Source organism: Bos indicus x Bos taurus, chromosome 7 (genome assembly GCF_003369695.1).
Source record: "Bos indicus x Bos taurus breed Angus x Brahman F1 hybrid chromosome 7, Bos_hybrid_MaternalHap_v2.0, whole genome shotgun sequence".
Taxonomy (NCBI): domain Eukaryota; kingdom Metazoa; phylum Chordata; class Mammalia; order Artiodactyla; family Bovidae; genus Bos; species Bos indicus x Bos taurus.
In genome coordinates this window covers 65520287-66097002 of record NC_040082.1, presented here as the reverse complement: position 1 = coordinate 66097002, position 576716 = coordinate 65520287, and the positions used below count along the sequence as shown (strand labels likewise).

General features: G+C 45.6%; 1 protein-coding gene and 1 non-coding gene across 3 annotated transcripts; one reads left to right on the top strand and one right to left on the bottom strand.

The window, feature by feature from the left end:
* Window positions 1–81463: 81463 nt before the first annotated feature.
* LOC113896690 lies at window positions 81464–81582 on the top strand. Its single transcript, XR_003512069.1, has one exon. It is a non-coding gene; the product is annotated as a 5S ribosomal RNA (ribosomal RNA).
* A 42672-nt stretch (window positions 81583–124254) lies between these two features.
* FSTL4 (follistatin like 4) lies at window positions 124255–568092 on the bottom strand. 2 transcript variants are annotated; one of them, XM_027546506.1, is made up of 16 exons: window positions 568002–568092; window positions 553708–553843; window positions 524331–524364; window positions 358199–358447; window positions 265311–265504; window positions 261981–262104; window positions 186773–186939; window positions 174653–174773; window positions 158574–158735; window positions 158061–158195; window positions 157141–157167; window positions 153113–153231; window positions 148186–148335; window positions 140050–140157; window positions 132715–132824; window positions 124255–130336 (listed from the first exon to the last, which is right to left on the bottom strand). In XM_027546506.1, exons 2-16 carry the CDS (start codon window positions 553831–553833, stop codon window positions 129631–129633), a joined length of 2532 nt encoding a protein of 843 aa, XP_027402307.1. In that variant the 5' UTR covers window positions 553834–553843; window positions 568002–568092; the 3' UTR covers window positions 124255–129630. The 2 variants fall into 2 exon arrangements, with proteins under 2 accessions (XP_027402307.1, XP_027402306.1); XM_027546505.1 differs by lacking the exon at window positions 568002–568092 and adding an exon at window positions 561653–561828.
* Window positions 568093–576716: the final 8624 nt, after the last annotated feature.

Genomic DNA, 576716 nt, shown 5'->3' with positions numbered 1-576716 from the left:
CAGTCGTGTCCGACTCTGTGTGACCTCATAGACAGCAGCCCACCAGGCTCCACCGTCCCTGGGATTCTCCAGGCAAGAACACTGGAGTGGGTTGCCATTTCCTTCTCCAATGCAGGAAAGTGAAAAGTGAAAGTAAAGCCGTTCAGTCGTGTCCGACCCTCAGCGACCGCATGGACCACAGCCCTCCAGGCTCCTCCATCCATAGGATTTTCCAGGCAGGAGTACCAGAGTGGGGTGCCATTAAGCTAGATAACCAATAAGGAGCTATTGTGTAGCACCATAAAGAAGGCTGAGCACTGAAGAATTGCTGCTTTTGAACTGTGGTGCTGGAGAAGACTCTGGAGAGTCTCCTGGACTGCAAGGAGATCAAACCAGTCAATCCTAAAGGAAATCAACCCTGAATATTCATTGGAAGGACTGATGCTAAAGCTGAAACTCCAGTACTTTGGCCACGTGATGGGAAGAGCTGACTCATCAGAAAAGACCCTGATGATAGGAAAGATTGAGGGCAGGAGGAGAAGGGGGTGACAGAGGATGAGATGGTTGGATGGTATCACCAACTCAATGGAAATGAGTTTGAGCCAGCCCCAGGAGATAGTGAAGGCCAGGGAAGCCTGGCATGCTGCAGTCCACGGGATTGCAAAGAGTCAGATATGACTAAGCAACTGAACAACAAATTGTATGGCACAGGGAACTCTACTCAATATTCTGTGATAACCTACATGAGAAAAGATCTAAAAAAGAATGAATATATGTATATGTAAAACTGAATCACTTCGCTGTACACCTGAAACTAACACAACATTGTAAATCAACTTTACTCCAAAAAAATTTAAAAAGAAAAGAACAGTGGGGACCCAGACAGCCCATTGGTGATACAGGTTATTATTGCACTGTAAGCTTCCTTCTGGTTATTAATAAGCATTTCTGAGTCCTTACTGTGTGCAGTCTCCTGCTTGCTGGGCACTGGTTTGGTTACAGGATCCATATCTGCTCGTTGTGGAGGCCAGAGTATGGAGGGGCACCTAAACCAACAGATGTATTGTTCACAGGGGAAAATGCAGGAGGAGCAGTTGTTTCGCCTGGGCTTGTCACTGAAGGCTTCACTGAGCTGAGCTCTGAGGGAGGCTTGAAGGCTGTAGTGGAGTTTTCTGAGCAGGAAGGGGAAGGGAGAACATAACAGGCAGAAAGAGAAGCATGGGCAGAGGCACCGAGGTGTGAAGGCTCTGAGCTTGTTGTAGGCACCTGCGGGCTGCACTCTCTGGGACATGCTGTTTCTGGGAGATGGGATGGGAGGAAGGTGGGACCAGTTGGTGAGAGTGCCTCTTCCTGGGCCTGCCTTGGTGGTAGAATGGCTCTGGGACCTTGGAAGAGCCTTTAAGAGCCCTCTCCTCTGCATGGTCCCTCTGTCCAGAGGGGCTGCAAGTGGGGAAGGGTGAGAGGGAAGAGGGCAACAACATAGACAGTGGGCACCCTGGGGTCCAATCTGCTGCCCCACTCTTGTTGATACCCTATGTGCCTGGGTAAGGCCCTCAGCCTCTCTGAGCCTCAGTTTCTTTCTCTCTTGAACGAGACAGGGTTTCCCTTCCCCATAGACTTCTCGAGGGTCTCAGAGAAGCCATGAGACCACCCAGTATGTAAGCATTGGGCAGTCTCTGTCCTGGGGACCAATACCTCTCTATTTCTCCAGCCTCACTGGCTAGTCCTGGATAAGAGAGAATCTGAGCAGGGGTAAAGCTGGTTGAGAGGCAGACTGGCTGGATAGCATCCTGGAACCCCATCTCTCAGAGGAACCCGGAGCTCCCTGAACGTGGACAGAGCCATGATGACCTCACTCCCTGTGGTTGGGAAGAATTCCCTTAGGGACTTCTAAGAACGGAGACAGCCTTCTAGGGGGCACAGGTAAGTGTCTCAAGGTGGTTAGACTGTGTGTGTCGGAGGTCAGTCTGGTGACTGCAGGGCCTAGGTTTTGCAGAAACAGTGTGCTGGTCAGAGGCTGGACCTTAGTTGGTCAGGGCAGTGGAGGAGGGGTTGTGAGGGGGTGCGGTGCTTTTTGTTTTCCTGTCCTTCCTGTCACATTGCTCAGCTAGTCCTCTGATTAAGTGCTTAGCAAACACTTGGCAAATATCAATTTGAAAAGGCCCCAAATTATCAGGGTGGCCTCAATGTCTGGGTCTGACCTTAAAATATGGTAGCTGCTAGCTGTGTGTGGTATTGAGCACTTTAAATTTGGCTTGTCTGAACCGAGATGTACTCTAAGTATAAAACACACACCGGATTTTGAAAACTTGGTACCAAAAACTGTGAACTACCTCAATAATCTTTATACTGAATACATGTGGAGATATTTTAAACATATCATGTTAAGTAAAATATATTAAATTTATTTCACCTTTCTAAAGACTTTTGAAAATGTGGTCCCTTGAAAATTTAATATTCAATATGTAACTCACATTACATTTTCACTGGACAGCACGGATCTACAGGCTGAAGAGAGGAAGTGGTATAGATGAGGGACCCTTTGTACCTTGAAGAGAGACTTCCTCCCACCCCTGCCTGGTCAGGTACTTGGGCACTGTGGGTGTCTGGGGACTCAAGTCTCCAGCAGTTCCACATGGAATGTTGCTCCTCTCTTTTGGCTTTAGGTCTGCTAGGAAAATGTCCCTGGGCCAGGCTATGATGGAGCTGGTGGGGTAGGGCAACCAGAATGTGCTGCTTGGGGATCCAGACAGAGAACACACTCAGATCTCCAGAGGAGCTCACCATATGGGCTGTATAAAAAAAAAGGGGTGGGCTTTATTTCATAAAGGCCCTTCTTCATTAGATTGAAATATCTTTATCGGGATTGGGATGGAAGCAGCTCATACTCATTTCTGTAGCTGCAGACCCTGGCATAGATCCTGCATGCAGTAGGCTGGTTGGATAGATAGGTGAATGGATGTGTGGCAGCCCAGTTTTTGATGGCATAAATGAATCTAGAGATTGAGAACATTGCAACTGGATGAATGGTTAACTGGATGCAACTCAGAGAGACAGACAGATGGGAGGTTGGGCAGAAAGATGGATGAATAAAAGAGTGGATTAAAAAGAGGGTGGTCATTCTATGGCTGGGTTGCTGAAAGGATGATGAGTGGGTGCTGCTGCTGCTAAGTTGCTTCAGTTGTATCTGACTCTGTGCGACCCCATAGACGGCAGCCCACCAGGCTCTGCCATCCCTGGGATTCTCCAGGCAAGAACACTGGAGTGGGTTGCCATTTCCTTCTCCAATGCAGGAAAGTGGAAAGTGAAAATTGAAAGTGAAGTTGCTCAGTCATGTCTGACTCTTTGTGACCCCATGGACTGCAGCCTACTAGGCTCCTCTGTCCATGGGATTTTCCAGGCAAGAGTACTAGAGTGGGGTGCCATTGCCTTCTCTGGATGAGTGAGTGGGTGGAGGCATAAATAGATGGAGTAGGTAAAAGGAAGATGGACGATTAGGTGGAGGGGATGATTGGGTGGTGGCTGATGGAGGATGGAGAGAGGATGGATGAAGGGGCTCATTCCAACCCAAGCCTTGGTCAGGGCAGGTTGAGGACATTGAGTCTCATGGTCAGCGTGTGGCACATTTCTCTCCCCTAACTGTTTTGCACAGACATGTCTAGAGATCCTCCAGGCTTTCATTGGATTCTCCAGAGAGTTCTCATCACTGTGGCTATGCTAATTAAGTCTCTCTGCCTAATTAGAACTGTCAGCTCCCTGGTGGGCCACTCTGTCAGTTGTGGGGGGCAGACTGGGACATGTGTATGGGGTGCAAGCAGTGATGTGTTTTTGAGACTGTGTGTGGGGAATTCTTCATGACAGGTCAGTCATCTTTCTGTACAAACCTCACGGGACTTTGCAGACAACCACGGAATCAAGAATGTGACTGAGGAGAGGGAGGAGAAAGCGTCTGGAATGATTCTGAGTTAATGGGATGGGAGAGACAAGGTGGACATCAGCTTCTTTTCAGGACATTATTCCTGACCCATGTGGGAGTGTCTTCACATGTGCAGATGTGGACCTTCCAGAAAGTGCCTTCTCAGATAGCCCAGTTTCCTTTTTCAGCAGTCCCAGGAGGCCCAGGGAAAGCCTGTCTCCTTTGGGGAAGATGAGTCTCAGAGAGAAGGAAGGATTCTCTCTTATCTCTGGATTTGAATTGTTTCTCCAGAGGTGTCAGGGATGTGTACTGGGAAGGGAAGCTTTGTCTTCCTAGTGATAGGGGTCCTATGGGTGTGTGTGGGGGGGAGACCAGACTGCTCTGTCCTGGTTGGGCTGCACCACTTACCCAGGGAAACTGGAGGAGACGTGCCACGTCTGGTCTTTCCAAGTGCTGAATTTTCTGCCTCAGCAAAGGCTTTAATCATCCTGATCAGCAGTCAACTCATCACCTTTAATTGAATTACATTTCTAGCACGATTCCTGGAGAGGTTCTGCTACAAATGGTACAGAAGGATGATGGAGGTTTTCTGCACACCACAGCTCATTCTACACTCTGGGGAGCCATGGGAATGTGTGCTCACGAGCGGCACTTTCTTCAGGAAATGCACAAACCCTCCTGTGCTCCCTTCCTTTTTATATTTAGGATCACAACCACTAAATCTCATCTTCTATACTCCATCCAAGTAATGCTTGGATCGTTCCACCCCCTCCTGTGAAATCAGAAAAAAACCTAAATCACTTTTCATTAAGATAGTCTCAGTACAATTAAGCATTTGAAAGAAATGCTCAGTCTCTCAGAACCTAGATGGGCATAAAGAACAGCTTTGCTGAGGCCCTCTTAATGGGACAACCAAGCAGCAGTTATCAGCAAAGTTTCTAAACATTCTCTTTTATCTGTTTATGTCCTTGAAAATTGGGTCTTCTAGCAACTGCTCAGATCTCTGCTTTCTCTCCAAAATGCCCAGTCTCCAGATTGTCTTTCTTTTTTCACTATTCCTTCTGGCTCTGGCCAAGACCTTTTAAGCAACTCCTAGCTCCAACACTTTTGTTGAACTTCCAGTAAACACAAGTTTTTTTTAAAACAAATTTATTGAAATATAGTTGCTTTATAATGTTGTGTTAGTTTTGACAGTACAGCAAATGAATCAGCTATATGTACACATATATCCCCTTTTGTTTGGATTTCGTTTTCATCTAGGTCACCACAGAGTACTGTGCTATACAGCAGGTTCTCATTAGTTCAGTTCAGTCGCTCAGTCGTGTCCGACTCTTTGCAAACCCATGAGCCACAGCACACCAGGTCTCCCTGTCCATCACCAACTCCCAGAATTCACCCAAACTCATGTCCATTGAGTCAGTGATGCCATCCAACCATCTCATCCTCTGTCGTCCCCTTCTCCTCCTGCCCTCAATCTTTCCCAGAGTCAGGGTCTTTTCAAATGAGTCAGCTCTTCACATCAGGTGGCCAAAGTATTGGAGTTTCAGCTTCAACATCAGTCCTTCTAATGAACACCCAGGACTGATTTCCATTAGAATGGACTGGTTGGATCTCCTTGCAGTCCAAGGGACTCTCAAGAGTCTCCTTCAACACCACAGTTCAAAAGCATCAATTTTTCGGTCCTCAGCTTTCTTAATAGTCCAGCTCACATCCATACATGACTGCTGGAAAAACCATAGCCCCGACTAGACGGACCTTTCTTGACAAAGTAATGTCTCTGCTATTTAATATGCTGTCTAGGTTGGCCATAACTTTCCTTCCAAGGAGTAAGCGTCTTTATATTTCATGGCTGCATTCACCATCTGCAGTGAATTTGGAGCCCCCCAAATAAAGTCAGCCACTGTTTCCACTGTTTCCCCGTCTATTTGCCATGAAGTGATGGGACTGGATGCCATGATCTTTGTTTTCTGAATGTTGAGCTTTAAGCCAACTTTTCCATTCTCCTCTTTCACTTTCATCAAGAGGCTCTTTAGTTCTTCCTTACTTTCTGCCATAAGGGTGGTGTCATCTGCATATCTGAGGTTATTGATATTTCTCCCAGCTATCTTGATTCCAGCTTGTGCTTCTTCCAGCCCAGCATTTCTCATGATGTACTCTGCATATGAGTTCAATAAGCAGGGTGACAATATACAGCCTTGACATACTCCTTTTCCTATTTGGAACCAGTCTGTTGTTCCATGTCCAGTTCTAACTGTTGCTTCCTGACCTGCATACAGGTTTCTCAAGAGGCAGGTGAGGTGGTCTGGTATTCCCATCTCTTTCAGATTGTCCACAGTTTATTGTGATCCACACAGTCAAAGACTTTGGCATAGTCAATAAAGCAGAAATAGATGTTTTTCTGGAACTCTCTTGCTTTTTTGATGATCCAGCAGATGTTGGCAATTTGACCTCTGGTTCCTCTGCCTTTTCTAAAACCAGCTTGAACATCTGGAAATTCATGGTTCATGTATTGCTGAAGCCTGGCTTGGAGAATTTTGAGCATTACTTTGCTAGCGTGTGAGATGAGTGCAATTGTGCAGTAGTTTGAGCATTCTTTGGCATTGCCTTTCTTTGGGATTGGAATGAAAACTGACCTTTTCCAGTCCTGTGGCCACTGCTGAGTTTTCCAAATTTGCTGGGATACTGAGTGCAACACTTTCACAGCATTATCTTTTAGGATTTGAAATCACTCAACTGGAATTCCATCACCTCCACTAGCTTTGTTCATAGTGATGCTTTCTAAGGCCCACTTGACTTCACATTCCAGGATGTCTGGTTCTAGGTGAGTGATCATACCATCGTGATTATCTGGGTCATGAAGCTCTTTTTTGTATAGTTCTTCCATGTATTCTTGCCACCTCTTCTTAATATCTTCTACTTCTGTTAGGTCCATACCATTTCTGTCCTTTATTGAGCCCATCTTTGCATGAAATGTTCCCTTGGTATCTCTAATTTTCTTGAAGTGATCTCTAGTCTTTCCCATTCTGTTGTTTTCCTCTATTTCTTTGCATTGATCACTGAGGAAGGCTTTCTTATCTCTTCTTGCTATTCTTTGGAACTGTGCATTCAAATGGGTATATCGTCCCTTTTTTCCTTTGCTTTTCACTTCTGTTCTTTTTCACAGCTATTTGTAAGGCCTCCTCAGACAGCCACTTCACTTTTTTGCATTTCTTTTCCTTGGGGATGGTCTTGATCCCTATCTCCTGTACAGTGTCAAGAATTTCCGCCCATAGTTCATCAGGCACTCTATCAGATCTAGTCCATTAAATCTATTTCTCACTTCCACTGTATAATCATAAGGGCTTTTTTTAGGTCATACCTGAATATTCTAGTGGTTTTCCCTACTTTCTTCAATTTAAGTCTGAGTTTGGCAATAAGGAGTTCATGATCTGAGCTGCAGTCAGCTCCTGGTCTTATTTTTGCTGACTGTATAGAGCTTCTCCATCTTTGGCTGCAAAGAATATAATCAATCTGATTTCAATGTTGTCCATCTGGTGATGTCCATGTGTAGAGTTTTCTCTTGTGTTGTTGGAAGAGGGTGTTTGCTATGACCAGTGCATTCTTTTGGCAGAACTCTATTAACCTTTGTCCTGCTTCATTCTGTACTCCAAGGCCAAATTTGCCTGTTACCCCAGGTGTTTCTTGCCTTCCTACTTTTGCATTCCAGTCCCCTATAATGAAAATGACATCTTTTTTGGGTGTTAATTCTAGAGGGTCTTCTAGGTCTTCATAGAACTGTTCAACTCCAGCTTCCTCAGCATTACTGATCAGGGCATAGACTTGGAATACCTGATGTTGAATGGTTTGCCTTGGAGACAAACAGAGATCATTCTGTCGTTTTTGAGACTGCATCCAAGTACTGCATTTCAGACTCTTCTGTTGACTATGATGGCTACTCCATTTCTTCTAAGGGATTCTTGCCCACAGTAGTAGATATAATGGTTGTCTGAGCTAAATCCACCCATTCCCGTTCATTTTAGTTCACTGGCTAAGGTCCGTCTAGTCAAGGGCTATGGTTTTCCAGTGGTCATGTGTGGATGTGAGAATTGGACTGTGAAGAAAGCTGAGTGCTGAAGAATTGATGCTTTGGAACTGTGGTGTTGGAGAAGACTCTTGAGAGTCCCTTGGACTGCAAGGAGATCCAACCAGTCCATTCTATAGGAGATTAGTCCTGGATGTTCATTGGAAGGACTGACGCTAAAGCTGAAACTCCAATACTTTGGCCACTTAATGTGAAGAGTTGACTCATTGGAAAAGACTCTGATGCTGGGAGGGATTGGGGGGGAGGAGGAGAAGGAGACAACAGTAGATGAAATGACTGGATGGCATCGCTGATTGGATGGACATGAGTTTGGGGTGAACTCTGGGAGTTGGTGATGGACAGGGAGGCCTGGTGTGCTGCAGTTCATGGGGTCACAAAGAGTCAGACACGACTGAGCGACTGAACTGAACTGAACTGATTCCTAAAATGTCAACGTTCACTCTTTCATCTCCTGTTTGATCACTTCCAATTTGCCTTGATTCATGGACCTAACATTGCAGCTTCCTATGCAGTATTGCTCTTTACAGCATCAGACTTTGCTTCCATCACCAGTCACATCCACAACTGGGTGGTGTGTTTTTGCTTTGGCTCTATCTCTTCATTCTTCCTGGAGTTATTTCACCACTGATCTCCAGTAGCATATTGGGCACCTACCGACCTGGGGAGTTAGTTCATCATTCAGTGTTCTATCTTTTTGCCTTTCATACTGATCATGGGGTTCTCAAGGCAACAATACAGAAGTGGTTTGCCATTCCCTTCTCCAGTGGACCACATTTCTCAGAACACTCCACCATGACCTGTCCATCTTGGGTGGCCCTACACAGCATGGTTCATAGTTTCATTGAGTTAGACAAGGCTGTGGTCCATGTGATTAGATTGGTTAGTTTTTCTGTGAAGGTGGTTTTCAGTCTGTCTGCCCTCTGATGAGGAAGGGTAAGAGGCTTATATGTGGATCTAGAGAATGATTTATTTGCAAAGCAGAAACAGACACGATGTAGAGAACAAACATGTGAATAACCAGAATCAGTGGGGTGGAGGTGAATTGGGGAGATTGGGGTTGACATATATTCACCACTGTGAAAAGAAGAGATGCAAACTACCACAAAACTGCACTCATCTCACATGCTAGCAAAGTTGATGCTTCAAAATTCCTCCAAGCCAGGCTTCAGCAATATGTGAACCGTGAACTTCCAGATGTTCAAGCTGGTTTTAGAAAAGGCAGAGGAACCAGAGGTCAAATTGCCAACATCTGCTGGATCATCAAAAAAGCAAGAGAGTTCCAGAAAAATATTTCTGCTTTATTGACTATGCCAAAGCCCTTTGACTGTGTGGATCACAATAAACTGTGGACAATCTGAAAGAGATGGGAATACCAGACTACCTCACCTGCCTCTTGAGAAACCTGTATGCAGGTCAGGAAAGCAACAGTTAGAACTGGACATGGAACAACAGACCTGGTTCCAAATAGGAAAAGGAGTATGTCAAGGCTGTATATTGTCACCCTGCTTATTGAACTCATATGCAGAGTACATCATGAGAAGTGCTGGGCTGGAAGAAGCACAAGCTGGAATCAAGATAGCTGGGAGAAATATCAATAACCTCAGATATGCAGATGACACCACCCTTATGGCAGAAAGTAAGGAAGAACTAAGAGCCTCTTGATTAAAGTGAAAGAAGAGAGTGGAAAAGTTGGCTTAAAGCTCAACATTCAGAAACAAAGATCATGGCATCCAGTCCCATTACTTCATGGCAAATAGATTGGGGAAAACAGTGGCCTATTTTATTTTTCTGGGGCTCCAAATCACAGCAGATGGTGACTGCAGCCATGAAATATAAAGACGCTTACTCCTTGGAAGGAAAGTTATGGCCAACCTAGACAGCATATTAAATAGCAGAGACTTACTTTGTCAAGAAAGGTCCGTCTAGTCGGGGCTATGGTTTTTCCAGCAGTCATGTATGGATGTGAGCTGGACTTTAAGAAAGCTGAGGACCGAAGAATTGATGCTTTTGACTGTGGTGTTGGAGAAGACTCTTGAGAGATCCCTTGGACTGCAAGGAGATCCAATCAGTCCATCCAAAGGAGATCAGTCCTGGGTGTTCACTGGAAGGACTGATGCTAAAGTTGAAACTCCAGTACTTTGCCCACATGATGTGAAGAACGGACTCATCTGAAAAGACCCTGATGCTGGGAAAGATTGAGGGCAGGAGGAGAAGGGGACGACAAGGATGAGATGGTGGATGGCATCACTGACTCAATGGACATGAGTTTGGGTGAATTCCGGGAGTTGGTGATGGACAGGGAGGCCTGGCATGCTGCAGTCCATGGGTTGCGAAGAGTCAGACATGACTGAGTGACTTAACTGAATGTATAAGCAATATTCATTATTGTTTTTCTCTTTCTGACATACTTCACACTGTATGACAGTCCTCTAGATACATCCCTTTCTCTATTGAATTGTACAATTTTGTTCCTTTTTATGGCTGAGTAATATTCCATAAGACAAGTCCATTTTTATATAGATACCTTTAGGCTTCCTCATTCCCATCCTTCCGTTGTTCCCCACCCTGACCAGTCCAATGAAGGGAGCTCAGGGTCCAAGCTAGTTTGGCCAAATTTGCTAAGAGTGACTTTGACCTGCTTGTGTAGGCTGAGGTACAAGGTTCAGCCTCTGGGAAGGTGAAGTGGACAGGAAATAAGTCAGGGATGCTGAAAGTGTGATGCCCTCAGATTGCCCATGGCATCCTGAGGTTTCACCTTTAGAAATGTGCTAGTAAAACCATCTTTGGTTCCGAGGAACAGAAGCCCATTCATACTAGTTAGTGGCAAAAAAGTTTTCATAAGGACATAGGAGTTTTCTTCCACAACCCAAAGAGGAGGAGGAAGTTAGAACTCAAGAATAGGCTGAGATGAGAATTTAGAAAGTTGTCCACTCTCTCTTCCTCTCCCTTTCCCCTACTCCAGCCTCCCCTTCTTCCCCCTTCCCTCCACCTCTCTCACTTGGTACACAGTTCCAGTCACACAAGGAAGTTAACATTAATATTTGAGTTCAAATACCTGGAGAAGATTTTCACTGACTCAGCTTGGCTCTCGTGGTCTCCCCAGATTTAGTCAACTGTGCTCAGGGAGCAGGGGTCATGAGGGACCAAGCTTGGCTGCCAGAACCCAAACTTGTGATGTGGAAAGGCAAATTCTGAGGGAAGATGGGTGACTCATGGGCTGTGCAGACACGCCAAGGTATTTACCATAGGAGATGGTTGTTGTTCGGTTGCCAAGTTGTGTCTGACTCTTTGTGATCCCATGGACACAGTGCACAAGGTTTCCGTGTCCTTCACTATCTCCCAGAGTTTGATCAAACTCATGTCCATTGAGTTGCTAATGCCATCCAACCATCTCATCCTGTCACCCCCTTCTCCTCATGCCCTCAATATTTCCCAGCATCAGGATCTTTTCCAAGAGTCAGCTTGTCGCATCAGGTGGCCAAGTATTGGAGTTTCAGCTTTAGCATCAGTCCTTCTAATGAATATTCAGGGTTGATTTCCTTTAGGATTGATTGGTTTGATCTTCTTGCTGTCCAAGGGACTCTCAAGAGTCTTCTCCTGCACCACAATTTGAAAGCATCAGTTCTCCGGTGCTCAGACTTGTTAATGGTCTAACTCTCACATCTGTACATGACTACTGGGAAAACCATAACTTCGACTATACAGATCATAGGAGGTACTTGGTGGATAAATAAAAATGGGAGAAATGCTTATGAGACTTGTTCTATTAACATGGCTATGGTCAAACTCTGTATGATGTTTGCCCTACTGCATTATGGTTTTTAGGAGTAGTTTTCCATATTATATACATTTTACAGACTTCAACTGGATTTATTATAAATTACTCATTAATAATTTTCTCATTGTGGGACACTTAGCTGGTTTAAAATTTCTTTCACCTATTATAAATAAATACAGGCAATGGTCATCTGTGTATAGGCTCTTTTAGATTTTGAATTATTTTCTATTTGAAATGGTTTGCTAGACATAGAATGAAAGGTTCAGGCTCTTGTTTGCAAATGAGAGAATCTACGGGGTATATTTAAGCAGAAAGGAATCTTTACACAAGATAATAGGTATCTCTGGGGAGTGGGGTGGTGATGCAGACAACTAGTCTCGGATATGACTGCCAGGAACAGTGCAGCTAGAATCCATGCTCCATCCCATTGTGGGACTTCCTATTAATAGTTGAAACACTGCTGCTGCTGCTGCTTTGACTCTGTGACCCCATATGCCAATTCCTGTTGCTTTGCTCTAATGACTCCCAGGTTCTAGACTCCAGAAACTCTGCCACAGATTATTTAGGAGGACCAGTTTGCCTCCACCAGCACACTATAGAAACTGAGCTCTTTGCTGTCATTTCACTCTCCCTTTGAATCTAGTCTCGTATGGGTGAACCATGCTGGCAGAATTTGGGACACACGTCTGCAGTCTAGCAAAAAGGAAGTCTAAGTAGATCTTTGAATTCTTAGTACAGGGAGGTAAGACTTATGTGGAAACTACCAAAATATCATGGTGGTTATTAAAAAGATGTCAGACAGCCAAGAATGATGGATGCCTGCTATGTGTTCAGATGCGAATTTAGGGAAATACTTATACAGGCTGGGGTAGTGGCTCAGTAATGTCATTAAGAGCACAGGTGCTTTCTGTTTTTCAGTGTATTGACAACGTGTGCCCTCATGATCCAAGATAACTGCCATAGCTCCAAGAATCACATCATTATTTGATAGAATCTCAAGGAGGAGAGAAAAGGGTAGAGGCAGAAGGGATTTGTTCTTAAGAGAATAAATAATTTATTCTATTTGCAGAGGTTAATGTTTCAAGCAGACTTCCCTTCCATGGTCTAAGTTGAATGTGTATTCCTGACCCGTCATTGGCAAACGGTAACAGAACTACCATGCTTGCCTTAAATCTTGGCTGAATACACCCCAAAGTTTAGGTTCTGTCAGAAAAATCTAAAATCTTTTGGAAAAGCAATAGTATCTACTATAAGGGGAATTAACTTTTGTTTATTTTTGTATGAATATTTTAAGATTTCTAATACCTGTAGCCAAATTGTTTCCAAAAGGGCTGTACCAACTTAAATTCTTATGAACAACGTATGACTATGTCTGTTTCACCAGACCCTTGCCAACTCATGAGTTTTGAATATTAGTAACATGGTACCGACTATTTTTAGTTCTGATAGTTTTTTAAATTGTCTCAAATCAATCACAGGAAAACAATCTTATTATGAGTGAATGAATGAAGATGACAGTATAGTCTCATTTTTAATAGTTACAGTTTTAAGTGCTATTTCTTATTGTACTGGTCAGGCCTTTCTCAATAGTCTCAGATAATAATGGTGATAATGAGCATCCCTGTCTTGTTCCTGATTTTCATATGAAAGCTGGAGAGTTATATCAGTAAGTGTGAAGTGAGTTGTTCATTTGAGATAAATCTGATTTCCTTAGATTTAAGCTATTGGTTCTAAGATGTACCCACTTGATGGGAAGAGGAGGAGAAGGAATTACTTAATATAACCTTACACATTGATTGAAAGGTTTATTTCAACAATGTGAAGGAACTAGAATAACTGAGGAGAGTATTTATGTATTTTCTTGCCATTGATAATGTCATACACTTATTAAATATACAATTATTTGAATAACTAGGATCCTCAGGGAGATAAATTCTTTATATAATATATATTTATTATGTTTAGCAAGTGTCATTCTATTCCCAGAATTAGAATTTTCATAAGATAAAGATGTTACATTTAACAAGAGTCTAAGCATAAGACTGTCACTAAAAAATTGATGCCATGCTCTGGAGATTATATGATGACTGACTAATTTCCTAACACTAAATCATCACTTTACAGTCCTGGGATAGATCTACTTTACTGTTAAGCATTATACTTTTAATATTCATTGAACTCTATTTTATGGTATTTTATTTAGGATTATTAAATTTCTTTTCTTAAAATTTATTTTATTGAAGTATAGTTGATATACAATGTTGTTAATTTCTGCTATACAGCAAAGTGATTCCGTTATAGATATTTATACATTCTTTTCCATTATGGTTTATCACAGGATATTGAATATAGTTTCCTGTGCTATGCAATAGGCCTTTTTATTTATCCATTCTATATATATTCGTTTATATCTGATAATCCTTACACTTATTTTCTTAAGTGCGGAGTATACATGTTTACTATTGCTCTCAGATTTTAGTGTCAGAGTTAGGATAGTGCCATAAAATAAGTTAGATTGCTATTCAACTTGTTTTTACATATTAAAACAGTTCACATGACAAGAATTAGCAGTTTCTTGAAAGTTAAATTTGATACGTGGGAATGAAGCCTTTTAATATTTGGAAGTAAATATTCTGTAACTTTCCCACGATTATTGGTATTAAAGAATTCTTAGAGGATTGATTTTTGTAAGTTCTGTTTTCCCCAATCATCCATGTTATTGAGATCTTCAAATTAATTAGCAAAAAATAATAGCTAAATGCCTTACAATTTTTTTGGGGGGTGGTGAAAGTTTTTAAAAATTAAAAAAAATTTATTGAAGTATAGTTGATTTACAGTGTTGTGTTAATTTCCGCTGTACAGCAAAGTGACTCAGATATATTCTATATGTAGAAATAAAACTTTATTGTTCTTTTCTGGTATAGTTTATCATAGGATATTGAATATAGTCCCCCGTGATATACAATAGGACTTCGTTGTTTATCCATTCTCTATATAATAGTTTGCTTCTGCTGATCCCAAACTCCAAATCCTTCCGGCTCCTATTCCCATCCCATTGGCAACCAGTCTGTTCTCTGTATCTGTGAGTCTGTTTTTGTTTCATAAATATGTTGACTTGTGCTGTATTTTAGATTCCACCTGTAAGTGATACATGGTAACATTTGTCTTTCTCTTTCTGACTTACCTGGCTTAGTATGAGAATCTCTAGGTCCACCTACGTTACTGCGAATGGCATTATTTCATTCTTTGTGATGGCTGAGCAGCTCTCCATTGTGTATATATACCATTTCTTTTTTATCTACTCATCTGTCAATGGGCATTTATATTGTTTCCATATCTTGGCTATTATGAATAGTGCTGCTATGAACATTGGGGTGCAAGTATCTGTTCAAATTACAGTTTTGTCTGTGTATATGCCCGAGTGGAATTGTCGGATCTTATGACAACTCTATTTTTAATTTTTGAGGAACTTCCATACTGTTTTCCACAGTGGCTGCACCAACTTACATTCCCATCACAAGGTAGGAGGCTTCCCTTCTCTTCACATCCTCTCCAGCATTTATTTGTAGACTTTTAAATGATGGCCATTCTGACCTGTGTGAGGTGGTATCTCCTTGTAGTTTTAATTCACATTTCTCTAATAATTAGTACTGTTAAGCATCTTTTCATGTGCCTATTGGCCTCTTTGTGATTCCATGGACTGTAGCCTGCCAGGCTCCTCTGTCCATGTGGATTCTCCTGGCAAGAATATTGGAATGGATTGCCATGCTCTCCTCCAGGGGATCTTCCCAACCCAGGGATCCAACAGGAGTCTCCTGCATGCCAGACAGATTCTTTACTAGCTAAGTTGTCAGGGAAGCTCAATAATTAGTAATGTTAAGCATCTTTTCATGTGCCTATTGGCGATCTGTAGGTCTTCTTTGGAGAAATGTCTATTTAGGTCTGCTGCTTATTTTTTGATTGGATTGTTTGTTTTTGTTATTGAATTATATGAATTGTTGGTATATTTTGGGAATTAAACCCTTGTCAGTTGCATCAGGAGAAGGCAATGGCACCCCACTCCAGTACTCTTGCCTGGAAAATCCCATGGACGGAGGAGCCTGGTAGGCTGAAGTCCATGAGGTCGCTAAGAGTCAGACATGACTGAGCGACTTCACTTTCATTTTTTCACTTCAGCACTGAGAAGGAAATGGCAACCCACTCCAGTGTTCTTGCCTGGAGAATCCCAGGGACGGCGGAGCCTGGTGGGCTGCCGTCTATGGGGTCGAGCAGAGTCGACACGACTGACGCGACTTAGCAGCAGCAGCAGTTGCATCATTTGCAAGTATTTTCTCCCAGTCTATAGGTTGTATTTTCGTTTTGTTTACGGTTTCCTTGCCGTTGCAAAAAAAAAAAACTTAAGTTTGTTTATTTTTTGATTTCACTTCTATTGCCTTGGGAGACTGACCTAAGAAAACCTTGGTGCAGTTTATGTCAGAGAATGTTTTGCCTATGCTCTCTTTCAGGAGTTTTATGTCATGTCTTGTGTTTAAGTATTTAAGCCATTTTGAGTTAATTTTTGTATTTGCTGTGAAGGAGTGTTTCTACGCTTCGTTGACTTACACTTAGCTGTCCAGCTTTCCCAATACTTGCTGAAGAGACTCCTTTTCCCTGTTGTATGTTTTTGCCTCTTGTTGAGGATGAATTGTCCATGGGTACCAGTGTCTAAGGGGCTCCCCTGGTGGCTCAGTGGTGAAGAACTGCCAGTTAATGCAGGATACCTGGGTTCAATCCCTGGTTGGGAAGATTCCCTGGAAGAAGACGTGGTAACCCACTCCCAGTTTTCTTGCCTGGGAATCCCATGGACAGAGGAGACTGGCGGGTATAGTCCATGGAGTTGCAGAGAGTTGAACACAACTGAGCGACTAGACAACAACTTGAGTGCCTTATACTTTTATGTTTTCCCTGTATCTGCTCCATGTTTTCTCATTTAGCATTTTGTCTTTTTTGTTACTTGCCAGATATTTGACTATTTTACTCTCGTTTTCCCTGAAGCACACCTTAGGTGTATTTATTAATGTCCTTATTTTATTGTGTTTGAGTTATTTGGTTCCTCTCTGCTTTCTCTAATAATCTAATGCTTTCATTCCAAGTCAGCATTGCCTGTTTTTCACACAGGTGGTGTAAGCTTGGTTTCCTCTTTGATCTGTTTGACTATTTTGCTGCTGAGTTTGGCATTTCTGGGTTGCTGTACAATTCAATGCTACAAGGCAGGAATCTTTGTTCTTTTTCTCTGTGATGTATCCCCAACTATCCAGAACAGTTCCTGGCACAGAATAGGGTGCAGTATGTACTATTGGTCAAGTGACAGAATGAATCTGGGGGAACTGGTGGGAAACTTCTGGAAGCCTCTCTCCCGGGAAGACCTCCTGGGGATGGGGAGTAGGGGGAGACAGGTACCACTAAAAATATATGTGGCAACCTATAAGTAGAGAGTTATTTTATCCAGTGGGAATGTTTAGAACTCCAAGCCCAGAGACAGCACCAATAGCTCTGAGAAAACTGCTCCAAGGAGGCAGGAAAGGTAAGTCAGGCCTGTATACAAGTTTGTGACAAAGGGAGCAGGCAGTCCTGAACATCAAGATCAGAGTTAAGGAATTTAGCATTCTCTGTTTGGGAAGATGCAAGTCTCTGGGCTTGCTGGACTCGTTCCTTTCATAAGCACCTCAGCTACCTGAACAATCCTGTTTCCTTGTTCACCTTAAGGAGTGGCAGATGGCTGCTTCTCGTACTCCCCCAGCCTCCTCAGCAATCACCGTGGAAGGTGGCAGCATCGGGCTGGATCAGTTTTGGGAGCGCTCGTTCACATTTGGTGGCCAGAAATCACTGATGGCTGTGACATTTCTTGTTTACTGATATGGCAGGAGATATTTTCATTTCACAGTCCCCTCCATGTGGTCATAAATTTGACCATATTTGGGACACATATCATGACCATTTTTTTTTTGGTCCCGTGGTGCTGATCTGGATCATCCCAGATCAGGTGGAGGTCCTCATTGATATGTCATTCTGTGTGTTAATTTCTGGATTAGGCTCATTGATAAATAATAAAATATTCTCTGCATCTTATGTCTTCTAACCTAATAGCATCCAGGAGATATTTCTCTTGTTGCCTCTTCCCATACCTAGAATCATACTATTACAATTATTTTACATTGTAAATGTGATCTATTTATTCAAGATGTTTCAGTTCAGTTCAGTCCCCACAGTTGTGTCCGACTCTTTGCGACCCCATGAATCGCAGCATGCCAGGCCCCCCTGTCCATCACCAACTCCTGGAGTTCACTCAAACTCATGCCCATTAAGTTGGTGATGCCATCCAGCCATCTTATCTTCTGTTGTCCCCTTCTCCTCCTGCCCCCAATCCCTCCCAGCATCAGAGTCTTTCCAATCAGTCAACTCTTCACATGAGGTGGCCAAAGTACTGGAGTTTCAGCTTTAGCATCATTCCTTCCAAAGAACACCCAGGACTGATCTCCTTTAGAATGAATTGGTTGCATCTCCTTGCAGTCCAAGGGACTCTCAAGAGTCTTCTCCAACACCACAGTTCAAAAGCATCAATTCTTCAGTGCTCAGCTTTCTTAATAGTCCAGCTCACATCCATACATGACCACTGGAAAAACCATAGCCTTGACTAGATGGACCTTTGTTGGCAAAGTAATGTCTCTGCTTCTTAATATGCTATCTAGGTTGGTTATAACTTTCCTTCAAGGAGTAAGCGTCTTTTAATTCATGGCTGCAATCACCATCTGCAGTGATTTTGGAGTCCAGAAAAATAAAGTCTGACACTGTTTTCCACTGTTTCCCCATCTATTTCCCAGGAAGTAATGGGACCAGATGCCATGATCTTAGTTTTCTGAACGTTGAGCTTTAAGCCAACTTTTCCACTCTCCTCTTTCACTTTCATCAAGAGGCTCTTAGTTCTTCTTCACTTTCTGCCATAAGGGTGGTGTCATCTGCATATCTGAGGTTATTGATATTTTCTCCTGGCAATCTTGATTCCAGCTTGTGCTTCTTCCAGCCCAGCATTTCTCATGATGTACTCTGCATGTAAGTTAAATAAGCAGGGTGACAATATACAGCCTTGACATACTCCTTTTCCTATTTGGAACCAGTCTGTTGTTCCATGTCCAGTTCTAACTGTTGCTTCCTGACCTGTATACAGTCTGCAACATATAACATTTTAATATAATTACTAGAATTATGACTGATAAAATAACATTTGTAAGTCTTCATAGAACTGTTCAACTTCAGCTTCTTCAGCTTTACTGGTTGGGGCATAGGCTTGGATTACTGTGGATATTGAATGGTTTGCCTTGGAAACGAACAGAGATCATTCTGTTGTTTTTGAGATTGTATCCAAGTACTGCATCGGACTCTTTTGTTGACCATGATGGCTACTCCATTCTTCTAAAGGATTCCTGCCCACAGTAGTAGATATAATGGTAATCTGAGTTAAATTCACCCATTCCAGTCCATTTTAGTTCGCTGATTCCTAGAATGTTGATGTTCACTCGTGCCATCTCCTGTTTGGCCACTTCCAATTTGCCTTGATTCATGGACCTAACATTCCAGGTTCCTGTGCAATGTTGCTCTTTACAGCATCGGATCTTGCTTCTATCATCAGTCACATCCACAACTGGGTATTGTTTTCGCTTTGGCTCCATCCCTTCATTTTTTCTGGAGTTATTTCTCCACTGATCTCCAGTAGCATATTGGGCACCTACCAACGTGGGGAGTTCCTCTTTCAGTATCCTATCATTTTGCCTTTTCATACTGTTCATGGGGTTCTCAAGCAGCAATACTGAAGTGGTTTGCAATTCCCTTCTCCAGTGGAGCGCATTCTGTCAGACCTCTCCACCATGACCCACCCGTCTTGGGTGGCCCGACATGGCATGCCTTAGTTTCACTGAGTTAGGCAAGGCTGTGGTCCATGTGATCAGATTGACTAGACTGACCCCAAAAAGATGTCCTTTTCATTATAGAGGACTGGAATGCAAAAGTAGGAAGTCAAGAAACACCTGGGGTAACAGGCAAATTTGGCCTTGGAATATGGAATGAGGCAGGGCAAAGGCTAATAGAGTTTTGCCAAGAGAATGCACTGGTCATAGCAAACACCCTCTTCCAACAACACAAGAGAAGACTCTACACATGGACATCACCAGATGGTCAACACCGAAATCAGATTGATTATATTCTTTGCAGCCAAAGATGGAGAAGCTCTATACAGTCAGCAAAAACAAGACCGGGAGCTTACTGTGGCTTGGATCATGAATTCCTTATTGCCAAATTCAGACTTAAATTGAAGAAAGTACGGAAAACCACTAGGCCATTCAGGTATGACCTAAGTCAAATCCCTTGTAATTATACAGAGGAAGTGCGAAATAGATTTAAGGGCCTAGATCTGATAGATAGAGTGCCTGATGAACGATGAATGGAGGTTAGTGACATTGTACAGGAGACAGGGATCAAGACCATCCCCATGGAAAAGAAATGCAAAAAAGCGAAGTGGCTGTCTGAGGAGGCCTTACAAATAGCTGTGAAAAGAAGAGAAGCAAAAAGCAAAGGAGAAAAGGGAAGATATACCCATTTGAATGCAGAGTTCCAAAGAATAGCAAGGAGAGATAAGAAAGCCTTCCACAAGCGATCAATGCAAAGAAATAGAGGAAAACAATAGAATGGGAAAGACTAGAGATCTCTTCAAGAAATTAGAGATACCGGGAACATTTCATGCAAAGATGGGCTCGATAAAGGACAGAAATGGTATGGACCTAACAGAAGCAGAGGATATTAAGAAGAGGGTGGCAAGAATACACAGAAGAACTGTACAAAAAAGATCTTCATGACCAAGATAATCATGATGGTGTGATCACTCACCTAGAGCCAGACATCCTGGAATGTGAAGTCAAGTGGGCCTTAGAAAGCATCACTATGAACAAAGCTAGTGGAGGTGATGGAATTCCGGTTGAGCTATTTCAAATCCTGAAAGATGATGCTGTGATAGTGTTGCACTCAATATGCCATCAAATTTGCAAAACTCAGCAGTGTCCACAGGACTGGAAAAGGTCAGTTTTCATTCCAATCCCAAAGAAAGGCAATGCCAAAGAATGCTCAAACTACTGCACAATTGCACTCATCTCACACGCTAGCAAAGTAATGCTCAAAATTCTCCAAGCCAGGCTTCAGCAATATGTGAACCGTGAACTTTCAGATGTTCAAGCTGGCTTTAGAAAAGGCAGAGGAACCAGAGGTCAAATTGCCAACATCTTCTGGATCATGGAAAAGCAAGAGAGTTTCCAGAAAAACATCTATTTCTGCTTTATTGACTATGCCAAAGTCTTTGACTGTGTGGATCACAATAAACTGTGGACAATCTGAAAGAGATGGGAATACCAGACTACCTCACCTGCCTCTTGAGAAACCTGTATGCAGGTCAGGAAGCAACAGTTAGAACTGGACATGGAACAACAGACTGGTTCCAAATAGGAAAAGGAGTATGTCAAGGCTGTATATTGTCACCCTGCTTATTGAACTCATATGCAGAGTACATCATGAGAAATGCTGGGCTGGAAGAAGCACAAGCTGGAATCAAGATAGCTGGGAGAAATATCAATAACCTCAGATATGCAGATGACACCACCCTTATGGCAGAAAGTGAAGAGAACTAAAGAGCCTCTTGATGAAAGTGAAAGAGGAGAGTGGAAAAGTTGCTTAAAGCTCAACGTTCAGAAAACTAAGATCATGGCATCTAGTCCCCATCACTTCATGGGAAATAGATGGGGAAACAGTGGAAACAGTGTCAGACTTTATTTTGGGGGCTCCAAAATCACTGCAGATGGTGATTGCAGCCATGAAATTAAAAGGAAAAGTTATAACCAACCTAGATAGCATATTAAGAAGCAGAGACATTACTTTGCCAACAAAGGTCCATCTAGTCAAGGCTATGGTTTTTCCAGTGGTCATGTATGGATGTGAGAGTTGGACTGTGAAGAAGGCTGAGTGCCGAAGAATTGATGCTTTTGAACTGTGGTGTTGGAGAAGACTCTTGAGAGTCCCTTGGACTGCAAGGAGATCCAATCAGTCCATTCTAAAGGAGATCAGCCCTGGGTGTTTCTTTGGAAGGAATTATGCTAAAGCTGAAACTCCAGTACTTTGGCTACCTCATGCAAAGAATTGATTCATTGGAAAAGACCCTGATGCTGGGAGGGATGGGGGCAGGAGGAGAAGGGGATGACAGAGGATGAGATGGCTGGATGTCATCACTGACTCGATGGACATGAGTTTGAGTGAACTCCGGGAGTTGGTGATGGACAGGGAGGCCTGGAGTGCTGCGATTCATGGGGTTGCAAAGAGTCGGACACGACTGAGCGTCTGAACTGAACATAACATTTTAATATAATTACTAGAATTATGACTGATAACATTATATCAGGACATGTCAAATGTTAGGGATTTCATATAAATTTTGTAGTATCTGTATTAATGATATTTATATATGACAGCCTAAAGTTCACTTTCAATTTCTTGAGAATGTTTTTTGAATTAAAAATACCAAATAAACTTAGCTTAGCATTGATCTCTGGGATTCCTCAGAGGGATTCCCTGGTGGCTCAGAGGGTAAAGAATATGCCTGCAATGTGGGAGACCTGAATTTGATCCCTGGTCTGGAAGATCTCCTGGAGAAGGAAATGGCAACACACTCCAGTGTTCTTGCCTGGAAAATCCCATGGACAGAGGAGCCTCAGGGGCTGCAGTCCATAAGGTCACAAAGAGTCAGACATGACTGAGAGACTACACTTTCATGTCTTTCTGAGGTTCCTCAGAGATATTTCTTTGAGGCATCCATCCTAGAGTCAGCTGGAGGCTAAAAAACTTGGTTAGATCTTGATATTTGGGGATTTTGTTAGAAAGATGAAAAAGATTTTAAAACACAGGATCATAGGTCACTGAAACAATATCTATTCATTTAACCAAGGTCACAAACAAGATACATATACATCATTTAAGGGCACAGAAACTCACACAATCCGTAGAGAGAGAGAAAATTTCCAGTCTTGCATTAGCTCACTTAACAAGGTCTATTGACTTAATTAACTTCAATCTAAATTTAGTTAATCCTGATTATGAATAAAACTTTTTGTTCAGAGTTCCTCTTCATAATCTCTCATCACTTTTTGTATCAGCCTTTCATTTTTCATCAAAGTAAAAGTAACCAGCTCATTTTTTCTCACTGAAATGTTATTTCATTTCTCATATCTTCTTTACTGAAAATATACATTTTATTTCCTTCTTATCCTGAAAACTTATTGTATGATTTTTAATAGTTTTAATTACATGTTTAGATTAGAATCTTCAAGTTTTAAAACCCTAATTTTATAAATATGTTTATATGGCATTTTATAAATTGGTGAGCTTAAACATAAGTGATCATTTCTAAAAAACATTTATTTTCTTATAGAGAACATCTTAGGTGATACCAAACATTTTCATTAATATTCTCAAATACTTTTAATTTTTTATTTAGTAATTGATGTCTCAGTATCTTTTAAATAAATAAACTTTCATCACTTAACTTAAATTGACAGTTTTAGAATCTTAAGTTACCAAACATTTGGAAAGATCATTTCAAGTCGACATTTCTAAAATGTGGTTACCTTAAACCTTTTATCCCAAAGTTCTTATCTCATTTACATTTACCTTAAAGTTTTATCATGTTGATTTATTTCCTATTTATTAAACTGAGATGCAATAAAGTATTATACTTAATTTTGATGACTTTTAATGATGTCTATATTAATTAGATCCACAAACTTAAACATTAATATCAGCTATCAACTTGATAGTAAATATTTCTCATTTCTCGTGAACCCAAAAGTTGTCTTGGCCAGTTTTCTTTAAATGTAAGTACTTTTTATTAAAGTTAAATAGAGCTCTTTCTAAATCTAATAATACCTTTTAGAAGTAGAGATAGCTCATGTGTAACGTGTAGACAGCCATTACAAACTAGAGATCTCATGGTTTTACTAAAAGTTAGGTATGAACTGGGTATTACAATATTGGTATAAAGTTGCTAGTTGATAAACAGTTGAAATAACTTAAAGTGGCTTGCTCAGATGATTGGAAAGCCTGGTGTGCTGAAGTCCATGGGGTCGCAAAGAGTGGGACATGACCCAGTGACTGAACAATAGCAACAATCTGTAAGGTTTAGCAGAGGGAATATTCTCAGCAGTTTAGATTTAAAGCTGCCACTTTTTTTCCCGCTTGGTCTTAGAGATGTTGCCTGCTTGCTTAATTGGGCTTAGTCTAGGTCCTTGGGAAAGACCCTGATGCTGGGAGGGATTGGGGACAGGAGGAGAAGGGGATGATAGAGGATGAGATGGTTGGATGGCATCACCCACTTGATGGACATGTGTTTAGGCAAGCTCCGGGAGTTGGTGATGGACAGGGAAGCCTGGCATGCTGTAGTTCATGGAGTCGCAAAGAATTAGACACTACTGAACTAAACTAGGGCCTTGGGGCCTGTATTCATTCATATTCTGGTTTTTACTTTTGCGAGACAAAGGCAGTTGTTTAGTTTTATAAAGAATGGCTTTGTTGCCTAAAGTTACTTAAATCAGTGACAAGATTTTTATCAAACTGAAAAGTAATTTATGAAGTTTTATGCTTTTTAACTTTAGAGTTTTAATTTATCATATCTTCAAAGGTTTGTACAAGGCATTTAGCAAAGGCCTTTCTGAGTTTATAAGTTAAGCCAAAGCAAAATCACTATTTTTATTTTATTAGCCCTTGCACGTTAGTTCTCAGTGTTTACTTACTTTGTATGGCTCAGGTAACTACTGGTTTCCTCAGGGCATTTGGTTAATATTTCCTTAGTGGTCCTTCACCATCTCCTGGAGTATGCCCAACTTTGTTTTTCTTTTTGTTCTCTGTTTTATCTACTTTTATATGAAATGCTCTGGAATCCCCAGAGTCGGGTAGAGCCAAGAAAGACAGTTAGGCCCTTTGGCTTAACTATCCCAAAATAATTGATCAGATATCTCAGTGTATATTTTTCTAGCTCTTTAAATATATAACTTAAAACTGGGGTAAATAGAACAGATTTGCTTAACTTTTAATATTGAGGACCAGTAGGTGTCCCTCATGGCTCGCTGGTCCCTCTTGGGTGTTCCCTGGTGGCTCAGACAGTAAAGAATCTGTCTGCGATATGGAAGATGTGGGTTAGATCCCTATGTTGGGAAGATCCCTTGGAGGAGGGAATGGTAACCCACTCCAGTATTCTTGACTGGAGAATTCCATGGACAGAGGAGCCTGGCAGGCTACAGTCTGTGGGGTCACAAAGAATCAGACATGACTAAGTGACTAACACTTTCACTTGGCTCATTAACTTTAGGTAGTAATATTAAATCTTCTTTAATCATATAAACGTCTATTTTATTTATCCCATTCTAAGTAACCATCCAAAGAAATTTTATTCATTTTGGTAATTCCTTTAAAAAATGGTTTTTTTTTTTTTTTTTTTTACCTCGTTGAAATAGTAGCTAGACTTTTTCTTTCCCAAGCTTTTTGTTGAATTGCTATTATAATCGCTATTATTAGCATCTGTAAGGCCCGCTGAGGGGAAGGCCACAATGAAACTTCCTAAACCAGTTTTCCTCATTCAAAAAAAGTTGTTAGATTAGTTTGACTTTTGTGAATTATGTTGTTGTTTTTCAGTCGTTGGTTAGTTGTGTCCGACTCTGTGACCCCATAGACTGCAGTGTGCCAGGCTTCCCTATCCTTCACTATCTCCTGGAGTTTGCTCAAACTCATGTCCATTGAGTTGATGATGCCATCCAACCATCTCATCCTCTGTCACCCTCTTCTCCTTATGCCCTCGATCTTTCCCAGGGTCAGAGTCTTTTCCAATGAGTCAGCTCTTCGGGAGCTTCAGCTTCAGCGTCAGTCCTTCGATTTTCTTTAGGATTGACTGGTTTGATCTCCTTGCTGTTCAAGGGACTCTCAGGAGTCTTCTCCAGCACCACAGTTCAAAAGCATCAATTCTTCAGCTCTCAGCCTTCCTCTATGGTTCAACTCTCACATCCATACATGACTACTGGAAAAACCGTAGCTTTGTCTATATGGACCTTTGTCTGAAAAATGATGTCTCTGCTTTTTAATACTATGTCTAGGTTTGTCATAGTTTTTTTTCCCAAGGAGCAAATGTCTTTTAATTTCATGGTTTCAGTCATCATCCATAGTGATTTTGGAGCCCAAGAAAATAAAGTCTGTCACTGTTTCCATTTTTTCTGCATCTATTTGGCATGAAGTGATGGGACTGGATGCTATCATCTTAGTTTTCTGAATGTCGAGTTTTAAGCCAGCTTTTTCACTCTCCTCTTTCACCTTCATCAAGAGGCTCTTTAGTTCCTCTTCACTATCTGCCATAAGGGCAGTGTCATCTGCATATTTGAGATTGTTGATATTTCTCCCAGCAATCTTGATTCTAGCTTGAGCTTCATCCAGCCTGACATTTCGCATGATGTACCCTGCATATAAGTTAAATAAGCAGGAGGACAATATATAGCCTTGATGTGCTGCTTTCCCAATTTTGAACCAGCTTGTGTTCCATGACCCATTCTGTTGCTTCTTGACCTGCATACAGGCTTCTAAGGAGGCAGGTAAGGTGGTCTGGTATTCTCATCTCTTGAGGAATTTTCCACAGTTTGCTGTGATCCACATAGTCAAAGGCTTTAGCATAGTCAATGAAGCAGAAGTAGATGTTTTCCTGGAATTCTCTTGCTTTTTCTATGATTCAACAGATGTTGGCACTTTGATCTCTTGTTCCTCTGCCTTTTCTAAATCCAGCTTGTACATCCGAAAGTTCTTGGTTCTTGTACTGTGTTTTGCTGAAAGTTTTCACTTTTGTCTCAGGTTCAAAGGATTTGTTAACAAAATAAGACACTCATTATATACAAATAAATAATACAAATATTTTCTAGGGAGTTAGGGGAAGCACACTGATTGAAACCGCCCACCCTGGCCAGGCACCATAGTAACCATTTGCATGAGTTGTTTTATGACAGGAGATCCTGATAAGGAATATGGAACTAATAAGCCACCACCAACCGGAAGAGTTCAGGAAAGGTTGAAAGGAGACACCGCATGTCTGTCCACTTCCCAGAATCCCTCTCGCTAGCATCCATCTTGGCTGAGTGATGTGTGCGCCACCAGGAAAGACTCTGAATTAAAATAATTGGCCAAAGACCACCCTGAAACAAATCCCATCACCATAAAACCCGAGACTGTGAGCCACGTGGCAGAGCAGTTCTCCTGGGTTCCCTTACCCTACTGCTCTCCAGCCGGGTACCCTTTCCCAATAAAATCTCTTGCTTTGTCAGCACATGTGTCTCCTCGGACAATTCATTTCCGAGTGTCAGACAAGAGCCCAGTTTTGGGCCCTGGAAGAGGTCCCCCTTCCTGCAAGAGAATTATCTAGCTTACTTTCAATATATTAACATTAAAAGAAAAGAGAAATAGAGCAAAGAAAACATCACCAAATTGGGTTTTGACCAACACCCAGACTCAATCAGTGCTGGGAAGTCCCATGTCACAGCACATCTGGAGTCCCAATTGGGAAAGGGTCCCAGGCAGCATGTCTGCTCCGTGGGTGAGACTTCAAAGATTGCAGTTCAGGGTTCCTGCTTATAGTCCCAGGACGGAAGCAAACTAATATCACAGCAATGAGATGGCTGGATGGCATCACCGATGCAATAGACTTGAACTTGGATGAACTTCGACTGGATCGCGGTTTTGGGAGCCCTCATTCACATTTGGAGGCCAAAAATTGCTGGTGGCTGTGACATTTTTTGTTTATTGATATGGCAGGAGATATTTTCATTTCACACAGGTCACAGGCCTGACTGCACTGTTAGCTTTTGCTCCTGCTTCTCCTTCCTCCCCCACCCACAACTGCTTCACACATATTACAAAAGAAGGTCTTTCTTGGAGTGTGTGGTATCCAGTGTCAGGGGCCAGGCCCGTTCGAGGTCCATCCTCCCAGGCCTGTGACCTCAGGTGGTGAAGTCTCTTGTGGCCACAGCTAGAGATGCTGGCAGGAGCTTGGAGGTGTGGAGAAGGCTGTCTCCTGGAAGGTGAAGGTGCACTCTAGACAAGAGGTGAATTGGTGGTATGGAGGTATGGGACAACGGCAGCGGCCGAGGCAAGAGCCCGCAGTTATTGTGATGAAAAACACCTTCAGGTAAGGTTTCGTCTGTGGTCCTGCAGAGCTTTCAGCCTGAGCCTAGGATCCCTGGTGTGTTGCGGATAGGAGTGACCCTGCAGCAGCTCATACCTCAGGAATGAGGGAGGCTGCCTGGGCTGGCTGGGGAGAGGCCCATCTGGTGGACCCCTGCCTCTGTCTCATCTCCATCTAGAGTTACAGGATAAAATGCAGGATGCCCAGTTAAATTAGAATTTCAGATGAATGTCAAATACTTTTTTATAGAAGTCCCATGGTTTTGGGCTTCTTGATTTACCTTGATCTGAGGCAGGAGGCTTCCTAGAACCTGGGCATCACATTGGGAGGGCAGTAAGTCAAGCCTCCCTTCAACTCCAAACACACTCTAAGATAGTCCCAGCAAAAAGCCAAGCCTTTGTTGGACTCATCCCACTTGGTCTTGCTCCTCAAGTGCAAGTGTGAACTAAGCAAGCTGTCTACACCCTCCTCCTCTGGCTTTTTAGGAGATGCAAGTTCAGTCTCACAGGCTCTGCTGGACACCGAGATGAGTGAGAGGAGTGCCTGCCTTCCAGCAGGTCCCAGTCAGTGCAGGGAGGTGGAGCGAGGGCCTAGGAAATAGGAGTTTGGGCAGGCTGGGAGTTATATATACTGTGATTGGGGGCTGGGTTAGAAGGACGAACTGGAGGGGTGAGGTGGGTAAGGGGGCTGTGCAGGAGATGACAGAGGCTGAGGGGGAACAGCCTGATGGCTACAGAGGAAGAGGTGTGAATCCTGCAAGATCACAGGGACCCTCCCTCCCAGGCATTGCTTCAGTGCCATTTGCCTCCAGGGGCTCTGAAAAAGCTGAAGGACAAGTAGCAAGTTTCTGGGCTACAGAACAAACTCTGGGAAGCAAGTGTCACGGAGGAGATAACCTCTAGGTATTGTCACAACGTTCGTGTTACCCTTTGACTGGCCTCATTTATTTTTGGCAGAAGGTTAAAAACTATACAAATAATTTTAATGGATATAATTATGTTCTCATCACAAGAAATGTGACACACTTCCATAATTACTCAAAAATGATCATTGTGTGAACAGCTATTAATTAGTGAATAGCTTTGGAAAAAAATTTTCAATAGATTTGGGAAGCATTGTTAATAACCCATTACGTTATGTCTGGGGGTCAAATCACCATGTCGTGTCAAAGCATAGATTTATGACTCCATTTTTAATCATTTCAAAATAATTAAGAATGCACTGTGCATCTGACTGGGCAGATCTGAGACACAAAAACCATATATCTGCATTAGGAAGGGAACGGATCATTTCCGGCCAGAATGGATATCAAAGCTCTTTCGACATTCATTTGGCAAGAGCATGCAGTTTTTATAGCTTCTTGAAAAGTATAAGTGATTTTAGATAAATAGCATCCAGCTTTTCTTTCCCTCTCCCCAAGGCCTCCTCCCAAGCCAGGAGAAGAAAATCATGCACTGTCAGGAACTTCTGACCTTTGACTTGGAATTCTGGGGAGTCCAGCCATATGTTGTTGCTAGTAGAGTGGGGGTATTTCTACCTTACTCTTTGCTTTTCTCCAGAGAGGGTGAGAGGGAAGCAGCTGTATCCTTCCCTCTGAGGGAGACCCTCCTGCTTTGAGGGATGGAGCACTGGAAACACTTTTCGGCCAGTACCCTTCCTGTCTCACTGGAACCTGCAATATTAGGTAGGGTGTTTTGAGCCTTTGGGAGCAGCCCCATCTACTGGATTTCCCTGCAGTCCTTCCTGGGGAGGGAAGGAGAGTTGATGCTTACAGAGTCTCTGTGTGCTGGGTCCTGTACAGGACACTTTGCATTTGTGCTAAGTTGCTTCAGTCATGTCTGACTCTTTGCATGAACTGTAGTCCTCCAAGCTCCTCTCTCCATGGAATTCTCCAGGCAAGAATACTGGAGTGGGTTGCCATGACCTCCTCCAGGGGATCTTCCTGACCCAGGGATCTAACCTGTATCTCTTGTGTATCCTGCATTGGCAGCCAGGTTCTTTACCACTAGTGCTAGCTGGGAAGCCCACTTTATATTATCTCAGACCTGGGGAAGGTACTGTCAATCCTTGTCTTACCAGTGAGGGAACTGAGGCTCAGAGAAGTGAGGGGATCACACAGAATAGTTTATCTTGGGAGGGAAGCCCAAGGCTTGAGGGGACTCTTTAGGTCCAATGTGCTATCTAACTTTTGACTCCTTAGGTGACTGACTCATGTCACCAAAGGGATTATCCTTTGGTTATCCAGTGTAGGGTCACCACCTCTTGTGGAGTGGTATTTACTACCAAATGACCTGTCCCATTCAGCATGATTAATGAGTATGTATGCTGCTGCTAAGTCGCTTCAGTCATGTCCGACTCTGTGCGACCCCATAGACGGCAGCCCACCAGGCCCCACCCCCCGTCCCTGGGATTCTCCAGACAAGACTACTGGAGTGGGTTGCCATTGCCTTCTTCGATGAATATGTATACTCATTGTTTAAACCCCAAATGCATATAAAGTACAAGATGATAGCTTTCCCATGCACCTCTACCTCTATTCATCAGAGGGAATCACTGTTAGCACTTGAGTGTATATCATTCCAAATATCTTCCTCAGTTCAGTCGCTCAGTCATGTCTGACTCTTTTCGACCCTATGAATTGCAGCACGGCAGGCCTCCCTGTCCATCACCAACTCCTGGAGTTCACTCAAACTCATGTTTGAGTGACGAGTCGGTGATGCCATCCAGCCGTCTCATCCTCTGTTGTCCCCTTCTCCTCCTGCCCCCAATTCCTCCCAGCATCAGAGTCTTTTCCAATGAGTCAACTCTTCACATGAGGTGACCAAAGTATTGGAGTTTCAGCTTCAGCATCAGTCCTTCCAATGAACACCCAGGACTGATCTCCTTTAGAATGGACTGGTTGGAACTCCTTGCAGTCCAAGGGACTCTCAAGAGTCTTCTCCAACACCACAGTTCAAAAGCATCAATTCTTTGGCGCTCAGCTTTCTTCACAGTCCAACTCTCACATCCATACATGACCACTGGAAAAACCATAGCCTTGACTAGATGGACCTTTGTTGGCAAAGTAATGTCTCTGCCTTTCAATATGCTATCTAGGTTGGTCATAACTTTCCTTCTAAGCAGTAAGCGTCTTTTAATTTCATGGCTGCAGTCACCATCTGCAGTGATTTTGGAGCCCCCCAAAATAAAGTCTGACACTGTTTCCACTGTTTCCCCATCTATTTCCCACGAAGTGATGGGACCAGATGCCATGATCTTCGTTTTCTGAATGTTGAGTTTTAAGCCAACTTTTTCACTCTCCTCTTTCACCTTCATCAAGAGGCTTTTTAGTTTCCCTTCACTTTCTGCCATAAGGGTGGTGTCATCTGCATATCTGAGGTTATTGATATTTCTCCCGACAACCTTGATTCCAGCTTGTGCTTCTTCCAGCCCAGCATTTCTCATGATGTACTCTGCATATAAGTTAAATAAGCAGGGTGACAATATACAGCCTTGACATACTCCTTTTCCTATTTGGCAGGTTAGGCATGTATAAATATGTATTTTTAATATGTAAGATCATATATACTGCTCTGATAGGCTTCTCCCTCAGCCATAAACTGTGGATATGTCTTCAGATACAAATATGTACCTACTTCTTTTATTGATCTATCATCTACCAGCTCTCACCTATCAGTTCTCTTTATTCATCTGTGTTTATTTATCTAGTTGGTTCTACCTTCAAAATACTATCTTCAAAGTAGTTCTGACCATTTCTTAGCACTTCTGTCTTCCTGTCTCTTAGTTGGATCACAGCCTCTTATCTGGAACCCCTGCTTCCACTCTAGCTCTGCCCCAGAGGCAATTCTGAACCCAGAAGTCAGTGAATGCCTTTCAAAATGCAAGTTGGGGCACATTACTTCTTCGCTCAAAATGCCCCCTTCGGAGTAAAAGCCATGGTCTGTCCCTGGCCTTGGAGGCTCTCTGTGGTTTGCCTCCTGCTGCCATTGAGGTCCGTTTCTTAGGTTACCCCTCCCACCACTCCCCCTTGGTTTGCTCTGCTCTTGCTGTGCTGGTCTCCTTTCTGTTCTTTGAACTTGGCAAGCATGCTGCTGCCTCTAGGCCTTTGGGTTTACTGTTTGTGCTGCTTGGAATGTTCTTCCCAGAAAGCCATGTGGCTCCTTCTCTTCCTTTCAGATTTGTGTTCAAATGTAGTAAAGGCCTTCCTGACCACCCCTCTATAGATTAATATCATTTTGTAAGGTGGTTTAAAAAAAACCATGGGCACAACACCCCAAATATAAGTCAGCATTATAGTTACGAGTAAAAACATTCAGATTTACACAAGGAAAAAGACAAACCTGTTGAATTGGTTTTTCTATTCATGTGCCTGCACTGCACTGCTGGATTGGGCAAAGAAGGGATGGTGGATCAGAGGTCCAAGGCTGGTTGCAGAGAGGTAGGAGGAAGGAGGGTCCAGGGAGGCAGGAGGCTAACAAACATGTTGGGAAGAAGAGGGTGTGGTCAGATGTAACATTTGAATGAATGATGGTAACAGGAGAGTACTGTTGGTAGATAAAGTCCAAGGTGTGACTCTGGTGGCTGAGATGGAGTGCAGGAGGAGGACCCTAGAACAAGGTGGTCTAGAAAGTGGAGGTCAGGGTGCAGGATGGGTTATCCACACAGATAACCCAGGTTATGCCACCCAGGAAAGGGGAAGGAGCAGACGTAAAGGAGAAGATAGGTGCCAGGTGCCCAAGTGTTAGATGAATGAGTTGCCAATCATGGGGTGATGCAAGGAGGCAGCTATTGAAGGTGGTGAAGTATTGGAATGACAGCAGAGAGAGAGAAGACCCCACTTCCCATCCCCAAGGGACTGAGGAAGTGGCGTCCTTCATGGAAAGCCAGGTTTCAGACTTTTGAATAGAGGCTGATGATACGGAATTTTTAAGTTATGGAGCTGTAGTTCTAGTGGCTTCCCTAGTAGCTCAGCTGGTAAAGAATCCGCCTGCAATGCAGGAGACCCCAGTTTGATTCCTGAGTTGGGAAGATCCACTGGAGAAGGGATAGGCTACCCACTCCAGAATTCTTGGGCTTCCCTGATGGCTCATCTGGTAAAGAATCTACCTGCAATGGGGAAGGCCTGGATTGAGAAGATCCCCTGGAGAAGGGAACAGCTACCCACCCCAGTATTCTGGCCTGGAGAATCTCATCTCAAGACTGTGGCTGTTGTGGAGGAAGCTGCCACGTGATGCCAGCCGTGAATCATAGTGCAAGAGCTGCTTGTAATTGTCTTATATGTAGTTCTAGAAGGCCTAGTGGAAATATTAAAATTCTTAATTGAAAAATTTAGACATTTTTAATAATAAAGTATATTTCTAGCATTTATACTTATTTCCTTTCACAGTTTACTAATTTATGTATAATTGACATTTGTTTGAAGCCAAAGAAATGGCTGCTTTCTTTTCATACACTTAATGATCCCTTCCTTGTCTTAGCTGGTGTGTCACCTCCCAAGTTGGAATGAAAAACATCTTTGGTTGTATTTGCCTCCACTCTTTCCATAACCTCACATCCGAGTCTGTGAGCCCAGTGGGACAGTTTCTGGCTAGATTCCTCCTGCCCTGCCATCCTCTGAACAGCAGACAGAGCCTTGACACAGACATTAACACCATCAGGGAGACACTAAGGCAGCATGAGGGGCCACCTTTCATGCTTTCTTGGCTGTGGACATCAGTGAGACTCCCAGACTCGCTTGCACTGTCTGAGTGCAAGAGACCCTGTCTTTATTCCAGGTTCTGGGCGAATTCAGATTACACGAGAAAGAGCCTAGAAAATTATCCAGCAGGTTTCCTGGTGCATAGTAGGTTTTTCCTTTGTTGTTAGTCAAAAGGCATCTTGGCAGCAGCAGGGTGTCCAGGTGGTTTGTTCAGCATCTGCGTTGCGGAATGCTGCAGGCTGTGGCCCCATCTCTCAGGACCATGGCTGTCGTGGAGGAAGTTGCTGATGCCAGCCATGAATCACAGTGCAAAAACTGCTCGTAATTGCCTTATATGTGTTTTCACTTCTCAAATTTAAAACCATTTACTGCTGGGAACAGATGTTAAATTCAGGACGCTTGTCAATTGTTGGCGTTATATGCAAAAAAGATGCTTAAAATTAGAAGCCTGATTGAATTTTAAGTACAGTGATCACAGTGGTTGGAACTAAAATAATTGAAATGGTAAACAGCTTATTGCAGGAGATGGGAGGAAGCAATGGAAGGAGAAGCTGAACTTAAACTTGAAAATCTGTGATGTGGAGTTATAACAGGAATTCTATGGTGGTTGTTAATTAATACTTAATTGTAATATACCAAATACATTTATCCTTAGGTGATTGCAAGAGAAGCCATGTGGATTCAGTAATAATAGAATAGTAACCATCGTGTATTGACATCTGCTATATGTCAGATACTAGACTTGACCTTTATATATCTGGTTAATGTCTAGACTGTTGATTATTCCCTGGGGCTAGGAAGAACTGGAAATTTAAGTGATCTCCTGCTTTGGGCAATTAAAAAAATTGTGGTAAAATTACTTAACACAAAACTTCCCATTTTAACCTTTTTTATGTATAAAACTTAGTGACATTATATACAGTCATAATGTTGTATAATCACTTTCCATTTCCAGCAATTTTCCATCAGCATTATCCATTTCCAGCACTTTTTCATCAGCCTGAACAGAAACTCTGTATCTAGTCAACAGTAACTCTCCACATCTCTCTCCCCTAGCCCCTGATAAGCTTTACTCTCTGTCTCCTTGAATTTACCTTGGTCCACTGGGATAAGGCTGACATCACCTCTAACTCACCCTCAACCCCCCAAATAACAAGGCCTGCTATTCTCATCGTGGTGGTGACCCCCTTATGAAATGTATGGCCAGACAGGCTGGCTCGAGGCACGTCAGGACCCCCTGGAGCATCCCAAGGAGGGTGTGTTCAGAGGAGGCTGGGTCTGGGCTGCTGAGCCGTGGTGGACCTGCCTCCCCTCACAGGCCCTGGGTTGTCTCCCTGCCTGCCCCGCTCCTCATCCTGCAGGAGTTGCAGGGAGCACATGCTGTAAGCCAGCTGCAGCAGCTTTCAGTTCTTTGACCATATCGGTCCTTTGTTTAGGGACACAGCCCTCTGCCCTTCCCCCCACCGGCTTCTCTTCTTTGCCAAGGTAACCTCTCATTTTCAAGCCTCAACTTAGAGGTTCCTCCAGGGAGTTTTCCCTGATTCTGCCATGACGTACACCCTCTGCCAGGAATGGTGACCACCTGTCCTTCCAGAGGACCCTGCACGTCCTGTGTCACAGTTCATTTTTTTTTTTATTTGCTTATTTTTGGCTGCATCAGGTCTTAGTTGTGGCTCATGGGATCTTTTGTTGTGGGCAAACAGTTCAGTAGTTGCGGCGTTGGCATTTAGATGCCCTGCAGCATGTGGGATCTTAGTTCCCTGACTGGGGATTAAGCCCACATCCTCTGCATTGGAAAGTGAATTCTTAAACACTGAACCACCAGGAAGTCCCCTGTATCACAATCTGGTTACACTGGTTGTCAGTGTCTGTTCACTTGACAAGCTGCCTTGCTGGCTGGTGGCCTGTGTGAGTGCAGGCCCAGGGCCCTCAGGGCTGCGGCCCCAAACCTCAGCATGTGCTCAGTACTGGGATGAATCGCCTTCACAGCTTCTGGCCCCTGGGAGGAATCACAGTGTGTAGCCCCTTTGCTGCCTCCTTCATGGTCATTGGCTCTGAGTTTCTGCTGGTTCCTGTGCTCAAAGGGCTGTCCAAGGGTACAGATTACTGGGAATTGGTGTGTGTGGAGGGAGGGTGGAAAAATGCTAGAAATATGGGATCATAGCTGGGCCTCAGCTGATCAAGTGCCCCACCTAGGAAACCGCCCTGACCCGTGGAGAGGGAATATCTCTCCAATCTCCCTCCAATGTTGTATGGAAATAGGTATTTGCAGAATTTCAAGCAAGTTAAGGGCAGGATTCAGTTTCCCTGTTTCTTTCTGAGATTTGTACCTTGATGGGAATTTCTGGCTGCGATTGAGGGCTTTGTGCTTCACAGGCCTGCTTGTTCTCTGTTACCATTGTTGGCAGGCTATGAACCAGGTAGATTCTCATATTCCTAAACTCACAATTGTTCCGTTTGAAATAAAAAAGAGATGCCCTATTTCTGCCTTATTATGGGCTTCATGTGGTGATCAAGATACTCGTTATATAAATCCTGTGTTTCAGGCTTGGATCTTGCATGAGGAGCCCCAGGCAAAGCACCAAGAGAGTGCCAGCTATCCTGGGAAAGCCCTTGGTGATGTTGCAAGGTCAGAGGTCAAGTCTTAAGCCTGTGGACCTTGATGTGGAAGAAGTGTGGCCAACAGTGTCCATCAGTTAACAGAGGCGTGACATCTAGCTTAGGAAAGTCACTGCCCTTGTATCTATTTTCACTTAATGCATCCTTTCACAAGGAGTGTGTGTATAATTTTTTAATTGCTGGGAGGCACTTAGTGATTGAGACAGCAGATTGGAATCCAGATTCCATCACATACTAGCTCTGTGATCTTGGGCATGCCATTTTCCTCTTTGGGCCTAAGGTTTCTGGTCTATGAGTTGAGGATGACAACCACAGCCTCCTGGGGGTGGTTATGACTGACAATAAAATGAGATAAAGCAAGTTCTTACTGCTAGGCCTGGCACATCACACATGTCAACTATAGAATAGGTATAGTTCTTATTTAGAATCCCAGACTCATGCTGAATTTAGATTTCAGCCTCTTACTTGCTACCAGACAGACTCTGGTGTCTGTAGTCTCTCGTCTTCCCAAAGTAGATTCAAGTGGATTCTGATTCTGAGAGTAATTAACTCTAAAGTTCAGTAAAAAGACTTTGGGAAGGGATTCCACCTAGTTCTAGGCTTCCCTACTTGGGGAAGACCCTATTTTGTTTCAGGTTATCTCTGCCTAAAGTGTAGACAGTGTGACTATGACAGAAACAGAAATGTTTGGTGTGTTTAAGAGTTCTATATGTGGTTACTGCTGCTGCTGCTAAGTCGCCTCAGTCGTGTCCGACTCTGTGCGACCCCATAGACGGCAGCCCACCAGGCTCCGCCGTCCCTGGGATTCTCCAGGCAAGAACACTGGAGTGGGTTGCCATTTCCTTCTCCAATGCATGAAAGTGAAAAGTAAAAGTGAAGTCGCTCAGTTGTTTCTGACTCTTAGTGACCCTGTGGTCTTCAGCCTACCAGGCTCCTCTGTCCATGGGATTTTCCAGGCAAGAGTACTGGAGTGGGGTGCCATTGCCTTTTCCGCTATATATGGTTGGGGTACGTAAAAAAAGACCTTCTTATGGCAAGTCTGGCTCACCCTGTATTATCATCTATGCATGACTCAGCAGGAGAAGGCAGTTGTGCTGTGTGTGTGTGTCCAAGAAAGCTTCTCTATGCTTGGTAGGGACCAGGAATTGGCCCAGCTGTCGAATGTTGACTATAGCTGCTTCTGTGACAGATGTTCTTTTGTTTAGGGATTCATTTTGTGGTATTTAGTACAAAAACTTGAAAACAGTTATTGCTCAAAAATTCATACTCAACATTAAAACCTCCTGATTAGCAATCTGATTTAATGGACACATAACCCAGAGTCTTGAGGTAGTCATCTGCCACCTAGTGAACACACTTCATCAGATAATGGTGTGAGAACCAGCAGGGTGGCAGCCCTGAGAGATCTGAAGTTGCTCCCTGAGCCCCAAGGATCCCTTTGTTGTGGTTGTTCAGTCGCTAAGTCATGTCCAACTCTTTCGTGACCCCATGGACTGTCGCCCACCAGGCTCCTCTGTCCACGGGATTCTCCAGGTAAGAATACTGAAGAAAGTTGCCATTTCCTTCTCCAGGGGATCTTCATGACCCAGGGATTGAACCCTTATCTCCTGCACTGCAGGTGAATTCTTTTACTGCTGACCCACTAGGGAAGCCCTGAGGATCTGTTGGAAACTGCTTATTAAAGTGTCCACCAGCACCTTCCATTTCACACTCTGTCTTGGGCCTGCTGGTTTCAACAGCAAGCAAGCAAAATCCTAGGTGAGAAGACCTAGAGGAAAACAGCCAACCCTGGAAGTTGGCCTCCTCCATTTACTTGCTGTGTGACCACTTTTCCTCTTCTCCTGTCCTCATACCTATGCCAGTACTTCTCACTGTCCATTTGACCCCTGAAAAACATGGGTTTGAACTGCACGGGTCCACTTATACATGATTTTTGTCAATAGAAAATACTACAGTACTACATGATCCATGACTGGTAGAATCCATGTATGCAGGGGAACAGCATATACAGAAGGCCAACTATGAGTTACAGATGGGTTTTTGACTGCATGGAGGGTAGGCACCCCTAACCCCTGTGAATTTGACAGGTTAACTGTGTATGTTATTGAAAGCTCCCTCCCTATGCCTCAGGAGTTCTGGCTCATGGAGAAGAATGGGTGATGGGCAGAGCTTTGAATTGCCCAGGGTGAAGGCTCTTTAAGCTCCAGAGGTTTTCTATTCATCTTTCAAACACCCAGGGTTATAGATGCTGTGAGAAGGTTGCTGCACAGGTTCAGTTTTCTGGGGTTAGGAAATCTGTAGTGGAAATAAGACACCATGTTTATCAAACTCCCCTCAAGTCTTGCCTTCTGGCACCTCACGCTCTGTTGCTGGTGTTTTGTCTATAGGTTCAGAGGCAGTCTAAAGGATGGTTGGCAAATGCAGCTGAAATGCCCATCATTTCCACATATATGTTCTCTCCTCAGGACAAGGAGAACTGGTTTTCTGGCTAGCCAGAGAATTCTTTGTCTTTCTTTTCCATTGTTTATCTGGAACAGTGTTTATTCTCAAAAGCCTCAGAAGCTAGTTTTCTAAAAACAAGTGAGAAAAAGAACGACAATTAAAATGAGCCAAAGTGGAGAATTCACTGAAGAGTGAGATCTCCATCTAGTTGATTTAGCTTTGTAAAATGTTATTTGTCTTGAATATTTTCATATTTCATCTAGTTCCTCCTTGTGTGTTCATACATCAAATCAACATGGTGTGACTTGCTCTAGTGAAGTGGAACTGAAGGTCAAGACATTCAATTGCCAGGTAGCCATGGGGACACTTTTTTGTATAACACCTGACTGCTTAACAAATGGAATTCTGGTTATGGAATCTATTACAGCCTGCAGTCATCTTTACAGTAACACTCACAACAGAAACATGGCTGCTCACCTGTAAAATTTATTTGTCTTTACTGGTTCCCTCAGGCATATTCCTGGACTTGAGGAGTTGGTGACAGATGTGCACATCTGCCTTTCCATCCCCCTATATCAGAGCCTTCTTCCTGTGCAGGTACAATGTCTGGTCCCTCAGTGTGTGGAGTGGGCCTAACGTGGAAGAGTAGGCTCATTGCATCTTGAAAAAACTCAGAGTGTTGCTGGCTGAGAAAGAAGTTGTACCCGGTCACTGGATTTGCCCTTTTCACTTGGGCCCAAGTCTATATGGATACATAGGCCCTTGTGGGGCAGTTGTGTGGCACTGGAGGGTATTATTGGTTAAATTCCTTCCTTTAAGGTCAGGACTGGGCCCTAGCACCAAAGAGGCAGAGGCTCCAAAGTCATACAGTCTGGGAACTTTGTTCAGCGGTTAGACCCATCATCTTGTCTCACAGTGAGGCAGCACTTGCTGTGCTTTTTTTTTTTAAATATGCTTTTATTATGTTGAATTTTTTTATTAATTAAATTTTATATTGGAGTGTAGCTGATTAGCAATGTTGTATTAGTTTCAGGAGTGTATACATATACATGCATCTATTCTTTTTCAAATACTTTTCCCATTTAGGTTATTACAGAATACTGAGCAGAATTCCCTATAGGAATATATACAGTAGGTCCTTGTTGATTATCTGTTTTAAGTATAGTAGTGTGTATATGTTAATCCCAAACTACCAATTTATCCCTCTCTCCTCTGTCCCCCTTGGTAACCATAATTTCATTTTGTAAATAAGTTCATTTGTATCATTTTTATAAGATTCCACATATAAGTGATACCTAGAGAAGGCAATGGTACCCCACAGTACTCTTGCCTGGAAAATCCCATGCATGGAGGAGCCTGGAGGGCTAAAGTCCATGGGGTCGCTGAGGGTCGGACACTACTGAGCGACTTCACTTTCACTTTTCACTTTCATGCATTGGAGAAAGAAATGGCAACCCATTCCAGTGTTCTTGCCTAGAGAATCCCAGGGACGGCGGAGCCTGGTGGGCTGCCATCTACTGGGTCGCACAGAGTCGGACACGACTGAAGTGACTTAGCATAGCATAAGTGATACCATATGATATTGGTCTTTCTCTATCTGACTTACCTCACTTAGTATGATAATCTTCAAGTCCATTCTTATTTCAGAAAATGGCATTATTTCAGTCTTTTTTTATGGTTAATATATTCCATTGTATGTATATACCATATCTTCTTTATCCATTTCTCTGTTAATGGACATTTAGTTTACTTCCATATCTTGGCTATTGTAAACACATTGCAATGAACATTGGGGTGCATATATCCTTTCAAAGCATGGTTTTCTCTGGATATATGCCCAGGAGAGGGATTGCTGGATCATATGGTAACTCTATTTTTAGTTTTTTAAGGAACCTCCATACTGTTTTCCATAGTGGCTGTACCAGTTTACATTCCCACCAAGAGTGTAAGAGGGTTTGTTTTTTCCACACCCTTTCCAACGTTTATTGTTGGTAGACTTTTTGGTGATGGCCATTCTCAACGTGGCATCTGGTCCCATCACTTCACGGGAAATAGATGGGGAAACAGGGGAAACAGTGTCAGACTTTATTTCTGGGGGCTCCAAAATCACTGCAGATGGTAACTGCAGCCATGAAATTAAAAGACGCTTACTCCTTGGAAGGAAAGTTATGACCAACATAGATAGCATATTGAAAAGCAGAGACATTACTCTGCCAACAAGGATCCGTCTAGTCAAGGCTATGGTTTTTCCTGTGGTCATGTATGGATGTGAGAGTTGGACTGGGAAGAAGGCTGAGTGCCGAAGAATTGATGCTTTTGAACTGTGGTGTTGGAGAAGACTCTTGAGAGTCCCTTGGACTGCAAGGAGATCCAACCAGTCCATCCTAAAGGAGATCAGCCCTGGGATTTCTCTGGAAGGAATGATGCTAAAGCTGAAACTCCAGTACTTTGGCCACCTCATGCAAAGAGTTGACTCATTGGAAAAGACTCTGATGCTGGGAGGGATTGGGGGCAGGAGGAGAAGGGGACGACAGAGGATGAGATGGCTGGATGGCATCACTGACTCAATGGATGTGAGTCTGAGTGAACTCCGGGAGTTGGTGATGGACAGGGAGGCCTGGCGTGCTGCGATTCATGGGGTTGCAGAGTCGGACACGACTGAGCCACTGAACGGAACTGAACTGATTCTGAACGGTGTGAGGTGATACCTCACTGTAGTTTTGGTTTGCATTTCTCAGTAATTAGCAGTATTGAGCATCTTTTCATGTGCCTCTTGGCCATCTGTATGTCTTATTTGGAGAAGTGTCTATTTAGGTTTTCTGCACAATTTTTGATTTTTTCTTTTTATACTGAGCCGCATGAGCCATTTGTAAATTTTGGAGAGTAATCCCTTGTGGTCACTTTGTTTGCAAATATTTTCTCATGTTCTATGGGTTGTCTTTTTGTTTATGGTTTCCTTTGCTGTGTAAAAACTTTTGAGTTTAATTAGATCCCATTTGTTTATTTTTGTTTTAATTTCTGTTACTTTATGAGATGGATCAAAAGAGATACTGCTTTGATTTATGCCAAAGGATGTTCTGCCTATGTTTTCCTCTAAGAGTTTTATAATATGCAGTCTTACCTTTAGGTCTTAAATCCATTTTGAGTTTATTTTGTGTATAATGTTAGAAAGTGTTCTAATTTCATTTTTTTACATGTAGCTCTCCAGTTTTCCCAGGACCATTTGTTGAAGAGACTGTTTTTTCTCTATTGTATTTTCTTGCATCCTTTGTCATAGATTAATCAACATAGGTGCATGGGTTTATTTCTGTGACTTTCTATACTTTTCCACTTATCTGTATTTCTGTTTTTGTGCCAGTAAACACTGTTTTCTTTACTATAGTTTTGTAGTATAGTCTGAAGTCAGGGAGCCTGATTTCTCTAGTTTTTTCTTCTTCTTTTTTTTTTTTACTTTTATTTTATTTTTTAAAAATTTATTTATTTATTTATTTTACTTTACAATATTGTATTGGTTTTGCCATACATTGACTTGAATCCGCCATGGGTGTAAACGTGTTCCCCATCCTGAACCCCCCTCCCACCTCCCTCCCTATCCCATCCCTCTGGGTCATCCCAGTGCACCAGCCCCGAGCACCCTGTATCATGCTGGACTGGCAATTTGTTTCACATATGATAATTTACATGTTTCAATACCATTCTCCCAAATCATCCTGCCCTCGCCCTCTCCACAGAGTGTAAAAGACTGTTCAATACATCTGTGTCTCTTTTGCTGTCTCGCATACAGGGTTATTGTTACCATCTTTCTAAATTCCATATATATGCGTTAGTATACTGTATTGGTGTTTTTCTTTCTGGCTTACTTCACTCTGTATAATAGGCTCCAGTTTCATCCACCTCATTAGAACTGATTCAAATGTATTTTTTTTTAATGGCTGAGTAATATTCCATTGTGTATATGTACCACAGCTTTCTTATCCATTCATCTGCTGATGGACATCTAGGTTGCTTCCATGTCCTGGCTATTATAAACAGTGCTGCGATGAACATTGGGGTACATGTGTCTCTTTCAATTCTGGTTTCCTCAGTGTGTATGCCTAGTACTGGGATTCCTGGGTCATATGGCAGTTCCATTTCCAGTTTTTTAAGGAATCTCCACACTGTTCTCCATAATGGCTGTACTAGTTTGCATTCCACCAACAGTGTAAGAGGATTTCCTTTTCTCCACACCCTCTTCAGCATTTATTGCTTGTAGACTTTTAGATAGCAGCCATTCTGACTGGCGTGAAATGGTACCTCACTGTGGTTTTGATTTGCATTTCTCTGATAATGAATGATGTTGAGCATCTTTTCATGTTTTGTTAGCCATCTGTATGTCTTCTTTGGAGAAATGTCTGTTTAGTTCTTTGGTCCACTTTTTGATTGGGTCTTTTATTTTTCTGGAGTTGAGCTGCAGGAGTTGCTTGTATATTTTTGAGATTAATTCTTTGTTAGTTGTTTCATTTGCTATTATTTTCTCCCATTCTGAAGGCTGTGTTTTCATCTTGCTTATAGTTTCCTTTGTTTTGCAGAAGCTTTTAGTTTTAATTAGGTCCCATTTGTTTATTTTTGCTTTTATTTCCAATATTCTGGGAGGTGGGTCATAGAGGATTCTGCTGTGGTTTATGTTGGAGAGTGTTTTGCCTATGTTTTCCTCTAGGAGTTTAATAGTTTCTGGTCTTACATTTAGATCTTTAATCCATTTTGAGTTTACTTTTGTGTATGGTGTTAGAAAGTGTTCTAGTTTTATTCTTTTACAAGTGGTAGACCAGTTTTCCCAGCACCACTTGTTAAAGAGATTGTCTTTTCTCCATTGTATATTCTTGCCTCCTTTGTCAAAGATAAGGTGTCCATAGGTGCGTGGATTTATCTCTGGGCTTTCTATTTTGTTCCATTGATCTATATTTCTGTCTTTGTGCCAGTACCATATTGTCTTGATGACTGGCTTTGTAGTAGAGATTGAAGTCAGGCAGGTTGATTCCTCCAGTTCCATTCTTCTTTCTCAAGATTGCTTTGGCTATTCAAGATTTTTTGTATTTCCATACAAATTGTGAAATTATTTGTTCTAATTATCTGAAAAATACCATTGGTAGTGTGATAGGAGTTGTGTTGAATCTATAGATTGCTTGGGTAGTATACTCATTTTCACTATATTGCTTCTTCTGATCCATGAACATGGTATATTTCTCCATCTATTTGTGTCCTCTTTGATTTCTTTCACCAGTGTTTTATGGTTTTCTATATATAGGTCTTTTGTTTCTTTAAGTAGATACGCTATGCTAAGTCACTTCAGTTGTTTCCAACTCTGTGCGACCCCATAGACGGCAGCCCACCAGGCTCCCCTGTCCCTGGGATTCTCCAGGCAAGAACACTGGAGTGGGCTGCCATTTCCTTCTCCAATGCATGAAAGTGAAAAGTGAAAGTGAAGTCGCTCAGTTGTGTCTGACTCTTAGCGACCCCATGGATTGCAGCCTAACAGGCTCCTCCGTCCATGGGATTTTCCAAGCAAGAGTACTGGAGTGGGGTGCCATTGCCTTCTCCGTAAGTAGATATATTCCTAAGTATTTTATTCTTTTCATTGCAATGGTGAATGGAATTGTTTCCTTATTTTCTCTTTCTGTTTTCTCAGTGTATAGGAATGCAAGGGATTTCTGTGTATTAATTTTATATCCTGCAACTTTACTATATTCATTGATTAGCTCTAGTAATTTTCTGGTGGAGTCTTTAGGGTTTTCTATGTAGAGGATCATGTCATCTGCAAACAGTGAGAGTTTTACTACTTCTTTTCCAATTTGGATTTCTTTTATTTCTTTTTCTGCTCTGATTGCTATGGCCAAAACTTCCAAAACTATGTTCAATAGTAGTGGTGAAAGTGGGCACCATTGTCTTGTTCCTGACTTTAGGGGAAATGCTTTCAAATTTTCATCATTGAGGATAATGTTTGCTGAGGGTTTGTCATATATAGCTTTTATTATGTTGAGGTATGTTCCTTCTATTCCTGCTTTCTGGAGGGTTTTTATCATAAATGGATGTTGAATTTTGTCAAAGAATTTCTCTGCATCTATGGAGATAATCATATGGTTTTTATTTTTCAATTTGTTAATGTGCTGGGACAAATCATATGGTTTGTATTTTTCAGTTTGTTAATGTGGCTGGGATGGGTGAGGGGATAAGCCACAGCTTTCAACTGGGAGCGACTATGCACGCCAAGTACCTGGTCACCTGAGCTGCTCAGACCTGGGATGGGCGCAAAATGCAGGCCCAACCAAGTCTGTGCCTTTGTGGAGTACCCAAGAACCTGAACCTGAGTGGCTTAGACCTGGGAAGTGCATGCAAACTAGGGCCTGCATCAGACAGTTCCTGGTAGAGCAACCTAGAGTCTTAGCAGTGTAGACTGGGAAAGCACACAAGCCATGAGCGGGGGCAAACCCAGTGTGGCTGAATCACTGTGAGCACACGCCAGTGATATTTGTTTGCAGTGTTCCTCCCTCCCCAAAGCATGACTGAACAAGCGAGCCTGAAAAAAAAAAAAAGTAACCACCACCACACCCCTTGTGTCAGGGCGGAAATTAGACACTGAAGAGAACAGCAAACAGAAGAAGCTAAAATAAACAGAGGGAGCCACTTTGGAAGTGACAGGTGCAATAGATTAAAGCCCTGTAGTCAGCACTGACTACATAGGAAGGGGCCTATAGACCTTGAGAAGTACAAGCTGGACCAAGGAACTATCTGAAAATGAACTGACCCCACACTGTCTGCAACAGCTCTAGAGAAAATCTTAGATATATTTTTACTGTTATCATTTTTTAAATTAAAATTTTAATTTAATTTTTTAAAGTCCCCATTACTTCTTTAATTTTCATTTTTATAACCCACTATTACCTTGCAAAAAAAAGAGATCCTATTTTTAAGGCAAACTTCATATATATATATATTTTTAATAATTTTTGTGACTTTTTTTTAAATATTGTAATTTTGAGAATCTAACCTCTACTCTAGATTTTTAATCTTTGCTTTTTGGTATTTGTTATCAACTTTGTACCTTTAAGAACCCAATTTTAAGTACCCATTTTTACTTGGGAGCGAGATCACTGGCCTGATTGCTCTCTCTCCCTTTTGACTCTCCTTTTTCTCCAACAGGTCGCCTCTATGTCCCCCCTCCCTCTTTTCTTCTCTACCCAACTTGGTGAATCTCTTTGTGTGTTCCGGGCTGTGGAGAACACTTAGGGAACTGATTACCAGCTGGATCTCGCTCCTTTTGATTCCCCCCTTTATCCTCCTGGCCACCTCTGTCTCCTTCCTCCCTCTTCTCTTCTCTGTGTAACTTCGTGAACATTTCTGAGGGATCCAGACTGTGGAGAACACTTAGGGAAGTGATTACTGGCTAGCTTGCTCTCTCCCCTTTTGAATCCCCCTCTTCTCCTCCTGGTCACCTCTATCTCCCTCCTCCCTCTTCTCTTCTCCATGTAACTCTGTGTACCTCTCTGGGTGTCCGTCACTGTGGAGAAACTTCATCATTAACCTAGATGTTTTATCATCGGTGCTATAGTTTTGTTTTTCTTTCTCAGGATTGCTTTGCCTATTCAGAGTCTTTGGTGTTTCCATGCAAATTTTAAGATTTTTCTCTCTAGTTTTGTGAAAAATGCCATTGGTAATTTGATAAAGATTGCATTGAATCTGTAGATTGCCTTGGGTAATATAGTCATTTTGACAATATTGAGTCTTCTAACCCAAGAGCATGTATATTTTTTCCATCTATGTTATCTTTCTTTCATCAGTGTCTTATAGTTTTCAGAGTTCAGGTCAGTATCTCCTTAGGTAGGTTTATTCCTAGATATTTTATTCTTTTTGATGTGATGGTCAGTGGAATTGTTTTTTAAATTTCTCTTTCTGATCTTTTGTTGTTAGTGTATAGAAATGGAACAGATTTCTGTGTGTTAATTTTGTATCTTGCAACTTTATCAAATGAGCTCTCATAGTTTTCTGGTAGGATCTTTAGCATTTTATGTGTATGGTATCATATTATTTGCAGACAATTTTAGTTCTTTTCCAATTTGGATTCCTTTTATTTCTTTTTTTCCTACGATTGGCATGACTAGGACTTCCAAAACTATGTTGAATAAAAGTGGTGAGAGGGGACATCCTTGTCTTGTTCCTAATCTTAGAGAAAAATATTTTCAGCTTTTCACCATTGAGTATTATGTTAGCTGTGGGTTGTCATATATGGCCTTTATTATGTTGAGGTAGGTTTGCTCTATGCCAACTTTCTGGAGAGTTTATCATAAATGGGTGTTGAATTTTGTACAAAGCTTTTCCTGCATTTATTGAGATGATCAGTTGGTTTTTATTCTTCAGTTTGTTAATGTGGTGTATACCACTGAGTGATTTGCAGATACTGAAAAATCCTTGCATCCCTGAGATAAATCCCACTTGATTATGGCGTATGGTCCTTTTAATGTACTGTTGGATTTGGTTTGCAAGTTTTTTTTGAGGATTTTAACATCTGTGTCTATCAGTGGTATTGGGCTATACCTTTCTTTAGGTATCAGGGTGGTGATAGCCACACAGAATGAGTTTGGGAGTGTTCCTTACTCTGTAAATTTTTGGAAGACTTTTAAAAGGATAGATATTAACCCTTCTCTAAATGTTTAATAGAATTTGGCTGTGAAGTCATCTGGTTGTGGACTTCTGTTTGTTGGGAGTTCTTAAACCACTGTTTCAGTATTTGTGAGTGGCCTGTTCATATTTTCTGTTTCTTCCTGGTTCAGTCTTGGGAGATTGTACCTTTCTAAGAACTTGTACATTTCTTCTTGGTTGTTCGTTTTATTGGTGTATAGTTGCTTGTTGTAGTCTCTTATAATCCTTTGTATTTCTGTAGTGTCCATTATAACCTCTTCCTTTTCATTTCTAATTTTATTGATTTGAGCCCTCTCCCTTCTATTGTTGATGAATCTGATTATAGGTTTATCAACTTTGTTTCTTTTCAAAGAGCTAGCTTCTAGTTTCATTGATATTTTCTGTTGTTCTCTTTGTCTCTATTTCATTTATTTCTGTCCTGATCTTTGATTTCTTTCCTTCTACTAACTTTGGGTTTGTATGTCCTTTTTCTAGTTGTTTTAGGGGTAAGGTTACATTGTTTATTTGAGATTTTTCTCATTCCCTGAGGTAAGATTGTTTTGCTATAAACTTTCCTCTTAGAATGTGTTTTGCTGTGTCTCATAGGTTTTGGATCATCGTATTTCTGTTTTCATTTGTCTCTAGGTATTTCTTGATTTTCTCTTTGATTTCTTCAGTGACCCATTGTTTGTTAAATAGCATATTATTTAGCCTCATGTGTTTGTGCGTTTTACAGTTGCTTTCTTGTAGCTGAATTCTTTTTAAAAATTTGTTAGTTGGATGTGTTGAGTCTTAGCTGTGGCATGCCAAATCTTCATCGTATCATACGAGATCTTTTGTTGTGGCATATGGACTCTTTAGTTGTGGCACATGGGCTTAGTTGCTCTTGGAATGTGGAATCTTAGTTCCTGGACCTTTAATCTTGTGTCCCCTGTATTGCAAGGCAGATTCTTAACCTCTGGACCACCAAGGAAGTCCCTCTTGCAGTTGATTTCTAATCTCATGGCATTGTGTTCAGAAAAGATGCTTGATATGATTTCAGTTTTCTTGAGTTTACTGAGGTTCACTTTGTGGCCCAGCATGTCATCAATCCTGGAGAATGTTCCATGTGCACTTGAAAAGAATGTGTATTCTTCTGCTTTTGGAGGGAGTGCTGTATAAATATCAATTAATTGATATTTAATTGTACTATATTATACTTATACATATTATATATAATATTCAGTATATTATACATAATACTGATATTATATCAATTAATTGATCTGGCCTAATATGTCATTTAAGGCCTGTGTTTCCTTATTTTCTGTCTGGGTAATCTGTCTATTGAATGAAAGTGGGGTGTTAAACTTCCCCACTATTGTGTTACTGTCAGTTTCTCCCTTAATGGCGGTTAGTATTTGCCTTATATGTTGAGGTGCTCCTATGTTGGGTGCATATATATTTATAATTGTTACATCTTTTTTCTTGGATTGATCCCTTGATTGTTATGTAGTGTCCTTCTTTGTCTTTTATAACAGTCTTTTAAAGTCTATTTTGTCTGATATGAGTATTACTACTCCAGTTTTGTCTTGATTTCCATTTGCATGGAATACCTCTTTCATACCCTCACTTTCAATCTGTATGTGTCCCTCAGTCTAAACTGAGTCTCTTGTATACAGCCTATATATGAGTCTTGTTTTTGTATTCATTCAGCCAGTCCAAGTCTTTTGGTTGGAGCATTTAATCCATTTATGTTTAAGGTTATTATCAATATGTATGTTCTTATTCCCATTTTGTTAATTGTTTTGGAATTGTTTCTGTAGGTCTTTTTTCTTCCCTTCTTTTGTTCTTCTCTTGTGATTTGATGACAAATCTGAATGAAAATCTTGCTGGGTAGTAGAGTATTCTATGTTGTAGGTTTCCTTTTTCATCAATTTAAATGTAGTGTGCCAATCTCTTCTAGCCTGCAGTTTCTGCAGAGAAATCACCTAATAACGTTATGGGGATTCCTTTGTATGTTATTAGTTGCTTTTCTCTTGTTGCTTTTAATATTTTTTCTTTGTCTTTATTTTTTGTCAATTTGATTACTGTGTGTCTCGGCATGCATAGAAGACCCTGTGTGTGCCCTTTAAGAGTGGAGTTTCTGGCCTTCAAAGCCAGATTCTCTGGGGGCTTCTTTTCCTGTTGCCAGACTCTGAGACTGGGGAGCCTGACATGGGGCTTGGAACTTTCACTCCTGTGGGAGAACTTCTGTGATATATGCTAAGTCGCTTCAGTTGTGTCTGACTCTGTGCAACCCTATGGACAGCAGCCCACCAGGCTCCTCATTCCACAAGAATACTGGAGTGGGTTGCCATTTCCTTCTCCATCTGTGATATAATTGTTTTCCAATTTGTGGGTTGCCCACTTGGTAGGTATAGGATTTGATATTACTGTGATTGTGCCCCTCCCACTGTCTTGTTGTGGTTTCTTCTTTGTCTTTGGATGTAGGGTATTTTTTGGGTAGGTTCCAGCACTTTTTTGTTGATTGTTGTTCAGCAGTTAGTTGTGATTTTGGTGTTTTTGTTAAAAAAAAAAAAAAAAAAAGGTGTGGTCATGTCCTTCTGCTCCACCATCTGGTAAATCCTTCCCAAAATGTGCATCTTAATTCTCACCAGGAAATTATTTTTTTAATAGGCTTCACCAGAAAAAAAATCACTACAGTGCAAATAGGCTCAAGGGAAAATTGTTGTTTCTCTGAAAATTCAAGTGAAAAGAATATGGTAGAGCTGGGCAGCAAATTGTTAGTGATTGTCTTGACCACAGAAAATTTGTGTTAATCATCTGTTGGAGTCTGTGCCCTAAGCAAGAGCTATAAAATGAGGCCACTGGAATGGATGAGCTACTTCAGAAGAACTATACATAAAAGATCTTCAGTTCAGTTCAGTCACTCAGTTGTGTCTGACTCTGCAAAGTCACAGATCTTAATGACCGATGATGATCAATGGTGTGATCACTCACCTAGATACAGATATCTTGGAGTTCCAAGTCAAGTGGGCCTTAGGAAGCATCACTACAAACAAAACTAGTGGAGGTGATGGAATTCCAATTAAGCTATTTCAAATCCTAAAAGATGATACTTAAACAGCTGCACTCAGTATGCCAGCAAATTTGGAAAACTTAGCAGTGGCCACAGGACTGAAAAAGGTCCAGTTTTCATTCCAGTCTCAAAGAATGGCAATGCCACAGAATGTTCAAACTACCACACGATTGCACTCATTTCACATGCTAGCAAGGTAATACTCAAAATTCTCCAAGTCAGGCTTCAACAGAATGTGAGGTAAGAACTTCCAGATGTTCAAGCTAGATTTTGAAAAGGCAAAGGAACCAGACGTCAAATTGCCAATGTCTGTTGGATCATAGAAAAAGCAAGAGAGTTCCAGAAAAACATCAACTTCTGCTTCATTGATTACACTAAAGCCTTTGACTGTGTGGATCACAACACTGTGGAAAATTCTGAAAGAGTTGGGGATACCAGACCACTTTACCTACCTCCTGAGAAACCTGTATGCAGGTCAAGAAACAGCAGTTAGAACCAGACATGGAACAATGAACTGGTTCCAAATTGGGAAAGGAGTACGTCAAGGCTGTATATTGTTACCCTGCCTATTTAACTTATATGCAGAGTACATCATGCAAAATGCTGAGCTGGATGAAGCACAAGCTGGAATCAAGATTGCTGGGAGAAATATCAATAACCTCAGATATGCAGATGACACCACCCTTATGATAGAAAGTGAGGAGGAAGTGAGGAGCCTCTTGATGAAAGTGAAAGAGGAGAGTGAAAAAGCTGGCTTAAAACTCAACATTCAAAAGACTAAGATCATGGCATCCAGTCCCATTTCTTCATGGTAAATAGATGGGAAGACAATGGAAATAGTGATAAACTTTATTTTCTTGGGCTCCAAAATCACAGCAGATGGTGACTGCAGCCATGAAATTAAAAGATGCTTGCTCCTTGGAAGAAAAGCTGTGACAAACATAGAGTATTAAAAAAGCAGAGATATTACTTTGCCAACAAAGTTCCATCTAGTCAAAGCTATGGTTTTTCCAGTAGTCATGTATGGATGTGAGAGTTGGACCATGAAGAAGGCTGAGCGCTGAAGAATTGATGCTTTTGAATTGTTGTGTTGAAGACTGTTGAGAGTCCCTTGGACTGCAAGGAGATCAAACCAGTCAATCCTAAAGGAAATCAATCCTGAATATTCATTGGAGAGACTGATGCTGAGGCTGAAACTCTCCAAAACTTTGACCACCTGATGCAAAGAGCCAACCCATTGGAAAAGACCCTGATGTTGGGAAAGATTGAAGGCAGGAGGAGAAGGGGACAACAGAGGATGAGATGGTTGAATGGGATCACTGACTCAATGGACATGAGTTTGAAGAAACTTCAGGAGATAGTGAAGGACAGGGAAGCCTGGAGTGCTGCAGTCCATGGGGTCACAAAGAGTCAGACATGACTGAGTGACTAAACAACATTTACTCTTTTAAGAATAAACTATTTGGGGATGTCCCTGGCAATTCATTGGTTAAAACTTCACCTCCCAATGAAAGGGGTGTGGGTTCAATCCCTGGTAGGGGAGCTAAGATCCCACAGGCCGGGAAGCCAAAGAACCAAACATAAAATAGAAGCAATATTGTAACAGATTCAATAAAGACTAAAAATAGTCCATATCAAAAAAATCTTAAAAAAAAAAAAAAGAATTAACTCTTTGTAGCTTTTGCCACTTAAAAAATCAAATTTTAATCACACAAATAACCTATATCTTATTCTTCATCACCTTTTTTTTTTTAACCAAAAAGGAAAATTACAAGTAAGTCTTAAGTCCCCTTTGAATACTACCCTATTCCTTAACATATCAACCCAAACCTTAGCAGCTTAAAACACCATTTATCCTTGGGGTTGACCTAGTGATCAGATGGCTGGGTGGCTGGGGTCTATTTGTCCTGAATGGTCTGAACTGGAATGACTCCTTTTCCCTGCTTATCCTTCCATTAGGGTATTCTGGCAATGCTCTTGTTATGAGTCCAAGAAAGGAAATGGAAACATTTAAGTGATTTTTGAAGACTGTACTTGTGTCCCATCAATGGCAACCTACTCCAGTACTCTTGCCTGGAAAATCCCATGGATGGAGGAGCCTGGTAGGCTGCAGTCCATGGGGTCACTAAGAGTCGGACATGACTGGGCGACTTCACTTTCACTGGCTAAAGCAAGTTCCATGGTTAGCTCTAGAGTCAGTGTGAGGCCCCTGCTGTCTGCCCCCTAGTACAAAGATGAGACAGGAACAGGACACCTGCAACAGACACTACCATTTAAAGGGAAAGAACAGGGAGGGGGCACATTGAATTGCTGTTCATAGCAATTCTAAAATCAAGGTGGAAAAATAGTGCCAGGTTCCCCTATTTCTGGCAGGACTTCATTCCAGTACCTGCTACTTCAGAGATGGCGAGTATGTGTGTGTTTGGCCACAGCACAGCTTGTGGGATCTTGGTTTTCTGATCAGGGATTGAACTCAGGCCCACCACAGTGAAAGCACCAAATCCTAACCACTGGACTGCCAGGGAGTTCCTGGATGGTGAACGTCCTTTGAACGGCACTTAATTCTGCTTATTGGGAGTGGCTTTTTAGTTCATTATATTCCAAGGCCCTTGACGTTACCCTCTGAGACATCTTTAATTTTCTGTTGCCTTCCTTTGATCATACCTGAAGAGAAAAGATGCCCTTTAAACAATTTCCCAAATCTTTTCCTGCCCAGAGGCCTGTTTACATCTTGAACAATTTCAACCCAGTCTGGAAGCACTTATACAATATTCTCAAAAAACTTTATGGGCTTTCTTTGTGTCTGATTCTATCCAACTCCATTTTCTAAAAGCCACACCCATTATTTTAAAAAAGCTTCATCTTTTCTATGCTTAACCACTGTTATTTTGGGTCTGCCAGGCAATGTTCTTGATTCCCAGTTCTCTGTGTCCAGCAGACATGGCCTGTAGGGTAACATCTTAAGCTTTTATTTATATAGAGTTTTTTATTGCCCTATTAGCCAAAGCAAGTCATATTGTTAAGCCCAGAGTCAGTATGAGCAGTCACTACAAAAAGGCACAGATTCAGGGAAGTATGAAAAAATGGAGGCACTGTACAATCCATATACCATAAAAAGTAATTAAGAAAAAGTTTACTGTGATTTCTCTGTATGTGTGTGGATGTGAACATAAATATCATACTGTATGGTATGATTCTGCATCTTGTTATTTTTATTCAGTAATATCTTTTTTGTGTGATTCCTTTTAACTCCTATAAGAATTTCATTATATGAATATATAGTGCATTTTATTGAGCCATTTCTGTGATGAATGAACATTTAGGTTATTTCCAATTTTTTCACTATAACTGTATTTCATAAAATCTTGAGATGTACCATTTTTTCTCATTTTAACATCTCTGAAATTCATGAGTTACAATTATTTTAGTGTTATTCTTTTATTGGCATACAAAATAATGATGAATCTTATAATCAGTGTTGTAGATTTGATGAAATGTGGCATAACCATTGATGAACATTTTATTGGATTGATCTCTACATCAGTTGTAACAATCATGTTTTGCCAACCTGATAGAGTGAAATGGTATCTCACTGCAGTATTTCCTTGATTACTAGTTAGGGTCAATATCACTTTGTGTTTATTGGCCATTTATGTTTCCTTATTGTGAGTTGCTTGTTTAAACCTGTTTCCTATTTTTTAATAGGGTTGTTTTTATCTTATTTATAGAAATTCTTTATCATTGTAGATTTTAATCTTTCATTAGTGCACTGCAAGTATCTTCTTCCATTCTGAAGTATGTTTTTTCATTTTGTTTATAGTGTTCTTTGTTGTATAGATACTTTAAATTTTAACAGAATTGAATTTTAAAAACCAATATTTTTAAAAATAGTTTTGAATTTTTATTTCTTGCTCACAAAATCCTTTAATACTACTATTGTTACTACCTGTAGTACGGGCATGCTAAGTCACTTCTAAGCTAAGTTGTGTTTGATTCTTTGAGACCCCATGGACTGTAGCACACCAGCCTCCTCTGTCCATGGGGATTCTCCAGGCAAGAATACTGGAGCAGGTTGCCATGCCTCTGCCAGGGGATCTTCTCAACCCAGGGATCAAACCCATGTCTCTTATGTTTCCTGTATTGACAGGCAAGTTTTTTACCACTAGCGTGCCTGGGAAGACACTACCTGTAGTAACAGGTACGAATTATTGAGCAGCTACTGGGTGTCAGGCATAGTTTAAGTGCATTCTATATGTGTGTGTGTATGTGTGTGTATATATACATATGTATATATATTGAACATTAACTCATTCATCTATCACAATAACCCTATAGGATCAGTTCAGTTCAGTTGCGTCTGACTCTTTGCGACCCCATGGACTGCAGTTCGCCAGGCTTCCTGGTCTATTACCAACTCCTGGAGCTTGCTCAAGCTCATGTCCACCGAGTTGGTGATGCCATCCGACCATCTCATCCGCTTCTCTTCCTGCCTTTAGTCTTTCCCAGCATCAGGGTCTTTTCCAATGAGTCAGTTCTTCACATTAGGTGGCCAAAGTATTGGAGTTTCAGCATCAGTCTTTCCAATGAATATTCAGGACTGATTTCCTTTAGGATTGACCGATTTGATCTCCTTGCAGTCCAAGGGACTCTCAAGAGTCTTCTCCAACACCGCAGTTCAAAAGCATCAGTTCTTCAGTGTTCAGCTTTCTTTATGGTTCAACTCTCCCTATTGGATAATTATTGTTAGTCCCACTCTACACCAGGAAAACTGGAATCAGCCTGTGGTAGATTGCATAATGCCCCTTCCTTCTCACAGAGATAAATAAGCAAATCCTAATCCATGCAAACTGTGAACATTACCTTACATGAAAAAGGAGAAATATTACTTTACATGGCAAACAAGGGGATTAAATTAGGATTTTGAGGTGGAGAGGCTATCCTGGATTATCCGGGTATGCCTTAAATAAAATCACAAGTATCCTTATGAGAGGGAGGCAGAGGGAGATGTTACAATACAGAAGAGAAGGCAGTGGGGCCAAGAAGGCAGAGATTGGAGTGATGGCAGCCACAAGCCAAGGAATGCCAATAGTCACCAAAAATCATGATGGGAAGGAAGATAGAATATAATTGTATGTTATTGTTGATGTGGTTTCTCTCTGTAATGATTACCCATCTATCCATTTCTTGATTGGGTTATCTTTTTCCTGGGAGTACTTATATAGGCTAGATACTTTGTTAGGTGTGTGGTAAATGTACTTTTCAGCATGTAACATGACTTTTCATGTTGTTTATCTTGTTTTTGTTGTCGTTCAGTCACTAAGTCATTTATGACTCTTTGGAACCCCATGAAATGCAGCATACCAGGCTTCCCTGTCCTTCACTCTTTCCTAGAATTTGCTTAAGTTCATGTTCATTGAGTCAGTGAGCCCATCCAACCATATCATCAGTCATCCCTTTCTCCTTCTGCCTTCAGTCTTTCCCAGCATCAGGGTTTTCCCCAATGAGTTGGCCCTTCACATCAGGTGGCCAAAGTATTAGATCTTCAGCATCAGTTCTTCCAATGAATATTCAGGACTTCCTTTAGGATTGACTGGTTTGACCTCCTTGTTGTCCAAGAGTCTTCTCCAGCATCACAGTTCGAAAACATCACTTCTTTGGTGCTAAGCCTTCTTTATGGTCCAACTCTCATATCCGTACACAACTGCTAGAAAAAACATAGCTTTGACTATACAGACCTTTGTTGGCAAACTGATTTCTCTGCTTTTTAATATGTGGTCTATATTTGTCATAGCTTTTCTTCCAAGAAGTAAGCATCTTTTAATTTTATGGCTACCATTACCATCTTCAGTGATTTTGGAGATCAAGAAAATAAAATCTGCCATTTTTTCCATTTATTCAACATCTATTTGCCATAAAGTAATGGGACTGGATGCCATGATCTTAGTTTTTTGAATGTTGAATTTTAAGCCAGCTTTTTCACTTTCCTCTTTTACCTTTATGAAGAGGCACTTTACTTTCTCTTTGATTTCTGCCATTAGGGTGGTATCATCTGCATATCTGAAGTTGTTGATATTTTTCATGACAGTTTTGATTCCAACTTGTGATTCATCCAGCCCAGCATTTCTCATGATGTACTCTGCATGTAAGTTAAATAAGCAGGGTGACAATATACAGCCTTGACATACTCCTTTCCCAATTTGGAACCAGTCTGTTGTTCTATGTCTGGTTCTAACTGTTGTTTCTTGACCTCCATACAGTTTTGACCCACATCCCTCCCCACCATATCCCTCCAGGTTGTCACAGAGCACTGGCTTTGGATGCCCTGTGCCATACATCAAACTTGCACTGGTTATCTGTTTTACATATGGTAACATATATGTTTCAATGCTAGTCTCTCAAATCATGCTGTCCTCTCCTTCTCCCACTGAATCCAAAATCTGTTGTTTATGTCTGTGTCTCTTTTGCTGCCCTGCATGTAGGATCATCATTACCATTTTTCTAGATTCCACATATAAGAATATATATGGTATTGTCTTTCTTTTTCTGACTTACTTCACTCTGTATAATAGGCTCTAGATTTATCTACCACATTAGAACTGAGTCAAATGCTTTCCTTTTTAGAGATGAGTAATATAATCCTTGGAAGAAAAGTTATGACCAACCTAGATAGCATATTGAAAAGCAGAGACATTACTTTGCCAACAAAGATCCGTCTAGTCAAGGCTATGGTTTTTCCTGTGGTCATGTATGGATGTGAGAGTTGGACTGTGAAGAAAGCTGAGCACCGAAGAATTGATGCTTTTGAACTGTGGTGTTGGAGAAGACGCTTGAGAGTCCCTTGGACTGCAAGGAGATCCAACCAGTCCATTCTAAAGGAGATCAGCCCTGGGTGTTCTTTGGAAGGAATGATGCTAAAGCTGAAACTCCAGTATTTTGGCCACCTCATGCGAAGAGTTGACTCATTGGAAAAGACTCTGATGCTGGGAGGGATTGGGGGCAAAAGGAAAAGGGGACGACAAAAGATGAGATGGCTGGATGGCATCACCAAGTCGATGGACGTGAGTTTGAGTGGACTCCGGGAGATGGTGATGGACAGGGAGGCCTGGTGTGCTGCGGTTCATGGGGTCACAGAGAGTCGGACACGACTGAGCAACTGAACTGAATATACTCTGTTTATATGTGTACCCTCTTCCAACAACACACCCCCTTCCAACAACAAAAGAGAAGACTCTACACATGGACATAACCAGGTGGTCAATACCGAAATCAGACTGATTATATTCTTTGCAGCCAAAGATGGAGAAGCTACATACAGTCAGCAAACACAAGACTGGGAGCTGACTGTGGCTCAGATCCTGAACTCCTTATTGCCAAATTCAGACTTAAAATGAAGAAAGTAGGGAAAGCCACTAGACCATTAAGGTATGACCTAAATAAAATTCCTTATTATTATACAGTGGAAGTGAGAAATAGATTTAAGGGCCTAGATCTGATAGATAGAGTGCCTGAAGAACTATGGATGGAGATTCATGACACTGTAAAAGAGACAATGATCAAGACCATCCCTATGGAAAAGAAATGCAAAAAGGCAAAATGGTTGTCTGAGGAAGTCTTACAAATAGCTGAGAAAAGAAGAGAAGCTAAAGGCAAAGGAGAAAAGCAGAGATATACTCATTTGAATTCAGAGTTCCAAAGAATAGCAAGGAGAGATAATAAAGCCTTCCTCAGTGATTAATGCAAAGAAATAAAGGAAAATAATAGAATGGGAAATACTAGAGATCTCTTCAAGAAAATTAGAGACACCAAGGAAACATTTCATGCCAAAGATGGGCACAATAAAGGACAGAAATGGTATGGACCTAAAAGAAGCAGAAGATATTAAGAAGAGGTGGCAAGAATACAGAGAAGAACTGTACAAAAAAGATCTTCATGACCCAGATAATCACGATGGTGTGATCACTCACCTAGAGCCAGACATCCTGGAATGTGAAGTCAAGCGGGCCTTAGGAAGCATCACTATGAACAAAGCTAGTGGAGGTGATGGAATTCCAGTTGAGATATTTGAAATCCTAAAAGATGATGCTGTGAAAGTGTTGCACTCAGTATGCCAGCAAATTTAGAAAACTCAGCAGTGGCCATAGGACTGGAAAAGGTCAGTTTTCATTCCTATCCCAAAGAAAGGCAATGCCAAAGAATGTTCAAACTACCACACAATTACACTCATCTCACATGCTAGCAAAGTAATGCTCAAAATTCTCCAAGGCAGGCTTCTATAGTACGTGAACTGTGAACTTCCAGATGTTCAAACTGAATTTAGAAAAGGTAGAGGAACCAGAGATCAAATTGCCATAATCTGTTGGATATCGAAAAAGCAAAAGAGTTCCAGGAAAACATCTACTTCTGCTCTATTGACTATACCAAAGCCTTTGACTGTGTGGATCACAACAAACTGTGGAAAATTCTTAAAGAGATGGGAATACCAGATCCCCTTACCTGCCTTCTGAGAAATCTGTATGCAGGTCAGGAAGCAACAGTTAGAACTGGACATGGAACAACGAACTGGTTCCAAATTGGGAAAGGAGTTCGTCAACAGTGTATATTGTCACCCTGGTTATTTAACTTATATGCAGAGTACATCATGCAAAATGCTGGGCTGGATGAAACACAAGCTGGAATCAAGATTGCTGAGATACATCAATAACCTCATATATGCAGATGACACCACCCTTATGGCAGAAAGCAAAGAGGAACTAGAGTCTCTCGATGAAAGTGAAAGAGGAGAGTGAAAAAGTTGGCTTAAAACTCAACATTCAGAAAACTAAAATCATGACATCTGGTCCCAATCACTTCATGGCAAATAGATGGGGAAACAATGGAAACAGTGTCAGACTTTATTTTCTTGGGCTCCAAAATCACTACAGATGGTGACTGCAGCCATGAAATTAAAAGATGCTTGCTCCTTGGAAGAAAAGCTATGACCAACCTAGACAGCATATTAAAAACCAGAGACTTGACTTTGCCAAGAAAGGTCTGTCTAGTCAAATCTATGGTTTTTCCAGTAGTCATGTATCGAAGCGATAGACTATAAAGAAAGCTAAGTGCCGAAGAATTGATGCTTTTGAACTGTGGTGTTGGAGAAGACTCCTGAGAGTCCCTTGGACAGCAAGGAGATCCAACCAGTCCATCCTAAAGGAGATCAGTCCTGGGTATTCATTGGAAGAACTGATGTTGAAGCTGAAACTCCAATACTTTGGCCATCTGATGTGAAGAGCTGACTCATTTGAAAAGACCCTGATCCTGGGAAAGATTGAAGGTAGGAGGAGAAGGGGATGACAGAGGATGAGATGGCTGGATGGGATCACCGACTCAATGGACATGGGTTTGGTTGGACTCTGGAGTTGGTGATGGACAGGGAGGCCTGGCATGCTGCAGTTCATGGGGTTGCAAAGAGTTGGACATAACTGAGCGACTGAACTGAACTGAATACAGAGAAAAATTCATAAACAAAGTTAGGACAGTAGCGACAGAACTGAACTGAACTGAATAATGAGGTTTGTCATGCATTTTCTTTTGTGTTTATTAGCCATATGTATGGAGAAGAAATGGTAATCCACTCCAATATTCTTGCTTGGAGAATCCCATGGACAGAGGAGCCTGATAGCTTCCTAGTCTATGGTGTTTTAAGAGTCGGACATGACTTAGTGACAGAACCAGCCATCTGTATGTCTTCTTTGGAGAAATATCTGTTTAGGTCTTCTGCCTACTTTTTGACTGGGTTGTTCATTTTTCTGATATTGAGATGCATGAGCTGCTTGTGTATTTTGAAGATTAATTCTTTGTCAGTTGTTCAGTTTGCTATTATTTTCACCTATTCTGAGGGCTGTCTTTTCACCTTGCTTATAGCTTCCTTCATTGTGCAAAATCCTTTAAATTTAATTAGGTCCCATTTGTTTATTTTTGTTTTTATTTCCATTAGTCTGGGAGGTAGGTCATAGAGGATCTTGCTGTGATTTATGTCAGAGAGTGTTCTGCCTGTTTTCCTCTAAGAGTTTTATAGTTTTTGGTCTTACCTTTAGATCTTTAATCCATTTTGAGTTTATTTTTGTGTGTGGTGTTACAAAGTATTCTAATTTCTTTCTTTTACACATAGTTGACCAGTTTTCCCAGCACCACTTATTGAAGAGTGTGTCTTTTCTCCATTGTATATTCTTGCCTCCTTTGTCAGAGATAAGGTGTCCATAGGTGCTTGGATTTATCTCCAGGCTCTCTAATTTGTTCCATTGATCTATATTTCTGTTTTTGACTGTAGCTTTGTGGTACAGTCTGAAGTCGGGAAGGTTGATTCCTCCAGTTTTATTCTTCTTAAGATTGCTTTGGCTACTTGGGGTCTTTTGTGTTTCCATACAAATTGTGAAGTTATTTGTTCTAGTTCTATGAAAAATACCATTGGTAGTTTGTTACAGATTGCACTGAATCTATAGATTGTTTTGGGTAGTATAGTCATTTTCACTATAGTGATTCTTCCAATCCAAGACGATGGTATGTTTCTCCATATATTTGTGCAATCTTTGATTTCTTTCATCAGTGTTTTATAGTTTTCTGTATACAGGTCTTTTGTCTCTTTAGGTAAATTTATTCCTAAGTATTTTATTCATTTTGTTGCAAGGGTGAATGGGATTGTTTCCTTAATTTCTCTGATTTTTCATTTTTAGTGTATAGGAATGCAAGGGATTTCTGTATATTAACTTTATATCCTGTGACTTCACTATATTCATTGATTCATTCTAGTAATTTTCTGGTGGCATCTTCAGGGCTTTCTATGTAGAGAACCATGTCATCTGCTAACAGTGAGAGTTTTACTCTTTTTCCAATCTGGATTCTTTTTATTTCTTTTTCTTCTCTATGGCTAGAACTTTTTCTTCTCTATTTCTATGGCTAGGACTTTTAAAACTATGTTGAATACTAGTGGTGAGAGTGGGCACCCTTGTCTTGTTCCTGATTTTAGAGAAAATGCTTTCGATTCTTTGCAATTGAGGATAATGTTTGCTGTGGTTTGCTCTGTATGGCTTTTATTATTTTGAGATATGTTTCTTCTATGCCTACTTTCTGGAGAGTTTTTATCATAAATGGGTGTTGAATTTTGTCAAAGGCTTTCTCTGCATCTGCAGAAATAGTCATATAGTTTTTTGTCTTTCAATTTGTTAATATGGTGTGTCACATTGATTTATTTGCATATATTAAAGAATTCTTGTATCCCTGGGATGAAGCCCACTTGATCATGATATATGATCTTTTTAGTATGTTGTTGAATTCTCTTTGCTAGAATTTTGTTGTGGAAATACAGCTTGTACATCTGGGAGTTCTCAGTTCAAGTACTGCTGAAGCTTAGATTGAAGGATTTTGGGTATAAACTTGCTAGCCTGTGAAATGAGCACAGTTGTACAGTAGTTTGAACATTCTTTGGCATTTCCCTTCTTTGATATTGGAATGAAAATGGAACTTTTCCAGTCCTGTGGCCACTGCTGAGTTTTCCAAATTTGCTGACATATTGAATGCAGCATTTTAACAGCATCATGTTTTAGGGTTTTAAATAGCCCAGCTGGAATGCTATCACCTCCACAGCTTTGTTTGTATTAATGCTCCCTAAGCATATTAAAAAGCAGAGACATTACTCTGTCCACAAAGGTCCGTCTAGTCAAGGCTATGGTTTTTCCAGTGGTCATGTATGGGTGTGAGAGTTGGACTATAAAGAAAGCTGAGCGCCAAAGAATTGATGCTTTTGAACTGTGGTGTTGGAGAAGACTCTTGAGAGTCCCTTGGACTGCAAGGAGATCCAGCCAGTCCATCCTAAAGGAGATCAGTCCTGGGTGTTAATTCGAAGGACTGATGCTGAAGCTGAAACTCCAATACTTTGGCCACCTCATGCAAAGAGTTGACTCATTGGAAAAGACCCTGATGCTGGGAGGGATTGGGGGCAGGAGGAGAAGGGGACGATAGAGGATGAGATGGCTGGATGGTATTAGCGACTCGATGGACATGAGTTTGAGTAAACTCCGAGAGTTGATGATGGACAGGGAGGCCTGGTGTGCTGCAATTCATGGGGTCGCAAAGAGTCAGACAGGATTGAGTGACTGAACTGAACTGAACTGAAGGCCCACTTGACTTCACACTCCAGGCTGTCTGGTTCTAGGGTTGAGTGACCACACCATCACTGTTATCCAGGTTATTAAGACTTTTTTGTACAGTTCCATGTATTCTTGCCACCTCTTCTTAATCTCTTCTGCTTGTGTTAGGTCCTTACTCTTTCTGTCTTTATTGTGCCCATCTTTGCATGAAATGTTCCCTTGGTATCTCTAAATTTCTTGAAGAGATCTGTTAACTTTTATATTTTTATTTAGTCAAATTTAAAAGTTTTAATTTATATCTGTTTGTTATTTGAAAGAACTTTCTAACTTCCCATTTTCTTCTACAAGTTTGACTTTTTTAGAAAGTTTAGGTCTTTCCTCTATCTGGAATTTCCTTTTAAAAAAAAAATTGAAGAAGTGTTGATTAATAATATTGTGTTATTAATAATTTCAAGTGTACAGCAAAGTGGTATATATATTCCTTTTCAAATTCTTTTCTATTATAGCTTATTACAAGATACTGAATATAGTTGCTTCTGCCAAGTTGCTTCAGTCGTGTCCGACTCTGTGCGACCCCATAGACGGCAGCCCACCAGGCTCCCCCGTCCCTGGGATTCTCCAGGCAAGAACACTGGAGTGGGTTGCCACCTCCTTCTCCAATGCATGAAAGTGAAAAGTGAAAGTGAAGTCGCTCAGTCGTGTTCGACTCTTTGCTACCCCGTGGACTGCAGTCCACCAGGCTCCTCCACCCATGAGATTTTCCAGGCAAGAGTACTGGAGTGGGGTGCCATTGCCTTCTCCGATAGTTGCTTCTACTATACAGTAAATTCTTGTTTATCTGTTTTATATATAGAGTGTGTATCTGCTAATCCCATCAGTTCAGTTCAGTTGCTCAGTCGTGTCCAACTCTTTGTGATCCCATGGACTGCAGCATGCCAGGCTTACTCCTAATTTATTCCTCCCTGGAATTTACTTGTGAGAATAGTATGTAGGGACATAATTATTCCCCAAATGGAGAATCAGTTATCTCAATAACATTATTAAGAGATCCAGTTTCCTTCTGTTTCACATGAATCCATTTTTGAGCTGTCAATTACATTCTTCTGGTCTATTGCCTATCTTTACAATAATACAAACAGTATTAATTCCTACAGTTTTAAAATATGTTTTGATGTTTGGTAGGGCAAGCTCTCTTCTTTTCTAAACTTGCTTTTACTACATTTGTATATTTACATTTTAAAAATTAAAAAAATTAATTTTTCTATTAAGATAAAAATTTTAGAGAAGTTTATGCTTATTAGCAAAATTGAGGGAAATGCACAGAGATTTTCCATATACTTCCTGCTCCCACACATGCACAGCATCCCCTATTATCAACATCTTCACTAAAGTAGTACATTTGTTACAGTGATAGACCTATGTTGCCATGTCATCCAAAGTCCATAGGTTACATTAGGATTAATGCTTGGTGTTGTACATTCCCAGTACAACTGGGATTAATTTAACAATATAAAATAATCACATAGAATTTGGGGGGGGTCAAGCAGAGTGATGTGGTAAGTAGAAGTACATACATGCACATGTTTTCATCCACCCAGTCAGTCTATGATACATATTGATACATAATTATCAATATGTATGATCCTATTACCATTTTCTTAATTGTTTGGGGTTTATTTTCTGTAGGTCTTTTTCCTTCTCTTGTGTTCCCTGCCTAGAGAAGTTCCTTTAGCATTTGTTGTAAAGCTGTTTTGGTGGTGCTGAATTCTCTTAACCTTAGTTTGTGTGGAAAGCTTTTGATTTCTCCATCAAAACTGAAGGAGAGTCTTGCTGGGTATAGTATTCTTGGTTGTTGGTTCTTCCCTTTCATCACTTTAAATATATCATGCCCTTCTGGCTTGTAGAGTTTCTGTTGAGAAATCAGCTGGTAGCCTGATGGGAGTTCCCTTATATGTTATTTGTCATTTTTCCTGTGTTGCTTTTAATAGTTTATCTCTGTCTTTAATTTTTGTCAGTTTGATTACTATTTATCTTGGTGTGTTACTCCTTGTGTTTATCCTTTCTGGGACTCTCTGTGCTTCCTGGACTTGGTTGACTATTTCCTTTCCCATGCTCAGAAAGTTTTCAGCTATTATCTCTTCAAATATTCTCAGCTCCTTTCTCTCTGTCTTCTCTCTCTGACCCCTATAATGCAAATGTTGGTGTGTCTGATGTTCTCCCAGAGGTCTCTTAGGCTGTCTCCATTTCTTTTCATTCTTTTTCTATATTCTGTTCTGTGGCAGTGATTTCCACCATTCTGTCCTCCGGGTCATTTACCCATTCTTCTGTCTTAGTTATTCTGCTGTTGATTTCTTCTAGTGTATTATTCATCTTAGTTTGTTACTTCTTTAGTTCTTCTAGGTCTTTGGTAAACATTTATTGCATTTTATCCTTCTTTGCCTCCATTGTTTTTCTGAGATCCTGAATCATCTTCACTATCATTCTGAATTCTATTTCTGGAAGGTTGCCTATCTCCACTTCACTTAGTTGTTATTCTGAGATTTTATCTTGTCCCTTCATCTGGAACATAACTTTCTGCTTTTTCGTCGTGATTAACTTTCTGTAATATGGTTTTTGTTTTAGCTGCTTGAGACGGTGCTGCTTTTTGCTTCTCCTATCTGCCCTCTGATGGATGAGGCTGAGAGGCCATTTATGCTTGTTCATGAGAGGGACTGGCAATCCACTCTAGTACTATTGCCTGGAAAATCCCATGGACAGAGGAGCCTGGTAGGCTACAGTCCATGGGGTCACAAAGAGTTGGACAAGACTGAGCGACTTCATTTTTCATTTATGGGAGGGACTGGCAATGGGAAAAACTGGGTCTTGCTCCAGTGGGCAGGGCCTCACTCAGTAAAGTTTTAATCCAATTATCTGGTGATGGGTGGGTGGCACTCCCTCCCTGGTAGTTGTTTGGCCTGAAGCAACCCAGCCCTGGGGTCTGTAGGCTCTATGGTAGAGTTAACAGTTAACTTCCAGAGGGTTTATACCAAGGGAGACCTTCCAGCGCCCCGCTTCCTGTGCGATCCCCTGCTGACCCACACCTCCACAGTAGGCCCTCTAACACTAGCAGGTAGTTTTGGTTCAATCTTCTGTGGGGTCACTGCTCCTCTCCTCTGGGTTTTGGTGTGTGAAAAATTTTGTTTGTGCCCGCCAAGACTATAGTCTTTGTTTCCCTCAGTCCTCTGGAAGCCTATAATCAAATCCTGCTGGCACTCAAGGCCAGATTCCCTGGGGATTCCCAGTCCCTTTGTCAGATCCCCAGGCTGAGGAGCCTGACATGGGGTTCAGAACCTTCACAATAGTGAAGGTACTTTGCTGCTGTTGTTCTCCAGTCTGTTGCCACCACTCAGTGGGTATGGAATTTGTATTTATCATGATTGTGCCCCTCCTACCATCTTGCATGGCTTATTCTTTGTCTTTGGACATGGGGTATCTTTTTTGGTGGGTTCCAGCATCTCCCTATTGATGGTTGTTCAACAGCTAGTTGCAGTTTTGATTTTCTCACAGGAGGAGATAAGAGCACTACTCCACCATCTTGAGCCAGAAGCCTCTATGTACCACATCTGCATTGTCCATTCATCTGTCAATGGACATTTAGGTTCCTTCTACATCCTGAATATTGTACATAATGCTGGAATGAATATTGGGGTACACATGTCTTCTTGAATTATGGTTTTCTCTGAGTATATGCCCAGTAGTGGGATTGCTGGATCATATGGTAGTTCTATTTTTAGTTTTTAAAGGAACCTCCATACTGTTCTCCATGTGCTGTGCTAAGTCACTTCAGTCATGTCTGACTCTTTCTCAAAGAACCAGCTTTTAGTTTTATTAATCTTTACTATTGTTTCTTTCATTTCTTTTTCATTTATTTCTGCTCTGATCTTTATTATTTCTTTCCTTCTGCTAATTTTTTTTCGGTTCTTCTTTTTCCAGTTGTTTTAGGTGTAAAGTTAGGTTGTCTATTTGATGTTTTTCCTGTTTCTTGAGGTAGGATTGTATTGCTATAAACTTCCCTCTTAGAACTGCTTTTGCTGTATCCCATAGGTTTTGACTTGACATGTTTTCATTGTCATTCGTTTCTAGAAAATTTTTGATTACCCTTTTGATTTCTTCAATAACCTGTTGGTTATTTAGAGGCATATTGTTTAATCTCCATGTGTTTGTGTTTTTTACAGTTTTTTTTCTTGTAATTGATATCTAGTCTCAAAGCATTGTTGTCAGAAAAGATGCTTGATATGATTTCAATTTTCTTAAAATTACTGAGGTTTGATTTGTGACCCAAAATGTGGTCTATTCTGGAGAATGTTCCATGTGTGCTTGAGAAGAAGGTGCATTCTTTACATTTGAATGGGATGTCCTGAAGATATCAATGAGACCCATCTCACTTAATGTATCATTTAAGACTTGTGTTTCCTTATTAATTTTCTGTTTTGATGATGTGTCCATTGGTGTGAGTGGGGTGTTAAAGTCTCCTACTATTATTGTTTTACTGTCAGTTTCTCCTTTTACGTCTTTTAGTGTTTGTCTTATGTATTGAGGTGCTCCTATGTTGGGTGCATAGATATTTGCAATTGTTATATCTTCGTCTTGGATTGATCCCTTGATCATTATATAGTGTTCTTCCTTTTCTCTTGTAATAGTCTTTATTTTAAGGCCTATTTTGTTTGTTATGAAGATTGCTATTCCAGTTTTTTTTTGCTTCCCATTTGCATGGAATATATTTTTCCATCCTCTCACTTTCAGTCTAAATGTGTCTTTAGGTCTGAAGTATAGCCAACATATATATGGATCTTGTTTTTGTATCCATTCAACCAGTCTGTGTCTTTTGGTTGGAGGATTTAATCCGTTTACATTCAAAGTAATTATTGATATATATGTTCCTATTGCCATTTTCTTAGTTGTCTGGGGATTGATTTTGTAGATCTTTTTCTTCCATTGTATTTCTTGACTATGTAAGTCCCTTTAACATTTGTTGTAAAGCTAGTTTGGTGGTATTGAATTCTCTTAACTTTTGCTTTTCCGAAAAGCTTTTTATTTCTCTGTCAATTTTGAATGAGATCCTTGCCAGGTACAGTAATCTTGGTTGTAGGTTTTTCCCTTTCAGTACTTTAAATATATCCTGCCATTCCCCTCTGGCCTGCAGAGTTTCTGCTGAAAGATCAGCTGTTAAGCATATGGGTTTCCCTTGTATGTTACTTATTGCTTTTCCCTCACTGTTTTTAATATTCTTTCTTTGTGTTTAATCTTTGTTAGTTTGATTAGTATATGTCTTGGCTTGTTTCTCCTTGGGTTTATCCTATATGGGACTCTTTGCACCTCTTGGACTTAATTGATTATTTCCTTTTCCATGTTGGAGAAAATTTCAACTATAATCTCTTCAAAAATTTTCTTTTTCTCTTCTCCTGGGACCCCTATAATTCAAATGTTGGTGCATTTTATATTGTCCCAGAGATCTCAGAGACTATCCTCAGTTCTTTTCATTCTTCTTGCTTTATTCTGCTCTTCAGAAGTTATTTCCACCATTTTATCTTCCACTCACTGATTTGTTCTGCTTCAGATATTCTGCTATTGATTCCTTTCAGAGTATTTTTAATTTCAGTAATTGTGTTGTTTGTCTCTGTATGTTTATTCTTTAATTCTCATAGGTCTTTGTTAATTGATTCTTTTTAATTTTCTCCATTCTGTTTTCAAGGTTTTGATCATCTTTGCTATCATTGTTCTGAATTCTTTTTCAGGAGTTTGCCTATTTCCTCTTCATTTATTTGGACTTCTGTGTTTCTAGTTTGTTTATTCATTTGTGTAGTATTTCTCTGCCTTTTCATTATTATTATTTTTTTAAACTTACTGTGTTTGAGGTCTCCTTTTCCCTAAAGTTGGTCCAGTGGTTTCTGTAAGCATCATATAGGGTGAGATTTGTGCTGAATTTTTTTCCCCCCCTTTGATGGGCAAGGCTCAGTAAGGTGGTAATCCTGTCTGCTGCTGATTGGGTTTGTACTTTTGTTTGTTGTTTAGATGAAGCTCCTGCACAGGGTGCTACTGGTGGTTGGGTGATGCTGGGTCTTGTATTCAAGTGGTTTCCTTTGTGTGAGTTCTCACTATTTGATACTCCCGAGGGTTAGTTCTCTGGTAGTCTAGCGTCTTGGAGTCAGTGCTCCCACTCCAAAGGCTCAGGGCTTGATCTCTGGTCAGGAATGAAGATTCCACAAGTGGTTTGTTATGGCATTGAGATTGAAAAAAATACCCCAAAACGAGAAACCAAAGATGAACCCCAGACAAATGGTAGTTACAAAATCAGACAAATAATAATTGAAATAATGGAACATACACATATACATATACACCCATAAGCAAAATCAAAACAGTCCAACAAAAATAAAGTACAATAGATTGACCTGGCAACCAAAGGAAACCAAAAATTATATTTACCAGTTAAGAACAAAACTAACTAAAGCACAGACTAGAAAACAAAGCCAAAGCAAGGTGCCAAGTGGGGAATAAGGCAATGAAAATAAAGCTAACAAATATGTTGAGAGGAGAGGAAAGAAAGAAAAGAAAGAAAGAATAGATATGCAAAGTTAAATAGAGGTAGATAAAGAAGATTTATATACATTAAAGATTAACTGTGAGGGGAAAAGAATAGTAGGAAAAGCAAACAAAGGAATAAATATAGAAAAAACGATAGATTTTAAAAATTAAAATTAAAAAAAGAGAAAAGAAAAAAAGGAAAGAAGAAAGGAAGAAAAAAAAAACATAAAAAAAGAGGAAAACTCCACAGAACAGCAAATGTCCAATGTAGAGGTAGAGGTTTATAACAACAATAAAAAATGTGACTAAGGGAAAAAAAAAGCCCAAAAGCTTAATTAGATTTCATACTGCCAATAAAATTGACAACTACAACAGAGGGGGGAAAATGGGGAAAAAAAAAAGGAAAAAAAATCCAGAAGAATCTATAGAACAAGTCAAAACACAAAAATAATAAATGTTTTTTTCTTGAGTCACTGCTGTCAGAGTCCTTTCCCTCACTGGGAGTCACAGCCCACCCCACCTTCCTAGGATGCCCTCCAACACTGTGCTGGTCTCTGGACCTGCTGTGGGGTGCATCTCATAATCTAATCTGGTCCTACTCCTGTGTGTTCTTGCCTTCAATGTCCACAGCTATCAGAACTAGTGCATTTTCTTTTGTGGGAGCTCTCAGTGTCCTTTTATATATTCCATAGACACAGAGTCTGCCTAGTTGATCCTGTGGATTTAATCCACAGCTTGTAAGGCTGGTGGGAAGGTTTTGGGTCTTCTTCCTTAGCCACACTGATCCTGGATTTCAATTGTGGTTTTATTTCCACCTCTGCATGTGGGTCATCCACTGGGGTTTGCTCCTTAGGCTGCCCTGGAGCATTTGGGTTTGCCCCAATGAGGGTCAGGTGTGGAGGTGGTGCAGCTGCTTGGGTCACAAGTGGTTCTGGCAGCACCAGGTATTCAGGGGAGTTGGCAGGTAGGGCAGCAGGAAATACAGTGCTCTAGAAGGGTATGGAAACCAGTATTGGCCAGTACCCTCCAGTATTCTTCCCTGGAGAACTCCCTTGACAAAAAAGCCTGGCAGGCCACAGTCCACAGGGTGACAAAGAGCTGGACACAACTGAAGTGACCCTGCATGCATAGATGCAAGACTTTTTTTTTTGCCTGTGGCAGCTCTGCCCCAGTGAGTGTTGAGTGTGAAGGTGGTGCAGCTGCTTGAGTTGTGGGGACCCTGGCGGTGCCAAGTGTGTAGGGACATGGACTGCCTCCATTGCAGGAGTTGTGGTCCTATCAGTGTCTTTTTGTGAGCCTCTGGTAGCTGACAATCAGAAGGCCTCTTTGGCCAGTCTTTTCCATAGCTCCGTCCATTCAGGCACATAGAGGGGCCCCCCTGGCTGGGGTCCTACTCTGTAGATTGGTGCATCAGGCACTTAAAGGGGCACCCTGGGTGGGGTCCTACTCTGTAGTTCGGGTGTGTCAGGCACTTGATGGACCAGCCTCTCTATTGTTCAGCTGCAGATGCTGGCTTGTGGGGAGAGAGAGGCTATGGTAATGGCTCCACCACCTACTCATGAGTCAGCAATATCCCCTAGCTCCCATGGCTGCCTGACTGCTCCACAGGCATTTCCCACCACGATCTTGTCCTTCACATCCCCTAATTCCATCTTTCCACAGTCACCAGCAGCCCTCACCCTGGGAAGCTCCACAATCCCTAAACTCTAGCTCCCAGCCACTGTGCCTTCTAGGGGACCTGCGTCCCTGTCTGAGTTATGTACGGCCGCAGTAAGGACTGTCTGATTCCCATTCCATTTAGGCTGCCACAGATCAGCTCTTTCACTCTCAGCCTTAAATGTTTCTCCTCTGACCCAGACAGTTGCCCCAGTGTGGGGATTAGACCTCTGTTTCAGTTTCTCCACCTGCTGAGGGCAGGTCCAGTCCTACTAACGCTCCTGTTTTCCCCCCACTTCCCACTTCCTACTGAGTTTTGTGTGATTCTTTATATTCTTTTCCGCTGGTCAGGTACTCTTGTCTGCTCTCAGCTGGTGTTCTGCATACACTTCTGTGTCTGAAGGTGTATTCCTGATGTATCCATGGAGAGAGATGTACTCCACATCCACCCGCTCCTCTGCCGTCTTGTTCTTGGTCCATGTCCGACTCTTTATGACTCCATGGACTGTAGCCCACCAGACTCCTCTGTCCATGGGATTCTCTAGGCAAGAATACTGGAGTCAGTTGCCATTTCCTTCTCCAGGGCATCTTCCTGATGCAGGGATCGAACCTCTGTCTCTTACGTCTCCTGCATTGGCAAGCAGGTTCTTTACCACTAGCACCACCTGGGAAGCCCTTGTTCTCCATGGTGACTGCATCAATTTACATTCCCACCAACAGTGCAGGAGGGCTCCCTTTTCTCCACACCCTCTCCAACATTTATTGTTTGTAGATTTTTTGATGATATCGTTCTGACCAGCGTGAGGTGACACCTCATTGTAGTTTTGATTTGCATTTCTCTAATAATTAGTGTTGTTGAGCATCTTTTCATATGCTTTTTGGCCATCTTTGTGTCTTCTTCAGGGAAATGTCTATTTTGATCTTCTGCCCATTTTTTAAATTGGGTTGTTTGTTGTTTTCATATTGAGTTGCGTGAGCTCTTTATTTTGGAGATTAAACCTTTGTCATTTGCTTTGAAAATACTTTCTCCCATTCTGAAGGTTGCCTTTTTGTCTTATTTATGGCTTCCTTTGCTGTGCAGAAGCTTTTAAGTTTAATTAGGTTCCATTTGTTTATTTTGTTTTCATTTTCATTACTCTGGGAGATGGGTCAAAAAAGATCTTGCTGTGGTTTATGTCAGAGTGTTCTGTCTGTGTTTTCTCCTAGAAGTTGATAGTGTCAAGTCTAACATTCAGGCTCTTAGTCCATTTTGAATTTGTTTGCGTGTATGGCATTAGGAAGTGTTCTAATATCATTAATTTACATGCAGCTGTCCAGTTTTCCCAGCACCACTTATTACAGAGTCGGTTTTTTTCCATTGTATAATGTTGCCTCCTTTGTTATAGATTATGTGACCCATAGGTGTGTGGGTTTATCTCTAGGTTTTCTATCAGGATTTACTCTTAACATCTTTCATATATAACATATAGCACTGTTAATTATATTTATCATATTGTACATTACACTGTTAATACTTGTAATTGGAAATTTGTACCTTTTGATTGCCTTCGCCCAGTTTTCCCTTCTCCATCCTCATATGCATTTTGGAATCACCTAATGCAATTCCTTGAAAAATACTATTGGTATTAGAATTGTTAGGTAGGTAGAATAGGGAAAAGGAGTCCAAAATGGCGGTGGCTAAAAGACAAGGAAGGTCCGAGGACCAGAGTGAAGACTTCAGGCAGAACAAACAGAACAAACAGCACTCCTGGCTGTTTGGTGCTCCACCTGGGCCTGCCCTATGCAAATTGGGCTTAGCCAGGAGTGCTGTTTGTTTTGTTTGTTCTGCCTGAAGACTTCACTCTGGTCCTTGGACCTTCCTTGTCTTTTAGCCACCGCCATTTTGGACTCCTTTTCCCTATTCTACCTACCTAACATAATTATGATTACATTGAATTTCTAGATTATTCGGGAAAGAATTGATAACTTTATTATGATAAATCTTCCCATTCTCAAAAATGGATTATCTTTTAAGTTAGGTCATGTTTTAATTATTTTAAATTAAATCTTATAGCTGTACTATTGCTTGCACATTTGTTATTAGGTATATTCTAAAGCTTTTGACTGTGTGGATCACAATAAACTGTGGAAAATTCTGAAAGAGATGGGAATACCAGACCACCTGACCTGCCTCTTGAGAAATCTGTATGCAGGTCAGGAAGCAACAGTTAGAACTGGACATGGAACAACAGACTGGCTCCAAATAGGAAAAGGAGTTCATCAAGGCTGTATATTGTCACCCTGCTTATTTAACTTATATGCAGAGCACATCATGAGAAACCCTGGGCTGGAAGAAGCACAAGCTGGAATCAAGATTGCTGGGAGAAATGTCAATAACCTCAGATATGCAGATGACACCACCCTTATGGCAGAAAGTGAAGAGGAACTCAAAAGCCTCTTGATGAAAGTGAAAGTGGAGAGTGAAAAAGTTGGCTTAAAGCTCAACATTCAGAAAACGAAGATCATGGCATCCGGTCCCATCACGTCATGGGAAATAGATGGAGAAACAGTGGAAACAGTGTCAGACTTTATTTTTTTGGGCTCCAAAATCACTACAGATGGTGACTGCAGCCATGAAATTAAAAGATGCTTACTCCTTGGAAGGAAAGTTATGACCAACCTAGATAGCATATTGAAAAGCAGAGACATTACTTTGCCAACAAAGGTCCGACTAGTCAAGGCTATGGTTTTTCCAGTGGTCACGTATGGATGTGAGAGTTGGACTGTGAAGAAGGCTGAGTGCCGAAGAATTGATGCTTTTGAACTGTGGTGTTGGAGAAGACTCTTGAGAGTCCCTTGGACTGCAAGGAGATCCAACCAGTCCATTCTGGAGATCAGTCCTGGGATTTCTTTGGAAGGAATGATGCTAAAGCTGAAACTCCAGTACTTTGGCCACCTCATGTGAAGAGTTGACTCATTGGAAAAGACTCTGATGCTGGGAGGGATTGGGGGCAGGAGGAGAAGGGGACGACAGAGGATAAGATGGCTGGATGGTATCACTGACTCTATGGACGTGAGTCTGAGTGAACTCTGGGAGTTGGTGATGGACAGGGAGGCCTGGTGTGCTGTGATTCATGGGGTCGCAAAGAGTTGGACACGACTGAGCGACTGAACTGAACTGAACTGAAGATACATTATGGTACTGATATCTTTTTTTTTTTTTCCTACTGCAAATTATAATTGGTTAGAGTTAGTATACAGGAGCTATTGATTTTTTTTTTTTTTTTGGTCCTGTAAAACCTTGACTTTCTTGAAGTCAAATTTATGTTTTTGTTTTTAATTACTTCTGGATTCTGAAACAGAGTAAGAAAAGTTTTTCCCACTTTTTCCAATCATGCTGAATTTTCATCCATTTTTTTCTAATACTTGCATGGTTTCATTTTTAACTTTTAGAACTCTGATTTGTTTGGAGTTTATCCTGGGGTGTAGTATAAGAAACTGATCAAGTTTTATCTTCTCTCTGATAGTCTAGTGTACCAACACAATTTTTTCCTTAAAGCCCATCTTTTCCCTGCTGATTTGAGATAGTACATTATTGAAAACTAAAATTTTGCATTTCTGGATTTTCTCTTTTGTTCCATTGGCCTGTGTCTAGTCATGCATGGTATCATGCTGTTTTAATCATAGAGGTTTTATCTCAAGTTTTCACTTCTGGTAGGTGTGTGTGAGATTTATTTTAGCACGCCTTGGGTCCTTTCTTTCTGAAGTTACATGTATGTCTTCAGTTGTGGGCTATGTTTAATGTTTGTTTTTCTTCCCCCTACTTTCCCCTCACTAATTTTCTTATGTAGTTTCTTCTTTTCCATTCTTTGTTTCCCTGTTCTGAAAGTTTCTGGCCTCAGATTCCTTCTTTAGATGTATCTATTTTGCAACTCAGCCCATTTATTGAGTTTTTTTTTAAATATCAAAAGTTTAATTTCTATTAAGATGTGATTTTTCATAGCCTGTCCTTTTTAGTTAATGGTTATGTTATCCTCATACTTTTCTAAGTATGTAAAACATTTTGTTAATAAAAAATCCTGTCATAATTGCTTTCCTGAGTCTATTTCCTTGGAATTAGCAGTCCTGTTTGCAAAGTTTCCCTCTCTTAGGTTGTTGATGTTTGGTGAACCATCCCTGTGTGCTTATCTTTAGTTGAGTGACCCTTAGTGTCTGCCTGTTCTGTGCACAGAACATTTGTCAGATTGGGTGGGAACCACAATTACTGCTTTACCGAGGAGGACACCTGGGGGATGATATGGGCATGAGTGAGCCTGGCCCACTAGCAATGTTCCCCTTCTATCTGGGATAGCACCTGTCTCTCTTACCTAAGCATCCACAATCACTGCTCCTCCCTGGAGGCAGACACCTTCATGCTGATGCTTGGTAGTAGTGGGAATGTGCAGGCTTACATCTGTATTCTTGTTACCAGGTCTCTGTTAGTCACCACTGACTCAGGACTTCTCTGGCCCTGAGTTTTCTCTATGAGTGAGAAACATTTTTTGCTTTTCCACCCTTTCCTTTTTTTCCCATCTTTTTTTTTTTGGGTGTGGTGGGGGTGTGAGTTGTTTTTGTTTTATATCCTGGCCAGTGGCATCCTTTTGTGGCTTTCAGCTTTCTCTCTATTTTTTTGCCTTTCATGGATTCTTCACATTTTGTAGTCAACTAGAGTGTCCTTTCTTGTTTTAAACTTAAGCATATATTAACAATTTTGCCAACATTTTTATGGATTTGCTCCCAAAAGAGAAGACTGTGGCCTTGATTTAGTTTATCATCTTAAAAGTGAAACTTCATTTTTTTCTTTTATTTCCTTTTTGAAGTTTTGAAAAGAGTTTTTATTAGAAAAATTAAATTATACCCACCCTCAAGAGTCATATTTATATTAAAGAATAGATTATTACAGTTTATGGTTTATATTTGTATATTTGCACTTTAATAAAAAGTATAGCAATGAATTTTTAAAAAATAGGACATAGAGTAAAGGATAAATGTTGCCATTCTCTTAAAGATTCTTACATTATTTACAGTCTGGGTCCAACTTTAAAAATGTATTCATTATGTAAAAAGCTATAGAGAAGTATCTAGCAGACTCTGCTGTGCTCATCACCTATTATCCACTAACCTGCTTTATTTGTTATACGTCAATATCCTGCCATATTTTCTTTAGATGAAAAAATAATAGGGACTTCCCTGGTAGTTCAGTGGTTAAGACTTTGCCTTCCAATGGAGGGGTGCAGATTTGGTTTCTAGCTGGGGAGCTAAGATCCCATATGCCTCACAGCCAAAAAACCAAAATTTAAAACAGGAATAATATTGTAGCAAATTGAATAAAGACTTTAAAAATGGCCCACATGAAAAAACCTCAAAAAATAGATAGGATATTACAGGTACAGTTGAAGTCGCTTAGGTGCCCTTATTCTATTCTCTTCACTCCCACTGATAACAAACCACTGACAGGGATTATTTTGGTTGTCTTTATTATGTTTTGTTACAATCATCACATATGACTGTACCAACAGACAATGTATAGTATGTATTTTCAGTGTTTTAAAAACTTGATATAATGATACCATATTGTACATATCTTTAAGGGAGTTGCTTTTTAAACCTAATCTTAGGTTTTTTTGGGGATTTAGCTATGTTAATCAGAAAAGGCAATGGCACCCCACTCCAGTACTCTTGCCTGGAAAAATCCCATGGATGGAGGAGCCTGGTGGGCTGCAGTCCATGGGGTCGAAAAGAGTCGGATACGACTGAGTGACTTCACTTTCACTTTTCACTTTCACGCACTGGAGAAGGAAATGCAACCCACTCCAGTGCTCTTGCCTGGAGAATCCCAGGGATGGGGGAGCCTGGTGGGCTGCTGTCTCTGGGGTCACACAGAGTCAGACACGACTGAAGTGACTTAGCAGCAGCAGCAGCAGCCATGTTAATACATGTAGTTCTATTTCATTCATTTAATGTTTCCATTCTGTGAATAGACTACAACTCTTTATCTTTTTTTTTATTTGCCAATGGTCATTTAGAAGGTTTCCAATTTTTCTTTATTATAAACAGTGCTACTGTGATTGTTCTTTAAATATTATTTTGTGCATACACTCTCTAGTATATACTTGGAAATGTTAACTGCTGGATTACAGGATATACACGTCTTTAACTTAATTAGATTTTACCAAATTGCTCTTCAAAGTGATGGTGCCAATGTGTACTTCCTCTAGAAGCATATAAAGACCCTGCTTCCCCAGGAACTCATCAACACTGGGTGCTATTGAACTTGTTCATTACTGCTACCCTTATGAGGGTGGAATTGTACTGCAATGTAAATTTAAGGAGCATTTTTCTAGTTATTATGAAGTTGAGTAACCTTTCATCGTATTATTGCCCATCAGGTTTCATTTCTATGTTTCGTGTGTTCATACTTTTGCCTAGTTTTTATTGAAATGTCTTTTTTCTTATTAAAAATTTCTTTATGTGGTCCAACATACTAATACAATTTTATGTGACCATAAACATCTTGCCTCAGATTGTGGCTTGTCTTTTCACTTTACTTATGGAATCCTTTGAAGATACCATAAATAAAAAAACTTATTTTTAAAATGGATACTATAGTCACATGGTTAACACTCTTGTAAATATAAATGAAATGATTTTCTTTCAATCATATTCTCCATCTGTCTAGCCCTCCAGCACTGTTATTTCCTTCCTTCTGGATTTCTTTGTGCAGAGACAAGCAAGCAAGTACAAATATCTCCCTGAATATAAAACGTACTCAAATTTATTTCTCTTTCCCTTTATGGTTTGTATTTGTAGTTACTTGTTAAGAAAACTTTTTTACTCTCAGTTGTACAGGTATTTTATTTTTTGCAATGAGGTATCACTTCACACCCATCAGAAGGGCCATCATTAAAAAATCTACAAACAATAAATGCTGGAGAGGGCATGGAGAAAAAGGAACTCTCTTGCACTATTAGTAGGAATGTAAGTTGATAAACCACTATGGAGAACAGTGTGGTGGATTCTCAGAAAACTAAAAATAGAACTACCATATGACCCAGTTATCCTACTACCAGCCATATAACCAGATAAAACCATAATTCAAAAGGATGCATGCACCCCAGTGTTCATTGCTGTGCTGTTTGTACTCGCCAGGATGTGGAAGCAAGCTAAATGTCCATCAGCAGAGGAATGGCTAAGGAAGATATGGTATATGTATACAATGGAATATTACTCAGTCATAAGGAATGAATTTGGATCATTTGTAGAGATGCAGATTGACCTAGAGACTGTCATACAGTGAAGTAAATCAGAAAAAACAAATGTCATATATTAATGCATATATGTGGAATCTATAAAAATGGTATAGATGATCTTATTTGCAAAACAGAAATAGACACGGACATAGAGAACAAACATATGAACACTAAGGGGAGTTTGGGATGAATGCGGATATTGGTATTGACATATATACACTATTGGTGAGGCTTCCCTGGTGGCTCATATGGTAGAGAATCTGCCAGCCAGTGAAGGAGATGGGGGTTCAATTCCTGGGTCGAGATCTCCTGGAGAAGGAAATGGCAACCCACTCTACTATTCTTGCCTGGGAAATTCTATGGACAGAGAAGCCTGGTGCACTACAGTCCATGGGGTGGAAAAGAGTCAGATATGACTTAGCGACAAAAACCACACAGACACTATTGATACTATGTATAAAATAGATAACTAATGAGAACCTACTGTATAGCACAGGAAACTGTGCCTACTCAATGCTCTGTGATGACATAGATGGAAGGAAATCCAAAAAAGAGGGGATATACACTTTTGTATAGTTGATTCACTTTGCTGTACAGTAACACAAAATTATAAGTCAACTATACTCTAATAAAAATGAAAAAATGTTTTGACTGGAAAAATTATTGAAGTATAGTTGATTTACAATGTTGTGTTAATTTTTGCTGTTACAGCAAAGTGATTCAGTTATATACACACATATATACATACATACATTCTTTTTCATATTCTTTTCCATTATGGTTTATCACAAGGTATTGAATATAGATACAGTAGGGCCTTGTTGCGGAGAAGGCAATGGCACTCCACTCCAGTACTCTTGCTTGGAAAATCCCATGGACGGAGGAGCCTGGTAGACTGCAGTCCATGGGGTCGTGAAGAGTTGGACACGACTGAGCGACTTCACTTTCACTTTTCACTTTTCTGCATTGGAGAAGGACATGGCAACCCACTCCAGTGTCTTTCCTGGAGAATCCCAGGGACGGGGGAACCTGGTGGGCTGCCGTCTATGGGGTCGCACAGAGTCAGACATGACTGAAGCGACTTAGCAGCAGCAGTAGCAGCAGCAGGGCCTTGTTGTTTATCCATCCTGTGTATATTAGTTTCCACCTGCTAATACCAAACTCATAATCCATCCCTCCTCTACTCGCCTCCCCCTTGGCAACCACAAGTTTGTTCTCTATGTCTGTGAGTCTGTTTCTGTTTCATAGATATATTCATTTGTGTCGTATTTTGGATTCCTCATGTGAGTGATATCATATGGTACTTGTCTCTCTCTTTCTGACTTCATTTAGTATAATAGTATCTAGATCCATCCATGTTGCTGCAAATGGCATTATTTCATTTGTTTATGGCCAAGTAGTATCCCATTGTAGAAGAAGCACCACATCTTCTTTATCCATTCATCTGCTGATGGACATTTAGGTTGTTTCCATGTCTTGGCTACTGTGAATAGTGCTGCTATAAACATAGGAGTGCATACATCTTTTGAACTAGAGTTTTGTCTGGATATATGCCCAGGAGTGTGATTTCCGGATCATATGGCAACTCTATTTTTAGTTTTTTGAGGAACCTCCATACTGTTTTCCATAGTGGATGCACCTGTTTCCATTCCTACCAACAATGTAGGAGGGTTCTCTTTTCTCCACACACTTTCTAGCATTTGTTATTTGTAGATTCTTTAAGGATAGCCTTTCTGACTGGTGTGAGGTAGTACTTCACTGTAGTTTTGATTTGCATTATACGCAGGTCAGGAAACAACAGTTAGAACTGGACATGGAACAACAGACTGGTTCCAAATAGGAAAAGGAGTACGTCAAGGCTGTATACTGTCACCCTGCTTGTTTAACTTATATGCAGAGTACATCATGAGAAATGCTGGGCTGGATGAAGCACAAGCTGGAATCAAGATTGCCGGGAGAAATATCAATAACCTCAGATATGCAGATGACACCACCCTTATGGCAGAAAGTGAAGAGGAACTCAAAAGCCTCTTGATGAAAGTGAAAGAGGAGAGTGAAAAAGTTGGCTTAAAGCTCAACATTCAGAAAACTAAGATCATGGCATCCGGTCCCATCACTTCATGGGAAATAGGTGGGGAAACAGTGGAAACAGTGTCAGACTTTATTTTTTTGGGCTCCAAAATCACTACAGATGGTGACTGCAGCCATGAAATTAAAAGATGCTTACTCCTTGGAAGGAAAGTTATGACCAACCTAGATAGCATATTCAAAAGCAGAGACATTACTTTGCCAACAAAGGTCCATCTAGTCAAGGCTATGGTTTTTCCTGTGGTCATGTATGGATGTGAGAGTTGGACTGTGAAGAAGACTGAGCACCGAAGAACTGATGCTTTTCAACTGTGGTGTTGGAGAAGACTCTTGAGAGTCCCTTGGACTGCAAGGAGATCAGCCCTGGGTGTTCTTTGAAAGGAATGATGCTGAAGCTGAAACTCCAGTACTTTGGCCACCTCATGTGAAGAGTTGACTCATTGGAAAAGACTCTGATGCTGGGAGGGATTGGGGGCAGGAGGAAAAGGGTATGACAGAGGATGAGATGGCTGGATAGCATCACTGACTTGATGGACGTGAGTTTGAGTGAACTCCAGGAGTTGGTGATGGACAGGATGGCCTGGCGTGATGCGATTCATGGGGTTGTAAAGAGTCAGACACGACTGAGCGACTGAACTAAACTGAACTGAACTGAATAATTACCAATGTTGAACATCTTTTCACGTGTCTATTTGTCATCCACATATCTTCTTAGGAGAAATGTCTCTTTAGGCCTCCTGCCCTTTTGTCAGTTGGGTTGTTCCTTTTTTTGTTGATTTGCATGAACTGTTTGTGTATCCTAAAAATTTGTACAGATATTTTGTTTTCTTCTAAAGGTTTTACAGTTTTGCTCTAACTTTATCTTATCATTTTTTAAAATTATGTTTATTTATTTTTAATTGATTGACTGCTTTACAATATTGGTTTGATTTCTGCCATATATCAACATGAATTAGCCATAAGTGTGCCTATTTCTCCTCCCTCTTGAACCTCCCTTTCACCTCCCACCCTTTTCCACCCCTCTAACTTTATCTTGTCTTCATATGGATAGTTAATTATCTTAGAACCGCTGATTGAATTGCATATGGTTTCTCCCTGACTTTTTATTTTGTTTTTATTTTTGCTGCTTTGCATGGCATGGTGGGATTCTAGTTCCCCAACCAGGAATTGAACCTGCACCTCCTGCAGTGGGAACATGGTGTCTTAACCACTGGACTGCCAGGGAAGTCCCTGTCTCTGATTTCTTTAAAAAGTCTGCTTCTTGTCTATGGCCATACTACCCTGAATGCGCCCGATCTCGTCTGATCTCGGAAGCTAAGTAGGGTCAGGCCTGGTTAGTACTTGGATGGGAGACCGCCTGGGAATACCGGGTGCTGTAGGCTTAAAAAAAATAAAAAATTAAAAAAAAAAGTCTGCTTCTTGTGTTGTGTATTTGGCTTATCTATTTATCTATCTATATCTGTTTCTGGCCTTTCTATTCACTTCCATAGGTGTATTTATTCATTCTTCCAGCAATATGACTATATTTTAATGGCTCTAGCTTTGAAAGAATTCTTTGAAGGAATTCTTATCTACCATTTCCTACCCCTCTGGATCTTGGCTATTCTTCGTTTTATTTGAATTTGACTGGAAGTTCATAAAATTTATAGTCAATCTGGGGGAGAACTTCCCAGTCATGAATACATCATCATTTGTATGTCTTTCAAATGTCTTTTATAAATATACAATTTTCTCCATAAAACATGTGCATACTCTTTGGTTGTGTCTAACTCTTTGCAACCCCATGGACTATACAGTCCATGGAATTCTCCAGGCCAGAATACCGGAGTGGGTAGCCTTTCTCTTCTCCAGTGGATGTTCCCAACCCAGGAACTGAACTGGGGTCTCCTGCATTGCAGGTGGATTCCTTACCAGCTGAATTACCAGGGAAGCCCGATTTGTTGCTGACCCTAAAGAGAAGAGTTTAACACACCTAAAATATGATGGAGGATGTATTTATTAATTATGATAATATTAGATGTTGTAATAGGCCTCAAAATCTCTGTCTGCAGCAGAGAGTGAGTTTATTTCTTGCTCAGTTAACTTTCTTTTTTTTTTTCTTTTAAATTTTATTTTATTTTTAAACTTTACATAATTGTATTAGTTTTGCCAAATATCAAAATGAATCCGCCACAGGCATACATGTGTTCCCCATCCTGAACCCTCCTCCCTCCTCCCTCCCCATACCATCCCTCTGGGTTGTCCCAGTGCACCAGCACCAAGCAACCAGTATCGTGCATCGAACCTGGACTGGCAACTCGTTTCTTACATGATATTATACATGTTTCAATGTCACTCTCCCAAATCTTCCCACCCTCTCCCTCTCCCACAGAGTCCATAAGACTGTTCTATACATCAGTGTCTCTCCTGCTATCTCGTACACCAGGTTATTGTTACCATCTTTCTAAATTCCATATATATGCGTCAGTATACTGTATTTATGTTTTTCCTTCTGGCTTACTTCACTCTGTATAATAGGCTCCAGTTTCATCCACCTCATTAGAACTGATTCAAATGTATTCTTTTTAATGGCTGACTAATACTCCATTGTGTATATGTACCACAGCTTTCTTATCCATTTGTCTGCTGATGGACATCTAGGTTGCTTCCATGTCCTGGCTATTATAAACAGTGCTGCGATGAACATTGGGGTACACGTGTCTCTTTCCCTTCTGGTTTCCTCAGTGTGTATGCCCAGCAGTGGGATTGCTGGATCATAAGGCAGTTCTATTTCCAGTTTTTTAAGGAATCTCCACACTGTTCTCCATAGTGGCTGTACTAGTTTGCATTCCCACCAACAGTGTAAGAGGGTTCCCTTTTCTCCACACCCTCTCCAGCATTTATTATTTGTAGACTTTTGGATCGCAGCCATTCTGACTGGTGTGAAATGGTACCTCATAGTGGTTTTGATTTGCATTTCTCTGATCATGAGTGATGTTGAGCATCTTTTCATGTGTTTGTTAGCCATCTGTATGTCTTCTTTGGAGAAATGTCTATTTAGTTCTTTGGCCCATTTTTTGATTGGGTCATTTATTTTTCTGGAGTTGAGCTGCAAGAGTTGCTTGTATATTTTTGAGATTAGTTGTTTGTCAGTTGCTTCATTTGCAATTATTTTCTCCCATTCTGAAGGCTGTCTTTTCACCTTGCTAATAGTTTCCTTTGATGTGCAGAAGCTTTTAAGGTTAATTAGGTCCCATTTGTTTATTTTTGCTTTTATTTCCAATATTCTGGGAGGTGGGTCATAGAGGATCCTGCTGTGATGTATGTCAGAGAGTGTTTTGCCTATGTTCTCCTCTAGGAGTTTTATAGTTTCTGGTCTTAGGTTTAGATCTTTAATCCATTTTGAGTTTATTTTTGTGTATGGTGTTAGAAAGTGGTCCAGTTTCATTCTTTTACAAGTGGTTGACCAGATTTCCCAGCACCACTTGTTAAAGAGATTGTCTTTAATCCATTGTATATTCTTGCCTCCTTTGTCAAAGATAAGGTGTCCATATGTGCGTGGATTTATCTCTGGGCTTTCTATTTTGTTCCATTGATCTATATTTCTGTCTTTGTGCCAGTACCATACTGTCTTGATAACTGTGGCTTTGTAGTAGAGCCTGAAGTCAGGTAGGTTGATTCCTCCAGTTCCATTCTTTTCTCAAGATCGCTTTGGCTATTCGAGGTTTTTTGTTTTTCCATACAAATTGTGAAATTATTTGTTCTAGCTCTGTGAAGAATACTGTTGGTAGCTTGATAGGGATTGCGTTGAATCTATAAATTGCTTTGGGTAATATACTCATTTTCACTATATTGATTCTTCCAATCCATGAACATGGTATATTTCTCCATCTATTAGTGTCCTCTTTGATTTCTTTCACCAGTGTTTTATAGTTTTCTATATATAGGTCTTTAGTTTCTTTAGGCAGATATATTCCTAAGTATTTTATTCTTTCCGTTGCAATGGTGAATGGAATTGTTTCCTTAATTTCTCTCTCTGTTTTCTCATTATTAGTGTATAGGAATGCAAGGGATTTCTGTGTGTTGGTTTTATATCCTGCAACTTTACTATAGTCATTGATTATTTCTAGTAATTTTCTGGTGGAATCTTTAGGGTTTTCTATGTAGAGGATCATGTCATCTGCAAATAGTGAGAGTTTTACTTCTTCTTTTCCAATTTGGATTCCTTTTATTTCTTTTTCTGCTCTGATTGCTGTGGCCAAAACTTCCAAAACTATGTTGAATAGTAATGGTGAAAGTGGGCACCCTTGTCTTGTTCCTGACTTTAGAGGAAATGCTTCCAATTTTTCACCATTGAGGATAATGTTTGCTGTGGGTTTGTCATATATAGCTTTTATTATGTTGAGGTATGTTCCTTCTATTCCTGCTTTCTGGAGAGTTTTTATCATAAATGGATGTTGAATTTTGTCAAAGGCTTTCTCTGCATCTATTGAGATAATCATATGGTTTTTATTTTTCAATTTGTTAATGTTGTGTATTACATTGATTGATTTGCAGATTTTGAAGAATCCTTGCATCCCTGGGATAAAGCCCACTTGATCATGGTGTATGATGTTTTTAATGTGTTGTTGGATTCTGATTGCTAGAATTTTGTTAAGGATTTTTGCATCTATGTTCATCAGTGATATTGGCCTGTAGTTTTCTTTTTTTGTGGCATCTTTGTCAGGTTTTGGTATTAGGGTGATGGTGGCCTCATAGAATGAGTTTGGAAGTTTACCATCCTCTGCAATTTTTTGGAAGAGTTTGAGCAGGATAGGTGTCAGCTCTTCTCTAAATTTTTGGTAGAATTCAGCTGTGAAGCCGTCTGGACCAGGGCTTTTGTTTGCTGGAAGATTTTTGATTACAGTTTCAATTTCCTTGCTTGTGATGGGTCTGTTAAGATTTTCTATTTCTTCCTGGTCGAGTTTTGGAAAGTTGTACTTTTCTAAGAATTTGTCCATTTCTTCCACGTTGTCCATTTTATTGGCATATAATTGTTGATAGTAGTCTCTTATGATCCTTTGTATTTCTGTGTTGTCTGTTGTGATCTCTCCATTTTCGTTTCTAATTTTGTTGATTTGATTTTTCTCCCTTTGTTTCTTGATGAGTCTGGATAATGGTTTGTCAATTTTATTTATCCTTTCAAAGAACCAGCTTTTGGTTTTGTTGATTTTTGCTATGGTCTCTTTTGTTTCTTTTGCATTTATTTCTGCTCTAATTTTTAAGATTTCTTTCCTTCTACTAACCCTGGGGTTCTTCATTTCTTCCTTTTCTAGTTGCTTTAGGTGTAGAGTTAGGTTATTTATTTGACTTTTTTCTTGTTTCTTGAGGTGTGCCTGTATTGCTATGAACTTTCCCCTTAGGACTGCTTTTACCGTGTCCCACAGGTTTTGGGTTGTTGTGTTTTCATTTTCATTCGTTTCTATGCAAATTTTGATTTCTTTTTTGATTTCTTCTGTGATTTGTTGGTTATTCAGCAGTGTGTTGTTCAGCCTCCATATGTTGGATTTTTAAATAGTTTTTCTCCTGTAATTGAGATCTAATCTTACTGCATTGTGGTCAGAAAAAATGCTTGGGATGATTTCTATTTTTTTGAATTTACCAAGGCTAGCTTTATGGCCCAGGATGTGATCTATCCTGGAGAAGGTTCCATGTGCACTTGAGAAAAAGGTGAAATTCATTGTTTTGGGATGAAATGTCCTATAGATATCAATTAGGTCTAACTGGTCTATTGTATCGTTTAAAGTTTGTGTTTCCTTGTTAATTTTCTGTTTAGTTGATCTATCCATAGGTGTGAGTGGGGTATTAAAGTCTCCCACTATTATTGTGTTATTGTTGATTTCTCCTTTCATACTTGTTAGCATTTGTCTTACATATTGCGGCGCTCCCGTGTTGGGTGCATATATATTTATAATTGTTATATCTTCTTCTTGGATTGATCCTTTGATCATTATGTAGTGACCTTCTTTGTCTCTTTTCACAGCCTTTGTTTTAAAGTCTATTTTATCTGATATGAGTATTGCTACTCCTGCTTTCTTTTGGTCCCTATTTGCATGGAAAATCTTTTTCCAGCCCTTCACTTTCAGTCTGTATGTGTCCCCTGTTTTGAGGTGGGTCTCTTGTAGACAACATATGTAGGGGTCTTGTTTTTGTATCCATTCAGCCAGTCTTTGTCTTTTGGTTGGGGCATTCAACCCATTTATGTTTAAGGTAATTACTGATAAGTATGATCCCATTGCCATTTACTTTATTGTTTTGGGTTCGAACTTATACACCGTTTTTGTGTTTCCTGTCTAGAGAATATCCTTTAGTATTTGTTGGAGAGCTGGTTTGGTGGTGCAGAATTCTCTCAGCTTTTGCTTGTCTGAAAAGCTTTTGATTTCTCCTTCATACTTGAATGAGATCCTTGCTGGGTACAATAGTCTGGGCTGTAGGTTATTTTCTTTCATCATTTTAAGTATGTCTTGCCATTCCCTCCTGGCTTGAAGAGTTTCTATTGAAAGATCAGCTATTATCCTTATGGGAATTCCCTTGTGTGTTATTTGTTGTTTTTCCCTTGCTGCTTTTAATATTTGTTCTTTGTGTTTGATCTTTGTTAATTTGATTAATATGTGTCTTGGGGTGTTTCTCCTTGGGTTTATCCTGTTTGGGACTCTCTGGGTTTCTTGGACTTGGGTGATTATTTCCTTCCCCATTTTAGGGAAGTTTCCCACTATTATCTCCTCAAGTATTTTCTCATGGTCTTTCTTTTTGTCTTCTTCTGGAACCCCTATGATTCGAATGTTGTAGCGTTTAATATTGTCCTGGAGGTCTCTGAGATTGTCCTCATTTCTTTTAATTCGTTTTTCTTTTATCCTCTCTGATTCATTTATTTCTACCATTCTATCTTCTAATTCACTAATCCTATCTTCTGCCTCTGTTATTCTACTATTTGTTGCCTCCAGAGTGTTTTTAATTTCATTTATTGCATTATTCATTATATATTGACTCTTTTTTATTTCTTCTAGGTCCTTGTTAAACCTTTCTTGCATCTTCTCAATCCTTGTCTCCAGGCTATTTATCTGTGATTCCACTTTAGTTTCAAGATTTTGGATCAATTTCACTATCATTATTCGGAATTCTTTATCAGGTAGATTCCCTATCTCTTCCTCTTTTGTTTGGTTTGGTGGGCATTTATCCTGTTCCTTTATCTGCTGGGTATTCCTCTGTCTCTTCATCTTGTTTAAATTGCTGAGTTTGGGGTGTCCTTTATGTATTCTGGCAGTTTGTGGAGTTCTCTTTATTGTGGCGTTTCCTCGCTGTGTGTGGGTTTGTACAGGTGGCTTGTCAAGGTTTCCTGGTTAGGGAAGCTTGTGTTGGTGTTCTGGTGGGTGGAGCTGTATTTCTTCTCTCTGGAGTGCAATGAAATGTCCAGTAGTGAGTTATGAGATGTCTATAGTTTTGGGGTGACTTTGGGCAGCCTGTATCTTGAAGCTCAGGGCTGTGTTCCTTTGTTGCTGGAGAATTTGCTTGGTATGTCTTGCCCTGGAACTTATTGGCCCTTGTGTGGTGCTTGGTTTCAGTGTCGGTATGGAGGCATTTGATGAGCTCCTGTCAATTAATGTTCCTTGGAGTCAGGAGTTCCCTGGAGTCAGGGTTTGGACTTAAGTCTCCTGCTTCCAGTTATCGGTCTTATTTTTACAGTAGTTTCAAAACTTCTCCTTCTATACAGCACCATCTACATTATACAACATCTACATTAAAGATGAAAAGTTTCTCTACGATGAGGGTCACTCAGAGAGGTTCACAGGGTTACATGGAGAAGAGAAGAGGGAGGAGGGAGTTAGAGGTAACCCAAATGAGATGAGGTGAATCAATAATGGAGAGAGTGGGCTAGCCAGTAGTCACTTCCTTATGTGCACTCCACAACTGGACCACTCAAAGATGTTTACAGAGTTATACAGAGAAGAGAAGGAGGAGGAAGGTGACAGAGGTGGCCAGAAGGATAAAAGGGGGGAATGAAAAGGAGGGAGACAGATCCAGCCAGTAATCAGTTCCCTAAGTGTTCTCCACCATCTGGAACACACAGAAATTCACAGAGTTGGGTAGAGTAGAGGGGTTAGGGAGGAGACACAGGCGACCTGGTGGAGAAAAAGGAGAGTCTAAAGGGAGAGAGAGCAGTCAAGCCAGTAATCTTGCTCCCTAGTGAAAAATGGGTCCTGAAGATTGGGTTCTTAAAGGTACAAAATTGGTAACAATTACATAAAAGCAAAAATTAAAAATCTAGAGTAGAGTTTGGAATTTCAAAAATACGATGTTAAAGAAAAGAAGAAGGAAAAGAAAGAAAAAACGAACAAATAAAAACAAACAAGGTCGCGAAAATTGTAAAGAAAGTACAGGTACAAAATTGATAACTAATACCAAAAAGCAAAAATTAAAAATCTAGAGTTTGGAATTTCAAAAATACAATGTTAAAAAAAAAAAAAAGAAGAAGAAGAAAAATAAAGAGAGAAAACAGACAAACAAAAACAAACAATGTCACCAAAATTATAAAGAATATACAGGTACAAAATTGATATTATTCAGATATACAATGTTATATAGAAGAAGAAGAGAAAGAAACAGAGAAGAAGAAAAAAAGAAGTCACAGAAATTATATAAAAAAAAACTATAGGTACAAAATTGATAACAAATACCAAAAAGCGAAAATTAAAAATCTAGAGTAGAGTTTGGAATTTCAAAAATACAATGTTAAGGAAAAGAAGAAAAAAAAAAAAACAAGGTCAAAAAATTATAAAATATATATATATGAAGTTTGCTGAAGAAGAAAAAAATAGGGTCTTTTTTTTTTTGGCAAAGTAATAGGTTATAAAAGTGAAAATTAAAGGAACAATAGAGGACTTAAAAATTTTTTTTTAATTAAAAAAAAAGAAAGAATGATCGTAAAAATAATAAAAATATATCTAGGACTTTCTTGGTGTTGTGGGTTCAGTTCATTTTTGGCTCGTTCCTTGGTCAGACTTATATTTCTCAAGATCTATAGGCCCCTTCCTATGTAGTCCGTAGTAACCACAGGGTTTTGGTCTATTGCCTGTAGCTTCCAAGGCGTTTCCCTCTGTTATATCTTCTTCTGTTTGCTAGTCTCTTCAGTATCTGGTTTCCGCCCTGACACAAAGGGGACGGTGGAGGACACTTTTTTTTTTTTTTTTTTTAGGCTTACTTGTTCAGTCACGCTCCTTCCGAAGAGTTGGGTTGCTTTTCTGGGTGCCTGATGTCCTCTGCCGGCATTCAGAAGTTGTTTTGTGGAATTTACTCGACGTTTAAATGCTCTTTTGATGAATTTGTCGGGGAGAAAGTGTTCTCCCTGTCCTACTCCTCCGCCATCTTGGCTCCTCCCTCAGTTAACTTTCATGTCATGAATTTCTGGCGGGTGGACAGTTCTCTAAATGATCACACAAAGGATCCAAGTTCTCTCAAAAATGTGGTTTCAAGACCACCACAGAAGTGGAAGGAAGGTGGAAGGGTCATACATAAGAGAATTTCACACATCAGGCCCGGAAGTGGTGTGCACCACTTATGCGTATGTTTGTAAAACCAGAATTCAGTCATACGGCCACACTTAACTGCAATGGAGGCTGGATTCTGTAGTGGACAGGTGTCCAGTACACTGGAAGGAAAGAAGAGGAAATGAGGTTTCTGAAGAGCCAGGTAGTTTTTGTCAGTCTGCCCTTCTATATGGGCGTCCCTGGTGGCTCAGATGGTAAAGAATCCACCTGCAGTGTGGGAGACGTGGGTTTGATCTTTGTGTAGTGAAGATCCTGGCAGAAGGCCTGGCAACCCACTCCAGTATTCTTGCCTGGAGAATCTCATGGACAGAGGAGCCTGGCGGGTTAGAGTCTATGGGGTCACAAAGAGTTGGGCACGGCAGAGTGACTAAGCACACACAGCCCTTCTATATACCAAAGATCTATTTCAATCTTCGTTACACATGTAACATGGTAACCTCTTCCCAAGGGATGCATGCCAGGGCACATCTAATTGCTCCTTCTAGATCAACTACCAGGAGCTATCTGGGAGATGTGCAGGCTGTCCTTTGGGTCCTGATGTAGTATGATGTGGGCTTCCCTGGTAACTCAGATGGTAAAGAATCTGCCTACAATGTGGGAGACCTAGGTTTGATCCCTGGGTTGGGAAGATACCCTGGAGGAGGGCATGGCAACCCACACCAGCATTCTTGCCTGGAGAATCCCCATGGATAGAGGAGCCTGGTGGGCTACAGTCCTTGGGGTGGAAAAGAGTTGGACACAACTGAGTGACTAAGCACAGCACAGTAGTGTCATGTCATCCGATGATCTGTGAACTCATAAGACAAGTCCCAGCCCTCCCCTTTCCTCAGCAAATGACTGGAGGTGAAGCAAGTGCAGGATGGAGCCCTACATGAATTTCTCTGCAGAAAAGGAAGGACAGGGACCACACAGCAGTCCCTGCTCAGCTGCAATAATGAGATGCCACTAGGTAGACACCAAGAGTCCCCTTGTCCACTCAATTTCAAGTGCCAGTAATTGAATCCAGAGGACATTACTAGAGATAATTCTCAAAACTTACTTAATTAGTTAAGGTTTTGCTAATTAATTTGTTTTATTTTAGAAATCTTAAATGGGTGTTGAATTGTATGATGTGTTTTTTTCTATATCTATGGGGGGTCACAGATTTTTCTTCCTTAATATGTTAATGTAGAGGATTACACTAGGAGCTTAGAATTTATTGATACTTGTTATTACTGGGATATGTTCTTGGTCAGGAGGTTTTACCTTCTAGAAATCTGATTTGCTAGAGTTCTATTTGGAATTTTTCTGTCTATGGTTCATAACTGAGATTGGCTCATACTTTTTATTCTTTTACTGTTCTTGTCTGACATTGGTTTTAAGAGTTTACTAGTAACATAAAATGAATTGAGGAGCTTTTCCTTCTATTTTCTGAAACATTTTGTATAAGATAGAAATGCCTCTTAAACTGTCGGGGCCTGGTGTTTTTGGTTTTGTTTTTGTGAATAGATTAACTATTGACTTGCCTTCTTTTATAGGCTTTTCAAGTTTTCCATTTCTTCTTGAGTTCATTTTGGCAAATCATCTTTCTAGGAAATGGTCCATTTCATTTATGTTTTCATATAGATTGCATAAAGTTTTTTGTAGTAATCTGTTATGTTTAAAAAAAAAACCTCTGCTAAGTCTGTGATAATGATGTCTTCTTTTTCATTCCTAATATTGTTTATACTCTCTTTCCTGATCAGTCTTGCTGTGGGTTTGCTATTTTACTGGGTTTTGCAAAGAATATCTTTTGGTTTTATTAATCCTTGTTTGTTTTCCATTTTAAAAATGTTTGCTGTTAGCTGCCCCTCCTCCCCACCCTGCTTTTTGCCTTCTGTTTTCTTCAGGTTTACTCTGCTGTTCTGTTTGTAATTTTTGAGTTGAATGCTCAGACCTCTGATGTCTAAACTTCTGATTATTTTCTAATATAGGCATTTTCCCTAAGGCAAATATATCCTTCTATCTGTGGTTATATGTGCATCATACAAGTTCTGATATATACCTATAATAGATATCAAATAAATATATATAGATGTATCCCTAATCGTTTAATTTGTAATAGTTTCAAAATTATAATGTCCATTATAATTTCTTCTTTGACTTGTGAATTATTTATAATTACACATTTAAGCCTCCAAATGTGCAGATTCTTATCTTTTCTGTTATTTATTTCTGTTTTACTGCTTTATGATCAGAGAACATTTTATAATTTTGATTATGTAGTATTGAAAAGCTTTTCTGTGGCATTGTACCTGGTATATGTTTTTTTGTGAGGCTTTGTGTGAGTTTGAAAAAGATTTTGTTTTCTTTAATTCCAGGGTTCTACATACATGTATCAGTCAAGCTTATTTGTTGTATAGTTCAAATCTTCTACCCCTGTCAGTTTTTATTTGCTCAAGACAATTACTGTGAGAGTTAATGTTAAAATCTCCTGGAATGGTGGTAGATTTTCAGTTCCTCCTTGTAATACTATCAAATTTATTTATGTATTTTGAGGGTATGGTTTTAAAAGTTGTTTTATCTGCCTGGTGAACAGCAACTTTTATCATGTAGTAACTGTCTTTATTCTTATTATTTGCTTGAAAGTCTATTGTCAGGTATTAATATGACCAGAACAGTTTTTAAAAAATTTTCATTTTATATTGGAGTATAGTTTTTTACCAGCACTTAAAATGTTTTTAGATAGCTCAACAAATCTCAAAATAACAGAAAGGAGGTTTTATTCCCATTTCCTCTGAGAAAATCCAGAAGGTTAAATTTGTAACTTAGCAAAGATTTGAACGAAGAATTCAAAATCATTTTCTGAACCCTAAACTCTTACTCTTGCTTCTCCTGTTCCCAAAGGTAAAAATTCTTACTGATACATAGAAAAAACTCTCCTAGCACAGAAAAACATCTGACTCATCAAAGGATAATCAAAAAATGACACAAGTATATGGAATAGTTGGACAGTCATTTAGACTAAATTACATCCATCTTTAAGTAGTTGTTCAGTCATTAAGTCGTGTCCAACTCTTTTGTGACCCCATGGACTGAAGCACATCAGGCTTCCCTGTCCTTCACTGTCTCCTGGAGTTTGCTCAAATTCATGCCCGTTGAGTAGGTGATGCTATCTGACCATCTCATCCTCTGCGCTCCCTTCTCCTTTTGCCTTCAGTCTCTCCCAGCATCAGGGTCTTTTTCTGGTGAGCTTGTTCTTCACATTAAGTAGTTGCCAGATGGTTACTGAAGAGCCTCAAGAAAGATAGGTATTCTAGTGACCAAACCGGGGTTAAAATATCCAGTGTGTGCTCAGTCACTCAGTCGTGTCCAACGCTTTGTGGCCCCCTGGACTATAAACTGCCAGGTTCCTCTGTCCATGGAATTTTCCAGGCAAGAATACTGGAGTGGGTTGCCATACCCTACTCCAGGGGATTTTCCCAACCCAGGGATGGAGCCCACGTTTCTTGCACTCCTGTATTGGCAGGTGTATTCTTTACCATTAGCGCCACCCCTTGCCCTAATATAAAGCCCTAGGAACTAAGTCATTACATTTTAAGTGGTAAGCAGCATTTCACTACTCATAATTTTGATTCAGTGATACAATTACTAATAGAGCCATCTCATAACCCATTTCTACTAGTCATAACTCCAGAATAAAATGGAAATATTTCTTATATTGTCTCACATACTATTACATTCCATTTCAAATATTCTTTCATTCAGTCTAAGCAAAACTAAGTTGGTCAGTAGCACATTTGTCAAGGCAAAAGTTTCAGTTTTATGGTACAGGTCTAGAGAAATAAAATGGAGTTCTTAAATCTGAATACACTACTAGTTTTCCTAATGATTAACTAATTATTGCTTATGGAGAAAAATGAATTTATTCATTCCAAGTTAAAAAAAAAACCTAAAAGTGGATCTTTTTTCTCCCTTTAAATTAAAAAAAAATTACAGGAGAAGTTTGCATTTCTCTTTTATAATGAATTACTGACAAATTCCTGACTCAGGAATCAAAAATTGAAATTCAGAATTTAAGACAAAGAAGCTAAATCATGTACATATTTAATTAAGAAACTAATAATGGAATATTATCCAAATGAAAAGCACAAGGTCAATTATCATGTTCCATATTTCAGAGAAGAGGCATTAAGGATTTATGCCATAAGTTAGGATGCTAAGTTCAAGAGTTTGGTCCTTTTTTTCAAAGAGACTACACCTCTTAAAATGCTCCTCCTCATATCTTAGGGATTATTTTTTAAGCATTTGGTGTCTTACTGTACAGAAATATGCAGTAAATCCATATCCAAAGTACAAAATCATAATAACCACGTGTTTTCCACTGAAAATGGTAAATGCCTCCCTGGACCCTCCTCACAGTGGTTCCTATGGACCACAGAGGTTATGAACCTCCAGTGCTTTGTCTCCACCTAGTTCTGTTGGAAGCTCTGTGAGAGGCACAGACAGAGACTGAAGGTGAAAGAAATGGAAGGGGCACACCAAGCTATAACGGAGGATAGTTGATTGTCAATATTGTGTTAGTTTCAGGTATATAGCAAAGTGATTCAGTTATACACAGACATGTATCTATTCTTTTTCAAATTTTTTTCTCATTTACGTTATTACAAAGTATTGAGCAGAGTTCCCTGTGCTATACAGTAGGTCCTTGTTGGTTATCTATCCTAAACATACCAGTGTGTGCATGTCAGTCCCAAACTTCCACTTTATCCCTTCCCCTCCCCTTTCCTCCCGGTAAGCATAAGTTCATTTTCTAAATTGAGTCTTTTTCTATTTTGTAAATAAGTTCATTTGTATCATTTTTAAAGATCGTGTATAAAAGTAATATCATATGATATTTGTCTTCCTCTGTCTGATTTACTTCACTTAGTATGATAATCTCCAGCTCCATCCATGTTGCAGCAAATGGCATTATTTCATTCTTTTAAATGGCTGAGTACATTGTACAACATCTTTATCTATTCCCCTGTTGATGGCCATTTAGCTTGCTTCCATGTCTTGGCTATTTAAATAGTGCTGCAATGAACACTGGGATGCATGTATCTTTTCGAATTATGGTTTTCTCTGGATTGTGTCCAGGAGTGGGATTGCTGGATTATATGATACTGTGCTATTTTTATTTTTTAAAGGAATACCCATACTGTTCTCCATAGTGGCTGTACCAGTTTACATTCCCACTAACAGTGTACTTTGGCTACCTGATGCGAAGAGCTGACTCATTAGAAAAGAACACTTTCTAGCACCATACACAAAAATAAACTTAAAATGGATTAAAGATCTAAATGTAAGACCAGAAGCTATAAAACTCCTAGAGGAGAACATAGGCAAAACACTCTCCGACATAAATCACAACAGGATCCTCTATGATCCACCTCCCAGAATATTGGAAATAAAAGCAAAAATAAACAAATGGGACCTAATTAAAATTAAAAGCTTCTGCACAACAAAGCAAACTATAAGCAAGGTGAAAGACAGCCTTCAGAATGGGAGAAAATAATAGCAAACGAAGCAACTGACAAACAACTAATCTCAAAAATATACAAGCAACTCTTGCAGCTCAATTCCAGAAAAATAAATGACCCAATCAAAAAATGGGCCAAAGAACTAAATAGACATTTCTCCAAAGAAGACATAACAGGTGGCTAACAAACACATGAAAAGATGCTCAACATCACTCATTGTCAGAGAAATGCAAATCAAAACCACAATGAGGTACCAATTCACACCCGTCAGAATGGCTGAGATCCAAAAGTCTACAAGCAATAAATGCTGGAGAGGGTGTGGAGAAAAGGGAACCCTCTTACACTGTTGGTGGGAATGCAAACTAGCACAGCCACTATGGAGAACAGTGTGGAGATTCCTTAAAAAACTGGAACTAGAACTGCCTTATGACCCAGCAATCCCACTGCTGGGCATACACACTGAGGAAACCAGAAGGGAAAGAGACATGTGTACCCCAATGTTCATCGCAGCACTGTTTATAATAGCCAGGACATGGTAGCAACCTAGACGTCCATCAGCAGATGAATGGATAAGAAAGCTGTGGTACATATACACAATGGAGTATTAGTCAGCCATTAAAAAGAATACATTTGAATCAGTTCTAATGAGGTGGATGAAACTGGAGCCTATTATACAGAGTGAAGTAAGCCAGAAAGAAAAACACCAATACAGTATACTAATGCATATATATGGAATTTAGAAAGATGGTAGCAATAACCCTGTGTACGAGACAGCAAAAGAGACACTAATGTATAGAACAGTCTTATGGACTCTGTTGGAGAGGGAGAGGGTGGGAAGATTTGGGAGAACGGCATTGAAACATGTATAATATCATGTATGAAACGAGTTGACAGTCCAGGTTCGATGCACGATACTGCATGCTTGGGGCTAGTGCACTGGGACGACCTAGAGGGATGGTATGGGGAGGGAGGAGGGAGGAGGGTTCAGGATGGGGAGCACATGTATACCTGTGGTGGATTCATTTCGATGTTTGGCAAAACTAATACAATATTGTAAAGTTTAAAAATAAAATTAAACTAAAAAAAAAAAAAGAAAAACACCAATACAGTATACTAACACATATATATGGAATTTAGCATCATGGTAACAATAACCCTGTATACGAGACAGCAAAAGAGACACTGATGTATAGAACAGTCTTTTGGACTCTGTGGGAGAGGGAGAGGGTGGGATGATTTGGGAGAATGGCATTGAAACATGTATAATATCATATATGAAACGAGTCGCCAGTCCAGGTTCGATGCACGATACTGGATGCTTGGGGCTGGTGCACTGGGACGACCCAGAGGGATGGTATGGGGAGGGAGGTGGGAGGGGGGTTCAGGATGGGGAGCATGTGTACACCCATGGTGGATTCATGTTGATGTATGGCAAAACCAATACAATATTATAAAGTAAAAAAAAAAAAGAAGAAGAAGAAGAAGAAAAGATCCTGATGCTGAGAAAAATTGAAGGCAGGAGGAGAAGGGGATGACAGGGGATGAGATGGTTGGATGGCATCACCGTCTCAATGGACATGAGTTTGAACAAGCTCCAGGAGATCGTGAAGAACAGGGAAGCCTGGTATGCTGCAGTCCATGAGGTCGCAAAGAGTCGGACATGACTGAGCAACTGAACAACAGCAGTGGAGAAGGGTTCCCTTTTCTCTATACCCTCTATAGCATTTATTGTTTGTAGACTGTTTTGTTTTTTATTACTTATAAAGTTTTATAGAAAGAGTGCATCTGAGTATCATTCTGTTGGTGATGACAATTTAACAATACTCATAAAACATAACTGTTCTTGAGCAGCTAATAATTATTAAAATTATAATTGTACAATATTGGAGTGTAGAACAAAATTTCATTATTGGAGGACAATTGCTCTACAATATTGTGTTGGCCTCTGCCACATATCAACATGAAGCAGCCACAGATATATATATGTCCCGTCTTGAACCCCCTCCCATCTCCCACCCCATCCCATCCCTCTAGGTTGTCACAGAACACCAGGTTGAGCTCCCTGTTTTGCACAGTAAATTCTCACTTGCTATCTGTTTTGCATATGGTAATGTGTATGTTTCCATGATATTCTCTCAATTCATCCCACTCTCTCCTCCCTCACCGTGTCCACAATCTGTTCTCTATGTCTGTGTCTCCATTGCTGCCCTGCAAATAGGTTCATCGGTACCATCTTCCTAGATTCCATACACATGTATTAATATACAGTATTTGTCTTTCTCATTCTGACTTACTTCACTTTGTATAATAGGCTCGAGGTTCATCCACCTCATTAGAACCGACTTAAATGTGTTCTTTTTTTTTTTAATAATTGAGTAATATTCCATTGTATAATGTACCACATCTTCGTTATCCATTCATCTATTGATGGACATCTAGATTACTTCCACGTCCTAGCTATTGTAAAAAATGCTGCAACAAACATTGGGGTACATGTGTCTCTTTCGATTATGTTTTTTTCTCAGGGTATATGCCCAGCAGTGGGATTGTTGGGTCATATGTAGTTCTATTTTGAACTGTTCTCCATAGTGGCTGTATCAATTTACATTCCTACCAACAGTGCAAGAAAGTTCCCTTTTCTCCACTTCTCTCCAGCATTTATTGTTTGTAAATTCTTTAATGATGGCCATTCTGACTGGTGTGAGATGATACTTCATTGTAGTTTTGATTTGCATTTCTCTAATAACGAGCGGCATTAAGCATCTTTTCACGTGGTTGTTGGTCATCTGTATGTCTTCTATGGAGAAATGTCTGTTCAGGTCTTCTGCCCATTTTTTGACTGGTTGTTTATTTTTCTGATATTGAGTTGCATGTGATGCTTGTATATTTTGAGAATTAATCCTCTGTAAGTTGTTTCATTTGCAATTTATTTTCTTCCATTCTGAGGGTTGCCCTTTAATCTTGTTTATTGTTTCCTTTGCTGTGCAAAAGCTTTTAAGTTTAATTAAGTCCTGTTTGTTTACTTTTGTTTTTATTTTGGTTTAATAGTTGGGTCAAAGAGGATCTTGCTGTGATGTATGTCAAAATGTGTACCACCTATGTTTTCCTCTAAGAGTTTTTTAGCCTTATGTTTAAATCTTTAATTCATTTTGAGTTTATTTTTGTGTATGGCGTTATAAAGTATTCTAGTTTCATTCTTTTACATGCAGCTGTCCAGTTTTCCGAGCACCACTTATTGTAGAGGCTGCCTTTCCTCCACTGTATATTCTTGCCTCCTTTGTCAGAGATAAGGTACCCGTAGGTGCATGGGTTTATCTCTAGGCTTTCTATCATGTTTGTTTGTAGATTTTTTGGTGATGGACATTCTGACCTGTGTGAGGTGATACCTCATTATAGTTTTGATTTGTATTTCTCTGATAATTAGTGATGCTGGGCATCTTTTCATGTGCTTCTTGATATTTGTATGTTGTCTTTGGAGAAATGTCTATGTAGATCTTCTGCCCATTTTGTACACTTAGAACATTAATCACTTATAGGTTGCTTCATTTGCAAATGTTTTCTCCCATTTTGTGGGTTGTCTTTTTGTTCATGATTTCCTTTGCTGTGCAGAAGCTTTTAAGTTTAATTAGGTTCCATTTGTTCACTTTTATTTTCATTACTCTAAAAGGCAGATGAAGGAAGATATTACTACCATTTATGTCAAAGAAAGTTCTGCGTATGTTTTCTTCTAAGTTTTACAGTGTCTGGCATTGCATTTAGGTCTTTGATTCATTTTGAATTTATATTTGTGGATGATATTAAAGAATGTTCTGAGTTCATTCTTTTACATGTAACTGTCCAATTTTCCTAGCACCACTTATTGAGTAGACTGTCTTTTCTCCATTGTATAATCTTGCCTCTTACATCATAGATGAATTGATCATAGTGTGTGGGTTTATTCCTGGAATTTTTATCCTTTTTCATTGATCTATGTTTCTGTTTTTGCCCTAGTACCAAAGTGTTTTGATTGCTATAGCTTTGTAGTATAGTCTGAAGTCTGAAGTCAGAGAACCTAATCCTACAGCTCTGCTTTTCTTTGTCAGGGTTGCTTTGGCTATTTTGGGTCTTTGGTATTTCCATACAATTAAAAAATATTTTTGTTCTAGTTCTGTGAAAAATGCCATTGGTATTGCATTGAATCTATGCATTCCTTTGGGTAGTTCCTATGGGGCTTCCCTCATAGCTCTGTTGGTAAAGAATATGCCTGCAATGCAGGAGACTCAGGTTCAATTCCTGGATCAGGAAGATCCCTTGGAGAAGGGATAGGCTACCCACTCCAGTATTCTTGGGCTTCCCTTGTGGCGCAGCTGGTAAAGAATCCACCTGCAATGCGGGAGACCTGGGTTTGATCCCTGGGTTGGGAAGATGCCCTGGAGAAGGGAAAGGCTACCTACTCCAGTATTCTGACCTGGAGAATTCCATGGACTGTATAGTCCATGGGGTCACAAAGAGTCAGACACGACTGAGTGATTTTCACATTGGGTAGTATAATCATTTTAGTATATCTTTCCAACTGTTTGTGTCATCTTCAGTTTTTTTTTATCAGCATCTTAGTTTTCAGAGTACAGATCTTTTGCCTCCTTAGGTAGGTTTATTCCTAGGTGTTCTTATTCTTTTTGATGCAGTGGTAAATAGGATTGTTTCCTTAATTTATCTTCCTTTTTTTATTGTGAGTGTATAGGAATGCAAGAGATTTCTGTGTATTAATTAATTTCCTCCAAATTTACTGAATTCATTGAGCTCTAGTAGTTTTCTGGTAGCATATTTAGGATTTTCTACGTATAGTATGATGTCATCTGCAAACAGTGACAACCTTACTTCTGATTTGGATTCCATTTATTTCTTTTTCTTTTCTTATTACTGTGACTAGGACTTCCACAACTGTGTTGAATAAAAGTGGCAAGAATAGACATCCTTGACTTGTTCCTGATCTTGGAAGAAATGCTTTGAGCTTTTTACCATTGAGAATGATGTTAGCTGTGGGTTTGCCACATATGACCTTTATTAACGTTGAGCTAAGTTCTGTACTCTTGCCTGGAAAATCCCATGGATGGAGAAGCCTGCTGGGCTGCAGTCCATGGGGTCACTAAAAGTCGGATATGACTGAGCAACTTCACTTTCACTTTTCACTTTCATGCATTGGAGAAGGAGGTGGAAACCCACTCCACTGTTCTTGCCTGGAGAATCCCAGGGATGGGGGAGCCTGGTGGGCTGCCATCTATAGGGTTGCACAGAGTCGGACATGATTGAAGTGACTTAGCAGCAGCAGCAAGTTCTGTATATGCCCACTTGCTGGAGGGTTTTTTTCATAAATGGGGGTTGAATTTTGTCAAAGCTTTTTCTGCATCTGTTGTGATAATCATATGGATTTTATTCTTCAGTTTGTTAACATGGTGTATCACACTAATAGATTTGTGGATATCAAAGAATCCTTGTATTTCTGGGACAAATCCCACACAATCATGGTGTATGATCTTTTTAATGTGTTGTTGGATTTTTTTGGTATTTTGTTGAGAATTTTGTGTCTATGTTGATCAGTGATATTGGCCCATAACTTTCTTCCTTTTATTTTTTGATGGTATCTTTGGTTTTGGTATTAGGATGATGGTGGCCTCAAGGAATGAACTAGGGAGTGTTTCTTCTTCTGCAACTTTTGGGAAGAGTTGCAGAAATATAGGTGTTAACTCTTCTCTAAATGTTTGATAGAATTTGCCTGTGAAGCCATTGGGTACTGGACTTTTGTTTGTTGCAAGTTTTAAAATCACAGTTCCAATGTCAGTACTTGTGATTGACCTGTTCATATCCCCTATTTCTATCTGGTTCAGTCTTGGAAGATTGTACCTTTCTAAGAATTCATCCATTTCTCCTAGGTTGTCCATTTTATTGTTGTATATTTGCTTGTAGTAGTCTCTTATGATTCTTTGTATTTCTGTGGTGTCCATTGTAATATCTCTCTTTTCATGTCTAATTTTATTGATTGGGCCCTCTCCCTTTTTTTTCTTCATGACTCTGTCTAAAGTTTGATCAATTTTGTCTTTTCAAATAATCAGCTTTTAGTTTCATTGATCTTTTCTATTGTATTCTTTGTCTCCACTTCATTTATTTCTGCTCTGATCTTTATGATTTCTTTCCTTCTATTAGCTTTGGGTTTTGCTTGTTCTTCTTTTATAGTTGCTTTATGTGTAAGGTTAGATTGTTTATCTAAGATTCTTATTGTTTCCTGAGGTAAGATTGTATTGCTATAAACTTCCCCTTGGAATTGCTATTTCTGTGCCCTGTAGGTTTTGGATCGTCATGCTTACGTTTTCATTTGTGTCTAGGCTTATTTTGATTTCTTCAGTGATCCATTGGTTGGTTAGTAGTATATTGTTTATCCTCCACATGTTTGTGGGGTTTTATTTTTACAGTAATTTTTCCTGTAGTTAATGTCTAATCTCATAGTGTTCTGGTTGGAAAAGATGCGTGATATGATTTTAGTTTTCTTAAATTTTCTGAGGCTCACTTTGTGACCCAGTATGTGGTAAGTCCTGGAGAATGTTTCATGTGCACTTGAAAAGGATGTGTATTCTGCTGTTTTTGGATGGAATTCTGTACAGATAAATTCGATCTGGTCTAATGTGTCATTTAAGCCTTCTCCCCCTATTTTATGTCTGAGTGATCTGTTCATTGATGAAAGTGGGATGTTAAAGTTCCCCACTATTATTGTGTAACTGTTAATTTCTCCTTTAATGGGTCTTTATTTGACATATATTGAGATGCTCCTATGTTGGGTGTGTATATATTTGTAATTGTTATCTTTTTTCATGGAGTGATCCCTTGATCATTATGTAGAGTACTTCTTTGTCTCGTAACATTCAACATTCTTTATTTTAAAGTTTTTTTTTTGTCTCGTATGAATATTGCTACTCCAGCTTTCTTTTAGTTTCCATTTTCGTGAAATGACTTTTTCATCCCCTCACTTTCCGTCTGTATGTGTACCCATATCAGAAGTGGGTGTCTTGTTGATAGCATATATATTGTTGTATCCATTCAATCAGTCTATGTCTTTTGGTTGGAACATTTAATATGTTTACATTTAAGTTAATTATTGATATAGTGTGTCTTTGTTGCTAATTCTTTTGGACTTGTTTCTGAAGGTATTTTTCCTTCCCTTCCTCTTTTGTTCTCTTGTGATTTGATGATTATCTTTATTGTTGTGTTTGGGTTGCTTTGTTTTGTCTTTTTGGTGTACGTATCTATTGTAGATTTTGAGTATATGTATCAGTTCAGTTCAGTCACACAGCCATGTCTGATTCTTTGTGACCCCATGGACTGCAGCATGTCAGGCTTCTCTGTCTATCACCAACTTCCAGAGCTTGCTCAAACTCATGTCCATTGAGTTGATGAAGCCATCCAACCATCTCATCCTCTGTTGTCCCCTTCTCCTCCTACCTTTAATCTTTCCTAGCATCACAGTCTTTTCCAGTGAGTCGGTTCTTTCCATTAGGTGGCCAAAGTATTGGAGCTTCAGCCTCAGCATCAGTCCTTCCAATAAATATTCAGGACTGATTTCCTTTAGAATTGACTGGTTTGATCTTCTTGCTGTCCAAGGAACTCTCAAGAGTCTTCTCCAACACCACAGTTCAAAAGCATCAATTCTTCAGCGCTCAGCTTTTTTTGTGGTCCAACTTTCACATACATACATGACTACTGAAAAAACCATAGCTTTGACTAGACAGACCTTTCTTGGCAAAGTCAAGTCTCTGGTTTTTAATATGCTGTCTAGGTTGGTCACAGCTTTTCTTCCAAGGAGCAAGCACTTTTAATTTCATGGCTACAGTCACCATCTTCAGTGATTCTGGAGCCCAAGAAAATAAAGTCTACCACTGTTTCCATTGTTTCCCCATCTATTTTCCATGAAGTGATGGGACCAGATCCCATGATCTTAGTTTTCTGAATGTTGAGTTTTAAACCAGCTTTTACACTCTCCTCTTTCACTTCGTCAAGAGACTCTTTAGTTCCTCTTTGCTTTCTGCCATAAGGGTGGTGTCATCTGCATATCTGAGGTTATTGATGTATCTCAGCAATCTTGATTCCAGCTTGTGCTTCATCCAGCCCGGCATTTTGCATAATGTACTCTGCATATAAGTTAAATAAGTAGGGTGACAATATACAGTCTTGAGGAACTCCTTTCCCAATTTGGAACCAGTTTGTTGTTCCATGTCCAGTTCTAACTGTTGCTTCTTGACCTGCATACAGATTTCTCAGGAGGCAGGTAAGATGATCTGGTATTCCCATCTCTTTAAGAATTTTCCACAGTTTGTTGTGATCCATACAGTCAAAGGCTTTGGCATAGTCAATAACGCAGAAGTAGATGTTTTTCTGGAACTCTCTTGCTTTTTTGATGATCCAATGGATGTTGGCAATTTGATCTCCGGTTCCTCTGCCTTTTCTAAATCCAGCTTGAACATATGGAGGTTCTTAGTTCACATACTGTTGAAGCTTGGCTTGGAGAATTTTGAGCATTACTTTGCTAGCATGTGAAATAAAGTGAAGTTGCTCAGGCATGTCCGACTCTTTGCAACCCCATGGACTGTAGCCTACCAGGCTCCTCCATCCATGGCATTTTCCAGGCAAGAATACTGGAGTGGGGTGCCATTTCCTTCTCCAGGGGATCTTCCCCACCCAGGGATTGAAACCAGGTCATGTGGTAATTTGAACATTCTTTAGCATTGCCTTTCTTTGGGATTGGAATGAAAACTGACCTTTTCCAGTCCTATGGCCACTGCTGAGTTTTCCAAATTTGTTGGCATATCAAGTGCAACACTTTCACAGCATCATCTTTTAGGACTTGAAATAGTTCAACTGGAATTCCATCACCTCCACTAGCTTTGCTCGTAGTGATGCTTCCTAAAGCCCACTTGACTTCGGACTCCAGGATATCTGGCTCTAGGTGATTGATCACGCCATTGTGTTATCTGCAGAGGTCATTAAGATCTTTTTTTGTGTAGTTCTTCCGTGTATTCTTGCCACCTTTTCTTAATATCTTCTGCATCTGTTAGGTCCATACTGTTTCTGTCCTTTATTGAGCCCATCTTTGCATGAAATATTCCCTTGGTATCTCTAATTTTCTTGAAGAGATCTCTAGTCTTTCCCATTCTCTTGTTTTCCTCTATTTCTTTGCATTGATCACTTATGAAGGCTTTCTTGTCTCTCTTTGCTATTCTTTGGAACTCTGCATTCAGATGGGTATAGCTTTTCTTTTCTCCTTTCCCTGTAGCTTCTCTTCTTTTCTCAGCTATTTGTAAGGCCTTCTTGGACCACCATTTTGCCTTTTTGCATTTCTTTTTCTTGGGGATGGTCATGATCACTGCCATCTGTACAATGTTAAGAACCTCTGTCCATAGTTCTTCAGGCACTCTGTCAGATCTAATCCCTTGAAATATTTGTCATTTCCACTGTATAATTGTAAGGGATTTGATTTAGGTCATACCTGAATGTTTTAGTGGTTTTCCCTACTTTCTTCAATTTAAGTCTGAATTTTGCAATAAGGAGTTCATGTGTGTGTGTGTGTGTGTGTGTGTGTGTGTGTATATACATATACATTTATACATATTTATACACATATATATTTATATATACAGATACATACATATAATTATTTTAAGTCTCTGGTTTTTAAATTTCAAATGGACTCCAGTATCCTGCATTTGTTCTTTCCTCATGATTGCTGGTTTTCATATTGTGTTTGTGTGTGGATGATTTCCTACCTTTCCTGTAAGTTTGCCTTTACCAGTGAGCCTTCCCATTTGTCATTTTCTTGATTCTAGCTGTGGTCTTTTCTCCCTAGAGGATTTTCTTTAGCATTTGTGACAACGGTGGTCTAGTAGTGCTGAATTCTTTTAGCTTCTGCTAGTTGATAAAGCTTTTGATTTCTCCATCAAATCTGAATAAGTGCCTTGCTAGGTAGAGTATTCTCGATTGTAGGTGTTTGGTTTCATCACTTTAAATATATTGTGTCATTCCCTTCTTGCCAGCAGAATTTTTGCTGAGAAATCAGTTGATAATCTTCTGGGCATTCCCTTATACATCTTTGTTGCTTTTCTCTCATTGATTTTAGTATTCTTTGGTCTTTAATTTTTGTTAGTTTGATTACTATGTGTCTTGGCATGTTCCTCTTTGGGTTTATTCTGCCTGGGATAAACTGAGTAGCAGTTCCAGGACTTGCGTGACAGTTTCTGGTCCCATATTAGGGAAGTTTTTGGCTATATTTTCTTTCAGTATTTTCTCAGGTCTTTTCTCTCTCTCTCTCCTCCTTCTTGGACCCTATAATGTGAATATTGATGCTTTTTGGGGGAGGGTTATTTCTTTTTTATTTATTTTAATTAAAAGATAATTACTTTACAATATTGTGATGATTTTTGCCATGCATCAATATAAATCGGCCACAGGCATACACATGTCCTTTCCTCCTGGACCACCCTCCCACCTCCCTCTCCACCCTCTCCACCCTATCCCTCCAGGTTGTCACAGAGCACCCTGCATCATACATCAAACTCCCATTGGCTATCTCTTACATACAATAATGTATATGTTTCAATGCTCTTTTCTCAAATCACCCACCCTCTCCTTCTCCCACTGAGTTCAAGTCTGTTCTTTAAGTCTATGTCTCCTGTGCTGTCCTGCACATAGGACCATTGGTAGCATCTTTCTGGAGTCCATATATATGCATTAATATAAGATATTTATCATTCTCTTTCTGACTGACTTCACTCTGCATTGTCCCAGAAGTCTCTGTGACTGTCCTCATTTTTTAATCCCTTTTTTCTGTTCTGTGGCAGTGTTTTCCACCATTCTGTCTTCCAGCTCACCTCTTCATTCTGCTACCTCAGTTACTCTACTGTTGATTCCTTATAGTATATTTTCATTCCAGTTATTGTATCATTCATCTGTTTGTTCTTTAAATCTTCTCTTTGTTAAACATCTCTTGTATCTTCTCTATCTCTTCCACTATTTTCTACCAAGATTTGCATCATCTTTACTATCATCATTTTACATTGCATCATCTTTTACTATCATCACTCTAAATCTTTTTCAGGTAAGTTGCCTGTCTGCACTTAATTTTTTTTCTCTGTGTTTTTTATCTTGTTCCTTCATCTGGAACATATTTCTCTGTCCTCTAATTTTGTCTCAATTTCTATGTTGGTGGTTTCCTTTCTGCTGGCTGCTGAATCATAGCTCCTCTTGTCTCTGGTGTCTGCATACTCGTGGGTGAATTTGGTGCAGGCACTTGTTCAGGTTTGGTGGGAGGGACTGGTGCCTGCCCTCTGGTGGGTGGAGCTGGGTCCTGTCTCTCTGCTGGGCATGGCTGTGTCAAGGATTGTGTTCAGAGGTAGCTGTTGGCTCAGTATGGCTTTAGGCAGCCTGTCTGCTAATGAGTGGGCCTGTATTTCTATCCTCCGGTTAATATTTGGCCTGAGGCATTTCAGCACTAGAACCCATAGGCTGTTGGTCTTGATGCCCTAATGATGACCTTGGTGAGAGCTCACACTGATCAGTATTCTCTGGGGCCTCTGCCACCAGTGTCCTTGCCTCCCCAGTGAGCCACAGCCAACCCCCGCAACACTAGGAGACACTCCAAGAATTATAGTTACATCCAGCCTAGGCCCCTTGGAGTTACTGCTTTATGCTGGGTCCCATTGTACATGAAAGCTTGTTTGCGGCCATCAAGAGTAGGTTCTCTCTTTCCCCCAGTCTTGTGGAGGTCCTGCACTCAAGCCATGCTAATCTTCAAAGCCAAATGTCTGGGGGCTCCTCCCCCTGATGCCATACCCTTGAACTAGGAAGCCTGAGATGGACTCAGAAGTCTTGTGGGAGAACCTCTCCCATATGATTACTTGCCACTTCGTGTTTCACCGTCCCTCCACCTCCCCCAGGAAGGTATGAGATTTGATTATATTGCCAGAGAGCCCCTCCTACCATCTCCTTCTACCATCTTCTTTGTCTTTTGTTGTAAGTTCCAGTCTTTTTGGTCAATGGTCATTCAGCAGTTAATTGTGAGTTGGTGTTTGTGAGAGGAGCTGAGCTCAAGTCCTGGTACTCTACCATCTTTTCCAGAATCGAGGGGCTGCTCCTTTTAGTTTAGATGCTTTCTCTCTGTCCTCAGTGTGTGCTGGCCCTTATCCCCTTGATATCAGATGTGCAGGTGCAGTGGCCCTTGCACACTCCTGGAATGGCAGGGGCAGGGCTTGGGGCCTGCTTGCTGGTCTCCTGTGGGTGGCTTGGTCTGAATAGTCCTGTGGCAGTGGGGGAGGCACTTGATGCTTGCTCGTGGGTCTCCCAGGGGTGGCTGCTCTCTGTGCACTTCTGGGACAGCAGAAGCAGTGCTTGGGACCTGCCTGTGGGTCTTGTAGTGGTAGCCCAAGGCTAACTCTGGAGCCCACTATGGCGATGGCTCTTTGTGTCTGCCCTGGGAGCTCCTGTACACGGTGACCTCTTGTCTGGGAGCACTCACAGGGAAAGAAGTTCTTACGGTGGTCACACCCTTCTCCTTCTTGCCCCCAGTAATGGCACCTTGCCTCTCTGGTGGGCCCAGACTTCTTTTGAGTACATCCTCAGTTGCCCCAGTCCAGCTTCTTTGGGCTGTGTCTGTGTAGCCGATTCCAGTCTTCTCCCTGAGTCTGACCTCTGAAGCCTGAACTTCAGCATTCAGCTCCCACTGGCACTGACGGTCACGTCCCTCATGCTGGGGAGCACAGGGCCTTGGGTACTGACCTTCTGTGCAGGTTACTCTCCAGTTTGCCTTCTGCAAGCTGGTTGCTGCAGTCTCCTTCTGAGCTCCAAAGCTCCTCCTCCATCCAGGCTGAGCTCCACCCCAGTGAGGGGACTTCCCAGGGTGTAAGAACCTCTCCTCCTCACAGCTCTCTCCCTGGGCACAGGCCTCATCATGATCCCTTTCCTTTTCTTTTTTATTTTGTCCTACTTGGTTATGTGGTGGTGTTCTTGCCCTTTCAGGAGTCTGAAGTCTTTTTGTGGTGTTCAGTAGGTGTTCTATGTGAACTGGTCCACTCGCAGATGTACTTTTTAATGTTTTTGTGGGAGAAGGTAGGCGCCCCATCTGACTCTTCTGTCTTCTCCATCCTGTCCTCATTTTTAATTGTTTAAACTATTTGGAAGTGGAAATGGGGAGTCTCTCCACTCAGTCCCAGGGCTGTTCTAATGTTGAGGCTCCATTGGTCACCTGGGGCTCATCCATATCCTCCTCAGCATCCTGCCCTCAGCTGAGCTGGGAGCAGATGCCTATATATTTTTAACAAATTAATTAATTTATTTTTGGCTGTGCTGAGTGAGTCTTGATTACTCTGCGTGGGCTTTCTCGTGGCAGAAAGTGGGGGCTACTCTCTAGCTGTAGTGTGCAGGCTTCTCATTGCAGTGGCTTCTCTTATTCTGGAGCATGGGCTCTAGCGTGTGAGGGCTTCAGTGGTTGTGGTACACAAACTTAATTGCCCTGCAGCGTATGGAATCTTCCTGGACCAGGGATAGAACTTATGTTCCCTACATTGGCAGATGGACTCTCAACCACTTGGACCACCAGGGAAGTCCCTAATGCCTATATTTTAAAATTGAGGTATAGTTAATTTACAATATTGTGTTAATTTTTGAGGTACTTCCAAGTGATTCAGATATATGTGTTCTTTTTCATTATGGTTTATTATAAAATATTGAATACAGTTCCTTTTGCTACTAGGGAGGACCCTGCTGTTTATCCATTCTATATATAATGGTTTGTATCTGCTAATCCCAAACTCCCATTTCATGTCTCCCCTGCCCTACCCTACCCCCACTGGCAATCACAAGTCTGTTCTGTGGATTAATGACTATATTTTTATACTGTCTTATTATTTGATATGGTAAATTCCTTCAGCTTTTGTTTTGAGTTTCTTAGCTATTTGTGGCCTTTCAAACTTCCATAAATTTTAGAATTAGCTTGCCAAAATTACCTCTTGAAGTTATGATTTAGATGGTTATTATTCTATAAATCAGTTTGGGGAATATTAACATCAGTATATTATTAAATTGTCCAATCCATCAACATTGTATATCTCTCCATTTAATAGTGTCAAATACATCTTATATACCTTTGTTGATTCTATTCCTGGACACTCTTTTAATATTATTGTTAATGGTATCTTTCAAAATAATAAATTTTATTTTTATTGTTTGTGATAGTATATAGAAACAGAATTGATTTTGTTGTTGTCCTAATTTTTTAATCCAGTAACTTTACTCAGCTCTCATTAATTTTAATAATATATCTTGTATATTCATTAAAATTTTCTACCTACACAGTCATATAATCTTTTTTTTTTTTTTTTTTTTGGTTTGCTTGTTTGAAACCCTTATACTTTTTATTGTAATTTCTTATCTTATTGATCTGGCTAGAACCACGGTGCACAGGACTGAACTGAAGTGGCAGTAAGTGAGATCTTTGTCTTATTCCCTATCTGAATGGGAGCACTTGCAATTAAAAAAAAATTGAATTTACTTATTTTATGGCTGTGCTGGTCTTTGTTACTGTACTCAGGCTTTCTCTAGTTGCAGTGAGAGGGGCTACTCTTCATTGTGGTGCAAGGACTCCTCATTGCCGTGACTTCTCTTGTTGCAGAGCATGGGCTCTAGGGTTTGTGGGCTTCAGTACTTGTGGCTCACAGGCTCTAGAGCACAGGATCGATAGTTGTGATGCATGGGCTTAGTTGCTCCATGGCATGTGGGATCTTCTCAGACCAGGGATCGAACCCGAGTCTCTTGCATTAGCAAGTGGATTCTTTACCACTGAGCCAACAGGGATGCCTGCAGTTTTACTATGAAGAATGTTTGGTATAGATTTTTGTCTCTAATAATCAAGAAAGTTTTATTCTGTTTCTACTTTGTAAAGAGGACACCGTGAAAGTGAATGAACTTAGAATTTTTGCAGTGCCTTTTCTACTCTCTCCTGTCTTTTAATCCAATAATGTGGTAAATTACATCAATTATTATTTCCTAATATTAAATCAACTTTGCATTTCTGGGATTAATTCAACTTAGTCATAATGCATTATCCTTTTTCTAAGTTGCTGCATTCAGTTTGCTGATATTTTATTTAGGATTTTGATATATATTTTATGAGTAAAATAGGCTTGTAATTTTTTTCTGTCTTGAATTCATCTTGTTAGGTTTCAATATGAAAGAGTTATTCTAATATCACAAAATAAATTTGTAATTTTATTGCTTTTGTTGTATTGTCTGGAAGAGTTTGTGTAAAATTGGAAATGGTTAATATTAATAGAATTCATTGGTGACACTGGCCTGGAAGTTTAAATATTTAAAAAAATTTTGAGATAATTGTAGATTTGCATACAGTTGTGAGAAAGAATATAGAGAAATCTTATGTATCCTTTACCCAGTTTCCTCCAAAAGTAATATCTTGAAAAATCATAGTATAATCTTAAAACCAGGATCTTGACATTGATACAATTAAGACGAAACATTCCCATCACCGCAAGAATTTCCCATGTTGTCTTTCATAGCTACACCCAACTTATTCTCACCCTTGTACCCTTTCTTAATGCCGGATGACCACTAATGAGTCCTTCATTCTGCCATGTCAGGAATGTAATATACGTGGAATCATGTGTTCAGGATGCAGCCTTATGGAATAGGCCTTTTTAGTCAGCATAATTCTCTGGAGGTTCATTCAGGGCTCTTTTGTGTGTCTGTAGTTTGCTCCCCTGTTTTGCTGAGTAGTGTTTCATGGTGTGGATGTGCCACAGTTTGTGTTATGATTCACCCTCTGAATGAAGAACATCTCAGTTCTTTCCAGTTTGTGGCTGTTATGAATAAAGCTGTAATGAACATTTGTATGCCCCTTTTTTGTGTGAGAAGATAAATCTTAATTTCTATGGGATAAATGCCCAGGAATGTAATTATTGGGTCATATGGGAGCTGAGTGCTGATTTTTAAAATAAAAACCTTGCTCAACTGTCTTCCGTTTTATGTGCCCATCTGTAATATATGAGTGATCCAGTTTTTCTGCATCCTCAGCAGTATTTGGCTTTGTCACTATTTTTTATTTTAGCAGCATAGTATTTAAGCAATTCTGCTATGTGTGTAGTGTTATTTCATTGTGGTTTCAATCTATATGTCTCTAATGGCTAATGGTGTTGAACATCTTTATTTTATTATATTTTATCCTAATTAGTTGAGATAATCGACAAAGGTAATTAAGATAATTATCAGATAATAAGATAACAGTTAATTGTTCATTAATTTTAATTGACATATAGTTGATGTACAGGCTTCCCAGGTGGTGCTAGCGGTAAAGAGCCTGCCTGCCAATGCAGGAGACGTAAGAGACTCAGGTTCCATCTGTAGGTCAGGAGGATCCCCTGGAGGAGGGCATGACAACCCACTCCAGTATTCTTGCCTGGAGAATCCCGTGGACAGAGGAGCTGTGGTGGCGAGCTATGGTCCATAGGGTCATAAAGAGTCAGACGCAACTGAAGCGACTTGGCACAGATAGTTGATTTACAATGTTGTGTTCATTTCAGGTGTACAGTAAAGTGATTCAGTTATACATATATATATACATGTATGTGTATATATATACACACACACACACACACACACATATATATTCTTTTTCAGATTCTTTTCCATTGTAGGTTGTTACAAGATATTGACTGTAATTCCCTGTGCTATACAGTAGGTCCATGTTATTTATCTATTTTATATATACTAGTGTGTATCTGTTAATCCCAAACTCCTAATTTATCCCTCCCCTCTTTTCCCCTTTGGTAACCATAATTTTTTTTTTTTAACATCTTTTCATGTACTTATTTACTATCTATGTATCATCTTGGTAAAATGAGTTTTGGAGTTTTAGAATTCATGTCCTGGGCCCATTTTCTAGTTGGTTGCTATTTTACTGTGGATTTTGATTGTTCTTTATAAGAAGAACAAAGTTAGTAGTCCTCTGTTGGATAGATCATTTGCTAGTATTTTATCCTAGTCTGAAGTTTATCCTTTCATTTTTTTAACAGGATTTTTCACAGAACACAAACATTTTAAATTTTGGTGAGCTCTAATTTATCAGATTTTTGTTTATGAAGCATGTCTTTGGTGTCAAGCCAAGAGCTCTTTGCCTAACTATAGCTCTTGAGTATTTTCTACTGCTTTTTCTTTAAAAGTTTTATAGCTTCATCTTTTACATTTAAGTTCATGATCTATTTTGAGTTAAATGTTTGATAAGATGTGAGATATAGGCTGAGGTTTTTTATTTTTTCGCCCATGGATATCTAGCTGCTCCAGCACCATTTGTTGAAAATTCTCTTTCGTCCACTGAGCTGCTTTTGCACATTTGTCAAAAGTCAGTGATGAGTGCATTACCAATTATGTTGCCTTATTGGAGAAGGAACTGGCAACCCACTCCAGTATTCTTGCCTGGAGAATCCCAGGGACGGCGGAGCCTGGTGGGCTGCCGTCTATGGGGTCGCACAGAGTCGGACACGACTGAAGCGACTTAGCAGCAGCAGCAGCAGCAGCAGCATTCCCGGTTATATCAGTCAGAGTCTAATCAGGAGACCAAGTCTACACCCATTTGAATGGCAGAAATTTATATAAAGAATTTCTTAGCTAGTATCAGGTGGTTGACTACTAAAAGAGATTTGAGGAGATTCTGTGGCATCCAAAAGTACCAAGTACCAAAAGCTGCTGATACTGTCCTGGAAGACTGGGCGATGGAAGAACTAGGACCGAGGAGGGAGGCCATATCTTATCCCTCCATGAAGATGAGATGCAAACCAGTGAGAGCATGGGTGCTATAGGAACACACAGACTGCTGGCGCTGAAGGAAATTGCTAGAGACAGTGAGCCACAGTGGGTTTGGCAGGTGGAGATGGTTGCCTGAGGTGCGGCTGGAGTTGCAGCAGAGGAGGCTGCTGGCAGTGGGAGTGTGATCTGAGGCCCTCTGGCCAGACTGTCACAAACGTGTACTCCATGTGAGGAGACCATGGCCGGTGGTGGCCCTGAAAGTTCAGCTGGCCTGATGTGTGAGGATTGCTGAAGTAAGTACCAGCGAGTTTTCCACAATAGTCCTCTGGCTCCTCGGCTTAATGAAAAGGAAGGAGAAGTGGATTCCAAAAGGAAAGTCCCTCTTCCCACTGCTGTTTCAGAGTCTCCCAGAGCCCTCTAGAGAAAAGCGGAACATTGAGGCAGGTGGCCCAGGGGAAAGGCACGCAGAGCTCATTCAGCTCCAGCATTACGATGAAGAGGCTCATTCAGCTCCAGCATTATGATGAAGAGGAAAGGAGGGTGGGTTGGGGGTGAGAGATAATCAGTTGATAACTGGCACACCAACTTGAGGGAAGGTATATTGGGGTTCTCCAGAGAAATAGGACCAATAGAAGGTACCTATGGATGTGGGCAGGTATCTGTCTGTCTGAAAGGACTGGCTCACATGGCTGTGGAGGCTTGGCAAGTCTAAAATCTGTAGGGTAGGTGGCAGCTGGAGACCCAGGGATGAGTTTATGCTACAGTTTGGGTCCAAAGGCAGTCTGCTAGAAGAATTCTCTTTTCAGGGAGGTCATTTCCCTATTAAGACCTTCAACTGACTGGATGAGGTCCACCCACGCTATGGATGAAACTAAAACTGTTAAGCCGCCAAGTCGTGTCAGACTCCTTGCACCCCGTGGACTGTAGCCTGCCAGGCTCCTGTGTCCGTGGAATTCTCCAAGCAAGAACACTGGAGTAAGTTGCCATTTCCTCCTCCAGGGGATCTTCCCAACCCAGGGGTCGAACCCAAGTCTCCTGCTCGCAGTCAAATTCTTTACTGTCTGAGCCATCAGGGAAGTAATCTGTTTTACTTAAAGTTTACTGATTTAAATATTAATCTCATCAAAACACCTTAACATAAACATCTAGAATAATATTTGACCCAATATGTGGGTACTGTGACCTAACTAAGCTGACACACAAAATTAACCATCACAAGAAGCATTCAGCATTTCACCATTAAAGGTGACATTAGCTGTAAGTTTATTAGCTGTAAGTTTTCTGTAAGTGCCTTTTTTCAGGTTGAGGAAGCTCCTTTCTGTTCCTGCTTTGCTGGGAGTTTTTTAAAAATTATGATTGGGTATGGATACTTATCAAATTAGTTTTCTGCTTCTCTTAACATGATCATATGATTTTCCTGTTTTTATTCTGTTATTGTAGTAAATTACATTGACTTTCAAATGTTAAGCCAATCTTGCAGTTTGGGATAAATTCTAGTTGGTCATGATGTATTATTTTATTTATGTATTATTGGATTGAAATTGTTAAAATGATGCTAAGGAAATTGGTATCTATGTTCTTGTTCTTGAGAGAGATGAGGCTGTGTTTTTTTTTTTCTTTTGTCTCATTGGATGGGTTGGGAAGTATTCCCTCCTCTCCTATTTTCCTGGGAGAATTTTTGTAGAATTGGTACTGCTGCTGTTGCTGCTGCTGCTGCGTCGCTTCAGTCGCGTCCAACTCTGTGAGACCCCGTAGACGGCAGCCCACCAGGGTCCTCCGTCCCTGGGATTCTCCAGTCAAGAACACTGGAGTGGGTTGCCATTGCCTTCTCCAATGCATGAAAGTGAAAAGTGAAAGTGAAGCCACTCGGTCGTGCCCGACTCTTATCGACCCCGTGGCAGAATGAACCAGTGAAACCATCTGGCCTAAAGTTCTCTTTGTGGGAAAGTTTCCATTTATGAATTAATTTTCTTCAATAGCTGTGGAGCTATACAGATTATTTCTTCTTGAGTGAGCTTTAGTTATTTGTCCTTTTGAAATTTGAGTGTCAGTTTGATTAGTGGAAGTATAAATCTGAATTTCAAACTGTGGTGCTGGAGAAGATTCCTGAAAATCCCTTGGATAGCAAGGAGATCAAACCAGTCAATATTAAGGGAGATCAACCCTGAATATTCACTGAAAGGACCGATGCTGAAGCTGAAGCTCCAGTATTTTGGTCATCCAATTCGAACAGACAACTCACTGGAAAAGTCCCTGATGCTGGGAAAGATTGAGGGCAGAAGGAGAAGAGGGTGTCAGAGGATGAGATGGCTGGACGGCATCACCAGTGCAATGAACATGAACTTGGGTGAACTTCGGGAGATGGTGAGGGACAGGGAGGCCTGGCGAGCTGCAGTCTGTGGGGTCGCAAAGAGTCAGACATGACTGCGTGACTGCACAACAAATATAAATTTATATTGATATTTCCAATCCATATTTAAATTGTAGGACTTTAACTTCTGGAATTGATGTTTGTGTCTCTTGTGTGATAACACAAGTTTTCTGTAGTCTTTAATGTTGCTCTTTGATCCTGTTTTCAGCTCTGCAGGGGCAAATAAAATTATGAACTTACTGCCCCTGTTGTGCTTGGATTTGTGCACATGAAGTCGTTCTGGCCAATGAATTGTGAGGAGGAATAGAATTTTTTCACTTCCAGGCTAGAGCACTTAATTCCTGATTCCTGGCTTCAATTCTCTCTGGTCTAGCCTCAGCAGATATGGAAATGAATTGAGATGGAGTGTTTTTAAAAATTATTTACTTGTAATTTATTTTTAGCCATGCTGGATCTTGGTTGCTGCGCGGTCTCTTCTCTCGTTGAGAGTAGGGGTTACTCTCTAGGTGTGGTGTGCCGGCTTCTCATTGTGGTGGCTTCTCTTGTCGTGGAGCGTGGGCTCTAGAGCACTCAGGCTTCAGTACTTGTGGCTCCCAGGCTCTAGAGCACAGGCTTAGCAGTTGTGGCCCGGGGGGTTAGTTGCTCCACGCCATGTAGAGTCCTCCCGGACTAGAGATCAAACCCGTGTGTCCTGCATTGGCAGGTGGGTTCTTTACCACTGTGCCACCAGGGAAGCTCTGAGATGGAGTTTTTATCAGACTGGGTCATTGAGAAACTGTAATGCACAGAGCATCCTAACAGCCGCCACTGGATGTAGGGAATGGGCAAGAAATAAATCTTTGTTGTTTCAGGCCACTGAAGGTCCAAAGTTGATTATTAGTGCAGCAAAATCTCCTATCCGGATTGATACCATTTTTAATTTGCTTTATCTTGCTAAATGCATAAGATAGCTTAAAAATACAAATATTAAAAATAATATATCATTATAATATATACTATACATGTTATAATAGTAAATATTATTAGCAATGACTATTTAGTGAAGTTGAATATTTTTTTGCAGTTCTTTTAGCTTGGAAGGAAAGTTATGACCAACCTAGATAGCATATTCAAAAGCAGAGACATTACTTTGCCAACAAAAGTTTGTCTAGTCAAGGCTATGGTTTTTCCTGTGGTCATGTATGGATGTGAGAGTTGGACTGTGAAGAAGACTGAGCACCGAAGAATTGATGCCTTTGAACTGTGGTGTTGGAGAAGACTCTTGAGAGTCCCTTGGACTGTAAGGAGATCCAACCAGTCCATTCTGAAGATCAGCCCTGGGATTTCTTTGGAAGGAATGATGCTAAAGCTGAAACTCCAGTACTTGGGCCACCTCATGCGAAGAGTTGACTCATTGGAAAAGACTCTGATGCTGGGAGGGATTGGGGGCAGGAGGAGAAGGGGACGACAGAGGATGAGATGGCTGGATGGCATCACTGACTCGATGGACATGAGTCTCAATGAACTCCGGGAGTTGGTGATGGACAGGGAGGCCTGGCGTGCTGTGATTCATGGGGTCACAAAGAGTTGGACATGACTGAGCGACTAATCTGATCTGATCTGATCTTAGCTCTTAATCTGCCTACTAAGGATGAGCGAACTACTCATCCTTAAACTACCCATAGCAAACTACTATGTCCCGAAGTCCCTTGAATTTATTTTCTTTCTGTGATTGTGTTACCTATTTTATATTTTGCTGAGACATCTTTAAATCTTAGGCTTAAGATTTTTTGAATGTGGGTGCTATGAGTTTGGTCTGCAGATGTGGTCTGCAGTTTGGTCTGCAGGACCTTTCTGTTCTTCTCAGCCTTAAAGCAACTTTCCTTGAGGTTCCCTGGGGCTGGGGTGGGGATGCTCAACTTCTAGTTCACCCTTAGCCTGACAGTACAGCTCTTTGGGGCCCGAGCTTTCTATATGAGAATGTGTCCTAGCAGACTCCTTCCCGTTACCTATGAGGCTGTTGAAATGAAAGCCTGTTTACCTGGATAGACAAGTGCTCTCAAGAAGATAGCCTGACCACCCTGCTTCTGTCTCTGGGTTCACTTTTACTTTTTCATGCTCTTCTCACCTACTTGGTGTTTAGGAAGATGTTCTCCTTTGAGAATTGTTTATCTAGCATTGTTAATGGTAGAATTGTCTGAGTGTTTGAATCTGCCATATGCTTAGGAAGGAAAGTCTGATGATTGGCTCTGAGGTAGGAATTGATGAGGCATTTATGTGATGGTGGTTGGGCCATAGGAATGATTCCAATGCCTTTCCATCAGCCCTCATCTGCTTTGTTTTTCTTTCTTCAAGTTGCATGCATAAGGATAAGGTAGGCTCAGCTCTGTCATCATTGCTTCTACCTGGGGGATGAGTGCTTCCGTTCACGGTGCCCCCATTCACCAAAGACAAGAGTCCTTCTTGTCCTCACCTGACCCAAAGGGAGCAAGAGTGCTCTCTGCTGTGCACCTGTGTGACTCACTAGTGGATGTCGATGTTAGATTTCTCTTAATACAAAAGTGGTGTACATAGCTCCTTGCAGAAATTTTAGAAAATGGAAATAAATGTATAGAAGATTAGCCTGCATATTATCCCAGAATTCAGTGATAAACATTTGGGTCCATTTCCTCTCTAGTATTCTTTTATCAAGGTGATAATATACAGCATGAGTTTTTTTTTTTTTTAATATCCTGAAACAACAGTAATGTGGTTAACTAGCAGTATATCAGCTAGTGCTGATTCAGATTGTCCTTGGGTTTTCAGAAAGCCTGACCAGTGTGTGCAAAGGGCTGTGGCTCCTTTTAGGATTTCCTTGGGGTATCATGAGTCACACTCTCTTATCCCGCAGGGCTGTTGAAAGTCTCCCTGTCCTTGGTCGATCTGGGGGTGCATTCTGCCCTTTGTGCACTGAGGGGGCACTGGTGGTTGTCACTTGCCATCCTTCTTCCTGGGCTGCTCAGGACACTGTCCAGCAGTTCTTCTGGCCACTGCTGACCAATAGCTCCTCTCTGGTAACTGGGTTCATGCTGGCAGAAAATTCGGGCTTGAAGGGATGAACTCTGATGGCTAGTGGCCTTGGAGAAATGGGAGCTAAGGAAACAAACTCATCTTCTGTGAACATATAAAAATAGTACCTTTGTACACATAAAGATAATACCCATCTAGACTTGAGAATAATATAATATACTATTTCATCAAATTTAGTTTCTAAAACTTTGATACTAATTTTTAAAATGGAAGTACAGTTGATTTACAATGTTTCAGGTATATAGCAGAGTGATTCAGTTTATATATATATATATATATATATATATATATATATATATATACTTTTATTATTGGGGTATAATTGCTTTACCATGTTGTGTTAGTTTCTGCCTTACAACAAAGTGAATCAGCTATATGTATACATATATCCCCTCCTTCTTGAACCTCCCTCCAACCTTCCAATATATACATGTACTTAAAATATATATATATAAATTTTTTTCAGATTCTTTTCCATTATAGGTTATTCTAAGATATTGAATATAGTTCCCTGTGCTATATACTAGGTCATTTGTTGTTCAGTTGCTCAGTCATGTCTGACTCTTTGCGACCCCGTCTGACTCTGATGACTGCAGCACACTAGGCTTCCCTGTCCATCAACAATGCCTGGAGTTTGCTCAAACTCCTGTCCATCGAGTCGGTGATGCCATCCAACCATCTCATCCTCCGTCGTCCCCTTCTCCTCCTGCCCTCAATCCTTCCCAGCATCAGGGTCTTTTCCAATGAGTCAGCCCTTTGCATAAGGTGGCCAAAGTATTGGAGCTTCAGTCTGAGCATCAGTCCTTCCAATGAATATTCAGGACTGATTTCCTTTAGGATTGACTAGTTTGATCTCCTTGAAGTCCAAGGGACTCTCAAGAGTCTTCTCCAACACCACAGTTCAAAAGCATCAATTCTTTGGCTCTCAGCTTTCTTTATGGTCCAACTCTCACATCCATACATGACTATTGGAAAAACCATAGCCTTGACTGTACAGACCTTTTTCAGTAAAGTAATGTCACTGGTTTTTAATATGCTGTCTAGGTTGGTCATAGCTTTTCTTCCAAGGAGCAAGCATCTTTTAAATTCATGGCTGCAGTCACCATCTTCAGTGATTCTGGAGCCCAAGAAAATAAAGTCTGTCACTGTTTCCATTTCTCCCCAATTTATTTGCTATGAAGTAATGTGACCAGATGCCATGATCTTAGTTTTTTGAATGTTGAGATTTAAGCCAACTTTTTCACTCTCCTCTTTCACCTTCATCAAGATGCTCTTTAGTTCCTATGGACTGTAGCACACCAGGCTTCTCTGTCCATGGGAATTCTATATCTGTGATTTTATTTCCATTTTGTAAATATGTTTATTTGTATCATTATTTTATATTCCACATATAAACAATATCATATGATATTTATTTTTGTCTTCCTTACTATGATAATCTATGATGATTCATGATAATGAATTATTATTTCATTCTTCTTTATGACTGAGTAGCATTGGAGAAGGAAATGGCATCCCACTCCAGTATTCTTGCCTAGAGAATCCCAGGGATGGGGGAGCCTGGTGGGCTGGCAGAGTCAGACATGACTGAAGCGACTTAGCAGCAACAGCAGTATTCCATTATATATAGGTACCATATCTTCTTTTTTTAATTTTAATTTTTTAAATTTATTTTTTAATTGAAGGATAATTGCTTTACAGAATTTTGTTTCCTGTCAAACATCAACATGATTCAGTCATAGGTATACATATAACCCCTCCCTTTTGAGCCTCTCTCCCATCTCCTTCCCCATTCCACCTCTCTAGGTTGATACAGAACCCTTGTTTGAGTTCCTTGAGTCATACAGCAAATTCCCACGGCCATCTGTTTTATATATGGCAATGCAAGTTTCCATGTTACTCTCTCTGTACATCTTACCCTCTCCACCCACCGCCACTGTGTCCAAAAGTCTGTTCTCTATGTGTGTTTCTCCATTGCTGCCCTACAAATAAATTAATCATTACCATCTTTCTAGATTTCATATATATGCATTAGTATATGATATTTATCTTTCTGACTTACTGTACTCTGTGTAATAGGCTCTAGGTTCATCCACTTCATTAGAACTAACTTAGATGTCTTTCTTTTTATGGCTAAGTCATATTCCATTGTATATATGTACCACAGCTTCTTTATCCATTCATCTGTTGATGGACATTTAGGTTGCTACCATGCTCTAGCTATTGTAAATAGTGCTGCAATTAACACTGGAGTACATGTGTCTTTTTCAATTTTGATTTCCTCAGAGTATATTACTAAGAGTGGGATTACTGGGTCACATGGTGGTTTTCGTCCTAGTTTTTTAAGGAATCTCCATACCATCTTCCATAGTGGCTGTATCAATTTGCATTCCCACCAACGGTGCAAGAGGGTTCCCTTTTCTCCACACCCTCTCTAGCACTTATTGTTTGTAGACTTTTTGATGTTGGCCATTCTGACTGGGGTGAGGTGGTATCTCATTGTAGTTTTGATTTGCATTTCTCTAATAATGAGCAAGGTTGAGCATCTTTTCATGTGTTTGTTAGCCATCTGTATGTCTTCTTTGTCCATTCATCTGCTGATGGACATTCAGGTTGCTTCCATGTCTTGTCTACTGTAAATAATGCTGCTGTGAACATTGGGGTTAATATTAATTTTAGATTCAGGCATAGCCAGCCCTGGCTATTGAAGAATTGTGGCTCTGGGATCACCTTCTAGCCACCATCCAATTTCTTTGAGGGCCCACTGACCCCTTGCATATGGGGGTATTTAGACCCCAGGCCTGTTGGTCTTCTCTTTTCACTCCATACCTGCCACTAGGGCTTGCATATCCTCTACTTCTCAGTTCTCTTTCTCCTGTACTCCCCTACCTCCTGGCACCAATTCTCATCTTTGTTTGAATATGTCCCCACTGCACGCTGTGCAGTCCAAGCTTGTTTGGACACCCCTTGCCTACCTGGCTTTTGCCCCTATAACCCCTGATAGAAGCTTCTCTCTGGTCCTCAGAGTCCCAGGGTTTTGTGCTCAGAGGAAGGGATCTGTGCAGGACCATCTGTCAGTTTCTGCCCACCTCCTGTAGGGGCATCTGCCTTCTCTGTCTTTCCTCTGACAACCCTTCCTCACTCCCTGAAGACAGCCTTGTCTTGAGCAGAGTGCTCCCAGGCTCCAGGTAGCTGGATGTGTGAGCCGTGAGGCATCTGAGTCCTGGATGCAGACTAGCAGAAGACTCACTGCTCTTGGCAGCCTCTCTCTTTCCTCCACTTAACCTGGACACTCTGTGGCCCCAGTGCCCGGCTGGGAAGAAGATGCTTCCCAGAGCCCAGTGGATGCTCTCTGTTGCCACAACATGGCACTCCACCATACAGTCGTCGGCCTTGCTGTGCTGTGACCACCCCTCGCAGAGCTGTTGTGCCTGCGGTCGGTGCCATTGTTCTCCATTCCTCTCTCGTGTCAGCCCTTTGCTGTTCCTGTTTGCAGGCAGGCTCTCACCCCCACTGTTCTTCACTCAGGACTTCCTGTTGACTTCCATATCTGGAGAAGGGATAGGCTACCCACTCCAGTATTTTGGGGCTTCTCTTGCGGCTCAGCTGGTAAAGAATGTGCCTACAATGCGGGAGACCTGGGTTTGATCCCTGGGTTGGGAAGATTCCCTGGAGAAAGGAAAGGCTTCCTGCTCTAGTATTCTGGCATGGAGAATTCCATGGACTATATAGTCCACGGGGTTGCAAAGAGTTGGACATGACTGAGTGACTTTCACTTTCTCCAAAAGAGCTCTTCCTCACCAAGCCCCCTGCAGGTCCCTCAGTGATCTGTGTGCCAGTGGTTCCTCTTGGGTCCATTTAACTCTTTATAGACTGTGGGCTACACGTGGGCCAGACCTCGGTACAGAGATGGTTCTTGGAAGATGTTGGTTGAACAAGAGAGGGAATACATTGTGAAGGCTGTGGAGGTGTTCTGGCTGTGGGTAGAGCTGGCAAGCCTGCCCTCCTCCTCCATCTCCCAGACTTGGAAATGTGGAGCCTGGGACCAAGTGCTTTGCTATCTCTGAGTGGCCTCCTTTCAGCCTGGTTAGGAGGGAATGTGTGAATACTGGGTAGGATAGAAGTTTCTCTCAGCTGTTTGGGGTGGGTCTGATGGTGGGCTTCAGCTTTGCTGTCCCAGCACACCCCCAGTCTCAATACCTGGCATCCTGGGGATTGTGAGCCTGAAGGAGAAATCCAGAGTGTGTGCGGTGATAAGCCCAGCCTCTGTGGGCAGTGAGCAAGCTGACTGCTGCTGTCTGCTTTTGATCAAGAGTTTTTGGGTTCTAATGAGATACACTTTCTCTTGCTTAGGGGGACTGGCCAGACCCCAAATCTTCAGGAAGAGTCTGGGCAGTCGTCTCTTTGAGACAGAAGTTCATGCAGAGCAGAGCCCCTAGTGTGTGTGGCCTGTGCCCCTTGGGATCTGCATAGAAGTGAATCTGGAGCAGCTGGGGTTCCATATTTTTGTCAAGGTGGGTATTGAAAGGAGTAGGTTTACTGGTTAAGAGCATGTGTTTGGCCCTTGAAGACTTGAATTTGAATCCTGGCTCTGTTGTTCTGAGCCTCATTTTTTCTTTGTTTATAAAATAGAGATGATAATAGTACCTCCTGCCTTGTTGGGTGTGGTAAGGTTTAAAGACAGATGCTTATTAAGTGCTTATCACAGGGCTGGGCACAAAGCAGTTTACTTCCTCAGGAGGGTGGGGAGCAACATCCTGCTTGTGTGATTATGATAGTTAATTTTGTGTCAACTTAGCTAGGCTGTGGTTCCCAGATACTTAGTCAAACACTCTTCTAGATGTTTCTGTGTATTTTTTTTTCAGTGAGATTAACTTTGTAAATATTTATTTGGCTGCTTTTTGGGTCTTATTTGCTGCACGCGGGACCTTTAGTTCTGGCACGTGAACTCCTAGTTGTGACGTGTGGGATCTAGTTCCCTGACTTGAACCCCTCAGACCCCCTGCATTGGGAACATGGAGTCTGAGGCACTGGATTACCAGGGAAGTCCCTAGATTTACTGTTAAATCAGTAAACTTTGAGTAAAGCAGATTAACCTCTGTAGTGTGGGTGGGCCTCATCCAATCAGTTGAAAGTCTTAAGAGCAAAAGACTGAGCTCCCTTGAAGAAGAGGGGATTCAGCCAACAAACCACCTTTGAATTTGAACTGCAACTCTTCTCTGGGTCTCCAGCAGCCCACTTACCTTAGAGACACACACACTCTCTCTCTCTCTCAAGAACTTGCACTGCTGGTCATGGTGAAGTAGACTTGAAGCTCACCAAGGCAGGGACCGTGTCTCCTCTGTGTGGCCCTTGGCCCCCTCCCTAGCACCACGTGGCTCATGGCAGGTGTTCCTCATGGGTAGCTTGGTGATTACTGAGTACTTCATACATTCTGTATCCCAGTTGAAAGTCTACTGCAGTGAGAAACAAGGGTGACTGGAGTTGAGAGTGAATTAGTCTGGGGGCTGGGGTGGATTTTAAGGGCATTGCAGGGCAGGTGATGAGAAGTTTTGGACCAGATGTCAGTTGTGCATTTTGGGAGCTGAAACTTCGACATGGGGAAGAAATACATCTGGGGTCAGGTGCTTGCTTTGTCCAGCCTCTTTCTGGAGTGGGTCAGAGCAGGGGCCAATTTGCCTTGACCATCATGAACCTATACAGGCCTGGGTTGCCTTAATCAATCCTCATTTTAACAAGTGCACATAGACTGGCACCAAAAAAAGGTAACTTTTTTCAAGTTTTATTGTAAAATCCTCAGAAAAAGAGCATTTACAATGACAATACTTTATGATAATCTGTGAAACATCTTTCTATCAAGTGGTACTGCAAATACACGGCATGTCCAATACTGTGCGATACGTTAACGTAAACACAAACTTATTTCCAATGCCACATACAGTTACTGTGTTGGTACAAATTTCTACTAAAGTTGATGTATTAAAAATAATTTATATATATTTTATAAATAAGGAAAAATTCACATGTATAGTAATTACAGGAGACCTTTGAGAAATACCAGTGATTACAGAAAATATATTTTGGAGTCTACACAACTGCTCAAAATAATGTAATCTGCCTCGACATGAGAGATCTGGAAGTTTTCTGAGGTGGGGCGTGAGGAGAATCCTAACGGGACAAGTGGAGCGTGTGTGTGTGACTTCATATTGTGAGGGTCGTTCACTGGACTACAGCATGAACACAGCGTGTGTGACACTGCAGCAAAATTCCATGCCTAGTCTGCTTTTAGATCATCTCACAGGTCTTCAGGAAGCACGAGCAGACGGGGAGAGGGGTGGTGCACGAAGGGTCCAGGAACAAGAAGGGGCCTGGCCAGTGGCAGGCAGTCAAGGTGTGGGCTGGGGGTACCACAGAAGGCTGTGCTGTGGGTCTGGGGTGCAGGGGGGCTTGCAGACTGCCATCCCTCACCTCTCTGAAGCAGCTGAAGGAGCCAGGGGCCAACAACTATTAAAGCTATGACAGATGTTATACGGGGCAGCAGATGAAGGTTTAGAGTTAGGAAATGTCTCAGGCCCCATCTCCAGCCAATTTTTCATGGTTGCCATTCCTCAGAAATACTCTTGAAGAAGGTGCCCCCAGGGGGCAGCACTGTCTGATCCTGCCTTGGTGACAGGTAGAGAGCCACATGTCACCAGGTGGGAGTAGAGGTGAGTCAAGTTATTTTCATGGCATGTAGGCTTGAGCCCTCTACAGCCCTTTAGGGCATGGCCTGCTCCCTGGGGCCATAGGGGTGAGCTTGGGAAGAGGGGTGTGTGAAGTGTGGTTTTGTGCAAAAACCAAGCACATGCTCAACACTCTCGTGCTGGCTAATGAAGCCTTGCTGTGAATTTTGAAGGTCAGTCCCTGCTCTTCCCTATCTTCCATAATTTCACACATTGTGTTTGGTTAAATTCCCAGTACTGCTCACAGGAGACCATTATTACTGGGCTCCCAGTGTCTGCTGTGTGGCTGGTGCCTAAATCCTGAAGGTCCAGATAAGACACTCAAATCCTCAGGTGGCTCGGCAGGTAACCTGGTGTAGACTAAAGGAAGTGGGTTGCATTCCACCAGGTATTTGGGGTCTTGTAGTCACACCTTGAGGATAAATACTATGCTTTTCCCCCTTGATTCTTTTAAGCCCCTCTGTTCTATATGATCTCTATGATTTTGGAGAGCAATAAAGGCAGCTAATGACTTTCTTGAACAAAACTGCTTTGGCTGTGTGCCAATCTGGGAGCAAATAGTATAGGATTTGGCCGGATGAATGACTTTTCACATGTACCCCAAAGCCAGGAAGCAGCATGCAAAGACCGCTGGGGGAGCTGGTGTGGTGATTAGGTGAGTTGGCCCTTGAATTGTTGGAGTGGTTCTTGAGCAGGAGTCTCCAGGCATAGGAAGGAAGTGGGAAACAGAGTACAGGTGAGGATGGAGGGATGTAGCTCAGCCCTTCAGGGCTTGGCTGAGATGGCATGGTCTCCATTCCTGTCCTGCAGTTTCTGTCTGATCATAATGGACTTCTCTGACAGTTCTGAGTTCTCTTTAGTCTTGCTCATCAAACTCCAAAGGACTGTGAGCTAGGGCTTGGGGGTGTGATTTGAGCAGCAAGGAGCTGTGTCCCCATGGGTTCTGATTGCACTTGGAGTGGGATCTGGGGTCCTGGTGGGGAGAGATGGCAAAGGACTTCATGTCAGCATCATTGTCATCCTACTTTGCCCGTCTGGTATCTTGGTTTGGAGTGCACATTCCGGGGGGTGCTAGGTGAGAGGAAGAGGAGAATGTGAGGTAGATTGGTGGATGTGTAGGAGAGAGTTGGGAGCAGTATCAGTGCTCCTGGAGGCTGGCTTTTGAAGAGGAGGATAGGGGAGCGAGCTGTGCAATGTGATAATGAAGAGGGTGCAGCATCCATGGTATTTGAATGAAACACACTGTGGAAATGAATCAGATTACTTTTAAGCCCCGTGTAGAAAAATATATCCATTGTGAATCTGTTTCACAACTCAGTTCTGAAATCTCCACTAGTTCACAGGTTATTTGGTCAACAGAAAAGAAGTGGGGCCACACGAAGCCAGCTCCAGGCAGCTTTCCTCTGTGAAGACTCAGCTGTTACAGTTCCCTAGGGTGGCAGGTGGTTCTCAGCTTTATCTGGGCTTGAGAGCTGTCCTCCAAGACACTAATCTGGAGCTGGGAGGCTGAGATTGGGGTAGGAATCGCAGGGACTGAGTTTCTGTCTCCTGTGCTGCCGTCTCTAGGTCATAGAATCTGAAGCTTGGTATGAGTGTGGCCCCTGCCTAGACTTTACAGGGCTCTTCCAGCTACCTCTGCAGGCTTGGGGAAAACAGGATCTTGGAATGACTTGAATGAATACTTAAGAAGGGAGCCTGGGCCAGCCCCAGGCAGGACTTGCTGGTTCAGTGTTGTGGGGATGGGATGATGGCGTTGGCCTCACTGTGTGTGACTCACACCCAACCTTCCTTGTGCGGAAGTCCATGCAGGCTTCTAGGAGCAGACAAATCCCTCTTCCAACTCTCAGTTCGTGAATGGCTGGGCAGGCTTTTGGACCCAATACCTCCATGTAGGGTCCTGCTCACTTGGGCAGAAGGAGAACGAGAGTATTATTTCAAATCCTTAACGTCACTATAGGTTTATTTGTGTGTTTGTTAGTCTGAAAAAAATATCTACGTTGAATTTTTCTGCAATGAATTTGATTTCAAAATCCAGTAATTTTGAAATAGTTTATTACGTGAGTGACTTTGGGGTGACTCTTTTGGTAAAAACAAATATTCCTTTACTATAAGTATTAGTAGATAGCTGATGATTCGTGTTCATAAGAAGGATCTTGGATGTTGTGATGACTTCATATCACAGTGGCTTTCAGACTGTGTTCCATGAAATTCCGCTGGGGCTGAAGTATGGGAGGAAGAGGCAGGTGGAGTCCAGGCCAGCCTTTCACTTGGCTGCACTGCTGAAAAAACATGGACTTTCCTGCCTTTATGAATTTGCAAATTTCACAATTTTCAGGGCTGTGATTCCCTTCTCCTATTTAATTGTATCTGAAATGCTGGCAGCAAGACCTAAACTGGCTATCTCCAGCTTTGTAACTACACAGTGATGACAATGAGAGGCTGATAAGCTTTCCACACTTGAAAGTGGAATGAATACTGGAAAAGGAACAGGTGCCGCTGAAGTCACTCCCAGTCAAAGAGGCCAGTTGCGGCTGGACTGGTCTCTTACTCAGGAATCCTGTAACACAGAGGGGCTGATGTTCTGTCCTGGCAGTTGGTGGGTTCTTCTTCATGTAGACTCAGACACTTTCTTTTTCTTCCAGGGGCTGCCATAATTCAGAAGGTCTTCCCAAAGGAAGAAGCTTGAGAAAGTTGGGAAATTTCAGTGACAGATGTGCAAGCAAATGTGTCAAGAGATTGAGGCAGGAATAATAGTTAAAAAAAAAAAAAAGGTGAGATGTGTTTTCCATCCATCCCAGTTATTGTAAAACTAAATAATTAGGTTTTGAGGTCAGTTTCCTCAAATATCTACATATTTTATCTTAAAAAATCTGTGAATGTATATGTCTAGGCACACTCCCGGGAGTTTTTGGGGACAAGAGTATGGTGGACTAAGATGCATGAGACATACCAGAGGACTGGCTGATACCAGGAGCTCTGTGAGGGGGCAGGTGGATTGGGCAGTTAGGTGGGACTGAGATGCTGTATTTCTAGTGAGACAGGGTCTATGTCTCTCTTTCTCTGAAAGAGGCCATTTCTCAGCAGCTTAGGAAAATCATGGCCACGTTGGCAGGAGAAGGCATCTAAACTGATGTTTCTGTGATGGGACCACACCCCTTCCTACTTCAGTGGCTTGAAAAATGACCATTCAAACCTGCCAATGTGCACGAGAAGGGTGTTTAGAGATCCCAAGGGAGCCTCTTCCTTGTTGAGATTCTCCAATATGGGATCTGTTGGGTTGTACTTCTTTGATTGCCCTGGAGAGCCCACCACGTTTGGGAGTACTGGCAGTGGCCTCCCACGTCCTTGTGTGTTCCTGGGGAGATGGGGACCCATGTGTAAGGAACACTGAAATGTGCTGTCTGTGCTTCGTGGATGCAGGGACTTGGGTGCAAGCTGAGTGCGAGGGCCACAGGCAGAAGAGAGTGCGGTTTTAAAGGGATAGCCTAAGAAGGCTTGGAGGAGGGCATGGTTTCTGCATTGAGCCTGGAGGCCACTGTTCTGCACACACATTTCCAGGCAAGCTTGGTCAGCCCTGAATCTGGGGTACTGGACAGGCTAATACATGTCCCCCTTGAGTGGTGATAAGCAGGCACACAGGGTTTGTCTTGGTCTCTTGGGGTCCCAACCCAGAAAAAGGAGCCTTTACCAATGTGGTGGTCTGATCTGCACTTGGGGGTGTCAGTGATGTAGAGGACCCCAGTCCCCTTGATGGCCACTGTCTTCTTTCTGGCTGTCGGGTGTGGGGTAGTGCCTCTCAGAGACGTGGCCTAAGGCAGGGAAGAATACAGCTGGACCTGGGAGAGCATCTTTCTGCTTACTAGCATTTGAGATTATAAAAAATTAGTTTTTAATCAAAATTTCCAAAATAAAGTGAGTGATTTCCCCATCCCCAAGATGCAATAAGTCTTGTTGGCTCTCCCTCAGGCTTACAACAAGTCAAATGGAAAGAAAAGCGAGAAGCAGCTGCAAAGGAGAAAATGAGGTCCAGAGCTCTCAGGCCAGGAGGGAGGGCCCCGCTCCTGGGAGCCCCCGGCTTCAGGCCATCCAGCAGGGTGAAGTCTGGACGGACCCGGTGTTAAAGAATGAGGATGCAAAGGCAACTGACAGAAGCGTCCGCCTGGAAAGCTGGAGCTCCTGGTTCCAGGGCGGCCCAGGTAACGTGGCGCGTAGCTGGGCGCACGATGATTCCTTTACATGGCAGCAGGTTCTCATTGCAGCTCAAGGCAGAAATCCTACATCCTAAAACCCACCCGATCTCTTTAGCAGCGCATACCTTACACTAGGAAACTTGCAAGGAGACCAGTGTTGAACCACAAAGCGAATACAGGTTTTTTGCTTTTGTCTGTAAAAATGTACAGGGTGCCTGCTCGGGACTGCTTCATACCTCGCCCACCCACACCACCGTGGTCCCCCCCTTCACGCCCGCCACCTCGCACCGTAGTGCGTTCTGTCTCCCGTTGATAAGGAACAGTGACTCCCGGGCGGGCGTGAGGAGGTGCTGCCCGAACAGCCCGCTGTCCCTCACGATCCTGCGGGGCCCTGCCCAGGCCCGGGCTGGCCCTGCGGGCGCGGGCTCCTTCAGGCCCTTTAGCACACCCATCTTGCCCGTGGACAGCTCCAGAAACAGCAGGTCTGGCTCTGTCTCGAGGGTGGCGTAGACATGGTACTGGTCTCCCTGTGTGAAGGAGCGCTGGAAGGCTACATCCGAGACACCCGGGCTCACTTTCAGGTTGTAGAGGGTCCGGATCTCCCCCCGCAGTGAGATCTCCTGCACGTGCAGCTGGGGGCTGCCCGGGGCTGCGCTGACTACAAAGCGCCCATCCGGGGATGTGTGCGGGGTGCCAGTGACCTGGCCGTTGGGTCCGACCACCGCGTCTGTGACGCTGTCGATCAGCAGCTGTGGAGAGGCTTCAGAAGAGCTGTCCTGCCGGCACTGGAGGAAGAAGTAGCCGCCCAGGTGGGTGTGGGCCATGGCCTGCGGCAGGCAGCCGTGGCTCTGCAGCTTGATGGTCTTGAGGGGCATCAGCGTTTCCAGGTCGACTTTGTGGATGGCAGGGTCAGACTTGTTGAAGATGAAGCCGAACCTGGGAGGGGATGAAGACTGAGGTCAGAAGGCCGGGGGGTTAAGGGATCTGCCATTTGTCTTAAACGATGGCATCCTTTCTCTTGTCCTCTATCCTTTGCTGATCTAATAGCCTGTTAATAAGATCTATTTTGCAGGAGATGGTTTCATAAGTGATCCATCTATGATCTCAAACCAAGTGCAGTTGAGTTACAGACTGTTCCTGGATTTATGCTCCTATAACATGCACACATCTTTAGAAATGGTGAAGGAGTGGAATTATGCCTTCAGCAGCTCCTTCCTCTGGGGTGTCTTTACCTTGTGCCAGCTGAGAAGTGGTGGGCCCGTGGCTGGAGGGAAAGGACAAGAGGTGTCTGCCCTGACTCTGCCTGCTAGGAGGACAGGACAGGTGAGTCTATTTCTGAGTGGTTTTGTGGACTAACGGGTGAGTCAGAACCTGGGGATGCAGATACAAGAGAACAAGGACAGATGTCTTATCCACGGTCCCTGACCCTCGGAGAGGAACGTGAGGGCAGCCTCTCCCTTGGCTACACTGATGATGCTGGTCAGAGGAACCCTGGGCTGGGGCTGAGGACAGCTTTTACCTTTACAGCCAGATGGCCTGGCACTCCCGTGGTGCCTGCTGGCTGCAGAGCCTGGGGCAAGCTGCTGAACCCCTCTGAGCCTCTGCAAATTGAAAGAGGGCAGTTCCTTCCGACGGCTGTTGGGAGGATTAAATCTTAGAGTGGGCGCTTTACTGGAAGAGGTCAGGAGGTGGTGGTTGCCGCATCTGGACTTGGTGAAATTCCTCTTTGGAGGCTGGCTGTGAGCTGCAAAAGGGTCTGACTCCAGGCAGGACTCATTCTGAGCATGAGAGTATGCCTAAACCCCTTGCTTGCAGAGGCCTTTGGGGGTTGTGTACACCTACCGGAGTAGAGAAAAATGTCTTCCACAGTTTTCTCTTGAATAGCAAACTATGCCTCAGAGACGGGAAAATGCCCATGTGATGGCATCTTTAAAGCATCCTTAAAGAGCTAGAGCATGGGGAGAGCAGGAAAGAAAACCCCAGGCCTGTAGGAAGCTGTCATGTAAAAGTCACACACAGGCTCTGCAGCGCCTGAGTTTGCATGACTCTTGTATGAATTCAGCTTCTTTAAGGTGGTTTACCATTTACAACCATCTTAGAGGCTCATCTTAGAGGTATTCTCTGGAGTGAGGTGAGGAGGTCAGAAAGCTGTTATTTTCTCCCTTGGGCAAGGATAAATGGGTGAGCCTTATTTTTACAAGTCCAGCTTCAGCTTGCAAAAATGAGTCATTTCTTCCTGGAAAAAGGTGCTTGATGTCAGAGTAAAGGAAGGCATAAACATTGCCATAAGACATTTGGGTCTTGATGACTTTATAAAAGGGCACGCTCAGCCTTCTGGCAGTGGTGCCTTGACTAAGTGTCAAGGTTCTCTGAAAGAAAGAGGGAAGGGCAGCGGCCAGGCTGGGATGAGGCTTGCAGTTGAGGCCACGGCTGTTATTACTAAGCTGTTCTTTTGGATGGTGGCAAAGCAGGTATTCTGGGGCCTCCGAGAGGAGCCACAGGTTGTGGTTATTAGAGAATGAGGCCAAAGGGGGCACCGAAAGGATACCTGACTTAAAAAAAATTTTTTTTTAATGTATTTTTAATTGGAGGATAATTGCTTTACAATGTTGTGTTAGTTTCTGATGTACAATAACATGAATCAGCTATCAGTATGTATGTATATATATATATATATATTCATCCCCTCCCTCTTGATCCTCCCTAGCCCTTCCCCACCCCCCTCTAGGTAATGTCATCACAGAGCACCAGGCTGAGCTCCTTGTGTAACACAGCAACTTCCCACTATCTGTCTTAGGTATCTAAGCTATCTATTTTACGTGTGGTCATGTGTATATTTCAGTGGCACTCTCTCAATTCATCCCCCACCTCCTTCCCCTTCTGTGGGAGACCCACAATAGTCTGACTCTCCAGTTCCTGACTGTGTGACTTTGGTCAACGTCTTCTGTTCTCTGAGCCTAAGTTTCCTCATCCATAAAACAGGTTGGAGGACTACCTGTTTTTTTTTTTTTTTTTTTTTTTAAACATATAGCAAGGACAGGGTACACAATTAACCACAGTTGTTTCCTCTTTACTGTCCTCACCCAAAGCTAAGACTTCCTGACCTTGGGTCCCTGAGGGCATTAGGAGCTGGGTGCCTTTCTTAACTTTAACAATGAAGACAGGGATGGGGCTGTTTCTCTGTTCGTTCCTGATGTGGTCCAAAGAAGGAGTTGGGGAGAAAAAGAAAGGAGCAGGCCTCCCCGGTGCAAAGCTGCCCCCTAGAGGGCTGAGCTGGGGCATGGAGTAGCTTAGCGCTTGTGGGCCAGTCTCACCTGATATGGTTGATGATGAGGTTTGTTGGGGGAATGAAGAAGTCGTCCACTCCGGCAAAGGGTGTGCGGATGAGGCGCTGGCCCTGGCCAGTGCTGGCCTCTGTGATCACCTGTAACATAGAATGGAAGTCCTTGTGAGGGTCTATCCAAGCGGAGGTGGGGTAGGTGGTGGAAACCTACAGACCCAGGCACACTCGGGTAGTGATCCTCCTTTTGGCTGGGAAAAGGGGGAGAGGGGTTTGAAGTAGCACAATACGCAATGGTGGAGTTGACTGGTTTTGTATTTTCCCTTGACACCAGGTGCCTAGGTTGCTGTGTTGAGAGTCTCCACCATATGCTGCTTGCAGAGGTCCTCTCTGAGCACTGGGAGTCCATAATTTAATAGAGAAAACAGGCATCTTTCAGAGATGCTGGCTGTGCCACTTAGAGTCGGTGATTAGGATGCAGGGGAGGGTTCCACTTTTACAAATGGGACTTGCTATGAGCAGTGAAGAATTAGGCCCTGTGTTTTGTACAAATTGGTAGTGACAGAGCATGGCTGTCTCTGTTCCCTGGGAGGAGCAACTTTATCCCCTGTGGACTTGGCAGGAGGCAACTTGAGCAGTTCCTTGGTGTGTGTCCCTGCTGTGTCTGTATAAGGGAAGGGTACCCTGGCAGTGCCGGACAGAGCTGAGTGATTGATGTCTGGGGTTAGGATGGAAGCCCTGCTGGAAAGCCCCCTGTGGTCAGGCTGGGCTTTTGTCCACCAGCTGCTGAGACCGTGGCACAGGCAGGCTGGAAACACTGAGCCAGACAGCCTGTGTCCTCTTGCCTTCTGCATGCGCTCATCCACCTCCAAGTTCTGGGTGATTCCCAGACAGGTGGCAGACCTGCAGCCAGGTGAGGGGCTTGGCCAACCTGTGGGCAGTTTTGGCTGCAGGACCCAAAGGACAAGCCCAGACCCTCCTAGCAGGACAGAAGGCAGATGCTAGACTCTGACCAGGGAGGGGAGACACATTTTCTGATCTTTATATTGTGACCACGTATACAGACGGAAGGATTCAGATTTTTGCAGCCTGAGGCTGAGGACAGTCTGTGATGTGGCTTCGTGACTCACAGGGCTTAGAGCTCTGGATGCTTTAACCTTTTAAGAGTGGGACTGCCTCTGGCTCTTACTGTAATGACAAGACAAACAGCACCTGCCCTGCCTCCTCTGGCAGGTTTGAGGCTGGGGTTTTGGGGATGGTGGTTTCCCTCCAGGGGTCAACAGGCAGAATGCCAGAAAGATGTAGGCTGGGAATTTTAGTTTTAGGGCAGCTCTTAAGTTCTAAAGTTAGGTTATTTTCCTGTAATTAAAAAAAAAAGTCGGAATGACATTTCTATGCCAAGTCCATGGGAAAAAACTTAGAACTAGACATTAAGAAAATTTCAGTATTAGGTCAACTTACTTAAAAAACAGGAAGCAAACTTATAGTTGTCCCGGGGGATAGCTAGGGAGTTTGGGATGGTCATGTTCACACTGCTACATTTAAAATGGATGACCAACAAGGACCTACTATATAGCACATGGAACTCTTCTGTTTATGTGCCAGCCTGGATGGGAGGAGGATTTGGGGGAGAATGGATACATGTACATGTATGGCTGAGTCCCTTTGCTGTTCACCTGAAACTACCATAGCATTGTTAATTGCCTATAGCCCAATACAAAATAAAATGTTTGAAAAAAAGAAAAAGAAAATATCAGTATTAGGCAACTGGATCTTAGAAAATCCAGGTTAAAATGCCAGAGAATTCCAAGAAACCATGCAATCATTGCTTGATACCAGGTCTATCATTTTAGCTTATAATAGAGATGGAAAATCACAGGCTGCCAGCAGTCAGTGTCATTCACGCTTCACCACCCTAACACCCTGTGTGCAGAGGTTACTTCTTCAAAACCCAGTATCATGAGCCATTGAACTGATATGGGCTAGTCAACCTCACTTCTCCAATGAGTCATGAGTTCCTTCTTGGCCTGTGTCCCAACACATAGCTGGGCATGTTTGGTGACTAAAAGATAGCTTTTGAGCCTCTCAAATTTGCTGGATCTATGGGCTTGGTCGAAAATGCAGGCAGGTGGCTGGATATCAGGAGATGTCAGTTGGTAGCATGGGGATGGGAAGGCTGAGCATCTGCTCCAGAGGGGTGGATGAAGCCAGCTAAGAGGTTACAGTTGGGGAAGAGCAGGGAGCCAGGGTATTGATGCAGCTAAAAACTGGACCTGGGAGTGGTGGACAAGAGCACGATGGGCAAAATTTGCAATATGCCAGAGGTTTAAACACTGGCTTCTCGGGGAGGGCCTTGGTGGAACAAGCCTCATTTATAGAACCACTTTCATTTTGTCACAGCAAGTTTGTTTAACCAGTCCCTTAGTGTTAGATGTTCAGAAACCTTAGGATAGAATTTTGAATGTTTTGCAAATGTAAATAATGCTGTAACACATAGTGCTGTAACTAAATCTTTGTGCCCACCCTTGATCATGGCCTCTGAGGGGTCACGTTGCTGGACTGAGGCTTTTGGTTCACATTTCTAAATTGCTCACCACAAAGGCTCTGCCTTTTGTCATTTCCAGGAGCGGTTTTTGCAAGCAGTGGTTTCTTGAACACTAGTCCACAATGATGAAGGTAGGTTTATTCAGTTTATTTCATTTTCTTGTCAGAATGCATTTCTCAGACTTTCTAATTATGGTGATGGTGGGCATAATGGTCTAATTCTTGATATTAATTAAAATGCTCTTGGTGTTTTGTCATTTAGGCAAAATTTGCTCTTGGTTTCTGGGAAACAGTCTTCATTATGTTTATGTCTTCTATTCCTTTTTTTTTTTTTTTAGTTTTTTTTTTTTAATTAAGAATGTCTGCTGTATTTAGTTAAATGCCTTTCCAGCATTCATTGAAAATATTATAGTTTATTCTGTTTTAATTTGTGCTATGAGTAATATTGACTGATTTCCTAAGAGTGAACCATTATTGCATCCTGGAATTTGTTCCCTGCTCAAGCAGTTAGATGCATTGTTGGACTCTATTTTTAATACCATGTTGAATTTTGCTTCTGTATTTGTGAGATTAGTTGATAGTTTTATTTTTTAATAGTAAGGAGCTGTACATTTCCCCCACATTGTCTGAGATAGTTCAAATAATACTAAAACTATCTGCATTTGCAAGGTTTGCTATAACTTGGCTGTACCCAAAAGCTCCTCTTCTGCTCAGTTCCAGTTAATACTATGCTCAGCCTCTCTCACAAAGGTAATGGTTGCACTGAATACAAATGGTCTGAGAAATAAGATTAAATGATCAACTTTAGGTTTCCATAAATGATAAGATTATGGTCCCAAAGCATTTGCCTTACCAATTTCATATGCTTCATTTATCAGTTATTACATTTTAAGCAACTATCACTAAAATGTATTTGTTTCTAGGATCAATACTAATTTATTAATTAGCCAACTTCAATGTATTTTAATATGTTTTGAAAAATCTCCACTTATCATTTGCCTTTTTCTGAATACATACATCTGAATGTTCTTGCCTAGGTATTAATCTAATTGTTAAACAATGCATCAGAAACTTGGCTGTACATTTTTCTATGGTAGATCTTTAATCTTAAAAAAAAAAAAAAAAAAACCTCTTCTCTGGTAATTGTTCTACTTCAGGTTTTCCTTTTCTTAGGTCAGTTTTTTTTAATTATTTATTTTATTAAAGTATAGTTGATTTACATTAATTTCTGCTGTACAGCACAGAGACTCAGTTACACATTTATATACACACACACACATAATTCTTTTTTATATTTATATAAATATTGTATCTTTTCTGCTGTGGTTTTTCCCAGGACACTGTAAGCTCCCTGTGCTATGCAGTGGGACCCTGCTGTCCATCCATTCTGTATGTAACAATCTGCATCTGCTCACCCCAGGTCTATTCTTTATCAGTGTCTTTCTTTATGTCAGTGTCTTTCTGCTTCACAGAGAGGTTCATTTGTGTCCTTTAGATTCCACATATAAGTGATGTCATACGATACTTTCTCTGACTAGATCAGTTTATTTTTTTCTGCATTTTGCAATCCCGTTTTTTCTAGGTTTTAAAATTTGCCACCTCAGAGCTGCAGTATACTATTTGACAATTATTTTCATCTTCCTTCATCTGTAGTAATCTCTCTTCACATTCTTCATTTTATGTTTTTTTTCTTTATCAGGTTTATGAAGGATTTATGGGTTTTTTGTTCTTTTTTTATTTCTACTAATTTTGGTCTTTTAAATAATTCCTTCCTGCAAGTTAACTTTGTTCTTTTTCTAATTTCTTAATACAAATATATTCTCTGCAGGTTTTAAGACACAAATATTCCCTTGCGTATGGTTTTCTCTCGATCCCATAGGTTTTGATGAGAAGGAGTCTCTTTTTCATTGCTTTCAGACACTTTGTAATTTCTCATTTTAATTTCCTCTTTGCTCCAGTAACAATCTAGGAGTGTTTCCTTATTAGGTAGGTCACATTTTAATTATTTCTAATTATCAGATAATGTAGCCTATAACACTGACTTTTGCAAAATTTGTTAAAATTTTGTGATTACTGATACATGTATATGTGGACATGTGAAAAAATTCTATTTGGCAGAGGAAAGGTTTTCTATATATTTATGAAACCGAGTTCCTTATTCATATTATTCACTTTTCCCATGTCATTATACTGTCTCCTTGGTATGTACAATTTAAGTGCATTTTAAAATCAAGTTCTTGTATTGTTAATCACTCTTGTGTCATGTATTTAGTTGTTTGCTATCTGTTGGCTGTTTATCTTCACATGATGTCTCTCCTTATGCTATTTAGTGCTTGTAATCTTAAATTTGACCTTGTCTGATATTAATATTATCACTCAAACATCTTTTCATCCACCTATCACCACTTTATATGCCTCTTGTAAACAAATTATAGCTAGTTTTCTCTCCCTTTCTTCCTTCCAAACCCAATCTCATCATCTCTGCTTTTAATAGGAGAAATCAGTTTGTCACATTTGGAATAATTAGATAGTTAACTATCTCAACTATTGATTTCAAAGAGCATTTTCTATATCCTCTCTTATCCCCATAAGATGACATGTTAGAATCTTTTTACTCCCTTCTCTTTCCTCTACTCCCTATCTTTACTTTTACTGAAACAATTTACCATCTTTAGAGTCTGGTATCAGAATATCTCTTTCAGTACATCTCTCCTAATTCAAATGCCTTTATTTAGCACTTACTATACATTAGTCTCTCCTCATGCATCTTGTTTCAATTTTGGACCTTCCTCTCTTCCCTGGTGGCTCAGATGGTAAAGTGTCTGCTTGTAATGCAGGAGACCTGGGTTCAATTCCTGGGTCGGGAAGATCCCCTGGAGAAGGAAATGGCAACCCACTCCAGTATTCCTGCCTGGAAAATCCCATGGACTGAGAAGCCTGCTGGGCTACAGTCCGTGGGGTCGCAAAGAGTCAGACACGACTGAATGACTCCACTTTCACACATTAGTTTCTCCTCATTCATCTTGTTTCAATTTTGGACCTTCCTCTCTAGATTTCTTTCTTACTCTTGTCTCTTCTGTATCTTCCTCCATCTCGATGTCTCTGATCTGGCTCACCTGCTGTTTTTCTGCTATCTTTTGTGATATGCTCTCTGAATTCTTGCATATGCTTAGGTCTTTCTTTTGTCCTGACAGGTAAATGATGCCTTGGATATCAACCCTTTTCTTTTAGCAGCATGTGGGCACAATGCCACCGTCTTCACTGTTGCAGGTGAGAAATCTGATTGTTCTTCTATAGGTGACATGTTCTTTCTGCCTTGAAATATTTTTTCTTTATTCTTAGAAGTCCAGAGTTTTACCAGGAAGAGCAGAGATGTGTTCTTTCTCATCATGTTAACCTGGATCACTTTCAATCTACAAGATGTACTTTTTTTAAATTGGAAATTTTATTCCAAATTGAATGTTTGACTCCATTCCAACTATTACTTTTTCTAAACTTCTTTTGACTTTGAAATGTCATTTGAGACTTCATATCTTAATCTTATATTTGTTCTGTGATTTGAGGATTTTCTTGCTCTTTATCTTTCAGGCTATTAATTTGAGTCTCAGTAGAAACCATGCATTTTTCAACTCATCTCCTGCAGTTTTAAATTAGGTAATCATTTTTGTTAATTTTTAGCTCTAGAAAAATATTTTCTGGTGGCCCCTCCCTTCGAATTTCCTTACCTGTTTTCTTAGGGCTGCCAGAGAAACCAATTTTCTGAGCGACCTTATTCTGACTCCTAGGTCCTCTAATGAATTATTACTATTTGTCATCAGCTCGCTGGGGCCCAGGACATGTTGATGGTGTCCACTGAGGGGCAGTAGTCTCGGTGTGTGGGAGATGAAGTAGTGTCCTTCCCCTGGCCCAGGAGAGTGGCCAGTCCCCAGGAGGAAGCTTCTGTAGACGGGGTGTCCCCTGGCCTCTTACCAGTCTTGGGAAAAAGGTGAACTTGGCTCCATCTGCAGCCCTTCTCAACTGGGGTTCTGAGAGAGAATAAATCCTAATATCCTGAGGAGTCCATTGTATGCGCTGAGTTAACGTCTGGGCATCTGGAATGGTTCTGTGTACCATCATTGTGAAAATTGAGGGAACAGGTATTTAAATCACCTTCTGTAGGGCTTAATCCTCTCATGTGCCTCGGTGAGAAAGGCTGAGCCAGACACACTCAACACAGGTTGGTGTTGACCTTCCCTGACTGGTGGAAGCACAGTTGTGCTGGGCCCAGGCTCTTCCCAAGGGGGAGTCAGTACAGTGCAGTGGCTGGACTGCAGGGCTGAACATATACCTAGGGTGGAGCAGGGGCCAATTACTGAACCTTCCTGTGCCCTGGCACCCCATGAGCACTCAGTAATGTGCTTTCATTTATGAACATACTTGCCACTGCTTTTCCTTCTGCTTCCTTACTGTCTGGTGCCTGCTTTGGCAGTATTCTCCAGCCCATGCAGCCCAGGGTGGAGAAAGCCCTAGCTCCCTTTGGAGTCCAGAGGTTCATTCCTGCCTGGCCCCAGGAGCTCCTGGCTGAGAAGAGACAAGTGTTTGGGGGCTGGGCTAGGTGGGGCCCAAGAGCCACCTTCTGGTTGTCATGACATCAGAATCCCATCTACCATCAGTGTTGTCTTTAGCAGCACGCCTGGTGGAAGATACCCTGCTAATTGCCTGTAAGGGGCGTGGTCCTGAGGATGTTTCCTACTCTCTTTCATGGACATACTTTGGGTAAAGGTGATTAGCTGGGGAGAGAGTCCTTTCTTGCAGGTGGGTGTTGTCCTGCATGTACCCAACATACCTGGAGGCTTGGTTGGGACTTGTGCACGTTCCCCCAGCTCAGGACCCACACTTGGTCATGTGATTTGTCATAGGACAGCTTAGCCGGCAGAGGATCGACATCTATGGACTTAAAAAAAAAAAGTAGCGACAAGTTGATCATTGTTGTTGCAGAAAGTGATTCTTTTCTAGGCCACTCTATCCAGCCTAGCAGCCTGGATAATGAGCCCATTTGGGAACCCAGGGAAGAAACCTTTGTGGGTTTGTCTCAGAGGCATAAAATTGGTTGTTAGTAATGTTTTCCTTTCTTGCAAGTTTTACTTAAAGAAGACCCATACCATCTTGGCAAAAACATAAACACAGGTTTTTCTTTTTTCCAGTTTTCCACTCACGGTCAGCTTCAGGACCCTCCCATCACTTCTCCTGTAAGCCTTGGAGGCCTCCTGAACCCTCAGCATCCTTCCAAAGCTCTTCCACCTGCATGATCTGAGACTGACTTGGAAAGCTTCTGTTATTACATGCCCTTTAACTTTGTGAAGACTGTCTTGTACATCACCCACCTGGAACCTCCAGGACTTGGACTTTAGCATCAGGTGAGTCTCTTTCTACTGCTGTAACTGAAACTCTGCTATTTTCTGAGAATAGAGCTTCCTCAGTCCTACCTGGAGACTGTTTTATACTTCTCCACCCTTATGGCAGAAAGTGGAGAGGAACTAAAAAGCCTCTTGATGAAAGTGAAAGTGGGGAGTGAAAAAGTTGGCTTAAAGCTCAACATTCAGAAAACAGATCATGGCATCCAGTCCCATCACTTCATGGGAAATAGATGGGGAAACAGTGTCAGACTTTATTTTGGGGGGCTCCAAAATCACTGCAGATGGTGACTGCAGCCATGAAATTAAAAGACGCTTACTCCTTGGAAGGAAAGTTATGAACAACCTAGATAGCATATTCAAAAGCAGAGACATTACTTTGCCAACAAAGGTCCGTCTAGTCAAGGCTATGGTTTTTCCTGTGGTCATGTATGGATGTGAGAGTTGGACTGTGAAAAAGGCTGAGTGCCAAAGAATTGATGCTTTTGAACTGTGGTGTTGGAGAAGACTCTTGAGAGTCCCTTGGACTGCAAGGAGATCCAACCAGTCCATTCTGAAAGAGATCAGCCCTGGGATTTCTTTGGAGGGAATGATGCTGAAGCTAAAACTCCAGTACTTTGGCCACCTCATGTGAAGAGTTGACTCATTGGAAAAGACTCTGATGCTGGGAGGGATTGGGGGCAGGAGGAAAAGGGGACGCCAGAGGATGAGATGGCTGGATGGCATCACCGACTCAATCGACGTGAGTCTGAGTGAACTCTGGGATTTGGTGATGGACAGGGAGGCCTGGTGTGCTGCAATTCATGGGGTTGCAAAGAGTCGGACACGACTGAGTGACTGAACTGAACTGAATGTAGTTTCTAAGTTCCAAAACACTGTGATGTCGCTGTGACCCCTGCTCTCTTCCGCACTGACCTAGCCACTCTCTTTGTTTGTTAAAGATCCCTAGTTTGGTGCCTTCATTCAAAGCCCTGCTTTCTTAGTTCCTTCTTGGTTTCAGTGATCTTTTTCTCTTCCCTACTGCAGCCACCGTAACTTATTCTTTGTCAACAAATTTCTGAAACTTCAATTTAAGTCCACCATATTCTAGCCTTTCTGATCTAGTCGGGGGGCATTTTTGTCCCCATTGGTTAAAGCTTTCCTCAAGAAATGTCTATGGAGTCCTTGAAACCATTTAATTGTCTTCACCACTCCACTGAACTGTGATAGAGCTTAATGTCAAATTCAGAGATCAATTTTTGATCCTCCTCTAACTTGAATTTTCAGCATGGTTTACCATTCCCTTCTGGGAATATTGTCTTTCCTCAGCGCCCCACCTCCCTGGCTTCCCTTCCTCATCCTGACTTCTAAATGTTGGCATGTTCCATGTCTTCATCTTTGACCTTCTATCTACCTCCTTTCCCTGGATGAGCTCATTCAGCACATGGCTTCAGATAAACCCACTGTACTCTAGAATTCATTCCTCTGTTGATGACCACAACTCTATACAAACCTAAACTCTTCATGTTGCCCATCCCCGTTGACGTCTATTTATTCTCTAGTCACCCCCATCTTTGCAGTCTGTTTTAACTGTTTTGCTCAGATTAAAACCCACTCTACCCTGAAGTCCTAAGCAGAGTTGTTTCTATTTTCCTACCTTCATATACCCCCGGTCCATTGTTCATGCTTCTAGCTGCTCCTCATTGTTCCTCTCTTCTGCCAGCTTCCTAGTCTTTTCCCTTCATTTACCAAAGGCTTCAGGAGCCAGCAGCCTTCTTCTTCCCAGAGCTTCTTAACTCACCATCCTCACTCTCTCTAGATTCTTGTACTTTTTCTCTCTCTTTTAAAAACCCTCTTGATTATGCATGCTCTTCCAGCTATCTTATTTGTCCACCCTCTTCACAAACTTCCCTGAAGTTTGGACTGCAGGCGCTATCTGTCCTTTCTGCCTAACCTTTTCCAACCATAGTTCATATTCTCATTCTGACTGAGGTGGTGTGGAGCAGGAGGTTGAAAGCCTAACCCCCACCCCCCGCAATCTCTTAAATTCAGAACCGAGCTCTCCACAGTCTCTATATGCTAAGGAGCTAAGCCACGGAGGGGAAAATGTCCTGAAGAACAAACCAGGCTCTCAGTGTGAGGACTGGAAGGGTGACCTACTAGGAGTGAATCAGAGGCTGACTAAGCTTTATAAAAGCTGCAACTCAGCCTTGGCTCAACACAGTACCTGATTAGAGGGATTCATTTTCTACTCTCTCTCTTCCTAGCAGAGAAAAGGATAAACTCTCTTCAGTGGATGACAGCCATAGAAAGTCTCTACAATGTTATATGGAAGGTTTGCCATTCAGAAAAAAATGACTAGGCATTTCAAGATACAGCTTATATGACTGAAAATAATATAAAAAGATAAGGAAATTATGTGCATATAATTATATATATGTGTGTATGTATAGGGAATTAAGCAGAAATTCTAAAGTGAAAAAATGCAAATGAAGATCTGAAATGAAGATCTCAATAAACAGATTTTGTTAAATATACCTTAGACAGGGTGGAAGACAGGACTAGTAAAGTGAAAGACAATCGAGGCACATACCCAAACTGAACTACAAAGAGACAAAAAAGGATGGAAAATATGAAAAGAGGGAAAGAGATGTGTGGGACACAATGAAAAGGTCTATTTTTTTTTTTCTTTCAAAGTTCTCAAAGAAGAGGTGAGAAAGAATGAGGCCTCAGAATATTTGAAGAAACACTGGTTAAGAATTTTCCAGTCTGATGAAAAATATTAAAGACCAAAGAAAGAGAAAATCTAGAAAGCAGCCAGAGAGAAAAAAGGGATACATCATCTTCAAAAGAGAGACAGTAAAACTTGACGGTTGACCTGTTAACAAAACCAGTGGAAGATAATGAAATGGCATCTTAAAGCTGAAAGAATATAACTGCCAATGTAACATTCTATATCCAGTGAAAACATCCTTTACAAATGGAAAATTTTCAAACAAATAAGAACTATGAGAATCTGGTGTCAGCAGACCTGCACTAAAGAAACCTGTCCAGTCAGAATGAAATTGATCCCAGACAGAGCACTGTACTTCAGGAAAGAATAAAGAGCAATGACAAAGGTAAATATATGTGTGAATATAAATGACAATAATAGTCATGTTTTGCAGGGTTAAATTATGTGTAGAAATAAATTCATTCCTACTATAGTGCCAAAGGCAGAACGGGGGTTAGAGGAGTTAGAGTGTTCTAAGGTTCTCTCGTTATTAGGCAATGAAAGTGAAAGTTTCTCAGTCATGTCCGAATACTGGAGTGGGTGGCCTTTCCCGTCTCCAGGGGATCTTCCTGACCCAGGGATTGAACCTAGGTCTTCCGCATTGCAGGCGGATTCTTTATCAGCTGAGCTATCAGGGAAGCCCATTATTAGGCAAATGAAGTAATAACTTGTATGAGACTGTATTGAGGCAAAGAATGTGTTGTGATCCCTAGGGTGGTCATAATAATAGCAATGATCAAAGAATGCATGGACAACAAGTTACTAGAGGGAGAAATAGAATAATAAAAATGTTTGACTAATCCAGAAAAAAGCGAGAAAGGAGAAAAAAACAGAAAGATGGTAGGCATAACCATATACAGGAATCAAATAATTGAGTAAAGACCAAGATTATTAAACTAGATAAAAGCCAAAATCCAAATACATAAGATCACCTTTTAAATACATGACATAGATTGAAAGTGAAAGAATGGAAAAATTATACCATGGTAACACTAATCAAAGTAAATCTGATTTAGCTACACTGTTAGACAAAAACAGACTTTCAGGCAAGAAGCTTTACCAGAGATAAATAGGGATATTTTGAAAGAAGTCTTCCACTCAGGAAGATATTACAATTTTAAAGCAAAGCAAAAATGGATGGAACTTGATAAATTTACAATCATAGGGGGAGATTTCAACATACCTCTTAGCAGCTAGTTGACTAAACAAAAGTCACTTAGAATATTTGAGTAATAGAATGATCCAACTTGATACACACACATTAGAAAACACATACTTTTAAAGTATACATAGAGCACTTGCCAAAGTAGATTAGCTTGATTATAAAACAAGCTTCAATAGATTTCAAAGGATTGAAATTATTCAATCAATAACAAAAAGATAGCTAGAAAATCTCTTGTCATATTTGCCCGGAGAAACCACACCAAAACCCTGGTTTTATGTAACTTTCTCCTAACAGTGAGCATTCCTTGGAAAAAAAAAATACAAGTCTCGTCACTGGTTTGACTTTAAATTTGCACCCCTCATCCTTAAGTGGATCTTCACCACTGCCCTGCAGTCCTATCACATTTCCCTGGTCAATTTAATCTCACATCCAACTTTCACCTCTTTCCTTAGACTTCCAGCCTTGGTGATAATTTTCCTTCTTATTTCAAAGGCAACCAGAAGAGAAGGTCACTCAGCTACCACCAACTGTATCACCTATTTGCACCTGTGCCCGAATACTTCCGGTTTCTTCCTGCTCTGATGAGTGAACGTGCTTTTATCTTAGGCTGGTGTATCTGCTCCTATGTCCTGGATTCCACTGCCTACTTCACTGATGCAGAAGAAAGGGAAGAACTGCAGAAGTTTTCCCCATTAGCATACAAATGCTGGAATGTCATCTAGCCTAAAAGTTTCTTCAGCATCCTCTGCCAGCTACTGCCTCATTTGTCTACTTTTACTCACATTTCAGCAAAACCCCTCAAAATGGTTGTCTGTATTCACCATCCCTACTCCCTCTGATTCTGATGTGAACTCACCCCTCTCAGGCTTGTATTCTGCCATTATCCTGCCAAGGTGATCCATGTGGTGCTGAATCCAAGGTTAGTTCTCAGTCTTCACAACATACAAATACTTTCAGCAACCTTTGATACCATTGGCCACTAACTCTCCCTTAAAATACTCTTCTCTTGGCTTCTGGAAAACCACCCTCTCCTCATTTTCTTCTTACCTTTCAGGTTATTCCTTCTTGGTCTCCTCTGTTGGCTCTCTCTCTCATTCCTGATCTTTAAGTGTTGGAGTACTTCAGGGCTCCAACCGTGACCTCTTCTCTATCTATATATCCCTCCATGATCTCCTCCAGGTCACTGGATTTAACAAATTCACATGGTAACGATGCCCACATTCATATCTCCAGCCTAGACCTCTCCTTTGACTCCAGACCTATTTATGCAACCTATTACATAACATCTTTAAAGATATAGATTATATATATAATAGCAGCTTAAACGTAATCTAAAGAGGAATTACGAATTTCCCCCTGTATCTGCTTTACCCCCTGCCTTGCTCAAAGCTCTATCAGAGCGCATTACTTTCCTACTGCTGTAGCAACAGTGCCACTAACTTGGTGGCTTAAAACAACACAAATTTATTCCCCATAATTACAGTTCTTGAGGCCAGAAGTCCAAAATTAATTTCACTGGCAGGAGAAATACATCTGCATGGTAGTGCTCCCTCTAGAGGCTCTAGGGGAAAATGTATTTCCTTGTCTTTCCAGCTGCCAGAATCTAAAAATTTGCATTCTTTGGCTTATGGCCTTTCCCTCCAATCTTAAAGCCAGCAGTGTAGCAAACCTGCTTTATCCTTAAACTGTCTCCTTCTTCTTTGTTGTCACATCCTCTCTCTTATGAGGATACTTGTGCTTGCAGGTAGGGCTCACCCAGATAATTAAGGAGCAGATCAGATCAGTCACTAATTCCCTTTAAATTCCATTTAAAAATCCTTACTTTGAACAAAATCTTTAGAATTTGTATGCAAACACAAAAGACCCTGAATAGCCAAAGCAATCTTAAGGAAAATGGAGCTGGAGGAATCAGGGTCCCTGACTTTGGACTATACTACAAAGCTATAAAACAGTATGCTACGGGCACAAAAACAGAAGTCTAGATGAATGGAACAGGTTAAAAACCCCCAAAATAAACCCAGGCACCTACTGTCACCTAATCTTTGACAAAGGAAGAATGTACAATGGAGAGAAGACAGTCTCTTCAATAAGTGGTGCTGGCGAAACCGGACAGTTACATGTAAAGGAATGAAACTAGAACATTCTTTAACACCATACACAAAAATAAACTCAAAATGGATTATAGACCCAAATGTATGATTGGATACTATAAAACTCTTAGTGGCAAACATAGACAGAATACTCTGACATGAACGGCAGCAAGATCTTTTTTGATCCACCTCCTAGAGTAATGAAAATAAAAACAAACAAATGGGACATAATTAAACTCAAAAGCTTTTGCACAGCAAAGGGAACCATGAAAAAATGAAAAGACAACCCACAGAATGGGAGAAAATATTTACAAATAAAGCAACCAAGAAGGGATTAATCTAAAAAAATATACAAAGAACTCATGCAGCTCAATATCAAACAAAAGCAACCCCAATGAAAAAATAGGCAGGAGACCTAAATAGACATTTCTTCAAAGAAGACGTACAGATGGCCAAGAAGTACCGGAAAAGATCAACATCAGTAATTATTAGACAAATGCAAATCAAAAGTACAGTGAAGTCTCACACTAGTCAGAATGGCCATCATCAACAAATCTACAAATAATAAATGCTGAAGAGGGTGTGAAGGAAAGGGAACCTTCTTGCACCTTTGGTGGGGATGGAGAGCAGTATGGAGGTTCCTTAAAAAACTAAATACAGAACTACCCTATGACCCAGCAATCCCACCCCTGAGCAAGTATCTGGAGAAAACCATAATTTGAAAAGATACATACACCCAACGTTCATTGTAGCATTACTTACAATAGCCAGGACACGGAAACAGCCTAGATGTCCAATATGTATGTATAATGGAATATTAGTCATAAAAAAGAATGAAATAATGCCATTTGCAGCAACATTGATGGACCTGGAGATTATTATACTAAGTCAGTCAGAGACAAATATGATACTGCTTATATGTGGAATCTAAAATAATACAAATGAACTTGTTACAAAACAGAAATAGAAATCACAGATGGGGAAAAGAGGGGTGGGCTAAACTGGGAGATTGGGATGTAAGAGTATTAACTATATATACAATAGATAACTAATATGAACCTACTGTATAGCACAGGCAACTCTACTCAATACTCTGTAATGATCTCTATGGGAAAAGAATCTTTAAAAAAAAGTGGCTCCATGGTCATGCTCCAAAGCTCCAATCCCACTTGGTGTTCAGATCTCAGACTCTGTTTACCTCCAGAGGTAGGGCCACTTAAAAGCAGTCTTTTGGTTCCTCTGTCTCTTTCAACATGTAAATAGCTCTTAGCATCTGTAGCTCCCTAAAATTCTAAATGATGGTCTCTTTCCCCAACTAGAATATAATTTCTGGGACCTGTTCATTCATGGCTATTTGTCTAAGCACCTAGACCAAAGTTTGGCACATAGTAGGCAATACATGCTTAATGAAAAATGCACTTCTCTAAAATGAATCTTCTCTACATCCTTTCATTAGCCTGACCACTTCTCCTAGGAGCTGGGGAGTGCGCAGAGAACAAAGAAGGATGTGGCAGGCTGTGCCCCAGAGCTGGAAGCTCCCCCCTCCCTCAGAGAGATGTACCTGAAGGACTTTCTGAGCCTGCACGTCGACCACAAGGACTCTGCTGAGTGTGGGCTGGGCCACATAGATGTAGTGGTGCCTGACGTTCACTGCTGATGCCCACTGGCAGGGCTGGGTGGCGTCCCCGTCCTTTTGAGGACATATTTCTTCCTGTAAAGGAGACAGGCTGCCATAAGTCTTCTTAATCCCCTGTTCCCCTGCCATCGCTGGGTTCCGCTCCCTTCACCCTCCCCTCTTCCTTTCTTCCTCTCTCAGAATTCTTCGCCACTGCAGCATCCAAGGGAGCACAGCACGCACAGCTTCTCGCATCACCATGCATGGAGCTTTTACTCCACGTTCCATTCATCTTTCATCTTCCCCTGCTCCTCCTGAGGCTGTAACTCCCTTTGCCGGCCTTTCGGCCAGCAGCTGAGAGGTCCGTGTGCTTCCACTCTTGAGAGTGGCCTTCTCCCTCTCCTCATCCCCGTCCATCGCACACAACTCTTGTCAGTGACCAGACTCCTGGAGGAGTCACCTACACACACCCTCAGCTTCCTCACCTGTCACATGCTCCTTAGTCTTCTGGCGCTAGTCCTCTGCACAGAGCTGGCGGTGTTCTCACTGAACTTCTGGCCGACTTTTCAGTTATATTCAAGCTTTGCCATCATCTTAATTGAACTTGGGGCATCATTTGACACTGTGTTGACTGTTTCTTGGTTCTGTTCCCTCCACCCTCCCCAGTGTCTTGACCCTTCTCTATTGTTCAGTCTACTCTGTTTGCTGATCTCTAGATGCCAGAATGCTCAGGGGTCACTACTGGATGACTTCTCTAAAATCCACTACCTTTGCTAATCATTGTTAATCCACACCTATGACTTTAAATAGTCTGCTGCTACTGCTGCTAAGTCGCTTCAGTCGTGTCCGACTCTGTGTGACCCCATAGACAGAAGCCCATGAGGCTTCCCCGTCCCTGGGATTCTCCAGGCAAGAACACTAGAGTGGGTTGCCATTTCCTTCTTGTGCTAACAACTCCCTAATTTTTATCTTTAGCTCAGCCCTTTTCTCTGAACTCCAGACTTAGCTACTTTCCTAAGTAGCTATTTTATTTACATCTCAAATTTGTAAGTTCAAAATCAACTCTCAGTTTTGCCTCCCAGTCTTGCTCATTTCCCCTGTTTTACTTCCTAGACAAAATCTCTGAAGGCATCTTTGACTCTGCTTTTGCTCTCTACACCCTCAGCCTTCATCCAATGAATAAAAACCATTTCAATTTTACCTCCAAGAACATATTGAGAGTTAAACTTCCCGATCGCTTCCACCTCTGTCACCTTGACTCAAGCCACATCTGTCCCTTGAGTGACTGCTACAGCATCCACGCTGTGCTCCTTGATTCCACCCTGGCCTCCCCTGACAGATTCTTGACTCACCAACCACAGGGATCCCTGTGAATACAAGTCAGCTCAACGCACTCCACCACAACAACACTCTTTCTTGCTCAGAACAGGGTCCAAGTCTTTCCTGAAGCCAACAAGGCCCTGAACACTCTGGTTCCTGGGACTCCTCTGACCTGTCTCTAGTGTTTTTCTCCCTTTCCCACCCATTCTGTGCACGCACGTGCCCGCATCTTCCGTACTCATGCTGAACTCCTGCACCAGGGCCCGTGCGCTGATCAACTGGTGTCCCCAGACATCTACCTGGTGTATTTCATGTCCATCAGGTGACACGTCATCCCATATGTCACCTTCTGGAGATGCCCTCTCTAGCCTCAACAAGCTTAGCACCCAGGCACCCACCCTCCTTTACCTTGCTACACTTCTCATTTCCCGCTTGACCTTCTTCATTTGTTTGTCTACCTACACTGAGTCTTTTCTTTGTCACTAGATCATAAGCTCCTTGAGAGCAAGCTCTTTGTTGGGCTCACTGCTTTATTCTTAGCACCTAGTGAAGTGCCTGACACAGCACTGGTGCTTGAAATATATAACATAATGTAATACAAATAAAGAATAAGTGAGAGAAAAGAGGACCTTCTTTTCCCTTGTCTTTTGTGATATACATTCTCACGTGTTTCCTCATGACTCTTGTGCGATGCTGTCTCAACCTTTGTGTCAGCCCCAGGGTTCTGTGCAGATGCCCAACTCCAGTCACTTACACGCACCCTTGGTGATCTTCTCTCCTGTCTTGGCTGTCATCAGCACTCACATGCTGAGACTCCCAGATCTGTGTCTTTAGCTCAGAACCATTCTCCCCAGTTCTCCCATGGGTTCTCCTACAGTCAGCTCATTCTCAACCGTCCACATGTGAGCTGGTCTTTGCCGCCATCCCTGCTCCACCTCTGAGTCCTCAGTGGCATCTAGGCAGCCGAGTCCAAAGCAGGAACACCATTCTGGACGCTTCCTTCTCCCACACAACTCACTGTGAATTAGTCCTGAGGACTACAGAGATTGCCTCCTAAATCTCAGAGTTCTATGTTCTAGCTTAAGCCCAGTTTCTTTGCTAAACAGCTGCAATAGCTTTGAAGCAGGTCTTTCTCCTTTTACATTTCACTCTCTGTCATCATATTTAATCCTTACATGCCTGTGTGCTAAGTTGCTTTAGTCATGTCTGACTCTGAAACCCTATGGACATAGCCAGCCAGGCTCCTCTGTCCATGGGATTCTCCAGGCTAGAGTGGGTCACTGTGCCCTTCTTCAGGGAATCTTCCTGACCCAGGGATTGAACCCACGTCTCTTATGCCCTCTTGCATTGGCAGGTGGGTTCTTTCCCACTAGCGCCACCTGGGAAGCCCTTAATCCTCACAATAACCTTAATTTACCTATGAGAAAAGACAGAGGCTTAGAGGGGTTAAACACTTTTCTTAAGCCACTTGGCCTGCTGAGTGATGGAGGTGGGCTCTGATATCACTTGTGCAGATCCTGCCCTACAGCCTGTGCCCTGACCTACTAACCCTGCAGCATCCTGCTGGGCAAAGTGGACTCTCATCCAGCAGAGAGGCCAGAGATGAGAAGCACCAACTGCCTACTCACCCAGAACCTGAGGAAGAGGGTCAGCTCATTGTAACTCTCCTGGGAGGTTCTGGTCATTTTGTAGGTGAGCAAACTGTTATTTGGGACTATTCCATAGCTCACAGAGGTTTGAGTTGCCTGAAATGCCTACAGGACCTCTCTTACTGTGTATGTTCTACTTTCTTAGGAAAATTGAGCCCTGCTTAGGATTTGAGAGATTTCCCTTGCAAGCTACAGGTTAGGTTATTGCAAATATATGAGAAGTTAGTGCCAATGTGATGGGTTGCAATTATTCAAACCTAACTGCTAGAAATTAACTAGGACCACTCTTACTAGGGGGCTGGTGGTGGCTCAGTGGTAAAGAATTTGCTGCCTACGCAGGAGCCATGGGTTTGATCCCTGGGTCAGGAAGATCCCCTGGAGAAGGAAAGGGCAACCCATTCCAGCAGTCTTGCTTGGGGAATCCTATGGACAGAGGAGCCTGGTAGGCTACAGTCCATGGGTTGCAAAGAGTTGGACACGACTTAGTGACTAAACAACAACAACAACTCTTTCTAGATGGTTTCATGGCTATCACGTGGAGGGAAAACTTATCAGAGGTTAACACTTTAAAATATGATTAATTCAAATGAAATAGTCTGGAAGAGAGCTGTTCCCAAGCTGCAAATATAAGAAACACAACACTGTAAAATACACCACCGGTCAGCACAGCAATACGACAAACTTGTTTCAGGAACTCGTCTGGGCCAAGCCCACTTGCTCCGTGAGCTCCAAGCCCATCACTGTGGCCCAGTGTATCCACTGTATGTCTTTGAGTAGAGGGCTCATGGGGGCTGTTAGATGACTCTTGGATTAATGCCATACTTCTACCCTCAAGAAGCCAGGGATTAGCTAGGTCAGACCTCTAGTAAGAATCCACCAATGCAAGGCCAAGTGGGAAACCAGTGGAAGGGACAGAACCGAGGGGTGGGAGGCACAGCCCTGAGGATGCCTCCTGGCAGCTGGGTCTAGGGGGCTGGAAGAGTTGTTTTGGACCTGCTGCCTGTGGTCGTCTCTTCTGCCTCTGCCCCCTGCATGTCACACTGCCATTTTCTACCCAGCCTCTGAACTGTCCATAGCAGCTCTGATGCTCAGGCCACTCACATGTTTCATGCTCTCTCCCCTGTTCCCTGGGGACCGCTGAGGGCCTCCAAAGCTCAAAAATCTACTGTTTCCCATTCTCACCACCACTGGTTTAACCCAGGTCCCCATCCTCTCCTGGATAATCACAACAGCCTCTTCACCCACTTCTGTGCTTCTAGCGCAGCCCTCCTGATCCTCACCCTCCGTGAGGCCCTGCACATGTTCCAAAGCACCGTAATGCTGGCCATCCTTCGCTTGAAGCCCTTCGGTGTTCCCCTTAGGACTCATCAGCCCTGACCCTTACCTACTGTCATCCTCAATCTTAGGCCCTTCTCATATCCATTTGTCCTCCAGGCATGTGGAATATTTGTGGTTCCCTGAACATGATCTGATGTTTTATGCTCCTGTGCTCCACGTTCATGACATTTCCTCTCGACATTCATCATCAATTCCTACCTGTTCTTCACAACTGAGCCCAGGCATCACCTGCCCCCGGAGCCTTCTCTGACTTTGCCCATGGAGAGGCCTTGCTGCCATGTACCTTACACATCTTCTAGCAGCACCTGTTTGGAAGCTGTCCATTCACGCTACTGTCTCTGTCATTTGGTTGTGAACTTGTGGAGGCCAGGAACCCATCTGTCCTCCTGGGGCCTCCCTTCAGGCTCCGTGCATGGAAGTGGCCACTGGAGGAAGGCATCTGGAGCCACATCATGTATAGCAAATGGAATTCAAGAAACCCGGTGGCGCACATGGTGAAAGGCTGTTGTGTGATGTTGCTGGGATGCTGTGTGTGATGTGGAGTGTCCCCAGTGCCAGACACTTACGTAGCTCATGAAGATCTTCTCTGTGGGCTTGAGGTGCCTTTGGATCTCACAGTCCACCGGGTGCAGGACGATTATGCCATCGTCGGAGAAGACGTAAAACATGTTTCCCACACTGAGGCCTGCGAGGAGCAAGCACAGCCATGGTTATGCCCTTCCTAGCAGCTGGTCCCCAGGCAGGCTCACAGGCCGCCTTGCGCACAGATGAAACCAGCAGCCTGGCTGCGTCGGGTGTAGGCACAGAGTGCAAAGTCTGGTCCAGGAGGGGCGAGGCAAGATGAGCAGGCAGTGAGTGGGGAGCAAGTGCCTGAGGGCTGAGAATCAACACGTACACGGAGGGCCCTCCAACCCCTAGGCTGTCTTCCCAGACATGCACTCCTGCCCCCGCTCATCCACAGCTGGCCGTCAACACAAGTTTTCAAATAAAGGACAGCTCTGGCTGTGACATACATTTGACCTTTCCTAAGGGCTTCCCTGGTAGCTCAGCTGGAAAAGAATCCGCCTGCAATGCAGGAGACCCTGGTTCAATTCCTGGGTCAGAAAGATCCCCTGGAGAAGGGAAAGTCTACCCAGTCCAGTATTCTCGGACTTCCCTGGTGGCTCAGCTAGTAAAGAATCCACCTGTAATGCGGGAGACCTGGGTTGGGATCCCTGGGCTGGGAAGATGCCCTGGAGGAGGGCATGGCAACCTACTTCAGTATTCTTGCCTGGAAAACTCCATGGGCCTAGGAGCCTGGCAGGCTGCAGTCCATGGGGCCAGAAAGAGTCAGACAAGACTGAGCAACTGAATGCATACACGTCCTGAAAGGCAAAGTCTCCCTTGGTCCTTGTCAACTAGGCAAATCAGAATGGATCAGATGATGCCAAAAAAACAAAGTTTTTTTTTTTTTTTTTAAATACATTTATGTACAGTGCTGCCACTTGGAACACGGGGGCCTAAGAATGCTGGGGTTGGTATTTCTTTGTCCAAACCTGGCCTCTGTGCCAGTGAACATTTCCTTCAAGACAGTTTGCTCCAACCTCTGCCTTACCAGTTTCCCTGCGGCAGCCCCATGCCAGGTAACAGAGCCCACAGCTGGGTCAGGCCAGCTGCCTGCCCCCTACCTCATCCTAGCCCAGGGCCATGGCTATCTGGGGAGAAATTTCCTTAGATCAGCAAAGAAGGGGCCTTGGGGACCAGCTAGTTCAGCCTCCTTATTTTAAAGACAAAAAACAAAAAACAGGCCCAAGATGAAGAGGGGCTTGGTTGAGGCCACAGGCCCTTGTAACAGACCTGGAACCTGCACCTGGGCTCTGTCCCCTCACCCTGCTCTCCATACAAGGTCAGCATGGCACAGGGATGGGTAAGGTCTAGAGTTCTCCCTCTTCCTCCCCCACACCCCTTCCTCTCTCCCTTCATTGCTTTCGAAGGTAACACATTGAAAAGATTACTAGGAATTCTAAGAGAATTACCTATGTGAAAAATTCTTTCCTAGCATGCTAATAAAACCAGTGTACTGACTTAATTGACTAATGGAGTAAGTTTTTAGTGAGTGAGAAAATGATAAAACAGGCAAATGGGAATCCTGTTCTGCCTACTTTCAGTGGCTCTGTTGGTCACTTTCACCAGTGCCCGTGGCTCCCAGTGTGGGCAGGGGCCCCTGACTCCACAACACAGCCTCACCTGCGTCTAGTTCTGTGCTGAGTTGAGGGCTCCTGCCACTATAAACAGCTAGACTCCAGCCTCTTGGAAGCTGGGAACGCCTGGGCGCACTCTGCATAGGTCCCAGCGGGAATCCTGGGTGCTGGGCAGCCTCTCCCAAGACCCAGACAAAATGGGCCTGTGCCTCCCACACAGTGGCAAGTGTATGGAGCGGGGTAGGGAGCACACATTTGCTGTGACCCCAATCTATCTTGTCCCCAGCAAGACTTTCTCTTTTATACACTGTCATTTGGCAAGCTCCTCTTGCTCAAACTTAGGGGCCAGAGGAGGTCGTCCCTGCAAAACAACCACAAACCCCACAACAGGCTCCCAAGGTTCTTAGAAAATCAGTGGCTGGAAGAACCAACATGAGACTGAAGACTTTGTAGAGCCCACGTGGGGGCTTGCAGCTGTGCTGCAGGCTGAGCACTGAGCCTTGCCACAGTGGACAGTGCAACGTGAAGCTCAACAAGGCCTTGCTCCACAAGCAACTGACTTCACAAGAGAGCTGGCCTCACGAGTCAGACCCCAAGGTTCTGTCTGTGGTGAGCTTGACCAAGGGGCACAGGGGAACATTCTCTGCTATTGGGAGTCCATCATGTCACTGCTCCTATTCAGAGATGGGAGAGCCCTGCCAACCTCTCTGCTTTTGCTCCTGTATTCTCCAACTTCGGGTCCTTGAGTATGAGCAGGGAAGGGCGTGGGCAGACAGCTGTCCAGGTGTGATGGAGTCTGTTCACTGCTGGGTTGTCCAATATCAGCATAGCACCAGCCAGCCCTAAGCTCTGAGGCAGCTGTGGGTCTTAATTTGGCCTTTGGGCCGCCAGAGCTGCATTTAACACTTTGCAGGGGCTCCTGCGCTCTCTGCAATTCTCCACTTTTGAGACTTGTAAACACCCCTTAGGAAGCACTTTTTAAAGAAACAGAGCCAAAGCTCTCTGTGTGTGCGGTGGCCTAGAAGCCAGGTTGAGGCAGTGTCAAGGGACCGCTGTCCCTGATTAGCAACTGTTGCTATGACTTTCCTTCTGAGGATTCCTAAAACCTACTGGCAACAATCCCTCATTTTCCAGGCTCTGCCTTTGTTTTGCTCCCAGACTGTGTGAGCATTAGTGCCTGACAGTCAGGAAATTACTCTGAGTGCTTGTATGCATGCGCATGCTAGATGGCAGGTAACAGCCTGTGACGTTCTTAAGAAGAAACATGAGGAAATGTGCTGGTTTTCAAAAACGGAGAATTAGTGCTTAACCCTGGATCTCATGGTGCCTTCTGCTGGTGCTCGTCCTCTCCTCTGTCCACCAAGCTAGAGGACAAGGTACCTCAGGTGATTTGGAGTCTTTGGTGGAGGGGTTCAGAGGGAGAGTTGGGGGTCCATTGCAAACGCATCCAACACAGTGACTCAGGCTCTTTAACCCAGTGCCCACATGTGCTTGCTATTTTTGAGCCATATTATTAGACCACTTTTGAAATACAAAAATGGCAATTTTGTTTTTTGCTTTCTTTGGCCATGTGGCTTGTGGGATCTTAGTTCCCTGACCAGGGATTGAACCTGGGCCCCCAGCAGTAGACGCATGGAGTCCTAACCACTGGACTGTCAGGCAATTCCCCCCAAATGGCAGTTTTGTATGGCCTGGCCTAATATCTAAAGATTGTTGGGTAGATACACATAGGTTTAAAAAACCTATTCATTTAGAAAGATACATGCAAATGTATATTTACAGACATGATGGTAGCTTTTTTCTTTAGCATTTTCTCAAAGTAACACTAAACCCCAACACCAACATCAGTTACTAGAAAATATTTTAAGGCTCAGTTCTGACCAGGATCCCTGCCAAGAAGTCTGCTTCAGTGGAGGTTTGAAAATAGCTTTAAATGGAAACTTTTGTTCTAAAAAGTCGAATAGTCTAACGTCCATTAAAGACATCTGTGCTTGTGCATGCTCAGTCACGTCTGACTCTGTGACACCATGGACTGTAGCCCATAAGCTCCTCTGTCCATGGATTTCTCCAGGCGAGAATACTGGAGTGGGTTGCCATTTTCTACTCCAGGGGATCTTCCCAACCCAGGACTTGAATCCACGTCTCTTATGTCTCCTGCACTGGCAGGTGAATTCTTTACCACTGTGCCACCTGGGAAGCCTATTAAAGACACTAGTAGGTTTAAACCAAGTTTAAACTCAAGTGTGCCACTCGAGTTTGATGTGGACTTCCCCTCTGATCTGGCCTGTGGACCCCACTTGTAGGGATTGCTTGATGTTTAAAAGAACTATTGGTGGTGCATGGAAAGATGGCATGTTATGGAGCCATGAACACATGTGATTACAGGCACAATACAGAACAAATAAGCTTGGTACCTTCTTCTCGCCATAGAATGTTCGCAACTGCAGCATCAGAGAAATGAAGAAAGCAGGTACATGATTGGGGGAAGAAAACAAAAGAAAAAGCAACGTCAGAACATTGTAGTGATTCAGTTCAAGAACACACTAGTATCTAGTTCATCATGTATGGACTCTGTACCACTCATCACCCCCCACAACACTGAGGGGGGATGCTGGGCAGAGACAAATGCTTCCAGGGCTCAGGACCCTTTGGGTTTCCAATGAATCAGGTCCCAGGATCACAGAAGCTAATGGGATTCTCTCTTCTGTGGATGATAAACAGCAAGCAACATCCCTCAGACCTCCTGGACTACTTCCAGGAGCATGCTGGTTTTCTGCTAGGATTTTCCTTAGGAAGATCATCTGCAATATTTTTTTTGATTTTCTCCCTTGATGATAAAGACTCAGCTAAGGGTCTTTGATCACGGGAAAGAGACCATATCTAACACCCATGTCCATGAAATTACTCCTGTAGAGCCTACTGGGGAGCAGTGGCTATGAGGAAGAGCCTGCTTAGCACCCCAAGTAGGTAACAATCCCTGGCGTAAAAGCATGCGTGGGTGAGTGTGCAGGCCAGTTCCTGGGCTATGGGAGGGCAGCAGCTGCTGGTGGGTAATTAGTAGGGGCAATTTTGTGGATGAAGGACAGAGCAAGCAGGAGGCAGAACTGGGGATAGGCTATGAGGCCTTCCTTGTGGCCTTGGACTTTCCCTGCCTGTGTTTGCAGAGTTGTCTAGGTTTACAGGCAAAGTTTTCTCACCTCTGACCATCCTCTGTCCCAGGATACATGGAAGGACATAACGTTTACCAGGGGTTCATGCTTGGTGGCTATGGCCCCTGCAACCCAGTGTCTCCCAACCAGCTCAGTAAGGAGCTCAAAGGCAAAAGTGGACTCACGGGTCTTTCTAGCTGAGTCTTCAATGAAGAGGGAGGAAATATCTTCATCCACACCCACTTCATTTTTGGCAATGCAGGTATATGCCCCCGTGTCTTCATACCGAACACTGCCGATGTGGAGCTCGCTCCCATTGGCTGCAGAAAGAACAGAGCGCAGGGTGGCCTGCTCAGCTGGGACCTCCCCCTGCCTCTCTCTCTCCTATTGAGAGTATTGAGGTTAAAAGTACAGCCCCTCGGCAGGGCTAAGGGCTGTCAGTACCCTGATATATACCCAGGAAGGGCTGGAACAGCGGAGCTGAACTGCAGGTGACCTGGGACCTAGCTGACAGCATCTCCTCATTGTGCTCAGAGAGATCTGTGTGAGACCACAGAGCAGGAAAAGCGGGAGAGACATTTGTTGCTCCCCGTGTCTGACTTAGAAACAAATCACTCCTCTTATTCCCATTCCTAGAGAGAGTGTCAGCTTGAACTTGATGGCATTAATGGCACAAAGACATCAAGGGGGGCTCTTACCTAAAAGGGAGAGCTGTTTTGACATCTGGGTTGAGACATCCATGCCATTTTTTAGCCAAGTGATTCTGGGCATAGGAATGCCCTCTGCGTGACATCTCAGGCTTGCTGCCACCCCCGGCTCCTGTGCCTGGGTCTCTGGATAGACGCGGATAACGGGTGGCACTGTGGGCGAGAGTTAGTGCTGGTGAGAACAGGTCTTCACCTGCCTCGGGCCTGTGGTCCCACACTAAGACTCTGCCCAGAGGGCTGAACCGGGAGGCAACTCTGGAGTTCTCTTTGTAACTAGTTTGCAAACACTCTGCAGCAACTCAGGCTCTAAAAGAAAGGGCTATAAAATGGATTGTAGGCAATAAACATGTCAGGCTTTGTACTCTGTAATTCATGGCGCTCATCATTATTCTAAATATGATCAGAAAGGCATCCAAATATTTAAGGCTGTTCAGCTGCTACACATAAAGAGCAACAACCGCCAAAATTTATTTCTGAATGAATAAAATTCAGATATATTATTTCTGTTATGGGAAAGCCATTGGACAGGGACTTAATTTCTTGCAGGAAGTGCTTCACAAAGCACTTATGGGCATTGACTGGCAGGGCTACTAATTACATCACTGCTCTAGGGAAGCCCATTGATTTTCCAGTGGGTCATTTTATTTCTCCACTTCTCATCCCCTGGAACATGGGTACAAGGCATATCCCCCCTTGTTTGTTCTTGACTCAGCTGTGGGCCCTGGCAGTCAAGTTTGGGACTGGGGATATGACCAGGCCTACTCATCAGATGAGCAGGGCTGGGCAGGACATCAGCACTCTCCCCCCCTGGCCTTTCCGACATGGGCTGTCTATAGGGCAGGAAGAAGTAAGGGTTGTCTGAGGGTCTTCCCTCCTACCCTGAGCTCTAGGCCCAGGAAATAAAATAATTACCATTTTCAGTGGAATTGTTGGATCTTACTTATTCATATATTTTACTCTATATACTTCCAAAAAGACTTTGTGAGGACTCATGTAATGGCATGGATATGAAACTAAGCAACAATAAAAACCACATCATATGTCTTTTGGAAAGATGGGAGGATTCCTCCTAAAGTGAGCAACAACATTTTTCCAGAGTTCTTTGGACACTCCTAAAGGCAAGCCACTCCAGTATTCTTGCCTGGAGAATTCCATGGACAAAGCAGCCTGGTAGGCTACAGCCCATGGGGTCACCAAGAGTCGGACAAGACTGAAGTGATTGAGCACATTGTCTGATAAAAGAAAGTGATCCAGTATGTTAGGAGAGAGATTTCCTCTAGGACTAGAGGTAGAACAAATTGACGTGCATATAGAAGGAAGTGATAAAGCTGATCCTAGAACCTGAAAATTTCTAGTGATCTGTGCTTGGATGGGCTGAGGACAAAAGAAACATTCTATCCCCTCATTGTGAGAAATGGATGCTGTAGCTCTTCAGGAAGCTGGTAATAATCTGATCAACTTAGTTTGAGTTTCAAGTCTTTCCTCTGGTTGACTGTTGGGGCAAAGTAAAAGGCCGAGGATAAAGCCAAATGGATAGCTAGCAAAGGGCACAAACCCACCTTCAGAGTGACCAGAGCCATCTGCATAATATCAGCTGGGAGGTGCTAACCACAGAGACCAAACAACAATAAAGTCTGAGTCATTTTCATGGTTTCTCTTTGTCTGCAGTTCTAAGGGAAGAGTCCCAGGAGGTGGGAGAAGGTCCTTGTCACAGGTCAGGCCACTGGGGATGGAGGACGTAAATGGGGCTCTAGCTAACGTGTACCTGGAGGGCTGCTGAGAACACAGGGCCAAAGAACTAAACAGACATTTCTCCAAAGAAGACATACAGATGGCTAACAAACACATGAAAAGATGCTCAACATCACTCATTATCAGGGAAATGCAAATCAAAACCACTATGAGGTACCATTTCACGCCAGTCAGAATGGCTGAGATCCAAAAGTCTACAAGCAATAAATGCTGGAGAGGGTGTGGAGAAAAGGGAACTCTCTTACACTGTTGGTGGGAATGCAAACTAGTACAGCCACTATGGAGAACAGTGTGGAGATTCCTTAAAAAACTGGAAATAGAACTGCCTTATGATCCAGCAATCCCACTGCTGGGCATACACACTGAGGAAACCAGAAGGGAAAGTGACACATGTACCCCAATGTTCATCGCAGCACTGTTGATAATAGCCAGGACATGGAAGCAACCTAGATGTCCATCAGCCGAAAAATGGATAAGAAAGCTGTGGTACATATACACAATGGAGTATTACTCAGCCATTAAAAAGAATACATTTGAATCAGTTCTAATGAGATGGATGAAACTGGAACCTATTATACAGAGTGAAGTAAGCCAGAAAGAAAAACACCAATATAGTATACTAACGCATATATATGGAATTTAGAAAGATGGTAACAATAACCCTGTGTACGAGACATCAAAAGAGACACTGATGTATAGATCAGTCTTATGGACTCTGTGGGAGAGGGAGAGGGTGGGGAGATTTGGGAGAATGACATTGAAACATGTATAATATCATGTATGAAACGAGTCGCCAGTCCAGGTTTGATGCACGATACTGGATGCTTGGGGCTGGTGCACTGGGACGACCCAGAGGGAGGGTATGGGGAGGGAGGAGGGAGGAGGGTTCAGGATGGGGAACACAGGTATACCTGTGGTGGATTCATTTCGACATTTGGCAAAACTAATACAATATTGTAAAATTAAAAAAAAAAAAGAACACAGAAATGGATCTCCCTTCTCTGACTCCCCTTGGTTCAAAGAGCAAAGAAACAGTAATTTATCTAGGAAACCTTCTTATAACCTGAATTTTGTAAAGGGAGGAATGGGGTTCAAGTGGAAAAGTTAGTAGGGTTTTGCTCAAGAGGCTCAGAGATAGGGTTGGGGGCTCTAGGAGCACCGGACTGGTGGGGAGTTGGATAAGGAGGTAGAGTACCCTGGATTCTAGAATGTGGGAGGCCAGGACCTGGGAGTGAATAACCTTGGTTCCTGCTAGATCACTATTTATTTATATAAGCCTGCCAAGCAACCACAAGGAAAAATCAACATAAATAGAATTAGAAAGGAATGAATAAACTTGCCAAAAAAGAGAGGAACTGATAAATCTGAAACCTGGCTTTTCATGAAAATCAATAAAATAGCCAAATTTCTGGCAAGGCTGGTTACTAAATAAATAAAGAAAGAAAGAACACAGAGTAGGTTTAAAAGTATGGAAATACTATGTTCAATTATAGGTAATAAACATCAAAATCTCAATGAGATGAATCACTTAAAAGGAAACTTTAAAGTATTGACATGGAATCAAGAAGAAAATATTTATTAAAAACACTTTTTTCCAGTTATTCAATGAATAGATTGTAGAGATCTGTTATACAATAAGGGCCTATAATCAGCATGTTATATTGTGCACTTAAACATCCATTAAGAGGGTATATCTCATGTTATGTGTTCTCACCACAAAACAAACAAACAAGAAACACAAAGGGACTCTAGGAAACTTGTGGAGGTGATGGGTATGTCTGTTACCTTGATTGTGGTGGTAGTATCATATGCGTGTACATGTCCAAAGTCATGAATCTGTATATATTAAACATCTATATATAAATTGTACCTCTATAAAGCTGTTTTTAAAAAAGCACTACTGATTAGTTTCATAGGGAAGCACCCTGACTAATTTCATAAGGAAGTTCCTTTTAGGAATGGCTAATTCCTAGAGCATACCACAGAGAAGATGTACCAAATTTTATCCTGGAGCTGGTATAACCTGGACACGAAAACCTGCCAAAGAGAATACAATATAGATCACTACAGACCTAACTCACTCAGCACTAGATTTACCCAAATTCCAAGTAAAATATTAGCAAATCAGGATTCCAGACAAGGTGGTGGAATAGAAGGACTTGCACACACCTCCTCTCACAAAAACACCAAAATCACAACTAATTGCTGAACTACCGTTGGGAAAAAAAAAAAAAAAAGACTGGGACCTACCAAAAAAGATATTTTACATCCAAAGACAAAGAAGAAGCCATAAGGAGCTGCTAGAAGGGGAGCTTTTGTGATATCATCAAATCCCATACCTGCCAGGTGGGTGACCCACAAACTAGAAAATAATTGTATCACAGAGGCTGTGCTGCACGAGTGAGAGCTCTGAGCCCCAGTCAGGCTTCCCAGCCTGAGGGTCTAGCTCTGGGAGGAGGATCCCCCGGAGCACTGGGCTTTGAAGGCTAGTGGGGATTGAGTGTAGGACTGGGAAAAACAGTGTAGGACTGGGAAAAACTCCACAGGACTGGGAAAAATAGAGACTGTACTCTTGGAGGGTGCACACAAGATTTCACATGCACTAGGACCCAGCACAAAGCAGTGACTCCATAGGAGCTGGGCTAGACATACCTCCATGTATTGGAGGGTCTCATGGGGAGGCAGGGGTTGCTGTGGCTCTCTGTGGGGGCAAGGATACTGATGGCGGAGGGTCCAGACAATACTGATCAGTGTGAGCTCTCCTGGAGGTCACCATTTTGGCAATGAGACCTGGCCAACCCAACAGCCTGCAGGCTCCATTGCTGGGACACCTCAAGCCGAACAACCAGCAGAGTGGGAACACAGCACCACCCGTCATCAGACAGGCTGCCTAAAGTTGCACTGAGCTTACAGTCACCTCTAAACACATGCCTTGACATGACCCTGCCCACTAGAGACGAGACACAGCACCATCCACTACTAGGCAGCACCAGCCCCCTCGCCAGGAAGCCTGCGCAGCCCCCGGGCCAACCTGACCTACCAGAGGGCAGGCATCAGAAGCAAAAGATCCTGCAACCTGTGGAAAGGAGACTACAGACACAAAAAGGTAAAATGAGACAGCAGAGAAATTTGTTCCAGACAAAAGAACAAGATAAAAACCATGAAGAACAATTAAGTGAAACGCAGATAGGCAATCTACCTGGAAAAGAATTCAGAGTGATGATAGTAAAGATGATCCAAGATCTCAGAAACAGAATGGAGGCACAGACTAAGATGACACAAGAAATGTTTAACAAAGACCTAGAGGAAGTAAAGAACAAACACAAAGAGATGGAAAATACAATAACTGGAAAGAAAAATACACTAGAAGAGATCAATAGCAGAGTAAATGAGGCAGAAAAACGGATAAGTGAGCTGAAAGACAAAATGGTGGAAATCACTGTCATGGAAAAGAGTGAAGAAAAAAGAGAGAAAAGAAATGAGGACAGTCTAAGAGACCTCTGGGGCAACATTAAATGCCCTAAGAAAGACACTTGGCACAGCTGATGCCAGAGAGAAAAAATGAAATGCACCAACATTCACATTACAGGGTACCAGAAGGAGAAGAGAGAGACAGTGAACCTGAGAAAGTATTTGAAGAGATAATAGCTGAAAACATCCCTAAAGATTTGCCATCAGATCCAGCAGTCCCACTCCTGGGCGTATATCTGGAGAAAACCATGATTCAAAGGGATACATTCACCCCAAAGTTCATTGCAGTGCTGTTTACAATAGCCAAGACATGGAAGCAACTTAAATGTCTATTGACAGATGAAGAATATGTGGTATAATTTATAAGCCATTATAAAGAATGAAATAATGTCATTTGCTGCAACATGGATGGACACAGAGATTATCTTACTTAGTGAAGTAAGTCAGAAAGAGAAAGGTAAATATCATATGATACCACTGATATTCGGAATCTATAAAAATGATACAAATGAACTTATTTGCAAAATAGAAACAGACTCACAGACTTAGAAAATAAACATATGGTTAACAAAATGGAAAGGTTGTGGGGACGAATGAGTTGACAGTTTGAGATAGACCTATATACCCTATTATATTTAAAATAGGACCTACTAAAAAATGACCTACTATATAACACATGGAATTCTGCTCAATATTCTGTAATAACCTAAATGGGAAAATTTTTTGAAAAAGAATAGATACACATATAACTGAATCACTTTGCTGTAAACCTGAAACTAACAAACCTAACACTATTAATTAACTATATTCCCATACAAGGTAAAAATAAAAGATATTGATGGACCTAGAGATAGGAGAAGTAGTCAAAGAGAAATGTCATATGATATCACTTATATGCGGGAAAAATGATACAAATGAACTTATTGGCACCCACAGACTTCAAAAGCAGACTTATGCTTGCCAGGGGGGGAATGTGAAGGAGAGGAATAAATTAGGAGTTTTGGATTAACACACACATATGGCAATCCACTCCAGTATTCTTGCCTAGAAAATTCCATGGACAGAGGAGCCTGGTGGGCTATAGTTCATGGTGTCGCAAAGAGTCAGTCACAACTGAGCGACTGAGCACATAAATAAAATGGGCTTCCCAGTGGCTCTGACCATAAAGAATCTGTTTGTAATGCAGGAGACCTGGGTTTGATCCCTGGGTCGGCAAGATCCCCTGGAGAAGGGAATGGCAACCCACTCCAGTATTCTTGCCTGGAGAATCCCATGGACAGAAGAGCCTGGTGGGCTACAGTCTGTGGATTCGCAAAGAGCTGGACACAACTAAGTGACTAACACTTTGACTTTTCCAGGTGGCACTAGTTATAAGGAACCTGCCTGCCAATGCTGGGGATAAAAGAAGCAAGGGTTCAGTTCCTGGGTGGGAAAAATCCCCCGGAGGAGGGCGTGGCAACCCACTCCAGTATTCTTGCCTGGAGAATCCCTTGGACACTGGAGGCTGGCTGGCTATGGTCCGTAGGGTTGCAAAGAGTTGGACACCATTTTAGTGACTTAGCATGCATACCATACCATGTATAAAACAGATAATCAACAGGGACTTACTGTATAGGACATGGAACTTTACTGAATATTCTGTAATAACCTATAGGGGGAAAGAATCTGAAAAAGAATGAGTATATGTCTAAGTAAATCACTTAGCTGGACACCTGAAACTAATACAGCACTGTAAATCAATTATACTCCAAAACCAAAATAAAAATTCAATTAAAAACACAAAAAACCAAATACACACATAAAAATATAAGCAAATCAAATCTAGCATGGAATTAAAAGAACATGCTGGGACCAAATATAATGTGCTTCAATGACTATTAGGAACTCTGTAATTAATCATATCCAAGTCAAAGGCAGTCAAAAAAGAAACACCATTTGATAATCTTGCTAGACACTAAAAGGCATTTGAAAAAAAACTCAAAATCCATTTCTTGCGGGGAAAAAAACCTCAATAAAATATGAACAGAATAACATTTTCTTCCGACAATGAAGAATATCTCTATAAAATGAAAGAATGGCACCATTCTTTTCAGAATGGTAAAATATGAAGTGGGGAAAAAACAAAAGAGGAAAGGAGGTAATACCAGACTGCCAACATTTGGTGGGTGTTATTGTCAACAGAAGGCAAGAAATGGGAAGGAACAAATATTAAAGAGATGGAGAAAAATGATTCTTTGTTTGGATATGGTCCAGATAATGAACCAAAAATGAAAGGTTTTATTTTTTTTTTCTTTTAAAAAATAATTTTATTATTATTTTTTTTACTTTACAATATTGTATTGGTTTTGCCATACATCAACATGCATCCGCCACAGATGTACACGTGTTCCCCATCCTGAACCCCCCTCCCACCTCCCTCCCCATACCATCCCTCTGGGTTAAAAGTGAGTATTGTAAAGGGGCCAGCACCCAAACAGAGAAACTTATGTACTAGCAGTGATGAGACAGAAAACACAGCAGACTGAAAAGAAGGAAATTATAACATCTCCTTGAAGACATTGAAAAAAGACTTGAAAAACTAGAGAGACATGGTCTTGGGTAGGAAGGCTTACTGTTGTTAGGACACAAATTATGCCAAACGTTTAATCTAATTCCAGTTAAAATCGATTGGTGGGGTCTTGACAAAACAATTCTCAAATTTAGCTAGAAGAAAGAATGTGCAAGAATAGTGGAAGAAATTTTGAAAAACATGTCATGGTGTGGCATTTTTTTCATACCAGGTATCACGAAGTATTTCAAGAATTACAATAGCTAATGGGGGAGGGGGAGAGGAAGAGGGAAAGGGAGAGATGGCAGGGGCGGTGGTGGTGGTGAGGAGGGCTGAGGGAATTCCCATCTTTGAGTCTAGCACCACATTAATGGTCTTGGTTGATTTTACAAAGTCCTGTCAACTCAATATTGTGCAGCCATTTATTAACTCTTATCCCTTGGAACACATGGAGATCAAATCAGTCAATCCTAAAGGAAATCAACCCTGCACATTCATTGAAAGGACTGATTCTGAAGCTGAAGCTCCAATACTTTGGCCACCTGATGTGAAGAGCTGGCTCATTGGAAAAGACACTGATGCTGGGGAAGATTGAGGGCAGGGGGAGAAGCGGGTGACAGAGGATGAGATGGTTGGATGGCATCACCGACTCAGTGGACATGAGTTTGAGCAAACTCCAGGAAAGTCAAGGACAGGGAAGCCTGGCATGCTGTCCACGGGGTCACAAAGAATCATACAGAATTAAGTGACTGAATAACCACCAAGTGTCAGGTATTACACACAGAGCAGTGAAAAAGACTGGCCCAGTCTCTGGCCTCATGAAGCTTTCTGTCGGGAGGAAGGTGAATAACATAATTGCTAGTGTGATGGGCATGGCAGGAAGGCGAATGGGGACAGGGTCTGGGAAGACTTATCAGAATAGAGCACTCAGATACACTCTGTCCACCTCACAAAGGAAACACCAACCTCCCTTCTGCATGGTGCCTCCCCCTCTATTGACAGCAGGTTTGTCCTGTGGGCTGTGGGTTTGTGGACTGCCCTCCTCAGTGAGGTACCCGGTGGCCAGCACTGGCCTTGAAGACTGGCCTTTGCCACTGCCCTGAGGTCTGATGGGACTCTGTCGACCCATGAAGAGGTCAACCTGAGCATGTACTTGCATCCCCTGGTGGGAGGGTGGGGTGGTGTGCTTGTTACAACAATGCTGGGCCCACCCCACGGTATTTTGATTCCAGAGGGCTAGGGGACTGGTTTTTACTTGTCAGGTTGTAGGTGAGATGCTGGGTCAGCCCCGATGGGGAAGCTTTCACAGATGGACTGAACTGAAAAAGGTGGGAACGTTGTAGAACAAAACAAACCCTGACTGAAAGTTGAAGGTGTGGAATCATCCTCTCAAAAACAAGGGTCTATTTGCTGGGCAAAGACACTGGGCCTCCAGTGGCAGGGGTTAGAAGACGGCTCACGGGTGCCAAGAGGGGCACCCTTGGCCAGACTTGAGGGCTCCAGTTGCTGAAGCCATCCTGGGGTCTACAACCACTCCTCTTCAGACCTCTCTGTCTGTCAGACTAAAGATGGGCCTCAATCCTCAAGTGCTCCGCCTCCCAGTGGCTCCATCCCCAGTCTCATCTCCAACTCAGGACCACCAGGACATTTCTGCTCACGCCCTTGGTTTGGGATCCTGTGCATCTTCACAAGAGCTGAGGTCTCTGGGGCATCCCTTATCCCCAAACCTGCTATTGTACCTTCTAGAACTCATGTTCCACCATCAGCAAAATATCCTCTCTCCTCAGACTGTTCTGTGAGTGTCCCTTCAGCTTCTCGCTCAGATGGAAGCCTGGTGACACTCCTCCTGCAGCCCCTTAGGTGGATGCGGCTCCCTCGCCCCTTTGTCCCCTACCCCATAGGCTTGGAGGTGGGGCAGACCCTCTCTTTCCCTTCTCCAGAAAAATGCCGGTTTTGAGTTTTCTGTCCCAAGAGCCTCATTCCTAGATTCCATCCCCTCACATTTCACCCAGGACATTATTCCAGCACTTTTCTTTCCCTCCTGTATCAGTTCCCCATTTCAACTGGATCTTTCCTATCAGTCCACAAATGCTTTTAATTTCCATCTTGGGGGAAAAAAACCCACACATCTTTACCCCTGCTTCTCTCCCCAACTGTGCCTTGTTTTTCTTCTTAGAAATACCCTGTAGAGTTATCCGCACTTGGTGGCTCTCACTTCTCTTCCCCCTAGAGCCAGCTCCAGCAGACCCATCCCCTCAACACCATGGAAACATCTCTGCTCTGGGCCTCAGTGACGCCCACCTCCACTGACCTAATCCAATGGCCAGTTCCTTGTCCTCATCTTCCCTGACCTACCTCTGGTTGAATTCAGCATAGCTGATCACCCCGTCCCGGATACCACACTCCTGGTTTTCTATCTCTGTGGCTTTGTCTGTGCCTTCCTGGCTGCTCTTTCTCATCACCGCACCCCCCATCCCCACTCGCCCCAAGGCTCCCAGTGCCATCATGCTCCCTTGCTCCATGCTCCTTTCCTTATCTGTCCTCCTTCAGCGTCTACCTTGGTCCATTGACTTTAAACACCACCTACCCTGTGAGGCATATGGCATTTCTTCCTCCAGTCAAAACTCTCCCTTCAACTCCAGACTTAGATACCACACGGGCTACATGACACCTTGTCTTTATCATGTCACCACCAGCTCCTCATCTTCCTTCCCCAAGCCTGCTCCTTCACCCACCGCTCAGCGAATGGCCACTCCTCCTCCTTAAAGACCGTTTGGAGGCATCTGTGACTTTCCCACCACATGGACACGATGTCATCTTTTCAGTAAGGCCTTGACCTGCCGTCCTACCTAAAGTTTCCAGCTTTTATTGGAGTCTCCTTATCCCCTCCTGTTTAAAACATTTCCCCCCTTAGTATCTTCCACCCTTTGACTTGCTCCACAGGATGGGGATTTTGATGTCTCCACTGCTGTGTTTTCAGTGCTTAGCCTGGTGAGTGTTACGGAAAGAAACTCAGTAAATGCTTGTTGAATGAATGACGATCCTGAGGATGACGTGGTGTTGGCGGCAAGGCAGGGTGGAGGGGGGGTGAGGGTGGGAAGGGAGATTCTTTGCCAAGGGAACAATCAGTGCAGGGCAGGGGAGTCAGGGGGGCAGGGCAGGCATGTCTAGGAGCGAGGTGTTCACAGGGTAGGAGCATGTGGGAGGGGTGGGGCGGGGCCCAGGTCCCAGTGTGTGTGCATGCGTGGACTCCTGAGCATGGAAGCTGCTGTTGCCCCTCTGAGTGGAGGCATGGGCCTCCACTCCCATGGTTCCTGAGAGACTGGCATGGCAGAGGCCAAAGTTGCACAGCTCAGCCAGCAGCAATGGGAAGGGGCCCTGCAGACTGACCCAGGCCCCTGGGCTAGATCAGTGCCAGCGGCCTCCTGGGTCTTCCCAGCCCCACGCCCTGCATGGTGGAGTGGAGGGTAGGGTGGCTTGTGAATGGAAGCCTTGACCTTTGCAGAGTTGATAACTGGTACTAGGATGTTAGAGGGAAAAAATAAAACCATCTCATCATTTGGGTGGGCGCCTGGTCACTGCTTACCAGACCCAACTGTGTTCCTCAAGTGTGAGGGGGCATCGCTAAGGCTGAGGTGGTATGGACCAGGTCTGAGCGAGCGCTGTAGCCAGAGCCATGGATCCAGCCTCCTGCCAGGAGAGGGAGGGCCTGAGAAGAACCCTGAGCAGGGAGGCATCCAAGACCTTGGTACATGAGGTCCCCGTTTGGGTAGGTTCCGATCAGAGAAAAATCCTGCATTTTCTTTGTGAGAGACCCTACCTCTCCAGGGTAGGGCTGGGTGGAGATGCAGCTCTCTGCCAGGAACAAGGCAAAGCCCAATTGCTTTCTTTTGGCCCTGATCTCCTCTCTTCCTTTGTGTTAATTCACACACCAAAATCATTTGAAATTAATGTTGTCCTGGGTAAACACATTCATTTCCTTTTAAATTTGCAAAACCTTCCTGTGAAAACATTTGAATACATAACGCAACGGCACATTTTCTTTGGGAAACATTGATCATTTCCAAGGCGAAAGGCAGCATAAATATGTCTTAAGTAAGAGGCACATTCACAAAAGTACCAAGCTGCAGTAATCAACAGATTTGGGAGATTACTATTGTGTTTTGGGAATGAATTGTTACTTGTCTGAACTGTGGGGAGGTCGAGGGTGTTTTTAATTTAATGGATTAATCATTCGTCTGAAGTTTTTCCTCCTTCTTATGGAAGCAATGCAGGAGGTTTGCATGAAGTTATAAATCATGTCAGTGTTTGGGTCTCATCTCTGGGAGGCCTGGTCTATGGGGAAGTTATACTAATAATTTGAGAAAGAAAGGAAATAGTTGCTTAGAAGTGTTCCCTTTAGCAAACCAGGTCAAGGCAGAGTTCTGGATGGAGAAGCCCCAGAAGGCATCCAGAAGCTCAGCCGGTATGTGTGGTCCAGTCCCTGCCACCAGGGAATGGAGCAGCTCCAGGGAGAAGTCTATATTTTATTCCTGGCCTGGCAACTTCCTCTGGATTTGATTTTCCCATCTGTATAATGGGTTGCAAGCTCTGTGAGCACAAACCATCTGTGTGCACCAACTATGGTTAAAATATGGTTTGAGACAAAACAAAATCTCCCCTATATCTGTCCCATCCTGGACTTTGAATTACATCTTTCCAGGTATTTCCCAAGCATTTGACACATATCCTATCTCATCAGGCCTATAAGGCAGGAGGTATATTGTTATTCCCATTTTACAGGTGAGTTTACCCACCTAGGATGTATGTCAAGGAAGTACCAGCACTAGGATTTGAACTCAGGCCTCTCTAGCTCAGAGTTCATGTCTTGACCTATGACAGAGGTGTCTCCAGTTTGGGTCTGCACTGTGCCTTGGGTGGAACAGCCTCACCCAGTCTCTATTCGTCTGAGTGGTTTCCCATGAATGATTTCTCTGTCTCCTGGGCCCACCAGCTACATACTTGGCGTGCCTGCCGGTTACCTGGAGAATTCTGAGCCTTCTGAGAGGCAGGGGGCTGGCCAAGGCCTCCCCTCCCCACTTCATCATCCTCCCGTTCCTGTCCTCACTCTGACTGAGGAGAAGCTAGCAGGAGGAACTGACATAGAACATCACTCCCTTTGTGTCCCAGGCACTGCCTTGGCTCAAATAAGCCACAGGCCCTCTCCAGGCCAAGAGGAGACCAAACTTCACCACCTGCAGCACAGCTGGGTGACCACACTTAATTCTACCCAGGTTACTAGGGGACATCTTTCATGCTTTTGACTCATGCTGGGGATGAATGACAAAAAGGAACAAATCCTACAGATGAACCTGTTACTGCTCTCTCACAACTTCCTAATGAGATGACCCAGCAAGGTAGTGCTGCTTCTGTACTGAGCACAGACAGTGCCTTCTCTCCTTCCCAGTCCTTCTGCTTGGAAGCCCCCAAGTGCACTGCCTCTGTGAGTTTTCCCCAGCAGCCCAGCCCTCCTGACCCTGGGACCCTGAGCAGCATTGGTGTCTGCACAGTGGTCTGCTGAGCCCACCTAGAGCTGGACGACCAAGCTGTGCAGGTCACCAAATCAGTCCTGCCAAGGGCAGGGGCTGCCTTACATCTGCGCTGTAAGTCCTTCATTGGACGCCTGCTGCTTCTGACCTGAGCTCAGCACCTGGGGCAGGGGTGGGCCAGGCAGGTTTCCTGTTCCCTGTCTGCGACACTCCCCACCCCCGCAGTGTGCCCCCATAGCAGATCAAAACCAACCTGCTGGCTGATCACACCTGGATTCTCCAGCAGCCACAATGCAAGGGTCCAGAGTGAAGGGGCGGAAAAGCCATCAAGAGTCCAGGCTTTGGTGTCAAGATCTATTTTGCTGTTACTAATTGTAGGGCTAAGGGTCCTGGGCCAGTAATTTAATCTCTCTGTAGTTTCCAACCCCTAGTTTCCTCCTCTGTGAAGCAGAGAAGGTGCCCAGTAGGTATCTGGGAAACGTTCCTACTGTAATTGTGTCTTTCATGCCATTCTACTTTCAACAGCATCTTCCCATCTTCCCACACAGGTAGGATGGTTTACCTTCTCAGTCAACACAGTAAGCTTCACTTCCGGAATACACTTCCGGAAAACCTCGTGTCTTGTCCCTGGTCAACCAGAAATGAACTCACGTCCTTGGGAGACAATACTGGGTCTACCTTAGTGCTGTCTCGCATGACGAGTTGCTTAATGGACCCAAATGCCACCCCAGTTGCCGGTGGCCAGCCCAGCCCAGGGACCTCAAGGGCTCCTGGAGTGAGGCCCACCCGGATAGCCTAGCCTGACTGCCATGGAGCTGAACACAGTGCACCATGGAATGAGGTAGAAAGCCTACTGCAAAATACAGAGGTCCTGGGACTACCCTGGTGGCTCAATGGTTAAGAATCCACATTGCAATGCAGGGGACACGGGTTTGATCCCTGGTCGAGGAACTAAGATTCCACATGCCTCGGAACAACTAAGCCCACAGGCCACAACTCCTGAGCCTGTGCACCACAACTAGAGAGTCTGGGCCACAGCAAAAGATCCCATATGATGCAATGTGGATCCTGACTGTGCAACGAAGACCTGATGCACCAGATAAACAAATAAATAACCAATTTTAAAATTATTAAAAAAAATAGAGGTCCCAGTGTGCTGCCTCTGACACTAGGACTTCACCTTAAAGAGAGGCCTTAAATCTCTCAGCAATCAGAAAATGGATTTCGAGTGGCCTCTTTCTGGATCTCAGCACGGAGGTTTTGCTGTTTCAACTTTCTGAGGCCACAAGCAGCCCCTTTAGCGAGAAGCTGGCGGGTGGGTAGGGAGGCTTGAACAAAACTCTCCAGCTGCACAGTCCACTCTCCACTCGAGTAGTGACAGGGAGCAGCCTAGTCTCTGCTTTAAAGCCAGCAGCACACGGTGTCCACGGGCCTGGGCCCTGCTCCCGGATTCGGCACTGGGAGGGAGGAAATGGTTCATTCCCCATCATGAGCTCTATCTCAGAATTCTGGGGGAACACGAGGCAGAAGGATCCCCCAGCAATTTGTGTGGACCTGCAATTTGTGTATTGAAAGTATTTAAGATCACAGCATCTCCTGCAGAAGCCTGAGGTGAGGACAGGTTCTCACTCGTGAGTTACTCTGGCTCCTGGGCAGATGGATTCCCCCACCCAGGCCCCTCTCCCCACAAATTTGTTCTGGAGGAAATGAAGGGGACCAGGCTCAAGCCCTCTCCTTGTGCCCTCGGTTCTTATGGGGTGGGGGTAAGATGTGAAGGGTTGGACGGAGGATCTGGGAATTCTTGATTTCCCATTTTCAGCTGGTCTGAGGACCAGAGGGAGCTGTGCCAAGGCACATGGAGTTGTTGTGCAACCACGCATTTACCAACACTGTACAGTGCTGGGTACCACTTGCCAGCTATAGATGGCAGCGCCCTCTTCACACTGCAGAGCACACAATCTGCCCCTGGAGTGACCCAGACACTGCCTACTGGCTGCACACACAGATTGAACTCTGAATGCCAGCCTGGATGGCTCATCCAAGGGATGTTATAACTAGGAACCTGTGTGTTATTTCTGATGAAATCCAGAAACTTCACTGTACATCTGGAGTCAAGCCAACAAGCATAGCCACAAAACCCCAGAGGATTAAGTATGTCCCAGCTCAAGGGAAATACTAATAAAATATGACTTAGGCAGTATGAATATAAAAATCCGTAAAACATCCTCTAGGACAAATGCAGAGGCAAGCTGGGCTTACTCTGTTGTCCTTAAATGGCTTGTCACCCAGGATCCCAGAGGCAAGTGATACTGAACCTTGTGTTGCAATGATCCTCAACACTGTGTACGCTTTATCTCAAAACAGAAGCCCCGGACACTGGCTGGCACCAGGGATCTGGGGCTGACTTGGAGCTTTCACATTATTCTCTGGTGCACGGACACCCTGCTCAGGCTTGCTCAGGGTGGGGCCCAGCTGGGCATGGCTTGACATGTCAAATTTCCCTGGGGTACTGACCCACCTAAATGACTCACCCCTCCCACCTGGACTCACTTCATCAGAGGAGGCTTTGGGGAAGAGCTGGACTGGGAAGTGAGTTAGCAGACTCTGCCCCTGCCCACCGCCCCAGTCCCCCTTTACATATGGGAGAAATGGGACACTTTGGGGTCAGGTATTTCTTCAAGAAGGCAGAATGCAAGAGAGAAGGAAGGTTATTCTGAGCAGCCTTTGGGGAACACGTTGGGGCAACAACATGCATGGAGCCATTTACTAACCATTCACCTGCAGGACGTGGGTCTGGAACAGCTGCTCGTGGCCGGAGGCGTGGCAGGTGTAATTGCCCATGTGGATGGTGGTCACCTTGGTGATGTAGAGGGAGTCGTCCTCTCCGAAGTCCTGCTTGGGCAAGGAAGACAAGATTGGCTTCTCTGTTGAGTGGGCTGGGAAGGACAGCCAGATCTTGGGATTTGCCAGAAAACAGAAACCCTGCAGCTGCGAGGACGTCCTTTCTGCCTGGCCCCTTGCTCAGCCAGAGCTGCCTGTGGGGCAGCAGGACCGCCGTGTCTCCACCGTGCTGCTTGCCCAGACCCCATACGTCATTTTACGACCTGATTCACCTTCTCTGGGAGGCCCGGCTGAATGCCTTCCCCAGCACCCTCCATCTCCATTTCTACAGCTGGCCTCCCCTGCCTTGCCTGTTAATCCTGCTGCTGCTTGGCTGGTTTCTTGGACTCTTGTCCACCTGTTGAGATGCTCTGGAGGGCGGCCTCCTTTGCAAACTTTTTCTTAAAAGACTGGATAGCAAATATTTTGGCTTTGTGGGCCATAGGGCTCTGTCAACTACTCAACCCCGCCTTGAGGCATGAAAATAGCCATACTGATACCTAAATTCATGAGTACCACTATGTTTCAATAAAATTTTATTAAAAAATGGGGTGGGCTGCATTTGGCTCACAGGGTATGGTTTGCCTATCACTGGTTTAGATCTTATCTCCCTCCCCAAATAAGTTCAGGCAGCTTGCAGAGATCTGGGTAACCCCAGAGAAGGAAAACAGAACACTGAGGAAAATGAAAGCAAACAGAAAAAAAGGGCAGAATGTAAACGAGAGCAAGTGGGGCCAATGACAGGCGTTCCATGAGAGAGGGCTCAGTGATAAGCCTTGTCCCTGTGACATCCGCAGCCTCACTGTGGGGTCCGATTTGGCCAGCACGTGGGGAGAGATGGGCAGGAGGGAGCTTCGGGCTGATCAAAGTCACCTCCTAAGCACAGGGCATGAAGCACTCCCCCAGGGGCTTTCCAGCCAGCCGCCTCTTCTGCAGAGCCCTGCGCAATGTTGGCCCTATCCAGGCACTAGCTGCCGACAGGCTGGGGATGGAATTGCCTAGAGTTTCAGGGAGTTTGGTTTTAGCTACCAAACATGTCTGAGGTGTGGTACTCAGAGCTTATGGGGCAGAACAGATCCTGACTCCCCGGTAAGAAACGGGGCTGGCAGCACTAGCTGCAAGGAGTGATGGGGGAAGTCCGGTGCTGCACTCAGGAGACTCAGGTTTTAGCTTGAACTCTGTCACTGACCAATGTCCCCTCATCCCTCTGGGCACCGGTTTCCCCTGCCTGGAAGCTGTGGAAAATTCCTATGCCCTGTCTGCCGATGGGAAGCATGACAGACATGGGGCTGCTCCTTTTCTTCTCATTATTTTTAAAAAAATTATTTATTTTTAATTGAAGGATAATTGCTTTTCAATACTGTGTTGGTTTCTGCCATACGTCAACATGAATCAGCCGTAGGTATACATTTGTCTACTTTTCTTATTATTAACAGAAGATGCAAAACTCTTCTTGACCCCTTGGAGACAACACTAAACCATCCCTCCTGTTATTTCTCTTGTCCTTCCTGAGCTCCCTTCTCCCACGGAAGCAATTTGGTGGCAGGAGGGACAAAGGCCACTAGTCAGTGTGGCAAGGGCCCAGTTACAACCACGAGTCCTTTAAGGAGGCTTTCTGGCTAGTTAGCCTAATGAGGGGTGCAGGCCAAGTGAGGTCTGGGTTAAGGCAGAGGCCAGAAGGTGGAAAGTGGATGCATGCAGCCTGCTCTTGGTGTCAAGGAAAATGATACTCAGAAGTGCTCCCACTGGGCCAAAACATTGGAGAAGGCTGCAGGAACCCTTAAGAGTTTTCTCTGAAACATTGCTCTGCTTTAAAAAGCCCCATTCCGATTACCCAGTAGAAGCTTCAATAATAAAAATAAAACACCAGATAGCTGATTTGTCCTGTGTCATAACAGAGTCATAAAGGGTTCATACCTGAGTCGCTTATGAAAAGTTAATAGTCACTTCTGGGGATGACATATTTCTAATCTGAGCTGTTTCCCGTGTTAAAACCTAAGTCTGAAGGAAAATACATTTTGCTTGGAGTCTCAGAGGTTGGAAAGGCATTTTGAGAGAGGGCTGGGGAGCTGGGTGTGGCCCCTACTTTGGGAACCCCTCTGCGCCTACCTTGGTTGCTTCCCAGACAAGACTACAGACTCCATCCCAAAGGGCGACACCAGACCCGTTTGCTCTCGGAGTTTGGTGCTGGGGGTCCCCTGGCGTTTCCTTCTGGGATGCCTTCCTGAGCCTTCATATCCACAGCCCTTCCTTATAGGAGGAGGGCCCTTGTAGCCAGTCTCGGGTTCTGGCACCCTCTGCTCATACTGCCACCTCAATGGGATGGCGTGGTCATGGGGACTGCAGGCTTCTCAGGTCGAGGTGCCCACAGGCCCACTGCAGGGTGGTGCTAGGTAGCACCACCAGCTCGGTGTCCACGAGCTGACTGTGCACTGGGAATCTGACACACATCGCCTGGTTTAAGCCTCAGAAAAAAGCCCTGAAAACCACAAAGCAAAACAAAAGCCAGTCCCCACAGGATGAGAAAGTAGAGCCCTCCTGCACGATATATTCAGAGTCTGACCTTCTCTAGCACCTCCACTGCTATTACCACAGGCTCCATGCAGTGACTTCCACTGCTGAGCTCTGCGTCCTTCCTCCGCATCACAGCCCAACGACGCCCCCTGTCTTACTCCCATTTAGCGTACTGTTTGCCACCTGTCTCCCTGACTAGCATGTGAGTGCCCTAGGGGAGGGCAGGGACACTGGTGCCTGCTGCTCACTGCTGTGTTCCCAGTGCCTGGTGTAGGGCTGACACAGAGTGGCCCTCAGTAGATACTCATTGAGCAGACCATACAAGGCGCTGAGCTGGGCTCTCTGCAGGGGCTTTCCTGATTTTGGTTCTTTGGGTTGGACAATGGACATGTCCTGCCTTCCCATGCCCCCAGATATTGCCAATCACATGAGGGTACAAATCAAGTGGCTGGTAGGGAGGCAGAGAGCCAATCTCAGGTCTTGTGCCCACTTTCCCACCCTGCCTCCTTCTCCACACTGCATTCTCAGACCTGGGCATGTTGGGAGGGCTCCACACATGGCAGCAGGCAGAGTCCATGTAACCCCAGACTAGGCTCATGGCTTCTGTGAACCTCTAACAGAGTGGCAACCCACTCCAGTGTTTTCGCCTGGAGAATCCCGTGGACAGAGGAGCCTGGTGGGCTGCTGTCCACAGAACTGCACAGAGTCGGACACGACTGAAGCGACTTAGCATGTATGCATGCATTGGAGAAGAACATGGCAACCCACTCCAGTGTTCTTGCCTGGAGAATCCCAGGGATGGAGGAGCCTGGTGGGCTGCCGTCTATGGGGTTGCACAGAGTCAGACATGACTGAAGTGACTTGGCAGCAGCAGCAGAGTTGCTTAGCCTCTGGTTTTTCCTCAGTGTTCCTGGGAGCAGAGGTGTGATCCCTCAGGTGTGGTGGGTGTGGGGCTGCTGGATGGGTGATGCACTACTTGGAACACCTAACTCATTACCAGCCTGTAACTCAGGCTCCAGGGAAAACGTGATTCTGTACTCAAAAAAAAAAAAAAAAAAGTCTCTGGGCTGAAACAATAGGCATCATATAATTATATTAAAAAGTGCATATTGTTTTCTGGGACATGAATACTGGCTACAGAAATCAAATTTCCCTCATTGGATGTAAAGAAATTACTTTAAAAATTGATTTATAAGAAGTTACATAAAACTAAAGCTGCAATCCTTTCTCTCCTGGAGGTTCTCTGAGATGTGTCTGAATACTGCTATCAGTGCTTGATTGCATCTCTGTAATTGTCTTTTTATGGATGGCTTTTTTTTTTCTTTTTCTCTGATGCATAGAAATGTATTAGCAAAATCAAGGTTCCTTCCAGAAATAAACAGATGCTAGATTAGACCATTCTTTGTATTGATGCACATCTGTCTTTGGAAAAGAGACGATTTTACTTAAAGAAATGGTTTTTGCCTTTTACGAAGCTGTTTTCTAGGTATCTGCCCTTAATAAAGCAAGCAATTAAACAAGACTTAAGTATTAAACAATATTTAAGCAGAGGAAAGATGGGAGATGTCACAGTGATACATGTGAGTCAGGTCGAAGTAATATGAAAATGAGCCATCAGTGCTGACTATTTAGTGACTAAATGTTGAACACAAGGACTCCAGAATGATTTCAGAGGTGAGGGTAATGGTATTGTCAACGCTGGGCTTCCCTTGTGGCTCGGCTGGTAAAGAATCTGCCTGCAATGCAGGAGACCTGGGTTTGATCCCTGGGTTGGGAAGATCCCCTGGAAAAGGAAACGGCTATCCACCTCAGTATTCTGGCCTGGAGAATTCTATGGACTGTACATGGAGTCGCAAAAAGTCGAACACCACTGAGCAACTTTCACTTTTCACTGTCAATGCTCCAAGTTAAAACTCCATTTAGAGACATTTATTCCAAGCTTTTCTAACTCTGCCCTTCTCAGGAGCTTCCTTGGCTCTCTCTGGAGAGGATGGAGGAAGTAGAGGGTCTTTCCCTCCCGGCCGATTTGACTCTGTCCCCCTGAATCTTGTGAACCCTAGCATCCCACCTGCACAAATGGACCCAAACACCGCAGCGCCTTGGTGATGGCGGGTCCTCAGAGATGTCTGCACTGCACGTGCCCCTGCATGCAGCACTACCTAACAGGTGGGCAAAACACCCAAACCACGCCTCTAGCCAGACCCCTGGACACACCCCTACCCTCACCCCACGGAAGGAATTAGCCTGCCCCCCTCGGAAGCAAGCAAGCAAGGGAAACTGTTGTTTATTTTTGCTCCCCTCTGCTGCAGCAGGGTCCCCAATAAGGCCTTGCCTAAAGTTCTTGTCTGGCCCCTAGTCTATTTCTGTTGACTGAAGGAAGGCCAAGAACCCTGGTCGGTAACAAACTGAAGTTTCAGACTGTCTAGAACCTGCTGCCTTCATCTGGGAAGCCTGCAATCCTCCCCCAGGAACACTTATATCATGAGTCCCCAAGCAAAGAGGGCCTTCCCAGCTCCTCTAACATGGATCACACTGTCAGCCAAGATGGCTGATTGGCATTCTTGCTGTTTATGAAACATCCTGGAGGGGATTTGATTAAATTTCCTTCTGTGGCTCATTTCAGGGACCAACAAGGCTTACAATCAGGAATTTTCTCCCATTACGGTGTTTAAAGCTTGTATACACCGCTGGAAGGGCTATAAACTTGGTGCAACTCTTTTTTGTAGGGAGATTTGGCAATATCCATCAAAACAGAAAATGTGTCCACCCTTGATGGAGTTACTCCACTTCTAAGAACTTAAACAACTACTTACAGAAATGTGGAAAGAGGTACGTATAAAGATGCTCACTGCTGTGCTGTTTGCAGATGGTAAAGCCTAAAAGCAGCCTGAACGTGAACTCCCCAGCATGGGGCTTGGAGTTCTGCATTTAGGGTCTAGAAGCTGGATCAGAACCTTCCTGAGGACCCCTGTACCTTTGAGATGGGGCCAGAAGTGATCATTAAGCACAGGTACAGTGGAGAATGAGGGGTGACCCTGAGGAGGCCACTGAGAAAGCTAAGGCCAGATGAGGTACCTGGAAGGGCAGAGTCCCCCATGAGCTCTACAAGCTGTTGTACCATGGGCCAAGCTCTGTCTCTAGGTGAGCTTCGGCCAATCCTCCTAGTGGTTTGAGCTTATCCAAAGCTCAAAAGAACCGGATGTGCATCCGTAACCAGGGTTTATTTGACAGGAGCTGGAGAGAACTGGCCAAAACCTTTGAACGCTTTAAGTAGAGTGTTTTCCAAGATCTTAAAACAAAATGTACCCAAGCGTTTAATGAGATTATTTTAATGCAGAACCTACAACCACCGTCTAGCATGTTGCAAACAGCTCTCCATGCTAATCAAACGCCTCTCATCTTTTTACAATGGATTCATGACTGGTTCATATAAAGACAATAAAAATTAAATGAGTCATGAGCTCCTAAATCATTCTCTTTCGGTCTTTTTAATAACTCACTTCCAAAGAAGAGCTGGCTGAGAGCGTATGCTTCATTAGAGTTATTTGTTCATGGTTTTACACCATTTAGGCATGGGAAAAAAGTGAACCTTTTAACACATCCTTCAAACACTGCCACAAATACTTTTTTCTAATGGGTTTTGTTTTTCTGCTTTTATCACTGTACTCTGCCTGTCGACATTTGAAAGCCCCAAATAGGGAGATTTGGTGAAAGAAAAAACCAACAAAAAAGAGTGGCTCTTTCAAGTCATTTGCAATATACTAGGGTTTGTTGTGAGCTTTTTTTTTTAAAGAAGAAGAATACAATAGAAAAATATCCTGAGAATATCTTGGCCAAACAACTCCATGTGCTGGTCTAAAAGCTTTCTGCCTTCTCTTTGCTGCGGCAGAAGCCAGCAGCTAATGAGACCTGGAGCACCAGACACACGGCTGCACCCAGAGTGGACATTGGGGCTCAGGTACTGTAGCCATTACTGCTAGAGCAGAAGGTGGGTCCAGCTGCCCCAGAGCGAGACCCTGGCAGTGCTGGGTGCTAGACGCTATTGTCCTAAGAGCAAGGAACCCATGAAGCTCTAACTGGGGTGTGCAGGTTGGCTGCAGGCTCTGGTAAGTTCCTGAAACCCGAGTGAAAGAATTCCACTTGCCTCATAGGGTTGTGATGAGGATTAAATGAGATGATGCTTCTGAATGGACTATCACGGAGACCGGCCCCCAGACACAGCAGCATCTTGGTACCGATGGTAGAAATACCTGTGTTAACACTAGCAAGGATTTGGGGATCAGCTAATTTCTGGGACTTTGGGGATGTCTTCTCCCTGCTTCTGCTCCCCTCATGGGCAGCCCCTGTCCCTGGGGACATAAGGGACAGTGAAGAAGACAGTTACGTGGCGAGGGCAGATGACATTGTTGGAGCAGGGGGTGCAGACTGGGTTTGGGGACGGTCCCTTCACTTCCTGAGTAGCTGCTGTGTGGTCTGGGCAGGGCGCTGAGGCCAGGATGGGCCCTGCTTCTGCAGATAGTGGGGCAGCCTCCCCCCACCCCAAAGAACACCCAGTGTGCAAGGCCTGGCTAGGTAAGGAATGTATGGATCTGCTGCTGAGATGGGCCCCACCCTGGACTGAAGACTGGCTCTGAGCCCTTAGGAGACAAGAAAGATTGAGGCTCTGTTGTCTGGTGAAAAAGGGAGCTTCCTGGCTCCTGTGCATGACTCGTATCCCACAGGGCCCTGTCTCCCAGGTGATTTCCTTATCACAGCACTACATGACCCCAGGGCCCAGAGAACCCTCAAAGGGGAACCGGTTGGTCCCCTTCCTGCTTCGGTACCTGTGGTGAGGGCATCTCACTGCCTCCTAAGGCAGAGTCCTTCCCTAGTATAAGCTCCCCCCCACAGGCTCTGGTTGTGGCCCCCGGGGATGATAGGGTGCCCTTCTCCCACGTGGCCCTGTGCTGTCTGAGCAGAGCAGGACAGAGGCTAGGCGGGCTGACCACAGGTCCACGGAGCTGGGGGTGCTGCTGAGAGGTGCCCGTCACCCTGGCACACCAGCATAGGTACCCTCCTGGCCAGCAGCCTGGCCTGAGACCAGGGCACCTTCTGAGCTGGAGCCGTGGCCCTGGGTCCTTGAGGGTTTGAGGCGGGGGGTGCAGGGCCAGGTCTGAAGCTGCCAGACCCACAGCTGCTCCTGTAGAGATCCCAGCAGTTGGCTGGGAAATAAACAAATTATAGGCCGCCTTTGACGGTGCACGAGTAGAAACTGTCATGCAAACAGAAGGAGGCATCATAATCTGGAGACCCACTGCCGGGAGCGGGGCAGATTCCCACCCCAGCTGGGGGGCGCCGGTCTAGGGGGCCTTTGCACTTCTAGTATCCAGTGCTGCCCTCTGCTCGGGGAGGGGTTGTTTTTCTGGTTGCAGCTGAGTCAGGGCCCCTCATGGTCCGGGCTGCAGAGAGATTGAGATGTCTTGCTGTGGGGAGGGCTCAGGCATCCTTGAGGGGGAATACCAGGTCCCTAGGACCAGCTACACTGTGCTGCGCTGTCCCCTCGAAGCCAGGGAGAGTGTCTTTGCTCTATGGCTCTGGACTTGTCACTCGGGAAGTGAATCCAGAGGGGGGTTCCTCATGTGTGCTGTCTGGACAACTGCGTACATACTGGCGACTCCTGACTGCTCCTGACAGCGACATCGCTCACTGGGGAATCTGAGGGGCTCCTCCTTGCGCGGCTCCGGGCTAAACGGGCACATTTACTTTCTGAGCAAATATTATTCTGATGCTTGGGGCCTCCTTGATGTTGGCAAGTCAGAAAAGTTTAATTACATGTGTCATTAGCATGGCATTCTGTAATAGCTCTGTGACCGAATTCATTAGCGGAATTCTTAACAGATAAGACAAGACAAATTAATATTTTGTTGCCCATGAAAGCTTCTCATTAAGAGAGTAGTGAAAAAGTGATTAATATTTTGTTGCCAATCAAGATGTCTCATACAAATGACAAAGAAAGGTGGCCCACACCTCTGTGCACTCTCTAATCTCCCCGCCCTGGGTTTTGTAAGCTGATCAGCTTTCCCCGTCAGTGCAGCATTTCGGAGCCAGTCACTCGTTACAAGGCCTGTGATCGTGTTGTGTTTCATCTCTGACTACGGCAGGAGCGGGTAGGCGCTGAGGTGCCACAGGCTGGGGAGCTCTACGAACCCACTGATCCCTGATCTTTGCTCTACCAGGGTAGCCCCCCTGGACTGTTCTCCCCTGACCCGTCTTGCTTCAGGAATGTCCTGTGTATCCTGATGACCCAGCCCTGCCCTGATGCAGCCTAATTTCCTCCTATGGCTACTCCCCTCACTGTCCAGAGCAGGGCTGTGCTTAATGAACCCCTGCTGTGTGCCAGTCACTGGGTGGGGTGCCCTCCTGTCAACACGCTCAGCCTGAAAATGCCCTCTTAAGGTGGACAACCTCATCTCCGCTGCCCCGCAGGCTCAGAGCAGGTGTATGGCTCACCCAGGGTGGCCCTGGACCCACTGGAGGTGCTGGTCAGTGTCTCCCCCTGGATGAATCAAGGCTGACCTGAATCAAGGTGACGACAGGCTGTGTCATCCCAGAGTCACATCTACCTGACGGGGGCCTCACCAGACTGCACTGACTGCTGGTTGGGGACTCAGGCTGCAAGGGGTTGAGAGTGCTGTCTGGTGGGAGAAGTAGTAATAATAGAAATAATGACAATGAGAGCATAATAGCATGGACATCATGTGCTAAGAACTTCATGTGTCTTTTAATCCTCATTATAGTTCTATGCTGCTGCTGCTGCTGCTAAGTCACTTCAGTCATGTCCGACTCTGTGCGACCCCATAGACGGCAGCCCACCAGGCTCCGCCGTCCCTGGGATTCTCCAGGCAAGAACACTGGAGTGGGTTACCATTTCTTTCTCCAATGCATGAAAGGGAAAAGTGAAAGTGAAGTCACTCAGTCATGTCTGACTCTTAGCGACCCCATGGATTGCAGCCTACCAGGCTCCTCCATCCATGGGATTTTCCAGGCAAGAGTACTGGAGTGGGTTGCTGTGAGGCAGGATGTATTATTCATCCCCTTTCCACAGAAGAGGAAACTGAGGCTTAGAGAAGTCAAATGCCATTTCCAAGGTCGCTAAGCCAGTAAGTGGTAGAGCTGAGACTTAAACCCAGGTCCCTTTGACCCTGGAGCCTGTTTGTGCCCTTCATGAGTAAGGCTGTGCTGTCATTCTCCTCTCTGGAAGGCAGGTATACATGTGTGTGTGTATGTATATGTATCTGTGTGTGTGAGTGTGTCGTGTGTGTGTTTGCATGTATCGGGCCAGGATCCCTGTGGGGCTAGCACTGCCCTGCGCCCTCACTTGGGGGTTTCTCAGAAGCATAGGGCCCTGCTTGCTCGAGGGCTGCTCACTTGCCGAGAGGAGCAAGTGTTTCCTGGGAGGTAACGAGAGGCCATTAATCTCCAGTTGCACCACAATTACCCAAATTGCTAACCTCTCTGTGAAAAGTAGAAATGCAATTGAGCTGGTGCTGGAGGCATGTTCGAGGGAGGGGAAAGACACTCAAAGTAATTTAATTAACTGATGGCAAGTGCATTAAAAGGAGCTCTGCCTTTGCCTTTATTTCTAATGTCTTTAAATAGAGCATCGAGAAATGCACATGGACGTTCAGACACAGGCGGGCCTGACCTAGATCTGAATTAATCACCACTGGCCAATCGTGGTTAAAAGCTGACAACCCACCTTGAGAGGTTCGCACACACAAATGTGCACCCCAGAAACACACATAGCATGCACATGCACACATACATACACACCCTAGTCTTCACAAGCAGAACACTGCCTTCCCTTGCTAAGATCTCAGGGCAGCCCTGGGCATCTTAGGCTCAGAGGAAGAACTCTGCCCACTGAGCACCTGACCAGCAAGCAACCAGGCTTGTGCTGGCACTGACATTCAGAGGTGGGTGGATACTGTCTGTGCTCACTATAGAGGGGAAACTGCAAGGAAACCATCTTGCCTGGTGTGACAAAGGTGGGGGAAGGGCACTTCTGCCCAGCCCTGCCCAGGGCTGGACTCCAGAGTGACCCCCTCTTCCCATCTGCTTCCCCGACCGTCTTCAGTGTGCATCCAAAGGGACCCAGAGAGTGGCAGAGTCCCAGCTTTATGATTTCTGTTACCCTCTCTTTCCACAAAGCAGTCTCAGAGCTGGATGAGATCTTTAAGGTCATGGGGTTTAGCTGCCTTCTTATGGCTGGCAGCACTGTTTACCATGACCCTGAGCTTGTATGCCTCTAGGGACAGGGAGCTCACTATCTGATATGATGGGTCACTCCAGTGCGGGGCAAGGCTGATGGCTGGAGTGGTGCTCCATCCAAGCAGTTCCGATTGGTCTCTTTTTGGGGTGCACACTGGCCCTTTGTGCTAGTCCAACTCATGGGGTCACACGGTCCAGGCCAGTTCTCTCTGCTGGCACCTTAACCCCCACCTTACAGCTGCTAGTGTGAACTGACCACTGACTCCACAGGTCTTCCTTCTTGGGGCCAAGAGGCCCATTCTGGGTTGGCCTGTCCTGAGCCAAGGAGACCAGGGCTGCTTGTCTTCTGCCTGAAACTTGAATTCCTGTCACTGTAGCTCAAGACCTATAGACCATCCTGGCAGCACCCTGCATGGGTGACATTACTCCATTGTCTCACATGAACTCCTGGGAAACCACAGCCCCCTCGCCGCCCACCCTCCTTGTGCCAAACCTGGGCCAGTGCAGACTCTTCAATCCTTCTATTCCTCAAGGCCCACAGAAGGGAGGCACCACTAACATTGCTTTTCTAATAGATTAATTCACTGAGGATACGTTTAAGAAACTGTCCAGTCATAGAGGCAGAGTGGGGTGATGCTGGGACCCCAGTGCACACTGCCTGGGGTCCTCAGAGCCCAGGAGGCCCCCCATTGCTCACGTTGGGCTGTGAGGACACAGGAACTCTCTTTTTCCTCTCAACTCATCACATCCATACTCCTTGCCCAGCAAACAAGACCCCTGGGCAGGTCCCTCTGGTCTGATCTTGTTTTCTTTTATCTTGCCCCCTGCCCCTGCCTTCCAGTCAACCATCCCAGAGGCCACCTCTGCCCTCCACAGGGGGTGCCCTCTCCCCAGTGTTTAGCTGTCTGTGCCCTTCCCAGCTTCAGGATCTAGAGACTCTCCCAGGAGAGAGCATCTTCCCCCACAAGCCAGATGCTCTCCCCTTCCCGGGAACCTCCTGCCCCATCCACAGACTTGCCCCCAGTATTCACCTTATTCTGGGCCTGGCTGGAAGTTTGCAGACATCATCCATCCATCCTATTCTCTGCACAAGGTGGGACTGATAACTCCAGACACCAGACAGCAGGCTGGATGGCACCAACAGGGGATATGAAAAGAAAGCCCTCTGGCCCTGCAGCTCCCACAAGGCATCTCACACAGCTGGCCACCCCAGGCGGTGGAGCTGAGCTCAGAGCCTGGTGACTTACGTTGATGTCTTCCAAATCCAGGAAGTTTAGGGCCAGCCCGTTGCGCTTCCAGACGATGGGCGGCCGTAGGTCTCCGCGGATGGCGCAGGTCAGCACTGTGCTCAGTCCCACGGTCACTGTAGCCACACTGACCCGCTCCTCGGGGGCGAGGCTGAGCTGCACCACCTCTGCAGGGAAAGGAGATGTTGTCAGCTGCAGGCCCACGGGGGTGAAGTCTCTACTCGAAAGGATGTGGCCAAGGGGATCTACTGCAGGTCAGGGGCCTGGGGAACTTCAGGGATCAGGAGCATTATCTACAGTGGGCTGGCTAAATGGAGAGATGGACACAACTCCTGGGAGAGGGGCCATGATTTATGTCAAACGCTCCAAGGGCTCTGTGAGTCACATCAGGTTAGGAACCATAGCCAGCGCAGTGGAAGTGTCAGGGCTGTGGATCTGTAAGTGGAGCCAGGGAGGTGGGCTGCTGGGGCCATGGGGCTGCCCCGCTGAAAGCGGGGAGCCAGATGCACCGGCCCCGCCCTGTGCTCACCAGGCCCCATGGAGTCCAGCCCTTGCCAAGTGCAGTCAAGGTCCGCTGGCTGGACCGACAGGTTTCTTGCCCACCTGGGGGCAAATTAAAGGTTGCACTGTCTGCAGTCTGGGGAGAGAACTGGCTGACCTTTGAAGGTTTGCTGCTGCCTAAGGAGCCTGTGAACTTGGATTTGGGTTTCTGTTCAGCGACCGTGCACTGCAGCCTTTAATTTTTTTGAAGTGTACTTTGGGCTGCACAAATGACTAATCCTTGCCACTTCACACTTGATAACTGGCATTAAGACTGATCACTTGTCAGGCAAATGGGGAGGGTCTAAATTATCTCCCTTTTAGAATCACAGACCTTTCAGAATTCTCAGGGTTAATAAAAAAAATCAAACTCAGGCTACTCAAATGCCAAAATGGGATGAGGTTTGGAGTGGGGAGTCGCTAGCTTCGCTGACTGCATGGCCTCCCTACTGCCCTTCCCTCATATCTTCTTGGGCAGCTTGGGGAGGCAGCGTGGGCGGAGGGAGGCGGGCTGGCTCTGGGGACCTGGGTTGATTCTAGGATGCTGGCAAAGGGTGCTAGGACCTGGGGGGGCCCTGACAGGTGTGGAGCAAGGCCCAGAGTTGGGACCTGAGCTCTGCGACTTCGTGGGACACATTTGAGCTGTGACCAGGCAGCACACCTAGGCTCACACTCTCTTGCTAGTATGTGTGTGTCTGGGGGAGGGGGGCGGTGGAGAAGGGGAGCAAAATCCATCAGAGGTGCCACACATCGAAGAGCAGGTGCAGTGAGAACTGGTGCAGTAGAGACCAGTTCAGCCCTGGGCAGCAAAGCCCTTCCCCCAACTACAAACATTCATGGTCCAGCCCTGGGCCCACAAAGATGAACAAGATATACACTAGGTGCTTAATCAGTGCTTGTTGGATGGCTGAATGAAAAATGAAGGAAATAGAAATACAGAGGGAAAAAAAGGCAACAGGCCAGTGGAGAGGGGACAATCACACACAGGAAAAATGGGACTCCTGGTGAAGGAGCCACATGAGGAAAGATAAGCACCGAGTGATTGATGCAAACGGCATAATATTTTATAAACACTAAAGTGATGCATTTCAAGCTCCCTCTTAAATCATGTTCAACTTGCTGCCCTCCCACCTCTGAGTCATGAGGCTTATTGCTCAGGGCAGAGAAGGCATTAACCCCCCTGTAGCAAGACCCAGGTTTCAGAGATTCAGAGGGGCAGAGACGCGGAGAGGGATTTACTAATATTGTTTAGCTCCCACTGTGCCCAAGTACAGAGGAGACTGTTCTCCCTCCTGGGATGAGCCTCAAGGCCCTATGGAAGTGGGAAGGGGCGTGGAAAGCCCCCTTGCCCCAGGGGAATAGGGAGGGACACAGTGGGAAGGGCAGAGAACTTGCCTGCTTGTATGCAGGTGAGGGGAACCAAGGAGGCTCCAAGAGGAGGCTGAAACCTCCCTCACCCGGCTGGCGCCCCTCTGCACCTAGAGTGACCACACGGACACGGCAGAGAGCCAGGGTCTGCATTCATCTGCCAGAGCCCCCTTGATCCTGAGTGGCGTGGAGGGGCCCAGTGGTTCATGGTGCGCTCTGTGCCTCTGTACTTGAGGACGGCACTGTACCTGAGCCTGACTGTGCCAGCGGGGGCTTGGCAGGCCGAACTGTTGGGAAGTATGGGACTCTGGACTCCACTGGGCTGAGAGTGCCCAGACCAGGAGCACAGTGGCGCTGATCCCTGCTGAGGGTGCCTGTGGGCAGGGCGACCAGGGGCCCTTGCAGTGGGACCAGAGGTGGCAGAGGACAGCCAGCCGTATGCCTCCCTCTACGCTCAGAAACACAAAGTTGTGTTTTAAACAGTTGTAGAAAAATGTCTGGAGGAGCCTGTAGCACAGGGCTGAAAATAAACAAACAAGCAAACAAACCCAAGTGGGAAGCCTGTGCGGCTCGCCATCCGCCGCTGGGATGGCTGCTTCCCACTTTTTTCCTGAGCTTGCCCCCAAGCATTCGTATGTCTGAAGATGTGCGATTTCACAGGAAAGACTCAGGCAAAATTAGAATGTGTGAATACTGACAAAACCATCATAATTCTGCTCCTGTCAGCTACACAAATATTAACCAAACAGCAAATATTTGGATCATTTAAAGTTTAATTAAATGAATGTTTTATTAGATTTAGTTCATGTCAATATTCCCTAGGTCCTTTAAAAATTCTAGAGAGATTTATGGCCAACGAATTGCTCCTCACTGCTGGTGTTTTACTGTTCAACACATGTTCCCCGGCAGGCCCCACTTCCCTGCTAAGTGACCTCCCAGGGTGATTTCCCAGTGAGGGAAAAATGAGGCAACCTCCCAGGTCGGGGCTCGAGTGAACCGGGCAGATGTGGGGCTGTGGCTTCGGACACCTGGCCCCCCCGGTGCTGCTGGAGATCCCCAGGCAGCCTTGGGCAGGTCCCTTCCCATCCCCGGTCCCCAGCTGAGTCATGAAGGGTTGGTCTAGGAGGGCTCTGGAGGCCTGGCCAACTTTTAGGCTCTGGACTCTGCATGTACGGTTCTGAGTAGACGTCCCTGTTCATCCTCCTTTGTCCTGCCAGCGCCTGGTTGCTGCTGCCCCAGCACCATCTGCCTCTGTTCCCTGCCCACTTGCCGTGATGGTACAAATGATGCCTCAAGGGGCAGCATGAACACATGCCAAGCCCCCAGGGGTTCCCTCCTGATGCTCCCTGAGCCCTCCTTTCCTCTCCCTACAGGTCCTCGAGAACCTCCTGTGTGGTCACCGCCTCCCCCAACCCCGTTTGTCCCTGTTGCCCCTGAGTGTCCTGGTCACCACTTGGAGGGCAAGGTATATCAGGGCTCTGCTCAGAAGCTACCAGCAGCTCCCCATCACCCCCAGATTCATCACGAATTGAGAACAGTCCCTGACCTTGCCCCATAGTTTCCCAGTTGACTCAATCGTACCTGCTGGCTCCCATCCCACTGTGGTTTGGGGCCTAAGCTTGTGCCTACTTGGCACCTTCTACTTGTCTATTCTGAGACCCTCAGCCCCAGTCTCTAGGATGACCTCATGGGATGTTTCTGGGACCCTATAGTCTTCACATAAAGGGAAACTTAGACAGACATTGGGTGAAGAACATTGAAAGTTGTCCTGGTGAACCTGTCATGACTTTTTCAGGCTTAAGTAACAGAAATTCTCTGAAATGCTCAACACACTTAGGAAAAGAAAAAAGAAAGGGGTTGATCTTCATGCCCGTAATTGGGAAAGCTCAGGGGTGGAGGAGACTGCAAGCATCCAGGGCCCTTGACACTCTCTGCATGGCTGCAAGGAGTCCAGGGGTGGCCTCATGGTCACATTGTTCCTGTATGTGGGATCCTGGACAAAGGGCCCAAATCTTTCCTAAGGGCCCTGCAAAAAGCACGGACTGAACTCCGATTACCCAGACTCATCTCCTATGTTCTTTCACGAAGCAATCTCCCGGGCCAGGTGATGAAGTGCTCTGCAGTCACAGGACTGACTGACCCACAGCCCTGGGCCATGTGACCACTTCTGGACCAGGTGCTGGGTGCTTAGAGGTGGGGTCAAATGTCATGCTAAACAGGGTGTATTGGGCAGATCAATACCCTGTGGCCACTGAAGACACACCGAGAGGTCCTCTTTGGTTCCCTCCATCCCTTCACAGCCCCATCCGGAAGCCTAGGCATGGTAAAAGACGATAATGGGAAGAGGGGTGGAGCTGTGTTGTGCAGACAATGAGAGTCATCAGAAGGAAATGTGATCTCAGTTATTGCACCTACCCCCAACCTGCCGGGTGGCACTAGTGGTAAAGAAACCATCTGCCAATGTTGAAGATGTAAGAGAGGCGGATTTGATCTTTGGGTCAGGAAGATCGCCTGGAGGAGGGCATGGCAACCCACTCCAGTATTCTTGCCTAGAGAATCCCATGGACCGAGGAGCCTGGCTGGCTATAGTCCATAGGGTAGCAAAGAGTCAGACGACTTAGCATGCATGCACGCATGTGCAACTGCATGCCTGCTCACTACAGAGCGATAGCAGAGGGCTTTGTGGTGGTGGTGTGGACCAGCTGAGGGGACCCCACAATCCTCTTAAGTTTCCCATTGTGATGGGGACCGGAGGAGGGCCAAGAAGCCTGGGATTTGTGGAGATGGCCCTCATATGTGTTCAGTGAACACACTGACTGAACTGTGGGCTGAAGCTCACCACTGCCCAGGCACGCCTGTAGATGAGGGGACTCAGATGTGTCTGGACCTGGACTCTGCTGCAGTGGGGTCAAGAGTCATCAGAGAGGGAGGTAGAGAAGCCACACTGCAGCCCTCCAGGGAGCAGCCTGTGGAAGGGCCAGCAAGGGTTCCTTCCAACTCTTGACTATGACTTTGCTGCTCCCATGGTGCTGACCATCTGTGGTTCCAGGGCCACTCTGTGGGAAGTGTCCATAGGTTTCTGGGGCACCGAGCAACAAGACCTGCCTTGTGCCCAGAGCATGTTGGGGACAGTGACAGAGGGCTGGGCTGGGGGCTCCGGTCAGGTTCGGGGTGAGAAGATATCTGTAGAAAGGGTCTCTAGAAAGAGAGGGCTGGACTGGGGAGCTTGTCCAGCACTGCTGGCAGAGCTGCCCACAGAGAGATGATGTCCTTGCTGTAAGAGCCACACTGGAAGGCTGCCAGGTGGTAGGCAATTGGAGGAGGGCAAGGGAGATCAGGGTTCCTCACAGCTTGGGACATCTGTCTCCCTATAGGCCAAGCCTTTGGACATTAGTCAGCTTCCCCTTATTCCTCGTGGGAGGAGGAGGCTCAGGTAGCATTGCCATGACTACCAAAGTCAGCGTGGGTTGCTCAGCGTAAGAGAAACCTTCCTCCTTCACTTGAGGCAGAAGATAGATGGGGCCCAGGCTGAGCAGCTGTCCCCTGTGGACAGAGCTGAGTCCTGCTCGGATAAAAGATTGAGACATCACAGGTTTCTCATTCTTGAAGTCAATGAGCTCTCCCAAACTACACTTGCACAGAAAGGTTCCTCAGAGGTCAGAGAAGGGAGGGATCTCCAGACCATAATATGTTCCGTCAATTTCCCAGAAACCCTTGCCCTGGAATCCATTCTGGCTAAGAGATGTGTATGCACATGGTTGGCGGTGCTGAATCAGACCAAATGTGGACTCAGAGCCAGGCAAAGCAAGATGATTGGCCAGGGGAAACCAGAAGCCCTGCCCAGTATAAGTGATTTAAACTACCCCAAAGGCATGATTGGAGAAGGCAACAGCAACCCACTCCAGTACTCTTGCCTGGAAAATCCCATGGATGGAGGAGCCTGGTAGGCTGCAGTCCATGGAGTTGCGAAGAGTCGGACACGACTGAGCGACTTCACTTTCACTTTTCCCTTTCATGCATTGGAGAAGGAAATGGCAGCCCACTCCAGTGTTCTTGCCTGGAGAATCCCAGGGACAGGGGAGCCTGGTGGGCTGCCATCTATGGGGTCGTACAGAGTTGGACACAACTGAAGTGACTTAGCAGCAGCAGCAAAGGCATGATTCTTTCTCTGAGCCCACCCATGTATATCTATCCACACTTATTTTTTTCCTGCTAATAAATGCTTTACTTGTTTCACTTCTTTCCACCTCTTAATAATTCCTTTCTCCAAAGCAGAACTTGTCACTGGCCACTGGCCCCAGTGGTCTAGTGACTAGGATTTGACACTCTCACTGTCTCAGCCTGGCTTCAATCTCTGGTCCGGGAGCTGAGATTCTGCTTCGAGCTGACGCAGGCTGAGACACCAGAGACCACACTCAGCACGCTGCATGGTGGTGGGGGTCCCCCCTGGGCTGTCTGACCCTCTGGTAACTAGCACAGTGCCTGGCACACGGCAGGTAGGCTTCAGGTGCAGTCCTGGGAGACACGTCCCTGGCTCTCAAGGCCCTTCAAGCCAGAGTGGCAATGCCCTTGGTTTTCCAGACACAGCCCTCACTTCCCTCCCCATATACATGCCCTCGGTGCTCCTTGGAGCTTGGAGAGATGGGGCGGTGCGGGGGATTAATGGGCCCACCACGAGCAGCGAACAAGCACCCTTCCTGGAAGCAGAAGGCCATAAAATTTGAGTCACGGGAGAACTGGGTTTTAGTTCCTATTACAGCTTTCCCTTAATCTCAGGCACTATTTCTCACACTGACTTGAACTCGATGAGACACTCATAAACCCATCAGCACCCTCTCAAGCAGGCTTCTGTTGCTTCACGGCAATAGAAATTAAATTTCTCAAATTCCTGTCAAGTTGGTGTTAGTTTTCTTATGCTAGAAATGCACTAATGGAACACATTCCTACCCGGACATTTGCCATTTTTCAAATGATGCTCTTGGTGGAAAGACTCTGTCCAAAGCTCAGTCTACTGGCTCCCACATCCCTGTGTGGACTGAGCTTGGCTCAGGGCAAACCTGGGCTCGGGGGCTGGCTGGGAACCAGGGAGGCCTGGAGAGAGACCCCAGACCAGGTGCTCAGAGACCTACCAGAGGTGGCCTCTTTTGACACTGTTCTTTTCCAACAAGCAATGTGCTTCTCCCATGCCCTGGGGGAGCCCCCTCCCCACCAGTGGCCTGGGAGTTGCCAAAGCAGGTGCAGCCCGTGTGACAGTCTCTACTAATCTGGTCTTATTCCTGACCAGGGCCACGCTATGAGATGGTGAGTGGGATAGAAACCAGGGTAGAGTGTGTGTTGCCTAAGGCCATCTGACCAAGTAGGGGACAGCCAATGTCTAACTGCCTGGACCTGATGGCCTCCCCTGGCATTTACAGGGCAGGGCTGCTGTGGGGAGGTGATGGGGGTGCTTTGTGACTCCCCTGGCCCCCTCCACCAGAGCCTGCCTTTCTGGGCTCCCTTCAAACGTCTACTGAAACTCTATGGGTGGGAGGCTGGGAACACGTGGTCTTTCATCTCAACCCGCATATTTTGAGCACTGGGGCATGTCCAGCCTGGGCAGGAGGCCTAGACCAGCTAGACTCGCACTCCTTCAAAATTTCCCATTTCTTTCTGCATAATAAGATTCCATTTTTGTGTCACTGTTGGATTCCCTCTGGCATGCTTCATTTGGGGGAGGGTAATAAATTTACTAGTTAATTACCTGCAGATCTGGGGGGTAATTTACTTTCTCAATTGACTTATGTTGTTTGGGGTTTCTTCAAGCATTTCTGCAGTTTAGTTATTAAGTTCTGCTCTCTGATATAAACAGATACCTTTATAAGCTGCATGAAGACAGACCATATCTCTTTTATTTCTTTTGTATCCCAGCACCTAGCACAGTTCTAGCACATAAAAGGGCCTAATAAGTAATGTTAAACAAGTAAACAGTTAGGGTAGTATTCATTCAACAGTTATATATTGAGCACTTCCTATGTACTAGGATACAGTGGGAATATGCCAGAAAGCAGATCATGCCCAGAGCCTGCTAACCTGGGACTCCTGGCTAAGCAGGGAGAGAAGTGTCACCTGGAGGAAGAGCATGCCCCTGAGCCTGTCCACAGACCCCAGTGCAGAGCCCTGGTTCCTGCAGAGTCTGATCAACCTCTTTTGGTGGAGCTCCCCATGTGCCCAGCGGTGGGTCCTGCAGGGGTGGATGTGGAAGGCTAACTCATGTCTTGCTCCCAAGGAGTCCAGGTCTGGCATAGCCTTCTCTTTGTTTGCAAGGCAGGGGGTGCCCATGCAGGAGCCAGGTCACCTGGGTATTCTCCGAACTCTAGGGTTGTTTTGCCTCTTCTGGCCAATGAACCCTTTTGTATTTGGGAAAACTAAAGCACAAGGTGACTGCTGTGGGCAGGTGAGGAGAGATAAGAGTTGCGCTCAGCATCCAAAGGCTGTGATGCCACTGTCTCAGGGTGCTCTGGGTGCCATGAGTGTGTCAGGCAGCAGAGGCATCAGTGGAAGAACAGGGTCAGTGCCGAGGTGAAAAACCCAGAGCTTCCTGGTCAGCAGGCTATGTGGTCCCTCCCTGGTTGGTCTCTGTGCCTGGGGAAGCCTCAGTCAGGCCAGCTAGTCTATGTATTTCCCACTTCCTGCCGAGTCTGCTCCCAAAGGGATGGGAGCACCTCTGCTCAAGATATTTGCAGAAGCAAAGTATTTTAACCCAGAGTTGTTTTTGGTGACTGTAGGGAAAAGACTGTATTATCTTATCCAATTATATACTAGCTACTCAGAATTTGCAAAAATTCATACAGATGTCAAAGACTGGATCTAGAATCTCCTGGACAAGCTATTGGTGGAGATGAGCAGGCAACTTTTATCTGACTAGCATGAGGGTGCCATGCTATGTGTTCCCAGATGCTAATTCATTTCCCAGTTCCTGCGCACTCATTACGACTATTCCCCAGCCCCTCTTGGAGCCAGGATATAGATATATGACAGGTTCTGACCAAAAGAATTTGAACATGTCTGGCTACACAAGCACTCATTGTGATGGTTAATTTTATGGATCAACCTGACTGGGCCATGGGGTACACAGAGAGTTGGTCAAACATTATTCTGGTATATCTATGAGACTGTTTCTGGATGAGATGAACATTTGAATCAGTAGACTGAGTAAACCAGATTGCCTTCCCTAATGTCCATGGGCCTCATCCAGCCAACTGAAGACCTGAATAAGCCAAAAAGTCTGAGTAAGAGAAAGAGATCTTTTCCCGACTGTCTTCAAGAGGGGACACGGGTCTTTTCTCCCCTTCAGTGAGTGCATGCTCAGTTGCTTCAGTCATGTCCAACTCTTTGCAACCCCATGGACTGTAGCCTGCCAGGCGCCTCTGTTCATGGGATTTTGAGGCAAGAATACTGGAGTGGTTACCATTTCCTCTTCCAGGGGATCTTCCCAACCCAAGGATCGAACCTGCATCTCCTGCATTGCAGACAGATTCTTTACCACTGAGCCAGCAGGGAAGCCCTTATTATCTCTTCCTGAGTCTTGAGGTTGCTAGCTTTCAGACTGAAACTTACACCATTGGCTCTCCTGGGTCTTGTGCTTACTGACTGCAGATCTTGGGACTTCCCAGCCTCTAAAATCATGTGAGCCAATTCCTTATAATAGATCTCTCTTTCTCCCCATCCACCCATTCATCCATCTATCCGTCCATCCATCTATCCATCCTGTTGGTTCTGGTACTCTGGAGAACCCTGTCTTCTGCAGTTACCATCCACGCTCGCTTGTTCCTTCTATGGAGACTGCATGGCCAGGTGTTTTGTGAGAACAAATAACATAGCCTCCTAGTTGCTGCTGGAGGAGAACTGCATAACCCTATCAGACCCGATAAAGGTGAGAAGTCAGTCTTTACTGTATTACGTCACTGAGATTTTAGGGTTTCTATAGCATCTGGTGTTGATTATCTAATATACCATCCCCTATCCCAAGAGAAAGAAATGTAAGTTAATTTACTTCCATGGAAGAAATTGTAATGAGATACGGAAGGGACCTTTGGGAGGGCAAGGCATTTGGGTCAGGAAGCCTCTGCTAATCCTCTGACAAGAGGAGATCTAACTTCTGTTTCAATCCCCAGGACATCTGTCCAGGGATCTCATTCTCTCATCTCATAGCTATTTCCACGGCTTTCAATATTAGAGTCCAAACTTTGTGCCCAAGGGAGGTGACATCTAAAGGCAGAATGGGAGAGAACATGTAAATCAATTGCACAATATAATATGCTCTGTGGGTGGAAGGAACAAGATGCTGAGAGAGAGAAAGGCAGGGGAACCCTATCAAGACGCAGGTGCAGACATTCAGGATCAAGATGGTGGAGTAGTAGGACATGAAGCTCATCTTCTCCCACAGACAGCAAAAATATGTCTACATGAGGAACGATTCTCACAGAATATCTACTGTAAGCTGGCAGAAGACCTTAGACTGCTGAAAGGGCAAGAAAATCTTCATGTGACCAGGTAGGAGAAAAGAAAAAAAGAAATGAATTGGGATGAGACCTGTGCCCCTGGGAGGCAGCTGTGAAAGAGGAAATGTTCCTACACCCTGGGAAGCCCCCTCATGGGAGGGGAGATCAGCTGGGACAGAAGGGGAGCTTCAGAGCCTCAGAGGAAAATGCAGCAGCCAGTTTGTGGCAGCCGGAGCAGAGGGAGAAATACACAGATGGTCAGTATTGCTGTCTTGCATTCCCCAGCCTGAGATGTGCAACCATGGGAGTAGACAGTTTTCTTGGAGGCTGGAACTAGAGCTTTGGAGATGAAGCAGAGCAAGGACTGGGATTGGCTGTGTGGAAACAGTTTAGGGAGGCTGGAATCCGGTGTGACTACAACTGAGGGTATATGAAGAGGAAACCGAGGCTGCCTTAGTGGCCAGTTGCCATTGTTTCGGGGATGCAGTAGGAGAGGGGAAGGACCTGGACTGTAGCCTTTTCCCTTTGCACATGCTCAGAGATGGCAGGACACTGCCTGCACAGTCCCCAGGGGTGGCCGTGAGCCGCTGCTGCTGCCTGCCAACCATGAGTGGTTGTGAGCTTCTGCCTCTGTCCTTGCAGACTCCAGGAGTGCAGGAGATACCTCTGCTCCCATCATGTACTCTGGGGGCATGCCTGAGCTGCTGCTGCCCCTGAGAACCCCAGTCTAGGAACCAGCTGCTGCATTTGCACATCCCCTGTCAAGCGGATAATGACCAGCACACATTGAGGAAAGAAGCTACAGGCATCAATACTAAAAACAGGCCTCACACCACACATATTAAACCCATACAAGCTACACATATAAATAGCCCTCTAAGACCAAGTAGATAACTATTTCTCCTAAACTCACAGAGTAAGAGAAATACAAGTAAAATGAAGACACAGAAGAACTCTCAGTTAAAAGACCAAGAGCATTCCCCTAAAGAACAATGAAACAGATCTCATCAGTCTAACACACACCAATTTCAGAAAGGAGATAATGAAAATATTAAAGGAATTAAGAAAGGCTATCAAAAGAACTGCAGAGTATTGTAAAAAGGAACTGGAAATTATAAAGAACCAAGAAAAATTAGAAAATTCATTGGCTGAAACAAAAGCTGAGCTAAAGGCAATGAAGAGCAAAATGAATAATGCAGAAAAACAAATAAATGACCTGGAAGACAAAATAACAGAAACCACCTAATCAGGACAGCAGACAGAAAGCCAAACAAACAAAAAAAGAAAGCAAAACAAGAGGCCTATGAGATAATATAGAGCATGACAATCTATGCATGGTAGGGATCCCAAAAGGGGAAGAAAGAGGAAAGGGGATTGAAAATGTTTTTGAAGAAATTATGGCTGAAAAGTTTCCAAACCTAAAGAAGGAAACAGATATGCAGGTATAGGAAGCACAGAGGGTCCCAAACAAGATAAACCCAAACAGACCCACATGGAGACATATTATAGAAAAAATGGCAAAAGTTAAAGAGAGGATTCTAAAGGCAGCAGGAGAAAAACAAAGAGTTAATTACAAGGGAACCCTCAGAATGATGTCAGCTGATTTCCCTATGGAAATGTTGCAGGTCAGAAGGGAGTGGGCAAGATATATTCAAAGTCCTGAAAGGGAAAAATCTGCAACCTAGGATACTTTACCCATTTAGAAGAGAAGGAGAGATAAAGAATTTCTCAGACAAGCAAAAACAAAGAACACAGCAACACAAAATCTATCTAAAAGAAAATATTGAAAGGTCTTCTCTAAATAGAAAAGACGTAAGAATCTATAGATAGGAGAAAATCACAATTATAAAGAAAATCATTTAAATAAACCAGTACACATATTAAAAAAATTTCTGTGAAAGTGAAGATAACCACAATGAACAGCAAAAGGATGAATATAAAGATGTAAAAGAAGACATCAAAATCATAATATGTAGGGGAGGAGTGTGTGTGTGTGTGTGTGTGAATTGCTCGGTCATATCTGACTCTTTGTGACCCCATGGACTGTATCCCAGCAGGCTCCTCTGTCCATTCTTGTCCAGGCAAGAATACTGGAATGGGTTGCCATTTCCTTCTCCAGGGGATCTTCCTGCCCCAGGGATGGAACCCTCATCTCCTGCAGCTCCTGCACTGGTAGGCAGATTGGGTACCACCGCACCACCTGGGAAGCCTGTGCACCTATGCAGGAGCACCCAGATACATAAAACAAGTGTTAACAGACATGAAGAGACAAACTTGTGAGAGTACAATAGCAGACTAACACTCCACTCACATCAATACACAGATCTTCTAGACAGAAAATCAATAAAGCAACAGAGACCCTAAATGATGTTAATACAATACAACAGTTAGACATAATTGATATTTTCAGGACATTACATTAAAAAAAAACAACCCAGAATACAAATTCCTTTCAAGTGCACACAGAACATTCTCTAAGATTGCCCATATGCTAGGACACAAAACAAACCTCAACAAATTTAAGAGTATTATCTCAAGCATCTTTCTTAACTACAATGACATGAAACTAGAAAATCACCCATAGAAAAAGAAAGAAAAAGCAATTACATGGAGATTAAACAACATGCTACTGAAAAACCAGTGTGTCAAAGAGGAAACCAAAGAAGAAATTAAACAATACCTGAAGCAAATGACAATGAAAACACAACCATACACAATCTATGGGATTCAGCAAAAGCAGTTTTTAGAGGGAAGTTTAATGATGATACAGGGCTTCTTTAAGAAACAAGAAAAATCTGAAATAAACAACCTAACCCCCATCTAAACGAATTAGAAAAAGAAGAACAAAGAAAACCTAAAGCCAGCAGAAGGAAGGAGATAATAAAGATCAGATAGGAAATAAAGTAGGGATTAAAATGAATAAAAACCAAGAGCTTTTAAAGCCAGTCTTATGGACTCTGTGGGAGAGGGAGAGGGTGGGGAGATTTGGGAGAATGGCATTGAAACATGTATAATATCATGTATGAAACGAGTCGCCAGTCCAGGTTCGATGCACGATACTGGATGCTTGGGGCTGGTGCACTGGGACGACCCAGAGGGAGGATAGGGGGAGGGAGGAGGGAGGAGGGTTCAGGATGGGGAGCACGGGTATACCTGTGGTGGATTCATTTCGATGTTGGGCAAAACTAATACAATATTGTAAAGTTTAAAAATAAAATAAAATTTAAAAAAAATAAAGTAAATCTTAAGATGCTAAAAAAAAAAAAAAAAAAAGGATAAATAAGATGGACAAATCTCTGGCCAGGTTCACCAAGAAGAAAAGAAAGGGATCCAAATAAACAAAATAAGAAATGAAAAAGGAGGCATAACAACTGATACCACAGAAATACAAAAAATAATTAGGGAATATTATGAAGAGTTCTATGCCAGCAAATTTGACAACCTAGAAGAAATGGACAAGGTTCTAGAAACATACAGCCCACCAAAACTGAATAAGAAGAAACGTAATTTGAACAGACCAATCACTAGAAGTGAAATAGAACCTGCAATTAAAAAGCTCCCTATAGATAAAAGTCCAGGCCCTGATAGCTTCACTGGCAAATTCTACCAAACATACAAAGAACTTACACTGATCCTTTTCAAGCTATTACAAAAAACTGAAGGGAAGGAATACTCCCAAAAACATTCTTTGAAGCCACTATCACCCTGATACCAAAACCAGCTGAAGACACCACCAAAAAAGACACCACCAGGACTTCCCTGGTAGCTCAGCTGGTAAAGAATCTGTCTGCAAGGCAGGAGACCCCAGTTCAACTCCTGGGCAGGGAAGATCTGCTAGAGAAAGGATAGGCTACTCACTCCAGTATTTTGGGGCCTCAGCTGGTAAAGGATCTGCCTGCAGTGTGGGAGACCTGGGTTTGATCCCTGGGCTGGGAAGATCCCCTGGAGAAGGGAATGGCTACCCAGTCCAGTATTCTGGCCTGGAGAATTCCATGGACTGTATAGTCCATGGGTTGCAAAGAGTTGGACATGACTGAGTGACTCTCACTTTCATTTCTCTTAATAAAATATTAGGAAAACAAATTCAACAAGACAAAAAAAGATCATACACCATGATCAAATGGGATTCATCCCAGGTTCACAAGGATGGTTCAACATACACAAATCAATCAATGTGATACACCACATAAACAAAAGTAAAAACCACATGATCATCTCAACAGATGCAGAAAAAACATTTGACAAAATTCAACATTCAGTTAATGATAAAAATTCTTACAAGATGGCTACAGAGGGAACATATCTCAATATAATAAAACTATTTATGGTAAACCCACAGCCAATATAATACCCAATGGTGAGAAGCTGAAGATGTTTCCGCTAAAATTCAGAACAAGACAAGGATGCCCACTCTCACCTCTTCTATTCAACACAGTATGGGAAGACAGGAAAAAGAAGTAAAATGTATCCAAGTTGAAAGGGAAAAGGTAAAATTCTTATTTTATACAGATAGATGTATAGATAGATAGATGTATAGAAAATCCTAAAGACTCCACACAGAAAGGACTAGATCTGATAAAAGATTCAGCAAGATATAAGGATACAAGAAACATATGGAAGTCAGTTGCTTTTCTTTACACCAACAATTAAACATCAGAAAGAGAATTGTAAAAAACAATACCTTCTAAAATTGTAACCCCCAAAATAAAATACTTAGGAATAAATCTGACTAAGGAGGTAAAAGACTATGCTGAGAATTATAAAATATTAATGCAGGAAATTGAAGATGATTCAAAGAAGTGGAGAGACAACCCATGCTCTTGGATTGGAAGAATATTATTAAAAAGGCCATAGCACCCAAAGCGACCCACAGATTTAATGCTACCCCTACCAAATTACCCATGACATTTTTCACAGAACTAGAACAAATAATCCTAAAATTCATTTGGAATCATAAAAGACCCAGAGTTGCCAAAGCAATCCTGAAGAAAAAGAACAAAGCAGGAGGCCTAGTCCTCCTAGACTTTAGACAATACTACAAATCTACAGTAATCAAAATCATGTGTTATTGGCACAAAAACAAACTTATGGATCAATGGAACAGAATAGAGAGAAACCCAGAAATAAACTCATAATTTATGGTATGAGTTTATACTCAAAGGTATGAATTAACCTTTGACAAAGGAGGCAAGAATATACAACAGGAAAAAGTCTCTTCAGCAAGTGGGGCTGGGAAAGTTGGACAACTGAATGTAAATCAATGAAGCTAGAACACACCCTCTCATTATACACAAAAATAAACTCAAAATGGCTTAAAGACTTAAACATTAGATTTGACACCATAGAACTCCTAGAAGAGAACATAGGCAGAATGTTCTGACATAAATTATACCAATGTGTTCTTAGGTCAGTCTCCCGAGGCAAGAGAAATAAAAGTAAAATAAACAAATGCTGCTGCTGCTAAGTCGCTTCAGTCGTGTCCGACTCTGCGTGACCCCATAGACGGCGGCCCACCAGGCTCCCCCGTCCCTGGGATTCTCCAGGCAAGAACACTGGAGTGGGTTGCCATTTCTTTCTCCAATGCATGAAAGTCAAAAGTGAAAGTGAAGTCGCTCAGTCGTGTCTGACTCTTCGCGACCCCATGGTCTGCAGTCTACCAGGCTCCTCCGTCCATGGGATTTTCCAGGCAAGAGTACTGGAGTGGGGTGCCATTGCCTTGGGACCTCATCAAACTTAAAAGCTTTTGAACAGCAAAGGGGACCATGAACAAAATAAAAAGACAATGCACAGAATGGAAGAAAATATTTGCAAATGATGTGTGACAAGGGTTTAATTTCCAAAATATACAAACAGCTCATATAACTCAACAACAACAATCAAATAACCCAATCGAAAAATGGACAGAAGACCTTAGCTGACATTTCTCCAGGGAAGACATGCAGATGGCCAATAGGCACATGATAGATGCTCAGCTTCACTATTAGAGAAATGCAAATTAAAACTAAAGTGAGGTATCACCACCTCACGAATGCCCATCACAAAGTCTACAAATAACAGATGCTGGAGAGAGGGTGGAGAAAAAGGGAACCCTTCCACACTGTGGGAATGTAAGTTGGTGCAGTCACTGTGGAAAACAGTATGGTAGTTCCTCAGAAAATGAAAAATAGAATTACCATATTATCCAGAAACCCCACTCTGGGCATATTCCCAGACAAAACTATAATTCAAAAAGACACATGCACTGTTATGTTCACAACAGCACTTATTCACAACAGACAAGACATGGAGACAACCTGTATAGTGACCAATGAATGGATAACGAAGATGTGGTACATATATACGATGGAATACTACTCAGCTATAAAAAAAACAAAATAATGCCATTTGCAACAACATGGATGAAACCAGAGATGATCATATTAAGTGAAGACAGTCAGAAAAACAAAGACAAATATCATATGACATCACATATGTAAAATGGAATCACTTTGTTGTACAGCAGAAATTAATACAACATGACAAATCAATTATACTTCAATTTAAAAAAGGGTATGTGGTGTTCTGTGCTTAGTCAGTCACATCCAAATCTTGCAACCCCATGGACTGTAGCCCACCAGGCTCCTTTCTCCATGGGGATTCTTCAGGCAAGAATACTGGAGTGGGTTGCCATGTGCTCCTCCAGGGGATCTTCCCAACCCAGGGATTGAACCCAGGTTTCCCACCTTGCAGGCAGATTATTTACCATCTGAGCCACCAGGGAAGCCCAAGAATACTGGAGTTGATAGCCTATCCCTTCTCCAGGGGAACTTCCCAATCCAGGAATCAAACCCAGGTCTCCTGCACTGCACGTGGATTCTTTACCAGCTGAGCTACCTGGGAAGCCCCCAAAATATATATACAGATAAAGAAAAAGATGCAAGTGGTGAGTAGTGGTGGAAGACTTCTGAGTAGGAGATATTTAAGTAGAAATCTATAAAATGGGAAGAAACCAGGCCAAGAATGAGGGGGAGGACATTCTAGTCAGAGAAAGCTCGTGCAAAGTCCCTGAAGTTGGATGGGGTTTAGCATGCTCTGAGAACTGAAGAAGGCGAGTGTGGCCAAAGTGCAGGGAACAGGGCAGGTGTGCGTGGTACAGACGCTGAGAGGCAGAAGGTGGCCAGGTGAAATAGGCAGAGCCATGGTTCCTTAAAGGGAAGATGTAATAGTTTTAATTTAAAGCAATGGAAAGTGATGGGAAGGATTTTGGGTCAAGAAGGGCTGTGATCTCATTTGCATGCTAAAAGGATCACTTTGGCTATTGTGGGAATAATGGACCACTAGGAGAGAGGAGAGGATGCGGCAAGACCATCCAAGAGGCTGAGGCAGGGGTTCAGGGGAGACAGATGATGATTATGGAGATGGGGAGAAGAGGAAGGTCTGGGGCTTGGAAGCTGTGGATGAAGGGGCAAGGGAAAGGTGTTCAGGATGACTTCCTCTTGTGCTCCTGGCTCCATCCTCTTGCATGCTACAGTGCCATTCCCAGTGATGAGGCGAGCTGGGAGTGGAGCTCCAGGGACCCACACACAAGCCTTCTCAAGGCGTGTGATCTGAAATGTAGATTACAAGCACGCTCTTGTCCTCTTTGGTAAATAAGATGAGAAGAGGACTTCTCAACTGTGGCACTTTTGTGCCACAGCCTCAGCTGAGGAAGAGGGACAGACACAGTCCTCTACTGTACAGGGTCTGGAACCTGTCCAAGCAGCAAAAGCCAGACAGGGAGCCTGTCCCTGAGGGGTCTCTCCCTTTACCTCCACCCTGCAGCCCAGGCCATGGCCCTCTCTGAGTAGGGACTGGGCTTCATGTGTGCAAAGCAGAGAAGCCATTGGGTCTTGCAAGACATTAATGAATACAGCTTGTTTTCTAATTATCTAGTCTCCAGAGGACACTAAGTCATGGCTGCGTTTTGTAAACAGGCATCAGCAGGCTGTTTTGGAAACAGCTTCTATAAGTGTATTTGTTTTTTGTCTCAATCCCAACTTCTGGAATGTACCACAGCTCAGATGAACTCCTGAGGAGGGGTTCCTGAGCCTGGTGGTGGGTTCTGCTGCTCCCAGGGCCCATGGAGTTCCTGCCAACTTCAGTCTTAAGGGAAAACATTGCTCACGGCCTCTATCCTTTCCAGCATGGCTCCCAAGGACCCTGGCCTTGGGAAGGCCAGGGAAGTGTGAGCCATGTCCAGACTATGTTCTCCCTCTGTGTCTTCCCTCTGCTTTCGTAGCTTCGGTCACTGAGTATTTATTAACATGGCAGAGAGCTCAGCTGAGTCCAACTGTTGGAAGGAGAGGAGGTCAGTGTGAGGTGTTGGCCCTAACAGCCTGGCTTGGGTCTTGGCAGAGAGTGGTCAGGGTTGAATTTGAAGGACCTTTCCCTCACCAGTTGGTGATGCTATGGGCATAAGCCAGGAACGAGCAGCACAGAGTTAGGGAGGGGGCCTCTGGGGTAGTGGTCAGAGGTGAGACTGGAGATGTCAGGAGCTGGGCTGGCGGGGCCGCATGATGATGGCGAGAAGTTGATGTTTTATTCCATGAGAAGCCAGTGGAGGATTTTAAGCCGGAGAGTAAAATGATCTGATTTATACTTTTAAAGACCATCTGTACATTGGTTGAGACATTTTCTGCAGCATTAACAGGAAACCCCAGTCGGGAATGAGGCTCCTAGTAAGGAAAAGCTACTATTGACACAGTGAGAAGGCCCTTGGGGGAGTTTCTCGGGTAGGTTCACCCTGTGGTCCCAAGATGGCATGGAGCACTCAAACCCTACCCTACCTGCCCTGCAGCCCTTAGCCTGTGGTTGTGTGGCACAGCTTTAGGTGCTGCATTGGAGCATGAGAGGAGGGACTCCCTTGTGCTTGAGCTGTGGGAATAAGTAAGCCTCTCCCCAAAGCCCTCATGCCTTGACTTCCCCTCAGGTTTCCACCTTGACGTCCCCTCGGGTTTCCGCCTTGACTTCCCCTCAGTTTCCACCTTGACTTCCTCTCAGGTTTCTGCCTTGATTTCCCCTCAGTTTCCCCCTTGACTTCCCCTCAGTTTCCACCTTGACTTCCCTTCAGGTTTCCGCCTTGACTTCCCTTCAGGTTTCCAGCTTGACTTCCCCTCAGGTTTCCGCCTTGACTTCCCCTCAGGTTTCTGCCTTGACTTCCCTTCAGGTTTCCACCTTGACTTCCCCTCAGGTTTCCACCTTGACTTTCCCTCAGGTTTCCAGCTTGACTTGCCCTCATTTCCCACCTTGACTTCCCCTCAGGTTTCCACCTTGACTTCCCCTCAGGTTTCCACCTTGACTTCCCCTCAGGTTTCCACCTTGACTTCCCCTCAGGTTTCTGCCTTGACTTCCCTTCAGGTTTCCAGTTTGACTTCCCCTCAGGTTTCCACCTTGACTCCCCCTCAGGTTTCCTTGGCAGATTTGCATCACGTGCTTACCCCAAAGCAACCACCAGAGAGAACCACCACGACTGGCTTGGGCAGGCATGTGGCTATGGGAGGAGGTGGGCTGACCGAAGCTCTGTCTGAAAGGGGTGCACAGTGCTGGGGTGGCCTCCTGGGGGTTCCAGGAAGGGTGGACAGAGCAGGCAGCAGAGGAAGTGAGGAGAGCTGTTAGAAGCCAGGCTGATTTGGGACAACTGTTGGAGGCAAGTCAATGGATGTGTTGATTGACTGAATGAGGGGATGGAGAGAAAGGAAATAATCAAGCATGAATATTAGATATTTTGGCCAGATAAACCGGATGGGGGTTTGATCCATTTACTGAAGGCTGAGGAAGAAAGGGCAGATATTTTTTGTAAAATCCAGGTTCTGCTTTTTCCACAGTAGGTGGACTGAGAGGTAGGCAGTGGGCTCAGGTATCTGAAATAGAGGTACCTCCCTGTATGTCCAAGGAAAGATCTTGGTAAGAAAAATGGTCCATGCCAGGGAAACCAATTCAGAATTCATCAATGCTCTGTGACATTTAAAACCACAGGAGCCAGTGAGATCACCAGGGAGTGTATGAAGTGAGGGGAGATGTCTGAGAACCGAGTCCTGGTCCCCACTGAAGTTTAGGGGTGGGAGGATGAGGAGAAGTCACAATGAGCCTGGGCAAGAATGTGAGGAAGAGATGAGGTCACTCATGTCCAGTGATCCAGTCAGGCTGGGCCTGAGATTATGGGCTTGGCAACATGGAAGACACTCAGAAACTCAATGTTTGGAACCTCTAGTGTTTCATTAGGGCACTGGGGAGTGAAGTCATCTTTGGACTAGGCTGAGAGAGGATAGGAGGTGGAGAGGAAGAGCTCGTTAGAAGAGTTTTGTCATGAAGGGGAGCAGAGAAATGGAGTGGTGGGAGGGAAACCCTGGCTTGCAAACACAACAGCTTAAAAAACAAACCTGTGGGGATGAGCGAATGGAGAGGGAGATATTCATGATACAAAAGGGAGAAGGGACAATTCTAGAAGAAAAGTCTCTGGGTGGGTGAAAGCAGGAAGTCCCTAGAGAATAAGTGGAGGCCTGGCCCCTGACAGGGCAGACGCTCTGTGCTTCATAACAGAGGGTGGGCAGAGCCTGGTGCAGGTGGAGGCATGGGGAAGCGCACCCAATGGTGAGGGACGAGGGGAAAGTTCCGTGCAGTACGTATTTGTGCTTCACAACCGGGGGTGATTCTGACCCCCAGGAGACAGCTGGAGCTTTCTGGAGATGGTTTTAGCTGTCCTCCTTGGGGAGGGAGGATTTTCCTACTAGTATCTAGGGGTGTAGGTCAGGGATGCTGCTAAATACCCTACAATGCACTCAAGAGTCCCCACAACAAAGAATAATCTAGCCCCAAAAGTCAATAGTGGCACCGTGAAGAACTGTGGTTTATGTTAATAATTATAACTAACAGTAATAACTTTGGCCACCTGATGCAAAGAGCTGACTCATTTGAAAAGACTCTGATGCTGGGAAAGATTGAGGGCAGGAGGAAAAGGGGATGACAGAGGATGAGATGGTTGGATGGCATCACCGACTCAATGGACATGGGTTTGGGTGGACTCTGGAGTTGGTGATGGACAGGGAGGCCTGGCGTGCTGTGGTTCACGGGGTCACAAAGAGTCGGACCCGACTGAGTGACTGAACTGAACAATAATAATGTGACTTGTACAGCCCTCCAAGAAATACCGAACCTTAGCCCTCAAAAGTGAAAGTCCTGCCTCTCACTACCCTCTCCTAGGCAGGGCCGGCATGCACGCAGCCCTGTGTAGACTAACCCACGTCCTGGTGGTTACACTGTGGGGGTTAGAGAAGGCCCTTCGTTCCTCATCCCAGCTTGCTGAGGCCAAACCTTACCCTGGGGCTCAGGCATCATGCTTTGCTGCTGACACTGGGCCTGCTGGACTCCCTGCTGCTCCTGGGATGGAGGGTCTCCATGCAGGAAGGTGACTGGGGAGGGGGGACCTCAGAAGAATGGGCGTTACGGTCGTCACAGTTGTGACATAGAAACGAACTCATTTGCCTTTGCTGAAACCTTCCCTGTGTCAGGCATGATGCATGGCACCACAGTATTGGGATATGAGAAATCTCTTCTTCTTGTTTGGAGTATTTATCTCTCTCTTTTGTCTCAAGTAGGTTCTATAAATTATCTTTCAGAGAGAACCATATAATGTATGCTTTGTCCAAGGACAGATCTTGGTAAGAAAAATGCCTCTGTTTCCTCTCCGAAGACTCCTCCGCCATCTGTCAGTTTGGAAATCTCCACATCTTGACCCACAGCAAATTGCTTCTGGCAGCATACAACAATGTAGTACCTGTACTGCGAGGAGTGAGCGGTCCATTTCAGGGATGAATGAGCCAAACATCATCTACCTCTCCCGATCTTTACAATTATGGCCAAACCGCTCTAGCACCCCTCCGAGTTCACCCCTTTCTCCTCAACTCATCCGAGGCAGCTCTGGTCAGAACCTCATTATTGGCCAACACAGCAGCCTCTTCTCTGGGAATTTCTCCATCAATGGGCAGCTCCCCTCCAGGGCTCCTCCTTGCCTGCTGTCTTGGGAGGGAGCCCAACTCCTCTGCCTGGTGTTTAAAGCCCACAAGTACCTATTTTTAGCCACATCCCCCGCCATTCATGCTTTAGTCTGAGCCAAACTGCACACACTCTCCACGTGTGTCCTGTCCTGGACCCAGAGAGGGTACTTGGGGCAGAAACCCTTGAAATCAGAGAAATTTCAATGATCACAAGAGTAGTGGTGAAAATAAACCAGCCCCTGCAACTTGACAAATGCAGCACTTGGTGGGCTGAATTTCGGAGAGAGACCTCCAGACTAATGCAGGGTAGTCATTCTCCCACCAGGGACTCACAGGCTGGCAGGAGGTACCCGACATGCCCGCCCAACAGGCAGGCTGCCCAGCATCCCTGCAGGGCAGGCCATCTGGGTCTTGGGTCCCCACATGGAGGATGGGAAAGCAATGCCCAGAGTCACAGAGGCAGGACCAACACTCTGTAGTTCTGAACACTGCCGGGTACTTCTCAGCATCCCATTTCTTTCCTTCTTTCTTTATTTTTATTGAAATGAATCTGCCACAGGTATACATGTGTTCCCCATCCTGAACCCTCCTCCCTCCTCCCTCCCTATACCATCCCTCTGGGTTGTCCCAGTGCACCAGCCCCAAGCATCCAGTATCGTGCATCAAACCTGGACTGGTGACTCGTTTCATACATGATATTATACATGTTTCAATGTCATTCTCCCAAATCTTCCAACCCTCTCCCTCTCCCATAGAGTCCATAAGACTGTTCTATACATCAGTGTCTCTTTTGCTGTCTTGTATACAGGGTTATTGTTACCATCTTTCTAAATTCCATATATATGTGTTAGTATACTGTATTGGTGTTTTTCTTTCTGGCTTACTTCACTCTGTATAATAGGCTCCAGTTTCATCCACCTCATTAGAACTGACTCAAATATATTCTTTTTAATGGCTGAGTAATACTCCATTGTGTATATGTACCACAGCTTTCTTATCCATTCATCTGCTGATGGACATCTAGGTTTCAGCATCCCATTTCTATGGGGCTGGAGGGAGAGGGGGAATGATAATCTCAAGAAGAGAATCTGGGTCTCAACCTCAAGCAATTAACAAGTTGGAGAAAGGGAATCAAAGAGTTAAACACGGTACTCCTCACTGCCACCACCCCCCCCCCCGCCGCCGCCAAACACTGCCCCTACAGTGCCCTCAGCCAGACTGTTTGAGGGGCAGGGGACACCCCAGGATGTGGCAGTGACATCACTGCCCCTGGCAAGGGGACTGATTATCTTGATCTCACGTGTTCTGCTCCTGGTTGTGGTGCTGAATGACTTTATGGTTATAACTGAAGCATCTCACATAGGCTGGGCTGCTGCAGGGGTCCCAGTGCCCCGGCGGGGAGAGGGCACATGCACAGCCTGGGCAGAGGTCAACGTGTGACAAATGGCTCTTGCACATGGTGTGTGGGGATGTGTTTGGGTCTCACCTGGGATGCAGCCTATTTCAGGAAGCTGGGTTGGGCCCAGACCCAGTTTCTCTTCAGCGCTTTGTACCAAGAGGCTCAGGTTCAAGTTCAAAGGCCCTAGAATTCTTTGGAATAAAATTATCATCTGGGTTCTACAAACACCTATAAACACACTGCACAGGTACCCCAGGAGCCTGTCTTTACCCCTGGAGACCCCAGTTTCATACTCCCCACCTGCTCGCTTTATACTGACACCTGGCTCTCTGGAGCAGCCCTGGGAAGCCGCTGTTCCTGCCCACTGTAACGTCCTCATGCCAAGATGATCTTCCTTTTAGCCTCACCTCCCCATCTCCACTCCAGCCCATTAAAAAGGAAAGGATTCTGAGAAACTAGAAGATGACAGCAGTCAAATGTGTGACCCTCCCAGATCCCGGCCTGGCTGCTTCTCTCAGCTCAGCTCTGCACACCTGAGCCCTCCGGGGCAGGCGTTGTGGGAAGGCTGGGTTTGGGGAAATGACCCTGACACCAGGAGGCCTCCATCTGCCCTTGGCTCCACAGATGCCACCCATCACGGTCCCTCAGCAGACAAGGGGCCAGCCCAGCGGTCCTTGGGAAGAACCGGGTGTCACTGACCATGGGCTCCTTCTGTTTAACTCACAGCACTTCAGGAGAGTAGAGTTAAGGTCTTGGAACCTAGCCGAGCCCTGCCTACTCAAGCCAGTGTGGCATGGTTGGAAAGCAGTTACAATATGAAAACCCATCCGCCGGTTTACGCAGTCTCTCACGCCACACCGTGTGGGCCGAGTGCCTGCTGGGAGCCAGGTCCTGTGTGCCCAGAGACATTCGGCCCCTGGCACTCCTCATGGACCTGTGCTCTGACATCCAAGGGACCTCTGTCCTAGATGGCCTGGCCTTCCCCTCACCTCGTCTTCCCCAGCCGGGCCTCCTTCCCAGGCTCTGTCTCACCATCCTTTCTCATTCCTTCAGCCTCTTGCCCCCATGGACCCAGGACCGGCCACCTCCTTCTTCTCAAGCCTTTCAGCTCGACCTGTCCTCCACTCCCATCTCCACAGGCCAGAGCCTCCGAAGGCCTCCTGCCTCCACGCCCATGTCCTTTGCACTTAATGCTGGAAGCACGGCCTTTGCAGGGTGCCCCATACCACGCCTGGTGCCACGTTCTGTGGCAACCAGGTGCTGCTGCTGCTAAGTTGCTTCAGTCATGTCCGACTCTGTGCGACCCCATAGATGGCAGCCCACGAGGCTCCCCCATCCCTGGGATTCTCCAGGCAAGAACACTGGAGTGGGTTGCCATTGCCTTCTCCAAGGCAGCCAGGTGAACAGACCCTAAATAAGGTGGCATCAGCAGAAAACGGGCTCTGAGCAGGGCACACTGGATAGGGGTGAGTGGCAGGAAGGGTCAGGAGTGGCAGGAACTCCCTGCCTGCTTTTCAGCTGCCCCCTCAGCACCTTGCATGGGACATGGCATTCAGCTCACCCTAAGAAACACCAACTGAATCCAGGAAAAATAAGCTTAGGGACTGAAGAGGGACAAACAGGCCACCAAGGTACAGAGGGACAGAAGACTAGGAGTGGCAGGGAGCTGGAGCGCCTGGGCTGTGGAGGGTGGTAGGGAATGGTGGGGCATGGATCAAGGCAGCCCTGGTTTCTGAGCCCTCTGTGCATGGCTGCCATGGGAGTTGATTCACACCACGGCCACCCAGGAGGATGCTGCCTTGACCCTGTGGCTCAGGGAGGAGAAGGGATGGTTCATGGCTGAGCTCAGGTTTAGCCATCAAGTGAGCACACTACCCCAAGCAGTGAGGTTGGGGTACATATCAAGGGTCTTATTTTGCCTCGCACCCTTTCCCTTCACACCCACCAAGCAATGGAGATTGATTGTTTAATGACTCCAGCCTGGAGGTACTCTCCCCAAAGGTGGGCAGCAGCCCTGCGAGTCCCAGTCTTGCTGCCCCCACACCCCAGGCCCACAATGGGGCTCTGGGTAAGGGTGAGTGTACAGTGACTACCCAGTATGGTAGCCTCAGAGCTGGCAAGTTCAAGGGCCCCACTGCCTGTGACCACAGCACTTCTGTTCGCTCTGGGCTGGGCATTGTGAGCCTGGTTAGTACTGGCCAGAATGCTGAGCATCCGCCCAGTGTGTGTAGGGGGTTCTCTGCATGCAAACCTGGGGTAAACAAACCACAGTATGTACAGCGAGTGTGGCTGTAGAATGTTGCTTCCATGGCCCTGACCTTGGGAACTGAGATGAGTTTCCTTTCTCCTGGAGGCTCTACAGACAGACCAGGAAGTCGTGGATAGGATGGCTTCCAGCTGTCCTGAAACAACAGCAGTTTAATGAGCTCCTGCACATGTGGGGCAGTCTCCAGTGAAATGTGTCCATTAAAATATATGTGGTTCAGGAGGCCTGGCCCTCTCCCGGCTGAGGAGCAGCTGAGGGCAGATGCCTGGTGAGCTGTGGGCTGCCCTGGCCAGGACAGGGTCCGCTTAGCAGCCTCAGCCTCACCATCCTCCCCCAGAGACACCCTCCACACTGGCTCCTGACCTTGGAGAGAAGATGGTGAGCCAAGAAGGGTGTGGAACAAAGGCCTGGGTGTCAGTGGAGCCTGGGAGGGCCAGGGCTCCAGGAAATCTCTGTCTTTCACGAGAAGCAGGTGAGCAGTTGCCTGTCTCTGTCCATCCTTTCACTAAGAAGTATGGAGTCCCTGGCAGTGGACAGCAAAGGACACCATCTGCCCCTGCCTCCTGGGAGCTGGGCACGTCTCCTTGTGGAGTAGGTGTGATCAGCTGGCAGTAACTGCAGGGGTCACTGGTCCAGAACAGTGACCAGGCTTCCCCTTTGGCCCTGGCCCTGGTAGGGTGCACTCAGCCTTTAGAACAGTCATGACCCTGCTCAAGCCTGTAGGAACCAGCTGGGAGTAAGCATGTGACTCCCCACCATGTACCTGGAGAGCACTGGGTACGCACAAGTCACAAAGGTGGAGGGTCTGGGCTGCCAGCTGGGCAGGGTGGACCCCCGTCCTTGCACTGCCTATCCCCCTGGAGTCTCCATAACCCTGTTTCTCAGGACCACTCTCCTGGGAGCTGGTAACGGTAGAAGAAGGAAGAATCTGGGTGATTTTGATTTGACAGATCCTCTTGGGATGGGTGAGGGAGGGAAGGGGTGAAAGAAAAGAAACCAGGGAAGGTGGAAGAGGAGAGAACTGGCTCAGGCACCTTACTGTCTAACAAGATACTGGGGGCCGGGTTCAGATGTGGCCACAGAGCAAGTAACAAGCTGAAATCAAGATTGCTGGGAGAAATACCAACAATCTCAGATGTACAGATGATACCACTCTAATGGCAGAAAATGAAGAGGAACTAAAGAGCCTCTTGATGAGGGTGAAAGAGAAGAGTAAAAAAGCTGGCTTAAAATTCAATGTTCATAAAACTAAGATCATGGCATCTGGTCCCATCACTTCACAGCAAATAGAAGGGGGAAAGTGGAAGCAGTGACAGATTTTCTCTTCTTAGGCTCCAAAATCACTGTGGATGGTGACTGAAGCCATGAAGTTACAAAATGCTTCTTAGAAGGAAGGCTATGACAAACTTAGTGTATTAAAAAGCAGAGACATGACTTTGCTGACAAAGGTCTGTATAGTCAAAGCTAAACTGTCTTTCTAGTAGTCATGTACGGATGTGAAAGTTGGACCATAAAGGAGGCTGAAGGCTGAAGATTTGATGCTTTCAAATTGTGATGTTGGAGAAGACTCTTGAGAGTCCCTTGGACAGCAAAGAGATTAAATGAGTCAACCCTAAGAAAATCAACCCTGAATACTCATTAGAAGGACTGATGTTGAAGCTGAAGTTCCAATATTTGGCCACCTGATGTGAAGAACTGACTCATTGGAAAAGACCCTGATGCTGGGAGAGATTGAAAGCAAAAGAAGAGGGTGGCAGAGGATGAGATGGTTGGATGGCATCACCGACTCAACGGACATGAGCTTGAGCAAACTCTGGGAGATGGTGAAGGACAGGGAAGCCTGGCCTGGTACAGTCCATGGGGTCACAAAGACGCAGACACAACTTAGAGACTGAACAAAACAGGATCCAGGAGCTCTCCTGATGGGTGTAAAGGTCACGTTGCCAGGTCCTTCTAACTCACTGGCTGGCCCACCTGCTCCCTCGGTGGCTCCTTGCCCTTAGGTGGCACTGCCCTCCAAGCCGATGAGGATTGACATGGCTGAGAAGCCAGGCATTTCCACCATGAAAGCAGACGGGCTGGGATGGGAGAGTCTTCCCTTCCACCAGTCAAACCAGCAGAGGGAGATTTCAGGCCCAGTCTGAGTGCGGTGATGCTGTGAGGGCCCAGTGCGGGCACCTGCACAGAGTTGGGGAGTCCACCTGGCATCCAGATGTTCTCCTTTAGATGTGGCACCAGACCAGACTCTAGGCTGAGAGCTGGTACTGCCCTGGGGAAGACGTCTTCTCTGGAGGGCAGCGAGGGGTGTGAATGTGTATATGATATTCTTGATACTACTGCCAGGCTGCCAGTGGCCTATTCCTTCTGTCTGAAACTATTTCCTTTCTGACTTACGGAAATTATTTCCTTTTCTGACTTCCTAACTTCCTTATTTTTATGGTGCTGTGGTCATTGTAGAAGCTACTTATCATTACTTGGCCAAATGAAAAGTTGGCCACCCTAAATCAGTCTTCTAAATTTCTGTTTTTAATTAAAAAGTTAAATTATATGTAAAAAATAAGAGTTTTTACATTAAAAAAATTAAGTGTGTATAATCTGGACACTGCAGGTGTTGGTTTGATGCTGGGGTGCCAGCTCTCACATCTCACTTCTTGGTTGGCCTCCTGTGCCTATGGCAGCAGGGATGGCTGGTGGTTCAGTGTCTGTACCAGATCTTATTGGCTGCATTGAGAAGGAGTCTGGGCTCCATCCAGGCTCAGCAGAAAAGAATGGTATCATTGATGTGCTGTGTCTGCCAGCAACTTGGGAAGGAATTTGCTCTCACTAACACCAGCTCTTAGGTTGAAAGTGAGCAATTTTGCATTCAAAGAAAAAGAAAAAAAAAAAAAAAAGCACAAACTGGTTAAATGGGCTTAAATAAAATTGTAACCAATATACAGTAATTTCTGAAAGGTCCAGCTAATCATAACTTTAGGGACTTCCCTGATAGCTCAGTTGGTAAAGAATCCGTCTGCGATGCAGGAAACGCTGATTCAATTCCTGGGTAGAGAAGATTTGCTGGAGAAGAAAATGGCAACCCACTCCAGTATTCTTGGGCTTCCCTTGTGGCTCAGCTGGAAAAGAATCTGCCTGCAATGCAGGAGACCTGGGTTCGATCCCTGAGTTGGGAAGATCCCTTGGAGAAGGGAAAGGCTACCCATTCCAGTATTCTGGCCTGGGGAATTCCACGGACTGTATAATCCATGGGGTTGCAAAGAGTCAGACATGACCAAGTGATTTTCACTCACTCACTCAAGCTTTAAAGAGGGTTTCACTTTGGAAACCTAGATGCTAGAGACATCTGGTTGGTAATCAGAAGATAAGGATAACTCAGGATAAATACACTCAGCAGGCCTTAGAAGGAGCACTGCTCACCAGGAACAGAGGCTGGAGTCCCTCCTCCCAGGAGCTACATCTACTGTGGGCTGAGCTCTGAGGTCACCAGGCTACAGTACAGATGACTTTAGGATTTTAAATGCAGAGCTGGTCAAAGCTGTGCTTTCTCACCAGTGGAAGTTTCATGGCGACACCCAGAGCTCCAACTACTCTTTCTGTGCTGTTGCTTTTTAGTGGGGAAGAGTCTGTAAACTACCACCACCTGCCATGGGAGTTGGTTTGAGGAGCTGGGCTGATGTATATGAGTTCGTGGATGACTGAAGACACCCGGAGACTTTTGAAGCCATGGGAGGTCAATCTGGAGGCGTTGGAGGCACAGTTTATTTGTTTTTGTAGGCCAGTTTCTCAGGAGCAAACTCTGAGTGCAAATCTCAGCTGCCTCCCTCCTCATTCCAAGACAAGGAGGAGGGAGTGGGCTGTTTAGTCTCCTTAAGTTTGGAAACCAAAAGATACAGAGATGAGAGTGCATCACTTTTGGAGGGGTTGGCAGGAACCTGCAAAATCAGGCCCCTCCAGAAACCTCTGTGAGTTGATGTGATGGTGTATTTATGTGCAAAGATGCCTTTGACCAATGATGCTGACTGCAGTATTGTTTGTGATAATAAAAAACTAAGAATATCCTGACACTCATCACCAGAGCACTGGCTAAATATACTATGTTTCAGCCCCAAAGAGAATATTATACAGCTATTTAAAGATCCAGGTCAATCTATTTGTACTGACTTGAGATGGTTTTTAAGTGAGAAAAGCAAGTTGTAAAACAATGCGTAGTCTAATCTTAGGTCACAAAAATACCTGTGTGGGTATTTGTACATACACGAAAGAAAGCCTGGATGGGTCCCACCAATTTGTCAATGCAGGTTTTTCTTGGGGCTTGGGACTGGGGGTCAGGGTTTGGGACTGGGTTTTGGGATTTGAAGAATATGAAAGAAAGCCCTTGGGAGCATCACTGTTTCAGGGTCTCACAATGACTGGATGGGAGCAGTTGGACTTGAAGGATGAGTTCTCAGGAATTCATGCCCTGGGAGTTTTCAATCAGCCTGATGCTCTGGTCCAAGCCCTTGCCAGAGGTGAAGCCTTTGCTCTGCTCCATCTAAGGTTTGCTGGACCTGTTAATGCGCTTGCCTTTGAGCTGACTTTGGGATCTATAGAGTTCTACAGGGCATGGCAGCGTGTCTTCTCTTATCTTATTGGGTTACAGGCTACAGAGTTGACTGCAGCTTGAACTTTTAAGGTTACTGGTTTGGTGAACACTGTGCTTATAAAGATGATGGAGACAGGAGGCTGCATTTGATGCTATCGGTCATTCATTACCAACTTCTGAATGGAAACCTAAATGCCCACATATCTGGCTATCTTCTCTCTTTCCATCCCTTTTCAAGTCTTTAACTCATGTCACCCTTTCGCGGTAGCCCCTAATTCCACAGAACATGGGTGCCTAACATGGCCTTTCCTTAGGATGCCACTTCATTATCTCCCTAATCCAACGTGGCGATGGGGAAGATGAGCACGGCCACTCTCTGAGTGATTTAACAGGATGCTTTAATGATGTATTGAAAATGAACATTGACCCCAGGTAAGAGGTGCTAAACTGATACTTTAAAAGCACGCCATCCATTTCGCTACGATGGACTCTCCACCTTAAATCACTGTGTTGTCATTTTTATGATGCCGATCTAGCTATTGAGGCTACAGGACTGTGAAATGTCGTATAAAAAAGCCAATAAGAAAAAAATAAAATTAAGTTGCGGGGAGCGTGCATTAGCATTTCAAAAATGTTCTGTTGCATTATGCTATTATTCTCTCTCTGTCAAGGGGCACTGGGATCCCATCCTCCCCATAAAGAGACTGTGCCACAGAATGTATCAGCACTCCCTTCCTGAACCGGTGTGGCAGCTGAAGGGCATAGTTACGATAATGGCAAAATACATTCTGGACTAAATTTGATAGGACACTGGGGCCGTCTGCCTCCTCTGATGACAAAGTCTTGATTGCTCTTTTCCTTGTTGGCTCCAGCCTGTGGCTTTCAGAGTCTTGACAAATTAATGTTTTCAGCATTTCTGCCCTGGGAGAAAAGTAAGGAATGATCTCTGCTGAGTTGAGGGTATGACTTCACTACAGGTGGCAACATGGGTGCTGGGATTCCATGAGGCATAGGCGACCGCCAGACTGCACTTCCCGACCTGGCAGCGTAATAAAATCCCCTAAGTTACCAAAAGCCCAGTCCACTTGAATTGCTGCTGGAGAAGACTCTTGAGAGTCATTGGACAACAAGATCAAACCAGTCAATCCTAAAGGAAGTCAATCCTGAATACTCATTCATTGGAAGGCCTGATGTTGAAGCTGAAGCTCCAATACTTTGGTCACCTGATGTGAAAAGCTGACTCATTGAAAATGACCCTGATGTTGGGAAAGATTGAAGGCAGGAGGAGAAGGGGATAACAGAGAATGAGATGGTTGGATGGCATCACCAAATCAATGGACAGAGAGTTTGAGCAAACTCTGGGAGATAGTGGCAGACAGGGAAGCCTGGCATGTTGCAGTCCATGGGGTTGCAAAGAGTGGGAACGTGACTTACAGACTGAACAACAATAAAAGGGTTAAGGAGGCATGGTCCATCTGGAAAGGGTGAGTTTAATAACTCATAATGAGCCTGGGTCAGCAGGATTGGTCTGCTCTGGGAAAATTTAGGCTCATCCTTGGCGTTCACCAGGCTGTCTTCCCTGGTGGCTCAGAGGTTAAAGCATCTGCCTCCAGTGTGGGAGACCCGGGTTTGATCCCTGGGTCAGGAAGATCCCCTGGAGAAGGAAATGGTAACCCACTCCGGTATTCTTGCCTGGAGAATTCCATGGATGGAGAAGCCTGATAGGCTACAGTCCATGGGGTCGCAAAGAGTTGGACACGACTGAGCGACTTCACTTCACTTGGAGTTCAACCCCTTGGCTCTCTGAGGGGCATCTTACATTCTAACTTGGATTCTAGCTAGTGCTTCTTCGTAAGCCCGGCTTCTAGGCCTAAGCTGGGCCAGAGTGAGGGTCATTGTCTGCAGAGGGGAGGAAGGCCTGCCAAGCCTTGCCTTGAGGAGCTTCTGTCTCCTGGGTAATTACGGGAATGTGATTCCTTTCTATGGCTCTGAATTTGCCCAGTTGGGGAAGATGAATCCTGTGCCCCTGGTAGTCTATTACACTAAACCACTGAGACAATTGCAGTGTTTTATCTAGAACTTTCAGAGAGCTGACTTGTTCCTTAGGAACCATTGGCTTAACGGAATTCACTGTATTATTTTCCAACGTGATGTGCCGCAAAACCGGCTGGGTCAGCACTTTGGTTTGGGGAATGTATTTTCATTTGAGAAGATGCCTCTGCTGGGCTTTTTGCTGCATTGGTTTAGGAAGCACGAGGCTCTTAGCCCTGGTGAGGGAAGGTGACTTGGGGAGGCCATCATGGCAGTGCAGGGAGGGGGTGAGCACAGGCCTGCTGGCAGTGGCTGGGGCTTTTATTTTTTTAAACTATATTCAGAATCAAGTCTAGCAAGTGAGGTTCTCTGCTGAGCTGAATGTTACCCTTAATGAGATACCATGTCCCTTCTGTTCTCTGTAACAGGGACCTTGAGAGTTTTTATTAGTGAGCGAAACCAAACTTTTCACTGTTTTCATGTTTCCTAATAACCGTCTGAGTCGTAACCTGAATTTTTATGCAGCTAATTACAAGTGCGACTTGAGCATGAAAGATTTATGCGATCAGAAATTACCTGTGTAATCTCTAGGCAGGCGGGGGATGAACCAAGAAAGGAAGTTAATCAGTTTTCTAGGTCACACAAGAGGCACCTGAGAGGTGCTTCTGAGGGCGGGCAATGGATCTCCCGGGACATGCCCTGCCCCACCCCAGAGCTCTTTGCTCCCCCTCCACCCCAGGGCAGCCAGCATCGGCCCTGGGAATCAGCACTTTTCCCTAGGGTGACACTTCCACCCTCTGTCCCTAAGACCAACATACCCAGCTAACAGTTCTGCAGAAATGAAATCAAGCACATGAAGGTGACAGGCTTAACAGGAAACAGTGACATCTCCAAAAAGGGTCAGTGCCCATGACCAGAATAGAGGCCAGAATTCTAATAAACTTCACCTCTTTAAGATTTCATTTAGTTAAAAAACAAAGACAGAAAATGAACCACGTGGCCATTCCTTGAAGTCTGCACCTGGAGGAATGCAAGTCTGCCAAGAAGCCAGAGCTCTCACCACCTAACACACTCACTAAATGACTAACATATTGTTTATCCATGGGAAGGCAGCTTGCCCAAGTGGCAGTAAGGAGCATGTGATGGAGAGCTGGCCCGGAGAGCCTGGGAACTCACGCATGCTAAGGTCCGTAACACACGTTTACTTATGCAGCCATTTGCTGAGGCCCACAACTGATTAATATACCCAGGCTTGTTCATTTACTCAGCATTGTTTAATCATTTAATTTCACAAGAGTTTTCATATCTTTTAATCATCCTAATATTCTTCTTATTGCAACATATTACTAAGCTGTTAGTTCAATTCAATTAAAAAGTGTCATCCAAAAGTAATTTATTCCATGTGCATCCTTAAGCGGATACCCCAGATATGTCTGCATTTTAAAGAAATAACAACTCTGCCGATTTATTATTCTGCAAACGACTGTGCTGTGTTAGCACTGAGGGAGATACCGGGAACAGTGAACGTCTGCGGACACCAACATGGTAGCAGATCTGTGATTATTCCTCTAGAGTTTTCTCTAAGACTCAGAAGAGACTACGGACACTTGGACCATCTGTTACTACTGGCTGACCCCTGAAAACCCACTGTGACTTTCTGGTCTTGATCATATTTGTAATAGCACAGCCTCTGAGTTTGCGCTCTGGGGGCCCCTTGGCTGGAGTTCCCACTAGCACTGCCTCACTTCAGGAGCAAGTGCAGGAGGCCTTTGAGGGCCAGGGTTCAGGAAATCGCCTGCTGTGGGTCTGCTGGGGACACGTTTCTTCCAGAATATGACCTTCCTGGTTGATCTCTGAGATATTTCCTCTGGCCCCTCTAGAGCAGTGCTGTCTAGTGGGAATGTAATGCAGTGCCAGCCACCTAGCAGATTTAAATGGTCTAGCAGCCACCTAAAGCAAAAAGAAACAGTGGCTACTGATTTACTTAATATTCTTTAACGCAATATATCTAAAATATCATTTCAACATGTAGTCAATGCAAAAGTTAGTTAATGAGCTATTTTATGTTCTTTTCCCATGCAAGGCTTCAAAATCTGGTATGTACATTTCACTCTGGGTGAGCCTCATTTCAGGGGTTCAGTGTCCACATGGAACCAGTGTCTACCATAAGGCTCCAGAGACCTCAGGCAGGGGCCTTTGTGCAGCCTGGCTGTGGCTCCCCTGTGTCTGTGGCTCCCCTGGATTGAGGGGGGAGCTGCTTGGGGCCCTAGGGATCTGCCTGCAGAAGTTGGTGAAGCTCCCACAGTGGTACAAAACAGGGCTCACTGGCCACTGATGACCTCTGAGGCTTGTCTGACCCTGAGGTTGCAGGAACTCAGCAGGCCCGGGAAGGGATCACTGGTGGGAAGAAGCAGTTGCAAAGATGCTATCATTCCTCATCCCTAGGCCTTTGGGGGGCCAAAGGGAAATCCAGGTTTCAGGAGGTGGAGGGAGGAAAACTGCTCCAGTGCTAATGGGGGCACTGATGGGACGGAGGGTCCACTTCCTCTCCTCAACCCTCTTCCTGCCTGCTCAGGCATGACCCTGGGCACATATGGGATGCCCCAACTGGTGGGCAGGTCCCTCTTGCCTCTCCATCAGGAGACTAGCCTTGAGGGCTGATTACCAAGCTCAGGGAGTAAACTTTAGTCCTTAGCCTGCTGTGTCCTCCAGGGAAAGATCGACTTTCCTTGGGGAACAAAGTCTTCCATGATGAGGACACTTGGGATATTAATATGCCCGCATTTTGAGGCCAAGGTGGTCCTTCTCCTTTGGCAGACCCGGGCCAGGGCCTGATGGAGGGCTGTTGCAGAGGTGTGCTCTGGGTGGGCGGGGTTTTATTACACGAGTCTGGTGATAGCCACTAAGTGCCACTTCCACGTCCTAGTCCCCTGGGTCTGTCCCCTATCTGGGCCAACTGAGAGCCTCAAGAAATCAGGGACATTGAAAAATTCTTCATGCCCTTTCCTGCTCTTGCAGAAGGCCCTGGTTATTAATATCTCACTCTAGGAAAAGGGCTATTTGTGCCGGTTGTTTTTTTTAGGAGAACAGCAATAAAGAAGGGAAATTAAATTAGCAACTCTGTGTGAGCTTCTAATCCATTAGAGTGTCTTCAACTCTATAACCTGCTATCTTAAACTCTGGTCACCTACTTAAGTGGTTTCAAGAAAATAGCAGTGTTCCGCCTGGCCCTATTTTGCACCAGTTACAATAAAAGTGATTGAATGTCAGCAGAGCCTGGGGTTCTGGTACTGAGCCACAGGGCTCTGATGGGTCACCCTGCTCGGCCTGCCCGCGTGGTCACAGATGCTAATATCCCCATCAACAAACCCGTGTCCTTGCCCCGGAGCACACACCCAGCTCCAAGAATTAGTCAAATACAATTACCCACATGAGGTGGCCTCACCAACCTCTACTAAATAATGGGAAGATAAAACTGTCTTCGGTGGGAAACACCACAAAGGAATTATACTTCGTAACAAGAACAGGGCACCGCCAGCAGCAGCTAACCATTACCGAGTGCCACTGGTGTGTCTGGCTCTGTGCCGTGCAGGGGTCCTGCTACATCATCTACAGGGCCCAGTACAAAATGAAAATGCAGGATCTTTGCTTAAAAAAGTACTAAGGATTTAAAGATGGAGATGGCAGAGCATTAAACCAAGCACAGGGCCTTCTGAGGACTTCCCAGGTGGCGCTAGTGGTGAAGAATCTGCCTGCCAATGCAAGAGACTTAAAGAGATGCAGCTTTGATCCCTGGATTGGAGGAGGGCATGGCAACCCACTCTAGTATTCTTGCCTGGAGAATCTCATGGACAGAGGAGCCCGGAAGGCTACAGTCCTTGGGGTTGCAAAGAGCTGGACACAACTGAAATGACAGCATGCACGCAGGGGGCCTTCGGAAGACGGAGGCCTGAATGGCTGCAGGGGTTGTCCACTCAGGTCGGCCTGGCTCTGTGCATCAACTGGCTTAATTCTCACAACAAACCCTATTACTCTCTCCACTTTACAGATGAACAAACAGAGACCCAGAGAAGTCCAGAGACTGTTGGAATGGTTTCAAAGTGGTCTGAATGGAGAAAAGGGGCAGGAGGTCTGAGTCAGCCCATGGTGAAGTCGTGGAAAACCTCCCAGAACTGTAGCAGGCTGCCCCAGAATCATGCTGTGAGTGCTGATTCAGTTTCAGGAAAACAATATCACTTGTCCCATTAAATTAATGTTGTTAATTTGAAGTTTATTGGTTTTGCAGTTTGTTTTTATTTCATTTATAAATTTGTTTTAGCTTTATGGTTATAAAAGAGCTCTACACATAAGGAACATATACTCAGTTTTATGTTTACACATATTTAACTAACATTATACTAAACGTAATTCAAGTCAACAGAGAGAAACCACAAGGTTCCTGCTTTAAGTGGGGGTTACATATTACTCCAGGAGGGAAATGCATCTCTTGTCCCCCAGGGTGGGGGCCACAGGGGGTGCTCACAGCCCCGCCCCTCGTCTGGCTGCAAGGACCCCAGTGGTGAGTGGGGGTGGGAGACAGGGAGGGAGTGAGAAGAAGGGGAAGGCAGGTGGTTCCTCTGAGTGGGTGCTGTCTAAAGAGCCCCCAAAGGTCTGCCTGGCCCTGGTTCCTCTCCTGGCTGCTGCTCCACATCATTTGCCTTGGCCCAGGGAGCCCTCAGCCTATAATCTAGATTCCTGGAGAGTGGCCCTGACCCCAAAACATGGAAAGGCCTGAAGAAACACCCAGGGGCTCAAGACTACACGTGCGTGTGTGTGTGTGTGTGGCAGTTATGACCTCTCAAGGGTGTGTCATTAGCTGACCCTCAACAGGTGCTCTGGGGATAAAGGCCACCCCCACCTCCCCATTGTGGTCTAAGCCCCCAGTCTCACAATAGGAGCACGTTTAAAACCAGCAGACAAGACCCTGTTACTCTTGACTGGCAATTGCCCTGCCAAGATACATTTCCCACAAAAATGCAGGCCAAAGACTTGCAAGAGAATGTTCACAGAAACATTGTGTATAATTGCCCCAAACCAGAAACAAGCCAGGTATATCCACTATGGAACACTGTATACCAATGCAAAGGAACAAACCTCTGCTACTGATGAAAATAAATAGATGAGTCAGTCTCACAACCACAGTTCTGAGGAAGCAGATAGACACAAAAGGGTCATATTATATGATTCCACTGATGGAAAGTTCAAAGACAGGCAAAATGACTCTATGGTATTAGAAAGGCAGGTTAATAGTTATACCTGGGAGGAGCGAGAGCATCTGGGTGCTGGACACAGAGCCCTCAAATAGCAGGAAGGCATGCCTACATCACAGATGGGACCATTCTTCCCAGGGACCTTAAAGGGTTTGCATGGGCACCTCCAGAACCACCGCCAGCATATCTCTGGGGACCTGGTGTCATAGGCTCTGCAAAGCACAGCTGGGCTGATACAACTAGTTTAGTGATGTTCAAAAGCACTGTAAGGTCCCACAACTACCAGCTAAAAAGTGCCAGTCCATGGGCGGGCCAGGTGCCCACACCCTGCCCAGAAGCCTACCTCCCCTGAAGCTTGTGGATCCAACATGGCATGTGTGTTTAGAGCAAAAGGGGTCTTGTGAGACCCTACCTAACTCTTGCAGAGGCTCTTGCCCTCCTTGGCTCACCAGGACTTCTGCCATGACCCAGGCATGGGCTTGACTCTTATCCCCACACCTCCCTACATGGACAGCCTGCTGTTCTCAAGCGTTCCAGGGGGCTCTGCCTCTGTTGGAACTTTCTTTCCTACATTTCATCAGGGCCATCACCAGCTTATGCTTCCTGCTCTGTCATGACTCAGATGTGGTGTGTTGATGACTACCACCTCCTTTCAGTCTAAGGGAGCCAGGATCGGTTCCCCTGCCTGCCCTGGGAGGCCATCCCAGCAGAGGTGTGTCAGAAGCCCCTCAAGGAACATCAGAGGCAGGAGGAAGTTCATAGTGGAAGATTGAGTACCAGGTGCTGGGCTCAGAGGGACATGCTGCAAGAGGGCAGCCCTCACAAGGGGACCTCTGAAAGGCCTGCACATCACTTTCACCTCAAAAACTCCCAGGCAGTTAAACAGGTGCATGTCTGTGTTTCCCACTCAGGACACCAGGGAGGGAAGGGCCCTTGAAGACCATCTGGTCCCCTGCTCCTCCTGTGGACACGTAACCAAGGGAGCCTCAAGTATCCAGGGTGCTAATGGCCTTGCTGGCTCTAAAATTCAGGCCCCTGGACTCCCAGGCTGTGGTGGGGCTCCTGGGCATCATTTCTTGAAGAGGCAGCTGTATACCTGTCAAACCCTCAGGCACAGGAGTCTCTCCCCAGCCCTGGACAACCCGCTCATCCTGTGTGGCTGCAATCTGAGTGCAGCTGTGATGTGGGGTTTCTGTGTAGAAGAAGGTCAGTTTCTGTAGAGAAGTTCTCTAGAGCTGACTGTGCATTCTCTGGATTTCCAGCACCCTAGACTGTTGCCAAAATTGGCTCCCATGTGCCTGGGAGGAGGTGCGGGCTGAGCCTGGGCTGGCCAGTGTACACAGATCCTGGAAAGCTCAGGGATCCTGGAAAGTTCCCTGAATGGACACATATGGAACTTGAGAATATGGTGACAACGAGAGTCACAGAGCACAGGAGTGGTTGGGAGGTGGAGGTGCACAGGGCACGCATCTGCAAGGGCCAAGACAGCACACAGCAGCTCTCTGCCAGGGCCTCCTCTTTATGGGCTCTACTGGGTTGAATAGCATCCTCCTTAAATTCAGGCCCATCAGAACCTCGGGATATAACCTTATCAAAAGAAAGGTAGGATCTCACAGATGTAATTATTTAAGGGTCTCAGGATAAAATCATCTTAGATTTAGCGTAGGCCCTAAATCCAATGTCTGGTGTCATTATAGGGCTTCCTGGTGGCTCAGACAGTCAAGAAGAGGAAAAGACACAGAGCAACAAAGAGAAGGCTATGTGAAAATGGAGGCAGGAGGCAGACGGAGGCAGAGACAGGAGGTGTGCTGCTACAAGCCATGGATCGCCGGGAGCCCAAGAAGTTGCAAGAGACAAGGAAGTGTTCTCTCCCAGAATGTTTAGGGGGAGCATGGCCCTTCCAACACCTTGATTTCAGATTCCTGGCCTCCTGAACTATGAGAGAATAAATTTACAGGGTGTTGTTGTACTTTGCTATGGCAGTCCAGGGAAACTGGTGCAGGGCACTCTCTTGAGTTCAGCGGGTCGTATCAACCTGCAGCGCCCTCCAGGCCTGCATTTGGCTACCTGCTCTGGCCTTGGCCAATCATTTCAGTGTTGTCTAGCTTCTGGAAGCCACATTACTTAAGCTGGCTGGGGTGGAAAGTGGCAGGTGGGCATGGAGAGGAAGGGCTTGAAGTCTCAAGCCATAGGCTCAGTCTAGCCCACTTACCCAGCTGCAGTTAGCTCAGCGCTCTGTACTCCAAGCCCAGACATGAATATTCATGAGCCAAGTTACTGCAGGCACCTCAAACTCCCAGCCAAGGTCCATGCCATGAGAAAGGTATACTGTGCCAGGTGGGTGAAAATGAGGCATGAAAGTCATTTGTCACCTGCTCTGAAAATTGCTCCTGAAATGTGGCTGCACAAAGCCCCCAGTCCCAAAGGATGCAAGACACGACCCAACAGGTGGAGGCTCCCCGAGGGCAGGGACCTAGGCTGTGTGGTCTTGCAGGCTCAGCACAGAGCCTGGAACAAACCAAGCCCTACCCAGGGCCACGGAGATGTTTAATAAGCAGCTGTCCACCGCACATTGTAAAAGCCACCCTCTTTTGAGAGCTTCCCCTACCCCCTCAGCTTCCCCACACCACTGCATCCCAGCCATGCAGCCTGCCTCCTGTTCTGGGGACACAGCAAGCCTATTCCCACCCCCAGGTCCGTGCACAGGCTGTGTGCCTGATCTGGACTTTGGCTGGCTCCTTCTCATCCTGTAGGTGTCTTCCTTTACCCTCTCAGTGGGGCGCTTACACTGTAACTACCCTATCCAGAGGGGCCAGGGTAGTTTCTGTATCTCTCTCCATAGCCTATAAGCTCTCAGAGGGCAGGAACCATATCTGGTTTTGCTCACCACTGAATCCCAGCCACCTGCCCAGTGCCTGGCATGTGCAACAGAGGTTAACACTTAGTAAGTGGACAGAGAGGCCCATACACTGGTTCCTTGAGTTTGGGACACACAGGGATGTTCTGATTTAGGGGAGGGGTCACCTGATTCCTATCTCACTGGAGCCAGACCTCCGGTGCCCTGAGCCAGCTAACTTTCCTATTTGCCTGATGTCTGTGATCCGCATTAATGGCCCTGAGGGCCACTTGAAGGTCATGATTCAGAGTCCCCAAAAGACCCGTGCTGACTGTTGCCTGGAATCTACTTTCTAGGAAATGCTCCCAAACAGATTGGATTTAGCAGGCCAATAACAGATAATAAAAACTAATATTCCCTGGGCATCCTGCCTTGCACTTGGCTGGGTCCTATAAACACTACTCACTGAACCCTCAGAACAACCCTATTATCATAAACAGGTGCTCTATTGACTCCCATTGTGGACTTTCCTGGTGGCTTAGACGGTAAAGTGTCTGCCTGCAATGCGGGAGACCTGGGTTCGATCCCTGGGTCGGGAAGATCCCGTGGAGAAGGAAATGGCAACCCAGTCAATATTCTTGCCTGGAAAATTCCATGAACTGAGGAGCCTGATAGGCTACAGTCCATGGGGTCGCAATGAGTCGGACATGACTTCACTTTCACTTTCATTGACTCCCATTGTACAGATGAGAAAACTGAAACTCGGGGAAATGAAGCAACCCAGCTCTTCAGGAGTCCCCACCCAAGCTCCCACTAAAGGTTGCCACAGTCCTGGTCCAGGTGTCTCCTGAGGTTTGAGCTGAACATCTGGAACAAGAGACTGGAAGTGGAAGACTATGATGGAACTGGAGAGTGAGGGAAGTGGTAGGGAGGGGTTGTCTTTTCTCAAGAGTTACTAGGTCAGGGACAGCACTGGGCAGGGTTCCCAGCCGGGTAGTCAGTTTTTCCAGCCATGGGTTGGGTCTCAGGGGAGCCAGTCAGAGGCAGGTGTGGCCATGGGGTTTTATCAGGACCTCTGGTCCCAGCAGCAGTCAGGATTTCACTACATGCTGCTGCTGTTCTCAGACGCTCAGTCGTGTCTGACTCTCTGCGACCCCATGGACTGTAGCCCGCCAGGCTCTTCTGTGCATGGGATTCTCCAGGCAAGAATACTGGAGTGGGTAGCCATTCCCTTCTCCAGGGGATCTTCCGGAAACCAAGGAATGAAGCTGCATCTAAGTCTGTCTCTTAAGTTCCTCCATCAGCAGGTGGATTCTTTACCACTAGTGCCATGTGGGAAGCCCTTTCACTACATGAGTGGCTGGCAAACCTGGGTTTGGGGTTTGGGTTCGTGGCTCCAAGACTACAGGTCAGGCCAGAACTTGGTTGGGAAGGTGGAGCTGGTTGGCAAGGTCAGTGCCTAAGTCCAGGAGAGGGAGCTGAGGATAGATTTGGGTGGTAAGCACAGGCTTTGTGGGGGCATCTGTTCTGTGTCCTCAGAGGCTACCCTGAGCAGGGGAAACTTGAGCTGAGCCTCAAAGGCTTTTAACCAGAAGACAGAAAAGGGTGGGACCCGGGAGTGGGTTCCAAGTAGAGGAAACAGTACATGCAAAGGCCTGGCACCCTGCTACGGGGACAGATGAGCAGTTGCAGGAGCACCAAGCCATACGCTGGGGCCTGAGAGCATGGTGGAAATTTCTTAAATGCCTGGAGTCCGAGAGGAGTCCTGGGGTGTCCTTGTGTGTTCTGGGGGTGGGGAACCTGTGGCCAGTTGGGGGAGAAGCTGTCAGTTCTGGTTTCCTGCCAGCTCACAGTTGTACTGTTCCAATTAACATTCATAGAGTAATTGAAATATGTAATTGGAAAACTTACAATGTATTTTAATCCGACTAGCAGCAGGACTATTTTCTCCTCATAGGACTCCCCTTGTGAGAGGAGACAGAGGCACAACAGTGGCTCCTGGGGCCAGAGTCGGGGCCTTCTCTTCCAGAAGATGCCCCCTCATGCCCCAGGTGAGGGCTGCCCCAAGGGTTCCCCGAGCGGATGCCTGGGTCATTCTACCCATGGGTGCAGCTGCTGATTCTGCCTGGTCAGCAGGACCTGCCCTGAGCCTTGGCTCAGCCACATCAAACCTGGGATTTGTCACACTCACTCTAGTCCTCTGAGTCCCAGGACTCTGTTCTGGAAGGGTATGGACTGATCTATTCTCAGAAGGAACAAACAGCATCTTTACCAGGAGGGTGGTTTCCTCTAAAGGCTTTCCTGGTGGCTCAGTGGTAAAGAATATGCCTGCAATGTAGGAGACTCGAGTTCAATCCCTGGGTCAGGAAGATTCCCTGGAGAAGTGAATAGCAACCCACTCCAGTATTCTTCCCTGGAGAATCCCATGGACCGAGGAGCCTGGTGGGCTACAGTCCATGGGGTCGCAAAGAGTCAGACATGACCGAGCAACTAACATATACACACACCAGGAGGATGGTTTTGTCTAAACAAACACTACAGTTTCACAGGCTCATCTGACATTAGCCTCTTCTCCAAGAACACAACAGTTGACACTTATCAAGTTCTGAGAAATAATTTGGGAGAAGAGGAACATGAAATGCCTGTGGGTACAAGGTCGGCGATCTGGGAAGGCTGAGGTGCCCCCGTCTCAGCAGATGTGCTATTTTGTCACCAGGCCACAGAGGGACCTCCTGCCTGCTTCTAAGGACCGGTCAGCAGTGACAGAGTTTGGTGGAGGTACTGAGTGTCCCTAACCATTCTCCCCCTAAAGGTGTGTTTCAGGAGCCCTTCCTGGGGCCCTCGGGCCCTGAGCCCAGTGTGTGGTGTCTTTAAGGCTCTAATGGGGCCGTGCTGAGCCTTGAGGATCCAGCTCTGGGGCTGGGCCTTGGCTGTCCAGATGGTGGACAAGAACTCGGGCCCTGACTTAGAAAGCTGTGCCCACTGGAGATGAGAAATAAAATCAAACAAAACAAGTCACCGAGACGTGACTTGTTATGAGGTCCAAATCCAGGGGGCAGTCTGCCCTCTTGCTCAAATCGATCATGTCAGACACCCAGCTTTCTTTCCCATAGAGACCCCTCGAAGCATATCACCAGGCAAGCAAATGCTGGGAGCTTCCTGGGGGGAACTGAGAGCAGGCCCCAGACGTGTTTGGCCTGAGGGTGCAGATGGAGCTGGTAAAGGCTCATGGAAACCTTTCTGGGGACTGTGGACAGGCGTGCTGGCTCACAGCACTGCAAGAGCAGGAGACACATGTGCGAGGTGAGGTCTGACCTGCACAGATGTGGGCAGAGGCCCTACCCTGACCTAGCCACACCCTGGGAGGGACCATTTGCACATCTGAAACTCTGAGCACATTGTAAGGAGCAAACCTCACAAGTCTGTGCCCCCAAGTCAGACTGCTGCCAAAGTCTTGTGTTCTCGACTTAGAACTGAGTCATGTCACTAAAAACATGATCTTTCTATTGTTGAAGTGTGACACTCCTTCTTGATCCTAAGACATGTGTCACTTGGGGTAGAAGGTGGGGGAAGGATGTCAGCATCTTTGGTTTTCATAGCTGAGGGCTCTGCAGATACGAGCAGTGGCCCTCCAGTTAAGACCCTCCTTCTACCTCCTCTCCCATGAATCCTCCCGGTTTGCTCCTCATCCTCCTCCCCGGCCTGTGCAGACATAGCCCCTGGCACAGCTCTGCCCTGCACGTGGGGCTCTGGAACCACTCTGGGCCCTGACTCTGCTTTGGGCACTTGATCTTTTCCTTAAGTCCTTAGCCAACCCTATTGCAGAAGACTTGGGCATCCAAGACCTGGGATTAGGCCCCCACCTGCCAATCTCCTCCCCACTTCCTGCTTTAAAATGCTTAGTAGACTAACACTGTAAAATCTGAGAGGCTGTTTAGTGTTAGACACTGGAGAGACAGGTGAATTAGACACATTAGTCTAATTTGTCCTCCTTGAACAAATTAACTTTTTTTTTTTTTGCAGGGGCAGGGAAGGGTAAGTGCTGAGGGAATGCAAATAGAGGGAAAGAATCAGGCTGGCTGGGGCCTAGGGGCCCATACCCTCCACTGAGGTATGAGTCCTAAGGAGCAGGCTGCAGTATTAAGACTCAATGAGGCAGGAAATAGGAGGCTTGTGTGTAGGTGAGCGCATGGCAATGGGTGACCTTAGGGAGCCCTGCCAGGAAGCTGTGCAAGTGGTCAGGGCACGGCATTGGGTCAGCCCTGGGACTCTCAATGCTGCCCCCACTGTGCCCGGCAAGGTCACGGGGTATGGGAGGTTGGCCCAGTCCCCTGTGCCCTCTTACTGTAAAAAGGCAGAGCTCGGATCTTGAGGAGACAGAGAAGGCAAGACATATTTAAGAGTAACAAAAAGAGAAATGAACACACAGAGGAAAACCATGATGGAGAGGGAACTGCTAAGATCCTGTAACAGGAATGACATTTTGCTTTTGTACAGTGCCTTGGCGAAATGAGGAGAATGGAGAAAATTCCAGAAAGTGCCAGCCCAGCTGGGACCCCTACCTTTCCTCCAAAGGCTGCCTCTGACACCAAAGATTCTCTCTGACCTGCAGCAGAGACCTGCCCTCTCCCTTGGCTCTGACCCCTCCCCTTAGAGACACCATGGGGTAGGATCTGAACTCTCACGTGTCCCCTCCACAGTTCCAAAGGAATCACATCCCATTGTCCTACAAGTCCCAAGGGTTCAAACACTGCCACCCCAGGGAGCCTTCCTGACCCTCAGCTTCTTCTTCCAGAGGGGTCTTCAAGGCCCTGGAGCTCAGCACTGCCTGACACAGCCCAGGCTGGGATGCCCTGGTGACAGCAGCAGCAGGAGCTGGCACTTAGCTTTCTGCACACCTCAGGATGGGCCTTTGGGTTCAGCCATGGCCAGGCACAGACTTTGTCAAGACCTGCCTTGGGGGTTCTCAGAACCCTCAGGGTTGACCACAGCCCTGAGCACTGGACCCTAGGAAGGCAGCAGGATCAGTGGCCCCATCACCAGGGCATTAATATCTTGGCTCTGCACCAAGCTCTGTTCTGGGTGCCCATGCACAGCAGAATCCTGGCCTGCCCTCATGGAGCTTGCAGCCTGGGTGTGTGTGATATGGTCGTAACATGAAGCTGGCTGCTGAGTGACCCAGAGTATGAGGTCAAGCAGAGCTTGGGAGCCTCGATTCTGATCCCAGCTCTACTATTGACTGATTCTGCCACTGTGGGCAAATTCCTTTACCTCTCTGGGCCTTTCTCTCCTCTTCTATAACATGGGAAGCATACTAGGATCTGCCTCACAGACTTTCCATGAACATTGAATATGTAAAAGTATTTAGCATTGTGTCAGCTCATGAAATATCAACGACCTCAGATATCCAGATGAAACCACCCTAATGGCAGAAAGTGAAGAGAAATAAAGAGCGTCTTGATGAAGATGAAAGAGGAGAGTGGAAAAGCTGGCTTAAAATGCAACATTCAAAAAGTGAAGATCATGGCATCTAGTCCCATCACTTCATGGCAAATAAATAGATGGGGAAACAATGGAAACAGTGAGAGACTTTATTTACTTGGGCTCCAGAATCACCGTGGACAGTGACCACAGCCATGAAATTAAGAGAGACTTGCTCCTTGGAAGGAAAGCTATGACTGACCTAGACAACAAATTAAAAAGCAGAGACACCACTGTGGTGACAAAGGTCCGTCTAGTCAAAGCTATGATTTATCCAGTAGTCATGTATGGATGTGAGAGTTGGACCACAAAGAAGGCTGAGTGCTAAAGAACTGATGCTTTTGAACTGTGGTGCTGGAGAAGATTCTTGAGAATCTCTTGGACGGGCAGGAGACCAAACCAGTCAATTCTAAAGGAAATCAACCCTGAATATTCATTGGAAGGACTGATGCTGAAGCTGAAGCTCTAATACTTTGGCTATCTGATGGGAAGAGCTAACACACTGGAAAAGATCCTGATGCTGGGAAAGACTGAGGGCAGGAGGAGAAGGGGGTGACAGAGGTTGAGATGGTTGGATGGCATCATCAACTCAATAGACATGAGTTTGAGCAAGCTCCAGGAGATGGTGAAGGATAGGGAAGCCTGGCACGCTGCAGTCTATGGGGCTGCAAAGAGTTGGACATGACTGAGCAACTAAACAACAACAATAGCTCATGGTATCACTCAGATAGAAGCAACAGATTCTAGGCTTTGGGAGACCATCCCAGACCTTCCAACTCAAGTACCTAAAACACCTGGACTGAGTTTTTCCCCAGAGAGCTCTTGTTTCTATGAAGCACATTTTAGACACACATCCACCCACTACAAATCCATCACCTCTTTAGTCTTGACAAAAACTTCTTTCTCACCCACAGGCCACACAGTTCAAAGGGGCTTTTCAGCTTTTTAATTTTTAAAACACATCACCTGAGAGAAGTTGTTGTGTGAGGAGAGAGCAGCACAGCCTGGGGAGGGGAGAGGGGTGGGGGCCTAACCCCTCACAGAGACCCTGCCCTCTGCTCATGGCCACATCCTGGCAATGGGGGCCCTCCCCCCACATCCAACGCAAGCAAGGGCCAGAGGGAAGGGGTAAGGACAGTTTCTTGGTGGAGGGGGCATTTGAACTGGTCCACAGTGACTGGAAAGATCCTGACAAGCCGGCGGGCCTTCTTAGCTGCTGTGTGGAAATGATTTTGGTTCTCTTTGTTTTTACTCCAAGTGTGTGTGAGTGTCTGGAAGTTATGAGACACACTAATCACCTCGAAGCTGCTTCCAGTCCACATTTCTCCTCTGGGCTTGAGTGGAGCATTTTTAATTCCATAAAAAGAAAACCTAATCCAAAAAGTATTGATTTTAAATTTCTTTCCATCTCTTTCACTTAAAAACCAAGGTTCAGCTGCGGGTGGGTTTGGAATGGTGATCCCATCTTTATATACACAGACCAAATGCTAGTGCTTCTCAGCCAGAAAGCCTCAGCTCAGAATATATCAAAGCTTTACAGAGTAACTATTTTGCAGGGGAAGGGAGTGCTGCGTCTGGAGACTTAGAGTCACTGTCTCCGTTAAATCAGCATTGGTTTGAGGATGCTACCTGGACTCTGGCTTGTGACACTGGCAGCAGTTGGGTCATTTCCTTTTTTAAGATGCAGGCCTGGGATGCCCACCCAGTTCAGCCCTGGCCCCACCTCCCTTCTGCCCAGAGCTTGGCTGGCGGCCCCCAGTCTGCCACTGAGGCCTGTGTGCTCTTCGTGACCTCACCCTCTGGTTCCCACTGCCCCCTACTGCCTGCACCCCACACTCTGAGACAGAGCATGCCCTCCAGCGTCCATGTCCTCTCTCACACTGTGCTTCTGCCATTTGGCTCAATCACACATTTCCTTCTGGATGCCATTTAAATGCCAAATGCCACCTCCTCCAAGGAGCTTTCCATGACTGCCATACCTCAAGCACCTGCATCCCTCTCTTAGCCTCTTTTCCCTGGGAAGCAGAATAGTGCAGTGGACAAGTTGTGTGTTTGGGAGTTGGAGTTGCCTCGGTTTAATCCTAGCTCTGCTGTTGCCTGAGCTTCCTGGGTGGCTCAAGTGGTAAAGAATCTGCCTGCTAATGCAGGGGACACAGGCAGGAAATGACGGTTTGATTTCTGGGTCAGGAAGATCTCCTGGAAGAGGGACTGGCAACCCGCTCCAGTATTCTTGCCTGGAGAGTCACCATGGACAGAGGAACCTAGTGGGCTACAGTCTGCAAAGAGTTGGACACATAGCGACGGAAAACACACACTCTCTCTCTACCCACGTGGCGGGACAGCTGGACAGCCCTGAGGGGCCCCTGGGACTAAGGGGGCACTGCTTCTCTGGGTCTTGACAACCTTGTTAACTGTTCCAAAGACATGTGTCAGAGTCCATGAATGGCTGCTTGCCACACTCCAGAGGTGTGCTGTGTCTTCTCCCCTACTCCTGCAGCCTGGGCTCAGGGAAGCACAGTAAGGCCTGTAAGACCTCCTTTGGGCAAGGGAGCTCCAGGAACTGCCCCTCTCCAATGGGGCACTCACCAGGAGCAAGACAGCTCAGAGGTACTGGCTTTCCAGCTGCTCCGTCAACATTCTAATGGTCCCAGAAACTCCAGGGGGACATGGGACACCCAGGTGTCTCCCTTGCCCATGGGGTGAGCACAACCCCTACCACCTGGGAATCTGGGATAACAGCGAGGACCTTGGAGGCTGCCAGGTCTGGAGCCCCAGGGCCAAGCAGGACAGAGCTGGAGGTCACGTGTCTCTGCCTGGCCTGGAGGCCCAGTTCCAGCTGTCCTACCACCATCTGTCCCACTTCAGTCATTCAGTCATGCAGACCAGGAATACAGCAGGTGCTTCGCCAGAGCTGAATGAAGGTCAACTCGTGAACCCTCGCCTAATCCCTCCTTTGACCCTTTTTGTCTTACCACAAGGCGGAATACTTTCCTTCTCTCTCTGTCCATCCATCTTTTCCTTCTCTATCCCATCTCCATGCTTTCAGGCCATCTCAAGTCCATCTTCTTCCAAGAAGCCTGCTGACCCTCATGATATTTCCACAATACCTAGCACACAGCTCCTGTGGTTTATTTCCATATTCACGCATTGCCTTCTGCCCTGGGCCTCATTTCCCTAGATGGGTTGGGAGCTACAGAGTGCAAGCCCTGGGCCATCACTTCCTCTACCTCCTAAGTGTCTCCATTCCCATGTCTCCATTCCCCAGAGTCTCTGCTGAGAAAGAAGCCTTTTCAGATAGAGTTTCAGATCCCAGGATGAGTGAAGGACCACAGCGTGGCTAGACAGGTGTCCTGCAGTTGGGGTCACCTGTCTCCCGGTTCACACAACTCCTGGGGGGTCCAGTGGTCTGTCCTGGCACAGAATTAGCCCCATGCCTGCCATCTGCCTCCAGAGCTGCCTGAAGCCAGGCCATAAACCCTTGGCTAGAAAAATAACATGGGGGCTCCACGTGGCAGTAAGATGTGAGGAATTTAGCTCACCTGCCACAGCCAGGCACACAGTTTATTTCCACTCTTTTGGCCGACACTTCACTTGAGAAATAGAAATGGAGCAATGGCTTCTAAAGCAAAAGGAATTTTGTCTCAATTGCATTTGTATCCAAATGGGCAAAATAAATTCCAGTGCAGTCCCAAGTGTGCCAAGAGCAGGGTCTGGGTACCACGGGGTGTGATGGCCTTCCATCCCCGAGAGAATGACCAGGATGAAACACGAGGCCCTGGAGCAAATCTTCACAGTCTATTCGTGGTGGCACAGGCGCAGCACTGGGAGGTGTGTCCTCCAGGCGGGTGTGCCCTCTCCCCTCCCAAAGGGTGCTCGGTGATTAATTATCACGTAGGTGGTCAGGGACAGCGGGGAGGAGAGTGAGTGAGTAAGATGGAATTTTACTTCCACACGTGCTGGGAAGCAAGCGAGTGAGACTATTTGCTGCTCTAAATGAACAGAATGTTTAGAGCTGCATCAATCAGCAGACACACTCAGCACCTGCACCCACCACTTAAACGCCAGCCAGTGCCAGGCGCATACCCACAGCGGAGCTGCAGAGCAGGGTCCCAGCAAGACCATGTTGGGGTAGGCTGCCAGCTTCCTCTGCATGACCCTTTGTGACCCTCGCTCAGTCATGTCCGACTCTTTGCAAGAGATTCTCCAGGCAAGAATACTGGAGTGGGTTGCTATTCCCTTCTCCAGGGGATCTTCCCCACACAGAGATCAAACCTGGGTCTCCCATACTGCAGGCGGATCCTTTACCATCTGAGCCACCAGGGAAGTCCTTATGGAGGCAGGAGAGAGCCAAAACCTGAGTCTCCCCCCTTGGTCTATTGCTCTGCTTCCTGCCATGTCAGCAGCCCTCGGGGAGGTGGTCCCACAAGGGAAATGGGGGCCCATTATGGAGTTATACTTTCTGCAGGGTCTGTGGATCTTCACATAGATGTCTGAGGCCCCTGAAGCTTAGCTGTTCTTCACTTGTGGTCGCTTGTCTGCACCTGGTCAATTCACCCCCAGACTCCTTTTCCTTCAGCATAACTCCATGGAGCCCTGTTTAAAGGCCAAGATGCTGGCTTGTTGGCCAGATAGCCTGTTGGCAGGCAGAAACCCAGGCCCAGCAAACCCTTGATTGCAGTTTCCCACTCGTGCTACAGTCTCCCCATGGGGCCCTCATTCTCCAGCTCCTCTCCATCCCCAGAGCCTTTTCCCACTGACTCCTGCAGGTTCTCCAAGGCCCAACCACCCACCCCGAGGCATGTAGCAATCTGATTAAAAGTGAAGTACACTGAAGGGAAGAGGTGAGAATACACTGGTGAGATAGGGGATACAGGAAGAGAGCTGGGCTTGCAGAGAGGATGGCGAGTTCAGTCACCATGGTGATGACCAAGGGTTCCTGGGGTGAGGTAAGGGGCTGGTGAAGACCTACAGCTGGAAACTTGGTGTCTGGAGGTGTGGGTGGGACAAAAACCTCTTGTGGAGAGAAACCTCCGTAAGTGTCTCAGGAAGGCCCTCCGCCTGCTTGTGTAAATAGAGTTTTACTGGAACGCAGCCACATTCACTGGTCTTACGGTTGCTTTTGTGTCACAGTGTCAGAGTATTCACTACCTGGCTCTCTATAGGAAACCTGTAAGAGGCTGGCAGAGGAGAGGAACTCACTCACAAAGGAGGTGGAGAAGAGGTGGAAGGCAAATGGGCATCTCTGGGGAGGGCTCAGTAGGGCCTGTAGAGGTGAAACCCACTAAAGGCTGAGGCGTGTCCCTGCTGGATGTGCCAATGGAGATCACCAGTGGCTGTCGCAGGCCTCAACTTCCTCATCTGTATGAGGCTGTGGAGGAGGTGGAGAGGGAAATAGACAGGCTGGAGAGAGAAGAACAAGAGTGAGGAGTAGGGCCACAGAGTCAGTGGGCACAGATGACCCATGGGTGGGATGCTTGGCTGTTTCACGGAGGAGAGGCGGCTGCAGGCATTAGGGTGTAAACACTTCTATATCAGAGCCAAGCCTTGAAAACGTCTGTGAAATATGAGTCTGCTTTCCTGCCTGGGATACAACTGTCCAGTCAGCTTTACAGACTGATTCTGCTTTAGCAGAGTCTCCATCTGGGTCTGCAGAAATGGGAGCTGGAGGGTAAGAGGGGAGCAGCAGGCCCAGGCTCAAACCTCATGTTTCTATTTCCTTGGGGCTGGCCCTTGCCAGGGTCAATTCACCAGTCCTTTCTCATCTCGTACCTACTTTCCACACCGGAGCCCGGAACACGTCTACTCAGTCTGTTGAGTTGAGGCCATGCCCTGCAGGCTCCATCCCTTCCTCCTGGGTCTGCACTGGCCCCTGGGTTCTCTGTGTAACCCAAGAGCTCAGCCAGCCAGGCCTGTCCCCAGTCCTCCTTCCTCTAAGTGCTCCTTCCCAAGACTGTGCCTCCCTGTACCATGGGCTTTGGGGTCTCTGTCCCACCTTCCACAGCCCAGGCCCAGTGATCCACTCCAGGAGGGGTCTGTCCCTCCCCCGCACCGGCCTCCTAGAGTGAGTCTTCATGATTCCTCACAGTGGTGCCACAGCTAGACCTGTGGGCCAGCCCTTGAATCAAACAAAACAAAACAAAAAATCGGAAAAAAAAACCCCAAAAAACCAAGAGTGTGAAGCTAAGTAGCAAACTCATCATTTGAAAATCTCACGTTTCCTGAGATGAGATGATTCCCATTAACCAAACACCTTCATTTTCAGAAAATCCATGTTCACAGCTTGCTCTGTAGAGCCTGCCCCCATAAGTTATGGTTTATATTTTATTACAAGGTGAAAAGAGAGAGAAAAAAAAATTCTCACAAGGAAAAAAAAAAAGCCCACTGACTCTTTATAGCAACTCCCAGGGCATTTGATTTAAAGGGACATTGTCATCTTTAATGTTTTCATCCAGAGGAATTAGAGAGCGCCACCATGATAATTTAGAAGCTCCTGATTTAAGGGGCAGTCTCCGTGGTCTGGCTTCACTGTATTTCCCTTTTTATGGTTCCAGAGAGTATTTTCTGAGAGATAATAATGTTGGGTGATATTTCTCCTTTGTCATGTGGAGGCCCAAGAAGAAAATTAAAATAGGTCCTTTCTAACCCCCCTCTCTGAGGCCAGGCTGTGGCTCGAGGAGGACTGTCACGGGCCACCTGCAGCCACTTCATCTTCCCGAGGCCCGAGCCTGCCTTTTGGTGCCCCCACTGTGGAGATGGGGAGGCAGGCCGCCATCCTGGCCCTGCGGGAAGAGACTCCTGCACCAGCCGCTGGCCACAAGGGCTTCTCAATACCATCGCTTTCTGCGGCCCTTTCTGCTCCTATTTCTGCCTCCACGTTCAGGTCTCCATCACCTTCCAATTTCACCAGCCCATCACTTTCCCTGGGTGCATCCCCTGCTTAGTCCTCAAGCTGGAGAAGCTTGATCAAGTCTCTTCCTGTTTTCCTTGAACAGCTCAAACCCTGCAGCCTGATCTGGGGGCCTGTGGCAGAGACTGCTATGTGTTCACCTAACCTGCTTCCTTTCCCTCCTGTGGACACAGTTGGACTACATTTCCCAGCTGCCCTTGAGGTTGGGCATGGCCATATGACCGAGTTCTGGTCAATGGAGTATGTCAGAAGGGACATATCCACGTCCTAGCTGGGCTCCCCCAAATCTGCTACAAGATCTTCTACTCTTTCTATCCCTCCATATACTGGCCAGGTGCAGGGCATCTGGTTAAGGAATATGAGGCTTTGTGAGATGGTATAATAGAGCCACAGAAACAAAGATGCCTGGGTCCCTTTCTCATCATGTGGCCACAAAGTGAACCCCAGCACTGAACTATTACATGAGGAAGAAGGAATCTGTACTGTTAAACCCCTGAGATTTTGGGGTATCCATGCCTGCATTCAGAGAAGGCAGTGGCAACCCACTCCAGTACTCTTGCCTGGAAAATCCCATGGACAGAGGAGCCTGGTAGGCTGCAGTTCATGGGGTCGCTAAGAGTCGGGCACAACTGAGTGACTTCACTTTCACTTTTCAATTTCATGCATTGGAGAAGGACATGGCAAGCCACTCCAATGTTCTTGCCTGGAGAATCCCAGGGACAGGGGAGCCTGGGGCGTTGCCGTCTATGGGGTTGCACAGAGTCAGACACGACTGAAGCGACTTAGCAGCAGCAGCAGCAGTGCCTGCATTTAGCCTCCCTAACACAAGCCCTTGATGCTCTGGTTCTCATCTCTCCCTCCAGCATCACCTTATTTGCCTGTGACACAGGGATGCACCGGCCACGCAGGATGGTCTGGGGCCTTCCCATGTCTGCACTTTTTCTTGGGCTGTTCCCTCTAACTGGGCTACCCTTCCCTATTTGCCTATGTAATGCAACCCATCCTTCTCTGAAGACTTCTGGCATCTCTCTGATTGGAGGTGTTATACCCTTCTCAGCTTTCAGGGCATTCTGTGGGTACCCATTTCACAGACAAGGGAAACCTGTCTCTGCATATGTACTGATTTCCCACAGGACGGTGAACTCCTTGGGGGCAAGGACCACATCTCCCTCATGCCCAGAGTCAGAAGCTGTGCGGTGTGGTGGCCGGGGAGCCAGCCTTGGGGGCAGACCCTCTGATGTGAGTTTTAGCCATACTATTACTTACTGACACCTGGGGCCTCAATTCCTCTTCTGTAAAACAGGGATAAAAAAGAAGAGTCCACCTCACAGGAGTTAGTCCCAGGTCCATGTGCCACCCCCACTCCTCTGCCAGTCATCGGCTATGGCTGGGGCGCTTCTCTCCTCATCCCACTCTGATACGCGTAGCTTTTCACTGACCATAGTCTCTCTGATGCTTCTCTTGTTTTTACATCCACTAGGTGATATAAACATCCAAGTAGATTACCCTACCAACCCTCCACCTTACAAATAACAACAGACTGAAAAAGCTTATCTTCAAGCATCCTCCTCTCTGATCACTCCCAAATCTTTTCTGGTTTATCCTCTCTGGTATCCAGATTTCAAAAAGTCTTCAACTCTACTGGGACCCACAATCTCCTGACCAACCATCTACTTTGCCATCAACCCCCTTATGATGTCACTTCCTTCTCACTCAGCTTTAGCTCCATGGAATTTGCATCTCTGGAACCGAGCATTGCACACAACCTCAATTCCCTGCTCCCTCAGCACTCCCTCAGCCTTGATTAGTCCTGTCTGTGTGCTCTTACTGCCAAATTCAGACTAAAATTGAAGAAAGTGGAGAAAACCACTAGACCATTCAGGTATGACCTAAATCAAATCCCTTATGACTATACAGTGGAAGTGAGAAATAGATTTAAGGGACTAGATCTGATAGACAGAGTGCCTGATGAACTATGGATGGAGGTTCGTGACATTGTATAGGAGAGAGGAATCAAGACCATCCCCAAGAAAAAGAAATGCAAAAAAGAAAAATGGCTGTCTGAGGATGCCTTACAAATAGCCGTGAAAAGAAGGGAAGCAAAAAGCAAAGGAGAAAAAGAAAGATATGCCCATTTGAATGCAGAGTTCCAAAGAATAGCAAGGAGAGATAAGAAAGCCTTCCTCAGTGATAAATGCAAAGAAATAGAGGAAAACAATAGAATGGGAAAGACTAGAGATCTCTTCAAGAAAATTAGAGATACCAAGGGAACATTTCATGCATAGATGGGCTCAATAAAGGACAGAAATGGAATGGAACTAACAGAAGCAGAAGATATTAAGAAGAGGTGGCAAGAATACACAGAAGAACTATACAAAAAAGATTTTCATGACCAAGATAATCACGATGGTGTGATCACTCACCTAGAGCCAGACATCCTGGAATGCGAAGTCAAGCAGGCACTAGGAAGCATCACTACAAACAAAGCTAGTGGAGGTGATGGAATTCCAGTTGAGCTATTTCAAATCCTAAAAGATGATGCTGTGAAAGTTCTGCACTCAATATGTCAGCAAATTTGGAAAACTCAGCAGTGGTCACAGGACTGGAAAAGGTCAGTTTTCATTCCAATCCCAAAGAAAGGCAATGCCAAAGAATGTTCAAACTACCGCACAATTGCACTCATCTCACAGGCTACTAAAGTAATGCTCAAAATTCTCCAAGCCAGGCTTCAGCAATATGTGAACCATGAACTTCCAGATGTCCAAGCTGGTTTTAGAAAAGGCAGAGGAACAAGAGATCAAATTGCCAACATCCGCTGGATCATCAAAAAAGCAAGAGAGTTCCAGAAAAACATCTATTTCTGCTTTATTGACTATGCCAAAGCCTTTGACTGTGTGGATCACAATAAACTGTGGAAAATTCTGAAAGAGATGGGAATACCAGACCACCTGACCTGCCTCTTGAGAAACCTGTATGCAGGTCAGGAAGCAACAGTTAGAACTGGACATGGAACAACAGACTGGTTCCAAATAGGAAAAGGAGTACGTCAACGCTGTATATTGTCACCCTGCTTATTTAACTTCTATGCAGAGTACATCATGAGAAACACTGGGCTGGAGGAAGCACAAGCTGGAGTCAAGATTGCTGGGAGAAATATCAATAACCTCAGATATGCAGATGACACCACCCTTATGGCAGAAAGTGAAGAACTAAAGAGCTAATGAAGTTCTTTAGAAGAAATAAAGAACTAATGAAAGTCAAAGAGGAGAGTGAAAAGTTGGCTTAAAGCTCAACATTCAGAAAACTAAGATTATGGCATCCAGTCCCATCACTTCATGGCAAATAGATGGGGAAACAGTGGAAACAGTGGCTGACTTTATTTATTTGGGCTCCAAAATCACTGTAGATGGTGATTGCAGCCATAAAATTAAAAGACACTTACTCCTAGGAAGGAAAGTTATGACCAACCTAGACAGCATATTAAAAAGCAGAGACATTACTTTGTCCACAAAGGTCCGTCTAGTCAAGGCTATGGTTTTTCCAGTGGTCATGTATGGATGTGAGAGTTGGACTGTGAAGAAGGCTGAGCGCCGAAGAATTGATGCTTTTGAACTGTGGTGTTGGAGAAGACTCTTGAGAGTCCCTTGGACTGCAAGGAGATCCAACCAGTCCATTCTGAAGGAGATCAGTCCTGGGTGTTCATTGGAAGGACTGATGTTGAAGCTGAAACTCCAATATTTTGGCCACTGATGCAAAGAGCTGACTCATTTGAAAAGACCTTGATGTTGGGAAAGATTGAGGGCAGGAGAAGGGGACAACAGAGGATGAGATGATTAGATGACATCACCGACTTGATGGACATGAGTTTGAGTTAACTCCGGGAGTTGGTGATGGACAGGGAGGCCTGCGTGCTGTGGTTCATGGGGTCGCAAAGAGTCAGACACGAATGAGCAACTGAACTGAACTGTGTGCTGTATGCTTACATCTGAGTAGCTGAAAATGGCTGCGGACAGCTCACCACCCTGCTGACCCGGTTCCCTTTGGGTTCATGACTCTGTGTCATGTGATGTGAGCCCTTCATGCTGCCTGGTGACCACCCCACCTTCTCTCCAACTGCCCACCCTCCCATTTTCCTAACAGATTGTTCCAGACTTTCTCTCTCCTCAAGCCTCCACATCTCCTCTTCTATCCTCACTCTCAGCCATGACCTTGCTTCCTGACTCACAGAGAAAATAGATGTCTACACGGGTTACTGCCACATCCTTCCACCTACCTGCACCTGCACTCACCCAGCAGGCTCCTCTCCTGTTGGTACGGCTCTACCAGCCTCACCCTAGGACAGCCCCATCACCCCAGCACTAGACTCTACCTGCCCTCACCTGCTCAGAGAAGTTTCTCTGTTCCTCACAACAAAACTCCTCAGACGAGCTCTTTATACCTTGTGTCCAGTTCCTCTGTTCCCACTCACTTTTGCCCTCTGTCCCTGCCATCCAGTGAAAGCTGCTCCTCCAGGTCATGAAAGACCCCAGAACTCAGGGCCCAGCGCTCTCTTCTCTGTCATCTGAATCTCCCAGTTGCATCCGCACCACTCACCACTTCTGGCATACGCTTCTGTTGGTTTCCAGGACATTGTGCTTGTCTGGTTTCCCTCCCATCTCTCTGGCTTCTTCCTCTAACTCTTTTGCCAGCTCCCCCACCCCCATCTCCTGACCTCTTCACACTGAAGACTCAGTCTTGGATGCTCTTCTCCATCGACACTCACCACTCAGTGATCTCATCCAGCCTCCGTGCTTCAAACACTACCAGTAAGCTAAGGACTGGCATGTTCCATCTCGGGGCTGGACCTTTCCCTAACTCAGTCTTGTATGCCCAGCTGCCTGTTAGCATTGCCACTTGGATGTCTGGTAGGCACCTCAAACTCCATATGCCCCCAATGTAACAGCGATCGTCCCTCCCGAACCTACTCCACCCACAGTCTCCTTCATCCCAGGAAATGGCAACTCCATCCTTCTGGTCCTCATGCCAAAACCTCCGAGTCACTCTGGACTCACCTCTTCTCTTGTAACCACAGCCAGTCCATCAGCAAATTTCCTTGGTGTTACCCTTCAAAACACCCACTTTTCACCACCTGTCACGTTGCCCTTCACCACCATTATCTCTCCCCCGGATTATTGTAACAGCCTCCTGTCTTGACTGCTTGCTTCCACCCTTGGCCTGCAACAGTCTATTCTCACAACAGTAGCTAGAGTGATTCATTTAGAATACAAAGCCAGATTATGTCACTCCTCAACTTGAAACCCTCCAAAGACTTGATGTTTCATCCAGTGTAAAAACAAGCCCTCACACTAGCATCCAGGACCCTGCAGGGCCTCTGACCTCATACCCTCCACCCCACACTGCTCCAGCCACCAGACCTGTGCTCACCCAAGGGCCTGGGATGTTTTCTCGGGTGACCTTGTGGCTAAGTGCCCATCCCTCCAACACCCGGCTCACACAGCCCCTGCTTAGCGAGGCCTTCCCTGGACTATGGTGTTTAACTTCTGCTGCCCACCTGCTGCTGCCTGCCCCCACCCTGTCCTCCCTGGTCCTCTGTGTTGATCTCAAATCACATCTCTTCTTCTAGTCTATATTTCTGTTATTGTTTATCTCTGTCTCCTCACTGGGATGCAAGTTCCATGAGACTGAGACTCTGTCTGCTCTGTTTTGAAACCTGGTGAATACCACGGCCTAGGACAGCACTGCCAGGAGGTGTTTGTTGTGTGAGTGACTGCACCCTGCTTCTGAGGTTAAGTGCTTTTCACCTGCAGACCAACCTCGAGGGGTTGGGGGTTCTGCAAGGGCACCTGTGAGGCCACGTGGGTAGGATGCCCTGGCCTATCTCCACTGCATCAGGAGGCCCTCTAGAATCAGTAATTGCAACTTTGATGCAAAATTTCTTGAAAAAAGGCTCTCTACAGGAGCCAATGGCACCCCACTCCAGTACTCTTGCCTGGAAAATCCCATGGATGGAGGAGCCTGGTGGGCTGCAGTCCATGGGGTCTCTAAGAGTCAGACAACTGAGCGACTTTCCTTTCAGTTTTCACTTTCATGCATTGGAGAAGGAAATGGCAACCCACTCCAGTGTTCTTGCCTGGAGAATCCCAGGGACAGGGGAGCCTGGTGGGTTTCTGTTTATGGGGTCGCACAGAGTCGGACACGACTGAAGCGACTTAGCAGCAACAGCAGCACAGAAGCCAAGAGGACCATTTTTCATGGCAAAGGGCATCACTCGAAACTGTCTTGCACTAATGTGTCCTGACTCACGTGTGAGATCGCAAAGCATTTTGCAAGCATATACTAATTGATTTGTTCAACATCCCTGCCAGAGAGAGGAGGAATCAGTACCCTGATTAAAGAAAGAAGACTCAGCTCATGATTGAATCAGGCACAAGGATGGAGTGTGGGGAGTCCCGGGGTGCCAGGCATGGAGAGGAAACTCCCACCTGTCCTCAAGCCGAAGCTTAAACGTGGTCACAGATGGGCTCATCACAGAAGTACTGAGGAGGGGTGGGCGCTGCAGTTGCAGTGTCTTCTGGGTTCCCAGCTGGGGGACCATGGGCAAGTTCCTTAATCTTGCAGAGCCTTGCTTTCCTCAACTCTAAAATGGGCAGAAATGGCATCCTTTTCATCAGGATCGCTGTCACTAGGTAAGATAATACGAAACTGGTTACCACCCAACAAATGTGACCACTGGTAACAAATGCCACAGCCTCTGCTGCCCACCTCCCCTGTGTGCCTACTGTGTGCCTGACTGGCCCAGCTCCCTGTCACTCACAGCCACAGAAGCCCCAGGCTGGACACAGGAGCCTCAGGAAGAGCTTGGGTCTTGGCCAACTGGGAGGAGGGCCCTGTAGCCCCACCGTGGTCCTTCACAGACCTCTGGTCGGGCAGACTATAGAAGAAGGGGACTTCTGTTGGAGCGGCCTGTGTGGGCCAGGACGCTGCGGGGTGGGAGTGTGTGGGCTTGGGCGAGCCACGTCCACTTCTCTGGATACACCCCACTCCTCTAATCCCTGGTACCCGCGAGGCCAACACCTGACAAATGTGAGGTACCACAGGGACCCTGCTAAAACACTCTGGGCATCACAGCATCTGGAATTCCTTGAGTGGCAGTGCAGCCGAGCTTGGACTCTGAGGCCAGACTCCGGGGTTCAAGTCCTGACCCTCAATCCCAGCTCTGAGATACAGCAAGTTGCTCCAGCGCTTGATGCTTCTGGGCTTTTTCTACAGAAAGGGGCTAACAATGGTTCCTCCCTCGCAGCGTGCTGCCAGGATTAGTGGATTCCCTTAGAGCTGTACCATGGCACATGCTAGGTGCTCAATAAGCACTGGCTCTTAATCCTGTTATTATTTTCTGAGACTGATTATACGGCTTCAGAAACAAGCTCTGTGACACACGCCGGGCCCTGCAGCTGCTCTGTGCCAGCACCCTGGGGTGTCTGCACCAAGTGTTGGGTTGTGGATCAGCCCCCACAGCAGACACCCCATCATGGGAGGGCTTCCTCACATGGGCCCAAACCACTCCCTCAGCCAGCAACTTGAGGACAGGGTGACACAGCCAGGCCTGCTGCAGTCACCGCTGTGTCCCCAGGGCCCAGCCAGCCACCTGCTAAGCATGAGTGGAAACCGGCGAACAAATATTCACCTGTTGTTCCACTTGGAGGTGTTTCCCTAAACTTGTGTTTACCTAACAGGATTAAGAGCCAATGCTTATTGAGCACCTAGCACGCGCCATGGTACAGTTCCTAACCTGATGGCTTTGTGACTTCAAAGACCACAGCTGTCACATGTAAAGCTTCCTCCAGTAAACCGAGCCACACTGCTTAACCATCTGACACTTGCCAGGTGTGTCTCAGTTCACTCTGGAAGCTTACTGTCCTCTGCAAGGACCACAGGGACAGCTGCTGGTCAGGCCACACATCCTGGAAGCACCAGAGTATTCCCGTTCAAGGATTAGAAATGGGAACTGGGGTCGGGAAGCCATCCCTGTACACTCAGGGAGATGCCATGGCTGTGCTGTTGTAAGGACCACATGCTGTCCTGTGATGAAGCTCATCTCCCGCTCCATGGACATATTGGCAGAGCCTGCAGGGCCTCAGCCTTCTGAGTGGCTCTTCTTTAAAGGAGCAGGCTTAGTGCAGACAGTCTAGTCCAACACAAGCCTTTTGAAGTCGAGCTGCCCAGAGTCTGGGCCTGTGAAAATTCTGTCCACCCAGCTGCCCAGCCGGGACTGCCCACAGAGGAGCTGTGGCCAGCAGTCTGGTGGCCATGGATCATGGGCTTGGGCTGAGTGTGCCCTTCTCTCTAAGCAAGATCAATGACCTCTCCTGACCTCAAAGGGAGAGGCTCACACAAGTGTGGAGGCTCAGGTGGGGCCCACATGAACAGATAACCCCAATCCCTCCTCCTGTGTCCAATTAACCCCAGGTTTGCCCGCCTCTCCAATACCACAGCTGCCCGGAGACACTAATCAACAGCCCATCTAACTGCTTAGAGCTTTCCCTCCTTCGTCTCCACCTTCCCTTCACAAGAGCTGCTTTCAGACTCTAACCAGGTAGTGGTGGGAGGCAGGGAGGTGGCTGGAATCTGGGCATGAATTGTTCCAAAGTGAACAATCAGCCTCTGAGTGATGGAGGCCTGACTCTCGGGGACCAGGAGCCCTGCTCAGCCCATGCTTTCATTGTTAATTTAGAGAATTCAAGGAAAACATTCCAAGTGGAAGCGCATTGGCAAGCCTCTTCAATTAGAGGCAGCTACTGACTGCCTCTCCATACGGCGGAAGCTGCTGCTCCCTTAGAAGCTCCACCGGCAGCCCTTAGAAAGTCTCCCACCACCTACCCTCCTGTCTGAGACAGGGTGTGTGGGTCCCTGGCTGGAAGCAAGGGAAGCGGGGGCAAGGTGCTCTGTGATGGTGGGGCTGGGGAGGGTGGCCCTAGGGAAAACTCACATGACTGTGTGGGGCACAGCCTGAGAATCCACGGACACGTGTCTCAGGTGAGACAGGCCAGGTTGCCTCTGAGGCTCCCTGCAGCTGTGGCCCCTGCTGCTCACTGTCTAGACCACCCCCACCCTGCTGGCTTCACACCCACACCCCTCCACCCTCTCGCCTGTGAACCTTCCACATGTCCCATTTCTTCCGAAGCCTGAAGCCCTGAGTTCCATCAGAAAGTGTTTCATCGACTGCCCACCAGTCCACAGGATGGTAATTCTGTACATGACCCAACCCTCGGGTCACCAGGGTCACCAGTGGGGGCAGGGCTGCAATCCTGAAGGTTTGGTCAGGACAAAGCAGGACCCCCAGTTCTGCCCTCAGCTCACACCTACCCCAGGACCACCGTCTTCACAGAAAGAGAGACAGCCTGAGTGCACTGAGTCCACTTGTCCACTCAGCACGCCCAGGTGTCAGGGCTGGCTGGGCCGTGGGGAGCCTCAAGAGCTCTGTCAATGCTTTTATTTGACCTCTAGTCCTTTTTGGCCCAACTCCCAACCCACTGTTGATCTGTCTGAGCCAGCCATGGGTGGCTCCCACTGACCCTTAGACCCCTCACTGTGCCCAGTGCGCTGGGTGCTGGTGGCCCCACACATGGGCCAGTGCAGCTGCTGCCTGGACAGCACTCAGCCTGCCACGCTCTCTTCAGCTGTCACCCCACACCCAGGCATCAGCAGGGGAACCCCAGGGGGTGGGGGTGGTCCTGAATGGCAGTGCTGTTCCCAGCCATCCTGCTGATAACAGCAGCAGCTTTCTAAGCACTGCTGCAGAGAGATGGGATTTGAGGCCTGGGATCAATAGGGCTACCAATAGAGATAGCAAGGGAACATTTCATGCACAGATGGGCTCAATAAAGGACAGAAATAGTATGGACCTAACAGAAGCAGAAGATATTAAGAAGAGGTGGCAAGAATACACAGAAGAACTATACAAAAAAGATCTTCATGACCAAGATAATCATGATGGTGTGATCACTCACCTAGAGCCAGACATCCTGGAATGCGAAGTCAAGCGGGCACTAGGAAGCATCACTACAAACAAAGCTAGTGGAGGTGATGGAATTCCAGTTGAGCTATTTCAAATCCTAAAAGATGACGCTGTGAAAGTCCTGCACTCAATATGTCAGCAAATTTGGAAAACTCAGCAGTGGTCACAGGACTGGAAAAGGTCAGTTTTCATTCCAATCCCAAAGAAAGGCAATGCCAAAGAATGCTCAAACTACCACACAATTGCACTCATCTCACAGGCTACTAAAGTAATGCTCAAAATTCTCCAAGCCAGGCTTCAGCAATACATGAACCGTGAACTTCCAGATGTCCAAGCTGGTTTTAGAAAAGGGAGAGGAATCAGAGATCAAATTGCCAACATCCTCTGGATCATTGAAAAAGCAAGAGAGTTCCAGAAAAACGTCTATTTCTGCTTTATTGACTATGCCAAAGCCTTTGACTGTGTGGATCACAATAAACTGTGGAAAATTCTTCAAGAGATGGGAATACCAGACCAGCTGACCGGCCTCTTGAGAAACCTATATGCAGGTCAGGAAGCAACAGTTAGAACTGGACATGGAACAACACACTTGTTCCAAATAGGAAAAGGAGTACGTCAACGCTGTATATTGTCACCCTGCTTATTTAACTTCTATGCAGAGTACATCATGAGAAACACTGGGCTGGAGGAAGCACAAGCTGGAATCAAGATTGCTGGGAGAAATATCAATAACCTCAGATATGCAGATGACACCACCCTTATGGCAGAAAGTGAAGAAGAACTAAAGAGCCTCTTGATGAAAGTGAAAGAGGAGTGAAAAAGTTGGCTTAAAGCTCAACATTCAGAAAACTTAAGATCATGGCACCTGGTCCCATCACTTCATGGCAAATAGATGGGGAAACAGTGGAAACAGTGGCTGACTTTATTTTTCTGGGTTCCAAAATCACCGCAGATGGTGACTGCAGCCATAAAATTAAAAGACGCTTACTCCTTGGAAGGAAAGTTATGACCAACCTAGACAGCATATTAAAAAGCAGAGACATTACTTTGTCCACAAAGGTCCGTCTAGTCAAGGCTATGGTTTTTCCAGTGGTCATGTATGGATGTGAGAGTTGGACTGTGAAGAAAGCTGAGTGCCAAAGAATTGATGCTTTTGAACTGTGGTGTTGGAAAAGACTCTTGAGAGTCCCTTAGACTGCAAGGAAATCCAACCAGTCCATCCCAAAGGAGATCAGTCCTGGGTGTTCATTGGAAGGACTGATGTTGAAGCTGAAACTCCAATACTTTGGCCACCTCATGCGAAGAGCTGACTCATTTGAAAAGACCCTGATGCTGGGAAAGATTGAGGGCAGGAGGAGAAGGGAACAACAGAGGATGAGATGGTTGGATGGCATCACCGACACAATGGACATGAGTTTGGGTAAACTCCAGGTGTTGGTGATGGACAGGGAGTCCTGGTGTGCTCCGGTTCATGGGGTCGCAGAGTCGGACATGACTGAGTGACTGAACTGAACTGAACCAATAGGGCTGGACATGCCCAAGAAGAGGAGGCGCTCGATGTGCTTTCACTTGTGGGAGCTGAGAAGGGAATCACTGCTTAATGGGTTTGGGTCTGGAAGGAAAGCATCTCTCCACAGGGTCCTGGGAGCACGGGGATACCTGTTCTGAGTGACAGGCCTGCTCCCTAGGGGGCCCCAGCCTCCCCTGTGGGGCTGAAGCCCACTGGCCCTAAGGGGCTCTTTCTGTGGTGCTGTGGGAAGGGGACCTGGTAAAGTGTCTGAAAGCACCTGCGGCCCACAGACTTTGGGATCCGGAAAGAGCCCACGTTGCCCTGCTCTGCACCAGCATGTGGTGAAAGGCCCTCAGAGAGGATGCGGCCTCAGGGATCCCTCCCTCTGCCCCATCCCAGAGTCACAGATCGTGGGGAACTTTCTGGACGTTGAACTCTGGGGGAAAAACTGAAGACTCTAAAAGGTCTTGTCTAGGGTAGGGCATGTAGCCGGTGACTCAGTGTTCAGGCGTGACCCATGCACACCTGCCTCTGTGTTGGGGTCTGTGTTAGCAGCTGTGGGCCCCCAGGAGGCCCCCAGCTTCCTGGCCTCAGTTTTCCTTATTCTCAGAACATGGGGCTGGGAGGAAGCCCTGCCAGGGGCGGGCGCAGCATCTGGCACACGGCTCTGAAGCCCTGTCAGTGCCTCACCAGTGGGGCTGCATCTGGAGAGGCTTGAGAGTGTTCAGGAAGATGAGTGGACCAGAGAAGGCACTCAGGGGGCCATCCGCCCACCTCACCGCCCCTCCTACTACCTGTGGAGGGCCGAGTCCTTTGGGCCCCATTTCCACTCCCACTTGGATTCGATTTGCAATCCTGACAAGTGTACAAACAGTTATTGTGCCTGAAACACCTGAAGACAAACGCCGGTGCCATCTGGAGCAGAACGGCTCACCAGGGCTCAGCTTGCAGCTGCCTGGGAGGGGGTGTCTCGCACAGCCTCCCTCCACCTCCCCTGGGCAGACCACACTGTGGAGGGTCCCAGAGTGGGACCATAGTGGGGGACTGGGAATCCTGGCTGAAGCCTGAAATGGAAAGCCACTGCCAAGCAGCCCCATACGTGGAGAGCAACAGAAGGCCAACTGATCAGCAGTCCTCAGCTCCCCGCCCCCCGAGTGTCCACAGGCAGGAGGAGCGTCGGGAGATACTAGAAGGTCTGCACAGAGGAGACTGGTCTGCCTGGAGCTCTGCTGAGACTGCTCGCAGTCCAACAAACTGCTTATGCGTGTTGCTTGTGCCAGTCCCTGCCTGGATCCCTGGGTCCAAAAACAACAGCAGAGTCCAGAAGTAGAGGCAAAGGTCTGAGGCCCCCAGAACCCCATCAGATTCTGTGTGAGCTGAAACAGGAACTCGACGCTTGGAGCTCGTGGCCGGGAGCAGCTCGCCTCCCACCAGAATGGGAATATATTCTCCGTCAGTGGGGATGCCTCCCAAGTCCCCACTTTGCTGCAAAGGGCATTTTAATTTCACCCCACTCCTTGGCCTGGGGCCTCCTTACAGCGCCTGGAGCCTCCAGGAGGCATCTGGTAAGGACTTGTCAGATGCTGTAGATATAAGGGGATCTAAAGACAGATTTGCATGCTTCCCTGGTGGCTCAGTCAGTGAAGAACCTGCTGCAGTGCAGGAGACCCACGTTCAATCCCTGGGTCGGGAAGATCCCCTGGAGAAGGAAACGGCAAACTACTCCAGTATCCTTGCATGGAAAATTCCATGGACAGAGACTGATGGGCTTCAGTCCATAGAGTCACAAAGACTCGGACACGACTGAGCAACTACTACTATTACTACTACTGGTGGCTCAGATGGTGAAGAACCCGCCTGCAGTGCAGGAGACCTGGGTTTGATCTCTGGGTCCGTAAGATCCTCTGGAGAAGGGAATGGCTACCCACTCTGGTATTCTGGCCTGGAGAATCCATGGACAGAGAAGCCTGGCAGGCTACAGTCCATGGAGTCAAAAGGAGTCTGACATGACTGAGCGACTAACACACACACACACACACACACACACACACACACACACACACAGGGTAGATTTGCACTCTCCCACAGAAGGCCAGCTTTGAGGGAAATACCGGTCCCACCAGGAAAGGGGTGAATAAAGTAGAGCAGGGGTGAGGGCTGTCTTGGCAGAGGGCACCTCTCTGCCAACCCAGTGATACAGATAACACAACACACCTGAAGAACAATAGTGGGCAGCTGACCCCGCTCAGTGCCACATGGGCAGTAGGGTTAACTCCACCACCAGGAACCCCCCTGACTTGCATTCTCCCTGAGAACCACTACAACCGTCTTGAACCATCTCTCTTCACTACTGTTTAGAAAACTCCATCATGGTCTTTCATCCTTCCCACAAGTGTTTATTAAGCACCTGCCATATACCAGTTTCTGCCTCATGGAAAGCTCTGGGTTTATCTCTCTCTCCTGCCCCTTTGTCCTCCAGCTAGAACAAGATGCCTCAGACAATAACCACCTTGCCTGCTCTCAGAGGCAGCCCCTACTTTGCCGTCTTTGTCCCCTGGCTTTGTTATTGCCTCGCCTGTTCTGCTGCTACCTGCGTCCAGGCGCTCTTGGTCATGTGGCCTCTGCCCATGCTTTAGTCACTCACCATCGTCCCCAGCCCTCAGGCTGGAGAGTGGCTGGAGAGTAACATTCATGATAAAATGAGGACCGGTGAGCCAGCAGGTATGGCTGATGCAGAGGACACCTGGATGGGTCACGGCCGGTGGTCTAGGGTCTCCAACTAGCCCCTAGTGTGCCACCGGAGTGCCTGCTTCAGGCAGCAGCAGCAGCTTGGGCATCCCCCGCCCTTCCCTTCTCTCTCTGCCTGTCCAGGTCCCGTCTGTGCCCGGGGCCTGGCTCTCTAGCCACCACCTTGCCAGGGACCATCCTGGTGCTGGGATGTGAGTGCTCCCCCCACTCCTGCCTCAAGAGTGGCCCCCATGCTGCCCACCCAGGCGGTCGCTGTGCCCATGTGAGCAGAGCCCTAGCACCTCCACTCCCCAGCATCTCATTCCTGTGCAGACCGTAAGCTGGGCAAGCAGAGTGGTGGTGGAGGTGGGGGTCTTATGGGACACTGTCACAGAGCCTGAATTAAGGTGGCTGGAGAGGAAGGGAAGACCATGAGGCAGAGGATAGGGATTTATGCTCCAAGTACTTCCTGGGCATGTACAGCCCTGGGAGAGCTCTCAGACACATACCTGGTGGGTCTTGCCATGCCTCAGAGCACTGGGGGTCTCAGGAGCCACAGAGGCCACCCCCAGGCCACACCCACACCAAGACGCAGGTGCTGCTGGTTGGATGAGGAGGCAGCGAGCTGGGGTGGGGGGCACCTTGCCTTACTTTCTGGGATCTTGCCTGGAGTCTGGGAGGCAGTCTCAGCATCTGAGGGGTCCCTTGCAAAGCTGGGCTCTGGGCAGCTCAGCCATTCACATCCCAAACCTTCCTAGCATCCCAATCCCAGGGAGCAAGTTTGGAAATCAGTAACGTGAACTTCAGTGCTTAATTGCACATTTAGGGCCTTTGGAGCCCTCACAAAAGCTTTGCAAAAACACAAGATTTACAAGGACAGTAAGGTGCTATCCTGGTAAAGAGCTGACATTTAAATGGTTCTCATTTTATATTTTTGTAATGAAATGCTTTGTTTCATCTGCAGCCATTTCTATGTATTTACTAACATTCAGAGAGCTGTCTGTTCTGTACAAAACGTAAGCCTCTCTATGGTTTGTACATCAGGCTGGCTGGGTGATATGTGAGCATAAGACCCAGAGCCTGGCTGCAGTCCTGCTGGGAGTCCTTACCCTGGAACAGGGACAAACAAGGTATCCAGCCACCCTAACCCTGCTTCTCTCTCCAAGAGGACTTTTTTTCATTTTGTTTTTTTTTTTAAATCACCAAAGCATCGCATTTTAATGAGTTTTCTTTGCAATTTGTATATAATAGATTTTCAATAACAACCTGTAATTAGTTCATTTTCTACTGTTCAATTGCTCTGCACTAAGGCCATTGACAGCTTCCAGCTGGGATCTTTAAAAATGGAAAGTGCTTGAAATCTCAGCTCCTGACAATGTTAGCAAGTGCTAGGCTCTACAATTTAGCTGTTAGCAGCAAATCACTGGAGATGGGAAAGAGGTGGTCTCGATTTGAAACTTCCAAGACCCTCTGCTTGCCAAGTGTATTTATTTCTTCATATACTTCATCCCTTTCACTGAGCAAAGATTTACCAAGGGCTTTCTGGACGTCAGACCCCACGCTAAGCGTGAGCCCATGGTGAGCAAAACAGCCTCCAGCCTCATGGAGCTTATGGACTATTATGGGCCAGATGACGATGACAGAGCACACAGTGACAAGGAGTGGGAACACACAGAAATCTTTATCATCACCATCATCACCTCCATCACTGACCTACTTGGCTGATGACTACTTAGCATTTACCATATACAGGGTATCATTCTAAACACTTTACACAAATTATCTCAGTGTCGGGTAACCTACGTGGGATTTGATGCTTTTGAACTGTGGTGCTGGAGAAGACTCTTGACAGTCCCTTGGACTGCAAGGAGATCCAACCAGTCCATCCTAAAGGAAATCAGTCCTGAATATTCATTGGAAGGACTCATGCTGAAGCTCCAATATTTTGGCCGCCCGATGTGAAGAGCCAACTCATTGGAAAAGACTCTGATGCTGGGACAGATTGAGGGCAGGAGGAGAAGGGGGCAACAGAGGATGAGATGGTTGGATAGCATCACTCAGTGGACATGAATTTGAGAAACTCTAGGAGATAGTGGAGGACAGAGGAGCCTGGCATGCTACAGTGCCTGGGGTTGCAAAGAGTTGGACATGGCTTAGTGACTGAACAACAACCTTATGTGGTGGTTATTATACCCATTTTACAGTTAAGGAACTTGAAGCTCAGCTTAACCTCTGGTGAAGACCTGTCCAAGGAAAAATGGGTGGCAGAGGATGAGATGGTTAGATATCATCCCCAACTCAGTGGACATGAATCTGAGCAAACTCTGGGAGATAGTGGAGGACAGAGAAGCCTGGCATGCTGCAGTCCATGTGGTCGCAAAGAGTCACAACTTACTGACTGAACAACAACAATCGTTTTTATATGACTTGAGTGGTAAGAGCCCATTACTAACTAAAGCACTATTAATAAGCAAAAAAGCACCCAGATGGCTGGCCCATTGGCTTTGGCTTCAGGGGCACATAGCAAACTCACACAGAAGCCTTCTTGGAGGCCCTCTCCCTGCTGGAGGCAAGGAGAAAGCCCTTGGCAGGGAGTGCTGAGACTGACAGCACTTTCTGATACCAGTTTCCAGTGGCAGCTCCAGTTTAGCTCTTTTATGCCCTTGAGCAAATGAGGGACCAAGGTCAGGAAATCAGTGTTTTTGCCACTTGATTTGCAAGTCCTGCATGAGGCAACCAGTTCCTCCCTTTGGGATTAGGGGAGTCACCCCACCAATGGTCGTAGCCTCTGCCAACACTGACACAGGTAACTGCACACAGGTAACTCTTGCTCTCCAAACTCAAGAGCCAAATAGATTCAGATAAAACTTTTGATGGACTCTGTGCCATCTGTAAGGAGATCAAACCAGTCCATCCTAAAGGAAACCAGTCTTGAATATTCATTGGAAGGACTGATGCTGAAGCTGAAACTCCAATATTTTGGCTAGTGAAGAACTGACTCATTGGAAAAGACCCTGATGCTGGGAAAGATTGAAGGCAGGAGGAGATGGGGACAACAGAGGATGAGATGGTTGGATGACATCACTGACTTGATGGACATGAATTTGAGCAAGCTCTGGGAGTTGGTGATGGACAGGGAAGTCTGGCATGCTGTAGTCCATGGGGTGGCAAAAAGTTGGACATGACTGAGTGACTGAACTAACTGAACTGATGCCATCTGAAATTTTGCTATTCAATATCCCAAACGGAGGAAAGGAATGGAGGAGTATAAAGTGGGATTTTACTGGCTAACTTCCTGTCTGAACTCACCCTACATGGATAAGGGGCTGGATAGATTTGGGGGAGGGAGAGTTGCTGTTGTTTTACTATCATGGGGTGGTGGTGAGGGCTATGATAATGGGTCTGGCAAGGCATCTGCCCTGTGCGGGCATTATTTGTTCCAGAGGATAACCACATGCTAGATGAACCCACAGTACCCTTTCATAATACAGCAACAATGGCAGAAAAAACAGCTGTGAATTTGCCCAGTGACTACCTCCTCTGGTTTACAGAGTTGCCCTGGATACAGAAGTACCACAATAATCAGATTAAATCACTGTTTTCCTTTCTGCTGGCCTGGAGCTAAGGGAGGGCATCTGCCTCCCACACAGTTGGTCCCCCTGACTCAGGTCCTCCTCCTGTACACTGTGCATCCGTGACCCTCGGACGGTAATGCAGGAAGACCTTGATCCTATGGTGAGCCTGTCCTTTACATGTAGCACATTGCTCTCATAGGATTAATTAAAAGGACAAGTATCTTTCTAAAAAAGCAGAAGGAACTTGTAATGAATTTAAAGTGAGAGAAAAATCCTCATTTAAGCAATATGTTTTTTCCCACAATCCCAACCCAAGCATTCAGAAAAGTGCAAAAACATGCATTATTGAAAAGATTTTTAAGCAAGCAACTTTTTAATTCATTGAGATGAACAGACAGGCGGGCACGCATCTCGCTCACCAGTAACCCTGGCGCCTGGGTCTCTGTCTCACATCAGGGGTGGGAGGTTCTGCGGCTTGTTGGGGGTCGGGGGCGGGGCAGGAGGAGGAGTGAGGAAGAAGGCTTGGGGGACATGCTGAGAGGGCACTGGACCGTTAGTTCCAAGATCAGTCTATGATTTGGAAAACCAAAAGTAACCTGAGGAGAATGCTTAGGTGACAAATAGAGGCAGAGAGGGAGGCCAGCCTCACATTTCACTGCCATCATTGTACAAAGATGAGTGATTGGCAGCTTTTGTGACTTCCATGGTTAAGGGACCTGTCCTCTGCCCTCCTCAGGAGGTGGGGGTCACCTGTTCTGCAGAGCCAGGAGGAAGGTGCAGCACCCCCACGAGCCACTCAACTGAGCAAGGCAGCTACCGGCCCTGGGGTTGCTGGCATTGCCCTCAGCCAGCTGCAGACAGTGGCAAACACCAGCACAGCCTGGGCTATGTCAGCTGCATGAGAAAATATGACTTAGGAGACTGCACACTGTCCCCCTCCCCCCCGAAAAAAAAAAAAAAAAACCCTTGTAAATATTAATACAACTCACTTCACCAGGGAAAAGCCCCCCAAATCCCATCCTTTAATAAAGTGGCTGAATCTGTGCTAGTCACCCTACATAGCCTGCCCTGCCTGGAACCCAAGGATCCTGGCAAAACAGAGACTAGAAAATGCAATTTTAAAGTCTCAACCTTTGCCAGCCAGTCAGCTTCAGTTTTGAAAATCAAATCCAAAATGTTGTTGCTGAAATGTCTGAGATATTCCTTTTTGCGTTTTAGAGAGATGCCTTTAATGCCCATTGATTTCTGGGTAATCAGTTGTACCTGTGTGTCTCATTTCAATTTCCTATTTAATATCCACTGGACCATAAATCCATTCCCAGAGCGAGGGGAGTTTAGAGTTCCTGTGACTTTGAAAGACCACTGATCCCGGGTGACTCTGCGTCTCCGAGTGCTCCGAGTGACTGTGCTGGGCCTTGAAAGCAGGGTTAACTCATTTTGTGGCTTCCTTAATGGCTGTGAGTTTACGTTTTATTGCATGTCTATTGTTTGGGTTGGGCTGTGATGAATGGTTTGGCTGCCCAGTTCAAAACAAGTCCAAGGCGACAGCAGAATCTAATTTGTTTTAAAAATGATGATTATAAGGCTTTTCAAATAATAATCCAGGAACAAGGAAACAGACAGCACATTGCTCTACATGGGACATACGACCAGAAGTGAAGTGAGGACGTTCCTCCTTTTCCACGGGCAGCTCCTGCTCTTAACAACCTTCACTAGGGAGGCCAGGGCGGCCTCTTTCATCAGGGGCAACAGGGATGCTGCCACTTCCTTGAAAGGAGAGCCAATAGCCCCTGCTTGGTTCCAGACCAGTTCCCAGGAAGGAAGTGGGCTCAAAGATCAGAGGCTTCTGTGACAACTGGTACCAGGATGGTACCCAAGCAGTGTCATTTTCTGCCTAGTGATGCCATTGTGGGACACTGGTGTGTGGCTCTGGTATATCCCCAAATCCCTGAAGTCCAGCCTTGGCCCCCAGCTTTGAAAATGCAGTGATCTTTTTCTTTACAGCTCCTTCTATAGATGGGGGGAGGGGGGTGTTGAGTGCATAAAGCATGCTGGGAATGTCTCAGAACTGACCCTGGAAAGCATGCTGCTGTTCCTCTGATGAGGAAGGAAGCTCCACCTGCTCACCCTGTCATTGGCCTGACATCTACTCCTTTCTTGTTCACTTCCCGTGGGATTAGCATCATCAAGGGGGCTCTGTTTGAAGAAGGCGGATGGAGAGGAGATTCCGGGAGGTGGTGAGGGCAGGTCGGGAGGGAGGGTCTTGTCCAGCGTGTGCAGGTCAGTGCCTCACAATGGGCTCTCCAGAGGGAAAAAGAGCCCCCTCACCCTTGTGTAGCATTTGTGCTGTGTATGTAGACTTCTGTGTTGTAAACAGTCCTACTAGGGCTGATTTACATCTCCCATCTATGTAACTGTTTGCCTTTGCAAAAGTCCTGAAAATATAACAATCATTGCACGAGCTAGGTCTCCAGAGTTGCCGATACTGCCACACATTTTAAAATTTAGAGATTCATTTCATGGAATAAGCTCCTCGATCCACAAAGCAAACACCTCCCAGGCAGATTGAATCTACCAGCCATTCACACCTTATTATGAACCACCACTTGTAGAGTTTAAACTGTGGGCATGAAGGAGGAGGCTGGGGAGCAACACAGTCATCATGTATCAAGCAGAGCCTGGGAACTGGGGCTTGGACTTTGGTCCTTGGTAAGAGGGATGCCGTGGACTGGAAAGGCGCAGCCTGCAACAAGCTCATGGACACTTCCCACAGGGAAGAATCACGCTCATTTCTCTCCTTTCAGGTCACATGCATACCTTTTCTACCTGCCACAAGAGCCCTTCTTGTCAACAAGTCATGAGGATGCCCCCTCAGGCCTGGTGAACGAAGTAACAACAGTACACAGAGATGCCGATATGAAGCAGGAACACCTTCCTGGAAAACATACTTCCAGGTAGAGAATGGGACCCAGGATGCCAGGACTTGTGGCTCAGAGTACTCAGGGACCCTGGGGGTCTCACCCCTGCTTCCTCAATTGCAGGGCCCACCGGAGCTGCAAGCTTGCAGGTCATGTTCAAGGTGCTTCATACAGGGTACACACGTTACCTGCTTTAAACAGAGCCTGCTCCACATGTTGTCTGACACAAAGGAGCTTCACGTCTTTGGGGCCAAGAATGTCCCCCTTGTCTCAAGTTAGGGTCCCACACTGCCTTCCATCTCCTAGTGAACTTGTCTGGACGTGTCTGGAGCTTCTTGCATCTCACATCTCCTGGAAGCCCTGTCCCAGCTCTAGCTATGGTTGACATGAGGTCATCTCTTGGAAGAGCACCTCAGGGAGAAGACCTGGGTCCCTCAGATACTGTGCCTGCTCACCATATGCACCAGTGGCCCCACAGAGGGTCCATTCTGAGCACATCCTCCGTTTTCAGGCAGAGCAGCCCCATTTCTCTTCTTTCTCAGGGACTCCACCACCTCTCATCAACCTGGACCCTCATTCTTCATTATCCTGCATTGTGACTACTCCTTTGTCTACCTGGCCAAGCCTCCAGAACCCTCCTGCAGGATCTGGCCCCAGGCAGGGTTCTCTGATGGGGCTGGGCCACTTCCTTGGGAGAACCCTAACATCTGCTCTGTCCAAGTGCAGTCACAGAATCCCCTAGCCATGTGAGGCAGTGCCTTCTTAATCATGCTTAAACACAGTCCTGGGTTCCTCAAATGATATCAACAGCGAGAATAACCTTCATCCAAAAGGAACAGAGAAAGTATCCCATCCCCCATCTCTGCCCTCCTCTTAATGCTAATGCTAAGTCACTTCAGTCGTGTCCGACTCTGTGTGACCCCATAGATGGCAGCCCACCAGGCTCCCCCGTCCCTGGGATTCTCCAGGCAAGAACACTGGAGTGGGTTGCCATTTCCTTCTCCAATGCATGAAAGTGAAAAGTCAAAGTGAAGTCGCTCAGTCGTGTCCGACTCTTCGTGACCCCATGGACTGCAGCCTACCAGGCTCCTCCATCCATGGGATTTTCTAGGCAAGAGTACTGGAGTGGGGTGCCATTGCCCTCCCTGTACTCTTTCCTTAAATCTCAGGCTTGTTGCACAACAAATTCAACTACTTTCACTTATAAAAGAAGCCAACCTTGGAAAACAACCAAAGACAGACTCCAGACCCTGACACCGTTTTGGTGAGGAAATGTCTTTTTGCTGACTGTGAGCCCCGACGGGGACCTGACTTACGGAAAGCTGTGTAGAACTCATGAAGGGTCAGGAGGCCGTCTTTGTTGTAGTCATCAAATCGGAGGAGGTCACCCGGCGAGCAACCCAGGAAGTCCTCTTCCAGGTCCTGCTCCTTCAGCATGTGCTGTGGGTGAGAAAGGGAGAAGGCTAGAGTCAGGAGTGAGTTCAGAGCTGTGGGCACTGTCAGGCCAAGTGGGGCTGCAGTCACCGTTTGGGCAGATGTGTCTGTGTGTGTGCCTATGGACTCCAGCAACAGCTCCGTAGGCCATGGGGAGCATCCAAATCTCTTTGGTGTTGTCTTGTCTGACCTTCTCCTTTTAGAGATGAGAAAACTGAGACTCAGAGAGGAAAGGGACTTTTTCAAGGTCACATGGTGATTGGGCTGAGTCAGTATTAGCTTTCAGGTCTGTCTTTTCCCTGCCAGGGCAAACAGACCCCACATAATCTGAAGTGAGAAGGATCCATGTGGTCATCTGGTCTACCCCTTTGTGTTATAGATGGGGAAACAGGGAAGAGACAGGGGCCTGATCAAATAAGCCCAATTAACAGTGGCCATACTCAGTGGCTCCCAACTGTGTAGAGCTGGAAGGTCACTGCTCCATCAGTGTACCCCTCCCCGCCCCCTCCAACCCCCACCAATCTCAGGTCAGCACATCCTAGCCACAGTACTACTCCTGGGGAGAGGAAGCTGCTGTTCTATTGACCTAGGCCTGAGCCCCTGCTCTGCCTGCCTTGTCCTGCCAGGAACACAAAACACTACCCTTGGGATTCTGTTGAGGGGACCATGGGTGGGCCCTTGTGAACTCCTCTCTGGATGTGGTCTGGGCTGCAGGGTGGGGGCCTCCCTAGTAGGACCATTTGCGTGTGGGTCTGAAACTAGAGTCTTGCAAAGGAAATGCTCAGAAGGAAATCTCAGAAGAAAGAAAATGATTTTATTTTGGGGGGAAGAGGGGAACAGAGGCATTTTCTCTTTATTTAACAGTCTCAGCTGGGCCTGGTATATTAAAGGCAATTTAATGTGATAATGTTAAAAAAATGACCCTTCACCCAGCAAATAAGAGTGTTCGATAAAAGGGAGATCAACCATAACGCCCGAAATCAATCTTCCAAAGATGGAAATTTCCCTTTGTCTATTTCTGTGCTGGAAATTGATTAACTTTTCATAGGACCTACAAGTTTTCCCCAACGCCTCTGATTCAGTGTCAAGGAAAGGCCCCCTTTAGCTGGGCCCTGCTTGGCAGGTTTATGAAATGGACTTTAAACACATTAAATTTTAAAGAGGAAATCATAGTCCAATTACCACGCTTGTTAATGGCTGCAGGTGCCTCAGGGCATGTCTCTGCCAGGTTAGAGCCATGCGCCCAGGAATGTTCTGTTTACCTGGCAACTACCTGGATCCACGTGGGCCTGGGGCACCGAGATCCCACAGTTGCCTGATTCCTGCCCTCTGGGCTCCCCATACAGCCTGTACTGTGGGGAATCGAACTGCTAGATGGCTCTTCTCTCAGATAACCATGACCAGCAGGACCTGGGCTCTCCCCGGAGCAGCGTGGGTCATTGGTGGGTCTCTGGTCCTGGCCCATGAGGTCTTAGCCATAGTTGGGGGCTGAAGGTTGATGAAATAGTGACATGAAGGCTGGTGTGTATCTGGGAGGCTTCCCGGAGTGTTGGCCATGGATGGACTTGCCCGTGATGCCAGGTATGAGTGAGCAGAGCAGGGTCTGCAAGTGCCTTAGGATCTGTGGTTCCCCACCCACTCCCTGGAAGCCAGCTCTGAACTGGGTGGACTTGAGAAGGGGGCCCTGCATGGGGAAATGTCTGGATAACTGCTCTACTCAGAGTTTTTGGGCACTTGCTGTTCCCACAGACCTTGAGAGGATCAGGTGGAGCTGGTGCTGGGAGCTGTCCTCCCAGAGAGCCCCGTGGAGTGTGAGGAGAGCTGGTCCATGCACACCTGGCACCCTGGCTGCATCTCAGGTCACCACATCCTAGGCAATGAGTGTGGCCGCAGGCAAACCATTTGATTTCCGCTTCCTCATCTAAAAATACCTGGTAAGTGGGGATAACAGGAGCACCTACCACACAGCAAAAGGCGGCTGAAAGGTTTACAGTAGAGGTGATGGTGACAAAGGGATGCTAACGGCTGTCACCCACTGAGAACGTACCACCTGCTGGGCACCAGGCTGAGAACTGCACACCTCTTTGCTCATCTAAGCCTCCTGACGACCCCGTGACAGTCAGAGACAAGAAAAGGGGTACAGAGCCAGGCAGTTGTCTGCCTAGACCCGCTAGGTCCCCGCAAATGCTGGAGTTGGGTCTGAATTCAGGCCGTTTGACTGTAAAGTCTGTGTTCGTAGCTACTCTATTGAAGAGTGAGGGACATGCCTGTGTGGGGCACATTGCAGGTAAAGGGCCTCCCTTAGTGCCAAGCCCGGGGTGGGGCACTCTGTGGTCTCGGGGGCAGAGCTGCCCCAGGGTTGCTGACCTAGCCTCCCTCCATGTCTTTGCACCTGTTTTGGCTGTGGGACCCCAGGCTCTCAGACCAAAAACAGCAGAGCAGGAGCAGGAATGCAGACCCCTGGGCCCATCCAGCCCGCCTTTCTACCACCAGCACCCAACAGGCCTGTCCTGCAGCTGGTGTGCCTGCCGCCCCGGGTTGATCCTTCCTTGTTTCTTTTTGCTGCAGATGCTTATGGCCCTTGTACCACCTGGTACCTGGGTAAAGGGCCACACGTGCTGTGTTTGGAAGGGAGGCAAACCATAGGCTCCGAGTGTTTTCTCAAAGGAGAGAGCAGTGCTCAGGGGGTGACCACAGGGCTGCCTGTGAGCCACAGGCTGGAGTGTGGGCTGCTGCTACCCAGGTACCACCACTGGTGAGGTCCGAGGGGGAGAGGACGAGGGGACAGCATGTTGCAGCTCCCAAAGCTCTTGGGGAAAACCAAATCTGCTTTCTTTGAACCTTCCTGCTGAGGACAGTAAAGGATTCAGGAAGAAAAGATTTGTTTCCTAATGAAAGCCTCAGAGCTCAGCCTGTGTACAGTGTGTTTCGCCAGCTAGCTCGGAGCTTGTTGGTAAATATTGGCTGAAGGTGGCTGGTGGTAAAGAGACACGGACATCATTTTGTTTGTCAGATATTTCCAAGTGTTCAACACAAGCTCTCTGACTCCTGGGAGATGCTTTCTCTTGCAGGAGAAAGGCCCCCTCAGCGTCCCATTTCAGAGATAGTGACAAACGACTCTTCCCACATGGGTCTGCTGGTTCTCTTTCTACACACCCTGAATGGAAAATTGGATCCCCCCGTAATGTGATTTCACCCAGTGCTGTACCCACCTGGGCCAGCTCAGAGGTGCCAAGGTGGCCGTCTCCATCTGCATCGAAGTCCTTGAACAGAGATTCCACCAGGAGGCGCTTCTGGGAGGCGGGGTCTTGTCTGCTGTCCCCTTCATGGAGTGGCTGCAAGCGGCTCTGCAGTGCCAGAAGGACCTTCTTCAGGCGGGCGTAGTCGGCCATGGTGCACGGGTCACCTGGAAGAGAAGATGGGGTTACTCCAGTCAGACTCTTCCCCGGTCTTGAGAAGACCTCCCTCCACCCCACCACCCATCAGCAGTTACTAGGCACCTGCTAGACGTAGTGCAAGGTGCAGCCTGAGTACATGAGACCTGTCCATCCGACTGGCCACCAGTCCATGCCACAGATATTTACTGAGCACCAGATACAAGCGACACGTGATGTCAACGCTGGAAGGAGCCTGTCGTTCACCCTGCACATGTTGATTGAGCACCTTCTACAGCCAGACACAGACTGATGGTCAGACAGAATGGGAGTCTTCATTTGGGGGATTTCGCAGTGCAGCCCCACAGCAGCTTTAGGAAAGTGAAGTCACTCAGTCGGGCACGACTCTTTGCGACCCCGTGGAGAGTAGCCTGCACCAACTCCTCCGTCCATGGGATTTTCAAGACAAGAGTACTGGAGTGGGTTGCCATTTCCAATTCCACTTTGCAATGGCTCATCTTTGCCTTAATCCTACCTTAAAGGCTTCTTTGGAATCCGTGGCCTCATAGATCAGGGAGTTGCAGTTAACAGGACTAATAAGCCTTGCTTAAGATAATTAGAAACACTCCCAGAGCTGGATTACTTCAAGACGAACATGTATACACAAGCCCACGACCAAGAAACAAAAGGCAGCTTTTACGAAAGCAAGCCCAAAGCACACAGCCCATTGCTCTCAGGTCTTTCATCACGGCTGTGCTTGGTCCATAGCATCAGAACCACACAGTATTTTGGCAAATGAGGCCTGTGATACACTGTGACATGATGTAGTTTAACTTTGCTGGTAATGGGCCATGGAGATGTTCCCTACCCACGGGGCTGTGAGCAGAGCAGGGGAGCACTCCCTGCTGCCCCACTTCCCCTCCTCCTGGGATGAGGATGAAGGATGTACCCCACCTCCTGGCTTTGCCGAATCCTGGAGCACAGGTGTGGGGTCTTCCTCATCCATTCCAGGTTCAAGCCAGAGTGCTGCTAGCAAGGGAGTGTCTGAGCTCTAGGTCTTTTCACCTTAATTTCAAGGCCAGCTTAGGGCAGGCTGTGTCAGCTCAGGGCTGGAGAGCCACGGCTCTGTGGTCTGCCGGGTTTGAGTCCTGGTTCTGCGGCTGCCTGAGTGTGTACCTTGCACAGGGTGTGTCAGTGATTTCATCTGTGAAGTGGGGGAGAGCAGAGCCTCCCACACAGGGCTGTGAGGAGGGTTAATAAGACATGCACATGATAAAAGGCATGGCACTGGCCTAGCACTGAGTAAGGGCTCATAAAACGATAGCTACTCTCCCCTTTGTCATTATTGGAACCAGAGTAGCTGAAGAGCAATAAACAGGGAGCTGCTTGGTGGGGACAGGGCTGCTGCGAAGTCCGTCTGTCTCTCTCCCTTCCTCACTGGACAAGCCTGGATGGTCCGACCACTTTCTCTTGTGCTTGTTTGTGTTTCTAGATCTTCTTTCTTCCAATTTGGGGTCAATTGATTCTTGTCAGAAACAGATGTCTGTTACCATTTCATCCTGCATGTTTATTTAGAAAAAAATCAATTGCTGTGTTCAATATAATCAAATCTACCTGCTCTCTAGGAGTTTCCGTGGTCTGACAAGAATAGCTCTCCCACCCCTCTTTGGCCTGGTAGCATATCCATTCCTGGGAGCTCGAAGGGCCTCCAATTGGTAAACCTGATTCTCAAGTCTGCACAGTGAAAATCACGGCCATGTCCCACAGCCACACACTCCTGCCCAGGGTCTGTCCTCGGCTTCCTGAGCTGGACAAAGGCCAGTCTGGGGAAATAAGAGGAAGAGGTTTGCCCAGATCTTGGTGCCTAGCTCCCCAGAGGATAAAACCAGTCCTGGCAAGTGGCAGAAGCTGGATGCAGTGTATGAGGGCAGAGAGATGCTTCGGTGGAGGTGGCGGTGGAAATGTGTGGGGGATCTGCAGGGGCCTGGAATGGAAGGCCTGTCAGGCTTTCCAGGGGACAGGCGTTTTTGCCCCAACACTGGGAAGCTGGTGTTCACAGCAGATGGATGTGGGATTGATAGAAGGCTCAGTTCAGAAATGCTAGCATACCATTAGGCTCCCCCTGCCTCCCCAAAAGAAAAGAATACACCTGAAGGTTGGAGCAGGCTGGGCCAGGTCGGATGGGCAGAGCTGTCTCATCTTCCCTATCTCAGTGCGGCACAGATCTCTGAGCTGCCTGCTGCTCCAGGCCAGGGGTCCTCACGCAGCTAGACAGCACCTCCCACTCTGGTGGCCAGGAAAACCAGCTACGCAGGTCCTGTCGGGTGGGCTGCAGCAACCTCCCCTGGCTCACCTCTCCCATCACACCCCTACAGTTCACTGTGAGTTCATGGAGGCTTCTCCACCCTGGCAATGCCCAGCCCATGCCTGCTGGTCAAGAAGGTATATACATGCCTAGAAATAAACTCGGCAGAAGAGGTAGGTGCCTCAGTGTCCAGGGTCAGCTCCCTGAATCCCTGGTCTGGCCTTCTGCTAGGCTCATGCCACCCATGCCTTTTCCATCTTTTTACCAGCATCTACTCACAGATTCTGTGCTCTGTGTTGGGCGGTACTTTGAGTATACAATGGAGCTTTCTGTCTTGGGCATCAAGGGTGCCCATGGAAGGAGAGCTAATGAGGCCAAGGTAAAGGAACTCTCGCTATGGATGAGCCCCACAGGATGAGGGATCTGTGGGCACAGGAGGCCGGGGGAAGGGATTTCTGGGTCACAGGGGTCGCAGGTATAGGATCCAGCAGCACAGTGTGTTCAGAGTCCCAAGGAGGCGGGTATGGCTGGGCCGGAGTAGGGCAGGGAGCAGGGCTTGGATGAGGCTAGAGGGAAGCGTGGAGCTGGGGCAGGGTGCCAGGCCCAGCAGATCGCACTTTGCCAAACTTGCTCTGTCCCTTCCTTTACTGAGGCCCTCACTGTGCCTGGCTGCTGCTGGGCATGGAGGTCCTAAGACAAACCCTCTGCTCCTAGAAGGTGATATTGAAATCCTTCTTTATCCCAGGAGCAGTTGTGCTTTACATGAGTCTCAACCTGGAATAAATAAATCATTGCCTCAAGGTTCCCGGCTCCTCTAATACCTGTGTAGCTATATGGGGGCGTGAGCCTCAGAGGAAGGGCACGTGACGGTGGCATTTCTGTGCCCGTGGAGATGTCACTTCAGCTTCCACAATTCAGCCTCTTTCAAGACTTTTGAGGCTTCATTTCCAGCAAGGACTGCCCTCTCACAAGCCCTCCCTTTTGGTCTCTAGGATGCACAGCTTCTGAGAGAAGCACGTGAAAGTGCTAGTTCACCAAGTCCCAGCTTTACTTTTTCATTCACAACCTCCTGATCACACGCTGGGGTCAGATGTAACGGCTCCCTGAGGCGGGGTGTGGGCACCTGTGAGTCCTTGCACAGCTGGCCTTCAGCTAAAGGGTCTCGCTCTGCTGCCAGTTTGAAATCTCTGTCTTATTATAAAAGGAACACACGCATCAAAACAACAACAAAACACTTGGAAAGTGCAGATAAATATAAAGAAAGAAAGTAAATTACCCATGATCTCTTTTCCAGAGGCTGGCCAGGCTGGGGGTGAAGCCTAGCCCTCAGTACAGGCGACCCTGAGCCAGGAACCAAGCTAGCAGAGCCCTGGCTGGCCTCATGTGATGCATGGGTCCTGAGGCCTGGCCTATAGCCTCTGTTTTCAGATCTCCTTCTCCCCTTAATAAATATAGGCAAGAGCTTCGATACCCAAAGGTTGGGTGCTTCTCATTATTATGCAGGTCATTTCCGCACACCCACCTGGCAAGCCAACTGGGGACTTGAGGAGGTTGGGGTGTGGAGGGAGAAACAATCTCATTAGCCCTGGCCACACAAATGTGCTGCATGCGGGCGGTGTTTACTGCTCCCCTCAGTGTTCTTTACCCACATCTCTGCCCGGCCTACTCATCTCTGCATCTTGGCCACAGCTGAAATATCACCTGATCTAAACTAGCCCTTTGGCTTCATAATTCTCTGTGCTCTGCATGTTTGGGGGTGGGCCTGGTCCCAGGGAGGGACCCTGCCCCTTTGGAGGGAAAGTCCCTGGAGGGGAGTACAGCAGAGGCTTGGGGACCACAGCACTCTTCCCCAGTGCCCACGTGGGGGCTGACCACGATGATGGAGAGTGGGCTGACTACAGGAACCTGGATGGGGTGTTGTCAGCGCCGTGCACATCCCACTGTGGGACCAGACTGGGTAGTCGCGCACACAGTGGGAGAGTGTTAGGTGCCTGTGAACGTGGTTGAGTCCTGTGGCTCCAGGGCAGATCCTCTCATCAAGAAGCCAGGGTGACTGGGCCACCCTGTAACAACCTTTCCTCAGGTCTTCAGGCAGACAGGCTTCACCATAGGCTGTGACACCTGACACCAACTCTGCTGGTGAGTCCCTGCAAGGCTGGACGAAGCACTGGACAAGGAGTCAGCAGAGCAAAGGAGATCACAGGCTCTGCCTTTGCGTGGCTGTGAGACCCCAGGAAAGGCAGCCACTCCTGCCTTTCTTGCCCCATTTCCTACCTTAGAATGGGGACAATGAACACCTTATAGGGTCCAGACATAAAAGGAAACATAATAGACCTCGCAGTGTCTGCATGATTGCCAGGCCCGAGGGCCTCTCTGCATGAAATGCCCTACATGAGCCACAGGGTGTGGTGCATTTATCTCTGTCCCCTTTACTGATGCCCAGAGCCTAGCACAGGTGGCCACTAAGTTGGTGAAGACTTCCTCCTGCCTACCCGTCTCCATGAACGTTTCTGCTCTGGGGCCTCTCGGGGAGGGAGGCTCACGTCCTCCAGCCTGGCAGTGATGAGAGTCCCCAACAGGCCCTTTGAAGGACTCAGCCATCCTCCGCTGGCCGGGGTGTCCCCCATGCAGCAACACTGGCCCCGCTTGGCCAGGCCCCGGCACTGGCCTCGGGCTTCCTGCTGGCACGTGTGTGTGGGGGCTCCTTCTGCTCACAGACCGGGCCTGTTTTGGCAGATAAAATATTGATCAGCTTGCTGAGGAGCCCAGAGTGTGATCCTATTTTCATGTCAGAACTTGGTAATGAACTACATTTATCAAGCCCGTTCTCCACGAGAAAGGTCAGCTGCGGATCTGGCTAAGTTGTTATGACACCTCATTAATCTAGTTCCCTCAATAATTGTCCCTCTTTGAAGATTCTAATGTTCTCCCATTCCAGCCACACTGCCTCCACTCTGAGGGAGATTATTACAGCAGGAGCACAGGCACGTCCGCATTTAATTTTTTGAGCAAAGAGAGAGAGGACGCAGGTAGCAGCCTCTGGAATTGAACGTCTATCAAAGGCATGCTTTCTCCTGCAGAACAAAGGGAAGCAAGGGAGACACTGAATATTCCATCAGCCACATGCGCCCCTGCCAGGTTGGCCTCAAAGGAACGGTCTTTGCTGTGGCAGGCAAAGCTTCTGGGCACAGATGTGGGAGGGGCTGGTGGCTCCAGAGTCGGGGAAAGGGATGTGGCACAGCATGGGCAAGGAGGGGGAGAGCCAGCCAAGTAGCAGAGAGCTCAGATTCTAACAGAGAGGGAGACAGGCCATGTGGTCAAGGCCCTGGGTCTGCCCAGGGCCTGGATACTGGGGGTACGTGGAGGCAGGAGAGAGGGCGGACTGGAGAGTCCTGGCATTAGGAATAGAGGTAGTAGGGAGACTGGAGAGAGACCATCTCTGCTTGCCTCCCTCACCCAGCCACCCCCATCTAAAGACGTCCCTGTGCACTGCCCCATTCTTGTCTGTTGTGGTCCTTTCCCCAGCCTTCACTCTGTTATTCATACACTGTTGGCATCAGGCTGCCCCATTACATGGGAGCCCCTTGAAGCCAGGGCCATGCCTTGTTGTAGGTGTGATGCCAGCACCTGGCCCACGCATCTGCATGCAGAAGGTGCTCATTAAATGTCTGCTGACTGGACAAAAGTGTAATCTTGGTGGATAGTTGCTACAGCCCTGTCCTGAGGAGGAGGACAATTCCAGCCACCCCGAGGCATAGTGACTGAGGTCTGGAACTCTGGAGCAGCTGGGGGGCCATGCCATCTATCATATCAGCTCTTGGCTGCAGGGGGCATGACACATGAGTGTGTGAGGAAGCCCCAGTGTGTGGTTTGTGTCATGCTCACTGCCAGGGGCATGGATCCTACCTCACTAGTGGGGGCACCCCAAAACCTGCAGCAGTAGCTCCAAAGAGTCTAGCACAACAAGCCTGGGAGTCATGGTGGCAAGGAGGTGGGGGGCCACAGAGAGGCTGTCACCCTGCTGGACACGGGGTCACATGGGAGTGTCTCCTCCAAGCCCCTCTAGGGAACACACAGCTCTTCAGGACCTGCCACTGGACGGGAGGAGGATGAGAGGGTCTGGCCTCTGGTTCTGCCATTGCTGGTCAGGACAGTCCTGGACAGCCCTGGGAAAAGGCCAGGCAAGGGGCTTCTGCTTGGAACAGTGCACAGGTGGGGAGGCCTGAGGGTGAATTCAGTTGTGGCACAGCTTCAGGAAAGGTTCAGTGCCACACGAGGGTTCTAATCAGTAACTGAACACAAAGCTGACCCTGGGGACCCTCCGAGCTCCAGGAGAACTTTACATGTGGGTAGAACTGGGGGGAGTCGGGGCTAGGGGGATCCTGAGGCCCCTGTGAAGACAATCCCCCATGGCCTCCGGGGTGCTGGCCCTTCCCTTACTGAGGCAGCCTTACACTTCAAGAGTCCCTGGCAAACCCCTAAATTTATGGGAGAGGGGACTTCAGGACAGAGGTTACTAGATATCATGAAGAACTCTTCTGCCATTAGCAGGAGTCATCTCACTTGGGGATGGGTGTGAGCTAAAGAGCAGGGGGATGGGAAGGAAGAACGTGCCCAGTGGGGGCTGGTGGGTCATGCTCTGAGATGCCACCACCTGGGGGAGGGCAGCTCCCTTCCTGAGCTGCACACAGGCTGTCCCTTCAGAAGCCACACAGCAGCCTACCATGCCCTTGAGCCACAACCTCTGGACTCCAGTCCTTCCTGACCAGGCCAGGCGGCCCAGCCCCTGGGCTCAGAGGACCCTCAGGGGTGTGCCCACAGTCTCTTGGCTGCTGCTGGGTTTGCTCACGGGCAGGCTCTGCCCCGACCCCCACCCAAGCATCTGCCTCCCTGGTTCCCACACTATCCCCAGCTGGCCTGAGAAGTAATGTCACTGCTGAAGACAAAGCTGCCGTCTTCACCACCAAAGCAAAAACTCAGCTTAATCGTCTGGCACCAACATCACAGCTCAACATGCTGTGTTACATGGGCCTCAGTTGCAATGTGGCATTCTGAGGTCTATTTTGAAACTGCTAAGCTGTGCAAAGAGCAAGAAGCATTTTCCTCCCCTGTCTAATTTATGAGCCGCCATAACTTTACTGGAGTTTAGCTTAAGAGGAACAGATGTTTAATTTGATGTAAATTCATGAACATTAACAATCTTTCTGCTGCCATTTCTGGGAAAATTCAATTAACAATAAATACCAAAACCAATGGGTTTATCTTTAGGATACGTTTTTGCTAATAGGTGATATAGTTTTACTGATAGTGTTGACCAAGCCACAAAATTCTGACAATTTCTAGAGATTGCTAAGCACACATGATATGGTCCCCTCACAAGCCCCAAACAGGTGTACTCAAAGTCATGCCACCTGGTGATCCTCTGCTGGCTGTCCCTTGGGACCTATGACTTCTGAGCAGATGGGTCACTGCTGCCATACTCAGGTCCTCTGGGCAAGTGTTTACACCATGGCCTGAGCTGCAGTTCCTGAATACCCCCTGACAGAAAGCAGCCTGCCAATTTACTTCCCTTTCCTGGAAGGCCCTTTCTTCAAATCTGGCTTTACTGCCAAGGTCCAGCTCTAAGGAGGTGCTCTGTCCATTTTGTTGGTCATAGCAAACACCATCTTCCAAAAACAAAACAGATGATTCTACACATGGACATCACCAGATGGTCAATATCAAAATCAAATTGGTTATATTCTTTGCAGCTGAAGATGGAGAAGCTCTATATAGTCAGCAAAAACAAGACCTGGAGCTGACTGTGGCTCAGACCATTAGCTCCTTATTGTAAAATTCAGGCTTAAATTGAAGAAAGTGAGGAAAACAACTAGACAATTCAGGTATGACCTAAATCAAATCCCTTATGATTATACGGTACAGGTGACAAATAGATTAAAGGAATTAGATGTGGTAGACAGAGGGCCCAAAGAACTATGGATGGAGGCTTGTAACACTGTACAGGAGGCAGTTACCAAAACCATCCCCACAAAATAGAAATGCAAGAAGGCAAAGTGGTTCTCTGAGAAGGTCTTACAAATAGCTGAGGAAAAAAAGAGAAGCAAAAGGCAAAGGAGAAAGGTAAAGATATACCAAACTGAATGCAGAGTTTCAGAGAATAGCAAGGAGAGATAAGAAAGTCTTCTTAAGTGAACAATGCAAAGAAATAGAGGAAAACAACAGAATGGGAAAGACTAGAGATCCCTTTATGAAAATCAGAGATACCAAGGGAACATTTCATGCTAAGATGGGCACCATAAAGGACAGAAATGGCAAGGACTTAACAGAAACAGAAGATATTAAGAAGAGCTGGCAAGAATACATGGAACTATACAAAAAAGGTCTTAATGATCTGGATAACCATGATGGTGTGGTCACTCACCTAGAGCCAGACATCCTGGAGTGTGAAGTCAAGTGGGTGTTAGGAAGCATTACTACGAACAAAGCTAGTGGAGGTGATGGAATTCCAGTGTAACTGTTTCAAATCCTAAAAGATGATGCTGTGAAAATGCTGCACACAATATGCCAGCAAATTTGGAAAACTCAGCAATGGCCACAGGACTGGAAAAGGTCAGTTTTCATTTCAATCCTAAAGAAGGGCAATGTCAAAGAATGCTCAAACTACCATACGATTGTGGTCATTTCACATACTAGCAAGGTAATCCTCAAAATCCTTCAAGCTAGGTTTCAACAGTACATGAAGCGAGAACTTCCAGATGTACAAACTGGATTTAGAAAAGGCAAAGGTACCAGAAATCAAATGGCCAAGATCCATTTGATCATAGAAAAAGCAAAGGAATTCCAGAAAAACATCTACTTCTGCTTCATTGACTATACTAAAGCCACTGACTGTGTGGATCAAAACAAACATGTGGAAAATTCTTAGAGATGAAAGACCAGACCACCTTACCTGCCTCCTGATAAGCCTGTATGCAGGTCAAGAAACAACAGTTAGAATCAGACACGGGACAAGAGACTGGTTCAAAATTGAGAAAAGAGTATGTCAAGGCTGTATATTGTCACTCTGCTTATTTAACTTATATACAGAGTACAGCATGCCAAATGCCAGGCTGGATGAATCACAAGCTGGAATCAAGACTGATAGGAGAAATATCAACAGTCTCAGACATGCAGATGATACCTCTCTAATGGCAAAAAGTGAAGAGGAACTAAAGAGCCTCTTGATGAAGGTGAAAGAGGAGAGTGAAAAAGCTGGTTTAAAACTCAACATCCAAAAAATGAAGATCATGGCATCCAGTCTCATCACTTCATGGCAAATAAGATGGGGAAAAAGTGGAAATAATGGCTAATCTTATTTTCTTTGGCTCTAAAATCACTGTGGATGGTGACTGCAGCCATGAAATTACAAGACACTTGCTCCTTGGAAGAAATGCTATGACCAACTTAGACAGCATGTTAAAAAGCAGAGACACCACCATGTTACAGTCCACATAGCCAAGGCTATGGTTTTTCCAGTAGTGAGAGCTGGACCATAAAGAAGGCTGAGCACTGAAGAATTGATGCTTTTCAACTGTGGTGCTGGAAAAGACTCTTGAGAGTCCCTTGGACAGTAAAGAGATCAATCAATCAATCCTAAAGGAAATCAACCCAGAATATTCATTGGAAGGACTGATGCTGAAGCTGAAGCTGAAGCTGCTACTTTGGCCACTTGATGCAAAGAGAGGACTCCCTGGAAAAGGCCTTGATGTTGGGAAAGATTGAGGGCAGGAGGAGAAGGGGGCGACAGAGGATGAGATGATTGGGTGGCATCATTGACAAGCTACACATGCTCATCTTGTCTTCGTCTCTGCCTGTCTCTGCCATAAATTATGTCCCAAAGCCTTTGCATCTCTTGTATGAGTGTCTTCAGTGTCTTAGAGAACTGGCCACGGGGACCCACACTGGATGCTGTCATGGGCTATGAGGGGCTTGGCAAGTTCCTGCCTGCCTTTGAATGCACGGTGCTCAGCCTGTCTCCTGCCCTGCCTTCACTCAGCCTGTCTCCCCTCTTCACTCACTAATCCTAACTCCAGAACCAACAGCAGGCCCACCACGCTCATTAGCAGTCCCTCATTGTTCCAGACTCCATAGAGGGCCTAGCATCAGGCTGGGTCACTGTCCTTGCTCAGCATTCTCTGTTCTCTTCCACAGACTGTGCTATTCATCATCCCAGCTTCTGAGTTGAAGATACAGGACCCACTTTAGGCCCACAACAGGATTTGCACATCTAGGGCTCCACATGGCCTCTGCCCTGCCTAGCCCAACACACATGCCAGGCAGACCACACACCTCCTTCCCCTGCTGCCCGCACCAGAGCTGATCAAGGCTTCTCGGACGCTGGGTGGAAGTAACCTGAATTTGTGGACAAAACCTCATCTCAAGTTTTTCCCCAGCATCAGGTAATTTAAATTAACAAAACCACCCAGAGCTTTGCTAGATAAATGGTACATTTGCTCATGAATGCCTGGTTCAATTGATGTTGCTATACAATCTGCTGTTTGACATTTACAATCCTCTCTTCTATTCCTATTAGAGAAGCAAAATTGGTTGGATTCCTAGGAGAGGGATCCACATACACTTTTTATGGTTGACTGGCACATCTATCAGGTGGCCTCTGAGTGAAAGAGTAATGTTTGAAAACTTGAATAAATGCTAAAGCCCTCCTGGAATTAAGAACTTTAGCTTTTACTCTTGCGTTTGTGGGAAACCCACATGACTAGGTTCCCTACCAAGTTACTCACGCTTTCTAGGAGGAGGACACGTGCTCCTTCCAGACTCTGCTCCCCTGATGCCCTGCCCAGAAGCTCTGTCCCCTGCCTGCTCCCCTCCTGTCCTTACCTGCACCATGAGGAGAAGCAGTGGTGCTAGACCAGGGGATGGCAGATGGGGAAGCTGGAGGGGACAAGAGGAGAAAAAGTGAGCACCACCCCATCTGCTGTGATTCCCCCAGAATTGCTGCGAGGCTTCATCCTCCAGACGCCTAAGCAAACGGAAATGTCCTGCTACTGAGGCTGCAAAAAATTTAGTTCCTTGGGGTCAGATGTCCAAAAAATGTCACTGCTTTAAGCCGCTCTGATCTTCGAGTGGCCACTGAGTTGAGGGGAGCCTTGCCAAGAGACGCAGCAGGGTCTGAGGCCGCTGTGGACTGAGTGAATGGTGGGGACAAGGTCTCCTGGCCCTAGAGCCAGGCTTACATCCAGGTGAAGGGATCGCTTTGCTCTGTGAGGACTCACAGCACAGGAGAAGCACTCTGTAAATGACCTCAAGAAGGGCAGTGCTGTTTCCAGCAGGCGTTCTGAAATTCCATGGCGGGTGTTTTTGGTTCTCACAATGATTGGCGGGGGCCCTGGTGGCACTTAATGGCTGGGACCAGGGACCTTAGGGACCCTGCTCTTTGTAGCACTGTCCTGTCTAGCAAACATTTCAAATTGCACCATGGACAGTCACTTTTGGTTAGCTGTTTGGAGGATGAAGCCTCCCAGCAATTCTCAGGAACAAAATCAATGGAATCACAGCCTATGGGGGTGGTGGCCACTCTCTAACTGGAGTGAAAGATCTACTTACCACTCTTGGGTTACTAGGACCTACCGAGGTGTTACACGCAAAATACTTCCCCTTCCGGCCATGAAAAGGATTTTCCAAGGATGCACTTATGCTTGTATATTGTAAATTTGGTTTACATCTTTAAAAAGTTAAAAAAATATATTAAAAAAAATTTTGTGACTGTGTCTTCTGGCTTTCAGGATCTTAGTTCCCTGACCAGAGATCAAACCCATGCCCTTGGCAGTGAAAGCATGGAGTCCTAACCACTGGACCACCAGGAAGGACCACCCTTGTTTACAACTTTATAGAGAATTGTCCACTATTTTGGAGAATCATCCTTCCACACTCAAGGACACCTGAGTACTCAAACTGCCAACCTAACGTGCCCATCATGGGCTCCATCTGCAGCCTTTGTTCCAAGATCCGCATGTCGGGGCTGACATCTTACCACTGTGAGGTGGGGTGTGTAGCTGGCATCCAGTTACTTAAAATGCATGCTTTATGCCTAGGACTTTTCTTTATATCCCAGTTTTGGTTAAGACACATATTCATTCAAGATTACACAGGGACATTACACAATACTTGCTATGGAAAGGTAACTTTGAGTCTGGAAGGATTAAAGACTAGTCATCTATGGAAACAACGAAAATATGTTTTCCCTCAGATTATTTTTATTGTGGTAAAATACACATAATATAAAACTTACCGTTTTAAAGTATACAGCTCAGTGATATTCAGAATATGGTACAACTATCACCACCATCCATCCCCATAACTCTTTCCATGTGTAGAATTTTAACTTTGTCTGCATTGAACAATAGTCACCTATTCCCTCTTCCCTCAGCCCCTGCAAAAACCATTCTGTCTATCTCTGTGACTTCCATTCCTTTATGCTGTGCTTAGTTGCTGAGTTGTGTCCAACTCTTTGCGACCCTTTGGACTGAAGCCTGCCAGGTTCCTCTGTCTATGGGGATTCTCCAGGCAAGAACACTGAAGTGGGTTGCCATGCCCTCCTCCAGGGGATCTTCCCAACCCAGGGATCGAACCCAGGTTTCCCATATTATAGGTGGATTCTTTACCAGCTGAGCCACCACTCCTCTACGTATCTCAAATAAATAGAACACATTCATTTGACGAGTGAACACGGGTGAACTTTGAGAACAGAATGCGAAGTAGAACAAGCCAGTCACAAAAAGACTACGGTATGATTCTCTTTATTTGAGATATGTAAAGGAGTGGATAAATAAATAGAATCATACACTAGTTGTCTTTTTGTGACTGGCATCTTCTACTTCGCATACTGTTCTCAAGGTTCATCCACGTAGTAGCATGTGTCAGAATTTCCTTTCTATTTAAGGCTGAATAACATTTCATTGTACATATATACCACATTTTGCTCTTCCATGCATTGGTTGATGGACACTGAATTGCTTCCTGTTTTTAGTTATTGTGCATAATACTGCTGTGAACACGGGTATGTAAATGTCCCTTCAAGACCCTGCTTTCAATTTTTCAGGATAAATACTCAGAAGCAGAATTGGAGACAATTCCAGAAGTAGAATTGGAATCCATATGGTAGTTCTATTTTAAATTTTTTGACAAACTGTGATACTGTTTTCCACAGCTGCATTTGACATTCTCATCAACAGCTCACAAGGGTTCTAATTTCTCCACATCCTTGCCAACATTTGGTATTTCCTGTTTTACTGTGAGTGGCTGTCCTAATGGCTGTGAGGTGGTGGCCTTACTTCTTCTGACACTGCTTGGTTCTGGGATTGTAAAGGACAGGGGGAAAGGTATAGGAGTGTGCCTGAGTGTGTGTGTGCAGCCCCATGGCTGTGCCGTGTACACTTGCACCTGTGTGCAAGCCCAGCCTGCAAAGGCCCAGCACAGGGAGGCAGAGAGGGCAGGGCCATGCTTTGGGCCGTGGAGCTGCCTACTCCTAGGGTGACAGCCAGCCACAGCCCCCAAGGACAGGGCTTCATGCCTGCCCCACTGGTGACAACAGGCCCTACGTGGGGAGTGCCAGGGCACAGGGCAGGACCCACCTCCCTCCCCCTCTCTCTAGAACGGGGTTCCTCCCTGCCTCTGTCCTTCTGGGATGCCTACTGGGTGGGGCCCGGACACTCTGCGCCTGCAGGTGAAGAGACTGGGATGGGAAGATTCTGAACCCGTGTCTCACACGCCGGCACGGCCTGAGGTGTGTTGCTTTCCTCTGTGTTGTCTGGGGTGTGTGCTCAGATGCAGTAATCCTCAGCTTCAGAGCACGCCAGAGAGCCAATGACTTTTAAAGACAACAAGCAGAGACGTTCCTTCTTTGGCATGAGGGGTGTGTGGACTGCAAATCTCTGCCACTGAACGGGTCTCCAGGAAAGAACTGCCCAAATGTGAACAAGGTCCACGTCTCCACCAGCAGAAGCTTAGCTGGGCTCGTGGGACATTTACTTTAGAAAGAAAGGTATTAGAGGAAAACTGCCTGAGAACGTGCTCAGAAGGCAAGGTCTGCTCTAAGTCGGGGATTCATCCTGTATGTGGCCTTGTCAGGACACGGCATTTTGGAGAGAAATACCTGAACAGAGGCTTTTAGACCTGACGTGACTTGGAGAAGTTCCCTGAGGTTTGAAGGTTTATCTGAACCTCTCTGACTTGTATGATTGACAGTAAATCCCAGGTCAAAACAAAAGAAAACAAAACTCCACAACAACAACTCCGAGAGAGAACAGCAGCCTTTCGGGAGAGCTTTAGAGCCTTTCCGGTGCTTGAGCCGCTGGAGGAGAGAGAGCAGGCTCTCCTTTCTGCATCTGCTCTGCTGTTCAGGGATTATCCACCCTGGAAACCTATCAAAATGCAGGTGGCCCACAGAGAGAGCCCCAGAAACTGTTGTTTCTGTGAAAGTCAGCTCCAGGCAGGACTTGTCTGAGCTGATGGGCGGGCCATAGTGGTCCTGGCTCGGTGTTCAGAGCCTGGCGAAGGGGGTTTGAGGGCCAACAGCAAAGGTGGGGAGCAGTGGGACTGAAGAGGCATCCAGGGTTCAGCTCCTCTGTGGCTCAGAAAGCCCCTCCCCTCCAGCAAAGCGAGTTATTCCGGACACAGCTCAGTCGCATCACTGCTCTGCCTGCTCTGTTCGCTCCCCAAACACTGTGGTGGCATTTGTGGATGTGTTGACTCTCATTCGGTTCACACACTGGGAAATCGCTGGGCCTGCTCCTTGCCCTGCTTACTTATAAGTTCTCGCATCCCGAGAATGGCCTCCTCATTGCCTTATCTGTCATGAAAATGGATGCAGGTGTTTTAAGAGGGCTCAACACCCACAGGAGATGGGAGCGACAGGGACACTCCAGGATTCTCCGGAGGATGATGTATGTAGCCCGGGGTACCCCTGGGGGCAGGCAGAGTGGGGCCAGTGCCCCATGGCTTGACACTGTCCTTCACACCTGAGGCTGTGACCAGGTGTCTGGTGTGAATCCCCACAGACAAGGTGCAGTCTGCATGTGTCACAGGACTAGCATGCTGTGCCTCAACCTCAGGGGAGGCTTACCTGCCCTCTTTTGAGTTGGGCTTTGAAAAAGGTGGGTAAAACATTCACAAAGAACTTTCCATGGAGAAGGGCAAATCTGAGAAGCCACCTGGTGAGGCTCTACACCCACCACTTATCGATGCTAATGGCCCCTAATAAACATGGGAGCCATCAATTAAATAAGCCAATCCCACTCGCACCTTGGTGTGAGTTTTCCCCACTAACGGTGCTGTTTGATGAGTATGTTGTCCTGTTGAGATTTTTAAGAGCATGGGGTGAAATGCTCTTTCATTTCCTTTGTAGGCCCTCAGCCTGTCACCCAGGGCCAGATGCACAGAGGACACTGGATAAAAAGTCCCCATGTAGGTAGACAGATGCGCACACACACACAGCTGCTGATTCAGGGCTGCAGCCCAGTGACTGATCCTGTGCCAGTGGCCAGCCCCAGCCTCGTCCCCCATCCCTGTCGGTCTTTTAAAGACCCCTACACAGTTATGACCGACCTAGACAGCATATTAAAAAGCAGAGACATTACTTAGCCAACAAGGGTCCGTCTAGTCAAGGCTATGATTTTTCCTGTGGTCATGTATGGATGTGAGAGTTGGACTGTGAAGGAAGCTGAGCACCAAAGAATTGATGCTTTTGAACTGTGGTGTTGGAGAAGACTCTTGAGAGTCCCTTGGACTGCAAGGAGATCCAACCAGTCCATCCTAAAGGAGATCAGTCCTGGGTGTTCATTGGAAGGACTGATGCTAAAGCTGAAACTCCAATACTTTGGCCACCACATGCGAAGAGTTGACTCATTGGAAAAGACTCTGATGCTGGGAGGGATTGCGGGCAGGAGGAGAAGGGGACGACAGAGGATAAGATGGCTGAATGGTATCACCAACTCAATGGACATGAGTTTGGGTGAACTCCAGGAGTTGGTGATGGACAGGGAGGCCTGGTGTGCTGCGAATCATGGGGTTGCAAAGAGTCGGACACGACTGAGTGACTGAACTGAACTGAACTGAACACAGTCTGTCCAGCATAAATAATAGGCCACAGACCCTAAGAGCATGGGGTAAAGGCTTTAGCATGATGTAGTCCAGACTCTTCCTTGTACCAACACAGAAACTGAGGCCAGGAACAGTCAGGGTCTGTCTTGGGTCCTAGGGTGTGGGTGATGGAGCCAGGTTATCACCTGCCTGGTGTTTCGTGCCCATACCCTTGGGAGTCTTTCCTGACCCAGCTCCACCTCCCTTCTCTTTTATTTCCAGCCTTCTTGCAAAGAAACTCCACAAGATGTAAATAAACTTGTGGGGAAGGATGAAGGAGACTGTCGTTGGGGAGAGAATGGGGTTTTCTGTAGCATGAGGGGGAGGTGGAAACCCTGCCCAGATGTGAGGCCTCTTCCTTGGCAAATCGTATTATCACCAACACACTGGCAGGGCTGGTCTTTCATGGCCAGCAGCCTTGGCTCAGAGCTGCTCTTAGCAAGCCTGAGGGCAGAGCGGACTGGACTCGGCCTGACCTGAGAGGGATCTTCAATGCCTTGTGCCTGACCTCTGGGGCATTCGAAGACCCAGGCCCCACCCAAGTCCCAGGGTATCACCAACAGCAGGAAGAGCCAACAGGAGATGTCTGTTTTCTACCCCACTAACAATTTTTACTGTTTCCTTTCAAAAGTCTCTTCTCCTCTGGGTGTAGAGCCTAGAAAAGGCCCATGTTAGAAGCTGATGTTGTCATCTATATACTATTAAATCCCTAGGTAGTTGCTTTGTGTTCTAAGTGATAGGGACAGAGTAAAGGGACAAAGCAGGTGATTAGATAGTTAATCCCACTAAGGGATGGTAAGTAAGGAAAAAAGTATGGGAGACCCTGTAAGTTAGTGATCGTTCAAGAAAGCCAGTTTGCTTAACCACAAAAACGAGCAGGCTTGCTTCGCAACAAGACCTGCAGCAGGAGCACGAGACGTGCCCCCAAGCAATACAGCAGTGGTAGCGTGAGACCCATATCCTGCCCAGTAAGTCAGTTAATAATTCCTAGGACATGCTCCTCTGTACACACAAAAATACAGGAAAAATGCACATTATATTGAAGCCTGAGATGATTCACTGAATTTTAGTCCATGTTAACACCTTCTGGTTCATTCCATCACACCATGACGGTCCTGGCTTGACCATGTGGGGACAAGAAAACCCCTGCCTGACGTGGAGGAGGAGCTGATGATGGAAGCCTGACCTCTACTCAAGGATGAGGAAGAAGGTGGTCTTCTCCCCCGCCCCTTTCCTCCTTGGATTATAAAACTGCAGCTCGCTAAGTTCTTGGGGCAGCACCTCTCATGTGCCGGCTTATAAACCTCACAAGTGGCCCATCTATCACTTTGCCTCTCGCTTAAATCTTTCCGGGCTGAGACATAAAGCACTGGAGCTCCTCAGAGCTCCCCTGCCAAGACACATTTCTGTGGTTTCATGAGTGCAGTGACACATCACAGTTGGCCTGTGTCTGCCACACTCACTGGGTTACTTTCTTCCACGCTCACACAGAGTTTCCTTAACCCTCTGGCCTGTGCTCCCTTCCCCAGTGTACCCCCTCTTCCTAGGGCCTCCTCTAAGCGACAAGGTGGGCTTTTGTCTCTGATCTGGTTTGTCGCATCTGTTCCTCTTTCAAAAGGCAATCTGAATAGGGTGATGCTTGGATGGAGACTTGAATAGGGCATTGTGTGGGGTGCTTCTGGGTGCTGGTCAGGAGATGTGTTTTCTGTAAAAACACATTGAGCTCTACACTTATGATTTATTCATTTTCTGTCTGTGTTATACTTTAACAATACGCTTATTTAAGAGGCAACCTGACAGTTCTCAACATCTGTTGCCTCGGTAGGGTCTTTGTCCTCGGCCAGGCACCAGTCTGGGTACGCGGACAGGGAGGGGGGTTCAAGGAGGGGGTCTGTGATGTGCAGCAGCCGCTTGCCTGGTTGCTCAGGCTCTGCCCTGGTGCGTGACTCTGGCCTATATAGCAGCCTGGGGGCCGGGTTGCCCACCTTCCCTGGAGGTGTGGTTTGTTAGGTCCTCTGGCCTGGGTCTCTGTGGAGGGGTGGGGTTTGCAGAAGAGCCTTAGGAGTATGAATGGAAGAAGCTGAGGCCAGGGGATCACCAGTTCCTGGGGCATCCTGGCATCACCCCCACACTTGGCTGGGAGCTCAATCTAGCAGCTGGGATGACCCCTCACAGGCCCTTGGGCAACACTCCAAGGTACCCCTCTGTGGACCCTGGCTCACGTCTCAGGCCCAGCTGGCAGTGGGTGGCTCTTGGCTCAGAGCTATTGCTGTGGAATCGATCTGTTCTCGGTGAGGGCTCACCACGGTTCCTGGCATCACCACGGCCTCCTTAGAGGCCCCTGAGTGCACAGGGCCGGTGGGGAAGGACATGGAAACCTCTCACAGACCACGGCCTGGCCTGCTCTGCCCCCTTGTCCTCTACCGGGTTCCCAAGTTGTTGAATTGAAACGAGGGCTCAGGCTCAGTTCGGACCGACCTTGGTGGCCCCGGCTGTTTAGCTTGTGTGGGCATCAAATGGGCATCAAAGGTCTACTCAGAGGGGAGTGAGATGGACCCTTCTGCAACCTCACCTCATGGTCCAATTGTGCCCAACTCACTATCGATGACAGCAGCACAGCAGGCCCAGCCATACCCTCCTCGTCCCACATCCCTCCTGTCAAGGCCCTGGACTACCCTCCCAGGCACAGCTCAAGTCCCCTCCTGGAAAGTTGTCCCTGGCCAGCCCCCTCCCCCTCTTCTGTGGCAACTACGACCTGGACACTGCACCTGACTTTCAGCACGAACTCGCTCTCCAGTGGGTGGTACACCTGCCAAGCAGATGGCAGCCGCAGGGGCGGGAACCGTGTGGGCCCTCTCTGCACTTCCAGCACCCACCACGCCCATGTGGGATGCTCCATCCCTGGGGACGGACTAATTGGTCTTAAGCAATGTGACATTCAGATAATTTACATCCAGGGAGCAGAGCGAAGTTGACTCCACAGCAGGAGATAATTTATAACCATTTTGGATGTCTGGCTTGGCAGAGATGGGCAACCTCGTCGCTTACCCCTGTTCTGTGAATTCACGAGCTCATGAATTACTGCCTGGCTTACAGTAACTCTGTATATCCCACCAAATGTAGGCTACAGGGGCACTGGGCAAAGAGTTCTGAAAGCCCCAAACCAGGTGGCACCCCTGCCCCCACTCACTGAGAGGTCCCAGAAAACACGCTGGCATCCTCCCCAGTAAAGTTGTTCAGCTGGGGAAGGAGGGAGGGATGGGGTGCGGGGAACGAGCACAGACAGCCCTGAATAGACCCTGGGTCCCGTCCCCATTCACTCAATAGACAGGCACTAACTCGTGGTGCACTTGGGGTGTGGGTGTGCCAGCCCTGGGCCAGGCAGTGGGGCGCAGAGGGGACGAGGCACAGGCTCTGCTCTCCAGAAGGCCAGGCCACAGGACGTGAAGAGATGAACAGCACAACAGGCCTGCCTCCTCACCTGCACCAGGGCAGGCCCCAGGCAGGGGGTGGGGTGAGGGGTTGCAGCCCATGGGGCTCGACTCAGGGCAGCGTCCTTCCCAGTGAGGCCGAGAGCCCTCTGCCTGCCCTTTCAGGAGTGCAGAGATGGGATAGGCATGCCTGTTCCCACCTCTGGACCAGCTGCACAGGCTCATCAGACAAGCCACCCACCCAGGGGAATGATGCTTGCGTTCTGGGTGGGGGCGTCTCTCCCTGTGACCCAAATGACAGAGCCAAAGGCACATTTTCCAACTAAGGGGAGAGCTGTAAAGAGTCCTCTGCTACTAACCTGAGCACATGCTTTACTGTCTTTAAAAGGAGATGAGATAAACTGGCAGGGCTGGCTCTGCCTGTTAACTGGGGTGCATTAGTACAGAATTGGAGCCTGGGACATCTTCAAGAAGAGGGTCTGGGTCCCCTTATCTGGATCATGTCCACCTGAGCAAATGGCCACGATCCTAGCCTTTAAAGGACTTAGTAGAACTAGTGGATCACAGGAAAGAGAGTGGAACGAAAAGTAAATATGTAGGGAAGGAGTCTGCTGGTACAAAATCTGGGGCTGCACATTGGGAATACTGGTGATAATTACATTTAGAATGCCACCCCAGCCTTAGGAGATTCTTCTCCCGAATCGTGTCTCCAAGTTTCAGGCTGCATGCTAGAGTTACACGCCTCTCAGAGCTTTAAACGTGCACCAGAGAGCGACAGATCCTCACCCCATTCATCAGAAAGCCAGCCAAGAGCTGGGGAAGCATCCTTGCCAAGGTCAGCTAGCTCAGTGAAGTTGATTTAGTTTTTAAGCGAAGTAGAGTGAGCATCCTGGGGACACTGTTTGCAGAAATGGAGATTTAGTACCGAGAACAGCCATGCCTCCTGCCCACAAGTCACTGAGGCCCATGTGACTCCAGAGGAGGCTGTTGGGGTGGTTAGTACATGTGTGGAAGGCATCTAGCAGTGGGGTTCTGGGGGTGTTGTGCATCACAGGTGTGTGTGTGAGTATGAGGCTGAGTCTCTGGGTGCATCAGTCCCTAGGTCACCCATGTGGAGACACATGGTCGGTAGGTAAGCCTGGGAGAGGGGGCTGGAGAGAGCTGGTCCCCTCTGGCACTTCTGCCTGCCTTGGGCAGGTCATGAGCGAGTACTGGTTGAGCCATGTCTCTGGAGGGGCCTGGTTCACCCTGACTACCTCTGTCTTGGCCCAGACCACCCTGTGCGCTGTAGATGCTGCTATCTTCCAAGGGATGCAGCAACTTGGACCACTGACTGGCCCTGTCAACATCATACTAGGCTGGCTCTTGGAGGCCCCAGAGCCTTGAGGATGCACTGACCTGCCCATGCCAGTGGCCCTCTCTGGACCAGCTCCTGTGGGCAGGACGTGAGTGTAGCCCCCAGGACTGGCCTCTCTCCATGCTCCATCTTCCCACCCTGTTCTCTGCAGGCCCTTCCATACCTGATCGTTGCTGTTTTGACTGTTTTTCCTGCTCCAATGCTTTCTGGGTTCCTAGAAGCTTTGGTTCTTCAGAGACTGGGATAACATGAGCTGGATAGAGCTGTGGGTGCTCCTCAGTAGACTCAGTCCCTTTGATCAGGGGCTGGAGTGGGGGAAGACTGGAGAGGTCTTTACTCACTGTCCAGCTCATACCCTCTCCTGACCTCCAGACCTCATACCCTGATGCTGGTCTGACATCTTTCCACGTTGTCCCTCAGGCTTCTGACTCACCCTGGCCCCAAGTGAACCTGCCATAGAGACTACTCCTTCCTTTATATCCCAACCCCAGCCAGTGGCCCCTCAGCCAGCGTCTCTAGCTGCCTAACCACATACCTGACGTTGACCTTGCCACCCTGCCATCCCCAGCCCATCAGTCCTGCCTCCTAAGTGTCTCCTTATTTCTTTTTTTTAAATTAACTTTTCTCAAAGTATAAAATTTTCTCAATTGTATAAAGTTGCTGTACAATGTGGTGTTAGTTTCTGCTGTACAGCAAAGTAAATCAGCTATACATATACATATAGCCCCTCTTTTGGGGATTTCCTTCCCATTTGGGTTACCACAGAGCACTGAGTAGAGCTCCCCGTGCCATACAGTAGGTTCTCAGTAGTGATCTATTTCATACACAGTATTTTTTATATGTCAATCCCATCTCCCAATTCATCCCACTTTCCCTGCCCCCCATGGTAGCCATAAGTTTATTTTCTACACCTGTGACTCTATTCCTGCTTTGCAAATAAGTTAATCTGTACCATTTTTCTAGATTACACATATAGAGCGATAACATAGGATATTTGTCTGTCTGACTTCACTCTGTATGACGGTCTCTGGGTCCATCCACGTTGCAGCAAATCTGACTCCTATGTACTTCTTGATGGTTCCAGTTCCCCCCATTCCTTCTGTCTCCACTCTAGGTCAAGGAAACCACTAACGTGACTTGGATGACCACTCTGTCCTGGTTAGCCGGTGGCTCCAATCTTGCTCCGGCCAACCCCCTCCACTCAGCATTGAGGACCCCCACTGTCCTCAGGGGAGAGCCAAACTGCTCCCCGTGGCCTATAGAGTCCTCCCCTACTGGCCTGGCTCCTTCACCAGCCTCACTTCTTCCCATGTACACACCTGCTCCAAGGACCCTGGACCACCTTCAGTATCTCACACCAGCCTGGCATCACCCTTGGTTCATGGCACCACAGCCACACCATACCCCATCTTGGCAAACTCCTCACCACCTTTAGGTCTTAGCTGGCATGTGGCTCCCCCTGCATATCACTGTCCTCTGCATATTCACGCTCCTCTGCGTGTCCTCAGTCCTCTATGGGCATGTCCTTTGGACGTTACAGCCTCCACTTCCTCTGCTTGCCCATCATGCCCCTCCTGTCATGGCCTGAGAACCAGTGGAGGTCCTGGCATGTGATCAGCATTCAGCAAACACACGCCAAAGAAACAAAGGAGTGACCAGATGAACAGGCAAGTGACTTCTGTCCAGAGTCCCTTCTACTGCGACACACAAGGCCTCTAAGTTTCCCTCTGACCCAGGATGTCATAGAAGAACTGATGGGTTAGCTAAACATGGATATTCCATACTCACAGGCCTTCCTTCCCCTCCACTCAGAACCTCCCTCCAGTCAAACCCACCTCCTTCACATGAGTGGGGGCAAAAGAGGAACGAGGAATGGTGACAAGTAGGCACGAGCATGGGGTGCCCCGGCCATGTCCAGGAGCCAGCCTGGGCCACCTGGGATCTGCTGTCTCTTTCACTGATGGGAAGGGAGCTCTGCTCAGTGTCTGGAAGTATGGGGACTGGGGTCAGAGTGGCTGGACAGTCCTCCCTTCCAGGCCCTCTTTCACTTTATACTTTCCCCCAGGTGTGCTCACAGGACAGGCAGGAGGGTTGGGTGTGCCCGCCATCACTGTGTGCACCTGCTCGGGTTATGTGTGTGAGTAGAGCAGCACCCGCTTGCTGGGAATTTTGCTCTTCTCTCCCTGAGTTGCATTTCCTCATGTGTGCGAGGGGCCTGACCATCTTTGTCCCCAGGGCTGTTGGACTCAGCCCTGGGGACAAAGGGCTGTTGGCCCTGGATGGCACCTAACCTGGCACAAAGGAGGAGCACCCTGGGTGGCTGGGAAATCCTCTTTGCATTTAATAGGTCAGATTCCCAAGACCTCCGGGTGTGTGGTGAGTGTGGGGTCCGTGAAAATTTCTATGAGTTCAATCTCCTTACAGAGGAAACACCTCCAGGGCCTCAATCCCAGGGAGCCCACAGGGTCCAGGATGGACAGCCCTCTCCCTGGTGGCATTGGCAGTGGGTGGGAGAGGGCACCCGTTAAATGACTGTAATGGAAATATAAATTATTCTACTTCAAAGCAGGCACTTCAATATTTCATAATGACCATTATAAACCTGTTCTCTGCACACTGCTAATAAATACCTCAGCCCCACACCACATTTTCTGGTATCTCTAAAGACACCAGGGGAAGGCAGGGGAGCCATAAAAGAAACATAAAATACAGTTGCAGATGAGCCTAAAACTCATTTTGTTGAAGCTTAATTGATGGGAAAAGCTTCTAGTCCCAGAGAACTTAAAGGCCCATCATGCGGATATTTGATTAAGCATCCCCATATCACAGACCACACGGAACTGGAAATTGTTAGGCAGTAATTGCAAATGCATTAATAAAATGATGATGTGGGTTTGTTCGGGACATAAAACAGGAATAAAATAATTCACTCAGATAACTCCACAAAAACGTACAGTCACCCCTGAGCAGATGGGAGCAAGGCTTGTTTGGGTCTCAGTTTCACCAACCCTCTCCAGATGGGGCCCAGGCCTCTGTTTTCAAAGGCTCATGGGATAGATGGAAGCATGGCCAGGCTCCTGAACCACTGCTTGAGTCCAGGTATGTGATCCCTGAAGGTCCTCTGAAGTTACTGTCCCAGGGAACCACCACCCCACTTATGTCTCTGTCACCCAGTCAGGGGGAGACAGCCAAGCTCTGATGATGGCAACTTCAGCCATCATCTCTCTCCTAAAGTACTACAGGGCAATGTAGAAAATGTGTGCAGGAACTCAATCATCTACATTAGGAAAGGAGTACATCAAGGCTGTATACTGTCACCCTGCTTATTTAATTTCTATGCAGAGTACATCATGCGAAATGCCAGGCTGGATCAATCACAAGCTGGAATCAAGATTGCCAGGAGAAATATCAACAGCCTCAAATACACGAATGCTACCACTCTAATGGCAAAAAGCAAAGAGGAACTACAGAGCCTCTTGATGAAGGTGAAAGAGGACAGTGAAAAATCTGGCTTAAATCTCAACATTCAAAAAACTAAGATCATGGCATCTAGTCCCATCACTTCATGGTAAATAGACGGGAAAAAGTGGAAACAGTGGCAGATTTTATTTTCTTGAGCTCCAAAATCACTGTGGATGGTGACAGTGATTTTAAAAGACACTTGCTCCTTGAAGAAAAGGTATGACAAACCTAGACAGCATATTAAAAAGCAGAGACATCACTTTGCTGACAAATAGTCCGTATAGTCAAAACTATGGTTTTCCCAGTAGTCATGTATGGATGTGACAGCTGGATCGTAAAGAAGGCTGAGCACCAAAGAACTGATGCTTTCAAATTGTGCTGGAGAAGACTCTTGAGAGTCCTTTGGACAGCAAGGGGATCAAACCAGTCAATCCTAAAGGAAACCAACCCTGAATATTCATTGGAAGGACTGATGCTGAAACTGAAGCAATACTTTGGCCACCTGATGTGAAAAACCAACTTATTGGAAAAGACTCTGATACTGGGAAAGATTGAGGGCAAGAGGAGAAGGGAGAGACAGAGGATGAGATGGTTAGATAGCATCACTGACTCAGTGAACATGAGTTTGAGCAAACTCCAGGAGATAGTGAAAGACAGGGAAGCCTGGCATGTTGCAGTTCATGGGGTCATGAAGGTCGGACACCACTTAGCAAATGAACAACAACAACTTAAGATCTAAGCCAAGGTCAAGATAACTATGAGATGACTGTCCCTTACCATGGGCTGGCTTCCTACTGGACATTAGGCAGGCTTGGTCATGGACTCCCAGAACACAACCAAAGAAAGTTCACCAGCCTTGTTTGGGTCCCAGGACTCTCTGCCAAGCTGCTGTGTGAACGTGTGTGTGCACATGTGTGCAGAAGGGAGGGGGTGAGAAAAGTGTCGTGGAGACCTTTCATGGAGGAAAACTTCTTCCTTTCTTCCCTCTTCTTATCGACAAATGAAGCACATCCAGCTACCAAAACCCTTGTACAAACTCTAGATCCTGTAACTTCTGGACCACTGCCCCCCTGCCCTGCTCCATCCAGGCCCATCTGTCCTTTCAGGCCCATTGTGAAGCAGTCTTCCTGTAAGAAGGCCTAGGTGTGGCTCCTGGATATGCCATTTTACCAGCTGTGTGACCTCAGGTAAGTCACTTCACCTCTCTGAACCCTGTTCATGAAGCAAGAGCAGTAAGAGTACCTACATTATTAACATCTCTGAGGCCTCCAGCGCACTGTCAGCTATGCCTCTGCCACCCAGGCCACAGGAGTGTGGTTACCTGCCCTAGGGGTTTAGAGGGCCTGGTCCCTGCTCTAGCGCTGCCTCTCGGGCACCCACAGCTTCCTGAGGGGACTCCTCGGGGCCCAAGTCACCTCATCTCTGGCTCTGGGAGCTCCCACAGTGCTCTCACAGAGCGGGGTTGATAGAGGAGCTGGGACCAGCTGACAAGAGGACAGGAAGGAGAGCCGGGAAGGACCGCCCCGGAAAAGGTGGGGCTGGAGAGGCTGAGGCAGCATCATTTGAAGCTCAGGGGGTAGTGGGCCTGGAACACAAAAGCAAAAGTTGCTGGGCCCTCATGTGGCCAGAGAATGGCAGGAGGAGGCGTTGAGGAGAGGCTGAGAGGGTCAGGGGCGGGGGGTGGAGTTGGAGTGCAGGGAAGGGGCAGGAGTAAAGACAGCTCAGAACCAGAGAAAACATGACTGTATTTGTTAGAGTAAGGCACACTGGCAGAAGAGTGTGGAAACCCTGTGTAATTCATCCCCGAACGAGCAGCATTGCTCATCTTCCGCTAACCAATACTTCAGTGAGGAGGCAAGCTGTCGACTTGCTCACTCACTACGTTTTTACCCCAGATAGCTGAGGAAAGAACAACATTTGGAGTCGGTTTCTGCCTCTCGGCTCTGGAGGGGCCATGTGTCACAGTGTGTCCTAGCACGCAGGAACCATGCGATCGTCAGGGAGGACTTCTCTGGATGGCCGGGTGAGCTGCAGACACGCGGGGCCTCTGTGCTTCCACGACGCATGTGTAAACATAGGATGCGGGAACCAGTGATACAGAGAGGACGTGTCTGCACCCTGGTCAGGTGCGGTGGGAAGAGGATGGGTGGTTCTCCTACAGCCTCGACACCAGGAGCAGGAGGAACAGAGGGGACATTAAGCAGGGTGGCTCCCCGGGGCAGGGACTGGGACAGCTGATGGGGCCCCAGGGGTGCCCAGACCTGTTACTTCATGGGCACCCGCCTCAGCAGGTCCTTGGAGATCTGCGTGTGTGGCTGATTTCAGGCCCCTCCTGAGCTGAGGATGTCCTGGGAGAGCTCCGTCTCTGACACAGAAAAGTATTCTTTTATCTGAGCCTGGATCTGTAGGTAATTGAGGTGTTCTCCCCTTGCTGACAACAGGAGAGAGGAGGAGAGGAGGTGAGATCTAGGCAGTGTGGGTGAATCTCATTCCTCCCTGCAAGGTGGCTCGCTTGTTTTAAAATGATGAAGAACCCAAGGCAGGGGGCAAACTTCCGTTCAATGCAAATAACTAAATGGTAGCCCTAAAAGTTCCTCTTTCATGGGGATTTTGAGAAATTTTTGAAAAAGAAAAAAAGGACCACCAGTAATTCTTAAGCCTCTAATAGCAAGGCCACCTCTATTCTGCACGGTCCCTTTTGCTCTTTGCCTTCATGTTGCACGTTTGCACCATGGTGATGACAACATTCGTGACACCCAGAGTTGTGCCTTCGTAACTGTCTCCCAACCAGTCCATCCCAAAGGAGATCAGTCCTGGGTGTTCACTGGAAGGACTGATGCTGAAGCTGAAACTTCAATACTTTGGCCACCTCACGTGAAGAGTTGACTCATTGGAAAAGACCCTGATACTGGGAGGGATTGGGGGCAGGAGGAGAAGGGGACTACAGAGGATGAGATGGCTGGATGGCATCACCGACTTGATGGACATGAGTCTGAGTGAACTCCAGGAGTTGGTGATGGACAGGGAGGCCTGGCGTGCTGTGATTCATGGGGTCGCAAAGAGTCGGACATGACTGAGCGACTGAACTGAACTGAACTGGTCTCCGGGAAGACTCTTGTTTTTCCATTTGCTCATGGATCTTTTTACTGCAAGGGGATCCACTTACCACCATCTGTGGAACACCCCAGGGCTTATCACAGTGACTGTGGGGTCGGGGGCTTTCCTTCCTTCTGGAGAGAAACAGGCCTGGGAGCACCCCTGCCAGCTCATCAGGATGAAGGATGCTCCTGTTATGTGTGTTATTATTATGCGTTATAATGAGGGCCCACCTGCCCTGGATAAATCCATTTTAATCAGCAAGAAATAAAGCAGGGCATAGATTTCCTTAGAAACTCTGGAAAAAGAGATTTTCTGGACGCATCCTCTGAGCCTTCTTTGAGGAAGACAAAGAGAAGGCTGAGGCTGGCTCTGATGTGGAAGTTCTCCTCTGGGCTGCTGGCTGTGCCGACAGAGGCCCGGATGCTCAGCACAGATGCAGAGACCGCCCGCAGCCAGCCGCATTCTGGGCTCCCTGGGAGGTCGGCCCAGGGCCACCTCTCTGTCCTGGAAACATCTGAGCAACCCTGGAGCTTCACATGGAATGTGGAATACAGGGGAATTTTCAAACACTGTGTCATCCTTCCAAACCCTGGGGTTTGAGAGTCTCAGATCTAAAATCACATGAGTCAAAAATACACTTTTTTGCTCAAACAGCTTAGCACATTTGAAAGAGGACTCTGACCCTAAACTTGCGACATAAAGTTTTTATGACTCGGGGCTGCATTTGGTGATATTTGCTTTGTTGTGTTCAAAGCAATAAGAGACATTTTTATTAGCGGCGTGGTTCCCATTTACTGGGTTTCTATTTACTCTGCAAGATCTAATTCTGTATTGTCATTCCAAGAGCAACGCCACTGGAATTCAATCACTAGGATTGTGAATTTCCTCAAGCAACTTCTATTTAGTCAAGGCCAGAATCTCAGTAGGTGGTAATAAATATCAAAGTACAGGATGGTTGAGGAAGCAAAGTAAGAAGCCCAAATCAAATATGATTATTGATCAACACTGAACGGTCTTAATCATCCCTATGCTAATTCTAGATACACATAGTGGCTTTTTTACCACATGACTACATAGACATTTTTAGCTGAGAAAATACATTGAGGAATTCAAAATGGAAATCTTTGGAGAGCAGCAAATAAATAAAAATACAGCAAAAGGCACAGAATAGAAAATGCAGCACATTCTTAAAAGCGTGAGATAGCTGGTGACAGAGTTGGGTAGAAACTCTTCAAATGTTCAACATGGCACTACTTTTTAAAGAATTTTGAAAGCAAAATACCCTCACCATAAAACAAAACCCTAAACTATAACACATTAAGATCAATTAGGCAGTCTAGCCTGTTAGCAGGTTGATGGATTATCCACAGTCTTCTGTTATAGCCCAAGAACTGCTAAGTCACTGATTGAGAAGCTCAGTCACTTAGAAGAGAACTAGGCTGTGTCTGATACAGCACAAACTGTTTCAAGCTCTAAACTAAATAAGCGCAAGGGTAAAGTTCTTGTCCAGGGTTTTGAGAACAAATAACAAAGAGCTCACCACCCAGTTCTACAAGGGTTAGGTCACGTCTGTGTCCCAGTGACCCATGGATAGCATACCCTGAGGGGAAAATCAGTTTGGAAAACAGGATGAGGCACTGTGTGCTTTGGGTGAACAGGCCCTCAGGTAGATAGATGCACACCTCGGGAAGAATCTCAATGAATCAGATTCTCTCCTCTTTCCCATACATAGAAAAGGACTAAAATCATTAACTTGAGATGTCTGTTCTTTGTGATCAGCAATACTCTTTTCCCCAAGATGTGGTGCTTGACTGCATATATTTCCCAGTCAAAAATGATCAACTGGCTTTTCTCCTATTCTTTGAGCAATTTCCTTAGAGCTGAGTGAATGGCTGTCTCCCATGCTATAGTTCTCAGGAAGATCCTAAATAAAACTTAACTCACAAAAATAAAACAAAACAAAAAAGATCAGTTAGACAGTCTTTCTTGCCCCTTCACTGTGGAAGAAATCCAACCCTGGATCCTTCCCTGTTACTTCTGATTTCAGTGACCTACAACATTCATCTTTACCTTGTTGCATTCTGTAACTGTATGTACTAAGAGCCAGTTTCTGCTCATTGCATCTAGAAGTGAAAATGAATAAAGAGCATTAAGAACATTCTGGTCCATCACCCTCAGCAGAAAGACAGTGACCCTCCCTGTCACTGGGGAGAAGTTGGCGGTTCCCCTGACTCCACTGTGCTGTTTGAAGGAGGCTGTTTCAGGCCTCAGTCAAATAGTTCTGCTTTTTCACCTTCCTTCAGTTACTCAAAATGTGACATATTTTAGTTTGCTTAACATGGGATGATGTTTAGCAATTTGTTTTTTCCAGAATTTTTAACTGCTTTAAAAATGTATTTAAAAAGTTTATTTTCTTATCATGGAGGTTTAGAGCATCTAATCTGATTTCTATGAGATGGAGTCTGCTTTGTTCTTGCAGACTTTCTTCTCAGAACCTTCTGACTTCTTCTTCTCACCTGACTGGATCATCTCCCAGGTTCCTTACACAGCTACCCTACCTGTCATGGTGGGGCCCCTTTCACTACACATCTGGTTTAGTTCTGCTGCTTCTTGGACCAGCTCTTCTCATTAAACACCTTTTCTGCTTTAGTGGATTACACTGCCTCTCTCACTCTCCCCCTTTTTTCTAAATTAAGAAAGCAGATAACTTTCTGTGTCCTTACATGTCTGAAAATGTCTTTATTTGGTTCAAGATTCCAGGTAAAAGTTGTTTCCCTCAGACACTTGAAGGCAACTGTCCCACGGCCTTCTAGTGTTGATAACTCCTATCTGATAACAGTGATCTCCTGACTCTTTGTTGATAACACATCTTTTCTCTCTGGAAGCTTTTACAATCTTCTCTTTGTCCTTGATGTTCTGAAATCTCAGTTCACTTCAGTTCAGTCACTCAGTCGTGTCTGACTCTTTGTGACCCCAAGAACTGCAGCACACCAGGCCTCCCTGTCCATCACCAACTCCTGGAGTTCACCCAAAGAGAATATGCATTTGTGGCTCTTTTTCATTTCCCCGTTTCTCAGTTCTAATCTGGTCTTTCCATATGAAGGTGTTTTAATTCAGCTCTGAGGAATGTTCTTCTGTTACTCCCTTGATCATGTCCTCTTCTTGGATTTCTTGGTTCTCCCTAAGTCAACTTGTTTGAGCAGATGGATATTGCTTCCCCTAGATTGATTGTCCATATCACTCAGTTTTTATCTCACCTTTTCTACTCTTATGTTTTTAGCCTATATTACAGGATACTTCCTCAACTCTTCCTTTAAATCCTATTGAATTTTTAACTTTAGCAACTGTATTTATAATTTCCAAGAAATCTTTCTTGCTCTATTCTTCTTTCTCTTAACAGCTCTTTCTTATTTAATGAAAAACATATACTCAAGTCTAAGGGTTTTTATTAGATTAAAAACCAATTTCTTTTGTTCCATATCCTCCAGGGTTAGTTGTGGGGTTTTCTGTTGTCATTCATCTTGGTTCTTCTCTTTTAGGCTATTCATTTCCTCTACATGTCTCATGACCCCGCTTGTCCAAGTCATCTGTATGTGATTAGCTTGATCAGTGCACATGGCTGACACTAGTTTCCTCTGTGGTTGTATAGCTTGCCCTGGGAGGGCTGACTGTGAACTCTGTGCATAATGGGGTGTGTGTGGGCGGGGGGGGGGGGGGGGGGGGGGGGCGGAGGGGGAGGGAGAGGTGGAGAAGGAGAGGGAGAGGTGGGGAGGGAGGGACACAGTGACTCATTTCAGGATGCACAGACAAGCTGTCCTGCCCAGTTCTCCTGGACCTCCAATTCCTTGAGATCAGATCTGCCCCATGTAGTTTCAAGAGGAAACTAGCCCTCAAGAGGACTTTGAGTAAGACAATTATTAACTAATAAAAGCAAAACCAAACAAAAAAGTTCTTATTGTTCATTAAGGGCCTATTCTGAGCCAGATGTTTTATAACTGATTTATTTCCATTTATCTTATTAAATTCCCCAAACCACTCTATCTTTCCATTTTAGAGGCAGGGAAAAACTCAAAGACTGTACAACACCTGCTCAAGTTCACACATGTGGGATGTGGCAGAGCCAGAAGAAGTTCTCAGTAGCCCCAGACCCTTGCTTTTTCTGGCACTGCTTCCACATTTGTTTGAGGCCAAAGGAACAGATGGTAGATTCCAGAAATCTATAGTCACTACCAAATGCCCTCACCTTATCACCTCCGTGCTTTTTGTTTTATAAATTCATAGTGTAGAGAATTATATTCAATATAATCTTCAGATCTGAGCTTGAGGAGAAATAGCTTTCTTTTGAGATGTATAGTTATACAACAAAGCCTCCGTGATAACATGGCTGGGGAGGTAGGTGGGCTGGTTAGTAAAGAGTTTCTGAGGAGGACTTATCCCTCCTATGAGCCAAACAGACCCCTGGCTTCAGAGTTGGGTCTTATCCACCCCATGGGGACTTCTGGTTCTCCAAACACAAGAGGGCAAACATACACAGCACACAGCACACAGCTGGGCTTGCTCTGATGGCCCAGGTCAGAGCCCTCGCTAAAGTCGGCAGTGGCACTGTCACCTGCAGTTGTCCTGACTCAGAGCGGCTAAGTCCCAGGCGGGCCGCCCACCAGCCTCCTAGAGCACTAAGCCTGATCCTCCCTTTGCTCCTGGAGAGAACCAGCCATCAAGAGGCCAAAACACACCCACAGCATCTGGCCCCCTGCCCCACAGGGACAAACCCTGCAGATGTTCATCTCTGTTGTGACACTCTTGAGCCACGGTCCCAGGAACTTCCTGCCACCCACAAGCAGTACCTTGTGGACCTAAGAGCTAATGCAGGAAACAAAAGAGGGCCTGGAGGGCCTTATCATGGACTAGCAGCTACTGAAAATAACCCCTGTGGTCACACAAATGCCCTAAAATCTGTTCATGCTTTGAGTTACTAAGGATCACAGCAGCCTTGGGAGGCAAGCAGAGCCCGGGCATCAGCCCATCTTACAGATAGGCAAACTGAGGCTTGGCAGTGAGTATATTAGTCAAATTCCTCTAAGGGCGTAAAAGAACAGCCTGGGAAGTTAATTTTCTCCACTAATTCCATTTCTACATTGTGATCCAGAAGGTGTCTTCAAGTCCTTCAAAGTGTGTGAGGCTTCAGTGAACCTGGTCAAGCTTGCCAGCTCCTCTTTGCTAGTCTCAAATCTTTCCCGTTCCTCCCCTGGGGCCCAGCTCCAGCTGCACCAGCACTCCAAGGATCTTCCCAACATGCCCTGCTCATGGGACCTAAACCCCTTCAAAAGGCCTGTCCCCTACCAGGCTGGCAAACAGAGGACACACTGAGACAGGCAGAGGAGGGCAGAGGTGCAGACCAGTATTCAGCTGCAAAGTTCCCTTGGCTTTCAAAACTCTGAAATGGGGGCAAAATTCTAGCCGGGTCTGAGGATTTCCCAGAAGAAAGCAGGCAAGGCAGTCCCTGCTGCTAGACAGTGGGAGCTAATAGGAAGTGTCCGGTAGTTGAATTTCCATTCAGGGGCATTTGTGGTTCTCTGCTCAGTGGCACCCCGTTGTCCCATCCCCTCCCCTACACCCCACCTCCCACACCGTACTCTATTCTATGAATGCATGGAACGTGAAATCACCAAGTCTGAAGATGGAAGATGGAATGTGTTAGCTGCAGCTAGAGACAGCAATGAATTTTACAAATAGCTTTCTAGAAGCCCTCATTCAAGTTCACAAATCAGGCCCATAACAACCCCAATTCTACATTCCCGCAGATAGAGACTGCCGGCTTCTCATTTCTGGTGAGGCCATTTGTCTTGGGCCTAATCTTGTTCACGCAGCGTGGGAGGCTCCAACTGATCCCAAATTTCCCCAAATGCCTCAAAGTGTGGAGGATAGAGACCCTTCTTCGCCTTGGAAGGGGCCCCAGCTGGAATTCCTGCTGAAATGCAGGAATCATGGGGTGTCATTGCCAGTAAGGATGGGGAGACCAGCAAGTTTAACTCCTCCCTCAAGAACAAGGAGCCCAAGGCTGGGTTTTACCCAAAGTCATGGCCAGGGGAGGAGGACAGTCTTTCAGAATGATAGCTGGTGCTTTTTCATTTTCAGTAAATTATTTTTTCTCCTATATTCTTTCACCATTAAAACTAGACCCAAGGCTGAGCATTACAGCCTCCGGGGAGGGATTGGAGCACAGAGCACAAAGGTGTCAAATTTTTGGCTCCTAGCGGAGACAATTTTCTGGAAACTAAGGCTTTCAATTTGCAGAAGACAGGCTTTCTGAAAAATAATTTATTTCTAAAGCTCTAAAAGCTTGACTTGTAATAGCAAGAAATAAAGCTATGGAGTTCATAAAATGTGGAGCATAAGTGTCTGAGCTGGGGAGGATATGTGGGAATCCAAGGGCTCGTTTTCCCTCCTGGGAGGAGATCAAGTCACCGGACTGGGAGAGGAGAGGAGAGGAGGTCAGGGCCCTGACACCAGAAAGGCTGTGTTTGGGTCCCTCTTATAGAGGGGGTTGGTGTCTTATGGCCCCTTTCCTGGGAGGAGATGATCAAAACCCCATAAACACTGGTGGGGGTCCCAGAAGATAGGAGACCTGTGCCATGGGAGAGGGGCTGCAAGTCTGCTAGATTAGACAGGTCCTGGGTCTAGCTGGGAGTGGGAGCTGGAGGGCAGAAGGGCTGTGGGGTGTCCTTGAGGGTAAGTCTGTAGGCAGGAGTAGGACCTTGTCAGCTGGAGGTCCCCACCTTACTTCCCATGACTTTCAAGTCCAATAGATCTAAATTTACCCATGGTCTGCCTCCTCCACTTCCTTGTGGAGGGAACAGTAGCTGATTAGTGTCTTCATCTGAAAAGTGGGGACAAGTAACAGGGCTGACCTCACTGGGTGGTCCTGAGGATTAAGTGAGATGATACATGCAAAGTCCTTAGCACGGAGCCTGCCACAGAGAAACTGCCTGAGAAACGTCGTTCTTATTATTGTTTCTAACAACACCACGCTGGCTTTGAAATCAACTCACTTAAACAAGCGGAACCAGGGAACTCCTGCAAGCAGGCTAATTAAGACATCTAAGTCATCATCATCTTTTCAATAACTGCCTGTTAAAGCCAGGCTGCAAGGGCTTGTGGGGTTTGTAATCATATTCACTGAAAGCTCAAAAGAATTCTCTCAAGTTCACAGGCCAAATATGAAATGCATCTTGTGACAACTTCACTCTTCTTTGCAGAGGAAAGGCTGGGGTGTAGAGCCTGCCTTTGTGTGAGCATCACAAGCCCAGAGAGAAGCACGGGGTAGTCCTGAGGGGAAAAGAAACAATGCTCTTCTAATTGCCAGATATTGAGTGCAAGGTTGCTCCTCCTCTTGGAAGCCTGTGTGTAGGTACATACAGGTGTTGTGCATGTATGCACACACACATGCATATGGGTTTCTCTGTGTTCCTCCTCTTCGCTGTGGCCCCAGCTCTCTGAGGAGCTTCCAATAATACAGAAACCCCTGACTGATAGGACACAACCTCACTGTACCAAAGAAACTAAGAGCCCAGCCAGCACAGCTCAGCACTCTGAATGGTAAGGCTGCGATGCCAGCTGAGTGGTCATACCACAAAAGACCCACTTTACGGGGTGGAATGTATCTTTGTTCATCCTTGGAGAGAGTGTCACATGTCTTCCAAGGGTGACTGTTATTGGAAGCACTGAAGTACAATCCCTGGAGGACAGCGTGGCTGTGCTGAGCCATGGTCAGCCTCTCTTGGCCTCCTGCCCAGCAAAGACTCACTGTTGCAGGCAGGGCCCACGCTCTGTCAACACAGGAGGGTCTTCCCTCCAGGCCCAGGCTCTCAGGCTTGACCACCTCTCTTGGTTGTCCCCTGCACCCTTCTTTTTCAAGGTTTCTCCCAAGGTTTGGGTTCCTGTTTTCATTTCTGCAGTCAAAAGCTCTTCACCATCAGCAGACTTCCCTGGTGGTCCAGTGGCTAAGACCATGCTCCCAATGCAGGGGGCCTGGGTTTGATCCCTGGTCAGGGGACTAGATCCCACATGCTGCAACTAAAGATCCCACGTGCTACAACTAAGACCTGGCACAGCTAAATAAATATTAAAACAAAAGTGTTTTTTTTTTTTTAAATCTCTTCAACATCAGTTAAGATTAAACTTGCCATAGCAGAAATCAACACACCACTGTAAATCAACTATACTTCAATAACATTTTTTAAAAAGATTAAATCTGCTGTGATTGGAAGCCCCAAACAGTGACTTAAACATAAGTTTTTGTCATTCATCTTTTTCACGTAAAAGAATCCAGAGGTAGGAAACTCAGAGCTGGGTTGGTGTGTCCACTAGCTTGTCACAGATCTGGAGTCATCCCAGTTCACCGTCCCCTGTCCCCTTGGTGTGACCCTTGGCTTCATGGTCCCAGATTGAGCTAGAGCCTCAGCCACAATATCATCCTTCCTGGAAGCAATGTGGGTGAAGGGGAGGGCACAACCCCTCTACTGTAATCAGCTTTCTGGAAATCTCACATAGCCTTTCTGCTTCATCCCATTGGGCAGAACTTATTTGAAAGGCCAACTGAGTGATGAGGAAGGCCAGGAACATAGCCTTTTGTCTGAATTGCAATGTGTCCATGTAACTTTGAGATTTGTTACTGAAGAAGGAGGTGGGAGAAGATATTTGAAGGCAGCTATCAGTTGCCTCTCCTATGGAAATTTTTTATTTTGGTGAGCAAAGGGAACTGGACACAGACCTCTCCACCTCCCCTCACTGCATTTCCACTCCCAATCTCCAAGGCTACCTTGCAGTTTTTAGTAGTATTACATTGTGCTCTAGCATCTGCTGTTGTCCTCTGCCAGGCTAAGAATTTCTCCTTTGTAGATAATATAGCTTTTTAATCTCTGGCTGCTCTTTTCTCATTGTCTCTGGTGGTCTACAGTTTTATTATTATTTGTTTAATCTTGGATCTACTTTTATTATCTTGCCTGGAACTTGCTGTACTTTCTCAATCTGAAGATTAAATTGTTTCTTCAATCCTGGAAAATCCCCTGCCATTATCTTCACACATTGCTTCTCTTTCATTCTCGTTGTTATCACCTTCTGTGACTCTTATTAGATGTGTATTGGATTGTTTTATTCAGTTATTCATATTTTAGCTGCTGTTTCCAATTTTCCTTATCTCTTATGCTGCATTTTTGGTTATTTCTTCAGCTGTTTTCCAAGTCATTAATTTTCTCTTCAGCTGTCTAAACTATATTTTAAATCCTTAGACATAATGGCAATTAAAATTTTTTTCTACTAGCTCCATTTGGCTCTTTTTAGAGTATTTAGTTCTTTCAGGATGATCTAATCTTTCTTATATCTTTAAATATTTAATATACTTTAAAAAGTTATATTTAAAACATGTTACATAAGTGTGTAATTTAAAGAGCCCAATAGTTTCTTAAGGCATCTTATGAAAACAGCAAGCCTTTGTCCCTTTCTTTAATTTTCCTTTCCTAGAGGAAATCCCTTTTAGCATTTTTACTTGGTTATTTTGGAATTAACCTAAAAAACATTCAAATTCTTTTTTTTTTTTTTTTTTTTTTAGTGTTAGGCATTATCCATTAACTTTCCAGTATGAAAGATGAGAATTTAGTTCTTTTTTTTTTGGCATAATTCTTCCCCCATCCTCACTATAGAAAATCACTGTCCTGTCTACCCTTCCTCCCAGTAGAAATATATTTCAGTTAGCTCAATGTTTGGTGTTTATGTTATTAGGCTTTATAAAGGCTATTCACAGCCAAGCCAAGAAGTGCTCTCTGGTCCATGGGAGGAGGAGCTTGGAACTTTTCCTGAATTTTCTTTTTTTGTTTTTACTCTGGAGATAATTTTTGGTGACTCTGGAGATAGTGGTGACAAACAAACAACCCATCTGCAGAAGAGAAAACAAAGGTCTGCAGGTGGGCTGGAGCCAGACTGCCTCCCCAGCCTGAAGGGTACATGTGGGGTCCCTCCTACATCCCAAAGGAGGCAAGGCTGTGCTCCCTGGGGTTTGGTGAGAGGGTGTGTGGGGCATCCTTTCTCGATGGCAACAACGTGGAGTGAGAATGCAAGTCCCGCATGGATACCCTGAAGGGCCGATACTTGATAGATGGGGGTGGGGCAGCTGGAGCCACAATAGGGCAGGTTAACGCTTCCTGGAAGGCTTTCTTTGGAAAGTTGCCTCCTGACAGTATTGCAGTGGAGACTGTGAGGAGTGGTATGTGCCTGCGTGTGCACACACGCACACACATACACCTGAAATAACTTCAGAAGCGGAAGAAGCATGCTGTCTGCTGGGACTTTGCTGGCCTCAGGTGTCACCAGATTCCTAGTATTCAGTTCTTTCCAGAGGCAACAGGACCCCCAAACATGCTGGGTAGGGCAGGGAGCACTGTCCCCCTTGTTGCCTCCCCTGCTGAGGATGAGTCAGAACCAGAGCTATGACCAACAGGAGCAGAGGAACAAGGGGTGGGCTTTAGAGAACAGGGGGCCCTGCCATTCTGCACTGTGTACAGGCTTATGGGGCTGGGGCTGGTCTGGGCTCTGCTCCCACTGCGTGGCCTCAGGCAGCTCACACATCCTCTCAGAACCTTAGTTTGTCCCTCTGAAAAATAACTCCTGTTATGCAGGACTACCCTCAGGATTGAGAGAACTGATATCAGGAAAACAGAGCAAAATAAAGCAAAGCGTGGAAAGCTTGTAATGCCACCCCAGAGTGATGGGCAGCTCTTACCAGGGTGAAAAGAGAGAAGGAGCTAAAACAACTCACACCGATAAGCCACTCCCAAATGACCCTCTTGCTCAAACGGAAACATGACTGGAGATTCCCTAAAAGGGTCCCCGTGAATGTGTATCGAGCAGGATGGAGATTTGTGGAGGAGATGTGGTGATTTCCCAGCTCAGCCCACCTAGCTGAGTATGCCTGGAAGCTGTGAGATGGGAAGGATGTCATGGAGACCCTTGGTGATCTGGCCCAGGTGCCTCTGCCTACGGACCCATAGCAGCCCTGTGGTCACTCAGTCTCTGGCTTTGTCCATTACTACTGGGTATGGATTCATTTTTACCTCCCCAGGGAGACCACATAAAGTCCTTGTGCACAGGCTGGACTCATCCCTGCTACATCCCCAGATGGAGCTGCAGAGAGCAGGCCAGCGACCAGCTGGGCACTGGGCAGGTAATCGATGAGACCACCTGTAGGTATTAGTATAACTAAGTGGGCATGGCACCCGCCCTCTAGCTGATGGTGTGACAGCCTTGTAATCCAAAGGTCATGGCTGTGTCCCCTGCAGATCTCACATCCCTTACACCTGACCTACAGTCCAGGAGCACTATGTTTCCACCAAATGAACAGACTGACGGCAGCCAAGTGATGGCAGCAGTGCGCGTGCGTGTGCAGGTGTGGGCAATGTCACCGCCCGTGCTGCTGTGAGCCTCACGCCTGCCTGGTACCTGCTGGCTCCTGTCATGCCGACTGTGGACTCTGTCCACTGCTAATTGAATTTAGGAAGCCCCACGGTTAGCAGCAGTTAGGCTCTGGCTGTGATGTAGACTTTACTGGTCCTGAGCAGCTGTTAGTAAGTAGCTTGCATGTGAAAAGACTGGAAATACAGAATACCAGTCACAGGCGGTAGCAGCCTCTGCTAGACATTTATCCAAAATAGTTGAGGGAGCAGGGGTCTAGACGCCTCAGCAGTCTAGTTCACAGATATTCCCAGACGGCTTATCAAGTTTCGAAGAGAGAAAACAAATATGCGATATTTAGCATGGAACTAAGCTGAATGTGACTGAATCTTTCTTCAGGCTCAGGAGGCAAGCCAAACTCTAGTGGAAACTGAGAACCAGCATTAACAATGCCAAATTTAGTTGTAAAAGAAGATCCCAAATCAAATCCTTCAGCTATTTAAGTTTTAATGGCCAAGAAGGGGTTTCTAATCCCTTATTTCAGACTCAGCATTTCCTTTCCATGTGGTCTGAGGTCCTGCTTGTACTCCTGGGGCCTTGAAACTGACACTCGTGGCTGTGGCCTGGTCTGTGGGAGGAGGTGTCGGGGACTGTCTGATGGTCACCGAGGGCATGTGTCCAGGCCTCCTGGGTGGCATTTTATCTTTTAAGAGAAAGACTCTCCAGGCCTTTCATAGAGGCTTGGGAGCTGGGGGGTCCCCAGGGGCCGTCAAAGTCATGGAAGCCAGGTATGACTCTACCTAAATCCTCTCTGCAGCCAAGAGCTCAGGGGGTCCTGCTAAAGAGATCTTCATGCTTAAAAGATAACCTTGTTGAAAATGACTACCATTCAAAGCAATCTAGAGATTCAGTGCAATTGCTATCTAATCACCAATGTCATTTTTTTCCCACAGAATTTGAACAAAAAAATGGTACAGTTTGAATGGAAACACAAATGACTCCAAATAACCAAAGTAATCTTGAGAAAGGAAGATGGACCTGGAGGAATCAGGCCCCCTGACTCCAGACTATACTACAAAGATACAGTCATCAAAACATTTTGGTACTGACTCAAAAACAGAAATATAGATCAACGGAACAGAATAGAAAGTCTAGAGATAAACCCATGCACCTTTGGTCACATAATCTATGACAAAGGAGGCAAGAATATACAATGGAGAAAAGACAGTCTCTTCAATAAGTGGTGCTAGGAAAACAGACAGCTACATGTAAAAGAATGGAAGGAGAATACTCCCTAAAACCACACACAAAAATAAACTCAAATAGTTTAAAGACCTAAATGTAAGGCCAGGTACTACAAAACTCTTAGAGGAACACATAGATAGAACACTCGTTGACATAATTGCAGCAAGTTCTTTTTCATCTACCTCCTAGGGTAGTGAAAATAAAAACCAAAATAAACAAATGGGATCTAATTAAACTTAAGAGTTCTTGCACAGCAAAGGAAACCATAAACAAAGTGAAAAGACAAGCTTCAGAATGGGAGAAAATATTTGCAAATGAAGTGACCAACAAGGGATTAATCTCCAAAATAAACAAACAACTCATGTAGCTCAATATCAGAAAAACAAACAACCTAATTTAAAAAACGGGTGGAAGATCTAAATTATCATTTCTCCAAAGAAGACATACAGAAGGCCAAAAAGCACATGAAAAGATTGTTAACATCACTAATTATTAGAGAAATGCAAATCAAAACAATGCTGCTGCTGCTAAGTCACTTCAGTCGTGTCTGACTCTGTGCGACCCCATAGACGGCAGCCCACTAGGCTCCTCTGTCCCTGGGATTCTCCAGGCAAGAACACTGGACTGGGTTGCCATTTCCTCCTCCAATGCACGAAAGTGAAAAGTGAAAGTGAGGTCACTCAGTCGTGCCCAACTCTTAGCGACCCCATGGACTGCAGCCTACCAGGCTCCTCCGTCCGTGGGATTTTCCAGGCAAGAGTACTGGAGTGAGGTGTCATAGCAGTCAGCATGGCCATTATCAAAAATTCTACAAACAATAAATGCTGGAGAGGGTGTGAGCAAAGGGAACCGTCCTACACTGTGGGTAGAAATGTAAATTGATACAACCATTATGGAGAACAGCATGGAGGTACCAAAAAAACTAAATATGGAACTCCTGTATGATCCAGCAATCCCACTCCTAGGCATATATCTGGAGAAAACCACAATTCAAAAGACACATGCACCCAGTATTCCCTGCAGCACTATTTACAAGAACCAAGCCATGGAAGCAACCGAAATGTCCATCAGCAGAGGAATGGATAAAGAAGATACGGTACATATATATCATGGAATATTACTGAGTTACAAAAAAGAATGAAACCACATCATCTGTAGTGCCAGGGATGGACTGAGAGATCATACTGTCAGTCAGACAAAGACAAACATCACATGATATTGCTTATATGTGGAATGTAAAAAATGTATACAAATGAACTTTTCTACAAAAGAGAAATAGAATTACAGACGTAGAAAACAAACTTAGGGTTACCAGGAGCAAAAGGGGAGAGGGATAAATTGGGAGATTGGGACTGACACATACACAGTACTATATAAACAGTTAGTTGCTCAGTTGTATCTGACTCTTTGCAATCTTATGGACTGAACCTTGCCCAGGTTCCTCTGTCTGTGGGATTCTCCAGGCAAGAATACTGGAGTGGGTTGCCATTTCCTTTTCCAGGAGATCTTCCTGAACCAGGAATCAAATCTGGCTCTTCTGCATTGCTGCTGCTGCTTCTAAGTCACTTCAGTCGTGTCTGACTCTGTGTGACCCCATAGACGGCAGCCCACCAGGCTCCCTTGTCCCTGAGATTCTCCAGGCAAAAACACTGGAGTGGGTTGTCATTTCCTTCTCCAATGCATGAAAGTGAAAAGTGAAAGTGAAGTCGCTCAGTCATGTCCGACTCTTAGTGACCCCATGGACTGCAGCCTACCAGGCTCCTCTGTCCATGGGGTTTTCCAGGCAAGAGTACTGGAGTGGGGTGTCATAGCAGTCAGCATGGCCATTATCAAAAATTCTACAAACAATAAATGCTGGAGAGGGTGTGAGCAAAGGGAACCGTCCTACACTGTGGGTAGAAATGTAAATTGATACAACCATTATGGAGAACAGCATGGAGGTACCAAAAAAACTAAATATGGAACTCCTGTATGATCCAGCAATCCCACTCCTAGGCATATATCTGGAGAAAACCACAATTCAAAAGACACATGCACCCAGTATTCCCTGCAGCACTATTTACAAGAACCAAGCCATGGAAGCAACCGAAATGTCCATCAGCAGAGGAATGGATAAAGAAGATACGGTACATATATATCATGGAATATTACTGAGTTACAAAAAAGAATGAAACCACATCATCTGTAGTGCCAGGGATGGACTGAGAGATCATACTGTCAGTCAGACAAAGACAAACATCACATGATATTGCTTATATGTGGAATGTAAAAAATGTATACAAATGAACTTTTCTACAAAAGAGAAATAGAATTACAGACGTAGAAAACAAACTTAGGGTTACCAGGAGCAAAAGGGGAGAGGGATAAATTGGGAGATTGGGACTGACACATACACAGTACTATATAAACAGTTAGTTGCTCAGTTGTATCTGACTCTTTGCAATCTTATGGACTGAACCTTGCCCAGGTTCCTCTGTCTGTGGGATTCTCCAGGCAAGAATACTGGAGTGGGTTGCCATTTCCTTTTCCAGGAGATCTTCCTGAACCAGGAATCAAATCTGGCTCTTCTGCATTGCTGCTGCTGCTTCTAAGTCACTTCAGTCGTGTCTGACTCTGTGTGACCCCATAGACGGCAGCCCACCAGGCTCCCTTGTCCCTGAGATTCTCCAGGCAAAAACACTGGAGTGGGTTGTCATTTCCTTCTCCAATGCATGAAAGTGAAAAGTGAAAGTGAAGTCGCTCAGTCATGTCCGACTCTTAGTGACCCCATGGACTGCAGCCTACCAGGCTCCTCTGTCCATGGGGTTTTCCAGGCAAGAGTACTGGAGTGGGGTGCCATTGTCTTCTCCACTTCCGCATTGCAGGCAGATTCTTTACTGTATGAGCCATCATAAAGCAGATAAGTAATAAGAACCTGCTGTATAGCATAGGAAACTTTACTCAGTAACTCTGTAATGGCCTATATGGGGAAAAAAAAATCTAAAAGAAGAGTGGATATATGTGTATGTATAACTGATTCACTTGGCTATATACCTGAAACTAACACAGCATTATAAATCAACTACATTCCAATAAAAATTCAAAAATTTATTCCTAAATAAAAAGTTTATTAAAAATGAAAAAAAGAGATAGTCTTAAAAAGTAGACATGGGGGTATGTTATTTATGTTCCAAATTCTTATTTACCATAAATTCAATCACAAATACATACCAGGTGTCTATTTTGTGCCAGACCCCAGGAACACAGCTGGGACATCGCCAGCTCTGGGTGCTTTGGTTATTCCCAGGTTGGAGCTGAACCTGGATTTGGGGATGATGTCTGGAGGGCCACGTGGAAGAGGTATGTAGAGGGTGCGCTGAGAGAAAGAAGCACGGCACAGTGCGTCTGGGTGGCCAAGGCTAGGTGCTGACCTGTGGGGAGAGGCCAGACCAGAGAGGACAAGTTGGAGGCCCCCCAGCAAATTTCAGGGGACTCCTCAACCTTCTCCAGGTGGAAATGCAGGAGACTACAAACCACTCTGTCGGTAGCAGCTGCAGGGGACGCCAGGAGACTAGAAACTTAAACCAAAAAAGCAGTAAAGAGCCCACCATCATGGTTCCAGGCTGCTTTACATCTGCCTTCTGGCCTGCCTCACTGGGAACCTCAAGCCTATGTGGTCTTTTCAAGAAGAGCCCCCCTGAAGCTTCCTCTAGGACTCTGATGAGGATGCGAGGCATGCAAATGAGACCCTCAGACCACATCACACAGCTTCTGGTCTGGGACAGTCCATCCCAAAGTGCACTCGCTCACATCTAAACAAATGAAGGGACCCTTATCTCCCTTTTAAATTTCAGGTCCGTTTTATGGTTCAAGGCAAGAAGGCATGCAGAGACCATCTAAAGCTGCATCGGTCTTGGAGTCCGAGAGCTCAGGCGGCCTGAGTGTGGAGCTAGGATGCATGGGGATCAGAAGGCAACCTTCAGGTAGAAACTGGCAAGATGCTGGCCAGGGGTCCACATCAGACTGCTGTTAGGTATGTGAGGAAAGACAGCATTTGAGATTGGCACTGTAGCCTCAGGTCAGGGCTAAGAAGAGCACACGTGATGGTTTGGGTAGTTTCTCACTTCCTTCCAGTCTGCGGGGTCCTGTATCCCTACCCCTCTCCTGGCAGAAAGTCCTGCTGCTGTCTGTCTCCTCCAGACTGGGTGTTCTCTCCTCTCTCCTGGATGGATCCTTAGTGCCCACTCCCAGGATATGCCGATGAGTAATCACACAAAGAACCAATTTGCAAGAAGTAAAATAGGTCCATGGACCCGATTGGGAGCCAGGGAACCACTTTCTAGCTGTGTTTGGGTTGTCGCCATTTTATAAAATGCAGTTTAGAAGGTGCTGATTTCAGCGACAGCTTTAAGCTCTGTCTGACATCATCCTTTGTTAAGCAAAAATGAATTTCTCCCTTGCCTTCCCAGATGACCTAATGGTAAGAACTGCATCCGCCGCCCCCCACCCCACCCCCGCCCCCCGCCCAATCCTAACCCTCCAGCCTGCTCCAGTGCTCTCTCATTGCCTTATTGCCTCCCACAGGCTTCACAGGCTCAGCTGCCTTCACGGGGTTTCTTGCCTGATTCAGTTCTGAAGGTTTGCCTCCCCTAGTCTCACTCTCTACAACCCCCCTTCCCCAGCACGAGGCAGGAGCAGGTGACTTGGGCTCTGAGACACCCACACTGAAGCCCCTAAAGGAAGAGCGTTCTGGGGTCAGTCTTGTCCCAGGCCCTTCCTGAGAACATACCTGCCTTGTCTTCTCCAGCCCCTTCCCACTGCTGGCGACAAGTGGTGGAGAGCCCACGCAGGGGCAGCTCTGCCCAGGATGACCAGTTAGCTGATCGTGGTGTCAGCTCAGCCTGGTAAAGCATGCAGCTGGCCTGGACCCACCTGCATCAGCCAGGGCTCTCCCGCATCTCCCCTGGGGCATGGCCTCTCCCGCTGCTCTCTCTTGGTCCTTCTCTCTCAGGGAAAATGCAGTCATCTGTGGCCGCCTGAACAGACTGCCACGGACTTAGTGACTTAAAACAATACAGATTTATTATCAGACAGAACTGGAGGTCAGAAGTCCAAGATGGATCTCACTGGGCTAAAATTAAGGTGTCAGTGCTTCCACCTTCCTCTTCTGTTTGCAAGGACCACTGGGCTTGCCTGCATAGCCTCCCCATTGCAACAGCCTTCACTTTTTCACACCTGCAAAGTTCCCATCGCCATCTGAGGAGCACAGTCACAGGTCTGGGGATTAGGGTGTGGTACCTTTGGGAATGAGCATCCCTCTGCCTCCCACACTGCCCAACTCAACCCGTCAGCTCCAACACTAACTCAAAAAGTATCATTAGAGAAATTATGCTTCACATGTCACTTTCTCAAAGGATCAAACAGCAAAGCTTGGACTCTGATAGCAAAGGAGGCCCCACCATGAAAGGGCACTGCTGGGAGGACGAGGGGGGCCCAAGCTCTCTCCCTATGACCCCTGAGGCCATGCGTAGACACCCCAAGTTCACTCAGGCGATGATTCCTTTCCAGCTAGGGTTTCATCTCTTCTCAGGGTCTGGCCTGACCTGAGCACCACAGCTAGAGAACCCATGTGCCACCACAGAGGATGCCACGGGCTGCAAGACCCAGCATAGCCAAATAAATAAGTATTAAAAAATACCCAGCTGAGTAAAAGAAGCCAGATACCAGAGAGAACATACTGTATGATTACACTTGGTAGAAGTTTTAGAACTGTCAAAATGAATCTGTAATGATAGAAATCAGGCTAGCAATTGCCCTGGTAGGTGAGGCAACAGACTGAAAAAGGACCACGGGTGTACTTTTTGGGATGATGATAATGTTTCATATCTTCACTGGCATAGTAGTTACGCAGGTATGACGCGTCTGTCAAAATTTCCAAATTGGCCCCTTCTTAATGTTAATATTAGTGTTTTGATTCTTATAGATTTAGAGTACATTATAAGTAAGGGCTTTTCAGGTGGCACTAGAGTCTGCCTGCCACTGCAGGAGACACAAGAGTTGCAGGTTCGATCCCTAGGTTGGGAAGATTCCCTAGAAAAGGAATTGGCAACCCACTTCAGTATTCTTGCCTAGAAAATCCCATGGACAGAGGAGCCTGGGGGCTACAGTCCACTGAGTCGCGAAGAGTCAGACATGACTGAGCAACTGAGCAGAGCATGCACAAATGTAAGTAACTAAAGTCTGCTCTCTCCCTGTCTTATTCTGCTTTTAACAGCATTTCTTTACTATTCTTTGTCTTGATGAAAACTTATCTGAAACCCTCTTTCTCTGTTTCTCTGCTGGATGTGGTCTCAGCATTCCTCCTGGGAGTATTCCAGAAGAACTGGAGAGGGTGGCGCAGGTGTAGAGGGTCAGGCACTTTCCCTGACTCTCCTGGGTCCTAGATTCAAAACTGCCTGGACAGAGCAGAGTCAGGTGTCCCGAGCTCCAGCCTGCCTCCAGGCCCCTAGGCCCACTCCTTTCTAAATCCCACAACCAGCCACAAAGCAGTTCCAAGCAGAGTAGATTTCTTGCAGGGCTCCATCAGTGGGTGGAGGCTTGGGGCTTCCCCCTCTACCAGATGCAGGTGCTCAAGGGCAAGGCTCCTGGCCCCCCCACTGCCCCCAGCTCCTCCACTGCCAATCATTCAGCTGCATCACAAAGTCCAAGAACAATACTTTCCTGGCATTTTTTTTCAAACTGTGAACAAGGACTTCGGGTGATTTCCTCCCTACCTGCACCTAACTGTTCTCTGATCTTTTAAAACCTGTTCGATGGTGAGAAAGGAAGAACCAATTGTTTAAGTCAAAGCTGGCTCCATGATCTGACCTTAATGCATGAAAATGTGCTGTGGTCCAATGATCGTTTTATAGAATCTAAATCTGAAATATTCTCACTTCCCATCTGAAGTGAAAAATCATAAATGTTATTATTAGTGTCTCTTAGAGTTTGTTTTTCAGGCAATAAAAACTTTCTGCAATAAACCAGCATTTATTCTTCATGGACAACCTTTAAATTCACTGTTTGATAGACTGGAAAAGGAAACTAGACAAGGCGATACAATCCCCATAGAAAGTTCCTATTGATGTGATTACAGCTTGAGGGAAATAAGAGATGGCACATTTTAAAAAGTAAACTTCTCTTTACATCATCCAATTATGCTCAGGAAAAATAAAAATAAGCTCAAAGAAGAGGCTATGTCTTCAAAATTCACTTTAATTTCAGGCAGTTAAGAGCAGTAATGCATTTACCCTTCAAAAACAATAAATAAACTTTCAGAGTAATTGCAAAGACTCATCTCTTCTGAGATGGCATGTCCCATTCTCTGTCATGTTCCCAGTTATCACCGTGAGTGATACTCCTGCACACAGGGAGTTTAATTGCCATCTTAACTGTGTGTAGCACTTTTTTTTTCCTAAAGCAAAATTCGGAGAATTAAATCTTTGAGAATAAAATGGTTCAATTACAATAACACAACTGTGTATTAACTTTCTTCTCTCCCTGGAGTTTATAAACCTCAGAATTCTGCTCTGAGCAAGAAGCCAATTTTAGAAGTGGGTTAAATGACCCAGAGTAAGAAGAACATCCGATTAACTTTTTTTTCTGGGCCCTTCCCACTGAGACCAAGTCTGAAACATGACTCCTGACCTCTTCTTGCTCTAATAAATTTTCCAAGGAGGGGTTCACATACCAACTATGCAGTGCTGGCCTCTTTCCAGAGATTTTTATTAACTGGATAAAAAGCACTGTGTCTAGAAGAACACCATGCCAGGAATGGGGGCACCTAACTTCTGACCCTTTATCTGTTATCTTGAGACATTATGGTGAATTACACTAAGTTTTCGTATTTATTTGCTGCTCTAATTAAGAAGCATCCTCTTTTCTGTCATCTGCTCTTCCTTTTACAACAAGCAGTAGGCTCTCTAGGGGGTCCTGTGCCCCTACTTTAGTTCATACTTCTCCTTTTCTCCAGCAGCTGTGTTCTGTCTCCCTGAGACCCATTTCACTGTTCCCTGCCCAAGAATCTACAGAGCTCCCCACAGCATTCCACTCATTCACCATGGCCAAAGCTAAAGGCCTGTCTTTCAGGCTTTCCTGCTCTAGCTCCTAATTACCTTCTTTTGCCTCCCACCCCACTCCCCGCCCCCTCAAAAAGTTCCCTGACATTTCTGAGGCTTGGAAAATGTACCCAGATAGCCCTGAGGAGGTCCAAGAGGCTGTCAAATACTTTCTTTCTTTTTTTTTAATTATTGTAGTTGATTTACAATGTGTTAATTTCTGCTGTACACTAAAGTGAATCAACTATAGGTATACACATATCCACTCTTTTTTAGATTATTATCCCATATAGGCCATTACAGAGTATTGAGCAGAGTTCCCTGTGTTATACAGTAGGTTCTTATTAGTTATCTATTTTATATATGATAGTGGGTATATGTCAATCCCAATCTCCCAGTCTACAGATTCAATGCAACCCCTGTCAAATGATCATGGCATTTTTCACAGAAGTAGAACAAAAAATTGTACAATTTGTATGGAAATGTAAAGATTCTGAATAGCCAAAGCAATCCTGAGAAAGAAAAATGGAGTTAGAGGAATGAGGCTCCCTGAGTTCAGACTATACTACAAAGTTACAGTCATCAAAACATTTTGGTACTGGCCCAAAAACAGAACTATGGATCACTGGATAGAAAGCCCAGAGACAAACCCACTCACACACGATCACCTAATCTTCGACAAAGGAGGCTGCTCCTGCTAAGTCGCTTCAGTTGTGTCCGACTCTGTGCGACCCATAGACGGCAGCCCAACAGGCTCCTCTGTCCCTGGGATTCTTCAGGCAAGAACACTGAAGTGGGTTGCCATGTCCTTCTCCAATGCAAGCATGCATGCTTAGTCACTTCAGTCGTGTCCGACTCTGTGTGACCCCATGGATAGCAGGCCACCAGGCTCCTCTGTCCACAGGATTCTCCAGGCAAGAATACTGGAGTGGGTTGCCATTTCCTTCTCCAGACAAAGGAGGCAGGACAATGGAGAAAAGACAGTCTCTTCAGTAAGTGGTGTTGGGAAAACTGGACAGCTATATGTAAAAGAATGAAATGAGAACACTCCCTAACACCACACACCAAAATAAACTCAAAATGGATTAAAGACCTAAATGTAAGACTTGAACACTATAAAACTCTTACAGGAAAACACAGGCAGGACACTCTGACATAAATCTCAGCAAGATCTTTTCTGACCCACCTCCTAATGAAAATAAAAACAAATACAAACAAATGGGACCTAATTAAACTTAAAAGCTTTTGCACAGTAAAGAAAACCACGAAGAACACTCTGAATGGGAAAAAATATTTGCAAACGAAGCGCTCAACAAGGGATTAATTTCCAAAAAACACAAACAACTCATGCAGTTCGATATAAAGGAAAAAAAAAGTCAAAAAATGAGCAAAAGACCACATTCCTACTTGATTAGCCATGTTTCTCCCTAACACTGGTTCTAAGTTGGACAGAACTGCCTCCCAGTGCGTTTTTTTTGGAAATCACTGGAGCATTTTGTATTGTCACAATGACTGGGGTATGGTGGGTGGGGGAGGGTTGCTGTTAGTGTCGAATGGCAAAGAACCTTGGGTGCCAGCCTTTCTGCATTGCACAGGATTGTTCTGCACAACGATGTATTATCACATATCCCCATTTTGGGGGAATGTCTCACTGGGTATCCATGTAGGTGAAAACATAATGATTTAAGCCTAAACCTTAACTCTGATTATACATAAACACAAGATATCTTGTGCATGGTTTTAATATATTTGGAATTTTCCTGGGATAAGCTGTTATGAAAACCAAGGGAAAAGCATACATTGTTTTGCTCGGAACTTTATCAAAAGCTGTTCACCATGACCTCATTGCCAATGGCAACACATGCCTGTGGTGTGAGCTGCCAGCTCCATACACCTGAATCAGCTTTGTTTGAGGAGGTTGCTTTCATGCCAACATTGGCTTCCTCATTAAGAATCCTGTTGTGATCTTGCATGAGCACCCACATATTGAAAGGCATAGTGGTTTACTACAAATTACTTCCTTATTTTTCATTTATATTTCTATCAGCACACCTTCCTTCAAAATTACATGCATAAGTACATTATCTATAATTTTCATTTCAAAGTAATAAAGGGGGCATTACAAATAATTTGATAAAAAGTGGGCACCAGGTCTGATAGGTCCAGAGTAGGAAATGGCAACCCACTCCAGTATTCTTGCCTGGAAAATCCCATGGACAGAGGAGTCTGGTGGGCTACAGTCCATGGGGTTACAAAGAGTTGGACACGACTAAGTTCATATGCACGCAGGTGTGATACAGCTGACAGCCAGGGCTTAAGATTTGGCAGTGGAACCCAGCAGCCCCTCATGGGACAGGGCCAGGGAGACCTTTGATTGTGTATTTGCTTATGCATTGGTTTCTTAGTTCTCACTCCCCAGCATGAATTGCCTCCTAGGTGATGAGAGGTGCTCTAGCTGCACCCTTGGGGTTTCTTTGATGGGTCCTGGCTCTGAGGTCTTTGGGTCTGCTTGAGTATAAAGGAAGGACAGCTCTCTTCCACCCAAATGGAAAACTGCTGCCCCCCTGGTGCGGGAAGAAGGGACCCAGGGTGGGAGCTGTGCACAGGAGGCGTGGGGGCTGCACCCTCTCTAGGACCTTCTCCCCAGGCTCACCTGCCCAGACATCTCCTGCCACATCCACCTCTTTTCTGCTCTACGACTATTTCTTCACTGTAGTTACTTTATATTTTAACACTCTATCTCCTACTTTTATTTGATCTTCACTTAATTTCTATGCTTTTAACCTATCTCCTTTGAAATTAAATACTTTATTTCAAAATTCACTCTGCTTTTTTATTCCTTTCTTTTCTATTTTATCTCAAGTTTAGTATTTGGGATTTCAATTCGAGTCTTCTAATTCCTCTTCTCCTGCCTTGTGTAGCTGTCAGCTTTTTCAACCTCTTGTTTTAAACTTCATCCATTTTATTGATTCTCCTCTCTTCTAACTTATGCCTGGTTTGCTTCCATTTTGGGGTTTTATGTCTGCTCTATCATTCTTGGAGAAAAAAATAACCTCTTTTTATTTTTTCTCTTTCCAAATAATCTGGATGACCTACAGTCTACAGAGAGAAAAACCAGGTGTAGAGAAAACCTCCTGGTTCATTCCTGGCGGGGACACTGCTGGCAGTGCCAGGCCGGGCACCAGTCTCCCACAGGAGCAGGTCTCCTGTGCTCCCGTGGGTGGGGTGTGATATAGGGTGGGAGGTCTCTGGGAGGTTCCTGACTCCCAGTTCCAGCCCTGCAGTGGGAATCATCTACTGCAGCCCCCTCAACACTTGCTTTTCCCAAGAAACCCTGAATCTCCCACCCAAGATGATTTTCCTTTTCCTTCCTGTCTCCAGCCCTGCCTTCTACTGAGCCTACCCAGGCAGGTCCTCTCCAACCACTGCAGCCTGCAGGACCCTGACAGCCCTGAGTTCCTATGGCCAGTCGCAACTCAAGCCTTTAACTCCATCAGCTACCTTTTCATTTTGCCTCCTCTGCTCTTTCTTTAGATGAACTTAATTTGCAAAGCAGAAATAGAGACACGACTAGAGAACAAACACATGGATATTAAGAGGGGGCTGGAGGAGTGGGGTAGACTGGGACTGACCTATATACACTACTATGTATAATACAGAATACTACTGAGAACCAACTGTAGAGCACAGGGAGCCCTACTCAGTGCTCTGTGGTGACCTAAATGGGAAGGAAATCCAAGGAAGAAGGGATATGTGCATACATGTGTCTGATTCACCTTGCTGCACAGCAGAAGTTAACAACACTGTAAAGCAACTACACTCAAAAAAAATTTTTTTTTTTTCATTTTTGCCTCCTTTGCTCTTTCTTTTAAAGATGACAGCATTTAGCCTCCACGTAGGAGGCCAAGCAAGGTTGTTTCTGAACCTACAGACAGCACCCTTGGTGCTGCAGGATAACACGTGGACTGTGGGGTGAGGGGAAATCTCAGATTTGGGTGGTTGGAGACCAGAGGAACCAGCTCCCATTCACTAGCTTGGTTCTGCTGCAATTTTCCACACCAAGGGTTGTTTAAAACGAAGCCCGCCCACACCCTGCTCCATGCTCTGTCCTCCTATCAGCATTAAAAGTGTGTGCAGGCCTCTCATCACTGAGACCATTTCATACTGAGCTAACGATAGTTTTCTATGGCTGGGTTAATTCAGAGACGGTGGTACAGAGGGCATTAAATTAACACTTGCCACTTTGCAGTAATTCACCAGCCTTCCTGTCGATTGCAGCCCACCTCTGGACTTTAACTATGCTGTTAGGAACAGATCTTTAAATAACCCCTTCCTACCGAACACACTGGCTAAGGTGGCACATACTGAATTCCAGCATCGGCAGGCAGATTGTGAGCTCAGAAACACAGGTCAAGTGTGCCCGTTGGGTGACGGTTCCAATTACTGCCCAGCAGGGATGAGTTCAAAGTACATCTTGAGCCAGGCTCAGGTTTGGAGAGACCCCACACTGCTTTTAAGTTCTAAAGTCAGGTTCTGTTGTGGGGCAAGAGTGGGCCGTGGTGGTCGCTATGAAGCCTGCTGCCTCCCTGTGACATCATGCTTCCAGGGGATGAGGGGCCCCCACTCGAGGTGGCAGTGGGGCTGTAAAGGGGAGAGTCGGTGGGGCTGCCCTGGAGCGGCCTCCAGCTCCACTGAGTCCTGATCTAAGGCCCCATAAGCAAGATGCTTTGGCCCTCCTGCGAAAGCTGTCCCTCCCGCCACACATTAGCAGACAGCGTTTGGGAAATTGTGCAGTTATGAGGCAGGCACCGAAATGAATCCTGAAGGAGATGGTACATTTTTTTAGCCACTTAATTGAATCTGTGGCAGTAAATCTTTTAGTCTTCTCTTAGCATTTAGAATTTCAATTTACTCCATGGATTTTTGTGCTCAACCCCCAGTGAAAATGAACATTTGTGCCGAAAAGCTTTTAATCAACTGTTCTCAAAATGTCAGTCCCCCTTATCTCCAAAGCCCACTGAAATCTTTGTGCCTTTGGTTTAAAAAATATACTCTGTGTATCCTGTTTCTCCCTTTCAGTTTCTAGCATCCTTTATCGTGGTTTAATCAGAGTCATTTTTGATGTTCATCCCTCTCTTAATCTTCTTAGATTTCTTTTTAAGGTGAACCTTCCACTTCAATCCGGCTTCGCCAATCTATTAAGATTCTCTGGGGCTGCTGCCTCGCAGATGAAGATATGCTTCTGTGGAAAGCCCTCGCAAAGCCCTCTGTTTTAGCACGCAGAAGGTTAATTGCCCAGTCTTTAATTAAATCAGTCATTTTTCTTGAATGTTGTTTGTGGAACGCCATAATAAATGAAGCCATAAACCTGTCCTCATTTTATGAGGATTCTGAGTTTTGACTGTTCTTGCTCACTCTTTCTCCAAAGGCTGCTCATGGCAAAAAGCTAATTTCTAAAAAACCCTAGATAGGAAAAAAAAAATTACAACTTTAGAAATTTTAATGGCAAGGGCTTTATTTGGCCCTTTTTTATGGCTTAGGGAAATGTGCTTTTTAATACTTTTTGTGGTAAAAGAGAAAAGGCTAAACTACAGGCCTGGAAGGACCCATAGACTGGGCCCAGGACAGGACCTTGACCAGGCTTCTCTGGGCCCTCCAGCTTGCCACCAGATGCCGTTATCATTTGAGCAGCCACCAGGGGGCAGCATGACCCCCACCTGCTGATGCGCTCATCAGCTCAGTACTGCCCTGACCCCCTGCATGGGGTAAAGATGTTCTCCCATCGATTTCTCCCTGGTCCTCTGATTTCCGATGAGCCTAATCAGCTGTGCAGCTCAGTCCTTGTTCCTTGATTTGTCAGGAGAATGAGTTATCTGAGCAGACACTCTCTGTGATTTGTAGGTTGGAAGACTTAGCTGTACTGCGATGACCTTTTCAATATTCTGTTATTAGATGGGCTGGCCATTTCAACTTTTTCCTGAACAAAATGTCTTCCCGTGTGCTGAAGTGGGAGAATGGCCAGTTAATCAGGACACCCAGTGCTGAAAAGGTCGGACTAGGGCCATGGGTATTAACATTCACCATCGTCATTAGCATCCTACAGCCTGCAAAGCTCTCATCCCTTGGCCTCTGGAGGGATCTGACAAAAGAATGAAGTTCCACCCGCAGACCCTGTCCTATCTCTAGCAGACAGATCTACAGGGCTCCCTCTGCCTGGGCTTCTGACTTCTTCCCCGACCTCATCTCCTACCAGCCTTCACTTCACTTTTGATGCTCCAGCTACAGTGACCTTTCTGTGTCTTGAGCAACCCAAGCTCCCTCCAGTCTCAGGCCCTTTGCACGGGCTGAGTCTCAGCATGGATCCCTCTTTCCCCTGATTTCTGAGTGGCAGACTCCTTGTGAACATTTAACTCTCAACTCAAATGTCACCTCACAGAGGCCTTCCCAACGGACCCCCTAGTCGTGAAACAACTCTCCATTGAAACAGCATCCTATTTACTTCTTTTTTGAGTCATTTATCACACTCATCTGTCCATGTCTTTATTCTTTGTCTCATGCTGCTTGAATGTAGGCAGCTCAAGGGCAGGATGCTGTCTGTCATGGTCACCACCATATCGGCAGTGCCTGGCAAAGTCACGGGTCCTCAAAAATGATTACTGGCTGTCATGGACTTAATGTTTGCGTGCCCCCAAATTTCATATGTTGAAATTCTAATCCCCAATGTGACAGTATCTAGAAGTAGGGGTCTTGGGGAGATACCTAGGTTGCATGGGTGGAGCCCTCATGAATGAGATTGGTGCCTTTAAAAGCAGAGTAGGAAGAGCTTGCCTCTCCTCTGCACGGGAGGACACAGGAGAAGGCTGCCATCTGTGAACCAGGAAGCAGGCCCTCATTAGACACTGATCTACTGGTTCTTTGATCTCAGCCTTTCCAGACTCTGGAACTGTGAGAAATAAAGGTTTGTTGTTTGAGCCATCGAATCTATGGTAATTTGTTATGGAAGACAGAATGAAAGCAACAGCACAGTTTATTAAAACATAATCTTGTAATTTAAACGCCACCATGGCCACTGAACGCTCTCCTCCTCCTGCTTTGCTCTGCCTCTGTCTTAACCCTTCTTGGCAGGGGTGGTGGGAAAGAATCCCCTGACACAGAGGCCAGGAGAAATTCAGCACCCAGGGTTTTAATTCACTGCAGTTTTATTCACTCAAAATAATAGCGAGTGACCAATCTAAAGCAGAAGTGGCTCATACAAGCACAGAGCAGCCGCAACATTTGTAGCAATAAATCGAAGGTTTGAATTTAGGCCTACTTAAAGCACTCACCCTAGCTAAAAAAGAAAAGGAAAGGAAAAAACTCTACAAATAGCTTTTGCTTAATTTTTTGGTGCAGGGCACTTCAATGCTGGCCAATGAGCCATCTAAACTTGGATTTATATTGAAACGTTGAAACTAAACAGTATCTACTCTTGTGAGATGAGACTGCAGTGATTCGACACCCTCCCCTTGAAGGCCTGTCTGAGGGTGACTCTGTTAGAGGCTTTGGAGCAGATGCAGGTGGAAAGGAGCCGTCATTTCCATGGGGAGCTCAGCTCAGGGCTGGCAAGGGATGAGCAGACTGGACCACCTACCTGCTTAAGGCAGCACAGAGGGGTGGACACCATGACACCCGGAAGCACTTGCTCAACAGTGAGTGAAGACTCTGATCAACCAGCAATGCCAATTTCAAACAGCTGAGATACATGTCCACATCCCCACAAAGTAGGGGAGGGGGCACTGTTTTTAGCAGGACCTACACATATGGTTTCTCCAGTGGTCGTGTATGGATGTGAGAATTGGACTGAGAAGCAAGCTGAGCACTGAAGAATTGATGCTTTTGAACTATGGTGCTGGAAAAGACTCTTAAGAGTCCCTTGGACTGCAAGGAGATCTAATATCCTGGGTGTTCATTGGAAGGACTGATGCTGAAGCTGAAACTCCAATACTTTGGCCACCTCATGTGAAGAGTTGACTCATTGGAAAAGACTCTGATGCTGGGAGGGATTGAGGGCAGGAGGAGAAGGGGACGACAGAGGATGAGATGGCTGGATGGCATCACCGACTTGATGGACATGAGTTTGGGTGAACTCCAGGAGTTGGTGATGGACAGGGAGGCCTGTCCATGCGATTCATGGGGTCGCCAAGAGTCGGACACGACTCAGCAACTGAACTGAACTGAAACACGTGTGGGGTGGGAAGGGTTGTCTCCTAACAGTGTAGAATAGTCTGGGCAGAATGTTTCCCTTACAGCCCTAAGGTAAACAAAGAAACAGCTGTATGGCAGACTTGATTCTCAGAAGTTCTTTTAGGAATTCAACCAAAGCTGCTTTTGAATTCCTTCCAGGCAGACCCTGCATGTTTAGGATTGCGATGTGAAGAGGCCTGGGCATTCCTCTGTGAGCACTGTCACTCTGGATGCCCGTCTGCAGCGAACTGAACCACGGAACAGCGTCATGCTCCCTCCCCTTGGCCTTCCCTCACCTGGAGGGTGAAAGATGTTCAGAAGTGCAAGGAAGCAGGTTTGCCTGCCGCTGTGGGGTTTTCTGCAGTAGGCCACACCAGGAGTTTGGAATCAAAGATCAGGAGAGTAGGAAAGGAAATTAAAGCTAATGGTTTTAAAGGGTCTGCTGGCTATGATCCTTGGGAGAGAACAAATCAAACATAATTCCACAGGTAATATGGGATGTACCTGAACAGAAACCTTAACAGTTTCTCACTGTGTTTGGCTGGTTGGTTGGAACTTCATTCTCCATGCTCTGCTGTTGATAAACCCAGGCCCAATAGGCAGGAACAAGACCCCAGAGCTTGAGACCTTGAAGGAGTCCGGAGACCAGGCTCTTCTCTCACCCCCTTCATAGTTTCAGATGGAAACTACGGTGAAGGATTAACCTTGTCTAGGGAGAGTCTGGCCTCTGACCCCTGGCTCCTGGGAGGTGATTGCTAAGCTTTTGGCATGTCTGGCCTGGTAGAAGTCTTTGTTGACCTGTGAGCTTTGGGCCACGTCAGACAGTCTATGCTAGCGATGCAATTTATGATGGGGACCACGGTCCACATGGTGTCAGCACCACCACTGCAAGGGTTGGAGACCAACCAGCCATGTGGGCACTCAATCACGTTTATGCAACTGAGTCACAGTGAAATCTTTGGACACCAAGGCTCAGGTGAGTGTCTTCTGTTAGCAACACTCTGGGTAATGTCACACATCACTGCTGGAAGAAGCCAGCACACGAGCACAACTGCTGGGGAGGACAGTTGGAAGCTCTGCCCTCGGAGCCTCCTGGACTCTGCTCTGCATGGCCCTTCTTTCTGCTGTAATTTTAATCTATATCCTTTTACTGCAATAAATCATAACCACTAGTATACTGAGGGCCTCTCTGGTGGCTCAGGGGTAAAGAATTCACCTGCCAATGCAGGAGACACGGTTTTGATCCCTGGGTCGGGAAGATCCCCTGGAGAAGGAAATGGCAACCTACTCCAATATTCTTGCCTGGAAAATCCCATGGACAGAGGAGCCTGGCAGGCTACAGTCCATGCGGTAGCACAGAGTCAGACATGACTAAGTGGCTAAACAACAACAAAAGTAGTATCTTGGCTTTCCTGAATTCTGTGAGTCCTTGCAGCAAATTGTCAAACAGGGGGGTGGTCTTGGGGATTCCTAAACTCGCAGTTGGTATCTGAAGTTAGGAAGGTCTTGAGACCAACCCAACTCTGCAGAGACTGAGGTCCAGTGAGCAGGAGGGAGATTCAGAAGAGAACCAGACCTCCTGATGGCAGCTCAGTTCCCCAGCACTGCAGGGGTGTGGCACACAGATGCCCCGAGCTAGGAAACAGACACGCACTGGAACAGAAGTGTCGGCAGGGCCCCTGCGATTGGGGCCCACGGGCACCTGTATGCTGGGCTCTGCTGTGAGACGCACCTGGGTCCTTCTACCAGGTCCTTTCCTGGTGCCCCAACTGTGGACAGGTTGGTGGCCTCTCCTCTGGCCTGTCATTTTATTTCATTGAGTGAAGATCAGCTAGCAGGGCCAGGATTTTTCTCCTAATGTCAACTGCCTTTTTCTGCAAAAGGAGATTTTTTTGTGGCTGACAACACTGTGGTGGGAAAAGCTAGTCTTGAGCCAAATATAGCTGACCCTCCCAACAGGTGGAGAAGCCATCCCAGTAGAGAGAGAAGCTGTAGGTGCCACCTTCCAGGTCTACTGGGGTTTCGCACAGGGTCTGTCAGGCCCACCTGCATGGGGCCGGCTCAAAGTCACCAGCCTCTGAGCCACCCAAGTCTGCCCTTTCCTTGATAATGTTAATCTCTTTATATCTTTCAAAGCTCAGTGCCCATTTGGCATTTGAAAATTGATTGAACAGAATCATGCCTCTTCAAACAAAACACCAATTATGCAAGTTGCTCCATCTGACAACTGGCGTCTGGCTAATGCCCGGCCAGTGCCGTCCCTCTCTCAGCCACCTCCCTGGGGCTCCTTGCTCCTGGGGTCCCTCAGCAGGACCTGGGCTGAGCCCCAACTGAGACATGTCATGCTGCACAGGGAAGAGTCACGGAATGTCACGTGGGAAGGGACAGAGAAGCGGGGCAATCCCTCACTGTACAGAAGGAGATAGGCCACCTGCCTGGGGGCAGGGCAGGGACCAGGTTGTTCAAAGCTGCGACCCCCGGAGGCTGACACGCCAGGCCAGCCCACCACACCCCAGCTCAGTGTGGGCCTCGTTCCTTCCACCCTGGTGCCTGCTTCCTCATTCTCCACAAAACCTCAATTTAGGCGAGCCCCGTGCTGACAGGTGGGCGTCTCCTACGTGGGGACACTTTGGAGACACCCAACTGACATGCAGAGCCTGAAATGACATTGTTAAATGGTACTTGTGGTCATTCCATTTCCTGGGTGGACTCCTAGTTACCCGGTCACCAGTCACCTGGTGTCAACAGGACCTCAAGAACTCACTTGGCTCCGCTCCCTCCTTCCAAAGCCCCAGAGCCTCAGAGCTGAGGGCAGAGCTTGGGGTGGCCAGGACACGGGCCAGCAGAGTTTTGACAGGGCTGAATGAGCAGCACCTGTCTGCCCTGTGACACTGAGGCCCTATTCTCGGTGTCCTTTGTCGAGGCTGGCCCTGGCTCTGACCCAAGACCATTCTGCTGGGTTCCAATTCCACCTCCTCCCGGAGGCCCCCCAGCCCCCCAGGGGGCTGTCCGCCTCCTCCGCCAGCACTCACAGGCCCATCTCCTTTGTAGTCTTGCCATGTGTGTGATCAGAGCCCCACCGTCTCTCTTGGCGAGCATCCTCCTGACTCATGTCCTGATTATCTCATCTGTCCTGATGAGACTCTGAGCTCTGCAGGGCAGAGGAGAGGGAGAAGGCTGGTTGCCTCCAAGAGCACTCAGCTCTGGGCCAAGGGAATGACACGGTAACTTGGATAGTGCAGCCGTGGTTGGCAGGCTGGGCGATGGGCAGTCAGGCAGGGGCTGGGACAGACCGCCCCCAGCCCTGTCACTTTGCCAGAGATGGTTCCACCACTTGGCATCTGACCCCAAGGCCAGTCCCACTACAGTGAATCATCTGGATCATTTAAAGAGCCTATTACTGGGGAAGTTTTAATTTTTAAAAACATTAGCTATGGACCCTGCAGGAAGCCTGGCAGAGGATACCTAAAGAAAGAGAGGGCCTGTCCCAGCTCGGAAAACAGACATGACTGGTTTGCCTCCACGGCAAACCAGGTTGGTAAGGGACCTGAGGACAGGTTGGGGCCAGGAAGCCTGGTCGATAGATGGCATCAAGGTTTGGACTCCACAGTTTCATCACCTTGAGATAGGGGCTGAGACATGAAGCAGTGCTGAGGGAGGGAGGAGAGGCCAGAGAGTTCAAAGGATGACCTATCCAAGTCCGAGGTGACTGGCTCCATGGGCAGGTCAGGGGTGGCCGGTGGGGAGGAGGCTGTGTGCTGAATCAACCCGGGGTTCAGAGCCTGCTCCATCTTGGATGAGGTGACCAAGTATAACCTGGGCCTCAGCATGGATGTGGGCTAAAACATTAGCCTTGATGACTGTGCTACTTCCCTTCCCTGCATCAGGCCTGGCTCTTGGGCAGCCTTGCGTAGCCTGGGCAAGACAGGCACATGGAGGAAGGGGCAGAGCTGCCTGAGCATCCCAAAGCACTGAGAAAATGGGGCCCACTCCCAGGCCATCAACACAGGCCAGCCTTGGGGGACTGAGATGAGCACCCCCATCTTGGACCTCAGCGTCCACTGACCAGGTAAGCATTGCCCACATTTCAGGGTTGCCCAGAAACTGGCTCTGCTTTCTGCCAGCCCTCACAGCAGGTGGCATTCCTGGCCCTGAGCACTTCTGCTCCTGATATCTATCTGCCACCTGGGTCTCATGGAATTTAAAGCTGGAGCTGGTTTGCATCCCTTAAACCCCTGCGACTGAAAAAGCGGCATGACTGAAGAGATCTGAGGGGAGTGTGGGATGCCTGGCCGTAGGTTGAGGCCTGTCTGGGAGGTGAGGAGCTGCCTGGGTGTCCCTAAGGCAGGGCGGCCTCTTGTCCGCACAACCCAAGAACTCTCGGGGGTGGGAGGAGCCTCCTCTCCAAGTGAAGAGCCCACAGAACAATACAGCAAGCGGCAGCTGATTCATGTGCATAAACATCCACTGGAGGACGAGGAAATGTCATCTCCTCCTTTGTTCTCAGACCCCTTTGAAGTGCGATGGAAAAAGATGGTCACAATGATCATCAGGCACTCTTTGTTATGGGAGCTTCATTTAAAGAAACTGATTTGAGCTTGAAAAATACTGAGGTCCAGCAGTGTCTGCTGGAGCAGACACTCAGGCTCAAGGCTGGAGGCTGTCCAGGTGACCCTCTCTCACAGGGCTGAGTCCTCTCTCTCTTCTCTGCTACTGTTGTATCCCAGGATGGGAGGCCCCATACTCTGCTGTACATAAACAGTGCCGGCTGTTGGAAGGCTCATTTTATGGGAGAGGCGTGGGGAGGAGATGAGAGTCATGATACTGACAAGCAGACTTTGAAACCTGCCTTTCTGCCTCCCACCCACAGGCCCAGTATCCACCTGCCATAGGGCCCAAACACCCACAGCCGACTCCCAGATGAAGGTCCTTCACACTCGGAGAGTTTTCTTGTTTCTCTTATTAGGGAGGCAATGCTTTATGCTGAGATCCTGGGGACTGTTGCGGAAAACCCACAGTGTTGTTTTCACTGGCCCACGGGATGACACTTCTAGACTGCATGCTACCCTAGTCTTCCCTCGCTGGAGGCCACCTACCTGTCAGAATCCCCCTAAACATGCAAAACCAAGGAGAGAATATGCCACGCAGCCTGGTCCAGCCAGTGCTAGTGGGGAGACCCTCCCCTCCCTCGAGGTCCCTGTGAGGATCGGGTTGTTGCTCAGGCCTCCTGGTCACTGTCCAGCCAGACAGTCTCACAACCTCTCCTGGAGCCAGAAGGAATCCCACCTCCAGGCTTCCGTGGAATGACTTTTAAGGTGGGAAAAAGCCAACAAGGGCAATTACAGGGATGTCGCTTCACTCTGGACCAGTTCCCAGTGCCACGTGTAGTGAGAATAAGCCAGAATGCAAGTCAGGTGTTGCAGTATTAACTCCATGTACCTGGGGCGGATGGGGATGCTCTCTGGACAGTTCCAGAAATCCTTCCACATGTGGCATGTTATGGTGGAGATGGGGCTTCCAGGGCGGGAAGTGGAAATTCAAGACTCTGACCAGGAGGACACTGCCTCTAGTTGCCCCCAGAGGGAGGGTGGCTCCTTGTTTCCGGCTCTCCTAGCGGCTGTTCCCTGGTGTGGACAGTGTGGCCGACCTTCCCCACAGAGGAAGGGGCTGGGGCTCTGAGGCCAGGAACCATGCTGTTGCATTTATGGGGCCATGCAGGGGGCTGTCTGCCCCTTAAGTCCCGACCTTGGAAGTGATGGGGAATCAGCTGCTGCATCTATGGGGACACGCAGGGGGCTGTCTGCCCCTTAAATCCTGACCTCGGGAAGTGATGGGGATTGGGAGCATTGGTTCCAGCGGGTAACAAGAAGCAAGTCCTCCTGGAAGCACATCTCAAGGGTGATAACGTGAAATCCGCAGGGAGAGGCAGGGAGGGGGGCTGTGTCTGCAGAAGAAGACATTCACTCTGCACAAGAGAGGGAACTGTGTGAACGAGGAGCGGCGCCAACGCGGGACCGTGTGAGCTGGAACAGTCTGCTCCTGGGGCCCAGCCAGTCCACCCAGTAATGGCCCACTGCACTGGCTTCCCCGCGGGGTCTCCATAGAGAGGCTGAGGCAGCTGAGGGGGCTGAGTGTCACAAGGGCACCAGTATCATCTGGCCTTAATGATTTGGTGCAGGTTGGCACAGTCCTTGAGCAGGCTGGCGGTGAGTCTGGGGTGCTGGCCCCACGCTGAGTGACCATCTGGGGCAGATCCCACAACTCCCACACTCTCTGCATGGGGAGCCCTGGCCAAAACCTAGGCCACGCAGTCTGGGATGGGGCCACCAAGCCCCTTGGTACCCTCTCAGTGGGGTGCTAACGTGGGTGGCCTTGGATAGTCCCCAAATCTCAGCATGAAGGATCTTCTGGCTTAGGGAGTGCTGCTTTTCTCCCTGCTGGCTTAAACAGAACAGTCTACAGAGCTTTGAAATTATCTCCTCCCTTTGGGAAGCACAGGAAATGTCTCCCCTTAAGCTCTGCCTCCCTCCTGCAGTGCACGTCCAGCAGTGCAGACAGAAGGGTCAGGCCTCCTACCTTGGACACGGGAACCCTGAGCCCACCACGGGTGGTAACTTAGGGTGATTTTACAAGTTCTGGGGAGGTCCTCCTGCCCACCTCTCCCCTACCTTCCCCACACTCAAGCTTACTACCCTGGGCACAAGGAGTTTATTTTATAATTAAAGACAGTTTACCAATTTCTCCTGTCCAGTCACTACGGACACAAGTTTGTCCACACTTGTGGACAAAGGTCTTTCCGGAGGAGGGTTCATGTCAGCAGCAGAGCTGAAGGGAAAAGAGCAGGGGCTTAACAAGGGGCCTGAGCCCCGGGCACACAGACACTTCACCAGAGACAAGCTCTGAATCACCGCCTCATCTCTGTACAAGTAAGCTGTGCAGATGGAACGACCTTTTAACCTTCCCCTTCTGGACGGAAACAGCAATAGCACTACATCCTGGTTAAATACGGACACTTTCAACCATGTTCTTGGTGAAAAGTTAAACAAAACATCCTCGCTGCAACCATTCAGCTCTATGACAGGGAGGTGTTGAAACCCCAACATTTCAGCATTGGAAGAAACCTAAAGGCCATGACAATCATAAGTTAACCATTTACAAACGAGTGGACCGAGGGCCACCAGTGAGCTGGCACATCACCTAACGAAGCATATGATTGTAAATATGTTTATACGATGCAGAACTGCGGGAGCTGTTTCAGTCTGGACGCCCCTTCCCCTCCTGAAGGAATCCTCTGTCCACTTAACCTGCAAGGCACCGCTGCATCCACACCACCTGCCTTGCCTGGGCTGGAGGTCCTTCTCCCAAAAGAGTGACGACTTCACTCATAAAAACACTTAAAAGTGTTCTTCTGGGGGAAAAAGTGTGTGCATGGGTGTGTATATACACACAAAGAAAAAGTCTCTAAACCTATATGCCAAAATATTATCCAAGGCTCTCTCTGATGGTAAATATGCTTTAGTTTGCTCTTTTGTGCTTTCCTGTACTTTTTTCTGCAAATAATACATAATATCTTTGTAATCAGAAAAACAACAATAAAAAGCAAGCAACAGTGGTTACTTTAAAAAAAAACCCCAATCAAGGTTTTCCTGCCTTGATTGAAGTAGCAGAGCCTCACACTAGCCCCCCGTTGTCAGCAAACAGCTGGAATGTTGGTGAAAGCATGAAACAAACTGGTTAGTTAAAAGTGGTGGACGAGCTTCAGAGTAGGTGAAGCTTTGTGACAAAAATGTACTTTCCTCTATTCTTGCTCCCCTTGCGTGTAGTCATTCCATTAGAGGCAGCTCCCCAAATATCTACCTGTTTGGAAATCTGGCTTTCTGTCAAGTCTGGATCAGTAATGGACTCTAAGGTTAATTTATTTCTCTCCCACCAACACGGCTTACAGTGAGATCAACCTTTGTGACCAAGGAGTAGAGACAGGAGAAAATGTTACCAGTCACTGAAAGATCCCCAGCCTGGACAATAAACATACTGCTTCTATCAGCTGCTATTCAGACCTAAACAAATGGAGGGATATGGTAGGTCTGGGGATTAAAAGATACAGTTGTATAAACACGTCAAGCTTCCTGAACTAACCCATAGATTTAATGCAATATGAATCATACTTCCAACAGGGTGTGTGCATACAGGTACGTGTGCATAAGCACAGGGGTGCAGGCACTGAACAGCTCGTTCTGTAATTTATTGATAGATGAAAAGGACCAAGGGCAGCTGTAGTGTTCCCAAAGAGGAATAACAAGGGCCTGCTCTATGAGACAGCAAAACTTATTATGAAACTCTACTGAGACAATGCATAGAAATAGGTCAAATGAACAGAAGAAAGGGTTCCACAACAGTGTCAAAGTTGCCCAGTTGAGTCTGACTCTCCGCGACCCCATGGACTATACAGTCCATGGAATTCTCCTGGTCAGAATACTGGAGTGGGTACCCCTTCTCCAGGGGATCTTCCCCTGGAAATATGAGCATTTGCTATAGGAGAGATGTTATTGTAGATCTCAGGGGAACAGATGGACGTCTTAATACATGATGCAAGCACAATGGGGGAATAAATGGCCTCTGTTTGATACCATTCATAAAAAAATTACTTCCACGTAGACTAAAAAATAAACCTGGGATTCTACTTCTGGAATGTTGGCATAAGGAGCTCTGGAGGCATGCTTCCCAGAGAAACAATCATAACTGGCAAGACTTTAAAAACCATTGCTTAGGGCTCCCCAGGTGGTTCAGTGGTAAAGAATTCACCTGTCAATGCAGGAGACATGGGTTCGATCTCTGATCAGGGATGATCCCATATGCCATGGGGCAACTAAGCCCGTGCACCACCACTATTGAGCTTGTGCTCTAGAGTCCAGTAGCTGCAGCTACTGAGCCCATGTGCTGTAACTACTGAAGCCCACATGCCCTAACCACTAAATCTCTGCAACAAGAGAAGCCATCACAGTGAAAAGCCTGCACACCACCCACTAGAGAGTAGCTCCTTCTTGCCACAACTAGAGAAAAGCCTGTGCAGCAATGAAGACCCAGCATAGCCAAAAATAAATAAATAAAATAAACCGCATTGTTTAAAGTGACTAGAAATTGTCATTGTTCAGTTGCTAAGTCGTGTCTGACTCTATGACCCCATGGATGTAGCACACCAGACTTCCCTGTCCTTCACTATCTCCCAGAGTTTGCTCAAATTCATGTCTATTGAGTCAGTGATGCTATCCAACCATCTCATCCTTTGTCATCCCCTTCTCTTCTTGCCCTCAATCTTTCCCAGCATCAGAGTCTTTTTCAATGAGTTGGCTCTTCACATCAGGTGGCCAAAGTTAGAACTTCAGCATCAGTCCTTCCAGTGAATTTTCACGGTTGATTTTCTTTAAGACTGACTGGTTTAATCTCTGTGCAGTACAAGGGACTCTTAAGAGTCTTCTCCAGCACTACAATTTGAAAACATCAGTTCTTTGGTGCTCAGCCTTCTTTATGGTCCAACTCTCACATCTGTACATGACTGCTGGAAAAACCATAGCTTTGACTATACGGACCTTTCTTAAGGGCATATCACACATGAAGAAGCTTTTTAAAAAAGAAAAGCTATTAACTTTCAGTAAAAACAGTAAGAGTCTTACTTGAACCATGACCTGCTTACTTTGCCCTCTCCACTCCAGATGGGAGTGGCCCAGGAGACAGAGTTCTTTCTCTCTCAGCTCTCAGTCAAAGCCTATACTACCTTCCTGAGAGGGCAAGACACCAGAAATTCTCATCCTTCCTTCCTCCATTTTGCATAAGCTAAATTCCAAGTCAAGTGCAGCTGAAGGATCTGGGCCTTGTGTCTTATGTCCAGGCCTGAGTTATAAGAGGGATATTCAACTGTTGGCAAGGCAGGCCAAGGATACTGAGGCCCCAGCTGATCTCATCCTAGGTCACTCACAGGACAGAGGTTGCATGATGGGAGAGATAGGCTGAGAAGACTGGAGATTACAACCCCAGGTAGCACCCCAATCCTAAACCAGGAGTGTCACTCTGAGAAAAATGGGCCACTATGCCCGCCTCAAGCTCTGGAGCATTGGTTTGAAGATTTTGCCCAAGGGGAGAGGCAGGCCACAAAAAAAAAAAAAAAAAAAGGAGAGCTGTGACTAAGAGGAAGTAACTTTATTTTGAAAACAGTATACAGAAGTTTAAGCCTAAGGGTCCCCATATAAAAGGAGATTTTGGTGCTAAGCAATTGAGAGGAGGCTCTTAGCTCAATGAGGGCAACAAACTAGACTGTAGGCTGGTCAACTGAACAGGAAACATACAAACAAAGCAAACAAAATAAAAATGAACAAAGCTTCAAAGACACACGGCATACCATTAAGCATCCTGACATTTGTATAATGGGAGTACTAAAAGGAGCGGAGAGAGAAGAAACAATGAGAAAAATATTTAGAGGACTAATAGTTGAAAACTTCCCAAATTGGAGGAAAAACATTAATCCACACATCCAAGAAACTCAATGAATTCCAAGTAGGATACACACGAAAAGATCCACACTCAGGATCTTAGTAGGAGATAGAAATATTTTATAATAACAAAAGGATCCATTCATCTGGAAAATTTATAATAACAATTATAAACATATATACAACCAGAACCCAAAAATACATGAAGCAAGAACATGATAGAATTTAAGGGAGAAATAGACAATTTAATAGTAATAGTTAAAGGGTTCAATACCCACTTTTGATAATGGAGAAAACAACCAGGCAGAAGATAAACAAGGAAATTCAAATCATGGGCAACACTATAAACCAACCAGATCTAACAGATCGTTGTAGAACTGTCCATCCAACAAGCATAGAATGCGCATTTTTCTAAGTGTACATGAAACACTCTCTAGGCTAGACTACATTCTATACAATTAAACAAGGATTAATACATTTAAAGGGACCGGAATAACATAAAATATCTTCTCCTACTGCAATGGAATGAAATTAGAAGTCAAAATCAAAAATAAAATTTGGGAAATTCACAGATATGTGGAAATTAAATAGCATTCTTCTACATAACCAATGAATCACAGAAGAAATAACAAGGCAAATTAGAAAGTGCTTTGAGATGGATGGAAATGAAATTGCAACATAACAAAACTTAAGGTATGCAGCTAAAGGAGTTTTAGAGGGGAATGAATTTATAGCTGTAAATGCCTCATCAAAAGAAAAATTAATCTCAAATCAATAACCTATCATTTTACCTTAACATACTAGAAAAGTGGAGTAAACTAAACTTAAACCAAGTAGGGGATAGAAATAGTAAAGATTAGAGTAGAAATTAGTGTAATAAAGAATAGAAAAGTAAAATCAACAGAACCAAACTTGTTTCCTTACCAAAACAAAACAACCCCAAACTGACAGAATTTTAGCCAGACTGATAAGAAGAAAATACAGAAGGCTCAAATTACTAAAAACAGGAAAGAAAGAGGGGCCCACTACTACTGGCTTTACACAGTAAAAAGGATAATGAGGTGATAATATGAACTATTATATACCAACAAACTAGATAACTCTGGCAAGTTGGATTTATTTGTAGAAACACATCAACTACTGAAATTGACTCAAGAAGAAACAGAAAATCTATACAAGTCATTTGATTAACTATTTAAAAAATTTACCACAAAGGAAAGTGCAGGGCCAGATGGATTTATGGGTGAAGTCTACCAAACACTTAAAAAGAATGAATGCCAATTCTTCATAAAGTCATACAAAAAACAGAAGAGCTGGGAACACTTCCCAACTCATTCTGTGAGGCCAGTGTCACACTGATACCAAAACTAGACAATGTGTTACAGGAAAATAAATACTAGCCAACACCTCCTAACCCTCTTCTAGGTACAAAAAAACCCCCACCCTTAACAAATTCAAACCAAATCCAGCAATACATAAAAAGGATTATATACCATGACCAAATGTGACTTACGCAAGTAATGTAAGGTTGGCTTAGCATACAAAATCAATTCATGTAATGCACAATATAAACAGAAAAAGAACAAAACCACATGATCATCTCACGTGTTGTAGAAAAAATTGTTTGATAAAGTCTAAAATTCCTTTTTGATACAAAAACAAACCAAAAAAAACCTCAACAAAGAGGGAATAGAAGAAAATTTCTCAATGTGGTGGGACTTCCCTGGTGGCTGAAATTACAGTCTGCCTGCAGTGCAGGAGACTTGGGTTTGATTCCTGGGTCAGGAAGATCCCCTGAAGAAGGGAATGGCAACCCACTCCAGGATTCTTGCCTGGAGAATTTCATGAACAGAGGAGCCTGGTGGGCTACAGTCCATGAGGTCACAAAGAATCAGACACGACTGAGTGACTGACATTACCACTTTCTTCTCAACATGGTAATAAACATCCATGGCTCATAGTTAACATCGTACTTAATAGTGAACAACTGAATGCTTTCCCCTAAGATCAGGAGATCAGTCCTGGGATTTCTTTGGAAGGAATGATGCTAAAGCTGAAACTCCAGTACTTTGGCCACCTCATGCGAAGAGTTGACTCATTGGAAAAGACTCTGATGCTGGGAGGGATTGGGGGCAGGAGGAGAAGGGGATGACAGAGGATGAGATGGCTGGATGGCATCACTGACTCGATGGACGTGAGTCTGGGTGAACTCTGGGAGTTGGTGATGGACAGGGAGGCCTGGCGTGCTGCGATTCATGGGGTTGCAAAGAGTCGGACACGACTGAGCGACTGAACTGAACTGAAGATCAGGAACAAGACAAGGATGTCTGCTTTTGCTATTCTATTCAACACTGCACAGGGGGTTCTAGCTATAGCATATAGGTAGGAAAATGAAACATAAGGCACCCAGATTAGAAAGAAAGAAGTAAAATTCTATTTATGCTCATATTATCTTAAATATAGATAATTCTAAGTCATACCCAAAAGGCCCTATTAAAACTAATAAATGAGTTTGGCAAGTTTGCAGGGTACAAGGTCAATACACAAAAATCAACTGTATTTCTATATATTAACAATAAACACTCTGAAAATGAAAATATGAAAACAATTCTATTACAACAGATTGAAAAAGAATAAAATGCTTAGGAATAAACTGAACCAAAGAAGTGCAAAAGTTATATTTCAAAACTGCAAAAATTGTTTCAAGAAACTAAAGAAGACCAAAATAAATGGAAAGACATCCCATGGTCATGGATCAGAAGACTTAATACTGTTAAAGTGTCAACACTTCCCAAAATGATTGACTCATTCAATGAAACACCTATCAGAATCTTAGCTGTTTCTTTGTACAAGTTAACAAGCTGATCCAAAAATTCATATGGAAGTATAAAGGACCCAGAATAGCCAAAATGATCTTACAATAGAATAGCCAAGTCAGAGGATTCACAGTTCCTGATTTCAAACACTTACAAAGCTGTAGTAACCAAGATAACGTGGCACTAGTCAAAGGATAGATATACAGATCGATGGAATGGAACTGAGAGTCTAGAAATATGCCCTTACAATCATGGTTAATTGATTTTCAACAAGAATGCCAAGACAATTTAAAAGAAAGAATAGTCTTTAAAACAAATGGTAGAGGGATAGCTGGATATTCACATGTAAAAATGTGACACTGGACCCTTGTATCAAAATGCATGCAAAAATCAACTCAAGATGGACTTAAGATCTTAATATAAGATCTAAATGTAAATGCTAAAATGCAAGATACAAATGTAAATGTTATAACTGTAAGATTCAGGAAAAAAACTACAGTAAATATTCTCTTAAATATGACATCAAAAGTACAACTGACAAAATAATAAAAAGGTAAACTGAACTTCATCAAAATTTATAACTTTTGTTCTTCAAGGGATAACAAAATGAAAAAGAACCCGTAGAATAAGAGAAAATATTTGTAAAGCATATATATGATAAGAGACATGTATCAGGAATATACAAAGAACACTTGAAACTCAATAAGACAAACTGTCCAATTAAAAATGGGTTAAGGATATAGACAGTTTTCCAAAGATATACAGACGACCAATAATCACATGAAAAGATGCTCAAAATTATTATCCACCAAGGAAATGCAAATCCAAACACATCAGAAACCACTTCATATCTGCTTGGAAGACAGTAATTAAAGAGACAGATAATAACCATTGGCAAAGATATGGAGAAATTGGAACCCTCGTGCACTGCTGATGGGACTGTAACATGGGGTAGTCACTTTGGAAAACATTTGACAGTCCTCAAAAGTTTGAACACAGAGTTTAGATATGACCTAGCAACTCTACTCCCACGTAAATACACAAGAGAAATGATAATATATTTATGTCCACACAAAAACTTTATAGCAGGATATTTATAACAGCCCCAAAGGGGAAATGACCCAAAGGTTCATCAACTGATAAATGAATAAGGTCTGTTCTATCCATGCAACGGAATTTTATTTGGCAATAAAAAGGAATTAGGTATTCATATATGCCACAACATGGGTGAATCTTGAAACCATGATACTAAGTGAAAGAAGCCAGTCATGAAAGACCACATATTCTTTCAAATGTCTAGAATGGGCAAATATGCAGGGCAGAAAGTCGATTATTGTGTTTGCTAGGGCTAGGGGGTTATGGTTGGTGTGGGAGAAATGAGGAGTGACTGCTAATGGGTTCAAGGTTTCTTTCTGGAAGTGAGGAAGATGTTTTAAAATTGTTCATAGTGATGGTTGCACAACTCTTGGGATATTTTGAAAACTATTGAACAGCATACTTCAAATAAGTGAATTGAATGGCATGTGATTATATCTCAGTAAAACTATTATATTTAAAAATTAAATGTAAGAAGCAACACTACAAAGATAACATGGAATAATGTAGGGGGCAGGGAAGGATTTATTTTAAAAAGCAGAAAATCCACTGAGCGTGATGGAAAAGTTTTTCTTTAAATCGAGATTTAACTGACACACAACACTGGGCATGTTTAAATGACACATGTTGATTTGATACATTTATACGTTGTAATAGGAATGAAGGAAAGCTTGATAAATTACATTAACATGAAGAACTTGCATCCTTAAAAATAAACCAAGACAGAGTGAAAAGCCACCATTGGAAGAATATGTTTGTAATAAATATAATCAACAAAGAATAAGCATTCAGAGTACAGAAAGAAACTGCTATAAATCAATTTTTTAAAAAGATAAACAACTGAATGGAAAAGTGAACAGAAAACTTGGGCAGGTCCTTGAGAGAAGATGAAATCAAAATAGACGATAAACAAGTGAAATGATGCTTAGTCTTACTGGTGATGAGAAAAGTCTCTGTTAAACCCACAGTGCAACAGCATTTCATACCCCCACCCCGCTGCCAGAGAGTGTAAATTAAACATGTTTAACCGTCACAAGTGCTAGTAGTGTGAAGGACAGGAACTCTCTCATGTTGCTCTTTTCAGGGTAAAATGGCCAACAACTTGGAAGACAATATGACAATCTCTAGTAAGGCTAAAGAAGCACACTGCTCTGCATATGCATAGCAAAAGACATAAGACTTCCCTGGTGGCTCAGTTGGTAAAGAGTATACCTGCAATGCAGGACATCCAAGTTCGATCTCTGGGTCAGGAAGATCCCCTGGAGAAGGAAATGGCAACCCACCCCAGTATTCTTGCCTGGAGAATTCCATGGACAGAGGGGCCTGGCCGGCTACTGTCCATGGGGTGGCAAGAGTTGGACATGTCTTAGCAACTAAACCACCATCAAAAGGCATATACACAAATGATTCCAGCAATAGACCTGAATGGGAAATGATACTGCCTGTCATCAGTGTGATAGATAAATGACGGTATATGTATATAAGGGGTTTTCAGTAACACAAACAAACAAGCTACAGCTATACTCAACATGGATGTCGTACAGATATGATGTCATATGAGAGTAGCAAATCAAAACAGGACATTACAACACAGTTCCACTTATATTAAGTTCAAAACTGGGAAAAAGCAAACCATACCTCAATATATAGTTAGGTGAGACAACTATAAAGAAAAGCCAGAAAAAGATGCTCACAGAAGGCAGGGAGGACTACGTAAATTTGGAGAGGGGCAGGAGAAAGAGGGGTATCTCTAAAGCATAGCCCTAATTCCTAAAACATGTGCTGTGCTTAGTAGCTCAGTCGTGTTCGACTCTTTGTGACCCCATGGACTGTAGCTCACCAAGCTCCTCTGTCTGTGGGGATTTTCCAGACAAGAATACTGGAGTGGGTTGCCAAGCCCTCCTCCAGGGGATCTTCCCAACCCAGGGATAGAACCCAGGTCTCCTGCATTGCAGGTAGATTCTTTACCACTGCGCCACCTGGGAAGCCCTCCTAAAACATGGCTCTTCTCAATGATTTTTTGTTGTTGTTACAAATATACCTTTGTATCCTCTTCTGTCTCTATGTTATATTTCATCATAAATAAATGAAGAGAAATCTGTTTTCAACAAGCTGCTTCCCTTTCAGTCCTTTGAAAGTGCCGGCGGGTCAGCACTGCACGTGGCACACCTATATGCAGGGAAGGCTCGGGGAGCCTGACCTGGGAACTCGCGCGTGGCCTCGGAACACTGCTCTGGCCTGAGCACATCCTGCTGTGGGTGACACCACCGTGCAACAGACCGAGTTCTGGTCATCAAGGTTTTCTCCATCCCTTCTCAGCTCTGCAGTCGTCCACTCTTTGCTGTTCTTCTGACGGAGGTGAAAGCCAGTCTTGCTTCCACCCAGTCCTTCCCGTGTTCTCCCTCTCTGTCCTGAGCATGTGTTTATGGCATGCTTACTCCATGCCAGCCTACGATACGGCACTGCGAAGGGCGGGTCTGGTCTCTACAGTTCAGTGGAGGGATAATGTTACTTACTATCTCCTAATTAATTGATCACTATTATTCCAAGGGCAATGGTCCCCCACTCCAGTACTCTTGCCTGGAGGATCCCATGGACGGAGGAGCCTGGTAGGCTACAGTCCATGGGGTCGCTAAGAGTTAGACATGACTAAGCGACTTCATTTTCACTTTTCACTTTCATGCATTGGAGAAGGAAATGGCGACCCACTCCAGTGTTCTTGCCTGGAGAATCCTAGGGACAGAGGAGCCTGGTGGGCTGCCGCCTATGGGGTCGCACAGAGTCGGACACGACTGACGCGACTTAGCAGCAGCAGCAGTTCCAAGGGTAAGAGGAACATTTAGGCTTTATACACTCAGGTTTGTTAAACCAAGCCCATATCCGGGCCCAGGACAGAAACTTTGGAAAATATTGTGAAGTCTTTTAGTCCTTTCCATAAAATGTTAATTTTGTGGATATTCTTAAACCCTTGGAGGTTTCAGGGATGTAAAATTTGGTCACTAGGAAGCAATTTGAGTATGGTGGATGTAACTGCTTTTGTTTTGCTAAAAGTTTCAATCTGCTCTCTCTGGAAACTTAAAAGAACAGCTTCATTCTGTGGCTTTGTCATTTCTGTTTGTGTATTTGTGCTATCCGGTGGGCAAAAGTTAAATGTAGATATAAAAACCAGGAGGCACTAAGACAATGTATAAGGAGATTGTTTTCTTCTGATGCTGTGGGAAGACGAATTTTAGCCTTAAACCCACTACTCTTAATGTCCTGTTTTCAGGATTTACAACCTCCATATGGATTTCCCCCAGCAGAAGAGAGGGGCCAACACACAAAGGGGAACATGGCTTAATTTTCTCCATTGCACACCCATCTGGGAACCTGTTCTCATGGAAGCGTAGGCGTCCATTTGTGCCAATAGATGTGGTCTCACACCTGGCTTCAACTAACGTGGGAGTGGGAGAGCCCCAGCAAACAGCCCAGCCAGAGCTGTGCTCACTCACCAACTCCTTCCCCATCAGCCGTGCTGGGGAGAGGGTGCTGAGGCGGGTCCCTGTGCCTACGCTGTGCTGACCCACGCCGGCTAGGTGGTGCGGGTGAGAAGCACACGTCTCCTGGGTTACTGAGACTCTGTTGCTGCCACAGAGCCCAGCATGCTTTGAAGCCTTGGCCTCCTCTTCACAAGGGGCAATAATTCCCACCCAACCGCCTGACTGTTCTCATCATCCCTCACAACCTTCCTCTTTAAACTGGAGGCAAGAACACGGAGAAATTACTCACTTATTTTTTGACTCAGTCCCTTATTTATAATCTAGACTGATGGAAAAGCTGGAGAAAAGGATCCTCCAACAAAGGAAAGCTTGCTGGCTCACATGAAGTTGCCTCCCTACACACACCAGGAGAGTCATACGGAAAGGGTTCCAGGTTCCTGCCCCACCCTGGGTGATGATGTCCAGGGGAGGGTGGACAGCTCAGTATTTCAATCGTGTCTAAATGCCAGTAAAACTGCTCACGTCATTAAAATGGCCTGTGCCATCCAGTTCACTGAGAAACAATTTTCCAGCCGCTTGTTTTAGATATGTGTGGGCACACTCAAGTCAGACTTCCTGGGGAGAGGGGCGGAGAGGGAGAGCTGAAAGGGGGAGGTGAGAGGATGGAGCCCTGGGAAGGAGAGAGAGAAGGGGAGACTGTGCCTGCCTGGTGAATATGCAGTCAGCTACGCCCCCCTTAACTGGCCTCCGACTGCAGCTGGCCTGGGCCTGTGTGCCCACGGGGCCTTTACGACAGGCTACTCCACTCCTTGGCACATTCGGAAATCTACCTTTCCCTTGACATAACCACCTCCTCCCCATCGGAGCAAGCCTAGCCCACCTGACTTTGCTCTTCCCTAAGCATCACTGTCCCGAGTCACACCTCTCCCGTGGCCCACCCTCTGTACCTGCTCCTGGAGGTCACCTCTGGAGTCCAGATCCAGGCGGGGTCCTGGCCGGGGCTCTCTGGACACAGACTGGACAAGGAAGGAGAGCTGCCCTCTTGTGGACCACGGACCAGTTGCTGGGCACAGTCCTCTACTGCCAAATTCTCCTGGCTTTGTAGATTTCTGGCCACGGCCTCTGGCTCTGTGAGACCCCTGGTGAGATACCCCCAATCATACAGTCTCCGTGGTGGTGGGTGGTAGGGACAGGGGAGCCCATCGGAAGGACGCTTCTATCTGGGGTCAGGCAAAGAGAACTGTCAAAAACAAACTTGGGTCCCAATCAGTGACAGGCCAGTGCTCACTTCCCTAGAAGGAGGTTTTCTCCAATTAACTTAAGTCATGTACCTGCCTGTCTGACTGACTGGCCCCGGGGAAGCTCTGGGAGAGAAGCAGGCGTCCCGTCCCTTGGTGGGGACACCTCAAACATTTGCTCAGTTAATTGGCCGCTGTCTTATTAAGAGGCGGGTCTCTGCTCCCACCTTCATTGCTGCTTCTGAGGAGAAGCTTGGGCTCCCTGTTCTTCCCCCAAAGCCCTCCATCAACCAAGGTGGCTGATTAAATACTTGGATTCCTGTGGCTCTGAACATGGCAGCTTGCCAGCTGAGGTGTGTGGCTCCAGACAAAAGTATCCTTGGACCAGAACCACGTCAGGATCTAATCAGCAGCCTTTGTGTCCTTCCGCCATCTCCCACCACTTGTGCACTTCGCTGTGTTCCGGAAAATTTGATGCCTCTCTTCCCTTTTGATTTTTCTCCTCTCAAGTTTGCATCTTATATCATCAGAGTGGTGAAGGATCATTTCAAACAGTTACTGTTTTAACTATTAAGCTTGTGGTAGAGAAGAACTTGACTGAGAAAACAGTCATTGGCAGAAAGCACCTCTCAGACCAGCGGGTGCAGGAGGGTGGGGACTTCTGGGCTAAGTGCCATCCCCCCTACCTTTCTGTGGATCTTGTGGGTGCTAGGTGTAGGGGGGTGAGGGCTGGGCTGGAATCAGGGGAGGCAGGTACAATGACCCAAAGAGTCAACACTCCATCTGCAGCTCAGGGTCAGGGACCTAGCCCCAGGACAAGGGAAGCATGTGTGTCCCTGAATGCCTGAACAGTGCCTCCTTCCTGCTCTCCAGGTGGGGTGGCAACGGGCTGTGCCCCCGACACAGGGCCAGCACGTCCACAGGGCTGTTCAGAGCGTGGTCCAGACGGGACGCTTGGCTCCTGTTGACCGAAGAACCTCATGCTGACCTAGCCAGCGATCGCCTCTACTTACAGTTAGATGAGGACTGGCTAAGGTCTGAGGAAGGCGGTTAGAACAATGCTGTTTAGTCATGTCTGACTCTTTGTAACCCCATGGACTGTAGCCTGCCAGGCTCCTCTGTCCATGGGATTCTCCAGGCAAGAATACTGGAGTGGGTTGCTGTTCCCTTTTCTGGGGGATGGGGGGTCTTCCCAATCCAGGGACTGAACTCGGGTTTCCTGCTTTGCATATGGATTTTTTACCATCTGAGCCACCAAGGAAGCTTGGGTGAGTAGACAGTGCTTAATTTTATGCCTCAACTTGGCTGGGCCGCAGCACTCTGATAGGTGATCAGACATTGTTCTGCCTGTTTCTGTAGGGGTATTCTGGATGCAATTAAAATTTAGACCAGTGGAGTTTGAGTAAAGCAGATGACCATCCACAAAGTGGGTAGGCCTCATTTAATCAGTTGAAGGCCTGACTAGAACAAAAAGACCAACTCTCCCTCAGGTAAGAGAATTCTCTAGCAGTTGGCCTTCAGATTCTAAACAGAACACTGACTTTTTCTGGGTCTCCAGCCTGCTGGCCCGCCCTGCAGATTTGGGACATCTTGGCCTCCACAATCACACGAGCCAATTCCTTATACTAAATCTCTTCCTCTCTAATCACAGCCTATTGGTTCTGTGTCTCTGGGGAGCCCTGACTAATGCAGTAGGGGTAGGAGGCAGGCCTGACTCTGTCATCCTCCAACTGTTCAAAAGTCTCTTCAGGTAGGAATGGCTGAAGTCTAGAGGGCAGGTTTTTAATAGAACCTGAGCCCCTCTCCGCCCAGCCTTCCTGCATGGCTGTAGACTCCCCCACATCCACAGCAGATGGGGTGAGCCCACCACTCACAGCTTCTACCCCTGCATTCCCATTCTTGGGAAAAGGCATGCGTTGTGTCCAGGCTTTGAGCCTCCATGTCGCCTCCACCTCCTTCTCCCAGTGTGTTCAGCCAGTCTCTGATCCTGCCAAACTGATTTTTCCTGAAGAGTTCCCCAGTCTGTTCACGCCCTTAATTCAGGCTCCCACGTCTTTCTATTGCATGCATCAAATGCTTCCCCCCTGGGCTCAGCCTGAAGCTGCTCCTCATGGCAATTCTGGGTGATGCTTCTAAACACCAGCTCAACTATTAAGACTCCAATCCTGCCTGCAAAAGAAAAGCCATCCCTATAACCCCAAGTTCAAGGTCTAGCCCTGGCTTGGCCAGAGCCCCTCCCCAGACTCATCTCTTGCTGCACTGTTCTCTCACCTAGAAATCTGTATTTGGGAAAACAGCAGGTGGCTTGTGGCTCCCCATACTGGCTTTACATCCTAACCCTTGGCCTAAAAGGCCTTTTTCTTCCCTCTTTGACTCACCCGTTTCTACCCATCATTTAGTACTCAGCCCAGATGGCACCTCACCCGGGAGGTCTTCCGGTTCCTTCCATAACAGACTAGAGGTGCTCCACCACGGTGCTCCTCACCCAGCTTTACGTGCATCTCCACTGTGAGCTCTCCATGGGCAGGGCCACCTCACAGTCCTCTTGAGTCCCCACCCCTGAACTGGGCCTGATGCACAAAACTTGAAAAATAAATGAAACATTGAGTTGTCGAGTCTTGGCAAGTCATGAATGGCCAAATATAAGAATCACAGGTTATTTTAAGTAATCTTGAAACCAAGGGTGAGACTTGGTCCATATAACGTTGAAGGAACTTGCTCTGGGAACGTGAGCAAACAGGTGGAATTAAGTCAGGGCACACCCTGTAGCTGCTTGGAAATCCTGCATGATGCAGCCTTTTTCCTGATCATACCCGCTCAGACCTCCTTCTCCAGGAGCACCATCTCAGGCCATCCCAGAGGCCGCTGGTCCCCCCAGGAGTCCACCTGGGGCTGCAGTGAGAGGCTGAGTCTGCTTGCAGCAGGCCTGGTCGGTAGCTTGGCCCCAAGTCTGCCATGCCCACTGGCGCCTCTCAGGAGAACACACGTGCTTGCTTCCCAGCTTATCATCCTGACCCAGGGCCAGACTGGGCAGGGCTCACTGCACCATCTCTGTCCTTTAATAAAAATCAGCACACACACAGAAAGCTTAAGAAGAGCAAAGACCACAAAGGAAGAAACGTTTTTTAAAAAACACCATTTCTTTGCTGTGACAAGAGTGGCTAACAGCAAGGTTGCTGTCAGCTCCACGTGTGAAAATGCCTCCCTCGGAACAGAACACGGACACAGGCACCATCTGCCTGTGAGTTTTATAAAACGATGGTGAGCAACAATCACCTAGTGCTTTACGGGTCCGAAGAGTTTCAAAGCTTGTTTCCTTTCCTTAATTATAAAAATCACTATAGGTATAAGAGACGGATGTGGCAGAGCAGTAGGTGCTAAGACAACATGTAACATTCACAATCAAAAAGTCAGAGAGATGTGAGTTTGGAGGGCAAACTCCATAGAGGTGAGCTCTCCTCCTCACCAGCTGAGTGGTCTTGGACAAGTCACTAAACCTCTCTGAGTCTCAGTTTCCTCATCTGCCAAGCAGGGACCATAACAGTCTTTATCTGGGAGGGCTGTGTGGGACTGGTGAGAAACAGTGATGAAGTAGCCAGGTTTGGGTGCAGCACGCAGCACGCACTGCTTGTGTTACCTGCCCTCCATTCTCATCCAAACTTCTGATCTCTTCAAAAGGATGAGATGCGTGAACTCATAATAATTTGCTGCAATTTTTGGAGATTGTAAATGTAGCCAACTGAGTCCCTGTGGAGCTGCAACCAAAGGAAGCCTGGCGGAGCCTTCAGCTGGAGTTCTTTCTTTCCCCAATCTTCTAGACAGGCACGTTCAAGGGTGCATCTTGCTTCCTGCCTACTGTTTCTCTAAACGAGTCCACGGGCTCCTGCCGGCATTTCTCACAGGAAAGAAACCACATTTCCCAGCAGTGGGCTCTGCCTTCCTTCTTAACAGATCCCTGTTCTCATTAGGTCTTCCTGATACCTACAACTGTTTGCCCTGAGAGCCATAAAACTCTTTAAAATGGAGAGTTTGTTGCTTTAAAACCATGAGCAGACGGACATAGAAAACAAACTTAACGGTTACCAAAGTAGGAGTTGGGGCTGGGGAGGGATATATTGGGAATATGGGATTAAAAGATGCACACTCCCATATATAAATAAACTACAAGGATTTACTGTATACCATAAGGAACTATACTGAGCATCTTGTAATAACCTATAATGGGAAAGAATTTTTAAAAAGGATAACATAAACACATACAAAATATATATATATATCTGAATCATGTTGATATATACCTGACACTAATACAATATTGCAAATCAACCACACTTCAGTAAAAACCAACCAGACAGAAAACACCATGAGCAGAGTGTTTACTGAGAGAAGCCTGGCACATAAACAAGACCTTCATGCTACTCCTGTCTGGCAAGGGGTGGGGGTGAGCAGGAACACAGGCGAAGGGGAGAAGGAGAGGCGGGAGAAGCGGGGATGGGGAGAGAGGATGAGATGTGGGCAGAGGATCAGAGAGCTCAGCTGGGCACCCTGAGCAGGGCAGGCGGGGCTCCCAGAGGTGTCTTCTAGACTAAAGGGACAGGCCTGTGGCTACACCTCAGCTGACCAAAGTGGGCGGGAGTGGGCTGAGGGACAGGCAGTGGGACACCGTCCCCTACGGAAGAGCAGGAAACAGACACGCCTGCCAGGCCACTGGATGAGCCCTTTCTTCCCGCTACAGAGAGATGCGCATCACTCACACCCCCTGCTTAAAACAAGTGAATGGAGTTCACCATATCTGGTGATTTTAATTACCTGCAAGCAAAGTGATTTTACTGCTTTCATTTAGGGGAGCTTCATGAAAGTACTAACAGTTTCACTCCGAATACCTTCATTAATGAGGGCTCGGAACCCATCAAAGCAGAAGCAAGCACAATGAGAAGCAGGGCAGATGGCAGGCTTGTGGGGACCAGGTGCCCAAGTCCGGGAGTCCCTGGGGAGCTCTGCCCTCAGCAGCTTCAAGAACACCCCATGTTCTGGACACTGCTCCTCCATGGCACCTGGCACAGGGCTGGGCACAAGTCTATCCACAATAGGAACATGGGCAGTTCCTGCGCCTCAGGACGCTGTGGAGGACTGGGCCCCAGCTATCTGTAGCTCTGTCCCTTGGCTATCCCAGGCGGGGACTCAGCTCTACTCTAGAGAGCTAGCTCTCCTTAAGCATGCCTTTGAGGAGCCCACTCTGCTGGGGAAGGTTACCTCTCCCTGGGCTACCCCGTGACCACTCCACCCCCCAACTCCCCTGACTGGTTTCAGTTAATTTGGCACAGTGGTAAGTGGCACCTCCCTCTCTTTGGAGAAAAAAGATGGTTCAGACTAGTACCTTGCTTCTCCGTCCAGAAAAGCAAACAGAGAATCTGGGCACCCGCGTCAGCCATAGGAGCTGCAGGTGAGTCCAGGGGTTGGGTTGGGGTCGAGAACCAAGAACAGGCTTACTGGACTCATGGACCCACTGTCCTCCCAGCCTCCCAGTCCCCTTTAGCTCCTTATGTCATCAGGGAACAGAACCTGAGAGGGACTCCACGTGCCCAGAAGAGCCAGAGAGCCCTTGCCCTCAGCCTGTTAGTAAGCAGCAAACACTTTTAGGCAGGGACAGAGTCAACATATTTGAGTTGTGGCTGGTTTGACAGCTGCTGAGTTTGTCACACAGATAATTAGATAAACTGCTTGAGCACAGAGATTCAATATGTAGTGTCATTTAACGGCTGCTACACGGGGGCCTTGATCTTAATTGAAGGCGCAATAGGGGAGAACCTTAAAGAAGTCCCAAATCAACTTCTCGCTCCAGTAATTAAACATCTGACTTCTGATCATCATCCAAAGCTCCTCAAGTGCTGGCTGTGGGCTCCACTAAGTGGTGCTAAGCACCCTGAACCAAGGGCCTCCCTTCTCTTCATGCAGGGTGTTTCTTGAGCAGCCTCCTACACAGAAGCTTGGGGGGCAGGACGCTCCATGTCACCCCCAACCCCACATTCTTCTGCCTTCCTCCTCCCTCACGTCCCCTCAACTCCTTATGTCATCAGGGAACAGAATCTGAGGAGGATTCCTCGTGAATCCACGCCTCTTCGGCTGGGACCCTGTGACTTGTGTTGAATGGAGGGCTTCCAGCTAGGCCTTCCCATCCTCTCACATGGGGCTCCCTCAGGAACTGTGTGAGCCCCATTTAACACATAATCATCAATCTGTGCATTCATCTATGAAATGAATGGAACATCTCAAAAAGCAAAGGATGGGAAGACAAATCACATTTCCCCACTCATAAGGACACCCAGGATAGCAAGATATGTACTCTAACTCTTGAGAATCCCTTGGACAGCCAGAAGATCAAATCAGTCAATCCTAAAGGAAATCAATCCTGACTATTCATTGGAAGTATTGATGGTGAAGTTTCAATACTTTGGCTACCTGATGTGAAGAACTGACTCATTGGAAAAGACCCTGATGCTGGGAAAGATTGAAGGCACAAGGAGAAGGATGAGATGGTTGGATGGCATCACTAATTCAATGGACATGAATCTGAGCAAACTCTGGGAGATAGTGAAGGGCAGAGAAGCCTGGAGTGCTGCAGTCCATGGGGTGGCAAAGAGTCAGACATGATTTAGCGACTGAACAACAACATGCCAGCTAACAATAAGTTAGAACCAAGGGAGGACACTGCTCTTGCTAGAAGCTCTGATGGTAGCTTGTTCTTATGCAGGAAATCCCCTGGGCCCTGTAGCTTTATCTCAGTTAAAGGGTGAAGCTAGAAATACGTGATGATGAGCTCCTAGACAGGCCATCTTTTCCAGCCCATGGCACACCCCTCCCAGCTTCCTGGGTGGTGATGAAGGAGGAGGTCCCCTCAAGGCCATCCCTGGGTTGGGGTGCTGAAAACTAGAAAGAAAACATGGCATGGTGGCTGAGAGTTTGGGTTTTCAGTGCTGACAAGGCCCACTTGGAGGATGTGTCTCTTTACCTCTCGGATGTCTCTCACTTTCTGTGTTCTGCTCCAGCAGCCCTGGCCCCCTTTTGATCCCCAAATGTTCCAGGAGAGCATTCACATCAGGGTCTGTGCACTAGCTATTCCTTCTGCTGGGATGCTCTTTCCCTGGATATGCAAATACCTTGCCCCCTAACCTCCCAGCCTCCTCCAGGCCTTTGCTCAAAACTCACTTCTCATGTTAGATTCTGTAACTTCTTTCCTTATCTTCTTCTTCTCCATGGCACGTGTCACCACCTAAGACACCTTATCTCTTGCTTACTGTTCCCCTTACAAAACTGTATGCACCGCGAGGGCAGGAATCCTGTCTTGTCTGTGCATTGCTGTATTCTCAGTGCCCAGAGAAGACGTGACTCATAAGAAGTAAATGTTCTCTGAATGAATGGAAGGAAGAGTTCAAGCAGCAGAGCAATGTGGCCAGAGTTGCCTCTTGGAGGTGTCACTCTTAAAGCCACGTGGAAGATGGGTTTGAAGAAGTATCTGACCAGGAGCCAGGACAGGGGGGCTGGGAAGAGTCAGAAGGGCTGGGGCTGGCAGGACCAGGAAGAGTGACGATAGCACTGTGGGAGGAATGTAGTAAGACAAGGCCTGGAAAGCACTGCCTGGCCTTGGAATTTATAAGGGCAGAGTGATCTTGGTGGGGACAGGAGCCAGGTGCAGACCCTGGTGGGCAGAGTGTGGGGGGAGCTGAGGAAGTGGAGGCAGCTAGCACAGGCAAGGCTTTGGATGACTGGGAGAGAGGGAAAGGAAGAGGAGAAATGGTACCTGAGGGATGCCGGGATAAAGCCGGCTCTGCTTGGCTTTAGCATGAGAATGTGTGAGTCCGTCAATGGACACAGAGAAGTGGTTGGAATAAGGAGCGGGTGCTGGAAAAGAACAGGGAACACTGTAGGGGCCTCAGAGACTGCGACTTGTTTCCACAAGTGAAATCAATGCAGTACGAGACTTTCTCAGCTCAATGAGTTATTAGTAATTTTTAATTACTGAAATGTAATTAATTCATCCAAAGTGTGGCAGTTCTGTGAAGCACACCACAAATGCTGATCTGATAGCAGCCTTGTACCCTTGCAGGGTGCTCACACTAGGACATTTTCTTGCATAAAATCTAGAGTAAATATCCAGAGAAGACACATGTTTAAGTTATGTTTCTTGATCATGGAAGCAGATACTATAAATGGGATGACTGGGACCCAAGGGCCATTGTACTGGGAGGCTATTGCTGATGCTTTGATGCCGGCAGAACCTATGGGGGAGGCTGCAAGGAGACGGTCCATGAAGACTTCCATTGGTCCTTGAAGTCTTGGGGATGTCTCTGGCTACAGAATGGCCATACAACGGCCCAGATAATAGGGGTGCTGCAGACGCGACTCCGACCTTTCTTTTAGCTGTTAGTTGAGATGGGAATACCAGACCACCTGATCTGCCTCTTGAGAAATTTGTATGCAGGTCAGGAAGCAACAGTTAGAACTGGACATGGAACAACAGACTGGTTCCAAATAGGAAAAGGAGTACATCAAGGCTGTATATTGTCACCCTCTTTATTTAATTTATATGCAGAGTACATCATGAGAAACGCTGGACTGGAAGAAACACAAGCTGGAATCAAGATTGCCGGGAGAAATAGCAATAACCTCAGATATGCAGATGACACCACCCTTATGGCAGAAAGTGAAGAGGAACTAAAAATCTTCTTGATGAAGGTGAAAGTGGAGAGTGACAAAGTTGGCTTAAAGCTCAACATTCAGAAAACGAAGATCATGGCATCCAGTCCCATCACTTCATGGGAAATAGATGGGGAAACAGTGGAAATAGTGTTAGACTTTATTTTTTTGGGCTCCAAAATCACTGCAGATGGTGACTGCAGCCATGAAATTAAAAGACGCTTACTCCTTGGAAGGAAAGTTATGACCAACCTAGATAGCATATTGAAAAGCAGAGACATTACCTTGCCAACAAAGGTTCATCTAGTCAAGGCTATGGTTTTTCCTGTGGTCATGTATGGATGTGAGAGTTGGACTGTGAAGAAGGCTGAGCGCTAAAGAATTGATGCTTTTGAACTGTGGTGTTGGAGAAGACTCTTGAGAGTCCCTTGGACTGCAAGGAGATCCAACCAGTCCATTCTGAAGGAGATCAGCCCTGAGATTTCTTTGGAAGGAATGATGCTAAAGCTGAAACTCCAGTACTTTGGCCACCTCATGCGAAGAGTTGACTCATTGGAAAAGACTCTGATGCTGGGAGGGATTGGGGGCAGGAGGAGAAGGGGACGACAGAGGATGAGATGGCTGGATGGCATCACTGACTCGATGGACATGAGTCTGAGTGAACTCTGGGAGTTGGTGATGGACAGGGAGGCCTGGAGTGCTGCGATTCATAGGGTCGCAAAGAGTCGGACACGACTGAGCGACTGATCTGATCTAATCTGATCTGTGAAGTCAGGCCTCCAGTCCTGACCCTGCTGGTGCTCTCAGGTCCTGCACAGCCTGGCCACCCAGCAGACATTCAATAATGTCTCTATCTCTTCAATAAGCAGTGCTGGGAAAGTTGGAGAGCTGCATGTAAATCAATGAAGCTAGAGCACACCCTCACACCACACACAAAAATAAACTCAAAATGGCTTAAAGACTTAAAAATAAGACATGACACCATAAAACTTCTAGACGAGAACACAGGCAAAATGTTCTCTACCATAAATTGTATCAGTGTTTTTTTAGGTCAGTCTCCCAAGGCAATACAAATAAAAGCCAAAATAAACAAATGGGACCTGGTCAAACGTATAAGCTTTTGCACAGCAAAGGGAACCATAATCAAAGTGAAAAGACAACCTATGGAATGGGAGAAAATATTTGCAAATAATGCAACTAACAAGGGCTTAATTTCCAAAGTATATACACAGCTCCTACAATTCAATAACAAAACCCCCAAACAATCCAATTTAAAGATGGGCAGAGGACTTAAATAACCATTTCTCCAAAGAAGACATACAGATGGCCTATAGGCACATGAAAAGATGCTCATCATCGCTAATCAGTAGAGAAAGGCAAATCAAAACTACAATGAGGTAGCACCTCATACCAGTCAGAATGGTCGTCACTAAAAAGCTGATAAATAAATTCTGGAGAGTGTGTGGAGAAAAGGGAACCCTTTTACACTATTGGTGGGAATGTAAATTGGTTCAGTCACTACAGAAAACAGTTTGGAGGTTCCTCAAAAAAATAAAATTAAACTGCCATATAATCTAGTAATCCACTCCTTTGTGTATACTCAGACTAAACTAAATTTTAAAAGATAAATCCATCCCTACGTTCATAGCAGCACTATTCACAGTAGCCAAGACATGGAAACAACCTAAATGTCTATCAGGAGATAAACAGATAAATGTACATGCATCTATGTACATACATAGATACATATGATGGACTACTACTCAGTCATCAAAAAGAATAAAATAATGCCATTTGAGGGAGCATGGATGGACCTAGAGATTATTATACTAAGCAAAGTAAATCAGAAACAAAAAGACAAATGCCATATGATATCACTTACAAGTGGAATCTAAAATACTACACAAATGAGTATCTATGGAGCAAAAACAGGTCCACAAACATACAGGACAGATTTGTGGTTGCCAAAGGGGTGAGTGGGCTTCCCTGTTGGCTCAGGTGGTAAAGAATCCACCTGTAATGTGGGAGACCTGGGTTCAATCCCTGGGTTGGGAAGATCCCTTGGAGAAGGGAACGGCTACCCACTCCAGTATTCTGGTCTGGAGAAATCCATGGACTGTATAATCCATGGGGTTGCAAAGAATTGGACACAACTGAGCGACTTTCACTTCACTTCAAAGAGGCGAGGGATCGAGGAGGGAAGGATTGGGAGTTTGGGGTTAGCAGATGCAAACTATCACATATAGGATGGCTAAACAGCAAGGTCCTACTGCATAGCACAGGGAACTATATTCAATATCCTGTGATAAACCATAATGGAAAAGAATATGAAAAAGAATACACATGTATAACTGAGTCATTGTGCTGTACACTCAACATTGTAAATCAACTATACTTCAATAAAATTAAAAACAAACCAACATCTTTGAGTGAGACAGCTTGGTGGAAAATGCACACATTCCCCTGTGTGGAGCTCACAGGAAAGGCCAGGAAGGTACAGAGAGATTCCTTTGCCAGGCCTGGGGAAGCAGCAGTGGCCTTTGACAGAATGCAGGTGGGGCCAGGAGTGGAAGGGCAATTGGAAGAAACTGGAAACAGGAAGGGGGTGGGGAGAAAGTGGAGGTCAGTGCCAAGAGGCCAGAGCATGCTAAAGGAGGGCACACTCCAGAGGCTCTGATTTTCGTCTCTGGGCCCCTCTGGCAGCTGCTGAGTTTCCCATTCCTTCCTTAGGGGAGAGGAAGTGGCTGGTGCTCTGGTGCAGGGAGGGGCTGTGAGTTCAGGATAACTCAGCCGCCTTTCCTGCAGAAGCTCCAAGCTGGGCCCCTTACTAACCTGCACAGCCAGGAGGCCCAGCCCAGCAGAGGGGCCTTGCCCACTGACCATGGCACCTGAGTCCTCACTCCACAAAGTCTCCTGGGGGAAAAGGAAAAGGCAGTCTCGCCTACTGTGAACATGACTTGCTGGGACTGAATTAAAAAGAGCCCCAAAGTTGGGGGTGATGATGAAGGGTGGACTACAGCAGCAGAGCCCGAGGACTAGGGGCCTCGCTGGGGCTCTGGGTCCCCATGTGGGGAAATGGGAAGGTTGGACTATCTGACAGTCCACTTGAGTTCAAACTACCTAGGTTGGCACACAGGCCTATCTTTTCCCCCCTTGTCTCCATTCATCCATAGTCTCCCTCATCAACCCCAGCTCCCTGTCAGGACCCACATTTTAATCACTTGCTCTGTCCTGAGAGTCTGCAGGTATTACTACTTCATGTCTGCACCCTGTGAAGCCCTTATTCACTCTTCAAGATTCATTTCAATTGTCTTTTCTCCAGCTCCCTCCCTAGACATTCCCCTTTTCACACTCAAGTGTACCAATCCCTCCCTCGTCTCAACTGGCAGTTTCCGAAAGCCTTTCATGCATTCCAGAACCTTCCTCTAGACTTGGAATCAGGAGTTTCTGGTTCTTCTCTTCCACCTCTACAAGCTTACCAGGTGAACTTGGATGCCTCACTACATTTCTTTTCAAAAAGTAAGGCAGTTGGAAAGGTTTTAGAATTTTGATCATTTGGAGATCAAATTCTAGTCATTCATTAAATAAACATGGAGGACAAATGTCCTTCTTTCCCCTTGTTCACAGGACATTCACACCCTTGACTTCTAAGCCCATATCGAGTGTAATCACACGTGAGCAGGGCTCTTAGAGCCTCCTGCTTCCGTCCCTTGACTGTGCCACCTGGATGTTTGCCATGATGTCACCATTATCCTGAGTGATGCTGATACTGCTTAGAGAAGAGCACGCATGACGATGTGCCTAGCCCTGCTCATTTTATGCTCACGACAGTCTATGAGGTAGGCATTATCATCACCCCGTCTCACAAACATAGTAAGTGAGACAGAGAGAGCTTCTGTGTCTTCTCCAGGGCAGCGTGGAACGGTCCCATGGCTGGCCTCAAGGTGATGCCTCCAGGCCTGTGCCACCTGCCCCCTCAGTGCGGGCCTCCCCATGATGCTTCCTCAGGCCCCAGCATTTCCCTGGTGTGGGGACCACTCCAGCAGAGTGAAACCAAATCCCTAGGATGTCTGCCCCCACCATAGCCCTGTGCCTGCTGCCCCCACACCTGGGGAAGCTGAGAGTCTGCCTGAGGCTGGGCCAACACAGCTGGGAATGAGAGTATCTCTCCCTGGCAGGGCAGAAGAGACTTGGAAGTGGGGAAATGCCCTGGAGGCATGGGACTCAATTTATATTCCTAAAGCTATAAGATGCTAAAGTAACAACAACGTCTAAATACCCCAAAGAAGAAAAGAAGTCTTTGGCAACAAGTTGTATCTGCTCTGCTAACTTGTAACAGAAGGTTGAGTTTTTATTCCTTCAGAAAAAAAAAAAAAAAAGGTTTGCTAGTGAGCCTATTGTATGTTTAAGTTTCAAAATAAAGAGGCAATTATTTCCTCTGATTTCAAGAGTCTGGGAATTCCCCTCTGAAGCACCAAGGCGCACTTGTGCACTTACAAATGCCATGCGGGATGAGGAAGCTTAAGGGTCTGTTCAGAACTGAACCTCTAACAGGCTCCTTTCTTCCATAATTTCATGGTTTGTTTGGAAAACTGCCTAACTATGACATTGTATCATCTGAAATAATACAAGCCTGGTGTGCTGAGTGATGGCTGAGAGGCAAGCTCCTCTTCTCCAACACCATAGGAGATAAAGCGTGAACTCAGAGCTGAGTCAGGAAAATCATTTTAAAAGTGCCAACTAGTACACAATAAAGAATGCCATGTCACAAGATAACTTGAGACACAAACTCTAGAAGAAGTTAAAGGTACAGAGAAATCTACCCACTATCTTGGTGTTTTGGTGCGGAGGACAAATGTGACTAATTCTGCCCCAAGGAGAGAGACAGTATTCCACCTCCTTCATCCCCCTGACTTTTCGGATGTCAGGAGAGCTGGTATGGAAGCTGCCAATGGCCTCTGAGACAAGGCTGCAGAGTTCAATTTTGATTTTCTCACCAGTGAATGATCCCTAAATGATGTATCTCATTCTGTATTCACACAGTATTCCATTGCCATAGCAACTAGAATGTGTTACCACAGGTTTTCTTGTACGCGGTCTTTGAATGCAGCCGCTCCTTCCTTGCACAGCAGTAAGCACCCTGTGACCCCAGGTGGTACCCCCAAGAAGACACCCCCCCCAACAAGGGTGCAGGGAAGGGCTCTGGTGGCAGAGCGACTGCTCTGAACTGCAGTGGCCCGGCCTGGAAGCCCACATCCACTTTGCTCCACACACCCCAACCCCATAAGGACCATCCTAATATAGTGACTTCTGGGGGTAGAGAAAGCCCCAGAGAATGAAGTTGTAACTTCTCTTTGTAAAGTCTGATGGGGAAAGAGAATGAAACATGAAGGATTTTAGAATTTTTGTTCGGACAGGTAGAAAGGCATTTTCAAGTTTCCTGAACCAATAACTCCCTGGACATTTGGGACAGAGACAAATTGTCATCCTTGGAGCTCAAGACAGCATTACACACTCTGCTGCCATCTTGGGGTGAGGACTGTAGGAAGCTGTCCTTTATACCCACCCTTCTTTCCCCCAAGAATCCCATCCTGCCTCCCTCTAGCACTCTGTCCATCCATTACCTCCTGCTCCCTGTGAAAGCCAGGGTTCTGGCAAAGATGAAGTTTCTCCCCAAAAGCACCCTCCTAGGGCTTGCCTTCCTCCATGGCCACTGGGACCCTGGGGTCAGTGAACTGCTTGCTGGGCATTCCCTATGGAAACACTAGGGGAGGAGAAGCCGGCTGGCCCTCCTGCCTCCTGGGACTGGAGCTGATGCTGAACCAGAGGCAGTGAAGGCTTCTCTGTGGGATTCAGAGCCAGGGGATGAGGTCTGTAGACAGGGGAACCCTAGCTGCAGGTGGACATCTCCAGGATAGCTTGACTCTCAGCACCTCCCACCTCCACTCTCCATCTACCAGCAAGCTGTCCAAGCCCAAGACTGTCCAGGCAGGAGTCCTTGTTCCTGCTTCTGCATCTCCCTCACAGCTTGTGCGTCTCCCTGCTCCAGGCCTGAGGCCACCATGAATTAGATAAATGATGACAACAGGTGTCATTAATACCCTACATGTGTAATGTACCTGGCCCATGCTAAGTGGTTTCTGTGCTGCATCTTATTTACTTTTCTCCACAGAGCAGGTGGAAACTGCCAGCAGCCCCTTTTAACAGCTGGGCAAAAGGCCTAGAGAGGCGGAGTCATGCACTCAAGGTCGCACAGCTGGCCTGCAAACCCAGGTCCCTCTGGAACCTTGCAGGCACCTCTCTCCATTGAAAAAGGGTCGTTTGGAGATCGGCGCTGCCACGGTGAGTGGGTGGGATTTCACAACATCAGTGAAAACCCCATTGAATCAGAAGGATTCGGTGGATAAATTCAATCAGTGTGAAGCAGAACCGAGACCTAATCTGCTCGCCCCTTCTCAACGCTCCCGTCACCCCTCATCACGGCAGGTTCTGTGGTGGTTGACTTTCCCTCGCGTGAAATGAGAAATGCTGTTTGAATAACAGATGGTGAGGGAGGCCATGCACACTCTGATGTAGAAATATAAACCTTTAGAAAGGTGCAGTCTGGGGGAATACTGGAAACTGGAGAATGGAACGTCAGTCTATAACATGCAACATGACCAATAAAGCTGGAGCAAGTGGCCAAGTGTGTTAGTGCTCACGGCTGCCGAGGCACAGGCAGGCCTGGACTGGGCAGGGCTTCCAGGCCTCGGACATTTTTCTTGTGCTTGTTTTGGTTTGATTTCCACATTGGGCCTCATGATTTCTGAAGTGCCCCAGCATTCATGTCACAAGCACACCCATGAAAGGGTCCAAGACTCTTCCCATCACAGGATAAACTCAACAGTCCAGACCCACCTGCTCCAGGAACCCCTGCCAGGGCCTGTGGGCGAGGAGGAAAAGCTACCTTCTCTAGGGTTATAGGAGGCCCATAGACTTGGGCTCCTGCATCGTGACTCCTCCTGCCACACAGACCTGATGCCTAGGAGAGTGAGGCCTGAGCTTGGCCCTTTCCTCCTGAAGTCCAGGCCCCCAGCTGTGGCCACACAGAAGTCCCTCTCTGTCAGTGTCACAGGCACTCAGTGGCAGCAGGGCTCCATCCCAGCTTTCTCCTCCCCTCTCGGCCCTGCCCCACAGCAGGTCTGGGACCTCACGCAGGCCCACGTGGGCCCCCCACCTCCAAGATCCCATAGCTCAGGCCAGAGGACCCATTCCCACGTGCACACAAGCTGCTTCTGCTGTCTCACATCACCTAGATTATACATGTGTGACCATTTGGGCTCAGCATCGCAAACATTTCTACAGCCTCTGACACGCACCATTCATCGCAGCCACACAGACACAGAAATTTGTGGCCTAACTCTCGTGTCTTGGAACATCTGTGAGCTGTTGACACCTTCTTGGTGTCAACAAGGCCTTGAGCCACATGTTAGTAAGATGATATTCATGTAAGAAGAGCCACAGGCCTTGCCCCTGAGGCTCTTACCCTCTGCCAGGAGCTGGCACTGCTCTTCTCACTCAAGGACAGGGCATGAACACTTTGGCCCCCTCCTCCATGGAGATGGTCTGACGTCCATGCAGGACCTTCCTTAACTTGCTCTGAGGTGCTCTAGACAGGCCAGACAACCACTCTAGGCCAGAGTTGGAGTGACTGCCATGCTGGGAACCTCTGTCCTGGGGTGGGGAGGGGCCCATCTGACTACTTTCTATGCACAGAGTGACCTTCTGATTCATGAGACATAGTCCAGAGGGGTCAGTGTGCTCCCTGCCACCACCTGGCAGGACCCACCCTGTGAGAGAGACCTGGGCAGTGTCTTTTAGCCTGGACGCTATGGACATGGGCTCTGCACCAGCCCAGACTTCCTGGGCCCTCTGGTTCTGCTCTCCCAGGCCCTTCCTCAAGGGCAGGGGCCTCTGGAGGTGGACGCAAATGCACATGCAGCACTGAAACACTGCTGCTGCTTTTAAGGCTCCAATCTTCCTCTTTCTCTATTTTTTAAAAACACATTTAACCTGTAGACTCAGCACCCAGGTCATTTGCCAGAAAGGCATTAGAGGATCTATGATAAAACCCACAAGCACAAAGGCACAGAGCCATCTTCCTACCTTTAAGGAAGCAGTCCTTGTTGCGGACCATGACGATCTTCTTCCCCAGCAGGCAGGCAGCACGGTGGAGCTCACAGTGGTTTTCGTAAACCCTCCCGTCTGAGCCACACACAGGCACATAGCTGGGCCGGCAGGCCTCCAGGCATCGGCACTCGGGCTCCCCTGTCTCCCTGTTGAGCATACACCTGCTCCCGCGGCCGCACAACTTCTTCCCGCAGGAGGCTGGCAGCTCGTCGTGGCTGGAAAGTCCTGCGAGGCACACAAACACAGAGGGTCAGCCGCCAGCACTCGCGGGCATGGGCCACCCGCATGGCTCTCTCAGGCTGTGTTGGCCAGAGTCTGTGAAGCCAAGGCATCGGGGCTCAGCTGCCCCATGGAGCCCCTGCCCCTCCAATGGGTGGTGGACAGGAGTGCTACAAGCAATGCCCTGTCATGTAGAGCCCAGGTTTTATGTCTGGCTCCCACCAAGCATCTCAGACACAACCCCTGCCCGTCCTGGGAGGGAGGAGTCAACAGAGGGCCATGCGGAGGTGGTAAGGTACCAATGGACCCTGCTGACTGAGAGGCGGAGGGCTTGCCAAGGGATGGGGGCTTGAGCCAAGGTTCCTGTAACCACCATGCAGCTAGCATTTGCCTGCCTTAGGGAGGAGACCTGGCATGAGCAGGGGTTTTGTGCAAGAGTGGGGGTGGGAAGTAAGGGGTAGCAAGATGTGGGTCTGTCTTGCTAGATTCAGAGAGCCAAGTGGAACTTCAGTCTGATACGTTAGGCACTGGGGAGCCATGGTGGAGACTAGTAACAGTGGAGTAAGGAGAAAGTGGTTCTCTAAGTGTTTAGGAATGGGGGCAGCCAAGGCAGGGAGGTCAGAGGTTGACCATTTCCTCTGGAAAGAGTATGGTTCTCCAAGACACAGGAGCAGGGGTAGCACTGGCACTCCACTGCTCAGCCCTTCCCTGGAGGCTCAGAAGGTAAAGAATCTACCTGCAATGTGGGAGACCTGGGTTCAACCCCTGGGTTGGGAAGACTCCCTGGAGGAGGGAACAGCTACCCACTCCAATATTCTTGCCTGGAGAATTCCATGGACAGAAGAGCCTGGCGGGCTACAGTCCATGGGGTAGCAAAGAGTCAGACACGACTGAGTGACTAGCAATAACAACAGTCCTTCTGGCATAATAGCACAGCCTATGTCCATGGGCAGGAGGGCTGAGATCATGGAAACAGCAGCTGCCGTGCTGCTGTGTGTCTCCTGTACCCAACACACACCCATGATGATCTCAGGCAGTGGTGTCCCGAGCTCACACACCAGAGCAGTGGGGCAGAGTGGTTTCTTGCTGAAAAGGCTCACTTACGTGGACGCTTAAGCAAGCATCCATCACCTACGGGACATTCCTCAGGAGCCCAGAAAACTGGATTATGGCCACGTGGCATTAATGGCAATGGATAGGAAACTGAGAATTATAAAAGGATATCAAAACACAAATAATTGAAACATATATACAGATTTTACAGCCACAGAAGTCTTTGCTTTTAAGTTTTAATTAAATTTTCTTCAAAATATTGGCAAGACAGAATGGCCCTGACAGTCAAGACTGAACTTTCAGCCTCAACTCCTACTCTATGGGATTAAAATGCCTAAGGAAAAAAAAGCAAAACTTGTTTTTGGTTAAGTCTGCTTTTCATCATTATAGATTTGAAAGGAAAAAAATCAGTTATCAGTAGATTAACTGCTTGATTCAATAACTCATTTAAATTCTTCCAGCCTTGGCAAGCTAAGAAATATTGACTTTTTCTTGAATCATAATAAGCTAGAAGGTCAAAATATCTCTTAGCAGTATAAAAGTACAGATCCTAAGTGGGCGTGTGAATCTCCTTTATCCACTTTGCTAATTGTTGGCGTGTCACTGCAAAGACTCAGGGGCATTCATGGGCCCCTGCTCGCCCTGCTGGCAAGGCTGATGGGCAGAGGAAGCTGGGGTGCTGGCTCGACAGTGGGAGGCTCTGGGCTGGAGGCCCCCCACCCACAGTGTCTATGGCTGCTTTGCCACGGAGCGTGTTTGATTAGCAAAATTCTCCTGGGTTACCCGGGGAAGTGCTGGCGGCTACTAGAAGAAACTAACAGGCTCTGAAAATATCAGCCTTTGTTTCTTTCCAAGACAATGCTGCCTTTGTATTACTATTTTCATCAACTTTCCCGTGTGATGTGAAGGACACCCACTAGTGGCTCCATTTAAGACACTGAGCCCAGCTTTCTGAGCCTCTGGTCTCACAGTGCCTGCTTTGGGGGCTTTGCCCTGGCTGGGCTGCCCACGGAGACAGGCTATGCCCTCTCTCTGGGTACCTCAGCCTCAGTGTACCCCTGGGGCCCATTTCGGCTGCCCCTGCCAGTCGGAGTGCCCCTCTCTGAATCCTCTGAGCCCAGGAGGGCCTGCCTGATTCTCTGGCCTCAGGAGATGCCCAGGGTACAGAGCCTTTATCTTCTTGCCCTTGCCCCCATCATTGACTCAGGATTTGTGAAACACAATAGTTTTCAAAGCTGTCCTCCCTAACTCTGTTTAACCCCCAGGCTAGAGGCTGGGCTGGGAGGGTAGAGGGGGACCATATGCAGCGATCTGCTCAGGGGTGTATCTCTCTTGCTTTCTCCAAGAGGGGAGCTGGAGGGATGACAGTACGAAGGGGAAGCCACTGTGTGTAGAGATGGGCCTTTGCTGGGATACAGGGGGCTGGAACCAGGAGGGCAGAGCAGGAAGGCCCTTCAGAGACCACCTAGTCCAGTGCAAACATCAAAGGAAGGGCCAGTTCGCATGGGCAGGCACGGGGAGAGTCCCCTCTACCTGACCTTGGCCCTCTGAGATGCCCACAGCCCAGGCTGCAGCCAGCGCCTCTGAGGAGCAAGCAGCACTGCACTGCCCAGGTCTGATCATCCTGCCAGTGTGGCTCTGGGGGCCTCTACCAAGCTGCGCTCTGAGGGGCCAGTATCAAGAAAACACTCGTGCCGACCTGTGCTCATCCAAGCTGCCAAGACACTCAGGTTCTCTCCAACATGGAAATGGGCTGTTGGCACATATGTGATTTCTAATGATCTGCAACGAGGACAAAAGTCGCTTGAAAGCCCTGCACTGCCCTTCCCAGTCTGTGGCCGGCAAGCCCACAAAGAGCTGAGAACGTTGTGCATGGGGGTACAGGGGCCCCGGCCCTGCCACCGAGACACCCGCCAAGTGTGGTTTCAGAAACGAGTCCCTTGTCGCCACTTCCTCCTTGTTATTAAAACAGAATGAATTCCCCACTCCTACCAGGACGATGATAAACCAGTAATGGGAAAGGTAACCAAGTGAGACTGCCAGCAACTGCCTACAGTATTTATGGGTATGACCATGATGCCTGGAAAAGATATAATGCGCTTAATTTATAGTCATAAAGAAAGTCATTTACCCAGGTTAGAAACCGATCATCTCACCAAATAAGTGCTTTTCAACACTAATTAAATTTACTGAACACAGTCAGACATGGGAATTGTTACATGAAAGTTATGGTGGCAGAAGAAACAAGTCCATCTGTAACCAGTCAGTGCTAAAGTCTCCCTCTGCAATTCAAATGAGGATTCTCCACGTGACTGCCCCAGACCCGGAACTGCTACCTCAGGGCATGGGTGGAGGCAGTGGAGGATAGCAGTGGTCAGACAAGCCACCCAACCCCAAGAGAGGGATCAGAGGGAGCAAGCCTTCCCCATTCACCGGGAGCAGGAAGCGTTTCTTGTTTTGTCACCATTGACCGCAGGGCAGAGCACAGACAATTCGGCTCTTTTGCTCCCAAACTCTGACTCAGTCTCAACTGGTTCCTTGCACAAGGCACACTAATGAGCAGGCAACCTCTCCGAGCAGGATATGGCCTGAATAGCACAGGGGGGAAACCCCTTAGTGTTCCACTCTGGGATGCTCAGTGCCTTCAGGTACATTTGCCCGGTGCGGTGTTCCGTCTGAGAACTCAGCCTCGGCTCGCCTGCTGAGGAAGCCCCTCCCCTCACACGGCCTGTGGCGGTCATTCTCCGTCTCTCTATGAGCAGTACTGCCTCAGTCCCCTGGGGAAGGGCTGGAGCTGAAATCCCCACTACCTGGCCACATGCCACCACAAAGCCCTAGTGAGGTGATGGCATGGTTCTATGGTGGCTGCAGAATCACGAGTCATGTACAGATGTGACAGCTGGACAGTAAAAAAGAAAAAGAAAAAAGGCTGAGTACTGTTAGGTAGGTAGAATAGGGAAAAGGAGTCCAAAATGGCGGTGGCTAAGACAAGGAAGGTCAAAGGAAGGTCCGAGGACCAGAGTGAAGACTTCAGGCAGAACAAACAGCACTCCTGGCTAAGCCCAATTTGCATAGGGCAGGCCCAAGTGGAGGAAAAAAATGTAAGAGGAGGAGCCAAAGCGCTTTCTCACGGACTCTCTCTCCCATGTGCGTGCGCTCTTCTCTCTCTCTCTCTTCTCTGTTCCTCTCTCTTCTCTCTTCTCTCTCTCTTCTCTCCTCTCTCTCTCTCTCCTCTCTCTCTTCTCTCCTCTCTTCTCTTTCTCTCTCTCTTTCTTTCTCTCTCTCTTCTGTCTCTCTTCTCTCTCTCCTCTTTCTCTTCTCTTCTCTCTCTCTTCTCTTTCTCTTCTCTCTCTCTTTCTTCTCTCTCTCTCTCTCTCTTCCTTTTCTCTCTCTCTCTTCTCTCTTCTCTCTCTCTTCTCTCTCTCTCTTCTCATCTCTCTCTCTCTCTCTCTTCTCTCTCCTCTTCTCTCTTCTCTTCTCTCTCTCTCTTCTCTCTTCTCTCTCTTCTCTCTCTTCTCCTTCTCTCTCTCTTCTCTCTCTCTCTCTTCTCCTCTCTCTCTTCTCTTCTCTCTCTCTCTTCTCTCTCTTCTCTCTCTCTTTCTCTCTCTCTCTCCTCTCTCTCTCCTCTCTCTTCTCCTCTCTCTCTCTTCTCCTCTCTCCTCTCTCCCCCCGCCTTTCCCCTGCTATCTTCTAAATAAAATAGAGCTATAACTCTGATTTGCCTAAGAGCTGTAGCACGGTTTGTCCAAGACCCGAGAGCTGTGATGCACCGAGGGCTTTAATGTCCGTCGCTCCAAATCTTTGTTGTGACGAGACAAAGAACCGAGGAACATACACTTGTGTGACAGTACCGAAGAATTGATGCCTTCGAACTGTGATGCTGGAGAAGACTCTTGAGAGTCCCTTGGACTGCAAGGAGATCAAACCAGTCAATCTGAAAAGAAATCAACCCTGAACATTCTTTGGAAGGACTGATGCTGAAATTGAAGTTCCAATACTTTGGCCACCTGATGCGAAGAGCTGACTCACTGCAAAAGACCCTGATGCTGGGAAAGATTGAGGGCAAGAGGAGAAGGGGGATAACAGAGGACGAGATGGTTGGATGGCATTACTGACTCAATGGAAATGAATTTGAGCAAACTCCAGGAGATAGTGAAGGACAGGGAAGCCTGGCATGCTGGGGTCCATGGGGTTACAAAGAGCTGGACACGACTGAGCGAGTGAACAACAATAACAGTGGCTTCACACTCTGCAGGGCCCAAGACAGGCCAAGGAGAGTGGGTGCGGACACTGAAGATGAGAGGCAGCACATGCAGTCCCAAGAACTGGTCGCCCTGCCTGCTGATGGCCTCACTGCTGCCTGCCCTAAATGCCTGCCTGTCACTGCAGTGGTCTCTGGTTTCTGCAGACAGAATGTATTTGTACAGGGATGAAGGGCCCACCTGTCAGCAGACATAGGCATACACAGATTATATGCGTTACTTTCTGTGCATCGATAGGGATCCAGCAGGGAGCTGAAGCCTGTATCTTGTGCTGTGGGCAGGTTTTTTAAAGACCTAGAGTGAGGGCTTGCATTTGGAAGAGTGTGTGTAGAGGAGCAGTGATGTGGGCTGTATCAGCTGGAGCTGGATAATGGTCACAGTACTTGCCCACATCTTCCCTGACAACTCAATCTTAGACATGCCCAAGATGGTCTGGAGACAGGGTGTCTGTAAACTTTGAATCCGTCATTACAGAAGACACCCAAGTGCCTTGGAAGTAGTTGCAGAATTCAGGTTTGTATGAGAGCCAGGCAGAGACCCAGGTCTACAGCCAGTGCAGTTTCTACACACTGTGTGGAGTTCGGGGTAACAACCGGGCACTTCAGGAGTGCTTGCCAGCCAGCTCTCCATCCACCCATTCATTCAATGAATATTTATGAAGCACCTCTCATGGGCCACAGACCCTATTCTAGATGCCAGGGACACAGGCAGACTGGGACCCTGTCTTCAGTTCACTGATATCACAGAAAGACACACAAGAATGTGAACAAGTGAACACATATAAGGCAAATGTGGACTGCAGAAAAGGCCAGGAAGGAGTTAAACAGGGCACTGCAGTGGGCCGGCTTCCATCTGGAGGTCAGGAAAGAGAGGAGGTGAGAGTTGACCTGAGATCTGAAAGTCAAGGGGCAGAGCCCCAGACAGCACAGCAACTTGGGGTGCCAGAGCCCAGGGTACAGAACAAGCGGAGAGGGTCAGGCCTGGATTGCTTCCAGGCAGATCTCACAGGGCAGAACCAGTCTGTAGAGTCAAATTTGCTGTTTGCCCATCTGTATCCCCAGGGAAGTGGGGTGACTCTGGCTCCCTGAAAGCTTCAGTCAGTTTGTGGGAACTCAGTGTTGGAGGGGAGCCCCCTCTCCTGGGTTCAGCACCGCCTGCTCCACACCTGGTTAAAAGGCCTGTCCTCCAACACCCGCCCCCTCACCCCCCACCCCAGCTACCATTCCTAATATTTACACAAGCTTATCTAATCCTTACTTAGCCCTCGTAACAGCCCTGTAAGGTAGATGCACTGACCTCACTCTGAATGTGGCATGTACATCTGCCCACTTTACAGACTGGGAAATATGAGTCCTGCAGTGACATGCCGATGGTCACACAGCAAGTAGATTTTAGGTGGTGGAGCCTAGATTTGAATGAGTCTCACCCCAAATCTCTCAGACTTGGAATAATAAGCTCAGCCAGGAATATGAGTTCCCTCAAGGAACCCAGGCCAGAAGGGTTCAGATGTCTAGTCTGGGCTTCTCTAACATCAGGACACACACAGATGTCAGCACTCCTGGCCAGCAGGATCGCTGCTGCTCACACATCCCAAGAATACACAGCCTGGAGGCCAATTTAGCAACTTTTCTGAGGGCTATAGGCTCACAGCGTCACAGGAGGAAGTCCCGCTTGGATCTTAGAACACAGAATTCCAAGCCCACGCATCGTCATGCATGGACACCTGGCCCACAACCCCCTCCTTCCATTGTGATGTCTCAGCCTCAGTGGCCCACTTCCCCCCTCCTCTGGCCTTTTCCCCTGAAATTGTTAAGGTGACTGCTGGGCAGACGTGATGTCCTCTCAGTGACCACACAGTGCATCCTAAGCCGAGACTACTGTGTGCTTCATGAAAGAAGAAATTTGACCAGCTCGGAAACACTTGACCAATGTTCCAGCTTCCAAAGCTTAATAGAAACATATGGCTACCCATCGCTGGAAGGTAATGCTACTGTTCTGTGTGTGGCTCACAGATACTAAATTAAGGTCTGACAAATTGGCTTCAAAACACACCAATCAGTCAAAGCCAGAAATGCCTGGCACACAGAGAGGGAAGAAGGACTTCTAACCCTCAGCAGGCTCTCAATTCTGCCTGAGGAGTTTGATTCTAACCAATTCTACAGCAGACCAAAGCTCAGACTAGGATATTACACACTGTCCTACCTCCCTGGGCAAGGTTTCTGGAGGTAACTATTTCCGGTCAGGGATGAAGAATGTAAGTGCCAAAGGACACTCCTCTAAAACCTGAAAACAGGACTCTGATGAGGATATAAAATGAGCAGTGTTTAAGATTTATTCAACTCGGTTATGAGGGACCCTCAGGAAGGTAAAGCTGGTTCAAAGGAGAGTTGGTGGAGGTACGGGTGTTGGAGAGATTAGGTGGGATAAGGCTGCCAGGAAAGACGTACAACTGGGGAATGACCTACAGGGCAAGAACACCATACCCTTTGGGGGGTATTTTTTCCACCAGAAAGAAACAGTTTGCATTTTTACTGGAAACAAATCTGCAAGTTAATGTGTAACTGCATAGTGTGGGCCTTTGATGAACACAAACTAATGAGGTGAACAGAGATATAACTGCCTAGTTCAGAATGGTGTAGCATTTTGGGGTGAGTCTGTTAAAAGATGTTCCTGTATGACACAAGAGGACTTGCCACCCTCTCTTGGCCTTATTCCCAAGTTCTGGGTAATTTTCCCAATGTCAACAACAGTGGCAGATGTCATCTGAGTCACCTGCCAGGAATTTCATCCTTGTCTCCTTCCTGTGGAGCCCCCAGCCTCACAAAAGACCCCAGAAGGAGGAAATGAGACTGCAAACCACAGAGCTCAGCTCTGCTGGACTCTCACTTGAGAAAGACAAGTGAGGTGTGTGGGAACGTGAGGGCACGCTGGAGCTGGACGTGTGTGAGTGAACTCATCCTAGAATTTACGTGATTCCCAAATCCCATCTGGGTTTCAAGTAACTCAAGGTTAAAGCTCACATTGACCCAGCCCCGGGCTCCTGGCCTTGTGAGCTGTGTGAGCCCAGTCAAGTTTCCCACTCTCTTTTCCCTCTAATTTAAATACAAGGATAATGATGCTTTGCCCTTTACAGGATCTTTTTTTTTTTTTTTTTTGAGGATTACATGAGCTGATTTGTGTGAAGGGCTTGGCACATAGTAGGCACTCAATTCAGACATTTGGAATTACTGACAGGTTAGTTATAGTCTTAAGGAGGTCTGCCTTAATGAAAAGGGGAACAAATTTATACTGCAAGTATTGCCTGGTTTTAAAAGGCAGACTCACAATAGCACGCTTCATAATATCTTGAGGAAATGCTTCCCTTGAAGCTTCCCCTGCACTGGAAACTTGCTTGACCCAAGTTAAGTCTGCCCAGCTTTCGGGGGCATCTGAAATCACACATTCTCAGGGCACGGTGAGCAGCACTGGCCTGCGGCCTCCACTCTGCACCCCAGGGCCTCTGACCTGAACACACTTTCGAAAGCAGCCTGGACATGGGCCCCGGTCCTGTGGCTGTAGCCGGCTGCTCTCCTCAGTCAGTCCTGGTGTTTCTCTCTCCTCTGGGAACCTTTTGCACTGTTATGCCATCTCTCCCTCTATAGTGTATTGATGACAGTGAAGCTACCTCACTCATGATTTCTAGAACTTTCTCCCTGAGGCCTCCCACAGGCATACTCCACTTAAAAGGGGCTCCCAGACTGCTAGCCTGGATCTTTATCTGGCTGTTTGCTGGCACTCAGCACTTCTCGCTGTGAAACTGGGGACCCCCACTCACATGGCTCCCCAGACAGTAGAGCAAGCCCTGGAGCAGGGCCACTGTAGCCAATCTCCACCATCACTCAGAGCTCCAGCGTGGGCATGAAGTGGTCTCTCTGGTTTCAGAGGAAAGACCAGGTTCTACTTCTGCTGAAGAGAGCTTGGCACAGGGCCTAGCACAGAGAGGGCTGAGGAAAACATCAGAAGAAAGACCAAATCTTATTAACACACTTCAGAGACCTAAGACAGCTGGCTTAGTAACCAGAAATCAATGGTTCTAAAGAAACAGACACGGCAACATAAGTAATAGAGTAGAAACTGGACAGCATTTGGTGGGAGAATGCACTGGACTGGACTGGGTTCTGTCTAGATTCCACCAAAGCAAGCCTTTTTCACATGTGAGCCCAGTTTCCATATGAGGGGTATCTATAATTCCCTGAGACTGGATTTAGGATGTCTATAAGAGCTTGTGTTCAACATGCACATCTTTGGGCTGTAGTAGAACTACGATAATCCCTCCTTTTTTCTTTTTGCCTCTATTTGCCCTACCAGGTTATCTCAACTGGCCTTTGAAGGGTTATTTTGAAGACATTTTTGGGAAGAAAAGCTGCATAAAAATGTGAAGCACAATTGGATTTTTGCCCTTGGGAGAGTTTCCTTAACAAAATGGTTTTGTTTTAGAGCACTTCCTCCAAATACATTCCTATCCCCAGGTTTCCGTTCATTGCCTAAAGCCTCTCCAGTTCACATCTGTCTTACTCTCTGTCACCAGGGCCCTCATTTTTCCTCCTGGTACTCAGCTCCCTTGTCACTTTCTCTGGGTCCTCGGGGGTCCCTGAGTCTTCCAGCTGAGGGGGGCAGATGTTGCTTCTCTCAGTGGGTCCCCTCTCTCGCTGATACCTCATTATGTGGGTTTGTTCCTGCTTCTCCACCAGCTAATGATTCAAGGCCGTGACACCTTGGGCTGCCTCCAATTATTTTGAGGATTATTGTGGAGACACTCAGCATGAGCCACCAGGATGCTTCCTAACACTTTAGACCTATGAACACAGAAGGGATGTTAAATCCTTCCAGGGCCATTTACCTGCTGTACAAATGCTGCCCCCAGGTCGACACATTATCCTGGTAGATCAGCTGTCATTGGTGTATCTTACAAAACTGAATAATATGTACTTCTTGATTATTCCTTTAAAGCAAGAAATGGAGTGCAACAAAAATATCTGATATTAGCACAGAAAAATTTAGTACTTTCTAGTCAGAAGGGCGGGTTTCCCAGGTGGTACAATGGTAAAGAATCTGCCTGCCAATGCAGGAGATGCAGGTTCAATCTCTGGGACAGGAATATTCCCTGGAGAAGGGATTGGCAACCTGCTCCAGTATTCTCGACTGGAGAATCCCATGGGCCAGAGGAGCCTAGCTGGCTACATTCTATGGTGTTGCCAAGAGTCAGATACAACTCGGGAACTAAACAACAATAATAACCACCAGAAGGGTATCAGTTTCTCCTCTTAAAGACCTGCCCTTTCTCTCTCAATCATAAAAATACATGCTGGATAATATCGAAACAAAGCTCAGTAATAGTATCAAATAGATAATTCCATTTCTACTCTGGTTTGCCTGAACCGAGCAGCTGCTGAGGCCTCTGGTAGGTGGGCCTGGGGGCCCAGGGAGGCTGGCTAACTATCCCTCCTGAACAGCTGGGTGTGCTGCAGCTCTGAGCTCGGGAGTGCACATGCTGAATGGACAGCCAGAGACTTCCTTCAGATGTCTCCGTAGGGGCCAGCGAAGTATTTCAGCATCTGAACCTGAGCTCCGGGGAGCAGGCAGTGGACAATAACCATCCACATGAGGGGGTCTGGCCTCCAGGGGGAAAAGAACAACCAGAATTAGAGCTGCTAGAGAAGGATAATGACTTCAACAGTCAACAAGATATCAAAACTCCAGGAGGAGTGAGCACAGCACAAGGAGGGTTTTCAAGAGTCATGATTTTTGAACCAAAAAGAAAATCAGAGGGATTTAAAAAGAGAATGGTCAGCACTGGGACTCAAATCTTCCAAGATCAAGTAGAGTACATATCTCAAGGCCCAGAGCAAAAAATAGAAGAAAAAAAAAAGTTCTGAAATATAGTAGTCATTCTAAATAAAAACTTTAAGGAAAAAAAGGCACAGAAGACAACTTCTAAATATGTCCTTTTAAATGGTCAACCACTGCTTCAAATAAAGATCAGGAGCCAGACAGGGGTACTTGTCATCACCATTTTTATTCAAAAAGGAAGTGTAGTAAAACAAGAAGATGAAACATTAGTAAAAATTTGGAAGAGGCAACTAACAATTATCTCTTTTCACTAATTGTGCATCTGTATACTTAGAAAACAAAGAGGTTCTAGTGAAAAAATATGAAAATTTTAAGAGAATTATGATGAGGGTGGTTGGACAGATGATAAATATGCCAAAATTAATCATTCTCCTCTTCATTAGCAAAATAATTAGAAATGGAAAAGGGAAAATAGTCCACTCATAATAATGATAAGACCATAAAATATTTATGAATAAATTTAACAAGAAAGCCATAGGACTGATATGAAAAAGACTATAAAATATTATTGAAGGTCATAAAATAAGATTTGAACAAATGCAAAGACGTTTCACATTCTTGGGTGGGAAGACATTACCATAAATTTACAAATTTAATGCAATATTTTGGGAATTGGATAAAATAATCTCAAGAAGTTCATTTGGAAGAATAAATGGCCCCAGATAACCAAGAAAAATAAGAAAAAGAATAGTGAAGTGGGATGTGACTTTTCTGATATCAGAACATCAAACCAGAAAGCTGCTATATGATCAAATCAATAAGATAATGATTGAGGAATAGACAAATCAATGACTGCAGATATGACAATAAAATAGAAGAGGGTCCAGAAATAAATCCCCATGTATCTGAAAATTCGATGTATGACAAGAGTGGCTACTACATAGGGAACATGATAGTCATTTGATAAATGATAGTCACTGTATTTCGCCTAGCTATCCACCTGGAATGAAACAGCATCAGAAACTTCTCACAACACATAAAAGACAAAATTAAAGTAGCTGTACATGTTTAAATTATTCCTATTAAATGATGAGTGAATATAACAATACTTATACACTTTGTGCACAGCCTAAGCATTACAGTACAATAAACTATGTACTCATCAATGCACTTAAAAAAGTTTCATTAGTTTTGAATTCCTCCTATTTTATTCCCTCATTTCTACTCAGAGGTAAATATTATCTGGAATTTTTGTCTAATATCGTTTTGTTTTTCTTTGTAGTTTGAGCTCATCTTTGTATTTTTATGCAGTATACTGCTTTTTTTTTAAAAAACATGTTTCTGAACTTTACAGAAATGAATCACCCTATACTTACTTACCTGTGAAGTGACCTCTCTGCTTTTACACTGTAGTTTCACACCTTTGCATATACCTGCAATTCATTTTCACTTATGGTGCCCGTTGTACACACATGCCATTATTCATCTATACAGTTTATTTAGATTGTTGATTGCTTTTTCCCATGGTCCTCTTTCTCTCTTTTGTTTCTTTATTTTGGATTGAATACTTCACCTTTGGTTCTTTTCTTCTACTCAGATGAAAATTAAATATACTCTTTTTATTCTTCTACTCTTTAATCCATAAATTAAAAAATGTATAAATTAACCTAAGTCCAAAATTAACTAATAACTATACCCTCCACAGGAAGAACTTCAGACCATATGAACTATAATCACTCCTCCCTTGACCTAAATATATGAAAATAGTATATATTAATTCTGCTTTTATTCCTCATAATTCCTTCTTATGCCTTGAGTTTTCTTAGTTGTGTCTGTCTAAAATATCCATATTACCCTCATTTAAAAGAGTGATTTGTGCTCTGTAATTAATTCTATGTTCACAGATCTTTCCTCTCAACTTAATAAACATTTTATTATTCTGCTCTTTGGCTTCCTTGTTACTGAGATGTCAGCTGACAGCCTTTTCATTCTTTTGTATGTAATCCTTCTTTTCTCTTTGAATCATTTTAAAATCTTCACTTTGTTTTCCTGCAGTTTCTCCAGGACGTGAAAGCGTTAGTCGCCCAGCTGTGTTTGACTCTTTGAAACACCACGTACTCCTCCTGCCAGGCTTCTCTGTCCATGGGATTTTTCAGGCAAGAATACTGGAGAGGATTGGCATTTCCTTCTCCAGGGGATCTTCCTGACCCAGGGATGGAACCCGAGTCTTCTGCATTGCAGGCAGATTCTTCACCATCTGAGCCACTATGGAAGCCCCTCTATAATGTAAGTATGCAGATTTCTCTGCATTTGTTCTGCTTGCAATTCATTTGGCTTCCAGGAAGTGAGGATTCATGCCTTTCATCAGTTCATCACAGCCATCTTTACGTATTGTCTCTGCTCCATTATTTCTCTTTCCCCCCTCCCCAGGCATTCTGATTAGACACGTTACAAGTCCTCATTCTACCTCCTTCTATCTCAGTATCTCTTATCTCTTTCACATTTCCCATATTTGGTTTCTCTGTGCTGCATTCTATGTAATTTTTTTCTAATTCATCTTCTAACTCCTGAATTCTTCAGGCTTTTTCTAATCTACTCTTGCACTCTCTCATTGAGCATTTATCTGTGAATGTTTATTTCTGAAAGTTCTATTTAGTTCTTCATGAAGATGAATGGTCATCTCAAGACTCTCTTGATTTTCAACCATATTTGAATCTTCAAAAATCATTAAACATATATTTTATATTCCGAGTCACATTGTTATTTATGCTGGTTGTTGCATGGTGTTTCTCCCCCATGGCATTTCAAGTTTATTTTTTTAAGAATGAGCTCACACTTCTTGGAAGTAGATCTGTGAAAATTCTGGATGCACAGTTTGAAGATGGGCTCATCTTGAGCTAAGCACTTGTGCTAGGTACTCAAGGACTCCATCATTCTGGGTTAAGCTCAATTTTATGCTTGAGATTTTACAGACTACCTATGTAGTCTGCATCTGAGCTACAATTTCTTATAGAGATCACCATGTGGTTATATGTTATCATGAGATTTTTTTCCCTTAATTTTTTTTACTCTTTTAATTTTGTGCAAGGACTTGAGACAAGCACATTCTCTTGTACCTGCTTGTGACAGGGTATGTTTCTTTCTTGTTTAATCCTCCATTGTGGATGTAACCCCTTGGAGTTTCTGGTTTATGATGGGAAGGAGAGAAATTTTTCCAGATATATCCAACTTGGAAGGACCCTGGGGTTTGTCGTTGCTGCTCTGAATTATGCTGGGTGATCAAACCAAAGCTAAGGTTCACCCAGTTTGGCCAAAGCCCTCCAGGCAAACCCAGCTTCCAGCTACATTACTCTCTGGGTTCCTTATTTCACTTTCTTTTTTTAACCTCTAAGTATTCCTTACATTCTTACCAGCACATCAATGCCTGTAAGGATTTAAAAATATATTTCTCTGCCACACCGCCAGAGGCAGAAGTTAGGTTATGACTTTTAAAAGTATTATATAACAATTACAAAGCTGAGGTAAATACAGGGATACAACACTCAACGCAGCACTGGTCAGCTCTTTGGAAAGTGGCTGAGAATTGTTCCTGCCACAGAAGAGACTCGGGGAAGCCTGTGGTCACTGCCAGATAGCCTCTTGCCATTTTTCTGAGTCCACCTGCATGTTTAAAGCAAACTTCAGCTCTTCCAACACCAGAAAGTTACAAATTAAAGAGAAGTCTATGAATGGGATGCAGTGGAGGGAAAAAAGACACAGTTATCACCAGTAACCTATGTCCCTATCTTCTACCTCAAAGCCCAGAGCAAGGCCACTTAGGAGCAGTACTTTTCTCAGTATAGTGAGGTGGCCGGTGACAAATACAAGATCACTGACTTACCACTTGCAGACCACTTGTGATAACAGAAATAAAAAAGACTGAGTTGGGTTTGAAGTATCTTCTGAATAAGCAATGCCTTTAGGCACAGTGTGGGTCTATGACCTGTAATGCCATCTGATCTCTAGTTTATATTGACCAGAACAAACCTGCTTTTGACTGGTCCTCCTCTCCTGAGGCAGACTCAGCGGAGAGGGAGGGCTTTGCTCTCATTGACACGTTTCTAACTAAAGCCTGGGCAGAAGTCATTCTGTACCAGTTATTGGATCAACCTTATCTAGAGTGGCAAAACGGGACAATATTTAAAACCAAAATATCCTTCTAAGCAGGTCTTATTGGCCAAAACAAAACTATGTTTGATTTGTGACAACAAGCATACTTATCATTTCACATCTAAATGTGTCAGAATGACTTTTGCTATTTTATTCCAAGGGGAGAAAATTCTAATACTATTTTAATTTCAAAAATTCATAGTTAAGAGGTAGGCAAGTGGGGAGTGGGGTACCACAAGGAAGGGGACCAAAGAATGAAGGCCATATTGGTTCTAGTAGCAGCGCACTGGGCAGTGGCAGGTGGGATAAGGACCCACAGAGGAAGATGGGGTCAGGATATTACTTTATATACAGGGGAACCTAGCAATAGATGCATACCTTGAGGATAATGGGAGCCAGGTTTCTTACAGAAGAGAGTTACAAATAAGAAAAGAGGGAAGCTAAAATGAACTCTAGAAAATGAACTGTGTGTGTGTGTCCTGTGTGTCTTTTCTGAGAGGAGCCAGGAGCAGTAAAACTCCAGTAGTAAGGAGCACATTTTATTCTCATGTCTTGGTTTCTATATGCAATTCACCACTAATGGGAACCAAGGCTCTTTGAAAAAAATGGCTTATTCCAGGGAAGGGGCAGGGAAAGTATAAGAATAGCCCAGGGTATCTTTTGCCAGAAAGTAAGGAAAAGTCTTTTAAAAAAAAAATCATGGAACATATCAAAAGATGCAGAATACAGTTTGAAGAAGCTCCTGCTGGCCAAATCTTGGACCTCCTGAAAATAATGATAGCAGCAGGTAATATCCCATTGAATAAACAGAAATCCACAAATCCACAGTGAGTTTTAAAAACTGAGCAAATAAATGGGGTAAAGTAGAAAAGTCTTCCTTACAGTAGAATTTCAATTAATAAGAATAGAAGAAATAAAGGAGGTAGAAAATTTTAATTTGGCAATGATAGTATTAATTATTTCAGGCCAAGAAAATCAATAAATGTTAAAATTGGTGGGTGAGAAAGGAATAAAAGGGTATTTACTAGCTTCAAAATATCTCATCAGAAAACATTTATTAGTTTTAAAGGAAAACAGAGTAACTTTACAGTGGAGAAAGCTGGTAGATATCATCTTATTCAAGTGATCAAAGTTAACATTACCAGCGATGGGACAGGTTGCCATCAATTCTTAGTTGATGGGATGCAGGAGGAGAGCTCCATCCTAAAGGAGATCAGTCCTGGGTGTTCACTGGAGGAACTGATGTTGAAGCTGAAACTCCAATACTTTGGCCACCTGATGCAAAGAACTGACTCATTTGAAAAGACCCTGATGCTGGGAGGGGTTGGGGGCAGGAGAAGAAGGGGATGATAGAGGATGAGATGGTTGGATGGCATCACCGACACAAAGGACATGGGTCTGGGTGGACTCTGGGAGTTGGTGATGGACAGGGAGGCCTGGCATGCTGCAATTCATGGGGTCCCAAAGAGTCGGACACGACTGAGCGACTGAACTGAACTGAGGAGCAGAGCTCATCATAACTTCAGTTTTATTCTTGCCCAAAATTCACAACTTCAGTGTAGTCACAAACAAACATGAGATGAACCCAAATTGAGAGACATTATTAAAATGACTGGCCTATAATCTTAAAAAATGTTAAGGATATGAAGGCCAAGAAAGGATTGAAGAACTGTTCTGCATTGAAGCAGGCTGAGGATAGATGACAACTAAATGTAATGGGTGGTTCGATGTGACGTCTCTTACTATAAAGGATACTGTTAGGATGAAACTTCAATGAGGTCCTCTGTGAAGTATATTTTGGAGTCCTTTGTATTGTTCTTACAATTTCCCAATAATATGGTAGACATTAAAAAAAAAAGGCATCTAAAATTTCAGACAGAAGTATATCTCTGTATAAGACAGAAATTTCCAAAAGATTGCTGCTCCTTTTATAACAACAAAAAAAACTCAGAAGGACTACAATTCATACCTTATTTTTAGTCATGTGATAGTAATAAAGGAATATATGTCTAAGTGAACCAAATTCAGAGAAGAGGAAGCCTTTAATAGAACTTAATATACAATATATTCAATTTATTCAGTTCAGTTCAGTTCAGTCGCTCCGTTGTGTCCGACTCTTTGCAACCCCATGAATCGCAGCACGCCAGGCCTCCCTGTCCATCACCAACTTCCAGAGTTCATGTCCGGGATGGACTCATGTCCATCGAGTCAGTGATGCCATCCAGCCATCTCATCCGCTGTCGTCCCCTTCTCCTCCTGCCCCCAATCCCTCCCAGCATCAGAGTCTTTTCCAATGAGTCAACTCTTCGCATGAGGTGGTGAAAGTACTGGAGTTTCAGCTTCAGCATCATTCCCTCCAAAGAAATCCCAGGGCTGATCTCCTTTAGAATGGACTGGTTGGATCTCCTTGCAGTCCAAGGAACTCTTAAGAGTCTTCTCCAACACCACATTAACTGGACTTAAATAAGAATAAGCTGATTAGACAGAGCAGGTAATGAGATCAACAAATTCCAATGTAAGTCAATAATAAAAAGGACTGAACACAGTAAAAGAAATACAGTTAAAAAAAAAAAAAATGCAACAGATCACCAGAGAGCTAGGAGAACATCTGAATAGGACTAACATACATGTGTTATTGACTATGCCAAAGCCTTTGACTGTGTGGATCACAATAAACTGTGGAAAATTCTGAAAGAGATGGGAAACCAGACCACCTGACCTGCCTCTTAAGAAACCGTATGCAGGTCAGGAAGCAACAGTTAGAACTCGACATGGAACAACAGACTGGTTCCAAATAGGAAAAAGAGTATGTCAAGGCTGTATATTGTCACTCTGCTTATTTAATTTATATGCAGAGTACATCACGAGAAACACTGGGCTGGAGGAAGCACAAGCTGGAATCAAGATTGCCGGGAGAAATATCAATAACTTCAGATTCACAGATGACACCACCCTTATGGCAGAAAGTGAAGAACTAAAGAGCTTTTTGATGAAAGTGAAAGAGGAGAGTGAAAAAGTTAGCTTAAAGCTCAACATTCAGAAAACTAAGATCATGGCATCTGGTCTCATCACTTCATGGCAAATAGATGGGGAAACAGTGGCAGACTTTATTTTTGGGGCTCCAAAATCACTGCAGATGGTGACTGCAGCCATGAAATTAAAAGACGTTTATTCCTTGGAAGGAAAGTTATGACCAACCTAGGCAGCATATTAAAAAGCAGAGACATTACTTTGTCAACAAAAGTCTGTCTAGTCAAGGCTATGGTTTTTCCAGGGGTCATGTATGGATGTGAGAGTTGGACTATAAAGAAAGCTGAGCACCAAAGAATTGATGCTTTTGAACTGTGGTGTTGGAGAAGACTTTTGAGAGTCCCTTGGATTGCAAGGAGATCCAATCAGTCCAACCTAAAGGAGATCAGTCCTGGGTGTTCACTGGAAGGACTGATGTTGAAGCTGAAACTCCAATACTTTGGCCACCTGACACGGAGAGCTGACTCATTTGAAAAGACCTTGATGCTGGGAAAGATTGAGGGCAGGAGGAGAAGGGGACGACAGAGGATGAGATGGTTGGATGGCATCACCGACTCAATGAACATGCGTTTGGGTGGATTCCAGGAGTTGGTGATGGACAGGGAGGCCTGGCATGTTCATGGGATCACCAAGAGTCAGACATGACTGAGCAACTGAGCAACTGAACTGAACTGAACATACATGTAATCTGAGTTTCAGGCGAGGACAGAAAGCACAGCATGGAAGAAACATGAGATCTTGCTAGGGTGATAGAAATGGTTAAAGTTTTGATGTGAGTAATGGCGTATATATTTGTTACAAATTATTAACAAAGACCTATGCATTGGGGTCTCAAAGAGTCGGACACGACTGAGAGACTGAACTGAACTGACTGAACTGATGCATTTCATTGTATGTAAATTATACTTCAATTAAAAAAAAAATCCACATTCAGGTGTTACTTTTTTCAAGAAATGCTTAAGATTAAATGATCACAAACAGAAAGTGAAGAAATCTTTAATATTGCTCCGATACCTCACTCAGCAATTGCAGGGCTTACCACTTTTCTGGCTGGGTGGAAGGACTTTGGTCTAGGTTCTGGGAGGAGGGTGGGGCCCTGAGACAGGGCGTGTGTGCTCAGTCGCCTTCGACTCTGATTAAGTTACTGAGCATGCAGTGACTCCTGGGAAAATTCCCTGGTGGAATCGGATGATCTCAAACAGTGCTGCAGGAACAGGGAGTCTGCTGGAGTCTGGCAGAGATCGCGAGCTGTGCCTGTTTCCAGAAGTGCTTCTGAAGCCAGAGAGGGTAATACAGCAGCCCTGGCTGGCTTACCTTTCTGAGACTGCAGCTAGGGCTGGCTTCACGGTCAGTGCTGGACATGTGCCTGCTCTCTGCACTTCACCTCTTGCGTGACCCCGGGCTAGATGGCTGTGCTGTAGGAAGCCTCACTTTCACCTGGTGAACTCTGCACCTGCTCCCTTGCTGTGTGTTCTCCAAGAACACACTCTGGGAGACACCGGTCATGTGGCTCTAGAAGTGAGGCCTTCTGATATCTTATGTGCTCAATTCAGAAACAATTCCTAAATGATGCTTTTGGGAAAATCACAAGCGAGACTATCTTCTCACCCTGTATGCAAGCTCATAGGACATAGAATGGAGAAGGAAATGGCAACCCACTCCAGTATTCTTGCCTGGAGAATCCCAGGGATGGAGGAACCTGGTTGGCTGCTATCTATGGGGTCATACATAGTCGGAAACGACTGAAGCACTTAGCTGTAGCTGTAGCACATAGAAGCAAGCTGGGCTGGTTTTATTGTTGCCCATTCATTCATTCGTCCTAATACTTTATCTCCTACTGCATGACAGGCCCTAATCTATGTACTGCAGATACAGCAGTAACCAAAACAGACAAAATCCTTGCCCTCGGGGAACTGAAATTCAAGTGGAGGAGACAGACAGGAGTAGTAAGTGCCATGAAGAAAAAGATATCAGGGAAAGTGGATGAGGAGGGCAGGGGTGCAGAACTATTTAGATGAGGTGGTCAGGGAAGGCCTCTTGGAGGAGATAGCCTTTCATGACTTGTATGAAGTGAGGAAAGAGGATCTGAGTACAGAGCAACGGCCGAGTCCCTGTGGTGGGAACAGATGTGTTTTCAAGGAGGAGCAAGAAGAGTGTCTGGGGTGATGGAGAGGGGAGGAGAGTGGCTGAAGAGGTGAGGGAAGGAGGTGACCCAGAGCCGGCAGGGCCGTGCGCGGAGCCCTGACTGCAGCCCAAGTGTGACGGCAAGCCGCTGGGGGATTCTGAGCAAGAGAACAATTCGATATGATTTATGCTTTTAAAATGGATTCTGGCTTCAGGTGGCGTGGTGGGAGGAAGCATGGCTGAAATAGCAGCCTAAGGAGAAGCAAATAGATCGCCTTAGGAGGCTGCTGGAGTTGCCAGAGCAAGAGGTGCTGGGGCCTGGACTGGGGGAGGCGGGGGGTGGGCGGCGGGGAGAGTGGAGGGATTTCTGTGCTGTTTCAGGCAGGGCTTGCTGACACAGCAGATGATGCTGTGAGTGAGAGAGAGAGTCAAGGTTCTTTCCTGAATAACCAGGTGAAGGCTGCTTGCTCTTCACTGAGGTGGGGAGTAATCAAGTTTGCTCATAAATTCAAGAGATTTATTCCAACTACACTAAGATTGAGGCATCTATTAAGTGTCCAAGCACAGAAAAGCAAGGGAGCAGATGGCTTTGTGGGCCTGGAGTTCAGGAAACAAGTGTGAACTGGAGACAGAGAACTGCAAGATTTTAAAATCACGGGACTAGATGACATCACCCAGGGAAAGAGTACGGACAAAGAAGAAAAGAGGGCTACCCTGAAAAAAAATTATTCTTAGACAATTATCAAGTGCGGAAATTTGTGAAACTTAATTCCATTTCTGTGGTAGGAAATTTAATTTGAAAACTACATGTTTAATTAGGTTATTCAGGCTACCTTAGGAGAAACTCTTGCCAAACTTGTTTTTCCTTTACAAGTTGTTCCAGATTAGAAACAAGACCCAAGGTCCCCGGGACTGGGTTAATGTTCTGATGCCTGAGGCTGCTAATGTGGTGGTCTGGGAGCCTGAGGCCAGATGAACAGGGAACAGACGAGCTGCGCACCTCCAGTTGTGGAGTTCCCTGTACCCGGTTTCTGTATGGGGACCATAATGAAGAAAGAGAAAATCCCCTGGTATTACCATCACAACATGTTGGAGCTGGCGCGCTGGCTTTGTCCTCAGACTGCACAGAGGAACCTGTTTCCTGGCCACTGTTTCCAGCTCCTGTTTGACCATTTGGCACTGCTGATCTTGATGGAGAGGGTACCCGAACATGCATTCACTTACATCAGTGGAAACTTCAGTTGTCACCCCATTCAGGAGGCACTCAGCTCTCCCGTTTGCATTTTAGGAGCTGGAGGCCTGAGCCTTGTTACCTCACATACCCTGGTGTCCCTACTGCGGGGCTGCACACAGGGCTCCCCGCTGAGAGATGCTCCACATGTCTGTTCCCTACCCTCAAAGGCAAAGGGTGCTGCCCGACTGCAGCGACAGGAGGAAATAAGCCCTTGTCACATGCAAATAGGAGCTTCCAGTCAGCTGTGTGCTGGAAAGGGGGTAGTCACAGTGGGGAGACCAAGAGGTGGATGGAGGCTCTGAAGGGGCCTGGAGTGGGACAGAGAGTGGGTGGGGGCAGTGACAGTGGTGAAGGGGAGGAAGGTTGAGTGGCAGCGGGATGACTGCGGCAATGAATGGTGGCTGCCCATGGTGGCGAGGGAGGGGACCAGTGGTGGGACCATTTTCTTCCCCTCTGAGAATGAGCCCCCTAAACGACTCACCACAGAGGTCAGGGGACCTGCATAGGGCAGGAGGAAGATGGAAATGACTTAGTATGAGCCTTTTTATACACAAGAACACAGGATAGGTCCGTGAAGGCTGGGTGACCACAGGCCAGGACTAGAGCCCTTCCATGTACATGGCCCAAGTTCTGAGCTGAGGCGGGGCAGTGGGGGATGGTGCTGTGGTCCCAGGGGGTAAGGTGGCGAGGAACAGGGGAGCCTGGCATGCTACAGTCTCTGGGGTCACAAAGACTCAGACACGACCTGGCAACTGAACAACAACAACCAACCCACCCCCACGTCACCTCTGCTCCAAGACAAGGGGCACTCGCAGATAAACGGCCACACCTGCCTTTGTGAAACCAGGACCTTCTGCACAAGAGAAAGGGCATTCTGTGTGACACCACTAGAGGGAGCCCCTGTACCCCGGGTTTCTGGGACCACCAGGACCTGAGGCAGCCTGCGGGTCCTGGGTAGACGGCACCCCTGAACTTTCTGGCAGTTCAAAAAGTCAGTGCGGAGAGACTCCATTCACTGGTTACTAGTGGAGATCTGTGGGCAGTGCCGGAGGCTACAGCAGGAAATCTTATGAAATAATCATATCAGAATGATGAAAACCTCCTGGGACCAGCTGACAACACAGGCAGTTCACGGAAAATGTGAGAAACGTGCAACCCAATGGAAATGTTTTGGAGATGGGGAATAGGGAGATATTTTGATTCAATACATGAAAGACAAGGAAATAGCATGTTGTGAAGAGTTCTGAGTTTGCAGCTGCTCAGTTTTGATGTTGAGGTGGTCCGGGGCACCTTGGTTTGCTGGCCCACACTCCCTTTCTGTTGGTGATGCTGAAATACTGGCAGGTTAGATGAGTGTCCTCTGAAAGGCCAGTGGAAGGCTGGTCTGGGCAGGGAAGCTGACAGTGACCTGATCACGTCGTCACATGGGCCATTTTGGCTGACTTCACTACGCACAGTTCCCATTTCTGGGCTCACTTCTAAAGACGAGAGAAGGGAAAGCATACTGGCATTGGAGTTCGACAATACTGAGCTCCTCTTCTGGAAAATGGGAGAGCAAACCTTCCCCTGAGGTCAGCAGAGAAGAATACAACAATGAACATTAAACAGCTGGCCTAGCCCCCAGCCAGTACCTGAAAAAGGCTAGATCTTTCCCCCTTCCCAATAAAGAGACATTCCATTGAGAGGAAATCTATGAAAACAAATCAAAACATCCTTTACATGAAATTTCTCATCTGTATCAGATTGTGCTGAAATTTTCGCCTGTGGATTAACCTGTTTCAAGTGAACATTGACAAAAAAGATTGATGGGCTCCCATTTATTGAGCATTTACTATGTTCCAGACAGTAAAAGTGCTCGATATAGATTTTCTTCATGGGTGAAGGTGGTACCAAATTGCAAAAACACTTTACTACATAGGTATTAGTTTGTACATCTTTTTAATATTAAAATTTCATTCATGACAAAAAAAAAAAAAAAGAATTTTAGCTTATGCCCAAGATTTGTCCCAGAAGCTGTTCTCCAGTTATTCAGATAGCCTGTCCCAACTGCCCTGTAGCAGGAGACTCAAAGCAAAGCATCTTGACACAAAGCGAAACACACAAGACAAGGCCCTTCCCAGGCGGCAAAGCTGTTAAACTGCCAGGCCTGAGGCTTAGCAACTGTCCACAGCAGGAGCTGTGCTGAGATATTAAGGAAGAGACATAAGGGAAAACTATTTTGAATGTGCATTTAGATGCTTCAGCAGAAAACCTGACAAAGTAATTAGCAGACTCCTGTGAGGGAAGATTTAAGGCCCGGCTGACCTTCTAAGGCACTCATGACAGCTGAATCTCCACTGTTGGAGATTCAGTTCTTGGGATTGCCCTTCTGGGCTCCTCTCAGAAAGGATAAGTTTGAACTTTAAGTTAAAGTATTCAGGGACTGAATGGTGGTCCAGTGGCTAAGACTCCATGCTCCCAAAGCAGGAGACCGGGGTTCAATCCCTGGTCGTGGAACTAGATCCCACTTGCCATGACTAAGAGTTCACATGCCGCAACTAAGACCCAGCACAGCCAGATAAATTTAAAAAATAACAATACGTATTTTAAAAAGTTACAGCAGTCATTCATTCACTTACTGAATAATTTTGCATTCCTACTATGGGCTAGGCATTATGTCCTGGGAATACAACAGAGAACAGGAAAGACCTGGACCCTGTCCTCAAAGCTCATGGCTACTACATACAGCACTGCAGTTTCTTCACCACACAGCGTCCAGGGAGGATGAAATCTAGTTCACGGTCTGTGTTTCCTGGCATCAGATTGAACTTATCTGGATGAGGGGACACTACTGTCTTTGAACAAAGGTGTCCTCTACTTGCCAAGCCAAGAACTCACAGTGCTCTATTTGCCTATTGGGGGCACTTTCATTCTGATGCATATGAAGGCTCTGGAGGAGACTGTCCTGAACACAGAGTTACAGGACCACGACTGTCTCACTGATGTCTGCATAGCCTACTGGTGTGGGCAGAGGCCTCCTCCTGGCCCACAACCAGGCCTCAATGGGAGGAAAGAGACGTGGAAAAGAGAGTCTGTGTTTGAAGCTGGGATGAGGGGAAGGGAAGCAGGACCACGTGGGTGGACCCCAGTCCTGCTGCCCTGTGTTGTGGAACCCACTAGACAAGACTCTCCTCTCCCTGGCCTCGGCCCCTTCCTCTTCTCTTTGGGGGCAGGTGGGACTGGACTGTTTGTGACTTTCCTCGTAGCTCTCAACAACCCTGATTGGGCCACCATCTCCAGGAATAGGCCTTTGATCTCTAAAGAAACCATCTCTCCCAAATAAAAAATTCTTCCAACAGAGAATGTGCTAAGGGTCTAGTGAGTGTGGCCCTTTATGCTGACCATAGGAGAGTCTTCCCACCAAGGGAGGGAGTGCAGAGCATCTGGGAGCCTTTAGACGTGAGGACGAGACCTGCCTCCCATCCCTCTGCAGGGCTGGGCTGACCAGCAGGACCAGCGGGCTTCGGGCTCCAGTATAATGAGCCACCGGCACTGTGTGGGGGCTCTGGGCAGACAGGCCATGCCGCCCTGCCAGCCTGGAAGCTCCCTAATTGGAGAACATCCCGAAGGTGGTCTCCTGACAAAGGTCATTAGGGGAGAGAGTAACAATTCTGATTACTCATAACACAGCTCCTATGGCCAATTAACAGCAGAGGAGGCTGAGCTGCATCACTGGGGGGTGATCTATACGGTTTTGTGTCTCCTGATGGACTGGACAGCAGGCAGCTGCAGAGCAGAGGAAATGATGGCAGAAGGGGTGGCAGAGGTGGGGCTGAGGGAGGAATCACCTATGAGCATCCACCTTCATGCCAATCCCTGCTGTAATGACATGTGGTTAGAACCTCCAAGTCCCTTCTTCAGGTTAACAAACAACACTGCCTCCACAAGGCAAGAACCCAGACCCCAGACTCTCCTTTCAGAGAGTCAGCACAGGTTTGGGAAGGAGCACGCTGATGTTTGAGGTCCTAAAACCACGTTAGTCTCAAGGAGTCTTGTCACATGCTCAGCCTTGGATCTCTAAGCTCAAAGGCTCAGGGGAAGTTTGGTTTTACTGAATCAGAAAATAACCCAGTGTTCCATCTCACAGGCTGACCCACATCATCTCCACCAGAAGATGCTGGCAGTGTCACCAGAAGAGAGTCAGCCAGCCCTGGGATACCGCCTTCTTCTGCTTTCACCGGCTGTGTGATCTTGGACCAGTCACACAACCTCTCTGAGCCTCAGTTTGTACAGCTATAGAGCAGAGATAACAACCAGTACCTTGCCAAAGGGTAAGAGAGGGCTCAGGCACAGTACCCAACTTAGAAGGTTCTCAGTACTTGGAAGCGCTCCTTGTTCCATCAGTTTCTTCAGCCAAACGCTATGCTAAAGGAATGATCTGGGACTTCCCTGGTGGTCCAGTGGTTAAGAATCTGCCTTCCAATGCAGGGGATGCAGGTTTGATCCCCAGTCAGTGAACTAAGATCCCATATGCCATGGGGCAACTAAACCTACACACTGCAATGAAGACCCAGCACAGCAAAAAAAAAAAAAAAAAAAAAAGTAAAGAATCCAGAAGCCTGACAGGACGACAGGGTGCCTCCCGGCTGAGGAGCTGTAACTCTCCATCTCAGGGGCTTGCTTTTCTCCACAGCAGGGTGGCCACCATCTCTAGGGCTCCCCAAGCCCTGAGACACTGGACTCCTCCTAGTGGGAGGGTGTGAGCAAAGGGCTATACAGGAGTGCTCCTCACCAGTGCTTCCTGCTAGGAGTACGCGTAACTGGGCGTGGGGAGGTGTTCAGGGTAAAAAATGCAAATTTCTAGACTCCACGTCCAGAGATTCTGACGCAGTAGTTCTGGGGCAGGGACTGGGAGTGTGCCTTTTTAATGAGTGCCCTGCTAAGTTAGGTTGCAAAGCTGTGGACCACACATTGGGAGGCCCCGCAGGGCTCTAGCTCGCGCAGTGGGGACACACAAGGCTTTGACCCAGGCAGCAGCCCTGCCTGTGCTGTGGGCAACACACCTGCTCGGGGGCTTCACCTGGCCACATGCACCAGAGAAGTGCGGGCATCTGGGTCTCTCAGGGCAGGTGCACAGGACATCTGCTTTCCATTATGGATCTTTCTGGAAAGTTAGGGGTGCCCAGAGGGTAAGAGAGAGTGAGCTGGGGTGGGGGGCGGTTATTTCAAGGACTCTGCTGAAGCCCCTAATGGGAGAAGAATCGCCCTCTAAACCCCGATGTCAACTTCCTTTAGTTGTGAGGTCGTGAGTAATGCGTGGATAACAATGCCTGAGGGGTGCCAAGCTGGGAATGAGTTACTTTCAAGACAATGAATTTTGAGTGGATTTAAATTTATCCTGATAAAAATCTCATTCTCACATACGTGTGCTCTGAAAGCCTGTTGTGTATGTATAAGGGACTGCACCAGCGTGTGTGGACCCAGGCAGGGCTTCTGGTCTTCCATACTTGGGTACACAGGACAGATGATGAAACCTGTCACGTGTCATGGCAGGAGACAGGCCTGCTGCACCACCTGGGCTGTGGCCCGGGGCTCCCTGTCTCATCCCAGGGCCCCTGGACCGGCACCTGGCTACCTCACCCTGCTGCTGCCTCTGATTGGAGCCATGGGGGTCTCTGGAGGGACATGAGGCACGCCCTGCCCACAGCCAGCAAAACAGGAAAGACAACAGGTAGGGGTGGAGGGGAGGGCTGGAGTAGGCCCATTCTGAGTCCCTGTGGTTCACAGTGAAGCCCAGACATTCCTCCCATGAGAGACACGTGAGTGGGAGACGCTGGGCAGGTGCTCCACCTCACAGCAGCCTAGAGCCCTGAGCACGGGGCTACCCTGTGTGAACGGGAAGCGACTGCCCAGGAGCCAGTGTGCCATAGGCAGGGGCGCCCATCTTCACGCACAGCAGACCAGCCCAGCCAGCAACTGCAAGCACACACGTGGGCACGCCAACTCAGCATGTGCCTTTCTCTCTGGCCATTAACCTTAACGTGACTCTTTAAAAGCATTTTTTTTTTTTTTTAAAGAAATGAGCATGTGTTTCCTTGTCCACAGGCAGGGATTTTGATTTTCCCTTTCTTCCCTTAGAGCTGGGCTCCTAAGGATACCACAAATGGGAGGAAACCAAACACTAAGATTCCACAAAGAAATCTGGTTTCTGGACCTGCAATCCCACTCCTGGGCATGTATCCAGAGAAAAACATGATCTGAAAGGATACATGCATCCCAACATTCACTGCAGCACCCTTTACAATAGCCAAGACATGGAAGCAACCTAAATGTCCACCAACAGAGGGATGGGTAAAGAAGATGTGGTACATTTACACAACGGAATATTCAGTTCAGTTCAGTCACTCAGTCGTGTCCAACTCTTTGCGACCCCATGAATCGCAGCACGCCAGGCCTCCCTGTCCATCACCAACTCCCGGAGTTCACTCAGACTCATGTTCATCAAGTTGGTGATGCCATTCAGCCATCTCATTCTCCGTTGTCCCCTTCTCCTCCTGCCCCCAATCCCTCCCAAAGAATGAAAAGATGCCATTTGAAGCAACATGGATGGATTTAGAGATTGCCATACTGAGTGAAGTAAGTCAGACAGAGAAGGAAAATTATCATACTATATCCCTTGTATGTGGAATCTAAAAAGAAATACAAATAAACTTATAGAGACTGACACATAAGAAGGAACTTATGCTTGCCTATGCACACTACTGTATTTAAAAAGGATAAAAAACAAAGACCTACTGCATAACACAGGGGACTGATCAATGTTATGTGGCAGCCTGGATGGGAGGGGAGTTTGGGGGAGAATGGATTCATGTACATGTATGGCTGAGTCCCTTCACTGTTCACCTGAAACTACCACAAATTGTTAAACGGCTACGTGTGTGTGCATGCGCAGTCACTTTAGTCGTGTCCCACTCTTTGAGACCCCATGGATCATAGCCCACAAGGCTCCTCTGTCCATGGAATTCTCCAGGCAAGAATACTGGAGTGGGTTGCCATGTCCTCCTCCAGGGGATCTTCTCGACTCAGGGATCGAACTCATGTCTCCTGCATTGCAGGCAGATTCTTTACCGCTGAGTCACTGGGAAGCCCCAATTGTCTATACCCCAATTCAAAATTTAAAGTTTTGTTTTGTTTTTCAAAAAAAAGAAATCTGGTCTTTGGAGTGGCCTGACCAGCGCTCTAGCTGTAGTTAAATTGGTTTACCCCTGCAAACCCTACGACAGTGGAGATCTGCTCTCAGGAAACCCATACCCCATAGAGTCACTAACATGAGTAGCTGTGCCCTTAGCCCTCAACTCAGATGGTGGTGAGGATGACAATGCTGAAGGCACCATGTGGGTCAGACACTCACTGTGCAGCTGCCCTGGGCGGGGTCAGGGGAAGTTTGTTTCCTCACTTCATCCTCATAACAACCTCCTGAGATGGGGTTCTGGTATTCCCACGGTACAGGCGAGAAGACCGGGAGGGCGAGGATTCTATGCTTGGGATCAGATCCTGTGCTCAGACCACCATCCAGGGAAATGGGAAGAAAGATGATAGCTGTGACAACAGTCATGCTAACAGAAGATGCCCAGGATGGACACTAAGTCCAAGCTCTTTCTCCTTCCAGAACCTGCCTTGATCAAAATTAGGCCTGTCCTCTGAGTGTGGATCTCGAGTCTCATAAGCATCTAGACAGGTCCGGTCATCAGATTCACTGTCTTATGGGTGTCTCTATGCCCCAGGTTGCCTGCTGGAAACAGGACAAAGCAGGATAAGCTTAGGACCCATTCCCTGTAAGGCACAGACTCTCAGCCTGTGGTCATGCTCCCTCAGCGACCTCCCAGAATCCACCAGCACACACCACACCAAGATGTAACTCAGTGAGAACATAAGGTCCCTCCCTTCCCTTTTCAGGTTAATTGAGCCTGTACCATAGTTCACATACTCCTGTTTTCAGATCTCTGATTATTGATTAATGGCAGGTCACTGGTCACAGACATACACTGCACAGCGTCAGCATTTGAGACATGAGCTGTAAATAAATGCTCATAATTAGTGCTTGAGAAAGGCTGGGTGGCCCCAAGATGCACAAAGCATTTGGGAAATGTGAGATGCAATTTTTCCTTATGCAGACAATTTCCAAATTCTAGATGTAAAGCTGCCTGGGTGTGGAACGTAAGTTGAAAGTAAGATTTTTCACACTAGGGGCAAACTTCACAAGAGAGAAAAACAATTGGAGAAAAGTTGATTGAGTTAATTGTCTTTTTTCCCCCTGCTGTTCCGAGGTACGGGGAGAGCTGGACAGGCTTCCTCTGAAGCCTAGTCTTGCTCCAGCCGCAGTGCCTGTGGGGTGGGTCTTGCTGCTTCTGCCAACACTCCACTATCTCCCAGGGGTTGGGCTTAATGGGAAAGCGGCATTTGCAAAGGTTTCGGGGAGTGGCCCTGGGATGGTGATGCTTGTTGCTATGGTGATAAATATAAAGTCTCCAGTTCATCACTGTCATCTCAGCAGGACCTGGGAGAGCAATGGACAAGTCAGAGCCCTTATGCGTTTGGTTACAGATGCATTCATGAGCTCACGAAAGAAGTGGAGGAATAACTGCTCAGGCATGCCTTAGCTCACTGCATGTGTTGTTTCGGCCAAACTCTTCATGTCAAAATCTTACTCTACAGAACAAAAGAGTGGAATATAGCTTTCAAAAATAATAAGCTTCCTCCTTTCTTCTTTCCCTCTCTCCCACAAATTTCTAATTTGTGTTTTGACATGAGTCTACTTGGTATAGTTAGAAGTAACACAATCATTTGTGTTTCTCATCGTTTCTTGAAGGACACACCCACAATTAGATATAGAGAGGGTTTGCTGGCCTTGCTCAACTGTGGCTTGGTAAAGCTGTAGAGAGTGGCCGAGGCCTTAAGAAGCACAGACAAAGCTTAGAGAAAAGTGGTACCTGATAAAGGAACGCATCCCCAGCACAGATCTAAGGCCTCACTGTTCCTGCAAAGTGGTGAGCAATCAAATTACCTACAAATGTATGGAATCTACTGTGTGGTAGGCAATAGCTAAACACAATCAGGATAATATGCTGATGGGAAGAAAAGAGGGTAACAGAGAGAGAGGGGGCTGGGCACACATTCTGAGGGAGAAAGGTCCAAGTCAGAGATGGCAAATACGGGGCACTCATGCCCCAGCTCCAAAGGCAGACAATGGGAATCACCCCACTCTTGCCCACCGAACCCATGGGTGGCCTTCTTCTTCCTCCCTCACATCACTGCAGGCAGATACTACCGAGAGGTATGAGTTACACTGTGGTAGATAAAGAAGGCAACAAGTCTCCAGTGCCTCTCAGAGGCAGACTCTTAATTCCCCTCTTCCCGCATCTGGTCTGTCCCGAGTGACTTGCTTGACTATTAGAACATGACAGCCATACCTCGGACTTCTGAGGCTTACGAGCCTTGATTGTTCCACAGGAGTGTCTTGGAACACTCACTCTTGGAGCCCCAGGCCACCACCTTAGAGTTCTCACTATCTTGCAGAACAGACTTATGGAAATAATCTAAAACTACATGGGAGGAGAAGAGTGCAGCTGACCCTGCCAAGGTGCCAGACATGTGAGTGACACGGGCTGGGACCCTCAACGACAGCCCAGCCAGCCTGTGGGTCCCACTGAGTAGCCCTAACACTGTCACTGAAGCAGAGAAAAGAAGCACTCAGCTGAACCTTTGCCAAATTCTACATGCAGTCATGAGATATAATACAAAGGTGGTTGCTTTTAAGTTGCTAAGTTTGGGGGTAACTTGTTCAGTTTAGTCACTCAGTCGTGTCCGACTCTTTGCGACCCCATGAATTGCAGCACGCCAGGCCTCCCTGTCCATCAACTCCCGGAGTTTACCCAAACTCACGTCCATCGGGTCAGTGATGCCATCCAGCCATCTCATCCTCTGTCGTCCCCTTCTCCTCCTGCCCCCAATCCCTCCCAGCATCAGGGTTTTTTCCAATGAGTCAACTCTTAGCAATGAGGTGGCCAAAGTACTGGAGTTTCAGCTTCAGCATCAGTCCTTCCAATGAACACCCAGGACTGATCTCCTTTAGGATGGACTGGTTGGATCTCCTTGCAGTCCAATGGACTCCCAAGAGTCTTCTCCAATACCACAGTTCAAAAGCATCAATTCTTTGGTGCTCAGGTTTCTTCACAGTCCAACTCTCACATCCATACATGACCACTGGAAAAACCATAGCCTTGACTAGATGGACCTTTGTTGGCAAAGTAATGTCTCTGCTTTTGAATATGCTATCTAGGTTGGTCGTAACTTTCCTTCCAAGGAGTAAGCATCTTTTAATTTTATGGCTGCAATCACACCATCTGCAGTGATTTTGGAGCCCCCCAAAATAAAGTCTGACACTGTTTCCCCATCGATTTTCCATGAAGTGATGTTACACCACTATAAATAATGTATCACACAAAGTCAAACTCACTGGCCTCCCCTGGGTATAGATAAAAATGGTTCAGAGCCTAACAAGAGTCTTTGGAGGTTTTTCCAGTAACACAATAGTAAAACTAGTATTACCGAGTGCTTACTATGGGCAAGATACCCAGAAACATTTTATGTGGAATAATTCATTTAGACGCAAAATTTCCCCAAGTACTCAATAACTGATACCAAACCCCCATGAACTGGGCTAAACACTGATGAATCTACTTTGTTAAGAGTTGACTCAACGAGCAAAGGGCTTGACAGGCATCCGATCATGTCTGTTCTCTCACTGGTGCCTCACTATAGCCCATGTGAGCTGGACAAGGCTGGTTTCATTTTATACCACACGTGTATATATGTATTTTAACATATGAAGAAACCGGGACTCAGGGAGGTTGTGATTTGTCCAAGTTCATACCGGTTTACACAGAAAATGGAATTTGAACCCAGAGATGACAATTCCCTGGCCAGTGACTTTTTTGTATATCACAATGTCTCTCTAAACATGTGGAGAAAGGTTCTCCTTACCATTACCACCACCACCACCATGCCTGACTCTCCCACAGTATGCATGCAATATGACCATTAGACAGGACCCTACAAAGGAAGTTAACCCTAACTTTCTAAGAGACACTTGCTGCATGAAAGATTTGTAGCACCTAACATCAAGTTCTCCTCTGCAAAACCCACTTATGGGGGTGGTGTGAGGATTAAGCTCAAGTTGCTAAGCGAATTGAGCCAGGCAAGGCACACAGGAAGTGCCCAGTAAGTGGGGGCAAATACCATCACTCATTTATTAACCCATTTGACATTAATTAGTAAGTATCCATGAGGTGCATGTGATGTTTTAGGCACAAGGGATTTAGCAGGGAACAAAATAGGCAGAAATCTGTCTCTTAAAGATCTCATACTCCAATGCTGAGTAGAAGCCTCTATGGGAAGAGGTGCTGGGTGGCTAAGCCCACTTACTAGTTAAGTGATCTATTAACATCTCCATACAGCAGCCTCAGATCACACTTAATTCAAATTTATTCCACAGCAACATGACAAATGCTCTAGTGCCTTGCTGTGTGAGGCCATGGTCCAATTCTCAACAGCAGTCCTCAGGAATGGCTTACAAAGAGCAGAAAATGCTCCTTGGGTCCTGTGCCATTAAAGGGTGGCTCCACTAAGTTCTTTACTTCTCAGGCTATCACGTTGGGAAAGAGAAATTCCTAGAGTTGTGAGGCAAACAAATATCAAAACTGCTCTCTCTTTCAGTGAATTGAAAGCCAGAGGTGAAATCTTGTATGATTCAAACTGGAGCTCATTGGAATTCACCAAAACCTGGGCGAGTTCCCTAGAGACCGACAAAAGCCTAATAGTGTTATTTGTTTGTGAAGCGGGGGAAACTGCAAATCCATTCCACCTGCCCACCCACATTAATATCATTTTCTGGTCTGGGAAGTTAACGAGGGGAGGGATTTCCTACAACACTCTGGCAGTAGGGCATCCACATGAGGGTGGGATACCCCCTCCAACCTGCAGGTTACCTATTTTTTTTTTTTTTTTAAGATTGTTGGTCAAGTAGCCTATCGTGATTTAACTTTTCCAGCTTTAATGAAACATTTTTAGTTTCACTTACTAGTTCACGCAGTCAGCTAGCACTTATTGTCTACTAAGGCAAGGTTATAAATGAATACAGCAAGCTGTGATGGGGTTTGTAGTCTAGTGGGGCAAGTGTAGACAACACACAAAGAAACAGACACATAAGAAAAAAAAAATAGATGGTAATGAAAGCTATGCCGAGATTAAAGTACATTGATTTGATCAGGAGGCATCTCAGAGCAGGTTACCTGTAAGCTTAGACATGACAGGAGGGAATCAACCAGATGGAAAGGACAGGGGAAACATCCCAGGCAGAAGGAGACTGGAGCCAGGTCAAGGCTAGCTCCCCTGAGGGAGAGGACTCAGCAGCGTGGGAGGAGGGGGCAGCTGGAGATGAGATCACATGGGCTTCCCGGGATCTCTGGGGGCCTCCGGGCCCTGGCAAAGGAAAGAGCTTGGGATCTTACTCAAGGTACAATGGGAAAACCCTGGAGGGTTTTAAGCAGGAGGTATTGAAGATCCCCCGGAGAAGGAAATGGCAACCCACTCCAGTGTTCTTGCCTGGAGAATCGCATGGACGGGGGAGCCTGGTGGGCTACAGTCCACGGGGTCGCAAAGAGTCGGACACTACTGAGCGACTTCACTTCACTTCACTTCATTGTGATCCAATTTACATTAGAAATAAATTACTCTGGATTGGCCTATAACAGGGCAAAGGGGGAGGGAGGGACACCAGTGAGAGGCTGCTGTGTTTGTCAAGGTGAAAGACGGTGGTGGTTCTGACCAGGGCACAGTACTGGGGATCGAGGAAGTCGACAAGACTCGGGAAATGCTTTGGCAGTCAGGTTGATAAGACTTGGTTGATGGATTACATGTGGAGGTGTGGGGGATGGTTATAAAATAAATGCAATGTGTTTCAGAGAGAATAACTCAACATTTTAGTATACTTTACCCTAGTATTTTCCAGTTACATAAACATACATATGCATTTTTATAAAATTGGATTCTGGATATAGTTTTACACCATGCTTTTCAACTTAATGTTCTTTTTGTGAATATTTCTGTAAGTCATATTTTTTTTAATGACTGCATAATATCTCATCATGTAGGGCATACCATAATTTCTTCAACCAATCACTGCTTGACATTTGGGCTGCTTCCAATATTTCCGCTATTATAAACAAGGCTAGAGTAAACATCCGTGTACATAAATCTTCAGGCAATCTCTAACTTTTTTTCCTTGCGATAAATTGCCTGAAGCAGGATTACCGAATCAAAGGCATTTTGAAAAAGAGACTTGATGAATGGGTACTGCCAAATCACTAACAAGAGAGGTGGTATCATTTCATATTTCCACTGGCTGTATATGATAGTGCCTGCTTTACTTTACCTTATGGAATTGAATTTTATCATTAAAAGTGGCCAACTTAATAGCCAAAATAATATATTATGCTGTTTTAACTTGCCTTGTTTGATTACAAGTTAAGCATCTTTCTAATATTTAACCATCATGCAAATTTGCTGGATGCAAGTGAACATGAGCGTGTGTGTACATGTACTTTCCATTCCTGCTCTTCACCAACCAGGCTATTTCGATGGCAATCTTTTTTTTTTTTTATTGATTACTAAAAACTCTTTATATAGTAAAGTCATTCCTAATGCCAACTACTTTTCCCCCCTTCAGTTTTTCATTGGCCTTATGATATTTAGAAGCCTAAAGATTTTATGCCATCAAATATATCAACTGCTTCCTTAATTGTGTCCTCCTTTCTTGTTTGGTTTAGGAAAGTCTTATTCACCTGGATAAAGGCATATAAATATCTGTGTATATTTATTTGAGGTCTTTTATTGGGTTGGTCAGAATACTGGAGTGGGTAGCCTTTCCCTTCTCCAGGGGATCTTCCCAATGCAGGTCTCCCACATTGCAGGTGGATTCTTTACCAGCTGAGCCACAAGGGAAGCCTGAGAATATGGGAGTGGGTAGTCTATCCCTCCTCCAGGGTATCTTCCTAATTCAGGGATCAAACCAGGCTCTACTGCATTACAGGCAGATTCTTTACCAGCTGAACTATCAGGGACCTAGACAGCATATTAAAAAGCAGAGACATTACTTTGCCAACAAAGGTCTGTCTAGTCAAAGCTACAGTTTTTCCAGTAGTCATGTATGGATGTGAGAGTTGGACCATAAAGAAAGCTGAGTGCTGAAGTATTGATGCTTTTGAACTGTGGAATTAGAGAAGACTTGAGAGTCTCTGTAAGAAGATCCAACCAGTCAATCCTAAAGGAAATCATTCCTGAATATTCATTGGAAGGTCTGATATTGAAGCTGAATCTCCAATACTTTGGCCACCTGATGTGAAGAACTGACTCATTTGAAAAGACCCTTATGCTGGGAAAGATTGAAGGCAGGAGGAGAAGGGGATGACAGAGGATGAGATGGTTGGATGGCATCAATGATTCGATGGATTTGAGTTTGAACAAGCTCCGGGAGTTGGTGATGAACAGGGAAGCCTGGAGTGCTACAGTCCATGGGGTTGCAAAGAGTCAGACACAGCTGAGTGACTGAACTGAATTGATTGGGTGGGCCAAAAAGTTCATTCAGGTGTTGTTTTTTTTTTTTAAAAAAAAAAAAAACCCAAATGAACTTTTTGGCCAACCCAATAAGATTTTGTTTAGTTCTTAAGCTACCATTTCCTAAGTGGTTTCTGCAGAACATGAAACATCAGTCTCATCAAATGTTCTGTGGTCAAGAAATTCTGGAACAGTAAAGTTCTGTCTTGAAATTATCTAGTTCACAGTAGCAACAGAGATTTTGAAAAGTCTGCAATAAAGAAATGTGCTTACCTTGGCTTAACATAATGTTTCTCTTTTCCTATTATGATTATTACTAACCTGTAAGAGTGTTTTGGGACAAGCTTTAGAAGAGCCATTTTATCTAACGGATTATGAAGCAAATTCAATTTTTAAAAACAAACACTTGCTTAGTTGTCCTAGCAACATGTAGAAATAGTACCTAAATGCCTTTCTCAGAGTACTTAAATACCGTCTTTATGTTAATGTTCTGTGTTCTAAGGTTTGCTGCTGGCCCTTATATTCAATTCTATTGGTATGTCAAAGCCTCACACCACAACTCTTGTTTTTCCTTCTACTTCTAACAGTAACAGTTGATGTTATTTGGTACATGAAGCTCCTTGACCACTGCATCTCCTTTATAGATTTTATCACCATACAACAACCTCCTTTTTCTCCTTTAATGCTTTTACCTTGAATTCTACTTTGTCTATAAAATTGCTACCTTTCCTTTGTGTTTTTGACTAATAAATATTTTCCCACTCTCCTTCCTTTAACCTCCTTGTGCCATTTGATTTTAATTGTATATGTTTTCATTGTCTTATTCATCAAAAAATGTATGGAGTCCTTCCAACGTGCCAAGTGTTAGGCACTAAGGAATACAATGATGATCATAAAATAAATATGGCGCTCACCTTCATAGAAATTAAACTGCAGTATGAAAGCTAGACATTGATCCATTGAAATGTATAGTAAGTATACATATAAGCATATGTGAATTTACAATGGTAATAAATTTTAATTTGCCTAATTCTGATTACTGTATTTTATGGTAGAGGGCAGCATGAACTACTAAGTGATAGAAAAGTTTATGATGGAATGATGTCATTGAGCTTGGAGGAGAGCTCAGGAAAGGCTTTCCTGAAGAAGAAACATTTAGGCTCAGCTCTAAAGGATGTTTCATTAACCAGATGGAGTGGGGGCACTGGAAGCATGCCAGACAGATGGTGATGGTGTGGCATGAAAGAGCTTGTTGTCAGAAAGTGGGCTCAGGTGAAGAGGACCAGGAGAATATGGTATGGGTTGAGGTTGGAAAGGTCAGTGGGGTATGATCATAAAGCCTCTTTTAGATCCTGCTGAGGATTTGAGCATTCATTTTAGAAGCAATGAAAAGTCATTCAAAGGTTTAAAGTAGAGGATTTACAGGCAGAGACGTGCTGCACACATGTGCATGCACGAGCAGAACTGGGCATCTTTCTTTCCAACTCTGTGTTCGGTGATAGCACTGAACCAGTGACTTGAAATTACCCATGGGGACTTCCCTGGTGGTCCAGTGGCTAAGACTCCATGCTCCCACTGCAGGAGGCCCTAATTTGATCCCTGGTCGGGGAACTAGATCTCACATGCCACAAGTAAGTGTTTGCATGCCACAACAAAAAGATCCCACATGCCACAATGAACATCAATGATCCCACGTGATGCAATAAAACCTGGTGCAGCCAAATAAATAGTCACCCATGGTGTTAGTATTTACACCACAGATATTGGCAAATATTGGCTCTCACCCTTGGAGAGCTGGTTGTTAAACACTGACATAATTACCAATTGCATCTTGAAGTCACTCTGATATCTGGGTAGAAAATAGCTTCAGGAGAAGAAGAGGGGATATAAGGAGATTGGTTAGGATGTGATTATGAGAATCTTGTTAAGAAATAACTGTACTTTGAGTCAGAGTAGTTGTAGTGGAGATGGAAAGAAGTGGATGGAGACACATGTAGGATGTAGAGCTGAACAGGTACGGTGAGGGACTGGATTGGATAGTTACAGGCGAAAGAGGTATGGAGATGGCTCCCAGATCTTTGGCTTCTGTAAATGCATGGATGGTGGTATCATTTACTGAGTATGAATGCTGGTTGAGAAGTGTTTTGTTTTGTTTTGGCAGCAAGGTTGGTGATGGGCAAAGACCATAAATTTCAATATGAACATTAGGAGTTTGAGTTGCCTGTGAGATACTAAAGTGTGGGTGCCAAGGAGGAAGCTGGACTTAAGGGCCTGGATGTCTGAGCAGAGGTCTGAGTAAGAGCTATAAGGTTGAGTCACAGGACTGTGGTGGCACCTGAAACTCTGAGCACGGGTGAGGACACTTAAGAATATGGAGTCAGAAGGGAAGATCATCTAGGACAATCTCTAAGATGAGAGCCTGAGGAAAGATACTTATCAGCCAACATTTAATGTAAATTGTATACAGTCAGGTTATGGAAGGGGTTGAGTTGATTTAGGAGTCTGCCTTTCAGTGGGAAGCTATTCTTTTAAAATCACTCTTTCATTATTTCTATGACTAGTGTTTCCTTGCTTTGTCCTTTTCTTTGTATTATTATTTTTCCATTTTTTCAGCTCCACAGGTCACGTTTTCCTTTTTTCTTTCTTTCCTTCTTCCTTTCCTTCCTTCTCTTCCCTTCCTCCTTCCCTCTTTCCTTTCCTTCCCTCTTTATCTTTCTTATTATTAATGAGTTTTTCTATATTACTCTGATTATATATACTCAATTCTATAACTCATTTGGAATCTCATGACCCATTCTTTTATGACACAATTTTTTTCTGGATATTTATTTTGATGCATTTATCAAATGTGTGGTATTAAAAAAGCAGGGAGAGGTTATATGCTTTTGAACTCTTACATATGTAAGAATGTCTTTCTCTTACCTTCTCAGATAAACAACATTTAGGCAGGGAACAGAAGTCTTAGATCATCATTTGTCCTCCAAAGTCCCTAACCACTGCTCCAGAATTTTCTGGCATTCAGTATTTATAGACAAGAACTCATGAGTCGTTCGGATTTTTCTTCCAGGATGCCAGTAGAATTTTTGTATGTGTATATATTTCAAAACCGTCTCCAGGATATGTTTTTGGGTTAGGCAGTATTGATCAGAAAGAGAATATATCACATTGGTGGAATGAATATATCACATTGGTGGAATGAAATATATTAGAGGTTATAAACAGAAATGAATCTGTGGAGTCCCTGCAGTCAGGGACACACATACAGGTCACTAAGATGATGTGGAGAAACAGACACGGCAGTGGGGGGAAGCGGCAGACGTGGAGGAACTGCAGAATCTTTGCCTTCATAGCGTCACAAACATGGGATGAGTGAGGAACACAGAGGGAGTCTGACTAAGGAAAGTGTCCAGCAAAGGCAGAACTGCAAATTCATTATCCTGACTGTCCTGACAACGGGGCTCACACCTCATGAGAACAACATTATGAGGGAAAAAACCACATGCAAATCAACTACCTCAGCTGCAGAAGATGAACGAAACCTAAATCAGTACAAGTTATTTCAGGGCTCTGGGTGAGACATACAACTGATACCACAGGTTTAATATTTTCATCCTGATGTCAGGTGGGATGTTGACTGTCCTTTCCATGGCTAAAAATAAATAGCTTAGGGTTACCAGGAGTTACAAGTTAGGGGAAGCAGAGCACCCCCTCTCTCTTGCATCAGGAATCCAGGCACTGACACACGGGCCACCAAGGGAAAGTCCCTTTCCTCTTGGAGTTGTGCCCTCCCCCTCTCCGAAACACGGTCTAGGATGAGAGGTGATTCAGTTCTAACACTGGTACCTATGACTGCAGAGATGGCGCTACTGGCCAAAGACAGTCTGTGCCCAGTGGTGTGGCAGGCCAGAGTGCACATGGGCAGGGCAGGGCAGGGCAGGCCATGCCATGTGGAAGGCCTTGCTGAAGGGGGCAAGCTCAAGGGTATTCATGTGCTTGGCCCACCACCACCCACAGCCCAGTCGAGCACCATCAGTGGTGGGCATTCTTTCGTTAGGAATTCACTCCCTTAATCACAGGGATTAGGGCTCAGACCTCTGGGAGGAGTTAGATGCTGATCTGTCTGTTATAAGCAAGACCACTTGATCAGTCACTCCAAGGACCGATGGTCCTTGGGGAGTACAGCTTCTCGGGTAGCGGGACAGATATGGTGGGAGGAGGGAAAGGAAGAACAAGTTTGCTGTGAGGCCCTGGCCCTGGCAGGAGGTGGGTTCAGCTGGCGGGTGGCATAGGACAAGCTCTGGACACCAGGGGCACCTCCATTCACTAAATAGCTCCTAAGTGTTGGCAAGGGGCAGGGACCCTTGGGAGTATGCTGAGGGCACAGAAACAAGCTCCACCCACAGCTCAAGGGTGCCTTACGATATCCCCCAGGCCCATCTTGGGAGGGGTTTGGGCTTCAAGGCATTTGCTTCTGGAGAGGATCAAAGTCTGCTGGTGGCTGCTTCACAGGCCCATGTGTCGCCCTAATCACTCAGTCTCCAGGGTCTGGGGCTGCATGGAGCCCTTCCACCTGCCTGGTTGACATGCTGCTCACAGCAATGCCTGGCTGAACTGAGACATCAGCTCCATCTAGGGAGTCACCAGTGCTGGCCTCAGCTTATCACTTGCAGGACACTGGTGATCCAGGTGGATGTGCCAACACTGTAATGTTCTCCAAGTGGTGGGGAAGGCAGCATCAGGACAGTTGCCTGGTTCACAGACACAACCTCTGAGAGCTTGTGGAGGAAGGAGGAAGACAGTGGAGATTGCAGAGGAGATCCAGCCAAGGCCGGGCCTGAAGACGGGGGTCCAGGCATCACTCCTCATTTCACTGCACCTCTGCTGTGCCCATCGTGGCACTACAGAGAGGGGCGTGTGTCCTAATGGCTAGATGTATGCACAGGTGAACTCCCTTTTGGCCTGCACCTTCTGTCTCTGTGACAAGGTCAGCCCTGTTCCAGATGATGGCAATGAGAAGGAAAGAAAAACTCCACAAATCAGGGCCTGCGCCACACAGGGCATGCATTGGAGTAACTGGTTCCTTCATGGTGTGGTTCCCAGAAGCAGACCATGAATCAAGGATCTGAGTACAAGTAGTTTGGGGGAGGTGATCCCTGGAAGCACTGGTAGGGGTTGGGGAAATTAACAAGAGACAGAAGCCAGCACAGAGTATATGAATGAGTGGGTTATTGCCATGGGCAACTGGGGTTCACCCCTGCTGGGCAGGCCCCTCTGGGTGATGGAGGGAGAGCATGATCCCACCTGAGGGTGCAGAGCTGCTACCAATCCGTCAACTCTCATTTGCCATTGGCGGAAGGTTGCTCCTAGGAACATTAATGCCCCAGCCCTCCTGGCCTGCCCTGGGCTCTAATGGAGCACATTCTGGCAGCCAGGGAAAGGCCCATGGAGAAGCAGCAGGAGACACCTTCATTGTGTTGGAAACAGTGAGAACTGGGGCCAAGGGCAGGGCATTGGTGATGTCCACTGCAGTGGCCAAGAGCTGTTTGGTGAAGATATGTAGCTTCAGAGGAGGGTCACAGGTGGCTGATCCATCACCACAGAGGACAGGGCAAGGGATGAAGAGCTGAGCGGAGGCCTGAGGCCAGCATCTGTGACAGACAGGAATACTGGACCCAACAAAAGGAAAATTGAGTCACTTACACTAGGGAACGAGGATGGCTGGTGGCAAGGGTAGGAGCAGGGAACGCAGACCTGCTGACTCCTGGCCTGCAGTGTTGCCTCCCACCTGCCCACAGGCATGCTCCCGTGTGGCTGGGCTGCTGACCATACCGACAACATCGTCTGTAAAGGCCTCTGTTCACCTCGTCAGCCTGGCTCCATTTGTGCATGGGTTTCAGTCCAGGCTGGCACGGTCTTGACAGGGGCTCAAGGATGGAGCATAATGTCTCTGAGTGGGTATGGGCAGCCATGCCAGTCAACTCATCAGCTGCCAACATCATCCCCCTGATGGTGAAAAGCTGGGCCCATGGGGACAGGGACATCCTCTCAGTCACGTAGAACCCAGAGGAGGTCCATTCCCTGGATCCGAAATGTTAACAAGCAAGTCCAGCCATGCACACAGAGGCAGGGCCATGCAGCAGCACCCTCCAGGAGGCACAAGGAGGCATGTCCATGGAACAGTCTCACCGGATGATGTGAGGTGGCAAATAACCTCCCAATGGCTCACTGGCTAAGGACAGCTATATGTCTGTGCCATGGGGTAACAAGATCCCAGCTATCTTTCTCCCGCTACATGCTTACAGGAAGATGCAACAAGACTAAAAATTGATAGCACAGGCATCCCTTTCAGCTCGCAGTCATTTTTCTTTGTTGCTAACTATACAGTTGCAATATTCTGCCATTAAGTCACTGGAATAAAAGATGCTAACTAGTCTAGACTAGCATTGAAGGAAAGTTACACAGCTCAAAAGAGCCTGGACTTAAATTCCCCTCGGGGGTCCTCCCCACCATTCTATGCAAAACAAAGAACTCTCCTTTCTGAAGAAAAAAAAAAAATGGACATTAAGATTGATTTGCCCAGCTCCCAGCCAGTCCAGCCTCTGGCTGATCTCCAGAATTCCTTGCCCCAGCCATTTAAGAGATAACTACTCTGAACAACCTTGGAGAAGAACAGGCCCCCTTAAGACAGTAGATTTCCACATATATGCCTATATATACTTACTCTTTTCTTGGGTTAGTGCAGCAGCTCACTAATCTGACTGTTGCCCTTTCTCGCCTCATTAAAGGTGACCTGTTACTGTAAAGTGCCCGTCTCGTTCTTTTTCTGAACCTCGCCTTCTCTAACTCTGTACCCTACAAGCATAGTGTCAGATCCATTTTTATTGACCATCCTCTTCTGCAGCTTTTCTTGAGAGATATGATGTTGATGTTTTTTATCTATCTCTATTTATCAAAATAAAGGGGAAAAAATCCTCATCTGTTTTCGACTAGAGTCAATAGAAGCATGTTTAGTAAAACCAATATAATACAGCAGGGATGTCATTCTTTGATTTACTTTTTAAAAAGCTCCCATGTGATGGTATATCATCTTGAACTCTGGTGGAAGTAAGAAGGAAAAGACACAGAGGCATCTGTGCAATGACCCTCAGTGGAGGGACCCCAAAAGTCATGTCGTGTCAGGAAGCATTTAACAGGAAGCTTCCTGTGTGCTGTTTTGGATCTGTCAGGAATTCTCTGTTCCTTATTAATTCCTGAATATTCAGGAATTAAGAGAGGCAAGCCTCTCTCAGGGGCTGAGGAATCCAGGCATTTCCTTCATTAGTTTTTCTATACGGTGATAAGTACCTTCTTCCTTCTTGTAAACCATATGGTAAAAGTGATTATTTACAACTCTCTCTCTCTTTAATATGGATCGCCTATGTTTTGTAAGTCTGGAATTTTAATCTTTATCTTTGCTGAGAATAACTACAGTATATATGCCCACACCATGTTGATTAAAACACCTTTGCTCCATCAGAGCTCTGGTCCCTGTGTCTGTCTTTCTCTCTCTCAGGCTATTTCTTTGGAGCACAGAGGCCCTCTGAGTTCACTTTCCTGCCCAGGCTTCTAAGACCCTCTGGAGAAGGAGCTCTGTGCCTTCACCCCATCGAGAGGGCGCCTGAGGCCTCTGTGAACAGAGCAAGCCCTGTGTCAGAGGCTTTATTGGCTTTCTGCGTAAACCAAGGAATATCAGCCTCTTTCTCTCCTTTACTTTCTTATCATCAACTCCAGACCACCAGGTTTCGGTCCATTAAAGGACCTATTAAAGTTACATAGGTTCAACTGGGTGTTCCTAGTCGCCAGGACAAAACCACTCAGTGACTAAGTCACATTACACCATTGACCCAATACCAGCAATAGCACCAGGCTTCATATACATTTGTACCTTTTTGCCATCTATAATTGCATATTTTGTACCTTCTTTAAAGCAACAACAGGTACCCTGCCTACTTTATTAAATGTGAACAAAGCACATTAAGTCAAATATAATGATTTTAAAGAATACTTTTGAAGGTTCAGTTTATCAGAGATCATTACCTCTAAATCCCCCTGCAGAAATATCATTCTTGTTCCATATGGGCCACATTTATTTCCACACATCCCCAACCTCCCTTGCAGAAGATTTTCAGCACAACACCTTGTGTTCATAAGGTAAGTGTGACATTCTAATTAGAAATCAAACATGGGTGGTGGAGCCTAAATGTGGAATTTAAATTCACTCAAGGTCCAAAAATATCCAACTGTTCCTATCTAAGATTCTTCCAGGTGCAAGGAAGTGATAAAGGGAGTTCAATTCCTCTAATGTGCCTTAAAGAAGAAATGGCAACATTTAAGGACTCCCATCTGGGAAAGGAAAGCTCAAATGTTCTAAATAGCCAAGCCTGAATAGACTTTTTACACTTTCTGGTGTTGGGACAACTCATGCACATTTTGGGGAGTCCCCCACCCCTTCTGCTACTGTGTCTGCTTCTTAAACCAGGCAGGCACCATCCTTTAGATGGGAGTGTCTGGACTGCTATGGGGTGGGGAAGGGAGTTGGTTGGTGGTGCCTGGGGTCCTCTTAGTTAAGGCATCTAACCCTCCAAGACAGTTCCTCTGTGGGTTCAGCCTGATGTTCTGAGGGCCCTGGCAGTGGTAGATCAATTCCTGCCCACAGGGCCCTCCAGCCTCATGAGAAACCCCACCTGACCCTGCCCCCTGCACCACATTCCAGCCAGACTTCACCACCCACAGTAGGCCTCCATTCTGTACCAGACTCCCCCTGCCCTGGCTTCAGCACATCTGTTCTCTCTGCTGAGAACAATGTCCCCCTGCCTCCTGCCTTTGCCTTTCTGTTTAAACATCACACCATCTGAGACACCTAAATCTCCATTTGGGGATTAGGGTTCCTGCTGTATGCTCCTACAGCACCCCTCCTTCCTTCCTGACAGCTGTGTTGAGCTGTTGCTGTCAGACCTGAGCACGAGGAGGGGGAATCATGTCTATCTAGGGTGGCTTCCATCCCCAGCTCCTTAGAGCATTTCTTAAATGACTCAACAACTGAAAGGAAGGAAGGAAGGAAGGGCAAAACATTAAGACAGACAGACAGGTAGATGCCTCCTTGTCCACAGTCCCTGCTATGGTCTGAATGTGTCTCTCCCCACCCCATCTCCAATTTCTATGTTGAAACAGCCCCCATGGTGATGGTATTAGGAGATGGGGTTTGTGTTGGAGGGGGGGCATAATTAGGTCATGAGCACCCAGCTCTCATTAATAGAATTACTGCCCTTCTAAAAGAGGCCCGAGAGAGCTCCCCACTCCTTCCACTACATAAGCACACAGTGAGAGGTCAGCAGTCAGCAACTGGAAGAGGGTCCTCACCAGAACACGTGGGCACCCTGATCTCAGATTCCCAGGCTCCAGAGCACAAGAAGTGAAGGTCAGCTGCTTACAAGCTGCTCGGTCTGTGGTGTTATGTTACAGCAACCCCAGTGACTGAGACAGACCCCGTGGGAGGGCTTACCCAGCAGACTGCCCAGGCCATTAGAATTGCTGAGTGAAACCGGCCGGTTTGCTTCTCCACCACCAGCACCAACTACGGCAGTCCAGGTGCTCAGCACCTGCCCCACAGGCAGCCAGAATGCAGCCAGGTCTTGCTCTTTGGGGATCACTCTGGTTCTCTGCTCCCACTCCTGCACGGACTCAGCTCACTCTCTGCCCAACTCAGGGCATGGTCTGTGCTATGCCCTTGTATTTTTCTCTCTCTTGCTGGACCACTGTCTGCCCCAAGCTACTGCCCTGTCTATGCCCGGGCCAGCCATGAACCAGTGGGCTGCAGCTCCAGGCCCCGTTTCCCTTCTCTTTAATCTAGGGGCTCTTGGGACTGGGCAGAGGTGAAGGTGAAGAAGGGGTTCCTGCAAGGCACTGGGCAGGGTGGAGGTCTCAAGCAGTCCTTCCCCTACTGCCCTGAGCCCATGGCATCCTCCTCCTCAGCCGCTACTGTGCAGCCCCAGGAAGGAGGCACAATGCCTGATTGCCTGTAGTCCCCAATCAACCCTCACTGTCTCCCACTGCGGTCACTAGGCTTGATGCAGAGCTTCAGAGAGGGAGAGGGGGCCCAGGGTAGGGCAGGCAGCAGGTAGGAAAGCATAGGCCCTGAGCCCGGCATGTAGCTCCTCTCAAAAGACTGTATTCGAGGACCCAGCCATCAGATCTGGTTCTGATTCCACTAACTTTTCACATTCAAATTAAACAGTGAGTCTGCTTTCCTCTGAAGAAGGAAATGGCAGCCCACTCCAGTATTCTTGCCTAGAGAATCATGTGGACAGAGGAGCCTGGTGGGCTGCTATCCATGGGGTCGCACCGAATTGGACACAACTGAAGTGACTTAGCATGCATGCATGCATGCATTGGAGAAGGAAATGGCAACTCCAGTATTCTTGCCTGGAGAATCCCAGGGACAGAGGAGCCTGGTGAGCTGCTGTCTATAGGGTCGCACAGAGCTGGACACGACTGAAATGACTTAGCAGCAGCAGCGGCTTTCCTCTGACATGGACGCACCATCCACCTTTAAAACTCAGACAAAGGGAGGGGCAGGTGCCACCTCCTAAGGCCTCACCGCTGAGATCACTCCAAGGGGGTGTTCAGGTGTGGTGCAGGTGTGCACCCTCAGATCACCACCCCGCAAGCCACAAAGGCCTTCCATGAAGGTTCAGCCTCACCCCAGTCACCTGTGGGTGGCTGCCACCTCATTGGCTCTGCCTGCCCTGGTGTCTGGCACAGCTCTGGGGCACACTGTGTCAGCCAGGCCCTTCTGTCCAGGGATACCTGGGGACCAAGTACACCCCGTAGCAGCCCAGTCAGCCCCACCTGGAGAGTATCTAAGACACCAGCTCGTGGGGCCAGACAGCTCCCTCCCAGGGGAGACCAGCACGTGTGCTGGGGGCCGGGTCGGGGGGACGGAATGCGCCATGCTGGGGTTTTCTTCCCCTAGACCTGTGAGCTCACCTGCCAATGTGCAGTAGCATGAAAACAGAGGGTGTTGGGGATTATTTAATTGAGTTCTGAATTTATGCTTGAGTTTCTGTAGAAGGAGAAAAAAAAGACAACCCTCTTTAAACAAGTTTCATTGAAAGGTTATAAAACACAGATAATTTACATGTGGGAGCAGATGGCAGGCTGGGTGCTGTTCCAGGCAAACCATGTGTCCCCCGGCGGCTCTTTTTAATGGATACTCTGAGTTTATATGTGGTTTATAAACTCAAGGGTTAGTGACTTCTGAGTGATTGACTGTAAGGCATAAAAATGCCTACAGCCGTGACCTTCATTTCTACTGAGGAGGCTTTCCTCACTCCTCCTACTCTGGTGGCACCCAGAGCCAACTTAGCCCATCAAGGCTCCCAAACCCTCATCCATAGGCAGGTTTTGATGACAACCTGACTGAGACTCCGCAGCCTTCTTCTGTTGCTGAGCTTGCTGCTGTTGTGTGCCCCGGCTCCCGGCCCACATCCTCCCCCTCTCAAGTTTGCTTCACTCTTCTGAATGACGCCTATCACCCCATCTCCTGGCACCCTGTATCAGGAGAGCCTGGCCCTAACACACAATGCTGGCCTTCCCCTCCAGGCCCTCCATGAGGGGAAGCCCTGGAGCTGGCCTCTCTCTGTGGCTTGCCCACTGCCCTGCCCATCCCAGCGCCCTCCCGTTTCTAAGCAGAACGTGTCTGCGAATAACAGAGCCCTCCCTCCGGCTGGGTCCGGTCCTCATCAGCTGCGTGGCCTGGCACGCCCCCCCAGCACTCCTGGACCTCACTGTCTGGGTTCTCTGACCACCAGTGATAAGGCTGTGGAGTAGCAGAGAGGAGTCAGGAGGTGTGGCTGGGACAGCACAGGTCTACTGCATACAGGTTTGGATGACCAAGTAGCTCATGTAGGGTGCAGAGAAGCGAGGACTCCTATTACTTCTATTACAAAGGTTCATTTCCTTCTAACTTTGCAGGGCCCGTCCCAGATAGTTCACCCTGAGCTCCTCTGCCTGCGCCAAGGAGTCATCAAGTGTGCACCATGTTGGTGGGGGTGTGGTGGAGGGAGGAGGTGGAACAGTCACAGCCAAGGTACCAGGAGGACTTGGGTGCTAAACACGTGACAAGCCTCACTGATGGGGTCAGCATCATCACCAGCCCATGTTGGGGAAACCGAGGCACAGAGCAAGGGAAGGACTTGCTCAGGGCCACGTGGGGCCACCTAGAGCCCAAGTTCCCCACTAAACCATAGTGCTATCCTGCCTTTTCCCAAGGTGAACCTTTACTCGATGTGTCAAAGCAGGACCAAACACACCTCCTGGAAATTTCCAAACCTGGAGCTCAAGAGAAGTACCCTGGCTGGCACAGGGGACAAGACAAGATGCCAGGCAAGATGGAGGGTCAGATTCCTGCAGCTCAAACTGGATGAAGCTCATAGAAACACACAAAAAGCAACCATGTACACATGGTTATTATTTTTGTATATCATTTTAGTGCAAGCTATGTGTTTCTACCATTCTGGTGGAAACTTCCTAATCTTTCAACAGAACTCCCCCCCACCGCCCTTTTCTTTTTCTTTTTTTCTTGGAACAGATGGCAAGATCTTTATTTCAAATAACTTCAACGAGGAAATTGTTATTTCTACCCCATGTCTGCATGTGCGAGTACACCATGTTTCATATATTTGCATGAAAGGAGCTGTGTTTAGTCTTTGCTCACACTTGAGATGCCGAGAAGACACTTTAAATTAAGCACTCTCCGCAAACAGTGATCATAAAGTAGCGGGAAGATAACACCGCACTCATTTGCCCCTGCTGATACCATATGCCACTTTCCTCCCCGGGGCTGCCCTGCTGATGGTTCCTGTCGACTCCGACTCCGTAATAGAGTCACAGCTTCCACCCTTCTCACGGCACCCTCTGTCTTCTTCAAGGTGCACGACCTTCCTCAGTGACATGGGAGAGCACTGGGCCAGTGCCCACCCGTCTGAAGGGGAGAGGCACCCAGGGCTGAACACCAGGCACTTGGCTTCCTGCTCTACAAGCTGCAGAAGCGTGTGCAGAAGGCCTCTGCTGGCCTGTCCTCTTGGGTGTCACTCCTGCCCCATGGCAGCACAGCGCTCACACTCTTGAGCACAGCCCCTCCCAGCACACATAGTGTCAGTGCTCCTCTGCCCCTGGGGCTGACGGTAGGGTCACATCCAAGACCAGGGCCTCCCCACCACCTCATCTTTCCCCAAAGGCTGGTGTTTCTCAGTCTCCTCCCAAGGGCATGGTCAGAGACACATAAACACCCTCATCTTCCCTGGTGGCTCACATAGTAAAGAATCTGCCTATAATTCAGGAGACCTGAGTTTGATCCCTGGGTTGGGAAGATTCCCTGGAGAAGGGCAAGGCAACCCACACCAGTATTCCTGCCCTGAGAATTCCATGGACAGAGGAGCCTGGCAGGTGACAGTCCACGGGGTTGCAAAGAGTCAGACATGACTGAGCGACTAACACTTTCACTTAGAGACAGAGGCTGAAGCTGACAGAGACGGCCGATGACTTCCAAGGTCAGATGTTCTTCAGCATTTCTCCAAGGGTGGCCCTGACCTCCAGCAGCATTTGTTAAAATGTGTCCTGAATGGGATTCAGGATCCCAGGGTGCAGGCTCTGAATGTCCTGTGTTCTGAACAAACACTTCATGTATCAGGGTGCACAGGACAGCTTGACACCCACTGGCGGGGATAAGACAGGGATAATCTTATCCCCGCCAGTGGGTGTCAAGCTGTCCTGTGCACCCTGATACATGAAGTGTTTGTTCAGAACACAGGACATTCAGAGCCTGCACCCTGGTAACAATAACCCGGTGTACGAGACAGCAAAAGAGACACTGATGTATAGAACAGTCTTATGGACTCTGTGGGAGAGGGAGAGGGTGGGAAGATTTGGGAGAATGGCAATGAAACATGTAAAATATCATGTAGGAAACGAGTTGCCAGTCCAGGTTCGATGCACGATGCTGGATGCTTGGGGCTGGTGCACTGGGACGGCCCAGAGGGATGGTATGGGGAGGGAGGAGGGAGGAGGGTTCGGGATGGGGAACACATGTATACCTGTGGTGGATTCATTTTGATATTTGGCAAAACTAATACAATTATGTAAAGTTTAAAAATAAAATAAAATTGGAAGAATAAAAAAAAAAAAAAAAGATTAAAAAAAAAAAAAAAATAAATTCAGGTTCCAATAGTCAGTGCTCTTTTGAAACCACAGCTGCCACTGGTGTTTCAGGTAATCGACTAATTCACATCCAGATGTTTAATGGCCAACTGGTTAATTCATACTGGGGAGGTAATTCTGACAATCGTTTGAACAGGTTTTCTCTCCCAGAACATTACCTTTTAATGGTGGCCTTTAGGCATACAGACGAACACTGAAAAAGGAATGGGGTCGGTGGGGGGCGGGCAGGGAGGTGTGCCTGAGCCCCCATTCCTTGGATCCCTTGGTGTGTGCGCCCTACAGCACGCATTCAACATTGCTGCACCTCACTGAAGCTCAGGGCAGTCCTGGGGGGCAGGAGGGCTGTGCCTCTGCTCCACTCTGAACTACCCCAGTGCTTCACCCTATACTGGCTTCCCTCTGGAGCTGGGGGCCCCGCCAGGACTGCACCATCCTGGCCAGTCAGTGGTGGGGGGAGCCCTGGGCTCCAGCCCTACCACTTCCACTTAGCCATCTGCACACACCTCGTGCAAGGGCTCTGCACACTGAGCTCATGGGCTCAGGGGAGCCCTGAGAACCATCACCAGTCTTGTCCTTCTTTCATAATTCAGGAGAATCAGGGTTAAAAAAAGTGCATGAGCAATCGACATAATTTATATGCTGCAAGTGGACGAGCTGGCATCCTCTCGCGTCATCAAGTTTAAATAACGGTGGTTTAACACCAGATGTAAGTGCAGCTGTCCTGAGCGGAACGCCATTAGCTCCATTACGACGGGAGATGGTGCTTTTCCCAGCTCAGCATCCCCAGGAAAACATCACACCTGTCATCTCGGTGCCGCAAGCAGCTGACTTGACGCAGGGGTCTACAGCGCCTCTTCAGATCGCATCCATCAAGGATCTGGGGCATTCACAGGGGAGGGGAAGGCGGGCTGCAGACCAACCAGCAGAGAGGCCAGCCAGGCCAGCACTTAGTGCATGCTGGACAAGACCTGGACTCCAGGTATCCCCAGGTGGCCTGGCTCTTCACACTGGTGTGCAAGCCAGTGGGCCTGGGCCAAGTGGAGGGAAAATGTGGGAGAAGAGGGAAGGAGGGAGGGAGGGAGAAGGATTAGGAAGGAAGGAGAGAGGGACAGCAGGGGAGAGGAACAGAGGGACAGAGAGGGAGACTGAGAGCCAGAGGGAGGAGTAAGAAGGGGCCGAGGGTGGAGGAGGCAGAGGAAAGGGAGGGAGGGGATCGTGGAAGGGTAGAGTCAGCTGTGGGCCTGAGCAACCTGGAAGAAGTCTCCCCCAGTCCCTGGCCCCTGTTTTTGCAAAACCCCTCAAGGGCAGATTGACTTGACCTGGGCAGGCAGGTACTGTACACAGACTCCTTCTGCTAGTGTTTCCGTTCCGATCAAGAAGTCTCTTGAGGCCTACTACAGACAAAGAGAAAACTTGAGCATGTCAGCAGCAATGCAGGGGGGACAGGGCTCAAACACAACTGTGGACAGAGCCCCTGGCTGGGCTGCAGACAACAGCGCGAGGCAAGAGCACCCCTCTCACAGACGAGACAACTGAGACCCAAAGGAAGGGATCTGATGCCCGGGGCACAACCCAGAAGGCAGTAGAATTGCTGGAGGCAGGCAGAAAAAGCGGACTTTTCTATTGCTTTGGCAGTGACACTGCTCTAACTCTTCACCATGGAAAGGGTGTGCTGCTTGATCACCAAGAGCTGTGGGCACCAAGGTGGCCACAGAGGGGGCCACCTGGCCCACTGTCCGCCTGCCCCATCACTTGCCCTGTTTCAGGAGGCATTGCAGGTGCAGACAGAGAAAGCATAGTCCCTCTTCCTCCAGAAGCCCACGCTTGGCTGGGAGGCAGACTTGTGGAGTACCCGGGGCTTCCATGTGTTCCGTGCATCAGCTGCGGGAGCACAGAGAATGGAGCCCCTGACCTTGCAGAGGGCACAGTGCAGGTCACAGGTGGCCCCTGACAACACCCCCCAGGTCCCAGGCCAGTCTCACATTGATCTCCACCTAGAAGCCACAGCACACGCTGGGGACCACAGCCGGGGCGCAGCCTGTGGGTGTGCACAACCACCGGGACTGAGAGCTGTGACCGGGGAGGTCACGACCCTCGCAGACCAAGGCTGCTGGGAGAGGAGGTGTCAGCGGTCTGTAGGGCGAGCTGTTGGGCCAAGTGCCCCCTTATAAATGCTCGAGCAGCACTGCTGAGTGTCTCAGCGGCCTGTCTGATTACCTGGGAAGAAGCTTGTCTAAGAAGATATAGACTGCCCCGTTTCCGTCATCCTTTGCTCTTATCCCTCAAGTACCAAAGAATTGGATTTTTAAAAGATGACAAAGGTATCTGTGTTGCACCAAACAACAAGAGGGAAACAACAAAAGAATACTTAGTGGGATCTACAGCTGGGAAAATTTTCCTGAGCTAAGAGATTTCTGTGCAGGCAATCTCTGTAGACAGTTCTCATTTAAATGGAAATTCCTTCTGAAACACAAACAACGGCTAACACACCCACTGCTTTACTGGGTGCCAGGCACTATTCTGAGAGGTTTGTGTGTATTAACTCACTTAATCCTCAGCTACCTTGTCAAGTACTTATTCCTACTACACGTGCTTTACAGACGAGGGTGGTGAAGCTGAGAAAAGTTAAGTAATTAGGCCAAGATTATTCAGCTTATAAAATCGCACAGCTGGGATTTAAACCCAGGCACAGTCTGGGTACAGAAACTATCATCTTAACCATGAATGTGCCAGGAATGGGAAATGATCCATAGAGAAAGCATTAAATTAACTGTCACAAGAATTGCTCACACTTCCAACAACTTCTGCAGGTAGTTTGGAGGGATTTATTTAGCTTTTGTGGACTTTGACATTGTTTTGGGGCGTTCATCTCAGAAAGGATTCAGAGAGGGACTTTTCTAACAGGGAACAGTGGAAATGCTTTGCCACTTTGAGCTTCTAAGACCTTCTGACACAGAAAAAAAGGGGTTGGTGGTCTTTCACTGGGAAAGCAGGGCCCCAGGGGGCTGAGTGAGGTGAGCTGGTGGTGCTCTCACCCAGAGAGACCACCTACAACACAGCTCTGCTGACCTCAGCCCAAAACACAGAGGTCGGGGAAGGCATCCTTTTCTACAGCAGGCTCACTCTGCACTGTGTCTCCCTGAGTCACTGAATATGCTCCCACAACCCTGGGATGCAGCCAAGGTGCAGAGGGGAAGTGACTCATTGGGATGATACAAACAATGCCTTGCCAACTTGGATACATGTCAGTGTCCACGAAAGCGCCCGGAGCACGTACTCACTCCAAAATGAATGGATGGATGAACAAATGAATGAACAAATTCCTCCTGATCCAGTGACAACAATGGCAGTGAGAAGGCAGAAAGGACACACAGTCTTTCTGTCTCCTGAAAGGAGGTCTCATTCATGAGAGGAAAGTGTTAGAGGTGAGGTGAGCCCAGCAATAGACACTCCCTCAGGTCAGACACGACTGAGCAACTTCACTTTCACTTTTCACTTTCATGCATTGGAGAAGGAAATGGCAACCCACTCCAGTGTTCTTACCTGGAGAATCCCAGGGACGGCGGAGCCTGGTGGGCTGCCGTCTGTGGGGTCACACAGAGTCGGACACCACTGAAGCGACTTAGCAGCAAAGACCCAACTGATGCCACCCTCTCCTTCTCATCCCCACGGCCTCACTGTATACAGTCGTCGGATTATAACTTTCTGAGGTCACAGGCTGCGACTAGATGGACTCTGGAATGCACACTTCCCCCCACACCCCAGCGATGGCATCCATCCCTGGGAGCAGCTCCTGGCTGTGCCCGGTGTAGGGGCCTCACAGAGGGGACTGTGTTCCATTTCCTCTGGGCTGTCTTAGGGGATCAAAGCCTGATCCAGGTCAGACTCTGGGCTGACCCTAACCCTCGCCCAGCCCAGCCTGTCTCCTTGGGGAAAGAGATGGGGGAGAAGGAAGCAGCCATCTTCTCCATGGTCTCCCAGCCTGAGTCCATGGCTGGGAGCCACAGCACACTCATAGGCGACAAAGAATGGTCCCCTCAGGGCCCACCATGTGGAGCAGCACAGTGCCCAGTAGGGGCCCTTGTGACTAACTACAGGAGAGGGGCCGGGTTGAGCGGCTGGGGACTCAGAGTGGAGGAGGCCGTCAACCCCAGAGGCAGCGTTCTCATAGTTCTGAAAGTCCCTGCAGCACTTCTGTCTTCTGTAAGAAGTGGAAACAGCTAAGTTGGGCAGAGATGAGGCATCCTGTCAACACAGCAGCTGTCAGAAGAGAAGCATAAACTGCTCTTAGCAAGAGAAATATCACATTTCTCCCTCAATCAGCGAGTTTTAATTTATTTATCTAGCTGAGCCATGATGGATACAGTCTGTCCAAATATATTACACGGGGATAATGCAATCTCTTATCCAGAAAACCACCATATTATAGATACTATCAAGCTACTTCCTCAAAAGTGTTTGGTACCCTAGCAACCAAAAAAGAAAACAACTAAGACATAAAAATTGCATTGCATCTGCAATACTTTGTTGGAATTGGTTTTGCAACAAAGCATGTATTGTAAAAACAAAGGTTTAATGATATATCAGTTTGGTGAAAATCTGATTACAAAGCAAAAACACATACATCTAAGTAAAGTTGCAGAGCTTTTAAAAATGAAGCTTGGTGAGGACGTCCTGGGCAAGCTCCATCTGAAAGGGTACTGGATTTGGTTTCTCCTTAATGGTGGGTTGGCATCAATGAAATCCCTTCTTCCACGTCCAGCTCCACGAATGCCAGCCTCAATCCTGAATTTGAACTTGCAGCAGCAGCTACTGGGGTTGGTACACTTACAAAGAGGACAGATGGCTACTTGGACATATGAAACATTTGCCAAGATAGTAAGCTCCCTCTGCCCTCAGATGTGGCACTGAATAGAGCCTGGGAACCTGGGGAGGTCCCGGCAAGGCAGCTGCCACAGCTTATAATGAACAGCCATCTGTATCCTGCTGACTGGCCTCTGACTGTTGTAGTGCCGCCCGGTCTGCCAGTCACTGGCAAGGGTGGGAAGTCTTTTGTTCAGTGTCCTCAGTCCCTTGGCCACTGGACTGAGCCTGCCATCGCTGAGACCCCAAGATATGTCAGCTGAAAAGGACTCGGTCCTACCACTGGGCCCTTCTCGTGGCCTTTGCTCTGCTGCCTGTCTCCTTCACAGACTGGAGCACTGGGGGAGAAGACCATGTCTCATCTCACTCTCACTCTGGCAGCACAGAGCTCAGCATGGTCTCGGCCTCACTCCATGTGAGCTGTTAAATGCCCGAGTGGCGGGCTCCATACCAAGGGAGGAGTGTGCAGAGGTGAACAAGAGATGCAGCACAAGAGGGGAAGGGGAGAGAGAAAGGCGCCCACGGCACGTCCAGCAGGTTCCCCGCTTGGCCCTCCCTCCTTTTACTTTCTTCACGTTCCCAGGCTCCTCACCTGGGTACGTTCCCATTTTCTGCTACAAAGAACGAATATACTCATTATATTAAAATGCCAGGCACAGTATCCTGAGAAGTGTTTTTATTTCCTAAGAAAATAATAGGCAGGGAGTATTTAACCTAAAAGAGTGAACACGAGTGTGGCAGGCACCATGGCCCCTGGGTGGAGGTGATGCACTGCAGCTGCCATTGCTAACACAGCAAAAGATGAAAGAAACTGGTTTTTAAATATGTACGTACATGCACCTTACTGATTCTATTTCTTAACCTATATGGATTGCCTTTTCAAATAAATTCGCCCTTTTAGAAAGGGTCAGGCATACAGCCTTCGCCAGCAAAGGCTGAGGGCAGAAAGAAATCTAGAGAGCAAGAACAGAGAAAAATCTCAAGAGGTGGCTTATTCCAGGTAGAGACCAGACCACGGAGGCTTCCATAGCACGAGATGATATTAAAGGTCTTGGGAGAGAAGTGAAAAGATGAAAATCAGAAAGGTGATGAATCTATAGACCAGACTCCTAGCCTCCAGCCTGTGGACAGGGCTTCCTGGGCAGGCAGTCCCTGCTCAGTGTACATCTATGCTGGCCCCCACCCTCTGGGCAAGAAGGAGAGCCTCAAGGCTGGGCAGCATCCAAAGGCTGTGGAGGGAAGCCCTCGGAGGGCCTGATCAGCCAGCCCCTCTGCTCAGACCCCAGCCCTCCTGGGGTCTTGCCATCAGCAAGCCCTGCAGGTGCCCTTGGTGTGGTAGGGGCTGTTCTGGGAACAGTGACATTAGTAGCTTGGGTATTTCCTGCAAAGAGCCTGAGGCTTTTCATTGAGTGAATCAGGCTTTCAGAGCTGATTTCTGGATTTCATTATAACCCTGGGGGTCCTCAGGGGAGCTCCGCAAGGCCACTCTGTAGCTTTGACTTCTGCTTTACATCTGGAGCACACCATTCACACATACACGTGCATACTAGAGACCAAATGTCCCAGTGGGTAGAAATGAAGTCCTTTGGCTGTGAAGTCAAGTTCAGCTTACAAATGTGGATGACCAGCTGGTTCCTTGCCTCCCAAACACTGTCTGAGGCCCAGAGATGGGCTTCCCCTGATCAGGCCGACGGCCCTTGGTTGCACTGACACTTTGAGTTGGGACCCAAGAGGAGGAAGCTTTCTTTTTTCCCTAGAAAGACTTATCAGTGGTCAAGACACAGCATCGCACAAAGTTTTACTTTAAAGAAACAATACCCAGCACAAGTTAACAAAACCTGAAGTCGTCCTCACCCCCTCTGGCCCAGCACAGGGACAAGGCCCCATTGTACCCAGCCCGTGACACTACAGGTTCTAGGTGGAGATGAGCCCAAAGGATACCCACCCTCTGCTCCTCTGCCCACCTCTGGCTCCATTTCCATCCTGGAGACTTCCTGTTTTTGCTCTTCGGATGTCTGCATAGTGAGGAACTCGCTGAAAGGTCCCATGAAACAGGCCTGGAGAGATGCCATTCCATAGACTTTAGCCAGGCTGGAGCTAAATGCACTGGGTGGAATTTACAACCTACAATTTTCTGTAACATTGTTCCCAGGGTGGGGAGGTACAGAAGGAACAAAAAGAAGGGAAAAAACCAAGAAAGCTAAGAGAAGGAACTATAGTTTCAAATTCATTCATGATTTATTGGTTCCCTCCCTGAGGCTGCAGGGGAATCTGAACTCCACTGCGGGATGGCCTGGCTGTGCGATGCTGCAGGCCACGGAGCTGCACACAGCTCGGGTGATGTTAATCCCTCCTGTGCTGGCTGCCTCCAGCCCTCACACCGCTGCTACCCAGCCTGGCATCTGGTCAGTCTCAGCAACCGTGTGGGACATCACACACCTCCTGGGGCACGCAGGTGGGCATACCTGACTCAGAGAGACCCACTCCAGTCCCGGCACAGACAAAATTCTCTGGAGCCAACATGAAACAGAGCAGGTTTTGAAATCTGTGTCCTTTCCACTTCTGCTGCTTTCTCCTTTATCCAGTGCCTTCCCTTTGAAATGAGGCAAAGCCCTGAAGGGAGGCAAAACAGCAGTGCAAAGGAGGCTTTCAGAAACGTCAGTTTCCATGTTTGCGAGCCGGGGCAGCAGGGCCAATCAAATGCTCTGCCACCGCCCGTGTTGCAGGCGCCAATGGGCTCCATCTACATCACCATCAGCATCTCAAGTCTGCATTGCCCCACATGGTTTATAAAAGCCCTTCCCCGTACATTTCCCCATTCAATCGGCTTCTGCCATTTAATCAAGGATCCTTTGACTTCCAGAAAGAAAAGGGGGTTACAGCGACCTTGGAAGAAGTGGACAAAGCCATTAATCAATGGTCTCTGCAAGCAAGGGGAGGCCATTTGAAGAGCTTGAGCATCGGGTTCCAATTAGTGCATAAGACTGCGTCCAGGGAAGAAAGAGTTAATGCCAGTGTCACCAGGCCAAAGCAACACAGGAAAATTCATTCGTGCGGTTTAGCCTTCGACAAGCATCCATCTATCTATATGTTCAGCTGAGCTCCCCCATCCCATTCTGCACGGTGAACAGTCATTGTTTAAAAATGTCACGATAATAATCAGCTTTTGCGGCAAAGATATGAAAAATGTATTGCAAGATCAAAAGGATGATATTGTCTTCCAGCAGATTACACATTCTGCCCAGAGAAAGGCTAATCTGATGTCCTCAGAGAGGAAATAGGTAAACATTTTCAACATTATCACCATCTGTGTTCCATTTCTTTGGGTCTGCTCAAGAAAACAGTTATTTATGTATAAATAAAAGAGAATGATTTTTGTCCTTAAGAAAATAGTAATGGAAGCCTTGAAATACCTGTTTTGGGTTTTACAATCTCAGCCAGTATATCTGGGAGGAAACATGCATACATCCCCCAATCTTCTTGGAGAAGAGATAACCACCCTCCTCCCATTTCCACTGTGTCTGCACCCCAGCCTGAAGTGAGTCTTAGAAGGTCATGTCCCACTCCACACAGTTCACACATTGAGAAATAGGCTCTCTGGATGGCAGCTCCATAGAGGTGCCCTGGGGCTGGAATACCCGCCTCTCCGCACTCGGCAAGACTTCTGTCCTGAGTCTGACCCCACTGTGACATGGGGATGACCTGGCCTCAGGGGTGTGCCCTGGGATGATGGGCAACCACTGGCCACTTACAAGGCCCTCACAGACTGTCCTTATCAGCAGCAGTACTGTCATTAAACACAGGATGGGGTGAGCGATGGAAGAGTGCAGCGCTTTGAAACCTGCCTCTTTTGGGTTGACTTCAGCAGGTATTTCCTGAACAACCTGCTGCCTGCTTAGGTCTTGGCCAGCCTCCTGGGAATGACATGAAACAGCCCGATGGAGCACCTGGCCATCTACAAAGTGGAAGGAGGGGATGAAGGGCAGGTTCACTCACTGCCACCTTCTAGTGGGGGCTGGCAGGGAGAACCAGAGGGAAAGGGAGGTGTCCCAGCTTCTCTTGCCTTGAAAGTGGGCTGCTGCTGATGGACAGCTCTGACCTCAGCTTCTCTAAGGGGCAAGGCACTGTCATCTCCCCTTTCTCCAACAGACCCATGGGTTTAGCCTTCCAAGGGACCTTTCAGCCAGCAGGCTTCCAGAAACTGAGAGGATTTCACTGCTTTCTCCAGTTTCCCTGGGCCTGAGAGACTAACACAAAGAGCACACATGTTAACTCTGAAGCTGAAAACAAGGAGCAAGGCAAACCCAACAAGTGCTCCCATGTCCTTTCCCATCACCAGGGAAGGGGTGAGGAGCCCGTTAGCCACAACCCTGCCAAGAGCCTGCGCTTGGAATGAATACCATCACAGGAGCCACTCAATCCTTGGGACTGTCAAGTGTAATTAGGATTAGATCTTTGAATTCTAGATTTTAAAGAAACATCTGTGTGGAATTTCAAGTACAATTTAAATAACACAATTTAAAATTGTGTTATTTTTAAAACATTGCTTTGCTCTTAGAAATCTATAAGCTTGAGTAAATTCAATCAATAGATATTATCAAACATCTGCTGAGGGGACTGTAGAGAATTGAAAACAAAACAAAAAATAGCTCTTGTCCCCAAGCAGTGTCATCTGAGGCAAAGGGTTCAGACAGAAGAGGAAAGAGACATGTGGGTTCCCAGTGTCCGAGGCCACCTCTCAGACAGAGGGCATGGGGAATCCATGGGGGGCCATGCCTGCCTGAGTGCCAGCCTCTGTGCCATGAGATGTTTTGGTATTTGTTTCTTGTCTTACCCTCAGTGGGCTATCGGCCATGCACACTTGGTGACTGAACTGTTTCTGGATGACCACCTTCCCCTTCCTTCATCAAGGACCCTCTCCTCCCCATTATAAAGCAGGTTCTCTACCACAGTGCCCTTGTCAACCAGGGCAGCCACAAAGCTGCAGGGGGTGACAGCGCCCCCCTGGCATGGAGCTCTGCAGCCCCCACGGGCTCCTAGAGGCACAGCCTGGTGCCCCCATACGGTCTCAGTTCTGCTCTCCTGCTACTTCCAGCTCCGTTACTTTGACCTTGCTGTTCTTTCTCACAAGAACACGTATTTCTGCTCTCTTCATCCTGTCTGTGAGCTCCATGGTATTATTCCTAGAGAAGTTAATAGCAGTCCTAGGCTCATCTTTACTTAATGAAGAAGTGCTATTGGCTCAGTCGTGTCTGACTCTTTGCGACCCCGTGGACTGTAGCCCTCCAGGCTCTTCTGTCCATGGAATTCTCTAGGCAAGAACACTGGAGTGGGTAGCCGTTCCCTTCTCCAAGGGATCTTCCTGACCCAGGGATTGAACCTGGGTCTCCTGCATTGCAGGCAGATTCTTTACTATCTGAGCCACTAAGGAAGTCCCTTAATAAAGAAGGAACAGGACATATTTTATACTGAAACTGGGGAAAACCAGACATCCAATAGGGCCCAACACAACTTGGAAGACCCCAAATGCATTTGATAGTCTCTCTGCAAACTTCCCACAGGCCATCTTCACTGGGTCAGGGCAGGACTGGTTCAAGTCTTCCTGGCTGTGTGACCTCCAGTCAAGTACCTCATGTCTCTGAACCTCAGTTTCCTCATTTGACGAATGAGGGCTGGAACTCAACTATCACTCAACCCCTTCCCGTGCTCAGCTTGTCACCTTCCTTCATATTATACCAAGTAAGGGAAAAAAAGAAATATTTTTCTCTTCAGTGTTATTGTTTTACTTATAACACTGGGGTCTCTAACATTAACCAAGTATGTATGGTATTTTTAGCTACATCAAGGGTTAAATAAAGTTCTGGAGGCTTGTCTATAAATCACCCTCCTTTCTGGGGAATATGTCTATGGAAAAATGCATTTTCGTTTGCAAAGGTCCAAACAACGGCCTCACGACAGACGCCAGACTGCTGGGAACAAAACCCTCTTGTGAATTGCGGATGGCTTGCAAAATCAGTTACTCAAATTCCATCTGTTGACACTGCTCTGCTATTACAAAGTTCCAATCTAAGGGGAAAATGCCATAACGAGTGTGGGTTTCAATCCCATATCTCAATACTGGGAACTGCCATCCAGCCTCCTCTGTCATAACAGACTGATTGCCTTCAGAAGTGGTTCTTCAGGAACAATGGGTGATTCTTTCATTCTCAGCAGTTTGGTCTCTTGCAAGAGACTTAATTCAATTCCTAAGTAGTGTACTGGGGCATTTATAGATTCCCTGCCCCACATCCCAGCTCCACAGTGTAATCTCCCAGTTTTCACCCACCAACATTTGCTGCCGCAGATCTGTCCTTGAAACATCTTAGGATGAATGCATATTTGATGTCTGATGTTTTTTTCCCAGAACCAAAAGGATTTCCAAGTTTCCAAAGAAATTCTACTGCAGTTACAGACTACAGACGCTGTGGGTGACTAACAAGACAAATGGGGAGTTCAATATATCACACTAGTGCCCTTGGAGATGGGCGGGTGCTCAACCCTGTTCACTAGTATGCTATTCATAGCTAAGGACTTTATAACATTTAGATGATTTACTGTGTCATCTGATCAGCCTGGGTAAAAAAAAAAAAACCTCATCAATTTTCTTCATCAAATGACCTAGGGTGTTCAAATAAGGAAATAACTATACATTCTCACAACCACACTTCAGAACCTTCCAGCTCTCAGTGAGAATGAGGAAAGGTCTAGGCCTATTTAGGTTTAGAGGGTGAGTGCTGCTAAGCACAAAACCCTCGGCACCACCGTATGAGTAGATGATGGTCTCAGGCAATAAGAGGGGCATATACTTTCACAACCACCTGGCCTCGTCCTGAGTTATTCACAGGTGTCATCCAAGAAGGGGATGATGAGCATGGAGAAACATAGACACAGCTCCTCACAGCCACCTCCTCACTGGGGCCAGCCAGCCAGTGACATCTGCCCCATGACATCCCCTCCTGTCTCTGAGGGTCTGGTAGCAGATGGAATGGTCTCAGAGTGAAAGCTGGCCAGGTGAGGGGCTGACCAGGTGCTCACACATAGGCCTGGCACATGCCACCCAGAGGGACAATGCCCGGGACCCTGGCACTTGCTTCTCCCCAACACTCTGGGGGGTCCCCTATAAAGCACTGCACCCCTTAGCTGCCAGGGTTCACCTTCCCTTCCTCTCTCACTCCTTACTTAGCTTCTAGTTTATGAACACTCTGCTCTGCAATTCAGAATTCCATTCCCACCTCAAGTGGTCTCCATTTAGCACGTGTGAGGATGGGATGGTTGACTCTCTCACTTTCTTTTCACTCCAAATGATTCAAGACGGTAATGAAATTCTATTTCCATGCCAATGATTGGCTCAGAAGGGGCCATATATCCCACCTCAGTCAGTGAAGTATTAGGGGCAGTCTTCCAGGCATCACTGATGGTTGGAGCCTAGGGAAGCCCTACCTACTGATAGCTGTGAAAATATCTTTCCATGTGGCTTGAGCCACTTTGAATGAAGCTATCTGCAATCTGAGAGAGCAGGGGCTCAGGGATGGGAGACACACCCTCAGGAGCCTTTGCTCTTCTGAAGCTCACAAGCCAACAGGGTCTGGGTGAGGAAGCCACATGGAGTTCCTTCTAAATTTCAGGAGTTATACCATCTTTACTATGTGTGGAGCACCTATGAGAACTCACAACAGCCAAAGGCCATTCCAGCATCCTTAGCAACCATGTGCTGGGCCTCACGGGTCGGCCTCCAGTCTGTGAGCACCTGGTGACAAAGGCTTGACCACATTTTGCTCAGGTTCCTTGAATCCTCTTCTCCACCAGGCCTTGGCCTTTGCCTGCTGAGCCCAGTATTAGGAAAATATCCTACTAAGCCAGTTAATCCAGAATCTCCCAACTCTTGACAGCCTTTCAAGTTCCTGTCCCTCCATGTCCCTGATACCTAACCAAGGTCCCCTCAGTAATTTCCCATGCCCTCCCTCATTCTGCCTGCTAGCTATAAATTCTAGCCTGTCACTCTTGATTTGAAGTTGAGGTGATTCTCTCTCTCCTCTACTGCAAGAGTCTAAAAGAATTTTATTTAAATTTTGTACATTTTCTTTTTTTCTGTTCTATGCTCTTCTTTTATTTTAATTTGAGGTATAGTTGATGTAAACTATAAAAGTTACAGGTGTATAACAGTGATTCACAATTTTTTTAAGTTATACTCCATTTACAGTCATTATAAAATAACTGACTTCATTCTTTGTGTTATACAATACATCCTTGTAGCTTATTTTATACCCTAAGAGTTTGTACTTCTTAATCCCCTACCCACTGTGGTCTCTCTCTGTTTCCCTCTCCCCACTGGTAACCACTGTTTGTACATTACATCTGTGAGTCTGTTTCTTTTTTGTTGTATTCATGAGTTTTTTTGAATTTTTTCGACTCCACATATACGTGATATCATACAGTTTTTGCCTTTCTCTGTCTGATTTACTTCACTTAGCATAATACCCTCCAAGTCCATCCATGTTGTTACAAGTGGAAAATTTCATACTTTTTTATGGCTGAGTAGTATTCCTATGTGTATATGTGTGTGTGTGTATCAACAGTCTTGAATAAAATCTTTCTTGCTGTTAGAGCAATTTCTTCTGACACTACCCATCATCCCTCCTCAGCAGTCTAGGCTTTGCTTTCAGATGGTTCATGCCCGGGCAACAACACTTGGGAAGAGACCTGTCACTCAAAGCACCATCTCCTCTCACATCTCATCCCAGCATCTCAACCTCCTGGCACAACATCTTTACATAAATAGGAAATAGCGCTTTCCATACCATGAGGATTAAGGTCGAAAGCGCAAATATCCTGCGTCAAGGAGTTTGACTTAACGCACACCGAGGTTGTAAATAGTTGATACCTTTTCCTGAGAGCAAATGATAACAGAATGAATATTAACGGCTGCCCACAAGGCTAAATAAATCAGGATGTTGAGCATCTGAAGGCAGCTAAGAGGACAGAAAGGACAAAAAGGCAGGTGGAGGTTGATGAGGCAGGGACCGACCTGCATTACTGCCGGGAGCCGGTGAGGCATTCCACTCGTGACAAAGGTCATGAGGAAGGAGGCTCGGCATATGCAAAGGCGGGATCGAGCCTCAGGAGTCTGCCCGGATATTCTCGAGCATCTACCCCCCAAAAAAACCAGAGTCTGCCTACTTTATTGCTTTGTGCTCTCACCTCTGACTTTACTGGGGGCTGTCCCCTACCACCATCTCGCTCTCTCTGTCAAAGAGTTAACTTACAGCTCCAATTAATAAAGTTCCTGGGCAATTAGGAGTGTTTAAATCCAAACCCCTCAGATGGCTCTCTAACTCGCCTGACAAGTTTACCCGGACTCCTGCAGCTATGCATACGATTGTTTACAGTCTCCCAGCCTCCAGAGGCACGGGAAGCTTAAGATATTCAAATAGCTTAGAGCCTCTCAGAGAGTTAGAAACTGTCAGAATAAGACTAGTAAAGGATTTCATTGATGAGTCAATGCTTGTTGCCAAGTTTTCACATCCCCTGAATTGTATCCTTGAATATGTATTAATTAATAGTTGGTATATAGAAAAAAACAAGTAGTGACCTTGGTGTTAGTAACTTTAGACCCTTAAGGTAATAAATTCTTTCCTTTGTTGTAAACCCATTACACATCCGCCCTATAGGAATGCAATTTTATCTTCGGAAGATGGCGCCAAACCTTAAAATAATTACTCTTAGAGAAAATAAGTCTTTGTTGGTAAGTCCTTGTCAAGAGTCATAAAATGTTAGTAGGCCTTCTGGCCAGAAGATGATGTAAATCACCTAAACCATTTGTATATGATAAATTTGCAGGAAAGAAACCCTGGTTTTTGATAAGAATCAAAGACTGCTGACTCTGCATCCCCTATTATCCTCTATGTGTAACTTAGGGTATATAAGCCCCTGTTGAAAATAAAGCTACAGGCCTTGCTCACCAGCGCTTGGTCTCCCCATGTCATTCTTCCCTTTAACTTCCAGCTGAGTCTCCACCTGGAGCGCGGAACCCACCATGCTTACTAATTATGCCTGGGCTTCTAAGACCCACTCGAGAAGGTGTCTAGGGTGAGGCACCTTCCGCTATTCGAGAGGGCGCCTGCGGCCTACGTAAGTGGTGCAAACTTCTTGTCTTGAAGTTTTATTGGTCTCCCGCGTAAACCAAGCTACTCAGCCTCTTTTCTCCACTGAATTTTCCTACTGAGCTATCCTCATTCTACTATTCTTTATATCTCTAATTAGCATATAAATAGTCGCCTAGGCCGTCTCTCCTTCGAATACCGTGGATCAGCCGGGGCTGGTCCCCGGCACATTACCAACTTGCGGCAGGGGCAGCCCCATTCCTTCCTGCACCAATGGTCCCACCACATCTGCACCAAGTCTCCATCCTAAATTCAGTTCACTTGGCTCCCCATGGGACAGACACTGAATGGGGAGTACCATAATCACCTCAAGTCTCTAGGGCCTCCCCAGATGTCCTCTGCAGAAACTCTGCTCTTGGCAGCACACACACACTCGCATCAGGGATGCTAAAGCACCTCCCCTCCCCTGCAGCACAGCACAGGCACCAAACCCGCCTCGGCCACATCCGGGCATCTGAGTCTCGGCCCCCAAACAGCCCAAGTCACCGGCATCAGGGCGGCTGCATTTCCCCAGGGACAGACCATTCTTCTCTAGGTGGACTCCACATGTAGGATTTTCTATTTAAATAATGAGAAAGATAGTCCCACCCCTACCACCAAAGACCCTAAAAAGGAAAACATAACTGAGCTTAAAATGTTCAAGTGGTTCAAAGGAGACAGCGCTCTCTCTCTCAGAAGAAAATAATTCACTGTAGTTTTACAACAGAGCATCACCAGCCTGGTGGGTATGTTCCTTGGACTGCTGTGGAGGAAGCACCGGGGACCTTCCCTGCTCTTCCCTGCCCAGAAGCCCCTTCTTCACAGGGGCACAGTGCCTCAGACCCCAAAGACAGAGAGCAACTGAGGTAATGAAGTGGCAGTGCAAGCCGGTACTTTAGGGCCAGGAGCCTGGGTACAGGTCACCCCAATGGCAGGTGACTCCCAACAGCAGGGTTTGATGGGAGAGAATTCTCAAAGCTGGCGTGAAAGAGAAGGCCATTTTCTTATGTTTTATGTTTTTCCTAGGAAACCTTGCTGACCGAACAAGTTAAATAGAACCTTTCCAGGGCCTGCCTTCACCTGGACGGTCTGTGTAGTGAAGTACACCTGTAGGCATTTCCCTTGTCCTGGGTGAAAGGCCCATTGCCCACAGAGCAGCTGGCTGTTTCACTGCCAGCCCTGACAGGTGCCACCATGCCTGTCCTGACCTCTGTCCTGCCTGGTTCCACCTATGCCCTCCAGCAAGAGTAACCACTCCAACTTCCCATTCATCTGTCAAAGCGGTTCCCGTTCTGGCTGCTTCTCAAAGCTGTTCCTGTGTGGCTCAGCCCACATCCCTCTCCTCTGAGTGCCTCGAAGCCCCAGGACTGCTCCACATGGACAAGGGGGCACCCTGTGCTGTCTGACATAGTCTCTGTTACCTCCCGAGTGCTGTGTTCTCCCCAGTACGGAGTGAGCTTCCTGAGGGCAGCCCTATGCCACTTGTCCTGTGAGGGCACCCGACGGTGCTAAGCACAGGGTCCGGGCTCAAGCCTGGGGAACAGCGGGGGTTTTGGGGGAGGGGCAAACTAGCAGGGGCAGAGAGCCAGAGTTCTCAGGGGCACGTGACCCAGCAGCAGTCTGTCCCTGCTCTGGGAAGGGGACAGTGAGATCACACCCACTGGCAGTGGCCCAGCGGGCTCGGAGAAGGTGCCATGGCTGCTCCAGGGAGCATGTCATCTCCAGCCAGGCCTCAGCACGAGGCCAGACACACAGGCTCGGCTGTGTGACAGCCCCAGTGTGAACTGAACGAACAACGCCTCTGCTGAAGCAGGGAGGAAAAAATCTTTACTGATGCCTCTGATGAGTGGCACACAGACAAGCATGACTAAAACACATGCTACCCGGGAAGCAGTATTTCCAAGTAATTACATCGACGGTCAAAGATGCATGGTAGCTTTGAAGATGTGGGATCAGGATGTGTTTCTGCAGAGGCAGGAGAAGCAGATCAAAGAAAAGAGGGGGGAGGCTGCTAAACCCGTGGATGGCCAAGATCCAAGAGGCCAGATCCGGGGCCTGACAGAGAGAAGAGGATGTATGTGATTCAAGTTTCTGCCACTTAAAATTCATCTCCAGTGACCACCGGAATCTCTCGGGCATGAGTCCAAACCTTCCCTGGCATACGAATCTCCAGGGGTGCTCGCTTAAAATGCCCCTTCCAGACTCCCCCACCCCAGAGATTCTGATTCAGCAGGGCTGAGTAGGGCCCCAGGAGCCGATTTCTAAGAAACCCGCCCAGTAATTGTGGTGCAGATGGTCTGTGTCCTCGATTTGAGAGCCTCGTGAGTCCTGAGAACAGGGCAGACCTTGTGGCTGTATCCTCCTCTATTTCCCCAGAACACGATCAAGGAGAACTTTAGATGGACAGGTGTTTCTGTGTTTCAGAATCTTCCTATAGGGACACAGAAGGGGGTGGCTAGCTTGTCCATGAGGCCAGACCTCCATCCCTACACCAACCTGGTTCCAGTGCTTATGGGAGAGACTGAGGCAGGGTTGGCTCAGTTTTTAGCTGTGGGGTAAGGAGAAAGGCTGATTTGTGAACTTAACTTGGTTCAGAGTAGAAGGAAATAGGACACAGCTTTTGTGAAACAGCTGACCCATTCTTTGAATAAATTTCTCACCATATTCTGCTCCCCACAAAGGAGTGGGTGGTGCCCAGTGGAGAAGAGAGTCCTCAGTTGAATCCATCCCTCTCTCTCTCTCTTCCCCTGGGTTAGTTCCTGATTTCGAGTCATGCTGAGGTGGAAGAACTCAGGAAAAGACCCTTTACCAATCCTCAGGGCTACTCATTAATCCACTGTCCATCCATCTACCCGTCTATCCTTCTGACACGTATTGAATTCTCTCTGAGTAATAGGTCTCTTGCCACATTCCAGGAGCAGAAAGTGAACAAGGCAAGGCCCCTGCTCTCTTAGCTGCACACAAGCTGGTGAGAACAACAGAGAGACAAATGGAGGCAACAGAGCATAGATGTGAGACGAGTTCCAGGCCTGACGCAGCACGAAGGAGAAACTGCCTAACTCCTCCCCCTGTGTTAGGAAAGATTCACAAGGCAAGGATGCCAGGCCTGAAGGCTGAGGAACGGGGAGTGGTCTATGGTCAGATTGCATATATATGTGTATGTGTGTATGTGTGTGCCTGAGAATGTGCACGAGTATCACACCCTACTGGGACAAAGGAAGAGCAGCATGAGGCATAAAGCAAAGGCAGAATGAATCAAGGTGATTGTTCAAGGTCTTCAGGCAGGCAGGGCCTAGGTGGAGGCTGGTCCTCCACCTCCCCAGTGCTAAGGGTTGCCTGGTGTCCTATAAGAAGCCACAAAGCTGTTTGTGTGCTCAGTCATGTTCAACTCTTTGTGACCCCATGGACTATAGCCCATTAGGCTCCTCTGTCCATGGGATTCTCCAGGCAAGAATACTGGAGTGGGTTGCCATTTCCTTCTCCAGGGCATCTTCCCAACCCAGGGATCGAACCTGCGTCTCTTGCATCTCCTGCTTTGGCAAGCGGATTCTCCACCACTGCACCACCTGGGAATCCCCACAAAGCTGTTCAGAAGTGTTTGTGCCGCTTGTGTTTCAGGCAGCCCCCTTGGTAGCTGTAAGTGTGATGGCTGGGAAGCAGGCAGGGAGCTTACTTGGCAGCGACTCTAGTGATCCTGACTGCAAAGGGTGGGCCTGGGCCCACAGTGATGACAGGGATGGGCGAGAGGACACAGCATCCACAGACCTTGTTGGGGGCACAGGGCAGGGGGCAGGAGTCCAGGATGGCTCCCTTGCCTCGACAGGACCCTGAGGACAGAGACAGCTAGCAGAGTAGAGACTCCCCTGACCTCTTCCCACGCGGCACACTGCTTGCCCACGAAGGTCCCAACCTCCTCAGCGCCTGGTCCCTTAGGCCTCCCTGGTGCCCGTCTGCTCAGACACTGCTGGCTGTGAACTAAACGCTCCTGAAACGTTTCTTATACACTGCAGACGTTTTTCTGCCCTGAAACACTCGGGTGGCTTAATTTGTTTTCTGAAATAACAAAAGCAATTAGACTAATTGCCTTCAGAATGGGGCACTCATAGGGAACAGCCTCCGTACCGCACAGCCTGCGCCTGGCACACTGCTTCTGGGTCCATCATTTATGGAGCAATCTGCCTGTCCTGTCTCAGGCAGGTGCCTCAGCATGGGAAAGGCATGCCGATTTCCTTTCCCATGGAAAGGACAGGCATCACACTTCTCAGCCCTTTAGCAACTCCTCCTACTGGAAGTTGAAGATAAAGCAATTACTTTCTGTCCTCATGAACCAGAAGCCGGACTCACCCCTCTAGCTCATTACCTCCTCAGGGTCACGTGGGTGTCACTGCTCCAGAGCGTCACCTACGGATTACAGATGAGTCAGGAGGTCTGCCAAAAAGATCAGTCGATGGAGAAGACATCAACCCACAACCCAAATGCTGGGTTGAGACCCACTCATGCTGAGCATCTGCTCCCTTGTTCCCTCATCTGCACATCAAAACTTTGCTGAGCACAACTGCCCCGGACACCATGAAGGCTGAGTATGTACTGGAAGAAATAAACCAGCATGATTCCTGCCCTTTGGGTACCTGGGGTCCAGCGTACCACCTATCAATAGACTAGTAAATAAAACATCACGATAAAAAACATTTGTATGTAAATAAGAATTGGGATAGGGTTGTGGAGAAAATGAATAGGTACAGGACAAGAAAATCATGAGTGAGAGAAACCAACTTAGAGGGAGCGGACCCTGAGCAGGGCCTAAGGATGAGAAAAGGGGTGCCATGTGGAGGGCTGGGGACAGCGTGAGCATGGCTCCTTGGAGGAGGTCAGAGTGGCTGGAGCCAGAAACAGAGGAGATGAGAATGTGCCAAGGTTTGGGAGGTGGGAAGAAGCTAGTTCATGTAGACAGGCCTGGTGGGGAATTGGATGTTACTGAAAGGGTGATGGGAGGCATGAGATGGAATTTCTCTACCAGGAAGATGGGCTGTGGGGTAAGAAGGGAAGAAGGGAGACTAGAGGGGATTAGAGTCTTGGCTTGTCTAGGTGGTGGCACTAAGGGTGGGGATATAGACAGATTTGAGGTACAAACACAGAAAGCAAAACCAAGAGGACACGAAGATGGGAAGGGGAAGAATGACAGACAACTCAGTCCACTGTTTAACACGTGGGTGGATGTTAGCGCTATTCCCAGAGGCGGGCATGACCAGAGGAGAAGCAGACACTTAGGAGGGCTGGCAGAGGGACTATAACTGTTTCACCCTGGGCATGTTTAGCTTGAGATGCCAAGTGCTAACACCAGAGGCCAGATCTTCCAAACAGGTTAGAAACAAGGGAAGAGGGTTCAAAATGACAGGGGTAGCTGCACCATTTATTCCCTTCTCCTCCTGAGACTCAAAAAAACCTTGAAAGAATAAATCACAGAGATGAAGAGAACCTGATGCAAAGGATTTAAAGACACTTGGTGAAGAACATTCACTGGTGAGCAGGACAGAAGGCACCTCAGCCCACAGCCTGGAACATGTGCAGAAGAGGCAGCAGCTGTACGACCCCTTCCCCAGAGCGGGGCTGAGAAGGGCAGGGAAATTGAAGCTGTCTGTCCACGAAACACCCTCATTCAGAAAAACACCCAGAGGGCTCTTCTCTAAAGAAATGGAATGAACTGCCTGAGGAGAACCACGGCAGTTAGCGTGGGTGTTGGCGCCCTCCTCATCTGGTACTTTGGCCATGCAACACGATGTCTGGCTCACAGCCTGTTCATCCTCAGGTGGAACCCCAGCTGACAAGCCCTGAACGTCAGCATTTGTACCTTCTTCATTCTTACATCTGGATGGTCAGCCAAGAAACACCAGACCCACAACCCGAAACAGAGCAATCTGAAAACAGATCAACAAAAAAGAGAATTAGAGAAAACCACACACAAAGATGCCCCACATGACAAGAGACAAGTAAAAGAAAAAGCAGAACTCAAACAGAAAACCAAAAATTACTAACTAATCGTTTCAAGGTGTAGCCTCAAATAGTTTCAAGTTGCCACATGGAGAAATCAGAGAGTAAGAAAGTGTGCTTGGGAATTTTCCAGAATATTGAAAAAGATATATGGAAACAGAAGCTTTGAGAGAAAAGGTATGATAGCAAATACTGATCCAGCAGGTCATATATCCAATTAAGATTTCTGAAAGACAAGAGAGAAACTGACAAGACAAAATTATTTAAAAATCTGTAATTGCTTTCATTTGAGGAAGGATATATATTTTTAGATCAAAAAGCCTACAGAAAAGGCCACAGAGCCAAACACATCATTGCAAAATTTCATAACATCAAGAATATTAATTATTATTTTGTTCATCATGGACTTTTTTGGGGTAATAATTTTTATTTTGCAAACTATTACATTAAATGTTTATCTTGACTACTGACTTTTTGTCCTGAAAGTAAGGGCCTTAATTACTTCGCCTTAATCCCATCTCTGTTATATGACAGGCAGAGATACTGGAGACAAACCAGTGAGACAGAGTCCTTACTTTCAAGGACCTTAAAGGAGACAAAGAGATTATCCTTAATAGCTTAAAGATAGATTAAAACAGGCCACCCACAAGGAACAGAAATCAGTCTAGCACTGGACTTCTTATCACTTCGGCTTGAAAATGATGCCTTTAAAAGTATGAAGATATGATTTTCTCTACAAGCCTATACCAACTACACTTCCTATTCCCCTTGCATCTAGATGGGGCCATGTGACTAGTTCTTACAGAGAAGCTGTGGATAGAATATGTTACCTCTAGGCTGATTGAGTTAGGAGTTGGTGGGCCTTTTCTATATTCCCATATCTTTGTCTACAGTGACCTTGTAGGCTACAATATAGGAGGAGTCTTTCTAGGTCTCTGAAATATTGTATGGAGCAGAGAACATCCCAGAATTACAGAGCAATGAGCAGGCCGGATGTGAGTGCATAATAAACTCTGTTACACTACTGGTATTTGAGTTATCTATCCCACCTTGACTATTGGGACCCCTGGTGGTACAATGGTAAAGAATCTGCCTACCAAAGTAGGAGATGCAAGAGATGCAAGTGACCCCTGGGTCGGGAAGATCCCCTGGAGAAGGAAATGGCAACCCACTCCAGCATTCTTGCCTGGCAAATTCCATGGACAGAAGAGCCTGGCAGATTAGAGTCCATGGGGTTGAAAAGGGTTGGACACAGCTGATCACCATAGCTCATACACCTGGACTATTATTACAAGGCAAATTTTCAATTTGTAATACTACATCCAATCTGCCAAGTGTGAAGAAAGAAAAGCATTTTCAGACATTTGAGGAATAGAACGTTGAGGTCCTATTCATGCTTTCTGAGGCAGTTACACAAAGGTGTACTCCAGCAAAAAGAAAATGTGAGCTAACAAAGGAAGTCAGGCCATACTAGGAAGAGTGGTGCAACCGAGAAAAGAAAGAAAAACCCATTCTAGATTGGAGCAAGAAAAAGAGGCTCCAGAAGAAAGGACTTAAGGCACAAGTTACAACTGATGATGAGAGAGAGAGAAAGTAGGTGAGGATATGTGAAAAGCAATTGATGGAGGGCGAAAAAGACGCTCTCTGAACCTAATGTCAGAAAAAAGTCTTCACTAAGTGACACATGGGGTCAGTATGCTGGTACCTAGAGGAGGAAATGAAAAACTAGGACATGATTGATTCTCCAGGGAGCAATATTTCATAGTTATAATAATACAAATATAATTTATCTGTCCTCAACCTTTAGAATCATCTTACAGACAAATGATGAGAGATGATTCAAATGCTGGCATGAGAGGGAGTGACAGATCTTGGCTGTTGACTCCAACCCTAGCCTTTGAAGATGAATAAACCGGAGTTGGAATAGGGATGTGAGTTTCCCAAGGTCCCTCAGGCAGAGTAGGAACTGGAGGAAAGCGGTCTTGGTCACTGCCCTCATTATGCCCTGTCTTGTGCCCTGCTCACCTGCCTTGATTCACTACAAACAAGTTAGGCAGGGGAGCCTGTGCCTGTGACCTTGCCTTCCCAGCAAAGGCTGTTTCGACTTTTGCAGAGTTTCTCATCCACTTTTCGTTCTAAGAAGCCTTCCCGGCCCTGTTCCTTTAGATGGTTTTCCTCCCAATAGGGACAGCTGTCAAATCCCTCTCTAGAGAAGATAACCTTGCCTGTCTAACATGTGCTAATCTAGTGCTCTGTTCCTTTAGTTTTGGGATGCTATTGGAAAGGCTCCAATTTGAAAAGGAAAAAAAAAAAAAAAATCAATGGTGTGCTTTGTAGAGGTGACACATTAAAGCATATCAGCCGCTTGGCAGGTAGCCAGTAAGCAGCCCTGGGTCTGCAGATCACCAGGGATGGAGGGCACTGGGAGGCCTGCCAGTCAGGACTGGCCAGCATGGCTCTTGGTCATGTGCAGCATGTCCCTCCGGGGGCCTCTGTGAGTCTGAGATCAGGACTGATCAGTCATGCTGGGGGTGACATGATGGCTGCCCAAGTGGCTAGTGGGTCAAGAGGTCAGCTAGGTCCCTCCTCTGCCACAGGACCAGTGCCACTACCTTGATAGGCTTCCACAGAATGTCTTCCACATTCAGGAATTTAGGAAGGACTAATAGCCAAGACAGAAGTGTTAGAGAAATCTCACGCCGGCGGTGGCGTGATCTATTCCACAGTAAGAAAACAGATTTCAGGTCTCAGCTCAACTCTTCCCGCTGAACTTCCTTCCAAGTTCGGCGCGGCTGCATTGGAGCTGGTCCCCACCTTCAGTGCTGCCTACGTCATCCCTGGAAACTGAGACATGTGGAGTGGTGACGTGTGCACAGCTGGTGCCTAATAACCAGAGTGAGACCCACAAACCCACACACAAACTCTCGATGCCCCAGCTCTGGGCTCCTGCATTCTGCTCCCTTGCCAAGTCCAGCAGCTTCAATCGCATCACCCAAGGAGCAGGATAAAGGGGAGAAGGAGCCAAAGATCTGCTGAGAAATAGTGGGTGCTCAGGACTCAGGTAGAGGTTGTGACATCTCTGTAGGGGCCTCAGACTCTTCTGGAATCAGGCCCTGTCCAGCCCATGTGACAGAGCGTGCCAGCTCCCCTCCGGTGCACTGGGCAGTGCCTAGGCCAGAGGTAATGCTAGGACTTGCTTATCTGTATCACTCATCTCTTCTGCAGCTGTCACCTATGGCATTCAGTGCTCAGGGATGGGCAAACCTCCACAGCTTTCGTGACTTACAGGCAGGTACTGCCAATATTTTGCAGTTTGCAAAGCAGTTGTTTGCAAAGAAGGGCCTTCCTTTTCTGTTTCCCTCCCCTGGCATTAATAAGGAGAACACATTTAATTGCCAAGATTGGCTGATGTAAGGAGAGAAAACTCTGAGTGCCAGGGTCAGTGGAAAGGGCTGGTGCACCAATTACTCCTAAATTATCTTTCCTGTCTTAGCATCTGCCTGCAATGCAGAAGACCTGGGTTCAATCCCTGGGTCAGGAAGATCCCCTGGAGAAGATGGCTACCCACTGCAGTATTCTTATCTGGAGAATTCCATGGACAGAGGAACCTGGAGTGCTATAGTCCACGAGATTGCAAAGAGTCAGACATGACTGAGTAACTAACACTTTCACTTAAAGCAATAAATCAACAGCAACTTCTTTGTATCTTTGACTGATATTTGTCCCCTTAAACTAGTCCTGTGATTTAAACTGATGGCTCTCACTGACACCCACCAGCCCGTGGGAGAGAATCAGCTGAAAATGTTCCCTGGGGCAGCCTAAGTCACCCCATGGGCCTGAATCATCCTAATACAGGTTCCTACAGCCCAGTCCCAACAGGAGAAGGCTGAAAGAGAATGCACACTGGTCTCAAGGGGGCCGTGAGCCCAGCACCCAGCCTAGGCTGGGACCGGGACATGGCTTTGGCAGACATTTAAGTCAAGGAGCATTCTTAGCTACAAACTGAGAGCTTCAGGCTTAACTTCCCAAAAAGTTTGTTCTGTCTAGACATCAATTTTCCCTGTTAACTACCAACAGGTGGGCACGAAAGGCACACAACAAAATGTCATTTATAATTTAAAATTCATTACTGAAAAGGGCTCTGCAGTAATAGTCTGACTTCTATCATTTCAAAGATGCCTTCATGAAGGAGGCGCAGTGTCTGGTAACAGGCGGTCGTGTGGGTTTGCCTGGGCTCCTTTCCTCGCTCCCCACCTTACTAGGCCAAACCCCTCCCCGACCCCAACCCTCCTGTTAGAAAGCTATTTTATCTCTGGAGAAGTCTTATGCCACGGATATATGACCAGAATACATGAAGGTCTTTTAAATTTATTTTCAATAGCCCTGCTATTCTCTTCTCTATGAAATATTTAGCATTTAACTCATTCTTTCTGCTGCTGGCAAAGTCTCAGGTGCAGGTGGCTTTGTAGAGATGGCAGAATGTCACACCAAAGTAATTGTTTCTCTTTATTTCCTCCTGATAAAGAATAAGTAATAGGCAAGTCTGAATTATTGGGCAGTGCTTCCATTGCCGGCTCCAGCGATAACATGACCTAGGAGATTGAATTTGGAGTCTCTGCATAATCAGCTCACCTCACCCCCACCCCGACTCCAAAAATTTGCCTGAGAAGGAACCTGCATTCGCCAGCCACTTCTGCTACTCTGCTGTTCTATGCATGTAAGACCCTGCTTTCTAGAAACTCTGAGTGCCAGAACTGCATTTTAATACCCACCCTCAAGCATTGTCTGGGCAGGCGGGATCGGCCTCCTGGGGTCCTGGGAGAAGTCATCAGGACGGCTCCACGGGGAGGAGGAGTAAGGTGGGGAGGAGGAGAGGAGCCAGGCATTGAAAGGCACTGCAGGGCTGAGGAAGGTGGAAAAGTAGGTTCACGGAGCAAAAGCAAAGATCACAGCACCAGACAGCTTCCTGATGAGTACCTGAACCACATGGAATCAATCTCCAAACCTTCTGAAGCTTCATCACTTAGCTTCAAGTAAATTATGTTAAGTTCGATTACAAAAAGATGAAGGAAGCAGAGACCAGTACATCTCATGTTTATGCCCCCCTAACATTCTTATCTCCTGTATACCTTATTACAATTTGCAGTTAATACAGAGCAGACCTCAGCTTTAAATGAATATTGGTCTAAGCACTTGGTTCAGCAGTACACTGTTACTACCTTATACCGATGCTTTCATACCTCAGAAAAATTGGAGGCTGAGAACAAAGTTTGCTTGTTTTCTTCCCCTCTCCAAGCATTTTAAGCAGCCAAGGCATAAATATTCATGACTGATAGGAAAGCTAGCTAGAGAGCAGTCGTGGTGAAGACGATGATTCTGTGAAATTTTTACAGACCAGCCACTTACCTTGGTGGTAATCTTTTACTCAGGAAAAAAGTGCATCAGATATCAAATTTACCATCTCCACCAATGAATGTTCATTCTCTGAACAAAGAGAAGTCTCTGTCCCATGAAAGTGTCCACTGTGTCCTCCTGAGCCCTCACTTACCGCTCCCCCTTCCTTCCTTTGTTCAGGAGGCAGAGGTAAGGAGAGCTCTCTGTGGATAGTGGACCTCAGTGACTTCATGTCAGTGGGATCCCGTTGAGTGATCTTCAGATTTACATACATGTGACGCGAAGAGTCGGAAACGACTGAGCGACTTCACTTTCACTTTTCACTTTCATGCATTGGAGAAGGAAATGGCAACCCACTCCAGTGTTCTTGCCTGGAGAATCCCAGGGACAGCGGAGCCTGGTGGGCTGCCATCTATGGGGTCGCACAGAGTCGGCCACAACTGAAGCGACTTAGCAGCAGCAGCAGCATTATAAATATATGGGCTTTCCAGGTGGCAGTGGTGGTAAAGAATCTGCCTGTCAATGCAGAAGACATAAGGTTCTTATGTCTGGGTTGATCCCTGGGTCAGGAAGATCCCCCTGGAGGAAGGCATGGCAACCCACTCCAGTATTCTTGTCTGGAGAATCCCATGGACAGAGGAACCTGGTGGGCCACACAGTCCATGGGGTTGCACAGAGTCAGACATGACTGAAGTGACTTAGCATGTACGCACACTATAACTACAATTGGAAGACTAATTTGTAAGTCCCTTCTGATGTCATCGTGTAAACTCTGGGGGATGACTGGATGAGCGAACAACCTAAGCCTGGGTCAGGGATACTCAGTCCCTGAGTCTGGGGTCACAGGATCCTTCAGGCAGACCAGCAACTGACCCATCTGAAGGTTGTATCCATAACCTGGCCTCACTGGCAAACACTCAGGGCTGTGCCTGAAACATAGTATGTGCTTAGTAAATCATTTCATCATTGAAGACTTATGTGTTCTGCCATCACCATTCTGCTCAAGAAGTCAACAGACTAATACCACTGACCTGCAAATGTTTACCTTCTGTGTTTAAAGTTTGGCTTAAAATAACTGCTCAAGTGACTCATTAATTGTCAGCGAGAAAAAAAATCTAGGAAGGAAGGAATGGAGAGAGGGGGGAAGGAGACAGGGAAGGAAAGGGTTAAATGCATTCCTAAAATCTGCTAATACAATTAGTTGGTCTATAAGAATATTGCCCTGATTTCTCAAAGGAGAAAGTCAAATTTCTAATAAATGATCAATAGTTCTACCATTTTCTCTCTGCCATTCTAATAAATTCCACCCCTTCCATGTCCTTCGAGTAGATTGCCATCACGTTGGGCATGTACTTCATGCTGTATACTTTGCTCAATAACTCACACTTTTCACTGGATCCTCCCAGCAACCCTGTGGAGATAGGGCTTATGATGTTCCACCTCACAGGTGAAGATGCTGAGGCGGAGAGCATGCGTGGCTGGCCTGCAGCCACAGACCTGGGCAGTGCCAGAACCATTTTCTGTTACTCCCAGACCTCCACGCTGAAACAGTCTCCAATGGTTCTCTCTTCAGGAAGATGCAGAGCTGCAGATATGATGCTTTCATGCTTTGTCTGCTTCTCTTCTAGAGAACAACTTGCTGAAATTTTAATTGGCTTGGGCGACAACTTTTCTGAAAGCTTCTTTTTCAAACTTTATCTTCAAAACTCTGAAAAATCCTTTTTTTTTTTCCCTCTGAGAAGTGCCAGTTTTCCAGAGAATTCAGACAGAACTTTGCCCAGGTAATTGATTACTCTGGTCGTGGGTACTGAAGCACACCTCTCGTTGGGGACATTTCGTATTACTTTATGCTTCAGTTACTGAAAAGTTCTCATTGTCTGGCCTGTGTGACTTTAACAGTGATGACATCTGAGGCAGATGCCAATCCATTAACACCAGTGGGACAATTTTCTCTTTCTGAATCTCACTCTGGTACATATTATTGTATGAGCCAGTTTCATTAGGAAGCAAATTACATTCTTCCATTGAAGGTCCCCATTGAACCAAAAACCACTTTTGATGTTCCTCCAAGATTTTACTAATGAAAAATATGTGGGAATGAACTGCATAACCAATTCCATGATTTTTTTTTCTCTTAATAAAATTTATGTTGTACAAAGCCAGCATTGTGGCCTCAATTGGATTTAGACTCACGCAGCTACCTTCATCCTCACGATTTATGATGCAACTGTACACACAAACATTCTAAAAATATCTCGAGTGCTCATCTGAAATTCCAACTTTACTGGTGAGCTGCAAGTCATCTGTCTCTGGTCTGCTTCTGTAACCGACTGGGGTCCAAACCACAGGAAGAAGCATCTGTAACTGTGGTAACAGGCAGGAAATAAATAATGCATTGTCAGGAGAGAGCCTTATTTCGCTGCAATTTTCAAATGCCTTCCCAATATTACAGGCTTGCAAATTTAATCTTAATTTCTTCTCTGATTTTCTCTTTAAGGTTCTCCATTGATCCCCTGAGTCAAGAAAATGTGTAGTTTATCATCTGCCTGATCAACAATGGCTGAGTTCACTTAAGTTGCCTCATCCGTTTCCTTCCATCAGATCAGGACAAGATTTTAATTTTTCATGAAGAGCAAAACTGTAGCTTTCTACATGGCCAGATAACTGGGGTAATTTGCTCATACACACTAATGCAGCTTTAGCTGCAGGCTCCTGAGGCCTCTGAGCTGCCCCCAACTGGAATGGAAAGGACGCTGACTTGTCAGGTGGGTGTGGGGTGGGATGGGGGAGAGAACTGGGTGTGTTTGAACTCCACAGAGTGTGCAAAGAAGATACCCTCCCAAATACACAAAGCCGTCCCCTGTGTCTCTGAGGTATATGGATAGAAATGAAGTTCTCTGTCATAAATCTCTGCACATTTTCCATGCAAAGTGAAATTACTTGGAGAATTCTTTAAGTAAAATAGAAATTTCATATACTGGGGGAAAAAAATCTAGAGAAAGTGTTAGTCGCTCAGTCATGTCCTGCTCTTTGCGACCCCATGGACTATAGCCCACCAGGCTCCTTTATCCATGGGATTCTCCAGGCAAGAATACTGGAGTGGGCTGCCATGCCCTTCTCCAGGGGATCTTCCCCCAAGGATCGAACCTGGGTCTCCAGCAATGCGGGCAGATTCTTTACCATCTGAGCCACTAGGGAAGAGACAGAGGGAAAAAAAAAAACATCTAGAGAAGTTTAAAAATGCTAAAAAAGATTCTGAACTCCTTGTTACATGTTCACACACTACCTTATGTTCTTTCCTTCACAGCACTTATCACTAGAAACACTCAAACTTTTAAGTATGTTTACTTGCTAACTGTCTCCCTCCACTAGAGTGACAGTCTCACGAAGGCACCTTCTGCATCTTGCTCACTGCAGGGTTCCCAGGGTCAAGCCCAGTGCCAGGAACACAGAAGGAGCTACATAAGTGTTCGCTTAGGTCAGTGAATGAGCCAAAAGGCCCCAGTCTGAGTCTCCCTGACTCCACTAAAGGTGTAGCTATAACAAGGGCCCAAGCTGAGACTCAGTTTCTTTTTCAATCAAAGAGGATGAGATAATACAGTAGTCTAAAAGAGGAAACCATCCAGATCTTCCTTAACTGGTAGATAGATGAACCAAATGTGGTACACAGGATTGTACCTGGTTCAGTAATTCAAGGGAATGAAGCCCCCTCTGTCCTAAACAGTGTTTTCTGCTGTTCTTCCCCAGCGATGCCCCTCAGCAGTCCCCTTACAATCTCACATCTAATTCTTAAAGCATCTGCTCTGGAATGACCTTCCACACGATCCTGAAGAAATGCTCCCCTAGATGATGAGCCTCTGTTTTCTCAGGAAGAGAAACCCGATTTTAAAGTGAGATTTCTCTCTTGAAGGCTTTGTCTGCCTTTCAACAACACTTCCAAGAAAAGGGTAGCTCCTGGCCGAACACAATGCTTGGGGAGGTGGGGGTGGGAGGTGGCAGGCGACAGGCCATCCTTTGATACAGACATAGCCCTGGCAATCCCAGACACTTCTGGGGGTTCCAGGCTATAGAGCCAGTGGCTGTTGGTTTAAAAAGCGAGCCTACCAGGGGCTGGGGACTGTGCTTTTGCTGACGACATCCTGAGCACAGGTCTGGTGCCTCCACAAGCTGGCAGGTGCACGGTCAAGGTCTCTGTGGCCTTGAGATGTCTAACACCAGTCTGGGGGCTAAGTTGTAGATTTTCCTTTTTATCCTAATCACTCATGAGCTGCAAGGCATTACTGTGGGAGGAACTCAACACAAGTGGTCATCTGCTAAGCTCAAAAGACATTTGATTTGTACATTCATTTGACAAGTCTTTACTGAGTGCTCACTGTGGGCCAGGCTCTGTCCCACCGTCTGCATTCACAAGGGTGACAAGTCAGGACATTCCCTACCTGCAGGGAGTGATCCAGAATGGACCCACCACCAAGGGGCAAAGTCCTGCCCCCAAAGAGGGCAGTCTGATGCAGGAATCACAGGAGGGCTGTAAATCTTGGGCTTCTCTTGTTGGCATCTAAGAGCGCCACAGTGTCAAACCCATGCCATCAGGCAGAGCGAAGGGGGTCCTGGCTCTTGGCACTGATTTGTTTTGAGAAGGAGGAAGGGAGGAGGGGAAGGCAGCTGACTCTGGGTGGGAAAGAAAAGCATCTGAGAATGATAAGCAGGGCCACAGTCAGGCCATGTCTGCCTGCGACGCAGAGTGGGGGCCAGCAGGAGGAGTTGCTCTGGGGGTGGGGGCCCCAAGGCCTCCCTTGAAGGGGAGAGGCCCAGGAATCCTCCTTCAGCCAGTGCAAGGCTCAGCTGCAATTTCACAAGAGGAAGAAGGCACGGAGCAGGCCCACAGGGGTCTCTGTGTCCCTGGGAGTGACGACCCCTGACTGCACACAGACACTCTACAGAGGCCACAGGAGTGCTGCACAGAGCTTCCAGGCTCTCGTAAATCCATCCTCAGAGAAAGCACACGCATGCAGCAAAGGGTGTGTGGCTGAAGGTGGGCTCCTTCTCAGCAGGTATGTGTACACACGCCCCCAACCATGTGTGCGCTGCCATGAACCTGTGTCCAGTCCCCACCCTAGCAAAAGGGCTAGGATGCTGTGGCTGGAGCTGTGACTGGACTCTCTCCAAAGCCTGACCTTCTACCATCATTCAAATCCCCTATGGTCAGGCTTGCCATCATTTATTCTTTGATTATAGTTCATCCCTCAACCTGGCCTCAGACTGGCCTCACTGTTCAGCCTGGAGGCCAAGGCGAATTCACCAGGGAACCTTTTCCTTTTGGTGTCACTATTTCACAGAGCTTATACTAGTTTTTGTGACCTGGCAAAGTACACATGCCGCATGCTAGTGGGAGGCACCAGCAGATCTCCAGGGCAGGTGGGAGCCCCTGAGCAGAGGCAGAGCAGGGCTCAGCAGAAGATGCATCTTCCCTGCTGTCAGTCCTGCCACACGGCCCACCACCTGCCTCCCTGTCCCTCACCCAGGCAAGTCTCCCTGGAGTCCGTACTAGAGGTGATAGCCACAAAGCTCCCACCACCTCCAGCTCCTCTGCATCCTGCCAGGTCTCCTGGCAAGAAGGTCTGCTCCCACTTCATTTCTTTGGACCTTTCTTCCCACCCCACCTCCACTCCAAATCTCCAGAATCCATATGTTCCATGTCCAGGCTCCAGTCACGTGCCTGCCTTTCAGTGTCCCCAGCTGGCCCTGTCCCCCAGCCCCACACATGCCTCTGCCCAAGCAGCAGGTCCATGAAGGTTTTCTGTCCCCCAGGTGTGGCTCATTCTCTGCTACTCAGCACAATGAGCAATTTCTTCCATCTCCCAGGCATGGCCCCTTGAAGTGAAGGGAAGGCAGCCTTAGAAGTGGTACTATCACATCTCTGAGCCCTTCTTTGAAGAAAATGGAAGTGCAGGAAGAAACAAAGCTTTCTGAGATGGATGGTTTGCTCAAAGATCTCTCATACAAAACTCTGACGATGACACTACAAGAGAGGCCACTTACACAAATAGGATGCAATTTGCTTTCAATAAAAAGAATAAAAATCTCACTGTCTTGACTAGCTAAGACGGAAAAGTAGAAGATGATACTAACTTAGATGCAAGAAGAACTATATTCTCTTACATTTATGAGAACCATCATGTGTCAAGGAAACACATGCTTGGATAAGGTTGAAAACAGCTCATCTGAGGCTCTCATCCTGCTTTCGCCTGACTGTAAAGAGAACTTGCACTTTCTGGGCTTCTGTCACTTTATGTACACTTGGCGGTGGCACTTTCTACACACTGCTTAGCAACAGTGCCTACTGTCACTTAAGCGAGAGCATGACACAGTGACAAGAGCCTGGGGCCAGCATCCAGGACACTTCAAATCTAGCCCCACTTCTACAACTCATGGCAGCACAAGGGCCTCAGAGTCCCTTTCTGTGAATTGGGGATGTCTTTCTTCTTATCTCATGTGGTTTTCCTAAGGATAAATTGAGCTCCCAAATGTGACAACTTACAGCTCTCTAAATGCAAGCATTTTGTATTTATTCATTAAGCTACTGTTCTTATTATTGCTATAAGAAAGATGCAGTTTGGGCTAAGTCTCAATTCAGGCATGATTTGACGGTTACTTTACCCAAAGAACTTTCTTAGTTCTTCCTTTGCTTTTATCTCTTTATCAGTGATTTCAATACATTTATATTACCCTTGACAGTAATTAGAGATACCAAGGGAACATTTCATGCAAAGATGGGTTCAATAAAGGACAGAAATGGTATGGACCTAACAGAAGAGGTGGCAAGAATACACAGAAGAACTGTACAAAAAAGATCTTCATGACCCAGATAATCACGATGGTGTGATCACTCACTTAGAGCCAGACATCCTGGAATGTGAAGTCAAGTGGGCCTTAGAAAGCATCACTATGAACAAAGCTAGTGGAGGTGATGAATTCCAGTTGAGCTATTTCAAATCCTGAACAATGATGCTGTGAAAGTGCTGCACTCAATATGCCAGCACATTTGGAAAACTCAGCAGTGGCCACAGGACTAGAAAAGGTCAGTTTTCATTCCAATCCCAAAGAAAGGCAATGCCAAAGAATGCTCAAACTACTGCACAATTGCATTCATCTCACACGCTAGTAAAGTAATGCTCAAAACTCTCCAAGCCAGGCTTCAGCAATACGTGAACCGTGAATTTCCAGATGTTCAAGCTTGTTTTAGAAAAGGCAGAGGAACCAGAGATCAAATTGCCAACATCCGCTGGATCGCGGAAAAAGCAAGAGAGTTCCAGAAAAACATCTATTTCTGCTTTATTGACTATGCCAAAGCCTTTAACTGTGTGGATCACAATGAACTGTGGAAAATTCTGAAAGAGATGGGCATACCAGACCACCTGACCTGCCTCTTGAGAAACCTATATGCAGGTCAGGAAGCAACAATTAGAACTGGACATGGAACAATAGACTGGTTCCAAATAAGAAGAATACGTCAATGCTGTATATTGTCACCCTGCTTATTTAACTTCTATGTAGAGTACATCATGAGAAACTCTGGGCTGGAAGAAACACAAGTTGGAATCAAGATTGCCGGGAGAAATATCACTAACCTCAGATATGCAGATGACACCACCCTTATGGCAGAAAGTGAAGAGGAACTAAAAAGCCTCTTGATGAAGGTGAAAGAGGAGACTGAAAAGTTGGCTTAAAGCTCAACATTCAGAAAACGAAGATCATGGCATCTGGTCCCATCACTTCATGGGAAATAGGTGGGGAAACAGTGGAAACAGTGTCAGACTTTATTTTTTTGGGCTCCAAAATCACTGCAGATGGTGACTGCAGCCATGAAATTAAAAGACACTTACTCCTTGGAAGGAAAGTTATGACCAACCTAGATAGCATATTGAAAAGCAGAGACATCACTTTGCCAACAAAGGTCCGTCTAGTCAAGGCTATGGTTTTTCCAGTGGTCATGTATGGATGTGAGAGTTGGACTGTGAAGAAGGCTGAGCACCGAAGAATTGATGCTTTTGGACTGTGGTGTTGGAGAAGACTCTTGAGAGTCCCTTGGACTGCAAGGAGATCCAACCAGTCCATTGTAAAGGGAAACAGTCCTGGGTGTTCTTTGGAAGGACTGATGCTAAAGCTGAAACTCTAATACTTTGGCCACCTCATGCGAAGAGTTGACTCATTGGAAAAGACTCTGATGCTGGGAGGGATTGGGGGCAGGAGGAGAAGGGGACAAAGAGGATGAGATGGCTGGATGGCATCATCGCCTCGATGGACGTGAGTTTGAGTGAACTCTGGGAGTTGGTGATGGACAGGGAGGCCTGGCGTGCTGCAATTCATGGGGTCGCAAAGAGTCGGACTCAACTGAGTGACTGAACTGAACTGACAGTAGCCATGAATTTTGGCTTAAAAATGAAATGTGACTGCCCCTGGGTAGTGCCATTCCTCAGCCCGGGGGTAGGGGGGAAATGCTTATGGAGATTCTAGAGCACCAAGAGTTTCTCCTAATGGCCCTGAGAGGACCTCATAGCAGCCTGAGCTGTAGGAACACCCATTCTCTTAGCCTGAGCTTTATAACTAGTTCAGAGGCAGAGTTCACAGCCCCAGCCAGTTCTTGGGAGCAGATATTTAAAAAATACCTGTCTGGAGATTTTTGGAGGAAGCAGCGGGGGAACACTTTATGGGCAGGTAGTGGCACTGCTTCCCGTGCAGGCAACCTTACCACTTTAGGCTAATTGGGAGGCTGACCAGCTGTGTTAGTGCTAGCTGAGCTTGGGAACATTGAAAGTGAAATCTAATTTAATTTTGGTTTTGCAGCAACACAGAGTAGAAAGTATGACTAGGACTTGCTGCTTGGCAGAGGTCCTTTAAACCCACTTTATAAGAGGTAAAGAATTTATAATCAGTACATTCCAAGCCAATATGCCAATGGGAACAGCCCAGGCAGCTGCAAACAAGCTGTTGGCTGGGCAGGAGGCAGGCCTTGCCGCAGGTTTGCAGACAGTGCCTGCATCCTTGCAAACACTCTGTGCCTAGAACACTCAGCCAGTTTCTGGGTATCAGATACTGTATAGGAGACTGAGTTGCTGAGGTCCACTATACGTGGGCTCATGTTGGTCCTGAACCGTGGTTATCTGAGGAGTGCATCCTTAAAACCCCAACCAATCAGCTGTGATAATGCGCTTTGCAGATAATGCCCTTTGTGATAATGATATTGCGGAAGACAAACTCTCCTTTAAGAGGCAAATTACTACTTTCTCCAGTCCTGGACCAGGCTGACTGTCTTTCTGTTGGTAAATGGACATATCCCCAAGCTGAGGAGGGACTCCCTGCCCCTTGGGAAAAAAGCAGTCCCAGCAGGATTGGCTCACACTCGTGAACATGTGACCTTCATGTCGGCATCAGCAAAACATGGGCTTGTACTTGAGAGAGACCTCTGTGCTTGAGAGACAGCATAGTGTGTGTGTGTGTGTGTGGTGGGGAGGAGGGGGAGCAGGACTGAGAGACAGGGATAGACAGACAGTGAGAGAGGAAGAGAGGGAGGGAGCAGAAAGACAGGAGAGAGAGAGAGAGATGGGGAGAAAGCCTGACAGCAAGAGACTGACAGAGAGGGGCACTGGTAAAGAAAGCAAGCTAGGGAGAGGGCCATGAGAGTACAAGAGAGAGACCTAAAGCGAGGAGAGGGGCTACAGAGAGGGAAGAAAGACCAAGATGGACAAGAAGACAGACCTCAAGAAAACCTTCACACAGAGACAGAGAGATTGAAGGAAATAGGGGGAGAGACTGATTTCTCTAAGGGATGAGAAAAAGAGACAGAACTCAGACAAGCATTCCTGCCCCTGTTCTGTCCCCAGTTTCTAGCTCAATCATCAACCACATCTGAAATGCACTTGAGGGGATAAGTTGAAGAAAAATATTTACCTGTGAAAAATTCATCACCCGACACAAGTTATTTCACTGGCTTACAACTAAGGAAGCAAAAACAACCCAAGTGACCCTTCATAGCTTATCAATAAAATTACCAGAAGAACCTAGAGACACTCCCACCTCCCTAAGCCACATCCAGGGGACAGGTCTATACATGCTAGTGAGCCTGAGAGCTGGACTGGGGGGTGAGGGGCGCTATGGGCCATGCTGTCTTCAGCATGGCATACACAGTGAAACTCTACAAAATTATGCAATATTATCCCCATTTGACTGATGAGGAAATGCAGGCTCAGGCAGGATAGTGCGCTTGAAGCTACGCAGTGGTCGGAGGAGAACCTTGGGTTCCCCCATGACTACTGCAGGAGGCCCTGGTGCCTGTCTTCTGAGCAGAGAACTGAGCTTTGTCAAAGATTTCATACATTACACTGCCCTTGGTAGTAGCTGCGTGGAGGAACTGGGTCTGACCCTGGAACCCAAAGCATAGTGAAACACAGAGAAAAACTAGCAGAGGCTATGCAGAACAGGCAGATATCAAGCGCATCCCCAATGCCATCTGAAAGCACCCCGTGAGCCCGGAGGACACTCCACTGTGGGCATTTCACCCTGTGAGCCCCGGGAGGTAGCCTGACACCTGGTCTCACCACCCACGTCAAGTGCTTCCATCTCCACACACTCGGCACCCGGGGGTGCTGGAGTTCAGGATGAATACACAAAGGGCAGGCGCCCACGATTTATCTGCTGTTTGGTATTCTCCTCCTCCTGCAGTCTGAGCTGTCACCATCTTTCCTTGCGGATGATGGAACGTGAGCCACTCTGAGGTTAAGCAGCACTCACCGGGGGCCCTGGATACCTGGTGGCAGGTCCCCCACTCGGTGAACTGTTCTGCTGCCAGCCTGTCTCTGTGAACTCGGTCAAGCGACTGCCTCTGAGCTTCAGGTTTTCACTATTAAATGTAAAATTTGTACCTCACCAGGTAATGTGGAGTGTGTACTGTGATATGAACACATCGGCAAAGTGCTTGGTAGATGGCAAGTCCTCACTCAGTGAAGGAGAGTCAACCACGGGAGGAGGCCGCTTCCCCCAACACGCAGCAGGATCCCCACTCATCCTTCCTCACCATCATCTCTCACTGTGCCGACCAGCCCCAGTGCTCGGCTCAGCTGAGTACGCTGCAGAACCACAGTGAAGGGCTAGCACCTCGGGCTGTCTCTAATCTCCAGAAAAGTCTGGGAGACCTGGGTCTCCAACCTCCAGCCCTGATGCTGTGGGCCTCGGGCTCTCCATCCTTAGGACCAAGCGTACAGGGGAAGGCCGAAAGTGATAGTCCCGTCCAGCACTACTCTCTCACACACGGGAGACACGGTGCTCCAGGAAGGAAGGGGTCATGCCTCGTGCAAAGACTGTTGAGGAACTAAAATTCAGACCTCTTCCTATACAACTGTGTACTAAAGGACTAAAAGCTAAACCAGAACATATATTACTGTGTGTTTCTAATTATTTTATAATATATATTTTCTAGTATTAACTAGTGTTGATTCATTTTGATTTCGTTGATATAATTATCTTATGTTGAAAAGTGAAGTCAAAGTGTTAGTAGCTCAAGTCGTGTCCAATTCTTGCAACGCTATGGACTGCAACCCATGGGAAAAGGTATACTCTTAAAGACATACATCCTAAAAGAAAAAATATGCTTTGTAGTGGCATTAATATCAAAGTGTACTTTTAGATCCAGACACATTATTGGGTTTACTGCACACTGACAAAAGAAACAAGTCACTGAGAAGCATAACAATTATGAACCTATATGTACCTAACATAGGTGCTAAATAGACATAAAGCAAAGCCTAGAAACTTATAGGAGAAAACTGACAAATCCACCACTATGATGGAATATTTTAGCACTCTGAAATAATATTTAGTAAGTTTTTAGGCTTTGCTTTATGTCTATTTAGCACCTATGTTAAGGATATTTAGCACCTATGACAGGCTCCTCTGTCCATGGGATTCTCCAGGCAAGAATACTGGAATGGGTTGTCATTTCCTTCTCCAGGGGATCTTCCTGACCCAAGGCTCAAACCTGGGTCTCCTGCACTGCAGGCAGATTCTTTACCATCTGAGCCACCGTGGAAAGCCATCTAATATCATTTAGGATGTTTTAAAAAGCTCAGGAGAAATGAAATGATCATTGTGGTGGGAATCCTATACCGATTAGGGATGGAGCATTACCTGCCATGGGCAGAGCAGAGATCCTGAGTTTACCTCTGGTTGAGAAATGTTATTAAAGAGGTAAATTTGGAAGAAAAACTCCCAAACCGAGGTCAATTTTCATTCTTGAGGGACATGACAACACTAAAACAAGAACTTCCCTGGGGAGGTATACACAGGTCGGATGCTAGGCTGTGAATGACCAGGTATGCTTCAGAGGACCCACCATCACCCCAGTCTCACAGGCCCCATGATGCTCCCCGCCTCCCAGGGAGGCATCTCACCCCTCCCACTGCCGCTGGATCCTGCTCCTCCCCTGCATCTGGTCTTCCTCCTGGAGACGGCCCATCAGAGATCCACAGGGCTTGGGCGCCATGAAGCTCTCACCACAGGACCTATCCCCAAAGGCCATCTCACAAAGCCCTCACTGGGCTGAGAGTCAGGCAGTCAGGCCCTTCCTGGGAGGGGCCAGGAAGCTGGAGTTTAACAAGAGCAGCTGGTGCTACTGGAAACTTGATCTCTCCTTCCTTTGAATCCATCCTGACACAGGGTACTACTAAGAAGGCCCAGAGGAGGCCAGGACTCTTAAGAGAAGCACCAACTCTGAATCTCTGAAGGCGATGGCCCTCAGGAGAACCCACTTTTCAGCTAACCTCTGGGACACCTGGCTGTCGATTGCCAGGGGCTGTCACTGTGACTCCCTCAGGGGGCAGAGAGGCAGGACCTCCATTTTCCAAGGAGGAACCCTTTGACTTCCTGTCCAGAGGCTCTATCATCCCAGATGCAATCTGGGACCCTCAGAAGAGCCTAAGGCTGAGTCTACTGAACCGGTCTTGGAAAATGTGCATAAGCTGAGGGACTGGTGTTTGTTCTGGGGAGAAAACTTCCCTATTGGAGCATTGGGAAGAAAACTTCCCCGATGCAGCACACGGTGTCTGGGCAATGATGGATACGTCACCCTCTAAATAACCCCCACATCCTCAGCCCCATGTAGTCCCAGGGGGCTCTGAGACCCTCCCTAAGGAGCCAACAAAGGATGAGGAGCCACTCATCACTGACATCTGAATAGATGCTGATGTATTAATGCATAAGCCAGGTCAAAGGCTTACCTCCACCCTGAAAATAAGACTCTAGCCTGAATGCTGCACCCAATGACATCATTTCATACAGCTCATCCCTTTTGCCAGGAAATACCCATTTCCACATTAACCTTGACTGCCAGGAACCATCATCTCATTTCAGGTCCTTAGTTTAAGACATTCTCCTTTTTGCCAAATTTGTTTCTTCCATTTTTAAGTTTTATTTTACCTGCCCTAGTAATTATATATAATTATGTAAAATTATACTTCATCATAAGTTACCTTCCATCCTTTTCAAATCATTTATGATTTTGTTGCCTTTTTAAAACAAATTTACATTTGTCATAAAAAATGGAGTGTCCTACAACAGAGGAATTTCACTCAGTTCCCATGGAGCACAAGTAGCTATGTGGTAAAATACTACACTTATGTGTCTTTTAGGTTGCTTTGGCCTTTTAAGTGAATTAAACAAAAGGCACACAGAAGTCTGTGGCACATGAGCAGTAGTATTATCATCAGTCTTGCCAGAGCTTAATGTATTTTATTCATTTATTTCAGGAGGCCAGGTCTTTGCTTCATGGATTATCACAATTTTGTCTTTGTTTTCTATTAATTTCTGTTCTTATATGTGTTATTTCAATGTTCTTGAGTTAACTCTTTTGGCTCTTTAATTTGCAACTTCTCTGATTTCCTAACATTGCAATGAAAGTTATAAATTTCCCTTCAAATATCACTTTAGCAGCATCCTATATATTTTGATATACAATGAACTCATTATTATTTAATTCTAAACATTCAATCATTTTCATTATGACCACTTCTCTGACCCTTGAGTTGCTTAGAAATACACAAACACACACACACACACACACACACACACACACACACACTGTATATATTTAAATTGAGGTAACACGGGTTTATATTATGTAAGCTTCATGTGTACAATATTATATTTAGAAGTATATATTTAAGTTTCTAAATGTACAAATTTATCGTGGGTTTTTTGTTATTGGTTTATAATTCTATTGCAGATTGGTTGAAGACTGGTCTATCAATTACTTTGCATTTGTTGAAGCATTTTTGTGGCCTAGAACACGGTTACCTTTGGTAATTGCATATGCAAAGGATGTATACTAGGTATACAGTTTTACATATAGCAATTGGACTAAGTTTATTAGTTATAATTTTCAAATATCTGTTTTTAATGACTTCTGGTTTGCTTGACTTATTTTATGAAATATACACTAAAATATTCCATCATAGTGGTGGATTTGTCAGTTTTCTCCTGTAAGTTTCTAGGCTTTGCTTTATGTCTATTTAGCACCTATGTTAGGTACATATAGGTTCATAATTGTTATGCTTCTCAGTGACTTGTTTCTTTTGTCAGTGTGCAGTAAACCCAATAATGTGTCTGGATCTAAAAGTACACTTTGATATTAATGCCACTACAAAGCATATTTTTTCTTTTAGTATAAATGCCTTTAATAGTATACTGTTTCCCATAGATGCCATTTCAAACTTTTTTTTGTTATATTTAGACATGATGCTTATAAGTAGTACATCTCTAGATTTTAAAAATTCAATCTGAGAATTACTACTAATAGATGAGTCAAGTTCATTAATGATTATTACTGATATATTCAGACTTATTTTGCCATCTTATTTTGTATATTTATTTATTACTATTTTATTATTGTATATTATTACCCCTATTATGCTTTTACTTTGCTTCATTTTGTCTACTTTCATGCCTTCTATAGATTTGGTTGAGTGTTATCTAACAAAATCCCTTTTCCACTCTTCTGTGTTAGAAGTTACATCCCATATATTCTTTTACAGGTTACTCCTAAATTTTTAATATGCATTTTGATTTAAAAATCTAAAGTTTATTAAGGCCTATTATCTTCTAAAGTAACACCAAAATTATAAAATGCTTTAGCATTTTAATCATCACCTCCCATCTCATATTTAGACACATGGAATAGTTATCTTATAACTGCTGTTTTTCTTTTTTTTTTATCCTTGATGGATTCAGTGTTTATTTTTTATTTTTTTCTACAGTCAATGCTTACTTATATTTATCTACGTGTTTGCCTTTAACCTTTCTTGACAGTGATTTTTATATTCTATTATTATCTTCTGGAATCAGTCACCTTCCTCCTAAAGTATACCCTTTAGTATTTCTTCCAGAGAGAGTTTGTTAATGGTCACCTCTCAAATCTTTGTCACGAAGTACCTTTGCTTTCACTACTGAATATAATTTTGTTAACTATTTTCCCTCATAACATGGAAGGTATTATTCAATTGCCTTCTGGCCTCCATTGTTGCCAATGAAAAGCTTGCAATCAGTAATTGTTCTATTCTCTGCAGTTAATTTTTTCCTCTTTGTTTTTTATTTTTGGTATTTTGCAGTTCACTGTTATATAACCTGTATTCATCCTATTCAGGACTTAGTATGCTTCTTCAATCTAGAAATTTATATCTTCCTTCAATTCTAGGAAATTCTTAACCATTATCATATCCAATGTTTCCTCTCTTCCACTCCCTATCATACTTTTCTTATAGACCTTCTTATTCTCTCTCCTCAAATCTTAATATCTTTTAATATCTCTCAACATCTCAATGTCTTAATATTCTCTCAATATCTGTTCTATACTTTTCATCTTTATGTCTCTTGAGTTCTTTTCTGGATAATTTTCCAAAATCTATCTTCCAGTTCAATCATTCTCTCTTTAGCTATGTCTAATATGCTTTTTAACCCATCCATTGAGTTATCAATTTTAATAACTTTAATTTCTGGAAATTCTACTTTTCCAAATTTACCTGTGTTTTTTCTGTACAATTCTTCCTTTATAATTCCTCGCTTTCTTTTTACTATTCTAATCATTTCAAACACAACTTTTAAAATAGTTACTCTTACATTGTTTTATGACCTGAAGAATCTGGAGGGACTAACCCTCCAGTGTATTGAGTCTGGTTAATTCTTCCTCATGGCAAATAAGTTCCTTATGATCAGCAATTTTATATTTTCAGATTTCTTTTCCCCATGGGAATCCCATATGTTCTGGTGTGGAGGTATTCCTTTAAAACACATTTACATGTATTTCTTCTAGGATTCCCTGATAGTTTTACTGATCTGGGAACTACCTGCATGCTAATTTCTAGGTTTAGAATTTCAGAACCACTTATAGTGTAAATGCAGAGCCTCACACTTATGTAATGGAGAAAACTTCAGCAGATCACAAATTACTTGCTACTTTCCTGGCCCAGCATGTAAAATTTTCATAGTCCCTGGCAGTTTCCTTGGTTTTGGCCTTTTGTAGGGGCCTTTCTCAGTGGTGTAGGCAGATCACATCTGTTGCCCTGACATGGGTGTAAAAGTCCCTGTTCCCAACTCTCATGGATTACATGTGCATTTGACACTACCCTCTGAAACTAAAGGGTGCCATCACAGGGGCTGACTCACTAATCACTGCCTTCTAGAGTTCTTTGTTCATTCTGGCACCTAGGGATTTTCCTTACCTTCATGTTCGACCATGTATTTAGAAAACCAGCCAACCAACCTTTTTCCCCAATAATATTAACGTTTTATCCATCATTTATACATATTTGGAGTGGGGATAGTGAGCTGTCTGGTGTCAAGCCAGATCATCCTTCTGTCAGAAAGTGAGTCTTTGAGCCCCTCGCTTGACTATTTGTTTTCTTTGGAGGAAAAAACCAGCCCCTAATTATTGCTTCAACTGACACAAACTTGAAAGAAAGAAAACTCCAACAGTGAAGCATGGAACTCTAGCCTGTGGCTCAGATGATAAAGAATCTGCCTGCAATATAGGAGACCTGGGTTTGATCCCTGGATTGGGAAGATCCCCTGGAAAATGGAACAGCTATCCACTCCAGTATTCTTGCCTAGAGAATTCCATGATCAGAGGAGCCTAGTGGGCTACAGTCCATGGGGTCGCAAAGAGTCAGACACAACTGAGTGACTTTCACTTTCACTTTTCAAACAAAGTTAAAAGAAAGAAAACTCCAACAGTGAAGCATGGAGCTCTAAGCTATGCAATAACAATAGCAGACCCACTACGTGCCAGGCATTTTCTGAGGATTTTAAACACACTGAGATATGTGAGCTCCATGACAGTCCTATGAGGTAGGTGTTACCATCCATTTTACAGTTAAGGAAGCTGAGGAACAGAGAGGCTAAATACACACAGCAGCTGTTTGTTTAACAACATCTAAACAACAGCAGAAAGAAGAAAAGGAAGACATCTCTACTTTCCTAGAGTTGGAATGACAGGATTTTATATGAGGCAGTCTCACAGCTACTACCTGCCACTCAGGGTTTAGTACTGGCTTATTCTGCCTGAGATGATACTCGTGGTGCTGTCTTTTTTAAAATTGTGTTGTACAGATATGTAATTTAATTTCCTTGAAAGCTTCCCAAGCTCAGCATCACACAGGAGTAAGTTCACTTAATCACTGGTGCTGTTACTAATGTACAGAAGACATTAGCGCACATGGACTCACACTTGAAACACATTTGCAGACATATGGATACCCTGCCAGCATAGAATACACGGAGAAGTAGTGGGTTTTTTTTTTGAAGATAAAATGTTCAACAACTACGTCCTTAGACCTTATGGAATTCCGAGCATAGATTTTGATCAACTGAAATCTGAATTCCATGGGACTAAACTGTATCTGAAAACTGTGAAATCCTGATGTCCTTTGAAGAGCATGGTCTGGCTTATTCACACATTTATTTCTGTTACAACACTTAAAAGACGGTGGCCTGCGGCCTGAGAAAACCCACTGGTGGGACGTTAATGTGAATACAACGTCCCAGCACAGAGAGGCAGCAGACTTGCGTGCCAAGGCATCTGATATAAATGCTTTGATCAGCCTGGAAAGTGAACTGTCTTTCTTCCCTACTCTCAGTCCTGGAACCGCAGGTTACATTTAGCAAATATTTTGACTGGTGAGGCTGCAAACAACTGTCTTCATTCTGAGGCAGAAAACCAAACACAGTGTGTTGAACAAACAAAGAGGAGGAATGATTCCTGCCTTGGCCCGCAGCATCCTGACAGGAATCAGTCCGGGGAACATACACGGGAATCACTGATGAGAAGGATCAACACAAATACTCGTCTGCTTACAAACTGGCTAGGTTTGAAGGACTGCAGCTGATATCAGATGTCAGAGACATGTGCTGTTAATGACTGAGGCGGGGACCTGCCCAGGTCCCTGTGGGCAAGGACAGGGCAGGGACAGGACAGGGCAGGGAAACTCTGCAGGTAATTTCCAAGGCTTTAAGGTGAAAGAGCAAGTGTCTCAGATGTCATGGTCACACCTAGAGGGCAGTTTGGCTATCAATGAAGAGAATGAAATAAAACTGAACATCAATCCTGGGACGTTCATTGTGCTGTCGCGTCCAGCTCTGACAATGAAATTTTCCAGGCAAGAATACTGGAGTGGGTTGCCATTTCCTACTCCAAGGGATCTTTGCAACCCAGGGATCGAACCCCCATCTCTCACATCCCCTGCATTGGCAGGCTGATTCTTTACCACTAGCACCACCTGGGAAGCCTGGAAATAAGGAGCTATAAATCACACCCTAAAGCTGGCACATTCGAGGGCATCTCTAAGCAGATGAGCAAATAATTCAAATAACTGAGCTTCAGACCTTCACATGGCAAAACTTTTCTTCTAAGTGCAATTATTTTGGGTGAATCCCTTCTCTAGGGTGTGACACACACCCTTTTACACAGAGAGAACCTAATAGCCTCTGAGGCTTCCCTGATGGTTCGGCAGGTAAAAAAAATCCCCTGCAATGCAGGTTCCCATGGGTTTTATCCCTGGGTTGGGAAGATCCCCTGGAGGAGGAAATGGCAACCCACTCCAGTATTCTCAGGTGAAAAATCCCATGGACAGAGAAGGCTGGTGGCCTACAGGCTCTACTCCCCATGCTCTACTCCCAGAATGACCCCAGGGCCTAATAAGGTACTGGACGGAGGTTTGGGCCAACTCTGAGTAAACTGGTGACCTTCTGTCCACTTCTGCAGTTTGCTTTTGGGCTGCCATCTGTCCCCTGTACTGTGGCCAGAATCTGCTGCCTCTGGCTTTTCCTTTCCTGCATCTAATTGCTCATGGGCTGGGAATCCACTTCACCAAGGTGGTTAGAATTATGTTTCAAGCAGGAGTCACCAGGCTCTGAGTTCTGAGAGAGGCTTCTCTTCTCAAGTAATTAGGAGCATTTGCACAGGCTGTGGCCTCAGGATGAACAGCTCAAAGGGCTTCTGGGTGCCTCCGGGCTCTAAGAGGTTCAGCGGGCAGAGAAGGGACAGGTGTGGGGTGCAGCAGCTCTGCTGCTAGGAGGAGGAGGATCAGTGCCACCGACAGCACGTGACTGGGATTCCACCCTCCCGTCTATCATGTCTAGAACTTTGCTCTGAAATCCAAAACCATCTACACTTAGTTTCTTTCACTAGAATGTATTCCTGTGACATAAAGCTGGTGGGTACAGTGTGCCTTCTGCAAGGGTAAAAACATTTTAACAAACAAAGCCATCTTGTAGATTCAAATGTAATTTGCTCTTTAAGATGCTAACGTGGGAAGGAAGAACATGCTGTCCAGCCCCATGGTCTGACACCTAGCGCTCTCTCGTGTTAGCCCCTCCACTGCCCAGGCCCGCAGAGGTCTAAGATCTGAGAAGAAAGGCCACTGTTGACTTAGCTTTTCCGCTACACCTGGCCACATGACTTTCCCATCAAAAGACTCTTAGAACCCTGAGACCTGGGTCCTAGTGGAAGACCAACATTTGCTGAATGAGATTCCAAACCACCCAGGAGATGAGCCTCTTCACCACCTCTCCCATGGGATGTAAGTGGGGGTGAGGCCTCGACAGGAAATGCACAGGCAAGGATGAGGAACAAGGAAATCCCGCACCACCTTTGCCTCTGCCTGCCTATCAGATCAGAGCGGTCCCAGAGGAAGACAGAGGACTCCGGGGAAGACTAACGCACTGGGACTGGGCTCTTCCCTGCCAGTCTCTCCCACTCCAAGCCAGCCCCATGAACTGCTCCATCCTCCCCTGCTCAGGCCTAGCCTTGCTCCCGTTCACTTCCCGTGGGACCAGCCAGGACCACCACCTGCACGGCCACCCCTACCAGTGGGGGTTCTTGGTGATAGCCACCTTCTGGTCTGGGGAGGCCCCAACCTAGTCCTCTCCCCTTATCTGCCTTCAGGGCCAAGCCGCCTCCCCTTCCCTCCAGGGGCCTCCTTGCCCTCCTCAGTCCCCAGTCTTTCCACCATGCATGCATCTCCTTCCAGTTGCACTCCCTGAGCTGTGCTGATTCCATGGAGCTTCTGTGAGGTCCAGGGCTGCACCCGCTCCTAATCCCATTCTGGTTCTGCCAAATCAGCACCCCACCCCAGATGACCCAGCAGGCATCCAGGAAAATGCAGGTGAATCAGTATGGACTGAGTAGGTAGAGAGGGGAGAATGATGGTCATTTATGAAATCTGAAAAAGGCTCCAGGATGTTGGCAAAGGCTTTAAAAGATATGATCTATTATTTGTGAAGGGACAACTTTGATGTGATGAGTCTAAAATGATAAAATCCCAGTTCTTATCAATCTCTGTGTTGCAATTCTTATTAAGCAAGGCCATGAGTAGTGAGCCCTGGGGACAGAAAACTTTCTCAAGGATTCCTTTACTGAAGAAAGAGATGAAAGGATGTAGGATGAACACCAGCGGCAGCTCTGGAAGCTCTTAGGAGGACAGCTTGGGGTGTCAGTTGTCCTGGGAGCAGGGGAACCTGAGACTTACCCTGAAGCCTCATTTGCCCAGCACACTCACTGTTCTGATCAGAGTGTAGCTCTTTGAGGGAGGTGCTGAAAAATATTAACATTATGGGAGAGCTGTAGTCTCCCTCACCAGTCCCTCTTGGTGCCACCAGTGTGTAGGCTGGGGCCATGCCTACAGACAGACCTCTGAAGTCAGAGATAAGCACAGTGCATAGACCACTTCGTGTAGGTTCAGCAGAAGTACCTTCTAGGTAAATTCTTCCCTGCAAATCTCCTTCCTCTAAACCTCTCTCTAAATCCTGGCTTTCTGGGAATTCCATGCTTCCACTACAGGGGGCCATGGTTTAATCCCTGCTTGGGGAAACTAAGATCCCACAAGCTGCATAGTATGGCCAAAAGTCAATCCATCAATCCTGGCTTTCTTGGGAGCATCTCCCACTTTAAAAAAAAAACAAAAAAAACACAAGAGAATTTCCTGGCAGTCCAGTGGTCAGGACTCCATGCTTTCACTGCTGACGGCAAGGGTTCAATGCCTGGTGAGGTACTAAGAGCCTACAAGCCACATGGTGTGGGCAAATAAATAAATAAAATTGTATAAGCACATTCTGTTCTGCATTCCATTTAAAGAACAAGAGAAAAAAATAAGTGGGCAGAACAGACAGACTCAAGGACCCCTTGAGAGCACCAAGTTCATGTATCTGGGTGTGAATCATGTTTCAGACTCATCAGAGATGCCAGACGTCAGTGCACTGTGGGCTCCAGCCTTGGAGCCTGGTCAGAGGCCTTCAGCTCCAGCACCCTGCTGGCTGACTTCTGGTATGTATGACACCACAGCTTCTGGTTCTGACAGAGACCTGGCCTGCACTTTCCTTGGATCAAGGGAACTTGTCCCACACAACCAGATCTCTGGGGGAGAGGCCTGATAAACAGAGATAAGGAACCAACTGCAGGGCTTCCTGGGCTCAGCCTAAGCAAGGAACTGAGGTTTCTGCCGCTGACCCTCAAACAATAATAATCATCGCCACTCTACCATTTATTGAGCAGGTGCTATGAGTCAAGCAGTGTGCCCAGGGCTTCACATGATGTATTTTGACTTCCATACCTCCTCTAACCATCCTATCGGAGAAGAGACTCATAGAAGGTGACCATCTCATGGCCACACAGCTACTGGAGTAGCAGAACCAGGATTGGAACTCACATGGGTGTCAGTCCAGAGTGCTAAGTCCTGCTCCATCTGGGAAGGCGCCTCCACAGTGCAGAAGGGAAGGTCTTGGATAATTCTGTGGTGAGTCAGATACCTTAGAGCTGGACTCAGAGATAATGCCTATGAGGGCTGAGTTCAGAGGAGGAGATTCTCACCTTTTTTGTCAACATCCATCTTCCTTGTTTAGAGGAAATGCCTATACAATCATGATGTGAATGTCTGACAAAGAATACAGAAACTTCTCAGATCACCCAAACTGAGCATGTTCCCACCATCAACAAATTGTACACACATACACAGAGTGCTTGAACACACTCCTTTTACCCACTGGTTATTTTCCAAATATTAAACAACTCGTGTGGCATGCACAGTGGCCAGCCAGAACGAATCCCAGCCATAAATGCCCAGTTCAGACAAATGGTTGCCGTCTGGCTAAACTTTAGCCGTTTCCATGGTCATGTTCAAAGTTCCACACACACAGGAGATCTAAGTAGCTCTTATTTGATCCCAGTCTCACCTGGTCCTGAGATGGCTGGTTTAAAGCTAGGGAAACAGATTCAAGATTAACTGGACGCCAAGTCTTTGCTAAAATCTCTGGAGGGACCTGACCATTTCAACAGAGGTTCATCTTGGTTACACACATCATTGTGTCCTGAGGGCATCTGGGAGGCATGTAGGAGTCCCCTAGTAACACACGTGGGAGACTCACTTTGTTGTGGGCAGAAGAAAAAGTGAGACTTGATTAGGGCTATGGGGTTGGAGTTTACAGGAAAGGCTTGCACAAATTATAATTGCCAGCTGCTTCAATGGGTTCAAACCCAGGAATAAAACAACCTCCCAGAGTTTCAGTTCAGCTGAAAAATTTGCTGTTCACAACAGGGACAATGTATCTTTGCTTTGGTGAAGCACACACTTACATGATTTTAAATCCCTCTGTGACTGAATTCACACTCAACACATCTGTCTTGTGTTGGGTATGTGGGGCTGTTGCTGGGACCATGCCTCCCAATCCCTTTGAAATCCTCCAGGCAGCAACAATCGCCACCCAGCCCCACTGCCACGGCACACAGTTTAGCTTGGTAATGGGATCTTGGAAAGGCAGGACCCAAGTTCTGCTTTCTTGTATTTTGCTTGACATTCATTTATTCAGTCAATCAGTATGTATTCAGAGCCCGCTCTGCACAAGTCTTATCTTTACAACTAGACCAATTGGGCTGCAAAGCATGCATGCTTCCTCTTGTGGGCCAGCAGAAGGCTGGGACGTAGAAGGTGCTTTGTAAACACTTGGAGCGTTGAATAAATATTTGTTCTGCTGCAGAGGGAGAGAAGGAGTTCCTAAGAACCCTTCATGGGCCCTGTTTTCAGCTGAAGGGTCTTTTATCTCAGGAGTTGTGTCCTCCATCCTCTTCTTCCCCTCCAACATCCCACGTTGACATCTATGAACTCATGCAACCCCCCCCCACATCCCTCTAAGAGAAGCTGAGCCCGCACTCTGCAGAGAAACACAGTGTTCATGGTAGGTTTGTCGACCTGTCCTGGTTTCACACAACAATGAGGCTTAGAACGGACACTGTGATCACACTGACTGAGCCCTGGTCTTTAGCTCATCATATGGCATGATGCTGCCAGTGAGCAAGGTTAAGAGGACCAAGATTGTGGGTCCAAGCTCCCTTTCAGAAGCAGCCCTTCCTTATGTTGCCTGCACAGAATGACCCGCATGCAAAGCTTTGAGCCTAAAGGGTCCAAGTAGATGCACATGTGCCTGGAACTCAGCCTCAGCAGCAAGAAAGCCCAGTCACCTCCCAACTCTAGGGGTGATATGTCATCTTAGGGTGCAAAGGTCAGTGTCCAGAGACACAGAATAACAACCGTGTTAATTTTCAAAGCTTGCTTGTACTCTGAGGCTATTTTACAAAATAGCAGTGCTTTAAAAAAAAAATCAAAGCAATTAACATGTTAACCTTTGAAGATATAAAAGTTGATAAAATAACCAAACCCATTTCCAAAAAGGATTTCCTAATGACTAATTCTCCTCTCTAACCTTTCTAGATGGAGTAGATGGTCATATGGTAACTTAGCATAATTAAATTGTCCACAGGAAATTGCCCAGAAGAGAACAAACTGGACACACAGTGGGAAACCACTGAGCTCTCAACATTCCTGTGCAACTCGGACACTGACAAGACTACTGTTCGCCTCATCAAATGTATGCTTTAACTTTTGAATTTGCTTGACATCTGGAGGAGGGGGAGATGAAAGGAGACTCTAAGTGCTCTGTAATTTCAGCCATCATTCACAGTGGGAGAGGCACTCCAGGAGAAGATGAAAAGAGAGGGCAGGCTGCATTAGGTGGGCATGGATGACTCTGGCCTGCACAGATGCACCTTCAGTGGGCGGAAGAATGGGGTGCAGAGGGCCCCGGGGAAAGGAAGACATCCCCCAACCACAACCACATGAGCAAAAATGGGGAGCAATTTGTTACACACACCACCATCTTAAGACAGAAATAAAAAGCAAACTTTCCTTTGCTGATAAGTAGAGCACAAAATTGGTCATGATTCAAGGATGGGAGAGTTCCTTCTTATCACTGTGTCTTATACCAATTCAATTTCTCCTAAGCCTTCCCCAAGAAAGAGGAGCAGTATGCTCCATGAGACAGTCTTGTTGGGAAGGCAGACAATACACTCAAAACTGGAAGAGACAAGAAAAGGTGTGAACTGAGGTCACACAAAGAGGAGTGCCAGGGGGCATGGAATCTATTTTTAGGTAAGGCAGAAAATGAGACAGTTCCTTAAAGGGCATCTCTGGAGACCCTGGTAGGCAGAATTCTAAAAGTGTGCCCATCCCCCAAAGAGTCTAGGCCCCTAATTCCTGGAACCTGACAACATGATGAGATCCCATTTCTGTGATTATCTTACATGTGCAATGGCCCTGTTATGGGTTGAGCTGTGTCCCTCATAAACATTTGTTAAGATGTGGCAACTATATATAATGGAATATTACTCAGCCATTAAAAAGAATAAAATAATGTCATTTGTAGCAACATGGATGGACCTGGAAATTACCACACTTAGTGAAGCAAGTCAGACAGAGAAAGACAAATAGCATATGAAACCACTTTTATGTGAAACCTAAAAAGAAATGAACTTATTTACAAAACAGAAATAGCCTCACAGACATAGCAAGTAAACTTATGGTTATCAAAGGGGAAAGGTGGGGTGAGGGATAGATTAGGAGTTTGAGACTAACATATACACATATGATATATAAAATAATTGACAATGACCTACTGTTTGGCCCAGATAACTAAATTCAATATTCTATAATAATCTATATGGGAAAAGAATCTTAAAAAGAACAGATATATGAATCTGTATAACTGAACCACTTTGCTGGACAAGAGACGGGGCAGCCTGCTGGGCTGCCGCCTATGGGGTCGCACAGAGTCAGACACAACTGAAGTGACTCAGCAGCATAAATTAACTATACTCCAATATAAAATAAAAATTTTAAAAACACTTGTAGGAGTACTAACTCCTGGTCCCTGAGAATGTCACTATTTGGAGGGTCTTTGCAGATGTAATCAAGTAAAGATGATGTTGTTAGGGTGGGCCCCAGTTCAGCCTGCCCGGCATGTTTATAGGAAGTGGGTAACGTGAACATGGACACACATGAGGAGGAGGACACAGAGACAGAGGGGAGACGGCATGTGAGGATGAAGGCAGATATCAGAGGTGCTGCCACAAGTCAAGGAATGCCTGGGGCTTCCAGAAGCTGGAAGACACGAGGAAAGATTCTCCCCTAGAGGCTTTGGGGGGAGAAGGGCCCTGCTGACACCTTGATAGTGGACTTCTAGCATTTAGACCTATGAGAATAAATTTCCAAAGTTTTAAGCTACCCAGTTACTGGCACTTTGTCACTGAAGCCCCAGGAAACCAAGACAAGAACAGTTAACCATAAGATAGGTGGATAATCTAGGTAGGACTGATCTAATGGTGTGATTCCTTAAAGACAGAGAGGTCAGAGGTTCCAAGTGTGAGAAGGACTTGATGTTCTGTTGCTGACCTGAGGATGGAGGGACCACACGGAAAGGAATGCAAGTAACCTCTAGGATCAGAGTGACCCTGAGCAGAGGCCAGCAAGAAGTCAAGGGTCTTGGTCCCACTTTCAGAAGGAACTGAATTCTGCAGCAACATGAAGGAGCTCGAGTGCATGCTAAGTTGCTTCAGTCATGTCCGACTCTTTTGCAATGCTAGGGACTGTAGCCCACCAGGTTCTTGTCCATGGGCTTCTCCAGGCAAGGATACTGGAGTGGGTTCTTCCTGACTCAGGGAGTGAACAGGCATCTCTTATGTCTCCTGCATTGGCAGGCGGGTTCTTTACCACTAGTGCCAACTGGGAAGACCCAGGGTTTTTTCTCCAGAGCCTAGCCTGCACAACCCCTTGATTTGGGCCTCGTGCGACACTAAACAGGGAACCCAGCCGGGCCAAGGTGGACCTCTGACCTAGAGAAACCTTGAGGTAATAGGTTTGTATTGTTTCAGGTTGCTATGTGTGTGATTTGTTGTAGCAGTGACAGAAAACTGAGACGGAGACTGAGGAAGTTATCTCAACTGGTCATTTGCTTACTCCCTCGTTAGCAGAAGGCGCTGGTAATTTAGAACAAAATCAGAGACTTTCAGAAGAAATATGAAAGCCATCATCAGTAAGTCTCCTTCTCAGATTCCAATGGAAATAACCCACAAAATCACACTAGAAATAAAGCTAGTTAGAAACAGTGGTATGCTAGTAAAAGTTTAACAACCAGCTCTCCAGGATGGGGAAGGAAAAAAAAAAAAAAAACACCCTAAATTACATCTGTCAATTCCCACAGTAGGAGTGCTCCTATGGTGGCCAATTTTAAATAACTGGCTCACAAAATTCCTGAAAATTTAATACAACTTCTCATGAACCAGGAGAGCTGGCTTCAGCACTCCATGTGGATTCACAAAGCAGTATGGAGAGAAGTTATCTTGAAGGAAGGCAGACAGGCTTGGCCTGAAGGAGCTGAAGAGGCGCAGCTCTTTGCCTTCATCACTTCCTCAGGGAAGCCTTCCCAATGCCCAGACCCGGGCAGGCGCCCACAGTCCCCTGTCTTTATCGTTCATTGCTATTATCACAGTTGTACTCAAATAATCATTGGAGCAATTCTTTGTTTAATGCCCTCTCCCCTCTCTTGGATGAGCACTCAGTGAGGGCTGGTCCAGTGGGTCCAGTCTCTCTCTACTGAGTAGAGGCGCTGGACACTAACACAGGGAGAGAGGACCAGGATTTTGGAGGCATAGATAATGGACTCTGGTTTACGCATGCCAAGCTGGACGTGCCGGTTGGGAAGGAGACAGCATACAGGCTATTGGCCAAGCAGAACTGGAATGCAACAGAGGGCCCTGGGTTGAACATGAAGATTTGAGGATCATCAGCTTGTGGATTGCAAAAGAATCCATGATTGGCTGAAAATGTCTGGGGCCTGAGGGTAGAGTCTGTATCCTCACAACAACCACAACTTCTTCATGGAGAGATGCAGAATGTGTAATTTTTAATAGCAATAAATGAAAACTGTATGGTGAAGTGAGAAGAATCAGGTTACAGAACAGAATGTACAGGAAGATTCCAGTTTTGTAGCAACATCAGAGATGCTTTAACAGAGAACAGGCTCAGTATAAATCAGAAGACCATCTCTGGTATTACAAGCAACGTTTGCCTCCCTGTCTACACATAGATTCTTTTTTCCTTTTTTTTTTTTAACAAAGGACATGTTCTATTATTATAATCAGGGGAAAATGCTATGAAGGGTATTGTTTTTAAGTACAAGAACTTAGCAGAAGGGGCACTGTGTCTGAAGTTAAAGAATGAAGGAGGCCCCTACCCTTCTCCTCTACCTCCGGTCCCAAGCAGGTCTCTGAAGCAGTGAGCATCCCCATAGCACACTCTGGGCAGCAGTCGGTTCTCACAAGCCAACCTCTATGTACTGGAAGGTCCTGGCCCCATTGAGAACCTAAGACAAGATTTTTTCCCCTGAAGTCTGAGTATCCCAGAAGACAAACAGAAGAAACGCCTGTCTTCATAGTACCTCTTAATCAAAGCCCAGGGGAGATTCCTGGCCATTAAGCAGGATTTTTATTTCCATTGGGATAAAGATATTTTAGAATAAATTCTCTCTTATTCCTTAAAATGAATTTTTAAGAAAGGAGATGCATTCCCTATAGCTGCCAATTTTACTTTATTTTATTTTTTTGTTACAAGTGGATAAGAAACTGCGACTCTAACATCTATGTGATAAATTAAGGTTCCTTCCAGCAGATGAAGCAGTGGAAGGTTGTTTATAACGTTAATACTCCTGAGGCCTGAAATCACGGCATCAGGCCTGCATATCAACATCTGGCAGAAACAAATCAGTTGTGAGATAAAATCCAATAAACTACATCTCCTCTCAACCCCCATCAAAAATACCCATCCCACTTGGCCTGGGAATATATTCTTCAAGTAGTTTTACTTCAGGTCAGACAACTGCAAAAGTCTAAAGAGTGGGCAAGGGACTGCCTGTCAACCCCAGCAAGGTGGGGTCTCTTTAGAGCTGGGGAAAGACTTTTAACTTCAAAAGCTGTTACCCACACCCAGCTCTTAGAGAAAAGGCTGACAATTATTTTACAGAAACTAAAAGCTGTGTCAATCCGTTTGGTTTCCCAGGGATTTGTGACATGGCAGAAATATGCTCTTGCCTGTTCATCAAGTTTTGGTCCAGGTGTACCCCTAACTCTAGCTAACAGGGATCTGCAGAACCAAAGGTGAGAGGTGTGTGTGCGACAAGCTGCCGACCTTGTGGCAGGTAAAGCAGGTGCATAGAGGGTAACTGAGTCATGACAGTGATTAACTTCCCAACCATCAGCACAGAGGAGCTGACTCCATCACTTGTCACCCTCAAAAGTCAACAACTCAACCTTGAAAGAATGAGGGGAGGGACAGGTAAGAGCTGATGAGCAGGGAGGGAGAGAAGAGTGATCGGAAACTCAACAGGGCAGAATGAAAATCCTGGCTTCTGATTCACCACTGCCTTTGGTAGTTCATACAACCGCTAATCACGCTGTCTGTTTTCTCACCTGCGTGGCAGGGCTATCATCCAGGCAGCATCATTGTGAGAACAGATGTGACAGAAACATTCCACAGATTTGAGGGCCGAGGCAGGGCACAAACAAAGGTGAGAATCAGGTTGAGAGCAGAGTTGTTTAAATGTCTATCTCTGTTCCAGGCTCCTGAACAGTGCCTAGCACAGATGGGGTCATTCAATAGATACTTGCTGGAGGAATGGCTAGCTGAATAAACAAAATAACAGCAAGAATTTCTGCAAGACTGATTTGAAATAAATTAGAATGGGACTTTAAAAGGCACAAATGAACAATGCACCATGCTGTACCAGTTCTTTATAGTTTCTCCAATCAGGCTGCAAAGAGCTGGGGCCCAGTGGGTCATTTCTGCAGGTCAACCAGAAGGCTGCTTTGAAACTGGCTCAGAAACTGCCTTTACCAACTCAGTGATCTAATGCTCCCTTTTGAAACTAATACCCACATATGAAAACAAAAATCTGGCAATAATTTTCAAAATGCAAGCATGTTCCCTCTACCCTCTTACATGGCCATCCCCATGTGGAAGGCTCTTCAGACCCTGGGAGAGCTGCCCCTGCAGTAGTGGGGGGCCCTCCTCCTGTGGCTGTGCCATGGCCACAGGGCTGCCACTTCCCGCCCCCGCTGCCCTGGGCCTCCCCTCAGCTGGGCTTCCGGGCTCTTCTGCGACACAGCCTTCCTCTCCTTTACACACACAGCAAAGACCTGGCCAACCTACTGTGTTCCCCATTTCCATGTTCTGTTTAGACTTTTCTTTACCTGATTTCCTCTCTTCTGATTCTTTATCTAAGAGGAACCTTGGCCGTCCCTGACCCGTCTCCTCCTCTCTTATTACTGTACCCTGGGCACCCTCACAGAGATGCACATCGCTCAATTCATCCCGAGAAAACCTTTTAAGGGGCTGGACCACTAAGCGCTCGCTTTAGCTATTCAAACGGTTATTGCTTTCAGCGTAGGAAAATGGCTGTGGGAGCTTTCTCTTGTTTTTCTCTGGAAATGATTCATTTCATAACAGCAGAGTCCTTCAATGTGGGACTGCAATAGCATCTGGGTTGCTAAACACTCCGAGTGTTTCATTATGGATAATGGGCCTAATACAATAACGTATATAAGCAACAGGAAAAGAGGAAAGACATCAAGCCAGATGAGGAGCTGTGCAGTGTGCCAGCCCCACCCTTTCTGCTGTCCTAGGCAGTGCCTCCTGGCCGAGGGCTTTGACCTCCCAGCACCTGCTCTGAACCTGAGTAAGGACCTCAGAAGTCATGCATGTGTCAAATTCCTATGAGGCTCTGGGGACCAATGTCTGGCCCAAGTCCCAGATGCTAAAGCTCATACACAGAGAACAGGTAAAAGATCCAGCCCACTCACTCATACTTAGCAATCATAGCTAAGGTTAGGGGCCCACTGTATGCTAGGCCCTGTGCCAAGGTATTTATACATGCTAGCAGGTGGCACTAGTGGTAAAGAACCTGCCTGCCAATGCAGGAGACATAAGAGATGAGGGTTCAATCCCTGGGTTGGGAAGATCCCCTGGAGGAGGAAATGGCAACCCACTCCCGTATTTTTGCCCAGAGAATCCCATAGCCAGAGGAGCCTGCCAGGCAACAGTCCATGGGGTCAAAGAGTTGGACATGACTGAAGTGACTTAGCATGTGTGTATTTTCTTTAAATGCTGACAATAATTCATGATGCAGGCATGAGTATTATCCCTGTTTTACAGTTGGGGGAACTGAGCTCAGTGTGGTTAACCAACTGGTCTCATGCCATAGAGTCAAATGGCACGGCTGGACCACACAGCCGAGCTTTCCAGACCCCCAGTGCTGACCTCCTAACAACAGGCTGTGGGGCTCACACTGGGCAGGGGTGTTACTCCCTCCTCCAAAGCGTCAGACCTGCAGCGCTTGCCCTGCTCCCCCTGGCTCTGCACCCACTCAATGCTACAGGCTCCTTACCTGGGCCCTGTCACCTCTCTCTCTGCCACACACAGTCCAGCACACACTAAAACTCAACTCTGACCACACAGGTGTCCCCACAACTCATGGTTTCTACTCTGGGCCCTCCATAAATACAGCCGATTAGCGAACGATGCTGGTAACGAACAAACACATAGAAGAAAGATCTTTGGTCTCATGAGGGGGCTTGGATCTCAACTGGACTGGACACTTACAACTGAAAATACACTACTGTTCAATATGCTTTTTTCAATTTATTTTTTGACAGAGAGATGTGACACAGAATAATGTGGCTCTTCTCCCCAGAATTTGATACATTAGATTTTTACATACATATCACTCAATTATATTGTTATAGATCCTCAACAGTAATTCAGCCAGCATGCATGTGTTTTTTAATCTCTTTCATTCTGTATCATAAGTTATGCATTATGTGCTGTACATTCATGCACACACACATACATACTTAAGACACTTACATACTCAAGAAGAAGAATAGGTCTTGCATATGATGCTGATAGTAGCCTTAGCTGCCAACACAGAGGCAGGATTAAATTAAATGAGTGATACCGAGTCAATAAACATGAGTTTGAGCAAACTCCAGGAGATAGTGAAGGATAGGGAAGCCTGATGCACTGCAGTCCATAGGGTTGCAAAGAGTTGGACACAACTCAGCAACTGAACAACAATCACCAAAAAAATGGATAAAATTTTCTACAATCTCATAGGCCTCCTTCAGAGAAATGCACCTTTGAATGCTTTGAATGGGCATTTTGCTTTGATGATGAACCCTCAACTTTAAGTGTGCTATATACACATGTACCCACACACATATACATATATCTACACACACACATATATATATAAAAACATATACATATATACATTTTCATATCATATGTAGTCTAACAGGACATAACTATTTCTTTCCATAAATAAACATGATTCATTATTAAATGGGACAAAAGTTAAATTGTGTTCTTTGGGCAGAGAGAATGAGGCTTGCCACTAGAATAAGCAGTGATCACACTGAATTTATTCTGACCCAGTGCACGAGAGAAGAGATCCTAGCAGCAGTACACTCTGTGAATACAGCCTGTCCTGCATCTATCCATATGTCCAGGGTGTTGTGTCAGAGAAGCAGCAAGTGGGATGAAAAGATACAAGTGGTTAGACACTCATTATGAGCTTAGTTCCTCCTAGGACTTGCAGGAGGGACTGGATTCTAGCAGACCTGTGCTCAGCAGCCCACATAGACAAACAAGGACAGGAGCATCTGAACACCCTGTGTTTTGGCAAACAAGGAATGGGAATGGATCATTATTTCAATGATGAGTAAAGGATTTAAACCTAACAGGACGCTTAGGGCAAAGGGGTAGGGATGAGGGTGGAGGTGAAAACTGCCCATCAGGAGAATATCTCCCTGAGGAGTCATATCAGAAAATGATCGATTCTAGGATTCAGAAGAAAATTTAAGAAAATTCTGCACCTCAGGAGAAGTCAAGAAGTCGTGGTTTCTGAGAGAGAAGCAGAAATTCATAGAGAAAAGGAATATATAAAAAGACAAGAGAATGAATCAATTCAATAGAAAAGGATGGAAGGACAACATGAGGAAAACTAATGTGAGGTAGCTTAGAAAATTGGAGATTTTTAAGGTGCAGGAAAGGAATTTGCATAATTAACATCCATATGCTGCTGCTGCTGCTAAGTCACTTCAGTTGTGTCCGACTCTGTGCAACCCCATAGATGGCAGCCCACCAGGCTCCCCTGTCCCTGGGATTCTCCAGGTAAGAACACTGGAGTGGGTTGCCCTTTCCTTCTCCAAGGCATGAAAGTAAAAAGTGAAAGTGAAGTCGCTTAGTCGTGTCCGACCCTCAGCGAACATCCATATAGGAGCCAGTAAAAAGCAGAACTGAAATGGTACAAAACTTAATCAGTGACGTGGAAGACAAACTTCAGAAGCTTTCTCTCAGCAAAGAGAAGACAGAGGACAGAGTGTAGGACCAGCAATAGAGATCTACGTACACAGATAATTTGGTAGACAAACCAGAATGAATAATTAAGACATAGTTGAGGAAAATTTTCCTAAAGATCAAAGCCCAGATTAAAAATGCTTACCATGTTCTGGAAGAAAAAAAAAATTATAACAAGCATATAACCATACTTGTCTAAACAAAACGCGTTAGTAGCAAAAATGAAGTACAGGTGGTTCTAGCACTGTACTAAGAAAAGAACAATGACAAACAGATTTTCTGCAAGAAAACAAAATCAGGCCTCCTTTAGATTTTTATTCTGGAACACAAAACACTGAAAGATGATGGAGTAATACCTATGGAGATGTAAGGAAAATAACTCTATTTTATTTAAGAAGAATAGCCAGAAAAGTTGTCTTTCGTGTATAAAAGTATTATATTCTTAGAGATGCAACATTTCAGACAATAGAACACTCATGCATTCTTCCTCCAAAAGCATTGCTTGAAAATACAGTATTAATACAACTAACTCAGGAGAAGAAAGTTAATACCTTCTGAAACTATAAAGGAACCCTCAATAAGTCATGCAACTAAATAAACAATCAATAAATCAAAATAAATGTTATTATGTTTGTTGATAAACTGAAGAAAAGTCAACATTTTTTTTACTGAACTATAGGTAATTTACATTTTTATATTAGCTGCAGGTGTACAACATAGTGATTCAATATTTGTATACATTATACTCAATTTAAAGTTGTTATAAAACAGTGGCTACATTCCCTGTGCTATGCATTACATTTTTGTATCTTATTTTATACCTAGTAGTTTGTATCTCTTTATCCCCTTCCCTATCATGCCCTTACCTGCCCTCCACACTGTTACCTGTTAGTTTGTTTCTTCCTATCTGTGAGTCTGCTTCAGTTTTGTAACATTCATTCATTTTATGTTTTATATTCTACATATAAGTGGAAACATGCAATATTTGTGTTTCTCTTATTTCACTAACCATAATACACTTTCAGGTTCATCTATGTTGTGGAAAACAGCAAAATTTCATTCCTTTTGATGGCTGAGTAATATTTTGTTATACACACATACCCTTGGACCGCAAGGCGATCCAACCAGTCTATTCTGAAGGAGATCAGCCCTGGGATTTCTTTGGAAGGAATGATGCTAAAGCTGAAACTCCAGTACTTTGGCCACCTCATGCGAAGAGTTGACTCATTGGAAAAGACTCTGATGCTGGGAGGGATTGGGGGCAGGAGGAGAAGGGGACGACAGAGGATGAGATGGCTGGATGGCATCACTGACTCGATGGACGTGAGTCTGAGTGAACTCCGGGAGTTGGTGATGGACAGGGAGGCCTGGCGTGCTGTGATTCATGGGGTCACAAATAGTCAGACATGACTGAGTGACTGAACTGAACTGAACTGATACACACACACATACATACATACACATATTCCACATCTTCTTTATTCATTGATCTTTTGGTAGACATTTAGGTTGCTTCTATATCTTGATCTTATAAATAATGCTGCTATGAATATTGAGGTGCATATATCTTTTCAAATTAGTGTGTTCATTTTCTTTGACTATATACCCGGGAGTAGAATTCCTGGATCATATCATACTTCTATTTGCGGGGGGTTGGGGGGTGGGTAGGGAACCGTTATATAGTTTACCACAGTAACTGTACCAATTTATATTCTCACCAACATTATACTAGAGTTCCCTGTTCTTCACATCTTCACCAACATTTATTATTTTCTGCCTTTGACGACAGCATTTTTTTTTTTTTTTGGTATTTTTCTTTTTATTTATTTATTTATTTTCTAATTTTATTTTATTTTTAAATTTTACATAATTGTATTAGTTTTGCCAAATATCAAAATGAATCCGCCACAGGTATACACGTGTTCCCCATCCTGAACCCTCCTCCCTCCTCCCTCCCCATACCATCCCTCTGGGTCGTCCCAGTGCACTAGCCCCAAGCATCCAGTATCGTGCATCGAACCTGGACTGGCAACTCGTTTCTTACATGATATTTTACATGTTTCAATGCCATTCTCCCAAATCTTCACGGTGTGCTATGATACTTCATTGTAGTTTGGACTTGCATTCCCCTGATGATGAGTGATGTTGACTACCTTTTCATGTGTCTGTTGGCCATCTTTATGTCTTCTTTGGAAAAATTTCTGTTCAGGTCTTCTACCCATTCCTTAACACGGTTGTTTTTTTCATATGAGTTGTATGAGTTCTTTCTATGTTTTGAATATTAACCTCTTACCTGACGTATTATCTGTAAGTATCTTCTCCCCTTGAGTAGGTTGTCTTTTTGTTTACTGGTAGTTTCCTTCCCTGCGCCAAAGCCTTTAATTTTGATTTGGTCCCATTTATCTTTGCCTTTGTGTTCCTTGTGTGATGACTCAGAACCAGAACAATATTGCTAAGACCTCTGTCAAAGAGCACACTACCTATGTTTTCTTATGGAAGTTTTACAATTTCTGATCTTATATTTAGGTTTAGATTTCTAATCCATTTTGAGTTTATTTTTGTATATAGTATGAGAAAATATTCTAAGTACGTAAGTGTTAGTCACTCAGTCTTGTCTGACTCTTTGAGATCCAACGGACTGTAGCCTGCCAGGCTCCTCTGTCCATGAAATTCTCCAAGCAAGAATACTGCAGTGGGTTGCCATTTTCAGAAAATACTCTAATTTTATGTTTTATATGCACCTGTCCAGTTTTCTCAATACCATTTATTGAAGAAACTATCCTTTTCTTTTTTGCTGGACAGGAATTTGAGCAAACTCTGGGAGAGAGCGAAGGACAGGGAAGCCTGAAGTACTGCAGACCATGGGATGGCAAAGAGTCGGCAATGACTTAGCGACTGAACAACAATCTTTTTCATATTGTATATTTTTCTTCCTTTGTCACAGATTAGCCATATGTGTGTGGGTTTGTCTCTGAGCTCCATATCTGTTGCACTGACCTCTGTGACTATTTTTGTGCCAGTACCGTACTGTTATGCTTACTGTAGCTTCATAGTATAGCCTGAAGTCAGGCAGCATGCTACTTCTGGCTTTGTTCTTTTGCCTCAAGATTATTTTGGCTATTCAGGGTCTTACGTGATTCCACAAAGATTTTAGGATTATTTGTTCCAGTTCTGAGTATTTTTATAGGGATTACATTAAATTTGGAGATTGCTTTGGGTAGTACAGACATTTTAGCAATTTCAATTCTTCCAATTCATGAACAGGATTTCTTTCCCTTTATTTGCATCATCCTCAATTTCCTTCATCAATGTCAACATTTTATTTTTAAAGATTTAACAAGTTTTAAAAATTGACTTTGCACCAAACCCCTAACATTCATATAAACTAAAAAGTGGTACAGAGGTAGGGAAAGAAACTGGAAGCAGAAAGGAGGGTAAAGAGTTATGAAAAGGAGTTAATACTGAAATTCAAAAGACACTGTTTCAATGGACTCAAAAGCTAGAGAAAAATGGATTTACAGTGCTTCAGAAAATTTAAATGTGCGAACTTTTAAGAACAGGGAACAAACTGTGAAGAAAGTGATAGTGTGAAGAAAAAGGAATATTTGTGCATTGTTGGTGGGAATGTAAACTGGGGCAGCCACTATGGAAAACAGTATGTAAGTGCCTCAAAAAATTAAAAATAAAAATACCACATGATACAGCAATCTCAATTCTGAATGTATATATACAAAGGAATAGAAATCAGGATCGTATAGAGATATCTCAACCCCATGTTCATTGCAACATTATTCAAAATAGCTAAGATAGGAAATAACCTATGTGTCTGTCAGGGGATGAATGGGTAATGAAGATGTGGCGTGCACAATGATATACACAATGGGATATTATTCAGCCATTAGAAAGAAGGAAATCCTGCTGTTTTCAATAACTTGGATCAATCTGGAGGACATTATGTTAAGTGAAAGAAGTCAAAGAAAGACAAATGCTGTATATCACTTGTATGTGGCAATCTAAAAAAGCTCAATTCAGAAAAATAACAAATATAGTGGTGGTTACCAGGGATGGGAGGTGGCGGTAGGGGAATGCGTAAATGCTGGCCAAAGTGCATGAACTTTCAGCTGTAAGATTAACAACTTCTGGGGATTTAATGTGCCACATGGTGATTATAGCTAATAATGTTGTATCATATACTGTATCAATACTTTGGCCACCTGATGCAAAGAGCAGACTCACTGGAAAAGACCCTGATGTTAGGAAAGACTGAAGGCAAACAGAGAAGAGGGCAGCAGAGGATGAGACGGTTGAATGGCATTACCGATCCAATGGACATGAGCTTGAGTGAACTCCAAGAGATGGTGAGGGACAGGGAGGCCTGGCATGCTGCAGTCCGTGAGGTTGCAGAGTCGGATACAACTTAGCAACTGAACAACTACTATATCATGTACTTGAAAGCTGCTTACAGAGTTTAGCAGCTTTCAATCTTGAATGTTGTTACCACAAAAAGAAATATTGACTACATAATGTGATGGACCTAACAGAAGCAGAAGATATTAAGAAGAGATGGCAAGAATACACAGAAGAACTGTACAAAAAAGATCTTCACGATCCAGATAATCATGATTCTGTGATCACTCACCTAGAGCCAGACATCCTGGAATGTGAAGTCAAGTGAGCCTTAGAAAGCATCACTACGAACAAAGCTAGTGGCGGTGATGGAATTCCAGTTGAGCTATTTCAAATCCTAAAAGATGATGCTGTGAAAGTGCTGCACTCAATATGCCAGCAAGTTTGGAAAACTCAGCAGTGGCCACAGGACTGGAAAAGGTCAGTTTTCATTCCAATCCCAAAGAAAGGCAATGCCAAAGAATGCTCAAACTACCGCACAACTGCACTCATCTCACATGCTAGTAAAGTAATGCTCAAAATTCTCCAGGCCAGGCTTCAGCAATATGTGAACCATGAACTTCCAAATGTTCAAGCTTGTTTTAGAAAAGGCAGAGGAACCAGAGATCAAATTGCCAACATCCACTGGATCGTGGAAAAAGTAATAGAGTTCCAGAAAAACATCTATTTCTGCTTTATTGACTATGCCAAAGCCTTTGACTGTGTGGATCACAATAAACTGTGGAAAATTCTGAAAGAGATGGGAATACGAGACCACCTGACCTGCCTCTTGAGAAACCTGTATGCAGGTCAGGAAGCAACAGTTAGAACTGGACATGGAACAACAGACTGGTTCCAAATAGGAAAAGGAGTACGTCAAGGCTGTATATTGTCACCCTGCTTATTTAACTTCTATGCAGAGTACATCATGAGAAACGCTGGGCTGGAGGAAGCACAAGCTGGAATCCAGATTGCTGGGAGAAATATCAATAACCTCAGATATGTAGATGACACCACCCTTATGGCAGAAAGTGAAGAGGAACTCAAAAGCCTCTTGATGAAAGTGAAAGAGGAGAGTGAAAAAGTTGGCTTAAAGCTCAACATTCAGAAAAGTAAAATCATGGCATCTGGTCCCATCACTTCATGGGAAATAGATGGGGAAACAGTGGAAACAGTGTCAGACTTTATTTTTTGGGGCTCCAGAATCACTACAGATGGTGACTGCAGCCATGAAATTAAAAGACACTTACTCCTTGGAAGAAAAGTTATGACCAATCTAGATAGCATATTGAAAAGCAGAGACATTACTTTGCCAACAAAGGTCCGTCTAGTCAAGGCTATGGTTTTTCCAGTAGTCATGTATGGATGTGAGAGTTGGACTGTGAAGAAAGCTGAGCGCCGAAGAATTGATGCTTTTGAACTGTGGTGTTAGAGAAGACTCTTGAGAGTCCCTTGGACTGCAAGGAGATCCAACCAGTCCATTCTGAAGGAGATCAGCCCTGGGATTTCTTTGGAAGGAATGATGCTAAAGCTGAAACTCCAGTACTTTGGCCACCTCATGCGAAGAGTTGACTCATTGGAAAAGACTCTGATGCCAGGAGGGATTGGGGGCAGGAGGAGAAGGGGATGACAGAGGATGAGATGGCTGGATGGCATCACTGACTCGATGGACGTGAGTCTCAGTGGACTCCGGGAGTTGGTGATGGACAGGGAGGCCTGGTGTGCTGCGAATCATGGGGTCGCAAAGAGTCGGACACAACTGAGCGACTGAACTGAACTGAATGTGATGGAAGTGTTCGCTAATATTATGTTGGTAACCACTCTGCAGTAAATAAATGCACCAAATCAAAACGTTGTACACTTAAAACTTACCAATGTTATATGTCAATTTTAACAAAACCGGTGGGGGGGGGGGAATTACATTGTAGAAGAGCAGAGGAAAATATTCAACTCTCACTGGTAATTGGAAATGAAATTTTACAACACAAAATACAAAATAAAACACTAAAACATAAAAATGAAATAATGATAGATCCTTGAGTAAACTATGGAAAACAAAGACAAAAGAAGCATAAATTTAGAAAACAAAATAAACGGAAAGAAATAATTCCAATCACAACACATATAATAAGTAGATTAAATACTCTTATAAAATAAAATACTTGATTGGCTCAACAAATAACACTTGTATCTTTTTTAAATAAGAAAAACATAGAAAATATAGGTGGACAAATAAAAATCAATGCTTAGAACATAGTATGTGTCCAGTAAATATTTGCTGGATAAATGAATATCAGAAAAACCAATTTACAAAAAGGTAGGGTTGGTAATAGTAACATTAGACACTGTGTGGATATGGTGGCCAGTAGTATTTAACAATTCAATTTATTGGGGAAAAAATGGATTTTCCCAGCTCCTTACAAAGTGAACAATCACTGATACAAGCATGAGAAATAAAACATAAAAACTGAAAACTGCAGCTCTATTTCATGAAAATTCATGCAAAGAAAAAACCGTAAGTCCAAGTCCATCATGTCCAAGGAGCACTGATTTTAGCAATCTGGTGATTATGTGGGGGATGAACTTCATACATGGCAATAATAGCCATAACACTTAATAGCCAATATTTACCGAGTAACTATTATATCCTTATTTAAAGGTGAGGAAACCAAAATGCAAAACGTCTAGTATTTTGTCCAAAATTCCATATCTAGTAAAGGGGGATGACAGAATCTGTACCCTGAAGTTTATATCTAGGGCCTACATTCTTAACCTCTTTGCCAAAGGTGAGAAACCACTTCATACATGTAGAAAAGACAGCTGATAAAGTTTCAAAGTCATTCCTAATGTAAAGATCTTACTGAAAAGTAGGAACATGATGCTTGCTCTGTATGTTAAATACTAGTGACCTCAAAATAATCATCATTTTCAACCATGAAATGATGAAATTACTTCCCATGTTTGTATCAGTGATCACTCACTTTTACTTAGGGGCATTCACTTTACTTTTGGAATTAAGACAAAAATCCTTGCATACAATATGTATGACTTTGTTTTCAACAAAGTCTAGTCATTAATTAGACAGGAAAATAAAATAGCAGTCAAAAAACTTAGGAGAGAAAAATGATCCTTTTTTCTGGAAAAAAAATCTGTAATTCACAAAATTACTACAAGAATTCATTAAGTATTAAAGCAAAAATAATAAGATAAAAATATTAGTAAGGCAACTGTTTACAAGATAAATTAACAGAAAAACAAATATGATGGCCAAAAAAACTCACTTTACAATAGCAATTGGAAGTAGTAAATGACTATAGAATATGCAAAACACATGAAGAAAATTACAAGATTTTATTGAGAAAAATAAAAGACAACTAAATGGGATTTTGTAAAAATTTAAATTTTCTCGACGCTAATCTACATTAACGCGGTTCCAATAAATATCCCAAAGGGGTTCTTTTGGGAACAAAGATTATTCAAATGAATGTGGAAAATAATTCCCAAAAAAGTACTTAGACAAAGCAATATAGAGTGTATGTATCCAACATTAAACTGCATTGTAAAACTAAGGAAACTGAAACAGTGGGGAATGGAGTAGGAACAGACAGATCAAAATAACAGACTAAGAAATCCAGGAAGAAAAACTTACAAAGAGTGCCTTTTCAAAACAAAGAAGAAAGGATATGCCATTCAATTTATGATGTCGGGACATCTAGTTAACCACAGGGGAGATAATTAAATCTCTGCCTCACATCAAACATTACATTTCGACAGACTAATAAAAGAATGTAGAAACTGACATCATAATAGTATTAGAAGATAATATTTATATCATCCCTGGTTTGAAAAGGACTTTCTAGCATATAAGCTGGAGAAGGAAATGGCAACCCACTCCAGTGTTCTTGCCTGGAGAATCCCAGGGACGGGGGAGCCTGGTGGGCTGCCGTCTACGGGGTCGCACAGAGTCAGACACAACTGAAGCGACTTAGCAGCAACAGCACCAGCATATAAGCAGATGTGGATAGTACAAAGAAAAAAAATGAAAAATTTGACTAAATAAACATGTTAAAAAACTTTCTTGTATGTCAAACTTATCATGAATAAAATTAAAAGGCAGATTACAAATGGGGGATACATTTGTAAAATATATGCTGAAAGGATGATGTCTTTAATATATTAAAGTGTTATTTTACAAATCAGTAAGAAAATGATAAATGATAAAAACAGGTGAGCAGGACAAAGGGCAAAGGAACAGTAAGGCTGCTGAGAAATCCATACAAGTGCCTGATACACAGATGAAGACAGGTTCCTCATCACCAGTAATCAAAGACAGGCACATTAAACCAGGACATGCCACTTCATACTGTCAAATGAGTGAAGATCTTTAAGAATATCAACACTCAGCAAAGGACAGGGAAAGGGAAAATAAACAGCATTATGTTTAATTTGGTGGAGACGTGAATTAAAGTACCCTGTCAAAATGTCAAATTGACACTATGTTTCTAAAGATCTCAAACTCTGCATATGTGCTGCTCCAAATTCCAACAATTTCACTACTAAAACACTATGTTAAGGAAAAAATTAGGAATATATAGATGTGGATGTAAGAACAAAGATACTAAATGCTTGTTACTCTTAATCCATGCATGGCAAAAAAAAAAAAAAAGCCTGATGGGACATACATATTATACAAACAGTAATAGTGTTTAAGGTCCAGGTGGTGGTTTAAAAATATTTTTTGTCTGCTTTGTTGTATTTTCCAAATTGACTACAATACAGATATATCACTTTGGAAACGGAAAACAAACAAAAAGCTCTCTCAAAACTCAATTACAAAGGATATTATTCCCTGACCACCAAAGCATGTAATAAAATTAACAATAATCTTTGTATGTTATTAGTCCTTTTTTGAGACTTTCATCAGACCAGAGAGAGAAGAAAGACTATTATTAGCACCAATTTACAGATAAAAGTACTGAGACCTAGACAGAAATCATTTTTATAAACCCAAGCTCTGGGTTCCAAGGCTCACCTGTCAGGTGGGGACCAAGGTCCCCCAAGCAAGGATGGGGTCCCCCCTCACACCGCCGCCCCTAAAGTTTCATTGCTTGTCCTTATTGTTTAATGTCGCTTATGTCACTTTCTAAAGGCTACCATTTGTTTGGATTGTTGTAGAAACCAATAACACATCTCCACTCTAGAGCTCCCCTTTTATGAACCAGAACGTGCCCACTGCTCCCGGACATGGTGCAGTGACTCAGTGGTCAGTAACAATCACCCTCCAGCTGCCTCCCTCCCGCACAAGCACCCCCAGAGACCGGAGACCAGGCCCTTTCTGCTCCCACCCAGCACTGACACCTGTGAGGAGCTGGTGTTCAGGAAGCCTGTGCTGGGTAGTGTTGGGGCTTTTATGCTTCCTGCAGCCTCCTCTCCCCAAAGTAGCAATGCTCAGGAGAGCCCCTGTAGCTCCAGGCATCTCAAGGCGGCTGGGTGGCCGCATGCCTTTCAGAGAAGGGCGATGACAGTAATAACAGTGCCTGCGCCCCTCTAGCATTTTTCATGCAATAACTAGCTGTACTTTTCCAACCAGATATTATCCCTCCTTCCCCGGCAAGCTGCTTTTTACAGAGAATTTTGCTGTTTAGCAAGAATCACTTCTGCTATAAGAGGCGCAGTCAGGAGCGAGAACTCAAGATATGTCATCTCTAAGATCTTCTAATCAGAGGGAGAGGGCGCTGGGCCCGCGACCCCACAAGTCACATACATTCATTCTGGGTCTAATTACGACACGTAGGCAGTAGATGTAGGTGTTAGCCCTGGCAAGGGGAGTGCCAGAAGATTGAAAGTAAATTTTCTATAGAAAAAAAATTACATAAAATTACTTGGGATAAACAAGCAGCTAAATTAGACAGTGGGCAGCACTGAGTTTAAAAAGTAACAATATAAACCAGATGTACATAGAAACACCCTGGAAGGAAATAAACCAAAGAGGCAAAAAGAAGCGGCTTTCCGTATTTTTCTTTCACTTTTCCTTCTCCTTTCTTTTACTCATCTCCTTTCTCTTCCTTTCCCTCCCTTCCTTCCTGCCTGCCTGCCTTCCTCATTTTCTGTTTGCAATCTGATTCTATCACTCACATACTTAAAAATACACACAGGAATTTTTGAGAGGAAGATGCCTCAAAGGCAGATGAGTAGTGGGTCACTAGACCTCAAAGCAGAGTCCGGGGAAACAGGTCAGGTCTGGACCCTGTACCCTTCCCTGCAGCTCTGCAGACCTCGGCGTGGCCTCAAGGAAGCCATTCCAGTCTACCAGCCCACACTGAGCACAGACTCCACACTGCTAAGTGCTGGGGACATCAGGAAGAGAAGTACAGGGTTACCCCTTGACATACCCCATGTCAGGCGGCAAGGGACGGGGTGCGAGCAGATGCCCAGGCAGCAAAGGACAGGCAGAACTGCCAGGACACAAACAAGGTGCGAGGCGAGCATGGTACTCCAGGAGGAGAAAACAGCCCCTTGGGCATTCAGCTAACATTCACAGGCATCTGCTGTGTGTCCAGGGCAGTGCTGAGACCAGGGAGGTGTTTGGTCCCTGTTGGAAAGCATAATGCTGAGCTCAGGCACTGGACAGAAGAAGGTGGCAGGGGGGAGCATGCAATGTAGGGATTTTTATAAACAGCATTGCTTATATGAAAAGTCATATATGTGAGTATATAATAATAGAGGTATATGTTGTATATAATAATTTAGAATTATGCCTTGCTTTAGAAACAAAGAGCTAGGCACTGGGGAATGAGATGTAAGATCAATTCTGATGGGTGAGAGGGCAGGGTGTGTGAGGCATCTGGAGGTGCTGATGAGGAGGAAGCCTGTTGTTGCAGAGAGGACCAGGGAAACACTGCTGGACGCTTCCTGAAGGAGCACAGTGAAGGGGAAGCTCTGGGATCAATGTCCAGCAGCCCCGAGTGGATCATCTAAGCTTTCTGCAGTTTGGTTCCTCCTCTGGTATAGTGGGCTTCCTTGGTGGCTCAGAAGGTAAAGAATCTGCTTGCAATGCAGGAGACCTGGGTTCAGGCCCTGGGTTGGGAAGATCCCTTGGAGAAGGGAATGGCTACCCACTCCAGTATTCTCCCCTGGGAAATCCCACGGACAGAGGAGCGTGGCGGGCTACAGTTCACGGGGTTGCAAATAGTCGGACATGACTGAGCAACTAACACTTTCACTTTCACTGTTGCAGTGAGAAGTAACTGTTTCCCCTACCCTCACCAAGCACCCACTATTTCTTCTTAGGATGAGAGTACCAGGCACCTGCTTTAGAGTAACCACCCCAGCCCCACTCTCTGGGCAACATTGTCCTCATCCCCAGCACCAGGTTGGGGCGAACCTGGTGTCTATATGACCTTAGGTGCAGCTTTTCCTTCTCTGCATAATGGCTGTTGGAGGATGGGCCCAAGACGCAATGTGGTCCAGCAAGAGGAGACCTCGCGGTTTGAGCTTAAGCAGCTGGGGAGGGGTCGTCTATTGCTTCCCAACTGAGTTCTGAACCCAGTCATGTGTGGAGCCAGTTATCACTGGCCTCTCCAGTTATACATCCCTTTCCCTCTTGCTAAAGACAGTTTGGTTGGATTTCTGACACTTGCGATTATAAATTCTAACTGAGGAACTGCAAGCTCCCAGAGGACAGGAACTGCACATTTGCCATCCCCTGCTCAGCACCTGTGACTGCCCAGTGTCTAGCTGGCCTTTGTGGAATCACTGGAAGGATGATACAAGTGGAATTATGGCATCTCCTCCATAAATCTGCTATATTTTAAAAGAAAAAATGATTCTCAGTAAACACCTTTTCCATTTTGCTTCCCATTATCCTATAAGTGCTTTCTACATTAACTCCCCAAGAGGGACCCTATTAACTCTCTATGGCCATTCACGTCTTAGTGGGAATTTTTATTGAATTCCTTTTCACGGAGAGGCAGTGTGGGCAACCACGATATGGTACCCATTGTTAAGTTATAAGTAAGAACATGCAGGGTGTTTTGGCCACAGAGAGGCTTCACAGGTCACCTGGTTTAATCTCCTGCCTCCAGGTGGCTGGGTTTCTAAACAGCAGGCTGTCTCAAGAGCACAGTGATGCAACTGAGGAGGGAGGCCAAGATGATGTAAAGCTGCCTTTATGACAGAGATGCAGACGTTTCAGGAAGGAGGCACTGCACAAAGTGAGATAGAGGTACAGGGCCCCAGGCCCCCAGAGTCCCCACAGGGACATGGAGCTGTGGGGGAAACTGGTGGTGGGCTTGACTTTATTGCACAGTAACCACTCAAGACAAAGGCCCATCAGACAGGACCACTGGTAGTTCAATTCTCTTGGTCGTTCAGTTCCACATTTAATCACAGCAAAAATCAAAATGATCAGTGCTTTGCCTCCTCCACCTTTCTTTCACTGGACTTGAGTCCATAACTCCTATTAAAATTTCCAAGAAAATGTTAAGCAGCTGGTCAGCATTCTTCCTTTAACTACCCTGGAAGATAGTAAATTACCCTTTTGCCATCGTCTCTCAGGCACTGGGATTTTAAAAAATAAAAAACCACAACTCTTATCGCTTTCCCTCACAGCATCATTTTCTGTCCCTTAATTCACCCTTGTTGTTCATTTTTGGATCTCTTCCAGCCTTTTCACATTCTGCCTAAAATTTGGAGGCCAAAGCTGATGGCATAATGCTGATGCAGACATCTTTCTGATGTGACTTGCAGCCTAAACAATTTTCAGTTGTATCTTTCACATTTAATATTTCAGTGGCTGCCACTTTTCAAATGAAGCTAATTGATTATCCCATCAACACATTCTCAGTATGCATCTGCCCCGGTGGTCCCTCGGAGCCCAGGGGCTTTACCAGGGGCATCACCCGGAATTCATTCTAAAGGCCCATTACCATTAGCAGAGCATGCAACTCAATGACATGATCATTAGAAACTCTAATAAGTTCCTTGAGGGCAGGAACCATGTATTTCAGTATTTTGTTTTGAGGTACTTTTTGTGTATCAATCAGCTGAGTATAGCTAAAGAATTGGAAAATTTCTCCCCCAAATTCCTATGTTAAAGTCCTAACCTTCAGTGTGACTGTCTGGAGAAAGGACCTCTAAGGAGGTAAAGCCAGGTGAGCCAAGAGTGCTAAAGACTGGACAGGGGACGCGTAGCGAGTTACTCACTTGTTCTTTACAGATAGCGCATTGGTTTCCAGGCCAGACAGATCTCGGTTTGAATCATGGCCATTATGTTTACTACAAAAGGGCAGTGAATGTAAGCTCTATGAATCTTGATTTTTGCGTATGTAAAGTGAGGACGATAGCACCAGTCACTCAGAATTGGTGTGATGATTAAACAGGTTACTGAATATAGCCTAACACAAAACAGGTGCTCAATAAATAGCAGCTCCTACTATCATTACTGCCATACATTCATTCACCCATTCATTCATTTAGTAATAACAGTCCATGCACCGCAGATATAGTGGTTACCAACTCCTTCAGGGTATCTTTCACTTGGAGCTTACATTCTAGCTCACTGGACACACAGTAAATTAGACAGTAAATAAGACTATGTTGGATCATCATAACTGCTGTGAAAGAATTATAACAAAGCAATGGACAGTGGGGGGAAGAGAGTGCTCGTAAGAGGAGAAAGTCAGCAATGGTCTTTCCAGGGAGTCACCATTTGAGGGGACACCACATGGTGAGAGGGCGGCAGCGAGAATGAACTCAGGAAGACTTTCAAGGCAGAGGGAAGAGCAAGTGCTAAGGCCCAGAGTGGAAGCAAGGTTGTTCGACTTGAGGGGCAGAAAGAAGACAAATCCTTGTGTCTGGAGCACGGGGAGCAGGCAGGAGAAGGGAGGAGATGAATAGGGAGAGACAGCAGGGGTGAGATCATGCAGGGCCTTGTGGGCTCTGGGAAGAAATTGGATTTTATCCTAAGCATAATGGAAGGCCACCGGAGGGTTTAAGAAGATAAATCATGACCATTACTCTGGGTTTTCCAAAGGCTGACGAGACATAAGGAAAAGGCTTTATGATGACTGAAGGGTAAAAAAACCAGAGTCGCAGCCCCTGGCAGTGTAAGAGGAAAGGGTCAGAGTGGCGTCAGCCCCAAGGAGTTTATGAGGAACACACACTGTTTGTCACCTTGCCTTGTCACAGATGGCTGTAACGTGGGAGATAGAGGTTGAGAGCCGCCTGGCACAGATGAGCCTGCTTCAGACAGAGCACGGGAGAAACGTGCTTTCTCCATCAGCCACTGCTCTGCCCAGAGGATCTGCCCACAGAGGACCCTCCAAGGACCCTTGCTATGGTGGCTCACATGACACTGCAGCAATTCAAATACGCACAGTGGGACTCGGAAGGTCACACCCAGCACACAGCCTTCCAGGACCTCTGCTGTCCCCCCTGCAATACACATCGCATGAAGGATGCCAACCACCTGGGCACCAACCCAGACCAGCAGGCGAACATTGCATGTCAGGACTGAATCTGACCTCCTGTACCCAGTGCCCTTTAGCGCCCTTTAGAACCACCTAATCTTGCTTATTTGCATGTGTAAGTTTTAGATAAGGGATCCTTGAACAGATCCATGTAGCACTAAGCTCTTAAACAGGCCTCTGAAACTTCACCTTTTAAACCCTGCTATGCGGCATCTTCTCAGAAGACTGGTGCTCCAGCCTTTTCACCATTATGGCATAACAGCCCCAGGGATGGTAAGTCCAAGTCCACTTGACATCTGAAGGACTTCCATTCATCATGAATCCCTTGGTTAAAAATGCAAATGATCCTTGGCAGCCACACAGACCTCTGTGTGAATTAGCTTATCACTCACATTCAACCCTAAGCCAAGACAGCCAAATGTGATGTACAATGAGGGCCAGCTCCGGGGAGGTGGACCCCTTCTCCTGTCCATCAGGTTAGCCTGTCCTGGCTTCCTCCTCATTAGGAATCTCTGAGTGCCCACTCAAAGGCAGCTCCTTTATTTCACAAAGTGAATGAAGAGATGCTTCGGGAAGGATCAGTTCAGTTCAGTCACTCAGTCGTGTCCAACTCTTTGCAACCCCATGATTCATAGCACGCCAGGCCTCCCTGTCCATCACCAATTCTCAGAGTTTACTCAAACTCATGTCCATTGAGTCGGTGATTCCATCCAGCCATCTCATCCTCTGTTGTCCTCTTCTCCTCCTGCCCCCAATCCCTCCCAGCATCAGAGTCTTTGCCAATGAGTCAACTCTTCGCATGAGGTGGCCAAAGTACTGGAGTTTCAGCTTTAGCATCATTCCTTCCAAAGAAATCCCAGGGCTGATCTCTTTCAGAATGGACTAGTTGGATCTCCTTGCAGTCCAAGGGACTCTCAAGAGTCTTCTCCAACACCACAGTTCAAAAGCATCAATTCTTCGGTGCTCAGCTTTCTTCACAGTCCAACTCTCACATCCATACATGACCACTGGAAAAACCATAGCCTTGACTAGATGGACCTTTGTTGGCAAAGTAATGTCTCTGCTTTTCAATATACTATCTAGGTTGGTCACAACTTTTCTTCTAAGGAGTAAGCGTCTTTTAATTTCATGGCTGCAATCACCATCTGTATTTTGGAGCCCAAAAAAATAAAGTCTGACACTGTTTCCACTGTTTCCTCATCTATTTCCCATGAAGTGATGGGACCAGAGGCCACGATCTTCGTTTTCTGAATGTTGAGCTTTAAGCCAACTTTTCACTCTCCACTTTCACTTTCATCAAGAGGCTCTTTAGTTCCTCTTCACTTTCTGCCATAAGGGTGGTGTCATCTGCGTATCGGAGGTTATTGATATTTCTCCCAGCAATCTCGATTCCAGCTTGTGCTTCTTCCAGCCCAGCGTTTCTCATGATGTACTCTGCATAGAAGTTAAATAAGCAGGGTGACAATATACAGCCTTGATGTACTCCTTTTCCTATTTGGAATCAGTCTGTTATTCCATGTCCAGTTCTAAGTGTTGTTTCCTCACCTGCATATAGGTTTCTCAAAAGGCAGGTCAGGTGGTCTGGTATTCCCATATCTTTCAGAATTTTCCACAGTTTATTGTGATCCACACAGTCAAAGGCTTTGGCATAGTCAATAAAGCAGAAATAGATGTTTTTCTGGAACTCTCTTGCTTTTTCCATGATCCAGCGAATGTTGGCAATTTGATCTCTGGGTGGCATCACTGACTCGATGGACGTGAGTCTGAGTGAACTCCGGGAGTTGGTGATGGACAGGGAGGCCTGGCATGCTGCAATTCATGGGGTCACCAAGAGTCGGACACGACTGAGCGACTGAACTGACTGAGATTGGTCATAACTTTCCTTCCAAGGAGTAAGCATCTTTTAATTTCATGGCTGCAATCACCATCTGCAGTGATTTTGGAGCCCAAAAAATAAAGTCTGACACTGTTTCCCCATCTATTTCCCATGAAGTGATGGATCAGAGCTAGCTAAATGAGGAACATTAAAACATCCTGCCCACTAATGTGCCCCAGGTCTGGACCCACAGCTTTCTTATTTCATGTTGTGGGGGGAGAATTTCTATTTATCTTCAGCAATCTCCTCATGGTCTCTGCTCTCCTGAGACTGGCACACAGTCATCAGTAACCATACTGGCCTTGGCAATGATGCCATCCTCACTAACAAGCTATGTCTCAGCTGTGTAATTGCCAGTTAAAGAGCACCACATCCTAATTAACCTCTTCAGGGAACAAAAATAAAAACATTAAGAATTTCAGACTTAGCAGGACCTGAGCACAACCTCTTATCATACAGATAAGGAAATTATATCTGAGGATGATTAAGGGCCAAGGGCCCACGGCCAATTAGTAGAATGCCAGAACCCGAAGCTGGATTTCCAGACCAACAACCAAAGTGCTGGGTCACTCCAGCAGCCAGGATGAGCTGTCCACATTCTTGCCCTCTTTATCTCTTAAAATATGTCGATCAAACATGTATCATGCTGAGATCCAGGGTCATGGGGAAGACATAATGGCTCATTCATTCTTTTAATAACTATCTGTGCATGCGTGCATGCTAAGTCACTTTCAGTTCAGTTCAGTTGCTCAGTCGTTTCCAACTCTTTGCGACCCCATGAATTGCAGCATGCCAGGCCTTTAGTCATATCCAGCTCTTTATGACCCTATGGACTGTAGCCCACCAGACTCCTCTGTCCATGCAGATTCTCCAGGCAAGAATACTGGAGTGGGTTACCATGCCCTCCTCCAGGGAATCTTCCTGACCCAGGGATCGAACCCAGGTCTCTTCTGTCTCCTGCATTGGCAGGCAGGTTGTTCATCACTAGTGCCACCCAGGCAGCCCAATAACTCTCTGTCTTGTGCTGTACTTACTTGCTCAGTCGTGTCTGACTCCTTGTGACCCCACAGACTGTAGCCCACCAGTCTCCTCTGTCCAAGGGATTCTACAGGCAAAAATACTGGAGTGGGTTGCCATGCCCTCCTCCAGGGGATCTTCCCAACCCAGGGCAATAACTATCTACTGAGCAGCTATTATGTATGAGACACAGTGAGGGTGCTGGTTAACAGCATTGCTTTTCTAGGTAAACAGCTTTGATTCCTGGCAGTGGGATTTACTAACTAAAATGAGACGTTGACACTAAGCACACAGAGTTACTGAGTGGTGAAGTGCAGTGATATTTAGGAGGGGCTTGGCCTAATCTTTGGCCTGTAGTATGTAATCAGTATGCTATAACTGTCTTCATTCTCCTCCCCATGCAGCTGGGAGAGATGAAAGGATCCGTGAAACCTCGTTATCAAGCACTGGACAGTAAGAAGTGGTGTTGGGGTGGTGAGGAAGAGCAGGTGAACAGAGAGAAAGTGAGATGAGAACTTAGCTGGATCTTGCAGGATATAGAAAAGGTATTCACAACTAGAAGCCGCCCCTGTGTAGAGCTGGAAATAAGGAAGCTGTGAGAGCAGGACGGGGGGCACTTGAGACATCAAGGATGGCCTTGGAACTCCCATCAAAGGAGCGGGAATGATGCCCAGTGACCTCCAAATCAGCCATTGAGACCTCTGTGTGAAGGAGCTTACTGGCCAAGAGTGAGGAGGCACCATGGATGCTTACAGGAGTGCTGCTGGGCAGACTGGGGCCAGAGACACCTTCACAGGGAACCAGGGATAAGGATAAAGGGTCAGGGATGGTTGGATCTGAAAGACAAGGGGGCAGAACGTGTAGCCAACCTGGATGTGACCAACGTGGGACCAAGAGGGACTTGTGAGCAAATGGAGCTTGTGCGCTCAGGTGGATGGAGCTGACTGTCTTCATCTTTAAAGGGACCCGGCGAGGAAGTTTCCCAGTCCTCCTCCTCCCGCCAGCAGAGGGGCAGGTGGAATGACACCCTGTGAACATCCATGGAAGCATGAGTGGAGTGGGCAGTGAGGACTCCTGAGCACACCCTCTGCCTAGAGAGCCTCACAGCACCCAGACTCTCCCCAAAGGATGGCTAATGTGCTGCCTCTCAGTCACCACATGCTTCCTCTGCCTCTCTTTTTGTTTCTAAGCTGCTGGAAAACGAGAGGTTTCAGTGGAAGATGAAAAATTATCCCTTATTTTTATTCTGTGTCTGAACACCTTCCACTTCTCTGTAAATTGAAGGGTGCATTTTGGTGCTTTGTCTAATGCTTGGCTAACAGAACCAGAGAATCAAGAATTAGTTAAGGTTCTAGAAAGACTGATGCAGGCTGATGCTTCATAGAGACACATTACTCTCACCCAAAACTGCTCTGATTCCTCATTGAAACTGGGGTGCTCCCCATAACCCTGGGGAGGGGGCTCCATTCCCTCTTCCTCTCAGTTTTAATCTCCCAACTGTGAGCATGAGTGTGGTCATGGCAATACTGGCCAGTGTCATAAGCATTCCAGACACAGACTGCTGTTAAACAACCAGGAATCACCTTTGAAAATGCAGGCCAGAACTGATCCTGGAAGAACTGTAAACTCAAGAGCTGAGGGAACTCAGAGCACCAAGAGTCATTCACATTTTATCGATTTCCTCTCACTTCTTCCCATTATTTGGCAACATCAAGGTGTGAGATAGCCACAAGCACACACACACTGAGTGGGCTGTGGGGTGGTGACCAGCAGGGTTCGTGGCCCAGATAGGTGTGCAGCTCTGGGCTCAGGCAGGAGGATCCTAGCGAGCCCCCAGTGGCCTAGGATCAGCCTCACTCTGCCTCCATCTCCCAGCCCCAACGAGTATGGTGCGCTCACCTACAAGTCTGTAAACCAGTCTAAAAAACAAGTCTGTAAAAACAAGTCTGTAATGAGCTAACTTAACTCCCACTACTTGGACAGCCCGTGCTGGGCATGAGGATGAACCCTCATCATCAGGCTCCATCCAAGCACCACGGCATCACCTTGGTGATGCCTGCCAGTTCACTTTAGGGGCGTAATTCATGGATTCATGAATGGCGTAATTCATGGATGGCAGTCCTTGAGCCATGTGCATGCATGGTAAATTGCTTCAGTCACATCCGACTCTTTGCAATCCAATGGACTATAGCCCACCAACTCCTCTGTCCACGGGATTCTCCAGGCAAGAAAACTGGAGTGGGTTGCTATGCCCTCCTCGAGGCAATCTTCCCAACCCAGGGATCAAACCAGCATCTCTTACAACCCCTGCACTGGCAGGCGGGTTCTTTACCACTAGTGTGCCCCTTGAGCCATGGTTGGAGGTAAAATGCCACAAGCTTTCCTGTTGTTTCAGTAGTAATTTCTAGGATCTACCGTCATGGCTCCAGGAACAAGTTGTCTTTAATAAAGGGCATTGCCCACAGGACAGTGAGCTACCCATCAGGCTCGACCATAGCCCAAGGAGCTCTGCTCTGCCTGCCAAGCCCTTGCTCTGTTGCCTTCCCCTCCCCCACCCAAGGTCTGGGTATGTGGCCTTCAGTTCCTTCCCCAGACTGTGCTCCCACCCCCTCAGGGCTTTGCTCCTGGGATTCCCCTGGTCTAGACACCCCCCTTCCACCTGCCCCTGCCAGGCCAGCTGCCTGTCCTCCAGTAGACATCCCATCCCCGGGAAGGGTGCCTTGTCCAGATCAGACGCCCCATGCCCCACACGGCATCACATGTCACTGTGACTCGCACATCTGCCCTTGTCATGTGGCCACTGTGTCCCCAGCACCCAGGGCACAGCCTGGCACATATGACTCTGCGAACATTCGGTGACTGGTCAGGGGACAACAAGGGAGTGATGTTGAAATGCCGGCTAAACTGCCACCTTGCTCTCCCACAAGCCTAGGCCACCGTGCCCTGGCCCACATGGCTCCTTTTAGCTCAGGTGACTTGACAACCAACAACGCGGATGAGTCAGTATGGCAAGGAACATCACACCCACTTTAGAAAGGAGCAAATGTCTGGTAAAAATCGGTTCTTCTATGGAGGCAGAGTGCAATGATTTCTTGCCAGTAATTGTGACCACATGATGAGTCATCCTGACCAGAATGTGCAGGGCAGGAAGAGTGCCCCTCCAAGTCTGGCCATGAGACCATACCACACACATGCCTCTACATCCTTCCCAGGCTGGCTTGGGTGCTGACACCCAAGGCACTCTTGGAAGCTGCCATCAGCTTGGGTCCCTGAAAGACCATGTGGAGGACAGCTGCCTTGACCACTTGAACACCTGTCCAGAAATGTCTCTGGAGCAAGAAATCAACTTCTGTTGTGTTGAGACACTGAAACTGTGGGGCTGATTTGTTGCTGTAATCTATCAAACCTTCACACATACCCAGGCTTAGAAAAGATAAATGGTTCTCCCAAAATACTATCCACCAATGCCAGCTCCAGAATTCACATTTTAATTAAGGGATCTTCCCACAGTTCTTTGCTGGACTACACTCACCACAGGGGATTTCGTTCAGCTGTCTCCTTCTGTCTTTTCTGATACCACTAGACATTGGCTACCAGGGGCCCACCTAGCACCAACCCCAGTACACAGAAGGCTCTCACTGCAAAGAGATCAAAACCAACCAGTCCTAAGGAAATCCACTTTGAATATTCACTGGAAGGACTGATGCTGAAGTTCCAGTACTTTGGCCACCTGATGCAAAGAGCCAACTCATTGGAAAAGACCCTCAAACTGAGAAAGGTTGAAGGTAGGAGGAGAAAGGGACAACAGAGGATAAGATGGTTGGATGGCATCACTGACTCAATGGACTCAAACTCAACTGACTTTGAGCAAGCTCCAGAAGACAGTGAAGGACAGGGAAGCCTGGTGTGCTGCAGTTCATGGGGTTGCAAAGAGTCGGAAATGACTTAGTGACTGAACAACAACAGCAACATAATTTTTCCCATGTGCCAGGCTCCATCCAAAGGTTATTATAAATCTTCACTTAATTCTCTTAACTTCATGAGGTACATATGATCATCATCTCCATTAGGAATGAGGAGACTGAAGTACTGCTGCCTCCCTGGTGACAACCGAAGCAGCTAGAAGTCCTCCAGCCAGGTCAGAGCATTTCTAACCCTGAACTCACTCCAGAGCCCACAAGCCTCCACAAACGGTGACATCCTGCTTCAATAGAGACTCGCTGTTTTAGAGTCACTGCTTCAGATTTCTGTTGAATGTTTGGTGCTTTTTTTGTATAACATTACTCATCTATAATAACATTTATTTTCTACAGAGAAGGAAAAGCAAGCAGTAAAATGGGTTTTTTAATAAAAAAAAAAAAAATCTCCTACGGTTGTATTTATGCAGCAGCCCACAAACACTGATCCAAACCATGACGAGAAGACAATGGCTTTGTGTAACCGTTTCTCTTTTCTCAGGCAGCACAGCCAACCTTTTGGAGTGTGACACCCAATTTGCTTGTTTGGATTTTGTGACACGTTTCTCCCTTCCACCCCAAAACGCAGCTGAAACTGCTGTATTCTGCATATTTGTTTTTCTTTTGAAGCAAATGGTTTTGAGAATCCTGTGCCAGCCCTTGAGACAACTGGAGACACCCTGGGGTGCTGTAAAACTGACAGTGGGAATCACTGATCTGACAGAAGGAGAAAGGGCGCAGGGAAAATTGGTGTATCAGCATCTTCCGGAGCTGCAGCGCGACCCAGGCAGCCCGAGTGCAGCCACTGCTCACACCCAACTTCAAGGTGAGAGCAGGTGAAATCCTCCTTGCAGGACTCCCCGCCCTTCGCTAGCTGTTCCAGGGTAGCTCACACAGCAGTTTCCAAGGGCCCCTACAATCCTGAGTCATGTGACCAGTAGTTTTATATTCAGCACTAGCCTAGGCACCTTCCAACCACACTGTATATAAGAACATCATCCCTGTCTTCAAGGACAGGGTAGTCAAGGCAAGGTGATGAGACTCACACATATTATGCTTTCTTGCATCATGGAGAAGATCCAATCATACACAGTAACAGCACCTCATCTCCTCCTCTGAGAAATCACTGTGGTCTGGGCTTCTGTGAGGTGGGACCCTACCCCAACCATGGTGCCCCATCCCTACAAGGTCTCCAAATACAGAAGATGCTTTAGCAGAGGAGAGCCAAGCAACCCCTTGCTAATAGCTGGACTCAGGTGCCATGCTCCAGTGTAGCAATCTGGCAAACAGAGCTGGGGCAGAGATATAGACCAAAGCAGGTCCTAGGTGGGGTCTGTGTGCTCCAAACACTAATACTCACAAACTCGGGTCTGGATCCCGCCACACTTACTTGATCTGCAACAGCCAAGACACAAGAGAAGGATGTGCCCCAATGCCCAATATATGGACCCACAGGAGGCAGTGCCCAGACCTGACATGGGGCCAGGTGCCAACACCTGGGGCAGGGACGGATGAGCCTGGAGACAAGACTGGCCTGGGTGGAGTCAACAGTCTTCTTTGCGAGGAGAGCTAATGCGAAAAAAGATGGTTTCCAGCCACCCTGACTGATCCTCTCCTCGTGTCTCTCTGGGCAACACTGATGTGACTTTCTTTTCATTTTTTTTTTTTACAGCATCTCTCTGTCAAAATCTTAGCAACATTCTCAGTGACACATTCTATCATGTAATAAATACAAGGTACCACCTTTGGAGAAAGTGCTGCCCTCCAGTGCTACGAGTGAGAGGCATGAAAGGCGGCTGGAGCCTGGACTGCGGTGGCCACCTTGCCAGGGAGAGACCCGCAATGGTGAGTTTTAGAATTATTTTTACCAGGGAGTCAGGAGGCCTTGAGCATCCTACTTCTGCTGCTAAAGATCAGCTGGGAAGAACTAGGGCTTGAGCTGCATGTGGCATAGCCCTCCCTGCACAAGAGAAAGCAAGCCCTGCCTGGCTGAGCTAGTGACCTGAAGGAATATGGTTCCAAGGAGGTCTCTCATCTCGGGGGGAAGGTACAGCAATAGAATAAGCAACAAGTCATTTTATTTGCTAAGACTATGAGCTACAACCTGAAATAAATCAGTGTGAAATGAGAAAACAGAAAGAGAAAGATGATCCTTCTCAAATTGCCAGTCAAGTTTTGGTTTACAAAATCACAGGTTAGTGATAGAAATGGCAATCATCAGATGCCTCGGTCATAGTCCTAGTCTCAAATGAATGATATTAAAGTGTTCTAGTGAGCTCATTCCTGGCGTCCATCACTGTACTATGTAACGCTTCAATAATCTGTGTCCCTTTACCATGGGATGAGAAACCAAGAACAAAGCTCCAGCAGGCAAAGCTGGACAGGGAGTGGTCCCTAAGCCAGCTCTGCAGCAGATAGAATTTGTCGTTGCTGTTCCATCGCTCAGTCACGTCCGACTCTTTGTGACCCCGTGGACTACAGCATGCCAGGCTTTCCTGTCCTTCACCATCTCCTGGAGTTTGCTAAAACTCATGTTCATTGAGTCAGTGATGCCATCCAACCATCTCATTCTCTGTCACCTCCTCTCCCCCTGCCTTCAATCTTTCTCAGCATCAGGGTCCTTTCCAATGAGTCAGCTCTACCCATAAGGTGGCCAAAGTATTAGAGTGGTAGACAGAATACTGTTCTCAAAGGTGCCCATGCTTAATCCCTAGAACCTGTGAACATGTTGCCTTACATGGCAAAAGGGACTTTGCAGATGTGATTGAGTTAAAGGTCTTAGGGTGTGATTATCTTACAGCCTCCTGGTGGGGCCAATGTAATGACAGGGTCATCATAAAAGGGAGGCAGAAGGGACAGAGAAGATGCGACAATAAGAACATAAGCCAGAGTGACATGGGGCCATGAATCAAGAAGGCAAGTAACCTCAAGAAGCTAAAAACTATAAGGAAGCAGATTCTCCCTCAGAGTCTCCAAAAGGAAGCACTGGCTGGTGTTTGTCTGAGGCTACACAGACTAAGCAACCTTTATAACTTCCAGAAATCTACAGCTACTACAAATGCTCCTCACAGTATCACCTCCGTGCGGTACATTTTTTAAAAAATCCATAGCATAGAGAATTATATTGAGTAGAATCTCCAGGTCTGAGTTTGAGAACATGTGCAGTTGTGTAAAAAAGCCTCCATTGTAATACAGCTGCGGAAGTAGGCATGCTGGTTAGTGTAGAGCTTCCGAGGACTTTCTATGAAGAACTGAGACCCCTCTCATGAGCCACTTATAAACAGACCCCGAGCTTCAGAGTTGGGTCTTATCCACCCCATGGGGACTTCTGGTTCTCCAAACACAAGAGGGCAAACATACCCATCACACAGCACACAGCTGGGCTTGCTCTGATGGCCCAGGTCAGAGCTCTCGCTAAAGTCGGCAGTGGCACGGTCACCTGCAGTCATCCTGACTCAGAGCGGCTAAGTCCCAGGCGGGCCGCCCACCAGCCTCCTAGAGCACTAAGCCTGATCCTCCCTTTGCTCAAAGGCCCTGTGCTCCTGGAGAGAACCAGCCATCAAGAGGCCAAAACACACCCAGAGCAGCCGGCCCCCTGCCCCACAGGGACAAACCCTGCAGATGCTCATCTCTGTTGTGACACTCTTGAGCCACGGTCCCAGGAACTTCCTGCCACCCACAAGCAGTACCTTGTGGACCTAAGAGCTAATGCAGGAAACCAAAGAGGGCCTGGAGGGCCTTATCATGGACTAGCAGCTACTGAAAATAACCCCTGTGGTCATTATGTAGCTTGACACTTTACTTACGAAACTGATTTGGGATTTCTGACTTGAAGAACTACAAGAGAATAAATGTATGCTGTTGTAGGCCACACAGATGGTGGCAATTCATCACAGTAGGGACAGGAGACACATGAGCTCTCCATGAGCAGTCACCTCCATGCCACTCTGGGCAGGACAGACTTCCAGCAAAGCCAGCTGAGGACAGATCCTTGTCCTCAACTTCACCTCATGTTAGAGATGATTCTTCCTGTATGCACACCTCAGAGCAGACTAACCTAGATCCCCACTGAGGAAGAGGGATGGCTGATCAGACCCTGAGGACTCTCCATCCTGACTCACCACCCTTTCCTGCCTCCTGACCTCCCTCCAGCAGCTGGCAGCTGCCCATCCCCACCCCCACCCATCCTCACCTCCCACTAGGAGAGGGGCCTGCAGTAACAGAGCTGTGCCCCCTCACCCACACATCCAAAGGGACCCCTCAGGCTGAAACAAGTCACTTTAGAAGATAAACTGGTTGCATTTTAAAAAGCAAAAATAAGAAAAAAAAATTTTAATCAAAACCTCCTACACAGTAGGAGTCTACGTGTTCAAGTTAACAAATCATCCTAAACTATTTGATGCAAATAAAATTTGTTCTGATAAGTAAACAAACAAAAAAAAGTTATTTTTATATCACTTGAGTTTCAAGAAAGGTCAGTCAGTCTGTAAGGTCTCTGCCATTTCCCAGCCAGCCAAGGTCTGCTCTGCTTTCCGCAACCTGGTCTAAACGCCAACAAGTCCAGGCACAGGAAGGAACCAAGCCTCAGGGTAAGGTGCAAGGAAAATTTATTGTTGATCTTGTCTAGTACACTTAACTACGGTAACGAGTTTCTTATATGCTGATGTATTTCTTCTCACTGCCCATTTTGCTTTTATTCCTGGTGATAAAAGTCTTGGGTAACTCCATCCTTTGTGTATTCATTACTATACTATTCTTGTGTTATCATTAAACCCAGACTCATAAGGTCCAGTCCTGGAAGAATAATGTGGTTGAAGGAACATAGCCCCAAGGTCAAAAATCATTTTAACAAACAGCACAATTTCTTTACTTGCTTTTTTCTAAAACAGCTACTGGGATATACATATGTAAATTATGGTAGCATCCTTTTCCTCCTTGCCTCTTTGCTCTTGCACTCCTGGCTGTCCTAAGCATGCTCCCCACTACTGCTGTAACCCCTTCATTCCCAGCTGCCCTGGCTTTTCCTCCATGCAACTACCTCTTTGGGGCTTCCCGAGTGGCACAATGGGTAAAGAATCTTCCTGCCAGTACAGGTAACGCAAGAGACTAGGGTTTGATCCCTGGGTCAGGAAGACCCCCTGGAGAAGGAAATGGTAACCCATTCCAGTATTCTTGCCTGGAAAATTCCATGAACAGAGGAGCCTGGTGGGCTATAATCCATGGTGTCGAAAAAAGTTAGACTTGACTGAGCATGCACACAACTATCTCTTTATCCGTTTAATACATGGACCAAATTGTCTCTTCCTGAGCAGAGAAGAAGAATAGAGGGTGTCAAAACTGGGCTGGAAATGATAAGACTGTCTTTGGTTGATGGAAAGAAGTGGAGAGGTAGCATTCACCCTAGTATTAATCAGAGTGTCAGATACCGTCATCACAGTACATGCGACACTGTCTCACCTATACAGAGACTGAACTCCTCCAGGGCAAGGACCATGCTTTGCTCATCTTTCTTTTCCTAGTGCCAAGCAGAGAGCCTCACACACACAGCAGACAGTCAGTAAATGGATGATAAGCTGAGCTCATGGTTCAATATGTTCCTACCCACTGGCCTCTGTTTAGCAGCAGATCTTACCCCTTTATACATGTTTAGCCATGGAAATATTAGAAAATACAGATCGTCATGAGGAAAAGAAAAGTCATTCAAGTTGACTACTTAGAAATAAGCCTCTTGAGTTTTTGTTTTATATAATTCTATATTTATCTCATTTATTTTTTTTACAAAATATGATCTAACAGTGCATATTCTTTTTATAACCTGCTTTTTTCCTCCTTAACCCGACATTGTAAACAACTTTCCATTTTGACAAACATCACTGTACAACATTGTTTTAAATAGCTGCTTAGCATGCTATAGGATGGATCTATCATAATTATTTTAGTTGCTTTTTCTTAGTTTAAAATAAAAAATTATTATTATACATAATCCTGTGATAAACATTTTAAAATTAAAGTGTAAAATTAATTTTTGCACAGAAACAAAGTATAAAATATATGTAGCATATAAAATAACAATGATTAAAATTAGTGTTTACTTAATATAAATACATGATTTTGTAACTTGTTTATTTTTGTTCAATATTTACTAGAATGTTATATCAGTGTTATTACATGTACATGGAATACATTGATTTTCACTGGTTATAGTATTCTGTATCTGTCTTCTTTATATCACTAAAAAGTAAATCACTATAGGCTTGATCACAATTATACATTTTTCCGTTGCTACTCCTTTCAGTTACTTGTAGTTTTAAACTATTACAAATGAAGCTGCTATAACTTTCCTGTTCACGTCTCCTAGCATAAATATACAAGAAGTTCTGAGCATATATGCCAAGAGTGGAATGTCTGGTTCATATGGTATAACTACTACTAGCTATACTAAATAAGAACAAACTGTTTTCCAAAGGAGTCATACAATTTAGATTCTCCCCCATGGTGTATGCATAAGAGCCCATTGATGTGTGCTCCTTCCTCAGGATGGCTATCACAATTTCTGGTCCTTTGGTTTCCATATAAATTTTAGAACTAGCTTATCAAATTACATACACACACGCACCTACCCCTGATAGTAAGTTAATATACTGATTATTCTGCAATACTGAACTTTCTTATCCATTAATTTAGGCCCTTCAATAAATTGTCAAAACCCTTTTCCCATGAATATCTTACATATTTTAATTATACAAATTCTTAGGAACTTTTTATTTTTAATGTCAGTGATCTGGGTACTATTTTAAATTATGTTTTCTCTTTCTTGCTATAGTATAGAAATGCAATTGGACTTTTGTATATTAATTTTATATTTAACAAGTACATTAAAATATGTTGGTTAATCTGAATTAATTTATTCAGTCTTTTGGATTCTCTATAGAATCATATCATTGTGAATAATCAGTTTCACTTCTTCCTTTTCAGTTTTTATGCTGTTAATTTCTTTTTCTTGTCTTATTGCACTAGTTCTGCCATTCTGCACAATGTTCAATAAAAACGGCTTTAGCAGGAACCCTGATCTTGCTTATAATCTTGCTCATTAAAAGGGAATGCTTTTAATGTTTCTCAAAAACAGTATTTGCTGTAGGTTTGTCACCTTTATTTTCGTATAATTTCAAACTTACAGAAAACAGCAAGAATAGTACAAGACACTTTTTTTTAAGTCAGATTCACCATTTTGCCCTATTTGCTTACCATTTATCTCTTACCTCCCTCTCTACATTTCTCAGGTGGTGCTAGTGGTACAGAACTTGCCTGCCAATGCAGGAGATATGAGACTCAGGTTCCAGCCCTGAGTCAGAAAGATCCCTTGGAGAAGGTCATGGCAACCCACTCCAGTATTCTTGTGTGGAGAATCCCATGGACAGAGGAGCCTGGCGGACTACAATGCATAGGGTCGCAAAGAGTGGGACACAATTGAAGTGACTTAGCATGCTACAGATAGATAGATACACACATACATGTATATATGTGTGTGTGTATATATACAGACATGCATACTTTTAAGTGCAATGGCACCCCACTCCAGTACTCTTGCCTGGAAAAGCCCATGGATGGAGGAGCCTGGTAGGCTGCAGTCTATGAGGTTGCTAAGAGTCGGACACGACTGAGCGACTTCACTTTCACTTTTCACTTTCATGCATTGGAGAAGGAAATGGCAACCCACTCCAGTGTTCTTGCCTGGAGAATCCCAGGGACGGGGAAACCTGGTGGGCTGCCGTCTATGGGGTCGCACAGAGTCGGACACGACTGAAGCGACTTAGCAGCAGCAGCAGCATATATGTAATTATACACAGATAATTTCTTACAGGAAACCAGACTGAATTTTTTGGCCAGCCCAAAACATACACATGCATGCTTTGGGGAGAACTACTTGTGAACAAGTTAAAGGCGTAATACCCACTCCCATATTCTGGCCTAGAGAATTCCATGGACTGTATAGTCTGTGGGGTTGCAAAGAGTCAGACACAACTGAGCGACTTTCACTTTCACTTAAAGGCATAACGTGCCTTTAACCCTAAGCATATATTTCCTAAAATCAAAACATTTTTCTGCAGTACCATTGTACAGTTCAGCATTGCTACAATTATCTAATTCACAGCCCAAATTCAAATTTTGTCAAATGTCCCAGTAGTGTTCTTTATATCTATTTTTCTTTCCTACTCCACCTTCAACCCAGGATCACAGATTTAGTTATGTTTCTTTAGTCTCCCTTTATCTGGAACACCTTCTCAGCTTTTCTATGTTTCTTGACCTCAATATTTTTGAAGATTACAGGCAAGTTATTTTCTAGACTATCTCTCAACCTGGATTTGTCTGATACTTTCTCATGACAAGATTCAAGTTATAAAATTTTCACAAGAATACTACAAAACTGACATTTTCTCCACAGTACATCATATCAAGAGGTACATATTTTAGCTGGTTCTGATACCAGTGATGTTAGCTTCAAGGGTAAGGTGGTATCCACCAGTGTCTCAAAGTAGAGTGAGTAATTACCCTTAAGAAGTACTTTCAGAATCTAATATTCTGCTCCTTATCAAATTTTGGCTATTGGTTTTCAGTATCCACTGATGGTTTTTTTTTTTTTTTTTTTTTAACTACACAGTTCCTTTTATATTTCTTATCTGGCATTACACCAGAAGGAAGAGCTTTCCGTTATCCCTGTTTATTCATCCATTCATGTAAGAATGGACTCACAGATTCCTGTTTTAGTCAGTGTGTTATAATCCTGCTCCAGTTATCTCTTGTTGTGGAACCAATCATTCAGAAATCTAGTGGCTTGAAGCAACACCACCTATTTCATTACCTCTCAGTTTCTATGGGTTGGAATCTTGGCAGGACTGATTCTAGCTCAGGTCCCTCATGTGTCTGAAATCAGACAACAGCCAGAACTAGAGCCATGGGGGACTAGCCACTAGAGCCATGGGGGACACTCTCTCTCTCTCTCTCTCTCTCTCTCTCTTCCTGGAGTCTCAGAGTCGCCCCATGAGACAGTCTCACATTGGCTCATTTGGGTCCCCTCAGAGGATGCTGACCTCAGAGTAATTAGACCATTTACATGACAGCTCAGGACTTTACTGTGAGTGATCCAGTCAGCAACACAGAAGACTTGTTACCTTTTTTGACCAAGCCTTAGAAGTCATGCAACATAATTTCTATCATAGTCACAAGCCTGTCCAGATTCAAGGAGCAGGAAATACATCCCATCTCTTGATAGGAAAAACAGCAAAGAACCCTGTGGGAAGGTATGTATGGGACATAGAGAGATTCTGTTACAGACATCTTTGAACAATACTCTCTGCCATGTTCCACCCTTTGACCACAGCCATCTGCATACCTCCCACAAGCACATAAGCTATCTTTTCCTTAATATCCCCAAGTCTATAAGTGCAACAACAAAAATCCACGATGTTGTTATCTAAATCAGGTCCAGGTTCAGCTAAGACTTCTCAGGTAAAATTCCTTGGTTCAGCTTCTTGAGTACTATTCTTAATCTGATGCCTTTTGAAAACTAAAGAAACATAATCTCCACCACCCTCCTATACACCAATTTAAAAACAGTGGGACAAGGACAGTATTTATAGATATTTCCACTGAACAAAGAAAAAAATGTGAAGCACATTTCAATTATTTATCCACAGCAGTTCTGAAATTCAGCAGCAGCTTATTTCTTGATTACTCCTGCCCAGGAATAATTCTCCATGGCTCTTGGCTGTACCCTCGGAATCATTCTTTTTTTTCCTATAAAAAGTAGCTTGTGTTTGCAGTTTTCTCAGACTGCTTCCTACCCATAGAAGTTACAGCATTCAAGGGCTTCTTCATCTCCTACCGTCTCTTCCATCTTCAATCCAAATGTATACAATGCTTTAAAAAGTATCTTTTTAATATATTAGTTCACAATGTACCATGTGATTAATTTTATGTATCAACATGGCTGGGCCACCACGCCCAGATTTTGGTGAAACATTTGTCTGGATGTTTCTGTGAATGTGCTTTTTGGATGAGGCTAACATTTAAAATGGTGGACTTTGAGTAGAGCAGGTTAAGTTCTGTCTCTCAGTCGTGACCCACTCTTTGAAATCCCATGGACTGCAGCACGCCAGGCCTGCTTGTCCATCACCAACTCCTGGAGCTTGCTCAAACTCATGTCCATCGAGTTGGTGATGTCATCCAACCATCTCATTCTCTGTCATCCCCTTCTCCTCCTGCCTTCAATCTTTCCCAGCATCAGGGTCTTCTCCAATGAGTCAGCTCTTCACATCAGGTGACCAAAGTATTGGAGTTTCAGCTTCAACATCAGTCCTTCAATAAATACTCAGGACTGACTTCCTTTAGGATGGACTGACTTGATCTCCTTGCAGTCCAAGGGACTCTCAAGAGTCTTCTCCAACATGACAGTTCAAAAGCATCAGTTCTTTGGTGCTCAGCTTTCTTTATAGTCCAACTCTCACATCCATACATGACTACTGGAAAAACCATAGCTTTGACTAGATGGACCTTTGTTGGCAAAATAATGTCTCTGCTTTTTAATATGCTGTCTAGGTGGGTCATAGCTTTTCTTCTAAGGAGCAAGCATCTTTTAATTTCATGGCTGCAGTCACCATCTACAATGATTTGATTTTGGAGCTCCCAAAATATAGTGTGTCACTGTTTCCACTGCTTCCCCATCTATTTGCCATGAAATGATGGGACCAGATGCCATGATCTTAGTTTTCTGAATGTTGAGCTTTATGCCAACTTTTTAACTCTCCTCTTTCACTTTCATCAAGAGGCTTTTTAGTTCCTCTTCACTTTCTGCCATAAGGGTGGTGTCATCTGCATATCTGAGGTTATTGATATTTTCCCCTGCATCTTGATTCCAGCTTGTGCTTCATCCAGCCTGGCATTTCGCATGATGTACTCTGCACAGAAGTTAAATAAGCAGGGTGACAATATACAGCCTTGACATATTCCTTTCCCAATTTGGAACTGTTGTCCCATGTCCGGTTCTAACTTGCTTCTTAACCTGCATACAGATTTCTCAAGAGGCAGGTAAGGTGATCCGGTATTCCCATCTTTTTAAGAATTTTCTAGTTTGTTGTGATCCATACAGTCAAAGGCTTTGACATAGTCAATAAAGCAGAAGCTGATGTTTTTCTGGAACTCTCTTGCTTTTTCAATGATCCAACAGATGTTGGCAATTTGATCTCTGGTTCCTCTGCTTTTTCTAAATCCAGCTTGAACATCTGGAAGTTCTTGATTCACATACTGTTGAAGCCTTGCTTGGAGAATTTTGAGTATTACTTTGCTAGTGTGTGAGATGAGTGCAATTGTGCAGTAGTTTGAACATTCTTTGGCATTGCCTTTCTTTGGGATTGGAATGAAAACTGACCTTTTCCAGTCCTGTGGCCACTGCTGAGTTTTCCCAAATTTGCTGGCATATTGAGTGCAGCACTTTAACAGCCTTATCTTTTAGAACTTGAAATAGGTCAGGTGGCATTCCATCACCTCCACTGGCTCTGTTCACAGTGATGCTTCCTAAGGGCCACCTGACTTCAGACTCTAGGATGTCTGGCTCTAGGTGAGTGATCACACCATCATGGTTATCTGGGTCATTAAGATCTTTTTTGTATAGTTCTTCTGTATATTCTTGCCACTTTTTAATATCTTCTGCTCCTGTTAGGTCCATACCATTTCTGTCCTTTATCATGCCCATCTTTATTTTTCTCTTGGTATCTCTAATTTTCTTGAAGAGCTCTCTAGTCTTTCCCATTCTATTGCTTTCCTCTATTTCTTTGCATTGATCCCCAAGAAAGGTTTTCTTATCTCTCCTTGCTATTCTTTGGAACTCTGCATTCAGATGGGTATATCTTTCCTTTTTTCCTTTGCCTTTAGTTTCTCTTCTTTTCTCAGCTATTTGTAAGGCCTCCTCTGATAACCATTTTGCTTTTTTGCATTTCTTTTTCTTGGGGAAAGTAATTGTAAGTTTCTTTAGAAAAAGAAATTGTACTGCCTCCTGTACAATGTCACAAACCTCTGTCCATAGTTCTTCAGGCACTCTGTTTATAAGATCTAATCCCCTGAATCTATTTGTCACTTCCACTGTATAAGGGATTTGATTCAGGTCATACCTGAATGGTCTAGTGGTTTTCCCTACTTTTTTCAATTTAAGTCTGAATTGCAATAAGGAGTTCATAATCTAAGCCACAGTCAGCTCCCAGTCTTGTTTTTGCTGACTGGATAGGGCTTCTCCATTTTTGGCTGCAAAGAATATAATCAATCTGATTTCAGTGTTGACCACCTAGTTATGTCCATGTATAGAGTCGTCTTGTGTTGTTGGAAAAGGGTGTTTGCTATGACCAGTACGTTCCCTTGGCAAAACTCTGTTAGCTTTTGCCCTGCTTCATTTTGTACTCCAGGGCCAAATTTGCCTGTTACTCCGGATATCTCTTGACTTCCTACTTTTGCATTCCAGTCCCCTAAGATTAAAAGGATATCTTTTTTGGTGTTAGTTCTAGAAGGTCTTATAGGACTTCACAGAACCGTTCAACTTCAGCTTCTTCAGCATTACTGATTGGGGCATAGGTTTGGGTTACTGTGATATTGAATGGTTTGCCTTGGAAATGAACAGAGATCAGTCTGTCATGTTTGAGATTGTAGCCAAGTACTGCATTTCAGACTCTTGTTGACTATGAGGGCTACTCCATTTCTTCTAAGCTATTCTTGCTGACAGTAGTAGATATAATGGTCATCTGACTTAAATTTGCCCATTCCAGTCCATTTTAGTTCACTGATTCCTAGAATGTCTATGCTCACTTTTGCCATCTCCTGTTTGACCTTGATTCATGGACCTGACATTCCAGGTTCCATGTGATATTGTTCTTCACAGCATCAGACTTTACTTCCATCACAGTCACATCCACAAGTGGGCATCACTTTGCTTTGGCTCCTACGGTAATCCTATTATGGATTATTAGTCCTATTATGGTAATCCTCCATAATGTGGGTAGGCCTCAAGCAGTCAGCTGAAGGCCTGATGAGAACAAAACTGACCTCCCCTGAGAGGGAAGGAATCCTGTCAGTGCAGGGCCTGTGGACTCAGACTGCAACTCTTCCCTGGGTCTCCTACAGCCTGCTGGCCTAAGGGTCAGATTTTGGACTGGTGAGCCTCTACAATCATGCAATCCAATTCCTAAAAATAAATCATTCTATATAAACATATCCTGTCAGTTCTGTTTCTGTGCAGAAATTTGACAAACAAATTTAGACAAAAGTCTAAATCTCTTTTAGACAAAAGTCAAACCCACAAACCTCTTCAAAATAAACTCTACCAGATCTTGGGCCCCCATGAGGCTGCTATGGGGCAGTGCTCTTTCAGTAGAAAGGTATAATCTTAAGATCTGGAGACACTTTTCTTTCTCTCTTTTTCTGATTGTATAAGAGTCAATGATACCTTAAAATTTGGGGGAGTTTTAAAAAAAGATTTTTATAGACCTTCCATGGATTTGATCTTTGCCTTGAAACTGTTTCTTAATTTGACCACTTTTTGCTACCAACTTTGAGAGGCTGAAAATGAGAAAGAATTTTCAAAGTCAGTGAGTCCTGGCTCCTTACATCCTTAGCTCATCTCTCTCATGTTTCATCACAGGAAGCAGTAGCCAGGGGGTACTGTGAATATTCTGCCTGATAATATGTTTAGCTGGATCATTTAATTCATTTGGCATATTTCTTATTATTATATTATCACTGGTGACAATATTACCAAACCATCCTCTTTCATCCAGCTTTTAATAATGTTTTCCTTTCTTGCCTCTAAGCTCTCACTGAGGGCCTCCTCAAGGCTCTTCAGGTTTCTGCTAACACTCTCATAAAGCCCTTAAAGCTCTTATCAGCCATCTCTTCAAGGCCCATCCTGCTTCTTCCTCTCATCCAGTCCCCAAACCAGTGTTACATGTTTTGATTTTTTTGCTGTGGTACCATTTCACAACCAGGTCCCAAATCTATTATGATTACCTGCTGCTATGCAGTGGATCACCTCAAAACTTAGTGACTTATAGCAATGAGTTTTTTCTATTATTCTCAGTATTTCTGTAGGTCAGAAACTTGGGAAGGGTACAGCTGGGTGGTACAGCTGCACTCAGAATCTCTTATGCAGTGGTAGTCAGATGGTGGCTGAAGCTACAAGAGTGGGAAGAGGCTGCTGAGGGCTGATGCAGAATCATTCTTTCTTTGTGAGGTCCAGGTCCCTCCATGTAGCTCCTCCTCCTCAGGGACTAGTTTGGGCTTCCTTATAGCACAGTGACCTCAGGATGGTTAGTTTATACGGTAGCTCGGGGCTCCAGCATGAGTGCTCCAGCCAGCAAGGTAGAAGCGCTCATTCCTTTTACAACCTTGAAAGTCACACAGTACCACTTCTACCATACCACAAGTCTGTCCAGATTCAAGGAGAAGGACCCTTAAAGCTGTAGGCTACACACCTCAATGAGAAGGCTTTCAAAGGCACTTTTAAGAAGAACCTACAAATGTGAAATACTGTTGTGACTGTGTTTGGAAAATCTGCCACAGACACATCGTGTCGTTGTTGTTTAGTCACTAAGTTGTGTCTGACATTTTGTGATCTCATGAACTGTATCCCGCCAGGATCCTCTGTCCATGGAATTTCCCAGGCAAGAATATTGGAGTGGGTTGCCATTTCTTTCTCCAGGGGATCTTCCTGACCCAGGGATCGAACCTGCATCTCCTGCACTGGAAGGTGGATTCTTTACCACTGAGCCACCTGGGAAGCCCAGCTATCTTTTTTTTTTTTTTCTTTTTTCTTCCTTGTTTAAGCCCAAATTGTCCAGATGTGGCCAGTGAGAGTCCTTTCAAATTGCAACTGTATCCTTTTGACAAGATCCCATGATATGCTGCTGAAAACAAACACATCAGGACATTTCTAGTGGCAACCTAAATATAAATGTAGGGGATACACCCAAATTATTATGTTTCATTATCTTTTATTCGGCTTCCCAGCTGGTGCAGTAGAAGGTCCCCTGGAGGAAGAAATGGCAACCCACTCCAGTATTTTTGCCTGGAGAATCCCATGGCCAGAGGAGCCTGGCGGGCTACAGTCCATGGAGTCACAAAGAGTCGGACATGATTGAACACGCACGCACACACAACTTTTATTAACACACTGCTAAATTTAGTTTGCTAATTTTTGATTATAGGTCTTTCACAGCTATATTTAAAACTTGCCTTTCTTTGGTAAATACCATTCTTGCTAGGTATGAGTATCAAGTTCACTCTAGCCTCAGAAGTATACCCCCTTTTTCTGCATTCTAGAATGGTTTGTGTGAAATTGAAATTTTTATTACTTGAATGTTTGATAATTTGTTAGTACTCCTATCTGCACCTGATATCATCTTTGTGGGAATTTTTCTAACTAGAAGTCTGATTCTCTTTCTTTAATGATCATAAACTGGGTTTTTTTATTTCTACTTGAGTAAGTTTTGCAAAGTTTTATTTTACTTTTTTTCTTTTTTAGGAATTTGACCATCAGAGCTTTCAAATCTATTGGCAAAATAAGATTCTGTTATGGTTTTATTTTTTGCAGCTTCAATAACTCCATCTCCTTTTATTTTTCCTATTATATATTTATTCTCTTTCCCTCCTCTGTTCCCTGCGTTTTTCCTTTCTCCTCTTTCAGAGTTTTGCCCATTTCATCAGTTCTTTCAAACAATCTGCATTTGGCTTTATCGTTTCTGTTGATTTGTTGTTTCAACTTTATCGTTTCTTTGTAATATACTTTGTTATTCACTTCCTTCTCCTTTACTTGGGTTTCCTCTGCTAGTCTTTATCTACCTTTGTGAGTTGGATATTTAATTCATTGACTTTGGTCCTTCTACTTTAATGAAATTATGTAAGATGATGGATTTCCCTCCAATTTCTACTTTAGCTGCATTCCACAAATTTTAATATGTAATGTTTGTTATTGTTTACTTATTCTCATTTTTCTTTTACTCATGTATTGTTTAGAAAAGTATTTCATCTTCAAACATATGGGAGTATTTCTAGTATTCTTTTTTAAATTTCTTACTTTACTGAATCAGGCAGAAATTTTATGAGAACTGCTTTATGGTTTAGCTTGTGGCAAGATTCTTCAACTTTCTGTGCACACATGAGAAACACATCCGTTCACCACTTGTGTGCACTCTGGGTTACAATTTCAGACTTTGCTTTTAGTTCTCTTAGTTATGACTAATTGCACCTACTGATTTTTAAAGTTTCCATTATATTTTTCATTTCTAGACATTATACTGGGCCTCCCAGGTGGCTCAGTGGTAAAAGAATCTGCCTGCCAAGGCAGGAGTTCCAGGAGATGCTACTTTGATCCCTGGGTCGGGAAGATCCCCTGGAGAGGGAATTGGCAACTCACTCCAGTATTCTTGCCTGGAGAATCCCATAGACAGAGAAACCTGGTGGGATATGGTCCATAGGGTTACCCAGAGTCAAAGACGACCGAGCGTGCATGCACCCAGACATTATACTTGGTTGTTTTTTAAATAATCAAGATCATGTATGACAGCCTTACTCTTTGTTCATATTTTCAGGTCCTTTTTAAAATATATCTTTATAAGACGCTTTACCTTTTTAATTTTTTTATGCTGTGCCTGTTAATTCTAATATCTGAACTTCTATTTTTACTGGTTTTTACTTTGGTGTCTTTTAAAACTTTCTTAAAATGTGTTCTGGTTTCTGACTGTGAGCTCACATTCCTTGGATGGCAACCTGTCAAAATCATCTGAGGCCTCTGCTGAAGAAGGTTCTTCTAGACAGGATTTGCATTCCCTCTGCCATGTGCCTGGGAGCGCTACCCACAGGACAGCTTTGAACTAAATTCTTGGCTTGAGGTCTTTTCAGACATGTCTGCTATATGAATTCCAGTGAAAACCCAGCTTGTGGTTCTAGTTGTCAGAGGAGATATTTTGACCCTTCCCTTGGCGCCAAGTCTGGGGGCAGGCAGTTTTCTTAACTCATCCCTGAGGGGTGACAGGCATGTTTATCATCTACCCTCACACGACACGTGCAGGCTCTTGAGGCTTCAGCATGGGTTTCCTGACTGACATATCCTGGGCTTTGTTCCTGTCCCCTATATTGCTCTCTCTCTTCTTTTAAACCTTTATGGCCACACTGCATGGCATGTGGGATTTTAGGATTTCCTGACTGGGGCCTGAACCCAGGTCTCCTGCATTGGGAGCATGGAGTCTTAACCAATGGATCACCAGAGAAGTCCCTCTCCCATATCTCAGTCACCTGTATTTGGCAAACATCCTCAAAGCTCAAGGCAGCTTCAGAGCTCTGATTTTCAACTTTTACTGTTTGTGACCTCTTAGGAAATCTCCACTTTCCTGCTTCTCACTGGCATCACTAAAAAATTTATTTAAATGTTTTATCCATCATTTAAATTATTTTAAGTGAAAGAGTCAGCTAAGGAATCTAGCCACACAGCTAAAAACAAAAGCCTGCACAAATAGTTCTAAACTTTTCATCTTATTATTGCCCACTCTTCCTGAAATAGTGGGTACATGGGATTACTTAGGTTTGATGAAAGAAAATAACTAGGTCCACTCAATCCAAGGCTGTCTAACCCAGTTCCTTTCAGCAAGTACTCACTGCACATGTCCTGGTTTCCTACAGGTCCATTTAGAATTACAAGATACAACCCAGCCAAGCCAAGCGCTAGCACGGGTGAATAACAGCTAACCATACTGGCAAACACGGGGTCTGCTCACAAGATGGGCCAGCACTATGCTAAGCTTTTTTTAAAATTATGTATTTAAATCCATACAAGTGCCATGAGATCGAATTATTACTACCACTTTAGAGGTGAGTAAATCAAGGCACAGAAGATTAAGCAACTTGTCGAAAATAACATAGCTAGTAAGCTGGGTCATACTCAGAATGTCTGGCTACGCAAGTTTGAAAAAACACATAGAAAAGTTAGAGAACACCATGGTAAAGGATGTGAGATTATATGAGAAATAAGAGTAGGAGAGAGTGCACAGGTAACGGTGGCTGGAACTGCTGCAGAGGGGCCAGCTGATAGGCAGAACCGACTGGGAGCTGCTCTGCACTGCAGGGATGGTCTTCCTGCCCGCTGCAGTAATTAATATTCCCCGTGATGTGGTCACTGCACACTTAACGCCTCTTCCTGACTAGAGCGGCACATCCTGCTCCTCTCCTCCTACAGCCTGCCCTCTGGTAATTATGGTGCTTTTCTAGTAAATCTCCTTGGCTTCATGTAAGTCCTTTCACAGCACAGCAGCCAACAAATTGGGAAGCATTGTTCCTAAAGGCAAGGGGTGGGCCATGAGTTGTAACTCCAACTCTGTTAGAGGCCAGCGATGTTTGTCTGCTTCTTGCCTCTGCTGATGACATTTGGGGGAAAAACAAGTATGGGAGGGAGGACAAGTCACAAGATAGCTTTTATAAAATGCCTATTATGGAAATAATGAGAACCCAATAACTACCAACTGCAGAGGCAAGAAAAATAATAAAAATAATAAAGCAGAAAATGCACAAAGCAAACAATTAAGACCATTTTATTAAAACAGTACTTGCTACTCGGCAAGCATTAATTCTCACCACACAAGGGCAGTAAATGTTTATCAACCGAATTTTGCATGTTAAGAAATTCACACAGAAGTTAATATGCTCCCCAAGCTCTAGGATACTTCACAGCCCAGATTAAAAGTTAGCCATGCTTACTATCAGGCTTAGATGTCATCTCTCATTAAATTCTAAATCAGCTCAGAGAACACAACATGTTTATTATTTTTCCAACACCATGCAACTGATTCTGAAAGAGCCAAGAGAATCTTCGGGATAAATACATTGATTAAAAGGTACTTTAAATATCTTTTTTAACCCAGTGAACCAAAATACATAAATCAGAACTATTCTGGTCTACTGAGTACTGTAAATGTATATTTAGATGTAACGAAATATCAGTGGGAAATATCTTTGGAAAGTAATTACTTTACAATATATGTGGAATGTTTGTAAATGCTTAAAGCAACTTATCCATATTAAAGACCTAACTTACATGAAGAGACACAAGTATTAATTACCAAGCTGGAAACTCACTTGCAGACTTATAGCCCAGAGTTAATGTTTACAGATCATGGAATAAATACCATAAAATAAAATAGTTTAATGCAAGACTTAACTGTCTAAACCAGGGACCCACTTGTAGACACCAGCTTCATCAGCGATGCTGGAGAGAGGCTGAGTAGATAAGGGTGACTCCAGCCTTTACACTAAGTTCCTCCTTGCTTCCTGCTCTCTTTCCCACCTCCGCCCTTACTGACGTCGGGTTCTCCTGTGCTATTATTACCAGTCCTGTATCTGAGTCCAAATGAGGACTCAGTGCCTTCACAGCCCACTCAGGTAACTTAATGATCATGGATATTTCGGCATTTCAACTCGTTCCTATTGATTTCTCAAAAGTGCTCCTGATGCTCCATGTCAGTTTCAAGGAGGCACTAGGGAGCAGTGCAGACCGTGGCCAATAGGCAAGTGTGTGCACTCTCCAGGGACATTGGCTACTTGCTCCGGCCTATGCTTGCCAAGAAGTCACATGGCCCAGAGTTAATAAAGGATTTCACTTTCCAAGATCATCATCCTAATTGGATCTGTTACTAAATATCCTTATTTATTTATTTATAGTAGATGCTGACAACTTACTCATATTAAAATAGAAATACAGACAACCCCCCTGCACATCAACACTATGGAAATCAAACAATATGACCACCAGATGATTCCGGTCCACAGAACACCAGTTTGAGACCTGTCACACAGAACAAATACGGAACAGACACAGGGCCTAGGGGTCTTAGGAAAAGCTTGTGTTTGTTTCCTGACAAAGAGGCACACAGGCTTGGTGAGTTGCCCAGGTCGGGTATGACATGGCTCGTTGGAAGTTTTGGGACTTCTTCAGGACTCAAAATGACTTTGGGGTGTTTACAAGGAAAGATGGGATTGAAGCAGTAATGGTGGGCTTAGGTATTAACAGGCAGACGGGGGAGGCACATGGGGGTGAAAAGTCCTTTCAGCCCCTTGAATATAGGAGCAGAGTCCCAGAATCCCCAGGACCCACCAGGTGCAGGACAAGGCAGCCTCCAGGCCAAGTCTCTGGTGCCCACCAGGCCCTGAACTCCCACCACAGTGGCCTTTCAGTCTCTGCCATCCAATATCCTGGCCCATACCCTGGCCCACAGAACAGAACTCTCCCTCCAAGCTCCTGGGGGTCTGGGGGAGAAAGAGCCTGGTGGCAGTACACTGTCTATATCAAAAGGGCAGAAGCCCAGGTTCATCTAAGATCAATAGCCGAGGCCAGCATCCTCACCTCTGCTCTGAGTTTCATGGTATCTGGCCTGACATTTCTGTTTCCACCAGTCCTCCACACTGCTCCCTCTCCCATCAGGGGCAGCCATAGAGGTGCCTGATCTTAAGCTTTTCAAGGGCTGACCATTTAGAAATGGCTTTGAGGATATGCTTGAGAGCTGAGAGTCCTCGTAACAAGGGCCCTAGGGAGGCCACATGAGCAAGACACAGGAACATGTCTTCACAGAGGACTCTGAATATTCTATTACAATGAGGGTTAATGTAAGGGTCACCTAGTAACTGAAGCACCCAGCCTACCAAATCATTAATGCTTCCAAAGCCCATGTTCCTTCATCCATAAAATAGAAGGTCACACAAGCGGGCCACACTGGACTGCCGAGTGTGGAGACAAGTTAACCCAGCAAAGCTTACAGTGGGGGCTTCAATAATGAGAGCTGTCACCATGTATTCCCTCCCCCATGGTCCCCTTCCCTCAAGAGAAAAAGAAAATATTTAGAGACGTTTTAAGCAAAAGTCAAAGCAGAGACTTTAACTAGAAATCTCACCCAAGATGCCCATCGCTAGGAAACGGTGGCTGAGTATCTAGGATACGTTGGACACTGCGCCACCTTGGGAGACAGGAAAACCTGGCCCCAAGGGTGGGAAGAAAAGGAAGAAAACCACCATAGGGAGCCCAGAGGTCTATGCACACCAGTTCAGGACCTCACACCCGTCCTCTGCTCCTCACTAGCCATGGGACTTCAAGTCCATCACTCTTGCTGTTCAAGCACGTCTCCACCTTTGAAAATAACAGTTGACCCTGAAGGAATGTTCCAGATGTGCGGCTGAATCATGGGATGATTCCATGAATGGCAGCACCAGAAAGAGAGTTAGACTTCATGACCACCGCCACGCAGAGCATTCAGGCAGCTGTTTGGTGGTAGGGATGCAGTCATGCAGACCGGCTGTGGGACCGGCCTTAGAAACAGAGTGAGGTGAGGGAAGAGGTGGCTCCTGGACCAGAGGGCTAGAGGCACACCCAGCATGGTCTCAGACCTCTGAAACGGGGCTCAAACGGCACTGGCCCGAATCTCACTGCACTCTGAGTGTCTCTGATCCATGATAACGGCGTCCTGATGGATCCTGCTGTCAGCGCTGGATAAGCAAGGAGCTAATAGATGTCAAACAGCATTTGCATTTCTGAGATGGCTTCATCTGCTCCCTCTCTGTGGACTCTCCAAAGTGAAATTTGAAATCTGGACAGACAGGTCCACTCTGAGCAGCAGCTCTTCCAGAAATCCCACGGGAAAGAAACACTTATTTAATTATTTCCTACACAGACAAACAGCTGAGCTTCTTACACAACAACCGCAACCGGTGGCTGCTTCTCAACCTTTTCATTTTGGAAGACATGCAGTTCCCTAAGAGACGCATGGACATGTTTATCGCCCCTTGTAGTTTAAGTATCTTTCATTCATTCATTCAAAGCACACATCACAACAAACTGTCTTGTTCATGAGAAATTCTGCAGAAGGCCCAGGTTTGGGTTGGGAGAGCACTGGGGAGGCTGGCATCTGGAATATGACCCAAGAAACAATCCATGAGTCTAGATTCACCCAAGCTCCTTCTGGAAGACGACAGCAGGGTCAGAATGGAGTCCTTAATTTGGGTTTCATTTCCAGGGACATCTGTAGCCATCCGAACAGGCTGTAGAATCGTCTGTGTGGGGAGCATCTGTATTTGTGGGGTTACTCGAATGCAGCGCCAGGCACACAGTAATGAATGGATTTTCTGGCTCTCCCTGGCTCTATTTAAAACTGTCATCATTTTAAACCATGAAATATGTCAAGTGATAATTAAACCTCACCACAGACAGACACTGTGAAAATGATTAACTTTTACCATTTCCCCCACACACATTCTGAATATTCTGAATCCCCAAGGTATGGAATCATTACACTGACAGATGAGAAAAGTCGTCTTCACACTAATTTATTCTTAAAAGAACCATAACAGGACTGAAAATTCTGTGCTTTCCCATTGTGTTTTAATTTGAAAACTTCTGCTGTCAACTCACACTTGTGTAGAGGAAGCCTGGTGGGGAGGAGAACAGAGCTGACGTCACAGCTCCAGCCCCGCCTCTGCTAGCTGTGTGACCAGGGACAAGTCCCTTGCCACCTCTGAACATCATGTTTCTCCACTCATCTAGTCACCAATGACAGTATCTTCACTCCACCCGATGCACAGCTTTCTTAAATGTAGTGAATGAGATGACAAATGAGAAAGTCCTTTGAAAGCAAAAAATGGCCTGGTAACACTATCCAAGTATAAGATGTATATTCTGTATAAAGGGGTGAGGCACAGCTTTGCAGATCTGCTGTCTTTAAAAAAAGAAGAAAGAAAGAAAATGGGAAGGAAAAAAAAAAAAAAACCTCAACTCATTTTATTTTCAGCTGAAGTTTCTAAGCATGAGATTAGATCTGACCCTGTCAGATAAATGTCTCCTCTTAGCCACAGGACTCCTATTTTGTGCCCAAATATGCAGTGATTCACACAAATGATAAAAATTCAAATGAAGCAGCCAAGCAGCTGGATGGGAATGCTGCTTCCAGCAAAAAGAGAGCACAAATAACTGCTAAAATTAGTAAAACAAACAGACTGAAATGTATTTTCACTCCCACAACTCTTTTTCCAGACCTGTGATTTTCTCCTTTAAGGCCCATTTCTTCTAAATGTGGAGGTCTCTGGTTCTCTCTGGCAGCGGCAGCCTGCAGGGTCCCATCACCCTAACCCTGCGGGTACGTCAGCTGCAGAGTGATGAGTCCGGCTGGCAAACGGGAGCATTTCCATCAGAACTGTACAAACACTGCTGAATTTCCATCAGGAACGTGCTTTCCTGGATGACCTCAGTTAAGCACATTTTAATTCTTTGATCAATTTCCTATGGCGTTCAAAGGGTTTCCTGTTTTTCTCTATTTACAAAATAAAATTCCAATGCCTGTGTCAGAGGGCTTTTATGAGGATTAAATAAGAAATGAGTATGTTAAAATGTTTCCATTAAGAACTCTTCTGATCTAAGCAATTTATATTAAAGCAGTGAAGTAAGCCTCTACTACTATATTAATCTATCAGTAAAAAAAAATCAGTGAAAGTCACTCAGTCTTGTCTGATTCTGCGACCCCATGGACTGTAGCCCGCCAGGCTCCTCTGTCCATGGGATTCTCCAGGAAAGAATACTGGAGTGGGTAGCTGTTCCCTTTTCCAGGGGATCTTTCCAACCCAGGGATCAAACCCAGGTCTGAGCAACCACGGAAGCACAAGAAGCTGCTTACTTAAAAGTGGCTGGTGAACAAGAGCACTGGTTTTCTGTAAGGACCAGGTCTCCCCACCTCAACTGTGTCCCTGCCTGCTATCAAATGCCCATTGGGAAGCAGTAGTGCAGAGAGCTCCCACCATATCCTTTCCAAGAAAGAAGCAGGATCTCTCATGAAAAATGGAGAATAAAGCTCCTGGAAGCCTCATGGAGGTAAATATTAAAGTCACCAAAGGGTGGGGCTGGGGGGGAGATTTGATATTAGCTTTTGATCTTTATGCTCTTTCACTGAAGAGCTAAGGAAAGCAGAATATGTTGAGGTCCAAAAAAACAATAATACACCCACAGTTTAGGCCAGGGGATGCTTACTGTACCTTACCAGGTCACTATGTCTGTCACAGGGGAAGGGGGTCAAAGGAGCAGGAGACCCCCTTGCTGGAGGCAGCTGTGATTTAAGAAAACCAAATAGGCCTGCATTTGTCATCAGGGATCTGGGTTCCAAGCCACATCCCGCTTCCTTCTTGGAAGATGGGAGCAATGCCCTACCTGGAAACACTAGGTAAATGCTTCCTGCAGCTTAGTCTAAGCCTGCTTTTGAGGCACTCAGGACCCCTCGGGGGTGGAGGATGTAACACACATTCGGATGTGAAATAATTTAGTAACTGATAACATGCACCTTCCTGCATCGTGTCCCCTTTGTGGGAAGAGCCCCCATTGTCATCTGGGCATCTGCCTCCCTCTCACTCTCAGGTGCGCAGCCCGTGCCTGCTAAACCCAGCAGCGTGCAGCATCCCCCTGGCCTCAGGCACTGATTCAGGATGGGGCATGTGACCTGAGCCCATCCCATCTGAGTAGCACTTCCAGAGGAAAAGACTTGGAGGTGTAAGGGAGGTTGGCACTCACCATGAGGAGAGTCAACTGCAAGAGGGGAGATGAGTGAAACCAGATCCTGGTACCCTACATTAGGTTTGCCTGAAGCCAGCACCCCTCATGCCTCCATCCTCCACCCAGCTTTCCAGTTAACTAAGCCAATAAGATGTTCCTTTTGTTTGGGCTACTTGGACTGCATTTTGCTATTTCCAACAAAAAAATTGTCCCCACTAATCAAGTGTGCCCAAAAGAGACCCTCTGCCAATGGAACTGTCCTTTGGAGAGAAGACTCTGAAACATCATTTCCACCACGTTATTCAGGGAGCTGTTCCCCTTGGCTCCCATGTTGGTGTACATAGAGCAAATACTCCCCTGCTTTGGGGTCTGCCCCATACAAGGCACCTGGCCATGATACATGGCAGCTCTTGCCTTTCTGTCTGCAGGAAACTCTTGTATCTCCCCAGCTGACACGTTCATGGATGCACATGCTCTGTAAAGGCAGGGACCACACCTTGTCATCACTGCACATCCAGCAAATTCCAGTCCATCCGAGGAAACTTTCATTAGCACCCAATAAGCCTTCACAAAACCCTAAGATTGGTGCTTACCTTTCTACCAGAGTGATTTATCTTTTAGAAGTAGTCATAACCAAACCAAGCTCCTTGACATTGCTTCAGAAGCACTGCAGGAGTGAGGGAGCACTCAGGGACGGAACACTCCCTACAGAGGCCTCTGGAAAGTGGGTGGGTGGACAACAACTGGCCTAGGTACCCGGGTGAACTAGCCTCATGCACGTTTCAATGATGCTGACTGTACTCACACACCAGCTGGGACAGCCACCCGCTGCCCGCACCCAGGACCCGGAGGCTACTGGTCATTGCCCACATCCCACAGAGCTGGTGGTTGGTCAGTGCTCATTCATTTCTGGGGCCCATGTTTCCTGACTTTCCAAGAGCACAAAGCAAGCTAATGTTACCTCATGCAAAATTCAACATTTTGCAAAAAAGTTTTCCACACACACATACGCCCTGAAGCATTTTCTTGAAGCCCACTGACAGTCCCAGCAAAAAAGCATAATTAAAAAGAGTGTGCAGAGAACCACAGTGTGGGTTGTAATGTCCTGGATCTCTGGCCCTCATTGCCTGATCTGCAGGGGCCTCCAGGGGCATGTGGCTTGTTCATCACAGCCAGCATCTGCACCAGACGGCACCCTGTGAAGCCCTCGCCGCACCCAAGGGGAGAAACAGGCCAGTGGCGCAGCAGCAGTGAGCGCCCACAAAAGAGTGAGGCTGACCAGGACAGAGCACACTGCCAGGCCTCACTCCTTCAAATGGGACTCATCACCTTGCAGATTACTCCCCATGTGGGCTCTGTGTCTGAAGAAGCTGAGAGAGGAAAGATTTGATGTTGAGACAACACACTCTGAAAATAAGGCAGTGGGAGTTTTGGGTGTTTTTTGTAAGAGATTTTAACAGATGAACTAATTCTGATGAAAAGAAAGGAATTAGATCACAATGGTCAGTTAGATTCTGTACCTTGTTCCCAAGAAAGACTGCTGAGTAGCAATAAAATAGAAGAGACAGAAACAAATGATTTTTAAGTCACAGATAATTAACCCCAGAGGCTCACTGATGGTACATTAATATTGCTGGGGCAAGTGGCTTAACGAGTTTGAAAAGGACCTCAGAGTTTATATGCAACAGATCATTTCAAGGGTTCCTGAAAAGCAGAGAAACCCCTTCAGGCTTAAGGGCCAGGCAAGGGGAGAAGATGACAAATATCAGCCTCTATTGCTGGGATCTCAGAGAAGAGAAGGGACTGCCTCCTGCCCTGGGGAAGGATGGGATCTCAGCAGGTCTACTGGGAGTGCCATCACCTCTGTTTCCGGGCCTTGGACAAGCCAGCTTAGTGTGCTTCACAATGATGCCGTCTCGTGAAGGACTTGCCCTACTGTGCTTATGAAGCTGCAGAGGCTCATACCCTCTGAGGGGTATGACTTCTCAGATAATGTGACTCTTTCCCATCCATTCCAGAGAGGGGCCTAGGGACACACTTTGCAATGGCAACTCCCAAGGAGACTTCTCACCACCAACACGGCTCACTGCACAGGGCCTCCTCACCCCACCCAGACCCACCAAGACCCTCCACAAGCACATACCTCATTTGCACGAGCACCTTTCAAGGACTTTCTATCTGAGGGACCCCCAAGGTGTCAGAAAGAGCAGAGTGGCTCCCTGAGGATGGTCATTAAGGAGAGGGAGCCCTCCCAAGGGCAGCGGTGGGAAGAGTAAGTGTAGAAGGGGAGATGGGGTACCCATAGCTGAACAACCTGGCAACCCCACACCTGCAATTTTACTTTCCGAGAAATTTTACTTTCTCTGAGAGAGCTGGGTCAGCCCTAGGGTGTGTGGGGATCTGCGTGTACCAGGTGGGAGACCCCACAAGGAAGGGCCTCGATCCCTTCTCTCCCAGGGCTCACCCTACACAGCAGTGTGGGAGCCTCCACTGGAGCGCAGCAGACCTCGGCCACCAGCGCCATGCACCATAGTGCTGAGGCGGCAGGCATGGTGTCACACACATTCAAACAGAAGCATGAGTGGCTCCCTGAGCTATACACAGCAAGGTCCTGCTTCTTCCAAATCAGGGAGAAAGCAGACATTGGCCAGGTGATAGGAGGAAGCACTCACCCAGAGCCGGGAAGACCCTCGATTAAGGGAGAGCATGTAAGAGGCAGCAGAGACAACTCAGGTTCACTCGGGCTTAGTCGACGGCTGGTGTTTCCACGCCCAGACACTTAGAATTGTCTTCAAGAAGCTTGGGGTCACCCACAGCCTGAGAATCCTCTGGCTAAGGCTGTGCTTGGTCCTTGGGAAAGGCCATTGTCTGCCTGAGTTTTATTATGATGAAGTAATTAAAAGGAAATAGGAAGGATTTACCATGGGATGCTCAAGACAGTTTCTGACCTCAGTGCCTAGAAAACCCTTAATCTGGGAATACAAATTTTATGCGTGTTTGTGGTTAAGTTCTGAAAGACATCAAGAAGAGAGCTGTTTCTCTGATTGCAGAATAAGAGAATCTGAGCAGAGAGTTCAAGATTCTGGGCTAAATTTCAGAAAATCCTTCACAGGAAAAGTCAACAGACTAAGATTTGCAACATCATCTGTAAGTCAGCTTGAAGACAGAGGAATGGGTTTGGTGACTGAGACGTTCTTTGTTGTATGTCTGAGGCCAAACCTACAGATACAGTATGAAAAGAGCCACAGTGAAGACTACCAGCTTCACTGTGCATTGACGCCATGGCCCACACTGGGCCAAGGGCTCTCCATGCTGAATCCCTCCCCATAATGTGTCCAGGAAGCTGTGAGGGATGTCAGTTGCATACTGCCCAGCATCCTCTCTCTATGGACCAAACCTGTACCCACTCTCTGGCATCTGAGTGAGGGTGAATCCCCAAGGGAAGCACACATGGTCTTGCCTGGCCAATCCCAGTATTCCAACCCCTCCTTGCCAGTAATTGGTTTAGGGCTTGACTCATAATACAAGGCCAGCAAATCAGAATCTTCAAGGAGACCTTTCTCCGCTTTCTCTGGAGGAAAGTAGTTTCACCCTCTCAGATGGTGAGCGGTCAGTCAGGAGTCTGTGAGCACCAGCTGCCAGGAGCCAGCCTGCAAGGCTAAGTGGAAGAGGCGAAAACGCCAGGAGGAGGAAAGAAAAGGAGTGTAAGGTCTTATAGGAGCTGTTTTTGAGGCCAGATCCACCCTCTCTTAGATTCACAAGGTGTTTAGGCATTAGCCAGTGCAAGCTGGGTTTCTACAACGCAGAGTTAGGACTAAGGGTCTGTACTATTACTGTCCTAAGCTTTTTCAGAGAAGACTGAGTAACTTGCCCCAAGTCACACTGTGAGTAAGCGGAGAAGTGGGATTCTGCTAATTGGTCGTGGCCTAACTGGGTACCAAATTGTTGTAGGCAACCAGAATACACCAGCCAGTTGTGTCATCCACTCCCCACTCATCCTGGGGCACATAGGTACAATATCAGTTTCCCAGTAGCTAAAGAGAAAGCACTCTCCAGAAAGAGTCAACTGCTGTGGAATTAGACACTGAAGGAGACAGGTGCCACCCCCAACTTTTTGGAGCCCAAAAACTGCTGGAGAGAACAAGCAAGCTCCACTGTATAGAGTGGGGGCAGGATAGGGAAGGAAATCCCATTTCACTCCCCAGATGGCACTCTTGATTGGAAAAGGACCCACTACCCCAGGCACTGACAAATCTGAATGGCTTCCTCTTAAGTTCCCTACATCTGCAGCCATTAAAGAAGTTATCTCAAAAGAAGTTAGGAGTTTATTAATCCGTTTCATCGAAGAGAGTCAGCCACTTTACATTATACCAAGATAGATTATGCAGGCAACCGAGAGACCCAGAAAACATCTGCTAAACAAAATCAAAATTAATGGTAAACATACTGCAATTCTTGATAGCTGAAGTTCACCCAGATGCAAAGAACTAAAAAGGGGCTATTAGAGGCAGCTGCCAATTAAGGGAATAATTCCAAGGGTTTTCACAAAGTGAGGCTCTAGTTACACACTCAGGACTGGCAGGTCATGTTTATATAGGAGATTTGCATTGCTAAGGAGACAGAGCCACCCTGCCTGTGTGACTGTCACTTCCCTCTCTTCTTCTGTGAAGACAGCAGCATCCCTCCTCTCAAGTCTCCCTCACAGCGCTGCTGGAAGCCACGACAGGCTGGTCTAGACGGCAATGTGTGAGTGAGCCATCGTAGGGAAGATGGGTAATGCAGTGTGACATTGGTGCCCACCCCCAAAACCCACAGTCTCTAATCACAGCACAGTCACAGACATCTGGAATAGCTTACTGATCACCCCATGCTCTAAGAGATGGCTGACAAGGGCTGAATTATCCGGGCCGCTTGCTCAGCTCACTCGAGTGTTCTCTCATGACTGTAATTCAGTGTGATGGGATCAGTTAGAGAAAAGCACCGGTTTGGGTAGATGGATCCCAGCAGTTATCATCAGCATCAGCCCTCAGAGTGGACATGGGAGTGTCTCGGTGAGGTGAGGTTGGCATCTTTTGTGGAAGCTTCAGAAAAAAAGTTGAAATTAAATTGTAGGTGACTAGAGGGAGGTGTAAAAATGCCTGCATTAGAGAGGCAATGAAGAAGCAGCCATCTGCCTTCCCTGTGCTGCTGGCAAAGGGGGGCCCAGGGCAAGAGGATGATGTAAGACTGCCCTGAAGGTGGAAGGAGGTACCAACTGGGGTACCAAGAGACATCCTCCCAAGGTTGCTGTCCTGCCACAATATTCTCTATCGCCCCCCAGGCTCCCCTGAGAGTCCTTCCCATAAATCTAAATTGGAAACAAAGCTCCCCTAGAAAGTTTTCTTCCAAGAGGCCCTCTCAGCTCTCTGGGCTTGGCAGTGATCATGTATGCTTAGAAATCCTTGGGTGATGAAGCGAGATCAAATCATCACCTGCCCATTAGAGAGAGGTTCAATGTCTCAGAGAGACATTGGTCCAGAGGGACCTTGGCCCAAAGGGCTCTTTATTCCTACTCAAACAAGCATGAGAAGGAAGGAGTCTAATGTAAGGTGCCATCTGCTCTGCTTATATCATGGGTTACTGAGAATTAAGGGAGATAAAGAACATGAAACTCTCAGAAAACTTCAGAATATCTAAGATACAATTAACATCATCTCACCACTCTCTCCACACACCGCCTCTGGAAGACAGGCACATGCTGGGGCCTGTCCTGGGCTCTGTCAAAGCAGTCCCTCTTTGTGGACTCTTTAGAGCAAGGCTTGCAAAGGGCACTGTGTGGAAGCCCAGCCAGAGATGATTAAAACCAAATCAAGATGCCATGGGGAACTAAGTTTGGGAAAGGCTGCATATTACACTCCCTTTTCAAAGTCCTATTTAACATCTTAACAACCTAAGAGATTCTGCAATAAAAATAACAACCAGCTTGATATTGAGTCCAGCATTTACCAAGTGTTTTATTTTCCTACGGCTGCTGTAGCAAAGTTCTATAAAGTAAGTGACTTAACGAGAGAAATCTGTTTTCTCCCAGTTCTGGAGGCTAGAAGTCAGAAATCAACGTGTTGGCATGACCACCCTCCCTTTGAAGGCTCTAGAGGAGGATTCTCTGTCGCTCCTTCCTAGCTTCTGCTGATTGTCAACAGCCCTTCATGTTGCTTGGCTTATGTACTCAGTCTACTCTGTGCCTCCTTTAGAACATGCCATTCTCCCTGTGTCTATGTCTAAATCTCTCTCCTCAAAAGGATCTCACTTATTGGATCATGGTCCATCCTATTTCAATATGACCTCATTGTAATTACACATTTGCCAGGACTATATTTTCAAGTAAGGTTACATTCACATATTCTGGGTTAGAACTTCAAAATATCTTCTTGGGAGACACAATCCAACCTATAATACCAAACCTATTTGAACGTGGAGCACTTTCATCAATGCATCAGCTGGGAATGTCTGGATATCCACAGAACACTTCCTATAAGTGCCTCTGTAGAACCAAATGATTCAGTGCCTCTCTTGTATATCACTGGGACAGGATCAGAGTGAAAAATACATATACAAGGCAATTTTTAAATTTGCACTTAATTGTTTGAAATGATTGTTGAGCCACTATAGGCCCCGGGCTAAGGCCTTGAGGAATTTAGGAGTGAAAGAGGGGAGGGTCTCAGCTCTCAGGAAATGAATGACTTACCAGGAGCCCTTAACTCCCAGGTAAAGCAGGGTAAGAAAAACTCTTCAGAAAGAGAGTTGGAAGGGATAGGAGAGAGGTGGGATTTCACAAGATGAGGGACAAAGAGCCAGCAGGCTGCAGGGACAACGCATGAGGCAAGAAAGCCGGGCTACAGCCTGAGAACCATGACAGCACTGGATGGGAGGAGCATGGGGCAACTAAGCCACAGAGCCCGTCTGAGGCACGCGGTGCATTCGCGCCACCGTAATGATCTCCAACACACCTGACCTAGCCTGGACTCCGTTCCCACTGCTAATATCAGCTCCCTCACCTCTCACTCCACAGACTTAATCAAGAGCTTCCAAAAGTTACGAGTGTAAAGTTGCAATTGGTCATCCATGTGTAGCCATGAGTTGGAGCTGATATCCTGAGTCAGATGTTACATAAAAACAAAAATAGAAAATTATCTTAGGTTTTGTGGTCCAGAGGCTACCCCTCTAGACCTTTCCAGGATCTCCTGGGCCTGGTAAACTAGGCAGAAAAATTCAGAGGGTTAATTATCTGCTCCTCTTTCAGTGCCAGATCAAGTCAAAGCTAAGTGTTCATTGCTAGACAATAATGTCTTATTCGTGTTTGCAGGAATGTTTATTGAAATATTCACAGTGCTTCTACTACTTTTATACCCATATACATACACTGTTCTGGGCAAGATTAACAACCCTACTACCCAAGCCATTGAATCTCAGACTTAAAATACACTCAGAACTGACCTACAAGGTCCCACTCTTCCTTCCTTCCTGCCAGGTTATAAGCACTGACATTAAGGCACTGGGCTATCTCAGGAATTTCCAAACACTCAACTTTGACAGAAGCAAGCAAGAAACATCAGCTCACAGAAGGAAGAAAAATGTTTCTGTTGTATCAAGACAAATTAGCAGTACAAACCCGAGGCATATGTTCCCAGTAAGCCAGTTATGAAAGATGCTGCTTCAAGAACGAAGAGAGTTATGGGAAAATAGAGCACAGCCTAACCATGCCTTTGCTCACCCTGAGACATGTAGTCTTCTAGGAATTTGGAGTCTCAGGTACAATAAGGTCTTTTATGCCTCTGAGCAAAAATACACATGGTTTTCTCATATCCTAGCCTTACTATTTAAAGACATTTCTAACACAAGAACAGTAAGAGTCCAAAACAGTTAAGCTCATATGTGATTCCATAATGCAAATAGTGCTGTGCACCAAACAGTCACACGCACTCAGGAGTAGTGGAATGAATAGTATTATAAACCAAAGTTCATGCCGACTTGTCTCCTAAAGGCTATTTTTCTCCAGGTTACATGGTCATAACATTGTGAACACAACTTTGAATCAGAAACAGGCCTTCCCTGCCCCACCCACCTTCATCCAGTACCATTCGATTTTGACGTCCAAATGATGTGGTTCAGCAGTTCAGAGGACGCTGAGCCCAAAACCAGAGACAATGGCGAATGAGAGTGAAAGCCAGAAAGCTTATCCTAGAGCTAGATTAACCAGATTCTTTGTATCCAGGATTCCAGTACCGCAGACAGCGGCAAACAACTGGTTCTATGAACCCATGAGTATAGACAGTATGGAAAGTTTAAGTCTAGGGGCACACTTCAGTAACATGACCCTTCTGTGTTTTTCATTGTGTTGCATAAAATAAGAACTAACCAAGAGGCAAGGTTTTTAGATTTGAAAATCAGTATGGTATTTTCTCACTTCTAATGATTGGTGCTCTTTTTGGAGACAATACCACCAAGAAGGAGGTGTGGTTATAGCTAAAACCAAAGGCCAGACCCCAGACCGAGAACTCACTTTGGTTCCTAACTTCATCCTCCCATCCCTGAAATACAGGGATGACTGGTGGTGATTTCCATAAATCATACAAAAGACAGTCTCTTATTAGAGACCAGGTACCACTGAAAGCAAGTAAGAGTAACTTCAATTTCCACTAAAAGATTTCAGAAATTACCATCCATATATATTTACCTCAGTAATCAGAAAACAAATGCACTAGAGGAACTCTGGCAGGGAAAATAAAACATGGTGGAATTGTTTTCAAAAGGAAAATTAATTACTTATATCTATTTCAGCTTAACTAAAGTCATAAAAATCTAATCAGAAATATTTTTCACAGTGGCACCTTTTCCCAGTTATTGAAATACCTCAAACCATAAATAATTTTTTATTGTTGATGTAGTTTTCACCAGGTTAAATAATTATTTCAAACTTCACTCAGAAATGAGGCTTCTTTTGAGAGACTGCAAACATTATCATGAATGAGCCAGTTCCCTAGACCCCATCTCTGATACCTGAAGGTAGAGGACACAGTCACAAGCAAACTTCGGCTTTCGCTCCTGCAGTCCCTGAGGCAAGTGCCAAGCAGTCAGCACCCAGAACAGGTCACATGAAATTTCAAAGAACAGGCTGCCCACAGTCTGAAGTTAATCTTAACTGTAACAAACTACATCCATATGCCCACAATGAGAATGAAGTGAGTATGAGTGCATCTTCCCTACCTTCTCTTCTTCTGACGTCAAGGCTTCTGGATTCCTGCAAGACAAGAAAGATTTGGTGTTTTTGAAGAATAACTCATATGTAGAAATACTTGCAAATACCTCACCTCTTGTTAGACATTCATTCACAGAAGGGTAAACAATCTCATAAATATAAGACATTCAGCAGTGTTGGGGCTCCTAAACTCTCAACATATACATACACATCTGTAAATGTAAACCACTTGCTGCTTTGCTGGCTTAAGCAAACATACTGTTAATCATGCAGTTTTTAATGAGCAGACCCAACTCTCATGGTCTTCCTTATATGGAAACTGGGCTGGTTCCAATTGTTAGGAAATACCTTGTTTTAAGTTGAATTCCCACCCTTGACCTAGACTGCAAGTGTTTGTAGGGAAAACATAAGTAGACAGGAGCCAGAATGACGTGAGCAACAGCAGGCTGTGATTTGTGGTGCCATGGGAAAGACCATTATTGTTCCTGTGCAGGCCACTGGCATGATCTGCTGATTGACTATGCTCCTCAATAGTTTCCAAAGCGTGGGAAACTATGGACAATTTGGATAGCCACTCCATGCCACTGGACTAGAGTAAGCCTTGGCTCTTCTTATTTCAATCTCATCTTCCTGCAGTGTGCAGAGCAATAAGCAAAGTGTTTCAGAAATTACATAGGTTAAAGACAGAGGCCTTGAATTGAAGGTATTTACAGTTGAACAGAAGGGTACAGAACAAACACAAATTACTGAGAAATAAAGAGGAGATTTTGCCTTGATGAATACCAATATGTTCACAATCAAATGAAAAATGTAAGGAAAAAAAAAAAGGTTTTTTAAATAACCTTTGCAAATAGCACAGAAGAATGGGCAGGCTTTCAGATAGAAATATGGGAGGGAGGGTGTACCAGGAAGAGAGAATAGCTTAAGAAAAGGCCAAAAAGTACAAGGCATGGTCAGGCAGCAGGAAAAGGCCCAGTGAGAAGTAATGCAGGGAAAGGCTGAAATCTATTGTGGTTTCATGACTAGTAAAAAGCATCTACAATCTGTTATAAATGACCCAGTTACGATAAAGAGCCTAATATTGAGATTAAGGTGAAAATCCATGCTTAGCATTAGCATGTCTTTCATACCTTAGCATTCTCGTTTAGCATTCTTACGGGGCGAGGAAGGGGGAGCCAATATTAGGAAGGAAACTTGAGGAGGCACTGAAAAGATTGTCCTGTCTTGCCTAAATTACACTTTCTGACTGCCATCTCTGTAATGAGTCAAAAGGCCAAGTGGAGACCAATGGAAGACCATGTCACAGGCCAGCAGCATACCAGCAGGCACAATTATCCAAACAGGCTTCCCAAATGCTGGTTCTTCATAAGCTCAAGGGTCAAAAGAGGGAGCCTGGAGAACAATAACTGGAACAGAGCTGCTGCCACAAGCACATCATGCACTAAGGAAACCCAGCTTCTACACTGCTGCTCAGACTCTGCTCTAGGGGCTGGCACCTCCCTCCTGGAAGGAACTAGTATTTGTGGAACAGGAAATCAACCGTTATAGCTCGAGAAAAAAACCTTATGGGAATTTTACTGTAATTGCATAAAATGTATAAATTACCTTAGGGTACGTTGATCTCTGTATAACATATCTCCTTATTTAACATGGTATTTTTAATAATTTGTTCAAGTCTATTTTTATTTCTTTCAAGAGTATAATTTTCCTGTATATATTCTGAAAATGTCTTTATTACATACCTTTCGTTATCATAAGTGGAATTTGTCTTTCATTATATCTTATAACTGTTTCTTATTTGTATATTTGACAGCAATTGAGGTTTACATATTGATATAACCAACCACTTGACTGAATTTCTTATTGTTTGTAATAGGTTTCAAATGATTCTTTTGGCATCTCGATTTGTTGATTTATACAATATGCAAATAGCAATGATTTTCTTTCTTTCTTCCAGTTTCTATTGTTGCTTACTCTAGTCTTATTCTTACAGCTAATTCTTTCTCTAATGTTAAGAATTTTGAACATAGTGAACATCCTGGTCTTCTTTCTGATTTTAAGAAGAAAACCTGAAGTGTTTCCCAATCAAGTAAAATGCTGGCTTTTGGCCCAGATATGTTTATCATATTAGTGAAATCTATGCATATTTTATAGACTTTTTAAAATAAATTTATGTTCTAGCTTGTCCCCTTACTTGCTTATTTATTGGCTCTTTCCCTCCACTGGAATGTGAGTTGGGATGGTGCCAACATCTTTCTCACTCTTGCATTTTCAGTGTTATTTATAATAGGGCAGATGCTCAATATATATTTGTTGAATGAAAATAAAATAAATGTGTGTTGACTTTAACCAAATACTTTTTCTGCATTTATGGAGGTATCCTATGATTTTTTCTCCTCAGCTCTATTAATTCGATGGCTTATCTAGTAGATTTCATAGTAGTCAATTATATCTATATTTACGGAGTAAGCTTTTCTTAATCATGATGTGTTTTTTAAAAAATATGCTGCTAGATATTGTTCACTATGATTTTAAACACATTTTTGCATTAGTATTCATAAATGAGATTAAGCTATAATTTTAGGTGTCATTTTTCTGTTTCAGGAATTAAAATTATATCAGTTTCATATACTGGATTTGGAAGTTTCCCTTTTATTATGCACTGGAATAGTTTAAATAAAAGTGGAGTTATCTGACCTTTAAGGTTTCTGCAACTTTCTTTCTCAGATATTTATTAAAAAGTAGAGGAAGTAGAGGGTCATAGAGGTTAAAATTTGTCCAAGTTCTCACATTTTGGTCAATGGCCAGCTGGGATTTAAATTCCAAAGTCTAATTACAAAGCTTATGCACAAAACATTCTAACTCCAGTCAATTAATAGTGTGAAAATTAGACGAGATAGACCTCTGCTTAGGACCATGAAAGAGTAGCTTGTATTAGGCCAATCCTTCTAATAACAACGACAAAAATTGGACAAACAACAACAACAACAAAAGGTTTTGAAGGCATGTGAGAGCAACAAAGGCAGACAGAACTTAGCCAATATTTGGAGAGAAGTAAAGGCTTTGGTGGAGAGCCCCATATTTACTGCCAGATTTTCCCTTTGGGGAATTTGTGGTTTTTCAGACAGGCCAAAGTAATGTTTTGGGGCTTAAAGTAGCCTCACTGAGTTGGGAGATACCTGAGTTGAGGCTACAAAAGCAACCAAAACTTGAGGGTCTGCAATCCTAGAAAATGGAATCAGAAAGAAATGAACTCAATAATTTGCCCAGCCTCCTCTTGAGTTATATTATTATGCTTGAATTGGATATATAAAGAACATGAGGTTGAGAAATAAGCAAAAACTTTGCCTCAAACAAACTAAAAAGTAAACTAAAACACTAAAAACAGATTTTGACAGTATCATGGTGCTCAGAAGACAAAAATTAAGCTCTCAAAGGAACAATGGTCCTGGTAATTGCAGCTGACTTTCAGTTAAAATCATATATTCTCAAAGAACTTCTGTTCCTGAGTAGATCAAGATGATCTGCCAGTGTTCCATATCTAACAAATAAAAGTAAGTCCTCTCTGAGAGACAATAAAGTAATCCAAACACCATATAATTTTTCATAGTTTTGACCTAAAACTAATAAATTGTTAGCTATCTCTCCAGAATAAAAAAGGGGGGGCATTATTCAGGATGAAAACAGAGTTGAAATTCAGGGTCTACAGCCATGATGAGCCATGTGCAAGTCCCCACACGGCAAAGGAAGGAAAATTCTTTTATAGAGGTAAAAAGTATTGATAAATTGAGAGGGTAATAGTAAACATAGAGTTAATGGCTTTTCATTGGCTAGCTTGTTGCGAGGAAATGAAAGGAGCCTTTCTTTTCCCTTTTGAATTCTGCTCTTGTCACAGCATATGAGAACTCCCCCTTCTTGTCTCCCAGCTCTATTTAATTGAGGCTTTTGTTTATTAATTTTTTTACCAATACATAATGTCCAGCATCCAAACCAAAATTACTAGGCATGATGGGAAACAGTATCATGTTTCCCATCATGATACTGTTGATGTTTAGTCATCCCATGAATGACTAAAATTCAATAAAACAGACAGCATAAACTGATCCACAGGTTATCCAGAGTTTAGAATTATCAGACACAAGTTCTAGAATAAGTATGACTAATATGTTCAGGAAAACAGAAGATGCTGAATTTCACCATAAAATTGAAATTAAAATAAGAATCAAATGGAAATCCTAGAACTAAAAAATCAATGACTGTCAGATTCAACAGGAATCTAATAGAAGACTAAACACAATTAAACAGAGGATTAATAAGCCAGAGCCTAGGTCAGTAGAAAATAACCAGACTGAAGCTCTGAAAGGAAATAATAAAGAGTAGAAAACACAGGAAAGTATGAGAGACATTTTGGAGAATGGTGAGAAGTTCTAACAAGTATGTAATTGAAGTATCAGATAGAGGAAATTAGGCAGAATCAATATTTGAAGAGAGATGCTTGAAAAATTTCCAAAATTGATGAAAGACATCAATCCAAAGATTTAGAAATCTCTAGAAACTCTAATCAAGATAAATACAATGAACACCATAACTAGGTCCTCAGGAAAATATAGTTGAATATTCAAGGACAAAAAGAAAAATCTTTAAAATAGCCAGAGAGTGGGTGGTGGAGGTGGAGGGCACATCAGCTACAAAGATTGGATAGCCAACTTTACAGGAGAAAATAACAGAACCAGAAGAGGGGCTACAATCCTAGAAAAGGGAATCAGAAAGAAATGAACTCAATAATCTGCACAGCCTCCTCTTGAGTTACATTATTATGCTTGAATTGGATACATAAATTCAGTGACATCTTTAAATGACAGATGAAACGACATCTTTAAATTTCTGGAAAACTTTGAATTCTATACCCACTGAAAGGATATTCATAGGGTAAAATAAAGATATATCTAGACAGACAAAAACTGAGAGAATACATTGTCAGCAGATTAATACTAAGAGCAATACAGGGAAACACTCTGCACAAGAGGAAAGTGTTTTCAGATGAATGCATAGTTGTCCAAGAAGTAATAAAGAACAGGAAGAGTTAAAAAATGAACAAATCTAGTTCTGTCTGTTTAACACAACAACAATAACGCTCTCTAAGTTAATACTATTTACAGGACTAAAATGAATGATGATATGATCACAAATTCAGGAGGTCAAATGGAATTTAAGTATTACAATCCTATTAATATCTAAAAAATGGTAAAACCAATGCTATAAGGTCAAAGGAGTAGGATTACAAAAGACTAACTCCCCAAAAAAAGACAAGAGAAAAGGGGGAAGAGGAATAAAAAGAGAGAGGAATACATTAGATTTATAATGATAAAAGAACAATTTAATAGGAATTAATAGCAATTCTAAACTTGTACACACCTAACTACATAGTCTAGAGGGGTGGGATGTGGGGGAGGGGATGTGAGAGAGGTTCAAGAAGGAGGGGATATATGTATACTTATAGCTGATTCACGTTGTACAGCAAAAACAACATTGTAAAGCGATTATACTCCAATTTAAAAAATAAATTTTTAAAAAAGATGGTTTCTGGGGGTACTGGGAATGTTCTAAATTACAATCTTGGTGGTAGTCACTTGGGTGTGTTCAATTTGTAAAAATTAATGGAGTTCTATTCTACATTTGAGATGTATACACTTTCCAGTATGTTTGATACATGTCAATCAAAAATTTTAAAAATATTAGGTCAAAGTACTCATAGTACACAGCACAGATTTGTTGAAGAAGGGGAATAAATCACATGCCCTAACTTACAGATGAAGGTGGTTCTACAGGAGGAAAGGCTACAGCGTGCTCAATTGTCACAGGGCAGCAAGTGGCCAGGCTCAAGTCTTGGAAATCCTACCACCATGCTCTGCTGTGTGTGCTAAGTCACTTCAGTCATGTCTGACTCTTTGCAGCCCCATGCACTGTGGCCTGTGGCCCACCAGGCTCCTCTGCCCATGGGATTCTCCAGGCAAGAATATTGGAGTAGGTTGCCACATCCTCCTCTAGCAGATCTTCCCAACCCAGGGATTGAACCCACAGCTCCTACAGCTCCTGCACTGCGAGTGGATTCTTTACCACTGAGCCACCTGGGGAGCCCAGTGTATTCTGCTGCCTCAAAGTAAATACTCAGTGAATATTCTGGAAACAAGTGACAGGAACTAAAAGATGGAACTCTGAAGTCAGATGGATCTGGGCTGGATCCTGGCTTATTCCTGATGGCCACGGCCCTGCCACCTTTGATTAATTATCTCACCTTTCTGAGCCTCAGTTTGTTCATCTGTGAAATAAGGGTAGGAATGGTGCCTTCTTCATAGAGTTGTTAGGAGGATTAAGTGAAATATAAGCCTGTAGCACACACAGTATGGTGGCTGGCATACAGTAGTCCTGAAATGGTGGCCATCACCATCTTTATTGCCATTAATGAAGACAACAAAGGTGGAGAAATAGTAAGATCACTTGGGGGAGGGCAATGAGTGCAATTTCTCCGTCAATTATTGTGGCTCAATCAGAATGTCTTTCCAGTACTTGAAAAAGTACTCCCCCAAAACCTGTACCAGAACTGAACAGAAGAGAATTCACTGACAGAAGTGACACCAAGACCCCGAATGCTTTGCTTAAGGAAGAAATTATCTGCTGCAGAAGCTTCAAACCAGATGGTTATAAATGAGAGTTAGCACATGGGCATTATTTAACGACTGAATTTCTTTAACTAAAAATCTAATTTTATTATGGTATAAATCACACTTTCTTGAAGTAGGGAATTAATTTTAGATTTTGCATTTAGTGTTCATAACCTTTCCACGAATTTGACAGCCAAATCATTTAAAACGTCATTTAACCAATACAATACAACAGCTTTATTCCTCATTGTGCCCTTCCTGAATCCATTATCTTTCACTATAACGTAGGGGAACTTAAAGTAAAAAATTACCATCCCATAAAGCTGTATTTTATTGTGCAGTTGAACTGCATAATCTTTATTTTTGAATCAATATAATGTGAGTGCTGAGTAATATTTTTCATAATCCAAAAATCTATTACAGATTCTCAGCTACCAAAAACGTAGTTTGCAAGCTGCTGAAAGAGGACAAATGAAGATCCTCAGATTCTGTGCCTGGATCCTTTACATCCATCTTAGGCAGTACTCATGATCTTAGGCTGTATGTGAGGCTCAGGAAAAGAAGGGTGGACCTTGGCCCCAAATCAAATGCACCCCTCCTTGGCCATGAATCCAGTCATCCTTGGTTAGAGAATAAGTCTCAATTTATCACTCAAAATGTTATGGGATTCAGTGGCTTCTGGGAAAATGTTGGCTCTGTGAGTTAGCCAAGTGGGAATCAAAATATCCACTGCTCAGAAGAGGAAGCCATGGAATCATGAAGCTGAATGAAGCTTGATGTGGCCAAGGTTTTGCAGACGAAGCAGAGGTGAGTCTTGTGCAGACGGGGCTGAGTGCATCTGAGGGCTGGGCAGCTGCAGGCTCTCAGCCCTGCCAGTGTCCTGGTGGTGAGCCCATGACTGGCAGCACCTCAGTCCAGCATCAGGGGAGCTGAGGAAGCCCCCTCCTTCAGAGTTCCTCAGGCTCCTACTGCCTGGAAAAGCTATAAATTGCGCTCAATTTATAAATCACTCGGTACAGTTGGGATGCAAGCTTTGCTAACGGCACTCATCACTACTGAAATACTGACATCTAAATTCTAAGGTTTTCATGTCTGAGATGCTTTTAACACTAATGCTTCTTTAACAACCTTTCTTACAATCTTTCATTTATTCATTTGAATTTTAAAACCTTGACTCTTAACAACTTTGATTTTTGCTAGCAGGACACCACTCTGCAACTAAAGCCACATGGACAGGTAGAACACAGTGAAATAAAGGGATGCCTTATGTAGCATATATTCGATCACTGCCTCCCACTTACTGAGCATACAACAAGCATCTGGTACGCTTTATCTCACTTCTATTGTTCAGGTAAAGGCAGAAGGAAAACCTTCTGTTAGATTTGTTGTTAGATTTGCCAGAGCATCACATCAGGGCCTTCGAAGCTGGATGAAGACAGAATTAGGGGATTAACCCTAAAGTCAAGAGCCAGCTTGAGAGCCAAGGTGAATAATCCCGCTAACAACAGGATTTCCTGGAGGGTGTAGAGGGGATGTCTGAACGTGAGCTTTCTCCTCCAGTCATGTGGAGCCCACGGCAGGAGCTCGAGGAAACTATCACCTAGGAGGTGCCTGCTCCTAAGGAATGCCACCTTGTCGAGGGGTCAGAACTCATCTCCTACCTCCCTGAGAGCAGCGCCATGTGCTAGGAGCCCTCTGATAGAGTGGTGTGTCCTCTGAGGTAGACTGCCTTAGAGGTGGGAAGGGCACAGCTGATCATCCTACACCTTGGGATGCTGGGAGAGCAGAGGGAGCTGGGCACAGGCATGGTTGTTCCCCTTCTCAGCCCACAGGCTTCCCAATCCAGTGACGCCTCCCCGGCCTCTATCAGGAAACCAGGCATGGAATGGGTGGGGAGTATGACCACACAGGCAATGAAAAGACCTTCTCCACATTTCAGGGCTGAAACGTGGACCCCATACAGCGAGCGAGTTCTGTGTCCCCTCTACTTCCTGTCCAACAATAAGTGGACCAGTGTGAGCAAACGTGTTTACACAGGACCCAAGTGTTTATTGGAGGTTTATCAAAACAAATGGAAGAGACCATGCATGGATAATTTTGAAAAAATATCACAGGAATATCTTTATGATTAAGCTATAGGCATCTTTTTTTTTTAAGTCATTGATATGAACCCACCAATAGCCTCCCTGTGGGGAACACTTGTGAGGAACATCAATTTCCTTATGTCTATGGAGGAGATAGAAACAGGCCCCTCATAGCCACCAGGGGGTCCGAGCAGCCTGTTATTAGTAAGTGCAGCAGCAGCCGCAGCGCTGAGGGAGCTGCCCAGACACCTGCCACTCCAGCTTCCCCATCTGGAGTGGCATCCCCATCGAATGGGCAGATCAGACTGCCCACACAGGACGGATTTAGGTGACAATTCAGAAACACAGGCAGAATCCCTCAGGCAGTGCTGCTCAGTGCTTTCTGATGGGGAACATAGAGGGGCTGCATTGGAGGGAAGCTGTGATGCTCTAAAAAGAAAAGTATTAATGGTGATTATGAGACACCACAGAGAAAAGAAAGAATGAGAATATGTGCCAGGCCTTCAGAAATTCAGGTGACTTGGATGTTAAATTTCTTGTTTCTAGAAGCAAAGAATGAATAGATTTATCATATGAGGATTTAGGGATTTTAAATTCTCAGGATTACTTAAAGCTATATATTAAAGGTTATTCATTTACAATCAAAAAAAAAAAAAGTTGGCTCTGGATTTAAAATTGTCTTCTGCAGTGAATCTACCAAAGTGACAGTATAAGTAAACATTAAATTACATTTGATGCAATAAATGTCAATGACAAATAGATCAGTCCAACTTGTTAAACACCATCACCTGCACACAGCCAGATGAAAAGACTAAGGAGGAAAGAGGGCACTTTCCAGCTTCATCTCTCTGACAACCCAACAAATTAAAGACTGATTAAATTTTTTATTTAGAAAAGTATAGCACAGTATCATTTCTGCTTGAGGACAAGCAATCCCCACGCAGGTCTCTTCTAAGAGTTAGCAGCATGGGGCTCTAACTCAGCACCCCAGGGACCACCCATCAACTAACAGTCATCCTCTCCAGGGACACCAGACAGGCTCGACAAAGCCCAGCCCACCACGCAGAACTGACGAACTGCAACGTGCCATGGCCACACAGGACTGCCATGAACTAGGACAGCATCTATCTCCCCACAGCCTGCATCTCATTCCTCTTTCATCCCACCGCAGGGTCTGGCCTGTCACAGACCCTCAACAGATGGATTGCGAGGAAGAAGTCAGTTTTTTTCAAGGTCTCCTGAGGAGAGTATGGGGTTAGTGAGGGTCTCCTCTGGGCTCGTAGAACACACTGACTGCCTCTGAAGTCTGACTTTCCATATTTTCCATTTTTAGCCAAGTTTCCACAGGATCAGGGACAGCTAAGGATGCCTTCCTTACTCTGGAAGGTTTCACACCCACCAGCTGCCCTATCCTGTGCTCTAGTCATCCGTGAGCCACAAGATGATCAGGACCATGTTTCAGGGGTTCGGGGAGGACAGGTGGCCTCTGGGAAAGGGACAGTAGTTTATGTTTTAATTATTCATTATCCTGTCCAGGTACCACCCAATAGATAATGTAATTTAACATCAACCTGTTTCATATGATATTAAAACCTGCTACTTTTTTTCTTCTGCCAGCTACAAGCCCACAATGAGGTTTGAAACGTGTCTGAATGTGTCTTAAAAAGTAAGAGACAAAAGAAGGAAAACGGCTGCCCTCTGGTAGAGTTCTCTATTTTTCATTCTTGTTTTTACACATGGAGTGGGGGTGGGTCACAGATAGAGATTATCTGACTTAAAGATGCAGAAAGTTACAGAGCCACAGTGGGGCTCGTTTTTCCACCCACAAACCACACAGTATTTATTGAATAATAAATGTGTAGCACACAATCCAGCTATATTTTTTTTTACGCTCGTTCATTTTTTCATTTGGCAACTTCTGTCACATTAGCTGAGTAGCCTGGAAGTGGCCTGTTGCCTGTTTTCTAAAAGGCTCTTCCATCACTACCTGCATCACTCACAGTCTTAAGAGTTTCAGAGTTTCCTTTAGAGAGTAGCTACAATTTGCCTGGCAGACCACACTGAGACTGGTAATTGGCTGCTTGTCCCTCCCATTTGAGCCTAAGTCTGCAGCCCAGACAAACTGCTTTACGGGCACAAGTAGGAAAGAGAAAAAGGCAGGTAACAGGTGAGAAGGTGAGCACATGAATGACAGGCACACTCACTTCCTCCAAAAGAAACAGTGCAAACCCCTCAGTCCAAGGGCCACAACCAGTCTCTCATCTTGCCCAGAAACAACCCCCTCCTCCCTAGTCCTCCTGCCTGGCCAGTGGCCCTTCTGCCCCCCTGGGGCATAAACCCTACCTCCTCATTTATCACTTTCTGCTTCGGCAGGCTCATCCTTGCAATTTTTGTCAGGCCTTATCTTGCCATTCCCACCACCTTGATTCTCCCTGACACACACAGCCCCTCACCCAGCACTCCCAGCAGAGCTCCTGGTAATTCTCCTGCCCGGTTCATTTATTCTTACCTTCATCTGTCCATGTATTTGTTCATTCAGTAAATACTGACTGATCTGGGGACACAGCAATGCCAAGACAGTCACAACTCTTGTCCCCATGAGGCTTATGATCTCACACAGAGAGACAGACAACAAACAAGCAAATGCAATGTACAGAACATGTCTCAGTAAGAAGTGCCACGGTCATAGACAAAGCAGGGAAGGGAAACCAGGACAGAGGTTTTCTACTTGTGACAAGGAGGGCCCCTCCAGGGGCTGCATTGATTACAGACCTGTCCCCTGCTCCCTGCTGTGCACAGCACGACCTTCCCTTGCTCAGAACCATTTTGTCATCCCTTCAAGCCACCACAGAAAGGGAAGAGGAACTAAAGAGCCTCTTGATGAAAGTGAAAGAGGAGAGTGAAAAAGCTGGCTTAAAGCTCAACATTCAGAAAACGAAGATCATGGCATCCGGTCCCATCACGTCATGGCAAACAGATGGGGAAACAGTGGAAACAGTGTCAGACTTTATTTGGGGGGCTCCAAAATCACTGCAGATGGAGACTGCAGCCATGAAATTAAAAGACACTTCCTCCTTGGAAGAAAAGTTATGACCAACCTAGATAGCATATTAAAAAGCAGAGACATTACTTCGCCAACAAAGGTCCGTCTAGTCAAGGCTATGGTTTTTCCAGTGGTCATGTATGGATGTGAGAGTTGGACTATAAAGAAAGCTGAGCGCCAAAGAATTGATGTTTTTGAACTGTGGTGTTGGAGAAGAGTCTTGAGAGCCCCTTGAACTGCAAGGAGATCCAACCAGTCCATCCTAAAGGAAATCAGTCCTGGGTGTTCATTGGAAGGACTGATGTTGAAGCTGAAACTCCAATACTTTGGCCACTTGATGTCAGGAACTGACTCATTTGAAAAGACCCTGATGCTGGGAAAGATTGAAGGTGGGAGGAGAAGGGGACGACAGAGAAGGAGATGGTTGGATGGCATCACTGACTCAATGGACATGAGTTTGAGTAAGCTCTAGGAGTTGGTGATGGACAGGGAAGCCTGGCGTGCTGCAGTTCAAGGGGTTGCAAAGAGTCAGACATGACTGAGCAAGTGAACTGAACTGAAGCCACCATGCAAGCCCCCATCTCCATTCTCGTCTCCCTGTCCACAGCTGTGACACCAGCAGTAAGAACTAGCAATGGAAGCAGTCGTGGCCCCAGAAAGCAGCGAGTGTGATGAGGGCCACTTCTGTTTGCTGAGCCCTCTCCACCCACCTTCCTCAATTTTCACAGCCCCCCTTCCACCGCAGATGAATCCCCAATGCCACCCATGAGCCTCTACCACCATGCCTCCCACTCAACTCTTGGCAATTTTTGATTGTTGTCTGGATAAATAATTAGCCGGGGCTCCTATGGGTATCCGCTTCTATACAGGGAGATAAATCTACTAACACCCTTTGATTAGAAAGCACTTTCATTGTACCACTATAAACTTGTATTAAAAATGGAACCTAAAGTAGTTTAAATTAAATGAGTTATATATAATTAAAAAGCCTTTAAGGCACAATAAGGTTCCTTTTCAATTTTCTTTTATAACAGAGTCAGAAAGAAAGGCACCCAATGGTCAGCATAGCTGGACTGCTATTCACATAGTAGCCAGCGCTTCTGAAAGTGCTAGATAAAACCGATAGTTTTCTCCTGTCCTTTCCCAGCTGCACTTAAGTAGGACATTCCAGAAACTTGAGTCTGCTCACCCACGAGATGACATTCAGAGCAGTGCCTAGAAGGTGGTCATGAGAATAGAACGAGATGTGTGCAAAGAACTGTGAGCATCACTGCTCAGCTGGACAGACGTCTGCCCTCTGCCTACTGGTCAGGAGCCAGGCCAGCCTTAGGCACCCACGCCTCCCAGAGGGCCTTGCACTTGGGGCAGAAGCACATGAGACTTTGTCTCCAACAGCTGGAACCATCTCTCTCCCTGAAGAGCAATTTGCTGAGAAGGACAACTCTGAGGGCATTCAATCTGCACTTCCTCCATAAGCTAACCCAGTGGTTCTCGAACAGGGATGTTTTAGGCAATCCAGAGTTCCAACCACACCCCAACCCAATTACATCACAACCTCTAGGCCGGAGACACACATCAGTGTTTTTTATAAAGCTGGTTCCAATGTATGGATACGATCTCCCCCAAAACAGGCTCTCTGCTCATCAGTGCTGCTCATCACAGAGCCAGGCAGCCTCCGATGGACCACCACGGCTTCGGCAGGTACCAGGAAGGCTTTCCCAGGCATAGCCACTGTACACAGAAGCACCAAGTTCTCTTTCCCAGCGAGATTTAGTAAAGCAGGCGGATAACGGGGCAGGCCTGGGCTCTCTTTCCCTGGGGAGCCATGCGACCCCAGTATCCAGATCTCAGCAGCTATTGGGTGCAGGTGGGAAGGGAAGGCTCAGCACCAGAGCTGGGAGCCTCCCCAGGGATGGGGAGAATAGGATGACTGGCCTGGAGGACATGAGTTGGCTTTAAATGGTTGTAAAGGTGCTCATCTGAGCCCCAGCACCTTGGGTCTCCAGCTCCAAGGTGCTAAGGTCCACCTTAGTGACCACAGCTGTAAGCTGGGATTCAAGGTAGTGCCTGTGAGACTGCTAGGAGACCTTACAGAGGAAGGGTGCTTGGTGGCTGCTGTAACTTACCAGTTCCCCGCTACAGACACCATCTGGGAGACTGTCCAGCATCGCCCTGACCCCAACCCCGAGCACAGCGCCCAGAACCAAACAGGTACTCATCAGTGTCTTGGGGCCCCTGGCGCAGAGAGGGCCCAGCAGTTTTGTTGCCCCAGTGGGCAATAACGGGCAGAGACAGGGTGCAGGATGGCTCCATCAGTTGATACAGTGTCAGTCGTGAACCACCAACACCAGCCAGAGCCGTCCCTTCACTCCCCTTCTTGCACCCACCCCAGGCTATCTTCCCTGACCTTCTCTGACTCTCTGGTGCTGCTCATGAGCTGACTGGCTCCAGCACACTAAAATGCCAGGATTCCTTCCTCTCGGGGCTCTACAGTGGGCACTCTGTATACTGTATAGTGGGGGCCTCCCCCACCCCCAGAGCGGCCCTTCCCTCCTCATCCATGAGACAGGAGCCAAGACTTCCTGGTGTGCTCACCCACCTGGAGAAGGCAGGCACACTTCCATAGGAGCCAGCGCCAGCTCCCACAGCTGAGCCAACCTCAGTGCCCTGTGTACCTGGGGCTGCCCTACCATTCCCACCTCTGGGGAAGAGAGGACCATCCTCCATAACAGCCTCCCTCCAACAGCAGGAATATAAGGAACTCTGGCTATAACCCAGCACTGACCGCCTCGCTCTCTTCCAGTGGCTAGTAGAAGAGTCAGCAAACACCAACATTTTCCCACTGGGATTACTGACCCTCCAGAAACCTGTATCTGACAGTAATCGCCTTACTCACAGATTCTGGGACTCTTGCCTCTTCCCTAAAGTCAAGGGCCCAGAGTCTAGCTTCCTAACTCTCAATCCTGGACAGTTCTCAACCCTTAGGCACCTGCCAAGGCCAATTCTTAGAAGCAGAAACAGGGAAAACCACTCATCACTGTCATGCTTAGGCCTCCATCCAGAGCCCAGACACCCAGCTTTCTATTACACATGCACAGCAGTGGGCCTGGCCAGGCTCTGCCCTACACGAGGGCAGATGCTCAGGGATCCACAAGGCAGTGGCTGCAAAGACCTTGTTAGACCCCCCTTGAAAAAGGGAAGAAAATAGCCCAAGAGATATTAATTCTTGTGGGTTCCATGGCTGCCCCATAGGCCCTTTCCCACAGTGGGAGAAGACAAGAGAAAGAGGTGTGTGTTGGGGAGCCAGGGCGAAAAGGGATGGGAGGACATGCTCTGCCACTGCCCCCAGGGTAGGGCAGGAGGCTCCCTCAAGCTGTGCTGCCCACTAGGAGGTGATGGGGTCTTATCTGACGTGATAGAGTCTGCTCTGGCCTCCAAAGTTCATCATCAAATGTTCTTTTAAATTTTGGCTGCTCCATGAGGCAAGTGAGATCTTAGTTCGCCAATGAGGGATGGAGCCCATGCCCCTTGCTTTAGAAGTGTGGAGTCTTAACCACCAGACCACCAAGGAATTTCCCAAACATCATTTCCTGAGCCTCAAAAATATGTAAGGTAGGGGTGGGGGTGGGGAAAGCAGCTGGAACTTGAAAGGAGCATGTGGGATGGTCAGAAGGCCAGTGCAAAGCCCAGCTCCACCACTTCACACATGGGAGACCTCAGGCAACTCATCTATCATCTTGAAGCCTCCGCTTCCACATGAATAAAATAAGAAATGTAATGGTACCTCATAGAATCTTTTTGAGAGGTCAATGAAGTGATGTACTTAAAGCTTTGACAAAATGAGAGCTGTTTATTAACGTTATCAACATTCATAGCTATGCAATTCAAAGGAGTCTCTATCAGGAATCTACTTATTCCTTATGAGGAGTGTCTTCAGATGCCCAGCTCTGAGCTCCAGAGGGCCCCTGGCCTGACATCTCTGGCAGTGTCCCTGGTTCCCTAACACTCCATACTCTTAGTTACCCAGAAATAGACACGACAGCAAAACCCAAGTTGTGAATGCAACAAGATTCTGCACCTGGCTGGGAGCAAAGCTCAGCCCCAGAACTGAGAGAACATCCATTGTGTCTAGATTCCGTGGCCTAATTATCTCATGTCAGCTCAGCTGTGCTGTTACTTACTGGATTCCACAGAGTGACAGCCCCTCTAAGAAGAGACACCTGGTAAAGTCATGACTCCCCTCCCACAAAGCCCCTTCTTTCTTCCCAAGAACAAGTCCATCTAAACCTCAAGGCAGCTGTCCTAAAGAGCTCCCTGCCCCACAAGATGCATGAGCGCAGAGTCGCGGGGCCACCTCCAAGCCCCAAAGCCTGCTGCCCTTTAGTCAGTTTGCTGAGGGGGCGTGAACAGAGTCACAGGGGGCCGGGAGGGTCAGGGTGACAACTGGCGAAATGCTGAGCCAACACATGGCCATCAAGCAGCCTTTACAGCCTGTCAGCTAGGATGAGCCAAGGAGGGTAAACTGGGCTTCCGAGCTGCCTAGCCGCAGACAGTCCAGGTTGATGTGGTGAGGGTACCACGGAGACAGGTAGAGGAAGCTGGGCCTACAAAGCCCAAGAGCAAATATTTAAGACCATGTAGGCAGGTGTCCTAACCCAGTTCCAGCTCTGAAGACAGGAAAAAGCACAACTTGATAAATTGCCAGCACTTCTGAAAATTCAGCACACATTGCTCCAAGTGCTGAAAGGTTGGAGACTGGCTCCTCAGCCTTATCAACCCCGGCCACCCACGGTGACCTGCTCTCTCGCTCCTTCACTTGAGCCCCCCAGGCCTGTACCCACAGCCTCTGTTCAGAGCCCCTGAATGGCATTGCTCCTCTGGGGACCTAACCCCTGGCCACACGTGATGGGACCAATGCAAATGCCTGGCCAAGCTGAGCCAACCAGGTTCTGAGACTGGACCTAGACTGGGTAGCCCAGGGCCCTGAGGCCGGAGCTTGGTGTACTGGCAGGGCAAAGCTATAAGATAAAGGCTATGAGACAGGATCTGCAGGTTTGCAGAGAAGTGGATATCCAGAGAGAACAGGGAGACAGCAGAGAGGTGCATGCTGGAGATGGTGAGGGGGACAGGCTGCCTGAAGACTCTAGCCTTGTATCCTCGAGGCAGCCTGCAGGGCTCCAGAAGGTCTCTGGGGCCTCAAGATGACACATCTGTGTACACAAACACATTGGAAGGTGATTCTGCTCATAGCCACCAAGGGTCCCTCATGAGTCACTTGGCCAGCAGGCCTGGATAACCATGCCCAGAGTCCCTCTTCTCCTTCCCCAACAGCCCTGGTCCTGCCCCAGCCCACATCTACATGTGAAAAGTCCCTCTTCCTCAAATACTTAAGTGTTCTCCCCACCCACATCTCTGCCAGCCTCTCCAAGTCCCTCTGTCTCCAAGAGGTCCTTCCCAGCCTGCCTCCCACCCAGTGCCTCTCTGCTCTTAACTCTCCCGTCACCCAGTTAGGCCCACACTGCTAACTGAACACATTCCACACTGCATTAACTGCTCACCACATGCATGTCATAGGTGATTTCTTAGAGCCATTTGTGATGATTCCCTTTCCCTTCTCATAACCCCGAGGTGAGACATCAGCCCACCACCTACAGGGCTTTTCTACAGAATGCAGCTCAGGACCCGCCTTTCTTGTGGTGCAAGAACAGTCATTTTCAATGAGGTAAGGCTTCAAGTCTATTTTACATTTTCATCTAGAATGTATAATGAATCACAGATAATTTTGTCCTAGTCAGCATGGTCACAGAAGTGTTTTCTTCCTGTGAATTACTGAACCAACTGGTACAACCCGTGGACATGGACAGAAACCTAGCTCAAGATGGGACTCGAAAGGAAGAGCTAAGACTCCCGGGTATGACAGTCTGGGCAGTGGGGTGGCACCGTCACATGTGACAGCATCCTCGGTGAGACGAGACAGAGCAGCAATGGGCAGCCGTTCCCTCCTTGTCGCCAGATAAAGTCCTCTGGGCCGACAAGAAGGCCAGGGCCATATTGGACAGAACCACCTTAGCAGAGGGCCCAGAGGGATGCACGCCTGCTCTGGTGGACAAGTTCTGGTGGACAGCTCTAGCTGCTGCAGTAACCATGGTGTCTGGCTCGTGGGGTGACACCCTGAGATGCCAGCTTCTTCCAGCCCCCAACTAACCCTCTTGAAGGTTCCAGGGCAGCTGAATCATGGGCCTTGGATGAATCTGTGACACTAAGTTTGCCATTAGCCACAGCCCTTCTGCAGAGGAGAAAGTCTGGACTGTGAAAACAAGCATCCTACTATGGGACCAGGAGTGGGCCAACAAAAGCAGGGAAGGGCAGGGGGCTCCGCTTCCTGCTTTGTTATTTGAGAAAGAGACCTCATTTCCTTTAGGCTAAAGTCAACATAGGGTTAAATTCCTCTACTAACTCAGATTCTAATAGCCAAGGGCTCCATCACCTTCCCAATTCTCCACCCTACTGGTCCTCAAGCCCCAAGAATACAATCAGTCCATTTCTCCTCATCCAATAGGCCCTAGACCATGGCCAAGCACACAGCGGAGTGCTCAGTGGATACCCACTGATGACTAGGATTTAAGACCACCTGATGTCCCCATTGGCCCAGATATCCGAGGGTCCAGAGACCCATACCAGGTAGGTATATTGCATCATGAGAAGGTCAAGTGGGAAGTTCTGCTTTTAGACGTATTCCTAAACTACACTGCCAAAGGAGGAACACCCAAGAACAAGGCAGAGAATCCCTTTCTTCACAGCCAAATGCTAAAAGTGAAAGTAACAGCATATGTAACAACCAAAGAGCAGTGAGTGGAGGAGGAAGAGGAGGCAGAGTGGGGCATATTTTAGAAGCACTCCAATTAGAGCATCGCCTGGCAGGCCTCCCTCATTTCAAATCTCCTGGTGTCCCCAAGTCTACTTCCCTGGAATGAATGCACAAAGTGTGGAATCAGCAGAACCACAGAAACCTCAGGTCTTCACTAGAGAGGAAGTTTTCCAGCAGGTTTTAAATGCAAGGCTAGAAAAGCAAATAAATGGGAAGAGTTCTGTGTTTTTTACTTAGACAGCAAGCTTTAAATGATAGAATGGCTTAAGCAAGCTTTCACTCCAGCTGACCTAAGACGTAGCATCAAGAAAAGCCATCAGGAGTCTTACACCTATTTAGCAACATCCCCAGAGACAGCTTCTGTTCTCACTGCCCTCAATCCCTTCCTCCCTTTGTAGGGATAGTTGGCAGCCACCCTCCCTGGAGCCACAGGCTATTTCTGCTGACCCTGAAAACGTGAAACATAAACAGGACATCCTGCATTTGAGTTTACATTGCATTTTCGGGTTCCCATTTCAGGTGAGGGTCTGGTGTGCCTGCCTCGTGTTCCAGCGTCTTCGCAGAAGGGACCATCAGGGTCAGGCAGGCCCAAAGCCCACTCTGTGAGGGAGACAGGAAGTGAGTCAGGGATTCAACCCCCTCCCCTATACACAACCCATAGGGCTCTATTATGCTTCTACTGGATGCTGGAAAGGATGCTGGAAAGAGTTGAAACTGTGACTGGATTCTACTATAAGTGGAAACCAAAGAACCGTCTGGTCTCTCCAGGGATTTTTTTGTAAGGAGTCCTAGAAACTCAAGTCTCCTTGTCTAAATTCCTATGTGGTGCCAAAGCAATAACAGAAGGTCTCTGACTCGTTCACTTACTTGACAAGTATCTGAATACCCTACTATGTACCAACCCCCCGGGACACTGGGGACCCAGGGGGCCCAGACTCCAGGACACTGACCATTCCTCCAGAAAGGGGACCATCCCACCACAAGAGCTGCCCTGCTGAACACTTGAGTGACAGGCGGCAACATGCCAGCTCCCGGTGTGAGAGAAGTGCACAGTCTTCTTGATGTGCTTGGTAGGGTTCTGAGATCAAGGGCACAAACCACAGCTCTGACAGCTGTGTTCTGAGCAGCTGTCCATGCCAGAGATACATGTACCATCTTAGTCCTCATGACAACTCTGAAATCAGGACTTTTATTGCTTGCATTCTACTCAATGCTAAGCTGAAGGTCAGAGAATAAGGAACTTCCCTCAACCACACAGCTGGAAGGGAAGAAGCAGATCTGAGCTCCTGGGGCCCTTGACGAAGGGCCCCCGAGTCAAAGGCAGAATAGGAGATTGCTTAGGCAGCAGCGCAGACAGGCAGTGCGGCAAGTGAATAGTTTGGTCCCAGCTGGAAAAAGCAACTATGGGATTTTAAAGCAACAATAAACATCGTGGAGGATGAAGAGAAAATGTAGAACCTCCAGGGTCCAGTTAGGTCATGGTGGGGAAGGCTGCCTACAACCTGTCTATGCTAAGAGCTTGCCCACCACCAGCCAACAAGCCACCAAGAGCACACACACCTCTCAGCCTCAGCAGGGAGAACTGTGTGGTCAGAAAAACAGGCCATGCTCCAGAGGCAGGGCCCGAAACCCAGGTGGTCATGTTGGTCACCTCTGTGGTGGGGCCAATCTGCCAATTCCCTCAGAGCTGGTTAGGTGACCAGCCACCATGGTTCTTTAAGTCACTTCCTATTCCATTAAGGGCTCACTGGTACCAGTGGTATTCCCTGGAAAGAACTTTCCTGAGGTAAATACAGTGATGACTTCCCAACTCTTAAAAAAATACACACATACAGTTTCTATCCCAATCCAGACCCTCAATGGTTAAAGTATTTTAACAAAATTAACAGTGGTAGCTTTCCTTTCCAAGTAAAACTTCAGAAGCGTTTCAGTTTGAACTCAAGACACTCTTGGAACACTGGTAAAGGGGGAAAACAGGGCTCAGTCTCCAGGTGAAGCATCAAGCAATCACTCAGGTGCTTTTCTAAAACCGCCTATAGCTGAAGGGAAAACAGTGGTGGTTCCCTACAGGCCAACCCAGCATCTTGCCAGCACCAGCTTCTCCACTCCTACCCTGCACAGAGTCAGGCGGAAACGCACCCTTTGGCCAGGGGAAGACCTGAGTCCCACAGGTCACTCACCTTCCATTCTTCTCTCTAGCCAAGAGCAAACTCTCTTGAGTTTTCTTCTTCCCAACTAGAAGTGAAACAAGACTGTCTTTTATTAGGATGAAGTTGTCCACCAAATAGCAGTGGTGTGTCAGGTTTCATGAGCAGACTAAAGAGATGGCAAGAAAGTTTCAAGATCAAGAAATCCTCACCCCACTTTCCCTTTAAGCTCTTCTGTCACCTCCACATAGAGGACTGCTGGATGTGACCATGGAAACCTATCTGTAGGGGGACGTGCCACCACCTCGGAGGGCCCAGGGGCCTCTTTCTGAGACGAGCACCCATCCTATCCATCTTGGAGCTAATAGAGCTTTCCAGCCATGAAATTAGGACAGACATCACAGAATACAACTCTGAAACTAGGTCTGGGACTTAATGTCTTGACAGGGCTCAGACTCCATCTTGGCAGGAAATTCAAGGCCACACTACTGCACGTTTCTGTGGGTTTCAGTTCCCTGTGGATTACCACGTTGGCCAAAGACTTTGCTTGGGTTTTTTTCATAAGATGTTATGGAGAAACCCAAATGAGCCTTTTGGCCAACCCAATAGATGCATGTTCCAGTGATTTAACAGTTATGTCTGACTGGCCCTTAGACACAACCCACCTGCGTGGGCAATCTAGAACATGCCAGTGTCAGGCTTCCATGGGATGGACTGCCCTTTTTCCTCCAACTCTGGCTTTTATTCTTCTTTATAAAGAAGAAGGTACAAAGGTATAAAGAGGTGATAGGGATTCCTGGAGTTAGCTGAGTTCATTCTTTAAAAAGTTTTCATGTTTCTGCTTTGTGAAGTCAAAAGGTCTAGGAAGCCCTTATCTGAGCAGAGTTCCCAGCACATGGCAGATACACAGCCCTTGTTAGACACTGAGTAAGAAGACAGTTCCAATTCCTTTCTTCTTAGCATACTGAGGACTTCTCTCCCTGACACCAGCAGCAGTTTCCCCAGGGGAGCCTTCTTTGAACCCAGGTCTGTATGTAGGATGTGGCAGTGTTTCTGGCCAAACAGACTCCACATGGTCTCCATGCAGAGCTCCTCAAAGCTATTCCTCCCCAGAGGTGTGCACCCAGGAGGTTTCAGACAAAGCAAGATGGGCCACGCCTTCAGACCTCACACCTGCTACTTGGCCAAACAGGATTAAGAAAGAGAGGTAGGACTACATCTGAAAGAACACTTTGAGCTTTCCGCTCATGTTTTAAAGGGGCCCAGTCTGCACCGAATAGAATTTAGCTGTGAAGTAAGCCTGAAAGGAACCTCCCCTGACATCTTGATCACCCCTCACTCTCCACTTGAGGAAACTGAAGTCCAGAGAAGAGAAGAAAGTGGTTCAAGTCCACGGAACTAGCTGTGCCAGGCTAGACCTGAGACACCGAGCCCAATCAGGAGTGCTGTGTTCTCACCCCGAGACTCGCAGGCTTGGGGCAGACTGCACTTCTGAGCTATAAGGCTGCAACAGTGTTTAAGGGGCTCTGCTTGTTCTTGTTCTCTTCTCTCCCAGTGGGTCATTTCTCAATTTGGGGACTGGGTCAAACACTGACAGGCTTTACTGGGACCACAGAGAGAAGGCCAAGCCATGAAACACAGGTGGATCACCAGCCTACGGCACACACTGCATGCCACCCCAGCTCAACCTCCAGAGCTGGGCACTTCCCCACCAACCCGACAGTAACACTTCACAGCTCTCTCCCACCACCCTCCCAGTTCCATCCTGTCCCTGTACTTCTGTCTGTCCTTAACACACCCAGATCCTTTCCTCAGGGACTATTTCCTCCAAAACCTGACTGTAGGACGCCCACCCTTGGAGGAGGGGAGAAGCACTAGGTGAACCACTGCCCTGGCCCTCCCCTCCCAGCAGAATTGCTTCCTTTCTACCCTCAGTTCAGTTCAGTCGCTCAGTCGTGTCTGACTCTTTGTGACCCCGTGGACTGCAGCACGCCAGGCTTCCCTGTCCTTCACCATCTCCTGGAGCTTGCTCAAACTCATGTCCATCGAGGCTGTGATGCCATCCAGCCCTCTCATCCTCTGTCATCCCTTTCTTCTCCTGCCTTCAATCTTTTCCAGAATCAGGGTCTTTTCCAAGCTTTTCTACCCTGCGAGGGTCCATTCAGGGCTAGATTCTGTGTCACCACTCCCTACTAAGCCCAGCAGTGCTATTAGGGAGACATTTTAAAATTAAACTGAAGCAAAATTAATTTTATTTTCTGAATTTCACTACAGTTCCTGAAATACCTGAACAAAGCATAAGGCTTGGTCCTCAGAGCAAGCTGGAGGCCCCAGTCACCCGAAGGAGTAAGTGAGGACACCCAGGTTTCACTTTTGGAAAGAAAGAACCCTCAAGATATTAGAACCATGATCCCATGAAGGAAAAGACCGAGTTTCTCTGCATCTAGGACTTTCTGACTCAGAGAATTTCTAAGGCCAAGATACAAATGTGTGTGGTCACTGACAAGTGAAGGACCAGACTCTGTGGACAGATGGCTTCTCCAAGCCTTGGGGGGCTCAGGTGGGCTGCTTCCTTCACCCAACAGCACCCGCCTGGCTCTGCTGCAGTTTTCCCAGGTCCTGGACCCAGAGCCTCTTAAGCCCTCCCTCCCTGGAGCTGGTGCCCCTCTCCCTCCCCAGGGGGCTGGCAACAAGATGAGGCCCAGGAGCCCCACAGCAGAAGCCACAGCAGTGGAGGCAGAAGGACAATGGCCCTGGCTTGCAGGACAGAGAACCAGAGCCCCCACACAGGGGGCCTGTTGGAGTCTGACACCGACAAGGCATTTTCTTGTCTCTGAATGGGAGACGAAAGAGACAACCCACAATCACAGAGAACTAATCGAGCAGATGATTGGGGCCTGGCAGAGCTGATGCTGCCAAGTTTCCCCAAAATGGAAATCAGAGCCCTATTTACAACGCCTGGCCTAATGTCCTGATTACAAGGATGGGAAATTTCCTAGAGAAGCATAGATTATTTAGCAGCAGAGGCATAAATAAAATAGATATGTAAATGCTAAATTAAGAGGAAGAAGAATAATGGTTTTCTGTGAACTCATAAACGTTTATTTTCCTGGGTCGCAGAACTTTTCAGAACCAATTAAAACTCTGTCAACAATGATCTGAAAATACCAAAGGGGCGCACAGTACACTAGCTGGTAGAGTAGGTTTGCCAAAAACGGCAAGAGAGGAGGAACATCCGAAGATGGTGGCTTCCCCGTCCATGGATTATAAATGAAGACAAGACCGCCAAACACAGCACCAGCCCAGCAGTCGTGGTCCCCAAAGCAGCCGGGCTGGGCGCTGGGGCCAGAAGCCCCAGCTTCTGGTGGGACACCAGGGTGGGAGGCACAGGTGATGGTGAGGGCATGAGGGTGCAGGCTGACCTCTGGATGGCAAGCACCAGGACAAGCCAGGGTGCGACCCAGGATTCAGATCTAAGTTTACCTGTCTGCCTGCTTGCTTGAAAACACGTGAAAATGACTCAGACCCAGGCTGTATCAATTCACCGGCCCCCTCACCTACCTGCCCCTGCCTCCTCTCCCCCAAGCCAATTTCACGGCAAGCTATTTCCCAGCATGACTGCAGCCTGTGTGTTTCTCTCCTCTTCCTGACTGCAGTCAACATCATCCTGTTAGCAGGAAGCTTAAAAAAAAAAAAAGGCCAGGGTTCATCACCAACTGGATTCTCCTTCTTGAATGTGTACATGGGAGAGGGAGGCTGTGGGATGCCTCCAGGGCTTTTCTGCCCACTGTCCTCTGGGACTGGAAGTATTAGGGCCTGTTCACAAGCACACTGAAGTTCAAGAGACCCTGGACTGGAGTACGTACAGCCCACACAGTCTCTAAAGCCAGCTCATCCAATGTCCCTGGGACTTGAAGTACTGTCACCATCCTTCACCCTGGAAATTATGAATTTATTCACATCGGTAGATAGGAGATTGCAATCTACTGATTTTCCCGAAGAAGCTAACATCCATACCCTCTGACACAGAGTAATCAGCAGACAGCCAGAGGCAAGAGCTGGAGGAGCAGAGAAGAAGCCTGCCCCTACCAGAACCACCCCTGCAGCAGATGTCTCATATAAGGGGTGCCATCTACATCGACAGAGGATGAGATGGCTGGATGGCATCACTGACTCGATGGACGTGAGTCTCAGTGAACTCCGGGAGTTGGTGATGGACAGGGAGGCCTGGCGTGCTGCGATTCATGGGGTCGCAAAGAGTCGGACATGACTGAGCGACTGATCTGATCTGATCTGATCTACATCCCAGTGCCCCACACCCAGTGAAAGGTGAAAGGCCCATCGCGCTTTCTTGCTAAAAAGTGGTACACCCAATCTCATCTTCTTTGAAAGATAGTCAATGATAGAGTTTGGCACCAGGGAATGCTGAGGAAGGGCGATTCCACAGAATACAAACATAAAAGCTGTACACAGGCCTGTGCTTCAGGTGAGGCCTAGAAAATGCTGAGTACCAGCCTAGACCCTGTCTGGGGTCCCCCAGGAAGGAGGGAGCTGCCTTTCTCTTCCCACAAAGAGAATGAGGGGCTGGAGTGATCCAACTAATCTTCCCCATCCATCAATCAAAAAGAAGTTGGGGGCAGGGGGTGGGGCAGACCATCACTAGAAAGGGGAGGGGAGCCTGGTCTTAAATTAAATCAAATGTACAAGGACGCTTATTAAGGGAGAAAAATTTTTTTTAGGTTAATGCTCAGTCTTAGCAGCCTGAGTCCTCTTGAGTGCCCAATCAATGTAGAGAGAAGCCAGATCATTGAACTTCTCTAAAATTCGAAGGTGTCCTCCCAGGGAGAGCAGTGCAGTCTGAGTCTGGGGTCAAGTCTTGCAGAAAGGGGAAGGGCAGATCAGCCCGGGTGGGATCCTGCTCTCTCAGGCTGAACCCTGGGGTCAGGGAGGACGGGAAGCATCCTGACTCTGATACCACTCCTATATATCTTTCTCCTCAAAGATCCTTGTGTGACTTCACACACACTAAAAAAAAAAAAAATGGTGTCTGACCTCAAAGCACATCTCTGCTCTGTAAGCACCAAGGCATACAAAGCTAACAATTCTAAATGGAACCAGTATCAATATTTACAGATATTTAGTGCGTGACTAGAAACTACAGGGAAGAGCAATTTAGGAAAAGTTCAGTAATATCAGGAAGCAGGCAAGAAGGCTGAATAATAGCCACCATCCAATCCCTCCACCTAGCAAGCGATGGCAACACTGTATCCAGGGCTCAAAGGGGGAGGGAACCCTCCCACACAGGCCTGCCCCTCAAGAGGGGGTGTCACTAGAGACTGTTACCACACCCCTTCTCACTTTCCTGGTTCCCCCCATTATAAAAGTCTACCAATATTGATTCTTACTACTGTATCTATCTTGGCCAGAGTATCAGGGAAAAGAGGAAAATATAACTATTTCGGAATTTCAATAAGTTGTATCTCTTCGAATTGTTTCCTGTATATTCAGGATTGCGTTAGTATTCTAGACCATGTCATGCCACTCAGCTCTTATTAAACAGGCACTCCACCCAGCTACATTTCTTTTTTATCTATGTTTGTAAAATGGTAAACTCCTTGAAGCTATTTCAGCTTCAGTCTTTGTACATAAAACAATATTTTAACAAAATTCATATTCATTATAATTGCTTTAAAAATGTGCAAGCACACACACATTGGTCATTTAATCCTTGTTTACCCTTAGGACACTTGAGTAATTGGCATAATAACTTGAAAGGCAAATCAAATCTCATTAATGCTTTCCAAGTACTTCAAAAATCTCAAGTCAATGAATGTTTTGGGAAGTACTCCTATCAGGAGGAAAACACACAGGGAAACATTTTACCATTTAGTTATTTATTTATTGAGTCTCAGGAAACTGAGACTGGTTTTGATTCTTCTAGAAAATAAGACTGCCTGAGGAAACTGCTAGAGGAGTTTAATATGGTTTGTGAGGTGAGCTCTGGATATATTAAGAGCTACGGTTCAAAGAAGAAACTACCCAGACCCTGTAACACACAGGACTATCTTGGATGTTGATAAGATACAAGCGTGGCTCAGCCCACAAGCTGCTTACAGGTCTGCTGGGAGGGGCCATTCATGCCCCCATCGGAAATGAGCCTTCAGCTGCACAGGGAGGTATTAAAAGCTCATTTAAATACATGACAGTCTAGTGCGAAATTGAAAGCACCAAGGTGACTTCATGACTGGTACCAAATGTTGAATAAATATCGACTGACTGAAAAACTCAATAAGCCTCTGTAAAGAAGAGAAAGATAAAGAAGACGGCTTCATTCTTATGCTAAAATAAAATTTAAGAGTTAAAAAGAAAAAGAGATAGGAAAGATTAGGAGTAGGAGTTCAGGGAGAGATCAAACATGATCAAGAGTGGTCAAAGAAGATTTTAAAGAAAAGGTAAGAACCAGAGCAAGGCCTTGGAGGAGTGGCTGATTCAGACTTGGGAAAAAAGGTGGGGAGGGACCAAGAGGACCCTAACAAGTGAGGGCACAGTGGGACCATGCATCAAGTGTGATCAAGGTCAGCCAACTAACCAGTTAACAATGTTGGACAATACATGTCTTGCCCTCTCTAAACATTCACAGAGGTTGTCCTATGTCCTGGGCCCATTCACATCCTCATCATCTCATTTAAAAATTAGCAGAAGCAGACTCAACAAGCACTCAAAAAAACTCAGACTACAGCAAAGAGAACTGGAGGGCTAAGGCAGATGTTTCTGCCTTCCAGAGCCCACAGAGGCATCACTTCCTTTCCCTGAAATTCCCAAAGCTGGATGACAATGGCGTCTCTGGGGCTCTATCCTAAAAAGGCAAGCAGGGAGTACAACAATACCCTCAAGCAAAAGAGCCTCACTTCCTCAGGATGAGCAGCATCTGCTTTTTCTTGTTGGTATACAGAGTACTAGGGTGTTAAGAGCTAAAATAAAGAAGCCTTGGGTTGATATCAACTTACCTTCAATTTACCTCCCACTAAAACCCACCTTAATTGGCTTGACTGTTTTAACTAAAATGAGCAATTTAAAACAGTGGGCCAATGAGCTCCAACAGTAAGAAGACTAAACACACCTTGCTGTGTGTTTGCCTATTTGCTTTTCTAGTAAATATTCAACAATATATTTATAGGATTTAAGTGATCGTTTTCCCTCTGTATGAGTACAAGTGTAGTGATTAAATGGTTCCCATTGGGAAACGCCAGGCTTGCTGGCAAGTCAGCCTTCAGACTCTTTCAAAAGAGCATTACGTTGCATCCTTCATGGAGCTAGATAGGAGAGATAGTGTTTCTATTTAATCATCTGCTCACCACAAAGGGAAGCCACACTAACTTCAGCAGGAAAAGTGTGTGCATTAAATTACTTCTGAGGCTTCCTGAAGAGTAAGGCTTGTAGGTTTGGGACTGCATTACAATTAAGTAATAATGAAAGAGAAATCATGTCTTTTGATCAAATAATGCATTAATCCTACCATACACCAGGTATCGCTGTTCACTCTCCAGGTAATGCTGACTTTTGGGGGTGACTGTGTTGGGAAGATCTCCTGCAGAAGGGAAAGGCTATCTATCCACTCCAGTATTCTAAGTTGGAGAATTCCATGGACTGTATAGTCCATGGGGTCGCAAAGAGTCGGACATAACTGGGCAACTTTCACTTTCACTTTCTTCCTTATTCCACAGGACGCAGGCACAGAGTGAAGGAAAAGGGGGTGCATCTTGGAAAACAATGGTTATAAAGATGCCCTGGAAAGCTCTCAGGTGAGAATTAGTATTCACCGAATCATCAAGGAAATCCTAGGTAGGTCTAGTCATTTCTTAAGGTTCAGCATGTACAAAACATTTTTGGCAGAAAGTCTACATCCCTCACAAGCCCCCAGTTCATGCAGCCCACTACCTGAGCGGGTGCTGTTTAGGACTCCTCTTCACCACTTCAGACCAGAGTTCACTAAGCAATTAGCAGGATGGCGAGACTCTCCCAGGAGGCATTTGAGAACAAGTTTTTCAAGCACTTTAGAAGCATTTATATATACCTAACATGCCATTAATCATTCTTATCTGTTCATTAAGGCCGGCTCCCTCAGGACTTCCACCCGCCAGTTCTTACTCCGCCTGGTTCTTTTATCTACATAGCTGAAAAGGAGTCTATTTCCTTTAAAACATATTTTATAATTAAAAGACTTCATTAATTCACAGGGGTGTGTTCCACCGATGAGTTGGCACTTTCAGAGTACTATTAAACATACACAGAGGCCATTCTCAGGAGGGTCTGCGGAGAAGACAAAACATGCAACCACAGCTTGATTTAGGGATACATCTTCAACACTGGAGAGATTTTAGACCATTGTTATAGCATCATATAAACCTCCAGTCCCTATCAACACACTTGGCTTCCTTCTGTCCCCTACTGCAAAGGGAGCAGGGTTTTCACTTCCACTGCAATCTACTTGATATAAACTACAGGCATAAAGGAAATCAGATACTGTAACAATCAAAAGCAATGAGTTTTAAATGTCATGTCAGCTGTGACGTGACTATACCTCTGCCGGGGACTCTCCCACACCCACGTTCCATCCTCCGCTGGCTCCCGGGTTCATCCATCCTAGTGCAGCAGGCAGGGAGGCTCCAAGCAGTGTGAGATGCAGCCAAAAGCCTCCTGGTCTCATTTTGTTGAGTCTGTTGAGAAAATGACAAATGCCCAGTACTGAGCACTGCAAAATGTAAACAAGTCAAGGGGTAGTTAGTGAGTGAGTACTTGCTCTCCAGAATCAGATAAACATGAGTTTATATGCTGGCACCAGGTCTTCTGGTTTACCGTGGAGAAGTTACACTACTTTGGAGCCTTAGTTTACTCATCTCTAAAGTGGGGTCAATAATATGTACCCAATAGGGCTGCTGTGAGGGCTGAAGGAGGCAGGGTTGGGCACACAGTAAAAACTCTAAATGCTGACTGGTATGCAGAAACCCACTTGAAATACACCTGTCACTACATCTGTAAGAACAAGTGAGGGTGGAAAGGCTGAGACACCACTGATAGGTTACCATGTGTCCATGCTTCAGTTTCTGCAGACAGCATTTGCAGTTGGGCACACAGTAAGCACTGGTGAGAAATCATGTTAAATCTGTAGTATTGCTGTTTGTAGCTGAGGACTCAGTTAACAAGACAGTGAACTTCAAAACATTAAGGGGTCTACTATTTTCATTTCTGTTCTAAGACCAAACCTTCTTGTAGTAGAATTCAAGCATCTACCAGATAACAGGATTTCAGTAACATTTAAGATGTTTTATGAGACTCTCTTTAGTATTGTCTAAAATACTAGAGGACAAGAAATGGGCAATTTAAAGTAGTAAAAGAATTACATGGATGGAAAAAACACAAAGGATCAGCTGTAATAAAAATTCAACGTCCTAATATATGCTGGGCATTGTGTTAAGAGGACAAAGACACAGATTGGTGCATTTGTCCAATTAGCTGTCCTTTTTAAGGTTTCCACTGTGAACATATTCCAGCCTTAATTTCAGTATCTCTGAGAAACATAGCCAGATAGAGCTCATCATGCAGTATTTACAACTCTTACCTAAGGAAACTTTAAGGGTTATTGATTTCTGTGAGCACCACACAATTTAGTGCTTAATTGCATGTGGTCCACACTGCCTCGTGCTCATGGCCGCAGAGATGAAAACACAGAGTGCCTTGGAGGCCCAGCACCCACTGTGAGGTGGCTCAGGGCTGGTCCAGAGCAGGTGTCCGAGTCAGAGATGATGAGCTGCTGGAGAGACCTTACAGCCTGTTTGAAGGATCCACCCATGCTCACCCCCAAAGCCAACAGCTTAGAAGGATCCCTGTGCTACACAAGGAGAGGGATCAAATGATCACTAGAGCTGCTGCCAGGCTGCGAAACAAGTACACTGCCTGCCACCTTCCAGGCTTCCTTTGGCTGCCTTCCACACCCCAATAAAGCTGCCGTTCCAGACTTGCTTTATGTTCCCAACTTGAGACAGAAATGCCCACAGCAATGAGGAGCTAGACTGAAACTTGTGGGCATGTAACACTGGCCTATGAGAGGCGAGGTTATAAGTTATGGCTATCTTTTAAGGGAAGGTATCTTTTTTTTTTTTTTTTTTTTAAGGAGTCCACAGGCTCCTACTCCTACCTATGTTTCTTCAGCCATTCATCTTGGACATCTGTAGGGAAAGCTGGAGCTACCAGGGAAAGAGTCTGGGTGGCCAGTAAATACGATGTGACAGTCATGGTCTCAGCGCCATCTGCACCAGCTCCCACCTCTGAAGAAGGCAGAGCAAAGTGGAACCGGTACAGCAGCTACCTGGGAGAAGGCTGCAGTGTTAGCAGCAGCCACCCAGCGCTATGTTCCCCATCTGGGGCTCGAGCTAGGGTGTGTGTTCTTACAGGGAGGGGGAGGAGGGAAAAAATCACATTCAGGACTAAAAGAGAATAAAAATGACTTTCCCTAATTGCAACCAATTTTTCTAAAAATAAATAGGTTAACACCCTACTCTCCATAAATTATTCTCCTCTGAACACAGAGCCATGTTCCAGAGACTGCAGAAAGCAGCTACTCGGGTTTTGGAATTTTGTTTTCTTCAAACAAGCAACAGTAATTCAAGCTGGAATGAGAAAGACACTGCTTCCCACTCTACTTTTATTCATCCTTCCCTATTTATCCACCATCACACACACAGTGCTCATGGAGTAAGCATACATATCAAAGGTCCTGTCTCCCTTTTCATGCCTTCAAGCCTAAATAAACTAAAAAACAGCAAGATAGTCAAAACTTACTCTAGATAACTTACAGATGTCAATTCCTGGAGTTATAAAATATTCAAGCCACAATATCGAGTATTTAGTTTTCAATTTGTCTAGTAATCCAAGACCAATTATTTTGGATGTTTTATTATTAATGAATAGCATCAGAATAAATTCTGTTCATTTCAATTGTTTTAGAAAGCGCCAAATCACTTCATTTAAGAGGGTGTATTCAGACCTCTGACATTACCCAGCTGCCCTGAGCTGTTTCAGCAACCTGAGCTGCAGCATTGCTGCACTTGGAATCGTCTCTGGTTTTGTCTAGATCGTGTTGAGGTTCCCATAGGATTTTACTGGATGACAGGGAAACATGAGCCAGGCCAACTCCTGAAATATTCCTAGGTATATTCTTGCCTGGAAAATATTCTTGCCTGGAAAATCCCATGGATGGAAGAGCCTGGTGAGCTACAGTCCATGGGGGAGCTAAGAGTCAGACACGACTGAGCGACTTCACTTTCATTTTTCACTTTCATGCATTGGAGAAGGAAATGGCAACCCACTCCAGTGTTCTTGCCTGGAGAATCCCAGGGAGCGGGGAGCCTGGTGGGTTGCCGTCTATTGGGTCGCACAGAGTCATAAACGACTGAAGCGACTTAGCAGCAGCCTCTCTGTAAAGTTTATTTCAGCTTGGCCACCACCAGATCAAACTTCATTTGCACGGCAGATGCGTCTGAGATGTCATTTTATACTCAGGGTGATTGACAATTCATTCCATCTACAGCAGCAACAGCCTTAAAATTTACAACTCAAGTTTTATGACAGTTCAGTTCATAAAAAAAAAGAATTAATACTGGGTCTAAATCAATTTTGATGATCTGTCTAATAACCAAATAGAGATTATCTATTTGGTTAACACGTATATAGCAATTACTATGTGTCAGGCACTGTTCTAAATGCTTTATAGGTACTAACTCATAACCCTCACTGCTATTCCATGAAGAGGGCAAGGATTAGCTCCTAGTTAGATAACAGAGGAGATGGGTCACAGAGAGGGTTAAGCACCCTGCCAAGGCCATGCGGCAAATAAATGACAGAGCTGGGACTCCAAACCAGCCAGGTGGACACGGATCTATATTCAGACCTTGCCCACTGAGGCCTCTTGATACTTAGCAATATTTCATTTGGATGAATGGGAGTTTTTAGTACGATGGGGAAACATCTACGTAGAACAAGATTGGAGGCCCTGAGCCCCAAGTCTCTCCTGTGAAAGATGCCGAGACCCTGTTCCTCCAGCTTCCATGGCTCCAGCAAGGCCAGAGGAACAGAGTGAGGGGGAAGTCAAGCTGCCCCCTGCCCCACACTCCACCTGTGATGAGGCCACACAGCACTCTCTCCTCAGCCCTCATCACTGCTGTCTTTATTGGCCTAGAATGAATGTGGCTGAAATAAAAAAAAAAAAAACATGAGGAGATGCAAAGGATGCCAGGCAGCAAGGGTGCCCTTCAGCTCACTGACAATGCCAGTCAGCCTGGTAGATGGTCACTTTGAGGAAAGAGGATCTGTTGAAAGATTAACTACTCCTCAAATTCAAATAGCGCTACTGGCCCTCAGACAGAAGAACATACAACAAGAATCTCCCCATCATAGAAGTAGGAAGGTATCACCAATAAGATCACAAACCCTCTTTTTCAACCTAGAGCTCCTTTTGAAATCACTTTAGGTTTATAAGCTTCATCCAATCCATGCTAGAGTCCCAAGATTGGTTATAAATCTACCTGAGATTGTTCTCATAAAAGATCTGGGACTATTTCTCCTTTCAAACAACTTATAAAACACAATCACTTGATATTTAAGACATCTCGTTTCCAAGGGAAGTACTTCACTGCTTCTTCTGGGGTTTCCCACCTGAGCCTCATGTTTCCACATGCTCATGAGAATCAGGCACCAAAGGCCTGGAAGGTGGAAAGGTTCACCCAGTATATAAAGCCAACTCAGTGGCCAGACCTAGACTAACACTGGAGCATCCTGACCCCCCCAGGCAACTGCTTTGTTTCTTATATCATCTTAAATTTACGTATGGAATATGTATGCATTAGACAGACTGATTTTGCTTTTTTTTTAAGTTATGGATGAGCCCTATTTCATCTTGCTATTTCACCTTGCTGTGAAAACCACAGATTTCCTGGTGTTACAAGCTGATAGCTGTACTATTATTTATTTGTATTTAAAACTATAGAGGTAACATTCCAAATACTGACTTGATTTCTGAAGAAAGTGGAAAAACCATGACCAAAGAAGGCAAATGGTCAGGGAGAAATAGATATGAATACGTAAACTCCAAATCTGCACCACCAGAGAACATATGTGGCATGCAACCTGTCTTTACTGAACAGGGTCAGAGGCCAGAGAGAAGCACCAACATAAACAAACTTCTCTTTCCTCCTCCAGGATCCAGCCCTGTTTGGGAAGAATTGGGGAAGAACTCTGACCCTCAGAGCTCTGGGGGAGACTATTCCCTGGTTTGTTCTCTCTCGTCTTTCTCTCAGAATATGGTGACATAACAGTCCAGACATCATGGAGTAGTCACGCAGAAACGGCTCCTCTTTGTCACAGACAGGACCAGAAATTACAAAGATGATTTGGCAGAACTGAGCAACACCATCCAGCCTTGAAGAGGACGGTAAGGTTTGTGACTTCGAGCCTCCTGAATTTCTATCCTAATTGAAAAGTGTATGCTCTAGCCAACTGCTTTTAGGTGTACTGCCTTTTACACATGTGATGTTGGCAATCAGCAACACACACCAAAATCCTACAGTTCTCTCTGCATGCTTGCCCCATGCTCAAAGAAAAAAAACACATCAAAAGCCCAAACTAAAACCAGGAAGCTATCTGCTAATTTCTTTTGCAAGGCTTAAGACTGCAGTTTTGATTGGTGAGTCTTTTAGGAAAAAAGAGAGGGGTTCAAACTTCCTAGTTTCTAGAATACCAATCCAAGGAAATTAGGCATGGAAACATATGAAGGCAACAATGAAGCAAGCCATAATGAAGTTATATTGCATTCCCCAGTAATTATCTACTCTGTCTCTTTGGTTAATTGTTCCTACATTTGATAAATTTGATATCTAAATTAGCCTATGTGTAAACCTATGACACTCCTATTTACTATGAAGCTAACATATAGAAGCCTCAACATTCAGATAATACTTCTGGAGTACCATGTTCTCTCCACTGTAGTTGTGTTTCACTTGAAGTTGCGTGCCTTGTGTTATGCACCAAGATAGAAAATGTAAGCAAAGATGTGCTCTTGAAATAACTGCCTAATTTGATTAACTAGTAAGCACACAGCATCACAAGAAGGTTGAGTTTGCAAAAAAAAAAATACCAAAAAAGGCAAAGTAGCAATTAAGGAGATTTTTAGGAAATCTTGACTAGTCAGTGCCAATTTCTGAAATATAATGTTGTCAAACAAAAGATCACATCATGAAGATCACTAAAGGGGTGGGGAGCAGGGTGTGAGGGTGGGGGGAAGCCTGCAGCCCTTAGGAGGAGAAGAATCTCGAATGACTGGCAGATCAAGGTAGAAAAATTCAATCTATCCCTCCCTTAACTACCTCCAGGACACAGCCAAAGGGATAAAGGTTCTCCCCGTACCCAGAACAAGCTGCCCCTCTCTTGGGGGGTGAGGGGTGGGGGGGAACCTTCCTGGAATTAACAATAATAGAAGGTGGGCAAAAAAATTGAAGAGAGGAAAACCCACTGTCACTTTTATTAAGCAATTCATATACATTACATCAAAAACTATTTTCTTGCACTGACCTTTGCTCTGTCTGAAGTCTTTGGAGAGAGGGCTGTCTTTTTTTATATGGGATGGGAAGAAAGTGAACATTCATCTGAGTGTGTTTAAACAGAAATAATCTAGTAATGCTGCAGTGTCTTCTCACAAAACTAAGATGGGAAGCTGACATGGCCCTGTAGGGCATCAGCTCAGGTCTTCCATGAAAGCTACTGCCTAAGGGCTGTTGGGCCTCTGGGGTCAGAGATGCCACATCCCTCACTCCCCTGACGTGTCCTTCCCAGGTGAGCAGATCCACCTGACCATTGCCCAGACCCACGGCCTGTCTGGATCATTCCAGGATTAAGTCATCTCTCGCTTTCCCCTAACCCTGATGGTAGGAAAATAATTCGAGACTTTCCAGAAAAGTCCGAATTTCAACCTGACCCCTTTTCTCTCCTCATGTATCGTGAAATGGGCACATTTTAGGGTGCACATTTTTAGTGCCACGTCCTACTAAAATTCTGTTTGGCCCAGAGAATGTGGACGGACGTCTGTGTCTCAGGGGCCCATCTAGTACAATTTCTGGTGCACAGGTTTGCTACAAATTCACGAAGGGAACAGACCAAAGCTACTGGCGTTGTTTTCCGCTCGCCGGAAACCTCGGCGGAAGCGACACCTAGAGGGAAGCGGTGGCGAAGCTGCGTAAGCGCTATTCATCAATGTCGGCGACAGTGATCAGGAGCGAGGTCTGCTGGACAGCGCACGGGGGACCAACTCTGGGCTAGACGCAGACCTAGGCGGCCCAACGCTGCCTTGTCCCGAGGAGCTTACATAGACGGACAAGCGGCACGGGATGCTCGCCGCGTTCCGGGCATGGTGAGAAACCCTACTGCTTCCAGCAGGTTTCTGCTCCTGCCGGAGGGGTGGGTGCCAAAGTCCTCAGGTGGCAGGCCTCAAACGAAGGCGCTCGGGGCACCCCTTTGTCAGCTGAAGGCAGCCCCGAAGGCTCGCGCCAAGCTCTCCTCGCTAAACTCGAGGGGACACGCGCTCCCAAAGCGGAGCGCGCTCTGCTCGAGTCGCCTAGATACCCCCGAAACTTGGAACACGTTTTGTGCTGGCGCAAAGACGGGCGGGAGATCACCCATATTACAAGCTCTTAGGACCAAGCGCGGTGCTTGAACATCCCCTAAACAAACTGCTTGCTACTGACTCCCCAGCAAGTAACACCGGCGCTTGCTTGGAACAGCGACCGGCCGAGCGGAAGGGGAGTAGCGGGCTGCCCGAGCCGAGCGGGGTCCCGGGTCTTTCCCCACCTCCTCCGCGGAGGCCAAGCGCTCAGTCTGGACGCGGCGGCCCTCCGGGTTGTGAGGGCCAGGCCCGGGCGCCGCGGGCCCTTTGAGCTGCAGCGAGCAGGTGCCAAGTTTCCCCGCAAAGCTGGAGAAAAGAGGTAGTGAGGACGCCCGCCCCACGTCCCACGCCCCAGCCCCGGGTCAAGGGCAAAAGTCCGAGCCCAGGTGCAACCGCGCTCCCCGAGGCCGCTCGGGATCCAGAGCCCAAGATCCGCACCTGCAGGGACTCGGAGCCCGGCGCCCGCTGCGGGCTCGGCCCGAGTGGTTCTGCGCGGTGCTCCGCGCCAGCCCGGTCACTCTGGTCCCCATTGAAGACTTGCTACATGCCTCGGCGCCCCAGCCTTTACCCCGAGTCCTGGCCCCGATGGGGGTAGCCCTGCCTAGCCCGGGTGAGGGGGTCCCGTGCCCACCTCCCCGCAGGCGGGCAAACTTAGCTCACCGGGAGCGGCGGTGAAGACAAGCAAGCACCCAGCCGGGCCCTGCAGGCAAACGCGTGGCCGCGGGCGCACGGATCCCAACGGGGTGCAGGGGGACCGGCTGGCGGCGGTGGCGGCTTGGCACCCTCCCCACGACCGCTCTGAAGCTGCGCTGCGTACCTGAGGCGGCCGGGGCCGAGAGGAAGACCAGGTGGCCGGACTCGGCGAGCAGGAGGGAGCGCCCCGTGGTGGCAGCGGCGACCCGACCCCGTGTCCTTCGGTCGGTCTCCCTGGCTGTCAGCGGGTCCTGGGCGCGCTGGAGGGCTGTCGCGGCTCCGTTCTCTGAGCCGCCGCTGCCCGCTGCTGTAGCACCGCCGCGGCGGCTGCCCTATTTCTGCCGCCAGGACCGGAGCCCGTGACGTCACCCTCCCGGCCCCGCCTGCCCAATCGCCGCCACCTGTGCGCGCCGCCCGCCCGCAGCTCAGACCCGCGCGGGGCCCGTGGCAGGTGCGCGGAGCAGCCGGGCGCGCACTCGGGCTGGGAGGGCCCCGGCGCTCCGGGGCGATCTCTGCAGCCGCAGAGGGAGGGGGTGAGCTCCCCTCCCCGGCTCTGTGGATCCCTGCAGGCAACGAGCCCTCCCACCGGCCGCCCCCAAAACACCCCTCCTCTCCTCTTTTCTGGCTCTTTTCCCGGCGGGGCTCCCTAAAGCTGTGCTCTCAAGATGCGCGGCTGCTCTTAATCAGCTGCCATAGCTTGTGCAGCTCAGGCGGGCCGGTACACCGCACCAACAGAGCTGTCACTGGAGGCAAAGTCAAATAACACTCCCCCTTGCTGAGTACCAACAACCGGCCAAATAGCGAAGTTTTCCTCTCTTTCTGAATCTGCCTTCTATCACTGCAGAATCTTACGAAATCACGCGCATACAGAAGCAGTCCCGGGTGACGTTTGCCTAGTCTGGCCAAGGTCTGACCGGAGGGTCCTTTCTTCTCCTAAGCTTAGAACCATACATGAGGCCCAGACCTCGCCTCCAAGCCTGGGGCTCCGAAACCTTTCTGGATCCCTTCTCAACATCTACAGCTTTTGGAGATCACAGCCCAGTGATCATATTGTTTTCTTTAATTGGCCTAAAGATCAGTCTTGGTGACCAAATAAACTGGAAACTTTGTAACAACTAGCCCCCACCCCCCCACCAATAGTCCTACTGTGGGTCCAGTGTGGCATCAGACTTAGGAGGGAGACTCCAGCCAGACTAGTCTGGTGGTAACTAGACTACTTACCTGATGGGCAGGAGCCTTTGAGGAGTGGAGGGGGGATTCTGCTCTGGCTGTGTGGGCAGCAGGTGATCCCCTGGCATGGGGGAACAGTGTCTTATTCATGCCTCTGTGATCTTTCCTGGCCTGGAGGAGGGGCAGAGGGGCTTTTCTGCTGTTAAGGTTAGTTGAATATCAGGAGAAGCAAAACTGACATGGAAGAAGAGCTCTTAAATTTGTTTGTTCCTTCTAGAGGGGCCTCGTGTCTACCAGGCACTATAGGAGGTGCTGGGGAGACTGCAGTGGATGGGACAGCATGGTTCCTCCCCTTACACAGGTTTAGTTCTGGGATGCAGCCCTCCCTCTATTATCACTCAGCTTGTAACCCAGAGCCATTTGGATTTCTGCTATTGGTATGTTTCCCTATCTGTAAAATGAGGACTTGGAGGAAATCTGGGTGACTTCCAGGTCTCACTTGCTGTGACTTCTCCCTTGGATACCATGATTTGTCCTCAGAAGCATAAAGGCTGCTCCATGTTCCATGCCCCTGGCCTTGGCAGGCATGATGCTCTCTCAGAATTGACCATGAATCTTTGCCAAGGCCACCCATGACTGAAACTCCAAGGCTGGCTTGAGGCCAGACTCTCAGCAGCCAGACCAGGAAAGAGACAGCACTTTTCATCGTGGGAAAAAGAAGATGAGGACGACACGTAAATGGAAGCCGGGAAGTTTGGAAACATGTTGAGCCTCCCTCTGAAGTCAGTGGTCAAGATGGAGTCCCCACAGCCTGGAGGCTGGGTTCAGCCACCTTCCCAGACTTTGAGGTATTTGGAAAAACCAGTTTCTGTTCTCAGCTCTGAACACAAAGTCCCTGAGTCAGCCTAGTGACCCTGTTACATAACCAAGGCAGGCCTTGGGGTATGTTTTTTAATAACTCAGGGTCATATGTAAGTCAGGGTCTGTAGATCAACCGAGATCAGAAATAGCTCCCTTTAATGCAGGGACTGGACTTCCATAAACTTCCTCCACTTCCCACAGAAGCAGAGAAATGTAGCTGCTGCAAATCAGATGTTCAGAATATCCCTTAGAGATAATACTAACATCTGAAGTGAGCTATTGTGACTACTGTGCATAAAATAAGACTGGAATTAAAAGTCACCTTGGAATAAAAAAGGTGAAGTGTGAGTGACGAAATAAAACAAGCCTTCAGGGAGGCAGCATCAGACGCCAGCAGACCTTGACACTTCTTTCAGTTGCTCTATGCTTTCACCTCTCAGGGCAATTCTTGGTTTAATAATACTCCCCAACTTGGAAAATGGGCTAGATTTTACACATAGAATTTCAGAATTTGCCTGAAATCTTGTTTCAGGACTTGCGAGCACACTGATGATTCTCAGTAGCCAACTGTGATGCTTAAATGTTGAAATCATACAATTCAGTAAGTTTGAAAGGAAAAAATTAAAAGGCAACATAAATTCAGATTACTCCCCAGGCAGACTCAGAGACACACAAGAGAAACTTATCAGTGTGTTTCTTTACCAGGTCAGGAAGTTTTAAAATCCCCAATATGTATTAGGGATTTTACTTTGCCAGCTTTAAAACTTTTTTCTGTCTCTAATCTTACCAACACCACAACCATATGACCAAAAACTGCTGCCAAATAATGGTGTCTCCTACAGGTCATTTCAGATTGCAGCTGCAAATTAGATACCCAGAGATGACACACAGCTGTGGGGATCAGAAGGATCAGATTCTACCAAAAGTTACTCTGTCCCTGGCTTTGGGTCAAGTCCACCTTAGGCAAATCAGACAGTCCCCAGTAATACCAGTTAGAAGCCAGACCAGGAGGTCACATTAGAAGGTGGGAATAGGCAGGGAACAGTATTCCTTGTCTTGCATAATTTAACATTCTGCTTCCTCCCCAGAAATGTCTTAGTAAATCTTCAAACCAAACTATGTGGTTGATTGAAGAAGCAGCCTGGATCTTAGGAGAGCCCTGGTCAGAGAGGCAAAAAGACTGGGTCCCTGGCCTGCCTCTGTCCTTCTCTGGCTATGCGAGTCAGGATGAATCCTATCTTTCCTTGGCTTGTTTCCTCAGCTCTTAAGAAGGGGTTGGGAGAGGGTGGAGGGGGAGGCAGTCATACTCAGTGAGCTCCTGAGAGCATTTTCAACTCTACAAGTCGATGCCTTTATTTTGCTAGAAGTTAGGCCTACTCTGATCTAAAGCTGTGACATGAAAGGTTTCCCTTAAGTCTAATATTAATTCTTAAGTGATGATGCATTGTCATCTAGAAGTTAAGGCAGTGTAGGCACCAAATTCAAAATCCTAGACCTAAAATCACACTCAGAAATAATTACTTTAAACTCTGATTTAGGGAGAAAGGGAGTCAGCATGGAGATAAGGTATTTGTTCAGGAGAAAACTGATTTGGGAAATTTTTCAAGGCAATAAAGAATTGGTGTAGGGTTGGAATTTTAATTAAGAAGGTGGGATGAATGAGAAGATGTAGTGATGGAAAGGGAATTGTGACTGGAGAGAGTAGAGGGAGTTGAAAACCAAAACCCTTCACCATAGTACTGTTCCAGAGACAAAAGTCCCACTGAACTCCCAGGGCCTAGATTGATGGTACAAGGGGCCTAAGAAAGGCACGGATAACAAGAGGAAATGATGCTCAGCTACTCTGAGAATTCCATGTGCACAGGGACCATCTGGGATGAGAAGGCCAGGCCTCCAGGCCACAAAGCAGCATGTGCACTAGGATTAGAAAGCCAGGTGAAAGAGGCGATGCAGTGGGAGAGCCAAGGGAGGGGCCAACCTCCTTCAGTCACAAGGGATATTTTTGTCATGACCCCATTTTCCAGCTCACTTGTAGAGGATGGTAAATAGCATGACTATCTGAAAAGGAGATCACTGGCAAAGATGAGCTCCTACTTATGGAGATTCCATCTGTTTGAATATCTGCTTCATTCAAATGAATATGCAATATTATGGCAGGTCATCTTCAGTGTTAGGAAGAGAGCTATGCAGGATGAGGATGTATCAGATGGTGCTGGACTTAGTTTGTACACTGCTGAAATCTGAGCAGGCATGCTGACCTCTCTGCCCCTATCCTCCACCAGGGCTTTGGCTACTTGCCTTGCTTCCTGGCCAGAGTGGCCTGATCAACTGCTCTGTACTATTCACACATTCTTAGAGCCAGGTGCCTCTGCTGCTATTGCCAGCAGTTCAGATCAAGATGCCGTGTGTGTGGCAATAACTGACAAAGGAATACTGGCAATGGTCAGACTGGAGCCCTGCAGCTCTGGCTTCCCCAGAGGCTACCTGGGGGGCTACTCACTACATCATAGAGGTTGGGGTGGAGTGGGGGTGGGGAGTTTCTGCCTCAGGGGTGGGTGGACCTGACCAGTGGGAGATGGGGTACAGGAGGGAGCCAGATCAGTTCTTACTTCCTTCCCTGGATGGTCTGTACAGAGATGCAGAGAGCTCTATGCCTCATCTCAAGACATCCTTGGAGACCAAGCCCTCAGCTACAGTGATTGCAGAGCTGCAGCCCATTCGGTATTTTATCTTTCTTCTTCCTTGTTCCTGCTTCCCTGAGACTGTATCCTTCCTCAGTCAAGTATCAGCACATGAGCTTTTGTTTCAGGTGGTTTTCTAGACCAGTGGTCCCCAACCTTTTTGGCAACAGGGACCAGTTTTGTGGAAGCCAGCTTTTTCCACAGACCATGAGGGAGTGATGGTTTCAGGATGATTCAAGCACGTTACACTTTTTGTGCACTTTGTTTCTATTATTATTACATCAGCTCCACCTCAGATCTGCAGGCATTAGATCTCAGAGGTTGAGGACCCCTGTTCTAGACAATCCAGGCTAAGAGGAAGAGTAACTCAGAGTGAGTGTGGTAACTGTTCTTAAGAGGGCAAATGACAAAGATCTCTCTGAGGAGGTGCTTAGAGCACAGACATGAATAAATGAGGGGACAAGATGTGAGACGATTTAGTGGGGAGAGTTTTCAGGCTGAAGGTACAACAAGCATAAAAAATGTGATGTAGGATCAGGCTTGATGTGATTCAGGCCAACATTACAAACCAGAGGGATGTGGGTCATGTTGCTGAAGAAGGCGGAGAGCTAGGCAAGAGCCAGACCATATGGACACTCTAGGCTGTGATGCACAGTGACTTTTGGTCTGATTTTAGGTGTAATGGGAGCCATGAGAGGGTTTTGAGCAGGAGAATGACATGATCTTCTATATGTTTCTAACAGCTCACTCTGGATGCTCTATGGAAAATAGATGGCTAGAGGAGATACTGGCTGCTAGAAGAGTGAAAGCAGGAAAAACAACTAGTCAGCTGTTGAGAAGTACAAGGTCATATCAGCTCATCATGGTCATCACTGCATCACACCAGCACTGAATGTTCATTGATTGCCAACTATGCACTGAGCTCCAGGCCTAATCCTCATATATGTTGTTTTACCGAATTCTCCCAACAGCTAACTCCATAACATCTCCAGTTTGTAAGTTAAACTTAGAGACGGTACACAACTTATCTCAGGCAATCTGTCTGGCAAATGGCAGCGCTTGGATGTGATCAGCCTGCCCTAATGATCACGACGCAATTCTGCATCAGTGGCACAGAGTGTCTAAACTCTTGGCAGCTAATCCAGATCTCAGAAGTCATGTTCTACACACCAGTGCCTAGAAAACCTTTTGTTCTGAACCTACTGGTATGTGCACTTACTTGTCCTCACCATGAACCCTTGTCGTATCAAAACCAAACACACAGTCTTTCTCTCTTCTCTGACTGCGGAATATCAGTTGTGTTCGGCACAGTCTAAGCCAGTCTTGGAGCTCCCATTCTCCCTGCTGGAATCTGGTCAAGGGTTGAGCAGGGGACCCAGTGCGAGCTAAGGAGAGGTGCGAGAAAGGCAGCTAGGGAGGTAAAGAAGTGCACTAGAGGAGATAGTACTGCTTTTCTCTCTTGATACCCTCACGACCTGCAGGGCCTCCCAGACCCATGGCCACCATCCTGTGACCCTGAGAGAAGCCCTGTGGGCCATGAATGATGGCAGAACACCAGAAGGAACCTAGGACCTTCACGTCCTGCTGAAATGAGCTGTTAAAATAACCAACTCTGAGGCTGCCCTAAATTCTAGTTTTCTATTTTCCTCACGACTTAAACCGATCGAGTTGGCTTTCTGTTACTTAGAGTAGAAAACATACCAAATGAGAAAGAAGCTAAAATGTAAATAAAAGCTGATTTGCTTGGCTTCAGACACTCACCATAGGAGATGCATGCATGTGCTCTCAGTCATGTCCAATGCTTCTGCGACCCCATGGACTGTATGGCTCCTTCCTCTTTTCATGGAATTTTCCAGGCAATGATAGTGGAGTGGGTTGCCATTTCTTACTCCAGGGGATCTTCCTGACCCAGGGATCGAGCCCACGTTCTCTTGTGTCTCCTGCACCGGCAGACAAATTCTCTTGCACTGTGCCACCTGGGAAGCCCGCCACAGGAGATAAGTGTCTATTAATATTGTCATCATCCCACTTAATTTGTCCAAGAACCCCAGGCTAGTGAAAGACTGAAGTCTCTTGACCCCAATCCAGTGCTCACACCTATAGTAATTTTCAGTTATGGAGAACATGTCATTAGCCAGGACCCGCATTTCCTAATTGCCCTAGATAAGTGCCAGTGGGCACTTAACAGCTGATGTGTTCAGGAGAGTTTAAAGCTGACAAATGCATGCACACCCACCACACTGCCCAGCCATATGTGACTTGCAAATGCCTTTCACTACTACTGTCTTCAAAAAATTTTAAACTGGTTTTGCCATTTTTCTGTGGTATATGACAAAGAAGTGATTTTAACCTTCAAATTATTTAAGAGTATCATATTAAGTATTGTATGCTACAGTTTGTTTTAATGCATTCATTAATATTATTTATAATATGTAGTCATTACAGACAAATTTCCACTTTATATCATTTAACAACAAATACACAGTTAACTCTTTTAAAATTATATAAAAGAACACAATTTTCTAAATTATATTGAATAAATATACTAAAAAGTGACGTGTCAAATCTGGCTTGGAGAATGTATGTACACTAAAAATACTTTGAGATTTAACTCCATGACGCAGCACCAGTACAAGCAAAAGCTGTTTTCCAAGAATTTATGTCTGAAATTATGGAATTTTATGCTAAAAACACTACTGGTTTATTTTTATAATTTCTATGTTTTGCTTATAAATGACAAGAGGGGACAGATTCTAGGCCGCTATTTGCAAGCACTCTGCAAATAGCTCCATGTGGATGTGGGTAGACCCTTTATTCTCAATAAATGAAGAGCCAAATTGGGTATAATTGTTACTCTATTTTCTCCTCTTCACACTGTTTTTGAAGTACCAAGGACATCTTGATGCTCCATATAAGGATTTTTTTTTTTATCAGATGAATGCAATTTTCAGATTGGGGAAGGTAATTTTGAAGTAGGACTACAGTTTTGCCATTTTTTGCTCTTAATTATCTTGTATTTCATCATTGGTTCCTTATGTTTCTAGTCTTTAAATGCAATCTATTATGAGCACAAATCAAACATATTTGACTAAGAAGAAAAACAATTTAAAATGTAACAGTCTCGACCATCCCAGCAGTCAGTGCTGTTCAGCCAAGAGATAAACTGAGTGATGGAAAAATAAGTGTCCTCATCTGACATCCCTCTAACCACTGTGTGTGCTCACGTGTTGCACACCAACAAGCTTGCAGTCTTTCATTATAAATGGAAAAAATTAAACAATGTAGCACTTATTGTTTTTTCATTAAACCTTTCATTTTTAAATAATTGGAGATTCATGTACAGTTGTAAGAAATAATACACAGGAATCATGTGTACATTTTACCTGGTTTCCCCCAGTGATACATCTTTGTCACTTACCACTTCTTTGCCACATATCTTGTAAGACCTTTGTCCAGGATCACAACCACATACCGATATCGTTGCTGTCAAGATACAGAATCTCTCCAGCACCACAGGGACTCCTCCCACCGGCCTGCTGCCTCTCACTCCTTATCTCTAACCCCTGGCAACCACTGCTCTGTCTTCATTTCTATAATTTTGTCACTTCAAGAATGTTACACAAAGAGAAGGATACAATATTTAACCTTTGGAACTGGCTTTTTTTTCAGTCAGCATAATTACCTTGAGGTTCATTCAAATTGTTTGACATATCAATAGTTGTTCCTCTGTATTACTGAGTAGTATTCCATGGCATCGGAGAAGGCAATGGCACCCCACTCCAGTACTCTTGCCTAGAAAATCCCATGGGCAGAGGAACCTGGTACACTGCAGTCCATGGGGTCGCTAAGAGTCAGACACGACTGAGCGATTTCACTTTCACTTTTCACTTTCATGCATTGGAGAAGGAAATGGCAACCCACTCCAGTGTTCTTGCCTGGAGAATCCCAGGGACGGGGGAGCCTGGTGGGCTGCCATCTATGGACACAAGAGTCGGACACGACTGATGCGACTTAGCAGCAGCAGCAGCAGCATTCCATGGCATGGAAGTACCACAGTTGCTTAACCACCTGGGTTGTTTCCATTTTTGGCTATTACAAGTAAAGTTGCTATTAACATTTGTATACAGGTTTATATAGGAACATAAATTTTCATTTTGCTGAGATAAATGCTGAGTACAATTGCTGGTTTGGCTGATAGTTGCATGTTTAGCTTTTCAAGAAAAGATCCAACTGTTCCTGACTGACGATAGCATGTTACAACAATACATGAATGATTCTGTTTCTCTGCCTACATTACTGGCGTCACTATTTTTTGTTTTAGTCATTCTGATAGGTGTGTAGCGATACCTCATTGTGGTTTTAATTTACATATCCCTAGTGACTAGGGATGCTGAACATCTTTTCATGTGCTTAGTTGTCATCTGTATATTCTTATTGAAATGTCTTTAGGCCATTTTCTAATTGTATTTCTTGAGGTTGCTTGTTTTTACTGTTGAATATTGAGAGTTCTTTATACATTCTAAATACTAGTCTTTTGTGGACATGTGGTTTGAAAATATATTTTTCCAGTCTCTAGCTTGTCTTTTCATCCTTTTCATGGACTCTTTTGCAGAGCAAACAATTTTAATTTTGATGTGGTAAAGTTTATCAGTTTTTCCTTGTTACAGATTTTTTTTTTTTTAATATCAAGTCTAAGGCTCACTCTGGAGAAGGCAATGGCAAGCCACTCCAGTGTTCTTGCCTGGAGAATCCCAGGGACGGCAGAGCCTGGTGGGCTCTATGGGGTCACACAGAGTCGGACACGACTGAAGCGACTTAGCAGCAGCAAGGCTCACTCTGGTGGTTCAGACAGTAAAAAAATCCAGTCTGTAATGCAGGAGGCCTGGGTTTTATCCCTGGGTCAGGAAGATCTCCTGGAGAAGGAAATGACAACCCACTCCAGTATTCTTGCCAGGAAATCCCATGGACAGAGGAACCTGGCAGGCTACAGTCCATGGGGCTGCACAGAGTCAGACATGACTGAGCAACTTAACATTTTCACTTTCTAACTCTCAGAGATCAAAGATTTTTCTATTTTTAAAATAAAAGTTTAATAGTTTTACATTTAAGTCAATCATCATTGTGAGACAATTTTCATTCAAGGTCTGACACTTAGATTGAGATTCTTTTTGTTTCCTCTAAGCTTGTCAAATTGCCACATGTCATTTATTGAAAAAGCTTTTCAAGGGTCCCTAAAAAGCCAAACCAATCTTGAAAAAGAAGACTGGAGGGAAAACAAAGTTGGAGGTTTCCCACTTTCCAAATTCAAAACTTACTACAAAACTACAATAATCAAAACAGTATGGTACTGGAAAAAAGACAGAAACATAGACCAATGGAACAGAACTGAGAGTCCAGCAACATATATATATATGGCCGATTGATTTTAATCAAGGAAACCAAGACTATTTAATGAAGAACAGTCTCTTAAACAAGTGGCACTTGGGACAATTGGATTTTCACATACAAAAGAATGAATTTGGACCCCTATCTAACTCCATACAAAAAATCAACTCAAAATTGATACATGACCTAGTTCAGTTCAGTCGCTCAGTTGTGTCCGACTCTTTGCGACCCCATGAACCACAGCATGCCAGGCCTCCCTGTCTATCACCAGCTCCCGGAGTTTACCCAAATTCATGTCAATTGAGTTGGTGATGCCATCTAACCATCTCATCCTCTGTCATCCCCTTCTCCTCCTGCCTTCAATCTTTCCCAACATCAGGGTCTTTTGAAATGAGTCAGCTCTTCACATCAGGTGGCCAAAGTATCGGAGTTTCAGCTTCAACATCAGTACTTCCAATGAACATCCAGGACTGATCTCCTTTAGGATGGACTGGTTGGATCTCCTTGCAGTCCAAGGGACTCTCAAGAGTCTTCTCCAACACCACAGTTCAAAAGCATCAATTCTTCTGCACTCAGCTTTCTTTACAGTCCAACTCTCACATCCATACATGACCACTGGAAAAACCATAGCCTTGACTAGATGGACCTTTGTTGACAAAATAATGTCTCTGCTTTTTAATATGCTGTCCAGGTTGGTCATAAATACAAGCTTAAACCATAAACTTTCAGAAGAAAACATAGGGGTAAAATTTCATGACCTTGGATTTAGAGATGTAGTCTTAGATATGATACCAAAAGCATGAGCAACAGAAGAAAAACAGAAAAGTTGGGTTTTATAAAAATTTAAACCTTCCATGCATCAAAGAACATCAGGAAGTAAAAAGACAACCAGGAGAAGGTAATGGCAACCCACTCCAGTATTCTTGCTTGGAGAATCCCGTGGACAGAGGAGCCTGGTGGGCTGCTGTCCATGGGGATGGGGTCACACAGAGTCTCCATGGGGATGGGGTCACACAGAGTCAGAGACGACTGAAGCGACTTAGCATGCATGCATGCATTGGAGAAGGAAATGGCAACCCACTCCAGTATTCTTGCCTGGAGAATCCCAGGGATGGGAGAGCCTGGTGGGCTACCATCTATGGGGTCACACAGAGTTGAAGTAAAGTTCAGTCGCATGACTGAAGCGACTTAGCAGCAGCATCAGAATGGGGAAAATATTTTTAAATCCTATATCTGATAAGGGGATAACATAAAAATATAAATAACCCTCACAACTCAACATCAGAAAAAGAACTTGAATAGACATTTATCTAGAGAAGATATATAAATAGCCAAAAAGCACATGAGAAGATGCTCAACATTCTTAGCCATTAGGGAAATGCAAATCAAAATAAGATACGATTTTATGCCCACTAGCATGGCTCAAGGAGCTTGCAGGTTTGTACGTCAATGTTCAGCAACCTCCACACTTCACGAATGGGATAGGCAGTAAGGGCTACAGGAATTCAACAGATGTGCCTTTGCCCTAAGTAGTCAAGAAGGCCATGCTGAGGGCTCCTTAAGAACACAGCAGAATCTTTCACATTTCAGAACCACCAGTGTCTGGCACAGGGCCTGGCTCACAGTTCACACTAGGTAAAGGTTTTCTGAAGACAGGATGATTGAAACAACCTTACTGTTCCACCTGAGAGCTGTGCAACCTGAGACAAGGCACCTAACCACTCTACCTTGATTTCCTTTTCTACAAAGTGGGAACAATAACACAACCTGCTATCCAGGGTTGCTCTGAGAATTACATGAGTTCATATGTACAAAGCACTCATTTAGTAAGGACTAAGTGCTGTGTAAATATTTGCTCTTATTATTATTATTATTATAGCTATGCATAAATGAACAGACAGTCTCGAATAGGATCTTGGAGCAGACTTTAACAGATGGACTATGGGGGGCGTGGGGTGGGGTGGACCTAGCACAAGCAAATGTGCAAAAATAGGAATAAAAATTATTGCTACTTATTGAACATCAACTGAACACTACTGCTTAATTCCCTAACAACCCCTTGAATACAGTAATTATCCTTATTATACAGATGAGGAAACTGAGGCTCAGAAAGGTTAAGTGACTTACTGATAGTTACACAGTTCATAAGGCATCTGGGATCTGCATTGTTTGACTGGAAAAGAAAGGTATTAAGGATAGCAAAAAAGACGGATGGCAACTGGATTGTGTCAGGGCAGTTTGGGCTTTATTCTGTTGAGGAGCTGCAGTGACAAGGTGAAAGCCAGGCTCTTGGAAAATGACCCCATTAGTGATGTGACAAGACAGACTGGACTTAATGTTGTATTTTCTCCAGCTAGAAGCTCACTTTTCGGTTCTGTCCTGTTCCTGCACTTGTTCTCCCCTGGAGCCCACCTCAGTAAGCATTCATCCTTACCCCACCACTGAAATGGCTCTTGTGAGGTCACCTCCATGCTGCTACATCCAGTGGTAAATTATCAGTCCTCACCCTACTTGACTTATTCATTCAACAAATTGTTTGTTGAGCATGTTTTCTGTGCCAGGCCCTAGTTTAGGAGCTGGGCATCAAGCATAGAATAATGTAGGAAGAGTCCCTGTGCTCATGAACTTGCAGTCCAGTGACCAGCAGAACTGGACACAGCTCATCACCTGCTTGCCTTAGCCATATCTCCTCCACTCCATTTTTAGGATGTCACTCTCTGGGTTTCTCTGTCCCTCCCTGGCCATTCCTGCTTGACCTGCTATGCTTGTTTCTATTTGTGTCTCCTCCCTCTAAATGCTGAGGTGCTCTGGGTCCTATTCCTGGGATCTCTGCTCTTCAGCACCTTTACTCGCTCTGTTCAGGAGCTCTTCCAGTGCATGGCTTTTATTACCTGTGCAAGCTGCCAACTCTGAAACTCCTATCTTTTTAGCCTGGAGACCATCCTCCTGAACTCCAGGCTCCTATATGGCCCACCCTGAGCTACTCCCCTTGAGTAGCTGAAAGTGAAAGTATTAGTTTCTCAGTCATGTCTGACTCTTTGTGACCCCATGGACTGTAGCCTACCAGATTCCTCTGTCCATGGAATTCTCCAGGCAAGAATACTGGAGTGAATAGCCGTTCCTTTCTCCAGGGGATTTTCCCGACCCAGGGATTGAACTTGGGTCTCTTGCATTGCAGGCAGATTCTTTACCATCTGAGCCACCAGGTGGGGCCTCTGAATAGCTGAAGGGCATCTCAAATTTAATGGGCTCAGTCTGATTCCTGACTTTTCTTTCTTCAAAGTTGAATTTTCTCCACTCAGTCTTCCTCAGATCTGAACATGGTAACCCCATCCTTTCAGTTGTTCAGTCCAAAATGTTGAAGTCATCCACGGCTCTTCTCTTTCTGTTACATCTCAATTGAATCCATCAGCAAATCTTTTTTAAAATTAATCTTTATTGCAGTATCATTACTTTACAATGTTGTGTGAGTTTCTGCTATGCAGCAAAGTGAATCAGCTATACATATACCCATGTCCACTCTTGTTTGGATTTCCTTCCCACTTAGGTCACTACAGAACTTTGAGTTCCCTGTGCTATACAATAGGTTCTCATTACTTCCCTATTTCATACAGAGTAGTGTATATATGTCAACCCCCATCTCCCAATTCATCCCACCTCTCTTCCCCGCTTGGCATTCATACACTTGTACTCTACAACTGTGTCTGTATTTCTGCTTTGCAAATAAATTCATCTATACTATTTTTCTAGATTCCACATATAAGTGACATTATACAATATTTGTTTTTCTCTTTCTGACTTACTTCACTCTGTATGTCGGTCCCTAGATCCAACCACACCTCTGCAAATTGAAGTTTTGTTCCTTTTTATGGCTGAGTAATATTCCTGTGTGTGTGTGTGTGTGTGTGTGTGTGTGTGTGTGTGTGTGTTTACCACATCTTCTTTATCCATTCCTCTGTTGAGGGACATTTAGGTTGCTTGCTTCCATGTCCTGGTTATTGTATATAGTGCTGCAATAAACACTGGAGTGTGTGCATCTGTTTAAATTATGGTTTTCCCCTGAGTATATGCCCAGGAGTGGGATTTCTAGGTCATATGGTAATTCTATTTTTAGTTTTTTAAGGAACCTCTTTACTGTTCTCCATAGCGGCTGTATCGATTTATATTCTCATCAATAGTGCAAGAGGATTCCCTTTTCTCCACACCCTCTCCAGCGTTTATTGTTTGTAGATTTTTTGATGATGCCCATTCTGACTGGTACGAGGTGATACCTCATTGTAGTTTTGATTTGCTTTTCTCTAATAATTAGTGATGTTGAGGATATTTTCAGGTACCTGTTGGCTATCTTTATGTCTTCTTCAGAGAAGTGTCTATATAGGTCTTCCAGCCATTTTTTTGTTTGGGTTATTTCGTTGATTTTTTTTTTTTTTTTATTGATCTGTATTGAGCTGTTTGTACATTTTGGAGCATAATCCCTTGTCAGTTACTTTGTTAAGTATTTTCTCCCATTCTGAGGGTTGTCTTTTTGTCTTGTTTACAGTTTCCTTTGCTGTGCAGAAGCTTTTAAGTTTAATTAGGTCCCATTTGTTTATTTTTGTTTTTATAGATCAACAGAACAGGATAGAAAGCCCAGAGATAAGTCCAGGCACCTATGGACACCTAATCTATGACAAAGGAGGCAAGAATATACAATGGAGAAAAGACAGTCTCTTCAATAAGTTCTACTGGAAAAACTGGACAGCTCATGTAGAAGAATGAAACTGGAACACTCCCTAACACCATACACAAAAATAAACTCAAAATAGGTCAAAGACCTAAATGTAAGCCTGGACACTATAAAACTCTTAGAGGAAAACATAGGCAGAACACTCTGACATAAACAGCAAATTTTTTCAGCTTCACTTTCTCAGCATATCACTGCCTTCACGGCCGCCCAGCACTGTCGCAGGCCACCACCAACTTTCAGCTACATCACGAGCGCTTGCTTCCCTTCCCCCCAACCTGAACCCACCATAGACTATTCTCAAAACTGGAATCAGAGCTTCCTCTTAAATATCAGTTGGACCATGCCAATCTTTTTCTTGACCCCAT

Excerpts from the sequence above, each read along its gene's own strand:
- FSTL4 (XM_027546506.1), bottom strand. The coding sequence starts at position 553,833 with ATGAGACCAGGAGGCTTTTGGCTGCATCTCACACTGCTTGGAGCCTCC. Across the intron at positions 262,105-265,310 it reads GCACCTCTGAGCTGGCCCAG|CACATGCTGAAGGAGCAGGA; the intron begins GTGGGTACAGCA and ends TCTCACCCACAG. Across the intron at positions 158,196-158,573 it reads AAAACAGCTCTCCCTTTTAG|CCAATGGGAGCGAGCTCCAC; the intron begins GTAAGAGCCCCC and ends TTCTTTCTGCAG.